This window comes from Peromyscus californicus, unplaced genomic scaffold, assembly GCF_007827085.1.
Source record: "Peromyscus californicus insignis strain IS unplaced genomic scaffold, ASM782708v3 Scaffold_5__1_contigs__length_169319896, whole genome shotgun sequence".
In the NCBI taxonomy this organism is placed as follows: Eukaryota; Metazoa; Chordata; class Mammalia; order Rodentia; family Cricetidae; genus Peromyscus; species Peromyscus californicus.
In genome coordinates, this window is record NW_026294573.1 from 130187591 (window position 1) to 130764306 (window position 576716).

A 576716-nucleotide genomic window follows, 5' to 3' on the forward strand; every position below is an offset into this window, starting at 1 on the left:
CACTCACCAGTGTCTGTCCTGGAGCTGGTCACTCACCAGTGTCTGTCCTGGAGCTGGTCACTCACCAGTGTCTGTCCTGGAGCTGGTCACTCTCCAGTGTCTGTCCTGGAGCTGGTCACTCACCAGTGTCTGTCCTGGAGCTGGTCACTCTCCAGTGTCTGTCCTGGAGCTGGTCACTCACCAGTGTCTGTCCTGGAGCTGGTCACTCACCAGTGTCTGTCCTGGCCCGTTTTTACTCTTCTTCCTACCCTCTTGCTCCAGGAGGCTGGCCTAAAAGAGAAAGAAAATGTTAAGCAAGAAGACAGCGTATGAAAGTCTCCCTGGAGCTACTTGTTTCCCAGCACCATTTCAAATGGCATGGTTGGCAGTCTGTAACACCCTTTAAAAATGTAGATGGAAAGTGCCTTCCATGTTTGGACTAGGCAGGAGCTTCTTTTGTGAAAAGACTCCTCCAGAATTTAAGGGGAAATCCTATTTTACAAGCTGAAGACCAGAATAAAGGTGAAAGGTAAAAAGAAATATGACATACCTCAGAATAAAATAAGGAAGAGGGAAGAATAATTGTCCCTTCAATGAACTATGTATTATCAGATAAAGCCTTCCCACTCAATATGGCTCACAGACTTCTGCAGAACTTGCCCACTTTCTGACTTCTGACTCTAAACCATTAACTTCCCTTCTCCCTGAAGCTGCCTGGATCCCAGACTTGCCTGCCCTGCTGTTTTCTCCCTCTAACTCTAGTAAAAGCATCCTTGAGTTCCTCTCTGTGTCTGTTCTAACATCTTTCCTCTACAAGACAAAGACCCTGGAAAAGGGACCTTGTCTCCGCAGTGACAAGGAACTGCAATGTGTAGGATCATCTACCTCTGGCTTCTAGTTGGGTTTCATGTGCGATTGGGCATAGGGAGGAGGAAGTCAGTCTTCCCCAGCTCCCTCTGCTCCATGAACACCTGCACACAGGGTATATTCTCGTAGTACCAATCTTCTCCTGGAACTTCCAGGATTGTCAGAGGTCACAGCTCTTCTCAGACTCCTGCTCTCTTTCCTCCCTCCCTCCTTCAGGATTTGAAATGATAACGGTTTTTACGCTGTTGCTTTAATGCACATGGTTGGTTCTTTAAAATTTGTAGTTAGTCCTTCATCAAACCCTCTTCAGTGTTCTGGTAAGACTAAATAAACTATGGGGCTCCTGCCGGGAACACATATCTATTGTACACTCTTTCTTCATGTATTATTTATTTAATGTTTATGAAACCCTTGGTAGAGTAACTATCACTATAGGGAGGTGATAAAACAGAATCACACCTGCCAAGGACTTATCATTCTGATTTAAAGGTATGTTTTTATTCATACTTATATGCATGTATGTGTGACTATGTGAGTACCTGCCACACATGTGTATAGGCAAGTGTTCATGGAGGCCAGAAGAGAGTGTCAGATCCCCTGGGGCTAGAGTTTACAGGTAGTTGTGAGACATCTAAACTGATCTTAGATTCTCTGGGGAATACTAAATATTATTAACCCCTAGTCATTCTCCAGCACTGTAGTTGATACTTAAATCTAAAATTGATTTATGACACAATTTAAACTCTTGCTCCTTTCTATGTACATCTTTTCCTTCTAGAACATTTATTTATCATTACTCTTGTTTTACAAATGAGAAACAAACTCAACACTATGCATGTCTCCTCCTCATCCCACAAACACAGTTCATTGTCCACATAATCATGGTTTTATGTGATGATTGCCATCATCATTATGACTTTACTATTCTAGGAAAGCTTTGTCCAAGAAGATAATAGTTAAAAATAATTGTAGTGTTCCTTTCAGGAACTCCCGGAAAAAATCATTTATAATAAACTCATAACTGAATTTTCAACAGATTAGATCAATCATCTCTTTGTTCTTTTATGAAACTCTTCCAGGTCCTTACCTTCTAGGCCTCAATTTGTTGCCTAACAACATATAAAGATGGTGACATTCTATCACCATCTTTACCCACATCACATTGTACTGAAAAGCCTGCTTTTTTTTTTTTTTTTTTTTGGTTTTTCGAGACAGGGTTTCTCTGTGTAGCTTTGCGCCTTTCCTGGGACTCACTTGGTAGCCCAGGCTGGCCTCGAACTCACAGAGATCCACCTGCCTCTGCCTCCCGAGTGCTGGGATTAAAGGCGTGCGCCACCACCGCCCGGCTCTGAAAAGCCTGCTTTAAATCAAGCTCCAAACCCCTTAAACACCACAGCTTTGCCCTTCCCTCTCCAACATGCTACTCATTCATGGTCAAGTTAGTGCACACCATCCCTAGGACAAATAACAAATAGATTAACTCAGTTTGAGTTTCTATTGCTATAAAGAGACACCATGACCATGGAAACTCTTATAAAGGAAAACATTTAATTAGGGCTGCCTTACAATTTCAAAGGTTCAGTCCGTTATCATCATGGTGAGAAGCATGGCTGTGCAGGCAGACATGGTGTTGGAGAAGGAGCTGAAAGTTCTTCCTCTTGGTCTGCAGGCAACAGGAGAGACTCTGTACTGGGTGTAGCTTGAGCATATATGCAACCTGAAAGTCCACCCCCCACAGTGACACACTTCGTCAGACAAGGCCACACCTGTTCCAACAAGATCATACTAATAGTGCCACTTCCTCCAGGCCACACATTCAAACACATGAGTCGATGAGGGCCATATCTATTCACCACACAGATTTAGCTTATAAGTGAAATACTGTGATGGTCTTTTTAAGGGTCCAGTGTCAACAAGAACCCCACTAACTGCTTCCTTCCATGGATTTGGAGTAATGGGACTGAGCCTCTCATAGACGGTACACTACTTTGTCCCCAGTGACTATGACTTGAGAAGAATATGACAAATTACCCAGCGCTAATGTCACTGCTGTGGCCACCAGAGATTTTTAATGAAATCGCTGATGGCTGATGAGAACCAGAGCTATTCAAAAGTAAAGTGACTAAATAATTAGATTTTAATTTTTTTACATCTATGAAACAACATTTTTAGTCTTTTGTCGCCTACATTTACAAGTATGTTAGAGAAGTAATTAACAGAAGTAATAAAACTCCTTTATGACTTTGTCTCATTATATAAGAATGCTAACTACAGTGCATTTTATCATTTTATCATTACAGAGAAGGAACACTGCCACTTCCCTGGTGTGCTGCCATTGACTAAAGGGCACATTGCTGATTGGCTTTTTTTTTTTTCATCTAGAACAGTGGTTCTCAGTCTTCCCAATGCTATGACCCTTTAATACAGTTCCTCATGTTGTGGTGACCCCCCAACCATAAAATTATTTTCATTGCCACTTCATAACTGTACTTTTGCTACTGTTACAAATCATAATGTAACTATCTGAAATGTGAAATATCTGATATGTGACCCCTGTGTGAGGTCAGTTGCCCCCTGAAGGAGTCAAGACCTACAGGTTGAGAACCACTGATCTAGATGGAATACAGCAGTATTTTTCTCTTTAAAAAAGACTATGAGATTAAAAATGAGATGTTGTGATAAAGCAGCATATGATTTAATTCATAGGCAGCCACAGAGCATATCTCAGAGAGACTCAGTGAGAGAACTATTTTCTTCAATTACATATTTATTGGCAATCATGAGAATAGGAAGGGACAAATATAAACAAAGGAATTCTAGAAAATTCCAGAAATGGTTCCTCTTCTTGTTTATTTTGATGTTCATGATCATATGTGTCCTATGGGACTCTTGAATTATTTTAATGTAGACAGATGTTAGTGTTTAATGTCTGTTAACACAGTTATTTTGGGAGTGCTTTCTAAGCAGGGCTCCTTGAACTGACTCTCCTGGTTAATCAGTTAGCTTACATCTCCTTGTGAGCCACACTCTCGATCCACTGCAACTCAAACTTTCTCTGTGGTGCCTCAGCTTCCTGTTCTGTGTGGGCACCATGGTCAATCCTGTCAGCTGAGTTCTATGATGTCCTAGACTCGATCATATTTAATCCCACACCTTGTCACAGTAATAGTGCAAAAACTGCACTTTACCCAGTTATACAGATGACTAAATTAAAAGAAAAATATTGTCACTGTGAAAATGAAATACTTTTGAACAGCAAATTGTTTATAAAATGTAACATCAAAACAACTTACAAAAGAATGAGGAACTATAAAAGGCTAGAAAAAAATTGCTCTTAATTGTCGTCTAATTGTGTCTGAGCTTTTTCTCACTCAGGAAACAGACCCCGGGAGATGTAGAAGATGAATTATGAATGCAGCTTTGTGGGCAAGACCATCTGGAACTTCAATCACCAGATTCACCCTCAAAGAAAAAGCTGTGAGTCCATGAGAACAGATTGGTAAATGAAAATGCATTTATATATTTTTTGGTAAAATAAAAAAATTAGCTAATTAGCCTGGCAGTTTTTAATTAACAAGCTATGATGGTCAGCCTTGTCAGTTTGGCTGGGTTATGAGGACCTAGAAATTTACTCAGATATTATTCCAACGGTTTCAGTGAGGCTATTTTTAGATGAGATGGACTTTTGAATTGGGACACAAGGAGAGCATGTGGTCCTCCTAAGACACAAGTAGAAGAAAAAGGCTTAACCTCCTGTAAGGCCCTGTGCCTTCTGCCTGGCTAGCTGAGCTGAGATGTCAATCTCTGCCTGCCTTTGAACTAGAATTGAAACAGCAGTTCTTGCGTTTTGAAAAAGAAGGGCTTTTAAACTGGAACCACATTATCATTCTTCTGGGCCTGCAGCTTGTCAGTTGGAGATCTTGGAACTCCATAGCTGCCATGATTACAAGAGTTAATTCTTTAGAATAAGTCTTTTTTTGTATGGATAACGTGTGCACCTGTATCTGCGTCTATGGAGAACCGTAAGATGCCAACCCTAAGATGAATCATTCATATTGCATTAGCGAACTTCTATTGAATTTAAGGAGTCCCTGTCTTAGCCTTAATTGTCAACTTGTCACAACCTAGAGTTGTCTGAGTGAGTCTCAATTGAGGAGTTGCCCGGATCAGATGGTTCTGTGGCCACGTCTGTGAGAGTTTGTCTCAATTATTGATGTGGGAGGGACCAGCTCACTGTGGGCAGCACCATCTCTAAGTAGGTAGGCTCACCTTTGTAAGAAAAGTAGCTGAGCATGGTACAGTGACATCCAGAGAGCAAGCCAACAAGCAAGCATTCTTCCACGATTTCTGCTTCAAGTTCCTGCCTGGACTTCTACAATGATAAACTGGGTCCTGGAGTAAAGGTCAAATAAACCCTTGGCTTCTGTAAGCTGTTTTTGGTCAGAGTGTTGGTTCACAGCAAAGGAAAGGAAACTGGAACAGCCCTGTCTTATCACAGTCCAAGATACTTCTAGACACTGGGAAAGACTAACAGTGGACAGAGAAATGTCTCTCCTCACACAAAAGCCAATTCATGAGGAATTAGTATTTGTGATCAGGGTTAAGAAAGCTTATTAAAGGAGAAGAAAGGCTAAGTGACTGGGAAGTGGGGGCAAGTTTAGATTCACTGGTCAGAGAAATAAAAATAAGTGTGAAAGGGAGTCGGCTTATTTAAGGACTAGATAAGACAACATGAGGCTTACAACCAAGAGTTCTAATCCAGGTGGGACTCAGACTTTAGGTCAAATATGGATTTGGAGTTTCATTCTAAGCACTAGAAAGAGTGAGAAGATGGGGTATGATGTAATTTAGAGTTTTTAAAACCATTCTAAAAGTCATATGGTACATGGATTAAGTAATGTAGGGCTTTGTAGAGCAATTGTAGGGATAGCATTGTACCAACCCCAGAAGCTACTGAGCTACTGAGGTGCCGTTTTGTCCTGGTACAGTTTAAAAACAAAAGAAACAGAATGCAGGAGAAGAAAAGCATAAATGGATGGGAATTATGATTAAAGACAAAAAGAATGGTAATTAAGACTTTCTAAAAGTAGTTATGTATATGGGTATATTTGCCAGTATGTATGTATATGTCCTTAATGCCAACTGAGGTGAGAAGGGGGCATTGGATCCCCTGGAACTGGAGTTGTAAATGGTTGTAAGCCACTATGTGAGTGTTGGCAATTGAACCCCTCTGTAAAAGCCAGCAAATGCTCTTAATCTGCTCTTTATCACTGAGCCATAGCTCCAGCTCCAAATGTAAGGCATGCATGTGTGTGTGTGCATGTGTGCGTGTGTGTGTGTGTGTGTGTGTGTGTGTGCGTGCATGTGTGTGATAATAATAGCTTCAAAATCAAATTATTTCTAGCATTGAATAAAAGAACATCTGAAGCCTTAGGATAGTGTTTGATATACAGTAAGCACACACTAGTTGGTAGTTAAGTGGTTATTGTGTCTTTAACTGAGCCAGAGCCCAGTAGGGAGGCCTGAGTCAACTGAAGATCATTAGAGAATAGACAGTCCTGAGATCACAAGAGTGGCATGAGACTTCTGTAGGAGAGAATGTAGGAAACTATGAGATGGGACTCCAAGTACAAGTTCTTGAATTTGAACATTTAGGGAATAACCTAAGAGCAACATCTCACAAAAATGACCAGTAATCAAATGAAATCAGGGGAAACATAAAGGAATGTGTTGTCAGCCAACCTTAGAAAAGAGTTTCAAAGAAAATTGGGTGGTTAAATGGTGCCCTTCTAAACATCCAAGGATGAGGTCAAAGTTATCGCCTATCTATGTAGCAAGAAGGAATTTGAAGTGATTTTGAGGTGGGTAATTTCTCTGAATGGTGACAACAGAAGCTAAACTATAAGGATTAAAGACAATTGTATTTCAAATGAGCACAATATATTGATTAAGTGATTGTTTTGAGCCCATTTCTTAATATCATTTTTAAAGGCCTAGAGGGGCTAGAAAGATGGTTCAGTGGTTAAGAACAATGGCTACTTTTCCAAAAGACCTGGGTTCAATTTCCATCACCCACATAGTGTCCAATAGCCACCTGTAACTCCAGTTCCATGGGATCTTACATAATCTTCAGACCTCCTTGGGCACATCCTCAGGCACCAGGCATATGTGTGGAACAAGTAAATACACGCAAACAAAACATTTATACACAAAAAAAATAAAAAATAAATCTAAGAAAAAAATTTTAATGGGTTGAATCCAGCAGGCCACAGAACTGAGTGGAATCCAAACAGCAAGTGAGAGATTTCAACAAGCTTTGGATGATGGAAAATGGATGGATCAGAGTAACTGTAGCAGTCTGGGAAAAGATAAAAGTAAGTGCAGTGGTGTTAAAAGGCAAGTGGAAAACAGGAAAGATGAGGGACACCTATGAGCCTTGGGAGGCATTGGGACATGGAGATTCAGGACCCTTGAATCATCAGTTGAAAATTTGTCTGGGAAATCCAGAAGAACAGGTAGACTGTCTGTCCTGGAACATCCCCATATTCTCGGTTCCCACAGACACAATCCTTCACCATCCCTCCTGCCCCTGCCTCCACTGTCCTGTCCCTGCCCCCAACTCTGACAGACATACCCTGCTCAAGTGCAGGCCACTCCAGCCAGAACAGGTAGGATAACTCAGGCAGAGACTCACTGCTGGACCAGAGGCCATGCCAGCCATCAGAACTCCAGGTAGGCTGGCATGCCCATGGATCTCCTCCACTCTTTCAGTCCCATTACCCCATCCCCTACCCTGGACACTATCCCCAATCCCATTCCCCTCCTCTTTGCCATGTTCCAGCTCCCAACTAGGATGAAGACCCCCTGCTCAATCAAAGGCTGGGTCAGCCACCAGAAGTATAGGTAGGCCACTTGCCAATGGACCTCCCCTACTCTCTCAGTGCCCCCTCCCCATCCCCAATACCCCTCCCATCCTCATCATCTTGTCTTAGCCCCCAACTTGGGCAGAGACTCCCTGACCAATCAGAGACCACTCTGGCAACCAGAAGTCCACTGCCTGCCCATGGAGCTTCTCCATTTTTTGGATGCCCCCTCTACTCCTGGACACTACCCCAACCCCCCTTACTTCCTCATTGTTGTGTCCCAGGTCCCAACTTGGGCAGGACCCTTTGCTTGACAAGAGTTCATGCAAACCAAAAGACCAGATAGGAGACAGAAACCAAGAAATAAAACAGTCATCCAACAAAGACAAACTCAGAAATTGGCACTGAGACTATAATCACCCCAAACCCAGATGCCTCAATGCCAATGTAAGAATACAATCAACAACAGCCAAGGCAGTATGAAACAGAAGCAGTCATTAAAAGTCTCCCAACCAAAAACAGCCCAGGGCCAGATAGTTTTAGTATAGCATTCTACCAGACCTTCAAAGAAGAGTTTATGCTAATACTTCTCAAATTATTCAACAAAATAGGTACAGAAGGAACATTGTCAGATTCATCTTATAAGGCCACAGTCACCCTGATACCCAAACTACAAAAAGATTCAACAAAAAAGAGAATTACAGACCAATTTTTCTCATGAACATAGATGCAAATATACTGAATAAAATACTCACAAACCAAATCCAAGAACACATCAAAAAGATCCACCACGATCAAGTAGGCTTCATCACAGAAATGCAAGGATGGTTCAACCTACAAAACTCAGCCAATGTATTCTATCATATAAATAAACCAAAAGGAAAAAACCCACATAATTATCTCATTAGATGCTGAAAAAGTCTTTGACAAGATTCAACATGCATTTGTGATAAAAGTCTTGGAGAGATTAGGGATATAAGGGACATACCTAAGTATAATAAAGGCAATTTGCAGCAAGTTAATAGCCAACATCAAATTAAATGGAAAGAAAACCAAAGCAATTTCACTAACATCAGGAACATGACAAGGCTGTCTGCTTTCTCTATATCTATTCAATATCATAATTGAAGTTCTAGCTAGAGCAATAAGACAACTAAAAGAGATCAAGGAGATACAAATTGGAAACGAAGATCTCAAAGTATCATTATTTGCAGATAATATATTAGCATATATAAGAGACTCCTAAAATTCTGCCAGAGAACTCCTGCAGCTGACAAACACCTTCAGCAATGTGACTGGATCCAAGATTACCTCAAAAGGCAATCAGTATCCTTCCTATACACAAATGACAAAGGGGCTTAGAAAAAGATCAGGGAAACAACAGCCTTCACAATAGCCACAAATATAAAATATATTGGGGTAACTCTAACAAAGCAAGTGAAAGACCTGTATGACAAAACACTTCAAGTCTTTGAAGAAGATATCAGAAGATGTTTCCATGGATCTCCTATGGATTGGTAGGATTAACATAGTAAAAATGGCCATCTTACCGAAAGCAATTTACATTCAGATGCAATCCCCATCAAAATTCCAACACAATTATTTACAGACCTTAAAAGAACAATACTCAATTTCACATGGAAAAACAAAAATCTCAGGATAGCTAAAACAATCCTGTAAATAAAAGAACTACCAGAGGTGTCACCATCCCTGATTTCTTTCTTTCTTTTTTCTGTTTAAACATGTTTAAAACAGTTTTGATCACAACAGTCAGAAGAGCTTTAGCTTTCTCACCCACTAGCTGAGGTTCTAGCAAGAGCTTTAGCTTGTGGCACAAGAGGCACCCAAACCCCAAGGCTGAGGGCTGTCTTGTCTCTTCCCCAGCCCCTCCCCCACCAGTGAGGAGGCACGTATGAGGCTCAGCAGATAGCACTCTCCATTTTCTTCTAGATCTGTGGCTTAGGACCAGGCTAAGGGCAGAGGTAGATGGAGAGACATGGGTACAATCACTGATTTCAAACTGTACTACAAAGCAATAGAAATGAAAACCACATAGTATTGTCATAAAAGCAAACACATTGATCTATGGAATGGAATCAAAGACCCAGACACAAATCCACACACCTATGAACATCTGATTTTTTATATAAAAAAAAAGCCAGAAATACACAATGGGAAAAAGGAAACATCTTCAAGAAGTGGTGCTGGTCTAATTGGATGTCCTCGTGTAGAAGAATGCAAATAGATCCATATATATCACCCTGCACAAAACTCAATTCCATGTGGATCAAAGACCTCAACATAAATCCAGACACACTGAACCTAATAGAAGAGAAATTGTGAATAGCCTTGAATGCATTGGCACAGGATACAACTTCTGGAGCAGAACATCAATAGCAAGCATAACCAACAGAATATAAGAGATGGAAGAAAGAACCTCAGGCACTGAAAATTCAATAGAGGAAATAGATTCATCAGTCAAAGAAAATATTAAATCCAATAAATTCCTAACACAAAATATCCAGGAAATCTGGGACACCATGAAAAGACCAAACCTAAGAATAATAGGGATAGAAGGAGAAGAATTCCAGCTCAAAGGCATAGAAAACATATTCAACAAAATCATAGAAGAAAACTTTCCCAACCTAAAGAAGGACATGTCTATAAAGGTTAAAAAAAAAAAAAAAAAAAAAAAAGCTTATAGAACACCAAGTAGGCTGGACCAAAAAAAAAAAAAAGTACCCTCACCACATAATAAGCAAAACACTAAATATACAGAATAAAGAAAGAATATTAAGAGCTGCAAAGAAAAAAGGCCAAGTAACATATGAAGGCAGACCTATTAGAATTATACCCAACTTCTCAATGGAGACTCTAAAAACCAGAAGGTCCTAGGCAGATGTTTTGCAGACACTAAGGGACCATGGATGCTAGTCCAGACTACTATATTCAGCAAAACTTTCAATCACCATAGACTGAGAAATCAAGAAATTTCATGACAAAACCAGATATGAACAAATCCAGCCTTACAGAAAGTAGTGGAAGGCAAACTTCAACCCAAGGAAGTTAGCCACATTCACAAAAACACAGGCAATAGATAATCTAAAACCAGCAAAACCCAAAGAAGAGAAACACACACTACCACCACCACCACCAAAACCAAAAATTAACAGGACTTAGCAATCACTGGTCATTAACATCTCTTAATATTAATGGACTCAATTCACCAATAAAAAGACACAGGCTAGCAGAATGGATATGAAAACAGGATCCATCCTTCTATTGCATATAAGAAACACACCTCAACTTCAAAGACAGATATTACCTCAGAGTAAAGGGCTGGGAAAAGATCTTCCAACCAAATAGACATAAGAAGCAAGTTGGTGTAGCTATCTTAACATCTAACAAAATAGACTTCAAATTAAAATTAACCAAAAGAGATGGAGAAGGATATTTCATATTCATCAAAGGAAAAATACATCAAGATGAGGTCTCAATTCTGAACATCTGTGCCCCAAATGCAAGCGTATCCACATTTGTAAAATAAACTTTACTGTGGTGATATTGTGTCCCCCAATATATTGTGCACCCTAGTAAAATTATCTGGGGTCCGAGAACAGAACAGCCACTAGATAGACATAGAGGCCAGAAAATGGTGGCACACACACACCTTTAATCCTAGCATTCAGGAGGCAGAGATCCATTTGGATCTCTGTGAGTCCAAAGCCACACTGGAAACAGCCAGGCAGGGTGACACATGCCTTTAATCCCAGGAAATGATAGTAGGAAGCAGAAAAGTACGTGAGGCATGAGGACCAGGAACTAGAGTCTTTTTTAAGCTTTTAGGCTTTTAGAAGCAGTTCAGCTGAGATCCATTTGGATCAGGACACAGAGGCTTCTAGCTTGAGGAAACAAGATTAGCTGAGGAATTGGCGAGATGAGGTTAGCTGTGGTTTATTCTGTTTCTCTGATCTTTCAATGTTCACCCCAATATCTGGCTCCCATGTTTTTTATTAATAAGACCATTTAAGATTCATGTTACACTTTACTAAAGCTTAAACCACACATCAACCCCACACGTTAATAATGGGAGACTTCAACACCCCCTCTCACCGATGGACAGGCAGGTCTGCCAGAGAGAAACTTCACAGAGAAACAAGGGGACTAACATGTTATGACTCAAGTGGACTTAATAGAGTTCTACAAAACATTTGACCCAAACACAAAAGAATATACCTTCTCAACACCTCATTGTGAGCCCACAAAACTTCCTAGTGAGATCTGAGCTTGCTTTATACAGCAGGGCTAAATTAGGGGATGGCTTGACCATGAACATGTTCACAAGGTGTCTGGGGTGGTCTGCACTTGACTGTGCTGGTGGGGAGGTCTTTTGCTCCACCCCTTGGTATTCCTTTAAAAGCCCTTTAGTGGAGACAGAAGGGGCCAGTGGATAAGGATCCAGGCCCACCCAAGGTTATCCTGTGTTTCTAACTGTCTCTCTCCTCTATATTTCTATCTAAGTCTCTTATCTCTCACTCCTCAAGAGTCCCTGGGGTAAATAAATGGTGGAGCTGGTCTCCCACACCTCATGAAACCTTCTCTAAAATTGACCACATACACAGGCATAAAGCAAATCTCAACAAATACAAAAAAAAATTGTAATAACCACTTGTATCTTATCAGATCACCATGGGTTAAAGTTAGAGTGCAACAATAACACAAACTACAGAAAGCCTTCAAATTCATGGAAACTGAACAATGCTCAACTAAATCACCACTGGTCAAGAAAGAAATAAAGAAAGAAATTAAAGACTTCCTAGGATTCAATGAAAATGAACTCACAACATACCCAAACTTATGGGACACTATGAAAGTAGTGCTAAGAGGAAAGTTCATAGCATTAAGTGCTTTCTTAGAATTTAGAGAGATCTCACACTAGTGACTTAGCAGCACACCTGAAAGCTGTAGAACAAAAAGAAGCAAACTCACCCAGGAAGAGTAGATGACAGGAAATAATCAAACTGAGGACTGAAATCAATAAAATAGAAACAAAGAGAACAACACAAAAAAATCAATGAAACAAAGGGTTGGTCCTTTGAGAAAATCAACAAGATGGACAAACTCTCATCCATACTAACCAAAAGGCAGAGAGAAAATTTCCAAATTAACAAAATTAAAAACAAAAAGGGGGACATAACAACAGACACTGAGGAAATGCAGAGAATCATTAGTTCATACTTCATAAATCTGTACTCCACAAAAGTGGAAAATCTAAAATAAATGAACAGTTATCTGGATAGGTACCACATACTAAAATTAAATCAAGACCAAATAAACAATTTAAATAGACCTACAACCCCTAAGGAAATAGAAACAGTCATTAAAAGTCTTCCAACTGTGATCTTGGAGGATGGGTGGGTTTGGGGGGTGGGGTGGGACTTGTAGGTTACAGGGTCTGGTGGGGATGGTGGTGGTCTGGCCTGCCTGCAGGGGTCCTGCCTGCTGGCCTGCAATTGGGGCTTCAACGGGTAGGGATACGAGGGTGTGAGTTGTGTCCCTGAACCTAAAGCCTAGAGGCTGGGGTGATTGGCTAGGAGAACAAAGGCTCATCTCCTGATCTAATAAGAGCTGGCGGAGTCTGTGTCTCAGAGAATAGCTGCAGGCTTGGAGGATTGGTGGGTTTGGGGGATTGTAGCTGGAGTTATCTCCAGTCCCACCAGGGCCTGCAGCCATTCAGACCCAAGTAAACACACAGAGACTTATATTACTTATAAAATGTATGGTCGTGGCAGGCTTCTTGCTATCTAGTTCCTATCTTAAATTAACCCATTTCTATTAATCTATATCTTGCCACATGGCTTGTGGCTTACTGGTACTTTACATCTTACTTCTCATGGCAGCGGTGGCTGGCAGCATCTCCTGACTCAGCCTTCCACTTCCCAGAATTCTCCTCTCTTCTTATCCCGCCTACACTATACTTCCTACCTGGCCACTGGCCAATCACTATTTATTTATCAATCAATTAGAGAAACACATTCACAGCATCCCCAGCAGGGGATGGAGTGGGGTTTGGAGGTTACAGGGTCCTTTGAGGTAGGGTGGTGGTCAGGCCTGCCTGCAGAAGTCCTGCCTGCTGGCCTGCAACTGGGTCTACTCTGGTAATCAGATTGGTGAGTGAATACTCTGTCATTACAGAGCCTTCATCCAGTAACTGATGGAAGCAGATGCAGAGATCCACAGTCAAGCACTAGGCTGAGCTCCAGGAGTCCAGTCAAAGAGAGAGAAGAGGGATTCTATGAGCAAGGGGAATCAAGATCACGATGGGGAAACCTACAGAGACAACCAAACCAAACTAGTGGGAGCTCATCAACTATGGACCAATAGCTGTAGCCTCCATGGGACTGGACTAGGCCCTCTGCATAGGCAAGACAGTTGTGTAGCTTGGCCTGCTTGGGGGCCCCCTGGCAGTGGGATCAGGATCCATCCCTGGTGCATGAGCAGGCTTTTTGTAGCCCAGTGCCTATGGTGGGACACCATACAGAGCCTTGGTGCCAGAGGAGGGGCTTGGACTTGCCTCAGCTGAATGTATCTGAGGCTCTGCTGCCTCCCCATGGGAGGTCTTGCCTTGGAGGAGGTGGGAATGAGGGGGTAGGGAATGGGAAAATGGAGGAGAGGGGTATCTGTGGTTGTATGTAAAATAAATAGAAAATTTCTTAATAATAAAAAAAGACAAAGAAAAAAAGTCTCCCAACCAAAGAAAGGCTAGGGCCAGATGGTTTCAGCACAGAATTCTATCAGAATTTCAAAAAAGAGCTAATACCAATATTTCTCAAATTATTCCACACAACAGAAACAGAAGGAACATTGCCAAATTCTTTTTATGAGGCTATAGTTACCATGATACCCAAACCACACAAAGATGAATCAAAGAACATAATTATCAGACCAATCTCCCTCATGAACATTGATGTAAAAATACTCAATAAAATACTGGCAAACTGTATCCAAGAAAACGTCAAAAAAATAATCCACCATGATCAAGTAGACTCCATCCCAGAGATGCTGGGATGGTTCAACATACGAAAATCTGTCAGTGTAATCCACCATATAAACAAACTGAAAGAAAAAAAACCCCACATGATCATTTTATTAGATGCTGAAAAGCCTTTGACAAAATCCAACACCCCTTCATGATAAAGGCCTTGGAGAGATCAGGGATACAAGGAACATATCTAAACATAACAAAAGCAATATACAGCAAGCTAACAGTCAACATCAAATTAAATGAAGAGAAATTCAAAGTGATTCCACTAAAATCTGGAACAAGACAAGGCTGTCTAGTCTCTCCATATCTATTCAATTTAGTACTCAAAGTTCTAGCTAGAGCAATAAAGCAACAAAAGAAGATCAAGGGGATACAAATCGGAAAGGAAGAAGTCAAATGTTTGCCATTTGCAGTTAATATGACTGTAGATGTAATTCCAAACAGTCTTATTAAATAAGAAACACAGAGCCAAATAAAGAGTTAAAAGCCCAGAGATCAAGCAATAGCCAAGAGCTAATACAACCTTATCTTACCATTTGCTACTGTCCTTCCCCTGAGAGAGAGACTTTCTTCCTGTGTCCTGTCTTCTTATTACCTTTTTGTTCTGCCTTCTCATTGGCTTTAAACGCACCCACATGACTTCCTCATTACAAACTGTCTATACAGACCTCCTGGTCTCTATGGCTCGTACTGAGATTAAAGGTTCAGATTTCCAGCTTGGCTGTGTCCTTGAACACACAGAGATTCTGCCTGTCATGTGATTGGATTAAGGGCATGTGCCATCACACCAGACTTCTGTTAAATGGCTTGCTCTTAGCTCTGATCCCCAGGAAACTTTATTAACATACAAATAAAATCACATTTCAGTACAAATAAAATATCACCATATATGACAGTATACATAAGCAAAGCCAAAAATTCCCCAGGGAACTCTTACAGCTGATAAACATCTTCAGTAATGTGGCTGTATACAAGATAAACTCAAAAAAAAAAATCAGTAGTTCTCCTTTATACAAATGATAAATGGGCTGAGAAAGAAATCAGAGAAACAACCCCTTTTACAACAGCCACAAATAATATAAAATATCTTGGGGTAACTCTAACCAAACAAGTGAAAGACCTGTATGACAAGTCTTTGAGGAAAGAAACTGAAGAAGATATCAGAAAATGGAAAGATCTTCCATGCTCATGGATTGGTAGGATTAACATAGTAAAAATGGCAATCTTACCAAAAACAATATAAAGATTCAGTGCAATCCCCATGAAAATTCCAACACAATTCTTCACAGACCTCAAAAGAACAATATTCAAACAATACTCCACACACACATCTCTTTTTTGACAAAGAAACCAAAATTATACAATAAAAAAAGCATCTTCAACAAATAGTGCTGGTATAACTGGATGGCAATATGTAGAAGAACACAAATAGATCCATATCTATCAACCTGTACAAAACTCAAGTCCAAGTGGATCAAAGACTTCAACATAAATTCAGTTATACTGAACATGATAGAGGAGAAAATGGGAAGTTGCTGTAGAATATTATTTTAAGATGTGTTATATTTGTTTATCCTGTGGAACATTTGTTTAATTATGCAAAGATGTGTTGCATTCTTTTTTGCTGCATTTGTTTAACTCTGTGAAGCTGTGTTACTGTGCCTGTCTAAAACATCTGACTGGTCTAATAAAGAGCTGAATGGCCAATAGCAAGGCAGGAGAGAGAAATGGGTGTGGTTGGCAGGCAGAGAGAAGAAACAAACCAAGCTAATGCCAGGCATTCATAAGAAATAATAAGTCCCCACGTGTATTTATTTTGGAGCTGGGTGGTGGGTCCCCAAAGAGTAAAAAACAACCAACAACAGGAAGTAGCCTTGGACACATTGGCACAGGATACTACTTCCTGAATAGAACACCAGTAGCACAGACACTGAGATCGACAGTTAATAAATGGGACCTTCTGAAAATGAAAAGCTTCTGTAAGGCAAAGGAAATGGTCAATAGGAGAAAATGGCAGCCTATAGAATGGGAAAAGATCTTCACCAACCCCACATCTGACAGAGGGCGGATCTCCAAAATATATAAAGAACTCAAGAAACTAGACATCAAAATATGAAATAATCCAATTAAAAAATGGGGTACAGATCTAAACAGAGAATTCTCAACAGAAAAATCACAAATGGCTGAAAGATATTTAAGGAACATCCTTAGTCATCAGGCAAATGCAAATCAAAACAACTCAGATACCATCTTACACCTGTCAGAATGACTAAGATCAAAAACACTGATGACAGCTTATGTTGGAGAGGATGTGGAGTAAGGGGAAAACTCCTCCATTGCTGGTGGGAGTGCAAACTTTTACAGCCACTTTGGGAATCAATATGGTGGTTTCTCAGAAAAATGAGAATCAATCTACCTAGATAGAGATACTACTCTTGGGCACATACCCAAAAAATGCTCAATCATACTACAAGGGCAGTTACTCAGCTATGTTCATATCTGTAATAGCCAGAACCTGGAAACAACCTAGATGCCCCTTGACCGAAGAATGGATAAAGAAAATGTGGTACATTTACACAACGGAATATTACTCAGCAGTAAAAAACAATGACATCGTGAAATTTGCAGGCAAATGGATGGCACTAGAAAAATTATCCTGAGTGAGGTAACCCAGACCCAGAAAGACAAACATGGTAGGTACTCACTCATAAGTGGATATTAGATGTAAAACAAAGGATAACCAGGCTACAATCCATAGCCACAGAAAAGCTAGGTAACAAGGAAGACCCTCAGAGGAACACATGGATTTTTCTGGGAAGGGGAAAAAGATGAGATCTCCTGGGTAAACTGGGGTAGGGAGGGGGTGAAGGGGAGGGAATGAGGGTATAGGAACATGAGGGATTGGGCTGGTAGAGTTGGGGGCAACATGGAGAGGGAGGGCAATGAAAGAGATATCTTGATAGAGGGAGCTATTTTGGGATTAGGGAGAAACCTGGTGCCTGGGAAACTCCCAGGAATCCACAAGGATCACCTCAGCTATTACTCCTAGCAATAGTGGAGAGGGTGCCAGAACTGGCCTCCTCCTGTGATTCAGATTAGTGACTACCCTAATTGTCATCATAGAGTCTTCATCCAGTAACTGATGGAAGCAAATGCATAGATCCACAGCCAAGCACCAGGCCAAGCTCCAGGAGTCCAGTTGAAGGGAGGGAAGAGGGATTGTATGAGCAACGGGGGTCCAAGATCATGAGCTGACCTGAGCTAGTGGGAGCTCACAGACTCTGGACTAACAGCTAGGGAGCCTGCATGAGACCGACCTAGGCCCTCTGCATGTGGATGACAGTTGTATAGCTTGGTCTGTTTGTAGAGCTCCTAGCAGTGAGATCAGGACTTGTCCCTGGAACATGAGCTGGCTTTTTGGAACCTATTCCCCATGCGGGGATGCCTTGCCCAGCCTTAGTGCATGGGGAGGAGCTTGGTTCTTCCTCAACTTGATAAGCCATGCTTTGTTGACTCCCATGGGAGGCCTGCCCCTTTCTGAGGAGGAGTAGATGGGGGGTTAGTCAGGAGGTGGGAGGAGGGAGGGGAAACTGGTTGGAATGTAAAATAAACAAAAAAATTAATAAAGAAAAGAAAAAATAGAATATTTTAACAGATGTAAGAGAGAATATTTCCCTCACAAAACAAGTACAGAAGGATATAAGAAGTAAGCCATGGAACACAAGAACAGGCTTTTAGATGTTAAATAAATAGCAAGAATTTGGGCTGTGAAGTGCCTCAGAAGGTAAAGGGCTTGCTGCCAAGACTGACAGCCTTGGTTTGAACCCTGGAACTCACATAGTGACAATGGAAGGGAAAAATAACTTCTCCAAGCTGTTGTCCGACTAGAGAATACAGAAGGAGTGACAGGAATGTTGAGAAAATCTTTCTAAAAATGGATTTTAAAAAATGAAAAGTTGGAGAAGTTAAAACTAATTTAGAAGATCAAGGTAGGATCATTGTTTGAAAGGAAAATATAAAGGAAGCAACACATAAAAATACCCCTAGGTCTGAAGAATACTGGAGTTATACAATGATCCACTGAAGTCATAGCCATATACATTCAAGAACAGGCCGTTGAGAGTATAAAAAATTCCTAGAAAGGAAAAGTGAATCTCAGAAAGATATTCATAGGAACTGTGAACAGCATTAAGAAATCTCAAGAGCTGGGAAAGAACACATCCACTGTACTGTTGAGCTGAAGAGGCCACCCAGGTGGTGAAGGGAAATCCTCGTATGGCATTTAGGTAGTGAGCCAAGTAGAGACATGTAGTGAGGCAGATACCTGGACTGCTGGGAGCTGAGCCAAATGGGACTGATAAGTATGAAGATTTCACTCCCAATGGGAGGATCAACCCTATTCACAACTTAGCACACAGTATGAATGTACAGTGCCAGGGCTGTTAGTTCTTGAAGATCCCCTAAGCAGGCAGAGGAGCACTTCAAGCTAGTGGAAGCAAATGTTGACTGCCCAGTGGCAGGAGGTTACGTACATGCATAGTGTACAGAATTCTCCCATTAGCTTTTTTTGTTAAAAAGCTTCTCCTGCATGCAACAGCCAATCTGATCGAGACGTTTCTAAAGCAGAAAGGTCTCTTGTATTGCCTACTCTAGGAAGGACTTTAGTTTCAATAATTATAGGTAACATTATACATTGCTACTGCATGATGGGGGCCTTCAGCCCTCTGAAATGCTGGTGCTATTTGCATATTGAATTGATTTTCTCAGCAATAGGTTCCAGAATGCTTTGGGGGAAGAAGCTTTGAGGAAATGCCTTGATTAGTTGGGTAGAGGCCCTGTGAGATGGGACACTCATCAAAGCCACAAAAGGGGATGGTTAGATTGTCCTTTATCAGGATTGTGGAGGAATTTCTTTTGTTTCTGTACAGGGATCCTGAAGATAGGGAAGCCAAAAACAGAGAGAGGAGAGCAGGCAATTGTGCTTAGGAAATGAATTTAGGAAAAGGAAATTATGGTAGGCTTGGTGATAGGCGGTAAAGCAGCATGTGGGGAAACAGGGTAGCTGAAGGATTTTCAAAGAGGATCGTTAAAGACTCAATGGAAACTGCCAGTGCTTCAGACAAGAGGAAGGGCTCATTGACAGGGCCACTGCACACTGCCTCCTCAGGTACACACACTCAGGAACGTACAAGCTGGTGCGAAGAAAGGTGTGAATTTTCTCTTCTTTTCTTTTATCAATGAAACAACAAGCCCAGAAACAGATCATTCTCCAACAATGGAAAGGTTTTGGATTTTCACACTGTGCAAAATGATTGGAGTTCTGGAGAGGAAAAGAATCAACAGAATCCACCTATATGAAAAGAGGCTTTATTAAATTGGCTCACACAGTAACGTCCTGGGTAGTCCCACAACGGCTATCTGCACACTGGATCATTCATGGCTCAGTTCAAGAGGCCAGATGTGTTGCAGCCTTGGTCTGGTGCTGAAAGGTTGGAGGATTCCTGGACAACCTGTGGTCTACAGTCCACATTCAAAGCCTGCAGAAGCTGGGTTTTGATACCAGCAAAGGAATGCAGCAGCAGCCACAGCAACAGTTTAGATAAACTTGCCAATGAGACTTGAAGGCAATGAGGCAGAAAGCTTCTTCCTGAGACCTCCTTTTATCTGAGCTGCCCACATTTAGGGTGGGTCTTCCCACTTCAGATAGTCAGATCAAAAAAATCCCTCACCAGGAAGACGAACAGATTGTCTCTTAATTGATAACAGATCCAGTTGAGATGATAACCAAGATCATCCATCACAGGGCTTGAAGAAAGGTGTGACTTTTTTTTTAAACCCCATTAAGACAAGAGACACAGAATCGGACTTCCAAAAATGGAAATGTGTGGGATTTCACACTGTGCAAAATGAGAGTTCGAACCTGGATCTGTTTCAAGAGGAGGAAAGTGCTGCTGATGTGTAGATTATACCTGGAACAGTGCATCACTGCTAAGACACCTCCAATATGCCCTGCCCTTCCCTTCTCCCTCACTCCCTTCCCCTGCTCTCCCCTCCCCTCCTCTTCCCTTCTCTTCCTTTCCCTTCCCCTCCCCTTCCCTTCTCCCTTCTTTCCCTTCTCCCTCCCTCCCTCCTCTATTTCTCTGCTTTGTTTTTGTGGTTATTTTCCTTTTTTAAATGATAAGCGTGTGCATGTGTCTCTGTGTGGGTGTGTACATGTGAGTACAGGTGCCTGAAGAGGACAGATGAGACATATCTCCCAGAGCTGAGGTTGCAGGCAGTTGTGAGCCACCCCACACAGACGCTGCTAGACTGCCTGGGTCCTCTGTAAGAGCGGTTTGCCCTCTTAACTGTTGAGCCATTTCTCCAGCTCTGTTTTACTCACTATGCATTGCTGTTTCCTTGTTCATTTGAGGCAGCGTTTCTCCATGAAGTGCAGACAAGTTTCAAAGGTGTGATCCTCCTACCTGTGCCTCCCAAGTGCTAAGTCTTCAGGCATACACCATACCCAGCCACCCAGCATTCCCTTCATTCCTTTAACCTAAAGTTTATCCAGTGAGAATCACACCTCCATTTGTATGTATTGTTGAAAAACTCCGTGTGAAATTAATTACTTCTAATGAGTGGTATTTTTGTATGTGTTTCCCAGGCTTCAAAAGAAAATGAGGCCAATGCCTTATTAAATAAGGTTCTTGAAACATCTGGCTCTATTATATACACACAAATAGTCCAGCACGCTATTTAACATTAGCTGGCTAATGATAGTTAAATGGAATTTTTATATTCTCTTTTATAAATGGATGAAATCCTAAAATATATATATATATATATATATATATATATATATATACACACATATATATATATATATATGTTAGGGTTTATATATTATAAGATATATTATAGATAAGCAAGACAACCTGTGATAAAGAATACAGAAGAAAAGCAATGTGTCACTTTCCTAGTTCATTCCTCCACAGACACAGCTGCTCCCAACATTCCTGAAACCACTGGAAGAAACTCCTTTTCTTCTCATGGTGTGAGATTTACCAGCATCTGTTTCTGGCCTGCCCTTGTTGCCAGACTCATTCCTCTACTCATCAACGCCCATGGCCTCCACATGTGCTTGGATCCTGTCCTTTCTCACCTAGAATACACGTATCCAGTACATTATTTCTTCCTCGTATTCAGTTTTCGGTTTTGACGCACTCTATCAGCAATCAGTATTTGAGTAAGTTCTAATCTTTCTAATTTATAAGAAAACTTTTTTTAAAAAAAATCCAGTGTCTCTCTACATAGCCCTGGCTGTCCTAGAACTCACTATGTAGAACAGGCTGGACCTGGATTCACAGAGAGCTGTCTGCCTCTGCCTCCCAAGTACTGAGATTACATGAGCCACAAAACCTATTTTTTAAAACCCAAAATATAAAAGGACAACAAAGCTTTCTTGGCTTACTCTTATAATCCAAGCACTTGGGAGGCTGGGGCAGGAGGATTGCCTAGGATATAGTAAGTTGCAGGAGTCCCCATCTCACACAAATAATCATAAAAACACAAACAGTAACAAGCAAACCCCTTTGATCACACATTTCTTTTCTGTAACCTTCCTGCATTTTATGGTCAAACTTACCACGGTGCTCTGTGTGTTCATTGCTTCCATGTTCCTTTTGTTGGTGTTCTTGTTTGTTTGGTTTTGTTTGTTTGTTTTTTGTTTTTGTTTTGTTTTGTTTTTGTTTGTTTGTTTGTTTGTTTGTTTTTTGAGACAGGGTTTCTATGTGTAGTTTTGGTGCCTGTCCTGGATCTGGCTCTTTAGACCAGGCTGGCCTCGAACTCACAGAGATCTGCCTGGCTCTGCCTTCCCAGTGCTGGGGTTAAAGGCGTGTGCCACCACCGCCTGGCTGTTTGTTTTTTTGAGACATGCTCTCACTATGCAGCCATGAAAGGCATGGAACTCAAAGATAGCCTCCTGCCTCTCCCTCCCAAGGCCTTAGATTAAAAGGGTGTGTCACCACACCTAGCGCAAGATGGGTCTGTTCTATCACATCCTGCTGGCCTCTCCACGTTCTCCCTCTTCCATTCCCAAGTCCTCAAGATCCTAGGACGCCCCTCTCAAACAGCACTTGTGGTCTCAGCTCAGAGGCATGTCCACTCCTGTGATTCCCCTGTCTAACTGCTCATAATTATTCTCTCCCTGCACCTTGCCATCCAAGTTCAAATGCTGACGCACTCCTTATTGACTGGTATCTACAAGTGATTTAACATTCTGAGCTCTCACTTCATCATTCATAAACTGTTTGGCTATGCTTATGTTATAGAATCATTATGATCATGAAATTAAGCTCTATGGAAAATAGCTGGTTGCCATTAATAACAATAGTTTAACCTCAGAACAGGTTCAAAAACTTTCTCTAGATATCCATATATTTCTGTAATGGATGTGTTTCCAATTAGGCATAATAATTAAATTATGGGCAGTAGTCTCTCTCTCTCTCTTTCTGTCTGTCTCTGTCTCTCCGTCTCTCTGTCTCTCTGTCTCTCTCTCTCTCTCTCACACACACACACACACACACACACACACACACACACACACACACACACACACACATTTTATACACAAGTCTGCTTGTCAAATGAACAGGTCTAACCAAGGAAATTACTGTGGTAGATGCCCAGCACTTTTTTTTATTTATTTGTGATACTCAAACTAATGATGTATTAAACCTGTTCACAATACAAACTGAAGGGAAGCTGGAACACACTTACATTGCTAAATCATCTTTAATAAATTTGGAAATAATTTCTTTTGAGATAATAAAGTAACTTTATGGTCTCTTTCATGTTGAACGTTTTCAACTAAGTCAAATTTTCTGGTACTTTAGATGATCTTAGAATTTGGATCATTTCAATATATTTCTTTTCTTTTTAGCCTCAACATACCAACATACACACACACACACACACACACACACACACACACACACACACACATGCACGCATGCACACACACTTGTGTTCAGTTTTTCACTGATCTCCATAGTGGTGCTTTAAACTATATATATTTTTTGTCTTTGGAGACAGAATTTCTCTGTGTAGTCCTGGATATCCTAAAATTAGCTCTGTAGACCAGGCTGGCCTCACTCAGAGATCTGCCTGCCTCTGCCTCCCAAGTGCTGGAATTAAAAGCATGCACCACTACTGCTCAGCACTTTAAACATTTTTCACCATAGAACAATATGAGAGCATAGTTGAAATAAAATTAAAGTTTTTGTATTTTTTTGCCAATTAGGCATTTATTGTTTTGAAACAGAGTATTGCAGTATGAAGAAAATAACACAGTGATAGAAAAAAATAGAAAGCTTAGTTTCGGTTACTATAATCTGAAATTATCTAAAAACAGGAGTTCAGCATAATGGTTCGTACCTTTAATTCAAGCACTCAAGAGGCAGAGGCAAGTGATGCCAGCCTAGTCTACATAGAGTTCCAGGACAGCCAAGGCTACAAAGAAAGACCCCGTCTGCGGGGGGTGGGGTGGGGGGGGTGGGGGTAAAAATTGGAGTGTCAGAGTGTTCTATCAGAAATTGTTTTTAAAGATAAAAGAACAATTCTTATACAAATATGAAATGATCATGTTATCATATTACTTATTTTATTAATCTCATGAATAAAACAGAAAGATGTAGTCTATTCAAAGATATCCAAAAAATAGCCATCCAAGACATTTCTTTTTTCCTCACTTCTCTCCTTCCTTTTGAGAGTGGGGATTAGGGTAGGGAGGGGTCTCTCATTGGGAAGTTTGTGAACAAAGTAGAAAAGATAGTAAATTGGAGGTCAGCCTGAGCAATATAGTAAGACCCTGTTGCAAAGAAAAAGAGACGAAAGAATTTGTGGGAACAGAAGGCTGAGGGGGCTCCTGTATCTCAGGCTCCTATATAACAAGCCCAACTCAACAAGAAGAGTAAAATGAATCTAGCTTAGCCAATAGTAACTCCTCTAATAAGCTACTTTTCCACTTTCACCAGTGGATCACATTTTCTCTGTCTTGCTTTTGCAAACACCTAACAAAACCTTTCTATGGCTCCTCCTCTCCGTGAAGCCCTGATTGTGTGGTCTGATTCTCTGCCTAATTTATGAATAGTTCTCTGCTCGAATAAACCCATTAAGGATTTTTTGCAAGGAAAATATTTTTCTTTGTTTCTCCAATCCAGGTCATATGTGCCCCAGAGTCCCTGAATGCTGACAGTTTTCTCTGAATTAGGCAAGATTCCAACCCTTGCAGGGAAAGTAAACCTGTGCAGAATTTGCTGTCATTTCCACATTGCTCACATACTGGATGTAGAACCTTGTAAAGCTAAGCACAGAACTGAGGTCGTTGAGAACAAGCATGGACAGAGAGACTAGCCCACATAGGAAGGGTTCTCCTGCAATTGGGATCTTGCTGCTTGCTGGAGAAAACCATGGGAATGTGAAAAGGAAGAGGAAAAGGCAAATGGAGATTTGCGGCCTGTTTGGATGCCGCATTATTTGAGGGATGCTGTTGTTTTCAGTTTTGAGGACTTATAAAATTGTGTTTGCTTCTCACTGATCAGGATGTTAGGGGAGTTTGGCTTCTAGCCTCTGCTGTGTTTGTATTTTTCTCTCTATGAGAATGCTGCTCCTGATAACATTAAGGGCAATTCTACACGGGTCTTCTCCAACTGTCTCTTTTGGAAAATAGATATTTTGTTTTGATCTCTTTGAAAACTTCTTCATCTTTAACTATTAAGTGAATTTAAAATGTGCTTTTAGCACCTGCTCTTCTATGTGTGTGTGTGTGTGTGTGTGTGTGTGTGTGTGTGTGTGTGTGTATGTGTGTGTGTGTGTGTGTGTGTGTGTGTGTATATGTGTGACTTTGTACAAGTTCATTGGTGCAAAACGAGAGTTAAAGAAATGAAGAAAAATGTGATGAGAGTTTAGTTTCTTTGGCTGGAAGTGTAGCTCAGTTGGTAGTGTGCTTGCCTGGCATGTGTATAGCCCTGGGTTTGATCCCCAGCACTCCAGAAAGCCAAACTCAAAATGATATGGTGGCACTTGCCTACAATCTCACCATTTGGAAGTGGAGGCAAGATCAGACTTTTAAGGTTGTGAGTTTAAGGACCATTTTGGTACACATGAGATCCAGTCTCAAGAAAATAACAACAAAATTCTTTAATAGAATGCTTAAATTACTCTCCATTATGAAAAAATTTACACAGGGAAGCTGTACCCATGAATTCTCAATAATATGGTTGCCAAAACAAGGCCTGAACCAAGCCGGCGTGGATAGGGAACTCTCACAAGTCTACATTCCTAGGTGAAGGACCACAGGCAATTAACAACTGCTGAGAGGGGGCTACTCAGTCGTCCCCAGGGATGAGCCCCCTAATTGGTTATCCAATACCAAGTGGTCAGCTTTAAACACACACACACACACACACACACACACACACACACACACTTATATATACATAAATTTATAAATATATATACATATATGAGCAATACTAAATGGACAGAGCACGTTATATTTATCTGTTGTATTTATCTATTCATTATATACATTTCTGTATATGTATATAATATATACATAACAATAATTTTTTAAAAAGAGGCTATGAGTTTAAAAGGGAGCAGAGTGGGGAGGGAAAAGGGAGGAAATGGTATAGCTGTAGTACTCACATGTGAAACTCTCAAAAAGTAATAAATAAAAAATTAAAAAGAAATTACATTTCCAAGAAACTCTTTTAATGTGGATATGTATGAGGGTGAGTGTGTATGTGAGTGTGTGTGGGGAGGTTGATGCTTTCCTGATTCTGTTATAGTCTCAGGATTATTTTAGAATAAATTGCAATTGTCCTTATTTGTAAAGCAATTCGGAATAACAAAGCACATTTCCTCTACCTACTAGTAATTCTTTAAATGGAAAAGACCTTTGGCCATTGTTTCTTTTTTAGAGCCTCCAATTATTTTAGCATGATTAATGAGAGTAGCAGTTCCTTGACGTGCCTAATTACTATATCCTGTTAGTCACTTTGCTCCCAAGTTTTGGTTAAATGTTCCAACTGCATATAAGACAGAACACAAACAGCTCTCGCAATGACTAGGTCAGAATTTCAATGGAGTATTCTGATCGCACAGTACCCCTGAGGGGGTAGAGGACTAAAAAGACCTCAGTGCAGGCAGCTTTTCATCTTGCTTTCTCTTGGGTTCTCTATTAACCCTGGGCTGTTTTACTCTATTTGGAACTCAACTAAACAGCAGTAGACAGACACTCATGGTGCCCAAACAGTACCATCTCCTCAAGGAAGCACCTCCTAAGATTTCTTCCCTGGTCTTTCCTCATTTCCACTTGATCGTCTCTACTGAGGAGTAGGGAAAGGTAAAAAATGGCTGCTCAGATCCCCAGGGCCCAGCCATACTCTCTGCCACCTGCGGTTCTCTCAGCCCTTTATTCATGGAATGGCTGAGTTGGAGATGCAGTCACAGCCCTGTCCTAGACTACAGGACTCAGCTTTGCATAGTGCTCTGATTTTGACAGACCTGAACTGGAAACTGGGAATGTAATCTGACAACCTGCATTTTAGCAAGCCTTCATGGATTCAGAGGAAGATTCAAGACAGAGATCATTCATGACTGCCACCCAAACACACACATGCCTAATGCACGTCTGTTTTCATTTCCAGAGGAGACTCCCCTCTTCATTTTACACTCTTAACCTGCTCCCTGTGTCTGCTAGTCTTCTGTAAACTCTAAAACTAGCTCTGGCATCCCATCTCCATGTCTTCATGTCAGCTCCATGCTACCTTGTAACATAAAGGGCCCACATTTCCCAGTCACTGACTCTTTTCCTATGACTGTAAACAGTTTGAGAATAGGCCAATATTCAATAGCTCACTACATCTCTTTTATCTCAGTGAAACAAGGGCCTGGAGCAAACCTGGACAGTAAGTGTGAAATAAATATTTGTGGAATAAATGCTGTCTATTTTTAATATCAGCCTCTAATTGTTAACTAGAATGACTGATGTGGTAGGTAGCTTTCTGATTCCATGATAGAAAAACTGAGAAAAGCATCTTGACTGTGCAGAACCACATGGTCAACCCTGAAAACATACATACAAGCAGCATTATACAAACAGAGCAGGTTATATTTAGGCATATATATGTGTATACATATATGTACATGCATACATAAACAGTAAACATGAATTTGAAGGAGAGTAGGGAGGGGTACATGGAAGGGTTTTTCACAGCACTGAGTATCGAACTATTGAACCCAGGCCCCATGCATGTTAAGCAAGCACTCTACCACTGGGCTATATCCCCAGACCCCATTTTGAGAATGGAAAAAAAAAATCCTTAAAGGTGAGAGCCATTTTTTTTTTCAGTTTGGCCCACTCCAAAATCTTTGGCACATGGAATTTGTTTAAAGGCATTGCTTGATGTGCCAGTGAATGCTCAACCCAGGAACTGTGCTCAGAACTCAGGCGAAAGCATGGGGAAGGTGGGTCTGCAAGCAGGTGCTTTTTAAGTGAACCTGCTTGATGATTTTTTGTTAACATATTGGTGGTTATTATCTTTTGGGTGATTTATTATTTTAAAATCAGGTTACCAGGGGAGAGACGGACGTGCTGGAAGGCTTCACTTTTGCAAAGTTTGAAAAGCACTTGTTCTGTGTAGTGTTCTATACAGTTATTCTCTACAGTTCCTAAGGCAGTTGCCAAAAATGGTACTTGGGGTTGAATCTCTTGGCCCAAAGTCTCCAGCTTGCTACAGGCAGATTGAAATCAATACAGGAAATATCTTATTTCAGATGAGTCCATTTACCTTTTCTTTGGGCAGCCCCATCTGTGCTACATTGAAACCATCCTGAAAGCTCTTCGCATCCTACTCCATCAGTTGGGTCCTAAGCGAGAAGGACTATTTTCTCCTTGTGCTGCCCCTTAGGAGAGTGTATGCTACTGAGTCAATAGGAAATGCAAGTCAGACAGTGCCATTCTATTACCTCAGCGTCCTCCCAATAGCATCCCATCTCATTCAAGTTCTCACTGGTCCACAGGCTCTGCTCTTGCTCCCCACCCCCACCTCATCCTTGGCTCTTCTTCCCCTTATGTCTACCCTGGGACTCTACTCTCCGCCTAGGGCTTCTCCTTTGCCTGGATGTATTCATGCTTCCATCCCTCTCTTCCTTAAGGCTTTCCCTAAGATTGTTGTCCCTTTGCTGGGGACTTTGCCAGCTCCTCTTTTTGTTACAGAGATCTTCCCATTTCTTTTTCTCCATGTATTTCCCTTCAGTAATTACTATTAAGTACTATACTGTATACTTTATTTTTTATCTTGTTGACTGCTTTCTCTACTACCTTGTGAGTTATGAAGATGCAGGTATATCTTTTTAATGTGTTTTGTTTTCTGCTTATAAATATCTTAAACAGAATGTGGCCTGTTTTATATTTTTATTGAATGAATGAAGGAATGAGGAATGATTGACCTTCACAAATTATAGAATTGGAGATCCTTAAGGAAAAAGTAAGTCTCAGCAATTCTCCACTGCCTACTCACACCTTTATAAAGTGCCTGAGATATAGTGGACATGCAATAAGTATGCATTCTATGAATGAATGACCAAATGAGTTATGAGAGGCTCCTTTTTGCCCCCCGTACATCCCAGGATAACACATGAGCTAATTATAATTTTGCTGACAATTTTTCTAGGGACTTACATACATTCACTTCTGAGTTTCCAGCTTTTGCATCTTTACATGGAGCAACATTATTTTTGAGAGATTTCCGTGAGACTTGGAAGTTAAACGATACACACTGGCCAACAGGTAGCAAAGCTTCAGTTAATAGTCTATGCTATTGTTTCCTCTCTTTTAAAAATCACTTCTAGCCCCAAGATGATATGTATGATCCAACTTGCATTAGAATTGTTCTCTTTGAGACAGAATTCGAAATCACAGCCACAATACAACATCCTTAACCATAAGGCAAACGGGAGGTCATTTTCCCCTCCAGATTCCAATTGGAATTCCCAGCTACACCTGTGGAGGAAATACTACTGCACAAAAACAGTCTTAGTCAGCGGCTCCCATCACAAAGGAGAACAGAGAAAAAAGAAAAAAAAAAACCCTCACCCCGTCACAGGAAATTCCAAGCCCAAATTCACACTGTTGTTTCTGTCCTCCTGTTATTTGTGCTTTGACCATTGTTCTAACTGTGGCACAGACACAAGTGTATACTCTGGGTGGTTTCTTTTCCCTCCTTAAAGCACAGCACTGTCCCTATATGCCACGTGTGGTGACCATGATATTTGCGCTACTGTGAGTCGGCCTTCAGCTAGGGAAACTGGGAGCTCAGAAATTCAATTTAGGAAGTTAAATTTGAAGTGATTTTTTTTTTCATGCATGGGCCCAGAAATCAGTCGGTCCTTGTTAGAAGGCATACTTCATTAACTTCAATCAGGCCTGAAGCCCAGAGAGTGTCATCTTAAAAAATTAATAGCATTATGGCTATGATTTTCCCCTTATCGTCAGTATTGTTAGAATATTTGAAAGAGAAATTGTTTTTAAGAAAATCTCGATAAGAGGACTATACTTCAGAAGGACTTCTAAATTTATCCCAATTGTGAACTTGCCCTATTTATCTAAATTCCTAGAATTTATTTTTGTTTTGTGCTGGGCAGCTGTTGACCCATTTATCTCTTTAGACTGTCTTTGCAAAACATTAATAAGTTTTAAAAGAGACCATGGTTAGGGAACAGCATGAACTACAGCATTTGTTTCCTGAGTTGGTAAAAACGGTTGTATTTTGGTCATTTTAACTCATTATTTGACTGCCTTCTGAGTGGTTAAAACTTATAGCTTTTAAAAAGTAAATGAAGTAATTCCATAATCGGATCAAGCATGGCAATATCTTTTGAATATTGCACATACCTTTAGCGTTTCTTTGGAATAATGATGCTTTATTTAGATATTATTTAGTCATGATTTGTGAAGATTGGCTTTTGGTTTTTGTTGTTGTTGGTTTTTTTTTTGTTTTGTTTTGTTTTTTTTTTGGTTTTTCGAGACAGGGTTTCTCTGTGTAGCTTTGCACCTTTCCTGGAACTCACTTGGTAGCCCAAGCTGGCCTCGAACTCACAGAGATCTGCCTGGCTCTGCCTCCCGAGTGCTGGGATTAAAGGCGTGCGCCACCACAGCCCGGCTGGCTTTTGTTTTTATTACATCGTATTCAAGTGGAGGAGATTCCATGTTCTATGCAAACTAATTTGAGTTCCCTGTAACAGTGTCTTCAAACACATGCTTTTATCAAGATAACACATTGATTCTCCCATCTCTGACCTCACTCTACAGAGCCATATGGATCTAATTAGGGAAAATGACAACTGTTTTCATCTGAGTTATTTTCTCCCTATAGTTCTTTGTCTTATATTCTTGTCTGCCTAACATCCTTAGAAGAAGAAAGTTATCCTGTTTCATGAACTATGGTTTTGGTAACATGCTCAACATTTTCATTTGTGTGTCACAAGCATTATCTATTTATTTTTATGGTTTATTTGTCTGCCATCTAGCTAGCTAAATAGCTATTCTGTATGGGCACATGTATGCATGTTGAGGTCCTAGGACAATTTATGGAAGTTGGTTTCTCTTTCCACAATGTGGACTCCAGGGATTGAACTCAGGTTCTGAAGCTTGACAGCAATCACCATTACCTGCTGAGCCATTTTGCCAGTCCATATTTATTGACCAGTGACTCACTTGTCTATTATTGATTATCATTTAGTGTCTCCAAGTAATCATCTTAATTGTTTCTTAGATTTCTGAAGTTTTGCGGGGCTCAGCTGGCTGGTTGCTACTTCGGCATTGCTTAAGGCTGCAGTCTAGTGGTTGATGAGGCTGTGCCATGAAAGATAGCTTCTTCATTGACTTATTATTCATGTTTGGGATCCCCAATACTGCTAAATTTCTTCTACTGTGACTCCAAGCTCTAAAAGGTAGAATAAAGGTGTTACTCTCCTTTAAGTCTGATTGAAAAGATGTCCCAGGATATCACTGTCACTGTACTCTGTTAGTCACAGATATTCTCCTGATAAGGCCGTTTTTAAATGATTTTAATGTTGGGAAAGAAATGTTTGACCTTAGAGAGTTGGATAAAACATTGCTTCCACACTTAGGAGATGATAAAGCACGACAAGATGAAAGCCTCCAGTGGCATTTTGTGAATCCTTAAAGGAACCAACATCTCGAAGCAAAGACATATTTGAAGCCTGGAAAGAAATAAGTACCTGTAGGACAACATTTAATCTGAGAAGTTGCTTCTGGGGACATTCACAACCAAACACCACATGGAGTGATAAGAAGTCTCAGCTGCAACTTTTTAAAAACTAACTGCTAATAGCCAAGTATGGATCAGAGTAAGAGTACACATCAAACTGTAGGCTGCGGTGCAATGGTCTGTAACATTCCCACAAGCATTCTAGCAGGTGCTTGCAGGGAAGGCCATGTCGAAGCCTGAGGGAAAAAAATCTTCCCAAGGCAACATCTAGGGTATGGAACATCACCTACTGCCACAGATCTGCCAAGATATCTCTGCCTATTTCCATTGTGAGAGAAAAAAGGCCTCAAACTTTAGGGAGAACAGCAAGAGATACTAGATTGAGAGTAATGGTAGAAACCTATCATAGCTGGGGAGAGGGGGAAGCTTCCTACATGGGGAGGGCAGAGATGTGTGCTAGCTCTAGCACTGCATGCAGAGAAGGGCAGACACTTGAGATTCGGGTTTATAATAGAGGCACTGAACACCCGAAATGAATTCTCTCCTACCCACCACTCCAAGTGTGGAGGACAAATAATAGTGGGGCATATGAGGCAGACAAGTACAAACAAAGGAGCCAAAGCTAAGCAAGGTGCAGGTGTTAAAAAAATAAAAACTCACTCGCACGTGGATCCACGGAACAACATGGCACAACACATCACCGTGGAAATGGAAGTTCTAGTTCACAGGTGATAAGCATAACCACAGCAAACTCCCAGTACAGCCCGGTTTCTGATTAGACCAACACCAATCTCAACCTAGAAGCCAGGCAGAAAGAAAGACATATGCATTTGCAAATCACCCATTTTTTTTTTTCTTGGGCAGACAGTAGAAAGTGGTAGAAGATAGGCAGAATCAGAATCCCAGAGGAGAAGGAAGAATGAAACAGCAGAAGAAATAGAGGCTGGGATATTTTCAAAATCAGTCACAGGCATCCAGCTGCAGACCTAAGATGCTTAGAGAACACCAAGAATAATTAAACTGGAGAAACAAAACCCTCCAAACCAGAACAGATCTCCTCCAATCTGCTGAAAACAAACAAAAACAAAGAGATAAAAAAATGAAAGCAGCTGGGCGGTGGTGGCGCACGCCTTTAATCCCAGCACTCGGGAGGCAGAGCCAGGCGGATCTCTGTGAGTTCGAGGCCAGCCTGGGCTACCAAGTGAGTTCCAGGAAAAGGCGCAAAGCTACACAGAGAAACCCTGTCTTGAAAAACCAAAAAAAAAAAAAGAAAGAAAGCAATCCAAGAGTCATCCTCAGAGGAACAATGAAGATGTACAGAGAGCATCTTAACAGAAACCACGGAAGGAGGATAACAATGGCATTACATTTTAGAAAATGGCCTGGGGATTAAACCCAAGGCCTTGCTCCTGCCAAGCAAGTGGTCCAGCTGATCTCCATCTGAAGTGACATATTTTAAGCACCAAGGAAAAGATATCCTTTAAAGATGGGAGGGAAATAAAGTTTTCACTAACAGAGAGAGAGGAAACAGGCCATCTATGGATATGACGAGTGGTATGTGCATGAAGAGGGAAAAACACACAGTAGCATTGCATTCTTAGAGAGCAGCTCCTACAGGTGTTATTTCCTTACAAGGAAAAGCTTATGCTGTTTAGAGTAAATCCATATCACATAAGCAAGGCTTAGATATGAAATGCTGGCCTTGGCTTAGATGAATTCCATGATTTTTAAAATTGCACAGTTTTAGTAGCTAGATCTTACTCTTCTTGTGTGATTAACCTGGGAACAAGCATTTTTGTATGTCATATGAAAATGTCTTTTTTAAATTAAATATATAAATATATTTAAGGGATGTTTGAACAGTTACCTGTATAAAGTAACTATGATTGATTATAGTCAACCTACAGAACCCCAACCGTCCACTTATAAGCTAATGTCTATATGTTAAAAAATGTTAATCAAGAGCTAAGTTGATTGAATGGTATAATAAACTTAGTTCCAATTTCAGAATTATGTTTACAAACTTGCTCTTTCAATTTTCTGTTTCGTCTCATAAAAGAAAGATCCTAGATATTCAAATTTAATTTTGACAAATAAACAGTCACTCTCTCTGCTTTTAAAATTTTAAATAAAATATTAGAATCAATTTAGATTTGATACTTTTAAAGTTATCATGATGCTACTTATAAGGATAAGGATGTTATACAAACCATGACCAAGCTGGGCAATCTGGAGTGTTGAGTCAGGCCTAATACCCTCCTGTGCATTAACTCAATTATAACATGATAATATACTTTAGAAGTAGCCTAGACTAATGAGTAAATCTTAAGTTTGAGTAGGCATTAGAATTACTTAGAATCTGGCTTATTCGATGGTTTATTGGGTTCTTCCCCTTAGGTTTCTGATTCAGTAGACTGGGCCAGAGACTTGAGAGTTTACATGTATCACAGGTTCCCAGGTAAGTGTTACACCCCCTGAGCAAGCTAGTTTTGCTACCAATTCACTCTGGGATCTGCTGTACCACCTTTATTTCTATTTATTTATTTGGAAGGGGAGAGAGAGAGAGAGAGAGAGAGAGAGAGAGAGAGAGAGAGAGAGAGATAGAGAATGTGTGTGCATGTTCACAGGTGTGGGCACATGTTCATGTGTGTACAAGTGGGTGCATGTATGAAGAGATGAAGTTGATGCTAAATGTCTTTCTCAGTCACTTGCCATCTTACTTATTAAGGCAGAGACTCTAGTTGAGCATGGAGCTTGCCAATTCTAGCCAGTCTAGCTGGGCAGCTTGCTAGACGAGATAATCACTCATCTCTGTTTCATGAGGGCTACGATTATAGGTGGCTGACCATGCCTGACTGGCTTTGACATGTGTGCTGGGGATCTGAACTCCAGTCCTCTTGCTTGCATAGCAAGTGCTTTACCCACTGCACCATCTCCCGGTCTCCACCTTAATTTTTTGACGTGTAAAATGGAGTGACAGATCCTATGGAGTAATGACTAAGAGTGGGATTGTTGCTGGATTCCCAGCAAGTATTTGTCACAGTATATGGAACGTGTGTGTATCAAACAAATCAAGACTGTTGATGCTATTCAGAGTACATGATGATGAAAGTATGAAGTGTTGTACTGCCTCATTACATTTATATCTGCATACACATTGAACAAATAAATAAATAGGTTGTATTTCCATTCTGATTACATACCTAGGAAAGATGTTCTTTAAATGACAAGTGATTTGTTTCAATTCTGTCTCTTATGGGGAATCACTATTTTGCAAAACAAAAATTGGCCAGCCAGTTGAGTGCCTTTGTGCTCAGACAAAAACATACTGGTACAAAGACATACGCTCATAAATGTGCATGCTGTAAAATAAATAAACTATAGCTACCTCACGTTCCTTTCTTGCTCCTGCCCTCTTTGCCTCCAGCTTCTGCTTGAGACTGCAGTCACTTTCCTCCATTCCTGCTCCCTTCCCACGTTCCAAGGGGCACACCTTGACTCAGTTGAGCATTTGCAACAAAGGGAGCTCACAATGTGTGGGCTCTGTAGTATTTTTGGTGTTGTAATTTCTTATGACTGAAGAAAGAATGACAAGTGTCACCGAGGAGTTCAGGGGCATTTCCTAGCCAGTAATGCCTTTGAAGTTGAATGATATTATAAGACAGAGGTTTTTGAATTACAAAGAATCTTAATCACGTAGGAAAATTGTCTTTGGAATATTTTCTTTCAACAATACATTTGCTGCTTCAGAGAAACTCATTTCCACAAAATGATATTATAATTTTAATACATTTATTCCCCTGATGTTATAGGTACCCATGAAGATACAATTTTATTCTTGGTCCTATTTATTCCATTCTGCAAATTAGACTGCTTGCCTTGAGCTGTTCTATACAAATGTTTTTATTCCTAACACTCATTGTCTTAGAGAAGCAATCATAGACTGATTGGAGAAAACAACATAAAGTTGCTATGAATGAGATGGGGGAGTTTTACCCTCCTGATTTCTCTGCAATAGACCTTCTCTATTTGAAGAGTCTGAGAATTCCCATTAAGCTAAATTCTAGATATAAAATCACTGGTCTGGAGGAAAGAAGATTTTTGTCTAAATTCAGCTTTCCTAAATAATTCCATTCACTTGAGTTTGAAGAAACTAGGCTCATGTTAAAATGGAGACTTGATTATTATGCAAATGTTATGCAAGTAGAGTGACAGATTTGTTATTATTTATGACAAGAAAGATATTGCTCAAAGTTTATGAAAAAAGAAATGCCAGGAGGGTGGGGATGACAACTCAGTTGGTAAATGTGTAACTTGGAAGCATGAAGACCTGAGGGCCTGGATTTTTTAGTTCCACACCCAGAATCCAATTAAAATAATAATAATACTAATAATATGAAGATAAAGAAGAAGAAGGAAGGAGAAGGAAGGAGAAGCAGCAACAGTAGCAGCCAGGCATGGTGGCACATGTCTTCAATCCCAGCACTCAGGAGGCAGTAGCAGGAGCATCTCTGTGAGTTTGAGGCAGCTAGTTTCAGGAGAGCCAGGGCTACACAGCAAAACCTGTTTCAAAAAGCAAAAATAAACCCTGTACCACCATTAGTGGAGAGGCCAAGATAGGTGGACCCTTGCACTACCTGGCCAGCCAGTCTAGCCCATTTGAGTTCCAGACCAGTGAGAGACCCTGTCTTAAAGAATAAGGTGAATAACACCCGTGAGACAACAGCAGAGGTCGTCCCATTCTCTCTCTCTCTCTCTCTCTCTCTCTCTCTCTCTCTCTCTCTCTCTCTCTCTTTCTGTCACCATAAATACATTATGCATATATTAGAAGGTAAAGTTTATTTACTAGTTCTATATACCTAAGTAGCATGTATGTTATAACTTAGAGACATATTTTGTACCTTTGGTCACAGGTTTAAATATAACTCATAAATGTAGATTTACATTCACACACATATGTACACAATCTATGGAATCCCAAATGAAACAAATCATAACTATGCTCACTAGGGAACAGCATGCTTGTGATTTAGCTACAGTTCTGAAATAAGCTCATTGTATCTAAAGCACAGTTCCTGTTTCCAAATGGATATGTTGATGTGATTGACCTATCTGAATGAAGTAGCTCACATTATTAACTATATTAATGTATTTTATAGATACATATTACTAAGCTCTTGGCCCCAGAGTCTTTCAGAATTTGAGTGACAAGTCAGAGTCTATGTTATTTGTTTTGTCCAGGTGTCCTTCATGGTGTCATCATTGCCATGAATATATTTGACTTGGCTTTGGGAGAAGATATTGTTCTATCTTCACTACATGTCTGTAGTTGAAACCTCTAAGCAACTTCAAAGATTTCATTTGTCCCAAAGGATTGAAAGATGAGAAAACCATGTTATGTAAAGTGAGTGGTCTCAATTCTCCTCTCTGTTAGTCCCGCCTATACTTCCTGCCTGGCCACTGGCCAATCAGTGATTTAGTTATTGACCAATCAGCAACACATTTGACATATAGACCATCCCACAGCAGACAGGTGTCTTAAGGATAACTTCTAGCAGCAAAGAATGCTTACAGAGAGTGAATGGGACAGGGAGAGAAAAACCTGGGGACCTGCCTTGAAACTGTGACTACTTGTCATGTTATAAAATCAAAATTTAAAAAAAAAGAAGAGGAAATCAACAACAAGGACCAAAGAAGTAGAGGTTGTTGTTGGTAACACACATTCTGATTATTCTGAAGATGATACAGAAATTTGGGTAGAAATACAATGGCAAATTTGGGCATCAAGATCTTTATTATTTTCTTAATTAAGAGACTTTCACACCAAGCTACTCACTGTTGGGAAGTTAGGAACATCTGGACTCCCCAAGCGAACTTTCATCTCCGTCTTAGTGAGAAGCACAGGAAAAGGCCTAGAGCAGCCTTGGAAGTCATCTGTGCTTTTGGTTAAAAGCGAACAAGCATACAAGAAAGCCTCATGCATGATCCAGCCAACAGTTTTCTTACAGACCAGTGAAAATAGTATTTCCTATGGAAACCTGTACACTAAAAACTTCCAGTCAAGGTTAAGGAAGAGGCTGGGCAAAGTGGAGCATGCTCTAATCGGTGACAGAGGCAGGTGGAGCTCTATGAGTTTGAAGCTAGTCTGGTCTATATAGTGAGTTTCAGGCCAGTTTGTCTAAAATAAATAAATCAACAAATAAATATATCAAGGACTAATTTTCTATGGCACCAGATTTCTCCAAAATTTCTAGGAGAAACAAAGTTTATATAAAGTCTTAGTCATTTCTCAAACACATCTTAACAGAAGCTTCCAGATATATTCTTCAATGCTTTCAAACTCATTTAAAAAGACTTCCATTTTCTTTTATTTGTTTGTGGGGGACATTGTAGGTTTGGAGCATGAGTATGCCAGGCCTGACACCTGTAGGTGTCAGAGGACAACCTTCAGGAACCATCTCTCTCCTTCCACCATGCGGAGTCTAAGGATGGGACTCATATCATTGGGCTTGGAGGCAAGTGCTTTTACTCACTGAACCAGACCCTAGTTCTTTACATTTTAAAACCCACTTGTTTCTTCAGTGTTTCTTTAATTTCAATTTTTTGAGATTATAATATAATCATAACATTTCTTCTTTCCCCTGTCTCCCTCCAAACTTTTCCATATCCCTTTCCTCATTCTTTTTCAAATTCAGGACCTCTTTTTCCACTAATTGTTATTGTATGGATATAGGTATATATGTAAATATAATCTGTTTCATTCATATAATGTTACTTTTATGTTTGTTTTCAGGGCTGACCATTTGGCACTGGACAATCAATTGGTGTGCTCTTCCCTAGGGAAGACCATCTGTAGATGAATTTCTAAACAGTCTTATTAAATAAGAAACACAGAGCCAAATACAGGGGTAATAGCCGAAGAAATCAGAGAAATAGCGAATAGCCACGACTAGCCTTAACTTACCACCACACTGTAGCTTTCCCAGAGAGAGCTTCTTCCTGTCCAACCTGTGCTTTTTATTGTCTTCCTGTTCTGCCTTCTCATTGGCTCTAAGCCCAGCCACGTCACTTTCTTGTCAGTGCCTGTCTATGCAGACCTCCAGGTCTCTATGGTTGGTACTAGGATTTAAAGGCTTGTGTCACCATGCTTGGCTGTGTCCTTGACCACAAAAAGACTCTGCCTGCCATGTGACTGGATTAAGGGCGTGGGCTACCAAAACCTGACTTCTGTTTATGGCTCACTATGTGACCTCTGATCTCCAGGCAAATTTTATTTATTAACATACAAATAAAATCACATTTCAGCACAATTAAAATGTCACCACAGCCATCTCTCCTGCTCACAGCTTTTCTTAGCTGCCTGTAGTTCTTTCTGTAGGGTTGAGGTCTTGTGGGCTTTTCCCTGTCCTATTTGGCATGTCCATTGGTGTCCTCCTTGTTTAGCCCATGTTTGGGCTCATGTTAGTGAAACTCTACATGTGTAGTTTCTGGTGTTATCGGGAGACACAATCCCACAGCAAACAGCAAACTCCTTGGTCCTATGGTTCTTACCATCTTACTGCCCACCCTTCTTCAGTATTCCCTGAGCCTTAGGAGTAGGAGTGTTTTGTAGATGTATCCACTTGAGACTCAGTTCTAAAATACCACAAGGAATCGTACTATTAACTATTTACTCCCCCCCCCAAAAAAAAAACAAACTGTAATACATGCAATTCCACGGATATATAAACATATATATTTTTAATGAACTTTTCTCACCTGGACTGACAGTTCTCCTTTACATTAAAAATATGTGTCACACAAAATTTCAAAGACTAGATCTCATTAATCACATTAAAGTAGTCCTTGCCTTTTTAAAAGATTATTTTGAAATTCAGAAAAGCAACTTAAAGTGAACTACCCTTTTCTGTACTCCCTAAGTTTTGGAATTAGGATCAACATAAGTTGGGGCCTAGAGAGATGGCTCAGAGGTTAAGAGCACTGGCTGCTCTTCCAGAGGTCCTGAGTTCAATTCCCAGCACTCACACGATGGCTCACAACCATCTAAAATGGGATCTGATGCCATCTTCTGGTGTGTCAAAGACAAATCACCCACGGATACATAAATAGATCTTAAAACAAAGAAAGCTTTTTTTTTTTGCGGGGGGGGGGGGGGGGGGGGGGGGGGGGAGCATGGGGGAGGGAGACCTAAACAAGTAAGCCTCTTTCTTTTGCTTAGCGGTTGAGACTAAGTATGGTGTAAAGTACCATCAGAACATTTTACTCAGGACATCAGTGTTTGACCTCTAGAGTCTGTGGTTGAGGATGCATAGTAGTAAACTTGAAGGGTAGTCAGCTGTGATGCGATAGATTGCTTCTCCTTAATTTGACAACCACTGTGTGAAGTATAGACATGCACTTTCCCAAGTACTCAAAATATTAACACCTTTAAACTTTCAAAAAATACAATGCTGCCCAGTGAAAAGCCATCTTGAAAAAGAAAATTTCAAGGCAGAGACAGGTGAATCTCTGTGAGTTCTAGACCAGCCTGGTTTACAGAGTGTGTTCCACTGTATACAGGCGATACAGAGAAACACTGTCTCAAAAAACCAAAGAGAAAAAATAGAGAAAAGAAAAAGAAAATTTCTTATAGATAATATTGTTTCTCTAAATGTTGAGAATATTATTTTAAGCTATGTTACTTTTGTTTATGCTGCATTTGTTTAACTCTGTGAAGCTATGTTACTGTGCCTGTCCAAAACACCTGATGGTCTAATAAAAAGCTGAAAGGCCAATAGAAAGGAAGGAGAAAGGATAGGTGGGGCTGGCAGGCAGAGAATATATAGAAGGAGAAGAAAACAGATGGAGGAGAAGAAAAGGAAGTAGCCAGAGAAGGAGGAGGACTCCAGGGGCCAGCCACCCAGCTACACAAGCCACGGAGAAAGAGTAAGATGTACAGAAGTAAGAGAATGGGAAAAGCCCAGAGGCAAAAGGTAGATGGGATAATTTAAGTTAAGAAAAGCTGGCAAGAAACTAAGTCAAGCTAAGGTCGGGCAATCATAATTAAGAATAAGCCTCCATGAGTGATTTATTTGGGAGCTGGATGGCAGGCCCCCAAAAGAGCCGAAAAACAAACATCTAAAGAATGGCAGTGATGGTCAGGTAGTAGCTTATGAATGACTATTTTCTAATAAAAAATTTCTTTTCTTTTCTTTTTTGGCTTTTGAGATAGGGTCTCTACATAGCCCTGACTGTCCTAGAACTCACTCGGTAGACCAGGATGGCCTTGAACTCAAAGAGATCCACTTGCTTCTACCTCCGAAGTACTGGGATTAAGGATGTGGAATTGGGAGGTTAGCTATCTCTCGAGAATTTTTTTTTTTAACAAGAGATTTCAACTTGGATCATGGAATTTAATAATAATTTGTTATGGAAGAGTTAAAGCAAATTAGTCTTTTCAATTAGGAAATTTGTAAATTAGATCTAAAAAGATTCCTCAGGTCTTCTAATGATTCTTGAGAAAACTAGGCCTCTTGAAAAGTCTGTAGTCTTCCCGTGGCTTCTAGATAGTGTAGGTGAAGCACGGTCCCCTTTGTTTCTACTTGACAAAGGTACAAACAATCTACATTTCTTGGAACTGTCTATATTTAAATTATTCTTGTTTTGTGTCCCTTTTTGTGCCACCAGTTCTGAGTTTAGATAAATAAAACAACTTCCTTATATGCTGATTTGAATCACTTCTGATTCTGCTTGTTTGAGAATTGTATTTACTTGTGTGTATATATATGTATATATATGTGTGTGTATTATATATGTATATTATATACATAATACACACACACACATACACACATATATATCAAGGCAGTGTTTCTCTGTGTAACCCTCGCTGTCCTGGAACTCGCTCTGTAGACCTGGCTGACCTTGAATTCAGTGATCTTCTGCCTCCTGAGTGCTGGGATTAAAGGTGTGTGCCATCATGCTTGGTCTTATCTGAGAATTTTAAATAAAAGCTATCAGAGAGGCCACTATCCTTTGATTCCAGTTTGTGTGTGTGTGTGTGTGTGTGTGTGTGTGTGTGTGTGTGTGTGTGCATGAGCACACACACACACGTTACTGAAGATTGGATCACACATACTATGCTAGGCAAATGCTATTCTACCACTGAATTATAACACATAAAATAAATGTATATATAAATAAATACCTTTCCACAAAAGAGAGATAGGTAAATGAGAAGCCATGAGATGTCCTGATGACCTACTGCTGTGAATGGATCTTGGGTTTTCCGCATGTGAAAACCTGGCCAATTACTGATTGTCTCCTTTTCAGGTAATATCCAGCGCACTTAGAAACACCTCGAATGTTGCTTGATGCCTGAAGACAGACGGACTGATGGAGTAAGGAGATGAGTGGGCAGGGTTTCTTCTCTACTCCAGTTTTCAGAACTGCTCAGAGTACCCCTTGGTTTGTTGGATATTTTTTCTTGTCTCATCAGTTCTGATTTCAGAGCACTAAAACATGGGCTTTTTATTCATCCGCCCAAATGACTTCTGCCTCTTTAAGAACTTGAAACTGGGGCTGGAGAGATGGCTCAGAGGTTAAAAGCACTGACTGCTCTTCCAGAGGTCCTGAGTTCAATTCCCAGCAACCACATGGTGGCTCACAACCATCGATCTGGTGCCCTCTTCTAGACTTCTGTCATACATACTGTATACATAATAAATAAATAAATCTTTAAAAAAAAAAAAAAAGAACTTGAAACTGGACGTAGTGGCCCACGCTTGTACTCCCAGCCCTCTGGAGTTGGGGACTGTGGCACGTTTGAGGGTGTATGGTAAGAGGAGCCATCCCAAGAAAAGAAAGGAAGGAAGGAAGTACTCAGGTATTTAAACGACCCGATGTCTGCATACACCCTCGGACTCAGCGGAGGATTCTTGAAGAAAACACAATCACAGTGGAGCCTCTCCAAAGTCAGAGTTTCCAAGCCCTTCTGGACCCTTTTCAGTCTGTGACTCTATAACCCAACAAGTGAATTCACATCCTATTTCATAGATAAAATAGGCACTAGGAGAAATCCTTTCTCACCCATGCATGTCCAACCCACTTCATGCTTTCTCCTCTTACCACAGGAAATGTGTTCCTGTTTACATTCTGCCAGTCGTCCATCGGGGCTTTGGCATTCTGGCCTCATTCCTGCTCAGCAAACTTTCTATGGGGTTTTCTGTCTCCTTCACTTCAATCTCCTTGACTTCTCTTCTTCTAAGCCTCTCTGTCCACCTTCATTCTTCTTTGTCTTGTCTTTTGAGACAGCATGTCATGCAGTCCAGGCCGGCCTTGAATTTCTGGTTTTCCTGCCTGTATCCCAGGTGCTTGTTATAGTCATGTCCCCTGTACCTGGATACAAACTTTATTTTTAGTCTAAATATACAAAACAACTTCTTTCTTAATTTTTAATCAGAAGTTTGTTGTTGGATGTTAAGGAGGTTTAAAAAAAAGTACTCATTTTCTGCACTCAAACTACTGAAAATAAACTGAGGCACTATAGTTACATATACTGTTTCTAAATTAATTTTTTCTTTATACTGTGCTGAGGGTAGAACACTGGGCTTCACTCATGCCAGACAAACACCCAACCACTGAGCTACGTCTCCAGCTCTGTCTTAGTAGATGACTGGGTATTCATTGCATATGGTAGTGGAATTCACTGTTATATTTTAACATGTGTACCATGATCAAAACAGAATAATTGGCATTTCTTACTTCTTATCATTTCTTTGTTTGAGGAGCCTTAGAGTTCCTCTCTGCTAGGTCTTCATCATCATCCTACAATGCTACACAGCATCAGAGCTTATTTCTTCCACTAAATTGAGTTTTGGTACCTATTTTAGAAACCTCTTTTATCCATACCCTAGTCCCTTTAGCCTTTTTTCCACAACGTTGACCTTAGCCAGGTCATTATTTCCTAACATTCCTTCTCCTTCCTTAAATCTTTTCCTCACTCAGATGTATCTTTCATGAAGCCTCCTTTGATATCCTCAACATCTAGGTGGGATGTCAAGCAGGTAGATGTGGGCATAGTATTGACATGATCATCCCCCTCATCACACTTACTGCAAAAGTAGGGGCACTCAGATCACTCATTGGGCCTAGTCATCAAGACCTAAGTTTTTCTGCATTATTACAACATCTGAATTGTGTGTGTGTGTGTGTGTGTGTGTGTGTTACTTCTATGTGTACTTTTTAGGGCTGATCACTTGGCATTGGATAACCATTTAGGGAACTCACCTCTGGTTCATCCAGTGTCTTGGTCTTGACCTTACTTTTTTCCCTTTCTCAGGAACCGCTGTTGTAAGCTGCCTGTGACCCGGTTCTGAATACTGTGGTTTCCTTTACTGGATCTTTAATTTTTCTCTTCTTTCCATCCTTCTTCCCTTCCTTTCCACCTTTTCCTTCTCTTTCCTTTTCATGTGATATTGGGTGTTGAACCCAGGGCCCCATTCATGCAGTGATAAACGAGTGCTCTGTTATTCTATCTTGTGCCCATTTTTTTAATAACATAATTCTTTATTGATTCTTTGGGAATTTCACATCATGCACCCCAATCCCGCTCACCACCCTATCCTCCCACATCTGCCCCTCACCACTGCAGCATCCCTCCACCAAAATGAAACTCCTCCCTCAAATAATTAAAAACAAAATAAACAACAACAACAACAACAACAACATCAACAACAAAATCACTTGCTTCTGCGTCTTTCCCGTCTCTCCAACACTGCTTCATTTGACCTAGTGGCATTGGGAGCTGTGGTGTGTCACACAGTATACCCTTATGTCTAGTCAGCCCCACCTGCAAATGTTCATTGCAATGAGTCATTCATTGTTCTGGTTCAATGCCTCTGGCACACCATCATCACTGGACCACCACCAAAACTCCTCTCTGTGATATTCTGTTGTTACCCTGAGTCATGGAGATCATGTCTGTGGCTATGGTTCTGTAGGACCAGTCCCTTCATGCATTCCAGCAGGTCATAGATGGGGAGGATGTTGGGGTAGGCCAACCCAAGGCCCAGGATGGTGGGTCTGGGTGGTAGCTGAGCTTGTCAATCTGGGCCACTAGGATTACACCAGGTGTGGAAGCAGATCTCCTAGGCCCATGGTGAGGGGTGAGGCCATCTCTCCAGAGTGTGGGGTTGGGGGGCAGCTCTCCCCTGTGGGGCAGGGACAGCTCTCCTGCTGCTGTATCCATTGAGGGGTAGGGTCAGCTATCCCAGGACCAGTGAAGGGGAAGACACTCAAGATTCTTCTGCCTCTGCCTCCCCAGGGCTGGGCTCACAGGCATGAACCACTGTATCTGGCTTTCCTCTTCTTTTCACGAGGTTTGAGGGATATCAGGTATGTTTCAGAATATAAAGATTTCCCATTTTAGATTTTTCTTACGACATCTAAGAATAGCTTATGTTTATAGTTTAATTAATACTTTACTTAAATAGTATACGCTATAATTTTCAACCACATTAAAAAAGAATACATTTCCTATCTTGAGTTCTTGCTTATTTCTAGCATATGATCAAGCACTTTTTTTGCATCTCTATCTTTTTAAAAAGTAAACAAACCTCCTTAATTATAGAATATGATTATACAGCAAAACAATTTAATTTAATTCTTTCCTTCATGTTCAGTATTTACTGACTTTTCTGTCTTAATTATTTGAGATTGCTGTAACAAAACACCTTGAACTAATTTAAAAGAGCACACATTTATTTTTCATACTTCTGGAGGTTGGGTCATCTAAGATCACAGTACTGGTAGTTTTGGAGCCTGGTGATGTTCCCCGCTCACATGGAACCTTTATAACTACATGCTCACATGTTGGAAGCAGACAAGCCCAACTGGCCTTCTTTTATAAGAGAAGTAACTCTATTTATGAGGGCAGAGTCCTCGTGTCCTAATTGTCTTCTAAACATCCTACCTCTTAATAGCACCACCTGGGGGCCAGTTTCAATATATGAATGATGAACTGGGGACACAGGAGTTACACTGGTTACTCGTCCCATTGCTGTGACAAAGTAACTGGCAAGGAGCAAGCGTAAGAGTTCACTGTTGGCTCACAGTTTGAAGGAACACAGTCCATCACGGTTGGGGAGTCAAGGGCAGCAAGAGTGTGTCACATTGCTCCCGTAGTCAGGAATCCCAAGGAGATGGATGCTTGTGCCAAACTAACTTTCTCCTTTTTTTTTTTAAAGTCTGGGACCCTATTCCTTGGAATTGTGCTGCCCATATCACTGTAGGTCTTCCTCAATTGACCTAGTCAGGATAATCCCTCATGTGTATGCCTGATGGTTTGTCTTCTTGGTGAGTCTTGACCCTGTCAGGCTGACAGTCAAGGTTACCTATACATATCCATAGCAGTTACCATATGGATCAATCTTTGAAATGGAAATGGGGCTTCTACTTTACAAATCCCCAAATCTCACTAGAACAATGTTTGCATATTAAACGTTTCAGTCAAGGCCCTGGGATAAAGGAGATGACACCATAAGCTGGAAGTTTTAAGAAGAAATGCATGGCAGAGGGATTGTTTTCAGTGAGGTAGACAGAGTAAAGGGACTCACAGAGGGTATGGAAGCAGTCTCAAGAGCTTGTGACATCTGGGGTCTGTCACCGCTTGTGAAAGAATGCACAGAACACCACCCATTTACTTCTTACTGATACAGATGTAACAAAAAGTTAGCAAAGTAGCAAAGTAAATTCATCAGGTTGGGGCCAGATTTTAAAAGGAAAATATAACTCCAACAGATGACTTTAAAATATGAGACGAGAGAGGGTGGGAGTGGGGAGAAACCTGTCTGTGGTTTTGTGAACTGCCTGTGTGTACAGTTCTTCTGGTCTAACTAGAGGCCCACTCACACAGATGTAGTCATCTGACAACTCCAAAAGGAATATGGGGTCCCAGCTGCCCTTATTCCCATGCTCTGCATTTGATAGAAACTTGGTTGGAGTGCAATTACAAGCCTGTACATGGCTATTCCTCCTGTGGTGGCTACACAGGACTTCTGCCAGGTATGTTTAAGGAGTTCAGGAGAGGAAGGCAGGAGGTGACACTTTCAGGCCTTTTCTCTGTAATGGAAACACCATTCCTATTATGTTCTATTAGTAAAGGCAGTTAGTTAACAAGGCCAGCTAAGAGCTAAGAAAGTGAAAACAATCTCATTTGCAACTGATTTATCAAGTTGCAAACTATGGAGACACAAGAAGCTGTAATAATCAAGAGTTATTGTCTATAATGGTCCAGGCAATTTATGCAAGTGAAAAATAATAGATGGTGCTTAATCCATGGTCCTGTATTATCTTAAAATGTTATCATATGTTTTTCGGTATTCATAACATTCCTTTGGACCAGGCATTCTCTTCTAGCATGTCTGTGTATCTGTGCACCTGTTTAAGTGTGTATATACACATCAGTAGCCAGGATGGGAAGATGCTGCTGGATCCAGTGCTGTTCTATTGTCACAACTGCTGCCACACACACGTTTGCTGGCAGCTGTATTGTCACACACTAGAAACTTCTAGTTGAAGACACTCGAGGATGGTTGGCTGAAGACTTGTGTTTTCCTTAACCCCAAGATACCTCACAATGAGACACTTCTGTAAGACCAAGAAACAAAACCAACACCACTGTCATGAAGAAAATGAACTATTACTGCAACAAACTTTTGCAAGGCAGAAAGAGGATGGATGGTTTTCAGCAAAGGAGAGAGAACAAGGAAGTGGTTCACTAGAGAGAGGGAAGGAGGCTGCAGCAGGGGAGAGTCGAGAACGCTGAAGGGACAAGACTGAGAAGATCTTCTGCAGAACAGCAGACAGTTTCCTGGCACGTCCCTTTATGCGCTCCCTTTGTCTGTGTTTCCTGATGCTAGATGTAATAATGAAGCCTCAGCCTCTGAAAAATACCTACAAAATTCTCTTTAACAAAATCTAAACAGAATATTTACACAATACACAGGTGCCAGTGCCCAGAGAGAGGTTCCCCCACTGTGGCATGTGGCCCTCATTCACTGTTCCTTCTCCTTCTTTTAAACTAGCCTTGAAAATTTTCATCAATGCTCCATTAGCCTTTCTCTTAGCTGCTAGGCAGACACCCGTACAGGCCTAATCCACACTGCAAGAAAGCTGCGAGTGGGCTGCAGGGATGACATAGTGGTTAAGAACATGTTCTTGCCAAGGACCTAGATTCTATTCTCAGAATTCACATGATGGCTCACATCCATATATACACCCAGTTCTAACATATCCCAATAGGCATGCATGCGCTGCACATACATACATGTAGGCAAAAAATCCACACACATAAAATAAAAGAAATCTTAAAAAGCTTTTAAAATGCTGCTGTCTTTTGAACTGACTATCGTATATCTCAAAATTTGTATTCATTTATTTATTTTGTCCCAACTAAAACTCTCTGGAGAGACTTACAAGGTGCCGCCAAGGTCACTGAATCAGTCTGAGACATTACTTTAGGTGATATTATGGTTTGATTGTGAAATGTCCCCTAGAGGCTCTTGAATTTGAACACTTGCAGCTCACAGTATTGTTTTCCAAAGTTGTGGGACCTTTAAGAGGTAAGACCTTGTTGGAGGAATTGGTGCCTGGTGGGTGGGCCTAATGCATTAGAGCCTCATCCAAGTTTTCTCTCCACTGCCAGATCAGCTACCTAAGATATGGATAAGTTGCTTAATATTCCTGCTGCCAAGTCAAATTTAAACAATATCTATCCACAAGTCCAGCCCTACAGAAGATACTCAAAGGAATACTACAACCCAAGAAGGCTGACTATGCCCACTAAAACACAAGCAATAAATAATCTCACAGCAGCAAAATCCTAAGAAGGGAAACACACACACATACACACACACGACCACCACTACCAACAACAACAAAATAAGAAATAACAATCATTGGTAATCATTATCTCTCAATATCAATGGACTCAATTCTCCAATAAAAAACACAGATTAACAGAATGGATTTGGAAACAGGATCCATCCTTCTGCTGCATATAAGAAACACACCTCAACATTAAAGATAGACATTACCTCAGAGTAAAAGGTTGGAAAAAGATTTTCCAAGCAAATAGACCTAAGAAACAAGCTGATGTAGTCATTCTAATTTCTAAAAAAATAGGCTTCAAATCAAAGTTAATCAAAAGAGACAAAGAAAGACACTTTATACCCATGAAAGGAAAAACCAACCAAGATGATTCTTCAATTCTTAACATGTATGCCCTAAACACAAGGGCACCCACGTTTGTAAAGAAAACACTACTATAGCTTAAATCACATATCGACCCTCATATATTGATAGTGGGAGATTTAAATACCCCACTATCATCAATGGACATATCATCTAGACAAAAACTAAACAGAAAAATATTAGAGCTAACAGACATTATGAGCCAAATGGACTTAGCAGATATCTACAGAACATTTCACCCAAACACAAAAGAATACATTTTCTTCTAAGCAACTCATAGAACATTCTTTAAAACTGATAACATATTTGTTCACAGGTCACAAAGCAAGTCTCAACAGATACAAGAAAATTGAAATAACCCCTTGCATCCTATCAGACCACCAAGGATTAAAGCTGGATTTCAACAAGAGAAACAATAGAAAGCCTACTTACTCATGGAAACTGAACAACTCTCTACTAAATGGCTACTGGGTCAAGATAGAAATAAACAAAGAAACTGAAGACTTTGTAGAATTCAATGAAATTGAATGCACAACATACCAAAACTTACGGGACACAATGAAAGCAGTGATAAGAGTCAAGTTTATAGCACCAAGTGCCTTCATGCAGAAATTGGACAGATCTCATACTAGCAACTTGACAGCACACCTGAAAGCCCTAGAACAAAAAGAAGCAAACATATTCAAGAGGTGTAGATGGTAGGAAATAATCTAATTGAGGGCTGAAATCAATAAAATAGAAACAAAGAGAACAATACAAAGAATCAATGAAACAAAGAGTTACTTATTTGAGAAAATCAACAAGACAAACAAACCCTTATCCAAACTAACTAAAAGACAGAGAGAGAATATCAAAATTAACAGAATCAGAAAGGAAAAGGGGGACATAACAACAGATACTGAGGAAATCTAAAGAATAATTAGATCATACTTCAAAAACCTGTACTCCTCACAATTGGAAAATCTAAAAGAAGTGGACAATTTTCTTGATAGATACCACTTACCAAAGTTAAATCAAGATCAGATAAATAACTTAAATAGACTTATAAACCCTAAGGAAATAGAAACAGTCATTAAAAGTCTCCCAACCAAAAAAAGCCCAGGGCCAGATAGTTTTAGTGGAGAATTCTACCAAACTTGCAAAGAAGAGCTAATATCAACACTTCTTAAATTATTTTAAAAAATAGAAACAGAAGGAACATTGCCAAATTGATTTTATGAGGCCACAGTCACCCTGCTATCCAAACCACACAAAGATTCAACAAAGAAAGAGAACTGAACTACAGATCAATTTCCTTTATGAACATTGATGCAAAAATACACAATAAAATACTCACAGACCAAATCTAAGAACACAACAAAAAGGTCATCCACCATGACCAAGTAGCCTTCATCCCAGAGATGCAGGGATGGTTCAACATACAAAAATATGTTAATGAAATCTACCATATAAACAAACTGAAAGAAAAAAACCCACATGATCATATCATTGGTTGCTGAAAAAGCCTTTGACAAAATCCAACACTCATTCATAATATAAGTCTTGAAGAAACCAGAGATACAAGGAACATACCTAATCATAATGAGGGCAATTTACAACAAGCCTATAGCTAGCATCAGATTAAATTGAGAGAAACTCAAAGCAGTTCTACCAAAATCAGGAACAAGACAAGAATGCCCACTCTCTGCATATCTATTTAATGTAGGACTCAAAGTTCTACCTAGAGCAAAATGACAACAAAAGGAGATCAAGGGGATACAAATTGGAAAAGAAGAAGTTAAAGTATCTTTATTTGCAGATAGTAAGACAGTATACATAAGAAAGCCAAGAATTCCACCAGGGGACTCCTACAGCTGATAAACACTTTCAGCAATGTGGCTGGATACAAGATTAACTCAAAAAAAAAAATCACTAACCTTCCTATATACAAATGACAAATGGCTGATAAAGGAACAGGTAAACACTCTTCACAATAGCTACAAATAATATAAAGTTTCACTGGGGAACTCTAGTGAAGCAAGTGAAAGACCAGTATGACAAGAACTTCATGTCTTCAAAGAAAGAAGTTGAAGAAGATATCATAAGATGGAAAGATCCCCAATGCTTATGGATTGGCAGAATTAAAATAGGAAAAACTGCCATCTTACCAAAAGCAATCTACAGATTCAATGCAATCCCTATCAGCATCTCAACACAATTCTTTATAGACCTAGAAGGAACAATACTCAACTTAATATGGAAAAACAAAACCTCAGGATAGCTAAAACGATCCTGCACAACAAAAGACCTTCTGAAGGTGACACTATCCCTGATTTCAAGCTCTACTACTACTAGATATAGTAATAAAAACCACACGGTATTGGCATAAAAATAGACACATTGATCAATGGAACCGAATCAAAGACCTAGACGTAAATCCACATACCTATGGACACCTGATTTTTTTTTTTATAAAGAAGCCAGAAATATACAATGGAAAAAAGAAAATATCTTCAACAAATGGTGCTGGTCTAATTGGATATTAGCATGTAGAAAGAATGCAAATAGATCCTTATCTATCACCCTGCACAAATTCAGGCCAATGGATCAAAGACCTCAACATAAACCCAGATACACTGAGCCTGATAGAAGAGAAAGTATGGAATAGGTTTGAACACATTGGCACAAGAGGCAACTTCTTGAACAGAATACCAATAGCACAGGCCTTAAGATCAACAATTTATAAATGAGACCTCATGAAACTGAAAAGCTTCTGTAAGGCAAAAGATACCGTCAACAGGACAAAATGGCAGCTTACACAGTGGGAAAAGATTTTTACCAATCCCACATCTGACACAGGGCTAATATCCAAAATATATAAAGACATTAACAAACTAAATAATCCAATTAAAAAAAATGGAGTATAGATCTAAACAGAGGATTCTCAGCAGAGGAATTTCAAATGGCTGAGAAGCACTTAAAGAAATGTTCAGTATCCTTAGCCATCAGGGAAATGCAAATCAAAACAACTCTGAGATTCCATCTTACACGTGTCAGAATGGCTAAGATAAAAAACAAGGGACAGCTCATGCTGGTGAGGATGTGGAGCAAGGGAAACACTCCTCCATTGTTGGTAGGAGTGCAAACTTGTACAGCCACTGTGGAAGTCAATATGGCTGGTTTTCAGAAAACTGGGAATTGATTTATCTCAAGATCCAGCTATACCGATCCTGGGCATATACCCATAGGATGCTCCGTCCTACCACAATAACACTTGCTCAATTATGTTTATAGAGGCTTTATTCATAATAGAAGCAACCCAGATGTCCCTCAACTGAATAACAATTAAAGAAAATGTGGTGCATTTACACAATGGAGGTTTACTCAGCTGTTAAAAACAATAACATGAAATTTGCAGGCAAATGGATGGAACTAAAAAAAAATCATCCTAGGTGGGTGAGGTAACATAGACTCAGAAAAACGAACATGGTATATACTCACTTATAAGTTAATATTAGCTGTAAAGGATAATCATGCTACAATCCATAGACCTAGAGAGTCTAAATAAGAAGGCAGGCTCAAGCTGGAGATGCACGGACCTCCCTGGGAAGGGGAACTAGAATAGGTTTTGCTGGTGGACTGAGGGTAGGTGCAGATGGGGACAGGAATGATTAGGTGAGGGATGGGTGGAGGGAGAGAGTACTGGGAGAAATCACTGGAATTGGGGGGGGGCACTTAGGGGATGAGGTAGAAACCTAATGCAATGGAAATTCCCAGGAATCCATGAGGATGACCCTAGCAGAAGACTGTGAGTAATGGAGGATACAGAACCTGAACTGGCCATCTTATATAACCAAACTGGTGACTAGCATAATTGTCATCAGGGAGGCTTTATCCAGCAAACAGTGGAAGCAGATGCAGAAATCCACAGCAAATCATTAGATGGAGTTCAGGGAGTCCTGCAGAAGAGAGCAAGAAAGGATTATAGGAGCCAGAGCAGTCAAGATACCACAGGGTAACAGCCCACATAATCAACTAACCAGCCCACAGGGGGCTCACAGAGACTGAACTTAGGGAGGAGCCTGTATGGGTCTCATCTAAGTCCTCTGCATATATGTCATGATTGTGTAGCTTGGGGTTCCTGTGGTACTACTAACAGTGGGAGTGGGGTGTCTCTGACTCTTTTGCCTGCTCTTAGGACCCTTTTCCTCCTACTGGGTTGCCTTGTCCAGCCTCAATATGAGTAAATGTTTCATTATAAGTTGATATGCCATGTTTGGTGACTATCCTGGGGAGGCCTGATCTTTTCTGTAGAGAAAGGAGGAGGAGTGGATCTGGGGGAGGGGGTTGTAGGAGGGGGCTATGAGGAGAGAAGGGAGGGGAAATTGTGGTCGAGATGTAATATATGAGAGAAAAAATTTAAAAAAATCTAATACTCCTTTTAATAAACAACATAAGAAAATGTTTAATGTGTTTTTATGTTATAACGATATGATTTCTGAAGCATTCTGGAAGATTCTTTTCCCTGGCTGAGGTATGCCTGGCTTGTTAAATCCCTATTTCCGTGAACTTATCTTTGTGCGTTAGTAGCTGTAATTTCTGTCCTAATTATCATCAGGCATTCCTTGTGCTTTACTGTTGGCTTGAGAATAGAATAGATGGGTTTGAATAAGTCATTAGAATAACACTTTTTTGACAAAACAATGAAATAGGTACATTTTTCCTTTATTCTTTTTCATTAAACAGGTTCACAACGTGTAATGAAGATGCTTTACATATAAAACATCCCCCCCCCCCCCCCCCGAGGAAACTAAATTTTGCTTCTCCTCTTGAAGAATGAATAAAGGAGAAGTAGAAAGCAAAGTCGGACTCATCCTTATTAAGAATTGCGTTGATGAGCCGGGCGGTGGTGGCGCATGCCTTTAATCCTAGCACTCGGGAGGCAGAGGCAGGCAGATCTCTGTGAGTTCGAGGCCAGCCTGGGCTATAGAGTGAGTTCCAGGACAGGCTCCAAAGCTACACAGAGAAACCCTGTCTTGAAAAACCAAAACAAAAAAAGAGAATTGCAGTGATGAAGCCAAGGGAGACCAGAAGGTACCAGCGAATGCTCTTTTCCCATCTATTTTATCATATATCTGGGGGGCAAATGTTTGTGGAATTGTAATTGCAGGCCAGGTTCTAGATAGACTATGGGTCACTTTATAAAGCCTCTACTTCATCTAATCAGCAGATCTACAACTGTAGTAGAGTTGTGCATTCTAAAATAGAGAAGCGCTCTACTTAACTGGGAAGCTTGGTGTTTTACTCCGGAATTCTAGACTGACTGGGATAGACATCAAGTCATGAGTGACTCAAGGTGTAGACTCAAGAGAGAGTGGGTCACATCTGACATTTACCTCCAACTTGGAAATAATGAAGAAACGTCATTCCATTCTATTCTATGAAACAACTCTCTATTTCATGTCATCTGGTGACCACAGAACCAGTTCTATACACACTCAGATCAGTTTGGTACAGAAACAGGTGAAGGTTGACCTTCTTTTTCTTGGCTCTCTGGCTCAAATCTCATCTGGGAAAACTACTCAGCCCTCATATGTGAGAAATATGGAAACACAGGCACCAATTAATTCTTGGTGGAGAAACCCTTGTCAAGGATATAATGAATGAATGGCCAGTGGAGAATAGAAAGAGAAAGGCTTTGGACCAAATTCTAGAGAACACCAACTTTTAGAAATGGACCATGGAGAACTTGGCATGGAAGGGCCAGAGGATCAAACGGAACCTGGGGACAATTGATGGCCACAGAAAGCAGAGTCTCTTAGTCAGTGTTCTACTTCTGGGAAAAGACACCATGACCATGGTAGCTCTTATAAAGGAAAGCATTTAACTGGGGCTTGCTTACAGTTTCAGAGGTTTAGCACACTATCAGAATGGTGAGAATCATAGTGGTATGCAGGCAGACACGATACTGGAGGAGTTGAGAGTTCTATGTCTGGATCCTCAGGCAGCAGGAAGAGAGCCACTGGGCCTGGCTTGGACTTTGGACATCTCAAAGCTCCAGTGACACACTTCCTCCAACAAGGCCACACCTACTCCAACAAGGCCACACCTCTTAATCCCTCCCAAGTAATGCCACTCCCTGGTGACCAAGCATTCAAACATATGAGTCTATGGGGGCCATCATTCTTATTCAAACCACCACACAGAGCAAGGGAGGTTTGCTTGGATGAGAGACAATCAATCGACACTGAAAAGTCAGGGAAAGGTCACACAGTGCAGGGAATGAAGAGCCTTCAATACAAGTAGAAAGAGAAAGACCAAGTGACAATTAAGAATCAGTCCTGGCAGCACCGGGAGAGTCACCACATTAGAGAAGTTGGAGAAAGAATGGGAGGTAAATGAATGAAGAAAATGAATTACTGCCACAAAAACAGTGATCGATTAAACATACATTTGTCTTTATACAGTTTTGAGGGCTAGAGAGACAATATAAATCATACTGGGTTAAAATCAAGGTGTTAACACAGCTTTGGTCCCTTAGGTTCTGTAAGATCCTTGCTTCTCCCAGATCCTAGAGGCTGCCTGTGCTCCTTGGCTTGTAATCCCCATTACCCACCTGCAAAAAACAGCACTGTTGCATTTTGAATCATTCCTCCATAGCTGCCTTTTTACCAGTTCATGTAGTTTGGGCATAGTGTGGTATGCCTATAATCAATCCCACCATTTGGGAGATAGAGGTAAGAGGATCAAGAGTCTGAGGCCATCTGTGGCTACATAGTGAGTTTTAAGCTAGCCTGGGCTACATAGCAAGATAGTTTCAAAACAAACAAACAGAATTTACGTTCTTAGGTTAGATTGCTTCCCACCTGGTTTATAATCCCAGAGAAACCCCTATTGCCATGACCTCATACTGATCACACCTGTGTTCAATGACCTTTTCCCTTGAAGGTAACAATCTCAGGGATGGACATGTGGATGTGGGTATGTTTGTGTTGGGCAGCATTAGCTTCTCTGCTAAAGACAATGTGGAGAACTCTTGGGACATTTTTCCAGGGAGGAGAGAAATACGGAGTAGTGTGAGGCTCTGTAAGGACACAGAGACCTATTTTTAGGAAGTGGTCAAGAGACTCTGCAGGGAGATGGACAGCAAGGATGGTGTTGTTCTGAGATTAGTAATAGACCCACTGGTTGTTTGTTTTCCTGTGATGTTAATAGGTTAAGTTTTCATAGTGAGAACATGATTTCTCATGACATGTTAGATTGGGGCTGGGAGAGTGGCTTGTTCTTAATCAAGTTCATCTGGAGTGAACTCCAGAATCTTGCTGAAGTACACCATTCAAATATTAGTTCTCTGTGCCTTGCAATTAAATTGTGACTAATTAAAGTTAAATAAAGACTGAAATATGATTTATGAGCACTATATTTTGTTCTTTGAGCTATCCACCTTCTAAATCCCTTCTGTGAGAAAGCTAGAACTAATCACATGCTTCAGAGCATACCATGCTTGATCTGACCGAACTGCCAAGAAACTGAAGAGCAAGCAGCTGAGGGATTGAGTGTGGACTGGAACCCAAGTTCACAAATAGTCTTAGAAATCACTTCTTGCTCAAGTCTGCTAGGTGTGTGTTAGTGCATCTCCATTATATCTACCTATGTTTGTCTATTAAGATGGCATGGGAGCCGGGCGGTGGTGGCGCACGCCTTTAATCCCAGCACTCGGGAGGCAGAGCCAGGCGGTTCTCTGTGAGTTCGAGGCCAGCCTGGGCTACCAAGTGAGTTCCAGGAGAGGCGCAAAGCTACACAGAGAAACCCTGTCTCGAAACCCCCCCCACCAAAAAAAAAAAAAAAGATGGCATGGAGTCATCAACCAGAGACCACAGCCTTTAAGGAAATAGCAAAGAACAGTTTCTATTAAACAAGGTAGTCATATAATAAAGCAATCTTTCCTTTCGTTTTTAAGTTGACAATTCTGTTACTGAACCGGTGTCAGATTTGATCTATGACTTTCCCTGAGCAGACAACAGTACTGAAATGTCGAAGAGACAAATATGACCTTTCTCTGAAATTTGTCTGGAGAGCTCTCTTCTTGCAAAGCAGCAGCCTTGGATTTTTCAGCTTTTCAGGCCAGAGTAGTCCTTCTCTGGGCCTGACCAAAAGAAGTCCACTGTGCTCTGCCCTTGGGCTCTTTGAACCTTTTAATAGATTCTAACTGCCCCAAGTTCATGCATATGAAATAAATTTAATGGCTGAACTAGCCCAGAACTCAGCCACTTCTATCTTCTTTTTCCCCCATCTCTTTTTTATTGAAGACTTTAACCTCATTAGTATTTCAAGAAAAAAAAAAAAACTGGATCTTGTCCATCATCTTGCTTGTTGCTTTCCTATTCCTGGCAAGTACAGCCTGAAGTTTCAATAGAGGAAGTGGGAAGGGACACAACACACTGAGAGTCTGTGAAAGACCTTATTTACCATCAAAGTGAAAGTTTCCAGATACTCTCTCCCTGTTTTCTTATGCTTTTAAGTCTTTGATGAGGAATTAAGGACTCCAGCCAGGGCTATGGAGGTCCCTGTGAGAGTCCTCTCAGAAGAGGCTGGCAGAATGCACTACAAGGTGTCCTGGAGTTGTTCAGTAATTACACATGATACTGAGGCATAGATGGAGGAGAAAAGAGGGCAGAAACCACAAACAGCATAATCATTTCTGCACGGGCACTTCTGAGGGAAATATGAATTTCCCACAATTAAAATGAGTATCTTTCTGTTAGCTTCCGTTCACAAAGCAATTACTAAAGCTTTTAATGGCATTTCTTGAGTGCCTGACCCTCTCCCTGACTCAATTATAAGTCTTTAGAAGGTAGATTTCAAGTGTTGGTGAGCCTAAGAATCTGAGGACCTCACTGAAAGAATATTGGGTATAACGTCTGAGACAATTAAAAAAAATGGAGGGTAGACTTGGGAATGTTCGTTTTAACAGAACCTCAAGTGACTGTAGTGCAATGGTCTGTGACTCATACTAGAAATATTTTCCTAGCACTCATGGTCTTCACGGGCCTGAGATCCTAGCATGGCATAGTTTTCATAGGGGTCTTCCAGGCATGTCTGTAGAACAGAGGCAAATGTCTTGGATGGGCAAAACCTTGGAGATGATTCAGATTCAAGGATTTTGCTCTCGGTGAGATGATCACTCTAGTGGGCTGTACATAGACTAAATGTCTTGAGAAAAAGAATTCACAATGTGATTTTTCTAACTGGGAACAACTGGCAAGAGAAAATATTCTATGTCATTCAGAGAACTGAATAGAAATCTGTTTTGTTTACTTTTTCACTTGGGAACAAGAAATGCATTCATTCCTCACTACCTGTAGAACCTAGAGAGAGGTTAGGTCTTGTTTGAACTTCCCACTAGCTACTGGATGTATTTCCTGTGCTTCCGGTTTCTTTTGTTTATTGTTTACCAGGTGCTGTGAGGTCCCTCTTTAATGTGCCTGTCCTTTGTTCTTCTGGCACAGTGTGAAGTCCACATTATTTGCCCTTTACTCCCAGCTGCCTCTAAATAGGCAGATGCAGAAGAAATGGGCAAGCTACCTTTTCCTTCAGCATCACTCACATCATTCAAACATTGAATCTTTAATACAAGAAGAATGCATGACTCCTCTTTGTTTCACAAAAGTCACAATCATACCTTGAAACGACTGAGGGAAACTGGAAATTATTTTTGTGTAAATACTGGGGAAAACATCTTTAGTTTATCTCAGGCTGCCGAGTTTGGCTGCCTCTTCACTGCATCACGTGTTCACTCCATTTATTCAAATGTCATTAGCGGTAAGCTGTGGATATATGTTTTAGGTAGAAAAAAAAGGTCTCTGAAAGAATGTGTGGACGATATCTAGTTAGAAATGCAAATGGTCACTTGGTTTGTTAAATTTATAGGTCTTGGTTCCATTCACAAGAGAGAAATCAATAAACTGAAACATCAAAATCAAATGCTTTGGTCTTTCCATTTTCAAAACCGAAGATTGTAACTTATCTATCTTCTGTATGGCATCTGTCAATCATCTCTCATCTACCCTTAGGTATTACTTGTCAATCATCTACTACTATCATCACCGTCTATCTTCCTACCCTCTGTCTGTTTTCTGATGACCATTCAAAAATCACAATTCCTAGAAAGAATATCTTTGCCCCTCCTAGAGTTTATACTGATACTGAAGTACTATACTGAGACTGAAAAGAAAATTATAGACACACAATGGTATTAAAAAGGACTTAACCAGGGCAATGCTGATCGTATGTGGAGTCACTGTATGGATAAGGGCTGTCACTTTCCTCCGGTTTCCTCATTTATCACTTTAATTGATATTTCAAGCTTTGACAAAAGATTGTCTGCCCTGTGAAATAATATTGGTTTGCTTTTTTTTTTTTTAATCAAACCTGTTTTGTCCTAGACTAAAACCCAAAATCAATGTGTTCCTTGTCAAACGCGGGAGGGTCAATGCTGTGGTTGTTTTTGTTCCCAAACAGTTATGTAACCGCAGGGACTTGTTTCTTTGCTTTCAGACTTGGTGCAAAACACATTAAAGCTAAACAATGGGCGGGATTCCCAGGAGCAGCCCTAGAGCTGTCTCACAAGTGTCCTCCAAGGTTTGGGAACCTCGGATTAGTTCCATTCCTGAGTGTGTGTGTGTGTGTGTGTGTGTGTGTGTGTGTGTGTGTGTGTGTGTGTGTGTGTGTGTGTGTGTGTGTTTAGTTAGCTGGCACGATACACTTCCCCAGGGTTGTGTTTCCTTTTTCCTGAGATTTGGCTAAGGGTAAAGGGTCGGAGTCACATGGATTGAAAGCATTTGATTGATGTCCAAGTCACCGCTGTGGCTGCCGGAGCCGCCTCCCCTCGGGCTGGGGCCGCGTGAGGCCGGAGCGGCGGGCCGGGCCGGGATCCGGCTCTCCCGGGAGTGTCCCGCTCCGAGTCCCGCGGCTCCCGCGCGCGTGCGGCAGCCCGAGCCCCCTCCTCTGCCCACGGCCCGGCCTCGGGCCAGCATGTGAAGCTGCGCGGTCCGGCTGGGGACTCCGCTGCGGAGGCGGCAACTTCGCGGGCGGCAGAGGCGGCAGCAGGCGCGGGGCAGCGCACTTGCCCCCAGCCCCGCGCCCGGCCGGCCACCATGAGCGACGAGAGCGCTAAGGACGCGGACAAGCAGCTTCGTCTGCGCGTGTGCGTGCTCAGTGAGCTGCAGAAGACCGAGCGCGACTACGTGGGCACGCTGGAGTTCCTGGTGTCGGTGAGTGACCGGCCCCGCGCAGGGCACCAGGTCCGGAGCATTGTCTGCGCCAGCACCGGGCACCCGTACGTCCGGGTGGCCCGGGGACCCTGGGGATGGGCTCGTGGCTGAACACTCACAGAGTGGCCAGGGCCTGGAAGAACTCGCGTGGGAGAACTGAACCTGCGGCCATTCTGCCTGTCCCATCTGCGCTCAATTTTCTTGATCCATCTCCCAGGGCTAATTTCATTGTGTCATTTTCTTTATCCCCCTTTCTCTCCGCTCATATTTTGTTTAAAAGCCTTAGTTTCGTGCTTCAATTTGCTACCTTCAGGTACATGCAGTGTTTAAAAAGTCCTTGAATGTGGTGCAGCCGGACTCGGTTATTAGATCAACAGCAGTGAAGTCCCTTTAGGTATAATCATTGAAACGTTGGATTCTGAGGGTGGGGGCGGAGAAGAAGGAGCAGCGGGGTCACCATCCCTGGCAGCTGTTGCATATTAAAGCCACATGTGCGCGCCCGCCCTCCCTCCCTCCCAGCCCTACAATCTCCTTTCTCCTAGTTTAAATCTGCCCTCCACTCGGTTCCCGGTCCCCCGTGCACACCGACCCCCTTGAGAGTGGTGTCATAAAACTCGCTTTGCGGCTGACAACTTCAGGATTTCCTAGACTGGGCAGGAGCTGTTTCCAGGTCCCAGCTTGACTCACTGGAATTCTGTCCCAAAAGCATTTCATTCAGTTTCAGACAGGAGAGGAGAAACTATGGGAAAAAGAACTCCCGAGACGTCACCTAAAGGCGGGATTTTCCTCGCTAACTGAGAAAAAGAAAAAAGGAATTTATAGCCGGTTCTTGTCCATTCTGATAACCGGGAGCATCCATCCTTCCAGGAAGGAGTTAGCGTCCCAAGCCCTACCCAGACCTCTCCCTTTCATCACTGTGTTCCTTACCCCCCAGGTTCGAAGGGAAATGTTTCAAATACCGAACTTCCTCCCGAGATTCCTTCAATCTGTAAAGTCTGTGCTTGCAGTCCCGGTGTAGAAATTCACTTGGCTGTGTCAGAAAGGAAAGAACAATGTCTCAGGAGATGCAAAACACAAAGGTTGGCTTCTCAAATTCAGTTTATCTGAGCCCCAGGGTCCACATTCTTTGAGAATGCCCTGATAATTGGTGATGGGTAGGATTATTGTACGTGATGTAGCAATTACAGACAAGAGCGTGTTTTTAAGGAGAATTAACTTTTAATCGCTTCAAATTTGACTTTCATGAAACTTGGTTGGGAACTAAGTCTTTGGATCTGAAAAGTGAGTCATTTCTTCTAGACAGTCTTTCTGAAAATAGATGTAAAGGGGAGACTGCCAATGCTAAGCTGCAGAAGCAGGCAAGTACTCGGCCCTGTCTCAAAAACTAACTTGTTGATCTTCATTTAAAATGTCAGCTTTCACCGGGCATAGTGGCACAGGCCCTCAGTGTCAGCTCTTGGGAGGCAGAGGCCAGGCTGGTCTACACAGTGAGTTTCAGGTCAGCCAGGGCCACACAGAGAAACCCTGTCTCAGAAAATCAAAAAAGAAAGAAGGAATGTGCTGCTAGTTTTATATTTTTATGGCATATTGGGGTTTTGTAATAGTAAGGACTCCTGTGGTAGAATATGACAAGGTATTCCCCTTTGATGACTACATTGTCAAGACGTCACTAACACATTTGAAGCATTTAAGGGACATAAAAAGAGAAGATGTTTTCCTCTATAATTCTGTATAGATAAGATGGTAGAGAGTGACCTAATTTGCTTGCATTTTCCTTGTTTTTGGGAAATGAAATTTTGTGCTTCTTTAGAAATAACTGGCAAACATTTCTAGATAAATGGTTCCATGTGATTAATAACAGTATTTAATGTCCTACTCTGGACAATAGTTGGTTGTGACTTGCTTCCTCTTTCCAGTCTGTAACAAGTTACCCGCTCATAGAGCGGGTGGACTGTGGTGGCAGATCCAGGGCCCTTGGGCGTGTGTATCCCGTACACACCCGTGGGTCTATGTATATATATCCCTGTGGCTTCATGCTCAGACCGATCCTTACTTGCTTTGATGCCTGGCCTCTGCCATCTTGAAATTCTTACCAATCTTATCTTTCCACTTGGGTTTTGCAGATGATGTCCAGTGGGACAACAGAGCAAGATCCTCAGAGGTACACGAAAGAAAACCAGTCCTGCATTTCCATACCTTTGCTAGCCTTTTCCTCCCTGCCTTTTGAACAAGGGGTCTGTCTCACAGTTTTATTTTTCACTGGTCCTAAACAGTTGTATAGCTGTTTCTCAGTGGGTTTGTGTTAATTGTGGCAGGGTGACCATGTAACTTATTGTATAAACCGGGGACACTGGTAAGGGCCAAAGGGAGTGTCATTTCTGATCTCAGTGAGAAGCAGATGTGAGGTTCCTGGCCCATTGTCGGGCACAGCTCTGCCCCTTACAGGCTCATGAGGCAAAGGCTTCGAGCTTTCTTACAGAAATAAATGACTTGGCTATCTGTTGCCTGTTCAGGCTTTGATACCCTAAACTGTGAGTCCCGTCTGTGTAACTTCAGTCATTCCTAAAGTTCTCAGGCTCCTCTGTCCCCACTAGTATATATTGAACTAAGTGAAATAATGGCATTTCTCTAGGGTGCTGTATTGAGGAGACAGAGTGAGTTGGATTTGGCTGTGGTCTGGCTCAGGTAAGGCATGTAAGTGGTTTATGCTACTTCTGCTGATGTTACAAAGAGCCAGACAGATAAGTCGTCATCAGATTTAAAATTTTCCTTCTCTACACTTTTTTTTCCCTGTTTTTGGGTCTTCTGGCATGGTGTTCTTTTTTTTTTTTTAAATACATTTACCTATTCATTTGTTTTTGTGTGTATGTGTGCTAAGCCCTCTTGTGGGGGGCCAGAGGACAGCTTGAGGGAGTCAGATGTTTCTTTTCCACCGTGTGGGGTTGGGGCATCTAATTCTTCTGTGTCTCAAGGCAGCAGGCTTGGCAGTCAGAGCCTTTACCTGTTGAGCGGTCTCACCGGTGGCCTTATTCATGGTATTCTTTATGCTCAGTTCACTTTAAGGTGCTGAGAAAGCCGTATTTCCTGTAGTAAGCCACCATCATTTATATTGTGCCTTACAGTTCTCAATAAACATTTGCATTTTCTGTACCCGATGTGATCTCTTAGCTTCTTCCAGTGCTGCTCTCTAGAGCTTGGAGGTCCTCAGGAGTAGTGAGGGGGATCTGAGTTTTATGGCCCCAGGCTCCCTACCTTGGCTTCTCCCGGTGTTCATATTTGTTCCTTTGCAAAAGCAGTTAGAGAAACCATTTTTATCTAGATGATCCATTCCCAAAGAACCTGGAGGGTTCGTTTACTTCCTGTGTGAGCTTTTTCAATTGCAGGAGCCCATGGAAACAAACAAGCCAAGCAAGCAAAGTGGAATGGGAAGGCACCTGAGAACTGTCTTTCTGGTCCTGACTGGCTCTTCCAGGCAGACATGTATTGATTGGATGCATTGTTCCTAATCCGTGTGTTATGGACCGAATTATCTTCCTTCCTCTGATAGATTCATATGTTGAAGACTTAACCCTGTGTTACAAAATCTGGTGAATTTACAGATTGTGTAAAAGAGGGAAGTAAGTTAAAATGAGGCTGTTAGGAAAGGCCTGATCAGTGTGACTGGGGTTCTCAAAAGAAGTGATTTGAGCACACACGGAGACACTAAGGATGCATGCATATGTACGGAGGCCAGACTAAGGGAGGACACCAAGAGAAGGTGGCCATTTGCAAACCAAAGAGAGGTTCTGATCCAGAACTTTTTATATTCAGAAATGTGAGGCAATACCCTTCGGTTTAAGCTACCAATCTGGTATTTTGCTTGGACAACTTGGGTTCTGGAACCTTCCTGGAGCACTGAGGGAATGAAGAAAGGACATGCATGCAGTGAAGCTGGGATCAGGTGGGGTTCTCTACCCTCTACTACCCCAGCCACGTAAACCTGGAACCTCTTCCTGTTTATTAGGCATAGCTTGGGGGGAGGGGTTAGCTCATCTCAGTGGGAGACCTCCGGAGGAGAGAAGTCTCAGGCTAAAAACCTTCCGGGAGGAGGAAGCCAGAGTTGCTAGTCGTGCCCACTGATCAATTTTCTGTAAACACTCATACTAGGATTCCTGAAAAGTCTTGCCAGTTCTCTTAAGTCTGGCTATATGTACAATGGGTTTGCCAGTTTCCCATGGGCCAATTGGTGTTCGAGCCCTTGACATGGCCTTTCCACGTCAAAATACACATTCATTCAGCGCTCCCTCCACTCCCTACAACAGCCTGAGAAGACAAACGTTGTTTATGTTAGGTACTGGGGATATAAACAGAAGTTAAACATACTTCATTGGAGGAAAAAGAAAAATGCACAGATAATTACAGATGTGTGTTGGAGCCCTAATATTAGAGCCATATGTCATAAAGGCACTGAGGGACACACTCAGTCTGAGAGTAAGGGTAGTTTTGTACTAGTGTTAGGTAACTGAGCTGGTGCCCGAAGGATGTGGAAGACTGTGCTAGATTAGGGGGAGAACTGTTTGCCCCCCAAGAGCAGCATTGTGTTGTGGCATTGGTGTGGTAGAACTTGGCACCCTGGCAAGGCTGCAACTTTCTTTATGATTAAAGATTAAAAAGTCTTGCATGCTTTTTGGGTACTGGTGGAGTTGAAATCAGTTGGTCCAATTTGAAGAAAGTTCCATTCTTAAGGATTCCTACTTTTAACTCCAGGCATTAGGGATCAGCTGTTGAAGGGACACTGGGTGTGCTACTGATCTGCAGCTCAGAGAACACCAAGGCACAGAGAAGGGGGCGGGGTTTCACTTGTAGATTTGATTCCTTCTCCCTTTTACTGCTTCCCCCAATGTGTTAGTCTCAAAGCATGTCTGATAGAGAAGGCTCCTCCTTAATCCTTTAATCTGACACAGGTTAGAAGTTGAGCTAAATTGGTACTGTCTGCTGAAGGAGAGCACTGGTCAGTAACCATGGAGGTTATACAAAACATAAGCATTGTTTAGATCATCCAAGACAGAGACTTGGGTTCTCTTTGAGGTGGGACTGCTGTCGGGTCTGTACACCAGCCCTGTTTGGCTCCTAAACTTGGAGATAGTTCTCCTTTGATCTCCCTGGCTGAGACTCCTAGCTGACCCCTGGGATCTTTGAGTCCTTGTGATTCTCCTGACGGTGTGTGGGGGAAGCATGGCATCAGTAACCAACGTGATAAATCAGAGACTGTGTTTTATGTAGAGGATGCTCATTTAGACTGCTGGTTTCATCTATATACCTTAGCATAGTGTGATGTCATTGGTATAAGAAAAATATCTATTGGGTTCAGATTTGTTTCTTAGAAAGAGAATCTATCCACAGAGTTGAGAAATAAGTGGCTACACCTTAGCTATTCTTACCATTGTGTTGGTCCTGGTAGGAAATGTACAGTGTCTGATGTACGATTGAAGGAACAGAAATGATTAAAAATAAGCAATAGCAGCAAAACAACAAAAATCTTGCAAATAAATCCACAAAAATCCCAAGCCTTCATGCCTGACAGTGGTTTCCTAGGCCTTTGATCCCAGTGCTCAAGTGGATCTCTGAGAGTTCGAGGCCAGCCTGGGCTGTTACACAGAGAAACCCTGTCTTGAAAAACGAAACAATAACAACAACCCCCAAACAAACAAAAAACCCCTAAGCACTCAACAGCTACAGCACAATGCTGGGGTAAAACCTTTGGTATTGTGTGCCAGAAGGGAAGGTGAAGCAGAATGGACAACACAGGACAGTGCTAGGTTTGTGGGTGTGGTGACTAGATGGGTAGAGCCATTAATTGGAAAATAAAACGCAAGGGACAGAAAGCGCGGGGAGGAGGAAAAAATGAATTTGGGTTTGGACGTTTAGCTGAGAGCCACTGTTCAAATGAAGTGTAGGGTACATCGTTGACTTTGACCATTGAAGATTGAAACAAAGAATCCAGAGGGTGGGAAGGAGGGATAGAAATAGGGGTTGGGGTCAGGGAAAGGGTAGGGACAGGGATTGACATAGAGGAGTGTGTTAATGAGGGGTGTGTTCTCTAACGTCAAGGAAGGATCTTATTGGCAGAAGAGAAGTCTGAAAGAAGGAGTAAGTGGAGACATGGGACATAATGGCACCCGAGGAAATTTTTCAAAGTGTTTGGTGGTAAATAGGAAGAGAGGGATGGTTAATAACTGTGTTAGTTACTTTTTTGTTATGGTGGCAGAAATCATTGTTAGTACCCAAGTGAAGGGATGGAGGGTTTGCTTCTGTTTTCAGTTTGAGGGAATGAGGTCCATGTTGGTGGGGAAGAGCATGGTGGCACCGCACGAGGCTGCTGGTTGCATTTCATCGGCGGTCTGAAAGCAGAGGACAGGAAATGGAATGACAGAGCATCAAGGCATGTCCCCAGGCACCTGTTTCCTTCCCTGGGGCCTCAATGCCTAACGGTTCCACAGCCTTCTGCAGAAGTCCCACCAGCTGGGGACCAAGTGTTCAGATTCATGAGCCTGTCGGGGACATTCTGCATTCAAATCACAGCAGTAGTGTAAGGATATAATTTCATCTGGAGGTGTTTAAGGAAGTTGGATAAAATTAAGGAGAAGGAAGCCAACAAAGAAACAAAAGTGAACAATAATAACAACTACACAAAATATTACTGAAGCTTGGGACATGGCAGAAGGCAATGATACATTCAGGTGAGCCATGGTTGAGGGCCCTTGCAGCATTGGAAGATGGGCAGGCATTGAACAAAATTCTAGAAGCCTTCCTGCCACAGACCGTACCCATTTTAAAGCATTTTAAAGCACTGTTGCTAATGTTCACAATGAGTAGGCTGTCTCTTGAGTGTGCAGTCGCTTCTGCCTCTGTCTGCAGCTGGTACTGGGTAGCCTGAGAAGCACCAGAGGCCGGGTGTCCACACTGCAATGCACAGTGCATGTCCAGAGCAGGGTCTAGGGAGTCTGGTGACCTGGATGTAAATCCTGGTATAGAAACTTACAAACCATGTCCTGAGATGGCCAGGGGCCTTCTGGGAGGCTCTAGGATGGCTTGTTCTAGGAAGGAATTGGATGCTGCATGAGGTCAAGGGAAGGAGGAAGTTAGCAGGGGTGCAGGGGTGGGGGTGGGGTGGCAGGTATTGAAGGTTTCTGCTTGGTAGTCTCTTCCTTGTAACAGTAAACATTGGTTTTGTGTGCAGTGTTCTGTTTGTCTCTGTTTGGGTTGTTTGCTCCCTTGCTGAGAGTGAGATGCCCTGGAGAGAACAGTAAAGATTTTGAACACGCACATTCAGGAGGAGGAAAGCACACTCAACTTGGCCATCTGAGCTTGGGTGTATGACAGTCTTTGTAGAGTTATCCCTTCAAATGTGGCTTTAAAAATGAAACATAGGCATTTAGAAGTCAAAGTAAAGAACTAAGCCTTTCAGAGTTATTGTGTCTATTGTGCCTAGGTTGAACTTTTGGAAGTAATGATAATCTTTTTTTTTGAGCCATAGTACAGATTGTATAGAACTTTTTTTTTTTTTTTTTTGCATCTACTGGATTATTGTAGATACTTTACAACGTAAACCATTTGTGCTGTCAAGATGGCACAAGTTCAAGACCTGAGTTAGACTCCTAAGAGCCAGATAGTGCAAGTGAATGCAACCCCAGAGCTTCTGTGGAGAGAGGGGATGACAAGACAGGAGAATTCCCCTCCCCCCAAACCCAAGGGCCAGCTAGCCTGGTTTATGCAGTGAAAACTAGCACAGAGACCTGCTCTCAAACAAGGTGGACGAGAGGACTGATATCCATGGTCATCCTGTGACTTCCACACATAAGCCCTGGCACATATCTGCTGACCGTCACACACATGAGCGTATGTCCACACACTGTGGTGGTTTGAATGGGAATGGCCCCCACAGACTCATATGTTTAAATGCTTGGTCCCTAGTTGGTGCAGCTGTTTGGGAAGGATTAGAAGGTGTGGCCTTGTTGGAGAAGGTGTGTCACTGGGGGTGGGCTTTGAAGTTTCAAAAGCCCGTGCCATGCCCAGTTAGCTCTGTCTCTCTCTGCTTTATGCACACTTGTGTTTCCGAATGTAAGCTCTCAGCGACTGCCCCAGCATGGGAATGTCTGCCTGCCTGCTGCCATGGTTCCTGCCATGGTGATCATGGACTCTAATACAGTGGAACCATGAGTCCCAATAAAGGTTTTCTTTTATAAATTGCCTTGGCCATGGCATCTTATCATGCCAGTAGAAGTCTAACACATACCACACACACACACACACACATACACACACACACACACACACACGTACACACTCACGCACACTCATTAAAACACATACATACAAATATAAATTTTTTCATATGAGTTATCTGACAACTAATGTGATTATACTTTTTTTCAGTGCTTTTAACAATGTATTGTGCAGGGTTCTTTAACCATATACTTAGTATTAATACCAAATAAAATCATATGTCTGCATTTTCACACATTAGTTCAAACTAAAACTTGTTTTAATGAGCATCAATTCTTATATTTATTATGTATTGAATTTTGATAATAGATGAATTTTTATTCGAAGGAGGTTTACTAATTTATAAAATTTCTATGTTACTAGAATTGTATTTGCTATATGAAAATTAGTATCTTTGATTTATAAAATTGTCATTGTAATTCCAGGAAAAGATCCCTGGGAATGTTTTTGCTTAAAAGTGCTGTCAATTCACGTTTCCCATGGCATTGAGCATTAACACCTGAATCCTGAGATACCTACTATGAATGTCTTTTCTTAATTTCCCCTCACTCCTGTGAACCAGTTCTATGCAGACATTCAGAGAGGGGAATGTTAAGAAAACTGATCATTTAAATGGAATCCTTGATTTCAGACTTTGATTTTCTTGGTTGACTTTGTTGTCATCCTGTCTTACCGTGTAGCTCAGCATAGTGCACAAAAGGGGCCCATTTTGCTGGAGAATGTCTATGCCAAGGACATTGTGTTTCCTCATTAGCGTGAAATACATACTTTCCATGAAAAGGCAAACCCTTAATTTGAAAAGGTTAACTTGTACAATACTTACAAAAGGATTCCAGCAGGGTTAAATTTAGAATACAGATATAAAATATTCTCTGGGTTTATAGCAGAAGTTTAGCAACATAGAGAACACTGATGGCATGCATTCCTGCTCTTTAAAAATGTTATCTCCCTGAGTCCAGTAGGGTCCAGGGTTTGACTTGGCTGCCAGTGACTGTTTGAGTTATCTCTGTAAGTTGTCTTCTCGCCAGAACCAGAGGCTTTGTAGATGGCGACATATTTTCAGAGATTGTGCAAGACATGTTGATGTTTCCTCTAATGCCTTGTGATGCCTCAAGTTGGCCTTGTGTCCAGGCTCCCTCGGAATTTCAGCTCCCTCTTATTTGTGACTGTTGCCCCAAAGAAGGAGTTCTTGGCATTCCTGACGTGGTGCCTCCTTTTTTACGGTTGTCCTTCTGTCCGTCCATACCACAGTCTAGGGGAAGGCATTATGACACTGTATTCATTCACCCATGTGCCAGTTCCTTTCCCATATTCCAAGGTTATTGTATTCCTTCACTGTCAATGTCAATTCTCAGGGTGAGGAGGGCCTTCATTCTGTATATGACTTTAGTGTATGTTTATATCTTTTGTAGCAGTCACCTGTTTTTATATTTTTACACAGTTTATTTTGATTATATAGACATAGGTCCATATCTGTTTTCTTCTACCTCTTACTAACAAAATCTCTGGGAAAGCCTTCTAACTGCCTAAACACTCTTTATTCTTTTCTTCTATAGTGATGAACACTTTTAGCTCTGTGCAAGACTTAGATATCCAGGCCATGTTTCATTTTGCAGATTTCCTTGTAGATAAGATGAGGGATATTTTTAGGGTATGGCAGGGGATTGTGAACAGAAATGACAATAGGTAGTTTCTAAATATATAATGAAGGGTGGGAAATTTTCTTTTTTCCTTTTCTTTCTAATTTCTTCTTGGCTGGTATGAGGATGTGATGGCAGGCATGGAGGCAGTCACTTTGGACCATGAAGTGTAAGCGGCATGTTGGAATGACAGAGCAAGTAAATGGAAGTTGACCATTTCAGGGCAGGCTCACCTGTGTCTGATGAAATGCGTTAGCATTACTTGGTTTTCGAGACAGGGTTTCTCTGTGTAGTTTTGCACCTTTCCTGGAACTCACTTGGTGGCCCAGGCTGGCCTTGAACTCACAGAGATCCGCCTGGTTCTGCCTCCTGAGTGCTGGGATTAAAGGCGTGCACCACCAACACCACCCCGCATTAGCATTTCTTTAACTGCTGTGAAATCATCACATTTTGATTCTGAGTTTTCATTGAGAGATTCAGATCATCAGTGAATTGGCCAACTTAAATGTATTTTCTAATTCTTGTTAAATTGAATGATTTTTATTCTTCTCTTATACAATACATTCTGACTTCAGCCCTCCCTCCCTCCACTTCTCCCAGCCCCCCCACCTACCCTCTCCCCCAGATCCACTACCCCTCCATTTCCCTTTGGAAAAGAGCAGGCCTCCCAAGGATATCAACTGAACATGGCACAACTGAATGTTTTTATCATCATAATATTTTCAGTTTAATTTTAGTTTTAATGATCTTCTTTAGTTCAGCCCCGGTTTCCATGGATTATACCCAAACTGAATGTTTAAATGTTTGTCTCCAGATATACTTTAGGGTTTTTCTTAAGAAAAAGAATAGTGCTTAATTTTTTAAGGTCTGTATGTACATATTCTTTTCTTGCACTACCAGGATGTTGTGTTTATTGTGTATATTTGAAAGGATATTTTTTCAGCTGTTCTTACCCAGACCAAATAACATGAGGCTAAACAGTGCAAGGGCGTTTGCGAATGGGAAAGCCATATGTAGCCACCATTTGCTGAACCCTCCTTTGGGATCTGGTTAATATTTTGGCTCTGTTGCCTAATGGTGGTCCAGAAGCTTAAGATGCTCAGCAGCATCGAGTTACCCAGATGGTTCCCTCCCTCTACTGCTCTGTTAGCCACCGAGGACAAGGGAAATCAGAGTGTGGGAAGTGAACCCAGATCCCTGGCCACGGAATTTCTCCAGGTGGTTCCAATGGACCGTCAAGGTGGGGGAAGCAGGGTATTGTACTGTTTGCATGTTTGAAGTGGTCTTATTTGCCAGGATCCCTTTCAGTCCTGACCCTCAGGGGATGGAAGGTGGGAGACAAAGTGAGGAGGGCATATATTCCCATTCAGCATGTGACCCAGAATTTACACATGTCACTTTGACTGTCCTCTTTGTGGCCAGATCTCTTTGTAACATGACCAGACCAGCTATAAGGGAAACAGAAAAATGTGCTGATTAATCAGACAGCCATGCGCCCTGCTAGAGTCTGGGAGACTCTGCACTAAAGAAAGAGATAGAGATAAAAATATAGAGGGGACCATTTGGTGCCCAGTGACAATTTAGTCTCTTACCCTTAGAAATGATTGATTTTAATCTTGGATTCCTATACTCTAACGATTTACTGTGAAAATATGTGGTGGCTAATCTTGGTTGTCAACTTGATACAGATGGGAAGAGGAAACTCAGGCAGATGAACTGGCCTGTGGGCATGTCTGTGTGGCATTTTCATGATTGCTAATTAATATAGGAAGGCCTAGGTCACCATGGGGGCAGTATATCCCCACACAGGTTGGCCTAGGCTGTAATAAAAAGTGAGCTGAGCCAAACAATCAGTGAACCAGCTAGTGAGAGCCCTCCCTGGTTTCTGCTTCAAGCTCCTATCTCGGGTTCTCTCGGTATGGACTGTAACCCGTAAGCCAAGTAAATCCTTCCTCCCTAAATTGATTTGTAAATTCTGGGTCACATGCTTAATGGGAATATGTGCCCTCCACTTTGTCCCCCACCTTCCATTCCCCGAGGGTCAGGATTGAAAGGGATCCTGGAAAATAAGACCACTTCAATACAGACTAAACTTGAGGCCTCCATGAGAAGACCTTGCAGGGTTTGGAGATTTTATGTTATTTTTAAAATGTTATAGTGTCTTCAAAGAATATGTCCCAGGACAGTCATCAGCAGGTATTATGTGTTTGTTGTGTTATCCCTGCGTAGTCCTATATTGCAACTCACAACATGCACAAATATTAATAAATATTAGATGGAGGTCTGTATGGGTGAGATGGAGAGAGAGATTTAAATTTTCACAGTAAATTTTTAGAGCGTAGGAATCCAAGAATTAAAAATCCAAGGATTTTTAGGGAGCAAAAGAGAATTCCAAATAGATCCTCTCTGTGGCAGTTCCGGAACATTTTGCCCATGATCTGCAGGTTTTTGTGATTTGTGGGAAAGGTATGATTAATCAACATGAGGAAAAACAAGACAGATGTCGGGATGGGGACAGAACTTGTTGACTTGGGAAGTTCAGAGATGATAGAAATGAGGAAGGAACAGAGGTTCATCTCAGGCAAACCCTCAGGAGCAAGCGAGTGGAAGCAGCTGTTGATTGGCCTGAGACTGCCAGGGCCATCCACCCAGTCATGACCCAGAAGTCAGCATGTGCCGCCCTCATGGAAATAAGAAGGCACAGTGGACCTTTTAAAAATAGATGACCTTGATTCTCCTGTTGAATATCTCTTAATATAAATCATTAAGGTTAGTGGTTTCCGTTTAATTCTTCTTTGGATCTCTGTGTACTTAGTGTTTCCTAATGGGGTTTAGTTTTTGGTTTTGGTTTAAATATAGCTCCATGTGTTTAGCCTACATATGATTAAGCCATAAAGTAAAATTAGTATGCATACTCTTGGGAGCTCAAAAGTGTGCCTACTGCTCTGCATTTGGTGGATATTACATTCATTGCTTTAGCAGAAATTAAAAATGTAATTTAAACACAGATAAGTCCACTGTTGAAAGGACCTCTATGCCTTCTTCTAGGTAGGCCTTCATCTGTTGATGGGCTGGATCAGGGGGAAGTAATTGGCACTGTAGCCATAGAAGGAAGCCTGATAGACAGGTCAGCTAAGGACATTTTTTTTAGTTTCTAAGTCAAAAGTAACATAAGCATATAATCATACAGCGTGTCTGAGAGGTGGCATAGAATGGGTGAACATAGCTTCCAATTACAACATGAGAATTTGAGGCTTTTTCTGTATGTAAACAGGATCTGCTGGTCTTGGGGCCAGGCTCAAGCATTCGGGCTTTGGGGCAAGGGCCATCTCATCAGCCCAGTAGGTGAACATCTCTGAAAATAGTAGATTGTCCTAGTTACTTTTTGATTACTGTGAAGAGACACCATGACCAAGGCAACTTATAAAAGAAAGCATTTAATTGGGTGCTTGCTTACAGTTTCAGAGGGTGAGTTCATGATCATCACGGAGAGAAGTATCGTGGCAGGTAGGCAGACATGACTCCGGAGCAGCAGCTGAGAGCTTACATCGTATTCACAAGTAACAGATAGAGAGGGTGATAGAGCCTGGGCCTGCCATGGGCTTTTGAAACCTCAAAGCCCACCCTTAGTGACACACCTCCTCCAACAAGGCCACTCCCTCTAATCCTTCCTAAACAGTCCTCCAACTGGGAACCAAATATTCAAATATATGAGCCTATGGGGCTATTCTCATTCAAATTCCCACATAGGTAACCCTTTGAGATTTAAGAGTCTTTTAAATGGTGCTAGAAGTGGAGCCATGCCAGGCAAGAATTCTGTCCCTTCGCCATGGGATTTAAGGCTTTTAAATTTTAGGTTATTCATAAGGTTGAGGCATGTGTAAGGAACATGGTCATTGGACAGGAAACTTTTCAGAATTTAGTACTTCAGTGTTTAAACTCAGTTTAGAACATACATTTCTGTAGTTGGGTATATGGATGAGATTAAGGTTTCCTGGCATTTTTAGAAATCTAAGCAAATCTTTCCTGAGAGATGTAGAAAGTCAGCTAGTATATATGGGTGCTTTTTTAAAACAAGAAAAAGCCTGCTTATTGAATTTAAAGAAAAACATGCACGTGTACTTCCTATTTTGTACTATATATCTTCCCTACAAATATTTCTTTTCCAGACTGTCAGAATTCAAGGGTCTAAGTCCTTTGTCATAGTCTGGATTTTTCTTTACATGATAACATGTAAGTGAAGTTTACAGCAATTTAAAAAAAAAAATATGGAACTTTAGAATTCTGTTTTTTTTTTTTTTTAAAAAGCCACAAAGTGGAAAAAGAGTGTTTTTTTTTTTTGTTGTTGTCGTTATTGTTTGTGTACACACCAACTTTATTGGTTTATGGGAGGAAAAAAAATCTTCTTTTTAATAATTCATAGTTTATAGTTAATGCAATTGAAACAATGTCTCTAATATATTCACCATAGGATTTATTTTTTTCTAAGAATTGCTTTCAAAACCATAGGTCCTGTTTTCTTTTTCTCTTTCTTCTTTTCCTTCTTCTTGTTTTTACACAGATTCTTCAGCATAGCTCCAGCTAGCCTTAAACTCATTATTAGGGAGCTGGAGAGAAGGCTGCACAGTTGAGTGTGTGACTTCTCTTCCACAGGACTGGGATTCAATTCCCAGCACCAACATGGTGGCTCATATCTATCAGTAACTCCAGTTCTGGGGAATCGATGGCCTTGTCCAGTCTCTGCCAGCAAGGCAAGGATGTGGTGCACAGATAAAACACCAATGCACATAAGATAATGAAATAATAAATCTTAAAACACAAACCCCCCAACAACTCATTATTTTCATGCCTCAGCTCCCCAAGTGCTGGGGGTTACAAGTTGGGCATATACCACCCAGCTGGCCCTGATTCTTAATGTTCTAGAACATATTCATTGAGCATAGCATTAGGTATCAATTATTGTTGTAGACTTGAAGAATGTATTACTGACAAGAATTAAAAGGCCTATTTCGGGAGATGCAAGATAAATAAGTAAAACATATGATATGTTTAGATAGTCTAAGTGCCTGAAAGAGAAAATGAAGCAGAGAAAAGGAATAGAGGGGTGTGTGTGTGTGTGTGTGTGTGTGTGTGTGTGTGTGTGTGTGTGTGTGTGTTGATGTTTTATGTAAGACAAGAAGGCACACATTGACTCTTTTCTATCAATCTCTACAAATATCTGAAAGTAACTTTCTTCTGCCCGTTAACTATAACAGGCAGTATCCTTGAGGACTGTTACTTGAGTCTCTTAGCTCTTCAGTATGGCAGGAGGCAGATGTGAGATTAACTCCAGCTACACGCTTTTAATACAGTTAATAGGACAGGCTAGGAAAAGCCTGGTGCCTCTGAGCTTTAAGGATGAATGGGGTAATTCCTAAACTGGATGTTTTTTTTTTTTTTTCAGTATATTGACTTCAGTGTAAGAGACAGATGTATAGTTTTTTGAGGTGCAAACTATAAATATGCTTCTTTACTCTGCTGTGTGTTTATACCATCAAGGAGCAATTGTTTGTTTTTAAAATACAGGGCCTCACTATGTAGCCTTGGCTAACTCACTGTGGACACCAGGCTGGCCTTGAACTCATAGAGAGACCTGCCTGCCTTGGCCTCTCTGACTCCTGGGTACTGAGGCATATGACCACCACCCCTGGCAAGGACCCTGTTTTGTGGTTGGTCAATTTTCCTACCCTAGCAGCTCTGCCTAGGGACCAGAAACCGATGTTCAAGTCCCCAGGCAGTGGTGACTTGGTAGCACATGCTTGGGGAAGGGCAGTCTCTAGCAAAGTGGTGATCCTAGCCCTGAATGAGTGGGGTGAGGGTGGAGACAGATCTTGAACAAGCAGCAGAACCAGAAGGCACTTTTGTGACCATTACCTGGGATCCTCCCTGACACTGAGTCCAAAGCCAGTATGTGAAATGCTCTCGCTCCTTTCTCCTAGTTGGGGATTTTCCCTGATAAGGAAGAGGAAGGGAGAGTTTTTGCAAGCCCTGTCTCCATAATGTTGTCATCTGCTGATGGACCTATAGAAGCCACTCCCTTGGGATGATAGGCAGCTGTATGGCAGCCTTTTGGGTCCTATAAAGTGTCACTGGGAGCAGCTGTCAGAGGCTGTGCAGAAGGAAAGGCCACTTAAGTAGCCTGGCAAACATTCCCTTTCTCCTCAGCATTCTGGGGCCTGCTTCCTCCTTAATTCTTCAGAGTCTGGAAGCCTGGATGCTGGAGCTGAAGTACTTAGGGAGTTAGTTCTGTAAATGATGTCTTTTGTGGAGCATCGTGCAGTTCACACGAAGGGATGGAAATAGGCTTATTAAGATTTAAGATCATCAATTACCAACTTAAGAATAGGAATTGGTGAATCATTGTACCGAAACTGAGTTTTAAAGAGTGTCACCGAAGGGAAGGGATTTTGCTGTCTGAGTTTTTTTGATAAGGTTTTGTGCTTTCCTCTCCAGTGTTTCCGTGAGGAGACCTTTCTATGGCTCATACATCATACAAGTTAAAAGGAAGTGCAAACACAATTGGCCCAGAAGGTCGCAGTCCGTTCCAGCCCCTTCTCTTTTGTGCTGTTTGTAACTGGTCTGCCTGATTGTTTCAGAGTAAGGAAAAACTTGGTTTTCTTATCTATACTTTATCAGGGAACCCGATTTTGACTGTGATGTGAACCTGACAACGTGAGGGCTAAAAATCAACCTGACTGCCACCAGCCAGTGGATACAGGCAAGCCAGTATATGACAGTGGACTTGAAAGGCAATGTTTGCCTAGTGAAACATGGGGTTTTTGGAAATCAGATATACAGCATCCCTTTAATTCTTCGAGAAAATATCTAAGCCCGCATGTAGCTCTGACATGGAGGCTTTGTGATTTGGGGCTCTGTTCCTCTCTCTCCCTGATTGCTCATCTGGGCCGTTTGGATTGTGTTGTTGTTGGGGTCGCTCTTGCTGGAGTCTGCCAAGGAGGAGGCTCCTGAGTGCTAAAGGCTCCTTAGCCATCCGGGCAGCGTTCACAGTGGGTGTGGCCAGAGTTATCACTGGGAAGATAGGCTTCACTGAGGGCTTGGCTTCAGTCTTAGACTCTAAGATAATATCTGCTCGAGGCTGGGAGTCCTGAAAGGAACAGGAGGTAGTGGTTGACCCGCTGAGGTCTGTGGTCTAGGACTGCCCAGACAAAGCAGCCACTTTGTAGGGTCTCTGCCATCTTCTAGAGTTAGGACATGTACTTCCCATTGCTCTGCTGGTCCTGGCTTATTCTGGCTTGCTTACCACTCCCTCCCTTTCCCCCTTTTTTTCCTTTGTAGAGCCTGGGGCAGACATAGTTTCCCTGGACTGCCTGGGTAGCTTGGAGTTGGACTTCAGGCTTGTGATAAGTCCAAGGGACAGACTGTCTCCTGAAGATAAGGCTCAGCATTAATAACTGCAGCCCACATGGAGATGCGTTTTGACTGCTTCTGTTAAACTTATTTCATGGGAGATGAAAGTAATTATTTGAACTATGTGTTTCTAGTTACTCTTCCTAGGCCATTTTTCACCTAGGAAGGCTTATTAATGTTTTATGATTATTGAGTAATTTAGAAGAATATTTACCACCCACAGGGACCTCCCTTAATAAATCAAATCGGGTCCCATCTGGAGATGAAGCCATTAAGTAAGACTTGGGAGGCGGACAGCTTGCTTGAAGGCTGCTGCTGATTTTGGTCAGCAGGTCTGTTTGACTCCCACTGTGTACATTTGGGAAGGTCCTTCCTCCAGCTCACGTGTGTATCCAGGTGTGCACGAGGGGAATAGACTCCAAATAAAAGCAACGGGGGTTGGGAGGGGGGAAGGGAGGGAGAGAAGGAGAGAATCTCATGCCTTCCTTTGAGATCAGTTCTAGTCTTACTCTATGATTAAAATCTGTCACTTGATTTGTTCAAATCCCAGCACCTTGAATATTTTCTCCTTTGACTGGCTATATTGTTACTAGGATTTATCTAGCAGTTCTGGAAATACGGAAAAAGGAATAAGAGGGAAACCAATTATCCTCATTTTAAAAGACCACCGTTCAAAATCGGCTGCCTTACTAATAAACCTGATGTGTGGATTTGAGTAGCAGTTGTTGGCCGTGAGGTTAATGTTGGCTTCCCAAAGCCTCTAAGTTTCATGGAAAGCAGTCTAACATCCATATGCAGTTGAGTCATCAAATTTCCACCCCACATCCCAAACCAGACATGAATAGAAAACCCCAACCCTCCAAACCTCAAACCAAAGCTTTTCCAATTCATAGAAAGAAAGGCTGTGATGACCATCAGCCTTTCAACTACATGGGATTCATTATCCTAGCAAAAATAACAATACCCCTCATCTAGTTGCATGGCTCTGATGGAACCAATTTGCACATAAAGGCTGATACTTTGCTCTGCAGTTCTAAGTCCCACCAACCTCCTACAGAGATGGGGCTGGGCTACTAGTTTGAGAAAATCTACCAACCATTCCTGGAGCTTGAGTTCTCACAGTAATACCACCAATTCCTATTGTAACAGGGCTGGCAGAAACGCAGATATTCAAAAGAGATGCGGGTCTCTCCATGTGGCTATTCCAACAGTGGATGCCAAAGAAATGGGAATTTCCCCAGGCATCTCGTACTGGGAGAAGGAAAAGGCCCCAGCCAGAGGGAGAACTTGTCTCCAGGAAAGCAATTTCACAGGATTCTAACAGCTCTTCATATCACTTTAAGCCTGGACAGCTATGGGTCGGTAGTGGGCCAAACCACACCTTGACTTGCACTGCTTAGATTTGCATATTTTTTGGCCCTCTATTTAAATTTAATCTCAGTTCAGAACCCCAAAGTCAGACTTTGGGAGTTCGATGGATCTCTTTGTTCCTATTCCCAATGTGGCCACAATGAATGCATCTCCTTTTTCCTGCTTTTCACTTGAATTTTGATCTTTTCATTGACTTATTCAAGAGAGATGGCCAAACCTAACTTAGGGCACAGGTTGTGACCCCCACGTTTGATAACAATGTCTTCTTGGTCCAAAGTTAAATTTTGAGTAAGCAATGTGAAATGAATCGGGAAAATCTTTCTCTTTGATTGCTGTAATCCCAGTGCAGTTATGAACAGCTACCAGGGAGTTCCAGATAGGAAGAAAGCTGGGATGCCACCTGTGGACACAGGAGGGCTGGCACTCTTTGATGCTATCTTGCAGTTACTCTTACCCTCATTAACACTTTGCAAACTTTGCTAACAGAGTAAAGCCTATGATTTTTGAGTAGATTATACTTTTGGTATTAAAAAACAAAAACAAACAAACCACAACAACCCTCCCCCAGTCAAACAAACAACCAAAATTCCCCATTCCTCTCACCATAATCTAAAGCCAAATTTGAGTGACTCTGGCCCAGGAATACAGATTTAGGGTATCTCAAATTCCATGTTCCAACATGGAAGAAGTTTAATAGTTTTACAGAACAAAGAAAGTTAAAGCCAAATTTTACTTACTTGACTTTATTAAATTTTAAAGTGCATTGGCGGGTCCACCAGAGGGGAGTTGACATCCAAATGGGGAAGCTCTCCTACAGGTCTCAGTTGCTGTCCCATGCATTCTTCGCTTTTGGGTTGGAGGAAACTAGTGCTCTGCTAAGATAATAGATTCCAAATTTTTTTTTAATTTTATTTTTGAGATTATAATTTAATTACAGCATTTTCCCCTTCCCTTTCCTCCCTCCATATCTTCCCATATATGCCCTCCTGTTGTCCTTAAAATTCATGGCCTCTTTTTTCACTAATTACTAGTCCATGCATATGTGTATTTTATTTACTAGCTACAGGTTGTTAGTTCTGACACAGAAGTGGGCAAGGAATGGTTGTCCAGGGCCCTAAAGCTAGCCAGAGATGAGGTGAGTAGCCTTTGGACCTGAAGCATTCCAAGCCCTCCACATCACTGCAGTTCTGATCCATCAATCAGTCTTTTAGACACAGCTTCTTTCCAAGTCTCATTGGAAGGTTTTGCTTTTGTAGTACATTGATTACAATGGTCTGGTTGAAGATTGGTATAGGAGAATCATGAGGAGTGATGAAGTCGTGGGTCAGGACAACCTAAGGTACCCTGGGACTAGAGTATGGATGACAAGGAATGCTATTTATAGTAAGGGTTTTGACCAAGGGAGTCACAGAACTAAGTCTTGATGGAATGAGCCTTTGGGTAGTGAGGCTTTCAGTAATGGAATCTAGAATGGCTCTGTTGGGCCCAGTTGTGACTGGAGAAAGGTAGCCCATGAAGCTTAGCACAAGTCAGACAGACTAACCCATTGAGAAACAGGGATGCATGGGCCTGTAGGGATCTTTTCCATGAGAACTGAGGGGACAAGGATAATAGATATTTAAATTATTTTACTTGGCATAATTGTTCATATTTATGGGAGACCTTATGATATTTTGATACATATACATCTGTGGCCAAGTCAAGATAATTGGCCTATCTGTCACCTCACAAATTTACCAGTTTGTTATGGTATAATATTTAGGATCTTTTTCTCTGGCTGTTTTGAAATATGCAACAATTGGTTGTTGCCTGTCTACACCTATTGTATAGTAGGGCACTAGAACATATTCTTCCTGTGAGCCTTACTTTTTATCCATTAAAATCTTGTCCCTATTGCCATATATATATAATTTGTAGGTAGCATTGTGAAATATAGAGGAGGAATAGCACAGTCTTTACATCTATGGCACAGAATTCACATTTGTGTCAATAAAAAATGAGTTAACTCAGGATCCCCATTGCCTCGGAAGTTGGTTAGATGATTCTGCTTGTGTGTCTGCTTCCTTGAAAAGTCACAGAGTTCCTTAATGGCAAAGAGTAAGATGGAGTTGAGAATAGGGATATGTTTATGGAATACTTTAGAAATAACTGCTAGCCAGAAAGAGGGATGTTACTGGCCAACCAGAGTAGCCAGAGATGGAGCAAAGTAGCCTTTCCCCGCAGCTGAGAATACTGGTGGACGTTGTCATTCTCTCCTTCCCTAGTGCAGTCCAGCCCCACAGACACATAAATCTAGGAAAGAGGGGTTCTTTTCCCTTTTAATCTCGTGTGTGTGTGTGTGTGTGTGTGTGTGTGTGTGTGTGTGTGTGTGTTTGTGTGTGCCTTAACATGTGCATGTAGAAGCCAGAGGTCCACTTTGGCTATCTTTATTGCTTTCCACCTTGTGTTTGAAGACAGGGGCTCTCACTGAACCTAGAGCTCCCATTTAACCATTCTGGCTAGACTGGCCATTGATCTCCTGGGATCTCTCTGTCTCTGCCCTGGTGGTGGGATTACAGATAAGTACTGTCAAGCCTAGCTTTTCATATGAGCCTGGATCCCGAACTCAGGTCCTCATGTTTGAGCAGTAAACATGCTACCCAATGAACTGTCTCCCAACCCAGGTTTCCTTCTTTAAAAAAATCTGGGGGCCAGAGACAGTGAATGTGACTTCCAGCTCTCCCAGTACTTCCTAGGAAAGGAGAGAAAGTATGGTCTGCAGCTTCTTGTGGTGGAGAAACTAACTTCCCAATTTTTAAGGAAATAAAATGGGGCCTCAAAGACAGCAAACATCTGCTTTGGCTCGAAGGCCTGTCTCAGTGTAGATGAGAAGTGATGCAGACAGACGTGGAGGGCCTGTGACAAACTCACATAGTCTCATTAGTAGTGCGTGTGGAGAAACTCCAGGTGGCTGGCACACTCAGGAACCAAGGCGAGAGACAAGGGAGAGAGCCCAATAACCTTTGCTCTCCTCACATTCTCTTCTGAGTTCCTATTAGCTTTCAGTCTGTTACTTCCCCTAAAATGCCCTTGTCAAAGTCAGGAGGGACTTTGAGGTCATTAAACTGAGTGGTGTGTTACCTAATCCTGGATGATTTGGCCCTAAAGGATGTCTGACTGTATGTCCTCAGTCACCTCCTCCAGGACAAACCTCCTGCAGCTCTCTTTCTGCAGGTTCTTCACCTTCACTTTCGAGTTGATCTTCTTCCCATGCTATGTAGTGTTTGGGAGCCCTGGGATTCATTCTTCTATCTACACAGACTTGGCAGCCATCCTGAGATTCCTTCTGGTCTGTTAGCCACTCCCCTGGAAGCTTAATGGGTAGTTTAGACTTACCAAGGTCAATACCTACTCAGGACCTTCCTCCTGCATACCACTTTGCTCCTGCCTAGCCACTTCTGAAATCTTACCTCAGCTGGCCAGTGAACAGCTTGATCTTTTCCTCATTTCTGGTGTCTAATGATAACAACAAGTCCATCTAGTGCTACCATTAAAAACTACCCAGATTTTAACCTCTTTTCACCATTTCTATCCACTGGTACTCATCCAGTTGTGTAGGAAAAAATATTTTTGAGAGTTTCAGGCTGGCATATAACTCACTATGTAGCCCAGGCTAGCCTCTAACTCACAGCCACCTGATTTCTTGTCTCCTTTCGTACATTCTTGTTACTACAGCTTTGGATAGTCACTTGAATACTTCTTTAAGGACTTTTCAGACCATTCCAGGTTCCCAATACAGTTGTCCCTTGGTGTCCATAGGGAATTGGCTCCAGGATCTCCCACAGATACTAAATCCAGATGTCCAAGTCTCATAAGAGAGCAGCACATGTGCATGTAGCTTGAGCACATCTCCCAGCATACTCCCAGTTATCTCCTGATTACTTGAATGCCCAATACAGTGACGATGCTGTGTAAATTGCCCTTATACCGCATCATTTAGGGGGTGACAAAAACAGTCTGTGTGTATTCAGTCCAGATGCACATTTCCTTTTGAGTGTTTTAAGTTTGCCATTGGTTGGATCACCACGCAGGACCCTCAGATGGGGAGGGCTGAGTGGCAGCCACAGTGCATCCTCCTCATGAACTGTGAGGCCATGAGCTCTGCGCATTTGCCCCCTACCTTGCTGACTTCACTTCCTTCCCCTTCTCTTGAAGGGAACCTCCTCATTGCAGGTGCTTCAGGGCCTCCACACAGCTGTTCCCCCAGGGTTGGACTGGTCTCCTCTTAGATCCCTTTCTGTCTAGATCCCAGGCTTCCTTTAGGCCTTGCTAAAGATGTCGCCTCATGGTGAGGCCTTCTCAGACCACTCCATTCCAAGTTACAGCCACCCCTTTTCCCAACTGTAATGTCAGCTTAGCATCTGCCGACACACTGCTGACCTTAATCATTTTGCTCGTATCTACTTTCCTACTAGACGATGAACTCACTAGAGAAGGGATTTATGTTTCATTGCTCTTTGCTTAGACTTAACAGGTGTGCAACAAAGCTTGCATGGTGTCGTAGTTGGGGTTTCTATTGCTGTGAAGAGACACCATGACCATGGCAACCCTTATAAAAGGAAAACATTTAATTGAGTGGCTTACAGTTCAAAGGTTCAGTCCATTTTCATCATAGTGGGACATGGTGGTGTGCAGGCAGACATGGTGTTAGAGAGGTAGCTCAGAGTTCTACATCCTGCACAGACAACAGATAGTGAACTGAGATACTGAGCTGTGTTCTGAGCATAGGAGGCCTCAAAGCTCACTCCCACACTCTTCCTCCAACAAGGCCACACTTACTTCAAAATAACCACACCTCCTAATAGTGCCATTCCCTGTGAGCTTGTGGGGGCCAGTTACAGTCGAGCTATCACACATGACTTGCTGTGAGTGTATTCAGTATCTTATAACAGTAAGGAGAATATAAAAAACAAAACAAAAGAAACCCTCTTTGCTTGGAAAAAGTCTAGAATACTCATACTGGAAATGAATTGGAGGTACAATAAAAGATCATAAACTTGTATCAAATTCATGAATGTAAAGTACATGATATTGATAATTGAATGATCAGACATACATTGACAAGAAGTTCTTGTCAAACTTCAATGTCATTAAACATTGGAGAAGAAGCTAAAGAGAAATGAACTTAGTTCGGCGATCACATTCTGAAGGAGCTTTTGAACCCAGTGGTCACCCAGGAATATGCTTTTCAATAGTGATGAACAGTGCTGCCAGTGGGAAAGATATTGTTGAGATCTGCGTCCAGTTTAATCAGTCACAAATGACTTTTCATGCAGCAGAACAGCGGTTAGTGGGAAGCACCCTTGCTCTGGGAAAGGAAGTAAGCTACTTTGGGAAATAAGGATGTTGTAGAAATTAATGTCTGAAATTATCCCGAGGCTTCCCACGAGGAACAGATGTGTTTTCCTAAGTCCTTTGTTCTGATGGATGTGGAGGTTATTTTTTCAAGCGTCAGTTTGTAATCATGCACATGCATAACAAGGGAGATTGCAAATGCAAGGCACTGATTTGTGCCAAACTCCTTGCTAGATGCCATGTCCTTCGTGTTATTTGGAGCTCACCTCTTGTATCCAGAGGCTTAATTTCAGCTCCCCGCTGGGAGAGGGGCACATGCCTTTATTTGGGTGTGAGTGTAATGGGCCTGGACTGGCATTTCCTGTAATTCCTGTTGTATAGAAACTGATGCCCCCATGATGTCTCCAGTGCATATTCTTATATATGGACGAGGACCAAGAATCTAATTGTAATTTCATTCTCATTGTGCCAGCAGGTGCATCCTGTTGAAAGGTGCCAGTGACGCTGCCATGTGTGAGCCTCTGGCTTGCTGCTGTGGCAGCCTTCCTCCCAGCCAGCTGACTCCTTACCCACGTGGCTTTTGGGTGGCTTCCTCCCTTTCCACCTATCTGGCTTCCCGACCTTCCTCTTTTGAAAGAAGGATCCTCAGGCTCCTGTGACCCAAGTTCAGTGTTTCTTAAGTGCGCCACCTTCTTCTCCTTTTTCTCGGGTTCGGATTGTTCCTCGGTATTAAGATAGTGAATGTCTCTCCATTGGAATTTCCTTCAAGCCACCCGTGGGACTCTGCTGCTTCCTCCCAGCTCTGTGATTCCCTTTTCAGATAACCTTAGTTCCTTCCTCTGTGTTTACCAATGCAGGGATTCTGCAGGTATCTGTGCACAACTAAAATGCAGTTATATCATTTCAGCAAAGACCTTGAATCCCATCGATTCTATGCTTCCACATGGAGGATGATGCATTGCAAGCTTACCTTTTTTTTTTTTTTTTTTTTTTTTTTTCTGACTCTAGGAGTGTGGAAAACTAAATTCATTACATTCCCCTCAGACACTCAACCTCTTGCTCCTTTTCCCACTTTTTTCTTTGGTTGAACTAATTTCAGTTTATGTGTATGAGTGCTCTGGTGTTCGGCCTGCACATATATATGTACATCATATGTGTGCATGATACCCACAGAGGCCAGAAAAGGGCATTGGGTTCCCGGAGCTGGAGTTACAGATGCTCATGAGCTGCCATGTGGGTGCTGGGAACTGAACCTGGGTCTTTTTCAAGAGCAGTAAGCACTCTTAACTGCTAAGCTGTCTCTAGCCCTGTCTCCCTTTCTGTAATCCTCTCAGGTCTCCCCAGACTGGGAAACTGGCTGTCATCATTGTCTTCTTATTTTTCTTCCCATACCCAGCAAGACATTTGTCCTATTGATTCCTTTTCTAAATGTTTCTAGATTCATCCTCTCTCCCCACGCCATCCCTGTTTATTCTGTGAATTAGTCTGGCAGAGGAGTGGTACCCATCCCAGACACACACCAGGATGCATCTTTTGTCATTGCTTTTTTCCTCAAGGCTTTGTTTTCCTTGGTTTTCATCCCCTCCCACCAGCTGTGTGGTCTCAGAAAATATTAACTGGGAAACTGTAGAAAATAGACAATAACTTTTACATTGACCACTGTTCTGTATGGGTGATGAAATCTCCACGGTTCAACTCCATGTTCTTTAGTACATTAACCTCTGTATCCAGTGCATCTATGTTATAGATGCTGTCTGTCATTCATCAGATGCCCGTCACAGTACTGCAGTGCATGTGTTTAAGTAAACTTTATTTAATAATGCTCCAAACCATGGGCATAGTTATGGAAGGGAGGCACAAAACAAAGAAGGACAGTTGAACTCTGGAGTACTGTGTTCAGTACATGTAGCAACATGACAAGGCATAGAGGAGGAAATAAGCATGGACTGATCCATCTGTGTTCACTGGGGACTGGTTCCAGGACTGCACAGAAGCTCAAGTCCTTTGTACAAAATGGAGTAGCCTTTGTGGACCCTGGATGTTATACTGTATGCTTTAAGTCATCTTTCCATACTTAAGATACTCAGTGAAATGTAAATACCATGTAAATAAATAGGTGTTATATTGTATTATTGGGGGGAAAAGACAAGAAAACAGTTTGTACATATTCAATGATGATTTAATTTCATTTCTTTAAAATTTTCCATTTGTAATTGGTTGAATTTAGCCCAGTAGAATTTTGTACTGGGTAGAGTTTTATTATGGCCTCCACCTCCTTGATATTCAGACATTCCTGGTTTCAACCTGGCAATGTAGAACTTCATGAGAAGGCTCTCAACTATATCTTTCCACATCTGCGTACTGCATGGACCCCAGGAGAATCCTCTCTAGAGGGTTAGTTTGATTCTCCCACAATCCTGTGAAATATCTTGCTGCTATTTCTGCCTTTGCCTAAGCTGTTCATCTGTTGGGATAACCTTTCTTTCCTCATGGCTGTCCATATTCCACTCACCTTTCATGATCCAACTCCAGTATTGTCTTTCCCAATGATCTCCCTTACTAAATTCCCCTATGCCACGCTCCTCCTCCCCCTGCCGCGCCACTTCCCTGTATGTTTTATTGTTAGCAACATGTATTTTAGAACTTTAACGGACTGATTTCATTTTATTACTTGTGTGGGGGTTTGTAATAATTTTTGGGACACATCACAATTTACAAAGCATTATTGTATCTGTGTCTAATAAAGTCAGCCAGCCATTCTAGTGTTGCAACAGTAGCATTTGTAATTAGAACACATACACATAGAGTTAAGAGTAGAATGTGGTAATAGAAGCTGCAGGTTATCTTATTAAAGCAGTATTATTTCAATTATTTGAACTGTCAAAGTGCCTTCATTTATTATAAAACTTAACATCTTTTCCTGATATTTTCCATAAGACATGATATTTCTCTCACTGATAATAATGTGAAGGATTTTGTTGACAGCATTTAGAGTAGTGGATACTTTAAGTAATGAAGCACATAGTGTTTCAGCACATGTTTCAGTACATTCAGAATGTACTGAAAATGGGTGACAAAAGTGAATTACTACCAAAAATCTGTCTTCTGTGCTAAGGAACCTTTTCCTGCAGATGGTTTGATACATCTGTCTGGTATCTGCAGTGTCCTCCCTCCCTCTCATGCTCTGATGACACTGTGGGGACTTGACTGATAAAACACAGTATTCCCAGTATTGATTGAGGTTGAAAACAAAAGAAAAGGAAGGAAATTAGAAAGGGAGTTAGAAAGGAAGGGAAGTGTGTGTGTGTAGAAGTAAATGCAGAGTCTCCTTTTTCTTCTTTTCTGGCGGTGCTTGGGGTCAGACTCAGGGCCTGGCCTTCATACATATGCCCTTCCACTTAGGCATACGCCCAGCTCTAGGGGCTTTTTTTTCACCTTTATTATTGTATTTTATTTATTTTTGTTGTTGTTGATGGTGGTGTGTGTGTGTGTGTGTGTGTGTGTGTGTGTATGTATGTGTGTGTGGTGTTTTACTTTGAATTGTGTTTTGATCCTAAGGATCAACCAAGGACCTCAAGTGTGTTGGGTTAGTGATCTGTCACTGAGCTGTATACCTTTGTGGAGTTTTGGAAAGCATTTTCCTGGGAACAGTTCTAAATGTGACAGTTTATCAACATTTTTCCTCTGAAAATAAATTTCAGAAGGTATTATACTTACTTAATAACACAGGATTAGCATTTAGCTAAAAGGCTACCCAGAACTAAATTAGCTTGCTAAATTTTAATGTTAATTTACCCATAGAAGGTCTAACAATGGGATGAAAAAAGAGAGCTGACATTTTTATTGTTTTTGTTTTTGTTTTGTTTTGTTTTTTTTTTAAGATTCCAGTAGTGTGGTTTGGCCAAATGTGAGTATGAGAAAATTTCCCACTGTTTATCATGCAAATTCTGAGAATCTTTGGAACTGACTGTACAGAAGGAATACCAAGAAGAAGTTACTTAACTTTTTCTGCTGTGTGTGGTCATGTGGGTGGTTCTTCTGACCCAGACGCGATACAGGATATCATTTTCAAAATTATGTTTTAAATTCATTGACAGATTGCTTTTATTTTTGTAATTTTTCTTACCAGGTAGAAACAATTTTGTATTTAGTTATGAAAAATAAGCAGGAACATGGGCAAATTTATCCCCTTCTAACATGTCTGCCGCTTCCGTCTGCTTGGACAAGGAACCAGCCCCTGAGCTCTCTGCCTTTCAGATCTCTTTCTCAACCTGACCTCTGTGTCTCTCTGAAGAACTCATAGACAGCTCTGGCTTCTTCATGTCCATCATCTCCAGCCTTCCTGATTTGTAAAAATGTGAGTTTTTCTAAGGAACGGGCAACGTTTACTTCATCCCCTCCTTTCTGTAGACATCATCACAGTCCCCATGGCCAGGTTCAGCCTTTTCCCATCATGTGTTCTAGAGACACTCTGGCCAAAAGAGCCAGTGGCTCTGGTTGATGGGACCCCGCGGACAGTCTGTATATCTCTGTGCCTGTGTTTTTTTCTACAAGGACCCGTAGGCAGGAACTGTGAATTTTCACATTTGTTTTGCCTACAATGAATCCCTGCTGCAGTGTCAGTGAAGACTGAAGAATGCTTGAGTAGGCTTGTTTTAAAAGCGAAACAAGTAGCCGTTGTTCTTCTATCTCCTACCTTTCAAAGTGCTGAACAATCTCTTTATAAACTCAGGAAAAAATGGGAGTCATAGAGTCGAGCAGTTATGTGGGGTGTTACTACGAGTCATTACTGTGGAGGGAAACAGTGCTTATCTATTATATTTTAGCATGCAATTATATCTTTATAACTATATTAACTTCATGTTGTATATTTGGTATCTATTAGGAATTCAGCAACAGGTACTTGATTAGGCAGCAAATACCTGAATGCTTTCTCACATATTTGTATCTTTCTTTGTAGCCATGGGGATTTCCTACAAGTCAAGGGCCTTGGAATAGGAGGCCAGCACTCTTCTGTTAAGCAACGTATTAGCCCATCCTTTTTTTTTTAAATTAGTTTTTTGAGACAGGGTTTCTCAGCCGGGTGGTGGTGGCACACTCCTTTAATCCCAGCACTTGGGAGGCAGAGGCAGGCGGATCTCTGTGAGTTCGAGGCCAGCCTGGGCTACAGAGTGAGTTCCAGGACAGGCTCCAAAGCTACACAGAGAAACCCTGTCTCGAAAAACCAAAAAAAAAAAAAAAAAAAAAGAAAAAAGAGAGAGAGAGAGAGAGAGAGAGAGAGAGAGAGAGAGAGAGAGAGAGAGAGAGAGAGAGAGAGAGTGTTTCTCTGTGTCATTTTGGTGCCTGTCCTGGGTCGTGCTCTGTAGAACAGGCTGGCCTTGAAATCACAGAGATCCGTCTGCCTCCCGAGTGCTGGGATTAAAGGTGTGTGCCACTGCCGCCCGGCCTAGCCCATCCTTTTATCTTAAGCTTTTGATTACATTATTTTGATTACATTATCATGCACTGTGGCTGCTGATCTCGAGTTGTCTTCCTAGACTGCCCTTTTGTGAGTACCTTTTCTTTGATTCTGGGCTAGTGTCATAACTTGCAGTAGAGGAAAGATTTCTAAGATTAATCAGAAGAGTCCTTGTGGCTCTCCCTGGGTCTTTGGAAGATTGCTTTTGGAAGCCTCTATTTTGAAGTCAGCCACCCCTAAGCAGTGTGACCTGAGGTCACCTTGCTGTGAGAAACCTGAGTCTGGGGGTAGGGGTGAGAGCTTGAGGTTTGAAACCCATTGGGTATGTGTAGGGAGGGAGCTGTCTGGAAGTGGGAGGAGACCAGGATACATGGGGGGACCAAACATGGAAGGGGTGCAGATGTTAAGCCAGCCTAGGAGTGGATTCTCCACTCACCCGATTGGTATCACACTTAGGAGAGAGAAAATGTGTAATCCAACTCTCAGATTCCCAAGGCACCACATCAGGAACAAAAAAATGGTAAGGATAGTTTGTTAGTACTGTGCACTGTGCATTTGGGCACTCCCACCATTGATGTGGGAGGTCATTAGGTCATGAATAGGATTGGCACCCATAAAAGGGACCCTAGAAAGCTATCATAGACAGACTGTGTGAGTCTACAAGAAGTCAGTAGCCCATATCCTACTGGAGGGCCCTCCCCAGAGCCAGACTGTGCTGGCACCTGACTCTGAACGTCTAGCATCCAGAACCATGAAAAATAAGCTGCCCAGTGTGAGGCAGTCTGTGACAGAAGACAACAGAGACAGCTGTGGGTGACTGATGTATAATATACAGAAATCACCGGTGAACTTCATATATTGCACAGATACAGAGCCCAGGGCAAAGATGAAGAGCGTGGCTAGTATCCCTCAAGCCATGCTCATGTCCTCGGACAGTGATGGCTTTCTCCAAGGGTAACAGTCACATGACTTTAACTGCACAGCAGATTAGTGCCATCTGGCTTTGAGGTTTCTGAAGACTTTTCTGTTCTGTAGCCCTTTCTTTCCCAACCTCAGGGCTTCGCACATGCTAAGTGAACATTCTGCAAGTGAGCTGTGCTTTCAGACTATTAAACACTTGTTCACACTTATCTTTTAACATTTACTCTTAATATGGAGTGCAGCTAGCCAGAACATCGTCACTGCTACACATTGTCACCTTTAGGAGTGCAGCTTCTCTTGACCACCCAGTTGCTGGTAGCTATATGGCTAAGTTGTTGACTGTTTTCTGTTTTGTTACTAACGCTCTTAGTGTTTTGGTAAACACTTGCAAACCTTCATTTGAGTCCTTGGAGCAGTTTTATGGCTGCTCTGTACTTGTTATTTTGCATTTCTGTCCGAAGCCTATAAGGCAGCCCACAGTCTAATCTCTGATTTGTATGTGTTCTCTTTTTCATCAGCTGCCCAATTAGCCAATTTTATAAGGTAAAGTGGCTATTTAAGAAGTAGAGTTTGATTGAGCCTTTAGAGTTCTAAGGCCTGGCTCCTTCCAAAAGTTCTGAATTAATTGTGGGATTTAGGCTTCAGTATTTAAGTCCAGAAAAAAAAAATGGGGTGGGGGGGAGGAATGTCCTTTTAATTAAACATTCTTTCTAAATTAATAACAGCTTGCTGGAAGCATTTCAGCTCCTCAGAGCTATTGTTTTTTTTTTTTTTAACTTTTGTTTTGCAAATAGCGTGAGAAAGAAAATCATTTTGTTTCCTCTAATGATAAAAGAAAGGGCCCTAATAACCCATTGAAGTTTCTATGTAGATGAACATAGTCGAGAACATTAAGCTTCAGTGAATCACTTGTTAGGCTACAACTAATAAAGCACACGGGTGTGTGTAACAGAACAGCCTGGGCACATACTCTCTACTTGGATGAGGCGCATGTTTACAGTTACCTTGTATAATTTACTAAAAGGAAGATTAATGGTGACTAACATTACATCTGCGTCTTCACATCTAATCAGCGTAAGGAATCCCTTTGTTCTTTGCTTCTTTTGTGTAATATTTGTACTGTTTCTTCTAAAAATTGTTCCGATAACATAACAATTCTCAACGAGCCAGGTTTGATTATTTTCAGTCCCTGCACACGTCCTTACATGCCAGTGCCATATGGAAAAGCTTGACTCCGCGTTGCCCACTTTCTCCTTCTTTCGTTTTTGATAATGCGTAGTTCTGGTACCCAAGAAATGAATGACAAGGAGATTTAAATCAATAGCAGATGTCCCCAAAGCTTGTGGCTTATGGTTGTGATCATTAACTGTGAAGAATCAGGATATGTAAAAAGATTAAAGGGTCTTTCCAAAAACCAAGATTAAAATGTATCTGTTTACAAACAAATGCCATGAATGTTCTGTGTGGCCTGATCTCCTTTGGCAGCTAAAATGCTTTTCAAATAGTACTATGAGATGCCCTGCCTTTTCCTATTCACTTATTTACCCAGTACAGTTATTGAGTGCTTTCCATGGGGTGGACACCACTCTGGACAGTGTAGTGTCCTTCATGGAAGGTACCCGCCGTCTACTAAACACAGCAGAGATGTGACCGACACTTACTATGTCTTCTTCTCGATGTATGTAGTTCTTCTGGGGTCAGGGCCACCATGTGCATGAGAGTCCAGTACGTTGTGATTGAGAGTTAAAGGAAGTACAGCAGTGCAAAGAGTAGTGGGTCTCAAAAGCGCACGTGGGAGTGAGTGCAGCTGAGGATGGAGGCTGACTTGTCAGACCATTCACAGTGACAGCAGTTTCACTTGGATCACTGTAGTGTTGCTAGATGTCTGGTGCAGAGGTGCTTTGCTGAGAAAGGCTTTACCTGGCCAGAACAGAGCTCAGTTCCCTTCGGTTTGAGTTCATTGCGTACTGTGGTAAAGAAAAGAGGACAATGTTGGTGACCGTTCTCACTGCCAGAATTGAAAATTCAGACCTTGCTCACCCTTGATGTAGGGGGAGGGGCTTGGTCCTGTCTCAGCTGAATGTTCCAGGCTTTGCTCTTCCTCCTTGGGGGAACTTATTCTTTTGGAGGAGGGGGTGAAGGGTGGGTGGGTGGGTGGATGGGGCGGATTAGGCAGCTGTGGGGGAGTGGTAGGAGGGATGAGAGGGGAGATCTGTGGTTGGTATGTAAAATGAAAAAAAAAATTTTTTACTAAAAAAAGAAAAACAATTACAAAAAAAGAAGCAAAGATGATTAAACATATGCAAACGAATAAATGCAATTAAGCATAAAAAAAAAGAAAATTCAGCCTTCTCCCAGGGTCAGTGATCTCTTTTCACTTGGAATGCTATGATAATATAGAAACTTTAACTCTTTTATGGAGTTGGCAAGAGTTGAAGGAAAGGTAGACTTTGGAGTAGCAATAAAGAATAAAGTCATATATTCTGTGAAGGAGAGAGATAGGAACAAAACAAAACACTGAACAACCAGACCATAAAGCCAACAGTAACAACAAAACCAAAGATCCCAAGCCAAACAAAGAACCCAAACCCAGCATGTTCACAAAACAGTGAGACTAGTGGTAATGGGCACTTGCTGCTCTCTCAGAGGACCTGGGTTCTGTTTTTAGAACCCATGTGGTGATTCACAACCATTGCTAACTCCAGTTCCTGAGGTTCTGATGCCCTCTTTTGACCTCCGTGGGCATCAGACATGTATGTCGTACACATACATATATGTAGGCAAAGCACTCACACAAAATAAGTAAATCTGAAAATGAGTCAGACTGGTGAGCAACCTGAGAGAGCCATGCTCTGTGTGGAATGAGACCAGAAACTGTGAGGACTCTTCTGTAGAGTTCCACAGGCTCCTTGGACCTGACTTTCTTCATCTGTTTGTCTCTATTCATGATCTGGGGGAGATCATAAAGGACAGACAGATATACAAACTGCTCAAATGGTACGTCATGGCATTAACAAACAAACGTAGTTTTGATGAGGGAGTTTGGGGAGCGCACCTACATGCCATGCCTAGCACTCAGGAGGCAGAGCCAGGAAGATTGCCGCTCGTCTGGCCTAGCCTGGTCCATGTAGTGAATTCCAGGTGAATTCCGATTATAACGGGGCACCCCTGTCTCACCACACCCCTTTCTGCCCAGGAGGGAAAAAAAGAAAGAAAGAAATAGAAACTTAAAGGTACGAGTCCTGAATCTCTAGTTCACAGTCCCTGTGAAAAAGACATGGAGTAATACGCATGTCTAACTTAAGGGAACAGGGTTCTAAGTCGGTCATAAATACCTCACCAGGAGTCCTGTACAGAGAGGGAGGTGGCAGGGCTTCCCCACCTTCCATCAATCACTCTGGATGTCAACTCCTAACAGTGAGCAAGCAGTAGGTATCTGGGGCACTAAAAAGTCTGGGAACAATAGTGCAGGCAAAACATAATCGAAGAGAGACTTTTTGTGTCTTAATTGAGTTACAGCAGCCAGACAAGTAGCCGGGACAAGAATTGTCTGGAGGAGAAAACCGCCACTAAATAAACTACAAGTCTACAGAGGGAGGTTTCCTTCTAAGATGAGAGCGGAAGCATTCCTTTCAGATGCTTTCATTGTGAATAAGAAACTGCACAACGCTGGGAGGAACACCTCTACCATGATGAGTTCCTTGTGACTAAGAGTCACAGTGGAGGACGGAGGTCATCTTTATATAGGTGCTGTCAGCTGTCCAGGTCTCACCCAAGATCACTTTCATGTCACTCGTTGCCTGGAAGTGTGAAATGGTCTTGCTCCTTAAGATCTGTAGGAAGCAGATGGTCTCGTCTGCACGTCTGTAGGAGTGCTGAAGCCAGGAAGTCCTGGGCATGAGTAGGGCCATGTGCTAAGAGGTTTTATTAGGGGCTTATGGGCGAGGAGTGACTTTGTTGCTAAACTCTGTGCTTCTGTAATAACCATAGCTGCTAGAGACAGACTGGTTGGTTTGCTAGTGCTTAGTTGTACACTCTGTGCCCATCAGCTGCTTCATGATTTTGGTAAATGTGAGTGATAAGAGGGGGAGGGGATTTTGTTGTAATCCCTTTACTAGTGAACGAGTAGAGGTTAAATAACTTGAGATAAGCTATGGCATTTGCTAGCTGAGTAACTTAGGGAAGGTTAAATAATGTCTCTATCCTTCTTTTTCCCATTTAAAATCTGAATAATAGTAACAGTGCTTACCACACAAGAATGCTATGTTATTTTAATTTTTTTTCTTATTTGTATATATGTGTGTGGGTAGGTGAACAAGAGTGCCCTTGGAGGTCCTAGGCGTTGGAGCTCCCCGGAGTTGGGATGAGGTGGTTGTGAGTGTGAGTCCCCCGGTGTTACTGCCGGAGACCAAACTCTGGTCCTCTGAGAGAGCAAGAAGTGCTCTTAACTACTGCAAATCTCACTAGCAGCCACTGCCACGGTGTTTAGGTGTGCTTGCCATGGAGTGGATGTTTGGTTAAGCTGTTCACACTTTAACTTTTTAAAAATGGCTTCACAAATCATTTTGTTTTCACTACAACAACATGCTTTTTCCCCCCCAGGTAGTGATGAGGAGAAGGTAGTAGGGTCACTTACTAAAACAATATTGATAAATATTAGAATCTTTATTCTCTACAGAGAAATAGTTTAAAAGATGTGTGCTGCCTTTGGGAATTTGGTAGAGACACCTTGGAGCTGACCCACACGTGGGTGGTCTTCCATTTTTATCCCGAATCTTCTCCCTCCTGCACACATCCTCTCAAAGCCAACTTAGCATGCCACCTATTTAATGCACCTTTTTATTCTCACATTCCAAATGGAATAGAATTGTTTTCCGTTAAATCATAAACTGTTCTTACTGATGACACCTTCTTTACTGCCTTCCATTGTCTTCATTTGTATTATTGGGTATTTACAAGTCTTGTCAAATGGACCTGAAACTAAGTTTTGTTCAGGACATTGCCCTCCCTTAGGGTTCTTGGTAGAGTTTTTTGGGATGATTATGTTTAGGTAAGCTGGAACCACAAATTTTGATTAATCAAATCACATTATTAAACTTTCATTTTTATTCTTTCTCCTTAATCCCTTTAGACAGTATTGAAAGATACCTGCAGGATATTTACTTTGCATAGGCCATGGAATGGTGTTTCTTTTGACAGAAATGATGACTGCTGAAATTTTAAGTTTGTGTACTTTCTCAAAACTAAACAAACTCTGTTTTTAATGAAAACAGATTCTAAACCTTTGTTTGATATCCACATTCTGATGATTGGCTTCATTCTAGTCCTTCCACAAAGACCTTTCATTAAAAGGTTAAATTATCAAGTGCTCCCTGCAGCAGGCCCAGCTTCATAGACGAGCAGGTGTGGGATCTTGCCAACATTGCCCAGCTGTGCACTGTCTCTGTAATGGATGATATGCCAGTGCGTTTTAATTTCTAGCATCTTTCCAACCTCTGTGTTACTTACTTTGTGCTCTGAGATTCTTAACTGGTTATAGCCTCTACTTGAGGTTCCCTCCTGTATTGTATTTTTCTCAGTGCTGGAGATTTAACCCAGGGCTCATGGGTAGGTGAGCACTCGGTGTCTAAACCAGAGCCTGAGCCCCTTGGCTGCATGCATTCTTTACTCTATTGATAGTGAACTTTCTATGCAGGTGGATGACCACTTGCCCTCACCTAGAATGGTCAGAGGATAAGTCTTGGACAGTGTAGCCTGCCCTGAGGGTCCTCCACCATATCTCTCTCTCTTTTTTTTTTTCCAATTTTCAACAGCATCTTCCCCCTCCCATATGCCAGATTTATTGCCCTTCTCATCCAGAAACATTAGCTTACGTTTCTCATTCATTGACTCATTCTTAGTGAGCACCTCCTGCTCTGTGACATGAGCTCTGGATCCAGGTGACCAGGATCAAAGTGATGTGGTCCTCAAAGAGGTTGCTACTCTGTATCTCCTTCAGTGTTCACGTCTGTAAGGTAGGGATGCCATGAGTGAAGACTGACTTGACACCAGGAGAGAGCAGAGGCCACGCCTGGCACAGTCTAGGTGTCCGTTCTTCACTCTGTATTGCATGCTGCTCTGGGCATTTGTGCCCTGACTTTCCTCTCCTCATGTTCTCTGTGTATTGAGTGCACAGCTGCCCTGTTAACTTGAATCTCTCTTTTTCAGTGAAAAACTGGCTGCTTCGTAAAGTTTTTTCCACATCTCCTGTGTCCTCAGATCATTCCATTTTCTGTCCTGCTTCTGACCTCAAAAAGAAATGCATGTGCAACACATTTCAACGCCAGTGTTTCTGTATGTGTCAGTGTGTCGATGGGATAATAAATTCATGGGCACAAAGCCTGTCATCTGTTCTTCACTTTCTTTCTTGGAAACTAGATTAATGCCTGGTATATAATCCTAAAAAATAATTGTTCAACAGTGTTTTTTTTGAATTGAACAGTAAAGCTCTTTATGACAAAGTAATGTTCTTGAGTTCTAGGATTCAAACCCAGAGCACTTAACTTTATTTCTAGACATGCATTGCTCATTCTGTGCTCTCTCTCTCTCTCTCTCTCTCTCTCTCTCTCTCTCTCTCTCTCTCTCTCTCTCACACACACACACACACACACACACACACACACACACACACACACACAGAGAGAGAGAGAGAGAGAGAGAGAGAGAGAGAGAGAGAGAGAGAGAGAGAGAGAGAGAGAGAGAGAAGATTTTATCAGAATTTGCCTGATTAAATAAATTCCAACTGGGAATCATTCACTTATTCAAGGACTTCTGGTAGTTTATAGGAAGTGAATTTCTCTGACTTCCTATGTACAAGCACAAGCCAGGAGTTGTGGTGAATTGGTGCCAGAGATCTGTTACTGCTAGCTTGGAAGGCTGTGTCCACTGTGGTTCAGTAAATAGTCAGCGCTCCGACACTGTATGATGGGAAGTCCAGCTGAGGACGCTTTCAAGTGCACAGCCTGAGCATGCTCAATGCTTTTCTGGGTCATGTTCATTTCATAAAAACAGCCAATTTCCAGCCTTCCCCAAAGAGGAAATGCTGAAGGTCCCTAGCTGCCATGTGGGGTGAAGAGGAAACAGGGTTGAGGGGAGAGGTCTTCATTGCCTTGCCCGCAGAGTGACAGGAGACAGAAACTCACTTAGTGACTCTAAGACTCTTGGGCTGTGCAGAAGTACAGAGGCAGGCATTTCCTTCTGTAGTGACCACATTGTTCCAGTGACTGGAGCCACACGGCCTAGAAGCAGACAAAACACACCAAGTTCCTGCCAGTTGCTAGGCAGAGCAGATGCCTTTGGGTGTTTGAAGCATGCTTCCCATGTTGATTTCCTAACCATGACCTGTTTTCCAAGCCAAACACAATAGCATTGTAAACACTCACCAGCATTTGGGAGGCTTTCCTGTCAAGCTAATAACAGATTGCAATTTAGAGGGATGAAAGTAAAATACTTTTGGTCAAGAAATATTCTTGGAAATTTTGATTCCCCCCCCCCCCTATTTAAGGATCATTACTAATTTTGTGATAAAGTGGTATAAATCTTAATCCACTGCATTGGCCAAGGTTTAATCTTAACTCAGGCTATTTTTAGATTAAACTTAATATTGATCCTAATCTACTAGATACCCAAGTTTTCTTTCAGGAAAATCTGATTGATTATTGAACAGGTAAGGTAGTCTTTGGATCTAACAGATTAGTTAATCTGTATGGTGATGGACTTGAGCGCCAATAATGAAGCTTGGTTTATTTACCTTTTTAATTGTCAAAGATAGAAAGCACCCATTGGTGATAATATCAGCATTCACTGTTAGAAGGACATCCTGCAATATATTTTTATTGCTATATATGTTTAAAATGTTTCTTTTGTGTTGATCTGACTGAACATACTCAATTGTTTAAAATACTCTAATTCACTTTCATGAAGCTTATCTCTATTTTAAGAAGAAAATTATAAATTCTAGAAGTGGTTCCTCAATTGATCAGTATTGACTTAATCCCAATAATTAGTCATTTTCTCTGTTTTTTAATATCCAATAAGTACTTATTTGTGAAATTTTTATTTTACATCCCCACCACACTTTCCCCTCCCTCCTCTCTCCCCTCCCCATCCACTCTTCATGGATGGTTCTTGGAGCAGTTGTTTATCTATGTAGGGATGCTTAACCATGCTGTGAAGCTGTGGTACCCACCAAAGCTACCCAGGATGGCATTCCCCTAATACTGTATCAGGACCATGAGGTTTCTAGCAGGCACACAACTCTGATGGAGACCTTTAGGAAGCTTTGTGGCTACGGAGCCATGTGTAGTGGTAGCCAGACCTCAGGCTAGATACCTCTTGGCAGATGAAAGTTCAAGGTTAATTGTATTTGGTTGACAAAAAGTTTTTAGGGAAAAGTTCATTTCATAATGTTTCTTTTGGCTCGAGACAGGGAAATTGGGGTAAAGGTGACCGTGTTGGTTAGTTTGTGTCAACTTGGCGCTAACTTACATATAGCTGGGAAGTGGGAATCTTAGTTGGCGTATCTGGGGGTAGTTGGTTTTTTTTTTTTTTTTTTTTTTTTTTTTGGTTTTTTTTTTTTTTTTTGATCAGTGATTGATGAGGGAGGGCCTAGTCCACAGTTTCTGTCTCCACGTCCTTGCCTTGAGTTCCTTCCCTGGCTTCCCTCAGCAATGGACTGTGCAAGGTGAAATAAGCCCTTTCGTCCCCAAGGTTGGGTTGGGTCAGTGTTTCATTCTGGTGACAGGAGCCTAACCAGGACCATACTTTTCCCTGTCTGGGTCTGGCAGTCAGGTCGGGTCATTCAGATGAAAATGCTGGGGATTGCAAGGCACAGTGTGTGGGACATTGTTTTGAATTAACTTAACACCTGCTGCATCCCAGATGGCAGCACGTTATTCTCTCATATGAATGGGAACTGTGGTTTTGAGCGAGTGGAGTGCTGCCTGGCATTACCCACTTGGGAAACAACACTGCTGGACTGGGGACTAAAGTCTTGTGATGGGGTTGTTCTCTTGTACGTGCTCTGGCTGCCTCTCTGGCTTCCCTGTGCTGGGAGACAGAATGCCACCCAGCAATTCCTAAGAGGCCTGGATCCCATGTCCCCCTAATCCTTCTTTTTCAAAATTAGTTGGAATTTGGGATTTGTAGTTGAGTTTTCCAATATTTTATTTATTTATTTATTTATTTTGGTTTTTCAAGACAGGGTTTCTCTGTGTAGCTTTGCGCCTTTTCCTGGAACTCACTTGGTAGCCCAGGCTGGCCTTGAACTCACAGAGATCCGCCTGACTCTGTCTCCCGAGTGCTGGGATTAAAGGCGTGCGCCACCACCGCCCGGCATGAGTTTTCCAATATTTTAATAGCAAGCCAACTGAGTATGTCCCTGAGTCAGGTTCATCAACCACCGTTTTATTCCCTTTACCTCTTTGATCTGCGTGCCCAGAGACAGATAGTTATACAACGCTCGATTTAGGAGAATAAGATATAGACATGGAAAACAACAAGAAAAGGCTAATTAAGAGCAGACATGGCAAGATAGGTAGAGCGCATCTAAATTTACATTTAAGTGCAATGAGCTCTAATTTAGTGTTCGGAAAGAGTACTAGATTTCCTTAAAATGGTGTTTCTCAAAATATCTTAAGAATTAAAAAAAATTCACACCCAGGGAAAGGAAATACCAGTTTATTTTTAAAAAAATGTTAATGTTTTGTCTTATTAAACTTAAAACCATTTGGGTGATGGATGCTTTTGCTGTAAGTATTCTGAAGAGCCTGTTGCTTGCTAAGAACTTGAGATGGTTAGGCAACTTAGTACAGAGGAGCAGATCAGCACATATATTAGTGCTTTAAAAATAACACAGCTCTGCATTTCACGGCGACGTTGCCATTTTTAAATAAAAAGCTTGCAGGAGGTGATGGAAGCTTGCCTCAGTATTAAGTACAGATAGCTTTTTCTGTTGTTGCCCCGTCCACCCCATCTAGCATGGCCGAAGCCAGTACATTCTTGGATTTAAAATTACTATACCTCAAGTGGTGGACATCACCCCAGTGACTTTTGTGGGGACCCACTTTAAGAAATACCACATTTTATAAACAATCTTCTCTGCATTTCCTAAATACACAGCTGATATGATCAAAATGCAGGCGTGTTTATAAACTGAATGTTTTCTGCTAGCTGGACTATAAATTCTGGGATTTAAAGCTTCCTAAACTGCTTATCGGCAAAAATGTGAAGTTCTGCAGTGAGTCTACAGGAATGCTCATCCTGCTGGGCGTTCCCTGCCTGTGTGTCCAGTGGCTCTCCAGCCTATGCATGAAGATCACTGTCGGCACACAAAACAAGAAGCAACGCATAATAACAACAGCAGAACAGCAGAGAACAAACATCTATGCCCTATAGAGCCTAACCTGGGCACTGTTGAGATTTTAGACCTTTCTCAGGTGGTTTTAATGTTCAGCCAGTGATAAAATTCACTGCTGGTTTTAGAAGAGAATCAGAGCTGACGGGAGGCCCCACAGTTTCAGCACTGTTTCCTCTGCTGAGGCTCCACAGTGGTCTAAGGCTTCCACCTCGATCTAAAGCTGCAGTCTCCCCTCGGTTCCAGCCAGTAAAGGCAATGGCATCTAATTCTACCTTTGTTTTTGTTTTCCTTACTATAGGTGTATTTCTAGAGGAAATTGGCTATTTGGTGGATATTAGAACCCTTTTTTATTTTTCTCAACAACCTTACAAAGCAGCCACAGTTATAAATTTATAAAAAAACAAAACAAAACACAGAGAAGAAAGATCATGTGTCCAGCTCACACAACTAAGGGACTGGTAGCACTTAACCCAAGCATGTCTGATGGCTGGATTTGAGTGCTCCGAGTGACCCATGACCCCAGGTAGAGAGCAGAATTGAGCAAAGCTTCTCTGATTGCTAGAGACTGGCACCGGGGGCCACTGGCACCAAACTTTAGTAGATTGTTCCTAGTCAGGAATGTAATAGCTACAAAGCCAGGACTAAGGTATAAACTAAAAAGTTTGAAAATTGAGACATGAGTCTTTAACTTGTAAAACAAGAAAGCCACTTAGCCTGTATTGCAGATTATATTGTTTTTCTCACTCTCTGCAGAGAGCCCTGCCCAAAGCAGAGACACTGAGAAACACACAAGCACGCACAGAGCTCTCACGAGGGACTGTTCTCGACCATAGACAGAACGTCTTGTCCTGGGTTCATCTTTATTCTATGGTCTCTGGAACTTGTGTGGGCAGCTGCATTTGTTTTGTTTTGTGTGTTGGGGTCAGTTAATGTGGGAGCGCTGAGTGACATGTTGGTCTGCAGGTTAGATACAGATATTTGCCCAGTTCTCTTGCTGTGGTGTGGTCCAGCAGTGATGATGGCCCAATGATGTCACCGACAATTGTTAAGACCTGCAGGAAAAGTTATGGTCTTGGATGTGCTCTGTTTTCATGGGTCAGTTTTTGTGTGTGTGAGTCTCAGCTGGGACGCCTGATTTGGATTTCTGCAGTACTTACTGACTAAACACTAGTCTGAGAAGCATTTTAAAACTGGGAGGAACAGCATTTCATGATTTTATGAGGAATTGCTTAACATCTGACTGGATCAAATATTCATCCGTTTACAAAACCGTTTCTTCCTGAGGAGTTTTCACTTGGGTCTGCCTTTCAGACTTCTAATACTGTCTGAAATGCATTCGGCATTCTTATAAAACAGCCCAGTGTGTGTCACTGAGCTTTGTTGTTAGTGGCAGCAAAGCTATAAGATCTGAATGCTGGCATTTTGACTTGGAGTCGGACAGAAGCTCATTTTCCATAGCTGTGCTGCTCATGGTTCAGATTCCTTTAGTGGGGGCTGTTCATCTGAATATAGTAGGAGCTGTCTTCTTGTTGGAGGAATCAAATTTTATTCTTCTGAGGCTGTAGGGGGCTCAAACCTGGCACTGGACCAAGACTGGGAAAGGGTAATTAAGGAGTTACTCCTAAGGGAAAACTTCAGCTGACTGCAGTACAGCTGGAAATTCTAGTGTTATAAATTACAGTGTTTGCTTGAAAAAAATAAGTTATGAAGATTATGAACTTTATCTCAGAGCTTAAACCATTAGGAACCATCCTCTGGTTATGATTAGACTCAAACTTCCAAATGTTTTCATTGTTTTTAGTGGTAAAGAAACAATTATTTGGAGAGAGTCTAGATTTATAGTATTTCAAGGTGGGTGTTCTGTTTAAGAATTCTATACTCATTTCTTCAACTTAATCTCACATTAAATTATATCAAATAAAACATATCAAAATAATCTCACATTAAACCCTTGCTTTGGCTGTATTTTATGACTATGCTTTTCAAGGTAAAGACTTTTTCTTTATGACTGAAGCTATTTATTTACTGATTAAGTTTTCTCATATTATTATATATTAAATTATTATGGTATCTTACATGAAAATTTACTACTATTTAATAGCATATAAGAGAAGAAAGCTTGTATTAATTCAGCTTAGGAATAATCTTACTTATACGCCACAGATATTTTGTTCTACAGATTTACCGCTGTTCCCATCCCGAGATTTTTTCTGCTGTTCTGTGGCCACACACCTCCTTTCAATTGCTGTGGCTTTAGAATAGTTCTTGGAATCAGAGTATGTTGTCTACTGTTTCTTAAAGACTGCTTTAGACATTATTATCCTTTTTTTTTTTTGTATAAAACTTACAAACTACTTAATAGTTTCTTAACAAAAAACTATTGACATTTTGTCTGGGTTTGTAGCAAATCTGTCAATCAACATTGAGAGAATTGTTATATTAAAAATATCAAACTTCCTTTAATCCCAGCACTCAGGAGCCAGAGGCAGGTGGTTCTCTGCGAGTTTGAGGCCAGCCTGTTCTACAGAGTGAGTTCCAGGACAGCCAAAGCTGTCATATAGAGAAACCCTGTATCAAAAAAAACAAAAACAAAAACAAAACAACAACAACAACAAAATCAAACTTTCTAGTTCATGAGCATGGTTTCCCTCTCCACTTATTTACACCTTGTCTGTGGCTCTGACCTGTGTTTAATCTTCATTTAGAGACGTTTTATTCTTTCCTTTTGTTATTTCTTACAGTTTATATTTTTTGATGCTATTGTAAACGATAATATTAATTTTTATTAATGGTGTCTTTAAAAGCTGTGTCCTCTCTCTGCTTTTTTGTTAGCCGTGGGTGCTGACCGTTTTGAATATGCAGTAGGACTTACTCTGCTGGGTTTGGAATTGGAGTTGTTGCTGCTGGTGGCCTCTTACCTCACAGCATGCAAACCCCGACCTGCTGTCCTGTAGTCGCTGTCCAGTGCCTCAGCCCTGTACCCAGCCCCCTATGCACCAGCACTTTTCTTTGTATCCAGCTCTCCTCACTGGACTTAGGACATTAGTTGTCACTTGTTTGTTCATAATTAATTGATCATTATCCTAGCATACCAAGTGCTAGGTTTCACTTTGGCTTTTTCATACAGACTTTTCTCTTGTAGATTCTTCTCCCTGCATCTTCTCGCCATCCCTCTACCTTCCCTCATCGGCCCCTGTAACCTCCTTTCCACTGCCCTGTGAGACATGTCCTGTTGCCCTCCCCCACCCTTTCTTCAGCTCCTCCTTTTCTCCTTCATAGTTTCTTCCAGTTTCGCAGCCTCATCCCCACTCTCATCCCCATGCTCATCCCCATGCTCATCCCCATGCTCATGCCCACACTCATCCCCATGCTCATCCCCACACTCATGCTCACAGTCATCCCCACACTCATGCCCACACTCATGCCCACAGTCATCCCTACACTCATGCCCACACTCATCCCCATGCTCATGCCCATGCTCATCCCCACACTCATGCCCACACTCATCCCCATGCTCTTGCCCACATTCATCCCCATGCTCTTGCCCACATTCATCCCCATGCTCATCCCCACACTCATGCCCACAGTCATCCCCACACTCATACCCACACTCATGCCCACACTCATCCCCACGTTCATGCCCACGCATATACACAGAACCATTAAGATCTCGGATGTGCATTTGAAAGAGAACATTCAGGCAGTATTCTTAAAAGGGGTTTTATGTCATCTGAATTCATTAATTCATTTTTTGGTGGATGTATCTGGGTTGTGGATCAAAATTGGTTCTTACAAATTTTATTTACTTTTATTTAGGCAAATATTAATTTTTTCCCTTCTTGTAAATTGAACAAAATAATGGTTTTTATTCTGACATTTCCATACATGCCAATGTGCAATTTAATCATATTCATCTCTTAATTACCTGCCCGTGCCGGGCGGTGGTGGCGCACGCCTTTAATCCCAGCACTCGGGAGGCAGAGCCAGGCGGATCTCTGAGAGTTCGAGGCCAGCCTGGGCTACCAAGTGAGTTCCAGGAGAGGCGCAAAGCTACACAGAGAAACCCTGTCTCAAAAACCAAAAAAAAAAAAAAAAAAAAAAAAAAAAAAAAAAAAAAAAAAAAAATTACCTGCCCTTGTCTCCCTTCTGCTTGACCCTCCCTTACCAAGTGACCCTTTCTGCTTTCCTGTCTTTTGCACAAACTGAGGTTGCACACCTGCACACACACCACTGCGGATTTACTTTGTAAACTGATTCTTTCTGGAGCAGCACTTCTGGAAAGCACCTTGCCGGGTACTTGTTCAGCTCTTCACACTGAGGAGATTTAGAGAAGTTCCCAGTCCATTGAGCTCGAGATGTCACTGCACAGCGGGAAACGGTCTGCTGAACCCTTGGCTTTTATAACTATGGTATTTAGTGAGGTGGCTGTTTGAATTATGAACCGTGGGATAGTGATAGCAGAGAGAGTGCTGTGTGAGAAATCCCTATTTTAACTCTACAGGGAAAAAGTAGCCATGTGAGTGGATGGATAGGGATAGATGGGGGATGGGTGGGGGATAGATGGGCCATGGATAGATGAAGGATGGATAGGGGATGGATGGGAGAATGGGTGGGGGATGGATGGAGGATGGATGGGGGAATGGATGGGGGATGGATGCTTTATGAAATAATTATGATTAACTCATTATTTACTTCACTGGTTCATTTCAAGGGAGATTTTGATGGTATTTTTTATTTTTCTAAACCCTTTATTTCCTTTTACAACTTAATTTTAATTATTTTGAACTTCTTAAGAATTTCGTGTATGCATGTAATGTATTTTGATCAAATGCACTCCTCACTCCCGCCTCCAACTCCTCCCATGACTCCGTCCTCACTAGTCCCTTCCAGTATCATGTGGTCTTTTTAAAATCCACCGAGTTCACTTTGTGTACCGATGCGTGCATGGGTGTAAGGCCATTCACTGGCGCATTGGCAGTCAATGGGGGCCGTATTCCTGAGGAAGACTGACTCTCCTTCCCCTAGCAGCCATCAGTTCCAATAGCTCCTTAGCAAGTGGCAGGATTTTTGTGGATTCTTCTTCCTCCTGTGCTGGGATTTGGGCTGTCTTGGTCTTGTGCATGCAGTCGTAGCCATTTGAGTCCATGTGTGCAACGGCCTTGTTGGGTCTAGGAAACAAGGTTTCAAAGCAGTGTTCCACTGTCTCTGGCTCTTCCAGTCTTGGCACCTTCTCTTCTGACGTGATCTCTGAGCTTTGAGGGCAGGGTGTGTGATGCAGATGTCCCATTTCGGGCCAACGACAGCACCATTTCCTCCTCTCTTCATGTCATCAGCTGCGTGTCTCTGTATTCATCACCATCTACTACAAAAAGGAGCTTGCCTGCTGAGGGCTGGGCGCTAATCTCTGGCTATAAATAGAGGTGTTTAGGAGGTAGTTTAATATAATATTAGGAGGCAGTGTCCATTTAGCGGAATAAGAGTAGGTTCTTCTGCAGGGCCTATGATATATTCATCTTCTGGAGCAAGCCTTAAATCCAGTGAGAAAGTGGTTGTGTGTCATTTTTAGTCAAGTCAAATTGTTAAGGGTTTTGAAAGTTTTTGCAGGGTTTGGCTTTCACCTTACTGTATAAGCCCATGCATTCTTCTATATGATGGCTTCTCAGTACGGAAACTTCTGACTAACAAACAATGTGACTCCTTTAAGTGTCAACTTTTCTAAGATGGCAAAAGATGATGGAGGTGGGAGGAAACACCTTTCCTGGGTGGACCTAGGGGGGCATGGTGCTCAGGGAAGCATTAGTCAGGCCTGTAACAGCTCTAACTCATTGACTGCAGTGGGTGCTTGGTGGTACTGGGTTCTGTAATGTGGCCATCTTAGCTTACATGCTGTAATTAGTGTAGAGGGAGGGGCTTCTGGAAGATTTTCTTCTATAAGCAATATTCTGTTACAGAAATATAAAGGTATTCAAGTCCCATGATTTTCATTTAGATAGGGGAAAAGTCAGTATAGCTGGTCATGTTGGCTTGGATTTCTCGGCTATGATCTAGGAAAATAGTGACCTTCTAGATGCTTTTCTAAGGTAAGGGTGGGGATGTCGACATTGTTGAAATCAGATTTAGAAACTAAGCATAATTTGGTTTCTGGTTCAACCTCGTCCTGAGGTCTTCTGACTCTCTAGGAAATGTGAGTCTAATATTCCTCAGTGTCTGCACATGCCCGTCCTTTGTTCATTCTAGTGGCCGATGCCTCTGTCCCCTGGTCCTTGCCAGCTCCTCCTGTGTCTCATTCCCCCTGCTCCTTCAGGTCTCTTGGCAGCACCTTGTCAGAGATCCTTGCTGTTTCGGTAGGACAATAGGTATGCTGGGAAATGTTTGCCCCTTTGTAGTCACTGGACAAGCCTGTTGTATCTTTGTGGTTATTAATGAAATTCATGGATAAAGTACAAACACACATTAGGTTTTTCTTTGTTTGCTGTTGTATGAAACGCAGGCCCAAATCCCAAAATACACGAAATATTTTTGAGTTTCCCCAGGTTGTTTTCCTCACCAGGAGAAGAGCTTTCTTGTTTACCTCTGCCTGACTTGCCTCATGAATATTCAGTTGTTGACAGGGCTGCAAGCCAATATCCATGGGAAAGAGCTCATTAGTAACATTTTGCTTCCTCCTATTTTATTCATGAGATATGTAGAAGTATTTCTGGTATTCCGTGTTGTTTTTTTCTCCTGATTTTTGAACCAGTAGGATTGCTGGTAATAATTATTGTCCCCAATTTTCAGTTTTTATTCAGCCTCTTTCTCATATTTTTATAATGTATAAGTAAATGCCCTGCTCTAGATTCTTCAAATGGTTTTACAAGACAAATTATGGAGAAAGATAATGAGTATCTTGGAAAATTTTGAAATATTTGTGTGCACACTTGTTCTTGTAGCTGGTTATTGATGCTGCAGGTCATAACACACAGTGTGGATGTTGTAGACAGCCTCTCCTCACGTGGCTGCCCAGACTGGCCTGCAACTTGCCATCTTTTTGCCTCCACCTCTCAATGCTGGCACAGTAGGTGGTTGTCATGGTGACCTGATGGTTCTGATTTTCCCTTTACTTCCTCCTCCTCCTCCTCCTCCTCCTCCTCACTCCTCCTCTTTACCTTCCTTAGTTTGTTTTGTTTTTTGAGACATGGTCTCATGTAACTCAGGCTGACCTTCATCTCACTATGTAGCCAGGAATGACCTTGAACTCTTGGTTTTCCACTCTCAAGTGCTAGGATTGTAGGTCTCCATACACTTAGCTGGTGTTCCTTCTCGAAGGTCCCCTTTCAGAGACTGTGATTATTAACAAAAAGAGTGACAGTCATACCTGTTGAGTGTGTTTGGTGATAAAAAATACTATATAAAAAGTGACAGGAAACACATGTAGTGGTCTTGGATATGACTGCTACACTGTTGCCCTCCCTTTGTCCATGCCTCTGCCTCTATTTCTCTCTCCATATGTGTGTGTGTGTGTGTGTGTGTGTGTGTGTGTGTGTGTGTACACACTCCGTATAGCAAACCCAAGGTTACAGAGACTGTTATGATTGTCGTTCCGCAAATACGGACCTCTTCCTCGGGTTGTCAAGTTGCTTATCTGGTAATCGGGAGAGTTTGATTTGAACAGGCAGTGGCGGCCTGTTGTCCGAGCTCCTGGCATTCTCTCCCTACTGACTAGAAATGCTTCCTTTAGACACTAGAGTCTTAAATTGTTGGGCTGTTTTCTGGTCATCTCTGTACTGTGAATGTTTGTCAATAAACTGGCCTAACCTTAGCCATTTTGATTATGATATATCAGTTGCTTTGAGGGAGAGAGGAGCCGAGTTTGGGAGGAAAGGAGATACCACTGTAAACTGGGGAGGAGCTGCTCTGTTGACTGAGGAGGTCCAGGACAATGCTGGGTGATAAGAAAGAGGAAAGGGGCCATGGCAAGTCAGAAGGAGCTGTGGATACTGACCTGCGCTGGAACGTTTCCAGGATGTGTGTGGCCAGCTGTAGTAGTTAGCTATAAGGAAAGGGCCAAGTTGGCCCCTGTATTTCTCAGTTATAAAACCTGCAGGTAAGGTACAGAAGTCTCAAGATTAAAAAAGAAGTCTTTCTATTAATTGAACAAAATGTCTCTCGTAAAGATACCTTTTTTCTCCTGTCCTCCATGAAATTGGGCACTGAGTTAGACCACAGGGCAAGAAGAGAGAGGGCATGAGTGCCGGGGAGGGGCAGGGCTTCGGCTCGGGACCCTGACGCCTTTCTTTGGGTTGTTTTCCTTTCCCCACGGCTAACATTTTCTTTCCATGGGAACTGGAGTCTTGAATAAGGACTTGAACAGGAATAGTGTTCTGCACTTTAAATTCGGGAAATGACCAGTTTCCTGTGCCAGAGAAAAGGCTGTGATTGAAAATACTATCTATACTGTGCTTCCCGCTTGGCCCTTTCTTTCACCGTGTCGTGCTATTTCAGTTATCTGCTATCAATGTAAATTCCTGACCAGCACAATATGAAGTATTATATCAAAGGCACAATAGTCCGCTGACATCTCAGTGTAAATATTTGTATAATATTAAGAATAAAGCAATTTAGACAATACCTTATTAAGGAAAAATTCATAAAGGCATTCCTGTCCGTCTTTGAGCTGCTTTTAGAAATTCATTTCTGGGGCTGGAGAGAGGGCTCAGTGGTTACGAGTGATTGCTGCTTTTGCAGAGTTTCTGGGTTCCTTTTCCAGCGTTTATGTGTGCCAGGTGCCTCACATCAGTGTCTTTAACTACAGCGTCAGGAGATCTGATGCTCTCTTTGGGCTCCCACAGCACCTCTATACAAATGACACCACACACACACACATACACACACACACACACACACAGAGGCAGAGAGAGAGAAAGAGACAGAGAGAGAGAGAGAGAGAGAGAGAGAGAGAGAGAGAGAGAGAGAGAGAGAGAGAGAGAGAAAGAGAAAGAACACACACACACACACACACACTTTCTGTGTATGGATGTTTTGCCTCGTGTGTCTGTGTATCACATGCATGTCTAGTGCCTGCAGATTCTGGAGGAAAATGTCATATTCCCTTGAAACTTAAACACACTTTTATGTTAAAATATCACCCCCAAAAAATGATGGGCCATTTGAAACATCTTTTCCTCTTTTTCTCCCATCTTGGTGAATTCTGACATTAAGGTCTATTACCAAGAAAAAAAAAAGATGTGTCATACCCAAGGGAGTCCATTTTGATTTTATGTTGTAAGCTGGCCTGATAAATTATCATTGCTTGAGGATTCACTAGTGTTGAGAAAGAACTGGTAGCAAAGAGTGTTTATCTTATGATGTCTTTGAAGAGAATGTCTCAGATTGGCCTTCAATTTTATCATCACCTGTGTGAGGCGCTTGTTGATTAGGTCTGAAGTCACAGGCTTTCTCTGGTCCCACTTCATATAGGTTGTACAATGCTTATTATACCTTGTATAACAAAAGTCTTGTAAGCCTTGAGATAATTAGACAGAAAACTCTGTTGGATCTCTCACTTGCTCTGAGTGAATTGGTTCTGTCCTCCAGTCTTTCTCATGAATTGTGGTTATTGTGTGTGTACTGTATGTGTATTTGTGTGTGTGCATGCTTACGTCATGTGGAGGACAGAGATAGGTAGATGTTGTGTGTTACCCTCAATCCCTCTCTGCTTTGTTTTAGAGACAGGGTCCCTCACTGACCCCGTTCTTGATGGTTGAAGAAACTGGCTGGCCAGTGAGCTCCAGGGAGCTGCCCATCTCTGCGCTCCCTGCGCTAGGCTTACAGACTTGAGCCACTGTGTCTGGCTTTTTATGTGGGTGCTGGGGATCTGAACTTGGGCCTCATACTTACACAGCAAACACCTTACTGCCTGACTGATCTCTCCAGCCCCTACCTTCTATTTTAGGTAAGTTTATAAATTCTGGAATGTTCAGAAAGTAAATACATGTGCAGAAAGATGGACAAATATACACAATGTCTGAGTTGCAGGTCAGGGTAGGCTGGGATCTTTAACACAAAGACCCAACATTGTGAGACAATAACATTTAAAAATACCAGTGACTCCAACTTATTAATAATATGGCTTAAATTGTTGATTCCAAGGCCACATTCATTTGTGGAAATCCTACTTTGAATTTTGGTCTTGAGTCATGTCTTCGCCTAGTGATGAGCTGGATGGCACTATCTCTTCATTCTGGGCAATGACAAGGAGACATGCTTCAGCCAGCCATGTGGTCATGAGAGGAAACATCTGATAGTCTACAGCAGACTGTGTTGCTGGCCTACAAAGCTCTTTAGCTTAGGTTGATTCTATCCATTTTTGGCTTATGATATTTTCATAAGTAGGTTTGTTGGCGTGTCATCCTACCCAACATGTAGCGTTTGTAAACAGTAGAATTTATCCTAAAAGGTTCACATTATTCTGTTTGTTTTTATATCAAGGGATTCTCCAGGAGTTGGCAGAATCACTGTTAATAGAGATGCAGAGAGGAAAAGATAGCAGCCTTACTTTTAGGTCTGTTCTCCCAACTGTTGGTTAATATGATAGTTACTTTTCTGGCTGTAAGAACAACCCACCTGCCAGAAGCAAATGAGAGCAAGAAAGATTTATGTTAGCACAGTTTTAGGGTATGGGAGGCCTGGGAGTATTCCTGGCAGTGAGAACTAGCCACATCCTTGGCTGTGAGAGTGTGGAGTGGCTTGCTCACATTTTGGTGGCTGACCATGGAATTGAGCGTTCTGTGTAGACTAGGCCTCTAATAACCCTCCAGCCTAGCTCCTATCTGTCAGCTTGGCTGCATATCTCAAAACAGCATGGCTAGTTGAAGACCAAGTGTTTAGACGCATGTCACAACCAAACCATGACAGCAACAATCCAAAGCAGCAGAGGTAGTAGCAGTAGTGGCCAGTGACAATGGTGGCGGCAGCAGAAACATTAGCTGCTATTTGTTGGACCTTCACTGTGGGCTGTGCAAAGACTGCACAAAAGTTACAGCTCAAATTATTTCTGTGCCATCCAGTCCATCACTCTGTGAGATGAGTAATTTATCATTAACTTGATTTAATAGATGAGGAGACCAATACTTGTGATCTCCAGCTTCTTGTAAGTGCTTATCACAGAGCTGAACTCTACCTCCATTAGTGTCCTGTGGTTGTATGTGAGTTGAGTGGGTATTTCCAGGTCTGCTGGAGGAGGTATGTGGAAAGTAAGTTTTGAAGGGCTTCTAGACAACCTACCATAACACGACATGCTTTCTAATCTTCCTTGATTTTGTTAATTGACTTCTTCCTAGAATTGACATATATCTAACCGTTCTGGAAAGATATTGACTTCAAACAGTACGATGAAAGCAGGATCTTCGAGAAGCAAATGGATAAATATGCTAAGAAGAGTTTATTGATAAAGTTACCCTTTAAAAATGATAGTTGAAAATAAAGAAAATGACTGAAAAATTATTCAGTATTTGTGTTCACAGGTGCCAGAGCTGTTGTTAGCTTCTTATCTAAGAGTTAGTACCTCACTGTTAGACTCTGGAGAAACCTAGAGTTAAGTAACATATGTCACAAAGTGTTCAGTTTTACTCCTGTTTTATAGTCTCATGGAAGTAGTATTTTATTTAAACACTTTAAAGTCAAATGGCATGTTCAAACTCACAGCTCTGGAGTGGTCAGTACTAAATAGCTGTGAGAGTCCAGAGTATCTTGGCAAAACCCCAAGCTTGTGGCTCTAAAACACAATGGCTACAGAGATCAGTTTGCAAAAATGAGCAAAACAGACTTCAGTTTTAAAAACTGCCGCCCGCCCTGACCCAGGCGAGTGGGAGCTCACAGACTGGACTGACAGCTGGCATGGGACCAAACAAGGCCTTCTGAATGTGAGTGACAGCTGGGAGGCTTGATCTGTTTGTGGGGCCCCTGGCAGTGGGACCAGGACTTATCCCAGGTACATGAACTGGCTTTTTAGGATGCCTTGCTCAGCCTCGATGCAGGGGGGAGGGGCTTGGTCCTACCCCAACTTGATATGCCAGCCTGTGTTGACAAAGCAAGGGAGGACTTACCCCCTGTGAGGAATGGATGGGGGATGGGGTGGGGGGAAGGTGTGGGAGAAGTGGGAGAAGGGGAGGGAGGGGGAACTGTGGTTGGTATGTAAAATGAAAAAAATTCATAAAAAAGCTACTCCCCGCCCCCCCCCCCCCCCCCGAAAAAAAAAATCCCTGCTGTTGACTATCAGCTAACATTCAGCTTGAGTGGAAAGCATAACAGAGAAGATGATGCTTGGTGACAAAATGAAGTGTCTCTGTGGGTCCCTTAGGTCCAGACTGGTGGTGCCCTTGAGGAAAATAGCCCCTGATCTGCTTTTCTTGGTGTTTGACATTGGATGCTTCCTCTATTAATTTTTACCATTTAAGAAAATTTTGTTTTGAGACAGGGTGTATCCCCGAACTTGGAGCCCACTGATTCCACAGGACCTGCTGGCTGGTGAGCTCTGGGGGTCCTCTTGCTTCTATCTTTCCAGTGCTAGGATCATAGGTACATGCTACCAAACCAGCGCTGCGTGTGCATGCTTGGGAAGCTGAACTCCGGTCTTCATACATGTGTGGCATGCACCTCCCTGACGGAGCCTCCTTCCTAGCCCTGAGTAAATGTTTTAACTGTATTGTACTGTGTTCCAACCCCGTTAGTGTTCTTCCCCTCTGCATTAGAACCAATATCGCCTTGGGACAATAGAAATTAAATGTCTTATTAACAAACTTTTATTGACTGAGCTATGAAGTGAATTTGTAGGAACTGAAAATTCAGAAACAAAGCTTGACCAGAAAATGAATGAAAGGTACAAAAGAGAACAAAAAATGATTTTCGTTTTGCTTTTAATACTTGAATATAAAACTATAATTTTGCTGGTAATATTCTTGTTAGTGTCCTTTTCTGTTCACCTCAATATCGCCAGACACCTACTCAACGTCTCTAAAGTCCAGTGTCTGGTACACAGTGTTCTAGTCAAAAGTGATGAAGACTTCCAAGAAAACCCTGTCTTTCATGTAGGGTTTTTAACTTATGGGGGGGTCAAATAGAGAACAGTAAATTGTTTTAATTATCTTCATCAACATTTTTTCTTTTTATTTTATTCTGTGTCTGGCTGTTTTGGCCACATGTATGTCTGTGTACCACATGTGTGCCTGGTGTCCATGGAGGCCAGAAGAGGGTGTGGGATTCCCCTGGAATGGGCATTATAGACAGTTGTGAGTCAACATGTGGGTACTGGGAACTAAACCTGGGTCCTCTGCAAGAGCAACCAGTGCTCCTAACTGCCGGGCCATCTCTGCAGCACCTTAACTATGTTCAAATCCTGAGAGTATGATTACAATTATCTGCCTCTGAGACAATCATGGGGTTGGAATTAATAGTTACTCTGAAAAAGGAGTGAAACATCTTGCAATGGGAAGTTGAGCACATGTAGAAAGTCTGTCAATAACAGTGATACAGCAAATGATTTTAGTCCTGGACCATGCAGAAACATAGATGACTTTCACTGGGGAATTGGGCATTCCACTGTTTAGATGTCACTGCAGTTAGGCATTTATCTGAGTAATCCAGGCATTGTATATTCTCTTTGGAAGACTTGTAGATTGATAAATGCCCTTGAGGATGAGCCTTCAATGGTACTGAAGTACTTAACAGATGGTTTAGTATTTCGAAGATTTTGTAGTTTTGTCTGGATAGAATGTTGCCATGGTAGCTGAGGGACAAATGATCATCTCCTTCAAAGATGGAAAGATGCAGTTTATATTCATTAGGCAGGTGTAATTCAGAGGGTAAAGACATGTAACCAGTGTCATTTTATAGTTATGGTTCAGGGCATTAGGAAAGGAAACACACTATTAAACACCCTCGAGTGGACAGCACGTCTCCCCACAACAGAAGGATTATCCAGCTCCAAATGTCAACAGGATTGAGAAACCCTTCTGTCCACGGATGGGCAAGAAAACTGTCATGGCCTGCATTCCACATTGTCAGTGTTTAGGAAGATAAAACACACTAAGGAAATTAATAGGTCACAGTCTGTGTTCTTCTGAAACGACTGTCATCTACTGAAAAACAAATTGTCTCTTTGTTCCACAAGCTTACTGAACACTTTATTTTTTCATTTATTATTTATTATATTTGAGACAGGGTCTCAGTTTGTTGCTCTGGCTATACCTGAACTCACTCTATAGACCAGGCTGGCCTCGAACTCAAAGAGATGCACCTGCCTTTGCTTCTCAAGTGCTGGGATTAAAGATATATGTCACTACACCCACCCCTACTGAATATTTCTTAAGTGCTGAGCATTGCCGTAGATGTTGGGCAAATATCAGTGAGGCAATCAAGACATCTTTATCTTTTGGACCTCCCATCATGATGTGGGTTAATTGAGAGTAGACAGACTCAGTGGAGCTCAGAGGTGTGGTGGACGCCATAGGTAGGGGCATGTCAGTCTGTTGGTTTTCAGACACTACTCTGAAGAAATGGCATTTAAGCCAAATGACAGCAGGGCAGAGCCAGATGAAAATAGTCCAGGCAGGCTGAGGGACGGGGTTTCTGAAATGGTGCTGATGTAGAAGTAAGTCTCACAGAGCTGGAGTGAAGCAGGAAGGCTGAGGGGGATTGAGCGGCATCAATGGGCAAAGCAGGACTGACAGAGCAGGGGAGGGTGATCATCTAGAGCTCTGCTGTGGGTGAGGATGCTGGTGGAGGGGGAAGAATAAGAACAAGTATAAAGATGTATGTCTGGGAATGTTTTAATGAAACTCATAATTTTGCATGTTAATTAAAAACTGAACTGACCATGGATGAGGGAGAAGCCTCAGTGGATAGCATGAAGACCTGAATTCATTGTCTAGCACCGACATTAAAAACGGGGGGATGGGGCCGGGCGGTGGTGGCGCACGCCTTTAATCCCAGCACTCGGGAGGCAGAGCCAGGCGGATCGCTGTGAGTTCGAGGCCAGCCTGGGCTACCAAGTGAGTTCCAGGAAAGGCGCAAAGCTACCCAGAGAAACCCTGTCTCGAAAAACCAAAAAAAAAAAAACCAAAAAAAACAAAACAAAACAAAAAAAAAAAAACGGGGGGATGGGAGTGGTGAGGTGGCTTAGTGGAATAAGAGGCTTCCTCTGAAAGCACAGGATCCGGATTTGAACCCTCAACACCCACATAAAAGTCAGGGCATGTCTGCATATGCCTGTGACCCCAGAATTGGCAGACGGAGATAGGCGACCCCAGGAGTAGACGCCAGCCAGCCACACGGAAAAAAGGAGAACTTCTGGTTGTCCTGCTCTGGTCTCTGTCTGCCCACAGGCATGCACACCCACACAGTCATGTGTGTACAACACAAATATACACTACACACACACACACACACACACACACACACACACACACACACACACACACACTTTGTGGCAGGGCATGTTTGCAAACCAACACTGAGGAGACAGAGGCAAGCGGATCCTGGAGACGGACTAGCTAGTCAGTTTAGCCAAAATGATGAGCACCAGGTTTAGTGAGAGATTCCGTCTCAAAAAACTAAGGTGGAGACCAATAGCAAAATCACTCACATCAACCTCTGGCTTTCATGTGCACACAGTATGGGAGAGCACACCTGCACACGTAACATTATTGCACCCCTCCCCGCCAACACACACAATTTACCCACTGGAGGGTGCTGTGCAAGGCAATTAGGTTGTGAGAGCTCTGCCAGAGATTGGTTTAGTACCCTCCTCAAGAGAGGTTTGAGCAGAGCTGTTTGCCCCTGCCACCACGTGAGGGCATAGGGAAGGTGACATATTTAAGAACCAGCCTTTACAGATACTGAATCTGCTGGTGTCTTGCCCTCGGACTGTCTAGTCCCAGCTTATCTATTCCATTCTAAGGTACTTCAGAGCAGTCTTGTGGAGTGGGCAAGGTGTGTGGGTTGTATTTTGTGTGGAAGCAGACCCTTCAAAGATTTGGAGCTGGAGAGTTTTAGTCTCAATTACATTTTAAAATAGTCATTTTCTCAGGTGCAAGAATGGATTTTAGGGAGACAAGAATAGAGGCCAGGACCTAATAATGGGCCTGCAACCCTTGGTTAGTACTATTTTGCTAAGATAATTATAACAATATTTGGAGTTGATCATTTCCCTTAGTTTTTTGTTGTTCTACTACCTGATTGTATAACAAGTGCTTGACAGTAAAATTAGACTGAGACCTGTGTGTGCCTTTTTCTTTGGGTATTATAAGTAGAGGGGCCTGTTGCACCCCATCCTATTGTGAGTCTTGTGTATAGAGTCGGTGCCAGGCTAGGAAAGATACATACAGGAGGGAAGAAGGCTAGTGAAGTTCATTAGTACTTCACTTTAAATGAAAGAAGTATGTATTCTGCTGGGGATGGAACAAGAGAACAGTCAGCTTTAAGGGAATAATAATAGCATTTGATACCACAGATTGGTTGGAATGAATCTTGGTCATTGGTGAATGGAGAGTCCTTGGCGTTATCGCAAGGTGTCCCATGGTTTTTTGAATATCTTATGATTTTCAAAAGCTATTAAAGTTAAGTTCTCACTTAGTGTTAGTTATTTTCTATTTTTCCTTTTTTCCCTAGTAGTGCTGGACATCAAATATAGGGCCTGTCAGATACTAGGCAAGTGATCTGCTGCTCAGTTCCATCCCCAGCTCCCTTACCTCCTCATCTAGAAGTATTTGGCTTCTCTTCGTTGAAGATTGTCTCCTCCCATGAGTATAGAAGCTGATACTTTTGACAACTTGGTTTATTGATATATTTATTTCATATGCCCAGAAGAGTGCTCATGGTCTGTGGATATATGGGACTTTGTGAAAACCTTTCGGGGTATACGAGGTTCAAACTCTTTTCACAGTAATGCTAAAACTGCTTTGTTTTTACTGTATTGTCATGTGTACTGGTGATGCAAGAGTTGCAGTCTATGAACTCATTAATGCTTTAATCATATTCAGAGCTGTTGCCACACCTGTTAGTTTATGTCACCTCATAGGAGTCAAGGAGAAGATGACAGTTTCATTGAAGATATTCTTTCCTTTAAACTCCTTTTTGAGGGAGAGTATCTATTTTATTTCATATGTATGAGTGTTTTGTCTGCATGTGTTGTCTTTGTACTAAATCTGTGCCCTACCCATGGAGGCCAGAAGAGGGCATTGGAGCTCCCGGAACTGGAACTGTGGATGGTTGTGAGCTACTGGGTGGGCACTGGGAATCAAACCTGAGTCCTCTGCAAGAGCAACAAGTTCTTGAAACTGCTAGGTCATCCCTCTAACCCTTGAAGAATATTCTTGAGGAAATATTGAAAGTTTTCTTTGCATAGGCAAGGATTTTGGCTGCATACCCCACTACTGTGTTCAACTCTAGGAAAAGAACTTCTGGTGTTGTTTGGGTTGCTGGGAAACATCATATTTACTTGAAATAGTGACTTCAGGAAAAACTATGGTTTCTGTTTTTAGAGTGTTTGTGTATTTGGCAGACACTTGCTCAATAAAAGAAAAACAGCTGATAGTATTTGTTGTCAGTGATAGAATTCATGCTTTCAGGTGAACATTGAGTTTTAGTAAATGTGTGTCCATCTCTGTGAGGTTGACTGTTTCCTAAGACTTAAAGAATTTTCTGATGAACTAGATGTTGATATTCACACATGTGCCTTTTTTCAACATGTAGTGATATATGTCAATATTTAGAAAACAGATATACCTATCATAAAATTAACACTGAAAATTTAAACATTCACACTTGAGTATAATATCCCTTTATGGTAGACCAGTGGATTTTAATGTAACAATGAAAAGTTCATTATGTACAGCCTCGTATTCCTACTGACTTTTAAGAAATACAGTCAACTGAGTTTGGTAATTCATGTAAGAAGAATATCCATGATTATCTGAATAAGTTATAAGAAACACACTCCTTCTGTATTCAGTATTCATTTATATTAGATTGTATGTTCTTTGGTTAGTTCCACTGAAACGACATATCACAACAACTTTAGCATACACGAAGATCCAGATATCTTCTATTAAGGTAGTCATTAAAAATTACAAGCATCTAAACCAGTATACACTTAACAAATGATTTTATTTATCTGTGTGCCTGTGTTGGTGTGTGTCTGTTGTCTGTGTGCAGGTAGATACGTGCAAATGCTCATGAAGGTCAGGGGACGGCTTCAGATGCCATAGACCTGGAGTTACAGACATCGGTGAGCCTCCCAGAAGGGGTGCTGGGGTCTGAACAGCCATCCTCTAAAATACTAAACTATCTCTTGAGCTCCAAGTATCACACTTTTCACATAAATTACTTTGAGAAAAACTAATATCTTTTAAAAACCAGAAAGTAGTATTTATATTAATATATAGAGTTTAATGATTAGTAATTTTAAAATACATGAATCTATTAAATTAATAATTGCTATATTGATTGCACTTTAAATTGTAATCTGCTAGATATTGATAGATGCATGCAGAAGACAGACTCTTTGTGATTTACCATAGTTTTCTTTTTTTTTTTCTTTTCTTTCTTTTTTGGTTTTTTGAGATAGGGTTTCTCTGTGTAGCTTTGCACCTTTCCTGGAACTCACTCTGTAGACCAGGCTGGCCTCGAACTCACAAAGATCTGCCTGGCTCTGCCTCCCGAGTGCTGGGATTAAAGGCGTGTGCCACCACCACCCAGCCATAGTTTTCATAAATATGAAGAAGCCTTGGTGCTAAACAGTACCCAGAACAGTGACTGGCACAGAACAGAAACTCTTGTCTCTTTCTGATCAGTTCATTATTAAAATATCTTTTAAACTGCAGATATTAACATATGAAAACATATGTAAAAAGAAGAGCACCCATTCAAGAGCTCTGGGAATTAGAAAGTGTTCAGGGAAGGGAGCCTGGTGAGGACAGGAAGTATTCAGAGAAACTATGTTCATGAAGCCTATTGCAAGGTGAGCATGCCTATTCTCAAAGTCCCAAATCAGTTTTCTAACATTAACATGACATGATAGTGGAAAATCTCATAACTTATTTCATGCACAAAATTATTAAAAACATAAAATTATCTTCAGGCTGTGCATGCAAGGTATGTGTTAAACAAATTAATTTCATATTTGGATCCATCACCAATCTATCTCACTGTGTGTGTGTGTGTGTGTGTGTGTGTGTGTGTGTGTGTGTGTGTGTGTGTATGTATGTGTGTGTGTATACAAATGTTTAAAACTCTGAAAAGACTCGCCTGTGTGAAGTACTTGCGCTTCTAAATACTTCAGATGAGGTGACTGTGTAAAACTTGAAGGATGATTGGCTGTAGTAGTTTTTTTAATTTACCTCCTAAGTTGTCTCCTGTGTTCAGCAAAACTTCTTTAGGACTTTTCTGTTTACTGGCTCCATCCCCACCCTTCCGCTCTGCCCGCCCCACTGGTCCGGCTCACCAGGACCAAATGTGTCTGCTCTGTCTTGTTTGGTTGTTTGGTCCTCCAGAGGCCATTGGTTCCTCGCTGTTTGTCTCCTGCCCTGGTGTTTGTGACACTGTTCTCCACCACGTTACTCTTACTGGAATGCTTGTCTCCTGTTTTGTTTTTTTCTGCCGCACCCTGCGTGTTGGAGAGGCCTGAATTTTTTCCTGCAGCCTTCTGAGTACTTTATTTTATGGACTGAGGCTCGAGGTCTCTTTCTCTATCCTTTTCCAAGTTCTAGCTTCATGCCAGCATCTGATCTCACCTGAGAGAGAACAGGAGAATTCTTCAAACCATGGTTTCTCTTCAGAACCTCAAATGGTATGCCAACTCCTTGTTCAGGATCTCCATCTTGGTGTCCAGTAGACATTTCAAACTCCACATGGAGCTGGGCGGTTGGTGGCGCACGCCTTTATTCCCAGCACTTGGAGGCAGAGACAGGCGGATCTCAGTGAGTTCGAGGCCAGCCGGGGCTACAGAGTGAATTTCAGGAAAGGCACAAAGCTACACAGAGAAACCCTGTCTTGAAAAACAAAAACAAAAACAAGCAAGCAAACAAAAAAATTCCACATGGCCTCAACAAGCTGATTCTCCCACCCTCAAATCCTTTTTTATCTTTGAGTTTTCTCCATTCCCTTAAAATGGCATCACTGTTAGCCAGATGTTGAAGGCAAACTCAAATAGACTTGTCTGATTTAGCAAGATTCTGTTGATGTTCCCAGGAAAACAAAACAAATGTTATTGACACCCTGAAGAACTGTGATGTGATAATGCTTCAAGTTTAAAAGGCAAAAGGAAAACATTTACCCTTAATGTTTATTTACATCTATTTTCATAGAACGAGTACATTTTCTTCCTGTAACAGAACAAAACCCTCTTGAAATTTGCTCTTTTCATTTTTATGGGTAAATTTATTCCTCACTCTTTATAGCTGCATTTTCAAGATGATCTACTGATGCTGACATGTCTCTATATGTGGAATATTTATGGGAGTACTAAGATTTAATACACGATCCTGTGAAATTCAGGTTAACATCAAGTGGCTAGAGTCTAAAGTGTAAAATACTAAAACTGTGTGTGTGTGTGTGTGTGTGTGTGTGTGTGTGTGTGTGTGTGTGTGTGAGAGAGAGAGAGAGAGAGAGAGAGAGAGAGAGAGAGAGAGAGAGAGAGAGAGAGAGAGAGAGAGGTAGTTGATGCAGACAATAGGAACGGCAAAAGTGAGCTGAAGGAGATTCATCAGAGCCTTGCAATTTTCAAGTACAGATGTTTACCAAAAGTGAAGTATTGTGGGCTTGGCTCGTTATTGGGTAATAGCAGCCCAGTTGAGCAGACAAAGAAGAGATTCTTTTCTCTTTCTCTTCTATCTAAAGACTTTCTTCCTTCTCTTGGTAGCAAACCTGTATCTTTAGTGTTATTAAACTTAGTTAGCATTTGACGTTTGACATAAGCCTTTAACTGAATATGTAGTCAGAGGAAAACAACATGGAGAAAGATAAAGAAAACAAGAAGCACTTGCTCACACTGGGGGAAAGATAGCCCATTCTATTAGTATCTCGGAAAATGTGTGTGCAAGCATTGTTAGGGGGATGCTGAAAAGGTGAGCATGTGTGGACATATGTGTGAGCTGTAAGGTCCTTGGGGAAGCACCTGGAAGCCTCACCTCCAAGTGTGGCTTGTCCATCTTGTCTGACCACCTGCCTGCATTTCCACAATGAACCGTTTATGAAACCTAGATTGTGACTCATGAGGGAGGCATCTCCTGGCAGGGCACATGAAACTCCAGGTGGTTGGGTGAGGGTGATATGTAGAAGTGGTCATTATTGGTTGTTGAGTTGAAACAAAAGGTGAAATAAGTGATTCTTTTTTTCCCACTGCAATTCACTTACTGGTTTCTCTAATTCTGATATTGGCAGCCTCTGGAAGGATCAACAAACCAATGTCTATCAAAAAGTGGGCTCTGGACCTGCTTTATCAGAGCCACCAATGAGTCCTACTCAAAGTGCACACTCAACCAACCATCTTCCTCAACCAACCATCTTTCCTGAAGGCTTCAGGAAGAGTTGGTATCCTGCATGTAGACTCTTAAACACAGCAGAGTGCTTGTGAACCACGAGCATTCAAAGCTGTTTTCTACGGTTTATTTTCAAATATATTTGCACTGTGGCTAGATCCAGTGAAATTGTTGACTTAGATAAAGGAATAAATGCACAGAATAGTATGTGAATTCCCTCACATGTCTTTGTGACTGGCTTGCTGATGCTTCCTTAGTTGTTGTGAGAAGGTTTAATGCCCAGTTATTAAACACTGAGGAAATGGTTGATACAGACTGTTAAAAATGTATTTATGTTTATCTTCAGGACAGAAGACTTAACATTTAAAAAAAAAATACCAGAGTTCTCAGGATTGCACATTCCCAGGAAGCCATCTAAAGTCTGCTTTTCCTGTATATAAAACAAGGAATTTGGGGAATGACGGTTTGGTCAGATATGGCAGCGAGGTCCAGGTTCCTTTCCTATGCAGTTCAAACACATGGTCCATGATACCATGGAAGACAAGGAGGTAGACATGTCAGAAGACTAGGTGGTGTACTTGATTAGTTTGTATGTTCCCTACCAACTCTCATTTTGATTCAGTTTTACTACTTCCAGGATTTCATTTAGTGATTGAAGAATGTGCTGGGTCCTGTTTATGAAGAAAACGTTTATAATTGCAAAGGTGAAGTTTAAGATTTGCTTGCACGAGACATTACCTGTTTACTATGTGGTCAATGTGAAATGTAAACTAGGCAAGTCAAACATTCCTGTTGTGATAAAGCTAAATAGAAAAAGTGGAGGATCATGTTGGAATGAGTATTTGGAAAGTATTCAAGAGAAACAAATCTGAAATTAAAAATTAAACAAAATAATTCTAAGTAAAATAAGAACTTAAAAACTACAAGATTCATGTGTTATTTCTCCATGGCCAATTGTGTATAACTATGTATAACGATGTATAATAGTTCAAAATCTATATCATATTTTTAATAAAAATTAAGGTTATACCCAATGCTTTTGCATTTGTTTTATTTAATTTGATGTATGTAAGAGAGCCCAGGTTATTATTTTGCTTTGGCTCTGTAGTTAGGGAATCAGAAGTATGAACGGGATGAATCAGGAATAAAACAGAGTGCTGATGCTAATGGTGGGTAAGATCTGGGGGCTGGCTTGTCTGGTTTTGTTTAAATAAGCTTTGTTTTTATTTGTATTTGTATTTTTTATGTTGAATGGAAAGGAAAAAATAAAACTATTTTTATTTTCAGAAGACATGATTTCACATTGAGAAAGTTCCTAAGGAAGCCACAAAATAAGAATTATTGAATTACTTAGCAAGGGTGTTAAGGCACAAAATTAGCACATGAGATTTTATATACATTAGAAGTAATCTAAAACCGAAAACAAAATAATTACATTTACAATAATATAAAAAATAATGTGAGGCCTGTACACTGAAAACTCCAGAACTAGTGAAAGAAATTCAGGAAAATCTAAGTAAATGGAGATTTTTCCATGCTTATGGCTTAAATGAGGAAACAGTTATCTTGGGAAGAGCTCTCCTCCCACTTAACTGAGGTACACACTCAATGTCCCTGCCAGAACCCCGGGCACATTTTGAAAGAAAGGATGAAGTTATACTGAAAAAAAAAAATTCAAGTAAACAAATGAGCTATGTGCAACCATGTCTCTTAGACTGGAACATTCCCTCCTGGAGGGGAGAAGGAGGCTAATAATAGCCAAGAAAACTTAGAAAGCTGGGCAAGAAAAATACATTCTAAGACTTGCAATCCCCTCCTCACCAAAGCCCTAAAACATGGAAAAGTTGCTGGGGGGAGGGCAGACTCAAGAGTACAGCAGAGGTCCCAGCTGGATCAGGAACAGAGTGGGAGAACGGAGAGGGAGATACCATGATGAATGAAGACCCCAGGGGAATAGGAAGAAGCAGAGTGCTAGAGAGGTCCCCAGAAATCCACAAGATACCTCCACTGTAGACTACTGGCAATGGTTTAGAGAGTGCCTGAGCTGACCTGCTCTGGTGACCGATGGCCTGGCCGAACACCCTGGCTGTCATGATAGAACTCTTATCCAGTGTCTGATGGAAGCGGATGCAGAGATCCACCTCTGAGCCCCAGGTGGAACTCTGGGAGTACAATCGGCGAGAGAGAGGAGGGATTGTGTGAGCGAGAGATATTGAGACCATGATTGGAAAAAGCACAGGGACAAATAGCCAAACTAGTGGAAATGCATGAACTGTGAACCAATGGCAGAGGAACCCCCATGGAACTGGACCAGGCCCTCTGGATAAGTGAGACAGTTGGTTAGCTTGAACTGTTTGGGAGGCCCCCAGGCAGTGGAGCCAGGACCTGTCCTTGGTGCATGGGCTGGCTTTTTGGAGCCTGGGGCCTATGCTGGGATACTTTGGAAGGAGGGGTCTGGACCTGCCTCAGCTGAGTCTACCAGGCTGGGCTGACTCCCCAAGGGAGACCTTGCCTTGGAGGAGGTGGGAATGGGGGTGGATTGGGGGGGAGGGCTTGGGTGTGGGAGGAGAAAGGACAGGGAATCCATGGCTGATATGTGAAATTAAGTTAATTATGAAATAAAAATACTATAAAAAAGAAAAGCTGATTGCCACAAAGTTAACATAAATATATCCTAAAACAGTGAAAAAAAAAAAAAAAAAAAGAGGATGGGTAAGGGAGCTCTAAGAAGCTTTGTTTTTAAAGCAGAAGTGATAATGTGCTCACAGCCAAACATTCAAAAAGGAATTAATGTCCAGAAGTCTTCTTCCAGAATCCTGGGCAGAAGTAGCTACTGTTGGCAGTTTTGGAGTATTCTGATCATTTTTTTCTCACTGATATGATACATGTGTATCGATCTATACACTTGTATGTATATGTTCATGTGTATGTGCGCATATGTGTTTGCGCTTTGTGAATTATTTTCACCAGACAACTTTTCATGAGCATCTATCATGTATACATGTGTGTGTATTTATATACACTTATGCGTCTGTGTGGGCATAGGTTTCAGCACATTCATGTCTGACTGTGCTTTGGCTATCAAAGTCTGCGATATGAATGTGCCACAGTGTATTTTGTGATTTCTTTACCGGTGGGTCTTTAGGTTGTTTCCAGTTTCATTACTCTTATAACCAGTGAGTCTCTTTGTCAGAGTATATTCCTAGAAGTAGAATCACTAAGTTAGAGGAAAGCCTACTTCAGTTGTGACACGGATTATCAAGTTGTCTTCAGGACTGGTGTCCCAGTTATTATTGTCAGCAATGCCTTGGGGGTGCCAGTCTGGGATATTATGAGCAATCTCTTAATCATCATCAACTTTTGTTAATGCCTTAAATGTGTGAATATAACATGTCAAAGGTGTGACTCTTACTGTAATTTTTATTTTTTAAATGTCATAGCCGGAGGCACCCGCCCTGAACTTCAGTGTGCCCTGGGAAGTTGCATACCTTCACTTGGTTAGTGGTGGCAGAGTTCTCAAGGCAGAAAAAAGAGCACTGATCTTTTCTTACTTTTGTGGTGCTGGGCAATTGGAGTAGGGCTTCTGATATATTATCTACAGTTGAGCAATATCCACAGTCCTTGAAATGATCTTATTGGGCCACTGGGGAATTTATGGATAATGTCTTTAGACATAAACTAAGTTTGCTAGGTGGGAAGTTCTCTTTTTTTAAAAACACTTTGTATGTTAATGTTCACTATATATCAAACATTCTTCTATATTTAGCCTTTAGAGAAAGCTTAATTATCATTAAGAAGGTTCAGTCTAAATATTCTAAGTACACCCCCTCACCCCCAACCCAGTCTTTCTTTCCCTGAGGCTGGGCATTAAACCCAGGGACTTGTGCCTGCTAGGCAATTATTCTACCTCTGAGCAACTCCCTTGTCTTGAAAGACTTATGCCTACCATAGGGCAATGAAGAACTCTGACTTAAACCCTGAAATTTATTATTTTGCTTCTGATGAAGTATGAGTATGGTGACATAGAAATGGAAAAGGGATTCTTCCTGAAAGCAGCAGTTACTGGCAAGTGTGTCTGAGTGTGCTGATGCACCTATCTCCCCCTCCCGACCCCCATCTCACAGTACTAAGAGTCACTGTAGAATTTCAGGTCCTTTTCCCGTTTCAGTTGAAATGCCGTATTTACATTATATTTTGATCTTTCTGTACTTTGCAATGCTTAAAATTTAGGAAGCATCCAATTCTAAATGTTTACCCTAGAATTCTGAAGACCAGGTGAACGGATTTCATTCATATAGACTTGATCATTTTTCTCTGTGCTTCAGCATTGTAACAGAAGTAAGGTTCTGGGGTAGGAGCAACAGTGTGCAAGAATCTCACGTATTACAGCTAAACTATTATACTCAGCTACTAAGAATTTTCAACTTCAGTTTTATTTGTTTGAAACAAGGTCTCACCACATAGCCTTGGCTGGCCTAGAAATCCTTATGGAGGTCAGCTAGTATTGACCTTCAGACAATCCTCCTAGTTCTGTCCCCAAGTACTGGGATTACAGGTGTGCGTTGCCATGCCGACTGGTAAGCTTGGTGTTTTGTAGGGCACTTTACCGCGTTCTGATGAGTGCCCAATCATTTTATAGTTCTAGCTTTGTTCTCATAATGTCTTCTCTTGTTCCATACAGGCCTTCTTGCATCGAATGAACCAGTGTGCAGCAGCAAAGGTCGACAAAAATGTGACGGAGGAAACAGTAAAGGTGAGCAGGCAGCTTCAGCGTCTCAGCCAAGCTCAGGTACCCGAAAGGTGATATGTCCACGGAGTGTTCCTTCAGGGCCCTTTAGTTTATCATCAGCTCCACTGTGAGTTCCCGTAGCAGTGACTAGTGTTGGTAATTTGAATGAGGGAGCTAGAGTCTGGGGACAGAAAGGAAGAAGACAGCTTACATGTTGTAAAGAATTCTTGCGTTTGCTAAGATCACGGAACCATTTGAAAAGATGGAAAATAAGCTTAAAAGGAAAGACTAGAACTTCAGTGTCTATGAGAAGAAGGCTGGGCGAGGTGACAGGAGAGTTGTCAGAGTAGTTCAAGAAGGCAAGCTATGGGGAAATGAGAACTCCAGTCTCTGTGGTCTCTAATGAGCAAAATTTCAATGGTCCCCTGGCATACAGAAAAGAATGTAATATCCCAGCCCCAAAGTAAATCCATAAGCATTTCCTTAAATTGTAAAATGCAGGGAAAGGGCCCTGGGATGTGACTTAGTGGTAGTATGTGTTCTGGGATGGTTACAGTGTCACTGCAGGCCTGACAGGAACTAACTGAGAAACACCACCGATAACCTAGGTAGCAGAGGGTGGCTAGAGTATGTAGTGCTTGAGGATCTGGGTTCTAGTCCCAGCCACCCCCCCACTCTCTTTCTCTCAGGAAAAATGAACAGTTATGAAAAAAAGAAATAAAGAATGGTAAATGAAAATTAATTTTTCTGTAGTGGTTGCTAATTATGCTCCTACTGTTTTATTAATTAAAAAAAATCCAAGGGCTTTTTAGATTCTTCTGATTCTGTTTCCTTAGAGGTTATATATGTAACCTGCAGACTTTTCTACCATTGGAAACTTTAGTTAACAAGCTTTGAGTCACAAAGAAAAGCAACCTATGATTCAAATGGACTTGAACACTTTCACTCACAGGGAGTCCAGATGGAAGAAAACATCTGTGCAGATGTTTCAGGGTGGGCAAAGTGTTGCTAGGTCTGCAGCACCCAGTGCCGCCATCTGGGTGCAGCACAGTGACCTTGCAGTTGACCCAGCTGTGGCTTCTGCACAAACATACCTGCCAGGAGGAAGGATACCTTTCACAGTGTCACGGACTTCCCAGAAAGTCTGTCAGCAAATCGCCCACACTCTTACTTGTAGGCACTGGGGAAGAGGTTGGGGTTGGCTGACTGGGATTTGTCCCCCAGGTCTTTTCCTGAGTTTCTGCATGGTGTCCCCATTCCCAGAGTTCTGTGGAAATAGAGAAGTCCAGATGAAACTGGTTCTGCTTGCCAGGCTAGAGGAAGAGATGACGTAGATAGAGTAGCTCTCTGCTCAGGGGGCTGTGCCCTCATGGGCCTTTTAATTTAATTTTTCAAATTTGCTTCACAACTGCACTTAAAGTTTTTATGGATATATTTGTTTTACAGATGTTATTCTCCAATATTGAGGAGATCCTTGCCGTCCATAAGGAGTTCCTGAAGGTTGTAGAAGAATGCTTACACCCCGAACCCAATGCCCAGCAAGAAGTGGGAACCTGCTTTCTTCACTTTGTAGGATAATATTTTTTTCCTGTTTATTTTCAGACTCTTTCTCTCTCGAGTTTAAGGATTGCATCTTGGCAGAGTAGCGTGTGTGAATTCAGCATGAGAAGTAAAGCTGGACACCAGAAGGTTGGGGTCTTTTAAGGCCAGTGAAATCTTGCCCTCAGAGCCAGAAAAGGGGAGGGAGTCTCTCATCATCCATTTCACTCCAAGAATAAACAGCCTTTTCTTTTTCCCGACAAGCTAGTTCTTCACATCCTCTGTAGCTTTGAATTCTAATGAATATTCAGCCTGTTTCATAATGAATGGATTTTTATGTTTCACTCAAACATAGAACATTTTTCTTTTGAGGCAGAAAATTCTCACTCTTATAATGGCGCTACAAGCCCTCTCTTTATTGGTCAGAATGTCCCCTTGTTAATTGGCTGGTGACAGACCTGGAGGTGAACAGACTGTTGCTTCCCATGACTGATTTCCCTCCAGGGTGGCTTCTCAGAAGCTGGTTTGGAGTGCTGTGGAAAGAATGAGGGGCACGGGCTCGGTGGTCTGGAAGACACACCCTCTGCTCTGTTGTCAATTTCATGTATTTGTACAGGATACCTAGAATTAGATAGTGGATTTGCAAACTAAGAAACCACCTGCTTAGTGAAAATTGTCTTTAAGAACTAAAGGACATTCATACTAGAAGAGCAAATTGCAAAATATTGTTATTGACCCCTTTCCACTGATGCTAATTTTCAGAATGCCTCTCTGAATCAAATGGCTACCCCGTGACTGTCTCACTTAAACAGCTAGGTGAGAGTATTCCATCGCAAACGAAGCTTCGCATCTGTTTCCTACTTAGTCATATATCTTGTAGTTTCTCTATCTATATGTGACAAACAGGTTCTTTTTGTAATCTGTATTTCATAATGATAATTCTAGCAAAGGGAGATACTCCTAGGGTCTGGGTGGATTAAACTGTGCATTTCTTGGTTGTGGCTGGAAGCTGTGTTGTTCATATCCGCTTCCTCAAGCCTGTTTCCTTTTCACAGAAGACTCAGACTCCCCTGCCAGCTGGAGGAGCTGTTATCTCAGGCCAGGGATGCTCATGGGAGCTCTGCACCCTGACAACCATTTCCTTAGTAACACATTATGAATCTGTCATCCATGAATGTCGCTCAGCTGCTTCTGAACTTTACTCTTGTTCTGGATCATACCATCTCTTCAAGCAAGTGATTCAGCCCGTGCTCTGCTGGCTATATAAAACAGTGCTTACTGTTTCTAAGTGTGTGTCTTTGAAATTACAAAGGATACCCTTCTGTTCTGATAATTTGATCAATAAACTATTGTGTTTTTCATTGGGCTCCTTCGATAGCTGTTAATTAGAGCTCCTTTGAGAGCAGTCTTAGAGATGGTAGGGAGCCTAGAGATCATGATAGAGCAAAATTCTTAATTTTTGGAAAGAATTCCCACTAACACTGAAAACCGTTTGTGGTGTTTCCTGGCAGCTTAAATCACTAGAAGATCTTGATTGATCACACCTCTGTTCATCACTGGCCCAGCCATTTCCCCTGAATAGTCCTGCTCTGGAGCTCTGTAGACTTGTTCATTTCTCACGGAATAAAGGCTGTTTGAAAGTAGCTATAATACTATTTCTTGGCCTTTGTGGCTTAAACATCTATTGGTGGAAGTATTAAGGCAACTCTACATAGTTAAAAGGGAGGCTTATTTTGTGGGGTAACTTACAAGTAAAGGGATAAGTTACAGGGTCTGGGAAAGGTGTAGTGCAGTCAGTCCAGCAGTGTTCTCTGGAGAACTCTGCTTGGTCTACCTCTAGCATCCAGGATCCAGGAACCAAGAGAGCTGGCACATTTGGATCTCAGGTCTTTTTTTTTTTTTTTTTTTTTTTTCTTTTTTTGGTTTTTCGAGACAGGGTTTCTCTGTGTAGCTTTGCGCCTTTTCCTGGAACTCACTTGGTAGCCCAGGCTGGCCTCGAACTCACAGAGATCCGCCTGACTCTGCCTCCCGAGTGCTGGGATTAAAGGCGTGCGCCACCATCGCCCGGCTGGATCTCAGGTCTTAAGGGCTCCTGTCTCAGCCCTGCCTCATAGGCATGACAGTTATCGGAAGCCTCAGTGGGGGTAGAACTTCCAGTTCAAAGCTGGAACAGCTACCCACTACAAACATCTCTCTATGAAGCAATTGCTGGGATGCTGAATCTTCAGTTTCTGCCATTATCTTAGTTACTTGGTACTGTGTGTTATCTCATTTGTCCAAGTCCCTCTTAAATGCGACTGCCAGTTGGTAACATGAACTTCTGGGTTCTGTCTTCATGATTCCCATGTGATGTATCCCATGCCTCTTCCCTTTGTATGAAATGACTGTGTCCCTCCCGTTGACTAGGAGAAGTAAGTTTATTCCGCTGGACCTAGCTCAGAGTAAGATCTTAAAAAAGTATAAAAAGCTGTGTCTGGATTCTCATGGCAAAGGGAAAAAACACTCATTCTCTGTGCTTTGCCACCATGTGGCTCACTCAGATTATTGCATTCTTGTTGGGATAAATTTATCAACTTCTTTTCTAGGCTATACTTATAAATGGGGGAAATAAACGAAACATACGCATGTAGTATATCTCTTGAGATACTGTCCCTTTGTAGAAGTTTTTAATGCATATCATATGGGTTAAAATTTCAAAGTAATACACAGTGATCCTCATTTATTCTGTCTTTGATTCACAGAAAGACAAGTTTCGTATTTATGATGAATATTGCAGCAACCATGAAAAGGCACAAAAATTGCTTCTGGAACTGAACAAAATAAGAACAATCCGGACATTTCTTTTAGTAAGTGCATATTCATCTGTAACCATAAGCTGACAGTGGTTGAGGGCCTACCTGTAAGAATGCACGGGGTTACCTCTTAGCACATGCAGACTTGGAAGATAGTCCATGGACATGTAAGCATCCAGATCTGGGACAAGCTTGTGTGTGAGAAACACCACTAATGCCCTCTCCTGGTTAAGGGAGAATTGTCTCATCAGTCAGACAAAGAACTTAGGTCAGAGTTCTTTGCCTTGCATCCTCAGTTTCCTAGGGATCTATTTACTCCTCAGAGGATTGGAAGTAGGGCAGGGCAGGCACAGGAAGGAGTCAAATGTAGAGACTGGTTGCTCTCCTACACACATTCCTTACTCCGTTTTTATAGGAGCAGCAGGATTCAATGTTAACTTCCTTTAAGGTAACATACGTACATAGAGGCATGCTTGACAGCTCTGGGCTGTCATTGCAAGCGTCTGATGAAGTGAGAGCAGTTCTTAGGCTGTCCCCCAAAGCCTAGCTTTAGAGTACTTCCATAGTCTTGAACAGATGCCTGTCTCTTGATAGCCCATTTCCCCTTCCACCATTTGCTCCAGGCTACAATGATTTGCTCTCTATGTAGAGTGACTTTTTCTAGAAAAAAAAAGTTTCTTTCTTTAGGATAGAGTCTTATTATTACGTAGTCCAAGCTAGCCTCAAATTTGAAACGTCCCCATCTGCCTCTTAAGTGTTCAGATTACTGATCAGATAAGTGCCTCTAGGTTTTATACAAATAGAAACAAACAATATACTCTGTTAGGCCTGACTTTTGTTATTTTATAGTTTCCTTTCTTTCTTTTTTTTTTTGAGACAGGGTTTCTCTGTGTAGTTTTGGAGCCTGTCCTGGAACTCACTCTGTAGACCAGGCTGGCCTTGAACTCAAAGAGATCTGCGTGTCTCTGCCTCCCAAGTGCTGAGATCAAAGGGGTGTGCCACCACCGCCCAGTGTTTGCAGTTTTCTAATGCCCAGCTTTATGTCATGTATTCATTTTACATTCATTATTACTGAATTGTCCATTATAGGTTTGCCATAGTCTGTTCATCTGTTTTATCAATTAATGAACATTGGGTTTTAGTCTTGTTTATAATGTTTCCATAAATTATGGTGATAGGAGCATTCATGCACAAGTCTGTATGGGGGCATAAATTTTCATTCTCTTAAGTAAAAACAGAGAGCAAAAATGGTGGCTCATATGGTAAGTTTAAGAAACCGTGGGTCTGTTTGGCATGATGGCTGAGCCATCTCCACAAGCCCCGTGCTGAGAACCTGGGTTCTCTGTACCTTGCCAGTACTTGGTGTGACTGGTTATAACTGTGCTGGGAGGTCTGCGATCTGAATTTGAAACTAAGCATGCTTTCCTGTGCTCACTAACCATGTCTTCTTTGGTGATATATTTATTCAGATCTTTTGTGTACTTTTAAATTGCAGTGTTTACCTTATAGACACTTGTAAGTGTTCTTTGTTTTGGGAGCAATTTCTGTATCAAATATATCACTTTCCAATACTGCCCCTCCCAGCCTTGTTTTTCAGTCCTTAAACAATATTGCCTTTTGAAAAATCAAGTTTTAAAATTTGATGAAATATAATTTTTAGTTTTGAATATTTTTCATTATGGCTTTGTTTTTCTTGCCATATTTAAGAAATCTGTACCTATGTGTTATGCTGATTTTGCGCTTTTTAAAAAATGTTTTATTCTGTTAGTACTGCTGTGTCTGGAGTTATCTTAGGATCCTTTGGGGTTATTCAAGCTTCGGGTCTAGTAGTTCTCTGCAGAGTCTCAGGGTATTCTCCTTGCAGCATCTTGTCACCTGAATTAAGGCAGTTTTATTTTTTCCTTATTACATCGTCTAGATTAGGACCTTCTGTAGATTGCTGAATAGACGCTCTAAGAGCAGGCAACCAACCTATTGTTGGTCTTAGAGGGATATCTTTGTAAGGTGTAGATTCTTCACATGAATGGTCTTTCTTAAATTTTTATTACGTCCATAGTTTTGAAAGGTTTCATTATCACATTTCCTCCCCCTCCACTCTCCCTCCTCCCCGTCCCTCCTCCCTCCCTGTTTCTCTCCCTCCTCCCTCCCTTGCTGCCTTAATTTCTTCCTTTTTTCTGTCTGTCTTTCTCAACACTGGCATTGAAGTCAAGGCTTTGTGCATGCTGGGCAAGTATTTTGTCAACTAAAACAACATCCCCAGCTCTCACTGAACTACATACATCCTTAGCGCTTAATTTTTTAAGTGTTGAAAGATGTGATTCATTCATATATATGAACTATAATATATATGTGATTATTGTTTATATAAAACAATGAAGTTGTGAATTGTTCATATTATTCATTCATACACTTAAAAAGGGTGTAAGAATCCAAATAAAATTATCTTTTATAGCCTTCAATTTTGTCCATTTTTGCCTTATATATTTTGTTGTTAGATATGTATATATTCATGATTGTTATATTCATATTTCTATTTATTGTTACAAAATACCGTTTTTGTCTTAGATGGTAATTTTTTTGATAAAGTCTATTTTTCCTTATCATTATGGTAGATCTCTTAGTGTTTGAAATGCTATCTTTAACTCTTAATTTTTTATGACTTCCTATGATCTTTTAAATGTTCTGGTAGACAGCACGTAGCCAGAACTTCCTTTCCTAAGCATATTCATTTTCTGTTAATACTGACTTAATCCCAAAGTAATAGAGTGGACGTTTTGCTTCAGCGTTTCCTGGAAGGAAATGCGGAGTGTGGCCCTTCTCTCTCCCTTAGTGTGCAGTCTCTCCCCCGTGGGCCGCCTTCTGTGTTAAGAAGCCTACGCCACTCACAGTTTTGTCTTCTCTACTTTTCTACAGACTACCACCTCGACTCTCCTTCATTTCCGTAGATTTGACTCTGACTCTGATAGCCTAGCTTGTGAAGAGTAACCTTATTTTTTCCCCTATGTCATTTCTGCTAGTTTGTCTGGGGATGTCTTTGTCTTCGTTTTTGAAGGATCGTTCTATGGATAGAGCTCTTCTTGACTGTGTCCTCCTTTTCATGATTTTGAGTTGGACTCCATTGCTGCACAGCCTCCATGGCTTCCGATGAGAGTGAACCTGTTGTTTGTATTGCTTTTGTTGATTACATACTGCTTCAGCTTCCTTCTGCCACTCTTAATACTTGGTCTTTTCACTTTTCAACTACAGTGTAATTCGATGAGGACACTAACTTTGCTTTCCTAATTTGTACATTAACCTTTTGGTTTTTAATAAATTTTGAGACATTTTAGCTTGGCACAAATAGAATGTGGCTATGGTCCTAGCTACTTGTGAGGATGAGATGGAAGGGTCTTTTGAGCCCAGGATTTGAAGCCTAGTCTGGGCAACATTGTAAGACTCCAAGGCTCCATCATAAAATAAAACAAATAAAAACATAAGTTGTGAATTTGTAGAGGTTATTAAATTATTTATTATATAATTTTTCATTTTCTTTAATTACCCTTATGCATACATTGAATGAAAATAATAATAATTATCATTTTATTGTTTTGTATGTACGGGTGTTTTGCCTGTATGTATGTTTGTGTACCGTGTGTGTGATGGTTTTGGGAGCCAGAAGAGGGTGTTGGATCTCTTGTACTGGAGTTACAGATGGTTGTGAGGTACCATGCAGATGTTAGGGGATCCTTTGGAAGAGCAGCCAGTGCTCTAAACTGCTGCCATCTCTATAGCCACCACATCCATGTTCCCTCTTGGTTCCTTGGAATTGTTTGTTTTTTTCTGTAACCTGTTATTCTCTGTTCTTCACATCTGATGATTTATATTAACTTACCTGTAACTCAGTGAAGTCTTTTTTCATCCTGTGTCTATTTGATTCACTGTTTTTCTCTGTTGAGGGTTCCTCTTTCTTTGCTTGCCATCAGTGTCCTTCAGTTATTTAAGAGGTGCTTAAATTCTCTGAATATACTTGTAATTGTTATGTTGAAGTCTGCTAAATCCAATATCTAGGTACACTTAAGAGTTTCTATTGACTATGACTGAATCAAGTTTTTCTGTTTCTTTGTGTATGTCATAATTTTAAAATATAAAACAACTTGACATTTTAAATCACTAAATAGCAACTCTGGAATCTGTGTTTCCTCTCTGAGATGGGTTACTGGGTTTTTGTTTTTGTTTGTTTTTTTCCTTGTTACTCTGTTCTGTTCTTAGTAACCTACCTAGAATTGATCTGAGTTTCCGTTTCTCTGAAGACACCTCTGCTCAGGTTACCTTCATTATTTCGCTTTGCTTTTTGAGATCCCTTCTGTGAATGTTCAACTTGTCAGAGCTACTCTCTCATGAGCATGGACCCAAGCATGACTATAGTTTGGGCACAGGTGAAGGCCGGAAGATTTGCAAGGTGATTCAGGTTTTTTCCCAGGGTGCCCATGAAGGTTTTTTTTTTTTTTTTTTTTTTTTTTTTTTTTTTTTTTTAATGACATACCCTTTTCATCAGCCAAAGACAAATGCATTCTCTCTATTCAATGTATATCTTTTTAGGTGATCTGTGTTAAATTTTTGCTAGTATGCTGGAAGACCTCAAGTATAGTTGTAGCCTCAGGCTAGCATTGTGGGCATTTCCTGTTTTGCTTATGGAATGTACTAGCATTTTGGACACCACTCCTTGGTATGAGATTTTTGCTCTCTGCAGCTCCCTTGACAGAGTGTAAGAACTCCGCTGTCTTGTTTTGTGCATCCTGTCTTTAGCAGTGTTCACTTGGAATACTCCTTAGTTTAGTTTGCCAAGTGACTTAATGTGAAGTCCCACCGAAAAAGCCACAAGTCAAGAATGTGGGTTGAGGTGACTCACAGCATACTCCAGCAGACAGAATCTGTCTGGATAGTCCCTACCCTGGAACTAAGTGGACATAGATGATCTGGATGGCTTTAGGATGTTCATTATATTTCAGTAGTTGGTTTCCGTATTCATAAAATGAGAGGTTCTAAGTTTCCAGGTTTGGGCTGATGATGATATTAATAGGGTCTTTGCTGTTGCTGTCATCTCAGGAAGTTTTTAATGTCCTTGAATCTCCCGAAACTTACTCAGTAGACTATTTTTTTTTTATGATTATGGCACAGCTCACAGTTGGCTGTACATGCCCATATCAATCGTTAATCCAGAAAATGCTCCGAAGCTGTGCCCACAGGCCAGTCTCTTGGGGGACATTCATCAGTTGAGGTTCCCTGGTCCCAGGTGATTCTAGTTTGTGTCAAGTTGTCAAAAACAACCAGTACACGTGCTTGCTGTACAAGCATGAGGACCGATGTTCCTGTCCCTAGGACATGTAAATGCTGGATGAGAGTCCACCTGTAATCCCAACCTTAGAAGTAGACATAGGATTCCCCAAAGCAGGCTGGCTGGGATGACCAGTTCTCATAGTGAGCTCCGGTGGGACCCTGTCTCATTGAATAAGATGAAAGAGTGATTGACAATGATTTCTGACATCAGCTTTCATCCTCCACATGTGCATGTCACATGTACATGCACCAGTGTGCACGCTCACCTACACATACAGGTGTCCACAGTATGTGGGCATGCATACGCCTATGTCCTCCTCTCTTGTTCTCCTTCTCACACACACATGTTGAAAGAAAAAGTTAAACCTACCTAGGACTTTTCAGGATCCTTCAGCCCAGAGCTGTGAAAGAAGCTAACCACACTTCTAAGGCAGCTAACTCATGCTGGAACTGGACACTCTGAAACATTCATAATACTGGAAGATATAAATAATTGTGTCCAAGAATTTCTCCCAGGGAGAATACCCTAGGTACTGTGAAGGAATATTGGCTGCCCTGTCTTATGTGATGTTTGGGTGAAGTGACCATCCTCTAACGAGGTACACAGACAGAGACTGAGACTTGACTGTCCCATTCAGGGGAGGACCCTGTACCAGTGGTGTGCCTTTTAAATGTTTTGCTTTCAGCTCCTGGCCCCTCCTCGGAATTCATATAGTGACAGGGAATATACTGACTTCTAGTGTAGCCATTTGAAGGTCCTCTCCTTCCTGCCCGACGTATGAAATCCACGTCTGTGGTGGTCACTCTGGCAGGCAGTGCAGAAACAAGATTCCCCACAGGTCTTTCTCTTTGTGGTATTGTTTAGAAGATGGAAGGCCGTCTGCTCAAGTGAGTTTTCTCATCAGCGCCACTTTCTGGCAAGCTCAATCTGCTCCATGTCGACCTAGCCCTGTGATTGCTAATACGGAGATTTCTCCATTCCCCTTGCCCATGTGGAGATCTGCTCTGATCTCCTTTAAGACTGGCAGCTATAGCATCTTTCCTTAAGTGTGATCGCATAACAACAGCAGCAGCAGCAGCAACCAAAATGACTTAGAACCACCAGCTTCAAGCATTCCAGTTTGACAGAGAGGAAACTCTAAAATGAGTTCAAGTTGGTGCGTCACTAGTCAGCAGGGAAGCCTGACTTTCACATTAGAACTCAGTGTCTTGGTTGGTGCCTGCTTTTCTACAACACGATGTGCTTAACAATTAGCCTATTTTTTATTTCTGTGAATGTACTTGCTTGTCTGTCTGTATGTGTTCAGTGTGTGTGCAGGTGCCTGTGGAGGCCAGAAGAGACTATCACATCCTTTGGAATTCAAGTTACTCCGGGTGGTGGTGGCACATGCCTTTAATCTCAGGAGGCAGAGCCAGGTGGATCTCTGTGAGTTCAAGGCCAGCCTACAAAGTGAGGTCCAGGACAGGCACCAGAACTACACAGAAAAACCCTGTCTCGAAAAACAAAAACAGAAACAAAAAAAAAAAAAAAAGAATTCAAGTTATACGCAATTCTGAGCTGCCCGATCTGCTTATTGGCAACTAAACCTGGATCCCTTGCAAGAGTAGCAGTGTTCTTAACTCTCTAAGTGCCAAGCTGTTCTCTCCAAGCCCAACAGTGCACTTCCTATAAACAAAATGGATCTGTTTTGTCTGTTTCTCTATTTCTTCTCTCTCTCTCTCCCTTTCTCTATTTAAACCCTTTTCATTCATGCTCAGAAGAATATATGTGAATTAAATTTGAAGTTATAAGTTCACTTTGGGTTCTGTAACTAACATGAAAGACCGGGTCTTGACCGTCCTTGTGGCATGGTATTTAAGGACACATGTTTTCATAACCTTTCCACATAAAATGTTGATGGAATAGTTTCGCAACCTTGGGTTTGCAAGATGTACTTATTTATTAAATGTTTATTTTCCCCACAGAACTGCATGCTGCTTGGAGGACGGAAGAACACAGATGTTCCCCTGGAAGGGTACTTAGTGACACCAATCCAAAGAATATGCAAGTACCCTCTCCTGCTGAAGGTATTTAATGCTGCAGTGTGTGCTAGCGCCTTAATATTTTATTGATTAAAAAAAATGTCGTTTCAAGATGCCAGTATTCTCAAAAGAGTAGAGCATAATTACTGGAAAAATGGCTATTTTGTCATAAATTCCTGTGTGGATTAGGAAACAAACCTTTAGTAGAAAGGCCATTAAAGGAAGCTTTTAGTGCTTGTTCTTGGAAACACACATCCTTGTTGGAGTTTCATTTAGAGTAAATGCATTAGCTTTAGAAGAGACCCCATTAAATCCATTATGCCTGGTTTACATAGCACTTTAGCTAAGAAAACTTTATTTTACTTTTTTAAATTCCACTGTTGTTCTATTTTTGGTTTCTCCATACTTTGGTGACTTGATGCTTATGACGTTAGGGTTAAATTACACAGTTTCAAAGCTTAGTGTACTGGTTAGTTTTTTTGTCAACTTGACACTAGCAAGGGCCATCTGGGAGAAGGGGATGTCTGTTGAGAAAATACCTCCATCAGTTTGTCTTGTGGGCAAGTCTGGGGATCATTTTCTTGATTAACAATTGATGTGGGAGGGCTCAGCCCACTGTGGGTGGTGCCACCCCTGGGCAGATGGTTCTGAGTTGTATATATATAAAAAAAAGCTAAGCAAGGCATGGGAACATGCCCGTAAGCAGCGTTCCTCATTGCCTCTTCCTGCTTCCAGGTTTCTGCCCTGATTTCCCTCATGATGGACTGTAAGCTGAAACAAACCCTTTCATGGGTCATGGAGTAGATCATTACAATAGAAACTTAAGTAATACACTTGCCTTTTAAATGATTATTGTAAAGGTGGTGTGAGGCTCACGTGGAACAACAAATGGCGAAATGCAAAGTGAAAAGCACTCCTTTACAGACAGTAAACATCACACTAACTATCAGTTGCTGCAGGTATGAAAGTAACCAGGATTTTTATTATGATGATACAATGTTGCACAGGAATGGCAAGTCTTAAACTATAGCTTTTGGAATTACAACATTAGGATAGGGAATTAGAGGTAGGGTTGGACGCATGAACTCTGAGTTCAAATCATAGGTGTTCTCTCTACTAACTCTCTGTCTGAGGTATGTAATCTAACCTCTTAAAGCCTCGCGTTTGCATTTGGAGGACAAAGATGATGATGAGGATGATCATGAAATCATAGCATATGAATTTATGTACAAACACATGGATATTATGAAATACTATAGACATGTAAACTGATGTGTTGGCTTACCTTTTGGAACAGATATGTTATGAATAGTAACTAGAAATAAATCTTGTTATAATTTTATGAATTGCATATGTTGACTGTCTTGCGAAATTTGTGTGTATGAGTAGTATATGTGTTGTCATATGTACTGGTTAGTGTAGGTTTGTGCATGTGTGTGAGTGTGCTTATGTATATATGTGTGCATGCATATGGAAAGCCATTGGTGAAGTCTAGTTATTACTGTCTAAGGTCTTGATCGGCTTGGTTTCTCCATCAATTAAGAAATTAAAAGGCAGGAAGAAACTTGTTGGTAGCATCACATGCCTTCAATCCCAGAACTCCTGAGGCAGAGGCAGGCAGATCTCTGAGTTCGAGGACAGCCAGGACTACATAGAAACCCTGTCTTGAAAAAAACAAAACAAAAACTACAACAACAACAACAACAGAAAACAACAACAAAGCCACCCCTTCCAAAAAAGAGGCAGGAAACAAACTTCATTAAAAGTGTAGAAATATAGACACACACACACACACACACACACACACACACACACACACACACACACACACGTGCAGAGGGTATTTGGAAACTAAAAATAAGAGCCTACTGGGAGGACTTCCTTAGATGTCTTTTAGGAGATTCCTAGCATGCTTTACCTTTCTAGAAGTCTGAGGATGTCAAGCCCAATATAGATGACAGTGAATTTCCAAGGCTTTAGTCAGACCCTGAGAAATGAGCAGGCCCATTGTCACTCTGGAGACTTTTAAGTATTCCAAATCTAGTAATTATTTTGGGGAACAATGCCCTAGCTACCACTGTGGTTTTCTGTTTTACACAGGAAAGCCTCTATCCACCTGTAGAGCTATCTACCAAGACTAGGAGGGATTTGGAATTTGGTCCACTGGGCATGTGAGTTAAATCTAGTTGCCAGTCTTCCCCTGTCTCTGGGTGCCTGAAGGCTGGGGATCCTTTTTCAGGGGGTTATGTCTCTGACATATCTCACATCCTTGTACCACCTGATGGGTTGGGTCTTTTAGGCCTTGTCTCTTGAACATTCTCACTACCAGGATGAGTGTCCTCCCATATCCCAAATGATGATATGTGTGATGAAGGGACTTCAGGACTTTCCATTGTAGGGCAGTAACAATCAGTGGTTAGGTGTTAGCCACCATCCTTGGTGATGTCTGATTTTAAAGGCTAAAGCTGTTTTCCCAAGGGAGTTTTTTTGCTCTTTCAGAAGGCAGTAGAAATTCCTCACAGAGGATGGGGCATTCCTTGTACGCTAGTACAGCCCTCTTGGCCTGAGAGTCAGCCAATTTCTCTTGCCACTGGGTCATCCCCTTCCTGATATCCAGGACAGTGGGTTGTAGCCACTTGATTGATCCAAAGGATTGTGTTTAGGAGCCTAAGAATTTCTTGGGAATGCTTTATAGGGGTCTCAGCTGTAGTTGGAAGGAGGCCACTTTCCTTCCATGTGGTTGCATGGACATGGAGGATGAAGAAGCCATAGTTGGAATCTGTGCCAATAAATATTGGGACAGTCCCAGGGCTGAAATAAGTGCTTTCAGTTTGACTAATTGAGTAGTAGAATTTGGGGATATTGGTCTTGAGTCAAGCACTTCAAATTCAGTGACTATTTCATATCCTGCATATCATATTCTTCCGTTCACAAAGGACATTCCCTCCCTATAGAGGACCAGTTGAGTTGACTGAGAGACCAGGATGGGCTACACAGTTGTCCATGAGGACCTTCTGACAGGAGTGGAGAGGCTCCCCTTCCTTTTCTGAAAGACTGATGGCTAGGTTCAGGCTGGGGCAGGTCTGCAGAGTAATTTCAGGTCCCTCCAGTATGAGGGCCTGATATTTAAGGAAACTATTGTGAGTTAGATTTGCAGTGGTTCTCAACATGTGGGTCAAAATCCCTTTTGGGGGTCCATGACCCTTTCACAGGGGTTGCCTTAGACCATCAGAAAATACAGATATTTATATTATGATTCATGACAATAGCAAAATTACAGTTATAAAATAACAATGACAATAATTTTATGATCAGGGATTACCATACCATCAAGAGCTATATTAAAGAGTTTCTGGTTAGGAAGGTTGAGAACCTCTGAGAGGTGCCTCTTATTATTTAGAATGACCCAGTGTAATGATACATGTGAAGTATGAGGGGGAGCCCTAGGGAATCTTTTGAGTTCCAGGAATCAGGAGTCTGGCAGAAGCAACTGCTCACAGGCATCCAGAGCAGCCCCTTGCTACCTGCTCTAATTCCTTAGCTGTCTGTATGACTAGAGGAAATGGAACATACTTTGTTCCCCGGAGCTGTTCCTTGTCTCTCAGCTATGTACAGGTGAAACTTAGTCTGACTAGGCAAGCCTAAGGCAGGAGTTTGGGTTAATGACTTTGCAAGTTTCTGGAAGGCGTGCTGGGACATGGGAATCCATTCAACTCTGGTGAATTCTTGAGATTGCATCTCCTTGAGGGCCTGCTTTAGAAGCATAGTTAGCACTGAGTAACCAGGGAGCTGCATTCTACAATATCCCATAGCTCCCTGAAAGGCCTTCATCTGTTTGAGAGTTTGGGAGAGCATGCTTGGGAGAGCAGGAAGGCCAAGATGGGTCATATTCGTTCTGGTCCTAAAGCCCTGGGCTCCTTCGGAAGGACAAGGCCCAAGTAGGCAACTTCTGCTTTGTATAGCTGGGCTTTTCCCCAAGACACCCTGTAGCATATCTCAGCTAGGAAATAAGGAGGAATCTCTTCTCTGGGATATGAGGTTTTTGGTTGGCCCATATAAGAGACCATCTACATGGTCTTAAGTTCATCCTATCATATCTCGGAAAAGAGCTTAGTCAAATAAAGTAGACTGTCTCAAAACTCCTGGAAAAGGACAGTCCAAGTAACTTATCCTGTTCTGCATGTGGGATCTTCAAGAGCAAATAAAAACTGATTATGGGGTGGAGTGAGATGTGTAAGAAAGTGTCTTTATGATCCAGCACTCACCAGGTGGTAGTGATAGCAGCAGCACACACCTTTAATCCTAGTACTTGGGAGACAGAGGCAAGCAGATCTCTGAGTTTGAGGCTAGCCTGATCTACAGAATGAGTTCCAGGAAAATCAAGGCTACACAGAGAAACCAACCAACAAACAAAGAAGATCTAACACTGACTAATGAGTCTTATTAGGGGAATCTGGGTGAAGAGAGTGTGAAAATTAGGAACTACCGGATGGAGTGGAGCCATACTTCATTGATCATACAGAGATCTTGGACTGACTTCCGTTTTTTAGAGCCTGTGCTACTACCAAGTATGAGATGTTCTGTGTACTAGAACGTTCAACCAATCATCCTTATTTCATTAGCCCTTGAATTATGGAGCTAAATCTCCCTCTGACTTTAAGCTTCAGGAGACATTGTTTCTAATCAAGAAAATAGTCAGGATCTTTAAGATGACACATGACCACAGAAGTGGCCATTTTATCCTTCTCTATAGCGTTGGACTTCCATCTGTCCACAGTGAAGCCTTGACATTGCTCTCTGAGGAGACAAGCTTTAGTGTTCTGCCCTGGAGGGAGAAGCAGTTTGATCTTGAGTCTAGACAAAAGGTTTTTTTCTCAATAGAGGAGTCAAGGGCAGGGGAACTATTGAAAAGAAATGACAAATGGAGATCTCCCCCTGAACAGGCAAGCAGTTGAGTGAGGTATCACTCTAGGGGTTGGCCTAACAACCCCTGAATTATTGTAAACCTTCGGGACCAGGAACCAGGGGAAGGGGTCAATGCTAAGAATCACGCTCCTCAGTTAGTCATGAATCTAATCTTATGATGCTTACAGTCATAAATTCCCAGGGCTCCTCAAGATCGTTGAACATGATGGGAGCCTGTATGGGAAGCCCTTCCGTGCCAGACCTGTCATTATGGAGAGGTAATGACATGAAGCCCAAAAGGGCTAGAAGGCATTGATGCTACCAGTGATTTCCCTTACAGAAGTCTCTGAGGGCATTCCCAACAGGAAGTGACCTTGCACACAGAGGAAGCAATCCCTAGGTTTAGACTTGTAGGGGGGAGGTGTGGGGGAACATTTATCTGGTTGACTCTTAAAGTGACCACTAACTGCCCATGGTGCTGGTCCTTTTTTCTTTCTTTTCATGGTTCTGTCATAAAAAGACTGAGTTTGTGACCTGGACAAATTAGAAAAGCCGCTAGTGTTTTGTCTGGGATGGATATTAGTGTCTGGAGTTTTTATGAGTGTCTGAACCTGGATGAGTTAAGAGTGTGGCTTTTAGGACTGTGCCCTCCTGTGATTCAGGGTGCATTCATGTATTTTCCCAGTGGGAACCTCCTTGTCTTCTTGTAATGTATAACAGGAACTAATAAAGAGTTTTAACCTGAGCCTTCTTAAGACCCTCTATAACACAGTAAAGCAAATGTCCTTTCCATTCTTTATGTGATCATTTGGATTTCAGAGGGGGTTCTGAAAGGGGCTAGCCTTATCCCCCTCCCCATAGGGAAGTCCTTGTCCAATTTGGTCCTATGGACAGTGAGGAAATCATTCTTGCTCCATGAGCCTGATCTAACACTCTCTTCTTTCCAAAAGGGTTAATGTTTGTTTTACTAACATCATCACATCTTCACACCATACTTGATATGTCTGGTTTAGTTGCTCAGAGGATTGATTGTACTTGTCTGGGTCCTTCATTTAACTTCTCAGTTCTTACTTCATGTCATTCAGTTTGGAGAATCCCTTCAGATTACTACCTCAGGGACTCAGTGCTTATGCACCATAGGTGCCCTTATCCCTGATCCCTTGCTGGAATCCCAGATATTTCCTTTATTGTAAGGGCAAGAAGGGAATGTTAAGAATATATCATAAACTAGTGGTTGTGTTAAATCACTCATGGTTGATTAGAGATGACCTCAAATGTTTGAATTTAATTCTAAAAAAAAAAAATGCATCATAGATACATTCTCATCTCACATGAAAGAGAGTAGTTGAGAGACTTGAAGCAGAGATGACTTCCTTGCCCTCTGAGGAAGATTATTTTCATTCACAAAAAGAAAAAAGATTTATGTATACAAATAGGCTAGTGCTGACCATTTACTTATGTATACAGATAGGCTAATGTTGAAAAATTAGACTGGGATTCTTTTTGAGTGGTTTTATTTATTCAGAGGAAAGTATTAAATACACTAGATTATATTGTGAAGAACTTTCAGAACTTGATTGTCTTTTCTTTTTTGTTTATTTCACATTATCTAATTCATGTCTCAGCTCCTCAGATTAGTGTTGGGTACCATTCCAAGGGCCCACATCCTGTCCTGAAGGTTGATGTCCTCTTTTCACATAATTTAAGAAGGCTTTACTTCTGAGAATTTACTTCTGAGGTTCCATGTCTCTCTAGTGGATTTGGGGTCCAGAATAAAAATTTCAACTTCATGTTGGGAATAATGTGATGTATATTAGATCGTATCAAATACAAGGTCAAAGTTTATTTCAAAGTATTCAACAATAAAACAACTAAGAACTGCCTGCTTCCCCACTTAATGTTGAGAAATTTTAAAAAAATTCTGAAATTATGCCTCAGGGTTTCTGTAATTATGTTAGTGCCATGATGATGACAACTGTCGTAAAGGAACAAATGACTAATTAAAAAGCAATGTGGTCACAGCTGTCTAGACAGTGGGTGAAGATGTTTAATTTTGTGCTTCTAAACAACAGCTAAGAAGACCATTTAATATACTGAAAAGATTACAGATTATTCTGTTTTTGATATTTAGAATGAACAGAAAAACATCAATAAAAGTTCCATCCCCAAAGCAGAAACTAAGAATTAAATAAAGAAGCTTCTGGGTGTATGGAACACTACTGCTTACTGAGAAGAAACAAGAGCAAATTGATGGGGATGATGACATGTACTGCTCCCCCAATGATGGGATGATGTGAAACTGGTTAACTAATTCTTTTTGCTAGAGTGTAAAAGGTATACACAAGTGTTGCTTTATTTATGGCATGTCTTTATAGTTTTCTTAGAAGATATTAGAAGTAGGAACTTAATTCATTTTTGAAACTGTGGTGCATATTTGTTTGAAGAGCTGTTAAAGACTCTAAGAAAAGGAAATTAACATATCCTGATACGCATCTGTTAGAACAAAAGTCAAATTTATAAAAGTTGTGATACGATTCAGGTGAGATATTTGATGATTTGAGAGAGAGAAGAAACCTTGTTCTGTTTCTAAAATACAGGTAAGTTCGAGGGAAAAGGACAGTGATTGCAAAAAGGAGGATTAAAGTAATGCTTACTCACTGAGTTGCCAAAAGGAACATTGAAGTAATGCTTACTCACTGATTTGACCTTTTGCTTTTGATCGCTATCTTTAGTGGAGGGTGTGATGTCACTTAGCAATGTGGCTGTCACAGTCTTTGTCGTTTCCATTTCCTGGTCAGTCGGAACCCGCTGTACCACAGCACTGGAGATCAAAGAGTGGTTCGTTTCTGTGTGTAAACAGGAGTTACTGAAGAGGACCCCACGGAAACACAGTGACTACGCGGCGGTGATGGAAGCCCTCCAAGCCATGAAAGCTGTCTGTTCCAACATCAACGAGGCCAAGAGACAGATGGAGAAACTGGAGGTCTTAGAGGAGTGGCAGTCACACATCGAAGGCTGGGAGGTATGTGCACTTGGCTCAACTTCCCCGCTTGGTGCAGTCGTGGAGTCCCAGGCAGGGATTCTTTTCAAGCCACGGAACCCCAGGTGGTCATCTTCCAGCAGCCCAGGGACCATCGTCAGCTCTGAAAGTGCTTTTCCTGGTACTTTCACCCGTGTGTCAGATGGAAGTCCTCTTGACCTGAGAAATTTGTGATGGAACCAGTACATCCTGTGCGCCTCTAGGAGTTGGCACTTTAGGATTTGGGGTCCCACGGGTCCCTTTTTCCTGTCCTGGTTTTGGTCAGCAAGTCCATCACCTGAATACTTGGGATAATAAAGCATTGCGTGTGCTGTGATACCATTTGTAGACTCTTAAATTGGGGACTTGATGTTGAATTTCAGTTCGAGTCTGCCTAATCACTCTGTGCTTTGACTTTCTTCATTTCTAAACTGAAGGGAATCTCTATGATCTGGTGTTATTTGTCTAGTCAAAATGAAAAGTGTGAGTTTGATGAGTCATGGAAGAATGCTTTCTTGTTTATTTATTTATTTATTATTTAAGATTAAAAAAGCAAATGAAGATTCTGGTTGAGAATCTGTCAGATGTTTCTAGCTATGGTGACTGGTGATGTTGAGTCTCCGTTATTCCACAGGAATGAAATCCCATACTCCTGTTATAAAAATAAGCTAAAATTTCTGGTTTGAAATGAGCATAACTTAAATGAATATGAACTTTGGGCTAGCAACCTTTTTCTTATGATAGAATAAGCAATTAAGATAATAAAAATACAAAAGCATAAACAGGAATGAAAATGCACAGCCAAGTACAACTCACATCAATCCAGAGACTGCTATTCTCCTTGGGGAGTTGTCATTAGCTAACTTTTATCTCAGTCTGTTGCTTTTCATTTAGACCTAAAATTCTATTCAGCCAGATATGCAAAGAAATTGTCAACGCTGAGCTGGGACAGTCTTCCTATTTGGTCACCCCCTGCTTGGAATCGTTGAAAGTGCTAGCTGGGGTCTGACTTAGCTTCCTCTGTGCCTATATTCTTCTATTTTGAGTGTTCAGGGTGACCCTCCTGCAGTATGAATGCTGCCTCTTTCAATCAGGGAGAATGGCTGTGTGTTTTACGTTTGATTCATGATGATGATTCCTTTCCTGCAGAGCAGTGGTCCTGCTGGGATAAGAAAAATGGAGCCAAGTTTGCTTTTACAGCTTTGTTGTCAGTCAAATATTGGAAGAAAAACCAAACTCTCTTAAAATTGCAGGATTTATCTGTATAATCTGCCTGGCCTTTAACTACAACAAGAATGTCAGAGACTCCTTTTTCTGCTGCTGTAATTTGGTTTCCTTCTAGTGTGTCGCCTAAAAAAAATTGAGTCTACTACAAGAAGAGAGTTTGCTTAAACAATATTGTTTTGCACAGCCTTGGGTTGTGTTATTTTATGAGTGGCTCACAGCAGAGGAAATAACAATTAGGCCTGTTGTTATAATTTGCATCTTGAATGTCCCCAAATACCCATGAGTTGAAGCCTGGACCCCCAGCCATTGGTGCTGTTCGGTGGAAGTAGTACTTTCAGGAGGTGAGACCTAGTAGAAATAAGTTAGGTGACTGGGAATGGTGCCATTGAAAGGATTATTGAGATGCTGGGGCCATCCTGTTTCTCCCTTTCACTTCCTTTCCTTCATGAGGTCAGCAACCGTCTCTACACATATGTCCACCATGATGTTCTACTTCATCATAGACCAGAGCAACAGGGCCAGGTGGCCAAGGACTGCAATTGTGGGATACATGAAACTAAAATCAAATGTTTCCTTCTTATCCATTGATTTATTTCAGATATTTGTTATAGTTACAGAAAGCTGGCAAGCCATCCCTGATTTTACAATATTAACGATGGAGCCTTGAAGCTGAAGAAGTTATTGGAGTTTCATCAATTCTGCCAACTATGCAGGGAAGCAGTAAGAACTCAGCTGTGTCAGAGACGGAGCAATTGACATGAATAGCTAGTTCTAAAGAGAGTGCTCACGCCCTCTTCCTGAGGAGATTTTGGTACTGAATAAATAAGATAGGGCCATAGAGTTGAGCCTTAGGGGACTTTGATGCATGAAGCTTTGAGAGGGGTTGTGCCAGTTGCTTGATAACTTCTGATTAGGTCTGGCTATGTACCCCAGCCCACTATAATGATGATAACTATTAATTCTTTGAAAAAGCAGGTTGGGGGTTGTGACTCTTCAAAGAGAACTCTGTAGAAGCCCAGAGTTGGCCAGGGTCAACTCTGCCCTGAGATAGAACAGGAATAGACTAAAGAGGTTTCTTCAGATTGTTAACAGTGGTTGGTGAGATACGTTAAGACTCTTGTGTGGTTAGCAGAGTCCAAGTTCTGATGTAGGTGCAACAATGATATTCACAGAAGGCAGAGTCCCTTGTAGAGACTTGTAGTTAGGAACTTGGTGAATGCTATGAATAAGCTCCTTGTGAAACTCCTTCAGGTCTCTCATCACCACCTCAGGACATAGCATTCCTGCCCTGAATAGCACCTATGTCTTATAAGTGATGGATTTGCACTTTTTGGGTGGAAATTCTTCTCATTCAGTTATCCAGGGTCTCATTGTCCTATCAATCAAAGAAAAGTTTTGTTTTTATTTGTCTTTTTGTTTTTGTTTTTTGAGACAGGGTTTCTGTGTGTAGCTTTGGTTGTCCTGGAAGACTAGGACTTGGTTGTCTGTAGACTAGGTTGGCTCCGACTCAGAGATCTGCCTGCCTCTTCCTGAGTGCTGGGACTAAAGATAGTCACACCACTGCCCTGCACAAGATTTTGGCTTTATAATAACTTTTCACAAGTAATTTGACCACTTAAAACTTTGGGATAATAAATGATTTTTTACACTTGTATGTGGAATTTATGTAAGTACTTGAAATTTCTTGTTCCCAAATCATATGAAACAATAGGGAAAAAGGCATAACTTGTGAGGAGACTTGGTTTTTAGTCTGGACTCCCAGGAGTTTTTTGTTTTTTTTCTGGGGCAAGCATCAGGCTTCATTTATAGATAGTGTGAGTGATTTCAAGGGTCCAGTGAAGTGAGTGAGAGTTCTGCAAATATGATGGAGTATTTTGAAGTTTTGGTTCAGCAGTCAGATTTTATCCTTAAGGATTTCCTATCTTTATAGTATATGAACTCAGCTAGTGACAGATGCTCTATTACTCTATTAGATACTTTTCTTAGTGCCGTGACAAAATCCTTGGTGAAAGCAGCTTGAAGTAAGGGCATCATGGCATGGATGGCCTGGTGGCAGGAGGCTGTGTTCCTCTCCACCCCCCATCCCCCCACATAGTTCAAAACCTCAGCCCGTGAGATGCTGCTCCTGCTGTCAAGATGTGTCTTTCATCCTCAGTTAAACCCCTGGAAGTGCCTTCACAGGCATGCTAGGTGTGATTTCAAATCTAGTCAAGTTGACAATGCAGGTTAAACATTTGTTACCTAAGGTTATATGAATCTAAGCCATTGTGCTAGCTAGTTTTCTGTTAGCTTGACATAAGCTGTAGTCATTGAGAGGAAGGAATCTCCATTGAGAAAATGCCTCCAGAAGATCAGGTTGTAAGCAGGCAAGCCCATAGGGCATTGTTTTAATTAATGATTGGTGAGGGAGGACTCAGCCCCTTGTGGGTGGTACCATCCCTGGACTGGTGGTCCTGGGTTCTATAAGAAAGTAGGGTGAGCAAGCCATTGTGAACAATCAGGTAAGCAGCACTCCTCCATGGCTTCTACATCAGTTCCTGATTCCAGGTTTCTGCCCTGCTTGAGTTCCTGTCTTGACTTCCTTCAATGTTCAACTACAATATGGAAGTATAAGCTGAATAAACTCTTTCTTCCCCAACTTGCTTTGGGTTGTAGTGTTTCATCATAACAATAGTAACTATAACTAGAACAGCCATGGACTTTTCAAATTAAAGTTAAGTTTATAGAAACTGTATAAGTCAGATCACCAATAGGAAAGCTACAGTATCAGACTTGAAAATGATTTTAGCTAAAGTGAATAGTCTCTAAAATTTTTCTTCAAACCTTTTGGCACTCCATTCAAAACTCAATACAAAAATCTAAGACAGTAATAATCTAGTTTCGGTTAGGGGAAGATAAAGATCCTTGACTGATGATCATCCGCTCACCATTGGGGAAATACTGACCTGCTAATGTGAGTGATTGAAGGGACTACCTAAGCTTGGTTACTTAGCTTGTGGTCTGGGAGATCTAAGTGTATCTGAGGTGTCTGCTTAGGTCTGTGAGAGCACATTGGGAGTCCATGAGGAGTTGAGTCACCTGAAGAGGAGAGGTTTAGGGGTAGTCCCAGGCTCCGTTTTAACAATTCATTGTCATGGGAACTGACCCAGTCCCATAAGATCTGCTCTAACATTTTGTGAGGTCATGACTTAATTACCTTTACTACTCACCTGCCCTTAAAGACTCTATCATTGTCATACTAATTCTCTAGGACATGAACCTCTGGGGTCTTAACCATGCTTCAGCTCTGGCTGTGAGTCTGAACATTTTCTGAAGTTATTATTCCCTTTTGGTTGACTTATAAGTTAGGACAATTTAACTTACTCAGTTTCTCAAAACAATAAGCTGATGAAGTTTAAGTAAATTGGCAACTAAGAAAAATAAAGCGGATTCTTAGAAGTAGTTCTGTTTTTTGCCTGCTGTTTAACAGTAAATTCATTAAAGCAATTCGCTTTTTCTCAGCATTTGTATAGTAACTATGGCCAAGAAGATGTCGTGTTTTAATTGTTCATCTATGGAGTTATACCTCTTATCAGTACAGTTTATTATATGAGTTCCCAGGAGAGTGACAATGCCCACTGTATTTTGATAGTGAGTAAATGAGACACAGCCACAAAGCTGAGAGTTTCAGAGCACTCTACCAGACTTACTGAACTCATTTGTCAACAGTTAATATACTTTGTGCAAAAATTTATGAGACGCTTAATCAGAGCTGTTGACTCATTCCATAGAACTGGGCTATTCTCAATTTCAGCCTGCTTTTGGTGGGTCAGTTATGTGGTTTTAGCTATAAGTTCTGGATTCATATTGAAGTATTTTGATAAAAGAATATCAATAACATGACATTGTTTAGTAATTCAGCTTAAAGACCTTGACATGTCTAATTGGAAGCAGTCTCTCAAATGTCAGAAAAATTCCAATAAAATATAAGAGAAGGAATCATTAATATGGAAAGGTTAGGGGCAAATGATGAAGGTTGTTACTTTTTAGAAAAGGAAAGAAACAAAAGGGAAATATGATATTTCTTAATTTCTTTTCACATGGGGAAATATTGTTGTAGTTTTTGTTTTTGACACAGAATTTCATAGCATGTTCCAGACTGGCTTGGAAATTACTAAGTATACCAGGCTTATTAATAACCACTCAGATTTGACTCCTAATATCATAGACATGTTCCCAGCACTATATGGCCATTTTGAAATCAGTCATTGTTGATGCTAGAATCTGGTTGCTGCTTACATTTGATTTAGTTTGCAATTTACTTCAAGCTATGTTCTCTTATTATTTCTTGAGTTTGAATCTTCCAGAAGCTGCCAGTGGTATTGTTCTGTTTCTCGTCTACGTAACTTGGGAAATAAAGAATCCTCCACCTTGAGGTAGAACTGAGTTATAAGTGGCTCCTGTTATTTGAGGATAAGTGTTTCTTTCTAGAAAAGGAACACCAAAAATTAATCCACATAAAATTTCATTAAATGGGGGAAATTTGGGGACTTCTTCCTGGTAAAATGAATATATTATTCATTTGATTTAACCTTACATTAAACTAATAAAGTTACAATTTTAGCTAACAATTTGAAACTCCAGAAGGGTGAATCAGATGCATCTTTTGTGTGTGATATATTTTCTGGCAAATTTAGGTGATAACAGTGTGTTACTTTTCATGTTGTATTTTTCTATATTTTGAAGAGGTTTTTCTCTGTAAGAGTGTCCAGAGGGTTCATGAAAACTCAGGACTACTGAAAGGATTCTTCTTCCAAGACCCATCTTGCCAACCTAGTTAGTTTCTTCACGTTGAGTGAGACTGTCTCCACTGGATCTTGGCCATGGCATTGCATGTGTTTGGGAGGTTTTTAGGGAGTTTTGTCCTCTTTCATGTTCCCAAGATTTTAGTTTCTCTTTAGTCTTTTGTGACTGACATACAGCAAGAAGAGAGGACTTATAACCGAGCTTGATTTTAGTGGGAGTCAATTAACTAGTTAATAGTTTCATATCACAAGAAGATCATCTTTGTGGAAATTTATGCCAGGAGAAAATGTATAGTATATTGCTTGACATGTAGAGATGTTCAAAACCCAATGTTCCTATTCTTGATACAGTATCAATTCACAGTTGTTCAATGACTATACACCTATTTGGGAGGGAATAGGTAGATGTTTAGAATTAAATATTGGCCTTAATTGTCAAAATAAAGATAAAATACTAGCCAGGTCAAGTGACATTCTGCATATTTAAAGATTCCTTAGTGGTGTTAAAAAGCAGTTTGAAAGGCAGGCTACTATAGGTCCAGAAAGAAGACAAGTGCCTGGGGGCTTTGCTACCATAGAACACTTTGAATCAGTTGTTAAGTCAATTTTATATGAAATATTTATAATTCTTTTACAAGCAACACATCAGGTAATGTATTTTTAGGCTTTATGTCATGTAGGAATATTTACTAGTGTCTGAGCATGTAGATTGGATTACTTGCAATATTTTAACATTCCAAGTAGGATAACATGGCAATGACTTTTTGTACTGGGTTGGTGTGTGTTACTCACAGTAAGGAGAGTTAAAGGGAATGTATTATGTACCTTTTGTGTTATTTCTGGTAGGAAAGGCCCTTCCTGTAATATATTTTGAGGGTAGCTTATATAAGTAACTTGGTAAGTATCCTTTTGTTACATGCTAATTTTACTCTGATTATTCCTAAGATAAGGGTACTGCTCCTTAGTAGGTAGTTAGAAATAATGCTACTGGAATTGAAATCTATGTTAATTTTCATGGCAATTTGGGTTCAGTGAACACAAGGGAGTGGATCAAACTGTTAAAGGTTTACATATGTATGTGAACTATCAGAATGAAAAGGAACTTAAAGAAGAGGTTTCCTAAGACTTTACATATGTTTGGAACATAGATAATCAAGTGAACATAAAAACACAGTCTCTTCATTAAGTTCCTGTTTAGAATTTTCTTATTATAGATTTGGGTTTTTCGTTTGACTTTGTTTTCGTCGACTATAAGACCTATACTAGTAATTATTGTGGAAATATGAAACTACATACAGTTAATGTTCCGAATATTAAATATCAAAACCAAACAATGGAAACATTGATTTAAACAAGTGCCAGCAATTTACCTTTACATTAAAAGAAGCCAGATACATTTAAAGCTGAAATATTCTTGCTGCAGAGACCAGATAGAGAGATCTACTGAAAAGTGGTGTTCTTTTTTTTTTCCCCCTCTTGAATCTGACACAATGCCCCCACTGGCTGGCTAGGTAGCAGAGGAGGGACTGAAGTGTTAGCAGGAAGTGAGAGCAGACAAGGCGCCTCCAGGGGTCCTGTGGTGGTGTTCAGGGTGTGTGCTGTGCCCTCTGTGCAGAGCTATTTTCTGTTGATGCCTGGGGACGGCTGCTTCTCTCTTCCTGCTCTCCTCTCAGGGCTAGCGCTGTTAAGAATTAGCCAGCGGCATTGGATCCCAGGCAGCTGGAGTCAAAGGCCTTTGAGCCACCGGGACTGGGTGCCGGGAACTAAGCCCACCAAGCCGTCCTCCGGCCCATTTCTCTGTTTTTTGTTTCTTTTCTCCTCTTCTCTGTAATTAGAGTAGCTCTTTAAATTGATACCCACTAATAATTTAGGCAGTTTTGTTCTTTTATTTTTGAGATTATAATGTAATTATGTCATTTCCCCCTTCCCTTCCCTGGCTTCAAATCCTCTCATATACCCCTCCTTGTTCTCTTTGAAATTCATGGTCTCTTTCTTTTTCATTTCTGTTGTTACATTCGTGTGTGTGTGTGTGTGTGTGTGTGTGTGTGTGTGTGTGTGTGTGTGAGTGTGTGAGTGTGTGTGTGTGTGAGTGTGTGTGTGTGTGTGTGAGTGTGTGTGAGTGTGTGAGTGTGTGTGTGTGTGTGTGTGAGTGTGTGTGTGTGTGTGTGTGTGTGTGTGTGTGTGTGTGTGTGTTTTCTCCCCCTGTTATACCTGAGTTTTCAGGGTTGAGTGTTTGATATTGACCCATTAGTGTGCTCTTAACTAGGGGAGACTCTTTCCCGCTCCCACACCCCAGCTCTCTTTAGTCGCCTGTAGTTCTTTGTGTGGGATTCAGGCCCCCTGGGCTCCCCCCCCCCCCCCCCCCCCCCCCCCCCCCCGCTTGTTTTCGCATGTCTGTTGTGTCTTCAGTTTTCTCAGGAAGACCTAGAGTCTCTCTGTCCACTGACCTGGAGACTGATGGGAGGGAGATGCCCTTCAGTGCGACTCCTTTGACTGTTTATGTGTTGTCCTGTGTACACATGGCTCGTTAATAAAAACAAGTGAAATTTAAAAGACAATAATTGCATGCAGAAATTCAATCAGAGCTTCAGTTACGGCACAGCAACAGTGTGCTCGTCTGGCTTTGTGCTGCACTTCATTTCATGCCCAGCACTACAAAGACAATATAAATCAGGGGATCAGACACTACGTCCTTTCTTTTCCTCACCCAGGGATCCAACATCACTGACACCTGCACGGAGATGCTGATGTGTGGAGTCTTAATGAAAATCTCTTCTGGAAATATTCAAGAACGGGTGTTTTTTCTTTTTGATAATCTGTTGGTGTACTGCAAAAGAAAACACAGGTAAGTTCATGAAAAAGTCACACTTTGGAAATTTTTTTTTTTCTTCTGTCTCGCAGACTCCTCATTCCTGCAGAAATCCTGGAACTCAACTTTCCTATAACCCATTTCACCCCAGCCTGCCTTGCCTGCTCTCTCTACCTGCTTGATGGGTCCTGACCTATGTGCCACTCTCTGGTGCCACTTCCCCCCACAGCTCTCTCAAGGAGAGGCGTCTCTGTGGGAGATGTTGCTGTGTTGCCCTCTTTCTGAGCCATTTCTTCCTGCATCTGCGGGAGCCTCAGCAATGTCCGTCTTCCTTGTTCACCACTCACAGTGCACAGCGTCTCTACTTTAAGCTCCGATCACTTTCCAGTCGGCTCCTGTCACTATCTGGTGTATTTTCAAAGTTCATATGGATGACATTAAGAACTTTGGGCCCAGTTCCCTCCCCTGTTTCACTTGAGCCATCAGCCCTGTGCCTGCACCCAAGCTCATTAGCATCAACAGTTAGGAAATCTGGGTCTCCATTTTAGCCATCCCAACCCAAAAGCTTATATCTGTGATCATCAAATCCAGAGCTTTTGCACAATTAATGTCAGTGTACAAAATGCTGATGTACTGTGTTCTTACAGTCATACAGAAATGAACTGAGACATTTTATTGAAGTAAAATCCTACTATGTGTATTATTAACAGATATCCTTAATGGATGCACAATGTGGACTGCATAGTAGCTAGAAATGGAAATAACCAGATCAGTAGTTCTTAACCTGTGGGTCTCGACCCCTTTGGGGGTCCTATATCAGATATCCTGCTTATCAGATATTTGCATTGCAATTCATAACAGTAGCAAAATTATAATTATGAAGTAGCAACAAAATAATCTTATGGTTGGGGGTCACCACATTATAAGCAATTGTATAAAAGGGTCACAACATTAGGAGGGTTGAGAACTACTCAAATAGATTGATGTCCTCTTTATTCCAAAATTAGGAACCAGGAACATCCAAGTTCATTTACAGGCTTCACCTTAACATAGGCCTTTGAAGATCTAGAGGTACTTTGAGAGCAGAGTAAACTGAACTCCTTCTAAATCTCATAACATCATAATCACAAGAACCAAGGACACAATGCATTCCTTTCGGCTCTCCACTTGAATTCTTTGAAGAGTAATGTGTGAAGTTAGTGATCTCCTTTTGGGATCATTTTAATGCTATCAATGTTAATAAAATTTAGGATAAAAGTGATTTATGGTATAGCATGTAACACCAATGAGTAAGATGTTACTTAGCTTCACTTGACAATTTTCAAAGACAGTATCATAGTATATTTATATTTTTTCCATTTTTCTGTTCATCAGTTTCTTAAATGTGTATTGAGTTCCATATAGCAGTAGTTTATTCCTTTTTAACTGCTGCATAATAGCTTATTGTTTTACTGTATCCCATTCAATTAATCATAATTTATTCTTTTCCTGACACTGGACTTTAGCATTGCTAATGTACATTGGTTATGGTAGCATAAAACACATAGACAGTAGTAATGATAGAATGAACACATAAAAAGGCGCACTTCCATCACATAAGACGAAATTGTCCTGAATCTTCATATAAGGTCATTTTCTTGAGGAATTGAAGACCGATCCTCTGCCACAGCAGCAGATCCTCTTAGCCATGAGTCATCTCTAGCCCCCAGGAAACATAGTTTTGTAGCTGAGTATTGCTTGACTTACAAGCTTCCGGCAGGCTAGTTTCTCTGAAGAAGAATCAGAAGAACTAATTGAGTTTGCTTGCCAGGTCTTGAAAAAACTGGAAATTCTCAGCTACTGAAAATTGAGAATCAGAGATGTGAGAACTCAAGTGTGGCATTAAAACCACCAACTTCCAGGATCTGTCAGTTGGGTTTGACAGTGTTGAAGTCTTCTGTTGAGGAAATGTGCATAATTACACCGATGCTGCCAGACAGTCTTTAGTCCAGTGCTTTCACTCATTTATTTAAATTCATATGTAAGGGGATGGAGATGTAGCTCACTTGGTAGAGTACTTGTATAGCAAGAAGGAAGCTTGTGGTAGATCTCCAGCATTAAATAAACAGGCTAGCGTTGTCCACACCTATAGTCCCAGCAGTTGGGTAGTGGAGGCAGGAGGATCAGAAATTCAAAGTCATTCTCTACTATATAGTTTATTTTAGATTTGCTTAGGATACATGAAATCCTGCTTCAAAAATTCCCCTCCTCCCAGCCTGCATAACAACCCACCAGCACCATTGCGAATGAGAAGATTGAGTGAAATCAACTGCCCCCAACTTTTTATGATACTGACCAACTGGAGATTTTTTTCAAAGAATTTAAAAAACGTACTGTTTTACATTAAGTTTAGTAACAAAAGCTTTGTGGTTTCATTTGCTTAAGACGGCTGAAGAATAGCAAGGCATCCACAGATGGACACAGGTACATTTTTCGAGGTCGGATCAATACCGAGGTGATGGAAGTGGAAAACGTGGATGATGGCACAGGTAAGCACACTTATTAAACTCTTCATGAGGTAGAATTCTGACTCCAGTGTATCAGCACTTAGCAGTGTCTTGTTGGGTGTAACAACAGGTTGTGGATGGACACAGGTGAGATGCAGGAGTGCAGGATCCTTGTTTAGCTTGTAAATGGTGTTGGCTGAAAACCTACCATTTTAAAAGAAAAACTCTTGAAAAAGAATTATGCTGTGCTTTGTCTGAGTATGTCTATTTTGCTTTAATACCACAGGATATTAGCAATTTTATATTTTGGAACATAAAATATATGTGGAGAAATGTCTAATGAGTGAGTTGATTCTCTTTAAGTAATATTTTATCTGAATGGTAATTTTGCTCTACAACATTTTCATCAGAGAATATAAATAATGGTAGGTGTCTTTAGTCACATGGTGGTTACATGTGGCTTAATTGTCAGTTGACTTACAGAGGGAAACTGTGTGGGGATGATTTTTGAGATTCCAAGTGCTAGATAAAGCTCATTATTACTAAAGGGCCGTGTAGCTGGAGAATTTCTCTCCAGTTCCCACCAAGTCCTGCCAGTCCCAGAGCCCATTTATAAAACAAACACAGACTCTTACATTATTTAAACTGCTTGGCCATTAGCTCAGGCCTATCATTGCCTAGCTCTTACTCTTATATTTAGCCCATTTCTATTAATCTATACTTTGCCACGTGGCTTGTGGCTTACTGGTACCTTACATCTTGCTTGTCCTGGCGGCGGCTTCAGCCCATCTTCTGCTCTGCCTTCCTGTTCCCTCAATTCTCCTCTCTGTTAGTCCTGCCTATACTTCCTGTCTGGCTACTGGCCAATCAGTGTTTATTTATACAGAGCGATATCCACAGCAGGGCTGTAAAGATTTTTGGAAATTTGGCCCTTACAAACATGCTCATGAAAATATGATTAGTCACAACCAGTAACTAAAATAAAGTTAAAATATGTTTTACTTTTACCATTTGAAAAAAAAGCTGTATTTCTAAGGTGAAGGGTTTGTAAATTGAATCACATTTTCCCCAATAATTTTCATTATAACTTCAAAGTTATCCTTCTTGTCAGATGTGTCAAGTTGTGTCACAGACGAAGGGTATATATGGATTCATTTCCCTAAAAATCTTACTTTTAAGTAATAGCCAAGATGAGAGAAAATACCAGTGAATTTTTCCCTTGTAAAAATGAAAGAGATTGACAAACCTGCAGTTACCAAATCCCAACAAAGGGAAAAGACCTAAATTAATAAAACTAGAGAGGAGAAAAGGATAGCTACTGTGGATTCTACCGAAATCCAGAGAATCATTAGGGGATGTTTGGAAAACATATTTCAAAAGACACCTAGAAGGTCTAGAAGAAATGAATAATTTTCTCGATACTATGATTTATGATAATTAAATCAGTAGAATATAAACAACTTAAGAAATCCACAGCAGTCAATGAAATGAAAGCAGTACTCAGACATTTCCAAACTAAGACACTGGTCACCGCTAGAGTCCACCAAATCATCAGAGAGCTAGCACCGGTGTGTCTCCAACTTGTCCACAAAATAGAAATGCAAAAAGTGCTACAAGACTCACTGGGTAAAGCCAATGTTTTCCTGATATCAGAATGGTAATGGGGGGAGAGAGAGAGAGAGAGAGAGAGAGAGAGAGAGAGAGAGAGAGAGAGAGAGACAGAGAGAGAGACAGAGAGAGAGACAGAGAGAGAGACAGAGAGAGACAGAGAGAGATGAAGAGAGATGGGGAGGGAGAGAGACAGAGAGACAGGGGAAGGGAGGAGAGGGATGAGAGAGAGAGAAGGTGGAGAGAGAATATGAAAGAGAACTATAGACTAATTTTTCTGATAAACATAGATATACAATTTTCAATAGAATTCTAGAAAACAGAACTCAACAGCCCATACAACATTACCAAACAGGTCTCATCACAAGGGGGCAAGGTCAGTGCAATGTATGCAAATTAATAAATGTAATAAAGCACATAAATAGATTTAAGGACAGAAACAATATGGCTGCCTCTGTTGAGAAAGCTTTCAACAAAGTTCAGCATCTCTTCAGGGAAAAAACCCTGAGGAAACTGGGAATAGAAGCAACAAAACCCTATAAAATAAATGTTACACATGACACGACAGACCTAGAGTTAATACTATCATACATGGGGAAAAGCTGAGAAGATCCCTTCTAAAACATGGGAGACAGGAGTTCGAATTCTTTTCTCCTCATTCAATATGGTGCTCAAGGTCTTTGCTAAGCAAACAGAAAGAATTCAAAAAAGATACAAATAAGAAAGGAAGAAACCAGTTTCTCTCTGTTGCACATGTTGTGAGTAAGAGAACCTAAAGACTCTATGCACAAGAGGCCCTAGACTTTACCAGAAAACCTTTTGAATTGATGATGCAGAGAAGGCCCCAGCAAAGTAGTTGAGTAAGAATCAGCACAGGGAAATTGGTAGCTGTATTATGTAACAAAAGCATGAAACCAGGTTGGAATCTCACTCTCAATAGCTTCACAAAATACTGGAGAACACAGCTACCGAAAGCTTTAAGATGTTGAAGGAAATATCAAAAAAGATGCTGGAAGGATGGGAAGACTTTTTATGCAGAAGTTGTAGTGAAATTAGGAGTATTCTTAAAAGTAATCTACAGGCCCTATCAAAATCCTAATGACATTTTATGCAGAAGTAGAAGAAATAACCTACAATGCATATGGAAGCAGAGAAGGCTCCAGATACACAAAGCAGTCCTTAGCAGAAAGAGCAATGCTGGAGCTATCACAATACCTGATTGCAACTTCTGTTACAGGGCCACAGTAACAAACGAGCATGGGAATGGAACAACACACAACACATAGCCATAGACCAATGCCACAGAACAGGGGGCGTGGAAATAAACTCACACAGCTGTAGTCGCCTGTGTCTTGACAAACGTGTCAAAATAAGCCTTGGAGACAAAAGCCTCCTTAGCAAATGGTGCAGAGGGCGCTAGATTGCCACATGTAGAAGATGGGCATAAGAACCCTGTCTCTCATCTTACTTGAAGAATGGATCAAAGACTTCAGTGTGAAATCTGAAGCATTGAATCCGCTAGGGGAAAGCCCCTCATGATATGGGCATGGGCAAAGACTTTATGAAAATAAGTCGTAACTGAAAACATGATTCCAAGAATTGACAAATGGGACAGCAAGAAATGAAAAAGCTTGTGCAAGCTATCCTCCAGACTGGGAGAAAAGTGTTGGCTAACTATGTTAAACAGGGGTTTATATTCAAGAAAAAGTTAGACACCCCAAACCTTCCAAATCAGCGTATGGACCAATGAGTGGCTACAGACAGTTCTCAAAAGAAGAGATGGGAATGGCTAGCACATATTTAAAAACGTTCTACACTTCACCTTTCACCCTAGTCTGAATGGCTATCATCAAGAAAATAAATGACAGCAAATGCTCACGAGGATGTATGTAGAGAGGAACACATATTCATTTGTAAACTCTGCAGCCGCTATGAAATCAGTATGGTGGTTTCCCAAATGATTGAATGAACTACCACAAGTTCTACCAGCAATGTGGGAGCGACTTGAATTAGAACAAACTATAATGACACATATTCATGAAAATGCCATGATGTAACCTATTATTTTTATGCTAACTTAAAAAAAAACTTTAAAAGGAGGAGGAATGGGCCAGGTGGTGGTGGCGCACACCCTTAGTCCCAGCACTTTTAATCAAGTGACAAATGGGCACCTTCCCTTCACTTCCTGGGAGGAAACACATAGAAAGTTCTGGAGGTACTCATCTTCTTCTTGGCTTAGGAATTCAAAAGTAGAGTTTTGATTGAGGAAACAGTAAACACCATCAATATTTCAGAAGATAAGACGTGAAGCCAGAGTTAAGAACTAAGTCATTAGTTGGAGTAGTTGGTTGTTGGTATGGAGCAGGGGCTAGCCTTCAGCTGATGAGTCTCTGACGTCCTGCCCTGGGAAGCTGACACGGAAGTGGCAGCGTCCACAGGCCTGAGACATCGTGTGCTGGGACTGAGAGCTGACTGCTGCTTATTCTTTCAGCAAGCCATTTGGGCTGTTACTTCAATTTTCGTCTTCTTTTCTATTTCCTTGGTCATTCCCTTCATATTCTTTCAGTGAGCTCAGATTTTAAATGAGGCTCTGAAAGATCTGGGCCAGACTGCATATGTCCCCTGCCAAGTACTCTCCATGTTAGGATGCTGGGTAAGATGAGGAATGGAAAATATTATCAGGCTTATCTGCAGTTATCCACACCAACTCAAGAGCTATACTTTATCTAGATCAAAATGGAAGGAGCTGAGATAAAGTTTTGGGCATGCCTGGAACTTCTGCTGGAAAATTAGATGGGAACATTTTTATTCTACTTGAATAAAAGTAGTTGGGTAAGAATCAGCACAGGGAAATTGGTAGCTGTATTATGTAACAAATTTAGGATTGTTATATACTGTAGGTGTAGACAAAGTGCTTTCTAGAAAAGGCAGAAACTATCAGACACCTAATTGCACTGATTTGGTTCAAAACTTCCAGGAGAAATAATTGTATTTGGTGTGAAACTCACTTAGCTTTCGGCTGACGTGTAAAATATAACTTAACTATTCTCCTAAACCCAGGGCCTTTCACTTGTTAGGCAAAAGTCCTGCTACTGAACTAAGTTCCCAAACCCTTGAGAAGGAATTATGATAAATGTTTATAATACCTAATGACTTGTAGTCTATCATGCTTATACTGTAGCAGAGAAGAATTGATAGTGTGTTCTTCCAAAGTGGAAAAGTTTGAGTAACTGTCTTCTGCATTATTTCCCATGTTGAGTGAGGATGTTAGTAAGTTGGTTTGTAGCCGTACTGCCATTTGCCCATTCTCAGGATTTCATTGTTCATTTCAGTGACTTCAAGTTCCTCTTTGAGGATTATTGCTGGGGATATTAGTTTGTTCATGATCTTATAAAATATCCAGTTAAAAGCAATAGAAGGGATATTACTGAAATTTCGGGGATTAACTTTCACAGTAAGATTGAAATCTCCTTTAAGAACTAGTTTGTTTGTGTGGTTTGGCAGAAAGGATGAATGAAGACTTCTTGAAAGTTTGGTTTTGAACAAACACTTTGGTGATTCCCTCATTTCATGGCTTGTGTGTACAGTACTTGGATATTGTCCAGCTTACTAAAATGCAAATGGTATTAAATGGCTACCACTGTGTTCACTGAGGTTTATTACGGAGCAGTTTGGAAGCATTCCATCTCCTTCAGTGGAAAATGTGCTGAATTCATGGAAGGAATTCTCAGATCACATGGCTTCAAAGTCATTAGTGACTTGTTTGGATTTGACCCTTGAACATTTCTGGTTTTATAAGAAATCAGATACCATGGATTTTTGAACTTGAACTTTCCGCATTTAATGAGTACGAGTTTAAATTCCATACTCTTTTGGACATCTTTTATAAAATTAACATTTTAGGTCCATTGAAACTGATTCAATTCTGTGTCAATCATCTAATTATTTCATTTGATGATATTTTTCCATCTTAAATAGGACAGAGAGCCTTGGGGTCTATCTCAGTGATTGAATGCATACTCAGCATCGGAGAGGCCTTGGGTTGGATCCCTAGCAACTGAAATCAAAACCAAACAAAACTCACTATGGAGAAAGCACCATTTGCCTTGGTCTCAGTAGGAATGGTCTTTATGGATAAGTTTCTTAATGTGAATATTTTGAACGATGTGCTGTGGTTATATAGCTACTTACATAGCACTGTATTTTAAAGTAAATGAGAAGCAACTAAGCAGTTTTGTAAAGTATATGCTAATTATATTATGAAATACATGTACTCAGTTTTGAGGCTCCATATATATGTCTATATGTACATATATGTAAGAACTACATATGAGTTTAAAATTACAAATGATATTTTCAAAGCATGCTAGAAACCAATTCTCATCTGAACTTTAAATGGAGTATCATTATTCTTCCATTTTAAATCCTATGACATGGGGCTGGAGAGATGGTTCAGCAGTTCAGATCACTTGCTGATCTTCCAGAGAACTCAAGTTAGTTCCCAGCACCCATGCTGTAACTGTAACTCCAGCCGTAACTGTGTGAAGTCCAGCTCTAGGGCATCCAGCCAGCCCCTACTTCTGGTCTTAGCAGGCACGCATACATCCATGATGCGTGCTTGCCTGTCTGCACAAGCTGATTTCTTTAAACTCCTATGATACAATATGATTTTTCCAAGTGTTATTGGTGGGTGCAACAGTTGTGTTATTTGGTCAGATTGATTCTTTCACGTTTTAGAAAGAGATCCTATTAGATAATTTTAGTACTAGCTGTGAGAAGAGTATGCTATGCTCATTTTAAAGGAGGCCCAGTGGTTCTCATGTAGACTGCACCTGCCCATTGTAGATGTTTTTCTCCAGAGTGTGATTATAGGGGAGATAACACATGTGGGATCTATTAAACAACAGAGCATGATTCATGTGTAAGGACCTTGTCAGGTGACAAATATCAAGGAGAAGTTGCAAATATATTTAATAGAAAAGTTTGCTTTGGTTTTATTTTCACTAGTTCATTAAAAATTCTCAGTAAAAAAGTATAGAATAATTATGAAGTCATTTTTATATTCTCCCCAAAGCTGGTTAAACCATAATCTTCCATGGATTGTGAGGTTCTGCTATTTTTAATTAAATATGAATATAAGTATGTAAAATTCTGAAAACCCCAAAAGCTCCTTTTAAAAATTTGAGATTCTGAGCCAGGCGGTGGTGGTGCACATCTTTAATCCCCGAGCTTAGAAGGCAGAGAAAGGCGGATCTCTGTGAGTTCAAGGCCAGCCTGGTCTACAGAGTGAGTTTCAGGACAGCCAGGACTGTTACATAGAGAAACCCTGTCTTGAAAAACAAACAAATAAACAAGCAAAAAACGCCCCCAAAATATTGAGATTCTGTATGATCAAAAGTTGCTGTGTGTAGGCGTACTGTACATATCTAAAATACAGACCAGTACCTGATCTAATTTGATGGATGCACATGTGACAGGGATGAGAATACATCTTGGGGATCAGTCGCTTAGCAGAAGATAATGCGGTGGTTGGACATTCATGAAAAAAGAAAGGCTGTCAAGAACATCTGTGTCCTTTCAAAACAATAAAATGGGCAGCTTCAGAGAAGAGATGCCATGCCAGGAGGTGTGCCACTTGGGTGTTCCCTAACCTCTGACATTGTGTGTGTGGCTGGCCCTGTGTACTGGCTGCTGCTGCCTAATGATGTTCAGGGAGGCACATGGTACCACTCTGGTTGATGCTGATGCTGTCAGGCTGCTTCCATTCATCTCTCCATCTTGGCATCTCTGCTTGGTGGGAGTGACTGACTAGGAGGGACAAATTATGTCACTGTTGTCTCCCTGCTCTTAGGATATGGAATGGTGTGGGTTCAAAGAATACACTCCATTCTGGTGCAGTAATAGCAGATTGGCATGCATATGTTTCTGTTTGTTGTGTTTTACTTGTATACACACATTCTGTTGGCTGACCTTATCTCCCTAAAACATTCATTAAGCAATAGAAGCTTGTCTGTTCAGTACTACTGTCTTTATTCTGAAACCTAGGATGTATTTTCAGGAAGCATTAGAAAGATAAGATGAACTTAATATCATGATTGTTTGATTATTAAAAAGATGCCTAAAAGTTTCTTATTTTATTACTTTTGAAAATTTACCAACATAGTTTAAATGAATGTTAATTTGTAGTATTTAATTACATACAATATATCAGCACTATGAGTTAATTTATTAATGAGGACTAGCTATACCAAACATGTAAATATTTCCTTAATTTATATATATATATATATATATGTGTGTGTGTGTGTGTGTGTGTGTGTGTGTGTGTGTGTGTGTGTATCGTGCATATATCCATGCTGTATTTTTAATTTAATGGTTTTGTGCTTTCATGAACTGGATGGTCATGCTGATGTAATACAGATTGCTCTTTAGTCATTGGTCTTCACTTCTTCTTTTCAGCTGATTTTCACAGCAGTGGGCACATTGTTGTGAATGGGTGGAAGATACACAACACAGCAAAAAATAAATGGTTTGTATGCATGGCTAAAAGCCCTGAAGAGAAGCATGAATGGTTTGAAGCTATTTTGAAAGAAAGAGAACGTCGGAAAGGTGGGTGCATAAAGTGGGAGCTATTGTGCTTTGTGAAAATAATTAGTTAAAAGGCAGACATTTTTTTCCTCTGGTTGCCCCCTTCTAACTCTAAATGGCATGATCTGCCCAAGATTTAAAAACTGAAAACAACAAAAAAAATTCCGTACTCTATAAAATTTCTAATGATATTTGTCTTTATTAGGCTCTATTCTTACCTAATTATTCATTTTTACTGATAAATGTTAATAGTTTTTACATTGTAAAAACACAGAATTTTAATATAAAATTTTGTGGTTTGAAGACTAAAATGCAGTTCAAACATTTCTTCTTCTGCAACGTTTCCCCCTGCCCCATACACTGGCTGTGAATGGTCTCAGGATTTAACTTTGCCTCTGGCTTCCTCTAACTGTATTCTTTGCTCAGCTTCTCTGTTCTCATTAGTGGGACTTCTACTTGTATACTTGTGTACTTCCTTTGTGCCTTGCCTTGTCTTCTCTCCTGGGCTTCATTCGTATTCGCCTGCTGTGCTGACCCCCACACTTCCTTGACATTGTTGGTATTTAGTGGACTTCTCTCCACTTGGCAGTTTGCTTCAAAACCATCCTCACTTCCCTTTGTCTTTGGAAACCTGGAAGGCACCCTGATTTCCCCTCTCCTTCATAGCAGTAAATCCCCCCCTGCTGTGTTCCATACCCTGTCCTCTAAGCTACATACAAAGTGACAGAACTTTCTTTCCCATAGTGCCTGCCTTTTTCACTGGCTCATAAAATATGTTGCTACCTCCCCAGTACCTAAGGAAACAAGTGATTTACCTTTACCAGGACGCTGTCAAACCCACCAGAGCACCTGTATTCTCATCTAAACCTCAGGATTCTGTGCCATAGATTGCTCAGCTTTAGTGGCTCTTGTAAAAAATTCTTTCTTAGAAATAAGGATTTGTAATTGTGTATTTAAACATGGTCTTCTTGTGAATGATTTTGTGGCATTCGTCACACAGAGGTGAGATGTGCTGAATAAGCCTCTCCTACTGCAGTGTGGTCTCCCCTGGAGGATGGACCTCAAGTATAGCTATGCTAATCTCATCTGCCCCTCCTCCACTGGCAAAACCATGTGCCCTTGGGGCATGGCCTCCCAGGGGTGCCTCACACACTGGGAATATAGCCTTGCCAGTCTCACTAGGATTCTATGGATTTCTTAAAAACTGCTCCCAGTTCTACAGAGCTCAAACCTACAGCCTCTATCTAGCTCAGTGGTTCTCAACCTGTGGGTTGCAACCCTTTGAGGGTCGAACAACCCTTTCACATGGGTTGCCTAAGGCCACCAGGGAACACTGATATTTATATTATAGTTCATAACTGTAGCAAAATTACATTTATGAAGTAGCAGCAAAAACCATTTTATGGTTGGGAGTCACCACAACATGAGGAACTCTATGAAAGTGTTGAAACATAAGGATGGTTGAGAACCACTGTGAGTCGAGCTGATGGTAGATATGACAATAAGGGCTTGCTTAGTGAGGGTGTGAGTGAACAGATGAAAACTTTTAGTTAACATGATGTCTTCTATTTCATTTTTTATAGGCTTAAAGTTAGGAATGGAGCAAGACACCTGGGTAATGATCTCTGAGCAGGGTGAGAAATTGTATAAAATGATGTGCCAACAGGGAAGTCTGATCAAGGACAGAAAAAGAAAACTGACTACATTCCCTAAGTGCTTCCTTGGAAGGTAAGCTTAGTCTCCTAGGTATATCATCTATTTTATATGATTTGTGTTTTAAAAATGTTATCCTAAGCATTTTTGAATCCTTACTCATAATCAGCCTTTTCTGGACAGTAGGGATATGAGCTAAGAAACAAGGATGCAGGGTCATGGATGGCTCCTTGAGCCATGCATTCACCATCTTTGGCCTCCACAGTGGCTGATAGGCCGTGTAATCAGGGTATTAGAGCTTAGGGTCAGACAAGGAGTGTCAGGTGACAAGGTGTGCCTGTTGGGGTCAGGATGATGGACATGGTTGTGCACAGGGTCTGAGAATCAGAGTTGGGCAGGCATCCACAGAGTGAAGCGATATTGGACAGCTGTGAGAAGACAATCTAAACTTCTGCTTAGTCCAAATTCGTATAGCTGGAGTCAGACTGAACGGGAATAGATTAAGAGTCTAATAGATTGTCATGTGAGGGGCCTAGAACCAGAGACTGTGTCCTTTGGGAACACGAGGTTCTGTGAATGCGAAGGGTAGCTGCTTCAGTTTGGTCTCCTCAGGCCAGACTCCAGTCTTGCTTCTTTCTGTAAGTAATTTTGAACTCAGTAATCCATACTTAGGAGTTTAATGCTCCTGTGGTTATTTAAAGAAGCAGAAACTGTGGATTAGGGAGCTTGACACATTCATATAGTTAGAGAATGCTGAAGTCTATAAAAGTTCCCTGGAGTTATATCAAAGATCAGACTGTAATCAACCATCTTTGTTCGACTCCTGGACACTTCCATTGGTTAGTATAATGGTTTGGGACAGGTTTCTATCTCTGTTTGATCCATGGAGTTGATGGATCTGTGTCCACCAGGATATCCTTTAACTACCTACCAGGAAATAGTATATGGCCACATCTGAACTGTGGGCAAGGAAACTTCAGACTGAAGTGTAGTAAGCTTTTTTGTTGGGCTATCTTTGAATCACCAGCCCCCAAATAATGACACAGAAACTTATTATTAATTATGAAAGCTTGACCTTTAGTTTAAGCTTGTCTCAACTAACTCTTATAACTTAAATCAATCCATCTATATTGTAACAGAAAGCCCCTTATCTACTTCCCTGTCTTAACATGTATTTCTTGTACTACACAACCTACTTGGAGAATTTTGTGCCCCTTGATTATTTGGTATAAGGTGTTTGTTACCTGTGGATCAATGGAAAATAATGTGTTTGCTGTTGGCTTGTTTGCAAATAACAAAAATGATTCTGAAACACATTCATTAGTTTATGTAAATGTTCAAGTGTTGTAAACATAAACATGAGAACAATTTATTTGCAAAATGTCTACATTTACTGCAAACTTATCTTAGTGATACTCACAACTATTTGCCTTGGCGAGGGCATCATCTTTTAATTAAATCTATGTTTGAATGATCTCTTTGGAAATGAGGAGCATCCCCAAGAATAGTTATTTAGTGAGTGCAGTGTTGGAGAGGCTCAGCACATAGGGTTTCTGAGATAGATTCTGATTTCTGTAGCCATGAGCGCTGTGAAAAAAAAACAAAAAACAAACAAAAAAACCAAAATACCACCTGCTGGATGTCTTGAAAATGATGCTTTGGGTATTTAAGATTTCTTTCATGACTGCTTCATGATATGTGGACCAGACAGACTTCCCGGGAAGACACAGACTTTATCATTTCCATTGTCTTTCTCTTGCAGTGAATTTGTATCGTGGCTTCTGGAAATTGGGGAAATTCACAGGCCCGAAGAAGGCGTTCATCTGGGACAAGCATTGTTAGAAAATGGGATCATCCACCATGGTGATTATTTTATCATTTCATTAATTACCTTTCTTTGTGTGTTCACAAATGGCCTGTCTTTGAGTCCCACATCTGTTTGATGTACAATTTTCCATATCATAGCATGGTTATTTCTTTTAGTGCTTTCAGTATGTAAAGAGCAGAATATCATGAGTTTAAGATTATACAGTTGCCAGTCTTTAAAATGAACAGCCACTGTACAGGAAAAACTCAGAATACTGACTTACTTAACAGACTGTGGAAGGAGAGATGCATAGTTCTGACTAGAGTATGTGAGACTGCTTCATGGGGACACTAGTGATGGGCATTACAGAATGAATAAAGCTTAAAATAACTGAAGGGGCATCCCTCTGAGGAAAGGATAGCACTCAGTTAGAGTAGGAAAAACTTTCATGGTGGCCACTTGAGGAACTGCAATAGGCTCCCATGTGGCTACACTGTGAGCTCCATGGATCAGCATCCTGCCAGGGGCTTGTGGTAGGAAGACACCTAACTGAGCAGGCTGACCCACTGGCCCTGTCCAGAAGGTCAGAGCTGATGCATATCTTCACATGAAGGCATGGTCAGGACTTGGTCTCAGAGTATGCCTGCAGCATCTCAGAGTCTGCAGGTTAAAGGTTAAAGGCTGCAGCACACAGGTCTGCCAGCAGGTAAAAGAACAAGGAGCCTTCGGAGCTGGGTCCACAGATATGAAAAGAGTTGGCCCATCTGAGAGGCTGGAGAAACTGAAAAAGCGTATGTAGTAAGTGTTTGGATGTGATGGATGGAGAGATTGGACTCTGGTGAGCTTTCTGCTCTGCATGACCAAGATGGTTAATTCAGGAGAGGCTTGAGCGGTGAAGAGTTAGGAATGGAGTAGCTGTGAATCTAGAGCGGGGCACTTGGGAAGGGTTCAGTTGGGCTCACACACCAAAACCAAGGAGAGAGTGGGGATGAGACTAACGTAAAAGTTGGAAGAATCTCTGATGTGAAAAGTGGGGCAGGGAGAAACAGACAAGGAATCATTTTAAACTGTGGCTATTAGACTATGGAATTTTTACAGTCATGTCTTCCCTAATCCACAATGGTGCACCAACAAAGCAAATCCTTGTGAGTTTTCCCTATCACTCTGGGTGTTACCTCTGTGACCAACCAGTGCCACCTTCTAGCAGGTTGGGCATCACCACTCTAAGTAGACAGTTCTGTCCTTCCCAGGATCCCTGCCTCCACAGTCTCCACCATTTCTTCCCTTGTTTCCACTTTTGCTTGAGGTTCCTTTATAACAGATAGAAGATGGAGGTATGAGGTCCTTTATAACAGACAGAAGAAGAAGGTATGAGGTTCCTTTATAACAGATAGAAGATGAAGGTATGAGGTTCCTTTATAACAGATAGAAGATTAAGGTATGCGTCCATTTTCATTGCTTTTCCTGGCTTCTCATCAGCTTAAGTCCAGATTTCTTCCTATGGTTTAACTCTTTCATGAAGGCCTGCAACACTCTGCACAGTGGGACACTTGGTTTCTACTCTAAGTGGGCACCTAGCCAACCTGACCTTCTACACTGTGCCCACCTTAGCCTTCTACATCTTTCCATGCTCAAAGGTGACACTTAATTTTGGATCTTTACTCTTGCTTCTCTCATTCAACAGTTGCTTGTAAGTTTCTCATAAAAGTGGGGGAACATTTCAAAGTGCTAAAAATACAGTACTGTGGAAAATGAAGTAACAAAATTCCCTGCATTCTTGACTCATCTTTTCTGTGGCCCTGTGACTTTTAGAAGCTCTTCCATTCAGTCTGCCATTTTAATACATTAAATTTCGGGATTTGAAATTTTCCTGAGTTTTGAATTTATAATTAGTATGTGTGCATGCACATGCATGTTGTGTGCTGGCCAGAGGGCAACTTTCTGGAGTTGGTTCAGTCTGTCCATCAGGTTTTTGGCTATTGAACTCAGGTTACCATGCTTGTACAAAAAGTGATTTTTACCAGCTGAACCATTTTCATGTGCTTATCACTGTCTGAAATTACAATGTTATTTTGTTTCTTTGGTTATTAATTATCTCATTGTCTCCCTTACCATATCCTGGCCTCTACTGAAAATATATGCAACATTAGCACATGAGCCATATATATATGTAGTGCTTTGTGATATGTGCTCTTCATGCCTAACATATTTAGGTAATCAGTAATCACATGCTAAATGAATAAGAGAATTATCATGCTTTAAGCAAACGGCAGATACTTTCATGTTGTGTAACATTTTATACTTGATTCAATAATAGAAAAGATCTAAAGCATCATATACATGTAATTAGCATCTAGTGTGATAGAAAAGCACCAGGTAACAGCTGTAATAGGTACTTTTTGCTGTGACCAAAACACCTATCATGAGCAATGTAAAGCAAAGTTTTACTTTGGTACATGGATTCAGATGGTCATATGGTCATTTGGCTCCATGCATTTGAGTAGAACATGATAGTAGTGGGAACTTGTGGCAGAGGAGGGCTGTTTGTCTCATGGCCAGTCAGAAAGCAGGGAGCCAGGCAGGCGGGAAATAGTCAGGGATAATAAACCCTCAAGGATCAGTCTCCATTAACCTGCTTCCTTGGGCTTTACCTTACCCCATCAGTTTCCAGAACCTTCCAAAATAGTGCTACCCTCAGGGGACCAGGAATTCAAATAATGAATCTGTGAGGAACAATCCATATTTAAACCATGCAACAACTTTAAGTAGAATGAGAAGATGTTGATAAAGGTCTTTCATATCCCCTAACCCAAGTCAAGTATACATTTAGGAATAAGAATGTTTATTGCATTGTTATTTTTAATTTATAAAACGTTTTAATCAACCCACAGTAATTTTATGGACTTATGGAGTATAGAGTGATAATTTGAGTCATGTTTGTAGTATGTAATGACCAAATCAGGGTAATTAGAATTCTTATCTCCTATAACATTAATCATTTCTTTGTGTTATCTTCAACTTAAGTAGGTAGCATAAAACTGTGGTCAGTCAGTTAACCTTCAGAAATAGCTTTTCCTTTCCCATTTACACTTTCCTGCAGAGATAGTGTTTTACTAACAAAACAAAAGAGGTTGTGGCTTCTGTAGTGTTCATGCCATTATTGTACCAGTGGGCATATCTTCCCAGGCATGTCATTCTTGAAACTCACATTATTCACAGCAGGGTGATGCTGCTGATGTTTATCCTTCAGGAGCTCAAACCCCAGAGTGGATGGGAGAGTGGCTCCTGATGTCCCACCACTTGCTAAGAATTCACTGTTAATCATTGTCTGCTTGAGGATGGAGAGTAAGCTTTCTTCAGGGTTTTGACCCCTGAAAGAATTACTTATGCTCCAGTAGATGATCCTTTATCTGTGACTGCACAGGTAGCACTAAGTGGACTCTATGGGTTCCAAAAACCAACAGAAACAAAGGAAGCACATATAGTTCGGGGCAGGGGGAATGGTGGGGGAGAAGAAGAGGGGAAAAGAGTCAATGTGATCTAAATATGTGCATATTTGAAATGGTCAGACAATAAAAAATGTTTGACAAATAAGATAAAAGGAAAACAAACAAAAAAATGGGAACGTCCCAGTCCTGATCAGTTCATCCCTGGCTGTAGGTACCACCACTTCAGCCATCAATAGAGCCTCTTTTAAAAGCATTTTCACATTGAGTTATTTTTGTCTACCTGCATGCCTCGACACATATTTGGAAGTTAGGTGACAACTTTTGGGAATTAGTTCTCTCCTTCCACCTTGTGAGTCCCAGGGATTGAACTCAGGGATTTGGCCTTGCCAGCAGGTGTCTTTATCCACTGAGCCATTTTTCTGGCCGAGTAATAGAGTCCTGAAGTGAAAATACTAAGTGCATTTTTATTAAAATTATTTTCAAATCTGGACTGCAAGAATTCTTCAAACATTTAAATTAGGAGAATTAAAACCCATTTTGAACAATTGCGTTTATAGCCTAGTTAGTTCTTTTCACTGAGAAGTACAGCTCAGAGAATTGTGTTTCAGTGTTCTTGCATTTGTTACTGTTTGAATTCCGAGGCTCAGGGTTACTGTACTGCAGTGAGGATTTGATCAACTATAAAATCACCTTTGGAATCCAGCATTTTTATGAAAAGAAACCTTTAAAAATGTCTCTAATTCTCCAAAACTGGGGGCAAGAAACCCTGTTATGCAATTTCATATTGAGAGTAATTCTATTTAAAGAAGAGATAGGGGCTAAATGCTGTAGTTATTGAGTATGTTTCCAGCTGTACTTTTGCCGAAGCAGAGTTCCTAAAGTGAAGTTGAATGAGCCATCTGTTTAAAAGACAGCTAGAAAAAAAGAATGTGTTGTTGACTATTATTCATATTGCACATATTATTAACCTAGTCTGAGAGCGAGAGAGACAGAGAGACAGAGAGACAGAGACAGAGAATGAGTGAGTTGTTGCTCTTATTGCACGTAGTATTGACCTTGCTTTTGTATGGACTCCTAGGATGTCACAACAAATGCTTTCTCTACAACACACTGTTAAGATTAATCATCTCTAACGACTATCACAGTAGAAATGCTCATCTGCTACATCCTGCAGTGTGCTGAAGTTGATTGTATAAGCTTGTGAGAGCTGTTAATTAAATTACAAACACCTGCAAACTGGTTGTTAAACACAGTCGTTTATCAACATTGAAATTACATAACCAGGTACATAATGCATAGGGTGATGGGTTCCTGAAACCTGGCATTTCCTCATTGTTTCACCACATTTTCCTTTACCTCTGCTCCAGGGTTGTGTTCTGTAGGAATGCTCTGTAGTGCGGTCCACTGCATCAGTTCCATCTTCAGAAACTTTTAGTGGGTGGCTTGAAATCGGTCAGGGTAGGAGACTTTATACCCCAAACATTAGCAAACTGTGCATCAGCTGGCCTTCTCCACTTGCCCCGACCTCCACTTTCTAGAAACCATGGTTACTGCGCATGCATCATGGTTACTGCGCATGCCTTCTTCTGTCATAGCTGTCTGAAAGATTTCCCTGAGCATCTTTCCTCACAAGGTGACCAGAGTGTCCTTGGTGGGTGAATCATTTTTTTTTCCTGCTGTAGACTGCGTGCAGACATGTGCTGTTACTGTTTATTCAAGACAACGTCTAAAATTTGCAGATTAGCCCATGGTTATGAAGATTTCACCCTAAAGTCCCTTACAGTTTAGCCCTGCCTTTTTGAGTAGGTTAAACTATTTGTTTTTATTTGTATCAAGAGACACTTGGGTTGTTTCCTTGAAAATCAAAACAATTTATTTCCATGACTATTAAAAGTATAATAATGGATATTGGTAGGTTGGGAAAAAGAAACAAATCACTGATTCTGAAGCAATGCACAGAATTTCAAAATATTTCTTTTAATTTTATTTTTTTCACTCATGCTTTTCTCTTTATGGGTTAGCTTCAGGGGCAAATAGGATGTTAAAAGCTGTGTTGTTATTATTTCCCCCAAAATAACAGTCTTGGCTCAATTTCATAGCCTTAAGTCATGTACAAGGTTTGCATGTGCTGGGTTAAAGACTTAAACTTCTGTATGTGTGTGCACACATGCATGCATTTGAGGTTATTAATAAAACTTTTGATATACTTCTGGATTCACCAAATGTAGTTGGTTTTGACAGTATATTCTCTCTTTTCAACATTACCAGTGAAAAGATCACAGTTTTTTTTTGTCTAATCATGAAAATATAGCTCTTTGTAGCACAGTATCTGCTACATTTTCTATATAGAAAATATTTAAATATAAACGAACTTTATTAGAAAGTGTTTTCCTTCCCAAGACAGTCTCTCCTTCCTTGTTATACTTATGTACAGACTTAAGCACACTTTCCCATAGTTCCTTAAGCCATTGTAATCACCTACTTTGAGAACTATTCACTTAGGTCTTTGCCCACTTTTCAATTGGGTCATTTATAGTTTTGATAATGACTTGATTGGATTCTTTATGTATTTTGGATATTGGTCTTATGGATTACATGGTTTGCAGATGTTTTTCCCATCCCACAGTTAGTACTTGGCATTTGGTTGATTATTTTCTTATGAAGGATGTTTTCCTTTGAGACAATCCCATTGGTCTATTTTTGCTTTTGTTATATGCATTTTGGGGATCTCATCCAAAAACTTCATTGCCAGGACAGTGTCAAGGTTTTCTCCATTTCTTTCTTCTAGTGGTTGTGCAGTTTTAGGTCTTATGTTTAAGTTTTTAATTCATTTTGAGGTGATTATTATGTGCTGTGAGATGGGGTTCCATTTTTATTCTTCTGCACGTGTGTGTCTGTTTTCCCCAGCACCAGTTATTGGAGAGACTATGTTCCTGTAGTGTGTTTCTGGCAACCTTCGTAAGACCAGTGAACTATAAATGCATGGGTTTTTTGGGGGGTTCTCTACAATGCTCCAGTGGTCTGTTAGGTCTCTTTATGTGCTAGGAACACAAGGCTTTGATTCCTACAGCTCTTGTAGTTTGTTTTGAAGTCATATATAGTGTATGCTTCTAGCTTTGTTCTTGTGTGAAAATTTGTCTTGACTAGTTGGGGTGTCTTTGTTACACAGAGAGCTTAGTGTTTGCTTACTTTGATTTGTTTGTTTTGTTTTTTCTGTTCCTGTGAAAATGACATTGGAATTTTGATAGGGATTGCATTTTATCTGTTATATCACTTTGGGTTTACTGGACATTTAAATAATAGTAATCCTTCTGATTCATGAAAACAATACATTTCCATTTATTTGTGTCTCCTTAAAGTTTTTTTCACCAGTGTTTTATAGCTGTTAGTATACAGCACATTTATCTCCTTGATCAGATTCCTTCCCAAGTCTTACATTTTTTAGTGCTATGGTGACTATGATTTTCTTAAGGTCTTTTTGGATAGTTCATTTTCAGCCTTCAGAAATGCTGTTGGCTTTTGTCCGTTAGTTTTATGTTCCTGTATGTTGATCTGTACCTTTACTAAAATAAGTTGTTTGTTTTTTAAAAATGTCTTCGTGCATATAAGATAGAGAGACAAATTTTTTCTTTCTAGATTGACTATCTTTTATTTCTTTTCCTGCCCAGTTGCTCTGGAAGGATTTGCAGTCCTGTGAGGAATAGATGTATAACTAAATGCAGAGAGTTTGTTGCTTGGGCAATTCAGAGCTAAGACATATGGCCACGAGCTGAGCGAAAAACAGAGTTGTAACAAATAAGGAGAGTAATGGGAGATGGTTCCAATGTGAGGTCTTTGCCTGGAAAAGGACAGCAAGTTGTTTTATTGGGGAACCTGATATATGTTCACATAGGGAAACATCTTCATCACAGGTAGAGGCCATTGCATTCCTGAGTGTGTACTTGTAATCAAGGCCATCTTTCTTTATATATCACATATTTCCTTAAGTGACCAATAGGAATACCCCATAGTAAAGAATTTAGCATTGTAATAAGATTATGAGTAGGTCTTTCACTTAGGAGAGGTCTTGTCCCCCTGGATGCCTCCTCTTAAACAAACCAGGACCCTTGACAAGGACTAAAGGTTATCTCAAGATGTGCTACTTTCCCCTCCCCCTGCCACAGCAGCTTGCCCTTGGAAGTGCTTGCCTAGCAGCTGACAGAGGTGTTGTAAAGAAAAATTAAAATATAAAAATTTCAAGTAAGTGAATGGGGCTAGAAAACAGCATATTAAGTACTGCAAACCCAGGTTCGGAAAGACTATATATCATGCATTCTCTCTAGTGTGTCAATTCTGGCCTCTCTCAAATATGCATATCCAGATGGAAGTGGATCTCAGGAAACTAAAAGGGAGGCATTAAGGGAGGGAGGTAGTGAAGACAAATAGAAGAAAATAGAAGGGGGCCCACTGGGGACACATGGATGGAGCAGGGAGATGAGGGGGGAGTGGAGAATCCAACCAGAAAACAGCAGGATAGATATAGAAACCCTAGAAGGAAACCTGTAACAATGAAAGCTAATTTAAAAATTAAATATTAAGGATAGAAGTGGCAAGTGTGAATTTCTTCCCTACGTTTTGGCCTCACAGGAGAAGTTTTCAGATGTTCCCCTTTGAGGATACTGTTAGCTCCTGCTTCACACAGTCCTTGCTCTGGCGAGGTATATCCTTTCTATGCTAAATCTGCTGGGAGATTTTATCATGAAACAATGCTGTGTTCTGTCAAAAGCTTTCCCTATCTCTTGAGCTCATCTTACTTGTAATTGTTAATATGTTCATATTTCCTGATTTGTCAGTGTTGAACAGTCCTCTCCCCCTAGGATAAATCCCACTTGACCATGACAGATGTTTCTTTTTCGTGTCCTGTTGAAATTGTTTTTGTCAATATAAAAGGGGGAAAAAAATCCTCCAACTCTCACCTCAAAGGGGATAAGATTTTATTTTGGAGCCAAATATGAGTAAGCATAGCCTGGAATGGTTACCCCAAATACCACGTTATGGTGAGGTAACAGTTTAATGAAATTTTTATAGTAACATAAAAAAGTCATAAAATAACATACTTTTCCAAAAACTTGGTAGTTACATTGGGTAGGTGAGTTATGGCCAAGCTACAGGTCTTATGCTAGCTGATCACACTTTTAGCCCTTTAATTAATGTGACTAGGACTGTGTTTATACGTTCCAAGAGCAGTTTATCAGTTAGTCAAAGGATGTTTGGACCCACACAGAGGTAGACAAGAGATGGCTATTTAGGGCCTGGAAATAGCTCAAGATAACTTGTAATTAGGCTCTGGACCTGCAACATTCCAAGCTTCCACATCACTGAGTCCATCAGCCTCCGCAGGCACAGCTTCTTCCCAGGAATCCTTGTTCACAATTTTGTAGCATTTTGTTAAGGATTTTTGCAGCTCTGTTTATTAGTGATAGTAAACTGTGATTTTATTTTATTGTGGTATCCTCTTCTGGTTTCATAAACTGAATTTGGAACTATTCCTTTCTCTTCTTTTTTCTTTTATTTCTTCTTCTTTTTCTCTTTTTGAAGAGTTTGAGAAGGATTTGCCTTAATTCTTTAGGCATTTGTTAATGTTTATCAAAGAAACCATGGTTCCTGATGATAAGAGTTTTGAGAAATGAAAATCTTTATCCTGTGGTTGACACAGAAGGCTAGCTATTCTTATCTTCCATTGAGAAAGAAGAAAAAAAAAAAAGGAAAAGAAACAACTGACATGTAAAAAAAGTGCCTATCAGTGTAAGAACTCTTAAAATTTTGCAATCTGTTGCATATTGACAGTATTCAGTAATATCTGGATGTCTGAAGACAAGAAACATGTCTTGGATTGGTGTTTGTGTGGTCTTGGCTCAATCACCATATGATAAAATAGATACAAGCAGATATTCACTTGTAGGGCTAAGGATTAAAAAAAACAATTAACTTGCTTATTATCTAAGTATGTACTCTTTACAGTTTTTAAGTTGAAGTTTATTTTATTTTGTGAGGCAATGTCTTGCTCTGTAATCCATGCTGACATAGATCTTACTTTGTAGCCCAGGCTGGCCTCAAACTCACTAGGTAGGTTAGGCTGGCCTTGGACACAGCAATCCTCCTGCCTCTGCCTCCCTAGTTCTAGGATTATAGGCCTGTACTACCACACTGGCCTGACTATTATTAACCTCAATCGAGTCTTCAAATCATTATATGGAAAGTTTCAATGTAGCAAAAGACAAAACCTTATAGATTTTACTGTTGAAAATATTGAATTGACATTACTTTGTTGGGAAATCAAACGCTTTTTATAAATTGTGAATATGTGTTCAGTAAACTTGTGTTTACTTAACAATGTAGCTTGCCACTGTTCTACAGTTACATTTCCGTGTTTTAGTTACCGACAAGCATCAGTTCAAGCCAGAGCAAACACTGTACCGATTCCGTTATGACGACGGCACATTTTACCCCAGGAGTGAGATGCAGGATGTGATTTCGAAGGTAAGGTTGCCTTCAGCAGCGTCCACAGCAACACTCATATTGCCAAACGAGGTGAGGAAGAAAAGCTACTAAGAGACTTGAAAAAGTCTTCTAATAGAGAAAACTCTTAAGTTGTCACATGAACCGTCTTTGTCTTATCAAAATTTCTGAAATTTCAGTGTTGGGTCATTGGTTTTCTTCCCTGCTTCTAAGTGGAAGCAGAATCCCACTCAGAAGGTAACGGTCTTTGACTTTCACGTGGTGCAAACTCTGGTCAAGACATTTGTATAATTTTTAAAATCCACAAACATAAAGACTAACTTAATACCAGTTTTTATTTATCTTTGGCAATTTTTTATATTGAAATATATTGACCACACATTCTAGATTTATTTCTGTGTTAACTTTCTGTTTAAAGTATATCCTATCATTTATAATAAGAAAAATTTTTGGTAAACCTTCATATATGTCATACATAAATGACAAATTCACAGTACAATTCCATCCTGTTCTTCAGAGACTTAACTCCTATTTTTATCATGCATTTCAATATGTGGCTAGACTTTTAATTTTGTTGAGATTGTGTGATGACTCCAGGAGACGGAAAAAGAATAGATTTGTTATTCTGACAGTTTCCCAGCATGTACGTCTCCTGACTGATTTACCCACTTCTGACCTGTGTTTGTCTCACACAGGGTGTAAGGCTGTACTGTCGGCTTCATAGTTTGTTTACTCCAGTGGTCAGGTGAGTCTGCTTCTTATGGGGGCCATAAATGGAACAGTTAAGTTCCATCTTAGAACTTGGATTATTTCATTTTTAAGAAATTATTTATCTCAAATATTCCTAAATTTTTCTAGCACTATGTGTTCAGTGTCTTTTCCCTTTGATAGGATTTCAGAATTTACTTTACTTTTATTTCATACCATAATCTTCAGCTGAAAATGAAATAATCCATATTCCATTAATATTTAATAAATGGTAGTTACATGGCCTAGAAATGATTCAGAAATGCTATTTATTCTAAATATTCACAGCTAGAAAGATTTTTAGATTTTACACATATGTATATATATGTATATCTGAATGATTGAACATTGGATGTATATTTTATATTTCCTTTTGATAGACTTTCCCCTCCAAGATAATACCTTTATTTGAAAATTAAGAATTATTTTAGACTTACTAGACATAATTTTGGAGTTTATTAACTAACTCATTTTCAAAATAAATGCATGGTCCAGTTTTAAACAAATACATACATTTTTCAGTAATGACTGTAGAATCCAAATGTTTGCATGTATTGCTTTTATTTTACATGCTTAATATCAGTTATAAGGTCATATGGGGATGGATAGATAGATAGGTGATAGATAGATAGATAGATAGATAGATAGATAGATAGATGATAGGTGATAGATAGCTAGAGATTGTTTCCAGAAATTGTCATGTCTACATAATGGAATGCCCTCTTACACAATATAAGCATTGTGAGTAGGTCTTTCAGAAGAACCTGGTGTCTTCTTACCTGAATAAATGTTGTCTACTTTAGTAGCAGACCTCACAATGTAAAGTTGGGAAAGAGTGAGTGTGGACTTAATAGCATACTACTGCTGTAGATCTCTTCCAGATGTTTTGGACAAATTAATATTAAATACCTAGCAATTATATATCTTTTTTCCCTGCTAAACAAATAGAAAAGAGTAATAGCTAATTATTCATGTCATTTGCATATATAAAAATATTATATGCATGAAAATGAGTTCAGAAAAATATATTTTTTTCTATGAGATTTTTATATCAAGAAAGTTAGTCCTTAGGAACAGATAAGAAAGAATTTTTCTTTTTTTTCTGACAGTTTGCAAAGACTTCCATTTTCTCTTCTCTTTTTATCTGGACTACAAAATGAAATGGATTATAGATTTCTGCCCTTGTGAACAAGACCAGTCATGATCAGTTTTCCAAAGAACTTAGTACTTGTCTTCAGGTGACATACTGCGGTCTCCTTTGCCTACATTCCTACAGCTAGTATGAATCTTAGTTGGGATTTGCATCTGGCTCCTGGGCTCTTGAATAATCTTTATGCTAGCTTGTTTTTCAACTTTGAATGATTTCTCAGTCTGGAAAGTCTACTGAGCAGGGAGTCTGATATGAGAACCAGTCAATCCCCATATCCCCTGGGGAGGATGGGGAGCTGGTTTCATTGTTCCATGCTTTGCTGAGACAGATTGTGAAATAGACTGTCCCTGGATCTATTTCAGGCCTTTCAGGCCTGTGAATAACTACAGTGCATATTCCCCTGTCTTCTTGGAGAATGTAGAGGCAAGAGAGGCTATTGCTCTATTCTCCACACTTTGAGGAGAATTTTAGTAGCTATGACTTAGGGGTAGAAATTCTGTTTTCTTATTCCTCCATTAACGAGATGCCATTTTTATAGCTAAATCACTACCAAGTATGATAGCAGTAATAATCTTGTTTGCAAAAAAAAAAAAAATGTGAAAGAAGAAATGCCCTATTTTGGTACGTTGATGGGTCTGTCTTCTCTTCTATGAGCTGATAGATTTTTGTCTCATGTATACTTTGTTAACTTCTCTTACTTATACATACATTGGGTGATTGTAAGCGCATTGGTAGATTTTCCTGCTGTATACTGATACTAAATGGAAGGATTTGCCTGTGCTCACTTAGTCCCTTGCTTAACGTTCTTGCTTTTCTTCTTCCATTGTAGAGATAAAGATTACCATTTAAGGACCTACAAATCTGTGGTCATGGCCAACAAATTGATAGACTGGTTAATTGCACAGGTAAGGAGGCAAATAGGTGTTACTACGTTTCCTTCTTTCCATTTTACTTTGTGTGAATTGGGAGCTTTCAAAGAATTTAGTGCTTGCCTGCAGGTGACATAGTGTGATCTCCCTTGCCTACACTCCTGCAGCTAGTATAAAGCCGAATTAGGATTTGAATCTGGCTCCTGGGCTCTTGAATAAACTTTATGCTAGCTTGCTTTTTAAAAATAAGATGTTCCTATTTTGAAAATATGAGCTTAGTTTCATCAACAAACAAACAAACAAACAAAACCCACCAAGTATAATTTGAGGATCAATGAAGAATAGCTATGTTCAGACACTAACTTGTTTTGCACGCTTTTTCTACTGATTTGTTTTTGAGTATCTGTTCATTAGTCCTCTCAAATGAGTCTAATCTCCCATGTCATTTTCTGTGTGGGATTCCAGCTGGGCTTGGGCAATATAAGCTTTAATGTCTACAAAGTGCAGAGTGTATTGTTACTGTTGCTCAGCTTCACAGGCTCTTGTCTCTAACAATTGGTGTTGAGAAAGTTTCTGTGATTGGCTTATAGGTAGAACAGATTAACATGCCTGTCACAGTAGCTTTTCAAATACATACCTACTTGGTTTTTTTTTTTCATGATAGTTCAACTAACAAATACTTGGATATATTCTGCTGACCAAAGGCAAGACACTAAGAAAAGTTGATATACACTTGAACTGAACTTGCTGCTTGGGGCAGGGGTTTGTTTGGTTGGTTGAAATATAGTCATTACACATAAATATTTGAGTCAGTTTCATTAGCAGCCTTATTCTTTTGTTTGTATAAAAACATCATCAGTTTCCTTTCATAAATAGGTAATAAAACTAGATGTTTAATCTTAAATTGTCGACATGTTTTTAATATGTAAACACTGTTTTATACACACACACACACACACACACACACACACACACATACATACAGTTAGATTTTTATTGTTTTAGTATTGATTTCTAAACTTTTCAAGGCCACCTGTTTTTGTATTTCATTGAACATCAACTTTTACATTGAGAAGTTAATGTCATAGATAATCATATAGTAACTTTGGTAATACCCTGAATCACCTATCCAGTAGCTCTCCAGTGTGCTACTTTCTTTCTAACACTTTCATACCACTGGTTATGTGTGCAGCTGGGGGGGGGGGGTCTCTGTTCAGCAAGAGAATTCACATAGAATTCTGCTGTTCTAGAATTAATAGGAACTCATGCAATACCTGGTATATGGGAGAAGACTGAGGAAAGTGCATCTGAGACAAAACCTGATGCTAAATAAACATTTACAGTCTAACCCAGAAAGTGTTACCAACTTTATGGGGGAAAGTATTTGTGTTTTCTAAGGATAAACATTAAAGAAAAATAGGACACACTTCAGAAAGTCCTAAGCAAACTAAAATAAAGTATTTTTTGTCACTGTGGTGTCTGCTGAAATCTCCGAGGACATTGTCTCAAGCAGTCAGTATCCGAAGCCAGTTCGGCTAAAATTGAGTGAGGCAAGCTTGGACATGTCACTGCGTTTCTAGACTGTAGTGTTTTCAACTGTTTATCTTGTCCTAGAATAGACATGATGTCACCTTGCATCCGTCACTGCAGCTTCATGATTCTGATATTGTGAAACACATATGTTTAAGGCAGATATTCTCAGCTCTCATTGCTGAACTTCAAACTAGAACATCATGGGCTGCCTTGGGAGAGGAAGATGTAGCAATGGGATGACAAGGGAGCAAACTCCAGTGCTTAATGTAGGGGGAAGAAGAGACAAAGTAAGGCTCCCTTTCCACCAAGACTCGAATAGGACTTACTCTGCACATCAGTCAGTACTGACTGGATTGGGACAGCTTTATTGGATTGATTAGAGCAGGCTGCAGTGCAATGGTCCTTATGTTATTTTGAGATATCGTTGGATGTTGGAGATGTCTGCAGTGACTGATGTCATCTTAGAAAATGCAATGACTTTTGTTCTCTTCTGAATACTTGCCGGATTGATGCTCTTATTATAATGGTTTATAGTCAAATACCTCATTCCACTTGAAGTGAACTTCCTTCTGGATAAGCGCATTAATGTATTCCTAAAGCATTATGTGATTTGTTTATGTGTGATGTGCAGGCAGCATTTGTATTTTTTAATTAAACAAGTCCTTGTTACATCCAGCCCAAATAATTTTTTTTACACTTTTCATCAGTGCTTCCCAGATCTGAGTAGACCCAAAGGATTTTTAGAAGGTATAAGATCACTATAGTATTTCAGATTACATTTATACACTTTTCCTTTTAATGATATATTAGTCTTGGAAAATAACATGTAAATAATCAAAATAGCTAAAGCTTTCAGCACAAGCTTATCACTTCAACTAGCTATTGAAACAAAACATCAGGACAAGTGCAGGATGGTTCCTGCCTTCAAGAATCTGTTGATCTGTTGGGCTCCTTTTTAGATCTTCTGTAAAATTCTCAGCATCATCTTTCACAGAAGTCCTTATGAATCCTCCAGCTAGGCTCAGGGTCTTTTGATGTGCAACTAGTTCTCTGAGAGAATCAGGCTAATTAAGAATCTTAACTAAATTGTATAATGATACTTAACTAGGTACCACTTTATAAATGATCAAATCCTGCACAAGATCCAAATTAATGGAATGCAGGAATTTTTTTTTGTTTGAGGGTTTTAATGTGTGGTATCTTGAACTCAGTGCGATATTTAGAAATGAATAAATATGAATTTTCAAATGAAAGTATAAAATTTATCAAACACCTGGATTGTTGAAGATATGATGCCTATTTGCAGGTACATATTCGTTTGCTTTTGTGGACTACTGTTACAGTTTAGGGTTACAGTTGACACACCAGAGGTAAAAGTTTATCTTGGTGTTCTGTAGACAGGTAAAAGACATTGTATGTCCTGGCATTACCCTAGTGAAGGGGAGAGTGCCACTGACTGACTTCAGGCAATTGTAGGAAACTGGACTAAAGAAATAGGATAGGTTGAAAACTTGGAAAGTGAAGCTGTAGATGAATCAAACCAAGACTTGATCTTGAAAGCCCAACAGAATGTTTTTGTTTTGATTATTAAAGTTTTCATTATTAAAAGATCTCTCTTTAAAACTTTAGAACATGAAATTCCTGTGTAGTGCAGCTAAATTCTGCAACAGCTTATGTCAGAATGACTCCAGAAAAAATATGTTCATTTAGATAAGGGATAAAAAAACACCAAATTAGAGTGTTGATGATAGAAAAGAAATAGAAATGAAAGCCGATTTGATAGAGTGCTTAAGTGCTAAGAAAAGGACTATGGAAAATTACGTAATGTGTGGGAAATGTCCCTTAAACTATAAATCAGGTCCTTAAAGCCTCAAGTTGCCTATGAACGAACATGCACAATGATTTATCTTTTGATTAACAGGGTGATTGCCGTACCAGGGAAGAGGCAATGATATTTGCTGTTGGACTCTGTGACAACGGATTTATGCACCATGGTAGGGACTCTCACCTGCAGCCTCTCAGATGGAGTTCATTGTTTTGGGTCTCCTGGGGACATTGGGAGTATCTCAGTGCACCATGAAGGTCAAGGCAACCTGTCTGGGGCTTGTCATGGGTCACTGTTGAGTCACCACATCTGAGATTGATTTTGTTAATAGTGGCGTTTCTGTGGCAAATGACTGTTATCTACCAGTGTTTCCAGTTTTTCCTCTTGTTTTTCTTGATTGTGTTGACTCCAGAAGAGCCACGCTGAAACGTCAAAGTTTTATCTTCTTTTTAAAAGTCTCATGTATATCTCTTTGAATTCATTTTATATTAGACACATGATCTTGCCAGAATGACAGTATATAGTGGAACGCTTAGATAAGAGCATGTATAGTTAGTATTTATTGTTCATTTTAGGAAAACATACCCAAAATCATCTTACAGAACTACATCTCTGGAAATAAACATTTTTTTTTTTAGTTTACTAAAGATCCTCTTTTTTGCTTGATAACTTCAAGCAAATCATTAAACATTAGCGTTTTTTTTAATTTCTCCATCTATCAAATTAATGAGCCTTTCCCCTCCTCTCTATGCCATCTTACACAGTCTGGGCACCCAAACAGTCTTTTTTCAATTACTAATGCAATGTGATTCTCTATATATGTTTGACATAGCATTCACATTCATATATCAACTTTGTCTAGAAGGTTATCAATACCTATAAGAAAAAGGGTGTTGAGCACCAGTTACAGCCATTTTGGGAACATCCTTCCTCATCATGTGCTTCTTGGAGAATTCTGTCCCATGTACTTTAGCTTAGATCACTGTGAATGTTAAGATAGAGAAATACTGGTCCCTGGAGAACAAAATATTAATGGAAGAAATTACAATATTTTAAGAAATTAAAACTATAAAATCAAACTGACACCCCTCAATTCTTTTTCTCTTTAACCCAAAGCAACAACAAGCTATAATTTGATGTAAGCGTTTATTGCAAAATACTAAGTGATAACAAAAGTTAGCGTGACCAAAGTCTCCTGCCCAGATTTCTTGGTACTTCTGTTGGCCGCTATGGACAGGCTATTGGAGGAAATACCATGTGATCTTTGAAAAACAATTAGATCATGGAGGCAAAACTTAACTCAGTCCAAAGTGTTTTTCCTTGCTGTTGTTCACGGCGGCTCATGTTAGTTTTTATGGTGTGGTGGATGGCTTCATTTGTCACCATGTTACCAGATGCTCTTCCATCCAAAGATCACCCGTTCGCCCATCTGCTCCACATTATTTTCTGGAACTCTGTAAAAATAATGAAATAGTTGCCTCTTTGGATTGTTTGACGTATGCCAAGCTGTTTATATGTAGTACTTCATTTTAGGGAAGGCAGTATGAAGATTTCTTTCACCCTCATTTTGCAGATGAGAAAACTAAAATGCAGAGAGTTTAGGTAACTTTCTAATTTTCACACTCAGAATTGGCCCCAGACCTGGACTGATACATCACAAAGCTTAGTGCCCTGGGATCACAGCCTTCCTGTTACTGTGAGTCACCTTGTCCCAACAAGCACACTACAAGGTACTAATGACCAAGAATGAGAAATGCAGATTTCTCTTTTAAAACATTTTGGCAGCTGTCAAGCTCTTATTAAGTATACATTCTTATTCTCTGTAGTATAAACAAGGCAAACAAAACATAGATCAACATTCCTAGGGACTAAGGGAAAATATTAACATTTATGTAAAAGAGAAAAAAATTGACCTTTGCAGAAATAAGATTATTTGAGAATATTGTTTTAAAACAGAGAAGAGCTAGCAAGTCATGGAAACTAAAATCACATTTTACCCAGAGGACATATTTCTAGTTTGAAGTGTTGGATCAACTGTGACTCCTCACTGGGAGTTGCTCACACATAAAAAGATGCGATGCAACCCTTTTGCAGTTTCCCATGAAGATGCACTGCATTCAAAACATGTTTACGATGTTTTCTGAAAGTAGAAAATGCCCTAAGTGTTTATATTTAGAGTTTACGGGGTTTAGGAGTTACTATGTTTTCTCTCTTAAATTTAGATGTTCCATTTGGACAATGAAAGTCTAAGAAATGCAACACTGGAAAGATATTACTTATTTTAAAATACTAAATCTTGTAGATGACAGTAAGTTACAGGGAAGGGAGGCATAATTTATCAAAGGAATCTGAGGGGTATATGTGAGTATACCCCTTGTCCTAGGATGTACACCTGAGCTCATTGTTGGCAGGAATTCCCTGAGTGTGTGCTGGTGTGGAAAGTGAGCTTGAGACCCATATTTACTGAAATTACTTGAATCTCTCCATTTCTGCAGTCCTGGAAAAAAGTGAATTCAAAGATGAGCCTCTACTTTTCCGCTTTTTTGCCGACGAGGAAATGGAAGGATCGAATATGAAACACAGGCTTATGAAACATGACTTGAAAGTTGTGGAGAACGTCATAGCTAAGTCACTGTTGGTAAGCCGCCATGCCTTAAGTTTCCTTCGGGTATAGCGCTTAGCTGGCAAGCACGCTGATGCTTTAAATCGATTTCATTGGGATGCTTTCCTTGTTCTTTATCAATAACGTTAATATTTTACATTTCAGATTAAATCCAATGAAGGCAGCTATGGCTTTGGGCTGGAAGACAAAAATAAAGTTCCGATAATAAAGTTAGTGGAAAAGGGGTCTAATGCTGAGGTAATATAAATTAGCATTTTTGTTAAAAGTCTGTCATCATACAACATAGTGCCAAACTGAGATCGACCTTTATGTGTTTGTTGAAGGTTGTGTCTGTCTCTGAAGTTCTGTAAAGTAGTGTTGGATTTGTAGCAGCTGAGACTGTGTCTCAGTGATGATGGACTGGGGAGGTGGTGGTACTCCAGAGATCTACAGCTCCCAATTACCACGTTCCCAAGTGGCATGTTCTGTGACTTCAGGATCTTCCCAGTCATGAAATTTATCCTGGAGCTCTGTGGGAGCTATATAGGCTGTGACAACTGTGCTGTGTGTCACATGGCCATTGTGTTCAACCAAAGGCAGCATCTTCTGTCTTCCTCCTCCACTGTCTTCTCTGTGAATATGATTTCTATCAGTAAAGCAAACACTTTGGCTTTCTCATTGGATTAATGCCAATTGGCACTCTCTCACATCACTAGGTTTTTTAAACAGTGGAATCTTCTGATCATTGACTTCTTCACTGAGAAATAGTCACTTGATAATGGTTATCTATTAGGTAGCATTTTAGAGTCTGAGAGCATGGAAATGTAGAAAGCAGATGAAATACCATGTTCTGAGCTGGACTGATAATTTAGCCTAACAGTCTTTCTGTACAAGGACTTGAGTTCAAGAACCAAAACCCACACTGAAAAAAAGTGTGATGTGTGCAGTTGTAATCCTATGTTTGGGAAGTAGAGGCAGGTGAGCTCCTGAGGTCACAGGCTAGCTGTCCTAGGCTGCTTGGTGAATACCAGGCCAATGAGAGGCCTGTCTCAAGAAACAAGATGACAAGGTTGATATCACTTCAGGAACAACAACCAGGGTTGCCCTCTGGCTGCCACATGCATGTACATACATGTACACACATATGAACTTTCCTCCTTCTTCCTCCTTCACTCCCCTCCTCCCCCCTTTTCCCTCCTCTCCCCCTTCCCTCTTTTCCTTCCTCTTCCCCTTCCCTCCTTCCTTTTTTCTCTGTCTTCATGCGGCTTCCTTTTCAGTGCTGTGCCACAGTGATGTTGGATGTAAGACTCTTTACCCTGCTGTCTAGCTTACAAGATACCCAGCCCCTAAGCAAGCACCTCAGGATCTAGGTCTTTAATAAAAATGTAAGAACTACAGAAGTAGAACATACATACTTTTAAATCTGTTTACTGAAGTCAGTAACTAAAGGTCTTATCAAACACAAATATGCAAGATAAAGCTTTCTATCCAGCACCCCAAATGCAAATATATTACCGCTGGTTCAGTTGTACTCTGCTAGTGTATCTGATCACAAAATGACCGTGGTTAATGGTTCTCTAGGAGAAGGTCCTTCTCCTGGGCATTTTTAGAGGCTGATCTTAGGGCACAGCTTCATCTGACTCCACCGGAGACAAAATATACTGTCTCATCAAATAGCTGCAGTCCAAAACAGTGGGGGATTTATGTGCAGTCTTGCTGGTTAAGAACATCTGGGCTAACTGTAGGGGTATTGCTGTCCTTGTCCTTTCTCAGCATGGTGCATTGGGGTCAACTCTGCCCTTGGCACTTGCTTGGATTCCAGGCCACTCCTTCCATTCCTCGGTACTAGGCACATCATGCTGATGTAGGCTGTAGATTCATATTGTCTGTGGTCAATACATTCATATGTTCAGGGGGTGACATTTTCTAAGTTAAATAAATATATATGCAATATGTACATGTAAATACATATATTTATATAATATATAAAACATATGTAAAAGTAATTAACCTGGAGTTTGTACATTAAAGGACAAGTTTTTTTTTTTTTAAATTAAAGGGTCTGTTACTACAACACCAAGAAAGAGCCAAAGATGGGTACAGTATGCATGGGGGCGTGGGAAGGTTGATTTCAGTAAAGCTGGTCAATCCCATTCATGATGATGGCACAGATTGCTATGTTACTTCATTCATAGTTCTATTATATTGTGAATGTGTTCTCATGTCCAAATCAGTACATGCTGAGCCTTCCCCATGGTTCAGTTTTTGAAAACCTAAAGTATCTATTAAATTATCATCCTAATTCTTCTTGCCATTTCTTCCTTAGATGGCTGGTATGGAAGTTGGGAAGAAGATTTTTGCTATTAATGGTGACCTGGTTTTTCTGAGACCTTTCCCTGAAGTCGATTCTTTCCTGAAATCCTGCTTAAACAGCAGAAAGCCTCTGAGAGTCCTCGTGAGCACAAAGCCAAGGGAGTAAGTGATTCAGTGATACTTGGATGAGTAAACTAGTGGTGCTAACGGCCAGGTAGTCATTTATCATCAGCTTCCCCTGTCTGAACATGTGTGCCTTCTCAGCACCGTGAGTACAGGTCTTCAGATGACAGAGGACATTGCATTGTTTATTGGGATAGGTTCTCACTCCTGAATTGCATGGTGTTGGTGGCCATGACATTTTTCTTTTACTGTCCAAACTCTGCTGTTTTGGGTTATGTCGAGTTTGAGTAAAAAGTCATCTAGTAGATCACCTAAAACCCAGGAAGAAAGAGCTACATGTTTGGCTGTAGGAAATGTTGGTGATTAGACAGTCTATAACGTACTGCTCATCTGCATATAGTCCAATCTAGAAGGTACACCATACATGTGTATACTTAGGAAGACACCTTTTCCTTTAAAACAAAACTAACCCAAAGCTCTGTTGATCTCTCTATTATACATCTATATAAGTAGAGAACTACCGATGTTTGTGTTCATCTTTCCTCCTTATAACAAAAGAGCTGAGGGGACTTAAAGGGGTAGAGGAGTATTCTGTACATCCCAGTATTGACTCTCGAGCCTTTATTGGTAAAGACTTAAGAAACTTAGCTAAAAACTGTATTTGGCTGCAGAGGCAGAGGTGGTTCTGGCGGGACACAGAAGTCCCGTTAGGCCTTGGCCTGAGCAGAGGGGCTGTGATTGAGGAGCTGCGGTCTGTACAGAAACAGCAGATTCAGGCGCGTAGATCAGGCACGGTCCTTACGGAAACAGCATAGATTCAGGCACGGTCCTTACAGAAACAGCATAGATTCAGGCATGGTCCTTACAGAAACAGTGTAGGTTCCAGCTCGGTCCTTATTGGAAAGAGCGTAGATTCAGGCGTGGTCCTTACGGAAACAGCATAGACACGGTGCTTACGGAAACAGCGTAGGCGAGGTCCTTACGGAAACAGCATAGGCGAGGTCCTTACGGAAACAGCGTAGATTCAGGCGCCGTCCTAACAGAAACAGCATAGCCCGATGAAGGAAGGGCCTGTGTAGTTTCCCTGTTTTGCGATAGATAATAATTTAAATATTCATTTACTAGGATCTGTGTGCTATCACACTTATTCGTAGCCTTCTCGCTGAGGTGCAGGCCGTTATCATGCCTTCCTGATCGGCTCTGAAAACCAGGGGGAAGAGACTGTGCAAAGCAAGCGCCCAACTAAGAGTTTATTTTGTTTGTCTATATGGGAAGGACTCACCCTCTCCTGAAAGCTCTTTTAGGAATAAATGTCATCTTCATTCTCTCAAGATTTTCCATTCTTCATCTTTAATGTCTCCCGGTAGAATTCGATTTTTTTTTAATCTTTAAAAAGACTCTTTTCTGTCTATTTATTTGTTTGGGGATCGAAGGTGCCCCGGCCAGCGGGGTCCTCAACGGGGACCTGAAGGGTGGGTCAGCAAATGAGAGGGACACGAGACACAAAGAATGAGAGCAAGACAGGATGTCTGATCAAGCTCCAACGTTTTATTTTTCTCTTAAGGCATAAGATCATAAGATCTCCAAAGATCATGTTTTTATTAGAGTTTAATCACATTTAATTAGAGGAGTTCTGTTTTTTCCTCTTAAAATGGATTTCATGCTGTTGTGTATAAATTTTTTGTAAAAAGTACAATGATTTTGAAGAGTGAAAATCAACTTCATATAGCACAGAATGGGCAGAACATACCTCAGCAAGGGAGGCTAGTGGGAATTAAGCATCACCTAATATTCTGGATTACTGGGAGGTGATATGTAGAACTTGATTGCTAATTGATGGAGGATGGCCCAGCCCTCTGAGTTGTGCCACCCCTGGGCAGGCAGGTCTGGCTCGCATAAGGAAGCTGGTAGAGCAGAAGCATTAAGTAAGCCTATCAATGGCATTGCTCTGTGGTCTCTGTTTTAGTTCCTGCCTCAGCCTTTGCTGTGGCTTCCCTTGGTAATCGACAGATTGACAGTGACCTGTAAGATGGATTCAGTATCTGCTCTAACTTGCTTTTGGTCTTTTTTTTTTTTTATTCCAACAACAGAAACTATTGGGATAGAACTTGTTAGCTCTTTAATCTCCATCAGCATACTACAAAATACGTTCTGACAGTGATAACCTCCAACAGTTTCTATGGCACTTTTTGCAACAGAGACTTTAAGGAGCTTCTCCAAACCCATGTTTGCCCAGCTACAAAGTACAGAATAAGGACTCAGAGCTAGTTTAGTTGTCCCCATTGCCTCTTGTTTTCCATGGATGTAGCTATGTAAGAATTGGCCTAGTGTGGACGCGGCATGGCCTTCCTGCTATGTGCATCTCATGTTGGGGGAGGGACCAGTGTTGTCTCCAAGGGCTTCTCACCCAGTGGCGTTCTCCGGTAGACCCTCTCTAGTTTCCAGTTTCCTCTGATCTTGACCCCAGCAGCAGTCTCCCTCCTTATGCCCCGGAAATAGGAGAATTCAGTTGCACAATAGTAATAGATGAGGCAATGAATGGTCCAGATAGAACCAGTGGGGAAGCAAGGGATGCTTTCTAGAAAAGATCAGCCTGAGCAACAGAGGGGCTTAGATTTCTCTTCTACCCGTTATCTTCCCGTTTCTTCCCCCAGAGTGGACGTGTCTAGGAGGTAGGGGGGCTTCCACAGAAGTCCCTGTCGTACAAAATTTTATCTGATACAAGTAGATGAATGAGATGCAAGAATATCCATAAGAGATTTAATGCCCAGGAAGTTAAAAAGTCCAGTAGGGAAAAGGTCAGCAGCACGGCTCGTGCTCCCTGGTAAGGAAGTCTCTGCAGTTCTTTGAGCTGATGTAGCTGGAGTTGGCCACTACCACCTATTGTTCTTTACATCCTGTTTTGGGGGCCCTGGGCTGGCCCATCTGGAGTCTACCCCCACCATTATATTTACATCCTGTTGAGGGCCCTGCATTGTCTCAGCTGGAGTGGCCACTACCTCCTAATTTTTCTTATGTTCCATTCTTGGTGTGGGTATTGTTGGTTAGTCTGTCCCAAGGCTAAATTCTTGCCCAAGATCTCAGGTTGTATGTATGTATTGCTAGAGGAACACAGGTATAGATGACTGTTGTCAAAACCTGTTGTGGCTTTTACGGTTGTCTCAACTTATTTTCTGGTTACGTTTAGGACAGTTAAAATCCCAGATTCTGCAGATGGACTGGGTTTCCAGATCAGAGGCTTTGGCCCGTCGGTTGTGCACGCGGTGGGAAGAGGTAAGACATTCCCCTGGTATGGGAAACTGCGCTCTCCCATGTTTTGGCTGTTCCAGCTGAAATGGGTTTAGAATACATCATCATAGTGTTAGGGATCATCTCCTCTCACTCTAGGAACTCAATGAAAGGACATTCTGGACATCATATGTGAAAAAGTAAAACCTCAAAAACTCAAATGGGGTTCGATCACTCACATATACATTACCTGCATCCAGGAAAACCGGGACAGAAGGGTTGCTGGAAAGTTGAGGCAAGCTTGGGCTAGAGCGAGGCCTTGCTCAGAAAGCCCAAAGAGAGGCTACAGAGGGCTCAGGAGGTGAATCACTTCCCCACAAACACGAGGTTGTGAGTTCAGATCTCCAACATCCACATTAAAAACAAAATGCAAAAAAGACCTTTGTGTGTCAGCACGTGCCTGTAATCCCAACCCTGGGGAGGTAGAGACTGGAGAGTCACCTGGGCTTGCGTGCTGTCTAGGACAGCCCGATGGCAAATCCTGGGTTCAGAGAGAGACCTGGCTTAAAAACTAAGGTGAAGAGATCCAGGAAAGATGGCTAATATCAACCTTTGGCTTGCATGCACACACACACACACACACACACACACACACACACACACACAGACACACACACACACAACACACACACACACAAATAAATAATTAAACAATTAAATAGGACCCTGGTATTCTTAAGCATATTTATTGCTGTTACAAATTTGATTGAAGAATGACAACCCAATCATAATTTTTTGTATTCTTTAGTTTAAACTAATGATGACTTTTAAGGTTATTTATTTATATTTTCCTTAGCAGCAAATAAATGTTGGAGTTTTGGTCAATCATTAAAGAATGTGAGTTTCCAGGCTTTGTTGAGAGTCCTGTGGGCTTGATACCCAGTTGCTATATATTTCCTTCAATTTTTTTCCTTTGAGTCCGTAATAAATCTCACCATGAAATTCATTCTAAATCAAATAATTGTAGTGACTAAAACCCTGTGTGCATTTTACTTTACTTCTTTGAAAGGCAAATAAAAAACCAAAAAGCTCTTGTGATGTGTATTTTTATTTTGTCTTGACACCAGTAAAGGGAGTAGAGATTTCCCAGTGTTGCACATAATAAGTAGCCTGGCTGATGGAGCAAGAAGGGCCTTTGTGCACTGAGAAGTCTCACATTTATCTAATAAGGGGGAGGTGGCTGTTTGCAGTTCAAAAAAATGCAAAACATCATAATGTGATCACTCAAACATGAAGCAGGAACTTTTTTTAACTTTTTAAAAATTTTTTTAATAACACTCATGATATTCCATTAGTTACACTCATGATATTAATTACATTTGTGGTATTCATTGATTACATTCACAGTATTCATTCAATAACTATATTTATGATATTAATTAATTACATTAATTGTATTGGTTTATTACATTCATGACATTATGTCCTGATACTACTGTCCACTTGTGGGGCTTTTCCATCACACAAAACAGAGATTCTGTACTTAGGAAATCATTGCTCTATATTCCTTTCTTCTCCATCTTGAGATAATGTCTAATCTTTCTGTCTCTATGAATTTATATATTCTATATATTTCATGTAATACATTTCCATAGTATTTGTTCCTTTTTTGAATGTAAAAGCATTTTATGTACAACTACAGGAGAAATAATACACAGATAGCTTGAACATAAAAACAGGTTATAGCTGGGCGGTGGTGGCGCACACCTTTAATCCCAGCACTCGGGAGGCAGAGCCAGGAGGATCTCTATGAGTTCGAGGCCAGCCTGGACTACCAAGTGAGTTCCAGGAAAGGCGCAAAGCTACACAGAGAAACCCTGTCTCGAAAAATCCAAAAAAAAAAAAAACAAAAAAAAAACAAAAACCAAAAAAACAAACAAACAAAAAAAAAAACAGGTTATAATTCAAAAGTCTAATGTTATTTAAAACTGGAAAATATTTTCTCTGTAGAAAATAGTAAAAATAATAAAATTTCCCAATAAGCCAAATAATAGCTGAATTATACATATAAATATTGATTAGATTCTGGATACAGAAGAAACCTATCTTTATCTGTTCAGAGAGCTATGTTTTACTTAAGTTCTATAAGTGAGATTCTTATTCATCTTCCTCTTCACTGTTTGATTTACGGCAGACATTTTTCTATAGGCTAATCCATAATCTAAAAAGATTTTATACTCCCCTCCTGAAAGTACAGCCAGCATTTTCTTTCATCAGCTTGATATGGTACAAATTCTTATCCTAATAGTGAAATGTTTCACTAAAGCTTGCCTAGTGATTGAGTAAAACCAAAACTTATTATAAGCCACAGTCATCCTAGGGTCCTCCCTGCTAGGTAGTCTCCCTGGATCTGTGGGTTGCAGTCCGATTGTCCTTTGCTTTATATCTAGTATCCACTTATGAGTGAGTACATACCGTGTTTGTCCTTCTGAGTCTGGATTAACTCACTCAGGATGATATTTTCTAGTTCCTTTCATTTGCCTACAAATTTAATGATGTCCTTGTTTTTCTCTGCTGAGTAGTGCTCCATTGTGTATGTATACCACATTTTCTTAATCTGTTCTTCCGTTGACCGGCATCTAGGTTGTTTCCAGGTTCTAGCTATTACCAATAATGCTGCTATGAACATAGCTGAGCATGTATCTTTGTGGTATGATTGAGCATTCCTTGGGTATATGCCCAAGAGTGGTATGGCTGGGTCTTGAGGTAGATCGATTCCCAATTTTCTGAGAAACCGCCATACTGATTTCCACAGTGGTTGTACAAGTTTGCATTCCCACCAACAGTGGAGGAGTGTTCCCTTTGCTCCACATCCTCTCCAACATAGACTGTCATTAGTGTTTTTGATATAGCCATTCTGACAGGTGTAAGGTGGCATCTCAGAGTCGTTTTGGAGGCATCACCATCCCTCACCTCAAGCTCTACTATAGAGCTATAGTAATAAAAACAGCTTGGTACTTGCATAGAAACCGACATTTAGACCAATGGAATTGAATTGAAAACCCTGACATTAATCCACACCCATATGAACACCTGATTTTTGACAAAGAAGCCAAAACTATACAATGGAAAAAAGAAAGTATCTTCAACAAATGGTGCCGGCATAACTGGATGTCAACATGTAAAAAATTGCAAATAGATCCATATCTGTCACCATGCACAAAACGCAAGTCCAACAGGATCAAGGACCTCAACATAAATCCCAGTTACTCCGAACTTGACAGAGGAGAAAGTAGGAAGTACTCAAATGCGTTGGCACAGGAGATCACTTCCTAAATATAACACCAGTAGCATAGACACTGAGAGCAACAATTAATAAATGGGACCTCTTGAAACTGAGAAGCTTTTGTAGGGCAAAAGACACGGTCAATAAGACAAAAAGACAGCCTATAGAATGGGAAAAGATCTTCACCAACCACACATCTGACAGAGGACTGATCTCCAAAGTATATAACGAACTGAAGAAACTAAACATCAAAATAGTGAACAATCCAATTGAAAAATGGGTTACAGAGCTAAACAGAGAATTCTCAACAGAAGAATCTCAAATGGCTGAAAGACATTTAAGGAAATGCTCAACATCTTTAGTCATCAGAGAAATGCAAATCAAAACGACTCTGAGAAGCAGGAACATTTTGAAAGGGCATTGCTATCACAACCAATTAATTTTATATTACAAAATAATGTGTGTATGATTAAAAAATAAATTTTCTTTCAAAGAATTATCTTTTACTTAGATTTTCACAATGGTTGGATGAACATTTAAGGCCTTTCCAATAGCCCTTCAATACTGTAGAACAGAAGTATGCCAAGACATCACATATTACTTCTGTTTTCACTAACCTATCAGAAGTTAGTCTCATGCCTGGGGACAGTCACTGTAAGCCTGAATATGTGTAGCTGTGGCCCTCATCACTGTCTTTTGAGTGGATAGCCACTGTATTCCTGCTTTTTGTTTCTTAAATAGGGAAGGCGGGTGTGGGGGGGGTGGGCTCTTGTGTCTTTCCTCACAGATTTTTCTCCCCAGTGGTGGTTCATTATCAAACAAATTCTGCCACAAGAAAAGGTCACTGCAGTCACTCTGCCAGTATTACTGCTTCCAGGCCACTAGAGTTCAGCCTTGGATCAGTCTAAGGACTGTCTTAGCTCTTTCTGCAGAATAGCTGGGGAAAACAAAACAAAACAAAACAAAAAGATGAAGCAACACAACACAAATCAGCTCACCAGTCTTCCAGAGTTACAGAGTGTGTTTCCTGGCTCACTGTCTGTCCTCCTGGGCCCTTATCCTTATTCAGCTGTCTCTTCACATGGTCCTGCTCTGATGAGTCTTTTCTCCTTCTCACACTTGCCTCCTGATTCCCAAGATACACTTCTTTCTCACCTCACTGACAGACTCAGGCTCTAAGACAGGTGTCCCTCAGCATCCTCTAAGTATAATAAAGTTCAGACTCCAGCATCTTCACTCCAAGCAGCTAGGACTCCTGGGAGAAAAGGTTTGCTCTGTGGCTTTCCCAATCTGACTCATCTCACCCCCTGCACCAAATTCTTAGCTCACTACCCCCCCACCAAAAAAAAACCACCATTAAACTTGCACAAGGACAGAACTGCTCGTGTGTCCAGGTGGTCGGGTGATTTTCTGACTTAGAGCCTTGCTCTCTGCCGAAATGGCCCTCCTCGCCTGAGACTCAATTCAGTGCAGGAAAACCATTTCTTTGAACCTTAGAAGGGACTGAACAGAGACAAAAAGGTGTATTCTTAAGTTTAAAATATGTGTTTATTATTACTTTATGGGTGCATTGCTTGCAATGGAAATCTGTTTTGCTAAATGATAAGTTTTGTGGGTACTGCTATGATATATATATATATATATATATATATATATATATATTATATATATGTGTGTGTGTGTGTGTGTGTATGTATATTTATATATTATGTGAAATTCATTAATAATATTTGTTGGTGTTGATTTGCTCTAAAACCAATGGCTGGAAAGTATTAAGTCACCAGTTAGAACATGCTATTTACATATTTATATAGGTATACATTTGTGTACTTGTCACATAAAGTGACTGGACAATTGATAACTGCTTAATTCCTTTGTTCACATATTCTCTGGTTCCTGAATTCTCATTTATCCTCATCAATCATTTATAATTGCTAATTGACTTGATTGTTTTTTCTTTAAGAATTGCCCTTTTTAGGAGTGGAGATGAGTCAGTTGAAGTGTGCTTGCACTACTTGCTGGACCTGAGTTTGAATCTCTAGCACCCACATAAAAATGCCAATGCAGAGTGCACACCTAGAATCCTAGCATCAGGGAAGCAGAAACAGGATTCCTGGGGCTTGCTGGACAGCCAGCCTAGCTAATAATTTAGCTCCAGGATGGGTGGGAAAGCCTGACTCAAAAAAGTAAAGTGAAAGGTAATCTAAGAAATGCTCATTGTTGACCTCTAGTCTATCTATGCATGCAAACACACACACACACACACACACACACACACACACACACACACACACGCACACGCAAACGCACAGGCACAGGCACATGTACATGCACATAGGATCACATACACTGGTGCATGCATACCCACACACTTGTGTATACTCATGGGAACATGCATTCCAATGTACATATAGAAAAAAATATAGGATTTTTAGAGAATTTATTTTTATATGCACATAAAATTGTCAGTGTTTGAAAAACAAAACTAATATTTCATTATTTATGGATTTTGTAAATATAGTTTATGCCTCTTATCTTTCACTTTTTTTTTTACTATATATTTAGAAAGCTAGATTGACTTCATATTTGAAAGGGAAACATCTGATTAGCAATGTGAAGGTCACTATGCAATATTCCTTCAAAATAGTCCTTGTGGAGGCAGAGGAATATTTTGTTAATTGTACTCAGGATCATGGGTGAAGAACCGGGAAGACTGAGAGGGCATTGCTATCTGAACAAGATTCATCTGGAACATTTTAGGTAGCTTTAAACATACAATGTTTAAATGTTTAAAAGCACTTCCATTGTTCTATATCTGATACAAGTGAATCCTTTTGCTGACATTTGATTTTGACAATTTTCCCCATTTATCTTTAAAGGTACTGTGGCCGCAGCAGCTGGCCTTCACCCAGGGCAGTGTATTATCAAAGTAAATGGAATCAATGTCAGCAAAGAGACACATGCCAGTGTCATCGCACATGTGACAGCCTGCCGGAAATACAGGCGGCCAATGAAGGTACATATAAGATTGGACTGAACTGAAAACTCATATGAAATATTGAGGGGATGACATAGAATAATGCATGAAAAGCTTTAAGGTTTCCAGTTCTCTTCCAATTTAAGCACCACACTGTGAATCTCATGATGACTACTGCATTTGATTAGTTAATCCTTACTAGTATTGGCTATGTCTAAATAGTTGTATTTTATCATTATATTTTATTCTTGTAGCATCGTTGTCTGTTTAAAGACATGTTCTGAGACACTTTCCTTTCTTTCTTTTGTCTCTCTCACCCTTTCAAATCCCATTGTTTCTGGGGGTTGAACCCAGGGCCACATGCATACTGGACAAGTGTTTTCCACCAAGCTCCTCCCTCAGCCCTTATTTTTGATAAGTTTATTAATGTTAAATCTACAGCTATGAAATGTTTTCATGAGATACTTTCAAATATATACTGATCAAGCTTGTATAAATATACTCTTCATAACAAATCTTCTATGGAAAAGTATAGACTGTGGATTTTATATAGCCAGTGGCTAATTTTTAATTATAGTTATTTAGGCAACTGGATTTAGCTTTAAAAGAAACTACCAGAACATACTTGCCAGTGTTTAAAATTTTAAGCATTGTCCTTTGATCCATTAAATGCCATCAAGAGATGAAATTGCAACCTAATATAAGCAAAACCTAATGTCTGAATAAAAAGTGAGCAGTGGCTTGGTAGACTTGAGTCTCAGGTAATCCGCTAGAGGCAGAGGGACCCTTTATTGGGGGAGGGTCATATGTTTTCCTTACTCTGTATGATAACGTTCTCTTGCTTTTGAGAATATGACTGTGCCCACACCAGGTGGATGAATGACTGCTTTTACTGAAGCTAGGGCTGAAGTTCTGCAAGGCATTGATTCCATAGGGAAAGAGCTGATTTATTTTACTTACTACTAAGGTCAGAATTGGAATAGAAACTTAGACATTATGCATAGACTCATAGGTTACTCTGAATGATGGCAGGTCAGGAAGCACTTGTTGAACTGTACACTTCAGAAATAATCAAGCCTTCCTCTTCTGTTAGGATTTTACTAAGTAAATAAACTGATTCACTTGAGTTTTACCCCTTTCCCTTTCCCTACCTATTTCCCTGGAGAAGTCATGATCAGGAAATCATTAAGAGAAACAATGAATTCACTGAGTACTATACACTGTCAGGTATCGATTGCCATGTAACAGAGGACCCCAAAACCAGGTGACTTAGGACAGCACTGTCTTTCTCTGAATTTGACGGGAAGGTGGTTCTTCTGAAACTGCTGATGTGCCTTTGTTCTGCGAGGACCTCATAGGGTACCTGGATCCCCTCTTCATAGCATCCAGATGTATGTGCCAAGCTGCCCATCTGAGTTCTTGTCTAGAAGGTCTTTTGCAGGGTTCTTCTTTATGCATAGTACCAACATATCAGGAGGGAGTGTTCGCTGCCATAAGCCTTCTACCTGGGTGATACTTGCCACTAATCCTTTGGGACAATTGAGTCATAGGGCCAAGGCAGGGTCAGGGTGAGAAGGACCTAAAAGAAAACATGAATCTGTGGGTGTGGTTCATCACAGATAAAAGAATGACCAAGTCAACTAGTGTATGTGTGTGTGTGTGTGTGTGTGTGTGTGTGTGTGTGTGTGTGTGTGTGTGTGTGTGGTGTTAGAGATTAAGCCTAGAGCCTTGTGAATGTTAAGCATGTCCTTACTCCTGAGTTCTACCACATCTACAATCCTTGAATCTTATTTTAGTGACTTATAGCAGCACACTAGCTAAACACAATTGTAGAGCTGATTCAGGGAAAACTGAATGCTACACATTATATTACACTTAAGTAATTCAGCTCAATTTGATTTATCATCTTATTTATAAACCTTAGAGCCATGTAACCCTTGAAGCATTTATTTGGAAATCATTTCATCTGTCTTGTTTCTCTAAAGAAGATTGGAACTGCTGTTTCAGTTAAACTATAGGATGAATTATGTCTTACATGAAAGGATGTTACGTGACTTGGAAATTCAGTATGATAGAGTTGGTTTTCCAGTTTTCACATTGGTTTGATTCATAATACCATTAATGTATTAAAATATAGTTAATGTTAGGACCTTAAAATAGTGTGCATAATTATAGGTAATTGGTGCAGGAAATAATTGCCCATTAGCATTTGTTTATTTTAAGGTATAATTTATAACTCACTTAAAGATATACTTGAGACATTTTAGTAAGACATTTGAGAACTCTATTTCATTTTAAAGAATTCATGCTTAGAATAAATGCATAGAGTATATCTTCTGAAAATAATTTAAGCTAGAAACAGTCAGAGCATTATCATTGGCTGTTTACTCTGAGATTTTATTTCATTTTCAAATAAACAAACTAGATGGTCAAGCTTCTTCCTAAAACAGGATTATGAAGTTAATATGCATCTTGACATCTACACAGTATCTCTGAGAGTTCTCCCTTTCTTCCCTTCCAGCAAGATTCCATACAGTGGGTTTATGATAGTCTTGAAAGTGCTCATGAAGACCTCCAGAAGTGCCCCTCAAAGCCCCCTGGAGATGAGGCAGGGGATGCTTTTGACTGCAAAGTAGAAGGTAGGTTGCTTTTTTCTCATGTGCTTATGCTATTCTCTTCTATAGTGTCTGTATCTGTCCCCAAGTACTGAGGTCTTGTTTTTAGTCTGTGGCTCAGTACCAAATTTATATGTCATTATAGACATGCAAGTAGTAATGGGTAGTGGTTGACATGTGATAATTTTTTTTGAGGTAGGGTTTCACTTACTATATGGCCTAGTCTGGTCCAGAATATGTGATGATCTTTCTGCCATTGCCTCCTAAGTGATGGGATTACAGGTGAGCACCGGATGCTCTGTAGCAGGCCCCTTTGCAGTTTTTTCCCAGGTTTTCTCATTTAGTCATCAAAACAAAGTCTCATCAGTTACTGAACCTCTCCTTAGGGAAGAAATTGAGTCCAGTTAGGTTAAGGGTTTAGTGTGCTAGTTAAGTCATGGCGGGTAGGAGGGTAGATTCAACTCAGGATTTCCCTCTTGGAGGTGATTGTCATTTACACATTTCTGTTCCTATGGGGCTTACCATAGTAAGCTTTCTTGGAAGCTAGGCAGAAATGCAGACTTTCTACCTCCACCCCTAATGGCTCTAGGTCTCCATTTTCTCTGCTTCACGTAATCATGTACATACAAGAAGTCATAGTATTGAGATAGTCTGTAGCACCTTTAAAATATAAACGTGAGTCAAGTAATGTTTATTATAGTCCCACCTTGACAATGAGAGAAGGGGTTAATATCTGTGCTTGTGACACCACACACACACACACACACACACACACACACACACACACACACACACCCCTTTTGAAAAGCCTCTTGTTTCTGTTTCTGTTTCTCAGTGGAGCAGTCTGTAAAATGTCTGTATTCAGTGACTCCTTTACCTACAGCAGCTGGGGCTATTGTATTTATGCCTGCACTTGCCAAATATCTTGAGTAATTTTTTTCAAAACTTTCCCATAGAAGTCCTTGAATCCACTCTTACATTTTTGTTGTGTCCTTCCAACATGTTTATTAGTGGGAATCTCTGGACAGCTTCTGTTATACTGTAAATTTCCTTTGAGATGGGATCTCTAATTGTTCTTGAGGTTACTGATTAGGCTGGGCAGGCTGGCTTGCCAAGGAGACCTAGGGATTCTCCTGTAGACAGAAGGTTTCTCCAGTCCTGCCCAGGCCCTACGGTTGGGATGAATCTCTCTCACCCGCATCCTGCAGCAGCTTGGTCCCAAATAAACACAGAGAAGCTTATATTATTTTCAAACTGTATGACCTAATGGCTCAGGCTTCTCCCTAGCTAGCTCTTACAACTTAACTCAGCCCATTTCTTTTAATCTATATGTCGCCACCTGTTTTGTGGCTTTACCTGTGTGCCATTGCATGCTGCTCCCTGGACGGCGGGATGGCATCTCTCCTGCCTCTCCTTTCTCCTCTCACTATCTCCCTTGGATTTTTCCACCTGGCTCCATCCTGTCCTGCCAAGGCCAAAATGGCTTTATTTATCAATCAATCAGAGCAACACATATTCACAGCATACAGAAGGACATCTCACAGTACTTCCCCTTTTCTGTTTTTGAAAGAGATTGCATTTATAATCAACCCCCTTTAAATAAAAATAAACATTTATAAACAATATTTTGGAAATTTGAGTGTAGCTTCTCATACTACTTCCTGCTGGTTATGGGTGCTGGCAAACTTTGGGGATTCTGAGAAAGAAAGCTATTTTTGGATGTTGGACGATCTGGGTCATGGTGTCATCAGAGACCTTTCAGGGGGTCTTGGCAGATCAAATCATATGAGCCTAGAAGCAATCCATAGGTTTTCATCTTCTGTGGAAACAAAAGCAGAACCTTTTTTCCAAAGCAACATATCCTTAGACATAAATTTTAAAGTCAAGATAACTTTAAAATGTATAATTGGCTTAATTCAGCAGCCTTTACAATCAAATGTCTTTCTACAGTTAAAAATCCCAAATACAATATAATCCAGACCTTGTGTGTGATTTCCATCTTTATGTGGCTTATTTTTTTATATTAGTTTTAACCTTCTGTCTACAGTCTCCTGTTCCTGTTTCCCTGGCACTGGGATTACAAACGTGTGGGCCACTATCCCAGCATGCTTATATGGATTTTGCAGATCAGGCTCAGGTTCCTCATGCTGGCAAGACAAGCACTAAATTAACTGAGCCATCTTCCCAAATCTCAGCTTCAAGGATTTTCTTTATTGGGAAAAAGGGTCAAAGACTGTGTCTATTCCTGTTGTGTGAATCTGTTTACACTGTTCATGAGGGAATTTCTCTCCATTGTTGGAAGAATGCTTGGCCTGATCTGTCCAACCCATGGGTAGTGTAAAAACTGTCTCAGTCTCATAAAACAGTAATGTTGTTATGATAAAATATAATACTATTTATTCACAATAGAATTAGGTCCTGAGGCTTTTACTCCCCAATTTGGAATAAGTCAGCATTGATCCACATCAGAAGGTGAATTGGTTTATGTGATGTTAGAAACTAAAAGGGATATTTATTTACTTTAAGGTTAACTGCTATTCTACATTAGCCTAGTTGATATATATTTATGTATATATGTATATTTATATGTTTATTTATAACACAAAAGTTCTATAAGAGAAAAAAATATATATATATACCTTTCTTTATATATATGGTATCTATATCTACCTTCCCAGTGCTGCAGTTAAAGGCATGCACCACCACATGTGGCCTTAAACTTTTCTTTAATTCCTTTCCACAAGTTGGAAACTTAGTGGGTGGGTGGACTCTTGCCCTGAGTTCACCACTCCAGCTTTATTCCATTTCTTATTTCATTTATCTCTTTGAATAGAGGATTTAAGCTCCGTTCCACTTTCTGGTGCCTGTTTTCTCTTCAAATATTTTTCCTTCCTCAGCTTGCTCTTCTTCATTATGTATCTTCATTAAAGTTAACACTAATAACCACAAAACAAAGTCTATATTAGGCTGCTTTGAGATTTCCTCTGCCAACTGAACTAATCCAAATCTCTTCATTTTAGCCTCAGGCAGACTCTTTGGACAGGGGCAAAAAGCAGGCACTTTCTTCACCAAAGTATCACGAGAATGATCTCTAGGCAACATACTAAAATTCTCCCAGGTTCAAATAACTCTTAGTGCCACTGTCTTCCGTGCTTCTCGTAGTATGGCTTCTTAAGCAGTGCTACAAGCATTCCACTGCTTTCATAACCCAAAGTACAACACTCCAAATTCCTCCAAACAAAAGCATGATCAGGCCTATCCCAGCATTACCCCACTCCTGGTACCAAAATCTGTTTTAGTTAGGGTTTTTTTTTTTTTTATTGCTGTGAAGAAGCACCATGACCATGCAACTCTCACAAAGAAAACATTTAATTGAGGTGGTGGCTTATAATTTCAGAGGTTCAGTCCATTATCATCATCATGGGGAGCATGGCAACGTGTAGGCAGATGTGGTGCTACCTATATCTTGACCAGAAGGCAGCAGGAAGTTTACTGACTGTCACACTGAGGAAAGCCCACCCCCACAGTGACACATGTTCTCCAACAAGGCAATACCTCCTAATAGTACACTCTCTTTTGGGGCCATTTTCTTTCAAACCACCACAGACATTTATATATTTATAAATTTATATATGTTTATATATAAATATATACATTTTTATATAAACATATATCTATATAAAATAGATATATATTCTTTTCTGTTATAGGACTTTGGTGTTATAAATAAAAGTTGCATATATATTTATATGCAAATATGTATCATAAATATAAAAACGTGAGTATATAAATATGTACACATTTTTATATATATATATATATATCATATATATGCATTCATTTCTCCTCTAGGACTTTAGAATTATAAATATTTTATTTTCTCTTACTCACTGTCTACTACTAGGCCACACAACAGTTTCTTCTATGAGATTTTAGGTATTTACCCCTCAGCTTTCTGAATGTAGGCTAAACTATAGTTGAAATTTCTAGATGGAAATTTTAGTCTAGTGAACATTGATAGACTTTCTCAGTGAATTTTCTCTCCAAGATGTGGTTTGAGAAACTTCAAGCATCTGGAAATAAAAATGACTCTTATATCCCCTTCCTGCCTCTGAAATATGACCTGCTTTGTGGTTATTTATTTATTTATTTATTTATTTATTTATTTATTTTTATTTAATCATTTGAGTACATTTTCACACCTATTTGAGGCTATTTTAGAATATCTGACGTTGATTCATACCCACGTTCTAAAAAGACTTGCTCATTTGTTCTTGTGTGTGTATGAGTGTTTGCCTGCATGTGTATGTATTTTCACCAAGTACATGTCTGGTGCTCATGGAGGCCAGAAGAGGGTACCTGATCCACAGATGGTTATGAGCCACCATGTAGATCCTGGGAACTGAACCTAGGGCCTCTGCAGGAGCAGATAGTTCTCTTAGCTTCTGAGCCTTCTCTCCAGCTGCTCACATATGCTTCAGATGAAAAGAAGGTGCAGTTGCTTCTATTCTGTTTACATTGATATAAACCAGCATGTATGTGGTCCACTGATCAAAGTGATATATCGATCAGATTAGATAGATTAAAATATCAAGATTTGAATCTGTCAAATAATGGCTTTTCTTAGAAATATTTTGTTTTTTAAAGCATTAGCAAGAATAAATATTCCACTTAGTATGTCTAACTTAGATAGCCTTTAAAGAACTCTTAAAAAATATTAAAAGATTCTCTGGGCATAGTGGTATATGTCTTTACTCGTAGCACTTGGGAGGCAGGTCCAGGCAGACCTTTTTTGAGTTCAAGGCCAACCTGGGCCTACATGATAAGTTCTGGGTGAGCCAAAGCTGCATAGTAAAATGCTGTATCAACAATAAAATAAAAAAAACCCAGAGATTCAACATTACTTGATGAGGAGGAAAAAAAACATGAATTAGCTACACCAAAATTATATTCCAGAGGTCATCGACAAGTTCAACACCATGGCCATTATCGACGGCAAGAAGGAGCATGTGAGTCTGACCGTGGACAACGTCCACCTCGAGTACGGGGTTGTCTATGAGTATGACAGCACAGCGGGTACCAAGTGCAACGTTGTGGAGAAGATGGTGGAGCCCAAAGGGTTCTTCAGCCTGACTGCCAAGGTAGGAGTGACCCTGTGACAGTGAGAGTCTTCTCAATTAGACACCCAGACTGTTTCCTCTTCATTATACGGCATGACTGTGCATGTTACAGCAGTTACCTCTTTCAACTCTCCCCAGTCTTCATTATGTACCAGCTTCTTTTCATTGACCCTAGGAGCTTAGTGCTGAGTTGTGTGAGACTCCTGCCCAGGCAAGGCTTAGCTGACTTTTAACGTTGCTATAGTCCTAATTCGGGCCAAAGAATAAGTTTCAGATAATTTTCATAATAGCTTTTCAAATGTACATTATTAAGAGTGCTTCATGTCATGAAATACAAGAAATTTAAAAATTCTTCAAGTGCCAAAATGTTGGGAAACTTAGGAACCAGTTTGCAAATCGATCCATAGATGTCTGTTTAATTGTTGTTTGTAAATGATGATGTCAGATGGTCCTTTGGTGAAAGCAAGATGGAGAAGGAGGAAAGGACTTTAAATCCGAATGGAACGGCATATAATGTGAAAGAAGTAGATGACCTAAACCTTTAGTAGATCCATCTGTGCCCTCTGCACATCTGGACTTCAGTGTTCCAGTTTACTTTTCTATCGTCCTATGAGGACTTTGATTTTACAACTTGGACAGATAAGATACAGTTTCTTGACCTTTATGTCCTCACTTTCATTGTTACTTCAAATATGTATAGTTGAGATGCTACCTTTAAAACATTCTTTTTAAAAATTTAAGTAGGCCCATGTGGTTTCTTCTCCTGGCCCCGGGCAGGCGGCCCCAAGCTGGCTTGTAGGTGTCCATCCCGACCAGGTCCTAATGGCACCTGGAAGGAGACATACATAGAGCCTTAACTTGACTGCAGTATACAAAAAATTTGCTCACTGAAAACACTATTTGGCTGGTGGTGGCACACGCTTTTAATCCCAGCACTCAGAAGGCAGAAGCAGAAGGATATCTATGAGTTTGAAGCCAGTTGGTTCTACAGAGTGAAGTCCAGGACAGCCAGGACTACACAGAAAAACGCTGTCTCAAAAATGCAAAACCAACCAACCAAACAAAATTATTTGGATGCTCTTATCTGGAAACTTTATCAGCCAGAGCTCAAACACTGAATAGGCATCACATTATAATCTACTAGGATACTTTTTTCCCCCTTTTTTCAAAGGCTAATCCGACTCCCTTTTATTCTTTTTTACTACTGAAAGTAGATTTCTTTCATACAATATATTTTCATTAAGATTTTCCCTCCCCTTTGCTTCTCCCAGATCCTCCCTGCTTCCCTACCCACCCAAATCCACACCCTTTCTTTCTATCTTATTAACATACAAACAGGCATTAGTAAAAATTATAATAAGTAAATAAATAAATAAATAACCAGAAAAGCAACAAAATAAACAAAACAAAACCAAAAATAGGCAAGGAATAGGTACGAGGAACGCATAGAGACACTGGGACACACACACTTGCACATACAGACAATCCATTGAAAACAGAATCAGAAACCATAGTACATAAGGTCTATTATCAAAACCATTTACAGTGCCTCGACAAAGCTTTGTGAGAAATTTTCCTTTATTCAGCCTCTCAGCAGGCAGTTGTTTTTCGATCCATCCTCTGTGGTCCACTCGGTAAGGGGGATGTCAATGCTGTTCCTTTGTTTGTTGTTAAGTTATTTTTCTTTTGTGTATATTTATCACCACAGATTCTGGAGGCCCTAGTCAAAAGTGATGATCATTTTGTACAAAACTGCACCAGCCTTAACTCTTTGAATGAAGTGATACCCACAGAGCTTCAGAATAAATTCAGCACCATGTGCAGTGAAAGGATTGAACATGTATGCCACAGAATATCGAGTTATAGAAAGGTAAATAGCTTCAATTTTACTTGGTGCTGTTATTGAAGTTATCGTTGGAGTCACATTTAATTCACTTTCTGATGTCTTCTTTAAATAGGTGTTATATACTCATTTATTGAAATAACATTCGTATAATTTTCTTGGTCAGTTTTCTGTTGCTGTAACAAGATGCTTGAGACCAAGTAAGTTTTTCTGTCTTGAAGATCTTTTGCACTTATGTTGTTTCCATTGTGTCTTTCTGGGATTTCTGTGTGTATGAACTGTGTTTGGATGTGTTTCCTGGGCTTTTTCTTAGCTCTTTTTCTCCTGGTAGTTTGTTTGTTTCATCCTACTCTGGTTTGCTTGTTTTTATTTTATCTAATTTTTTAATTTTTTTTTTTTTTTAATGTTTGTAGTCTAATGTAAGAAAGAAAGGGTATGGATTTAGGTGGATGGAGATTGGGGATCTAGGAGGAGTTCGGAGGGGAAACTGTAATGAGAATATATTGTATAAAAGTCTATTTCCGATAAAAACGAAAACACACACACACACACACACACACACACACACACACACACACAGAAAAGAGTCCTATGAAAATAGATCCCAAGATCTTATGTAGTTGCTGAAATTGAATGCCATGTCTGGCCTTCTGCTTTGTGGTAGCTTAAATAAAAAGGGAAATGATTTATTTTATACTTACCAAAATCTCCGTGAGATATGTATATGTAAGTGTGCATGGATGTCCTACTTAAGGTTACTCTTGCTGTGATAGAACATCATAACCAAAAGCAACTTGGGAGGAAAGGGTTTATTTAGCCGCTCATCATAAAAGGAAGTCAGGACAGGAACTCAAACAGAGCAGGAACCTGGAGGCAGGGGCTGATGCAGAGACCATGGAGGGGTGCTGCTTACTGACTTGCTTCACGTGGCTTGCTCAGCCTGCTTTTTTTTTTTTTTTTACTTTGTTCTTTTTATATATTTTATTGGTAGTGTCAAAATGATAAAGAAAAGCATTGTGCCAAATTAAACTTCTGTCCTCATTTCACAGTCATTCATTTTACATGTACATCCCAGCAATGTGGTCTGCTTATACACAGGTATGTGCACATACATTTCAAAGAAAAAATGCACATACATTAAAATATCAACTAAATTATTAAGGCAGAACATTACTCAGTTTGATTTTTACCTGTTTTTATTACCTCTGGATATGAACAAAATTAAAAACAGAATTGGAGTGAAAACTGAGAATAGTAAGAGTGAAAAAACAGAAACAATTGGTAAAACATGGTATAAAATTAATTTATTTGCAATAATCATGCAGTCTACAGGCATTCAGGGATATAACTAGAAGGAAGGCTCTTATCATGGCAGTGACACATTAGATACTCCATAAACTCAAAGACATATTTTTATCTTTTTTTTTTTATTTTTTTATTAATTTATTTTGCAATACAATTCAGTTCTACATATCAGCCACGGATTCCCTTGTTCTCCCCCCTCCCGTCCCCCTCACCTTCCCCCCAACCCCCCCCCCCCATTCCCATCTCCTCCAGGGCAAAGCCTTCCCCACAGACTGAGATCAACCTGGTAGACTCAGTCCAGGTAGGCCCAGTCCCCTCCTCCCAGGCCGAGCCAAACAATCCTGCATAGGCCCCAGGTTTCAAACAGCCAACTCATGCAATGAGCACAAGATCTGGTCCCACTGCCTGGGTGCCTCCCAAACAGATCAAGCCAATCAACTGTCTCATCCGTTCAGAGGGCCTGATCCAGTAGGGACCCCTCAGCCATTGGTTCATAGTTCATGTGTTTCCATTCATTTGGCTATTTGTCCCTGTGCTTTATCCAACCTTGGTCTCAACAATTCTCGCTCATATAAACCCTCCTCATTCTCGCTAATTGGACTCCCAGAGATCCACCCGGGGCCTAGTCATGGATCTCTGCATCCAGATTCCTCAGTAGTTGGATGAGGTTTCTAGCACAACAAATAGGGTGTTTGGCCATCCCATCACCAGAGTAGGTCAGTTCGGGCTGTCTCTCGACCACTGCCAGCAGTCTGTTGTGTGGGTATCTTTGTGGATTTCTGTGGGCCTCTCTAGCACTTTGCTTCTTCCTATTCTCATGTGGTCTTTATTTACCATGGTCTCCTATTCCTTATTCTCCCTCTCTGTTGTTGATCCAGCTGGGATCTCCCGCTCCCCCAAGCTCTCTTTCCCTCAACCCTCGCCTTTCATTACCCCCACTCATGTCCAGGCTGTTCATGTAGATCTTATTCCATTTCTCTGTCATTGGGTGATCCCTGTGTCTTTCTTGGGGTCCTGTTTTCCAGGTAGCCTCCCTGGTGATGTGAGTAGCAGACAAGTCATCCTTGTTTCATGTCTAGTATCCTGCTATGAGTGAGTACATACCATGTTTGTCTTTCTGAGTCTGGGTTACCTCACTCAGGATGATTTTTTCTAGATCCATCCATTTGTCTGCAAACCTCATGATGCCATTGTTTTTCTCTGCTGAGTAGTATTCCATTGTGTATATGTACCACATTTTGTTTATCCATTCTTCAGTTGAAGGGCATCTGGGTTGTTTCCATGTTCTGGCTATTACAAACAATGCTGATATGAACATAACTGAACAAGTGCTCTTATGGTGTGGTTGAGCATTTCTTGGGTATATGCCCAAGAGTGGTATAGCTGGATCTTGGGGGAGATGGATTCCCAATTTTCTAAGAAAGCGCCATATTGATTTCCAAAGTGGTTGTACAAGCTTGCATTCCCACCAGCAGTGGAGGAGAGTTCCCCTAGCTCCACATCCTCTCCAGCATAAGGTGTCTTCAGTGTTTTTGATCTTAGCCATTCTGACAGGCGTAAGGTGGTATCTCAGAGTTGTTTTGATTTGCATTTCCCTGATGATTAGGGATGTTGAGCAGTTCCTTAAATGTCTTTCGGCCATTTGAGTTTCCTCTGTTGAGAATTCTCTGTTTAGTTCTATAGCCCATTTCTTAATTGGACTGTTGGGCATTTTGATGTCTAATTTCTTGAATTCCTTATATATTCTGGATATCAGTCCTCTGTCAGATGTGGTGTTGGTGAAGATCTTTTCCCATTCTGTAGGCTGTCGCTTTGCCTTGGTGACCGTATCCTTTGCTCTACAAAAGCTTCTCAGTTTCAAGAGGTCCCATTGATTGATTGTTTGTCTCAGAGTCTGTGCTACTGGTGTTCTATTTAGGAAGTAGTCTCCTATACCAATGCGTTCAAGACTACTTCCTACTTTCTCTTCTAGCAGGTTCAGAGTAGCTGGATTTATGTTGAGGTCCTTGATCCACTTGGACTTAAGTTTTGTGCACGGTGATAGATATGGATCTATTTGCAGCCTTCTACATGTTGATATCCAGTTTTGCCAGCACCATTTGTTGAAGATGCTTTCTTTTTTCCATTGTGCACTTTTGGCTTCTTTGTCAAAAATTATATGTTCATAGGTGTGCGGATTAATGTCAGGGTCTTCAATTCGATTCCATTGGTCCACATGTCGGTTTTTATGCCAGTACCAAGCTGTTTTTATTACTGTAGCTCTATAGTAGAGCTTGAAGTCAGGGATCGTGATGCCTCCAGAAGTTGTGTTATTGTACAGGATTCCTTTGTCAGCCTGCTTTCTTATAGAACCCAGGACCACTAACCCAAGGTTGGCATCACCCACAATGGGCTAGGTCCTCCTCCATCAGTCACTAAATAAATGCCCTACAGTTTGCCCTACAGCTGCATATTATAGAAGCAATTTCTCAATAGAGGCTCTCTCCTCTCAGATGTCTTTAGCTTGCGTCAAGTTGACATAAAACTAGCCAGCACAGTAGCCTTTCTTGGGTTCATTTTTCTAAAGAAAATCTTTCATAGCATTTTTTAAAATTTTTTTCAGAATTCATACTTGAGTATTATATTTACATCATTTCCACCCCTCATTCTTCCCCCACATGCTTCCCCTGCTCCATCGCAAATTTATAACCTCTCCTTCTATAAGTGTGTGTGTGTGTGTGTGTGTGTGTGTGTGTGTGTGTGTGTGTGTGTGTGTGCGTGCGTGCATGTGCACCTAATGAGTCCATTTAGTATTGCTTGTATGTATGTGTTTAGGCCTGGTGTTTTGGGATTGGATAATCTATCCGGGAACTTACTCTTGAAGAAAATTCTTTCTCCCTCTGTCTGCAACCATTGATTGCCTGTAGCACTTCATCAAGGGTTATGGCCTTGTGAATGTTCTCCTATCCACATTGGCTAAGCAAATATATTGTTGAGCTTTCATGAGGGTAAGTATCCCTGTCATGTCTAGACCACACTGTGTAGCAGCAGACTTCCTGCTCCTCTAGCTTGTAGAATCTTTCCTATCTCTCTTCTGCTGTGTTCCCTGAGTCATAGATACAGAAGTTACATTGTCAATGTAGCAGTTGAGGCTGGGTACCCAAGACTACTTACTCTCTTCATTTTGACTAGTTGTCACATCAGGTTTTGTAGTGGCAACACCAAGAAGTATCATAGGTAGTGATCATAAATAGACCACTGCAAAGAATGAGTCAAACTGAATGGAGTATATTGTGCTTCAGATATTTTCAGTATATAGGCCATTGGCTCTATGTTCCATAATAAAATGAAATCTAAGTTGTAAGATGGGCTGGGAAGAAAAGAGAAATGTAGCATGGTCTTACATGTTGGTAGGCATGAGGAAAACTTACTTGAGGATTCCTGTCCTCTCACACTTAGCATCTAATTGAAGAGAAAGATCAAAATATATGCAGTGAGAGTAGGCATGCCATTTTTACCGGCTAGAAGTCCTACCAAGATAGTTGAACACCTTGGCATCACATATTTGTTTGTATGAGGTGCTGTCTAGAGCTCTGTAGCACCCTACAGTTTATGACTGTCTATTACAGGAATCAGGCAATGTATGCAGTAGTTTACAGAATTATTTTTATTTGTGTGTGTGTGTGTGTGTGTGTGTGTATGTGTGTGTGCACATGTGCATGTGTGTATGCTCACATGTGCACATGTGTGCATATGCCACAGTGTGTGGATGCCTGCAGAAACCAGAGAAGTCATTGGGTTCCCCAGAGTTCAAGTTATAGAGGGTTGTGAGCCACTGATGTGGGTGCTAGGAACTGAACTTTGGTCCTCTGGGAAAGCAACAAGATCTCTTAACATCTGAGCTATCTCTCCAGCTCCATATATATTCTTACACTATCTTACCAAACAATGAGATACACATTCCATGTCTCACTGATAGAGTAGCTAAAGTTTTCAGCTGTCAGGGAATTTGCCCAGTGGCACATAGCTGATCACAGTGCTGGCAGTTGAAGTTTGATGATTTTTATTCCAGCAGTGGTTCTTGTTTGCTTACTTACATTTGGTGTTGTGTTTTCTTAAACAGCTAATGTACTAACGGTGTGGTTCTGACTATAAGAACAATAGGATTCCTGTAAAGGACAAATCACTGGTTTTTGAATATTCAACAATGGTAACTCCTACAGTAAAAGGACATGTCAGGCAGGGTGTGCTACTGCACCTCTTTAATCTCAGCACTCGGGAGGTGAAGGCAGGTCAATCTCTGTGAGTTTGAGGCCAGTCTAATCTATATAATGAGTTCCAGGCTAGCCAAGGCTTCATAGTGAGCCCTGTTTGAACCACCACCACCACCACCACCACCACCACCACCACCACCACCACCACCACCACCACCGCAAAGCATGTCAAAGTGACAGGAGAAATGCCATTCAAATAATAAAGAACTGAGAAGATGGATTATTGCCTGAATTAGGAGGGAAGATTTGAGTTAGTTGCAGTCAGAGTAGAAAAGGAATGAAATCAGGTTTTTCCAGTGATTGCTTTGTTTGTAATAAGGCAGTAATATAATGTGTTCTTGGATGAGAGTCAGAGTGGAAATGTTGCTGGTCTTTACAACCTGCCTAGATACAAGTTGGTGGTGACCTGGGATGGTTAACAGCCCATGGTATGAAAGGTGTCTGGGGAGCAACATGCTTGCATATGATGGCTTGTTTATGGAAGGTCAAGGTTCTGTCACTTCTTTTCTAAAATTAATAAATGTGTAATAAGGAAAGGGGTATCAGTGGGCTCAGAAGCATACACTGCCAAAGTGGCAAAGATTCCCAGACACATCATATTGGTGAATTTAAGGTATTCTGCATTTATGTAGAAGTAACTGGGTTCCTGTGACATTTTAATGTAGACATGGCCAGCTTCGTGGGCAATGATCACAGATGATAAAAATCCTATCACTGAATACAGACTGTGCTGAGATATGTGTCACGGGTTTAGTCTCAAAGCTCTTATGCATGCTGAGTCCTGTCCTGCCTCTGCCTCTAGGAAATAAATCTTGCCACAGGTCTTGTAGCTGATGAGGCACTTGAATGCTCTCTCCCTTTTGTTATTAATCAAGAAACATCTAGTCTTGTAAAGCCTGATCGTTGTATAAGCTGGGCTCATTGTCATCTCACTTGGCCATAAATAAACTTGAAATAATTAGCTATAGTTTTCATTAGAGGGAGATTCAAGGTTAGCATGAAAATATGTGAAGGACCCTTCCATTTTGAATGGGATGTTGATAATTCTAGTGGTTTGTAGAAGATTAGCTCAGTGTATCTATCAAGTTCATGTCAACAGAAACCACAGCCTTTGTGAATGCAGAGTTTTAATTCCCACATATTTATTTTGAAGTTATTATTATCATTTTTTCTTCCAAATGAAGGCTTTGACATATTTCTTTTTGTGAAATAAAATATATTCATAGAACTCACAGATCAGTGAAGTGCTCGACCATCATCAGAGAAGCTTCCTCCTGAAGCAGATGGGAACAAGTACAGAGATCAACAGTTAGACATTATACACGCGCGCGTGCACGCACGCGCGCACACACACACACACACACACACACACACACACACACACACACACACACACGGACAGATACAGGCAGACAGACATAGAAACACTCAGCCCTAAATGAGATGTCTCTTTCAAATCCCTCCCCTCAGAGCTCAGGGAAGTCCTCAGAAGAGGAGGCAGAAAGAATGTAATACCAGCAGAGATGGAGGACACTAGGAAAACAAGACCCTCTAAATCAACATGATCAAAGCTCTTATGAACTCACAGAGACTGAGTCAGCATCCTTGGGGTGTGCATGGGTCTGCATCAGGTCTCTGTGTATATATTATGGCTTCTAGTTTAGTGTTTTTATGGGATTCTTGAGTGTGCGAATGAGTGATTTTCTGACTCCTGTGCCTTCTCTTGGATTCTTTTCCTTCTGTAGGTTTGTCTTGTCCAAATTTGATGTAATAGTTTTGGTTTTATCTTAATATATTTTATTTTATTATATTTTTTAAAAAATGAATGGATGAAAACCTAGCCACCAGGGTAAAGATTAAACAACTGAACTGTCATTTATACTTGCTGGGGAGGGAAAATAGGTTTTTCTCCTATGGAGTGACATTGGATATATCAACCACTCCAGGGCAGTCCTCATGTTCAGGAGTAGTCGACCAATATATAATGGACTCCACAGTTTTTTGTGTGTGCTTTTGTTTGGTTATAATTTGGTAGGTTTGTTTGCTTGTTTGTTTGTTTTTTTCTGTTTGAGTGTTGTTTTATCTTGTTCTCTTGGTTTGAGGGGCTTTTGCTGTTGTATTGTGGTTTTGAGCAAAAATTTAAAGTTGTGTAGGTAGGGAAGGGGAAGGATATGAAATGACTTGGGGTAAGGGAAAATATGATCAAAATATATTTAAATAAAAATTGTCTTATATAAAAAAGTGTCCATGGGAGCTAAAATCTTAGGCTGACTTTATTTTATTCTGACTCCAAACATTTTAGATTTTAGAACTAAGAACTAATCAATTCCTGTAGCTTCTGGAGTCAGATTCCTGAGGTCATAATAGGTTTCCTACAGGCCACCAGATGTGTTTCTGTCCATGTATGATGTAAGCCTGGAGCATCCTGGACAACTGAATGTATCTCAAGAAGGAATTCATTCTGTGTAGCAAAACTGTGATTGGTTCAGGTGTAAAGCTGTGCCTTGCTTTGGGAACATGCTTCTTACACTGTACTGAAAGCCCTTCCTAATACTGTAGTCACTGTCCTGGTTGAAATAATTGGACTTATCATGAGGCTTGGGAATTCTTTGTAAGCATCCTAGAGGCAGTTCTTATTTACACAAAAATATCACTGAAAGAATTGGAAAACTTCCTTTGAATTTTCCTTCTACTTTCCTACATATAGTCCTCAAACTGACACACAGATTTGGAAAATAGTGCATAAATTTCTTTGCCCTCCTTTTCTAAGAAGATAATCTAATACAAAAATCTTTTTCCTAACTCCATTGCAAAGCATTTTACATTTAATTGAAATGGGAGACATCTGCGGAGTAATAATTTACTTTTATATTATCTCTGGGTTTTAGTTAAGTGACTATATTGAATTTAAACATGAATTAGCTTCCAGTACATAAATTACCTGAAGTTTCATGTCCAAGAACTGAGCATTCCTGTCAGTTTACAAATACTCGTTCATTATCACCTGTATTAAAAACGTATCCTTCTTTGCCCTCTGCCTCCTCTCCACCCCGTTTCGTTCTCTCTTCTCCTTCCTGGAAGGAGCCTTCCCTACCCTTCAGTGTACCGTGTACTCTCTTTGATTCCTCAGCACTCTACAACTGGCTCAGACCCCGGCCACGTCCCAGAAATGACTGTATTTTGTCAAAGCCCCTTCACTGTCCCCCTTTATCATGTTTCAACAGAACCTGCTGCAGCTGACCTTGTTCTCTGGAACACTGCCCATTCCTAGGCTGTGTCTTTTCCTGTTGGTGTGTTCCTAGGACCTGAGCTTGTTTCTTCTTTTCTTTCTTACCTTTCATTGACAATCTCCCGGGCTTAGTACTTGATGTTCTTTCATTCTGCATCCTTTGGTGATCTCAGTCGCCTGGTCTACTGGGCTTCTCCACATGAGGTTATGAATATCTCAGGCCTTACATGCTTCCAACCAAGTCCCCATTTCGCCCCTCTGCAGTGTCCCCTGTCTGCTACCTTCTCTGTCTCAGGCTTACATCCTCCTTCCATTAGGTCCACTCTGTCTTTCCACATCTGTGGTTCCACATCCCGAGAGTCAACCCACTGCAGATCAAAAGCAGTCTGAAAAAATAACATAACATACAATTTTAAAATGCATTACAGTAAATGTTTATATAGCATTTACATTGTTCTGGGTATTATGGAAGCAATGTAAGGATGACTTTAAAGTTGTCTAAGGGCTGGTGAGATTGCTCAGGAAAAAAGATGCCTGCTAAGCCTGTTAGCCTTTTTTGGTCCTTGGAACCCATGCAGTAGAAGGAGAGTAGAACCCATGCAAGATGTTCTCTAACCTCCAAAAGTGTGCACCCCCACCACTCACAAGTAAATAAATGTAAAAATCAAAAGACAAAGTCATCTGTAAGTGCTGCATCGCTTTATATTGGAGACTGAAACATCTTTGCCTTTCAGTATCCCTACCGTGTTCTGGAATCAACTCCCTGCAGATTCAGATTCTAATTCATCACTAAATGGATAAAGGTGGCAGTGGTTCAGGCTGTGTGAACACAGTAGGTCTAACATTCGGTCCTCTCCAGCTCTCCCCAGACCCAGTTGATGTCTTTACTGAAAGTTACCAGTTTTCATTTGGGAAAAGTTACTCCCCTTTCCTAGTAAACTTGGCCTTTCATTTAATGTTGTTCCAATGCTAGGCAGACTGAGGTTTGCTGACACACAGCACAGAGTATGTTCTTGCATAAGCACCACAGTTAGTTCACTGGTATGGTGGTATTTTATTTGTACTGAAATGTGATTTTAATTGTATGTTAATAAATAAAATTGCCCGGGGGTCAGAGCTGTTAGAGCCATAGCAAAAGCTGGGTGTTGGTGGTGCACGCCTTTAATCCCAGAACTTGGTAGGCAGAGCTAGGTAGATCTCTGTGTGGTCAAGGATACAGCCGGCATTGGAGACACACGCCTTTAATCTCAATAACATAGAAGACCTGGAGGGCTGTACAACAGACAGTGACGAGGCAGTCATGTGGTTGGTTTTACAACCAATGAGAAGGCAGAACAGAAAGTCTATATAAAGACAAACAGACAGGAAGTAGCTCTCTTTTTTGGAGAGGTCTCTTGGCTGAAGAGGCTAGCTTCAGCAGACGGGTAAGGCTCTTAGCTCTGATCTCTTGGCTTTCTTCTTTGCATTGTTCTGTGTTTCTTATTTAATAAGATGGTCGGTTACATCTACACACTGGCTGTTCCTTCCTTGTTTTAGGATTTCGTTCTGAAAGTTTTACCATGGAAACCAGGGAGCTAGTGCCTGGATACTCACTTTTACACCCTGCACCGTGGCACCTGTGATGGAGAGACAACTCCTGTTGCTTTCTCCTCCTCTAAGGTTGTCTGCCTCCGTCCAGGTTGTGATGCTGTAACTGTGTACCATAGACTGGGTGACTAGTGAGGAATAGATGCTTATTCAACTCACTATGCTAGCATCTGCTGGGGCATCACATGAGACAGTGAGCGTGTCAAGGGAAGTTTGCTTTTATAGCAGGGCCAGAGACAGAGACACAAAGACATAGAGACACAGAGACAGAAGGATCCATATCTTGTCCAAGAACAATATGCCCTTCAGGTCAACCTGAAGATCTCTCACTAGACATCACCTCTCAAAGGTCCCAGCACTGCCATTCTGGCCACAAAGCTGCGAACCTTTGAAGACATAGGTCTTCACACCTAAACCATAGCATGAGTTAAGTTTCTTACACATGCATTTGGTATGCCCAACGAATTCAGACTAGACATCCTAGGATGGTGGACAGTGCTGCTTTCTTGAGGCGTTTGCTTCTCAGGATAGACTTTCTCCAGGATTCTTATTTTGAACCAGTTCAGGTACATTCTGACACAGGGCTATAATTTCTCTCCAGGTGTGGTGGCAGGAATTTGTGTTGTGATATGGATCTGAGAGTCTATCTCTCTGCCCCCGACCCCTCCATCTCTTATCACTCTAGTACCTACTTCTACCCTTAAGCACTTCATTGCACCACCCTGTTTATCACCTAAACATTTCTGATCACTTCTCTTGTATGTCTATTATGTGTTTGTTATACATATATCATTCCATATAGCTACAATTGCAGTACATATGATGTAACTTTCTGGTTGTTCTGTATAACAATAACATGCATAAAGTTCTACTCCTAGAGTGTGTAATTCATGGAAAAGGGGTTGTATCCCCAGTGTTTATCTCGGTGACCCCAACACATACTTTCCTCTCGTTTCTGACGAGATGGAGAATTGGTTAAAGATGAAGCAAGGGAATCTTAACCTCTTATTGTGGTTGCTATCATGACATAACAAAATTTACTGCTGTGCCTCTGTGTGTCAGGGAGGCTTAGCTAAGACTTTAGTCTTGAAAGTAGAAAAGAATTTGGGGTTGATTTTTTGCATCTAGTCTGCCTTAAATGCTGGATGTGTCTCAGCTGGAAGTTTATTAGTAAGGTAAAGAGCTAGATCTGGAATCCCTGAATTCTTTTCAGTGTACATGGTCATCAAGTTTGGTGGTAATCTTGTTAATAATTTTCTGGATTTCATTCTGATCCTCACTGTATTGCTTGACTGAGCTATACAGCTAAATATAAAATATAAATATTTTAACATACATATTATACATGCCTATGTATACATACAGTTATATGTCTATATATGCATATGAGAGGGGCTTTTTGCCAATAGTGAGCTTACACTTATGGAATATGATCTTTTATATTTACCATTGTATTTAACATAAAATGTTCAGCGATAGTCTTAATTTTTTTCTTTCCAATGCCAAAATTGTTCTGCTGGTAACATAAGAAGGTAAGATCATGATTGTAATTTTAGAGAGAAGGAATCAGTACGTTTATTTAATCCAAATCTCCTATTTACTGAGTGATAAGATACTGACTTTCCCAAGGTCATATTGAGTCCTGTGATAATCTTGGCACCAAGTTCAAAAGCCATCAAAGGCCTTCGAAACCACAATCCAGTTGGGCTCTATGAGGTGTCTACTTCTTGTATATAAGACTGTTACCCCATGGAGTTTTCCTTTTGCCAGCTGAGCTAGAGTAAAGAGATTATTCCCAATTATGAGAAGGGCTACAGGTGCTCTCTCATTTGTAGCCAGGGAAATGGAAACTGGCTTAGAACTAATGCAAGACTCCTGAGGATTTTTTGCTGAAGAGAAAGTGTTTGGCAATGAGTAAGAAACATCTAGACACACTGAATCTTGTACAGAGGTCCAATGTGAATGGGTAGTGAATGAATCAAGGAACTATATACAAACTAGAAGGAGTTTAGGGAACAAGGGGAGAGGAAGACCTTTAAAGTAAGGGGAAGCAGGCTTGGTGAGAACCAGAATGTTGTTGGCTACCTAGATCCTGGAAGGAGCCTGCGGAGTCCATGGGAAAGCCTCTGCAAGTTTAGGGTAGCAGGTAGCCACACTTGGAAGTCACGGATCATTTGGGTGGCACTTTCTTGTCAAAGGCATGGAAGAAGAGTACACAATGGACTTGGGGCTGATCCCAGCTATAAAGATGGGGAAACCCATCTGCTACTCTGGGCCAGCACCTCCTTGGCTTGCTGCTGGGTCTGCACAGACTCATCCTTTGGGTGGCTTTCTGGCAGTGCTTAGGATGATCCTGTCTTCTTCCAACCTTGACCACCTCTAGCTGTACTGTTTTGCTGACTTGCCTAGTTTTAAAACTCTACTTCCTGCTCTGATGCCCCTTCTAGCAAGTTTCTCTATTAGGCTATCTCAGCTACTGGAACCCAAGGGACCAAGTGCTAGGAAGTTGTGTTCTCACTGAGGTTCATTCTTTCTAACCCCCAACTCACAGTCACAGCCTCAGCTGAACCTTCAGTTGCTGCCTGTATGAATTGCTTTATTGGGATGTTTGGGTTTTGAAACAGCCATTTAAATTCTAACATTACATTCATTTTACCTCATTCAGGTGATACGCTTTAATTTCCTTTTGAGTTTGTTGTGTCTGATGCCTGTGAGATAGCTGAGTCATTACTGTGTGTTCAGCTCATTCCCATCTCTTCTTTAATTTGCAGTTCTCTCGGGTGCTGAAGAACAGAGCCTGGCCTACCTTTAAGCAGGCCAAATCTAAGATCTCCCCACTGCACAGCAGTGACTTCTGCCCAACCAACTGCCATGTCAACGTGATGGAAGTTTCTTATCCTAAAACATCCACTTCCCTGGGGAGTGCCTTCGGTGTTCAGCTGGATAGTAGGAAACATAGTTCTCATGACAGAGAAAATAAATCTTCAGAGCCAGGTATGTTAGCTTTTGAAATTTTATCAACTTATGAATAGGAATTTAGACAATGTATAGCTAGCTATACCTGTAGCTTAAAATTTGGGAGATTCCTAGTGTTCAGGGAAGCCTCTGTTTTAATAAAGAAAGGATTCCTTGCTCTACTTGCTTAGATTATTTCATATACGAATGTATAGAATAAAGACAGTCGATGCTTTCAGGATTTCCCTTTAAGAAGAAGGATTTCTCTTGCTTTCGTTATATGTATGGTTCATTTGGCTGTGAAAGGTTCTTAATGTGAAGTTGACACTGTAGCTATGAGAACAATAAGGAGGTCCAGGAGAAGGACACACAATGCTGTTGTCAATCATTGCAGTAGGACAAGTGAATCTATTCTATGTATAGATTTTAATAACAATGCCCTACAAACTTTAATTTCCGAACTAAATTTAGCATTGGATTGACATTTTATTATATATAAACTTGCACTTTTAAAATGTGCTGGACTGCATAAGTAGAAGTTAAATGATGGAATGATTTGAATTCCCCAGGGAAACTGAGCCCCATGGTCTATATTCAGCACACAATCACAACCATGGCAGCCCCTTCGGGCCTGTCGCTGGGACACAAAGATGGCCATGGACTCCGATATTTATTGAAAGAGGAAGACTTGGAAACTCAAGACATCTATCAGAAACTCCTCATCAAGCTCCAGACTGCACTGAAGGAGGTGGAGATGTGTGTGTGTCAAATAGATGAGTAAGTATGTTATGCCATGCACAGAAGTTTGCATGAATAAAAGAGTTAGGCAAGATGTCGTTTTTGAAAAGTATGTTCACTAGTTGTGGGAATTGTGTGCTGACCATAAAAATCTTTTCCATTCCACCTTATAAATGATATGAAAATGCAATTCATACAGATAAGGATTTTAAGGAGTCATTCAATTATGAAAGAAAGAATGACACCAGAAGAGCATTAAATCATTTTACATTATTGCATTGAAACATGTTTAAAGCTGGGCCCACTGGCACAAGTCTGTAGTCCCAGCTACTTGTGGAGGCCAAAGCAAGGGGATCACAAGTTAATGGCCAAACTAGGTTACATAGAGAGTTCGCGACCAGGCCTGGCAACTTAGCAAGACCCTGTCTCAAAGTAAGAAGTGAAAAAAGGCTTGGGGAGGGGTAATAGACCAGGGGTAGAACATTTGCCTGTGTGCATGAGACTTCATGTCCAGTTCTGAGTACCACAGTGGGGGGTGCATTTAAAACTGTTCTAACTGTAAATGGAGATTTACTTCTTATGTTGTATTTTGAAGTTCAGAAAACAATCTTTAAATATGTTTACCTGAGATATTAATAAGTGGTACATAGTACAGCCCAACACATACTTAACATGTATTAAATGAGTTTAAGTAAAGCAATGTATTTTTAAGATCAGTTCTTTTTCTGTTCTGATTGAATTAATGGACTAATAATTTGGATGTTTTAGCCACGATAAGAATGAGGCAGTTCACGATCTCCTTGGTAACAAGACTCATTGATATTTTTCCGTAAGAATTTGATGCTTGGGATGCCTATGCTCCACAAGGGGGCATGTCGTATTTCGGTGTGTGATTATGTCTCCATCTGGCAGTTTAGCATCATAAAGAAAAAGTGGCTTTTGGAAAAGATCAATTTGTCATTCATAGAAATAAATGTATGATAGCAATAAATTTCAAATATATGTTGAAAATGTAGAAATTAATGAGGAAAGCATCAACATAGTACCAAAATGCTTGCTCATGTTTTTAAGGAGTGAACATAGCTCGCTCTGAAGGCCTGTTTCCTAGGCTACGTACGAGGGACTCATTCCATATCCTTCCGCCTAGGAGTGAGCATTATTCAATGTGTTTAGACCTGATAAGATTCTAAAAATTATATAGAGGCCTTTATTCTATATGTTTTATGAAGTTGTGAAATTGCTAGCAGATGCAAAGTAAATACTTTATAAACATACATCTCCCTACACTTCCACGGACAACTCTTGTTTAGAAGTAAAATATTTAAAATGTATTCCACACTTTCTATAGTCTGACATACTGAAGGAATCATAATTAACATTTTTTAAAAAAGTTACATATCTTTAAAATTTAGAATTAAAAGTAAAAGTTTGGAGATGCACTACATTAAAAATAATTCAAGTTATTGGGGCTGGAGACACAGCTCAGTGTGTAAGAGCACTTGTGGCTATTCCAGAGAAACTGAGTCATTCCCAAGTACCCACATCACGTGACTCAGAACCATGTGTAATTCCAGCTTTTGGGGGGCCCAGTACTTCTGCCCTCTGTGGGTACCTGTGCTCATATGCATATACTCACATGCAGATATGCATACATACACATAATTAAAACTAAGAAAAATAAACCTTTAAAAAGGAAATTTAGAATTTTCATATTTCAAAAATCCTCTTCAAGTGTTGTTTACTCTGCCCTTTTCTGGAGTTTCAGGAATAATTTTGAGTGAGAATTTTATTTTCTTATTATCTAATGAACTAGGTTTTTAAAATTATGTATGGAATTTGAAATATTAAACTGTAGCTTCTGTGTTCATGCAAATAAACTAAATGGGCTGAGGTCACTAAGACAACAGAGGACTTTTTAAGCCATAGCATCATGTTTTTGAACTGTCTTGGAACCCTGTGACAAAGATGTTATTTTAAGGCATTGTATGTCCTTTAATTTAATAAGTTACATGCAATGTTCTATTTCAGAAGCCCATTTCCTCCTTCTCCTTGCAGTAAGTAGATGGATCTGTGTTATGGGTGCTGAGTTCTAGAGCTCAGCTCTCTGTAGGAGTTGTAGACAATACCTGCACCCATCCTGCAGTTCCACCCAGGCCAAGAATTATTACTCCACTCTGCCTTTGTCAAAAGCAGCGCTACTGATGTGTCAATGTACTGATAGCCAGCTCTTCCTGATGCTCCTCCAAACTCGGCTAATTTGTTGACTTTTTCAAGTTTCAAGTCATATATTTCTAAGTAGATATATTTTTCTCTTCCTTTCTATTTTTTTTAAATGGAGGCAACATTTTTGTTTTGATGATGTGGTTCCCTGTGGATGCAGCTCCTCATGCACAGTCGGATGCACAGAAGGCTCTTTTGAAAGCTCATATTTTTTTTTTTTGAGGAACTTCATCTATGTAATAATGAACAGTAAAATCAGGAATTTCATTGGGGTGACATTTAGATCTCTTTGTTTTATTACAGTCCAATACCAAGAGATCCCTACCTTAAAAAAAAAGACAACTTGGATGAAAGTTCTAAATATGGTCCATGGAGAAAGCATGATACAGTACAATTAGTTGTGTTAGATGCTATTCTGTTTCTAAATAGTCTGTTTCTAAATATTTGTATTTTTTTCTTTGAAAGTGGATTCTTTTCTCACATAATATATTCTGGTTACACTTTCCTCTCCCTGACTTTTTCCAGTTCCTCCTCACCTCCTCTTCCATCTGTAGCCACTCCCTTTCTATGGAAAAAATAGGCTTCTAAGAGATAATAATAAAGTATCACAAGATAAAATATAATAAGATAAAACAAAACCTATCACATTGAAATTGGACAGGACACACCTGCAGAAGGACAGACCTCAAGAGAAGGCACAAGAATCAGAGACCCACAAGTGTACACACTTAGGAATCCCATAAGAACATGAATGGAAGTTTTATGGAAGACATATTATATAATATATGCATAGAGGACCTGGTGCAGACCCATGCATGCCCTGTGTGCATTGTCTCAGTCTGTCTGAGTGCATATGAGCTTTGCTGATGTTGATTTAAAGGGCCTTGTTTTCTTGAAGTCTTCCATCTCCTCTGGTCCTTACCCTCTTTTTTTCTTTTTCTTTTAATAAATTTATTTCTTTATTGTACATCCCTGCTGCAGTTTACCCTCCCTCCTTCCCTCCCAGTTCCTCCCCCCACAGCCTCCTCTGCCACCCCCCCCCCCCAGGGCAGGTCTTCCATGAGTACCAATAAAATATGGCATACGAAATTGTAGTAAGACTAATCACCTTCCCGTGTATTAAGGCTGGTGAAGGCGACCAGTATGAGGAGTAGGGTCACAAAAGCCAGTAAAAGAGTCGGGAGATAGTCCCTGTTGCCACTGTTAGGAGTTCCACAAGAGGACCAAGCTACACAACTGTAACATATATGTAATGTCAGCTCAGTCCCACCCAGGCTCCCTGGTTGTCAGTTCAGGCTCTGTGAGCCCCTATGAGCCCAGGTTAGTTGATCTGTGAGATTTCTTTTGATGTCCTTGATCCCTCTGGCTCTGACAATCCTTTCTCCCCATCTTCTACAGGATTCCCTGAGCTCCGCCAAATGTGGATTTCTGCATCTGTTTCCATAAGTTGCTGTGTGAAGCCTCTCTGATGACATTTTGGCTAGGCTTCAATCTGGTCATTGGAGATGGCCAGTTCAGGCTGTATATCCACTAATGCTGGGATCATCCTTGTAAATTCCTGGGAGACTCCCTTGCACAAGGTTTTTACTTGATGCCAAAATGCCCCTCCTCCAGTAGTCTCTTTTAGTACTCTACCCCTCTGCCACTCCCCCAACCTGATCGTTCATGTTCCCATCCCTACCCTTCCTCAGTCCATTCACAAAATCTCTTCTATTTCCCCCAAACCCTCCTTGTTACCTGGTCTCTGTGGGTTTATGGATTGTAGCATAGTTATCCTTTATTTTACAGCTAATATTCACTTATGAGTGAGTATATACTATGTTTGTCTTTCTCCATCTGACTTGCCTCATTCAGGATGTCTTTTTCTAGTTCTATCTATTTGCCCTCAAACTTCCTGGTGTCCTTGTTTTTAACAGCTGAGTAATACTCCATTGTGTAAATGTACCACATTGTCTATCTATTTCTAGATTGAGGGACATCCAGGTTTTTTCTAGGTTCTGTCTATTACAAATAAAGCTGCTGTGAACATAGTTGAGCAAGTGTCCTTGTGGTATGATTGAGGATCATTTGGGTATATGCCCAAGAGTGGTATAGCTGGGTCTTGTGGTATGTTGATTCCCGGTTTTCTGGGAAACTGCCACACTGACTTCCAAAGTGATTGTACAGGTTTGCACTCCCACCAGCAATGGAGGAGTGTTCCCCTTGTTCTACATTCTCCCCAGCATGAGCTGTCCCTTGTGTTTCTGCTCTTAGCCATTCTGACAGGTGTAAGATGGAATCTCAGAGTTGTTTTGATTTGCATTTCCCTGATGGCTAAGGATGTTGAACATCTCCTTCAGTATTTCTCAGCCATTTGAGGTTCTTCTGGTGAGAATTCTGTTTAGATCTGTATTCCATTTTTTAATCAGATTATTTGGTTTGTTGATATCTAGTTTCTTGAGTTCTTTATATATTTTGGAGATCAGCCCTCTGTAAGATGTGGGGTTGTTGAAGATCTTTTCCCATTCTGCAGGCTGTCATTTTGTCCTATTGACAGTATCCTTTGCCTTACAGAAAAATTTCAATTTAATAAGGTTCTATTTATTAATTGTCGATTTTAGTGCCTGTGCTATTGGTGTTCTCTGTTCGGGAAGTTGTGTCCTGTGCCAATGCTTTCAAGGTTATTTCTTACTTTATCTTCTATCAGGTTCAGTGTATCTGGGTTTATATTGAGGTCTTTGAAACACTTGGCCTTGAGTTTTGTGCAGGGTGATAGATATGGATCCATTTGCATTCTTCTACATGCTGACATCCAGTTATGGTAGCACCATTTGTTGAAGATGCTTTCTTTTTTCCATTGTATAATCTTGGCTTCTTTGTCAAAAATCAGGTGTCTGTAGGTGTGTGGCTTTATGTCTGGGCCTTTGATTAAATTTCATTGATCCACCTGTCTGTTTTTAATGCAATATCATGTAGTTTTTATTACTTTAGCTCTGTAGTAGAGCTTGAAATCAGGGATAGTGATACCTTTGGAAGTTTTTTGTTTTGTTTCGTTTTTTATTATACAGGATTGTTTTAACTATCCTGGGTATTTTGTTTTTCATATAAAGTTAAGTATTGTTCTCTCAAGTCTTTGAAGAATTTTGTTGGGATTTTAATGGGGATTGCATTGAATCTGTAGATTGCTTTTGGTAAGATGGCCATTTTTACTATGTTAATCCTACCAAATCATAAGCATGGGAGATCTTTCCAACTTTGGACATCTTTTTGAATTTCTTTCTTCAAGACTTCAAGTCCTTGTCATACAGGTCTTTCACTTGCTTGGTTAGAGTTACCCCAAGATATTTTATATTATTTGAGGCTATTGCAAAGGGTGTTGATTCTCTGATTTCCTTCTCAGCCCTTTTATTGTTTGTATGTAGGAGGGTTACTGATTTTTTTCCAGTTAATTTTCTATCCAGCCACTTGACTAAACATGTTTATCAACTGTATGAATTCCGTGGTAGAGTTTTTGGAATTGCTTATGTATGCTATCATATCATCTGCAAATCCTTTCCAGTATGTATCCCCTTGATCTCCTTTAGTTGTCTTACTACTCTAGCTAGAACTTCCAAGTACTATATTGAATAGGTATGGAGAGAGTGGACAACCTTATCCCACAAAGACATATCCAACAGACAATTTCACACCAGCAAAACACAAAGAAGGGAAACACACAAACACATACACACAGAGATGACATTTTTTAAAAATAGCTGAGTTAAATTGTATAAGTATACAACATTTCCTTTATGTATTCTTCTGTTGAGGTACAATTTCTCACTATTATGAATAGAGCTGCAATGAACATAGTTGAGCCAGTGTCTTTGTAGTAAGATGATGTGTCCTTTGGGTTTATGCCCAAGAGTGCTGTAGCTGGATCATGAGGTAGATCCATTACCATCTTCTTGAGGTACAGCCACACTGATTTCTGTAGTGGCTCTAAAAGTTTGCACCCACCAGTGTGGATTTATGTCTTGAGTTTTCATTTCAATTCCCTTGATCAACCCATCTATTTGTGTACCAATACCATGCTGTTGTTTTTAACAATAGCTTTGTAGTACAACTTGATATGAGGATGGTGATACATCCAGTGGTTCTTTTATTATGTAGGATTATTTTAACTATCTTGGCTATGTGTGTGTTTGGGGAGGGTTCTATATGAAGCTGAAAACTGTTCTTTTCAAGATCTGTAAAGAATTGTGTTGGAATTCTGATGGGTGTTGTACTGAATCAATACAGTGCTTTTGGGAGAATGGCCATTTTAATGTTAATCCTACCAATCCATGAGCATGAGAGATCTTTCTGTCTTTTGGTCTCTTCTTCACTTTCCTTCTTCAGTGAAGGTTTTATCATACAAGTCTTTCACTTGTTTGATTAGAGTTACCCCAAAGATATTTTGTGTTATTTGAGACTATTGTGAAAGATGCTGTTTCCCTGATTTCTTTATCAGTTTTTTTGTCATTTATATATAGGAGGGCTACTGATTTTTTGTGAGTTAATTTTGTATCCAGCTACATTGCTAAAAGTGTTTATTAGCTATAAAATTTTTCTGGTAGAATTTTTCTGGTCATATATGTATAGTATCATATCATCTGTAAATAAGATACTTTGGCTTCTTTTCCAATTTCTATCCCCTTGATCTCCTTCAGTTGTCTTATTGCTCTAGCTAAGACTTCAAGTACTCTGTTGAATAGGTAAGGAGAGAGTGAACAGCCTTGTCTTGTTCCTTTTATTAGTGGAATTGCTTTGGAGTTTCTCTCCATTTAAGTTGATATTGGTTATGGGGTTCATGTAAACTGCCTTTCTTATGTTGAAGTATGTCTCTTGTGTCCCAAATCTCTTTAGGACTTTGATCATGAAGAGATGCTTGATTTCTTCAAAGACCATTTCTGCATCAAATGAGATGGTCATGTGTGTGGGTTTTTTTTTTATCTTTAGTTTGTTTATGTGGTGGATTATATTTATCCCTTCATGTATGTTGAACCATTCCTTCATTCTGGATGGAGCCCACTTGATCATCGTGAATGATCTTTATAAATGAACAAAATCTTCATTCTGTTTCAACTTTGTGGGATAATTTGAGGAGTATTGGAATTAACTCTTCTTTGACATTTTGGTAGAATCTATGCTAAAACCAAGCTCTGAGCTTTTATTGGTTGGGAGACATTTAGTATCTGCTTCTATTTCTGTAGGGTTTGTACGTTTGTTTAAATTCCCATCTAATCTTGATTTAACTTTGGAAGTAATATCTATTAAGATGATTATTCATTCTTTTAGATATTCCAATTTGGGAAATACAAGTTTTTCAAGCATGTCCTTATGATTCTCTTGATTTCCGTAGTGTCTCTTGTTATGTCCCCTTTTCATTTCTAATTCTGCTAATTTGGAAATTCACTCTTCTTTTAGTTAAATTAGATAAAGATTTGCCAGTCTTATTGATTTGTTTCTCAAAGAAATAACTCTGTGTTTTACTGACTCTTCGTATTGCTTATTTATTTGTTCCTATTATATTGTTTCTATTGATTTCTGACCAGAGTTTGATTATTTCTTGCAATTTACTCCTTTGGGGTGTGATTTCTTCTTTTTGTTCTAGACCTTTGCTGTTAAGTTGCTAGTATGAGATATTTCCAATGGGTTTGTATGTAGCTTGAGTTTTCCTGCCTGGCCCACAGTCAGGACAAATCTCTGACACCCGCCAGTCCCACAGCCGTCAGACCCAACCAAGTAAACACAGAGACTTATATTGGTTACAAACTGTACGGCCATGGCAGGCTTCTTGCTAACTGTTCTTACAGCTTAAATTAATCCATTTCTATTAATCTATACCTTGCCACGTGGCTTGTTGCTTACCGGTACTTTACATCTTCCTTGTCTTGATGGTGGCTGGCAGTGTCTCCCTCCCCTAGCTTCCTGTTCTCTCAATTCTCCTCTCTGTTAGTCCCGCCTATACTTCCTGCCTGGCCACTGGCCAATCAGTGATTTATTTATTGACCAATCAGCAACACATTTGACATACAGACCATCCCACAGCACTTCCCCTTTTCTTTTCTTAAAAAGGAAGGTTTTAACCTTTACATATCTCCAAAGTCAGCTTGATATATTTGGGAATTTGGGCATAGCTTTTCTTACTACTTCCTGCTGGAGGGGGGCGCTGTATCTCATGGGGAAACAAAGAAAATTTCAGGATTATGGAATAGTCCACGAGACTGTATCGTCTGAGCCAGTTGCCTTGAAACCATTGTGGATGTTGGATCATCTGGGCCATGGTGTCATCGGAGACCTTTCAGGTGGTCTTGGCTGATCAAACCTGATGTATCTTAATCTGGAACAAATCCATAGCCTCTGGCTTTCTGTGGAAACAAAAGCAGAGCCTCCTTTCCAAAGCAACATATCCTTACATCCAAATTTTGAAGTCAAGGTACCTTTAAAATATACATTTTGGCATAACTTAACAGCTTTTGTAATCAAATGTTTTTCTTCAGTTACGAATATCAAAGAGAACATAATCCAGATTCTCTGTGTGGTATTCATCTTTACGTGGCTTATTTTTTTTTATATTAGCTTGAGCCTATTGCTTTAAACTGCAGCCTTCTAAGCCTGAAAGGGCGCTGGTGCTGCTGGCTCCGCCCACTTCAGCTTCCCAACATGGCGGTGATACGTTTTCCGCCAGCTCTGGGAGCCATCAACTCTCAGAAATAGTGGGTCTATGCTTCTATCAAAGCAGCGTGTAGCCCAGAAACCTCTTTTTTTTTTTGTTTTGTACTAGCAAAGGCTAAATCCACCACACAGTTTAATGTGCTACTTGTAGAGGCCTCGTTCCCACCATACTGCAGGTCGAGCATGCACACACGCTAGGAACCCGCCAGTAGCTCAAACCAGCTGGCTGCCGCTAACTTGAAAGAGACAACTAGGAACTGTTTTTAGCTCCGTTTTAGAATCTTTTTTCTCAGTTTTTAGGTGGAAACTCTTACCCCACATTGGGCGCCATTTGTAGCTTGAGTTTTCCTGCCTGGCCCACAGTCAGGACAAATCTCTGACACCTGCCAGTCCCACAGCCGTCAGACCCAACCAAGTAAACACAGAGACTTGTATTGGTTACAAACTGTATGGCCATGGCAGGCTTCTTGCTAACTGTTCTTACAGCTTAAATTAATCCATTTCTATTAATCTATACCTTGCCACGTGGCTTGTTGCTTACCGGTACTTTACATCTTCCTTGTCTTGATGGTGGCTGGCAGTGTCTCCCTCCCCCAGCTTCCTGTTCTCTCAATTCTCCTCTCTGTTAGTCCCGCCTATACTTCCTGCCTGGCCACTGGCCAATCAGTGATTTATTTATTGACCAATCAGCAACACATTTGACATACACGCCATCCCACAGCATTTGTATTTATTTATTTTTTTATGTAGACACTTACTGCTATGGACTTATGTCTAAGAACTGCCTTTGTTGTGTCCCATAAGTTTGGGTATGTTGTATATTCATTTTCATTCAGTCCTAGAAAATATTTAATTATTTTATAAATTTATGACTGGACCCATTTTTCATTCAGCAGAGAGTTATTCAGTTTTCATCCATTTGTAAGCTTTCTCCTGTTTCTGTTGTTGTTGATATCCAGCCTAAATCTTGGGTAGTCAGACAGAATGCAGAGTGTTATTTCAATTTTCATGTATCTGTTGAGACTTGCTTTGTGTCAAGTATGTGGTGAACATTCTTTGAGGTACAGAGAGAAGGTGTCTTGCATTTTGGTGCAATGTTCTATAAATATCTTTTACCAACTTATCTGCTCTTGGGTTTGGAGTACAGGTTTTAAGAATTACAATGTCCTCTTGGTGGATTTTTCCTTTGATGAGTATGCAGTGTTATTCCCTCTCTCTTCTGGTTAGTTTATGTTTGAAGTCTATTTTGTCAGATATTAGAATGGTTACACTGGCTTGGTTTTTAGGTCCATTTTTTAGGAAAATTTTTTGCCAACCCTTACCTTGAGGTGATGTCTGTTCTTGATGTTGTCATATTTCTTGATGAAGCGGAAGGATGGATCCTGTTTTTGAATCCATTCTGTTAGTCTGTGTCTTTTTATTTGGGAATTGAGACCATTGATGCTGAGAGCTATCAATAAGCAGTGTTAGTTGTTGTTATTGGTGGTGGTGGTTGAGTTGTGTGTGTGTGTGTGTGTGTGTGTGTGTGTGTGTGTGTACACATGCATGCTTCCCTCTTTGATGTTGCTCTTCTGGGATTTTTTATTTTCTGTCCTTTCTTGTATGTAGCCAACCTCTTTAGGTTGGAGTTTTCCTTCTAGAAAACTGCTGTATAGGGCTGGGCTTGTAGATATGTTGTTTAAATTTGACTTGATCATGGAATATCTTGTTTTCTCCAACTACGGTGATTAAAGTTTTGCTGAATATAGTAGTAGTCTGCTCTGGCATCTGTGGTTTTTTAGAGTCTGCAGCACATCTGTCTAGGAACTTCTGGCTTTTTGAGTCTCCATTGAGAAGTCAAGTGTGATTCTAATAGGTCTGCTTTTATATGTTACTTGGTCTTTTTCCCTGTTAGCTTTTAATCTTCTTTCTTTGTTCTGTATGTTTAGTGTTTAGATTATAATGTGCCAAGGATACTTTCTTTCTGGTCCAGTCTGTTTGGTGTTTTGTATGTTTCTTTTACATGGATGGACATCTCCTTCTTTAGGTTAGGGAAATTTTCTTCTATGCATTTTTTTTTTTAAGTATTTTGTTTCTTTGACCTGGATTTTGTTTCCATTCTCTTTTCCTTTTATTTTTAGATTTGGCCTTTTCATCATGTCTGAGATTTTCTGGATGTTTTGTGCCATGAGTTTTTTAGATTTAACATTTTCTGTGACCAGTGTATCTATTTTTTCTATCATCTTCAATACCTGAGACTCTTTCTCCAGTCTCTTATATTCTGTTGTTGAAGCTTGACTCTGTGTTCCTGTTTGAGTTCCTGAAATTTTCATTTCCAGATTTACCTCAGAAGGATACAATATTACCTAAGTAAACAGGAAGAGCATTGTAAGCAACTACCAAAATCTAGAATGACAGAGATAGCTGGCTGCCTGGACAGTCACCCAAAGTTCTTCTGTAACATTGGGGCATCTGTCTTCAACCCATAGGCCTAGTCTCTCAGTCATTTTTTCTTTTCGGGTCTCTAAGGGAGTTGAAGATTACATAGTTATAGTTACAGTTTTCCTTCTTAAGAAATACAGAAAAGAGCCGGGCGGTGGTGGCGCACGCCTTTAATCCCAGCACTAGGGAGGCAGAGCCAGGCGGATCTCTGTGAGTTCGAGGCCAGCCTGGACTACCAAGTGAGTTCCAGGAAAGGCGCAAAGCTACACAGAGAAACCCTGTCTCGAAAAACCAAAAAAAAAAAAAAAAAAAAAAAAAAAAAAAAAAAAAAGAAATACAGAAAAGAAACTCACTAAGAGGTGTTAAATGTATAAGTTTGAAAGACATCATAAGATAGTTTTCTGTTGGTAATATAAGTTAGGATAGAAAGTGAATTAGGTACATTTTGGATTCACCAAAATAGGATAGATAATGAAATAGTTTCTCTGAATTTGTCAAATGCATATGGACTAGACATTGTTGATGTATTTATTGCTTGTATATATTGTATATAGTTATTGTACTTATTGTATATAGTTTTTCTTATTAGCCATAACTTTTTATTTTTATTTTTATTAGATGAAAAAGTGGAAATGTGGTGATATTTTATTTGTGCTGAAATGTGGTGATATTTTATTTGTGCTTTAATAAAGTTTGCCTGGATATCAGAGGAAATAACAAGCTATTTTAAGTAAATAAGACGTCAGACAGTACAAGCCCTTAATCCCTTAGCAGGCAGGATCTCTGTGTTCAAGGCCACACTAGTGGACAGAGCCAAGTGTGGTAACACAAGCCTTTAATCACAATACCAACCATAGAGGCCTGGAGGTCTGTACAGACAGACAGAAAGTTGTGTAGGAAGAAGAAGTGAGGTAGCTGGGCTAAGGTAGCCAATGAGAGGGCAGAACAGCAAGGCAATGAAGGCATGGGTAGACAGGAAGTAACTTGCATTTGGAAGCTGCAGAATTGGTAAGGTAAGGTTGGCTGGTGGCTTTCCTTATTTCCCTAATCTAAGGCTTTCACCCCTATATTTGGCTCTGTGTTTTTCATTTAATAAGACCATTTAGAAATTTGTCTACAGAGATTCATTAATTTTTTTCTTTAAGGACCTCTATTATATTTATAAAGGCTATTTTAAGGTCTTTTACTTGTACTTCAGCTTGGAACATTCAGAGCATGCTGGGGTAGTGTTTCTGAGCTCTAGTGGAGACATATTGTCCTGGCTGTTACTGTGTTTTTAATCTGGTGTCTAGGCATGTGAGAAGGGGCAGATTGTAATTCTAGATGCTGATATCTGGTCTTCTCTTTGTTGGATCAGTGTTTAGTTCCTTGGTTTCTGTTTCCTCTCTGGTTCTTAGGAAAGTGTGGTGGTTGTGTATTGCCCGGTAGGAAATTCTTCTGGGATCCAGATAAATGTGACCATTTGGGGGAAGGGGGTTCCAAGGTAAAATGTGTTCTGGGTATTGGGAGCTGACACTTAGAAATCGACTGGGCCGGGGAGCTGACTGGAGGGATAGCAGGATTGAGAAAAGCAGGCTGCTACACCAGGATCTGTTTAGTGAGTACCCTGGGAATGAGGGTCGACAGAGAGGAGCCATCACGTCAGGTCTGCTGCAGAGCTGGGGATGAGACTCAGGGATTGGATTGGGAGGAGAGGCAGGAGGGGTGAAGGTCTGCAGTTAGCCTACTTGCTTCCCTGGCCGGAGTGCAAATAGATATATTTAAAAAAAATTGTAAATTACGGCATTACTTCACTTGGTTTTTGATCCTTATATTTAAAGAGCTAGTTTTAGCAATGGGTAGGTTTCAACGAACTGCAACTAATTGAAATGACACATTTTCAGCTGTGAGTTCCCCATTCTGCTGTTGTGAAAGCCCTTGCCAGTTCTGTGTGCTTATTCGAAAAGTAACAAGACATGAACAATGGCTGGAGAAGTGAATTTGGTCTTCTTTGTGAACAGCATGTAATTTAATTCTAAATATAAACATCTTCCACATGATTTGATTTGCTGCATAATCTCTTTAAAACAATACGGTTGTCCAAATGCCCGGGTTCCCCATTGCCCTTAGAATTCAGAGACAGTGCAGTGCAGTTGAGCTTACCAGGTTATTTTAAAGGCTTGTTACCAGAGCATTTTCTGACCACATGATAATTGTTCTTGGTTAGGATGAAGAAGCAGATGCTGTGATAGCATTAAAGAAATTCCCTCATAAGGCCCCATAGCCAGCCCTCCTAGAAGTTACTCATTCCTACAAGGACCTGGTATTGAAGTTGTCTTACTTTGATGTCTGGGTACCCTATCACCCAATCACTTCTAGAAATCATTTTTTTTCTATTACATAGACATTTTACTTAATCCTCCTACTTAGTTTCAGATCCATAGATGGAAATGAGATGAATTTTGGTTGCAGTAACCCAACAGAAGCGGGTGTTACCAATTTGAGGAAGACTTGGTGGTTTCTGATTCACTCTGGGAAGCTGAATGATTTTTGCCTTTGAGTTGTTTGTGGTTAATTACGTTTGGACATAAGTGAGAGGGAAAACAGTCCATAGGTGGTCGAGAATTCTTGATGGGAGTTTAAAATAGAGAATCTGTGTATTTTCCCTAGCATAGTGCAAATGAAGGGAGAGTAGGCAGTGCATGGTAAAAATGGGAACCTTGGGAACAGACCTTGTTTTGCAAGTATCAGATAGCCTAAGATTGAATGATGAGTTGCTGTACACCAGGGAAGTTGGCACCTGGGATTGCAGTATTGGTGGAATTATATTTGAAGCATTTTGCTTAGTAAATGTACAGACAGAACCATGCCTTCCCCAAAATCCTTCCAAGTGCTGCTGTGAAGGGTACATCGTGCTTTTTTGCTCACTGATGTACTTCATTATTGTAGTTATTTGTGATTGCTGGGTGGGGCAGGGTCTCCAAATTACCTCTAATTTAAATGCTTCTAAGACTGAATTATAATATTCTTATACTTTTTTACACCCCTTTTACCTACCAAGGGCTTACCCCAACAGCAAAGTGTTGTCCAACTTTTCAGTTCAGCGAGTCAGAATTCAAATACTACCTTTGTTTTTGTCCATCTTATTTTTCTCCACTTACAGTACCTCATTAGGTTTGTTAGTTATACCTCAGAATATGTCCTTGCCTGTCACTGTAGACTGAGTTACCATCATCCCTCACTGGTGTCTCTGGAGAGTTGCCCAGCTGAGTCTCTCTTGGATGCTTTCTACATTCAGCAGATGCTGGAGAGATCCAGTGTGGTGAATTGGTCTGGTCCCCTCCTAAAATCATAAGCAGCATTACCTTGTAGTTAAATTACATTTATCACTTGGTATCCAATGGAGATCACACCTAAACCTCTCAGCAGATATCCAAATCTCAAGATGCTTTCATTTCTTACATTAAATGGCATAGTATTAGTATATAACACATTTATACTTTTGTATATTAAATCACCTCTATATTCCTTATAATATTTACTAAAATATAAATTCTAACTAAATAGTTGTCATACTGTACTGTTTAGGGAATGATAACAGGGAAATGTTGCACATATGCAATGCAGGTAGAATACTTTTCAGGAATATTTTTAATCTGTGGTTGGTTGATTGAGTCCATGGATATGGAACACACTGACCCAGATAGCCAATTGTAGGATCAAATCTACTTTTCTAGCCCGCAAACTTCTGCATCATCTGCCCCAAGCTCATGTCACTGAGTTCCAGCTTCACTACTCTCATTCTGTCCCTGAAAAGTGACAACTGTAGTCCTATCTGAGGGTGCTCTGCTTGGTGGACCCTGCTCCTGAGAAGGTCTGCAGGTCAGCCAACCACTTGGACTTTCAAGAGTCAGGCTAAGAACGATCCATAGAGAGAAGGTAAAAGCTCCTCCTCTCTAGACACTAGCCTTTCTCTGACATCTGCTTTCCACACACCTTTGTGTTGTATCCCCCTCTGTTGTTCAAGGGAATGCTAAAGATCTCACAGATTTCAAGAAACAAGGGTGTCTTTATTCATTCTTCATGTCCACATTGGGCAATTGTCCTTACTCAGAGGAGCAGACAGGTTCCTCTTTAACTAGAATGCTACTGATTTTCATGCAAAAGAAAGGAGGAAGGTGGTTCTACCCAGGCATATAGGATTCTACTATAAGTAACACACACCACATCATTCATCTTATATCACCTAAAGCAATTTGTGTAGATACGTCCATTCTCGGAGGACTAGGAAGGTATCTCCTACTTTGATATGTACACTAGTGACCATCCACCCTGTCCAGTTTGTAAGACTTATGCAGAGAAATCAAATTCTCTTAATTCGCAGTGTATGTATGTGACAGTATATGTCTTTCATCTCCTCCCCGCTAGCTAAAATAGAGTCAACGCTTCCTTTATAAGGTGGAATTTAGATTTAAATGAATTAATAGCTGGTCCATATTTACCACATCTACTATAAGAACCAAGAAATGCTATGATGATGGTATTTTGGAACACAGGTAGGTGAGTTATAGTGTGCACAGAAGTTGTTATCCATCAGTGTTTCATCCAAAGGAAACTGTTCTGGAGTAGAATTCTCCTCATAATTTAATTAAGTGGACCTTTGGTAGATAGATGCATGTTCTCAATGAGCAAAAAGAAAGGAAAGAATTTTTTGCCTGCACACAAAATATGTATACTTTATTGTTGCTTCTCGGAATCTAGAAATGTTATGCATATGATTTTTTTCCCTGTCATTTGTTTTGTTTGTAAGCTTAAACTCTCATTCCCAGAGGGTCAGTACAAGTACATTGCAACTGTTTAAAATGTGAATACAATTCTTATTACTGTGAGAAAACTGTTTATGCTCAGCCCCATGACTTCTAATTTAAAATACCCACAAGCACAGAGGGCTCCCTGCGAGATGAGAACTGCATGCCTTTCCTTCTTGGTATGCAGGGTTCATCTGTCTCTGTAGTAGGAGCTTGGGTAATTGGAGTTAGTCTAATGTTTTCATCTTGTGGAGAGAAGGAGTGAATAAATGTACAATCTGTCTTACAAGGCCTAGAAATATCTTTCAAAATAGAGAAACTGTCTTTAAGATAATTCATCATCACTTTGTGCTACGGAAAATGTTCACAGAGTCTTGAGCAATGGAATTCTTCAGTTTTCACTGGTGTCTAACAACTATAAAATGCCACACATTATTGAAGCATTACCTAACAGTGAGAACTTCCCTGACCAAACTATGTGAAATTGTAGCTCTGAACTGAATCTAGTGGGTCATGGAACAGTCTACATGAGCAAGTGCTCTACTGTGGAGCCACACCCATGCCCAGCGCAATCCTTCTTTCTATTTATTTCCTAGAACTTTGCATTTGTCACCATCCGATGAACTATAAAGATTGCTGTTTGTTACTTCCTCCCAGTGAAATTGATACTCCAACAAGGCAGAGACTTTCCTGTGGTTTTTGAATACCACACTTACAGTACTAAGAACCAAACATATTTTTAATCAGTGAAATCCCTTACTGTGGATTTACTCAAATCTCTTACTATGGAAGCACAGCATTGGGTTTGATGTCACATGTACAATATGTATAAGAGGTATGGGAACTGTTGTCTTGAAATACCCAAAAAACGAGTATTTGCATTGCTATGAACAAATACATACACAGATAATGTGCAATTGGTTGGAACTGAGTGTCACAGGTATTTTATAAATGTGACTGTGATTGTTACCTAGAGAAGTCACCAATAGGCCATTAGTTCAGGTATAGTTTAATTCATCTTGCAAGTTTGTAGCATGCTGTTTGATCATAAAAACCAAGTTTATATCCATATAACTTTGACTTTGATGCTTCTAACAGAAGCATCACTTATTTAAACTTCTAGCCTTAGAATTGTAACTACTCAGTCTTCATTGGGTTTTACACCAACTCAAGGCATTATACCCTTGAGCTCAATTGAATGAAACTCTTTAATTGGGCAGCTTTGTGCATTTTTTATCCCAACTGAATTGCCAATGCAAGTGGCCCTGCCTCCTTTTAGCCTGACATGTATGGTCACCTTGCTTAGTATCTCTAAATTAGTACATCCAGGGCTCCTGCCTGTTAGAACAGAGAGTAGAGATTAATGGTGTGGATTCTCCCTGTCAAATAGTAATGCTATGCTGGAGGCAGAAGTCAGAGGGTAGCTTGGTCTTTAAGGTGTGAGAATGAGTCAGGGATATTAAAGTATGGTTAATGTTTGCAGTTAGTAGTTCCTTGCATGATGTTTCCTGATGAGGCAGGGGTCAGCCTCTGAACTCCCAATATGGCACCAATGCCAGACCAAAGAACTGATTCCACTCAAATCTAGCTTGGTTAAAGAATGAATTTACTGGGGCTACAAGTGTGTGTGTGTGTGTGTGTGTGTGTGTGTTTGTGAAAGTTGCTTATAGGAGCATGGATGACCCAAGCTGCATCGTTGAAAGGCCCATCCTAGCGTGGGGTGATGCTGTGTCCTGGAACTCCCCAGACAGCTTGAAAACAGCTCCATTGCAGTGTCTCCTCCCTCCAACCATCCTTTGCTGGATTTATAGTCCTCCCAAAGGCCTTGTGAGTTATTAGCTTGAGAGACCTTCTTGAACCTATTCAGTTTCCTTAACCTGCTGAGTCTTAGGAGCCTTCCTGTCCCTCCAGAAGGGATGATTTCAATTTAGAGGCAACTGTACTGCTAGTGGTACCAATGACAAGGGGGAATACAAGTGTTATGCACAGAAAGTTACTCATATTTAATTCCCAGTTCAGCCGTGGGGCCTAGGTACTTCTTATTCTATTCCACCATACTTGGTTCTGGTAACAAACCGCAGGTTGCTGAAGCAGGGTTTGAATACAGCCTTCTGTATTTGATTGTGTGCTGCTCTGTTGCTTCTGAGCAGTAAAACCAAACATTCTATGACACATTTTTTACACAGATACTGTTTATTTGGCATGAAACACAGAAGCACTCTGGAAATATTTGTAAGCCTATCACATTTAACAAATAAAAGAGTTATCTGTTTGAGCTAGTTTCAAAACATGCACTTATGTTCTTTAAAAATGTCACATTGCAGCCTCCTGTCTTCAATAACATATTCTCCTAAGCTGGAGCGTAAGACAACAGAATGTGTGATACCAACAGACAGTGACAACGAGAAGGGAGAGAGAAATAGCAAGCGGGTCTGTTTTAACGTAGCCGGAGATGAGCAAGAGGACTCGGGTCACGACACTGTCAGCAACAGAGACTCTTACAGGTGAGCCCTTCCTCCATCTCATTTCATCAACAAACTCAAATGAGCTTTCTATTTTCCTCAAAGATCTTGTAAAAAAAAATGTTGATGGTTGATTTTATTTATTGCTGTTTCAGAATAACCATCAGTTCAAGTAGGACAGCATTGCCTTTAAAGTTGTTCTCATTAATGATCCGGATTATTTGGAACAAGCATTTTTTCCCTCCAGCAGTGTGGCCCTATTGTCGGAGAACTGTTCTTACAGGCTGATTGTGTAACCCTGTAATAGCAGTTGTTCAAAATGTCCTTCTGATCATGGTTTATTAGCCAGCAAAGAGAAGTTCTTTTTTTCCCTGTCCCCCCCCCCCCTTTTAAAAAATATATGATGTATTGCACTTCCATGTCCAGCTTTGTGGTTGTTTCCTCTAGGGCCTGTTTTTGTAGTAGTTAGCCAGGACTCATGGCATGAAGTACCCCTGACTGGCTGACTTGAACAACAGAATTTGTCACATAGTTCTGTAACTCAGAAGCCTGACCAAGACGTTGATGGTGTTGGTTCCTTCTGAGGGCTCAAGGAAGGATATACTCCAGACATCAGTCCTTCACATGTAAATTGTTGTCTTCCCATGGCGTCTTCTCATGTGACCTCCCATTATAGATCCCCTTCTTATAGCTGTATTGGATTAAAAACCCATCCTAATGACCTTACAAAGACTGTCTCCTTAAATTTGGTCACGTTTTGAGGTGCTGAGTGTTAGATTGTAACTTCAGAATTTGGGGTAAACACACTTCATCCAACACCCCTCCCTGCTTAAGGGCTCTTCTGAGGAGTCCATCACTGAAAGTACTTTTCTCCCCCAAACCTTGTCTCCAGAGTTCTCACTTGAGCACTTTTTCAGCTAGCCACATATATTGGGTGTACAGCTTCAGCATCTCTGGTTTCACTTATATCAGTTGAAGGAAAAAATATTCGCTGCTGTTCATAGTATTTCCAATGAGAAAAATGTGTCATCAGTATTAATTGTTTCAAAATTATTTTCATCAGGTAGGATTATCTCAAGCTAGTAATGAACAGTTTTTTAAAAGTGTGGTTTTAGCAGAGGAATTTAAAATACCCCCCCCACACACACACACACAACCACCTAGAGTGGCAGATTCTGATAGCAACTCCATTTGATACACAAAGGTCCATGGAGGTAGGGTAGAAATTCACCTTGGCAACCAGGGGTCTCGCTTCATGGCTTCTTGCTTAATCAGTCTGCCATCCTAATTTTATTTTCCAAGGAGGATTTTAACAACTACATCAAGTAATTATTCCTGGAGATTTAATGATGAATTGAACACCTTCACTATTTCATTCACTTTTAGCTTCTGAAAGTACCAGCATGCTCCATAATAGGAGTCTGTGGTTTCTCTCCAGTGGGAAATTACATTTCTAAAAATACCTTCTCCCTCACATCCTAGTTATCAGATAATTAAAATTACCCCCACAGTCTCTCTCTGGACTATGATAGAAAGTCTAAATGTAGATTTAAAATCAAGTCCTTTTGCCTTACTCTAAGGGGTTAAAAAAATCGCTGGTACTATTTCTAAAATCTGAATTATCCTCATAATCACACAGCATCTAAAACACTTTTTTCATAGATAGTCTTCATTTTTAGTGTTATCCGTGGAGACAGATGAGATCACTGGTGTGGGAACCTCGAGGATGGGATGTCCCCAGTAAGTTGTAATATAAACTATCAGAAAGAAAAAAAAGTAATAAAACAGACTTTGTCAGAAACTTATCTAACCACTGTTATTAAATAGATAATGAAGACTTATGTGGGATGACTCCCAGTTTTAAAACCAGACATTTTCAAAAATTCACTTAGGAATCAATTATATGACAAGAAAAATTGTAATGTTTGAATTTAAAAGAGTGCTTTTAAAAATTGAGAAAAAATTGAGTTGGGCAGGTTTCTTTTTCTCATAATGTTGTATAGAACACACTTTTAAATGTATTTACAGCACAAATGTATGTGATAAGAATTAGCACGGATGCAAGCACTCTCTACTGTAACTTTAATTAGCACACAGAGCAATGGCTTCCCTTATGGTGTTCTCTCCTCTATCCCTCTGCCTTGCTCACATTGGGTCTGCACTGTTCTTTCTTGCCATCACACTGGAGTACAAACCTGGACAAACAGATTCTCTTTTTCCGCAGTGACTGCAATAGCAACAGGAATTCCATTGCCTCCTTCACGAGTATCTGCAGCAGCCAGTGCAGTTCCTACTTCCACAGTGATGAGATGGACTCAGGTGCGTGTGGGAGACAGCCTGTGCGCTTTGATGTTAGTGGCGTCACAGATGCCTGCAAAAGGGGGGTTCATTTCTTTGATTCACATGCATTTTCAATTTTATTAGTCATTCTCAGTGGCCTCCTGCATTACATTGTGACTGATAAAGCTAGTTTCCAAATGCCAGTTATAAGAAGAACACATTTAAATGTGTTATTTAATGTATGGCTTCTGATCTTCCTCTTCATTGTGAAGGGTTATAGGTACACTGGAAATAAGTTTTTACCAAAAGCATTGGTCATGAATACTTGGGTGGTGGTGTAAGAAGTCATTTCAGCCTGAGGATGTTTTTAGAAAGCACGTACACCAGAGGGAACTTTACATTTAGTGAACTGGGAGAGGGACGTCAGAAAAACACAGGTTGATGCTCTGTGCTGTATGCTTCCTGTGAGGGGCGTTGCTTTGGACTGTTTCAGCAGTGTGATCCAACTGACTTTTCTGCTCTGTGAGACCTGATACAATTCCTTTTCTGATGTGGGAGAAGGTCTCATTTTTAATTGCTTGTATTTTATCAAACAAGAATATTTCAACATTTTAAAAATAAGATGAAGGTTTTGGACTTTATTTTTTTATATATATACAGGTGATGAACTTCCTGTCAGTGTCCGTATATCTCATGATAAACAGGACAAGATACACACTTGCCTGGAGCAGCTTTTCAACCAGGTGATGGGGCAGTTGTGGGTCTTTTGTCCAGATTGTAGGTCAGAAATTTTTGAAATATAACGCAAGGAGCTAGGAAGGAGAATGCAATCTGTCTCCTGACCTCCTTTGCTTTAAAAGAGGCATTCCTACAGCTAACCCGAAGGATATTTGTGAACACCAAGTGTTTTATAGAAAACTGTATATGGCAAACTGAAAAGAACCCCATAAACAGGAGAAACCCTCTTGACTGTTGGTGGGTTGACTGAATGTTTCCTGGTACCCTGCTTAGTGTTATTTCTAGTTTCAAACCCTTTACAATTGTCTGGACATTCATGTCAGGACTTCACTTTTGCAAAATGTTTTACAATCATAATAAAAAATGATCATATTGAAAGTTTGAGCACTTTGAAAATAAGTCTGTTTTTTTAAAAGTTCTGAACTTTCACTTTTTTGTGAAGTAAACTTTTGTTTTGTACCTTTTTGTCAATTTATTGTAAATTACTAGGAAGAACTGGAAATGTTTAAGTGGAAATATGAGTTGATTATAACATTTTGCTTAAAGATAAGCTTCACTAGCATTGTGGGTTTTTAAAAACATTTATTTGTGAAAAGTATTTTATAAGATAATTTCATGCACGTGTGTGTATATATATATATTATATGCACACTCATGTATACCTATATATTATGTATTATGGTTGTCTCTAACACTCAGAAATCTACCCTTGGTAGATGGATTCCATAACCAACCTCTTGAAAGGGCAAGCTGTTATAAGGGCCTTTGAGCAAACCAAGTGTCTCACACCAGGTCGAGGATTACAAGGTATGTTTGAAATAAATATTAGATGATAGCACGCAATAGACAATATAGTCATAAAGCAAAAATGTTGCAGAAAAATTTTGTTGCTTTTGTTTCATAATTCTCCAAACTCCACTTCTGTTTGGATCATATGTGTGAATATTAAAAATCACTGCAATGTCTTTTATAAACTTTTCATGTTTCTTTGAAAGTTTAAAACACTTGATACCTCTAGTGGCAAAACCAAAAATTCATGAATTAGAGACACAAATGACTTAAGTTCCTTTTGCAATAGAGTAAAGTCTATCTGGTCATATCCCATGGAGGGGAAGGGCCTCAGGAGTGTGGAATTGGCAGGTAGGCTTCAGACCACAGAGTATAGCACTGTACCCTTCTCCCACCTCTTTTTCTGTATTTACAATGGGGTTTCTGCCTATATTTCTGCCTATATTCCTGGGTGGAATACCTATTAGGAAATAACATTGAGCTCTGATTTTTAGATTTAACAAACACACTTTCTGTTGTAACTCCTCTAAAGAAATTTATTAACACTGTTTTAACATGGTAAAATGGACAAAAGCAAGCAAATTCTGAAGCCAGTGAAATTAACTGAGAATGGGTTGACACTTATGAGAGATATTCCATATTTGTTTAGAATTTCAACAGGAAATGGAGGCAAAGCTGAGCTGCCCGAAAAGGTTGAGGCTTCACCTCAAGCAGGATCCTTGGAATCTTCCCAGCAGCGTCCGGGCTCTTGCACAGAACATCAGAAAATTTGTTGAAGGTCAGTATGAAAAGCAAAGAACATTGTCTGATATCAGCAGTAGTCACTTAAAAAGCCAGTAAAACCAGAAGTCTGGTAATGCCTCGTTACTTTTTGCAGTGATTTCCATTCTGAATAAAATGAGAGGGATAAAGTGTGTGAGGAGCGAGGAGCTAGAGAAGGAATAAGCCTGCAGAATGTATCGTGGAGAGGATTCTGCATGAATAAAATAAGGCCTTGTGCATAGACAAAGTGAAACAATTTGAGCTTAAAACTTTGGAATCTGAAATCACGTGAGAAAATTATAAAGAATGAACAGAAAGTACATGAAGCTTAATTTTTATAGGAAGCCTAAAAAGTCTATTGTATGTCTGTGTGGGAATCTGATGAACTTCGTAGGCTGCATCACTAGTTTTTAAAGTTTTGGTCTTGGCTGATGGCCTCTGGCTGCCATGACAATATTTGCATGGCATCCTGAAATTGTTACAACTTCTGATTTAGAGATTAGGGTTATGGCTGAATGTCTGGATACGTTTTTGATTGTCAGAGCTGTAAGTGTACCACTGGCACTCAGTGGGTGCAGATCAGGATGCTGCTGAGCCTACTGTAGCATGTAGGACAGTCTGTCATAGCAAAGGATCGTTTACCCCCAAATATTGACAGCACTAACTTTGAGAAGTGTGCACAGCAAACTTAATTTCCATGATTCTAGCATACTTCCAGTGACTCTAGTTTTAGGGTAAATTAGAAATACACTCAAATACAGCAGCTTTGAACACTGAGTTAAGTAGAGAGGACATTTGGATGGATGTAGAGCAGGCCTCCAGATAAATAAGATTCTATTCAATGCTGAAATGTTTTGTTATTTGTAACTGGATTTCTAGACTATATTTTAATTTTATTGCTTAATGCTGTGGTTTCCTGGGACACTTACAACATCCCATTAAAATTCTTAATCAAAACTGTCCCAAATAATGAATATTTTAAGAATGAATTGGTTTTAAAGACACTTTCGGGAACTGGAGCACATGTCTTATGGAGTGGAAGCCATGTTTTCTCAGAAGAGTTAACTCTCAATAGAATAATGCTCCCAGAAGTTGCAAATTCAAACAGATGAGCTCACCATCTTTGGAGGTTTTTGATAATGATAAAAATAGATAGATTTAAGTGTATTTTTTCAATTAAGTACAGTATTGGTTAGAAATGGGCATATGCCTTAAACTTTGTTTTACTACATTTTTAGTAAAAGCATTTCATCTTTAACATACACATTTCTAATATAGATAAAATACTCAATAAAAAGCATTTTAAAATCTTACATTAATTATCTTAACATGTTTTTATGCTCTTTGTTCTTCAAGGCGCATTTTGAAGCCATAGAGTTAGTGGATACTTGCATAGATTGATTTATTATTACTTTGTTCATTTGATTGATTGATGTTGTGAACATTGGTACCACCCTTGGACATGAGACTCCAGTAGCTGGTTTAGTCTGACTATATGTCCTAAGAATCTTACAGTGAATGGTGTGGTAAGGACTTTTTGCAGAGTTAAGTTCTAGTTATTTTTCTAAGTTCATTTGAGATGCAGTTACTTTGCGTGAAAACTCAGATGATCTGTGTTAAATGAGTCTTTAAAAAATAGTTTATTTTCCATCTACTGCTTCAGCCAGAGCTGGCCCAGGGAGAGGGTATACCACCATTATTTTTAAATCAGATGTTGTGATGTGGAATATCCTCAGGTAACTGTAGCTGGAGAATTTCTCTCCAGCTCCCACCAAGTCCTGCCAGTCCCAGAGCCCACTTATAAAATAAACACACGGACTCTTACATTATTTAAACTGCTTGGCCATTAGCTCAGGCCTATCATTGTCTAGCTCTTACTCTTATATTTAGCCCATTTCTATTAATCTATACTTTGTCACGTGGCTTGTGGCTTATTGGTACCTTACATCTTGCTTGTCCTGGCGCCGGCTCCAGACTGTCTCCTGCTCCGCCTTCCTGTTCCCTCAATTCTCCTCTCTGTTAGTCCCGCCTATACTTCCTGTCTGGCTACTGGCCAATCAGTGTTTATTTACACAGAACGATATCCACAGCAGGTAACCTCCCCAGTTCTTTACCACTTTGTTCCATTTGGTTTAATGTAATTTTCACCCTACTTTTCAAACTGTAGGGAGTGATGTAATAGATGTAGCCCCATGGATACTAATAGATAAAAAATATTGATACTTGGCTAGAAATTTGTGTTTTACATATGTCAATGGAGTACTCCCATTTTTTTATGTTTCCTGATGTCTGATTTAAAATTTATATCAAATATGGTATCAAAACATCATGACCCTATGACCTTTGTATAAGAAGGATTGCTACAGTGCCACTCCAGTGTTAGATCACTATTTCTCCATCCATACATAGCCTACTGGAGAAGGTAAAAGAAGGTAGTCACCTTAATGGGGTATTGATTGACTAAGATGTCAAAAAATTGCTAATTGTCTCCTTCTTAATCTTTCAGCTAAGCATAGTCTCATGTTACCAGCTAAATTCAGATACATTTACTTGATTCTACCATCCCCTTAAATTTATGCTCAATTTGTGCTACCCGATTTTTCCTGGGAAGAAACAAAGAAATGCCCCCTCACTCCAGATAATGCTATGACAGACCAAAGAGAGATTCCATCCAAGTTCAGAGTTTATCAGGGCTACTTACAGGAGCAGGGATGAGGGGTGACTCACGGGAGCATGGGTGAAGGGGTGAGTCATGGGAGCAGGGGTGAGGAGTGAGTCACAGGAGCGGGGTGAGGAGTGAGTCACAGGAGCAGGGGTGAAGGGGTGACTCATAGGAGCAGGGGTGAGGGGTTAGTCACAGGAGCAGGGGTGAGGAGTGAGTCACAGGAGCAGGAGTGAAGGGGTGACTCACAGGAGCAGGGGTGAGGGGTGAGTCAAAGGAGCAGGGGTGAAAGGGTGACTCACAGGAGCATGGATGAGGGGTGACTTACAGGAGCAGGAGTGAGGAGTGAGTCACAGGAGCAGGGGTGAGGGGTGACTGACCGGAGCAGGCATGAGGGATGACTGACAGGAGCAGGGGTGAAAGGGTGAGTCATGGGAGCAGGGGTGAAAGGGTGAGTCATGGGAGCAGGGGTGAAAGGGTGACTCACAGGAACATGGGTGAGGGATGACTGACAGGAGCAGGGGTGAAAGGGTGAGTCATGGGAGCAGGGGTGAAAGGGTGACTCACAGGAACATGGGTGAGGGATGACTGACAGGAGCAGGGGTGAAAGGGTGACTGACAGGAGCAGGGGTGAAGGGGTGACTGACAGGAGCAGGGGTGAAGGGGTGACTGACAGGAGCAGGGATGAGGGGTGACTGACAGGAGCAGGGGTGAAGGGTGATTCACAGGAGCATGAGTGAGGGGTGACTGACTCACAGAAGCAGGGGTGAGGGTGATTCATAGGAGTAGGAGTGAAGGGTGACTCACAGAAGCAGGGGTAAGGGGTGACTCACAGGAGCAGGGGTGAGGGGGAACTGACAGGAGCAGGGGTGAAGGGTGACCACTCACAGCCTGTGGGTAATCACTAGAAAGCCCATCCCAGCATGTGTGATGGCTTAAGATGGCTGCGTCAGTGTGTGTGTCCCCTGCACAGTTCTCAGGCAGCCACATGACTGAGAAGTCCCCTTGCCCCTGCGGTTGTTTCCTGCTCACACAACCAATGGGAGGGCCTTTGTGCGTCTTCTCATTCTCCTGAGCTTCCTGAACCTGCTAGGTTTCCTGTGAGTTTAATGAGCACTCTCCAGGAGGAGGTGTTTCACATGATTTGTAAGTGGTGACATTGTCTCCTCTTTTTTTCCTTTAAAATGACATTCTTTTAAAGATCTACTATTTTTCCCCAGAAACCTATGTTTTCTTTTTTGTCTGTATTTGTCCCAGTATCATAAGGCACGTTTTGTTTTTCAGTTTTTACATACCTTGCCTTCATAATGCTGATAATTTTCTATCCTTCTCTCCATGTTTTCTGATCCATACATACTGTTGCCAGATTTTCTTTTAAATGAATTGTTCATGGTACATTCTTCTATCCCAGAGCCTGGTAGTGATGTCTCCCAGATGAGTCTAAACTCATCAATCTAATGTTATAAGCTATTTTTCATATCAACTTCATAATTGTGGCCCAATCCTAGTGTCTTAATGAGATAATTAGATATGGTGTTCATCTTCTGATGTATTTCTTTGCTGGCACTATTCCCACATAAGTTCCTTCTCCCTGGTTGTCTAAACTTAAGTTTCTGTGAAGCATTTTGTCATCGTGGAGTCTCTATCAGCTTCAGCCAGCTCTAGGTTAGAGTAGTAGTACTCTTCATGTATATACAGCACTTTAAAAAACTTGCAAAGACCTTAAGTATATTTCATGTTCACTTTCCTAACACAGGCCATTATATAGATAAAGTATTATTTATAAATGAGCTGAGACTAAAAGTAATTCTTAAGTTTTCTAATGCCGTAAAGCTAGAGTAAACAAATTGGTTCTCAGTTGAGTGTGCTTTCTGCCTCTGAAATCTGTTTGTTTTTGCAGTCATGTTTGTAAAATTCACTGCCCTTTGAAATGTTGACCGCATTTCTGATCAGAGTCCACCCCCTCTTCACAGCTATCATACATAGAACAGGATGATTTGTAACTCTTTTTTACATCCCATAATCTTGATTAAATAGAAGGAACTCTTTACTATTAGAAGTCAAGGGACACAGTGATAACTACGAAAGTAATATATACTTGTCAAATATTTGTGTTTGGCCCTGTGTGGGATGGAATAATAGAGTATATTAATGTATATTCGTGCATTTGTATCTAAAATTTTTAGTTATAGTAGCAACTATTATTTTCACAGCTTAGCAACACAGCTTATAATACATATGTTAGGGAACAGCATATAGGCTAAAGTAGCCAAGGATTACCTAGAATTGGGCAGTATTTGAATGGTGTTCTATAGTGTAATTCAGAATTGAAAGATGTTCTAGCATCTTGAGCAGTTGATAGCATTTATCTAAGCAGATGGGCAATAGTAGAATGTCAAGTGAATGGCATTTTGATTACCTAATATAATTTACTACCAGGATACAATGTCATATGTGTTGCAGAACCAGAGTGGACAGTTAATAAGTGTGCTCTCTTTCTCTGCAGAGGTGAAGTGTCGGATACTACTGGCTCTCCTTGAAAACTCAGGTAATATTTTACCCTATTTTTACTATCTGAAGCAATGTGGCCAGGATCATAAAGGTCTTAAAATAGGAGATCGATGCCTTCTGCCACTTGGAGAAATAAATGGGGCTGTGACTCCTGCCTTCTCTAAAGTACTGGAAAGATTTTCTTCAATGCATTTAAGTGTTTTAATGAGAACACAAAAGCTTAAGCTCATTTTGGATTATAAGTACATATAAAAATACATATAAACACGTATTAAAACTGTCTCATTACTAAGAGAAAGAGGAAGTGGGCATGGGAGCATAGGCATGCAATTCCAGCATTCAGGAGGCCAATGAAGAGGGAGCATCACAGGTTCAGACTTCTCTTGACTTGCACATCAGTATCTCCCCTCAACAGGGAGAAAGAGTGTAGGCTGTGGTAAAGGGAATAGTTGGTGTGTGGATATGGTATTTATCATGAGACCATCTAATTGTTGCTTATGACCAAGGATTTATATAAAATATCTTATATATAAGATAATTATAGATCTTACATTAAAGCCCTTCTACCGTACATTATTAGGAGTGTTGGCATAACTAGCAGTGACACCAAAGGACAACTACAGATAGCAAGCAGGTCATTAGCCTCCTCAAAGCCAGCACTACTTATTTTCACCATCAACAACTACCTAGAGTGGTAGCTGTCACAAATGTTCATCAAATAGGTGTTGTAAGAAAGAGTGATGGATGGTCTGAGAATGTAGCTCCCTTGGTAGAATGCCCATCTAACAGTCAGGAAGCCCTTGATTGCATGGCCAGCATGGTGTGATGGCACACACTCCCAAAGCCAGCATTCAGGAAGTAGATACTGTGGAAGTGTGGAAGAACTCAGCATTGTCTGCGCACCATGGCTGCCTAGTAGCTGGTTCCAATGCAACAGTGGAGTTAGGACCTTTACTGGCTTGTGATATATTTATTTACTCTATTAAGATTCAAGAGCCAGCTTCTCACTCAGTTGTCCAAGTTAGCCTTGAACTCCTTAGTTGAAGTGATCCTCCAGCCTCAAACATTTGAATATTTGGAAAATGCTGTCACACCTGTCTTGGGATTTTTCTTTTGAAGGCAGGACTCTCAAAATTATATTGCAACTATGTAGATAAAGGTAGGGTGTGATTTGTGGCAATTTTAGAGCCTACTAATCTTGGAGAGTTTTGGTGATGAATGAATGAGTAGAGTTTAACAAAGGGGCTTTTAGTTAATTGATTGGTTAGCTTGTGCCTTGTTCTTTAATTACAGTAACAATAGCAAAAATATCTTACATTTTTGAACTATTCTAAAGACACATTTCATAGATTCATTTTTATAAATTTCATCAGGACAACTATTATTGTTTCCACAGTTTTAAAGGAGAATACATATGTTTTGGAAGGATAATAATAACTAGTAGATGGTGTTCATTCAACTCAGATATTTGATATCATGATGGTTCACCAAAATAGTCTCGAGTGAGTAAATTCAAGAAATAGCAAAAGGCACTTTGGAATTTCAAACTTGGTTTCGCTAGTTCCAAATTGGTCCTGGATTGCATAGCTTTCTTCAGCAACCATGGCTGCTTCAGCATATGGTTGTGGTGTTTGTGTGTGCTTATGTGTATGTTTTGAGATAGGGTCTCATGTAGCCCAAGATAGCCTCAAACTTCAGGATATAGCCCAGCCTGAAGTTTGGGATCCTCCTGGCTCAGCCTCCTGTGGGCTGGGATTGCAGGCAGGTGACACCACATCCAGCTGGGATTGTAGGCAAAGGACACCACATCTAGCTGGCAACAGCGTCTTTTTCTTATTTTTATTTTTTTCTACTTATGGTTCTTTTTGTTATTTTTTCACTCACCCTTCCCTTTTATACATGAGATGGCATTTAAACAAAAGTCAAATTATGCCATCATTTTGCCTGTGAAATTATGTTTTTCATTAGACCATATCTGCTAAATGTTCTACTTAACCCTTCTTGTTAATCTTTTGGAACTATTCCATATTTATTAGAAGTCAAAGATAGATAGATATTAGAAGTCAAAGTTCTGTTTCTCTGGTTTGGGACCTTTAGGGATTTTTTTAATAGTTTTTTTTTTGTGTGTGTTTTGTTTTTTTAAGAACTTTATACATAAGCACTACATCACTCCCTCTGCTCCCTCCTCCAACTCCTGTGTACCCCTCCCAAATCTGTGATCTTTTCTTGCATTATTATTGTTGCATACATATACATATATAGACATACACACCTCTATATAATCTACTGAGTCCATTTAGATTTGCTTGTATGTATATGTATCCAAGGCTGACCACTTGGGATTGGACACTCTGTGTGGGAGCTCATCTGTGGAGGAGACTGCTTCTCCCTTGGTAGACAGCCATTGACCAGCTGTGGCATTACTACCATTCCTAGTCTGTGAAGTCTTGGTTTTCATGTCTTTGCTTGTTTTTCTTTGTCCCCTACCATCTCTGTGTCAGTATAATGCCCATCAATATTTCTATGTATCTCTCTGTCCCCTTCTGTGTTCTCTTTTGAGCAGTAAATTAAGGCACTTAGACTTGTAAATAGCTGAGATTACATGAAGTATTGAGTTTGTTAGGTGTTTATAGAAGATGAGTATAGTAGGAACTGAAGTATTGAAAGGAAATTGAATCTTTTTATAGCAACGAAACCATTTTTTTCAAATATATTCCTACTACAAGAAAAGTCTTACTCTACCAAAATAATTAGCAAGCTGTCACACAAACCTTCTTTTGCTAGAAGCTGGGTATAGTTGTTAAGATGCTTGCTGAAGTTCTTTTTTATTTTTATTTTTTATAAGACTGGGAAGTGAGAAGAGCTTTGGTACAGAAGGACATTGGAGAATTTTGAATTTAAAGGAAAAGAGTGTATGTTTTTGTTGGCAGGAAACAGATTCCGGTTCATTTCTCTATCATACTGCTCAGTAACACAACCAGGTTCCCATTCAGTGCCAAGCACTGCTACGTGCTAAGAAAAGAGCAGCTGCAACAACAAGCCTATTAGATGCATTTTGTTAAGAACTGCTTTGCTTTTTAAAATTCTGTTTGTCTTTATTAGAGACCTGCAAAGTAGGAAGTAAAAATGAATCTTGTCTTAGTTCTTTTTTTCTTCCAGTACTAGGGGTTGAATCCAAAGCCTTTTTCTTGTTTATGCCAGGGAAGCACTCTATTGCTGAGTTATATGACCAGGTCCAAATCCTGTGCATTAAGACACTAGCTGAATGCTCATTGAGAGCCTCTAAAGTCTATGGTATAATTCATGTGATATACCACTTCTGGTCTCGATGCACTAATAATCCAATGGGGGGTGGGGAAAACTCTCACAGTGCTAGCAATTTTCCACCTTAGAGAGAGATGTCCTGGGTCTGTGATGGCAGAAATAAGTTCATCATGTTTCCTGAGACAGAGAAAATTTCACAGTTTTCAGTATTTCAATAATTCAAAAATGCCCGATCTTTCAATGCATTGATTGTTAAACACTGCGTTAAAGTTTGTGGATTTTCTATCCTTCTGACTAATGAGACATAGAAATAAAATATGGGCTGTAAGGCCATTTAACAAGGCATTTAATGTTTGAGGGGTGCTGAGCTTACCTGCAAGGCTCAGTACAGGTCTGTGCACCCACACTTCTTCGTTTTGTTACAGTTTTAAAATCTTGCTGCATTGTGGGATGAAAGGAGGGGAATGTGACATTGAGGAACTGTGAATAACAAGTGGGAATACCTATGAAGTCTGCTCAAAAGAGCCAAGTGGTGACTGTCACCCCATAAAGCAATGAGTATTTATTTGGTATCTTTAATTTAAAAAATTATTAGCTTAAAATTCAAATGCCACTGTTGCATTTCTACCTCTGTTATTCTATTATGGCTAGAAATGTGGCCACGGCTCTGACTGGGGCTCCTCCTGCTCCAATAATTGATACTAAGCTTCATTCTCTTGGGATATTCAATGTTAAAAGGAATCAATAAGCAAGAACAATGTATATTTGGAGTTATCAGCACTTTTGTGTTAGAAAGATTAATGAATATTAATTGTGATCTCTTCAGATTTGATAATGATTGAATGAAAGTTGGCTTACATGTATAAAGAATATAGTAAGAGAGAGGAGATGAAGTGTCTAAGTATTGGGGAGATATAAAAAATAAAATTTAAGAATTTCTTTTCAGAAGCACTTTGGACATCATTGTTTTTACTAGCAGTACAGTTATTAACTCTTGTGATTTCTTTTCATGCTGATAAAGAAGCCGGACCCTTTCCTCCCCAGATGATGGCTTCCCACTTTTGATATTAGCAATTTCTTCCAAATTTTATTTTATTAAGTTATTCTCAGGCTTAGGTAAGACTATTCCTGTAACAGTTCCTGAGTATTTTTTTAAAGTTTATCCAGGTTTTCTTCTTTGCTCTAGGACATCTAGGAAGCAAAGTAAGACTGTCAAAGAAGAGGGATGGCCCACTCCTTACTTCAGTTTTGAGCTCACAGGCTTTGTGAGTTTGGCTCTTCAGTTAAAGTAAATCCACCGATTCCAGGAAGTCAGAGCATGAGCTCCTGCATTTCCATTCATTAGTCAGCACCCATGCTTCATTGTTTCTGTTCACTCATTCAGTAGACAGTTGTTGAATGCCTACTCTGTTAGATTTGTACAACTCAAAACAGGTGTTTTGCCTCTCTCGAGAGTTTAGTAAAGTTTATTCCCAATTTTCATGTTGGATAGACACCTGCCAAACGTCTTTCCTGTTTAGCAGCACAGGGCACACGGTATAGAATTATTGGAGGGAGTCATCTAATGTACACATGTTGGTTAAATTAATATGTTAACCTTATGGAATTAGCATATTCAACCCTTTTGGCCTACCAAAGGAGACCATTCATGTAGTTAAAACTAATAAATGAATTTTTTAAATATAATATTGGATATCTTACTATTTAATCTATTTTCTAAAAAAAAAAGTCAAGAGTGAATGCTCCTAACATTAAAATTAACACAAAGCAACTGTATTGTGTGGAAACATGATTTCAATGGTAATTAAAGACAAATGTTCAATGTTCTTGGTAAATGACTTAAAAGTGATGTCTCTGTCAATAAAATGGGAGTTCAGTGTTGAAGACATCATTTATCTTTGTATTTTACACCACTGCTGGTATTAGGTATTCCCTTCACAAGGTTCTTTAAGCTCTCAAAATACTCAGCCCACTTTGATGGGGAGATTATTTTGCACATGGATTTCACCTCATGCCGAAAGTAGGACCTGATGGTTATGTAGGCTGGAGTCTGTACTGATGCCAAATGAGCCCCAGATGTCTATCATCTTCATTAATAAACAAGCCCTGCAGAGGTAGGTCACAGGGAAAGAATACCTTCGGAGTTAGCAAAACCTACTCAATTGTTGGATAGTACTTCCCCTAAACATATTAAATCAATTTATGCTAAAATTAAATTTATTAGGTATCAGGGAAAATATAGACATCCCCAGTCTTATAAATGTAGACATATTTACTACCCAAGATATTGTATGAGTAATTCATGAGGTGCATATTTGTTTACTAGTACAAGCAGTTGGCCAGCAAATGTGCTCTCTCGATATGCATTAATATTTGGGTAGGTTTTGAAGGTGATTATTTTAAAAATATTAACAATATTCAGTTTGTCAGCACAAACTGTATAGTTAGACTTTGAGTCTTTTTAGCAAATAAAAATTGTGTCATATAAGGTAAAAATATGAATAAGAAAGTTTTGTATTTTTTCCTCAAGTTCATATAAAATAAATTAATGATTACAAAATAGAGTCACAGTGTTTATGAAGGACTTCCTTATTTTAATTTTTGTTCTTTGGAATTTGCATACATATATTTAATGTACTTGATCATCTATATCCCTTATTCCCCTGCTCCATATCCCCCAGGACCTCTGATCACATCTCCTTCCCAATTTCATATCTTCCTTATTTATTTTATTTTCTTATTCTTATTATTTTTAGCCCACCGACTTGAATTATTGCTGTCCATGTGCATATGGGCACAGGGTTGTCCATTAGGGCACAGAGAACCTCTCAGTGGCCACACTCCTAAAAATGGGCCTCTCTCTCCCTGAACAGCCATCAACTCTCAGTAGCTTGTCAGCTAGCGGTAGGGTCTGTTGAGCCCTTTCCTCTTACATGCTTGGATTTTGAACTGGCTTCATTCTGTGCAGGTCTTATGTATGTGCTCATAGCTTCTGTGAGTCTGTTGTGTACAACAACCATGTCAAGTCCAGGGGACAGCATTTCACAGCATCCCCTTCCCCATCCAAGGAGACTTCTTTAAACATTTCTGATCTAGGCTAATGTTTAAAGCTCATTAAAAGAATACTAGAAAATTTTGCTATTAAAGAAACTCAACCCTTTCCCCTTAAGTGAGAAAATTAAACACTAGCCTTGGTATATGCTTAATAATTCATTTTCTAGCTGGGTGCAGTGGTGCACACCTTGAATCCTAGCAATTAGAAAGCAGAGTCAGGTGGATCTTTGTGAGTTCAAGGCCATCCTAGTCTTTCACAGTGAGTTCCAGGATAGCCAGAGCTCTACAGAGAGACCTTGCCTCAAAAAAAAAAAAAAAAAAAAAAAAAGTCTTTCACTCTGCAACATTTTTTTTTGCAATTATAATTACGTCATTTCCCCCCTTCTCTTTCCTTCCTCCAAACCCTCTCTATACTCCTTGTTCTCTTTCAAAGTCGTGGACTTTTTTTATTAGTTGTTGTCACACACATATATGTATAGATATCTGCAGATACATATTCTTGAATACATAAATGCAACTTGCTCAGTATGCTGTTACTTACATGCATATTTTGGGGGCTGACCATTTGGTATTGGATAGCCAATTGGTGTGCTCTTCCACGGGGAAGACTATTTCTCCCATTGTCATTATTTTTTAGTTGTCTGGAGCTCTTTGTGTAGAGTTGAGGCCTCATTGGTTTCCCCCATCCACTTGGGCATGCCTATTGCTGTCTTTGTTCAGCTCATGCTTAGACAGTCATGTAGTGAGCCTTTATGGGTGTGGTTTCTGCCATTACTAGAAGATACAATCTCACAGCAAACTCCTTGATCCCCTGGCTCTTAACAGTCTTTTTATCCCCTCTCCCACAGTGTTCCCCGAACCTTCCAAGCAGGAGTTGTTTTGTAGAGTAAGCTACATTGGGACTAAGCTCCACAACTCTGTTTTTTGATTGGTTGTGGTTTTCTGTAATGGTCTCTGTTCGCTGCAAAGAGAAGTTTCCTTCATGCGGAGTGAATACTACACTTCTCTGTGGGCATAAGAATATTTAGAATGCAGTTAGAGATTAGGTTGCTTTAATAAGGTGGCAGTTTATGTTCTTCTTCAAGACCCATGACGTCACTAGTTCTGGGTGGTTAGCTAGGTTTCTAGTAACAGCATGCTTTCCTTCATGCTGAGTGGGTTTTAAGTCCAATCAGAGTGCTGTTGCCTAGTGCCAAAGTATGTGTACTACTACTGCTCCCTTACAGCCATTGTGCCATGCTGGTGGTGGGCTCTGCAACATTTTTTTTTTGTTCTATATTGTATTTTTGAGACAGGGTGTCTCTATGTATTCCTGGCTGTCCTGGAACTCACCAGACTGGCCTTGAACTCACAGAGATCTGTGCTGGGATTAAAAATCTGTGCCATCACACCTGGCTTCTGCACATTTGAAAGCTTCCTTTGTGTTCTTTTCAATCACAGATAGTGAAACTCAGCTCCGGAGAGACATGGTTTTCTGCCAGAGTCTTGTGGCCACTGTCTGTGCCTTCTCTGAGCAGCTCATGGCCGCCTTAAACCAGATGTTTGACAACAGCAAGGAAAATGAAATGGAGACTTGGGAAGCCAGCAGAAGGTGGCTGGACCAGATTGCAAATGCAGGTGTTCTTTTTCACTTCCAGTCACTTCTGTCACCAAATTTGGTAAGGATTATGACTCCTGTTGTCTGTACCAGCTGTAACCTATCTGCTCACATTACCAAATATGGAGGAGTTGGCCATTTCTCCCTCATTGTCACCTTCATAACCATTCGACTATTTCAAAGGGAATTTTTTTTCCCTATGATCATTCAGGTTTTAGTAAGAATGTGGGGTGTGTTCCATCTTTTCTGATTTTATCCCTTGTCTCTGGCTGCTAAAAGCTGGGAGAGACTCCAGTGTTAGTAATTCTTAGATGCTTGAGCATTGACTGGAAAAAGTCACGAGAGGAAAGTGGGTTTTTGATAAATCCACTCAGGCCAGAAGTAACAGCTTCCCAGATACCTGAGCTCCCGCTGAGGCTGATAATCTGCTTCACAGAGCAGCTACTGTCTGGAAGTCTGTTTCAGATTCGCACATGCTAAACCATTTCAGCTCTGCCTTTGGATGAGTGCTTCCCATTGACAGGACACTGCAGCAGCTGCAGGAGAAAATGCTTCAGCATGCATGAGGATGAAAAAAAGGATCGTGAACCATTTGAAAAATAGAGACCTTTTTTTTTTTTTTTTTTTTTTTGGTTTTTCGAGACAGGGTTTCCCTGTGTAGCTTTGTGCCTTTCCTGGAACTCATTCGGTAGACCAGGCTGGCCTTAAACTCACAGAGATCTGCCTGGCTCTGCCTCCCAAGTGCTGGGATTAAAGGCATGCGCCACCACTGCCCAGCTATTAAATGGAATTCTGATTTGGAACACGAGAGCCTGTTTCATCTGCCAACTAAAATTCAAGTGGAAAATGTAGCTACCAAGTAACATAGGTTGAAAACAAATAGAGACGTGTTCATATAGCAAAATAGCGTTTTTTCACACTGTTGGGTAGGGAGGTGATGGGTACTGTACATTCATAGAAGATTCTGGAATGATAAGGTAATGGCATCTATCTCAGTGTAGCTAAGAGATACAGAAGTAGATTATTTAGAAAAGATTATATGCACTTCTTTTTTTTTTTCTATGCGCTTCTTGACTTCTTGGGGCAATAAATTACTTATTTGGTTAATTTAAAGTAAGATAGTTTAGGCAAAGTGTTTAAAAATAAAATCCAGCCAGGCAGCAGTGGTGCGTACTTTTAATCCCAGCACTCGGGAGGCAGAGCCAGGCGAATCTCTGTGAGTTTCAAGGCCAGCCTGGTCTAGAGTGAGTTCCAGAACAGGCACCAAAACTACACAGAGAAACCCTGTCATGATAAACCAAAAACAAAGCCATAGCATATCCAATGTAAATTATGTATGATAGCCAGGCTACTTCCTGACATAGTAGCAGTATTTGTTGATTGAGGAATGAATGAATGAATGAATGAATGAATGCATGAGTGAGATTCCATTTCTATTCTATTTTTTCTTTATTTAAAGTTTGTGATATCTAGTCAGTTGCTGCAGCTTTGACTTTAAGCTTAATTTTGTTTGAACTCTCCAAGATTAGGAGAAAATGTTTGCAAATCATAGAGGCAATGAATTGTGTAGATTAGAATGTATAAAGAACCCTTGAAACTCAATAGTTATTTTTAAAAAATGGTCAAATTTAAGACCTGGTGATGGTGGTGCATGCCTTTAATCCCAGCACTCAGGAGGCAGAGCCAGGTGGATCTCTATGAGTTCAAGGCCAGTCTGGTCTACAGATTGAGATCCAGGACAGGCACCAAAGCTACACAGAGAAACCCTGTCTCAAAAAACCAAAAAAAAAAAAAAAAAAAAAAAAGAAAAAAAATCTAATTTAAAAGTAGGGGAAAGGATTTGAGTAGATACTGACCTCGAATTTGTAAAAGAACATGGCAGATAATCGGGATCAGCTGCCATTAGAGAAATGTAACTCAAAGCACAAAGAAAGAGTCCTCTTCAGTAACTAGTGTTTGTGAGGATCTGTAGAAACTCTAGTCCTCAGAAATGAGTCACAGGAATGTAAAATAATGCAACATCTTTGGAAAATAGCTTGCCAGTTCTTCAAAACATAATCCTTAGGTAATATCCAGTGGAAACCCAAACTTCTAGTCACTTAAGAACATGTGTCAAATAGTCCTATCAATGTTACCCAAAATACATAAAGACTGTTAGCAACTCAGGTGTTTATCAGTGGATGACTGCGTAAGTTAAATGCTGTGTTTCATATAATAAAATCTTATTCAGGCATAGACAATTGGTAGTACTGATGAATGCTAGATTGTACATGAATCTTGGAAGCACAATCCTAAAGAAACTATCCTGGCAACAGAGAACACAGTTTGCTTCCATTGAGATGAAACATGCTGAATGGATACATTTCAGAGATCAAAGTAGACATCTGATTGCCTGGAGCTAAGAGCTCAGGTAGATGTCCCGGGGAGAATGCCTAATGATGTTCAGTTTCCTTTGGAGATGGTGAAAATATTATACAATTAGATGATGACTGAAGTGTCTCAGCTCTACATGCATCAAAGATGTTGAGCTGTGTATTTTGACTGGGTAAATTCCGTATGCTGTGAGTTATATATTTCAATGAAACTGCGCTCCTCTTAAAAACTGGCCTTGTGAAACCTTTAAATTTATTCCAGTAACTGAATTTTCAATCATTGTTTACTGGAAAAAAATTCAAGGGAACCTCTGTATTAAGAATGGAAAGGCTTCCTTGCCCCGGACCCCATCCCTGGGCACCAGCCACTCCAGGGAAGACCTGCCCAACTTGACCCCAGGTTCTGGCCACCGGGCAGGTTCCCTGCTAGCCCCACCGGGAAGGATCCCCTTCTCCAAGACCCCTGGCAGGCCCTGCAGTCTCCACGCCCTGCCCCCACGCCCATCCCCCTGAGCCCCAAGCCTCTTCCTGAGACTTAGAGGCTGGCCCCCAGCTCCCATCTTGCTCCGGACTTCCCTTTTGGAAAACTGGTGAGTGCCCTTCCTTGCCCCAGACCCCATCCCTGGGCACCAGCCACTCCAGGGAAGACCTGCCCAACTTGGCCCCAGGTTCTGGCCACCGGGCAGGTTCCCTGCTAGCCCCACCGGGAAGGATCCCCTTCTCCAAGACCCCTGGCAGGCCCTGCAGTCTCCACGCCCTGCCCCCACGCCCATCCACCTGAGCCCCAAGCCTCTTCCTGAGACTTAGAGGCCGGCCCCCAGCTCCCATCTTGCTCCGGACTTCCCTTTTGGAACACTGGTCTGGCTGAACCAAGTGTGCGGATAAGGCCAGTAACGAAGCACAAGGAGATGGGCAGACGTCAAGGCAGAAACATATACAACAAAATGAATAGCAATACAGCATCACCAGGCCCTAGCCCTCCTCCAACACCTAGACCTGAACATCAGAAATTGGAAGAAGCAGAAGAAAACAGCCTTATGAATGACATCATGAAGAAGCTAGAGGCTTGTGTAGAGGAAAAGACAAAAAAATGTGAAGAACGCTGTAAACAACTAGAGGAAAGGGCAAACAAATTAGAAGAAATCAATAAAGTCCTGGAAGAAAACAATAAAATACTGAGAGAAAATCAAGAAAAATCAATGAAACAAATGAAGGAAACAGTCCAAGACCTGAAAAGGGAAATAGAAAAAATGAAGAAGACACAAACAGAGGGAATGCTGGAAATAGAAAATCTGAGAAAACGATTGGGAACTTCAGATGCAAGTATAATCAACAGAATGCAAGAGATGGAAGAGAGGATCTCTAGCATTGAAGATACAGTAGAAGAAATAGATTCATCAGTCAAAGAAAACACTAAAGCCAACAAAGTCATGAACCAAAATGTCCAAGAAATTTGGGACACCATGAAAAGACCAAACCTAAGAATAATAGGGGTCGAAGAAGGAGAAGAATACCAACTCAAGGGCACAGAAAATATATTCAACAAGATCATAGAAGAAAACTTTCCCAACTTAAAGAAGGAAATGCCTATGAAGATACAAGAAGCTTATAGAACACCAAACAGACTAGACCCCCCAAAAAAGTCCCCTCGCCACATAATAGTTAAACAACTAAACGTACAGAATAAAGAAAGAATATTAAGAGCAGCAAAGGAAAAAGGCCAAGTGACATATAAAGGCAAACCCATCAGAATAACACCCGATTTCTCAATGGAGACTTTGAAAGCCAGAAGAACCTGGACAGATGTAATGCAGACACTAAGAGACCATGGATGTCAGCCTAGACTAATATACCCAGCAAAACTTTCAATCACCATAGATGGAGTGAACAAGACATTCCATGACAAAGCCAGATTTAAACAATACTTATCCACAAACCCAGCCCTACAGAAAGCACTAGAAGGAAAATTCCAACCTAAGGAAGTCAGATACACCCTCGAAAACACAGGCAACAGATAAAGCCACAGCAGTAAACCCCAACGTATAGAAGTACCCACACATCACCACCAAAAAATAACAGGAATGAACAATCACTGGTCATTAATTTCCCTCAATATCAATGGACTTAATTCACCTATAAAAAGACATAGGCTTACAGAATGGATACGAAAGCAGGACCCATCTTTCTGCTGCATACAAGAAACACATCTCAAATTCGAAGATAGACACTACCTAAAAATAAAAGGCTGGGAAAAGACTTTCCAATCAAACGGTCTTAAGAAACAAGCGGGTGTAGCCATCCTGATATCCAGCAAAATAGACTTCAAACTAAAATCAATCAAAAGAGATCAAGAAGGGCATTACATACTCATCACAGGAAAGATCCACCAAGATGAAGTCTCAATTCTGAATATTTATGCCCCAAACACAAGGGCACCCACATATGTAAAAGAAACATTACTAAAGCTTAAATCACATATAAAACCCCACACATTAATAGTGGGAGACCTCAACACCCCACTTTCACCACTGGACAGATCTCCCAAATTGAAACTTAACAGAGAAATAAAGGACTTAACTGATGTCATGACTCAAATGGACTTAATCGATATCTACAGAACATTCCATCCTAACAAAAAAGAATATACCTTCTTCTCAGCACCCCATGGAACCTTCTCTAAAATTGACCACATACTTGGCCACAAAACAAATCTAAACAGATACAAAAGAATTGGAATAACCTCCTGTGTTCTATCAGACCACCATGGTCTAAAGTTGGATTTCAACAACAACAAAAACTACAGAAAACCTGCAATCTCATGGAAACTGAATAATACCCAACTGAATCACCAATGGGTTAAGGAAGAAATAAAGAAAGAAATTAAAGACTTCCTAGAGATCAATGAAAATGAAGACACCACATATCCAAATTTATGGGACACTATGAAAGCAGTACTAAGAGGGAAATTCATAGCACTAAATGCCCACATAAATAAGTTGGAGAAATCTCACACTAGAGACTTAACAGCATACCTGAAAGCTCTAGAACAAGAAGAAGCACAGTCTCCCAGGAAAAATAGACGCCAGGAAATTATCAAAGTGAGAGCTGAAATCAATAAAATAGAAACAAAGAGAACAATACAAAAAATTAATGAAACAAAGAGTTGGTTCTTTGAGAAAATCAACAAGATAGACAAGCCCTTATCCAAACTAACCAAAAGACAGAGAGAGAGCATCCAAATCAACAAAATCAGAAACGAAAAGGGGGACATAACAACAGACATTGAGGAAATCCAGAGAATCATCAGGTCATACTTCAAAAACCTCTATTCGACAAAACTGGAAAACCTAAAAGAAATGGATAACTTTCTGGATAGGTACCACATACCTAAGTTAAATCAAGACCAGATAAACTATTTAAATAGTCCAATAACCCCTAACGAAATAGAAACAGTCATTAAAAGTCTCCCAACCAAAAAAAGCCCAGGACCAGATGGTTTCAGCGCAGAATTCTACCAGATCTTCAAAGAAGAGTTAATACCAATACTCTCTAAATTGTTCCACACAATAGAAACAGAAGGAACATTACCAAACTCCTTCTACGAGGCTACAATTACCCTAATTCCTAAACCAAACAAGGATACAACAAAGAAAGAGAACTACAGACCGATCTCCCTCATGAACATTGATGCAAAAATACTCAATAAAATACTGGCAAACAGACTCCAAGAACACATCAAAACAATTATCCACCATGATCAAGTAGGATTCATTCCAGGGATGCAAGGGTGGTTCAACATACGAAAGTCCGTCAATATAATACACCATATAAACAAACTCAAAGAAAAAAACCATATGATCATCTCACTGGATGCAGAAAAGGCATTTGACAAAATCCAACACCCCTTCATGATAAAGGTATTAGAGCGATCAGGAATACAGGGAACATACCTAAACATAATAAAGGCAATTTACAGCAAGCCAACAGCCAACATCAAATTAAATGGAGAGAAACTCAAAGCAATTCCACTAAAATCAGGAACGAGGCAAGGCTGTCCACTCTCCCCATACTTATTCAATATAGTACTTGAAGTTCTAGCCAGAGCAATAAGACAACATAAGGAGATTAAGGGGATACAAATTGGAAAGGAAGAAGTCAAGCTTTCCCTATTTGCAGATGACATGATAGTATACTTGAGCGACCCCAAAGATTCCACCAAGGAACTGATACAGCTTATAAACACCTTCAGCAACATAGCAGGATACAAGATCAACTCAAAAAAATCAGTAGCCCTCCTATATACAATGGACAAAGAAGTGGAGAAGGAAATCAGAGATACATCACCCTTTACTATAGCCACAAATGACATAAAATACCTTGGGGTAACACTAACCAAGCAAGTGAAGGACCTATATGACAAGAACTTTAAGTCCCTGAAAAAAGAAATTGAAGAAGATGTCAGAAAATGGAAAGATCTTCCATGCTCATGGATAGGCAGGACTAACATAGTAAAAATGGCAATCTTACCAAAAGCAATCTACAGATTCAATGCAATCCCCATCAAAATACCAACACAATTCTTCACAGACCTGGAAAGAATAATACTCAAATTCATATGGAAAAACAAAAAACCCAGGATAGCCAAAGGAATCCTGTACAATAACACAACTTCTGGAGGCATCACGATCCCTGACTTCAAGCTCTACTATAGAGCTACAGTAATAAAAACAGCTTGGTACTGGCATAGAAACCGACATGTGGACCAATGGAATCGAATTGAAGACCCTGACATTAATCCGCACACCTATGAACATATAATTTTTGACAAAGAAGCCAAAAGTGCACAATGGAAAAAAGAAAGCATCTTCAACAAATGGTGCTGGCAAAACTGGATATCAACATGTAGAAGGCTGCAAATAGATCCATATCTATCACCGTGCACAAAACTTAAGTCCAAGTGGATCAAGGACCTCAACATAAATCCAGCTACTCTGAACCTGCTAGAAGAGAAAGTAGGAAGTAGTCTTGAACGCATTGGTATAGGAGACTACTTCCTAAATAGAACACCAGTAGCACAGACTCTGAGAGAAACAATCAATCAATGGGACCTTTTGAAACTGAGAAGCTTTTGTAGAGCAAAGGATACGGTCAACAAGGCAAAGCGACAGCCTACAGAATGGGAAAAGATCTTCACCAACCCCACATCTGACAGAGGACTGATATCCAGAATATATAAGGAACTCAAGAAATTAGACATCAAAATGCCCAACAGTCCAATTAAGAAATGGGCTATAGAACTAAACAGAGAATTCTCAACAGAGGAAACTCAAATGGCCGAAAGACATTTAAGGAATTGCTCATCATCCCTAATCATCAGGGAAATGCAAATCAAAACAACTCTGAGATACCACCTTACGCCTGTCAGAATGGCTAAGATCAAAAACACTGAAGACACCTTATGCTGGAGAGGATGTGGAGCTAGGGGAACTCTCCTCCACTGCTGGTGGGAATGCAAGCTTGTACAACCACTTTGGAAATCAATATGGCGCTTTCTTAGAAAATTGGGAATCAATCTCCCCCAAGATCCAGCTATACCACTCTTGGGCATATACCCAAGAAATGCTCAACCACACCATAAGAGCACTTGTTCAGCTATGTTCATATCAGCATTGTTTGTAATAGCCAGAACATGGAAACAACCCAGATGCCCTTCAACTGAAGAATGGATAAACAAAATGTGGTACATATACACAATGGAATACTACTCAGCAGAGAAAAACAATGGCATCATGAGGTTTGCAGACAAATGGATGGATCTAGAAAAAATCATCCTGAGTGAGGTAACCCAGACTCAGAAAGACAAACATGGTATGTACTCACTCATAGCAGGATACTAGACATGAAACAAGGATGAATTGTCTGCTACTCACATCACCAGGGAGGCTACCCGGAAAACAGGACCCCAAGAAAGACACAGGGATCGCCCAATGACAGAGAAATGGAATGAGATCTACATGAACAGCCTGGACATGAGTGGGGGTAATGAAAGGCGAGGGTCGAGGGAAAGAGAGCTTGGGGGAGCGGGAGATCCCAGCTGGATCAACAACAGAGAGGGAGAACAAGGAATAGGAGACCATGGTAAATGAAGACCACATGAGAACAGGAAGAAGCAAAGTGCTAGAGAGGCCCACAGAAATCCACAAAGATACCCACACAACAGACTGCCGGCAATGGTCGAGAGACAGCCCGAACTGACCTACTCTGGTGATGGGATGGCCAAACACCCTAATTGTTGTGCTAGAAACCTCATCCAACTACTGAGGGATCTGGATGCAGAGATCCATGACTAGGCCCTGGGTGGATCTCTGGGAGTCCAATTAACGAGAATGAGGAGGGTTTATATGAGCGAGAATTGTTGAGACCAAGGTTGGATAAAGCACAGGGACAAATAGCCAAATGAATGGAAACACATGAACTATGAACCAATGGCTGAGGGGTCCACACTGGATCAGGCCCTCCGAATGGGTGAGACAGTTGATTGGCTTGATCTGTTTGGGAGGCATCCAGGCAGTGGGACCAGATCTTGTGCTCATTGCATGAGTTGGCTGTTTGAAACCTGGGGCCTATGCAGGATTATTTGGCTTGGCCTGGGAGGAGGGGACTAGACCTACCTGGACTGAGTCTACCAGGTTGACCTCAGTCTGTGGGGAAGGCTTTGCCCTGGAGGAGATGGGAATGGGGGGGGGGCGTCGGGGGGAAGGTGAGGGGGACGGGAGGGGGGAGAACAAGGGAATCGTGACCGATATGTAGAACTGAATTGTATTGCAAAATAAATTAAAAAAAAAAAAAAAATGGAAAGAACCCAGGCCTTTAATCCCAGCACTCGGGAGGCAGAGCAAAGCGGATCTCTGTGAGTTCGAGGCCAGACTGGTCTATAGAATGAGATCCCAGACAGGCACCAAAACTACACAGAGAAACCCTATCTTGGGGGAAAAAAAATGCAAAGCCCTGAAAATGTACATACAAATAGCATCAAATGGACCGAGCATTTTATCTTCAGGAATATATATGTATGTACATTTGCATGCAATAGTATTGACTGCAAAAAAGAGGCCATGAATTTGAAGGAGAGTGGGGAATGATACTTGTGAGGATCAGAGGGAGGAAGAGGAAGGAAGACATGTTGAAATTAAATTATAACCAATAAATAAATAACACAAAGCACAAGCTCACCTGTGACTATGGGTCTCTGAAAGCCACAGCCAGCATGGACTGTGCTGTCCAGAGCTCTAGACACAGCCAGCTGTCCCTAGTTCCACCACAGTCACTGAAACAGCATGGCTCACACTGCTGCAGTCAGAGGCTGAGATGTTTGGAACATTTCTCCTAACTCTATTCGTTGACATCAGGAAAAGGGTGATTTTTTTCAGTCCTGCCATAAACTTCCAGGTAGTAGGTTCCTTTCTTTCTGCTGCTTCAAAAGGGGTTTAGGAGGCTGGGGAGACGGCTCAGTGGGTAAGAGCTCTTGCTGTGTGTGCCTGAGTTTGAATCCTCAGCACCCACATTTCACATCAAAACCAAAACCAAAACCAACCAAACACCAACAACGAAACTGTTTTGCCTTCTTACATGCCTGTAACTCTAATTTTGTAGAGGGGAGAGATAGGAAGGAAGGTCCTTAGAACTTGGTGTTTAGGCTAGCTGCAGATTCTATTATAGACCTTGTCTTGAAGGTGAAAAGAGAGAGAACAGAACACCTGGCATCCACCTCTAGCCTCCATGGGTGTATACGCACCCACACACTTGTGTGCATATCTCAGTGATGTCACATTTCTGGTGCTCACTTCTGGCCTTCTTATTAACAGTTACTACATTTTCTACAGAGTACTTAGGCTCATAATGATGACACAATTAACCTTACACACAGGAGTTATTTCTTAATATAGCATTTGTTTTCATTTTTAAAAAATGGTTTATTTTTATTTTATGTACATTGATGTTTTGCCTGCATGTATGTCTGTGTGAGTGTGTTGGGTCCTCAGGCACTGGAGTTACTGACAGTAGTGAGGTACCATGTGGATGCTGGGAACTGAACCTGGGTCATCTGGAGGAGCAGCTAGTGCTCTCAACTGCTAAGCCATCTCTCCAGCCCCAGCACTTGTTTTCTAAATAACATGAATTATCCTTTCAAGCAATTCAACATGCTTCATATACTTCAACAAGTTGCTCAAAGCTTACTGTGCTTTGAAGCAGGATGAGTGTAATGAAAGTGCTTTTAAAGGATTGTTATTTTATGCATGGGAAATCTCATTACAGAAATGAGACAAATGGTTGAAATGAATTGGATTGCTTATTCATATTCTAGACTAAGGACTCCACAAAGCTGGTAAGGTGAGCATGATATTTATATGCAAGCCCTTTGGAAGACAAATATATCTATACATGGAAATTGCTTTTATCTTGATTCTAATAAGCAGTAATTGAATAATGAATAAATTATTATAAAACAGAGTGGTTGTGATTTAATGTAGCTTTCAACTTAAAAATAAAGATTTTTTTTTGCTTCTTAGCTGTTACTTTGTGAGCTTTTAGAAGTCAAAGGCCAAAAGCATAGATTATTTGTAAATGAGATCATTATAATTAGATTCTATCTACAAGCTAACCTGAAAATTGTGTACATAATCATTTAAATATTAAAAAAATACAAAACCAGAAAACTACACAACCATACAAGGAAGATGTCACCATGTAGGACTTCTTGATTTCCTTTTGGGCCAGGAGTTGTCAGGCAGGTGCTGGCACTAGTGCTTTCTATGGAATAAAACAGAAGTGATGATTCTGCTTTGGATTTCCATTGCACCATGGGAACTGACAGCACATCGTCCGGTCATCTTACAGATTCTTTCCCTTAATTGTAGAAAGATGAACAGGCCATGCTGGAGGATACACTGGTTGCTCTATTTGATTTGGAAAAAGTCTCCTTTTTCTTCAGACCATCAGAAGAGGAGCCACTGGTTGCAAGTGAGTAACTATATTTATAGAGTGTTTCTGGAGCAGATGATACTGTCTGTCCATTTGCATAGAGTTCTATGAGTTGAATGATTGAAAAGGGTCTCTTTGACTCATCCATTTTCCAACATGAGTGTTGACAGCGGCTCTATTTTAGATGTCATACTTGAGTATTAGTACTTGTTATGTAGTGAACCCATGGATTACTGTCCATGTCTTTAAATTTTTCCAAATTACCATCATTCTTTTATGACTTCAGTCTTGTCATAAGTGTTTAAAAAAAGTGTCTTACCTGTCCATGAAATCTTCAGTTTATTTATTTTTGTTATTTTTCAATGTAAATTTTTTTTAATTTTTATTTTTATTTTGCAATACAATTCAGTTCTACATATCAGCCACAGATTCCCTTGTTCTCCCCCCTATGGCCCCCCTCAACTTCCCCCCCAACCCACCCCCCATTCCCACCTCCTCCAGGGCAAAGCCTCCCCCGCCAACTGAGATCAACCTGGTAGACTCAGTCCAGGCAGGTCCAGTCCCCTCCTCCCAGGCCGAGCCAAGCGATCCTGCATAGGCCCCAGGTTTCAAACAGCCAACTCATGCAATGAGCACAGGAACCGGTCCCACTGCCTGGATGCCTCCCAAACAGATCAAGTCAATCAACTGTCTCACCCATTCAGAGGGCCTGATCCAGTTGGTGACCCCTCAGCCATTGGTTCATAGTTCGTGTTTCCATTCGTTTGGCTATTTGTCCCTGTGCTTTATCTAATCTTGGTCTCAACAATTCTCGCTCATATAAACCCTCCAGTTTATTTTTAAAAACGTTTGTGTTCCTCCTGTTTTTCAGAAGTGTGTGGAGCCTATGTTTTTGATAGAAGAGATAAGTGTCTTCAGAGATAAGAGATGTTCTTATTCCCCTTCTCAATGGTTAATATGTTAGATAGAGACTCAGTATGTGCCCACTTCAAATCAGTGGTTTGATGAAATAATGACCATCATTCCTTTGTTTGTCTCATCCAAAACTTCATTTGAATGCTTACTTCTTGCCAGCACTATTCTGGGAATCAGGTCCAAAGGAGTACTGAGCAGATGGTGTCTTCTGTGGGTTATAAATTGAAGTGAGGAAAGAAAATGACAGGTCAGAAAAACAAATTAATTTGATGTGAAGTTAAAAGTAACAATAAAATAGATTAGAATATAAAGATAAAGGAGTCGAGTAAAAGGTGCTCTTAATGGAATGGGGAGGGTCTCTGGTTTAGGTGAGCAGGGCTCTGAAGGGGCCTGAGAGAGAGCCATACAGATATTGAGAGAAGAGTGTGTTAGACTTCTTCCACTCCCAGGTAGGAGGATGTAGGACATGTTCTCAGAGCAACAAGCCAGTCTTTTTTGGCTATGGCAGAGCAAGTGAAGAGAACAGAGTATGAGACAGGACTATGTAGGGCTTCCTGTGATTGAGTTATCTCCATGGTCCTGGTTGCTGGGTGAACAACAGGGTCTGGTTTACATATCCAAAAAGATGTCTCTGGCTGTTGTGTTACATATACCATTCTGAGGACAGGGCAGAAGCTCATAGACCACTTAGGAAGCTCTTGAGTGACTCAGCTGAGAAATCATAGTGAACTAGATGTGAGGGGATCTGTGGAGATTGTAAAATTAAAAATATCAGTACTATTTCTATCAATTTATGAAGGTTGAGAAAATAGAATTGTCATTTCCACTTATGAACAAGAAAAAGCAAGAGTATGAAGGTGTAAGTTAGTGATACACAAGAAGGAACTGTTATCTGACAAGAGGTGGTAAATTTTGACTAAAAACAAAAGTTTAAATAAATTATGAGGCTTCTACTTGTGTGTGTAGAAAGACATTTAGTTTTACTTGAAGGCAGTAGGGACAGATTTGCTGAAGGCTGAGATGATTCTGTGATGTGATGTTACTTAATGTTGTTCATTCTTTAAAATGCTGCTTGAGGAGCTATAAGCCCTCATGAGCATTCATTGTCCTCTGTGGTTTCAAATGACATTTTTGACAACTGAGTAAGCACGGGAACCACAATGATGAGCTCTGTGAGTGATTTTTTTTTTTTATCCACACTAAGAGACATTGATGTGTTGGGCACATTCCAAACATTAAAGGTAATTGTAATCCTCTAAAAACAGGGTTTAAATATGGCTGTGCTCATATGTGCCTTATGCATCTCTGTGGAGCATAGCCTGGACTTCTGAAGGTAATTCTCTAATAAAACACCAGTATCAATGCCACATGACTCCACTATTAAACATAAAAATAAAGAAAGAGCAGCCATTGTGGGTTTGGGAAGGGAGTTGACGTATAGTCATTCAGAAATGAAGTGTTTTAGGAGAAAAAGCCTGGAGACCATGATTCAGCCTTGAGTTGGAGAACATTGATTAGAAGGGTACAATATCATTAAAACAACATAACCTGGGCCTTAAAGGGAAAGAGAAACTTCTTCTTAAAGTTGTCTAGTCAGGTACACACTTTCAGCACCAGTGCACTAGAGGGAGAGTCTAAGGAGGTGGATTTCTGTTGAGTTCTTTCAAGCCTCATTCACGTAGTGAGCATGAAGCCCCCAGTCATAGTGAGAAGAAGAAGGAAGATAAAGCTACCATGAGAGGGATGGTTTGGAGACGACAGAGGAGCCTTCAGAGTAACCCTCAAAACAAAGGGTAGTATCTTGCTTTTATAAGTTTTGGGGGCTGGCAGGAAGTTTTACACCATGCAGTTTAGTCTGGGATAGCATATTTGACAAAGAGCGTAGTGGAACCAGATACCAGTTAGAACCATAAACCAGGGACAATAAAACCATAGCCAGAAGCACTTCTTAGCTTTGTACCAGGGAGAGAGCTGCAGTGTATATTCATCCTTATTTCTTCAGACAGTGGGATCTAGTTTCTTTTTGAAGGGGTAGGCCGTGATCTAACATCGACTTTTCAAGCAAATTCAAAATGATGATAGGAGAGAGTTCTCATTGTGAAAGCCAAGTCATTACCTGAGGTCCATCAAGTCTTACTGAAGTGGTATAAGAAAGTTAGAGCTTGTGAAAATTTATGGCAGGTAGTTTTGTCTTTCCACCTGTGTAGAAGCTGATGAGCCAGGATGGCCAATAAAGCCTGCATGACTAGTATAGAGAGAGGTTGGCTGCATGCCTGTGGGGACAGAACAGAGGACAGAGAGAAGGAAGTATCAACTGGAAAGAAACCATTCATTTTGATCTAGAACCTGAGTTCAAATCCTGGATCTATTCTCATCCATCCATGTGCCAATGAAAACGCTAGCTTTCCTCAGCTCACAGCTGGGTGGTTTAACTGAGATAATATGTTTGAAATCTGCAAGCATTACATGAAGCTCATGGTTGTAATCAGTATTCGAAACCACTCCCTTCCACTTATTTTTGGGCAAGTGATGGCAAAATGTCTCCTTTTTAATGATGATACTGTTAATCTTACGGTAGTTATTGGAAGAATGAGTACATATGGACCAACCATTGTATCTGAAGCTGTGGATACCATAATGGATGAAATATCATGGGCCCATTATATTGACGCCAAGATGAGACACAATGATAAATTAATTACAGAAGTAGGATGTGATAAATGCTCTGAAGAAATAAAGATTCATAAACAAAGAGGGTGATGTGGCCTTTTCAGGGCTGATTGGAGAAAGCTTCCCATAGAGCAGCTTTTAAACAGATCTGAAGGAAGACAAAGATGTGGAAGGGGTTAGACAGAGGCAATCCAAACAGTGGAACTATCAACTTTTAAATGAAAACTTACTTATGAATACACTTACCCCATTCATTGATCTGGTGTCATATCTGCAGGGATGATGCCATCATGGCTGTTTTCTAGGGTGAGTCTGCATAGGGTGTTCTCAGACTTTCCCTCACACAGCTTGATGGTACCAAGCTGTTGATTACTTACTCTCCTCTTAAAATAAATGTGTTTTTCATAGAAGATGACTTTCTGCAGGTAAAAAGTTGTTGGGTTTCAGTTCCATGTTACTGTGGATATTTAAAAATCAGTTTATAGTTTCCTTATTTTGTGTTTTCAGAGCTCTTTGGATATTTTGAGAGAGCCCTTTCTTTATCAGATGTGTCCTTCACAGATATTTCTCTCCTAGTTGGATGCTTATCTTCACATTATGCTGGCATCATCTTTCATAGAGCTCAAATTCTGAGTTTTAATAAAATCTAGATGATAAGATTTTTTATTGGCTGTGCCCTTAGTGATATTTCTAAGATGGCATCATCCATGGTCACCTGGCTTTCTCCTCTGCTATCTTCTAGGATTTGTATAAACATTTCTATTTAGGCTTTTTACCTACTTTGAATTAATCTTATGAACGGATGTGAGCACTGTGTCAAGATTCCTTTTTATATGTACGTGTGCAGTTGTTCCAAAATCAGGGGCTGAAAAGCCTATCATGTTGCCTTTGCTCCTTTGTCAAGGATACATTGGCAGCTCACATGGGAAGAGTGTACATGTTTCTAGACTGGGCTTCCATTCAGCTGCTCTCCATTCTCTGCCCACCTGCACATTGTCTTAATTTCTGTAACTGGAGTGATACCTGGAGTTGGACAGTCTGTCTTCTGCTTTTCTTCCTCAGCACTGTGTTAGTTGTTCTCAGTTTTTTTTTCCTCATCATGTCAACTTTGGAATCATTTTGTTGATATCCATGAATACCCTGGAATTTGAGATATCATGAAAGCTGTCTATCAGATCAGGAATAAATAACATCTTGACAGTAATTGACTCCTCCTAACCATGAACATAGGCTAGTTTCCCATTTATTTGTTTCTTAATTTGTTTTTTATTTTTTTGTTGGACATTTTATTTTTCTCACATAAATGTACATATATATATATATATTTCATTTTAGACGCTGCTAGTACAAATGGTAGTGCACTTTCAATTTTGTATTTCATTTATTTATGGCTGATATATGGGGAAATAGTTGTTTTTTGAATATTAACTCTCTTGCTTCCTTGATATATACATATATTAGTCTCAAGAGAATGTTGTTAACCTCAGATTTCCTCCTGTTGCTAAGCATCTTATCTGTACACAAAAGGTTACTCCTTCTTTGATGTGTCTGTTTTCATGTTCTTTTCTTGTCTTAGTGGGATCTCCTAGTACAGAGTTGAAAATGAGAGGCAGTAAATGGAGTCATCTTTCTTGTTCCTGATTTTAATGGACAATCATAGTTTCTTACAATCAAATATGGTATTATCTATAGCTTTAGATATATTTTGTCACACAGAGGAAGTCCATTTTTGCACCTGTTGACTGAAAACATTTTTTTAATGAGTTCATGTTACATTTTGTTTAATTCTTTTCCTGTATGCTGCTAGGATTAGGTAGGTGTTTTTGGTCTATTCATACAATGGATCACATTAATTTATTTTGCGTTCCTTGTGTAAATCCCACTTGATAGTGGTGTATAATTGTTTCATGGTTTTGATTTGTATATTTTTGGGTAATTTCTGTGTTCATGAGAATTATGCACATGGAAACTGTTTTCAACTCCTTCAAGTAGTATTGAGTTTTTACTTCACTGTAGACAAGATGTTGCTAATTCTCAGCAAGTTTTACCTCTTTAATTCCTTTCTTCCTTTACTTTATGCAAGTCTAAAATATCTGTGGCATTATTGTCATCCTTTCAATAACATTATCCACTTAGCAAAACTTTGCTACATTGATGACAAAGATTAAATTCATAGAGTTTAACAAACATTGGCATATAAGAAAGTATTTGATAAAAGTAAAATGTATACATATTTAGCAGGTATAAATCTATATTTTCTTTTTTCTGTCTCTGTCTACATCTCAGTCTATCTTTTTCTGTCTATCTTAATCTCTGCCTCTCTCTCTTTTTATCTATATCTATCTCTCCCTCTCTTCCTTCGTCTCTTTCTCTGTAGCCCAGGTCAGGCTGGAACTCACAATCTTTCAGCACAGGTATAAACAAACCATTATGCTTGGTTTTTGTTTGTTTGTTTGTGTTGTTCTGTTTCTGTTTTTGTTTGTGGTTTTTTGGTTTTGGTTTTTAATTTTGACAACCAGAAATAAAAGTTTTTTCTACTCATGAGAAAGACATTCTTCTAAATCTTCAATGAGAAACTTGTTTTTCTGTTTCCTAAGTCAAACCATCAATATCTCTCTATGAAACAGTTACAGAAATAAAATAAGCATTATGTCATGGCGTAAAGGAGCCTGGTGAATATCACTGCCGTAGCTCCTTTGCCTAGATACACAATTAAGTAGATAACTAAGGAGCTTTTGTTCTGTGTGATAAATGGCTTTTGTACTTGAACTCTTTATTAGTTTCAGAGCAAGTTTAAAGTGCTAATGTTAAGTCAGGAAGATACATTAAGTGCCTGCTATGTTTTGCTCTTAATTTTTTAACTAGTTAGTATGAGTGTTCTACTTTGAGTATTTTCAGAATAATTTTATATTCTTTTTTAATGGGGTAGAAATAGTGTGGATTCATGTAGAAGGAAAAAGATTTACAGTTGCACTGTGAAGTACTCTGGCAGCATTTTAGCCGGTCAGGTTGACTGATTTTTTTTTTTAAAGCCATTAATTTTAGGGTATTTGAAAGTAGCTATAAGAATTTGGAATGACAATTTCTAATGAGTATAAGGCATCCTCAACAGAACATGATTCATTTTAATCTAATGCTCAGGGAGCAGAGCTTACAGAACCCATGTTCATTTTGTTAATGGTTGCTCTGCAGTCCGTTTTCTCACATACTACTTAAGGAGTGTACTCTGTGGGCTCATTTTGACTAAATATGAATGAGGTGGCTGCCCTGAGAATCCTCATTGAGTTAAGTGAGACATCTGGTGTGTCAAAGTGTAACCGAGTTTCCTATTACAGAATTGGGTATTCAGCTCAGTAATAAACCTGAACCTCTGATTCAGTACTGTTTTATGGAACTGCACTTTGTGTATCACATGGGCCTAAAGTACAGTGTAAGTGTTCCAGCTCTGAGGAGAAAGGCTTCCCTAATGCAAGTGTTCCAACTCCGAGAGGAACGTTATCCTGGCAGTCAGGAGCCAAAGAATACCATAAAGTCACAACACACAACAAACCTCACACAAGAGACTTATTGGGAAAGACACAAGAGGGCAGCTGCTTCTGCTTGGGCAAAAACAGCAAAGCACTAAGCAGGAGGCAGGCTGTCTACAGGGTTTCTTGTGGGGCGGAGCTTCCCAGGGTGGCCTGGGATTGGTGGGATTGGTGGCCTGATCTTGGACTTTTTGATGTAGGGCAGAGCTTGGCTGCCTGCATCTCCAAGGGCTGGAAATGGACCTTATGGCCATTAAGTGTAGCCTGGCAGGGGGCTGGGGGTGGCTGGCTATTTCTTAAGGGGCTTACGTACAGGAGTACTCTTAATGCCTTACTTTGTAATAAATTTCAGGATTTTTTTTCTTCTTTTTGGTAAAAGTTTAACATATTATTAGTATAATCCAAATGTACTGTCTAGCATATCCTTGACTTTGGGAAGTAACATGGCATTTAATGTCACTTCAGATGTCCCTCTCACATACCAAGTGGAAGGAAGCCGGCAGGCCCTGAAAGTTTACTTCTACATCGACAGCTACCATTTTGAGCAGCTGCCTCAGCGGTTGAAGAACGGAGGAGGGTTTAAAATTCACCCTGTTCTCTTTTCACAAGGTGAGACGTTTTTCTCTTCAGGCTTTCTGTATGTAAACTGTTTTATCTTTATTAATGTTTTAAGTACATTTCATGTTAACAGTGAATTTTTTTTCACTAATTTGAAAAAATCCTTCATAGTTTTGAGGTAATATAATTGTTTCTGGGAATGTTTTGTTAAGAGTGTTTGCTTTAAATATATTCATCAAATGGAATTGGAGCATTTTATAAGGTAGAGAAGTGGAGTAATTCAAAGAAATAAAGCTAAAGTGAACTAAATGAATTAGTTAAATAAAGTATGGCAGAAAAATCAAATGGCTTGCCTACTCTATGGCATAAAAAATGTTCAGCGGTATTATATTTGTACTGGGTGTGATGGTGCATGCCTAGAGTCCCAGCATTCACGAGGCTGAAGCAGAAAGGATGCTAATTTGAGACCAGTTTGGGCAATATAATGAGACTCTGTCTGAAAACAAATTAAACATACATATGTTTTTACCCTGACTTCTTTTGTGTATAATATTCTCAAATGTGCATGCATACTAAATGTTTTCTGTGTCACTGGCTGGAGAAATAGATGTCTTTTATCGTTGCGTATGTCAGCTTTTGTGAGGAAATATGTATTCTTGATCATTTTTCCCTGTAATTAATCAGTGAGTGACATCTGCAGTAGAATAAATTCAAAATAATTTAAGAATGAAGATTCTTGCTATGAATTCAAAGAGAAACCCCAGATGCTCAGAAAAGACCAGACATTCACATTGTTGTGTGGTTTTTGTTAGTTTTGGAGTAACCCTCTGCCTCCTAAAATGAGCATGCTAGTGTCCCAGGATTATGTCAATTTCTGAATGGTACCCTATAGAATTCAAGTATTTCGCCCTTTGAGTTTTCAAGGCCTACTTGTGGATTTTAATAGTCTGATAAAAATGAGCAGAGTAGAGAAAGAATCAACCAACGTCACTAAGGAATGATCAGGGACATGGGAGCCAGATTTGTCACAAGTGGAAATTTGGTGTTATGCCACATATATATTAAACTGAAAGTCTAGTTTTTAAAATACAGTTGGTTCTCCTTCAGGTTTCCAGACTGATTCCCTTCAAAAGGGGATTTCTGCGATTATTTTTAAGGAGCTATTAGGCAATATTTTTATTTTTCTTCAGAGGTATGTGATAGTTAAGGTCAACATTTGCAATAGTCTGTAAGAAAGAAAATAAAAAAGAAAAAGAATCAATGACCAAAGGTAGATCTTTGAAAATATATGATATTAACTTGAAATATGTTAGAAATCTCTGTAGTCAGACTTTCTTGTCAGTCTTTGGGACTGCCAGCTCCCCAGTAATGACACAGAGACTTATTATTAATTACGAAAGCTTGGCCTTTAGTTTAGGCTTGTTTTCAACTACCTCTTATAACTTAACCTGTTTCTGTTAATCTGTGTTCTGCCATGTGACTTTTTACGTCTCCTCCATTCTGTACGTGTGACTTCCTCAGTGTCTCCTGGCATCTCCCAGGCACCTAGATTCATCCTGAGTTCCTCTCTCTGCCCGGATGGCCCACCTAACCTCTCCTGCCTAGCTATTAGCCATCTAGATCTTATTAAACAAACCAGAAGGTGCCTTTAACACAGTGTGATCAAATATACCACAACATTTCCCACTTTTTATCTAAATAAAAAGAAAAGGTTTTAACTCTAACACAGTAAAACTATATACAGTAAGAACAATTATCAAGTAAGGATTGCATTCACAATGTCCAGTCAATTTGTGTTTGTCAAATTCAGAGAAACTACACTATTATCTCTTCTATCTTGGTGAATCCAAAGTTTTATACCTAAACTACTTTCTATCATAACTTGTATTACCAACCTAAAAATTTCTTTTTAGACCTTAAAATATTTTCTTAAATAACTTAAGCATTTATGTCTGTCAGCTGTATTACATTTCTTTTGTGAGTTTCTTTTCTGAATTTGGTAACAAGGACAACTATAACTACAACTATCTAGTCTTCAACCTTATCAGAGACATGAGAAGGATATAATATTACCTGAGTAAACAGGAAGTGCAGAGCAAACAACTTCCAAAACTATAGAAACAACAGAGACATCTGACTGTCCAGGCAGTCACCTAAGGTTCCTCTGCAATGTTGGAGCATCCATCTCCAGTCTATAGGCCTACAATATCTGACAGACTTTTTCCATGAAGCAGGAATTTTGAAGGGCTCCCCTACCTTGTCTTGGCAAAGTTTGACGGTCACCTTCCTTTATATCCTGCTTGTCCAATTTGAATACGATACTGTCAGCAGTTAACCACAAGGACAGTTTCTTGCCCAGTGGCTAACTTTGCCACAAAGAAAGCAAACTCTCTATGGAGGATCTTCAGTACCCACCATCCTTTTTTGAAGTAAATTGGTGCTGCCAGGAGCAGACATGTCTCACTGTCATGAAAAGCCTTATGTTGTTAAAACATTTTCAATGCCACATTCTGTAGATCTCTGAAGTGTTTGATGACCACCTGTCTTATCTAAAATATATTTGTTTGACCTTGAAAACATACCTAACATAACTACAAGTTTGATTGCTATAAATGACTAACTATTAACCTGTATTTCTTAATTACCTTAAGTAGTTTGTAATAATAGCCTTCAGGGACTAGAATTTTACATTTTGAAATGAGCCACATAGGTACAATACCTTAAACAAGAGTAGAAACATATATACAGTTGTTATAACAGAAATAACCTTAAATTTGTATCAGTATACAAAAATACCCTAAACAAGCGTAGAAACATGTATGTACCAGGCTTTTTTTTAGGCCACCAACCAAATACCAAATCATGACACAGAGACCTACTATTAGTCTTTAATGCTTGGCCTAGCTTAGGCATGTTTTTAGCTAGCTCTTTTAACTTAAGTTAACCTGTTTCTCTTTATCTACCTTTTGCCTTAGGGCTCATTGACTTTCTTGCTTCTCTGTGTCTGACCAGCTGGCATCTGCCCGGCTTCTGGCCCCAGGCGTCTCCCTGGTTCTCTCCTTCTCTCATCTTTCTTCTCTTCTCTCTCAAGCCTCCATTTCTCCTTTTTATTCTCTGTGCCTGCCAGCCCTGCCTGTCCTTTCTCTACCTAGCTATTGGACATTCAGTTTGTTTTAGACCAGTCAGGTGCCTTAGGCAGACAACATGGAACAAATGCAACCCATCTTTGCATAATTATTCGTACATCCTTACATCGTTAAACAAGTGCAACATAAACAAAAGTAACACACCTTTATTTGAGATGTATTACTTGAGTTGCTTTTTCGTTTAAAAGTAGATTCAATAAATTACAAAGGCATTGTTGGTTTTCAAATAACTACTATTCATTATATAAAGTTATACATACAAACTTGGCTTACATTTTAGATGAACTCTGCTCTTTCTAATGTTGCAAGTTGAGATTTTTAAATCCTAAAAAAAGTAGATTCAATAATCTTACTGTTTTATCCTATCATTCCTATATACCTCCTTTTTAAAATCCTTTCAGAAAGAGATCCCTGAACCTAACCTCCTTTGCTTAGTTTCATCCCTGACCATGACCAATAATAACTTACAACTACCCCCCCCAAATTATGATGAGCATAGCACCAAATGGCCAAAAACTACCCATCCCACATCTTGGGAATGTGGGCGTCATGTTCTGTAGATTGCTTCCTGCTCTGGGGATGACAGCATCTTTAGGGGACCCTGAGACTATTGAGATAATGGTCAAGTCCTGGGAGAGTTTGTTCTCATTCAGTCTCTGTATAATGGGAAAGTGCAGGGCTTAGCTGAAGTCCTGGCTAGAATAGTCTGTGAGGCTGGATCATCTTGGCTAGCTGCTTTGAAGTTGTTCTGGATGAAGATTTTTGAGGAAACTGCAACAGAGGCATTCTGAGAGGCTGGATCATCTGGGCTACTTATGTCTTCATTTGTGTCTGGTCCTTTTTTTTTTTTCCTGAAAACATACAAGCTTTTAAAGGTAGCATACATATCTGCATGAACACAAGTATGGAATATTCAGTGTGCACAAATGAGCTAAAGGTGCTTCTCCTTTGTTTGAGCAGTTAAAGGACATCTGTCAACTTTATATATCCATTTGGACTGTATAACCAAGCTGTAATAGGGTCTGTGTAGCCAATAAGATTTATCATCTCTCCTCCAGGCTCAGAGCTGTTCCCATGTAGAGGGATCAGCTTATACGTCACCTGTCTTGTAGTTTTTATTGATTTCTTCCTTCATGCCTCCAGCCAAGATTTTCAGGAAGTCTCCCCAGTTAAATGTGATCTTCATTAATTTTGAAGGAATCCATAGCTTTTTGTTTCCAATGGAAGCAATGGCACAACCTCTCCCCAAGTACAACACATTCCCTGACTTCCACTCTGAAGTTATGACATCCTTAAAAAATATACGTTGGTTTAATTTAGCAGTTTTTTCTATAATCTAGTGTCTGTCCATAACATTTGCCTTTTGCTCAATGGCATTAAAAAAATTCGAAGTCAACAAAGCACCATACAGGATCCAGACATCCTGTGTATTTCCCCTCTTACATGGCTTGTTTTTTTTATATTACTTTACTTTTTAAAGATTTTATTATTTTTAAACTATTTTTTTATGACTGTACCCATTTTTTTCTTCTTCAGCATTTAAGCACATTTTAAGCGTACTGTACTGTACCTGACCTGTTTACAGTGTTTTTCGACCTGGACCTCTTTTTGGTTTTTGTTTTTGTTTTTTGTATATCTGCAGCATTTCTCTGACTGCATAAGCCAAACCTTAAACTGCTAGACTACCACTACGTGGCTCTGCTTAGCAGATGGTGTTCATGGCTGGCTCCACTCCCTCCTTGAGAGTGGATCCTCAGGCCTGTTTGCCTGGGCTTGGAGACCAGTCTATCAGCCCCACATCTGGGAAGTTTCTGGGCCTCTGCTGTCTCCTGCAGGTAGTAGCATGCTAGTCAAGTGCTCAGCTGCAGCATAGCAGCTGCAAGCACTGGGACTGTGGTTACTGGGGAGCTGTGTCCCACTCTGTGTTCAGAACTTTTTTCAGCTTTCTCAGGTCCTGTGTGGATTTATGTGCCACACTTTGGGTATCAAATGTAGTTGGACGTTCTTGTCAAACTTTCTTCGGGACCACCAGCTCCCCAGTAATGACACAGAGACTTACTATTAATTGTGAAAGCTTAGGTTTATTTCTAACCAGCTCTTATAGCTTAAATTAACTGTTTCTATTACTCTACATTCTGCCATGTGGCTTTTTACTTCTTCTTCATTCTGTATGTCTGACTTCCTAAGTTTCTCCTTGGCATCTCCCACATGCCAGGTTCACCTTGAGTTCCTCTCTCTGCCCGGAAGTCCCATCTAATCTCTCTCTTCTCAGAAGTCCCATCTAACCTCTCCTGCCTAGCTATTGGCCATTCAGCTCTTTATTAAATGAATCAGAGGGCACCTTTCACAAAGTGTGATCAAATATCCCACAACAAGTCTCCACAGAGTTGGATGAGACAGAGAATGCTGGACCAGACAGTTCATTTTTACAGCTTTAATTGGGCTTGTAGCTCTTAAGGACTCTGTATCTTTTCTTTCTTTGTTTATTTTTTTAATTGTGTGTGTTTGTGAGAGAGAGACAGACATACACACAAAGAGACAGAGACAGAGTGGCACACATGTACACAGGGAAAAGACAGAGCCAGGTCACACAAGTATCAGACGTAAGTTGTCAGACTGGCACCATTGAGTCGCAAGTGCCTTTACCCAGAGAGTCATCTTGCCAACCTTATTTCTGTCTTTTTAAAATTTTTGTCTTTGAAACCATTACTGATATGACAGATGGCAGTAAATATTCCTTTTAAAAAATGTTTCACTCGTGACACATCCACCTTCAATAACTGAATAATCACAGCCATTGCAGATGTGTGTAAGGAAAAGATTATTTTGTAAGTAACCTTTCTTTTACAAATTTTGCAAAAGCCAATTGAAAAATAAATCTATTGCTTTAAAAAGTAATTCAAGAAGCCTTCAGTAAACATTTGGCTTTCATTCCTCATAGCAGTAACATAAAAGAAGCAGACCTTGCTGGGTGGTGGTGCACACCAGGCCAGCCTGCTCTACAGAGCCAGTTCCAGGGCAGCTAGGGCTACAAAGAGAAACCCTGTCTCAAAAAACCAAAGTGGGCAGAGTCTGTGTTCAAGACCACAGAAGGGAAGAGAAGACAAGAAACAATTGATTTCATTAAAAAGCTGACCATGATAAAATTATTCCTTTAAGGGGTGGCAAAATGCCTCTGTAGTCACGACGCTCCCATGTGCTATCATTGTGTCTCTCAGTGTTCGGACAGAAGCCTGGGAGATCCAGACTCGCTGGATCAGAGAGTTACCCAGTTTCGTGATAGAAAGCGATGCTAAATGAAAGAAATGATCTTTTCCTGGGATAAACATTATTTGAAGGTTCTATAGCTCTTCACTAGCTACTTAAAAAAAAAAATAGAAAAAAAAAATGTGAATGTGAAAATCTCCCAGGGGAGGCCTCAGTGTCAGCCCCCAGCATGGCTTCTGGTAGCAGAAGCAAGGATATTGCTCACTTCCTCTCAAGGGCCAGAAGTGAGCAAGGTCAAAGGTGAATGTTTATTGCAGGAACCACCAAAAATGGTACTGATTTCCCAGACAAGACAGGCAGAGATAGCCTGGCAGGAAAGTTGTCATAAAAAACATCCACAATGCTTGAAGGCAAAGATCACTTTAAGATAATCTGCCTCCTTCTCATGCATGCTTGATTATAGGTTACACAGTTTAATGTGGACGGGTTCCCGGACCCATAATGTGAGTAAAGCTTGTGGGTTGAGTAGTACACAGAGAATCAATACTCAGGTCCCCCTGCCACCGACTTAATTTCATGTCTCTGTCAACAGTAGTCAATTTGGGCTGCACAAGGTCACCTTGGAAAGATTTTTAGGAAGTGCCTACACCCAGCCCCAAACCACAGCCATTAATACAGCATCACTGAGAGTGGTGCACAAATGCCAAGATAGTTTTGCAGTTTTCTATGCATTTCTGAGCCTACCGGGATAGGAAACCACTGATCTTCCTGGGCTCTGAAACACTGCAGTTATCCAGTTAATTTCTAGTTATACGAATTCATTTCACATATGCGCAGATGTCTGGAGTCTATGTAGCTGGAGCAAACAAAGCAGATTGGGGACACTGTAAAAAGTGTTACTTGCGTTGGAGAGATGGCTCAGAGGTTAAGAGCACTGACTGCTCTTCCAGAGGTCCTGAGTTCAATTCCCGGCAACCACATGGTGGCTCACAGCCATCTATAATGAGATTTGGTGCCCTCTTCTGGCCTGCAGGCAAACATGCAGGCAGAACATTGTATACATAATAAATAAATAAGTAAATAAATAAATAAATAAAACCTTAAATTATAAAAAAAAAAAAAAAAAAAAAAAAGGGCTGGAGAGATGGCTCAGAGGTTAAGAGCACTGACTGCTCTTCCAGAGGTCCTGAGTTCAATTCCCAGCAACCACATGGTGGCTCACAACCATCTGTAATGAGATCTGGTGCCCTCTTCTGGCCTGCAGGCACACATGCTGTATACATAATAAATAAATCTTTAAAAAAAAAAAAAAAAAAAAGTGTTACTTGCTAACGACGTGTTAAGATGCAGCCGGCCCTTACAAGGAGGCCTTACTTTGACTCAGACTTTTCTTCACCAAAAACTGATGGTGTTCTGAAGGGTGAAGGGTTCAGGGATGTCTTCGTCAGGACTCTGCAGCTAGGAAATGAACTGGCTGTTTCTAACGGGTGTCTGTGTGACTGCTCCTGGAACATCTTCTGTAGCCTGTACCTTGTGTCCCTCAGATCATGTCTTTTTATATGAGCTACAAGAGGCTCCTATGGGACCCTGGTAGGCTTCCTTCCTTCTAGGAGATAGCATTTAAGAGAACCTGGTTATTGGGACAAGTTGCAACCCTTACTCCTATAGCTCATCTTAAAGCTTCAACAGATTCTTCCTTCTCCTTATATGGACACCAGTCAGCAGTCTGGGACCTGCTCTGGGTTTAGACAAGTTTCTCTCGGAGCTTGGACCTCTGCTGCTCTCTGTCAGTGATCTGTGACAAAACCAGACTTTCATGCCTCGGGGACTTGGACTCCTAACTTGTGCTCCTTTCAAACCAGGATTGCTGCCCACATCTACTTACCATAACATTCAGGTGAGGAAGCCCCAACGGGACCTCAGCATATCACCTGGTTTCTTCTTCCCATAAAGCCATACTAGCTAAATCTTTTTTTCTGAAGGCTGATGCCGGGAACTATAGCTTACATTTCAACGGGACCTCTGATTTGTCTCCAAGGGAAATCATCTCCTTTGGGAATCTTTAAACCAACAGAACACAGATAAGAAGCACAAGGGAGTCCCAGACTGAGTCAGTCAGTAGAGTGGATGGGCCAGTTTCTTGAGACTGCCATGGCAAACTGTATCATCTGAGATCATCGTCAGCATTCCACAAGGCTGCAGTCTGAAATTAGGTGTCCACAGGACAGCTTCCGCCGAAGGTTCTAGGGAGTGATTTTTCCCACTTTCCATCAGCTCATGCCTACCAGCTGTCCTTGTGGCTCTGCCTCTCTTTGATGACCCCTTCCTTTTCTAGTCTGTCTCTGTGTCTTTAAATACAGTTTTCTTCTCTGACAATGATACAAGTCACTGGATTTGGGCTTCCTCTAATCCAGTATGAATGTATTTTTTAAATTGTGACATTGGTAATGTTTCACAATAAAGTTGTATTTTCACTTTGTGGGTACTATAGTTTGGGACTTTGTCAGGTATTTTGAAAGTTACAATTCACCTCTCACCAGATGGTATGTCCTTTCTGCTGACATCCAGGGCTCCCAAACCTGTGTTCTAGCATGAGCTGATGTGACATCACATAAAGCTCTGTGAATTGAAATCTGAGTCATCCCTTCCTGGAAGGCATGTTGAGCATCTGTTGGCTGCTCTTTGGATGCTGGTCCTCTTTAAATAGAACCACGCAGTGCTGGTCTCTTCCTAAGTGCTCTCTTGGGGACTTTCAGCCGCTTGTCTCCTAGAGTGAGTGCGCTTCCACAAAAACTGCTAACCATAACTTCTGACCTGTCTTTAAAAAATGTCTTCCTGTGTGCATGGAATAATTTAATTTGCCTAGAGTCTTGAGTGCTGTTATCTCTTTTTAAAGGAGAATTTTGCTGCAAACATTGACATTTTCTGTTACTTCTCTTTAACTGTCTTTCCTCCCAAACTTTTCTTAAGGTATCATTGGAAGATGAAAATTAGTTTTCCCATTGGGCTTTATACAATATTTATAATTGAAACAATAAATAATAATAAATAAATAGCTTATTTTAAAAAATGAACCAACAGTTGACAGGAATGATATCCAATTGTTTAATTTGTATGTGAGTTTAGAATTCCCTTCACAAATATCCTAACAGGAGCTTGGCAATACAAAGCTTGGCAACACGTTCTGATTGGCCATCACCGTTCCTGTGTGTTTGCAGTATCTTATTTAACCAATAGTGACATCAGTAGAGTGTTTGTTGCCCAGTGGTTTTAAAAGTCACTCTGGAGAAACTCTGCTTTACTCTTTCCATCATATGTGTTCATGGTGCATGGAGCTGGGTTTCATCAAGACAGTTGCATGTGTCTCATGTTTTGATCATAGCTACCCTCTGAATCCTCCTCTTTCTTCCCCTGCCTTCCCCTTCCTACAGTCCACTTCCTCTCCCCACTTTCTCTTCTGCTTTTTTTATGTATCTATAAATAAACCAACAAGCAAGCCAAACCCCAGGATCTATAAATGAGGGAAAATATGTGATGCTTGTTTTCCTGAGTCTGGCTTATTTTGTTTCCTATGATCATCCCAGTTACATCCATTTTCCAGCAAAAGAGGTGATATTATTCCTTCTTATTGGTAAATAAAACTCCACATTTTTCCTATCCATTCATCTGTTTATGGACTCTGGGCTGTTTCCGTAACTTTGTTGTCGTGAATATTGCTACAGTAAATAAGGATGTGCAGATATTTTGAATATACTCTGTCAAGAATATACCCAAAAGTCATATTGACAGATCTTATGTTTCTTCTCCATTGATCAGTTTCTTGGAAAGCCATGAGTTTTTTTAAATAAGTGGAAATGTGACTGGGAGTCTTAATTTAACATTTAATTTTCCTTAAAATTAACTAGATGTCTCCACCCCCTTCTTTTTCGAGCTGTTTAAGTTTAATGGGATGTTTTATTTTCTCTAATTCAAAAGTGCTAGCAATAAAACAAGCAAACTCAAGCCATGTTTTAAATATTGCTTTTAATTAAATGCTTTTAAATATGTTCTCATGTTTTCAATCAAGTATGTCAATATAACCTTTGAAATTTATATTATAGATAAGAAGTAAGGAAATTGGATAAGGAAATGCTAGAGAGAACAAAGTTTGAAGTTTGAAGTCACATGATTATTATATATTTATTCTGTTTTCCCTGAGAATAGAAATTTAGTTCTTAGAACACCATTTTGTTTTGTGTTAATTTAAATAACAATAAATAAAACACACCATTTAGCTAAAATAGGAAATACTGTTCTCCTTCCTCCTCTTGGTCATACAAATTTAATTTGTAAATACAGAACTCATCCTTTTTGATTTTCATTCTCTACAACCTTATTATGTGCCATAAAAGTCTTGCTAAATATTCTGACAACTTATACATTACTCCTGTTTCTGGAAAAAATTAAGTTATTATGAATTTTAATAGTCATGTAAATTTTTTATTGTTGTCAAAAGACATAATGAAAATGACAATTAATAAGAACAGAAGAGTGCTCATTAAAATTATTGTCAGTCATGTTTACATAATTGTTCTTATTGGAGTGGACTCCAAGGACAGCACGAGGTCCTTCGGAAGGTACATCTCATACACACAAATTCCACTAAAGCCCCTCCCCTTTGCCCTCTTCTTTCTCGTCTGAAGCCACAATCTAAAGTGTCCTTGTATGAACCCTTGCTCAGTGCCCAGACAGTCTGCTTAGGTAAGCACACTCAAGCACAATCCACAGCTCAGGGACATTGAATTATTAACTCCTGTGGAATATCTGGCATATTGCCCAGAACATAAAACTCTTTCAATAAATAAGTTCTTATATATATATATATATATATATATATATATATATATATATATATATATATATTATATTATACATGTCACAGGCTCTCTTAATACTGTCATTTAATGAGATTATCTCCCCACAACCATCATTCGTAGCTGTTTGTTTTCCGTGAGCAGAATGAGGAACCTGAATGTCTCAGGTATTAATTAATCTGCCCATTGATGGTGGCACAGCTTCCTGAGAGCAGAAACTGGGATTTCCCTATTAGCTTCTCAAGTAGGAAGAGTAGTTGGCATTGAAGTATGTCTGTTGGTAGACAGATGCCTCCTGAAATGTCACCGTGGTGACAGAAAAACAATTCCCACCTGTTAGCAGGAGTGAACCCTGTCTGTACTTGAGGCTGTCTCATCAGAAGGCTTCCATTTACTCCTGTCTATATCCAGGGCCTGGAGATTACTGAGTCTTTTACGACTTTTCTAATTAATGTTGAAACTGTGAAGTGAAAACATGTGAAACTTGAAAAGAAGCCACAAAGCTAGCTTCCTGTGCTGGGGTTCATGTTGCATGCATCCTCTGAAATCTTCTACATCATTGCATGACAGTTGTGACTTTTATTGAAATAATTCAAATTTAGTAATAGACTTTAGAAGTGTCATTATGATAAGTACTAGATCCAAGACATTTAAAATTTACCATTTTAATTAGTATTTAATTACCATTTTAAAATTACCATTTAACTAAAACTACCAGTTCTAATTAGTAGTCACCTTGCTAGTTTTGAAAAAAATCTGAAAATTATAACTTTCTGTTAATTCATGGAACTTCATTATTTAGTTTATAAATACTGTATTTAGCAGCTTTGGAAGAAAATGAGGTTTCTTTAAAAATCAAATTTGAAACATTCCTTTGAAAATCAGAGTTTGTGACTGGTGATCCACTTCAAGGGAAAAGGATTTACATTGCCAAATTGCATCCTTAACTGGTCTGGCTGCTGCCTGCATATGAAACGTGGATTTCTGGGTTCTGTTGTGTGATCCGTGTCCTCTAAAAAACAAACAAACAAACAAACAAACAAAAAACCTTAATAAAATGTTATTAAAAAGAAAACTATGTTAAGCAAAATATCTTTAATGTGAGTGAGATGTTAGGTGTGTCTTTTATCTTGACCTAAAATAAATCACCATTTGAGTAAAAGCACTGTCCTAAGATTTCAGCACTGTGAGGCTTGGGCCAGAGTTATAGCTCCACACTGCTGTCACCAGCAGCCTGAGGACTTTTCTTCAGAGGCATCGACTTAAGTAAAATTGAGGTTCTTTTCTGAGCCACAGAAAAGAAATGGAGAATGAGTCAGAATGAAGCAGAATTAGAATTTATTAAGAAGCGATCTTTTTGTAGATGTAAGCATTTAAGGAAAAGATAGTACACAGTTGGCTGTGGTCTTCTCAGGAACGAATTGTGCTTATTGTTTTAGCAGTAGCTCTTTGTAGGATCTGTTGGGCTTCGGCAGTGCTTCTCTGAGTCACTAAGGAAAACCTCTCTGTTTTCAGTGACTGAGAGCATAGGGTGTTTCTGCAGAGCTTTGGGTATGGTTACAATCTGATAAGGTAAAACCATGGATCCTAATGGTCACAGAAGGGAGATTCTCAGAATACTGCTGGTTTGAGGTTGGAAAGGGAGAAAAATATATGACCATACATAGTGATATATTCTTAGGCCTTAAGTATAGTTCATTGCTGTTTTAACGTCCTTTTTAAAAAAAAAGATATATTTATTTATTTATGTACATAGTGTTCCATCTGCATGTATGCCTTCAGGCCAGAAGAGGGCATCAGATCTCATTATAGATGGTTGTGAGCCACCATGTGGTTGCTGAGACTTGAACTCAGGACCTCTGGAAGAACAGCCAGTGCTCTTAACCTCTGAGCCATCTCCCCAGCCCAAATATACTCTATCATTTTTTAATATTTATTTATTTTTATTTTATGTGCATTGATGTTTTGCCATGGGTGTTGGGTCCCTTGGAACTGGAATTACAGACAGTTGTGAACTGCCATGTGGGTGCTGGGCATTGAATCCAGGTCCTTTGGAAGAGCGGTCCCTGCTCTTAACTGCATAGCCATCTCTCTAGCCCCTGTTTTAACGTTCTTATTTCAGTTGTCTCAATATGAAATAAGTATTATCTCTATAAAGGTAACCTTCACAAGAAATTTGCTGAGGTTCTTAACTGTTACCTTTAAGAGACTTCAGCCAGACTCTTGGGTAAAGAGGCTTTTTTACTTTTCATGTTCCCCTAATTTTCCCTATCTTTCTATCGTGCCTCAATTTTCTCCTGTGAGAATTTGATCCCCACAATTTGATGATGGCCAAAGATCCATTTTTTAGAAATTATGGTTTCATCAGGGCATAGACACTCTGTATCCAGGTACCAAAAGTGTCAACCTGCTTGGCCTAAGGGGGATACAAGAATGTCCAACGAGCTGTGAGACCAGAGTATAATCTCATCATTTGATGGAAATCTGTAAGAAACCATGTCATTATTCCTGCCATCAATGACACAGATGACACTTCATGCAGCAGATTGTTATGTCTAATTAATAAGATTCACACTGAAAATAGCAAGACCTTTTTATCAAGAGATACATGCTAATGATGTTAGCAAATCATTAAAGCATAAGTAGAGAGTGACATAGATTCTGAGGTTGTAAATCTTGAGAGCTGAGGACATGTGTTGTCCCGGTTCTCAGGTATATATTACCAACATTCTAATAATAGTGCTAGTTTTCCTTGAAAATCTCTCAGAATAGCAAGGGAAGGGCTTTCAAGTTTCTGCATTCTCTTAATTTTCAAGTTTAGAAGTAAGATCCTTTAGGCTATTAAAAAAATGACTGTTACTTATTAAGACTGTGACAAAATGCAGAAGAATGATTCCAGGAAAAGGAATCCAGAGTGAAGCAAACTCGATGGAAGAATGTAAGGTTATGGTCATTCAGTGTATCTCATACCAATGGGATCTGAAAGGAAAGCGATGAAGCAAAGGAAAATATAAAGTAATTTACACCTTTGGATAGGTTCATAACAGCATTTAAGAAGTTAAGACATTTTTTTTTTCTTGTAGGAAGCTTTTAAGTCTTCTGAGGTTCACAGGTATAAAAGACCTTGTCTTCAAGATGCTCTTGAGGCTGTAAAGGCCCAGAAGGTAGAGCTTTTATTATAGGGAATAAGGCTTTACATGACTTATTTTATTTCTTTTTGATCCAAGTATGGTAAGTGTCCATCCATCCTGCATATGTGTCAGGAAACACTAGAAGGTTTACAGAGAGACATCTCAGTGAAATCTAGTTGGCAGTCTTTTTCTAGGGATTGCCCTCTCCTTTGTATGGTGTTTAGTAAAGTGGTGACCTGGCTTCACCTTCTGCATTAATATAGAGCTAAAGAGAACAAGGCCCGATGATGAGTTCTAGTTATAGATTTTCATCTTTTCCCTCAAAGGCATGAGTGACTAGAGAAGTTAATGCTTCTCTTCTCTGGTGACATGAGTGATGACGGTTCTTATTTTTCTTTGGACGGCAGAATCTTAAGTCCACTTTGAGTCCACCACTGGCCATTTTCTACCTACATCTTTGATTAGCAGCCTATTTCTTCTCGGATCCCTACTTCTGTGTAAGATGTGCTTACCCTGGGGAGAGTGGTAGAAGAGGCGTCTCTGTTGTCCCCGGAGTGCTGCACGTTTGGCACTTGTGTCCGTGGTTTATTTCCTTGATGTCATAAGGAATTGTCCTTCTGATAACCCTTACTATGTATCACTTCTGCCTATGTGGGTTGCCAGATGCCTTAGAGAGGAAACAAAATTCAGGAGCATATTTATGGAGAAAAAAAAAAATTCTGTTAAAAGTCCTCTTTCTTCTCATACAGCTGTGTGAACATGAAGAACTAGGAAACCATGTTTAGCGTCAGTGTAAACGTTGACACATTGATTTCTTTCCCAGTTAGAAAGCTCTGGTTAAGTTGATGAGCTCAGCTTTGCGAGGCAGACGTATAGCCTTTGTTGTCTTCTGGAAGCCACTATTGCGTTCCTGCCTGTCAGTTCCCAAGTCTGTACAGCTGCTTCCATCTGTAAACAATTGCACATGGGCTTATTAAGGGTTCATCTTTTAAGTCAGGTCCACTTGCATACACTTGTGATCCATGGGCTCCACACAGGAGTAGGCTAATTTGTGTGTTTCTGGAACGTGAGCAAAGTTAGTAGGCTTACCATGTGGCAAACTGTAAAGATCAGTTTTGGTGATTCCTAATAAAGTGCTTCATTTCAGATAGTTAACCATTGGTATCTTTCATTTCCAAAGATGCTATGGACTTGGTGAGGGTTTAGGACCTCTCTCTAGTGTCCTGGAGTGAGTTCGATTACCTCATCTCTTACCGTTGCTGTAGCTGTTAGAGCTTGTAAACGCCCTGGCCTCTCACATGCTCTAGAGTGTAGCTGAATTTCTAAATGGTCTTATTAAATTAAAAAAACAAAAAACATGGAGCCAGATATAGGGGTGAAAACCTGAGAGATCAGGGAAATAAGGAAAGCCACAGCTAACCTTACCTCACCAATTCCACAACTTCCAAATGCAACTTACTTCCTATCTACCCACGCCTATACGCCTTGCTGTTCTGCCGTCTGATTTGCTCTCTGTCCAGCTACATCATTTCCTCTTCCTGCCCAGCTCTGTCACTTCCTGTCTGTACAGAACTCCATGGTTAACTAGTGTTGGAATTTAAGGCATGTGCCACAACACCTGGCTCTGTTTCCAATGTGGCCTTGAACTTCCAGACATCCAAACAAATCCCTGCTTGCCAGATGATAGGATTAAAGGCATGTGCTACTGTTGCCTGACTTCTTTGTTTACTGATCTTGCTTTTTCCTCTGATCTCCAGGCAAGCTTTATTTATTAAAGCACAAATAAAATATCACCACATTTCAGTACAAATAAAATATCACCACAATAGAGTCCAGCTGCTCTGAAGAATGAGCTCCAAGTCTGAGAATGTTCCTCAGCTTCTGGGCTCCCATTTATGCTTTCTTTTTCTGCTATGTGAAAGGCAAAGGCTTTCTTCTATATTCTGGATTCTCAAGGCTTGGGCTCGTAACAGTAACTTCTTCGACTTTTGGAAACACTGTGGTTTACTCATCTATTAGAGGGTTCCAGAGATGGGCTTGAGTAGCCTCCTGAAGTGGCTGAGCTCTGAGGCCAATGTGTAGGCAGTGAGTTCCATAGGACCCAGCCATGCTGCAAAGGCTCCGAGCTGGCTCTGTGCTGCCTTAAACCATCAGAGGATCTTTCTTTTGGAGGTCAGAGCTCATTGTCCCAGAGTTCAGATTAACCCTAAATTTCCACCTTTGTGGGGCAAGTTGAACCTTTTCTTGAGGCACCCAATATTCTACAACTCTTAGAAGCTATTTTTATTATATACTTGTTATCTTTAAGTTTCGTCTTTTCTCAGTCTTTTGGTGACTTAGCTATTCCTATGATAGGCTCAAGTTTTCTTTTCTCTTTGCTTGGAATAGTCTTTTCCTTCAGAGACAAAACTTTTTTTTTTTTTTAATCTAGAAGCAGTGTATTTGCTCTTTAACTTTTGTTACCAAAAATCTTTCATACTCATCCCTTCATTGCACCCTTATACTATCTATACCTTTCTGCATCTTTTTTTCTTATTTGAAGTAACATATTTTTTCAAACCAGGGAATTTAATTCTTTAGCTGCTGTATTTTCTAACAGATCACACCAATCTCTGAATCTCCATGGCACCAATGTACAAGGGTACTGAACAGTTGCCATACTATCCGTTCAAAATAGATACTCTTTTCTAAGACGTAATATGTCCAAGGGAACTGTCCTTTAATTCAAAGACATAGCTAAGTCGTTTCATTTGGAATTTTTGGGTTAAAAAGTATAGATATTTGAGTTTGCTGAATGGAGAAGTACCGTTCTTTAACTAATGGCCTTTAGATCTTGGGCTAATCAGTGCTTCCCATTGGCATTTAAACCTGGGAAAGTAGAGCATTATATACAGACCAACAAGGTACCAAAAGACCCTGCAGAGGGTATCCCATCTCCTCATAACAAAAAGACAAGAACTTCAGGAAGAAATGAAAGGCTTGAGAAAAAATTACATCTCCCATCAATGGTGGTTATGATGAGCACTTTTAGAAAAGGTTGTAGTTTTCAAGGAAAGTAGAGAAGGGAACCCCTGCTTTCAAAAAGAAAGAAGTATTTCCATCATACCTGCCCTGTCAAGAGTTAATCCAGGCTTCTTGATGGATATCTGTAGTCGCTTGAGGGGGTTTTCTCTGAGGATCCTTAAGAGGCTTCAGTTCTCCAGGACAACCAGTAATTAGGGGTAAAAACCATCTCCTCCTCCCCTCCCCCGCCCTGGGATGGGACACTCATTTCCAATGTCAGCCCTTTTTACCCTAGTCTTTAAGACCCAGTTTTAGACAGTCTTCCAGTTTCCTGGGAATTGTTCAGTCCCCTTTAGCCTGGGATTTTCAGAAGGGCAGGATCTTTTCTGATTGGAAAACTCACCATTCCCCAGAGTTAAGGCTATCGCTGTGGCGTTCCTGGGCCTTTTAGGCTGTCATTATTGTGTTCAGTTCTTCAAATCTCCAAAAGTCAAATTTAAAACTGCTGTAGGGGTATCTGACTGGGGAGACTGGTTACTGACTATATTTTATCATGTATTATAATAATAATAATTATTATTATTATTATTTTCTTTTTAAAGCTTCCTTTAATTGTTTGGAGCAGATTGATGAAATAATCACCTTTAAAAAAATATCTGACTCTAGGAAAATTCTAAATACCTTTAGTTATAGTAAATGCAATCATATAGATGTTATCTTCAAGATTCACTTTTATCAATCTTATGACTTAGCCCTTCCTATGAGATAGGCTTAAGCCTTCTGCTTTCATCTTTAATTCTTCCTCTCTTTCCTTTGAATGGGTCCTTTTGTAGCAGGAATCTTAAAAGTTCTTATTAATAAAATCAAACCCGGGCCAGGTATTGGGGTGAAATGCTGGAAGGTCAGAGAGACAGAACAAGCCACAGCTAACCTCACCTGGCCAACTTCTCAGGTGGTCTTGTTTCCTCAGACTGGAAGCCTCTGTGTCCTCATCCCAATGGCTCTCAGCTGAACTGTGCTGCTCAAAACCTAAAAGCTTATCCAGCCAAATGCTTCTAGTTTCTGGTCCTCACGCCTTATATACCTTTCTGCTTTCTACCACCACTCCCTGGGATTAAAGGCTCGCTTTCTGGGATTAAAGGCGTGTGTCACCACGCCTGACCGTTTCCAATGTGGCCTTGAACTCATAGACATCCAGAGGAATTTCTACCTCTGGAGTGCTAGGATTAAACGTGTCAGTGCCACCATTTTCTAGCCTTTGTATCTAGTGGCTGTTCTGTCTCTGACCCCAGATAAGTTTATTAGGGTGCACAGTATTTTGGGGAACACAATACCACCACACCCTTTCCTTTAGGGACAAACTTTTTTTTTAATCTCAAAGCCTTTTCTGATTAATCTTCTTTACCAAAATCTATTTCATATTCTTTTCATTGCATTCTCATAATGTCTAGAACTTTCTATATCCATTGTATCTTACTTGATGCACCTTTCCGCCTTATTTTCCTTTAAAAACTTAAAAGTCTTGAAACTGCATATAGAACACAGGCCAAACATGTTAACAACCCGGGAGACATTTTTACTTCCTTTTACAAACTCATTTAAATGAACTGATCTACTAGCAATTTAATTCCTATAATAGCAGCTACTCAGAAGGTGCCTTGTAAAGAAAGCAGTGGCCTCTTTTTTGGGTCCACAAGGCAACAAAGGCATGATAGAAACCCAGCATCCCTGCCTTTATCCCCTGCCCATTTTCCTCCCCGCCCCACCCCTCTCCCCAATTGCCTGCTTGCCTCTGTGTGTAAGCATGTTAGTCATGTAAGAATGTCTGCATAGTCATTTCCCCCTCCTGTCAAACTGACAGCACAGAGTTAAGTCATGGTCCCAAACCTTGGAACAACAGAGTGTAGCAGGACCACCAGATGATGACAGTCATGCATCCTGGTGAGGCTGTACCCTGGAACATAAGTAGCCATCTCCTGAAGACCAACTTGCCTATTCAAGCAAGGAGGACTTCTTTGGACCATATTTCAGAAGCAGAACTGAGACAACATTAGTCAAACCTTAGACTGCCTGACCCAAGACTGCCCAACTAAATTTTTTTATCTCGTTTTAGTCCTCCCCTTTAAGTCTAAAGCTCATGCCAGTAACCAAAGATGTGTTTGAGGTAAATGGATCTCTTTATTTGTCCCCTCCACTTTAGGCACACTGATCAAATCTACCCCTCATCCCTCCCCATCACTTGTATCTTTAATAGATGTACTAGGATTGGTGGCTAAGCTTGTTTGGAAACCAGAGCCAGCAATGTTACCTTAAAACTCCAGTTATACTGTAATAACGCACACTAATTTAACATTTTTCATTTATGTGAACATGCACTTATAAATCAATTTGCTGCCAAGAAAACAATATATAAATGTATAAAGACATGTGAGTATTAAGTCCCAAAGAAACCCAGGACAACTGGCTGACTGAGGTACCTGTTAACATATCCAAGTGGACTCTAGTTGCCAGTCTCTCCTAGCACTGGAAACATTGGAAAGTGCTAGTTACAATAATGGCTCCTCTAGTCACATCTCCCTACCCTACCCTACCCTAAACTTCTCCAGCCCACCCTGAGCTTCACTTCTTTTCCCCCAGATTTTCTTTCACATATAACTCAGCCATTTTGGCTATGTGCTCTATTAGTGCTCTTGGCCCTCGGCTCCTAGGGTCCTCTCTTCATCCATTTATCGTCTCCTATTCTGTCTCTCTTTTCTTTGTCTCTCCACACTCCCCAATCACCCCATGGCCTGGTCTGTTCTGATGGCCATGTTCAGTCTAGACTGTTCTAGATGCCTCTGGCTGTTCTCTCCCTCATATCTACAATAAATACCTTCTCAATCATGCCTGGGATGGTCATGTCCTCATTTTCACTCAATGAGAGCAATGCATACAAATGTATAGCCATATATAACAATAAATGTAAAAATGAAATGATTTATAACTTTTGTTTAGATTTATCATGTACCAGGACTAGACTGGTATTCTAATTTTTTTCTCCATAACACAAAACAATCCTTAACCTGAAATCGGTACTTCTCCAATAGCTCATAATAAAAGCAAGATAGAAATTTTGCATCTCAAAGGCAAAGAACCTCACCTAATTAACGATGAGCCTCAAGTGAACACGCAGTAAGAACAAAAAGGTCCAAGAGTGAAGTTTGTTCAGCAGCCTGCAGTAATTCTTCCCATTTCAGAAACAGCACAGGCTGATGCCCTTGGAGATGGGGAATTTTCCTGCAATGCCCTTTTAGACCAAATTCCTTCCCTTAAAAAAAAACATATAATGAGACTAAACTATATTCTGCCTGTTCTCTAGTGTGTCTGAAAGGAAATGGATGGGAAGAAAAAGAAAATAACCTGAAATGATCACACTGAGTTCCCTACCTGGACCACATCACCAGCCTTTCCAGTACTGCCATTAATGGGCCTTGGACAGCCCCATAGCTTGGGTGGCTAATTTCCCTCTGTGTGTCCCTGGAAACCATCTCTATATAATTGCCTTATTATGCTTCTTTAGAACATCTCAGAGGCATGATTAGTACATGCAGACCTGTATAGTTTAAATTTGTCTTTGCCTTAGAGCAGTGGTTCTCAACTTTCCCAGTGCTCCAACCCTTTAATACAGCTCCCTCATGCTGTATTTCACTGCTACTTCATAACTGTAATTTTGCAACTGTTATGAATCTTAATGTAACTGATATGCAGGATAGCTGATATGCCACCCATGTGGGGGTTGCAACCCACAGGTTAAGAAACAACCACTGCCTTAGAAAGTTTGGAAAGCACTTTTGATGAAATATATATGTGTGTGTGTGTGTGTGTGTGTGTGTGTGTGTGTGTGTGTGTGTGTGTGTGTGTGTGTGTGTTGGGAGAATTTAGAACTGAAAGTGGGGAATTATGCTGTCACAAGGAGAAAAGTTGAGGTTATAAAGCAAGCTAGCAATAGAGGAGGTCTGCAGAGTTCTTGTACCTGAGGCTGCTGGAGTTATAGAAAGTATGGTATGGTAGTAGGCCAGTTTCAGGAGAGGTCTGGAGAATGGCATGCATAGAAACAGCCATTCTCAATATTTTTAGGCTTTGTAACTTTCTGCTTTTCAAGGCTTACTTTTCTTGGTGTTACCGCAAAGTCACTTCTCCTTGATAGGGTCTCTGGCTGATGGCATAAAGACAAGAGAATAACTTTGGATGTTGGTAAATAGACTTTCCAGTGATACCTTTGCAAATAGCCATGATTGTCCCATGTGGCTCAGGAATGGATGTTGATAATGCTAGGGGAACACCTATCTTAAGACCTTCAGTTATAGTCATTATACATCAGGTGGGGCTTTCGACTTTCTCCAAGAAACAGAAAACCCAAGTGACATACAAGCTAGGGGAGTAGAGGTGTTCAACAGCAGTCAGGGAAACTCCCAGTACTTCCCCACATGTTGTCCCTTCATGGTCACTAGAAGAGATGTCAGTGGGAAGAGGACCTGGGCCTGAGGTTCATCTCAGTGCTGCTACTTGCAGCTGACTAAGGAGTAACATGTGGGGAACTTTGCCCATGTGATGCCAGGATTCCCAGCTGGGGTTTATTAAGAGGGTTAGCCTAGATTTAAACATGGGCAGCAATAGAAGGAGAAGGATTAGAGAAGGGTTTGTACATACGCAAACTTGGATGAAGCCTTTTTAAGAGAGCCATGTGTAAGCGCCTTCAGAAGAGTCACATAGAAGATTCCGGTGGTTTCTGAAATTACTGCTCCAAATATTTCTAGGCAATTCCTCTCTACCCTTTGGTGACTGCGATCTTGAAGTGCCTTGGATGAGATTCTATGATGGACTAGTTCCAATTCTGTTACTATGATAGATGTGCTGACAAAAAGAACTTTAAGGAAGAAAACGTTTATTCTGTTTACAGTCCCATCATTGGGGAGCTCAAGACATAAACTTGAAGCTTCCAGTTTCAGCCCCTTATTGAGGGGAGTCAGAGTGGGCACTGGCAGACTCTAGCCACAGCCAATGTTGAGAGCAGAGAGAAATGAATGAGGCGATTCCTACTGCATAGCTCACTTTCTTCACTGTTACACAACTTCTGATACAAACCCAGGGAACGGCACTGCCTATTTTCGGGCTGCATCTCCTCCATTAGGTAATAAACAAAACAGTTCCTACAGACATCTCCCCAGCCCACCGTGAGTTGGGCAGTTTTCATTGAAACCGTCTTCCAGGAGATTCTAGGTTGTGTGAAGTTGACTATTACAACTCTCCATCACACATTGGAATTTAGAAAGACTGGCCATGGAATTTAAGATACAGGTTTTATTGTAAATGATGTTTATTGTCTTCCATATGTGAGATTCCCAGATAACTGCAGGTTTACAATTGGAAAAGAAGAAAGTCCATATTTGGTCATGGGCAATTAGGCCTTCATCATTGTTGTTTTCACATTTTTAAATTGAAATATGTGTATATAAAAGAAATATCAACTTTGTCAGTAACATTCACAACAAATTTTGCTAATTTTGCATGAGTTCTTTACATTCAGCTTCAAGAGACTTCAACAAGACCCCACAGTAAGGGGCTTCTTTCCTTTCCTATGTTCCCTTAATTTCCCCCATCTTTCTATCCTGCCTTAATACCACTTAGATTGGCTCCTTATTTGCTCTGATGCATCTTAATGCACAGTTCTACTTACATACATGCTGTGACTATACATATGTGTGTACATATAGTATAACTAAAGTGTAGTATATATTATTAGAATGTGTATAACATGAAGTTTGAGCTTAGCTTTATAAAGAATGTCATAAAGGGAGAAACGGGTTTCTCTCTGCCCTTTATAATAATTGTTAGTTGGAAAAGATCCCAGTAGCAAAGACAAATCATTAAGGCCAAGACGAATGAAAGAAGACGTTCTGGATAGCTCAGATGGATGTGGAAGATGCCAAAAGAAACAAAAGAGATGGCTTAGTTACTTGAATTTCAGGTAGAAGCGGCACCCTGAGAGGACCGTGGACTCTCCCCATGTCCTGTCCTACTGCACCAAACAAAGAGACAAGCAGTGGCGAAGGCAGAGACAGGAGCATGTCTCAGTGTAGTCATGTAAGGAAGTACCTGTAAAGCAGGACAGTGACCCAGAGTCTGTCTTAATGGGCTGAGAGGAAGTTAGAAATTTTGTAGCTAAGAAACAAATGAGATGGTTAATGTACACATTGGTGACAGCAGATTTCTGGAAAAATCATCATCATTATCACTCAGGATGACTGTTTTGCTTTCCATGTGGGGCTAACAAAGCATGAGTTAAGTGACTTTATTTGGGAAATGTTGTGGTTTGAATACAGAGTGTCCCCAAAGACTCATGTGTTTGAACACATGGTTCCCAGTTAGTGGCATTGTTTGGAAAAGTTATGAACCCTTTAAGACAGTGATTTTTAACCAGTGGGTTACAGCCCCTTTGGCAAACTTCTGTCTCCAAAAATATTTACATTACAATTCATAACAGTATAAAAACGACAGTTAAGAAGTAGCAGTAAAAATAATTTTATGGTTGAGGATCACCACAACATGAGGAACTATGTTAAAAGGCCACAGCATTAGGAAGATTGAGAACCACAATTGTAAATTTAGGTTCTAAACCTAAATCTTCCTGCTTTAGGAATTGGAATTTACTAGAGGAGGTATGTCCCTGGGAGTGGGCTTTCTTTGAGGTTTTATACCCCAGCAACACTTCCTGTTCTCACTCTTTGCATCTTGTGTGTGGTTGAGGTGTGATCACTCCGCTTTCTGACTGCTAGGTCTGCCTCATGTCTCCCCTGCCATCGGGGCCTATGTCCCCTTTGGAACCGTAAGCTAAAATAGTTCTTTTTTTCTTTAAGTTGCTTTTTGTCAGGGTCTTAGGTTACAACCACAGAAAAGTAACTAACACTGGGGGAGTGATTTCATCATGGGGGCTCCTGTTCCTCCAGGCTTGCCCTTCCTTGAGGACAGTTTGATCCTTTGTCATAAAAATGGCTGTTCATCAGTCCTGTCATTCCTAGAATCTGATGTAACTAGAGAAGAGAGTGATGTTAGAGAAGTTAGTGTATGAGGCAAAGCAGAGCCAACGTGACATAGTGAGTCAGGCCAGGAACAGGAGTCCTTCTTCAGCTTTCACCCTAAGCTTAACTAGTCTCTCCCTTCTCTGTGGTTTCACTTTCTCTGTGTTTTTATGTGCCAACTGGCAACCATGGTCTGAAAACATTAAATGGAAAATTCTCGAAATCAATGATGCATGGTTTCAATTGCACACCATTCTGAATAGTGTAATGTTTGTCTAGCCCAAGCATGAATGATCAGTCTGTGAGCAGTATGTCCATGCTTGTATAAGCCACCTACTCACTAGTCTCTCAGTTGACCTCAGTTATCAGGTCACTGACTGTACAGGGTCTCAGTGTTCTAACGAAGACTTTTTAGGGCCTGTGTTAATGAATTGCCAAATGGTCTTATTAATTAAACATGAAGCCAGAAATTGAGGATAAAGTTGAGAGATCAGAGGAATAGAACAAGCCACAAGTTAACCTCACCTTACCGACCTTCAGTCTCCAAAGAGACCTACTTCCTGTATACCCATGCCTGTATTCCTTTCTGTTCTGCTAATTCATTTCCTCTCTCTGCCTAGCTACGCCATTTTTTCTTCCTGCCCAGCTCTGTCACTTCCTGTCTGTCTGTACAGACCTCCAGACCTCCATGGTTAACTAGTGTTGGAATTTAAGGCATGTGCCACCACACCTGGTTCCATTCCCAGTGTGGCCTTGAACTCACAGAGATCCAGACAGATCCCTGCCTGCTAAGTGACAGGATTAAAGGTGTGTGCTACCATTGCCTGACTTCTATATGGTGGCTGGCTTTTTCCTCTGATCTCCAGGCAAATTTTATTGGGAGACACAGATAAAATGTCACCACAGGCCTGCCTTAAGAGCCTTCTTTTTAAAGTTCTAAAGAGATGCTACCATAAGCGAGGAAAAAATTAAGTATCTGAGGATGAAGGAATGAATCCACTCACACTGTGATTTTTCAGTCCATGTCTCTTTATTCTCTCTTTATTCTCCTATTTTTTTGGCCTAATTATCTATAATTTCTTAGCTCTAATTCTCTGTTCTCATCTTCCTGCTTCTTCTCATCTTGCCTAATTCTTTCTTCTTTCACAGGAGGCTTGAAGCAATAGCAAAAGTTACAGGAGTTACCTCTCATTGGTCAAAAGCACATTCCTAGGGTAAGCGATAAGGAGCGGAGCCATTTGCCATGGCAGCACATTTTCAAGGTTTCAGGACTAAGAGGGAGGGCCATAGTGCCCAAAGGAGACAGACTTTGAGACATAGGTCTATTGTCCGTGGACTTGGCAAGGGAAGAATCAGCATGCTTTTCTTAGGGTGCTTTGTGTTAGTAATCTTGATAGACACCTGTGACTCTGATTTTGTGTATAACTGTAAACTTTTAAACTTACGGTCTATTTACAAAGGCCTTTAGTCTAGTTCAACTTGATTGAAGGTAAATGTGAGGTAAATGTGTGCATTTGGAGTTAGACTGAGGTGAGATTGTTATTTTTGTTAATCTGAGTAAGAGGAACAAGGCAGGCTTTAAGTGTCTATAGTCTCATGGAACAATAGATCTGGCTATGAATCATATCCTCGTATATTTTCTATATATCAAATTACAGCTAAATGAAAAGTCATCTTTCTGACCACCTACAGATATATGTATCCATAAGACTGAATGTAATCAAGAGATTACATATACACATTTTTTGAAAATATGTGGTAATGGGGAGTTACCATAGCTGTTATTGCACAGGAAGTTATAGATGGAAGAAACAGTATTCAGAATCAATGGCCTGAAAGCCTTGCTCAACAGGTCATCCCATCAGAGAGCATTCCTCTGGTGGGTTGACATCTGAACGATCAATTGCTATAAACTGTAATTGCGCCATGGCCCACAGTAGCTCATGACAATGACTCCTAACAGTGTTCAGTCTCAACTAGCCCTGATTTTAATGAGTAATGACCCCAACGTGCAAATATAGTGATGCTGACAATTGGGTCGTGCTAAAGAGAGGCATAAAATGCTACCTTCTTGGGAAAAGGTTAACACTCTTGACTAAGTAAGATAAAGACTAGTTCTTCTACCCACAACATTGTGAGGTTGAAGAATTCTTGTGCTTCTGCTATCATACTGCAGAAGTTAAAGCCCCACAGTTCGTAAGTGCTTAGTGAAAATGCAAAGGGCATCACAAAAGTGTGTGTGTGTGTGTGTGTGTGTGTGTGTGTGTGTGTGTGTGTATGTGTGTGTAAATCTGAATAGGCTTAAGCATAATTCCTAGTTTCAGCGTCTACTGCAGGTCTGACTTAGAATACATCCCATGGAGAAAAAAGAGACTATTGTATGCATATCTATGGAAACAGACAGTGTCTGATTGTAAGGGGTGACTAGGAAATAAGGATGAGTGTTGTTGTATAGATTAATCTCAGTGGCTTGTGCAGGGATCAGAAGCTCTTAGGATTTTGCACCTTTCTCTTCATGGTGCAGAACAGGGAATGTGCATGTAAATACAGACTTCTACCCCAACCCACACTCCAACCCTCTCACCTGACCCCTAGTACAGGTACACACACACACAATGCAGACTTCGGTTTTGGGTACAAATTCCTCTTACAAAAGACTAAGTTTTACTTTGTTTTCAGAATACTTCTTGTGTCTGCAGTTTCTCAAAATAATCAGCTGAAAATAATCCTTGTATTTTGGGATAGTATATTCTAGTCTTCTACAATGCATTCAAAAATAGAGGCTAGTTTAAACCAGAAATTTCCTTTGCCTACTTCACAACAACAACAGCAAAAAACAAATTTCACCAACTGTTTGATATATATTTTGAGAGCACATGGCACATTTTCATTCATTTTTAGAGTCATTTGTTGCATATGTATCCATATGCGACACTCTGGTGAATCTATTGAAAATTAGTAGGATTAGAGGAGGCACAGAGATGAAGTTATAAGATTGCTTGTAAACTGTTAACTTGTTTCTGCAGCCTTGGAAAGCATGGAAGGATATTACTGTAGAGACAATGTTTCCGTGGAAGAGTTTCAAGCCCAGATAAACACGGCCTCCCTGGAAAAGGTCAGACAATACAATCAGAAGCTCAGGTATGTGATCTCCACTTGTGTTGACTTGATTTTGCTTTTCACATTAGGCCGTACATTTTGGCCACATGAGCAGAATTTGTAACATTTTCATTGGCTTAGATTATTGATGTTTCCTTTTGGTATTTATAATGTTTAATGTCTCAAATACCCTAATGGCTATGCCCCATGAAAATGAATAAGAAAAAGAATCTTGGAATGTTTTATGCTGAGGTTTTAATTTTTGGAGAAAATAAAGGGATGCAATTAAAGTTCAGCAGGTTATTTCCAGGGGAGGTGTCATTGTTGCATGTTACAGTGGCATCTACAGAAAGGGTCATTGAATTGCTGGGAAAATACATTCCTTCACTCGCCATTAAACAGCTGGCCCCTCATGTGGGGAGAAGAAAAAGGCTCCATGTGAAGATATGAGAGCTATGTGCTTGTTACTTAAAACTATATCTATATCCAAGTAAGTAACACTTGAATTTTAATATTATATTTCTTTCTACATTGTTACTGTGCAGTATTATAGATCTTAGCAGAGCTGGAAACCTTTGAGGATGGACTCTTCCCTCATGGTTGGCTCTGAACCTAACCTATTTCCATGGTAACACTACAAAAAGAAAAGTCAGCTTCCTTTCCTTAGGATTTAAAATATTTAATGGAAGAAGAGAGATATGAGGGTTTGGTTGAGACTCGTTAAGGGAAAGTTCCTCCTTCCTGACCCAAAGAATGGAATTTGAGTTTTGCCCATGCCCTGCTTGGGACTTGGCCTTCTGATCTTCCCTAAGATTAGAGCATTGAGTACTACTGAACCCTGCACCTGGGCCTGTCAATCACCTTGCTAGAACACTAGAACTGAAGATATGCTAGGGAGATGGGAGGAATAGTTATCTTCTCATTGGGATGATGTACTTGTACTTCATAGACGCCCCTTGTGCCCCGTGCCACACAGCTAAGCCTGCCTGGTTTTGTTGGTTGGTTTTCCCTCCTTTTGGATCCTAGTCAAAAAGCTCAGCATGCTCAGGGCTTCTTTTTTTTTTTTTAAAAAAAAGGTGCCCCATCCCCTCTGCTCCCACCATGCAGCTGCTTTGTTAAGCATGAAGGCGTTCATGGACTCAAACTCAACATGGTGTGGCTTTTTCTTCCTCTCCATCTCCCTCCTCCATGCAGCTTCTGAGATTTACACCCCACCTGTCCTGTTGTTTTTTTCTTCTAGACTCTAATAAAATGATCCTCAAGATTCCTTCTCTGGCCATTTAAAAATTCTCTTATTAGAAAGACTAAGACCCCAAAAGGGGAATCATGGATTTCCTTGATAATACAGTAGTAAGAAACCGTAGCCAGTGGAAGGGAACTGGATTGTAACTTAGAAGCTTTTATTTTCCACAGTTATTAGAAGATATTTCTCTCTTGTGAGTGAACTGGTTGACAGATCACTTTTAAAATTACTTGACACATTAAACTTAAAAAAAAATGTTTAGAGTTAGCATACCAAGTGGTATATTTCATTATAGCATTTTCATATATACATATGGCACTATCCTTTATTCCTATTCATCCCTCTCCCTCGGAGTCCTCTTTCAATACCCTCCTCCTTCTCTCTGCCCTCCTCTGATTGATCCCCTCCCTTCCAACTAAATTCTTCCCTCCTCTACTTTCGTGTCTCTTGTATTCCATTACTCTGTTTTCCTTATTCCCTCCCTCTCTTGAAATCTCTTCCTCCACTCTTACGATCCTCTTTATAATTTCATGATTTTGCATGCGTGTGTGTGTGTGTGTGTGTGTGTGTGTGTGTGTGTATGTATGTGTGTGTGCGTGTGTGTGCGCACGCGAGCATGCATACACACGAGTACGTGTGCTGGGAGGGAGAGCATAGAGACACCAGAGAGATAAAAATTTATAGTGTCATCCAGTAAGACAGTGTGGTCCCTATCTTTAAGAGTCGGTTTATTTTGCTTAACATTTATTTTTAAAGGAGAAAAGCTGTTCTAGCTTGAGTCTTTGTAACTCAAAAATTATATTGTGCCTCCCTGCCACACACATATGTGGCTACTCTGGAGATTAAACTAATTCCTAAAATGAACAGCAGGGATGTGTGTTGGTCCCGGTGATTTTCTAGTAAAACTTACCTGACTGGTTTTACAACCTTCTCCTATGGCTTCATCCATCATGTATCATTTTTAGGAAGCTTTAATCCCCCCTCCTTTTTTCAGTTACTTATTTCCTCTTCCTTAGCAAATGCAGTCTGAGATCCCAGTGATTCAGATTTGGATTGGCTTAGACTGTTTCAATTTTACTTCCTTGTCTACATCACTGTTTCTGAGAGCTATAAAATGTACTTACTCCTTTCATAGCAAAGAAAAATGTTAACTTTAAATCCATAATCAATTTGTTCCTAATTCCCTGACTAAGAAGCATTGGCTTAGGAAGCTTAAGTTCAGTCTTGAGAAAAAAATCTTTCCATTGATGACTGTTAAAGGAGAATTTTGCCTTCCCAACTGGTGAAATATATTCCTAGGTTGTATTTGAACTAGAAACAAAATTGAAGCATTTCTATAGAACACACAGCCTTGAGCATGCATCCATAGACTCATTTTAAGAAAATGGACCACTGCTGAAACATCCTACTTAACCCTGTTTCTCAACACCAGTCTTGTTTTCATCCACTCAGGATTGTGCTTCCAGACCATGCCACCCTCCTATTCGAAGGTCTTTAATGATTTCTTATGACCTCCAAGAGAAATATCAAGCTCCTTAGTTGGCAATGAAGCTTTTTCCTGACCCAACCCTCTACTTCCTTTCTCTGCAGATACATCCGTCATGTTCTCCTTCCTAATTATGCCTCATACTTGCCCTCTCTTGACTCTTCATTCTTCATCAGCATCTACCTTTCTGTCTCCCAGTTCCTGAGAAAGCTGTGCTTATGATTCATCTTCTCATATTGCTACAGTCTTCTTTGTATTCATTTATTGTAGACTTGGAATGAATCCTGGGCACTAGACATTTCAAAAGATGCCTAGGAGTTTAATATACAGCCAGAACTGAAGACCAGTTCCTAAATCAGAAGTTCTTAAAGGACAGTCATCAGGCCAGCAATGTCAGTGTCATCTGCAAACTTCTGAAAAACTCTTGAGTGTCCCACTGTCTGGGTTATCACTAGCCTTCCACTTGATTCATTCTTTCTCACACTCAAATTTCAGAACTACTGTCCAGACCCGAATGACTGAGCAATCCCTCTCCCAACTTTTTATTTTCCTTTTATGCTAATTATAAATGTCAGTTTTTATTCTAGATGATAAGTTATCGTTATAGATCTCTCGCCCTCTTTATAGTAATATAAATTCTGTGAGTTGAGGGGTTAGCCGACTTTAGTGTCCCCTCTTGTATTCATCAAAATGTTTTGCATAAAAAGAAAAAAAAATTTGCATGAAAGGCTCTCCACAGATGTGTGTTGAATTGCATTACTGATATTGGGTTTTTTTGTATTGCTATGACAAATCCCGAACTCAAATAACTTGAGAGAAAAGTTGATCTTGAGTCATGGTTACAGGGGACATAGTGCATCACGGATGTGTAGTAGGAGTGTGAGGTGGTAGCTCCTTACTTCTTAGTGGTCAGGTGACAGAGAGTATAGGCCCAATCCAGAAGTAAATATAACATTCAAGGCCCAAACTTAGTGACCTACTTCTGTCTGCTAGTATCCACATTACAAACCTCTGTCTTCCAAACAGTGCCACCAACTGGGACCAAATTATCCAAATGCATACTCTGTGGGGGAGGTGCCACATGCCACATTCAAACTCTAACAATGATGTTTCTGTTGAACTAGCAGAGAGCAATGGGGAGTAAGACTCAACTTTCTCAGCCCTGGGAGTCTGCTTTAAACAGAAGTTTATATGTGGGTGTATACATACATACATGCATACATATATAGATATATATGCATATATATGTATGTATATATATATATATATATAAACTGACAGGATATTTATTGATGATTATGAAGAAAATAGCAGAAGTGTTGTACACTATTCCGCTCTCATAAGAAAATATTTTAATGTATCTCTCTTTGAGAAAGGTTTTTAGAAGTGGATACTCTTTGGTTTTGTATATATATTATATATTATATATTATATATTATATATTATATATACCTTTGTCTGTTTGCCCTACTTGTTACAATTCGATTTCCTGTACACAGGAAGGCAATTATCTTCCTACTTCCAGAAGTGCCTTCTCTGCTTGCTTGTTTCTTAAATATGTAGTCAATTTCCTCCTTAATTTTTTTTCCTGTGGCTTTGCACAGATACTTCTTAGTTGCTTCGGGAATCTGCTTTTGTTTTTTAGAGCCAGGAGGTAATATTGACCATTTCAAGAGCATTGACTGATCCTCTTACAAAGGAAATTTTTTTTCTTTTTCTTTTTTTCATTCCTCATAACCCTAGTGCCCTTTTTACTCTTCCAGTGGAACTCATTTAATTCTGAACATTATTTTATTTACTTTTTGGATTTCAGAAAACATCTTTTTGATCTTCACCTGTGTGATTAGAAAGCATTCCTTAGATGACAAGCTTCAGAAAGTAAACACAAGCTAGCATAAGCAAAACAGTGTATTGACCATGTGATGTAGACTTCGGTCTTGGGTATGAGTTTTCTTCCATTCTGTTTGGTTCCCCTTTCCTCTGTGTGGATCCATTTAATTCTCTCATTTGGGCAAGTATGTTCACTATAGATCAATGTTATACATAGAAGAAGAGACAGTGCCCCCTGCTTGCCCAGCTCTACTAAAGGACCCAGGAGGGGCTTGCAGCTAGAGCCTAGCTGTCTGCTCCTTTCTGAGTGGCTTCAGTGTGACACACTAGTGGACTATTAAGTGAGAGTGAGAAGGGTACTGTGCAGGTAGAAACAGTGGGTTCTATTGCTCTAGAGCAGCCAAGAGTAAATGGGTATAATTGTCTAGCAGAAAATGACAGGCATCAAACCTACCAAATGAGGTCACTGTCCATGATGGGGTGGAACTTTGCAGTGATGCTACTGTATTCCTATAACTAACCCTCCAAGTGTGATCTGTAAGCAAGCCCAGTAAACTCACTGGTCTCCCCAAATTAGACTGTGATAAAGTCTGGCACCATGGCCTGGTCCTTTTCTGAAAATGCCTGCTTGGCTCTTTATGAACAAGGCGGAGCTAGCATAAATAGTTCCAAGATGTTTCTAAAATATAAACTCCTTCCTGGACCCAGCCAGAAATCATTATTGATTGATTTAGTTCTGTTTATAAAATAAGAACTACAACTGAAATGTTTAACTGTGAAATTCTGACAAATTCATAAGTTAGGGAGTATTGCTAACCCTGACTTCAGCTCCCTTATCTGCTCTAGGCCCTCTTACTCTCTCAGTCTCTTTTCTTTTTATTCCCCCTGGCCATGATCCATCCTCTGCATCAGCCTCATTTTGCCCTGCCCTACTTAAAGGCAATTTATCATTACTAAATCCTTTCATTTTAATTCATCCTCTATTGCAAAAAGCACCACAATGTGTCGAGTAAGGATGTAAATTGTAAATGTGAACAATGTTCCCTATAGCCAAGGAGTCCTTGAAGTTTCAGGTACTTAGGAAATTGTTTTTTTTAATATTACTTTAGTGTAAAATGAATAGCAAAATCAAACAAAATAAAAGAAGAAACAAGTCTGCATTAGCTGATGTCATTTATTATTTATATGAAGTGACAGCTTCGGACTGAATATTTTAGGGCTGATGATCTGGGATATCTAAATGTAAATCCATCATCTTTACAGAATATGAGAAAATTATTCAAAGCAATGGTTCTCTTAAGATGTGCCTTTATGAGTAAAGAATGGCACATGCCCTTTAAAAAGGTTTTTTTTTTTGGCGGGGGACTGGAAAGATAGCTCAGAGATTAAGAGCATGTACTGCTCTCACAAGGACCTTGGTTTGTTTTCCCGCACCCATTACACTGCCTATAACTCCAGTCTCAGGGAATTCAACACCCTTTTGTGGCTCTATGGGTATCTGAACTCACATGATTCACATATGGACAAATAGGCACATACACTACACATAAATAGAAAAAAAGGCATTTTGAAAATCAAAATATACTTTTGATGATAAGGAGAAGAAACATAGTGATTTTACGTCACAAAGGAATACTCTACATACCCATCTCAGAGCCACTGAAAAATGACAGCCAGAAGGATGCATTTTGATTATCCTCAGAATAGCATTTCCATGAAACATGTCACCTCTCCACATCCACAGAGAGAAATATGCCAGTGAATGTGCACTTCTGACATGGGGCAGTTATGATGCATGACGTGGATGAAGTATCATTTCACATTTTTAGGTGCAGCTATCACACAATGGGAGAAAGTGGAGGGATAGTGCCCTTTCAGCTGTGGTATGCTTCTGCGTCCCTGGCTTCATAGCTCATGTCCTTCTTTTTCCTACTTTGGTGGCCTCACATGAGACACTGCTGCCCATTCCTTTGTTGTATGGCAAACAGTACAGTTGAGTTTGAAGTGGAAAATATCGTTTCCTATTGAAGAGTGTATGTGTAAGCCATAGTCAATTGAAAGTACCAGCTACAATGAGCAATCAGGTGAGTGAGCAACAGAGAACATTAATTAGCGTTTCTGTCATAATTGTTTCTGTCTTTAAATTATTTCTCTGTATAGAGTCGAGGCTTTCAGAGTTAAATGGTGTATGTTTTAAAACTATACAGAAACCTATATATTCATCACCTTGGTGGTATTTCTATAGTTTTTATTCTGCCTTTCAGCACAATTGGAGTTTTGTTGTTGTTGTTGTTTGTTTGTTTATTTAAAGTGTCCATAATGTGGCATCCCTACAAGTAGTTGTAAACCAACTGTATGCATTCAGTTCCTTTCTGTTTGCAGACTGAGAATACAGAATTTTCAGGGTTTTGCATGTGGAGTGAAGCTCCTATGATCGGGTGATAAACCAAGTCTGTAAGGAATGTGAGTCAGTTTAGGATGCCTATGCTTTTGTTTTTTCTTACATGAGAGATGTATGAAGGATCCACAATTTAGGAACTCTAAGTTTTACTAAAGTAACAAATCTTCCCACGGAGGAAAAGTATACACATTCTGGGGGCTTAACTATTTATTCAGCAAATGCCACGTGCCTGCCATGTACCACGGACAGCACGACATGCTGGTGCATTGCAGCAGCTAAGAGTATGCCTTCCAGGAACGTTTTGCCTTTGGGTTAAGATAAATGCTGACCAAAATTCTCTGTAACGATTAGTGCATATATCTGAAACAAACAATATGTAGGCATATATGCAAGAAGAGAATACATCCCAACTGTAGGGAGGGCGGTGAATGACGGTTTCAGGAACTGATTGCTTGAGGAAGATCCTTTAAGCTGAGATCGGAAAGCAGAATGGAGTGGCAAGTGTTTAAGGGAGAGAGTCTGCAAGGTAAATTTGGCAGGGATGGCCATTATTTTCCAAGAGAGGGAATAACATTTGCAAAAGTCTAAAAGGTAAAGGGATAATTTCTAAGGTAAGACTGAAGCTCCAGCTCATGCGAGAAGAATGTGAACCTGACATATAAACAGAAACTATATGTTCCTTTTCCCCATTTTACCCTTCAGCTCCTCTCCAACTTCTGCCAGTCCACCCTTACTTAACCCAGGACACACTTCAGCTCCATCTCCTTTTGTTGGAAGTGTAATTATTTTGTAATTATTTAGGACCCATCTCAAATTCATCTTCCTGCAGGATGCCTTCTGTTACATCTAAAGCTGCAATTAATCAACTTCTTTCAAAACTGAGCAACTTTTTGAATTGCATTAGTCTTGTTGGGCTTAGGGAACTATTTATCTGACTTCTGCAATAGGATGAGGAAAAACGGGTCTTAGTATATATGCCTCAGATAGCTGTATTGAATTAGAAATCATATTAGTTGTAATGTATGGCCATACTCTTGTCACATTATTATTATATTGAATTTATTCCACTATCCAGTCTACTTTGTTTTATATACAAAAATTTTCAGACCATTTGAAGGGGACAGATGCTGGCTCTGTTGGAGATCTCTCCAGAAAATTTATCAGTATAGTCAAGGTTCATAAATTTCACATGAGATGAGAACAGATAAAGTTGAAGTTGTAGTGGCATTTTGAGAGCAACATATCTCTTTTTTATTTGAAAAGTACTGTAATTCTATGAAAGCTAGCACCATTGTTTTACTGAGAAGGCAATATAGTTACACGTATATTAATGTGTTCATCTTGTTTAACTCACTTGGGCTGTACTTTTTTGATTCAGACACCTTCATTTGCCCTTGAGAACTTATACCTGTAACTAAAATTTATTTTACTGTTACCTTGAAGAAATTCTTAATATAATATTTTAGTAATGGGAGTACATGGGATTAGAATTCTTAGTCTATGAGTTTTCACATTTTTGTGATAAATCTCTGTATGTGGTAATATTTATCAGGAAGAATAGTTACATAGTCTGACAAGTAGAAGCAGATAAAATCATCTTTATTTTCTGAGCATCTTTGGGAGAGAAATCGTCTCTACCTAGATGGTAAGACACTATTGTTTTCCATCTGGAAACTGAGGAAAAGCTACTGTTTTCCATTTCCAAGCTAAGAAAAGACACTTTGTTTTTGCCAAAATAAAAGGAAGATCAAAGTACTTTGTGCTCATAACTTCTTTTGGAATAAATAAATGCAAGTTGAATATTTCAAAGAGAAAATAAGCCCACCCCAAAGAATTAGTTAAGGAAATATACTGTCTGAGGGAAAATGTCCAGTGCTTATGGAAGCAAAATTGATTTTTCACTCTGCTGACTTTTGTATCTGTTCACAAGGACAATCTTAAAATGGCATAGTCAAGGCATTTTAGTCCAGCTTTTTTTATAAATGTTTTTCCTATTGCTTTTGCTTGGTCCCTTTTTGCTGGCATTTCAGATTTTGTTTTGTGGATGTACCATGGAAGGTGAATAGGTAACTATAAATTACTTTTAGCTTGATCCCGGAGACTTTGATACCAGAGGCCTGCCTCTTAACTTAGAAGAAAAGGGTATGGCTTTATTGAAACCCTTGGTTGTGATGGGCAGCACAGCATGAGGTTTGTAAAATTAGCTGCCTGGTTAGATAGCTCAGCTTTAACAGAAGGCAGGTTCTGTGTTTAGTAGATGCAAGTTTGCGAAATCTGTCAGTCATGTTGACTTTGTTAGATTTTAGTACATTCAGTCCAAATAACTCCAATTTCCATTGCTAGCCAGTTCCTACATCTGTCTCTTGGTGTACCTTAGATCTCAGTCCTTACAGCATGATATCTTCCCATCTCCTCTCATTTAGTCTTTTTCACTTTGCCTTCCCTGATGTCTCTATGATGACTTCTGTTAACTTGTATTCTTGTATTATTTAATTGTCTCTCTTTTTTTCCTTTTTGCCCATTTGTTTTTTTCCTTTTTGGTTTACACATTAACAACAAAATGTCTACTAATAGATGATTAACAAGGGTATATATATGTCATATATATATGAGATATTATATATATATATATATATATATATATATATATATATATACACATACATACATACACAAAGTTGTGTCAGCCATACCAGGATGCAAGACGCAAACAGTGACAGGTTCTTGACTGGCATCACAGTGACTTCATGACTCTCAGGAGAATAGCGTGGAGTCAGTGTCAAGGTTGAATGGGACTCCCCAGCTGCTCCCATCCTGCTTGAGAAATTGTTCCATCTCATTCAGCAATAGTTATTGTGTGCTTTTATGCCAGTGCAAATGTATGTACAGCACTGGGGATGCTGTAATGATTCTGAGTCTCCTAGGAGATCCCTGGATAGGGGCAGTAAACAGGTTATATGAGGATTTTCCAGTGCACACCGTGGCTTTGATAACATGAAACTCAGAAGAGAGGCATATACTGTGAACAACTAGGGAGTTCAGGGTCTGGAAGTAGTGTTAACAAATGATACTGGTGGATGAGTTGTAGGAGCGAGGTCTATTTCAGTGGATGAACAAAGGCACTGTGGACCTGTGAGGCATGAGCAGAGGCAGGGTTGAGTCAGGGGAGTATGCAGGAGGAGGCCATGATAAACTTCTGATGCAGCCTGAGGAACTTGGGCTTAAGCCCTCCTCCTGAGTGCTAAGCAGTGTGGTAGGGAAGGGTAGTTCAATCTAAATGGGTCCCAACATTGAAGATCAACCAGGAATAAAGGCAAAACCAAAGAGAGACTGAGGTAGGGAGAGGGAGGTAGGAGAGGAAGAGGGAAGGAGGGAGGATATTTAGGACATTATTAAAATAGTTAAGGTAAGGGTAAGTTAATTGTTAAAGATAATAAGACCCCTAACAGTGAGAAATGGAGAAGGAATGAAGTAAGATGTCCAGAGAGACTGACATGGTTCGAAAATGTTGTTAGTTGGAAATAAAAAGTATCTGTGGAGTCCATCTCTGAGTCAAGCTCAAGCTCAGTCTTATATGTTGTCTTCATAGTGACTCTACCTTGTGAAATATTACTGCCAGAGAAGGGTCATCTGCATTAAATTTAATGCCATTAAAATATATCACCATCTCGCTGGGCGGTGGTGGCGCACGCCTTTAATCCCAGCACTCGGGAGGCAGAGCCAGGCGGATCTCTGTGAGTTCGAGGCCAGCCTGGTCTACCAAGTGAGTTCCAGGAAAGGCGCAAAGCTACACAGAGAAACCCTGTCTCGAAAAACCAAAAAAAAAAAAATATATATATATATATATATATATATATATATATATATATATATCACCATCTCTATTCAAAATCCAAAGTAAAGGATCAAAATGTATATTATATATATATATATATATATTTTAGTACTCTGTAATAATTGTAAAAAGACAATAACTTTGTACTATCACTAAATAAAAATACATAGACAAAACCCTGTCTCAAAAAACCAAAAAAAAAAAAAAATACATAGACAAATTTGAACTTAAATAGAATATTTTCATTTTAGTCTACTCAAATATTAAGACCTTTAATCATGCAAAACTGAAAGCCTACAGTGGTGCCCACCCATAGCCGTAGACGAATTTCTAAATGGTCTTAATAAATAAAAAACACAGAGCCAGAAATTTGGGTTAAAGCCTGAGAGACAGATCAGAGGAATAGGATAAACCACGAGCTAACCTCACCTCACCACGAGCTAACCTCACCTCCCCAACTCCGCAGCTTCCAAAGAGAGCTTCTTTCTGTTTACTCATGTTTATGTGCCTTTTCTGTTCTGTTCTCTCATTGGCTCTCTGAGCCCAGCTACATCACTTCCTCTTCCTACACAGCTCTGTCTCTTTCTGTCTGTCTGTACAGACCTCTATGGTTGGTACTGGGATTAAAGACGTGTATCACCATACTTGGCTCTGCTCCCAAGTATGGTCTTGAACACACAGAGATCCTGCCTGCTAAGAGATAGGATTAAGGATGTATGCTACCACTGTCTGACTTCTTTGATTACTTATAATGGCTGGCCTTTTTCCTCTGATCTCCAGGCAAGCTTTCTTTATTAAAGCACAAACAAAATATCACCACATATAGCTTATTTGTGTAACATTTCTGAACCTCTTGGGCGTGCTTTCATTTGTATAGATTTTGAACTTCATCTACTTTTGACATCCATTGCACAGAAATAAACGTTGATACATCTAGGAACTGGAGAGATGGCTTAGCATTTAAGAGCATAGTCTGGCCGGGCGGTGGTGGCGCACGCCTTTAATCCCAGCACTCGGGAGGCAGAGCCAGGCAGATCTCTGTGAGTTCGAGGCCAGCCTGGGCTACCAAGTGAGTTCCAGGACAGGTGCAAAGCTACACAGAGAAACCCTGTCTCGAAAAACCAAAAAAAAAAAAAAAAAAAAAAAAAGAGCACAGTCTGCTCTTGCAGAGGATGTGGGTTCAATTCCCAGGACCCACATAGTGACCCACACCACCTTATAACTCTAGTCCCAGAGGATCTGACACCCTCTTTCTGCCCCTGAGGACACTGCATGCACATGGTACACAGACACACTGGTGGGCAAAACACTCAAACACATAAATAACATTAATTTTAAAAAATTAATATATGCATTCTGAATATTCAGTGGGAAAGATATGAGCAAAGTCTTTACTGTTCTTATAGAAGAGTGTTTTCAGGAGATATAATAGGACATTCGATGTATTTCTTATGAGCCATGTGAGAAAAACAAAATGGAAGGCTGCTTAATTGATTGAATATCAGTCCGGTCCCAGTGAGAGGGGCATAGAGTAAAGATAAACTCTGCTATATATATATGAGGAAAGGAATGATGCTGCACATCTGCTAGGGCATGTCTCCATTGGAGTCTACTACACCTGGAGCTAGAACTCCCTGAGTAGCCACATCACTTGGGGCAAGTTTTTAATGCCTTCAAATCTGTTTCCCATTCTGTCTGTTGGAGCTAATTATGATTCATAGACTATCCTATTAGCTGAGAAGAAGTATGATCAGTCTTCAGAACTTGCCTAGCATGCAGAAGAGCTGATCCTAGAGATTTTTGTCTGAAGATAGGTTTCATGCAGAGCAAGGTAATTGGAGAAAAAAAATTAATGCCTAGAGATTCTCTGAGTTGCTTGGCTCTGAGGTAACTGACCTCACTGCTCACTAAGAAAGAATGAACCTGTGTGAAAGAACATGCAAAGTAGGCTAGAAGGAGCCTTGCCTGTCCACAGCCATAATCCTGAGATATATACACAGATACTGCACCTGTTAGTACCCCAGCAAGCTACACAAGGGTAGAGGTGATCCTGAAACATGGTCTGGAAGGATTTTTGCAGACCTTGGTTTCCTGGTCCTGGATTTAGCCCAAAGACAGGAAGGCCAGTTATCCAAATTGACCATGAGCAACATTGCTGGAGACTTGTAAGCACATTTTATGTTGTGTAGAGCCACAGGGTGGGAATGCTATCAGATTCTGTAGCTCTTTCAATGCTACCAGATTCTCTAGCTCTTTCAATGCTACCAGATTCTGTAGCAGTTAAATAATTGTCATTAAAATCACTTTAGTCAAAACAAAATAAAATTTAGGAAAGAAATAATAAATCCCCACTCTCAACTTCTTTATACATGCTTTGGTGGGAATCTCATATATAATAACAGTGGAAGTTGTTCATGAGAGAATGGCCTTGCTTCCTACTGGTAACACATCTCATCAAGTTGGAATGACAGCATGGTTTACAGGCTGGCTCTGAAAAACAATTTCAGAAATACATTCACAGGAAGGGAAGAAGAGATTTCAAAAGACACATTTGCCTAGCAAATATCTAGTAGAGTTACTGCCCTGAGTTACAGAGAGGATAACAATTTTATTTTTTAATTTAGTTAAGAATGTGGGTGCAGCAACATTAAAATTCTGACTATGGCTGGGGACATGGCTCAGTGGTTAAGAGTGCCTGCTGTGAAGCAGAAGCAAGAAGACCCGAGTTCAAGTCTCCAGCACTCACCTGAAAGCCAGGCGGGGCGACTCTCTGGAAAGGCAGAGAGAGTGACTTCTAGGAGCTTTCTGACCCCTTGGACTCACTAGAAAGACAGACTTTAGGTCCAGTGAGGGAGGCTGTCTCAAAAAATAAGACAGAACAACAGACAACAGCAGACATTCTCTTCTGGTCTCTGCATGCATGTAATGGGCACATACGCACATCTTCATGTGTGTACATACAACACACACACACACACACACACACACACACACACACACACACACACACACACTGTAAAGAAGGCAATTTTTAAATGAAAGTAAATTTGTTTGTAGTTAAATCATACACACTTTTGCCATATAGTTCTCCAACTAGTCTGCTCTGTTTCTTTCCCTGTGTGTGGTACCGGGTTACACATGGATATTGTCAAGCAAGTACATAATTTATGCTGAATATACCCACCGTTGTCTCTTCTCCCCTGTCCTGTTAGTCCTCCTTGTCTGCTCCCCTGGACAGTTTACTTCTAGTTTCATGTAATATGTTTCTATGGAAAATCTAGGACCCACAAATGAGGGAAAAAAATGCTTTTTGGCTGAGACTGATTTAATTTGCTTTAATAAGATTAATGATTTCCAGCTGTGTCCATTTTTCTGCAAGTAATATAACTTCATTCTTCCCTGTGGTTAAATAATTTCTATTGTGTGTGCATGGCATGATTCTCTACCCATTTCTTCTGTTGACAAACATGTAGGTTAGGTTCTTAATTTAGCTATTGTGAATAAACATCTAAGAAACTTGCAGATACAGAAACTTGCAGAACCAAAGCAGCCTAGTCTTACTATGTCCCTTATTGTGATGTGGCCCTAATGTAGACAACTTACACCTCAGCTTGGAGTGACCCTCTGCACTAAGACATCCCAATTCACTAAGAGAAGTAAAGGCTTTGGAAGTTTTGGATGCTGAGACAAAGTAAAGCAGTGTAAATAGTTGCATTATTTTTCAAATTCTTACTTTTGTTTTTATTTGTTTGTTTCGGAGACAGCGTCTCATGTATTTCAGGCTGGTTTTGAACTCGCTGTGTAGCCAAGGATGACACTGAATTTCTGATCTGTTTACTTGTGCTTCCTGAGTAGGATTGTAATTACCTATTTATTTTCTTCCCTGAAGTGCAGTTAGTTTTCTGCAGGCTGAGACTGTTTTTTTACTTTGTAGTTCTCAGCACCGACACTCTTCCTGCCTTATGAATTACCTATTATGAACAGATAATGGAATACATAGTATGATGTTTAGAGATGTCTCCGTAATGTGAGGAATTGAAGGTGACCTAGGAGAATGTTGAGTAGAATAGTGACACTAGGCACAGGAAGCCCCCTAACACAGGTGCTTTGGTGTTAGGGATGAAGAGAATGCCCAGGAGGAGGGAGCAAGGAAAATATGCGGCCAACAAGGTACCAGTTTAATGTGATGAAAGGAAGACTTTGAAGATGGAGGGGTGTCATTTACAAGAGAACTAGGAAGTAATTTCTGGAAACTGTCCACTTGAGTTGGCAAATGCAAAGTCATCGGTGTCAGTGGGGAGAATGGTTTTAACAGAGAGAGGCCAGGAGTGCTGTCCACAGTTGACAGGAGCAAGGGTGAAGGATTGGGACCAGGACTGGCAAGTTGGTTTCCTTGGGAGAAGTTTTGATTGGAAGAAATGGGGGCAGGGGTGAGTGGACAGCATCTGCAAGGGGTGTGGTCAGTTTGTTTTCAGTCAGCATAAACCTGGCCAATCTTGCAATTATTTACGGAAAGGGCTTGTTATCGTGTGAGGTGGTTCCTTTTGAGCCATTACTGATCTTTATTTTCTCCTGGATTTATTTTTACTCCCCTTCATTTAACTTCCTGAGCAGCTAGCTTTCTAGGAGGTGAACATATCATAGACTGTGACAGTCTCTCTGTCCTTCCACACAGCAGTTCTAATGGCCACTTCCAGACTGACCTTTGATCCTTGCTCCTTTAAGGAATTGAGTTGTGAAAGGGGGTCACATGGGACATTGGCTACTTGCATATTTCTCTTGATGTATTCTCTCTCTAAATTCTTTTTGGAGGCATCTTCCCCATGTCTGATGCCTATAATTCCAATGGTATTAATTACCCTGCTTTTCTCTGGGAAGAGGAGGTCTGCAGTTTTTTATGAAGTTCACTTCTGACTGTTACACACTTAGGAGATAGTGGCAAGTTCCTGCTGCTGTTGCTGCTGCTGCTGCTGCTGCTGCTGCTGATGATGATGATGATGATGATGGTGATGATGGTGATTTTAAGTAAAGTTATTGGAAGTTTAAGGTGGGGCAGACCTGGGTTGTTTTGCCAGCAAGGCCATTGTCTTTTGTTGTTGTTGTTTGTTTGTTTTTACTTGTATGAGCACAGATCATAAGACAAATTGTATATGTGCACGCACATCTTGTGACTAAAAACAGGTATTATGCTTGGTGTGGTTTTTTGTTTGTTTATTTTGTTTTGTTTTTTTCTTGACCAATAGTCACCATTCAAGACGGACAATTTTTCAGTACTTGTTGAGAAAGAATCTTAATTGAAAGATTCTTTGAAATGGTGTCATTTATCAGAAAAGTTGGAAAATTATTCATTTATTTGCTCCAATAAGATACGTTGACCACTCGCCTTCCCATGAAGAGGAGTGATGTAACAATGATGTGGACAGTGCCTAAGAGGAACACTAGTGGGATTTAAGTTGATAGATTCTTGGGTTTCTGGGGCAGTAAAGCGTTACCCACTCTAAGGAAAGCCAGAAGACATGATGCTGAAGGGAGAATAATGACAACCATCATCTGGTAACATTTTGACCCTCGGATACTGTATTGTACAGCCTGAATTTTACCAGATAATGGGAAACTGGTTTTTGAAGTTTTAATTACACTTAGGTAATTACTGTATGTGTGTGTGCTTTAGCACATGCATGCCAGTGTATACATAGAAGTCAGAGGACAGTTTGTGGGTACCAGGGATCTAACGTAGGTCCTCAAGCTAGGTGCCAAGCTCCTTTACCCTCTGATCAATCTTGCTGGTCAGACACTTTACCTGTTGATGAGGCCTAGTGTGGAGTTATACAAGCCAAGAATGAGATGCCTAGAATCTCAGTGTAATAGCAGACTTGTGGTTTTTGGTCTCTTCCTTAGAAGTAAGCAAGAGTTTTGCTGTATCATTTCTTTCTTGTGAGAGAAATAAAAAGTAAAGTTGTACCTCTGCCAGGGTGTCAGGCACCCTGAGAATTTTTATTGTTTATTTCAGTTGCCATTCACTGATGGCGAGGTTGTCAGATTTCCTCATTCTCATTTTAAGTTCTGGTAACTTGTAATTGCTTTTCTTAATGCATTATTTTCAGTGCTGATTCAACTGTAGCTTAATGCTTATTATAAGCTTAAGAATTCTTCCTGTATGCCAAAAAAATCTTTTGAAAATATGCATAAATATAATATTTTCCTCTGCTAGGTCATGTGTGTATTTAGTTGTTATGGTATGATAACTCCACAATTATTTCTAGCTCTCGAGATATAAAAATCAGTTCAGTATGAAATGCATAGCGTTGTCAAGAACTGCCTTAGATGATGGGATTCCAGAGTAAAATGGAGGTTAGTGGGATGCCTTACACCTAAATCTACACTGAGAAGGTGGAATCAGGAGGATTGGCATGATTTTGAGGCTACTTTGGGCTCCATAGTAAGGTCCAGGACAGCCTGAGTATAAGACCCTGTCTCAAAATGAAGTCTAGTAAGCATGTCAAAGGGTGTTTGCACACTCAGACTGCGTTGTTTATCATAGGCAAAGGAGTGTGTGAAAGTCAGTATCATGGAGTCAGGTCAAGTGTGTCACTTGAGCTGGGCTTCCAGGGACTAGTAGGATTTTGTCAGAGGAAAGGAAGGAGAGGAAAGTCCTACCGGAGAGAGCGGTGCTCAAGAAAGAAGGGACCTGTGCACAGACGACACATGGGATCTGAGCAAGGTAGTGTGCTGAGCAGACGGGATGGTGGGGTAGCGCTTGGCTGCACGACAAACTTTGGGTCCTGAAGATGGTTAAATGATTTTGAAGGCAGTAAAATGGAATCTGTGCACTCCAGAGGTCATCTTGAAGACAGATTCGACCCCATCTAACTAGGGTACCCAGAAAGAATTGGCACCAATTTAATATTTGGAAAAACAAAAACAAACAAACAAAAAAAAAACCTTTCACAGTCTTAAACCTTACGGAGTTATTCTTTGAAAATAAGGTGTTATGCTATCTTACATAGTTTAATTATTCAACATAATTGTTAAATAAGGTAGAATGATACTTAAAGTTGAAATACTACTCAGTTGAATGCTTTCTTGGATAAAATGAGCCATTCTGTGTGACATGATACCATTAAACTTCCTTATTGAGAACGACTTCCTTACAGTAGACATTCGCTTCACATTTTCCTCTTCCACAGATTCTTTTCCGTCATGTTGGAGCATGGCACTGCCTTGGCAACCACCTCCAGGAGGATTTCAGCAGCAGATGCTGTTCATAGCATTATGTAAATATATAGACCCAAGGAGAATTGGTCACCCTTGCAGATTGATGAATGGAGAGCAAGAGTCAGTAAAGGAGTGTTTGGGAAGTGAGAATAGGAGGCTGATCGCATCAGCTCCCTGCAGGATTTTGAGAAGGAAAAAAGTAGGGAGCAGTAAGGTCCTTGTCCATGACCAATGTGGCAAGTCATAAAAGTGCTATCTACCCACATGCTATGGCACACGTCTCTGTGGTCATGCACATGGTCTGTCTTGTTAACCTTCTAGCAGCTGATTTTACAGTGTTCAAGTCTAATTGAAGCTTCAAATTAGTCATTGACAGTTCTGTAGCAATTCTAACTGTAGAACTCACTCACTATGATAGGCAAAGTGGACCTAGGCAAACCCAAGATTGTCTCATAATTAGAATTTCTCTTCATCTGATTGTAAGTACTGCTTTCAGTGATGCCCAGGCTGTGTTTAAGGTCATGGGAGAAGGCTGGTGGAATTCAAGAACAAATTATTACTCCCTGGCTTTGCCACTCAGTGTGTGTCCTTTAAACATCTGTGGCTAGAGGTTGAACATGAGTAATTTTTATTTGTATAGTATCCAGCGCCTTTTAATGAGATATATTAGAAAATTACTTTCCATAATTTAAGTGCAATGGTAGTCCATAAAGTGCAATTTAACAATAATACCAGATATCCAGTCATACCCGTACTCAACTGTAATAGTAACACATCTAATCATATGCATAGATGATCCCGTAATTGACCAAATGGCTTTCCAGTTCTTTTTGAAATAAAGAATAATTGCTGTAAGTCGAAATACTTGTAAAATGCACAAAAGCAACTTGCCACAATTTAGAATATTCTCAAATAGGATATAATAGCAGAGGTTTATAATGTCAGACCAAATGAAGAATCTTGCACATGATTATAAATACATAAATAGAGTGGTGATTTCATGAATACTGATCTGGAGAAAAAGCCAGAATACAGTAGAGGCCTTGGCTGAAGAGTGCCCTTCCACTTTGTTATAAAACACTAGAGATGTTTGTGCCTTCATCGTCTTTCTTAGAAACTGGCTATTCTCCAACATGCTCGGGGGGGGGGGGGGGGGGAGAATTGGCTGGTCAGATGAGAAGATGTCACTTTTGTCATTGATCTAACTTCTGTGTGTCTCTCAAGTCTAAATCAACTTCTTTAACTCTTTTCAACCAGGGAGTTACGTTGTCTCCCTTTGTGGGAAAAGAAATGTTCATCTCTCGCACAGCTTGATCTTGCTGAGCTAGGATCTGGACTTCTTACCCAGTTGAGAGTGCAATATTGTAATGCTTAAATTAGTGCTTAGCTTGGGTGACTGCATGAACTAATCAATATGTCCACACTTGTTTTCTTTCTCCTATGGTAAGCATTAGTTCCCTACCTCATCCCTAAGGTCTTCTTAATAGTGCTGAGTGATCCTTATCATTTCTAGGATCCCTTGCAGCTCTAAATTTCCACGTTAGAAATTACATGTTTCTTCCCATTCTTACCAGAGCTGATAGCTGAACCTCTCTTTTGAGACCTCTGAATTCCTTAATAGATTATTGACAATGTCTTTAGTTTGACATTTCATTTCCTTAGAACATGGATCTGGCCAGTTTTCCAAACGTTCTCTGCTCTACCATTAATTGAGCCCACTCTTTAGGCATATTGGCTCTGTCTCCCCCTGTGCCTATTATGTTATTCTTGGTGAAGCTTCTTCTTAAAATGCTACTTAAAATTGTGACCTGTCATAATCCTATCCATATCCAACTCTTAAATCCTATTCCTGGGACCATCCTCCTATTTACCCCTAAGTCTTTGAACTTATCTCTTACAGTCTGCCTTTATTTTTATTGCAAATACACCTATACTTGTCTTCTTGACAATGGTAGGTAGACTATGCCAAGTTTACTTTTATTGTAGTTATTACACACACACACACACACACACACACACACACACACACACACACACACACACACACACACCAAACTAAGTCAACTTAAGTTCAAATATTTGTTGAAATTTATTGCCACTTCACCTCTTTTACTGGTATTTCATTCTCAGAGGCTTAAACACAAGGATCATACCAAAATCTGCTCATTTTAGAAAATTGTGATAGTGAAAACTGACATGGACCAGCAGGAAAGGGAGCTCAATGGTCAGCCTTTCCAAATTAGCATCAACACTTTCAGGATGGTCTTAATAAGATTTTTTATATTCAGACCCAGGACCATGACTTCATTCTTACTCACCTTAGAAGCATCATAAATGACATCAGCTTTGGCATTAATCCAATTTTACCATTAACTTTCTCCATAAAATTTGATTAAGAGGCATGCATAACTTTTATAATTAAGAATAGTGCATTAGGAAATTGTTTTCCATCCATGGTTTATCATATTCTGAATGATACTGAAATTCACTGACTACCTGTTAAATTGGGCTGAACAACTGTTTATAAAGAATTCCTAACATTAGTTTCTACCTCAAGTTTAAACTTTCATCCTCACAAGTAACTGAGTTTTCAAATTTATTGACTGTGCCTATAGGAATATTGAAGTAGCTAAGTAGTTCCTGGTGATTTTCTTTGGACCTCTTCAGGGAATCAGTGTATTTTACAATGAATACATTGTTAGTACTAGTTAATAATAGTTATTGATTAGCTTCCATAGAAGACATGCATTCTTCATAATTATTCATTTTCCTTCCATTGTGGGTTAGAAAGTGTTAAGTGCAGGCACACATCTTCATGAGTCAAATATTTAACTCTGACTCTGTAGTGACTTTTATCTTATAAGAATGTTTTGAGTAGTGAAGTTTTAATGCTAGCTGATTTTCTTTGCCAATTCTGCAGTATAGCAGTTAGTAAGGTTTCTAAATGGTATTATTTGTTGTGGGCTGCATTTTCAATCTATTAGTTACTTCTCCAGAACTTTCATCAGCTATGAATTGTTGCTTTAAATATTTTGCTGCATTGATATTTGGAGATTTTTGTAAAGTCACTCCTAAGTGAACTTAGCAGATTTAGACCATCATGACCTAACCTGATCTCAAGAGGCTGAGTCAATGATAACTTTTTCCTTTTTTCTTATGGTACTGGGGATTGAAGCCAAACTTGCATCATGCATGCCAGGGTAGGCAAATATTCTGCCACTGGATTACAACCCAACCGGCTTGGTTTTTGTTTGTTTGTTAAAAGAGGGTAGATGGAAAGATGGAAGAGGGTAGCCATGGCACTGGCATCTTCCCCCAAGGTTGTTCTCCTTAGATGCCACTGATCGTCTGTGGACTGCTCTGATAGCGCACATTCTTCTAGCTGACTCGAGATGTAGGAGACCGGAACTTTCTACAGTCAATGCACTTGGCAAACCATTTAAAGGACAGACTTCTCTTCTTTTACCTAAAAACAGTTCTTTTCTTTTTAGCCCTAAACCTTTATTTGTGTAGTGATCAGGGAATTATCTGTATTTCAAATCCATAACTTAATTTTTATTTTTACCGTAATAGTTTAAATAATAAATAAAATAACTGCAAACTATTTTTAGGTGACCCCCAGAAAAGCGGAATATCTTTGGTCTTAATTTTATCTTTTTAAAAAAGATTTCATTTTATTTTCAATTATGAGTGTATATGTGTGAGTATGTGCACATGAGTGCAGGTACCTAAGGAGGCCAGAAGAGGTTGTGAGATCCCCTGGAGCTGGAGATACAGGAAGGTACAAGCTGCTAGACATGGGTGCTAGGAACCAAACTTGAGTTCTCTGCAAAAGCAATGCATGCTCCTAACTGCTGAGCTCTCTCTTGAGCCCCTAATTTTATCCTCTAAAGCAAATGTGTTGTAACATTTTTTAATTGTGTGTGGGGGGGGGAAAGGGACAGAGAGAGATCTGTTTGTGTATGTGAATGCACATGTAATAGCACACATGTGGAGTTCAGAGGATAACTTTGTGGAGTCTATTCTCTCTGTCCATCTTCACATGGGTTCTGGGAATTGAACTCAAATAGCCAGGCCTGCCTGGCAAGGACCTTTACCTGCTGAGTGATCTTGCTTGTCCAAGTCTATCCTTTCATATGACTAAAACACTCCAAAAAAGTTCTGACCACTGTGTGCACTTGTAGCCACTATTGTCTATTAGACAAGTCCTATTTGCATGTCATAAAACTGTGCACCTCACATACCAACGTTGTGCAATCCACATAATGATGGCACTGGGGCCCTGAGAGGCTGAGCAGTCTCCCCTTCAGCTTTGGTACTTTTCTTTGCTACATTGCACTTTCTGCCCAGGCCCACTGGAGGAGAAGCACTCTTGGTCAGGGAGGGGTCTGACTCTGCAGCAGCATATCTGCGCTGAGTATGTAGCTCTTTACTAGGTCAACTGTGAGGACAGAAAATGTGTAAGTCACAGCTGATCTCAAAATATTATCTGTTTCTGTGACCACAATTGAACCTGAAATGTAAATAATGAGTTAAAGGCTCTACCTCTGACCTGATGGGCTCTGGAGCTTGCAGAGAGGGCTAGGGCAGCTTTTGCAGGACAATGGAAAGTCACTGGTAAGCTCTACTGTGTGGAAGTCCAGAACCAGTTTCCTTGATTGAACCAGAACTAGAAAACATGTCTGCTTCTCAGTGAAGGACAAAGTCTGCTGCCCACCCTGTCTGAGACTATCACTCGGGTGGTGCTTGATCTGAAGGTGACAGAGGAAGCAAGCAGAGCCACTAAACTAGAAACTGAACCAGTCACTCGCTGGGACCGATGGGACTGCTAATCTCACCGTCTATAAAATGTAATACCCAAACCTCTGAGTGAAGAAGACAGAAATGTGATTCTCGGCACAAAATGACTTTGGAATTATTTTTAAAAGAGGCATAATAGGGTTAATAATTTAGTTATATAAAATACAAAAAACTGAATTTAAAATTTTCTCACTTCAAGTAAAAGTACATTTTATTCCATAGGTTATGAAAAATCCTGACTCTAAGAAATACAGCCAGAAAATTGGCCACTGAAAATAATATGTCCTAGAATGTTGGTTCTCAACCTTCCTAATGCTGTGACTTTTTAATACAGTTCCTCATGCTGTGGTGACCTTCAACCATAAAATCATTTTTATTGCTACTTCATAACTGTAATTTAGCTACTATTATGAATAATAATGTAAATATCTAATACGTGGGATATCTCATATGTGACTGCAAAAGGGTCACAACCCACAGGTTGAGAACCACCATCCTAGGAGCATTTGATGCATTAAAGCAGCCTAGGAAACCATATCTGGGATTCTGAAAGTATGACAAAAGGAGCGTCAGCCACAAAGGCATAAAATCCTTGAACAGAAATGTTAATTACCCAATTATTATATATTTGAAATTATTTTTTGAGATGACCTTGTCACATGTGCTAAATATTACAGTAATAAGCAAAGACATCTCTGTAGCCACATAGGGAAGAGATATTGGGGGTCGGGGGCTAAACTTCTCCTGACAGAAGTAAAATAAGAATAAGTAGGCATCTTGAAAATAGAAAGGAAATCATGAGAGTAAAATTTGTAACAAAGGACCAGTTATAGATGTGACAGAGAGACAAAATTATACACTTGGAAGTTATTGCTGAGGAAACCACCTAAACTTCAATTCAGATAGATGCTAAAAGAAAAGGGTGTATAGGGGATTTGTGGGGATTGTGGAAGGAGAAGGCTAGAACACTTGAGAAGTTGTGACTGTGTCTAATCCCGGTGCCAAGAAAATTAGAAATATTGGTGGAAAGATAACTGGGATGAGTGATAACTTCAATCATTTAAGGTATGAAAATGAAATTTCTCCCAAGGAAAAGTCCAATCTAAGATCCTATCTGCATCTATACAAATAAATAAATGTGTACCTATAAAAATAAATGTGTACCTAAACACTAGTGGTTAAAGTACAGAACAGAGATCCAGTGAAAAGGACACCTTAGCTCTCAGCAAAAATCTCTCTCTCCAGATCTTAAACTGAAAGCCATATTTGTAGGGAAATACCGTTGAAACAGATTCTAAAATTTTATGGCATAGTATGCACTGAAAGGCAGTGAATGAAAATATGAATCGAATAAGCAGTTTTTAAGATTAAATACTCTCAAGGAGGTAGGATAGGAAAGGTGTGGGGTTAAAATGAAACTTTAAGCCATCAAATTTAACTCTGTGTAAAAAGTAATAGTTATTGGCCAGGCAGTGGTGACATACACCATTAATTCCAGCACTCAGGAGGCAGAGGCAGGCGGTTCATTGTGAGTTTAAGGCCAGCATGATCTACAGAGCTAGTTCCAGGACAGCCAGAGCTACACAGAGAAAACCATGTCTTGAAAAACTAATCAAAAAAAGTAATAGCTAATGGCCTTATATAAAGAAGTGTCCTACTACACAAAAGTAAGAAATGGGAGCAGACAAATAAGAGAAGAAATACAAGTGGTCATCAAATATATACAAATTCACACTAAAAGCCAGAGGTTGAAAGTCTGTAAACATGGATGTGGAAAATGAGAACACCTGGTCTTCGGCACCTCTGGCGGCAGCTGGTAGCAGGATGAGCTTAGCATGGCAGCCATACTTGCCAGCTTAGCCCAGAAGGTGCTTGTTCTAGGGAAGGGACCGTCATCGGCACAAGCAGGAGAACAGAGGAGGGTATACTACAGGAGTATGGCTTTGACCGTCTTTGGGATATTTTATTTATATAAAAGATGAAACAACAGGCAAAATGCCACAATTTGTTAGAGCATGGTAGTGTGTATGTGGATTTTCATATTATACTAAATATGGCCTCATGTGTTTGAAATGAAAGACATATTAAACTTCCAACACCTGAAGTGTGGGGCATAAGGAGAAGCTGATGAAACAGCCAGGTCAGTTTCTGGCAGTGAGTCAAGTGCATGGTCAACTCCATTCAGTGGCTCCCAACTTCTTACCAGGACCCACCTTTCCAGGCTTTCCCTTCTTGCCTCTTCACTAGTTCTTTGCCCCCTAGCTCAGCTCCACTACATGTTTTTGTTTTGTTTTGTTTTGTTTTGTTTTGTTGTTGTTGTTTCCCCTCACAGGATCCAAGATTTATTTTCTTTTTCTTGGGTAGCTTTTTGGATTATGGCTCTCAACTTCTCGGGAAGTCTAGAGGAAAGTTTAAATGGTGCCTTTGATTTTGCTCTTGATCTAGTGGTGGCCGTGCAAACCGATTCATTGGCTCAATGGGAACCATCTTCCTGGCATCTGAGGGGTATCTGTGGATCATGTCACTGTAATCTGTTCATTGGGATCAAACACTGCCTGGTGTCATTTCTGTATTCATGGAAGTGTATTTGCTCATGGCACTCACTATAGGTGGCACCTGGAAATTAATCTCAGGAGGACAGACTGAATTCTAGCGAACAGTAACCAACTTTTTGGTACTGAATTAATTATATGCAACCTCTTTAAAAGAGAAGTTTAATCGGTATTCTAGGAAGGAGGAAACTAATTCTCAATAAGAATGAATGTAATTGTCATTTTGGAAGTTGTTCTTAGAGTTATCTTTCCTAATCTAGTTTGTAAATCCTCATTGATCCCTGGTGCTTTGTTTTGAAAAGCAGACAACAGACAAGGCTACTGCTAATTATGAAAATAGCACTGTGGGGGCAGGGTGCCTGTGGGCCGCAGCCTGGATGTGGAAGTCAGAGGACAATTTCTGGAAGTTAATTGTCTCCTGTGAGCCTTCCTGACAGCTTTGTTGGTTTATTTGTTTTTTAAACGAGTAAACATTGCCTTTGCATAGCCTGACCAACCCCATCGGTTGTCCAGGCCTTGCTCATTTACTGATCTTTAAACAGAAGTTCTTGGAAATCAAACATCTTAATGCATTTTATGTTCTTTGTTTTCTAACAATACATGATTTTCTTTGGACTGTTGCAGGGCATTCTACTTGGACAAGTCAAATTCACCACCAAATGCCACATCCAAAGCTGCCTACATAGATAAGGTAACAAACAGGGTGATTCACTTATTGCTGCAGTCTCGTTCACCTGCTGCCTCTTGGTCTTTTCTCAGTCCCCATGTGCTGCCTCCATCCTAAGATGGAATTTTAGATAGAGGATCTAAAAGCGGGGACAGCTGAATTGCATGCCACCTAAAAGGACGTCTAAAAGCGGTGCTTCCTGTTTGTCACTTCCTTTTAGCTCATGAGGCCTCTCAATGCTCTAGACGAGCTTTACCGGCTGATCACCTCGTTCATCAGATCTAAGCGCATCGCCGCCTGTGTGAACACACCCTGTGGTGCCTCTGGAGTTGGGCTGTTGTCTGTTTCCTCGGAGCTGTGTGACAGGCTCGGTGCCTGTCACATCATCATGTGCAGCAGTGGTGTGCACAGGTGTGTGAATGTCTCTGCCCTGCTGGGTTTTTTCTTGTCCCATGTTTAATGTGGCTGAATTAAAACTAGAAAGGTTCAAAGGACTCAGATGTGTTTGGGGTACAATTTGAGATGTTTTCTGGGTTGGATTATTGTGGTTTTAGTAACTGTAGACAAACCAGTTAGTGTAATCCCTTATTTATACCAGGATAGTTCAGATGTATATTCCTCTCATGTTTATATCACCATATTAGTATTTTAGGTACAAAATGTGTATCTTTTTTATTCACTGTAGGAGTTTCCTTAGTTGGAATTGAACCCAAATAGCTCAACACCACTTTTCTCAGGGTGCTTAACAGATATTCTGTTCTTTAGTTACTCACATTCATAGAGCCAGAGTGTCATGAGACCTATGTTCCTTGAGTTGCCACTGCCTTCCTCCCATGGTCGGCAAAGTGATGGTCCAGGAGCTCACATGATATGATACACTCTTCGTGATAAATCTTGCCCACTCTGTTGTCTGGAGCAGCCAAGGCAGGTGCTTCAGACTCAACCTGCAATGGGAGTGAGCATCCCAACTCAAGTCCCACTTCATGATCACTTGCTCCTCTCTTCCCATTTTACTGTGGAAGTGAAACCTTAGAGATGGAAATAATAAGGTAGAACTTTAGTTGTCCCTTTAATCTGAATAGGGAGCTCAACTGTGTCATAGGATATACTTTCTTAGTATTAGGTCATTTAGACTTTGAAGGTCATGGTTACTTATTTATTCACATTTGTTTGGTATTTAGTCCATGCAAAGTATTGTAGCTGTGTAACAACATACAGTGATGGTTTTCATATTGAAGACAAGCGTGAATAGTAAATAGGGGCAATATAACAGTTAATAAAATTAATAATAATAATAATAACAAGGATGTAAACACAACAAAAACTACTGTGTAAGAAAAATATAACTTAGGAAATCCAAAACTAATGAATAGGATTCAGAGGGCAATCGATCTTTCAGAATGTTAAGTCTGGACCATTCCTTGGAGGTGATGTTTGAATTAGGATCATAAAGTACAGGAAGGGAGAAATGCCATTCAAGGCAGCAGCCTCTGTAGTCTGTATCATTTCATTTTGATGGGATATGGCCAAGGTGTAGTTTTGAAACCCAGTATATCACGATCTTATGTTTGAAATGTGGTGAGACAATTTCTTAAGGCATATTACATAATCTTTTTACTAGCAGAGAAATAATCTTTCTGATAACTTCCTGTTCACTCAGGCTGTTCCCATCTACTCATTGATTATTCAACCTATCTGTGTTCACTGAGCATTGATTAGGTGTCTATACTGCTGGACTTACTGTCCTGAAGAAACAAAAGTCCCACTTGCATATAATGTACATTGCATTGTGGGAAATGGATGAAAAAGAAAACAAATACATTGTGTTGCAGGTGGATTAACACCAAAGAATGGAAGTCAGCGTAGTGGAAGGAGTCAGCATAAGAGAAGGGCATGCCTGCTGAGGGCTAGGCAGATCTCATGCAGCCTACAAGAAAGGAAGAGCGATTCATTCACTCACTTGTCTCAGAGACAGAGCCTTCCAGCCACCAGGAGAGACAGAACAAGAATCCTCTGTCAGGAGTATGCCTGCTAGGTTTAAAGAACGGCAAAAAGTCTACCGTGGACCCAACAAGATGGAATCACCTTGACTTTCTGTGCTCTTGCCTTCCCTAGTTCATGATCATAGTTACCAGAGGACTAGAACAAGCAGACCAACACTTGGAACTTTGCATCTAGAAATGTGTACTCTTAACCTCTGTGTGAGTTTACTGAATTCAATCTGTCATTTAATGCTAGCAATCCAGATCACTTCCACAGACATTTCCATGAACAGTTTTAGAGTTTGATAGGTGTTGTATGAGCCCAAGGCCAACATGACACAGCTGTTTCACAATTTCAGTCTTCGTTGATTCTTAATATTAGAATCATAAGTAGCGTTGAAAAAAATTTAATGACTTTTTTCCATTTTTACACTTAAAAATCAATAATGGTTTGGGTAATTCACTTCAGAAGATATTTACTAAACTGTTGACAGATGCTGAATTTAAATCTAAAACTATTTGAAAATTATGTTTTATTTTTATATTATGCAGAATAACATGAGACTTCTATATAAATGTTACTTTTTTTTTTCCATGAGAGACTTACTTAGATTTTTTTTCAGGAGGATAAAATATGTGCCAATTTACATTGGAATTCAAATTTCCACAGAAGGCTGTTCCTAAAATAATCCTTTAGTAATTCTAATTCAGGCAGCTAGAGAGGAAGCCAAGCAGATCCACACCTGCAGGAAACATTAAACAAGGAAGTTTGCAGTCAGGTTCCCACTGAGAGGACAGATTCAACGTTAATCAAATGTTATAGAGGATATTTTTAACATTTATTTTTAAGATAAAAGGGAGAAATAACCAAACTATATAGTATCCACTTGAATTACTTGCTGCATTTTTATTTATTGGGTAAAGGGAGTGTCTTAATATTATTAGGAGCAAGAATATGGGTCTTAGAAGCAGAGGCAGGTTTAATGAACATTAACATACCATCTATATAGTTAATAATTCATATGCACAATTAGGAGAATGGAATTTAGATGAATTATGAAAATCTCGTAGCACTTAGCCTGGCCTTGTCTTTACTGAATTTTTTCACAGGGTGTTATTCCTTTGATGCTCTGCTCTGCCTCTCACTGATATGTGAGCTTTCCATTGCCATTGAGTAGAGCCAGGGAACCGGGGTGGGCTCTTTTTAAGGTGAGGGCTTGCCTTTTAGAAAGTATAAATACAATTACAGGTGATTTAGTAATGGACATTGTTTAGAATTTTCTCTTTACTTGTCCACTCTTTCCATGTTGAATTTTCTCATAATTTCTGTCGAGTACTACACATTTGCACATTGCTTTATTAGTGCATAAACTGTTTTAGTAAGAGCTGGTTGTGTCCCATGGGAAGTGGGTGAGTTCACTGGAATGGGTTGTTACGATAAGTCTGACCCCTTTGGTTCTCTGCTTTCTTGCCCATCTGCCTTCAGTAGGAGACCATGCAGCCAGAAGGCGTGCACCAGATGGAGGCTCCTCAGCCCTGGACTTCATCTTCAGCCTCAATTTTAAGAACTAAATTTGTTTTAAAATGTATTCTGTTATAACAGCATAAAAGACATGTTTTTCTGTCACCTGTCTATGTACCATTTAATGTCGCAACTCATGAGTCTCCCATCACTTATTCATTTCTTGTTTAATGATGAGTCTCTTTTTCTGCCATGGCACATAATACTGGCACAGAGGTATCTTTCTACATGTGGCTGTCTTAAGTTAAAATAGAAACATCCTCTAGTTAGAATTACTGTGTCATAGAACTTAAAGCTTTTTGGTTAATACATTATAGTTTAATCTCCAGATAGAATTACCCTTCAGTATAACACAACAAGTAGTGTGGCTTACCTTGTCTCTCCTTACCTTGTCTGGGGAGGACATTCATCTGCTCATTGTTCTTAATAGAGGTACAATTATATTTCTGTAGTGCTCTAATTTATACTTCTTTGCTAACACATTAAAGTATTGGCTGTCTTATGTATTTCCTTTCCTACAGAGACATATGTTACTTATACTGTGTTGTTACCTGCCTTGTAGATGAAGTTATTTTTGTTTTCCCAAATGGAACCTTTTAATGGTATTGAATCAGCTTTGTGGCTTTTCAAGTTCTGTTTTGTACCCATGCCAGTTATTTGTTACAGGCAATCAACGAGCTTGCGATTGCAACTGAGATCTAAATGTTCCTTTTATTTCCTATTGCAGCATCCTTCCATTTAGTGTGGTTTTTTAATTTGTTTGGGCTCCTTATTCCCACCCCTGCTTAACAGCCATTTCCCCTTTAACAAATATAAATCAGTACCTTGCAAGCATTACAAAGCCCCAAATATGTCTCTTACTCCAAAGGTGCTTTTTCTCTTCCACTATATTAGTATCTGCTTCATCAGACTCTGGGAACCCATGAGTAGAAAGCATCCTGAAGGGCACAAGATATGTTTGAAAAATGTCTGGTGAAGGCAAGGCATCTGGGATCATAGTGTACCTTTTTAGGGACTTGTCTGTGTACTCATCTTGATCTGATTTGTAGTGGTGAGTGATTCATGATGTCAGATCGTGGTGTGGCTGTGCCAGCAAATGATACGTAATTTCAGTGTAGGGCTAAGGACTTGACTAGCCTCCGATGTGTCTGATGAAATTCTTCTGTATAAAGGAACTACTTTTGTCTTCATGATTTCTGGAGAGATTGAATTTCTTGAAGAGTCAGACCCTTCATTCTTAGCTAATATACCTGGCCTTTCATCAGTGGAAGTTGTCAGCTAAGCCTTCCTGTGTTGAGGCTTCCCAGCTCCCACCTCCAGCTGCACTATGATTCTCCTTGTAAAGAACTGCCCATGAGCATGCTAGGACCAGCTGGTTGTCATTGTTAAAACACACAATACGTGTAGCACAAATCCTTTTTGGTCTTAATAATAAAAATGTGGAGCCAGATACTGATGTAATAGATGAAAGATCGGAGAAGCAGAGCAGCCAGCCACTATAAAGACTTCTTACCTCTACTGAATCCTCAGCCTGAAAGGCCAAGCTCCTATCTCCACCCCACCTTATCACTTCCTCTCTCAGCCCAGTCATATCACTTCCTGTTTCTTCCTTGAAAGTGCTGGGATTAAAGGTATGTGCCACCACTGCCTGGCCTCTAGTGACTAGCTCTGGACTCTGATCTTTAGGCAAGGTTTATTTGTTAAAGCACAAACAAAATATCACCATAAAAACTGATGAACCTCTTTCTGCACATATAACTAGCATCTGGTTATTTTCATTATTAGTTGTAGAATACACACACACACACACACACACACACACACACACACACACACACAGAGTTTTAGGAATCAAGTTTTAAAGGATTCATTTCCAAAATACATTTATTAGTAGCTTATTAGAAAGTTGAAATGTATTTCCCTATTTAACATTCTAAGAGTAGGTCATCCCCTGCCTACACTTACCAACAGAAGTCCAGTGATGTAATCACGGCACAGGGCCCAAAGTATGACTACAGCATTTGTTAAGGAAATAAAATCCAGAAGGTGAAATATAAAAACAACTCCAAAGAAACCAGTATTAGCAATGCCACCCATGGAATAGTTTTCATTTCAAATAAAGATAAACAGTATTGTGATAAACTTACAACAGTCTTTCCCAGGTAACTTCAACTTACATTTGCAGCAACAGCTTTGAGCTTGTGAAGGACTCTTTCTTAGTATATTTTATTCTGTCATTAACATGACATCAAAGGACAAATTGACAAATGGGCTCAGATTAGGTCATGTAGATGCTTTGAAAGTAGAACATTCAAGGTAACCTGACTTAGGTAATCATAGAGTCCCAAGAGGCAGACAGCAAAGCGTTATCTGTTCTAACTCATAAAGATATAAAATATGTCAGAGGACACAGTTCACTCTGGGGTTTCCATATGGAGGTGAAAGTCCATGTGTGGGACAAAAAAATAATGAATACCTCCATAAGCAAATAAAAGTTTCAAATGTATCCATTTATATTTTGTGCAGAAAATACTTTAAGAGAGTAATAGCAAGATTCAGGAAGATATTTGAATTTTAAATCACTAAAAGATGGTTAAATGAAGCATTCATTCTTAGGGAGAAGAAGAAGCTTTGCAAGTCTCTAATCTGTATTGTTCAATAAAGAGGTTCTAAAAGACAGTGTACCAGTAAAAGATTGGTAATGCTGCCTTTTCATAACTCAGGTGTCAGTTTGTCTCATGAGTGATGGGTGATGTAGCTCTGTATGCTGTGCATGTGTGTTGCTCTGATTGGTTGATAAATAAAATGCTTATTGGCCAGTAGTCAGGCAGGAATTACAGGCAGGATAAGCAGACAAGGAGTATTCTGGGAAGAGGAAGGCTGAGTTAGGAGTCTCCAGCCAGACACAGAGGAAGCAAGACGACAAGGCAGAACTGAGAAAAGGTACCAAGCCACATGGCTGAACATAGATAAGAATTATGGGTTAATTTAAGTGAAAGAGCTAGTCAGCAATAAGTCTGAGCTAATGACCATACAGTTTGTAAATAATATAAGCCTCTGTGTGTTTACTTGGGTCCAAGTGGCTGCGGGACTGGCAGGTGAGAGAGATTTGTCCTAACCACAGGCCAGGCAGGACACAGGAAAACTTCAGCAACACATGAGTTTTCATCTTAAGAAGTAATTTAAATATTACAGAATTTTCTAGTAAGCAGAGAAACACAGAGATTTCTGCTGATCTGGTAACTAGATAAATAATACAGTTGTATGTATCCTCTTAAAGTAATAGAGGAAATTAGATATTTCAAACATGATTGCAGATTCAGTCTTTCATAAAAGATAAGGGATCAAGGCAGCAGTTGTTTTCCTTATAGTTGTGTTGACATCTGCAGGTGATGCGATTGTCTTAATGCCTAGACTGCCTTTACTTGATGCAAATCTTGATAAATTAATGCATGACAATATTTGATTTTGAAATGCCCATTATTTTCTTAAATTTATATGTAAACAAAAGTTAATAACTCCGGGCTTCTGAGAGTGACATCTTATTGCAAGGGTCTAGTTGTGACAGCAGGATGTGTGTGATTGTTGGTCAAACAGGCCTTAACTTCAGTATATGTAAAATGAGTATTTTTACATAACTACTTTTCATCATTAAAACAGGAAAGTCTAAGTAACTATGAAATGTCCAACATGCCAATGTGAGTTCTGGAGTCTAAAGATGGGTGGGCCTGCAATTCTGACATACAAAGGTAGTAGAGAGGCATCTCAGCTCTCAGGAGAAAGGGGATTTTGCCTTTTTGATCTTCTGGAACTGGAGCCAGTTAGTTAAATCTTTCCCACTACCGCCACAGATGCTAGTGTCCCCCAGAATCCTCACAGCAACAGCCGGAGCAACCCAACCATGTCAGTCAAAGACCAGAGCACCTAGGCATTTCAGCAAAGAGAGGTAGGCCCTGTGCACTGTGAAGAATGAATGCAATGACTCAAAATAAGTGGCAGCTTTTCTAGATTCCTGGCACCCATAATTCAGTCCAGCTGACATCCACTCATAATTCAGTCTGGCTGACATCCCAAATCGCCCACCACAGGGACGATAATGACTGTGACCACCTTGGAAGGATGCAGAGTCAGGATGTCCACAGGGAGAGAGACATACTTTCTAGGGAGTTGGGCAGAGGATCCTGAATTAACTTGTTACATGCTGATTTTCCATGTCCTGTGATAGAGTCACAATTAACAAGGACTGAAAGTATCCGGTGAGTTACAGGCTATTATAAAACAGAGATGGAACTGATTAGAAAAGAGAGAGAGAAGGCTCAATATATATTTTGAGCTAGGTTAAAACATTTTCTGTTAGGAACAAGACAGAGCTAGTCCAGGAGAAGGCCTGGCAAGAAAAGATTAATCACCTGTCCCTGGGAGGAGCTATGGCAAGAAGACAGGTCACCTGTAGATACATAAGCTTGCTGACGCTCCTGGTACTCCACCTGCCTCACCTACATGCACCCATTGGTTAAGACACCTGAGACACAAACACAGCAAAAGCCACCAACAATGTGGATCCACAGCAACCAAGGTCTATTTAATAACTTGGATGGACTTAGGGTGAAGTCAACTGCAGTTCCATGCTAAAGAACCATAGCTAGATGCTTCCTTACATATTGATGGCATCAGGAAACCTATGGAAAATAAGGACAGGCGTGAGATGGCAAATCAAAGAACATAGGACCAGAAAGTGGTACTGAAGAACTGTAGCTACCTAGGATAGATAGCCAGTGTATTTAGTCAAACCCCCAAAGCAAAATAGAGATGAAATGCATGGGTGTGAGAGAGAATCCAGGCCTGGAAGTATACAATATAGCAGCCCATGGTTGGTGGTGGCACACGCCTTTAATCCCAGCACCCAGGAGGCAGAGGCAGGCAAATCTCTGAGTTTAATCCCAGCCTGGTCTACAGAGTGAGTTTCAGGACACCCAGGGCTGCACAGAGAAACCTCGTCTTCAAAACAAAACAAAACAAAACAAAAGAAGCTAGCACAGAGAATTTCAGAAGTCTGTGTAGGAAGTTCTAATAGAAGGTATCACATATTTACTGAGGATTTCATGGTTAATTCTCTGTGCAATGCTGTAAACAAGCCCCCTTGGACTCCATTGCTTTTGGGCTTTAAGACAGAGTAGAAGGAGTGCAGTATTCAATTTAGCTCTGCTGTCAGGATCTGTCCCCAGCTCCTGCTCATCACTCCTGCACTCTGTTCCTTGTTTGTCACAGGCTGTGCTCTGCCTGCCCTGTCTTTGCTGATCCATTAACTTTTCAGCTCTCTGATGATCAAATCTAGACATCACCAGAAGATTTCACCAGGACTGTCTGTTTGACAAGGGTCAAGTGATAATGTTGAAAATCTCTGTAGATACCCAGAGGTCGTGTCTGAAAATAGTATTGCCCCAGTTTAAATTAGTTTGGAATTTTTTTTTCACACAAAAATGTGTTTGTGTGCTTCATTAAGAAAGGGGGTTCTGTTACATAGGTACTGGCTTTCTGAAATCCCCATTGGCTTTCTGTAATTTTATGAAGCTTTTCATTTGCCACAGAAGCATTTCTGAGGGTGAGTGGGGTGAGAAAGCTCAGTAGGTCAGCGTCTGGTCTTTCCATTTTAACTTTGCAGCAGCTCAGACTGCTGAGAACCACTGCAGTCACTTAGGGATTGATCTGTGTTTAACATACTGCTTCTGCCCCTAGGTGTACGGTTTTCCTCAGTGTAAGGTAATGAAAGCAAGGAGAAAGGGGAAAAAAAAGAGCTGCAACAAGAACAAATTGGTTTCTTCAATCAGGTGCTTCTCTCTGCTTCTCAGGAGGTTTTGCACAGCGATGCTCTGTGTGCCATGGTTAAATAAAATTAGAGGCTAGTGTAAGCGTGAGCAGTGCAGGAATGACATGCTTTGTGCAGAGCAGTGCATTTTATACAGCAGAATACAGTTCCCTGGTAGAAAGGGACACGTTATCCTGTCAGGTTTTTCTCACTCTTTGATTACTTTACAATCAATACACCTGAGTATGCTTCGGAGCTCTTTCCCTTCTAATCCTGAGCACATTTTAGTACGACAAGGTCTACATCCATCGAGATGCAATCTGAACTTCCTGGATTCATCTCTCCCAAAACAATGCCTATAAAATACAAATCCCGAGCCCAAGATTGAGGTTGTTGAATAATGGATGGTGGGAGCTCCAATTCTCTAAAGGCATTAGCGACGTGATATGAATTTCATGTAGTGAAAAGAGTCTTGGGTTTTGGATCAGAAAATGGTTGGATCCTGTTCCTTACTTGCTATTAAAGTAAGTAAATGGTTGCATAACCTGATCTCTTCGAGCCTCGTGGATGAGGCGGCAGTCATGAGTTCTTTGTTACAGTGGGAGTGTGAACACTAAGTGAGCAGCATACATGAACAGCACCGCACTGACAGAGGACCTAGCAACTGCACCTACTCTAGCTATTCCAGAGAGACCTGTGGTTTTGATAGTAAATCCATCCATCTCCTTATTGCAGAGTTATATGAAACACATCTGACTGGTTTGTTTGGTTGGTTGATTGGTTTAGTTTGGTTGTTGTTATTGTGTTATTTTTCATTTTTAGGGTACTGGAAATAGAGCCAGATCCTCATTCATGCTAGGCAAGCACTCTACACTGAGCTATACCCCTAGCCCACATAACACAGCTGCTGAAAATTACTATGTCAACCTACCAAAATAGAGAAAACCTGCAGGAACTATCAGAAATATCACAGTAAGGGTTCATCATAGGCAAAAAGGGGGAGGTATCCTAAGAAACAGAGAACACAAAATGCTAGACCTTGTTAGTGCTTATTCATAGAAACTCCCCCCCCCACCCCCCGCTGCCTCATGTCACTCAAAACAACAAAAGGGTCCCCCTTGAACTCAAGCTGAGGGAGTTCTCATTCCTAGAGAGAAAACCCATTAGAATAAAGACAAAAGATTGGGACATGAAAAGGGGCAGGTGTTAACCTGTGTTCAGTCATTGATAACACAAAAGGCTATTTGTCTACCTTTACTGTGGAGGCTCTGAGGGAGACTGAGAGTCCCCACCTTCTCTACACTTAGTCCTAACAAGGGAGCCACCCTGGGAAGCCAAATGGCAGCAGTTTATATGGGGAAGGGGAAAGAATAGCCACATGGTTAGGTTTTTAAGTGAAGTGATTCAACACAGAATAAAAAGAGGTGGCAGCTTTGTGTGACAGATGTATTGTAGACAACTGAGATTTATTCAAGGCAAACTGTCCTCAGGAGTACTAATATAAAACAATTAATCAATAGACTGTAATATTTATGTTCCAAGTAGAAATGAAATTCACCCAGAAATGTTAACCAGCAGATGTAGGGCGAACAGTGTTTGGATCTGGAGTTACAGAAATGAAACCAAATCTTTCATGTATATGCTATAAGGGAACCAGTTATTGATTTTTCCAGTATCTATTATCCTTTTAATGCATTTGTCATATTTCTGAAAAGATTTAATGAGTGGACCCTTCTTAAAAATAGATGCCAGATCCAGACTATAGAGAAATGAATCTTGTCTTTTAGGAGTACATGCATACATTAAAAAGATATGTACTGAATGCTTACTGAGTACCAAGAAGCAGACGATGATCTAGAAAGCCTACAGTGGACACAGATACCACTACAACCTATTGGTGATGGTGCAGTGGTCACATTAATGAAATTTGATAGTTGTTGAGACTATACTATATACTATATGCTCTATGAAAAGTAATAAGATGAGTTACTTTATGTCATCCTGAAAAAAACCCTCATATCTACTATCATTTAACTAGATTTATAGTGGGAAACAGAGAATTTAAAGAGATTAAAAAACTTGTTCAAGGTCACAGACCTATCAGCTAAGTCAGAATCCTACTGAGAACCATCTCTCCAGTGTCTGTGTTCTTAAATGTACACTCTGCAGATGAGTAAGATACAGTATATGACTTAAACCAGGTCTCACAGAGAGCATGTGAGGAGCAGTTTGTGCAAAGTAGAGGGCTAGTGACTACAGAGAATGTCAGTGGTACAGTTAAAGCATGTAGTAGCCAGCAGAAACCAAGACTGTATTGTGAAGATCTTATACCTCATCTGACGATAGGAGAAACCTAAGCTATGCAGATAGTTGCATTTTCATTTGCACTGTAAGAAGGCCATCTTCTCAGTGGAAGATACCAACAAGAAGAGGCCAAACAGAAGGGTCGGGGTGGGATTGTACCAGTGTAGACAAAAGGTAGCATTGGCAGTACAGCTAGAGAGGGGTTTTGAGAGTTAGTTAAAAACAGGTGATGAGTAGGATGCAATGTTCCTTAGATGCTGTAATCCGTTGCACACACACACACATTGATCTCCTGTGAATGGACAAGTTATACTTAATAACATGGGGTTCATGGTAATACACCACTTTTAATGGAACCTTAAGAGGTCATCATAATCACTAGTCAATTACTTTTGGGAAGTTGTAACATTTACTCCAGGGTGGGCTTATGAAAATGGCAAGATTTGGATCACATTTTAAAAGTCTTTATAGCCTATGTCTTTAATAAATTAATTCCCATGCCTCCTTTTTCTTCTTTCTCATCAAGTTGGTGAATCCCTAACATATCTGTTTCATAGATTTCTTTTTATTGTAGTCAGAAAGAAATGGGGCCATAAAAATGTCCAAGAGAAGGAGATTTTGAAACTGAATGTAGGCATTTACATCTTTCTAACAGGTAGAACTCTGTCATTAGTTCAAATATTGCTAAAACTAATGGGTCACAAGTACATGTGATGCTCTGGAGTGTGTGAAATCGGGTAATCAGCAATGTCTCACATCTGTTAAAAGAAGCACCCATGTGTCTACCAGAGCAGTTCATATTCTAGTGCCCTACACCCCATCATTATCTTAGGGTTGGGCATTCTTTCCTACAATTTGAATGCTGTGCCGGTAAGTAACTGCTGCTTAAGAAAGCTGCAACAGGAACCCAGGCAATTAGCTTCTTAATAATGTGCTCCCAATAGTCACTTGCACAAAGTGACCCAGCTTTTAATTAAAGGAGAAATAACCAAGACTGCCACTGAATGGGGGAAATGATTTCATTTTCTATGTTCTAAATCTGTAAGATTCTAAATATGAATTAAAAGCTACTTAAGACATAATTCATGTGAGGAATTCTTATCAAAATAATAGTTTCCTCAGGGTGTCCTTATCAGATTGTGCCGGGTGCTGCACTCCTGGAGAATTTTCTTTCCCTTGTCTCCATGAGTGAAGGCAGCACCAGAGCTGTGAAGAACGGGAAAAGAAACTCAGACTGTGATCATGACATATACTTCTACCTCCAGACAAAGCTCACGGATTTCGAATTAACGGGATGATTTTCTGTTGTATTCAGCTAGTTCAAATTAGGCAAGTGAATGCATGTGAGCATCAGGGTTAGCCAGTTTACACAGAGTGTTTGCTAGGAGCAGCATCTCCAAGCAAGCATGTTCCCAGTGGAGGCTGTTGCTCAACACCTACTCTCTTAAACTCAGAGACTCTGACAAAATCTTGGAAAGTCCAGATGTCTGTTTACCAAATACTCCATTTTTGTAAGTTAATAATCATTTAAATAGCATTCTAATAAGATCATATTTATCCAAGTGATGTCATTTTATAATTAATGCTCAAAATTGTTAAAAAATACCACAGTGCTCAAGTTACTTTTGAATCATCAATATTCATCTGTAAACTCATTGATAATGGATGTTTTGGATTCTGAGTATGTACTGTGACACAGAGAAAAGTTTTGAACTAGTGTTCAATCTCACTCATGATTTTTCACATGTGGGAGGGAGAGTAAATACTAAGAAACTCTTCTTAAGAGTTGCATTTTTCTATGTTCATCTTAAAGTATTTTTAGATGAACATATACACAATACTATTGTATGACAAACTGTAGCTACAAATCTGGAGATGTTTATCATCAGTCTGGTCTTCATGTTTTAAATTTGTCATATTGAATTATAGCCAGGACCTGGATCAATCAATTTCAATCTCCCCCCCTACCCCTACCCCCCCCCTCTCTCTCTCTCTCACACACACACACACACACACACACACACACACACACACACACACACACACACCCCTAGTAACAAAAGCTTCTAACACTGGCCTTGAGGGCAAAGACACCAGGTACCACAACCAGCACTCACACTGGTTCCCCCATCAGTCTTATTCTGTATCCAGCACCATCCCTGTGGTCCAGAGGAGGTGCAGCATCTCCCCAGGTGCTTAGTTTAAAGCATCTGCCCGCCCCCCCAGAGATTGGTGCACTACAATTTAAATCAACATTAAATGAGTCAATAGACTTTGGAAGGTTTGAAGATGTAATTAGAATTAAGCTGCTTTTTCGTCCATGGTTATTGTAAATGACCAAATGTGCAGAAGGCCCTGAGGCTTTGAGAGGCTTTTTTTTTTCATTTTTTTTATTAAGAAATTTTCTGGCCGGGCGGTGGTGGCGCACGCCTTTAATCCCAGCACTCGGGAGGCAGAGCCAGGCGGATCTCTGTGAGTTCGAGGCCAGCCTGGACTACCAAGTGAGTTCCAGGAAAGGCGCAAAGCTACACAGAGAAACCCTGTCTCAAAAAACCAAAAAAAAAAAAAAAAAAAGAAAAAAAAAAGAAATTTTCTACTCACTTCACATACCACCCACAGATCCCCCTCCTCCCTCCTCCCACCTCCCAGTCCTCTCTCCCAAGCCAGCCCGCATCCCCACATCCCCCAAATCAAGGTCTCCCATGGGGAGTCAGCAGAGCCTAGCACACTAAGCCTACTAATTTATTATAAGAATATCATGAAGCATCTTAAATAGGAGGCATATTGCAAAAGCTGCCTCGTGGAAAACTGAGTGTCCAAAGACCTGAACTTTGTGTGTAGTAGATGGGAGTTAATACAGGGATGAAATACAGCATTTTACATTTAAGCAATTTTGAGAATCTTAGCTTTTCCTCATCAGTGAGACTCAGTTGAAGAAAGGCCCAGAGTGTCGTCTTAGCACTTGGTAACAGTGAGAGGTAGAAGACTGTTCTTGCTGGAATAGTGGAGATGATAGGTTTGAAGTTAAGTGCCTTCTTTAAGAAAAATGAGAAGACAAAAAAGAGATAAAAGTTAATATTTACCAAATATCAGAACAAGAACAAGTCACAAGGGGTAAATGCTAATAAATATAAGCCTTACAAAATTTAGAATATGATATTATTGTGTGACCCCGTTCTGTCCTTTTGTCCCACAATTTTTATGGCACTGCCTTCAACTGCCTAGCAAATTATGATAATTTTGTGATATAATTTTCCTGTGAAGAGAATAGAAAATTTGTTCTAGCTTCTAGCATGACTGATTTAATTTGAGTTACTGAGAGTTCAGAAAAACATTTCAGTAGCAAAAATGTATTACTGCTAATGGCTTGTTCACTTTTCGGTTGTTAATCTAAAACTTTATGAAATTCTGTAGCACATGGACTGAGCCATGCCGTTTTGAAAGTTATTACCCAGATAGCTTCCAGCTTTGTACACTTCAAGCTTGCTTTCTCTGATCACACACTTCCAGTCAAGAGGAGCAGGATGTGGGGGCATTGCATCATAGCCTCTGGTCCTGCATCTGCTTTTCAGTATGGGATGGCTTTGTGCAGTGTGTAAGCAGGAAGGAAGGCTCTGGAAGCCATTGCTGTACCAGAGTACTGAAATACCCTAACTCCATGTGGAAGCAACTATGAATCATCTAAATAATCTCAGTCAAGCTATCCTGAATGCATCCTAACCCAGCTTCTGCTAGCTCACTTCCAGAAATAACCGGCAGCCATTAAAAGTCTACACAAAACTATACATTATGAATGAAGAAGCTGGCAGTGAAGAAAATAGCAGTTGGAACCTTTTGCAGTTAACACATTTTACTTTGTGAATTCGAAAAAGAATTTGAATTTGAAACTGAATGTAAGCACTTACATCTTTCTAACAGGTAGAACTGTGTCATTAGTTCAAATATTGCTAAAACTAATGGGTCACAAGTACATGTGATGCTCTGGAGTGTGTGAAATCAGGTAATCAGCAATGTCTCACATCTGTTAAAAGAAGCACCCATGTGTCTACCAGAGCAGTTCATATTCTAGTGCACTACACCCCATCATTATCTTGGGGTTGGACATTCTTTCTCACAATTTGAATGCTGTACAGGTAACTGCTGCTTAAGAAAGCTGCAACAGGAACCCAGGCAATTAGCTTCTTAATAATGTGATGATGTCCATGTGGTTCTGCTGGCAAGTAATGGTACTTGGTGCAAAGTGGACACACAAAAGTAGCCCAGAATGAATGAATGAAAGGCACTCTTCTGCGTTAGGTGCTGAGAAGATGCTCAGTTGGTAAAGTTCTTGCTGAATGAGCATGAGGACTCAAGTCAAGCCCCAGATCACACGTAACACTTTGGCTGTTGTGGTGTGCACCTGTAATCCCAGTGCTGGGAAGTGGAGACAGGTGGGTCCCTTTGGGTTACTGGCCAGTTACCATACCCTAAGTGAGCTCCAGGTACCAGGGAGAGAACCTATTTGGAAAAAGAACAAGGTGGAAGGCTCTTGAGGATAAGCAATTAAGATTTACTGTCGGCATCTACATGAATGCATGTGAACACACACCCACGCACACATCTTACACAAAAGATTTCTAAAACAAACTATCCTTCAATGTAAATCGGACCCATTAGCTTTAGTTTATCATTTTACGTGTATGTGAAATAGTAATGAGTTGGTTCTAGTTTCAATGCAGGATGTCTAGAAATGTGTTAGTCATAAGCACAGATACACTGTCCTGTTTTTGTTTCTGTAGAGAACTAGCAATTCTTCTGTGATTTACCACCCCACCAAGTACATGTCCTCACAAGTATAAGACAGGATATGAATCTGGAATATCTTATTAGTCAGGTAATCTAGGAATTTTATTCACTGTACTTATCTGCCTCTTATGAAGTATTCACATACTACTCTGTGACATTGATAATTTGCTTTAAAGTTGCACATTTATATCATGCAATATAAATGTTAAATTACTTTCATGTAAACCAAAGGGGGGGAAAAAGTCTAGTTAAGTTTTTTTTGTTTTTCTTCTTTCTTTCCATTTTAGTAGCAACTAGAAGGAGATACAAATTTGAAAGACCATATTTTTCTAAGATAGTACAAAAATATAGATATTTAAAATTTGTCCATTATTGAGAGCAGAAATTATTCTAGAAAGGAGATAGTGTAGTCAAGCAAGGAACTTCCTACTGAGTAGGATTTCTCTCAACTCCTGGCCTCTCGAATGTCCTTCCTTTTGCTTGTGTGAGGTTTGAAGCTCAGCCCTTCTCTAATCAAATCACTTGTAAAATCCAATGGTGTCTTGTAAAACCTGACAGTGGGTGTGCTTTGTGCTTGCTTTTATTCACAAGGGGAAATCCACATGCCACTTTCAGGAATTGGAGTCTTTTAGATACAAGGAATAAAATGTTGCATTTTACCACCTGGCATTCAGATCGAAAGAGTTGAGAGAAGATAAAGAGTGATGAGGCAAATAATGACCTGTCACCCACAGAGCTGGGAGCTCTGTACTCGGCTTTCCTGCGCGTACTGCACTTAGGGTGGTAGAATTCTGGATGTTGTGCATGGAAGTATGAACCCGGAGAAGCCTGGCATCCTGAATTGCAAGCAGGCAGCATTCTCAATGTTTTGTTTCTTTGAAAAAATGTCCTTTAAAATATTTTTAGTCAATCCCGGGACTTCATTAAAATAAACACAGCATTCTTTTTGATTGGCTGGGGAAAGAAAACATACATACCTATTTGAAGGTTAATTTTTCTTTAAGTGAGATATCATTGAGTTTTTAAACAGGTGCCACTCAGCCAGATGTGGTATCCTATGTCTCTGATCCCAGCACTTGGGAGGCTAAGCAAGAGGGTTACTGTGAGTTCTAGGCCAGCCTGGGCTACATAGTGAGTAGCAGCCAGTGTTAAATAATGATACTCTTTCTTGAAAGACCAGGGGGTTGTGGGGGGGCAGACAAAAGAGATAACTAACACTTGGATGCCCCCTCTTTGACTGTATATTATTGGACATCTATGGCCCAGTTGAACTCAAATATTTTCAAGTCTCTGGCAGGCAGTTTCCTGCTGTGTCACTATTTACAACTTGTAAAATGAGGAATAAGTCAGTGTAAAATGATTAAGAAGGTTGATGACAGAAAACCCTCACTGTATCTGTGTCCCCAGTAGAAGAGGCAAGCCATGCTTTATCAGAAAAGTGCGGAAGTGTCTCGGGATTAGAAAATGAAATTAAGATTTTTTTTTTTATTTCTTGAGCTTCGTTCAGCTAGTGTAAGGAGCATTATTGATTAAACTGTTAGGGTCAACAGATTTAAAATAGGAGCAGAGGATACCTTATGGAGGACAAAAAGGTTGTAGTCTGTTGAGGAGGCAGGCAGTTAAGTGAAACTGATTTTCTTTTTACATGAACCATCAGATACACTGGTTGGCCTTTGGTGGCCTGCAGGTGCACGTACAACAGTGCGTGAAACAATTCAAATTGACTCAGACATTAAATACCTGTGAACACTGTGTTCAACTAGAAGCTAATTATGTAACTTCAGACCATTAGCATGTGAGCAATCCAGAGGAATTCTTGGCAGTGGTTATGAGGAGGCAACTTCTCTAGTTATTTTTTGGGCAGAGGAACTCATCATGTTCCTTAGAGTGATGTGTAATTGTAGAGCCCGACCTTGACAGGGTCTTTTCATTTGTAATAACAAATGGTGCTTTTAAATCCCCTCTTCTTCCTTTAGATAATCAGTAAAATCTACCAAATGTATTGGAATTCTGTGCCATAGTCTCATAACTAAGGATGAGTCAGACTTCCTTATATATGAGCACCTGCATTGTAACTTAGTGTTTCGTACGTTCACTAGTGGAAGAAAGTCCTGGACAGATCTAGAAAAATTCCTAGATCTCCAGTAATTCCGTTCCTGAAGAGGCTGAGACAGGGCAATCATGAGTTTGAAGTTACTTTGTGATAAGTTATGAGACTGTGTCTCTAAAAACCAAGCCCAAAATCTATTAACTGCCAATATGTAGAAGTGAATAAATACAAAACTATTTCTTCTAAATTATATGCATTATTAATAAAAGTAAAATTTGTATTATAAATATGGTTGTTCAGTTTCCCATGGTGAAGTTCTCTTTTGTACATAGTTCACAATAAGTTCATTTTAAATTTAAATGTTTTAACATATATCCTCAGTAATGTGTGTGTCTCAGTGGCCCCTTTGTAAATAGGAATTCCATGTAGAGGAGTCAATATTAGATTCTGAGCAACTTTGAGCTTGACTGGTTTCTGATGACACTGGTAGCTCTGATTTCTCTAGGAATGGATCAGGGTCTAACTGCGCTTCCCATTACCTTGGCCCGCAGGTGCACCCTGAGTGTGACACTGGAGCAGGCCATCATTCTAGCCAGAAGCCATGGGCTGCCTCCTAGATATATTATGCAGGCCACCGATGTGATGAGAAAGCAGGTAAGTCCCTCTCTCCTGCCTGTCTTAGGGGAGTTGCTTTCTAGGACCTGGTTTGCCGCTGTTCATTTATTGGGTGGCTTATGGGTGCCTGTGTGTGATGGACGTTTCTAGGCATGGGACTCTGGGTAAGCCATGACTGAGAAGCATGTCCAATGAGAAAATAGTACAGATACCTAGTCCAAGTGTGGACACTTGGGAAAAGGATTTCTGTGCTGTGTGACCTGGAAGCAAGAAGGGAAATGGTCACACAAAACAAGAGTGGACTGGGCTTTTAGCAGTAACAAAATAAAGGATGGATGGCACTTCTGGAAATTGTAGGCAATTTACTAAACCTGGGAAGTAGATTAGGAGGAGACAGGGGCAAAGAAGAAGAGGAACTGAGAGCCCCGCTAGTTTCTGTGATCTGCCAAAGTCTTCCAGTCCATGATAAGATGTGTGCATGATGTATGCATCATCCTGAGGATAAAGTGCTCACCTCAGAATTTCCATTTGAGTCTGAGTATGATCCTTTCAACTGTCTTTCCATCACCAGAGACTGGACTCTTTCTGTGTTCCCTTTTAAATAAAATGAATTCCCTAAACTGTAACCCAATAGCATTTGAAGAACCAAGGTAACTTGGTCTTAAAGAGTTTAAATTCTTTTTTTAAATGCACTGGCTTCCATTGTTCTGATTAGAAAATAGAATTGAGCTAGTCCAAAAGACGTTTAAGCAGTAATAAGAAAAATGAAAGTCATCAATTTTACGTTTTCTGTCTCCATCCTTGGCCTGCTGCAGTAAAAGCTGACTTGCCTTGAGTTGTTCAGCGACAGTGACTTCATTAGGTATGCTCTTGTTATTATAACCACTTTATTCATTAAAACTTGACTCAGGCAAACATAAGCATTGTCACACACACACACACACCAGGATTGTTCCCAAGATTTCACTATGGAATTTTAAGCTGGCCGTGAAGAAATGGACTGAAGAAGCCAACAGCGGGCTAGCAAATGCAATGTGGATCGCAGGTCCAGTGAGTGTGCGTGCCTGGGCACTTCTGCGTTAGGTATCCTGGGTTAGCAGTTGACTGAATGGAACTGAGAAGGTCACACAGGGATTCCTTAAGTTTAGACCTACCATGAGAGTGTGACATACTGTTGTCCAGGTGGCAGGTGACAAACACAGATGCAAACTGTGGTGAGGTTTAGGGAGGACTTGGGGAAGTACATGCGCAAGTTCTGCTTTAAAAGAAAAAAGGTGAATTCTTACATCAGAGGTGGGATTTAGGTCAGAAACAAGAACAAAAGGGTGAATGAAGTCTGCTTTGCTTTTCTTGTGTTACTCCTAGAGAACGTACATGGGAAACTCTGGAAAAGCTCTCCCAAAATACACCTTATGAGGAGAAGGAGCTAGAGTGAGCCTTTCATGAACATTCCACTGAAGAGTTTATTTTGAGTTGGTTCCATATGCATTTCTACCTGTGGGTCTGAGTGACCACGATCCTCTGTAATATCTTCAATCATGAAAACAAAATGGACATAGAAAAAATAGAGATAAAGAGAAGTTGATATACATGTGTCTGACATCACTGCTACAAAGTTCATTACAAGCATGATATACATATTTGTGTATACATGATATACATATCAATACATGATAAATAAATACATATATATGTATAAAATAGAATCAGAAAGACCAAAAAGCCAGGTAGAATCTGAACTGCAAATATTTTGTTTATCATTCTTTCATCTGAGAATTATATAGATGAATAGAAAATATGCCAGTAGTTGTTTCCAATTATACCAGTTATATGAAAAGCTTTCTATCAATTACTTAATGAAATATTATGAAATGACACAGAGAATTATACATGAATATTGTACCTAGTTACAAAACATCTTTTATGCAGGTATGACCTAGACATTCTAAAACTAATTCTTGTAAACATTAGGATTGAACTCACTAGCAATGCTAATCTAAGCAAGAAAAGATGGGTTGTCACTGATAGAGAAATAAGTTATAAATAAGTAAGAAAGAAAAGGCTGGAATCACTAATGAGCCCTGTGGTACTTTAGTATCAATATGACCTAATAGATATAGCCAACACACATGCACTTACACACACACACACACACACACACACACACACACACACACACACGTGTGTATACACACAATATGTGCACACACAGATTAAGTATAGATGTAGAAATAGTGTGTGAGCATGTTTGTTAGTAAACTAACCCTGTCTGCTAAAAAGATCTAGAAGCAGCTTTTTGCCAGTAGTAACAAGGATATAGAGTATCCAGATCTTGGCTTCTAAACACGATTTGGAAGGAAGGAAGGAAGGGAAGGAGGGAGGAAGTGTTGTGTCCAAAGAAAAATGGTGACTTACTTGCTGAGATGAAAAGATGGGCCTTTGGGTACTGGGCAAAAGCAGGCACTGACACATTATGAAGGTGGATCAAGGTGTACAAGAAGCAACCAGAAAGAACTCCCAGTACTCAAAACCAGAGCAATTTGAGAGAAAAATTTTAAGAGATTCATATTGTACCTCAGAATGAAATTAATCATTATCTGTGAGTTCCTGCTGAGTTAAATATATACTTGAGTAAAGGATTTGGGAAATTGAAACTCATCTTGATAGAAAATTCCATTCCATCACAATATTGATGTATCATCTGTGGGGGCTGAAATGGTGAGCAGAAGTTTGAAGGGGAGACTCACTATTCACAGTCTCATAGTCATGATTTCTTTGCAAAACCTACAAAGAAGTGGTGACTTTACTGTCGATGTCCCATTAGAAAAGAGATCAAGTAATTTCACAAGTGCTAAGGTACAGGGACAGCATGTATCTCCTAATATCATCCACAGAGAATGCCCCAAAGTCACTTCCTTGATTTTCTTCTTTTAAAAAATGCATCTCCTCTAATTATAAGAACACACCAGACAAATCCAAACTGAGACTGTGGTGGTTTAAAAGAAAATGGCCCCTGAAGGGAGTGGCACTATTAGGAGGTATGGCCTTGTTGGAGGAAGTGTTTAACTGTGGACGCAGGCTTTGAGATCTCATATATGCTCAAGAAACTGCCCAGTGTTTTAGACTACTTCCTTTTGCCTGCAAGATGTAGAATTCTCAGCTACCTCTCCAGCACCATGTCCACCTACATGCTACCATGTCCAACCATGATGATAATGGACTGAACATCTGAAACTGCAAGCCACCACCTCAATTAAAGGGTTGCTGTGGTTGTGGTCTCTTCATAGCAATAGAAATCCTAAATAAGACAGAGACATTCTACATAATATTGGCTGGTACCCATCCAAAGTACGAAGGTCATCAAGAACAGGTTCTGAGAAGCTGTCATAGAAGCATGGACCTTGTTCACAAAATGCAGCATGAAATTCTACACTGGAGGATCCTGGACCAGAAAAGGAGCCTTCTTGGAGCAAGTGGTGGGATTTGAACACAATGTACCATAATTAATAGCATCATATGGTACTGACTCCTGGTTTTGATAAACTACGGCTAATGGAAATTTTAATAAGAAGGGAAGCTTGGTGAAGTGTGTAGAAATCTATTTTGTTCTTGCAGATATTCTCCTAAGTATTCAATGTCTTCAAAAGAAATAAGACTGGTTACTATTCTTTAATCCCTTCTTGTATGTCCTTTTTGCCTGTTCATCTTTCCAGATCTGTTTTCATTTCTTAGTTTTATTTTGAGAGAATCTATCCTTTAGGGTTTCTCTTCATTTACTCTCAACTTTATTTAGGGTAGTATTGGATGTGCAGTGGGTACTTGGAGCATTTCAGAGTTTCGTTTTAGCCACTCTCCTTTCTCTGTTCCCAGCAGCAAACACTCATAGTTGGGTCAAAATGTAATTAGCTTCCATTAGGAACTAAACAGCGGTTATAATTTCATTTATAATTTCATTCATGAAACTGACAGGTCACAGGGTCCTTTTTATTGCTGAAGAAGATTGTCTTTATATCACCAACTTTGAGACAAAACTCTTAGATTGCATAAATCCACATTTATATGACTTGCATAGAGATTCTTTAGAACTATTTAGAAGATGTTTTCTTATAAAAACACTATTACACTTAAAATAACTGTCCATCTGAAGAGATGCAGGTGTGACTCCTGTTCTGTGAAAGTGTTGGGGACTAGCTTGTGTTTATAGCATTGATCATGTCCTGTTCTCACTGTTTTAAGTTATTAATTGCTTCTGAGGATAAAGATTAAGGTGTGGGAATAAATGGGAATCTGTTAAACTGACTTTTGAATGAGTCTAAGGCTATGGGATAAATAGTATTTAGAACCATATAATTTAACTCATAAGAGCACTCATAAAATGTTCATATAGTGGTTTCTGTTGTATTCCTTATTAGTGTCCCTTGATGTTAAACAGTGTTAGAATAATGCCTCAACTCATGTTTATATGAATTAACTCAGAACATCATTGAGCTGAAATGATTTCCCTGACTTTCAGGGTGCAAGAGTTCAGAACACAGCTAAGAACTTGGGGGTTAGAGACCGGACTCCTCAATCAGCTCCAAGGTAAGTGTACCCCATCTACCACTTACCTGGGGGCTTGCTGGCCTCTGGCTGTGTCAGTATCTGCTCTAGTCCATGCTCAGTGTCATTCTGACACTAATTGTAAGAAGTTCAATTGGTGAATTCAGTGGTGCAGTTTGGTGAGGGGCTAATGAATGCTTTCCAAAATAAACAGATATTTTTATTTTGAAAGTGAATTCAAAAAGAAGGGTCTATGCAAATGCAACTCAAAATGTAACTACCAGTCTACCCTTTCCATTGCCTCTCTGTGACTGTCTACCCTTTCCATTGCCTCTCTGTGACTGTCTACCCTTTCCATTGCCCCTCCATGATTGTCCTCCATTTGCATTGCCCCTCTGTGACTGTCTGCCCTTTCCATTGCCTCTCTGTGACTGTCTGCCATTTCCATTGCCCCTCTGTGACTGTCTGCCCTTTCCATTGCCCCTCTGTGACTGTCTGCCCTTTCCATTGCCCCTCTGTGACTGTCTGCCCTTTCCATTGCCCCTCTGTGACTGTCTGCCCTTTCCATTGCCCCTCTGTGACTATCTTCCATTGCCCCTCTGTGATTGTCTACCGTTTCCATTGCCCCTCTGTGACTGTCTACCCTTTCCATTGCCCCTCTGTGACTGTCTGCCCTTTCCATTGCCCCTCTGTGACTGTCTGCCCTTTCCATTGCCCCTCTGTGACTGTCTGCCCTTTCCATTGCCCCTCTGTGACTGTCTGCCCTTTCCATTGTCCCTCTGCAATTGCCATGCTCTTCCCTCTGCCATGACTGGAAAACTCCTATTTAACTCACAAATCCCATTTTGGATGTTATTCCTGCTTTGAGCTTTGCTTGAGTTGCTGTTTTGTCAGGCTTCCTGGTATCCTGGGTATCACATTATGCCTCTTTTTATGTCATGTTGCCATAATAATTAGAGGTTTCTCTGCCCAACCCCAATATGAGTTCTCAGAAGACAGAGAATATACTTTTATTTTATCAGTGACTATATAAGACATCAAATATTTACATTTATTTCAAGACCAAGGAATGAATAAATGAATTCAATGAATCAGTGAGCTTTTTGTTGGTTATATCAAATGTTCACAGTTCACCAATTATCATATGAAAGGACTCTAAGTGAATGAACATAGAGAAGTATTTTCCATTTGATTTCCCATGATTAGGGTAAGCAGGCATCTATTCTTGAGGTGGAGCAATGTTAAATAATTACTCTTACATTTGATCATTATTATATGTTTGTATTTTAACAAAACGTAGGCATCTCCAGAGCCTGACTTAGGTAAGATGTTCTTTGTTTCTGTTCACAACACCATTCCCAGAGAGGGGATGGTGACTACAGATGTTTACAAAGTTAGACTTCATTTGAGAAACGGCGTGGGGGGTGAGAGTGCTCTTAAGAGGAAAACGTATTTCCCCCTGAAAATGGATGGGGCTCTCCTGTTCTAGCTGCATGCATTTTCAGTGCTGACTCCCAAATCTCTGTAGTCCTCCAGTCTTGCTAATGTTATCCTTCATGGCTGATTAGATTAGAGTCTTAAGGCTTTCTATTGCTAAAGAATCATTACACATGAGCGTTCTCTCTAGCACCATGAGCAGATGTGGTATATTTGTATAATAGACCCACTGAAGTGTTAAAATTCCAATAAGAAAACAAGATAATAGCTTTACAAGGTATTTTCAGCTAGAGCCTTTGAACACTAATAAACAGTGGGGTTGGAATAAGGCTTTAGCACCCCGATCAATAAACCAATACTCCAGCTGAATACAAGAAAACAAACTGATGAACTCAAGTCTTTTCTCTATTGGATTATCTTTAAAACACTTTGAGATGAAACATAATAAAAATGAACCAGCTATAAAATTGACACGTCATACAAGGGAATAACAGCCTTAAGACAGAAATAAAAATCACTTCAAATTTTTATTTACTATTTCACTCATTCTGCAGTTATTTAATGAGGAAATACAGTGTGTGTTACTGTTGCCCCAGGGAGGATGGAAGCCCAAGACAGAAGTGACTGTGGTCCTGAAGGAGCTTCCACTTCAAGAAATGAAGTGTGTGCCTGGGAACGTAACTCGGTGGTAGGGCACTAGCGAGTCTGCCTGGACTGCACAAGGGCCAGGATTTGATTCCCAGCAAGGAAGAGACAGGAAAGAGGGGAGGGAAGAAGGGAAGGGAAGGGAAGGGGGAAGGGGAAAGAGGGAACGGGTGGAGGAAGGGGTGGAGGAGAGGAGGGGAGGGGAGAAGAGAGGAGTGGAGAAAGAGAGGAGAAGAGGGGAAGAGCCACAGTCTTTGGAGATACCGAGAATACAAAGGCTCTCATTGGCCTAGGCTCCCTCCTGACGGGAACCAGCACTTTCCTCAAAGACAGTTAGCTGGAGGACACACTTAGTTCTCAGGGCCAAACTACCCATTGGCAAAGCTGGCAAAAGATTTCTAGAAAGTTCATTCTTGGAGGTCCAGTGAGCTATCTCTACTTGAGGTTTTATTTGGTTCAAATCTCCCAACCAACCTCCATCATGGTATTCCTAACATCCACTTTCTTTATTATTGTTATCTTTCGCTTGGCAAACATATACTGACATACATGGACTTTCTGTTATGTGTCTGGGAGGGGCAGGCCTTTCGGTGAAAGCAGGTGAAAAGAGGTAGCACACATCATTGCTTAAAAGAGAGAGAAGAGAAAAACAAGTTCGGAGTCCCATCTCGTGTGTGTGTGTGTGTGTGTGTGTGTGTGTGTGTGTGTGTGTGTGTGTGTTTCTCTCTGAGATTCCAACTTCTCATCTGTTAGATGGGCAATTGCTGAGACACCGTATATTTTAACTATAGAAGAGGCATTTGCTCTGTAGCCCTGTTAGCACACGTAGGAGGGTAAAGGTCGTGGTGTAGACAATGAAGTTTTGGGACTCTGCTCGATGTAGAAATATAAGCCCAACAAGGCAGAAGAGGAAGTGGGGCCAGGACAGCCCTCGCTCATGCAGGACCTATGGTACCCATGTATAGGATAATAGCTTCATATGTTGGGCCAGCAGAAGTCCCCTACACACACACACACACACACACACACACACACCAATAATTTAGATGCCCAAAGTAAAAGCTGCAGCATTAGAGTCCAGCTCCTTACCTATTACATTTCACTCCCAAAATTCACCTGCCTGTGCTACACTCCCAGAGCTGTACAATATCTATTACAAGTGTGTCTAAACTCAGATAACCCCGAGTCACTTCCAAGAAGCCTCACAGAAGCCGAAGCTTTCCAGCTCTGCAGTAGACAGAGCTATTATTGCATTTGGTGACTACAGGGAGCAGCCTTTGCTCCAATTTGTAAGCCAGACTTTTCCAAGACTCATCTCTCTGCTAGCATTGATCATATTGGGCACAAGCATGCAGAGCAAGGTAATAGAGTGTGATCGGTAGGACGTTCTCCACCAGCACTCCCATCTCCATTACCTGCTTCAGGCCTCTGTACTTCGTTACGCACTAGGCAGAACTCCCTTGGAAATAGGATAGAATTTGAGAAAGAAAAGAACCTTCTGATTGTTCTGTTTTCCCAGCCCCAGGAGGCAATTTGAAGCAGCATCTTGTCCTTCAGCTGCAGAAGAATCTTCCAACTACTTCAGCTCAATTTAATGTGTTCTTTTCTCTGGGAAGGACAAAACAAGCATTTCAAAATTCTCCTTCTCTGTGGAGATAACCTATGGGGCAGAAGCCACCTTTCAGGCATGAAGTACTTTTTGCAAACCTCCAAAGACAGTAACTTCTGGCTTCCAGACTGATAAAGTTTATTTAATTAACCAGACTTACAATTTGGTATTAAATCATCCCCATTTCTCTTCACTGGTTTAGAATTAGCATGGTTTTGTATGTCACTGGGAGAGAAATTTATAGTTTTCTAAAGTGACTAACAATGCTTTTAAGTTATTTCAATTTACTGTGCAAAAAGGAGTAAATTTCCTTGGCAACCCTGGTCTGAATCACTTTCAAAAAGCTGTAAGATTGGGTTGTTGAGACTGGGAGTGTAGCTTAGTGGTGGAGCATGTACTTAACAAGTATGAAAGCCCTGGGTTCAATCCTTAGCACCCATACACACCCCTGACAACACACACACACACACACACACACACACACACACACACACACACACACACAAAATGTTTCAAAATTGAGTTCCGCATTTGAGATACTAGACTCATGTACAAAGTAGGACATGTGTACCTTTAATTCTTAAGGAGAACAGGTACAATCCAATACCCAAGCACTTTAGCTCAGCCGCTAGGTCAGTTGTTTTCAACCTGTGGGTCACGAGCCCTTTGGGGGGGGCGGGTCACACATCAGATGTACTGCATATCAAATATTTACATTACAATTCATAACAATAGCAAAATTACAGTTATAATTTAGCAATGAAATAATTGTATGGTTGGGGAGGTCACCACAACATGAGGGACTGTATTAAAGGGTCACAGCATTAGGAAGGTTGAGAACCAATGCTCTAGATGTACTTGTAAGTAATGCATGTGGCCTTGAGGTCATTAGCATTGTCTGGCAGCATTTGTTCCCTTTTGCCTTGGTTCTAGAGTTAGCTTTTAGCCACCCTGTCCAACTTGTATAAAACTAATGAGTTCTCTTGAGCTATGTGTTGCTGAAGTATGGTCTCAACCAACTAGGCCTGGCTGTGAAGGAGCATGCCCCAGCTTCTCCACAAGTAACATGAATTCCTTGAACCTGGAGATAGATCCTACTGACAGGTGATTGATGGCTGGCTGAGCCAGTCGTAGATTCTTAGAAAAGGCCAAGCAGCTAACTGTGTCTTGAGATTCAGGTTTCAGGAAGCTGTCACATCAGCCCATCCACAGCCAGCCTCTGCTCCACAGCGATAGTGCAAAATGAGGGAAATTTGTAGTAGGTGTAAGAAAATTTGTAGGTCCCCATGAGATAGAGACCACATCACTGCAAGATATCTATGGTGGACAGGGTGCTAACTATCATAATAACACTGCCTCCTGGCATTCAGGGGATAGATTTTACTATCAGCAAAGGAAACAGACAGCCTCGAGCAGAGCAGCAGCTTCTAAACAGTGGTTCTCAACCAGTGGCTCACAACGCCTTTGGGGAGGTCACATCAGATAGCCTGTGTATCAGATATTTACATTACAGTTCATAACAGTAGCAAAGAAATAGTTTTATGGTTGGGGGTAAAAGGGAAGTGTTGTTTAATGAGCAGCCTTCTAAATGTGCTCAAAGAAATGGAAGTATTTTCTAAATCACAGGTCCAAAATTTTAGATCAAGCTGATTCATATGCTATTCCACAGAACAGTCAATGTGGTGAATGACTGATGGAGCCAAGAAATTATTTAATGTATTTGTTCTGCCAATAAAAAAACACTCTGGTTAGGGTGGTATACTAAGTGATTGTCATACTGTCCTGTGTCTTTTCTAGGCTGTACAAGCTGTGTGAGCCACCACCTCCCGTTGGAGAAGAATAAGCATTCCCAAGAGCCAGGCAAGCAGAAGCTTCCAAATGCTCACCAAGTCCACCATTCTCCTCTGAAGATAACGAGATGCATATTTAATATGTAACCCTTTCCCCTGGTGTAAATAACTGATGTTTGGTTTCCCTTTGGATATTTATGTTGGAACTAGCAACTCATTCAGACAATTCAGCATCACACTCTATGTATTGACATTAAAGATTCGTATTAGGGCAAAATTCACTGCTGGAATTTATAGGAAAAATATACAGAGATAAAGGATTAACTATTTTGCTTCCTTTCTCATTCATTAATTATATTGTATTTGTTTTTAACTTCCCCAGTGGACACGTGTAATACTTGGTAGTTTTTCTTGAAGAAGTCTGTCACTAAAAATGATGGCCACACTCTGGAAGCCATGATACAGAAATGTCAGGGACAGTGTAGATTGGGAGGCACAGATGTTCATCTCCCCCATGAACCACACCGAAGTACATGTGTGGGAGGTAGAAAAATCCACGCCTCTATTTCTTCTAAGGCTTCTTGTTAGTGAAGAAAGTTGTGAGGTTCTGGAAAGACTTCTTCACTGTTGTCAAGTATGTTCTCTGTCTGTGTAAACATTCCAGCAGGAAGGTGCTTCTGTTGATCTCTGCAATGAGCCATGAATACTGGGTGATGGACCATTGATGGCTGTGGATAGGGAGGTGCCAGGATCGGGGAAGTGAGAGGAGGAAGTGAGGAAGAAAAAAGCCTATTTGAAAACTCAACCTTGAACTGAGAAAGACAAACGTAATTTTATGAAGTCTTCTTGTGAGATGTCAGACCCTTAAAATAATATACCATCATGAGTATTTTTCTATAAAGTTGTATGTATAAGATGTGAAAATAGATTTATTTGTTGTACTTTAAAGGGCCATTAGGGCAGAACCTTGATAATTTATGTAACCAAGGTATAGACTTATTCATTCTAAAGTATATGCAGTGTTTATATCACTTCTGTGTTGATACACTAACATTTTTAACACCATGAATAGATTAATATTGGTTTTAAATATATAATTTTAAAAATAATTAAAACATCATCACTGTGATTCTGGTAGAGTTGTACTTTGCTTAATAATAGTAATAAATTGTGCCTTTAGGTGATATTATCATTGTACAAATGTCACAGGATACACTTACACAAGCTGAAATGACTATGGCCTTATTAGATAATATGGCCTATGGAACCATCTCCTAGAGGCTGTCCATCACTGACCCAAAGGCCACTGTGCAGCACAGGACTGTGCATGGATGTAGGCTAAGCACATGAAATCTTTACCTTAACTACAGTTTGGGTAAACCGTTTTACTTTATAAATTTCATAATGACTTTCAGACCATCATTAAAAGCTGTCTTTACTGACAGTGATATATTTAATTTAAAAATGTGTTCCAAAGGTATGGGGTACATGTATCCTACTAGTTAGGTAAAAATTATTGGGCACTCACAGAGCACCTGATATTTATTACAATAAATCTGTATGTGATTAATCATGGGAAACCAACATCAGTTGCTAAATAAAAGCCTTAGTATTTTGAATCTAATTAAGATAGGGCCTACACTTGCGTATTTATTTATATGACATACATCCATAACATTTGGGAAATGAGCATTCTTGCTATCATCAGCGTACAGCTCTAATGCTCTGGTAATTCAGACTGTCATTTGCTGAAAGTTGTAAGAGTGAGATCTGATGGACTTACAGGCCCTTCATATTGCTTCACTGTTCCTCACTCATCCTGGAAGTTAGCCTCCAGAGAGCACAAAAGGCCTATGAAGTATGGTTATAGCTCATCGAGTGTATTATCGGCTTTGGCAGTATTTATGAATTACTCTATTCTAAGGATTCACTCTATATAACAGAATGTGATCAATGTGATTTTTTGAGTTAAACATATTATCTTTGTACACAGCACTTACTAACTTGAAAATTTTCCTAGTGGTTTATAGTAACATCAATCAATCACTGTAATTTTTTAGTGTAATAAAATTATAGCTTCCATGGTTTAGTGTGTACTAAATGGCACCTCTGGTTGCCTAGCCCAAATTTTGCTATTCCTTTTTCATATAACCTTGTAGCAGTGATGAAATATGAGCTTGTTTTATTGCCCACACTCCATAGCTAAGCTAAAGCAAAGACTAACCCAGTGACTTGGACAAGTTCACATGGTGAACATGGTGGAGTCAGAGTTTAACCTGGGAAACCTACTTTCTTTATGCATTGTGCTGCTTTTCTTTATTAATGTGAGAGCCACTATAATATTAATAATTATTTTCTTACTAAAGTTGGAGCTTTGTGATGTGTATTGTCATTTAATTATACAAATTATGTTGTAAAATCAAGTGGGAATCTGCAAAATGTCTTTAATGTATGAGAACGATAGGGTCTTTTGGGTATTTCCCATTCATAATTGAAGAGGTTACACATGTATTGCAAGCCAGGAGTAGGACATCATATAAAACTTGGCAGATGAGAAAACTGATAAAAAAAAATCTCTGATAGATGAGTAATCATTTTTCACTACCATAATATATACCTCCTTTTGACACTGGGTCTTTAGCAGGTTTTGAAATTTTAGGACACACTTGCTTTACTGTTGCATTCTCCTCTTTAACCAGTGTTTATTGATAAGCTACTGAAAAAGCTTGCTTACTATTCTTCCAACTTCTGTATGCAGACATAGGCTACTGTCTACCCATCGAGAGATTTCAGATCTTATAATGGGACCTGAATCCTATCTTACAGATTTTTCTCATTGGTGTCTAGCATTACAAAGTTTAATTTTGTCAAAATATGAAGATTTGAGGGCTAACAATACATCTACTTCTTATTTAGAGAGACAGACAGACAGAGGGTGAGGATTTCTGTTGCAGATTTGCTTGACAGGATGTGTAGTGCTGAGTTTCTAGTAGCTGCTCACTCCCCTCTAAACCAGCATCCCATCTGGAGGTTCCTTCTGCTTTCTTTCCCTTTAACACACTTTTGTCTAGTGTCTTCAATCCCTTGTGGATTTGGTGGCCACTCTTCTTGCAGCAAGATGTTCAGTTAAAAAGGAAGATAACACTGTGGCTATGAATGTGGCGCAGAGGTTGAGCTCTTGCCTAGCACGTGGGAAGCCATATGTTGAACTGTGTTGGTTCTCTTTTAAGCTAAAACCAAAACACCAGTATGCAGAAGAGAATGATGCAGTAGAATTGCCAGAAGTTCTAGGCCAGCCTGAGCTAGGGAGTGAGTGTGAGACCAGTGTTAACTACAGTGTGAGACACTGCCTGAGATAGACTAAGATGCTACAGTGCGTGTTACATGGGAATGGCACTATTGCTGACTATATTGATTTTAACTTTGAGTAGTTCAATTCAGAATGACATGAAGTTGATCTTATGCTAACTTTAACAGTGAAGAAAATCAATGAGAAACAAATCCCAGAGTAGGTATTAGCTAACTTTAAGCAAACAAAATCTCAGAGGAGGTATTAGCTAGTATAGGCAAAGTATGTATTTAATTTTTCTGGAAGCTTTAGGTTGAGAGTAAACTATTGTAATTAAAGCAAATACATTTCTATTTCAAGCAGTCAAGTGCTCTTACATGAGTTCAAGCTGCTGTAGTGTGCAACATGATTCAACATAGCTGAGCAGGTGTTTTCTTACTCATTTGTGTTTTTATAAAATCATATTATTAAAATTTCAAATGAATAACCTTGCTTTAACTCATTTGTCCTTTAGAAAAATTTTGAAGTAATTCCAGACTTTTCACACTAGTGGCATTAAAACTAAACTACCAAAATTTAGCATTTGACAGAATTGCTTCTGAATTTTGGGAAACTAGTTTTTAAAGTTTTGTTTTTATGTGAATTTTCCTGCTAGCCTGTAGTTTAATGACTCTTCCTTAGCCAGTTATGATTTCATTAACATGCATATGCATCAGTATGTATTTGTATATATACATATATTAACTAGTTTTCAGAAATAATCCACTTGTGAGGGCAAAAGAGTCTGAAATGGCTTAAGGTGACCTAAGTTTCAAATAAATTAAAACACACTATACTTTTGTGTCGTTGGAGTTTAAGAAAGAATCCTAGGGAAATCTTTGCTCTGAAGAAGAAGAAGGAGAAGAAGAAGGGGAAATATAAGAGGCATATTTACTAAGAACGGCCCCGACATAGTACTTTTACAAATGGCCACCATTTTCCTAGGTGTTGAAATTGTATGCTGGTCATAGTGGTTAATCTTTGGTTTCAGAATCCTTTGCTACTCTAATGATTTGCCATTGTTGGTGTTGTTAGCATTCATGTTGCCAAGTACCACCTGGCATGCCTGGAGATCTGCTAAAATACAGTCTGTGCATCGCTTGGTTGTGACCTAGTGGGAAGCCTGCTTTCCTCAGGGCAGTTTCTTCTCTCACAGGGATAGATTCCTAAAGTATACTAAGTCTGCTAAACGATATACAGATACGTGTATACATATGTCCTTAATATCATTTATCAACTATTTTGTGAAAATTAATTATAAAAATTAGACTTGGGTGTCTTATTTGTATGAAAACATGAGACATAGAGTTTGTGACAGTATGATGTCTGCTGTAGACACCAGTGCTGACTAGGCGTCAGGTGTGCCTGGTGGGATATCTTTTGTTCACTGTGCTTGCTATTTGTGTGAGCCAGCTTCTCTTCTTTTTCTTTCATTTGTTTTTTTCTTTTGTGGTGATCACTGTGACAAATTATCTGAGATAATTAGCTTACAAAGAGGAATGGTTTAATTTGGCTCCGAGTGTTGGAGATTGTAGTCTACAGTCAACTGAAACCTGAGTAGTTGGGCCTGTAGTAAGTAGCACCTCGTGGCAGGAGAGGATAGCAGAACAAAGCTATCTTGTTCATTGACCAAATCACAAAGATGAGAAAGAGATTTGATCCCCACAGACTTTGAAAGGAAGGCTTCCATAGACATAGGGCCTCCCCATTGGCCTCCACCTCCCAAGAGCACCATGAAGCAAGCCCTTAACCCAGGGACCTCTGGGAGACATGCCAGGGTCCAAACTGAATTACTATCCTGTCAATCTTAAATCTACTTACCTAGTTTACCATTAAGAAATAGCTTAATGGACATAATTGTTAAATTGTTAAATGATAGTTACTATAAATATTGGTAGTACCAGAAATAACAAAAGTTTGGGTAGTTAATTTTAGGCACAAACAACAATTACTATCATCCACTCATGTAGTCATCCAACAAATGTTTTGAAAATTTACTTAATAAAAGGTGCAACCAGAGTTGAGTGTATTGGATGTATTTAATTTAAAAAATCTTCACAGGATCCCTGTATCCCTATGTATACAAGGGTTACTTGGATCTTTACTTAAAATTATGTTATTCATTGATAAATCTATTCTAATACCATGTGTGTATTATATACTATACAGTCAAGAACACTAAGTTGTCGAAATATTTAGAAAGCATACATTTGAATTTAAGTATCTAATGCCTCAAGCAAGTTTATTAGTTTCAGAGGAATATATATTTTTGTAACTGCAAGTATATTAGTAGACCATAGCTTTTGCTTAAAAATATTTTTGTAAGCACTCATGTACACAGTATTCATTTTAATAATAAAATATCAAACTGGTTCTCTAAAAGTAACTGACTATGTCTGTATTTAATATTATATAACATCCAAAATTCAATGATAAATTTTATCTAAATGTATTATTAGCCTGTTTTTTTCCTTTGTAAAATACCCATGTAACATAGTTTTGATCATTCCATATTTTGTGTATGGTTAAATTTGTTAAAGTTCATTATGTATTTTATGTCATTTATTTTGCCCACATAAAAGATTGGAATAGTAATATTGTATGATAAATGTCAATAATAAAGTGAATTATAGTATGAGCTTAAATTTGACCAATCCCTATTATATTCTTACATGTTTGGAAGGCAGAAAAATGAAACTCAAATGTTCACCCTTTAAAAGTTGACAAACTGGGGAGAAGAAACTTGACCCTGGTATGACACAAATGGGAACTGCTGGGAAGGGGGCAGACGGAGAGGTTTAATATGGCTCGCAATGTAGGAAAGCTCTATTAGAAAGAAAGGCTTGCAGGGTCTCTGAATTAGCCAGCCAATCTCTCCAGGTTTCCACTTAGTATGCATGAGCTGTGGTCGTCCCTGTTGCTAAAAGTGTTACACATGCAGTGATCTCCAAAGTCATGGGAGGTGATTTATTCAGTACACAAGCCAGGGAGCTATCTATTAACAAAAGAAGTACACAACAATGCAAAGCAAACAGTGTGAGAAGCTCGTACTGTGTAAGTTCAAGGAGTTTAGATTCAATCAACTTCAATTTATGGGCTGCCTACAGATCACTTACCCACTAAGTAGACTGGACCTTAGTCGTTTGACTCACATAGATGACTATTGGCTTTACAGCGTTTTTGGTCTCAGGAGAGGAAACATTGTTGTAAAAAATTTGAAGAGAGAAGGTGAGGTAAGGAAAGGTGGTGAGCTTGCAGGTTGAGTAAGAGGAGCAACAGAAGCAGCCACCTAACAGAAGCAGGTTCCCTGCTCGGTGATGGAGACACACCAGGCAGGTTTCTGGGATGGTGAATGTCAGAGACCAGATAGGATAAAGGTTTGTGGATGTGATTAGAAAGAGGTATAGATGAGATTTAAGTTGGCTCTGGGCACATGGGTCTGATTGCCATGTTAAAACTCCTAGACAGTGCCAGGGCATTGTGAGTTGAATAGCTAGATACATAGTTGATGACTGATGCGAAATTATGAAAGCCAAGTGGCAGGTTTGAAGAGCACATATGCTACTGATCCTGTTGGCTGGCTCAGAAATGTCAAAATCAAAATAATGAGAGGAAAGATATCAATAACTGGACTTTTAGTGTTTGGTTACTGTTGGTGTACACATTTAATATAGTTTTAAGAGTTAAGAAAATAGAAGCAGCAAACAGAGGCTATTTGTTTTGGAACAAGATGAAAAAAATATCTGTGTTCCAAAAGCGAGCTATTAGCATGCTTTCCTTCCTTCTTTCCCTTCTCCTTTCACCCTTTTTCATATGTATACACACACACACACACACACACACACACACACACACACACACACACACACACACACACACACACACCTTGTGACGGTAATAGGTTTAAGAAACAGATTTGCTGTGGGCCTTGGGCCATGCCTCTTATCTCAGTGCTTGGGAGGTTGAGACAGGAATCTAATGTGGTCAAGGTCACCCTGGGCTTCACAGTGAGTTCAATGCCAACTGGGGACACACAGTAAGACAGACATTCACTCGAAAACAAAAGAACTACAGAGTCAAGCATGTTTTTAAAGAGAGATAAGAGAACAAAGGAAGGGGAAAGAAAGAGCAAGTGAATCAGGTTTCCTTACAACACTCCCGAACATTTTCACCAACAGTCTAGAGGACCAACAGCAACTGTGACTGAAAAGAAATGCTCTATGCAGTGTTTCCCGTAAGAGAAGACAGGACATATTCATGGAAGAGTTGTTCATTGTTCCTTGGAATACAAATATTCATCAAAACAATGTGGGGGAAATAGTCCAGAAACTTTATACACTGAAGTGAACACATGGTCAGGAAATGCTGGCATCTTAACTGAAGGATCTAGAATATAGAAATATAAAATTGTAAAACTAAAAAAAAATAAAATAAAAGCCGACAGTCATCAACTCCAAAGGTTAACTTCTAACAATGGCTCTCTGCTTACAGCCAGCTCCTTAATTAAAAAATTAACTTTTAATCCCCCTTATCCCTTATAGCCAACAACTGCCTGGATCAAAGTTAACTTTTTTTTTTTTTTTTTTTTTTTTTTTTTTTTTGGTTTTTCGAGACAGGGTTTCTCTGTGTAGCTTTGCGCCTTTCCTGGTACTCGCTTTGGAGACCAGGCTGGCCTCGAACTCACAGAGATCCGCCTGGCTCTGCCTCCCGAGTGCTGGGATTAAAGGCGTGCGCCACCACCGCCCGGCAAAGTTAACTTTTAATAGATGTTTCTCTGTGACTTCTAGCATGCATCCCATGCCTGATGCTTTCCCCCTTACTATAAAAAGGGGGCCAGAACCTGCCTCCAACTCTGGCTGTGGTCTTAGCTAGCTGATGAGCTTTTGTGCCCTGGGGTGATATATTTTTTTTCTAGAATAAAATTTGCTTCTGGTTTAATAGACTTTGGTGGTCTGTCCCCCATTATTATGTGACCCTGGACCCAACATTAACCTTCTGGGATGTTGTTCATACCCAAAAAAGGAAATGACAAGTGCCCTCAGAAGTGACAATGACAGTGCCGTTGCTAAAAGTGGGCTGTGACCTTCTCATCCTCTCAGTCTTCATCTTTGTCTAGGCAGGTATGGCCAGAAAGAGCTAGTCAATGGAGCAAGGAAAATGTCTTTGCCCATTTGGGTTCACATCAGCTTCATAGTATGAGAACATGCTGGATTTGAGACACTTTAATGTGTAAAACTTGGGTCCAGTCTGCCAAGATTTCCATACTCATTATGCCTTATTTGATGCCTATGACCAGGGTACCATGAGTTAAAAGCTTTGAAGGAAAAAGACCAATTTTTCTCTTATAAATAGTATTCAGAAGACGTTTGCTCAGTGTGGGGTTCTCTGACCCGCCATTGTGGGTCATTTAAGCATGAGTTGAATATGGTGGTATAAAATGACCCCCTTCACCATTAATTGAATAAAGTACATGGAAGAAAGTCTAAGTTCCAGACGGTGCAAACTCACAAAGTCCTGAACTTCACAGTCTTGGCCCTTGACTTGCCACATTGCTCCCTTTTAGTAGAAGTCTGTAAATTCTTTGTCAGAAAAGTGATAAAATATATCATCTGGGAGCTGTGGGCTCCAAGGAAAGGCAGCGGTCACCACATGATATAATAGAGTGTTCTGTTGAGGACACTTTAATTCTGAGCAATGCAGACAGAGTATAAATAATGGCCACTGAATGACTAAAGGCTGTGGGATGGATTGCTGGGAAACACCAGGCCTGCCAAGAACTGCTGCTGCCCAGATCTTGCCTCACTGTTGAAAATGTTTGCCCAGAGGTTAGACACATGAGGGTGTATTACCTGGCTTTAGCAATAAGGGATCTGGAAGCTGGAGGCAAACAGAAGGAAGACGGAGTTTGATACATTCTTTGAAATATGTATCTGAATTATATAAAACATTCATTGGAAGCTTAGCTGGGTTATGGTTTTCCTCATTCTTTTATTGAGATGAAATTCCAAACACACACATTTTAAAAACATCAAATTCGGTGGATTTAATACATTCACAGCATTGTGTCATCATCATTTGTATCTAGTTCCCCCAAATTCACCTCACCCTGAAAAGGGCTGGGTTTTGTGACGATTATTGTTAAATTTACTTGGAGACAATTGTGTATTCACACTTTTAATAAAAGCACAAAGCTACTTCTATTAAAGAGGGATAGTCTTTTCCTATAGTGGAGATGATGGGGCAATTAAATATCTATAGGTACAGAAGTGCATTTCTAGACATTGCATCTGACACAAAAAAAATCGTCTTGGAATAGACAGTGAATTTAGATTATAAACTAACATAAAACTTTCAGGAAAATAAATCATAAAAGAAATTTTGCAGTATCTTTGGCCAGACAGTTTTCAGACTTGACACAAAATTCATACTCCATTTAAAAAAAAAAGAAAAGTTAATCAACAGGATCTTATTACATTTTAGATATTTTCCTATTTTAAAGCCTATATGAAGATATGGAAAAAAGAAATAGCTGCAAACTACTGATCTCACAAGTTACTAATGCCTTCCTTAGGCCATGTAAAGAATCTAAAAATGAGGCAGGAGGTTGGTACTGGAAGATTCCATTTGCATGGCAATCTTCAACTGTCAACATTCAGAGAGAAAGAACATGGGTCAGATGAGGGAATCTTTTGTGGCCATGTGAGGATGATGAAGTGTTCCTCCTAGTGATGCTGACAGCCCTGGACATCACTGTCCATACTCTGTGAAACTGCACCTTTTAGAGAAAATAGCAGTGTGCGGGAGCTCGCTGCTCATCTCTCACAGCTGCACAGTGAGCTACAATTGGCTCAAAACAATTTCAGATAAAAATACACAATGTAGGGTTGGCAGTCTAGCTCAGTAATAGGACATGGTTAGTACACTCACACAAACACACACACACGCACATGTGAAACACAAAGAATAATGAGTTTGAAAAGCCTCTCAAAATATTCACTTTAAAGACAGATTTATTAATAAGGGAGTAATGCCCTAAAGATAAATGTAACATGTTGAGGATAAATAGAATCAAGCAAACACTGTAGTTGATTTTAAAATTTTCTTTCTGCTTACCAACATTGATGCATTCTGAGAGTCATTTGCTCACATTGAGTGCCCACTATATGAAAGACTTCTTGGGATTTATTAGCCTGTTGGGTCCCAGGGGACTCATATTTCAGACAGGACCATGCACAATCATATTATGGCCTAATTAAGAATCCCAATCCAGAGTGAATAGCACTGCAGAGTGGGAAAGTTCATTTTTTTCAGCTTCAGATTTCCTGAGCTGTAAAATTATACTAATAATCCACTTCCTTTGTTGAGCTATAACATGCATTATGTAAGATAATAGAGACAAAAATTTAGGACTAAGCCTGGCAGCTAGAGGGGCCATATACTGTTCACAAGATAATAAAAAAAACCCCTAAGTGTTATTGAGATGTTGAAGTAAATTAGGAGAATGATATCCTATTCTCCAGAGGTATTTTCTTTAGTCCGAAAGCTTATTTAAGACACTGAGAGACTTGAGTTTGGAAGCATGAGATGCTGTAAGAAGCTGTAGGTTATCCTGGAGGCAGGATACGCCTTTGCAAACGAGGCCAGCAAACAAATGAAATTATCAGATTAGGTATATTCACTGCAGTTAAGAAAGGAAGGCAAGAAACGGAAGAGCATTGCTTAAAATGGGATTCTCAGACCAACTTCATCAAAATCCATTGAAGAATTACCCTCAAGTATTTTGTTTTATATTTTCCAGATGCATTATGTGATCTTCTAGAAAAATCATATCATTCTAGTGCTTGTGAATTGCTTATCTAAAACATAAAACTCTTATTAGAATTTTTAAAGTATCTGAGAGAATAAAGGATGTGAAAATGTTTTGACAAAGATTTACGAGATACATTAACAAGATCTAATCTACAGGATGTGAAAAAGTGAATTATAGGGAAAAACTCAGGATGTTGCAAAGTGGCTTGGATTGTTGGTCCCATAATGAGGGAAGCAGGATTAATTGTAAAGACAACACATCTGTGGCTTGGCTGCATGTGAATTTGAATATATCCAGATAAAACTAGTCATAAGTCCTAAGGAAAAATACTCTGGATTTTAAGTAAAAACGAGAACTTAAGCACTTAGAAGTGTTTGAGAGCAGTTGAAGCATTGATGAGAGGCACTTGGAATTAGAATGCTATAGAGCTGAAGACATTACCCAGAGGCAATAACATTTAGACAAAAGAAAAGACCGTGAATAAAATGCAGAACAAGTATTTGAAGTGATGGGGAGGAGAGATGATTAATTGTATCAATTTGAAAGTTGAGAAAGTAGAGTTCAAAGGGGGGATCAAATTATTAACTAGATTATTAAGTAGATAGGGAAGGGAAAATGATGTTCAGCCCTTGAACTATTCACTCACTTTACTCATTTATGTACTTTGAGGATTTTTTTCATTTTAGTTGCAAATTTTTACCTGAGTGTTTTAGGATAAAGTACTTTTATTTTTAGTTTTCACTGTGCATATTCATTGTACTGGCATTGTGTTATATAAAACATTTTCACACAAGAATAAATGAAATAAAGAGTTGGTTCTTGGAAGAGATAAACAAGATCAACAAACCCTTAGCTGAACACACAAAAAGAAAATAAGGAAGGATCTACATTGGTGAAGTAGAGCTGAAAAGGAAGCCATTTCCACAGACACAATGAAATTTGGTAATGCCTTAGGACGTGTCTTAAAGAAAGTTGCACTAAATAGAAAAATCTAGATGAAATGGACAAATTTAAGACCTGCCAAAATTAACCCAAATGAGATAAACAATTTGAACAGATCTATAGCAAGCAAGAAGACTGTAGTAATAAAAACTCTCCCAACTAAAAAAAGATTAGGCCCAGATGGATTCTCTGCTCAATTCAACCAGAATTTTAAGAGGAACTAACAAACTACTTCATAAAATAGTAAAGGTTGCCATAAAGTACTGTTCACAAAACTCATATCATCCTAAGACCTAAGAAAGATAATATAATAGAATACCATAGATGAATCTCCATGATGAACTTTCATGCAAAAATTCTCTATAAAATGACTGCAAATCAAATTCAAGAACACACCAAAATGATCATTTATCTTGATCTGTTTGGCCTCCTTCCAGAGAAGCAGGGGTGTTTCAACATATACAAATCTATAAATGCAATACATCCTATAAATGAACTCAAGGACAGAAATCACACATTCGTCTCAATGGAAGATGGAATGGCCTTTGACAAAATCTACATCTCCTTATAATAAAAGTCTTGAAGAAAATACAAAGGACACAGCACAACATGATCAGGGCTATGGCAACCTATAGCCAATGTCACAGTAAATGGGGGAAAGCATATTTTCACTAAAATTAGGAAGATAGGGAATCTACTTTCTCCGCTGTTATTTAATGTGGTGTCTGAAATTTTTGCTAGAGAATTAAAGCAATAGAAGTAAAGGTGATACAAATAGGAAAGGAAGAGGTGAAAACATCCTTATTTCCAGATGAAATGATTCTATATAAAGAGATACTAAAGATTACACCAGAAAACTCTTATCGCTGATAAATACTTTAGAAATGTGGCAAAACACAAAAGTGACACAAAAATGAGTCACATATTTATATACAAATAATAAATGCAGCAAGAAAGAAATAATGGAAACTGTCCAATTCACAGTTGCCTCAAAATTAGGTAAATAAAATACCTTGTAATAAATCTAGCCAAAGAAGTGAGAGACCTCTTCAATGACAAATTTAAGAAATTGAAGAAGATACTAGAAGGCAGAGAGCCTTCTTATGCTCACAGTTGAAGACTACTTGGAAAGAAGTTTTGTTACCAAATGTAATCTATAGGTCCAATGCACTTACCACTAAGTTTCCAATAATGTTCTTCAGCAAAATAGAAAACAGCTTTAGAATTCTTAGAAAGCACAAAATACCCCAGATAGTCAAGGCAATCCTAAGCAAAAAGAACACTGAAGGTGTCGCCATACTTGATTTCAAATATCTTCCAGAGCCATAATACCACAAACAGCATGCTACTGACACAAAAAGACATGTACATTGATTGAATAAAATAAAGGACCTAGCTGTGAGCAGCTATAGCCATTAGGTTTTTGATATAGATATAAGAAATATACATCAGAGAAAAGACAGCCTTTTCAACAAATTCTGCCAGCAAAACTGGATAGCTACATGTAACAGAATGAAACTTGATCCCTATCTCTTATCCTTTGCAAAAGAACCATTTTCCTTCTAAAACTTTACAACATATTGTCCTACTAGAGTGTGTCTGATAGGTAAACAGTGCTGGTGGTGGCACTAGTTACCGGCAGAAAAGTCATGAGCCATGGGGCCACGACTACCAGAGTTGTAAAGAGCTTTATTAGAAGGAAGGATGGGATAGGGAGGAGGAGAGCCAGGCCTGGAGAGAAAGAAAGATGGCAGGAGCAGAGCAGAGCAGAATACAGAGAGAGAGCAGAGAGGGAACAGAGAGAGAGGGTGGGGGTCTACATGTGGCTTTTTAAGGTGGGTACATAGTCGCCAGCGCCCGTTGATGATGTAAGACGCAAGACCCCAAGATGCACATGTACGAGAGTGAAGGCAGGATCCTAATAGTGTCTATAGACAATATCCCTAGTAGCAATAAGTACTGTCTGATTACCATGTCTACAACACATGTGATAGAAAGAAATCAAAGCATGATTGGCATAAACAACCTAACTAGAATTTTTGTTTGTTTGTTGTAGATTTTATTTATTTTTATTTTATTTGTATGGGTGTTTTGCCTTGCATGTATGTCTATATTCCACTTGCATTCATTGCTTGTAGAGGCCAGAAGAGTGTACCGGGCCCCCTTGGACTGTAGTTAGCCACAATTGTGAGCTACCATATGGAAGTTGGGTTTTGAACCTAAGTTTTTTTTGAATAGCAGCTGTTGACCATTGATACATCTCCCCCATTATCAAAGATGTAGTGACTGTAGTTCCTGGACAATGGAGGCCTCATGGGTAAAATGAGGCCATCGGGAATTTCTCACCTCTTCATTATGCTTCCCTCCACCTACTTTGTCTCTCTTAGACCAGCTCCTGGTTTGTTTGTTTTTTTTTTATTCATTTTACATACCAACCACAGACCCCCTCTCATCCCTCCTCCTGCTCCTTCCCCCATCTTGCCCCTCAACCGACCCCCCATCCCATCCTCTAAAAGGGTAAGGCCTCCCATGGGAAGTCAGAAAAGCCTGGTACATTCAGTTGAGGCAGGACTAAGCCCCTCTTCCCTACATCAAGTCTGAGGAAGGCATCCAACCATAGGTAATGGGCTCCGGAAAGCCAGCTCATGCACCAGGGATAGAACCTGATCACACTGCCAGGGACCCCTCAAACATACCAAGCTACACAACTGTCATCCATATGCAGAGGGTCTAGTCCGATCCCATGCAGGTTCCACAACTGTCAGTCTAAAGTCGTGAGTTTACAAGCTTGGTTTAGTTGTCTCTGTAGATTTCCCCATCATGATCTTGACCCCTCTTGCTCATATAATCCCTCTTTCCTCTCTTTCACTGGACTCCTGGAGCTTGGCATGGTGCTTGACTGTGGATCTCTGTATCTGCTTCTGTTACTTACTAGATGAAGGCTCTATGTTGACAGTTAGGGTATTCACCAATCTGATTACTAGGGTAGGCCAGTTCAGGCATCCTCTCCACTATTGCTAGTAGTCTAATCTGGAGTTATTCTTGTGGATTCCTGGAAATTTCCCTAGCACCAGGTTTCTCCCTAAAGCATAATGTCTCCCTCTATCAAGATATCTTTCATTGCTCTCTCCCACTCGATCCCTCCCCTAGCTTGACCATTCTGTGCCCTTATGTTCTCATCCCCTATCCCCTCCCATCTATTACCCCCTTCATCCCCCAGTTTACTCATGAAGATCTCATCTGTTTCACCTTCCCAAGGCAATCCATGTGTCCCTTTTAGGGTACTCCTTGTTTCCTAGCTTCTCTGTAGCTGTGGGTTGTAGTCTGGTTATCCTTTGCTTTACATTTAGTATCCACTTATGAGTGAGTAAATACCATGTTTGTTTTTCTGAGTCTGGGTTACCTCACTCAGGATAATATTTTGTAGTTCCATCCATTTTCCTGTGAATTTCATGATGTCATTGTTTTTTACAGCTGAGTAATACTCCATTGTGTATATGTACCACAATTTCTTTATCCATTCTTCCTTTGAGGGGCATCTAGGTTGTTTCCAGGTTCTGGATATTACTAATAATGCTGTTATGAATATAATTGAGCAAGTGTCATTATGGTATGATGGAGCATCCCATCTCTATATGCCCAAGAGTGTTATCATTGGGTCTTGAGGTAGATTGATTCCCAGTTTTCTGAGACATCGCCATGCTGATTTCCAAAGTGGCTGTACAAGTTTGCACTCCCACAAACAGTGGAGGAGAGTTCCCCTTGTTCCACATCCTCTCCAACGTAAGCTGTCATCAGTGTTTTTGATCTTAGCCGTTCTGACAAGTGTAAGATGGTATCTCAGAGTCATTTTGATTTGCATTTCCCTGATAACTAGTATTGTTGAGTAATTCCTTAAATGTCTTTCATCCATTTGAGATTCTTCTGTTGATAATTCTCTGTTTTGCTCTGTAGCCCATTTCTTAGTTGGATTGTTTGTATTTTGCTGTCTTGTTTCTTGAGTTTTTACATATTTTTGAGATCAGCCCTCTGTCAGATGTGGGGTTATTGAAGATTTTTTTCCCATTCTGTAGGCTATCATTTTGTCTTACTTACATGTCCTTTGCCTTACAGAAGCTTCTCAGTTTCAGGAGGTCCTTTTTATTAATTGTTGCTCTCAGAGTCTGTGGTGCTGGTGTTATATTTAGGAAGCACTCAAGTGTGCCAGTGTGTTCTAGGCTATTTTCCACTTTCTCTTCTATCAGGTTCAGTGTAGCTGGATTTATGTTGAAGTTGTTGATCCATTTGGACTTGAGTTTTGTGTATGGTGATAGATGCGGATCTATTTGAAATCTTCCACATGTTGACATCCAGCTATGCCAGCACCATTTCTTTCTTCCGTTGTACAGTTTTGGCTTCTTTGTCAAAAATCAGGTGTTCATATGTGCATGGATTAATGTCAGGGTCTTCAATTTGATTCCATTGGTCCATATGTTGGTTTTCATGCCAGTACCAAACTGTTTTTTTTTTTTTTATTACTATAGCTCTATAATAGAGCTTGAAATCAGGGATCATGATGCCTCCAGAAGTTGCTTTATTGTACAGGATTCTTTTAGCTATCCTAGATTTTTTTTTTGTTTTTCTATATGAAGTTGAATATTGTTATTTCAAGGTCTGTGAAGAATTGTGTTGGCGTTTTGATGGGGATTTCATTGAATCTGGAGATTACTTTTGGTAAGATGGCCATTTTTATTATGTTGGTTCTACCTATTAATGAGCATGGGTGATCTTTCCATTTTCTAATATCTTCTTCAATTTCTTTCTTCAAGGGCTGAAAGTTCTTGTCATACAGGTCTTTCACTTGTTTTGTTAGCATTACCTCAAGGTATTTTATATTATTTGTGGCTATTATAATGGGTGATGATTCTCTGATTTCTTTCTTGGTCCATTTATTATTTGTATATAGGAGGGCTACTAAGAATTTTCTTTTAGTTAATCTTGTATCCTGCCACATTACTGAAAGTGTTTATCAGCTGTAGGAGTTCCCTGGTAGAATTTTTGGGGTCACTTATGTATGCTATTATATCATCTGCAAATAGTGAAAGTTTGACTTCTTCCTTTCCATTTTGTAACCCCTTGATCTCCTTTTGCTGTCTTTTTGCTCTAGCTAGAACTTCAAGTACTATATGAGAGAGTGGACAGCCTTGTCTTATTCCTGATTTCAGTGGATCATTTTGAGATTCTCTCCATTTACTTTGATGTTGGTTGTTGGCTTGCTGCAAATTGTCTTTATTATGTTTAGGTATGTTCCTTGTATTCCTGATTTTTCCAAGGCCTTTATCATGAAGGGGTGTTGGCTTTCGTCAAAGGCTTTTTCAGCATCTAATGAGATGATCATGTGTTTTTTTTTTCTTTCAGTTTGTGTATATGATGGATTACATTGACAGGTTTTTGTATGTTGAACCATCCCTGTATCTCTGGGATGAAGCCTACTTGATCATGGTGGTTGACTGATTTTTTTAATGTGTTCTTGGATTCAGTTTGCCAGTGTTTTATTGAGTATTTTTGCATCAATGTTCATGAGGGAAATTAGTCTGTACTTCTCTTTCTTTGTTGCATCTTTGTGTGGCTTGGTTATCCGGGTAACTGTAGCCTCATATAAAGAGTTTGGCAATGTTCCTTCTGTTTCTATTGTGTGGAACAATTTGAGGAGTATTGGCAGTAGCTCTTTTTTGAAATTCTGGTAGAATTCTGCACTAAAACCATCTGGCCATGGGATTTTTTTGGTTGGGAAACTTTTAATGACTGCTTCTATTTCCATAGGGGTTATAGGTCTATTTAAATTGCTTATTTGGTCTTGATTTAATTTGGGTATGTGGCACCTATCCAGAAAATTGTCCATTGCCTTTAGATTTTCCAATTTTGTTGGAGTACAGGTTTTTAAGTATGACCTGATGATTCTCTCGATTTCCTTGCTGTCTGTTGTTTAGTCTCCCTTTCCTTTTCTGATTTTGTCAATTTGGATGTTCTCTCTCCACTTTTTGGTTAGTTTGGATAAGGATTTTTCTATATTGTAAGAAAAAACTCTTTGTTTTATTAATTCTTTGTATTGTTCTCTTTATTTCTATTTTATTGATTTCAGCTCTCAATTTGATTGTTTCCTGGTGTTACTTCTCCTGGGTGAGTTTGCTTCTTATTGTTCTAGAGCTTTCAGGTGTGCTATTAAGTCACTAGTGTGAGATTTCTTCAACTTCTTTACATAGGCATTTAGAGCTATGAACTTTCCTCTTAGTACTGCTTTCATACTGTCCCATAAGTTTGGGTATGTTGTACATTCATTTTCATTGGATTCTAGGAAGTCTTTAATTTCTTTATTTCTTCCTTGACCCAGTAGTGATTCAGTTGAGCATTATTCAGTTTCCATGAGTTTGTAGATTTTCTGTAATATGTTTTATTGTTGAATTCTAACTTTAAGCCATGGTGCTTTAATAAAATACAAAGGTTATTCCAATTTTTTTTTTTTTGTGTGTGTGTGTGTGTGTCTGTTGAGATTGCTTTGTGACTGAGTACGTGGTCAAATTTAGAGAAGGTTCCATGGGGTTCTGAGAAGAAGGTATATTTTTTTGTGTTTGGGTGGAATGTTCTGTAGATGTCTATTAAGTCCTTTTGAGTCATAACATCTATTAGTTCCCTCATTTCTCTGTTAAGTTTCTGTCTGGCAGACCTGTCCATTGGTGACAGTGGGGTGTTGAAGTCTCCCACTATTAGTGTGTGGGGTTTTATATGTGGTTTAAGCTTTAGTAATGTTTCTTTTACATATGTGAGTGCCCTTGTATTTGGGGCATAAATATTCAGAATTGAGACTTCATCTTGATGGATTTTTCCTGTGATGAATATGTAATGTCCTTCTCAATCTCTTTTGATTAATTTTAGTTTGAAGTCTATTTTGTTAGGTTTTAGGGTATCTACACCAGTTTGCTTCTTAAGTCCATTTGATTGGAAAGTCATTTCCCAATCCTTGGCTGTGAGGTAGTGTCTGTCTTTGAAGCTGAGGTGTGTTTCTTGTATGTAGCAGAAGGATAGATCCTGTTTTCATACCCATTCTGTTAGACTGTCTTTTTATAGGTGATTTGAGTTCATTGATATTAAGGGATATTATTGACCAGTGATTGTTAATTCCTGATATTTTTGATGGTAGTATGTGTGTTTCCCTTCTTTGGGATTTGTTGCGGTGGGGTTGTCTGTTGCCTGTGTTTTCATGGGTGCATCTAGCTTCCTTAGGTTGGAATTTTCCTTCTAGTGTTTTCTGTAGGGATGGATTTGTGGATAGGTATTGTTCAAATCTGGTTTCTTCGTGGGATACCTTGTTTACTCCATCTATGGTGATTGAAAGTTTTGCTTGGTATAGTAGTCTTGGCTGGCATCCGTGGTCTCTTAGTGTCTGCATAATATCTGTCCAGGACCTTCTGACTTTCCAAGTGTCCATTGAGAAGTTGGGTGTTTTTATGATGGGTCTCCCTTTATATGTTACTTGGCTTTTTTCCTTTGCAGCTCTTAATATTCTTTCTTTATTCTGTATGTTTAGTGGTTTGATTATGATGTGTCAAGGGACTTTTTTTGGGAGGTCCAGTCTATTTGGTGAGGGACTGTCCTTCTTGTATCTTCATAGGCATTTCCTTCTTTAGGTTGGGAAAGTTTTCTTCTATGATTTTGTTGAATATATTTCCTGTGCCTTTGAGCTGATATTCTTCTTCTTCTTCTATCCCTATTTTTCTTAGGTTTGGTCTTTTCATGCTGTTCCATATTTCCTGGACATTTGTGTTATGACTTTGTTGGCTTTAATGTTTTCTTTGACCGACAAATCTATTTCCTCTATTGTATCTTCAATGCCAGAGATTCTCTCTTCCATGTCTTGCAGTCTGTTGTTTATGCTTGCATCTGTGATTCCTGTTCATTTACTCAGATTTTCCATTTCTAGCATTCCCTCTGTTTGTGTCTTCTTTATTGCCTCTATTTCAATTTTCAAGTCTTGAACTGTTTCCTTCCTCTGTTTGATTGCTTTTTCTTGACTTTCTTTAAGGGATTTATTGATTTCTTCCATTTTTTGTCTGTCTTTTCTTTGATTTCATTAAGGGAATTTTTTATTTCCTCTTCAAAGACCTCTATCATCTTCATAAAGTCATTTTAAGGTCATTTTCTTCTGCTTTTTCTACATTGGGATGTTCAGGTCTTGCTGTTGTAGAACTGATAGGTTCTGGTGGTGCCATATTGTTCTTTATGTTGTTGAATGTATTCTTGCACTGGCATCTACCCATTTCTTCCTCCACTCAGTGCAAATGGTGTCTGTGTCTCAGGCAGCCACTCTTGGTCCAATGGGCAGTGGTGGTGTTTGTGTCTTGGGGTTGTTGGGATCTTGGGGGGATGGGTGGGTTTGGGTGACAGAGTGAGACTTGTAGATTGTAGGGTCCAATGGGGGTAGTGGTGGGAAGGCCTACCCACAGGAATCTTGCCTGCTGACCTGAAACTGGGGCTGCAATGTTTGGAAGTGTGGGGGCATGGGTTGTACCTCTGGCGCTAAGGCCTAGAGGCTGGGGTGACTGGCTAGGAGGACAGTCCCTCACCTCTTGATCCAGTTGGAGCTGGCAGAGTCTGTGTCTCAGGGAGCAGCAGTGGTCTTGGGGAATGGGTGGGTTTTGGGGACAGAGAGGGGCTTATAGATTGCAAGGTCTGATGGAGGGTGGTGGTGGTCAGGCCTACCTTCAGGAGTCCTGCCTGTTATCCTGTAGCTGGGGCTGCAATGCTCCTGTTGTTTTTATCTATGTTGTTATATTTACCAATTAAAGACTCAAGAGTCAGATGTTGGGGTGAAAACCTGCTAGATCAGAGAAGCCTAGAAGCAACCTGCTAACCTTCCTTTTCAGCCAGACACCCACCCAGCAAGAGTTCATCTCTGCACACCTGCCAAACCAAAAGGCCCTCAAATCTCTAAGTCCCTCCCTACTCCTTCCTGTGCATCTCTCTATCTGCCTTCCCAGGTCCTCTGTACTCTCTATGGCTAATTTTTGTTAACTAGTCGCTGGCTCCACTCCCTGATCCAAGCTTAATTTTATTAATACAGTCTAGATTTTTCACAGTGGGATCAAATATCCCACAACAAGCACTCCCTCAGTGACAACAAATTGGCTAACTGCATCACTAACTCACAGCTCACACACCAACCCCAATAGTGGATAATATTTTCAACAAAATAAAAGCCTGAAGTGCTTGCAGTTGGTCTAGACTGAATCACATGCTTTTGTCTAAAGCAGTTACTAGACCAAGCAGAATAGCATTGGCTGGACCTGGGCTGCACTGGACACCCCTTGATTAAGAGCAGAACTGTCAGAGATTGGGCATATAGAGAATCAAGGCTGTCTTACCGGAAGCAGGAATGGGTTGTGGGCAAGCTTGAACATGATGACTGGGAGAGCAGCACTGGGATGACCCTGGGCCAGGCTTAACTGAGAGCATGACCTTGCACTGGAGTGCCCGTCAGTCATGTGAAATTATCTAAAGTCTATGAGTTTCCTCACTTCTTAACAAACCACAGTTGTCTTTAGACAGATCCTTGGTGGAAAAGCCAGGTTACCAGGACTCTAATGTGAACAAGAGGAGACAGGCCGAGTACATTTTACTGTAAAGTTGCTGGGAAAAAAAGAGTGCTGCAGCCATAATTTGAGTGGCAAGAAGGGGAAAGGCTCTTTTCTTTTTCCTTTTAGCTTAAGATTTATTTTTTTTTTTTACTAAGAATGAAAATATTGATTTCCATGTAGCTACTAGGCAAAATGGTTTTCATGATAAGGACACATAAACATTCCTGTCTTGAGTTTCTTTTCCTGCCCACTGCTTTTGACCCTTAGAGGTCCACTCTTCAACTGCCACTTTCCAGTGTGATGTTAACCTCGGTAGAGATCATGCTTAGTGGCAAACAGGTTTAAGAATCCTCGTGCATATTTAGTATATTGATGAACCAAACATGAACTTCATAGTTTATATAATCATTTGCCATGAATTGAAAGGCCTGAATGATGACAGTTTCTTGTGTCACATGCTAAGGTATATATGAGAGCTTTGTGCTTTAAAACTAAGCAAAGCTTGAGGGATTCTTATACTAGGAATCTGGATCTAAATGCTAGGTAGAATGTGGGACGCCAGCTCCCCCCTTTTAAAAGGGTTCCTCTGTGGGAGATGAGAATATAGGGAAATGAGAGGGTAGACCTGGAACAGGAACAGAGTGGGAGGGCAGGGAGGGAGATACCATGATAGATGAGGACATCGTGGGAATAGGAAGAGGCAGGATGCTGGGGAGGCTCTCAGGAATCCACAAGGATGACCCCACCTTGGACTGCTGGCAGTGGTCCAGAGGGTGCCTGGACTGGTCTACTCTGGTGACCAGTCTAGTGAATACCCTAACTGTCATCATAGAGCTTTTGTCCAGTGACTGATGGAGGCAGATGCAGAAATCCATGGCCAGGCACCAGGCTGAGCTCCAGGAATCCAACTGATGAGAGAGAGGAGGGATTCTGCAGGCAGGGGACACCGAGATTGTGATGGGAAGACAAGCAGAGATGACCAGCCACACTAGTAGAAGCCCATGAACTGTAGACTAGTGGCTGTGGAGCTTCCATGGGACTGGACTAGGCCCTCTGGATACAGAAGATGGTTGTTTGGCTCAAACTGTTTGGAGGGCACCCAGGCAGGGGGATCGGGATCCATCCCTAGTACATGGGCAGGATTTTGGAGTCTGATGCCTGTGGTGCAGTGGGAAGGGGCTTGGACTTGCCTAGGCTCAGTGTGCCAGGCCCTGCTGACTCCCCATGGGAGACCTTGATTTGGGGGATGTAGGGATGTGGGGTGGCTTGGGAGGGAGGGCTGGGGTGTGGGAGGAGAGAGGAGGTGGGATCTGTGGGTGGGTTATGTAGAGTGAGTAGAAAATTTCTTAATAAAGAAAAATGGAAAAAATAAAAGGATTCCTATGAGGAGGAGAGAGAGATAAGAAACTTTTAGATAGAAATATAGCAGAGAGGAGAAAGACAGAAATACAGGATAGCTTTGGGAGGACCTGGATCAAAATGCAACAGCCCCTTCTGCTTCTTCAAAAGGGATTTTTATAACAATGCCAAGGATCAAAGCACACCACACAGCCAAGTACAGACCCTTCCAAACACCTGGTAACCCTGCCCATGGTCAAATCATCCCCTTATTCAGCCCTGCTGGGTAAAGCAAGCTCAGATTCTCTGACCTTGAGTAAGTTCTCACTAGGAAACCTCTGTGAGTCTGTACAGTAGAATGTCTACTTCTGAACTCCTGATCACATGTTCTGGCATACAATGAAAAAGCTGAGGTAGAAGAACTAGATGATTATTACCTAAGTGGTAATTATTGTGTATATATATATACATATAACTTTGAATGTCAACTTTAAAGTGGTGATTCAAAATGAAGGATGCATCATGCCATTCTGAGCAAAAGGCATTTACGGGAATGTATTATGCACACTTTTCATGCTCTTATAAGTCCTGAAAAGCATTGCTGTAGGCCTTGTCTGTGGCTTTTCTTGGGCTTCTAGGATACAGTTCAGGCATATTTTGGAGTGCATTTGATCACTGTCACTGCGTTCCTCAGCAGAGCATCCAAGTGAAGGGCTGTGATTTCTTCATTTCCTCCAGGACTACCACATCTAAGTTAGTGACACCAACTGAGTGGTTTAGGTTTGGCCTGATAAGCAGGCTGTTCTGGGTTACAAGAGACACCAACTTTGCAGCCTGGAAAGTTAGTTGATACATCTGTTTAAAAATTAAGATAGATTCAGAGAGGGCACTTTGAAGATAGCACTCTGATTACAACCCCTTGTGAAAACCACAGCATCTGAAATGTCACAGTTGAATGACATCTCTGTTTTCAGAGTCAGAGTTATCGTTATGTTAAATGTAGAGAGAGCAGAGCACTGTGGGCCAGAGAAGAGGCAATGATAGTAAGAAGATGTGTTTTCATCACATGGGCAGGACCGATCTGAGGATGGATAGGAGAGATACTTCAGATTTTGGTAGACTGTGGTGGATCTGTAAGGGCTGTCTTAACTATTTTATTTGCTGCTAGCCCTCTATAGTTTTAACTATCTTAACATTCACAGTGGTAGGACATCCCATACAGTGTGCATCTCATATGCAAACCAACCAACCGTGGTGGTCTTAAACCCAGAGCCAACCTCTCTATGAGGCTCCTCACTCTTTCTACTGCTACCTGCCCTAATCACCACAGTGTCAGGGACCAGACAGCAAAGGACAGTCAAATGACCTGGAGCCCACTGAGATGATTACACTTCACCCCATCTTAATTCTGCTTGGACCTGGCCCCATACTTTTCTCAGAATCTTCAACAAAGTTTGGGTCCCCCTGTCAGTTCTGCTATCTGTCACTCTGTGCCTCTGCACATGGTCCCTCCTGGTGTGTGGTGCTCTTTACTCTTGAGATCCAGGAATATAAGTAACTAGGTATTCAGTGGCAGCTGCTGCTTAAATAGTAGGCTTCTCACTATCTGAATAACAAAACCTGTGTTTAATGTAGAATAGAATATGGAGGAATTGGCTATGGAATTCTTGAGTATCTGAGAATTGAACAGAAAACTCCATGGGTGCTTCGATTGTCTCTGAAGCCATATGGTGCAGCCCCAGGCAGAGAGTCCTATTTAAGTGGGTAGGGAGTAGCTTTTAGTTGCTTGCTCTATTAGTTTGATGGCAATCTGATCACAGCTTTGAGGCTGACTTTTTTCACAGAGGGAAGGATCTGTTTTCTCTTTAAATCCTAGAGTGGGATAGACTGACCAGGGGATCAGAATCAACTGTGGCTTATTCAGAATTACCCCAGGAATCAAAAGGGAAACAGTGCGTTTTCTCCAGTTGTACTAAGTGGTTGCAGTTGGAGAATTCCATGAGTTATACCTTATTAGACTAGTCCCTCTTCAACTTTGATGTACCAAGGGGTCCCTAAGATGTTTGTCAAACCTCAGGGCACCTGGGGGGAGACTGTGATTCTGAATCTAACAAGATCCCAGAGGCAATAACCACATGGTGCATAGTTTGTCTTGCATACACATCACCTGGGAGCCTTGTTTAAAAATAAATAGTCTGGAAAGTTGCCTGGAGATTCTGTTCAGCAGGCTAGGCTGTACCTGGGAATCATTCCAGGTAATTTTATTATCAGGCAAGCTTGAAATCTCCCAGACTACAGAAAATATCTGCATATCATACAACGATGATGATAACAATAGGTCTAAACTGCTCACAAACATATTAGCTTCTATTCTGTGCCAGCATTGTTCCAGACTATGGAGCCACCATGATAAATGACAGCAGAATTTCTTGATTTCACCTTGGAGAAAGCAAAAATATCAAGGCTTATGGACTTTTAATAACAAAAATTATTTACAACTATGGTAAACTACACATATTACATCTTGACTTTTTTTTTTTTTTTAGAAACAAGATTTCTCTGTGTCATAGTCTTGGCTGTTCTGGAACCCACTTTGTAGACCAGGCTTGCCTTGAACTCACAAAGATCTGCCTGCCTCTGCCTGCTGAGTGCTGGGATTAAAGGTGTGCGTCACCACTGCCTGGCCATCTTGACCATTTTTGAGTGTACATACAGTTTACTGATGCTAAGTACACTCATCTCAATGTATAACAAGCTCTCTTCATTTTGCAAAAACTAACTTTGTGTGTATCAAACAACAGCTCTTTATTACTTCCTGTTCCCAAGCCAACACCACTGATTCTCCAATTATATGTACAATCTAAAACAATCAAACATATGGAAGAGAGCATAGACTGGCCGTTACAGAAGCTGGGTTGGGGAGCTTCATGGAGAGATGATGGTCAGTGAGTACAAATATCTTAGGAGGAATAAATTTCCTTGGGTATAAGATTCTATCGCACAGTATTGAATATAATCAATGATAGCATATTGTAAACTTCAACACTATTAGCACTGAATTTCAAATGTTTTCACCAGCAAAAAATGTTAATCAGGGCTGGGAATGTGGCTCCTTGGCAAAGCATTTGACTATCATGTGCAAGGACCTGGGTTCAATTCCCAACGTTGGAAAAATAAACTCTCATTTTTCTAGGTATGGAGGAACACATCTGTAATCCCATGCTCAGAAGGCTGAGGCAAGGGGATTTCGAGTTCAAGGCCAGAGTGGGCTACACAGGGAGGGAGACTGTTTCAAAACATCATAAGCTCTTGCCCAGTATGTGTAGAGGTTTCGACTCAAACTCTGATAACCAAAAAAATTCAACAAGAGCAACAACAAAAAAGTGAAACGAAGCAGAAGACAAAATGTAGGCTATCTTTGAAGGGATGTGTAGAAGGCTTTCTTTTGGCTACCAACCAGCTCCCAAATCATGACATGGAGACTTTATTAGTTATGAATGCTCGGCCTTAGCTTAGCTCTTATTTTAATCTCTTTCTCTTTATCTACATTTTGCCTTGGGGCTTTTTACCTTTCTTTCTTTATATTTTACTTTTCTGCTGCCTTCATGTCTGGCTAGTAGCTGCCTGGCTTCTGGCCCTGGGTGTGTCCCCCAGGTTCTCCCTCATTTCTCCTTCTCTCTTCTCTTCTATTCTTCTGTTTCTTATTTCTGTCCACCAACCCTGCCTATTTCCCTTCTGCCTCGCTATTGGTCATTTAGCGTTTTATTAGACCAATCAGGTGCCTTAGGCAGACAAGGTGAAACAGTAACACATCTTTACATAATTAAACAAATGCAGCATAAACAAATGTAACACATCTTTGCCTAATTAAAATAATATTCCACAATAAGGATGGAAGTTAATTAGTTCAATTTAAATATTTCACATTGTATTCATGAATAATAGCATCAATTAGACTCCATAAATATATCCAACTACAAATAGTTAAGTTACTGCATTTTCAATTGTAAATAAAACAAAATACTTTCACTTATGGTAAAACAACAACAACAACAACAACAACAAATCCTTGGATTTTTTTTCAGTTGAACAAGAAGTTTCATTTTGGCAGAGTTTCCAATCCCCATAATATTTGATTATTTGCCACTCATCACGAGCACTTTACAATCCTCTGTCATTTACAGATTGAAACATGCAAAAGCATACAGACCACAGAACCCAGAAGCTCCAAGGGTAGAACTCGCTGTATTGAATTATGTTGACTCTTGATGATTTTCTAAGCAAGGTTCTCTAGAGGAACAGAATGTTAGAATGAACATATGTTATAAGGGGGGTTTATCAGATTGGCTTCCACAATAGAGTCTGGGTAGTACAACCAAGGCCATGTGCACACTGGAGCATCTCAAAACCTACGAGCTGCTTGCTCAGTGTACCACTCCAGGTGCCTCAGCAGTTCCATTCTGCTGCTGAGGCCTGCATGCTCCCTGGAGAGTCATCTGAAACTGCATCAGCAGAGATAGGTATATCTCTATATGTGTAGGAATAGACACCAGAAGGAAGACCAGATGGCAGTCACCACCACTGTCTCCTGAAGTTTCTCTGGGCTGCCGTTTGGAAGGTACTATCCACTTGAGAGCAGATCTCTTTGAGTTCATCTTCTCTGGGAATGGCCTCCTTAGATTCATCTTCCAGGCCATTCGAATCCAGCAAGTTGACAATCATGACCAACCACAACAGGATAGTATGACACTCCACTGGCACCCAGCTTTGCTCCATACCTCCTCACCCAGTGTTACAGTCCATATGAACCCAGTGGTTCCAGGTGAGAAGCTGGGAACACAATTACTAAGATGAATCCTTGCCATGGCTAATTTGTGTCCCAGCTCTGAGGAGAACACCAAACTCCAGCCTTTTCTCAGATTCAGTTCTTGTTCCCTACATCAATAATTAATTAATTTCTAAGTTTCTATAATAAAGCGCTGCAAGATTGATGCTTAATGTAACAAGTGCCCACTCCAGACTCTCTCTGGTGGACCAAAGTAGGAAATGAATACATTGGCATAGATGTGCTCCCTCCAAAAAAGATGTTTTAGGTTGATTATTGGGGCTTGTGATAGTTGCTGAATGACTCCATTTCTGCTGCATTGTAGTTCTTCCCCAGATTTAGTTAGGAATAATTTTCAAATAAAAATTTTATGTACTTAATGTATATATTATGCTGTTTTGATTTATATTAGGATGTGATTATCACAATCAAGCAAATTAACATACCTGTTGCCTCTAAACTTTTTACTTATTTAGAAATTCCAAGCATAAAATGCATTATAATTAATATAGTTTTCATTTGAGGACTCCAAAACTTACTCATTTATGACTGAAGTTGATAGTGTTTATTCACCAGTTCATCTTTTGTGTTTTCATTAGCTGAACAGTAGTGCTGTAACTATAAAGCAATGTCAAAGGCAATGTTATTACCACTCTAAACTAATGATGATCAATTCTTGTCATACTTCCTTTTCTAGCTAAATGACAGGCTTACGTGTTTCCTCTTGGTGAGGGACAAACATGGCGGACTTACACTGTCAATTTGTTGCTTCCCCTGCTATTGTCTGCTTGAATTTTTACTCAGACAGTGTGGAGTAGAGAAAATGACATTTACACTTACCTACAAGAAGTACTGTTGGCCAGTATCTGTACCAGCAGAAGACAGCCAGGCACTTTGACCAAGTCACCCACTTTCACAGTACATGTTAAGTAAATGGTAGGAAGTGAAAAAATAAGCCCTCCTGGTACATAGCAGCATTTCTATGCTGTTTTCTCTGACCCACATTCCCTTTCCCTTTACCACATAGCTGTATTTTTCCTCTCAACTTCTGAAAAATAACCTTTATCCTTGCCTGTTTGTATCTTAAGAGTAGAGTTTTAGTTTGTTTTGGTTGCTGTTTCTGTTTTTGAAATCAGTTTTTAAGTTGTTGTAGCCCAAGCTTGTTTAATGTTAGTTAGTTGCTAACTTCATGATTTTTAGAAATTTCCAGATTATCAACTATTCCTACCCCAGAATACTGATTTCACAGCACTGACACACTTTCTTTTATTTTTTTCCACTTAGTGTTTTGGGGAGAAGCAAAACTAGATTCCACTCACTTCAGAATGCATCTGCATACTCACACTGTTCCTGCTCTGAAGGTCCATCCATCTCTCAGGATCCAGCAGTTGGAGAAATCATTCCTGACAGTTCTGAGTAAGACTCCTGAGCTGGCTGTGACCTTGACTAGACTTTGAAAGATGAACGTGAGTATGCAAGTTGGAGTTAATAATCAAGATCAGGCAGGGCTGGTGTTAAGATGACCAGAAAATACAAAACTAAGCCTTGCGAGGACTGTGATGTGGGGACTATTTATTGTTGCTCTGCTCTCCTGGGTAATGTAACGAGCTCTAAGTCCATCTTTGCTATTAACAGTGCCTTGATAGGGAAACACATGAACAGGTTAAGACAAAAGCTGAGCAGACAGCAGGATAGGAATGGAAATGAACAAAGCAGTGTAGTGCCCAAGAAATACATTGCCCCAGGAATGCCTTTCAACCTTTGCTAAAGCCTTCCTCCACAAAGACTGAAAGCTCTGCTTCCGTTTTCAAAATGATTTCAGTTCTAAGTTCAAATTAGAGCTCAGAAAAGCCTCTCCTTAGAGATTCCTATCATCATGATGTATTTACCTTAAAAGTGCCTTATGAAAAAGAAACTAGAGTCTGGGTGAATATGTCTGGTTCACATTCACGAAGATGAGAATGTCTCCATATGTCATGCTCATTAATGAAAACAAATCTCACTGTGTACATTTCTGGTTTATGAATGGCGTCCTAACTGACAAACTAACACATTACATGTAAATAGTGAATTCTTTCTAGAGAGTTGGACAGCACTGTTTAGATGATAACGGTCCTCTGCTGTTGCTGGATGTGGTAGCATAATGAGACATCAGCTGAGTTAGAGCACTCTGTGACAGAGCTCACCTTCCACCTTCAGAAGGGGTGCTGTGCCTTGCACAGAGCACAGGAGATCTGACTCTAGCCTTGGGCCTCCACCCAGTAGAGTCAGATGATTTGAAGCTTGGCCTTCTGTTTGCTGAATCTGAGAGTTGGACCAATCAAGTCATTCCTAAGACACTTTCACATTCCTCATACTTTAGAGGCCACATACCCAGCATGTAGGGTTTCGGCTCTAGGGGATCAGTACACTTTGGGGCTAGAAGAAGTAAAGTTGAGATATGTGAGACCCTACAGGAAAGAGCAAGTGGCTTAGTTTGGCTAGACAGGAAGACTATGTGGACACTGTTGGGATGTGATGATTGGAAGCAACCTTATTTGGCTAATGTGCATTGCGTTCTCTGGGTGGGAGATACAATCCAAGTACAAATGGTACAGAGGATACCATAGGTGATGTTTCCTTAGGAAGCATTTTTTTTTAAAAGCAGAGTTGCTGTTGTAGTTAGTCATTAGCATGGAGAATATGAAATGGGAAGAGCTAATCAAGTTTGGCAGTGGGTTGTCCTTGAAGAGGTTCTGCTTCAGTGGAAATCAGAAGGTTGAATGTATGTCAGCCAGGCACCACTGAAAGGCTCTTCCAAGTCCCTGTTTCCCTAATCTTCTGTGTCCTCCGTGGTGGCCCAGCTGTGTTCTGTGCCCTTCATGGAAGAGTCCCCCACACTCAAAGCAACTGAAAAAGATGTATTCCTGCTCCAGGAGTTTATATGCCAGACATATCATGACATTTCTTCAGTTTTAAACATAGATAAATACTGTCTAAGAAGCATCTGCAAAATTCAATAAACAAGGCAACAGCTTGTTCAATCAAACTCAACCAATATTTGTAGAATTAATTCATTTTAAAAATGATAAAGTGGCTTCCAATTGTGTGTTCAGTGCTTGCTGACAGATTATGGTGAGGAGGGTATTCACTTTAAGTTATAGCATTCTGTAGCAAAGTTTACCTGTTATGGTAAAATGGTTATAGCTGCAGGCTATCCTATTAAGTGAATTAAGTCAGAGACAGAAAAACAAATATTGAAGGTTTTTTTGCTCATTTGTTGATCCCAGATCCTATATAGATACATAAAATCATATCTGTGCATATTACATGAAAGAAAGGAAACACTCTAGAAGAACAAGGAGCACTAACAGAAGAAGGAGAGAAAGATGATTTGGGGTATGCAAGAAAACACTGTCAAAGGATATTATATACTTGTATTAAGATGTCCATATGAAACTCAGTGCTAAGTATAATTAATATACACTAATAAAAAGGATTTACCAGTTTGAATACATAATGAGAAAAATCTAATGTTTTACAAGAAGAATAGAAATGATGAGAATCATTGGAAGAGGTCTGGGCTATATGGGAAAAGATACATGGTAAGAGCAGGAGAATTCCTGAGAGCCCTAGGAACTGATGTGATGAGTATGTTGAAGACATGTTGGAGAGAGAAGAGGATGGCAGGCAAACCTCAGCATAAAGGTGTCTAGAGTGTGGGAAAGTGATATTAAAGCATCTTAAAGAGGAGAGCTCTGGAGGTTGACAAGTTTTTAGGTATGGTCATGGGAATGGGAAACTAGAAGAAACTGTGGGGTGGTAAGGCTGATTAAATTCTGACATGTGTGCCTAAGTCATCAAGTATGATGATAGGGATAGATGTGGTGTGAAACCTTTAAGCTATACATGAATATTTTCAAAAATATGTAGGACCAAATAGCAAGCAAAACTCAGTAATAGGGACCATGGAAGGATCATATGTAGGCTACCATTAAGGCAAGGTCATGTGAAGATGGGATGAAGGGCGTGAAAGTGTAAGGTAAAATGAAATAGAATGGAATGGAAAGAAATGACTAGGGGCTGAGAAGAACAAAGACAGATTTGGAAATCCAGGGACTAGAATGAGAACATGGAGGTAACAAAGGATCACATGCAGGTAATGTCTAAGGAAGAGGATGATTAATAACCAGAGGAAAGGGTCTTGGTCTTAGTTTATTTTAAAATCCTCTGTAACTTGGATATAAAGTCATTTCCCTCTTAACACAGACAGCACTCAGTTATGTCTGAAGCCTGATAATAATCTCTGTGGATGACTTGCTATCTTAAAGGATATGCTCTCTTATGGGGAAAGATGGCAGAGACAGGCAGGAGTCATGGAGACACACTCAGAAGTCTTCTATGGACATCCAAACAGGCTGTGGGCAGAGGAGTGACATCCTACTTAAGGAATGCCAGCAGAGTCACCGTTGAGAGTAACTAGATTTGTTGAAATTAACAGATGTGTAGTCAAGTTTCCATCACTGTGACGAAATGATGAGATAATAAACTTAACAAAAGGAAAGGTCTAATTTGGCTCACAGTTCCAGAGGTGTCAGTCTGTAGTTGCTTTTCAGGTCTAACATGTACTATACTACAGTGACAGCATGTAACATAGGAAGTCTGCTCATGTCATGGTGGCCAGAAAGCAACGAGAGAGACAGAGTTCTAATGACCTTTCTGTGGCATGTCTACAGTGGAAAAACCCCTTCCAATAGGTACCACCTCTAAAAGGTTTTATTAACTCTTCACTCAACATAGGCTGGCAGCTAATCTTTGAACACATGGACATTTGATGTACACTCATCCAGACTATGGCAGATTTACCTGGCTAGGATTCAGAAGTGACAGCATTTGTAGCTTGGAGCTGGAATGACGTCCAAATGGGTCAGTCACTGCTTAATGGCTAGTTTGGGAAGTGTGTTAGAAGTGAAAGATAAATGGCCACACACTTAGTTGTGTACATACGATACTTGAATCGCTCAGCAATGGGAAGTCATCATGTTGATATCAGATTCCTGGCTCTTGTGTCGAGAATATCTAAAACCCTTTTTAGTGTGGCCTCTTCTGATTTAATGATAAGGTAACAAAGAGGAGCATGAACAGATATATCTGCAGCTATGAACACATTGAGAAACAAGTGTTCATTAGGTGCCAGCCTGTTAGAGTTTACCTACTAAATATTATGTGTATCTTAGGGAAAAACTATCTTGCCTCTGGTAGAACATGAAACCTGAAGTGGACGCACTACCTCTTTCTCCAGACTAATTTTGACAGTACTCTGAACAGTTTGGTGTAAATAGGGAGGATGGCAGCCATGTCCTAAAGCAGATAAATACACATTCATGTTAAAGGCTTTCTTCATAGAAATGAGCAGACCACAAAAGAGTTGTATTTATAAGGCATCATTTGTGTTCAGTAAATTATTATTTGTGCTCAGTGTATCTTTCAAAGAATGGAAATTTCAGAGTAAAACAAGCTAAGAAAACATATTCAGTGGGCTGAAGATAAGAGAAGGGGAATAAGGAAAAACCTGAGATCACAATTGACCTTTTAAACCCAATAAAAGTCATTGTGCTAAGTAAAGGCTGAATAATAATGATGCCCTTCCAGAGGCCAATGACATCATACCATCAACAACACATACGACACACTAGGGGCACAGGTCAGACCTGCTCTGTGGCCAGTAATTTTCTGTTGGCAATCCTCATGCAAGATAATGTCATAATTTTATTTCTCAGTTGTAGATTTTCTGCGTGAATCATTTAATACAATGATCTACTCAGTTCCCTCTGTAAGCTAACCAGTCCTTTACATAATACAAGGGTAATATGTGGTAACAGAACATTAATATATGATATATATCAAAATAAAACTAATTTTTCCTAATTAGGGATAAATTTACAACCTTTCAGCTTCCTTTCACATTATAGTTGTGTGAGGTTTATCTGTTCAAACAATAATAACTATATACAGTACATTATCTTTTATTTATTAAGAGGCACATAGAGTGGGAGGGGCAAGGAAAACCCCTTAAGGAGATATCAGTCCTTTTTTCTTATCAGGGACCTTCCCTCCCAGGTTTTAAGTCAAACTCTTCCAAGGTCAAGCTAGAATAGCTTGAAGTAAAATGAAGATCTGTGTCAGAAGGGGCCCTTGGCCTTCCAGCAATAAGGTGAATATGTGGCATCCAATGTTTCAATTTTGTCCAAAAAAACTCCCCCAACACGGTAAGAATAGTAATTTTTTTCCATTGCTATAACAAAATACCTGAGACTAGGGTACTTGTATAGTGAAGGGGTTTATTTAGCGAGCAGTGTTAGAGACAGAAAGTCCTAGATTGGCAAGTACGACCCATGTGACCTCTAATGAGGTCCTCATTAGGTAGATCATAATGATATCATCATACCATGCAGAGAATTACACAGCAAAACAGGAAGCCAGCTAGTGTTTAGGGGATATTTGTACAGCATTCACATTTGTGGGATGTAACTAATAACTACCCACAATAGCTATCATAATAATTACCTTAATATCGACACAGTGTTCTAACCACTACTCACTAGGTCCCACCTTTTAAGTATTTTACCTCCTTAATATAGTCACTGGAGACCAAGCCTTTAATATATGTGATCTTTGGGGGGTCAATCCTATTCTAAACTGTGGCACAACCTCAACTCTTTATCTGTATTAAAACAATTCTATGGAAATATTTATTTATAGATAAAAATTTTCCCATGTATTTAATTTGTATAATTCCTTTCCCTCTTTCTTAATTAATTACTTAACACATCCTTATAGATGTAAATAAAGCTCATTTCCTCAACCTTGGAATTTAGCAAAAGAGAGTGGCTGAAGATATTTCCATCCTAGGCTTTCTGTCTCTCAGTTTTTATCAGCTTCTTGATAATTTGGGTAAAAACTCAAGTGGAAAACCTAGCAAACATAGAAGATTATAGTGAAAACACCTTAGGTTTTTCTTTGATGCATTACTAATCTTTGATTTTGAAGCTGTGTTAGCCTAATGACTTTATAATGAAAATCTCTTCCAATTCTGTCAGATCTTAACAATGCTGGTAGTTTTTATGGTTCACAGAAGACAGTGCTGTTTCCTACACAAGCTGGAGTGTAATTGATTCGCACCAATCGTTTTGATACTAAAGACAAAACTCATTGACTTAATCTCCTTCCCACACCACCTTGGCACCTGTCTTTTAAGTTGCTATTTATTTTAAAGTCTTTGGTAAATCCAAGAAACCTGTTTTTCAGGCTAATATGTACATTAGGTTGGTGTGTTTTAGGAAGATAAATAATTCTTCACTAAACTCTGGTTTTTATCCAGGAGTTATTTCTCCATGAAACAATGACCATTTAATACTTTTTTATTAAAAAAATCTTCCTGTAATATATCAGGACCTTTAATATGGTTTATTACTGCAGAAAAGGGTCATTTAAGCCCAGTTTAAAAAAATCTTCATTTAACCTCCTTCTGAACATTAAATTATACAATATCTTTCTTCCTTTGAACTTAAAAATGACTGCAGAGATGAGTAAAGGCATGCATTTGGTTAAGAGCATGAGTTTTTCATTCACAAGGTGCAATCTGTCTACATTCTCTACATGGTTTCATCTTGGGAAATGGGTAATTACTGGCCACCCAACAGGCTTGTGAGGGAAGAATTCATAAAGCAGATTTCTAGAGACCATAAGGTCCCTGGGGGCCAAGATGTATTAAATACTCAGCTCATCAGTGCACAGGGTCTTCCACAGACTTTAACTCTGTATTGGTTGAGACCTTCTACTTTGTAGCTGAAATATTTGCTCCCCGCCCCCCCCCCCCCCCCCCATTTAGCTTCATGTATAAAATTAGCATGAGGGCTTGGGAAGATGGCTCAGAGGGAAAACATGCTTGTAGGCAGGCCTGATGACATGAAAGACATCCTCAGATCCCACAAGGCGGCACGTGAGAATCAGCTCCTAAGAATTGTCCTCTTATCTCCACAAAGGCACTGTGTTGAGAGCGTGCGCACGCGTGCGTGCACACACACACACAAATTAATAAATAAAATTTTAAAGTAGCATCATGTGATAACAATTTTGGAAATGAAAATAGGGTAGGAAAAGTGACTCTAATATGAAACATTTAAATAATAGAATATTGCAAATTTTATAATATATTAACTCTGATAGTATGCACTCTGTTAATATAACAAAGTGTCTATGATTAGCTTATAAAAAGAAAAGGTTCATTCTGACTCACAATTTTATATACTCCAATCTATCATTGAGTGGACACATTGCTTTCTAGGCCTCTAATGGGGGTGACAGATAGCAATGTCAAATAAAGTAATGGTAGAGCAAACTACTCACTTTATGGTTAGGAAGCAAATTAGAGAATGTTTCTGGAGTCCCATGGTCTCCTTTGAGACATTTTTCCTCAGTGACCCAAAAACCTCACAAAAGGCACTATCTCCTAAACATTTTACTTCCGATAGGACCATTCTAGGTATCAAGCCTTCAACACATGGATCACTGGAGGACATTGGATATCTAAATTGTAGCAATGACATAATCATGTTAAACATTAGTATAGTTATACATAACACAATAGCATTATGGTCAATAATGAAATATGTAGATAGTTCAATAAGATTTTATTGTATAGTGATATCTTAGCCATCTTGCATAAAGAAACTATAATGTTCACATAATAATGAAATTATTCAGTGATGCACTTCTCAACATTTGTTCCTGTCATCAAATATCACATGACTAATTATGTTAATAAAAGTATGCATTTTATTATAAATGTATAATGGGATATTTTACATCAATGTATTTTTGTTGAATTTACTACCCAATGCTTTCTCATAAGTTAACTGGTATTAATTAGGTGGAATTTCCAGTTCATAATCTATATGTTGCAACATTTAACGTTTCCTAGTAACAAAATTTGGAATACCATCAGAAGTTTCCCTTTGTTTCTCTTCCACTCTGCTTGGAGGCTCTGGTGGCAACAGCAAAACTGTGGCTCCAAGGTGGCCAGAGTGCTGTCGAAGTGTCCCAAGAAACATTTTACTGAAAAGCATGTTCGCTAAGCATTCTAGAGGAATGCCGTCCCAACAACACTCTCCATGCAGACCCTGTCACTTCATTTCAGGAGGCCAAGGAGAACAAATGCTCCGTCTTTAATGTCTAGCTTTCCTAATAAGGCTGCCCAACCTCTAGGCTGCTAAGTCAGACTCTGCAGTCACTTGTTGAGGCAAGTGACAATTTGTTCATAACCAAAAGAAATCAAAGCCCAAGCCACATCAGTTTGATGAAGTCTTTGTTTACTTTGTTCTCATTTTCTCATTCAGGAAGGAAGCAAAAGAGTCCACAGATCAAAACGTTTGCTGGGTGTGGTGGTACATGTCTGTAATTTCAGCATTGTAAACGTATAGGCTGGAAGATCATTGCCACATGGTTGCTGCAAACCTGCTCTGTGTAGCGAGCTCCAGGCTAGCCAGTACTACAACAGTGAGACCATGTCAAAAACAGAAATCTAAAAGTGATAAGCAGCCCTGAAACTGAGTGGTGGCTTTCATGAATGAATGAATATACAGAATGGGCTCATTTCAAATCCTCAAGTTATATTTCCTAAGAATGCAAACCTAAACTGTCCAAAATTACCCTCTGCAGCTGGTTTTCAGGGAGCCTGTAGCAATGTTCTGAGAAACAGAAAATACTTTCATTTGACTTTAGAAATGAGGGCAATTGAGCTAAAACTTGCCCATGCTTTGGTACCCAAGACACTTAGGCCACCACAATGAACCCATCTATCAAGGGTCCATCTACAAATGACAAGACGGGACCTTCCAACACAAGGTTCAAGACAACTTTTGGTGGCTGCTTTGAGTCTTCTGTTGCTGGAAGACAGCCAGTTCCCCAGAGTATTACCCCGAGGGACCTGGAATTAAGAGTCTGTTTCTCTACAAAGCAGGGAGTGTTTGTCATTGACTTAAAGCAGCACTCCAAATTCAAAGCCAAATGTTTGCTGAACTATTGTAAATAAGAGCGGAATGGCAGCATCCCTGTGTGCTACCAGATTAACACAAAGGAGCGCCAAGAGTGTGAGGATGCTCCCAGGGCAGCAAACTCTGGGCAGCTTGAATAAAGGCAAAACCTTGAAAACAACAACAACAACAACAACAAAAAAAAACCTGGAAATGTCTCTGTTGTTGGGGAGAGGAGCAGCAGGGGAGAAAGTCAACCACTGTTGAAACCAGTTAAAGTTTGTGCAGCTGTGAAGAGCAGAATCCCTGGAATACAGAACGCTGAAAAGTTGAATAGGCTGGAGGCTAATCAGAAATCCCTTATATCCAATAAGTTGTCAATTCATGCTGATTCTGCACCCAAGGCTGATTTCATCACTGTCCTGACTCTGTGCCTTACCTGAGTCAAGCTTTAATTCCTCGCTTGAATTACTGCTTCTAACTGAGCGAGGCTGGCTTAGAGGCTGGCTTAAAATTGAGTCTACACCTGACTGCTTGATGGATACTTCTGAAATATCTCATTTACTTTCCTGATAAAACTCAATTTGAATGTGCTCTCCAACTGTGATGAAATGAACCCAAATTCTTTAGTGCCTAATTTTAAAACAGAGAAGCATATCTGTTTCTCACACAGTGCAATGAAAGTTCCCAGAGAAACCAAGGGAGCGAAAGGATAGACAGAGTGAAGAAAAGCTGCCTCCCAGTCTACTTGCAGTGCATGAACTTACTGGCTTCAAACCAACATTGACGTGGAATTGTGGGAAATTTTTGAAGGAGGCACATAATGGCATTCTTCCTCTGCAGCTTCTACAGTGTCCCTTCTGGTCTGAGATAACATATTTGTAGGAAACTTCTGTCATCATAGGACAGCAAATTTTGTAATAGATGCAAATACTTCTAACTGCTTTACAAAACTCCACAAATTGGACATCCATCCCTTTTCAATCTGTTTAGACTTTGTCATCAATGACTCTTTATTTTCTTAACTTTTAAGAAATTTAATTTGAATTAAAATATAATTCCACCATTTTCTGCCTCCCTTTTCCTCCTTAATAACCATTCTTATTCCCTCTTTACTTCTGCTAAGATTCATGGCATTTTCTTTGTTTATTACACACACACACACACACACACACACACACACATGCACCATGCTGAGCCTGTTTAATGTTGGTTGTGTATGCATGATTTCAGGGTGACCCCTTGCTATTACATAACCAATTAGAGGACTCATCTATTGGAAAGACTAAGTCCTTCTCCCTCAAAAGTCATCAGTTGCCCGTAGACTAGGGTTGGAGTTTCCTGAGATTTTCCCCTTCCATGTTGGCCTGTCTATTAGTATTTTCAAAACAAGTTTGGGTCTTGTTTTGGCACCCTTATTGTTACAGCATCTGGGGAAATCTTCCCTGTCATTTCTAGGAGAAAAATCTCAAGGCAGACTTCCCAGTTCTTTGGATCTTACAATCTTTCTAGCCTGAGCCTTAGGTGCAGAAGTTGCTCTGTAGATGGGCACCCTGGGAGTCAGTTGTTCTCTGTATTTTGATCATTTGTACGTTCTCCAGTGGTCTCTGTCTGCTACAAAGAGAAACTTCTCACTGTATTTGAAATAGAGTTGGAATTTTGCAAAAAGTTCCACCATTTTGTATACACACGTTTCTATTATTTAAGAGCTCTGGAGCTAGTAGAGAACCTGAATTCCAATCCCGACTCTTCTCATTTTCAGCTTGGGAACATCAGTGAATATTTAAGTCTTAATTTTCTCCTTTTAAGAAAACCAGAAACACAAATTGGCACATATATTGAGAATCAAAGAGGATTTTTTATGAAAGCACTAGAATGCATAACGTTTGTTTCTGAGTCAGACGATTAATCAAGTGTGGGATTGTAGCAGATGCTCTGCAGAAACGAACCCTACCATATCTTCCATGATCTACAAACAAATGTGGACTTTTCAATATCCTAAATCTCAGAGAGTTATTTGTCTTTACCAAGAACAAGGACAAATTCAGAAATACTTGATAAGGGAATTTCAGCTTTATTAAAAATGTTTGCTAATACTATAAGTCAAAGGTCTGTGTGTTCTTGCTACAGTTTCTGTTACCAGTAGAAGTCATGCTTGTTTCTGAACTGTCAGAAAGGTCATTTTCTCTATTAAAAATGTTTCAAATACAACCTGGCTAAGTGGTGTAGACTCTAATCCCAGCTACTTACATACCAAGCTGGAGCAGGAGGATGGCAAATTCAAGGTCTTTCCAGGCAATTTAGTAAGACCTGACTCCAAAAAAAGAAAGGGGTGGGCTGGGGAGGGGAGGGTTTCAACTATTGTTTAATTGGCTTATAAGTAGTTTTCATTAATAAAAACTATACTGCTTCTAGTAGATGTACAATTCAAACATTTAGTTAATTTGAAGATCTTTGAAACTTTATTTAACAATTTAAAGTGAAGAGGTGTTAGGCATCTTTGGCTGGAAATGCATTTGATGATTATAGTTAGTACAAGTTAATTTGATTTAAAAATATTGCTAACTTGCCTAGGGTCTTTTTACTTAAGTTATAATCAAGGCAAATGATACTCAGTTTTTATAATAAGAATGTAGCCCAAGTGGAACTTTTTCCATTATTATTTTAAAATTATGTTTAATTTGCTCACAGCACTGGTGTGGAAGATGTTCCCTGGATGCTTCAGCCTGGTGAAGTGTTTTCTTTTGGCGTTGTCTTTTCTGTTTTTTTTTTTTTTTCATTTGTCTGTCTGTCTGTCCTCATCAACTGAGGAACCACACCGATTGCTGTTATTTAGGTTCTAAAACACTCAGTGTTGCTCTCAGCTGGGCATCAAAAGGCAGGAAATATCATGGCCCTCAGCCTGGATACAGAGCAAGGTGTCACCACAAGAACAGAATTGACGCCCAGCCCAAGGTCCCAACAGAGACCCTGCCTCCCCTTTTCTGTGTGTCACTCTGTCCCTGTTGCTCTATCAGCCTGTCACAGTATTTGTTTTCCTGATCTCTCTGGGGTTTGAAGTGGTGGGGTAGCCTTCTCTTTGAGATGACTTTAAAGTTGACAAGGGTGTCAACTGTTTCAACTTTTGCCTAAGAAGAAATCTTGAGCTGTGTCCCCAGAAGTGATTCCTCACCAGTCTTCGTCTACTTGCTTCCTTTCCTTGTCAAGCCCAGCTCTCACAGCACAAGAATAGGTTCAAGAGTTCCCTTATGACTGCAATTTGGTTTCCTGTGGTTTTAGTTATGTATATTCAGCCATGGTCTGAAAATATTACATGGAAAATATAGAAAAAGATAATTCATAAATTTCAAAGTGTGCAATTATAAGCAGTACAATAAAGTCTCATATAGCCCCACCTTGTTCCATCCAGTAGGCAGATTATCTCTTTGCACAGGTATTCTCCCTGTATGAGTGCCACAGAGCTGTTTAGTGATCAGATAGTCTGTCGCAGTATCGAAGTGTGCACTATTATGCCTGTAGCATCCTAACTCCACATCACAGTGTCTACATTATTTTCACTTCAATTTACCATGTAGGGTTTGTCTCATCTTCCATTCCCACAAGAAAGAGGGTGAGGCATTCCAACTAGATTTTTTTTAAATTTTTTTTATTTTTATTTTGCAATACAATTCAGTTCTACATATCAACCACGGATTCCCTTGTTCTCCCCCCTCCCGTCCCCCTCCCGTCCCCCTCACCTTCCCCCCAACCCCCCCCCCCCCCCCATTCCCATCTCCTCCAGGGCAAAGCCTTCCCCACAGACTGAGGTCAACCTGGTAGACTCAGTCCAGGTAGGTCCAGTCCCCTCCTCCCAGGCCGAGCCAAGCGATCCTGCATAGGCCCCAGGTTTCAAACAGCCAACTCATGCAATGAGCACAGGACCCGGTCTCACTGCCTGGATGCCTCCCAAACAGATCAAGCCAATCAACTGTCTCACCCATTCAGAGGGCCTGATCCAGTTGGGGACCCCTCAGCCATTGGTTCATAGTTCATGTGTTTCCATTCGTTTGGTTATTTGTCCCTGTGCTTTATCCAACCTTGGTCTCAACAATTCTCACTCATATAAACCCTCCTCATTCTCGCTAATTGGACTCCCAGAGATCCACCTGGGGCCTAGCCATGGATCTCTGCATCCAGATCCCTCAGTAGTTGGATGGGGTTTCTAGCACGACAATTAGGGTGTTTGGCCATCCCATCACCAGAGTAGGTCAGTTTGGGCTGTATCTCGACCATTGCCAGCAGTCTATTGTGGGGTATCTTTGTGGATTTCTGTGGGCCTCTCTAGCACTTTGCTTCTTCCTATTCTCATGTGGTCTTCATTTACCATGGTCTCCTATTCCTTGTTCTCCCTCTCTGTTGTTGATCCAGCTGGGATCTCCCGCTCCCCCAAGCTCTCTTTCCCTCGACCCTCGCCCTTCACTACCCCCACTCATGTCCAGGCTGTTCATGTAGATCTCTTCCATTTCTCCATCATTGGGCGATCCCCGTGTCTTTCTTGGGGTCCTGTTTTCCAGGTAGCCTCCCTGGTGATGTGAGTAGCAGTCCAGTCATCCTTGTTCCACATCTAGTATCCTGCTATGAGTGAGTACATACCATGTTTGTCTTTCTGAGTCTGGGTTACCTCACTCAGGATGATTTTTTCTAGATCCATCCATTTGCCTGCAAACCTCATGATGTCATTGTTTTTCTCTGCTGAGTAGTGTTCCATTGTGTATATGTACCACATTTTGTTTATCCATTCTTCAGTTGAAGGGCATCTAGGTTGTTTCCATGTTCTGGCTATTACAAATAATGCTAATATGAACATAGCTGAACAAGTGCTCTTGTGGTGTGGTTGAGCATTCCTTGGGTATATGCCCAAGAGTGGTATAGCTGGATCTTGGGGGAGAAGGATTCCCAATTTTCTAAGAAAGTGTCATATTGATTTCCAAAGTGGTTGTACAAGCTTACATTCCCACCAGCAGTGGAGGAGAGTCCAACTAGATATTTTGAGAAAAACAATATATTCACATGACTTTTACACTATACTGTTATAATCATTCTATTTTGTCATTAAGTAATCTTTTACTGCACCTAATTTATAAAATAAACTTCGCCATAGATATTATGTACAGGCACAAACTTAGTATACATAGGGTTTAATACTTTCCTTGGCTTCAGGCATTCCCTGGGAATCTTAGAAATGTGTCTCTGGATGACAGAAATTCACTGTGCATAACTACACACTTTTTACAGAACCAGATACTTCTCTATGTTTCTGTCTCTATAGAGAATTCACTCAATACTGAGGCTTGATATCTTGTAGTAACATCGTATGTAGATGTAGACAGATTCTAACTACCTATGTTTTTCTTATGTCCTCTCTTGGTGCTTTATATAATGACTTCATGATTTTCTATTTGAGTATTTAAAATATCCACTCTGAAGTCATTCTCTTCAAATTTATTCTAAATCCTATTATTGAAACTCTCTCTTTAAAACATATTCACTTGCAAGTCTCCCAATAATAATGTCTTTTCATTGCCTTTTGAATTAGAGTGTTTTCATTCATAGGCAAGACCTTTATTTTACTCAAGTATGCTAAGCAAGCATTCTGCCACTGACCTACATCTGCAGCCCAAAGCCTTCAGTCTCTAACCTTCCACTGGTTTTACTAACACCCTAAACCCAAGTCAGAGTCAACAGTGTCCTTTGATGGACAGGCTCTGTTTCCCCATTCTTATTCATTTAAGCACTGGTGTTTCTCACCTCTACCTGATAAAACACTTGTCCAACGACAGAGTCTCCATGAAGCCCTTTTACTGGGTTTTTCCCTCTTCCAAATCCCTGTAGCTTTGGGTTTGAGGCTCATGGCATCAAGTCTGTACCTCTCTTAGCTGTATTGGTTCATAAACCCTGTTAACATTACAGCATCCCAGTAATCCCAGGAGCATCACTGTGACTTCTCCAGACACTTCTATCAGCTCCTGATACCCTAGCATGCACCAGACCAGTGGTTCTCAACTGTGAGTCATGACCCCTTTAAAGGTAAAAACATCCCTTTCACAAGGGTCCCCGAAGACTCTTGAAAAACACTGATATTTACATTATAATTCATAACAGTAGCAAAACTGAAGTCATGAAGTAGCATGGAAAGTAATTTTATGGTTGGGAGTCACCTCAATATGTGGGACTGTATTATAGGGTCACAGCAGCAGGAAGATTGAGAACCAATGGACTAGACGTTTGTTCATGAAAGCAGCTTCTACCGCATCCTTTACTGCAACAGAGTGTTAATTTTTGAGGCTTCATTTTATTTATGTTAAATAGTGCCTTGTTTGTTAGTCAAAGGTAAACAATTCTAGCCATTCACTTGGGGGAGGGAATGGACTCCAGAAGCAAACCAAGGCGAAGATGGAGATCTTGGTATCTGAGACACAAAGCACAGTTCTGTAGGACTCATGAATACCTCAAGATCCAACCCAGAGACAAGTCTCACAGTTTAATGCCATGATCCTTGGTCTTAGGAATGTGTCATTAAATGAGACCAGAGTTCGTTGTAAGGTTTATCCTGGATATGAACTTCTTGCACTCAGAAAATGATGCCTCAGGTATGGAAGTTTGTCACGCTGAAAACTTGGATGGGAAACCAAAAGGGCCAGTAAAAAGCCTTGGCACCAAGGTCCCTGCCCTCCAGCTCTTCTGCTCTCATGACTAATTTTCCCCCAAAGCAAGTCACAGAGACCACAATTCCTCATCCCTACAACAAATCACAGAAATTAGAACCCTTTTCGTAAAGTAAGCTACCGAGACTATAATATTCCTTTAGCCTTTCCTTGACCTTCTGAGTTGCAGCCAGCCACAAAGAACCTCCTCAACCCACTATGTCTGATCATAAGACTCTCCTTCCAGAAGATGCACTGCTCCAGCCTGAGAGGAAGGGGTAATAGAAAGAAAGGTCTAGAAGATTTTGCAACAACTGGCCTTGTTAAATGTGTGCCATACTAGATCAAATCTATGTCCAATTATAAAGCTTAAGCATAAAAACTAGACAGTTTGGGGAGTACAGAGGATGGCTCACCAGTTAAGAGCACTTGTTGCTCCTTCAGAGGACCTGAGTTTGGTTCCTAGCATCCACATGATGCTCACAATCATCTGAAACATCAGTTCTAGGGTATCTGATACCCTTTTTTGAACCCTGTGGGCACCAGGTATGTATGTGGTGTAGATACATACATGCAGGCAAAACACTCATACATATAAAATAAAATAAATAGATGTTTTAAAAGGAGTAGACAGTTTCCTCTGGTTCTTCATTCTGTTTCTCATAAAACAGGGCTCACATAAATTCACTGTACATATTTTGTTGCTTTTGACTTGTCTTCTGTTCCCTGTGACTATTGTGAAGGTCAAAGAAAGGCATTGCAGCTTGCCATTCCAAACTTTTACCTGGACAGTGAAAAAACTGGAGTCTCCTCAGAGGCCATAGGGAGAGTTAACTCCCTGATGAACATGCTTTCACTTGTACAGAGGGAAAGAGCTGGAATGGATAGGCTGATTTTGAAGAGCCCAGTGCGATGCAGACCTTCCCAACATAATCTTTCACAAATAAATTGTATGCTTTTAATTGATTCCCTTCTGTGAGCCAACTCCAATCTGCCGTAGGCATTTTAGACACAGTAATGTATTTAAGCTTTGCAAATTTCTTTACAGTCTGCATGCCCTTCCCATGCTCTAAGTGATGAGACTGAACCTCAGGGAGATAAAGTAACTAATGAAGTGTAATGATGAAGGTCTAGAAATGACTTCAGAGAGAACTCTGAAGTACAGTGGAGTCAAGTGTGGGTGTACTTTGTTCAGCTGTGAAATGGGCAACGTACAAATAATGACAGCTCTGTAGATAGCCACAGATGAACAAGAGACCTTGAGTGCAACTCAGCTCAAATCCAGTGAGGTCTCTCTATATAAACAATACTTAGAGTTGTTCTTTTGACTTTGCTGTCAAAAACCATTTTCAAACATACATAAAAAAGCAGCATTCTTAACTGTTTGGGAATGGAGAAGTGCCTCAAATATTTGAAAACTCAAGGTAAAGTTAACTTTTGGTAAGTCTTAGTTTAGCTGATGGTCAGTCGACAGGTGACATATGACTGTCTGATATGAGGACACTTTTAACTTATTTCACTTTATGACTACTTCATGTGAAAAATATCTCAGTCTGTAGAAAAATTACATAATTCTCTGATTTATTAATTCAGTTGAACAATATAAACCTTTTTGAAAAAACAACACTATTCCATCCAACCAACACAAAAGATTCATATATCTGTGATCATTTAATTATTATAGGACATGTGGATAAATTCTACATACAAGGCATGAAAATTTTAGTGTTGTTAAACCAAGAGGGTTTAAAATGTAGTTGGTACTAAAATATTCTCTGAAATATAATTATCTTTTGTTATTTATAAAACAAATCATGGGAAACTAAATGTCAACAAGATTTTGTCGCTATGAAAGTATAAATTCCTTATTAAGAAAGTGCAAAATCCTTTTATGTGTTTAATGATTTAGCTGTAATGAAACTGAACTGAATAAATCACCCATGGTTTTATGTTTTCTTGTGAAAATGGTTTCATTAAGAACAGTTACGCTGTACTGTGTGGAGATGTGATCAGAAATGTTTACACATTTAAACAAAATAAAACACTTCTATATTTGATTTCTCATTTTCAATTTTAATTTTTTTTAAAAAAAACATTGCACTCTATCTTAACCTTGCATCTTACAACTATCTTTTATTTTGTTTTACAATGTCAGTTTTTCTTAGGCATATTAGAGATTTGAAGTCTGAAATTTTCTGAGCATCAATTTCAAAGTGGCATTCAAATTATGAAGCAAGCTTCTGCCTGTCTCTTCCTGTTGTTGTTGGCTTTCATTCTATTATCTTGCTACTTGCATGCATATAGTCTAATCTATTCTTCACTTAATATCATTTCTTCCTTTCTGGCCTCTTTAGGGTTGGTGAATAGCTCCTAGTATTGGAATTTTTTCCCTTTTGCAGTTTTATGATTTTAAATAAATTTTTACTATATATGTGAGTATTTTGTTTGCATGTATGTCTGTGCACCACATGTATGTCTGGTGTCCTTAGAAGCCAGAAGAGGGCTTTAAATGCCCTAGAACTGGACTTAGAGACAGTTAAGCCTTATGGGTGCTAGGAACCAAACCCAGGTCCTCAGTAAGAGCAGCCAGTGATCTTAACCACAGAACTGTCTCTCCAGTCCCTTTTGTGTTCTTATTTGATTTTTTTGTTTTTTTTTCTCAGTAGTTTGCAGCACTCATTTTAGCATGCATCTGAAATTTTTTGAACAGTACCTAAAAATACTTGTACTAATTCCTGAGTGGAAACAGGAACCTTACAAAAGCCTCTCTCCATTTATATTCTTCCCAAATTCAAACACATGACAAGGTACACTGCTGATAAATACACTGAGGGAATTGGCATAAAATTGGCTACATTCTAACTGCACAACTTTTGGCAAGTGAATTAAATTTCATGCCTAGTCTTACCTCTGAACCAGGAAAAATATGAACAAATGATATTAAACTTACGAGAGTGATGAAAATTTAAAATGCCCCAGAGAACAAAACCCTCCTGGCATGTTAATCATCTAATAAAGGGTAGTGATTAATTTCCCCTGGAGTGTTTTTCATAAGCAGACGATTGCCTTAGCCAATGTTGATTTTTTGCATTGTCAAGAGCCTCCTGGCACTCACTGGTTGAAAGGTGTTATTTCATTAGTTTGTTTGAGGGCCTTTAGTCTGTACTCTCAACCAACCCTTGTACAGCATGCAGAGGGTGCCATTGCCCTGCTCCAAGTCTTCACAGATGGCCTGTCACTCAGGAAGAAAGTCTCTAGTAAATAGCCTGGCTTCACATTGGTCAGACAAGCATGAAATATTTTCCTGATCCCAGGCAATGATTGAAGTTCAAGGACTGTCATTTCTAAGAAGGGTGGGCTCTTCATTCCCTAATCAAATGACAATTCAGGTGAAACATGGGTAGTTCCTGAGCTCATCAGTTTATTGCAGTACACTCAAAATCAGATGAAGACAAAAATAAATTAGGAAAATGAAAGTGTAGGCAAAATAAGCAAAATAAAATTACTGGAGAGCAGAGTGGGAACAAACCAGATGGTCCATGGTCACCGAAGAACTCATCCAGATTAACCAGGTCTTCCTCCAAGGAGACCCACAGATATCTACAATGCTTTCAAGTTGTCTTCTGTGAAACAAAGGACTGTTCATTCAAGCAGAAACCCTGGGAGCCAGTGCCACTGAGGAGAATGCTCAGCTTGCATGGTTGGAGACCCTGTAGGCTGTAACTGCAATGACAGTGTGAAGGTACCTATATTTATATACCAGAGGGCTATTATCCTGTCATAAGGTAATTTTGGAGGAACATGAGCTATCTTATTTTCATATTGGTGCACACTTGCCAAAGTTCCTCTTGGTCAGCCACTTGGCTAAGTTACAGCATGTGTTTCAAGAGAAAGTTCAAAATGGAGTCAGTGCTGGTAGGAAAAAAATCACTGCATTCATAACTAAAAGACCAGTTTACTTTAATTAGTAAACGTCATCACACAGCAAAACACATACCAAAGTAGCTAGAAAGAATCATTCTGCTGGTCCACCAGCACAGCCTACAGAACTCATGATTTAAATTCTAGTCAGTGTTTAGGTGCCTTGAGAGCTCCTACTCACCCCTCAGACACATCCCATCAGTACTACTTAGGTTTCTCTTGTCTTTAAAAATTAGCTAAGTGTTCCTTTTTCTATGCTCTCATATCACTTGTTACGTATAGGCTGGACTGAAAGCAAGGTAATTAGGTATTTTGAGAGTTAAGCAAACAGATGAAATCAACATGCCAAACACACCCTAAGATATATATTACCAACCAGAAGTAAGAAGGATTATGACACCCACAGGGTTGTGGTTGACCTCCTAAGCAAGGCATTTAAGAAATATATGGTGTTTTCTTATAACCTGATGGAAGGTTCAGTCATTTCCACTATAATGCTGATTTTTCAACCTGTGAATTTGTTTTACAACAATGAGTAGATTACAGATCACTTTCAGCATAAATAAATTTTGAACTTGTTTGTTACAAAATTCTATCCACCGGCAACATTGATGCATAAAACAGCAGTCTGATGAATCTGCGTATGAAGAATTCATAAAATGCCATAACACAGCTTCTTTATATTTCAGATATTGGGACCACTGTATTAATTAGCCTGTAGGCTTATATTTTATGACTCTTTTACATTTTTAAATTTTATATTTAAACCACAAAATAGCTCCTAAACATCTCTAATCAATTTAAAGAAACCTTATCCAAAGCATCAAGTGGTGTTTTTAAAGAGAAAAGTCCTTTCTAGTTACACAGACCTTATGGAAATAATCAAATATTCCTTTTGGCATCAATAATGTCACTCTTAGTGATTTTATTAAAGATAAACACAATTTTCAAAGCCTACAGATGCTGAGCAATGTTCCCAGTGAAGATTAGAGAGGTGGAAGGGAACCCTCAGTCATGACACTGAGGTTGATTGGAGAAAAACAAACAGATAAATACTATCCATTAGATCAAACTCTCAACTTGGATGAAAGAGGTTTTTCCATCATCTTTATCTTAAATATCTCCCAAAGGACTGTGTGTACAAAGTTTGTTCCCAACAATGGCTCCAATGGGAAGAGGTGGAGCCTTCCAGGAGTAGGGCCTCCAGAGAAGTCATTAAGTCTTTGAGCACATCCCTTCCTCACATTCATTCCCTCCTTGGCCATTCTGTGAGTGACTTGTGCTACTGTGTGTTTCTGCTGTGGTGCTTCACCACAGGTCCATAGCAACAACAGCAACTCACCATGGACTAAAGCCTCCAAACTGAGCAAACATTGTTTTCTTTGTATGTCGATCACCTCCAGTACTTGTTATAGTGACAGAGAATTGACTAACATAGTTTTGCTGTTTGTTTTTAGAACATGTGCTCCATTGAACCTGTCTTGGATGGAAAACGTGCATGCTTGAGGGTTTCATTATTGTGCCTTTCATCTCATTTTCCTAGGTCAAGCCCCAAATTTTCTCTTTGTCTTTTGAGAAGCCCTCACATCCCAGACAAGCACTCCACCTCTGAAATACACCCTAAACCAACACTGTGGTTTTTAATTGCACAAATTTGCACCGTGGGAATGTTTTTTCAGGAGTGTGTATTGTAGATGTAACCAACGGTCTTATCAAATAAGAAACACAGAGCCAATTCAGAGAAGAAAACCAAAGGTGCTGTTGTTTCCTCCGAGGCTGTTGGGTATTCCCGTCCACTCCCTCAGCCTCCGCTCTTGGGTCAAAGCAGCTGATGGCTCAGAGGTTAAGAGCACTGCTTGCTCTTCCAAAGGTCCTGAGTTCAATTCCCAGCAACCACATGGTGGCTTACAACCATCTGTAATGAGATCTGGTGCCCTCTTCTGCCTGCAGTGTATGTCACATTAAAGTTGACCTTACTACTGATATCTAAGGAGCAGGTACCAGGATTGCTATACACTTCCCTGAGAAGGGAAAAACTGAGGATTGTCTTGTATTAGAAATGACACCAATTTTCCTGTTGGCATTAAACCTCTTTATTATTACCAAGCATACATCCCTACTCACTTTTCTATATAAACTCAAGATGTTTTTGAACACTTTAAATTTAAATACATGCTGAATTTTTAAAGAAATGTCATTACTATGTAAATTGAGTGAGTATGCATATATCTATATCTATATATCCTACCCCAAATTGTAGAGAAGGCGGTTTCTTGATTGCAATGCTAATAAGGATATTCAAATCCCCAAAACAGTTTAGGGTTATGGGGAGGGGACAAAAACCAACCAAAACAATATCTTTCCCCTACCAGCCAGAGCCTGTGTCTTATCTCATGCTATATGTGTAGTTTAATTTTATCTAATCAGACAAAGATCTACTTTACAGCATCCTGTGGAGTGGCATGGGAACACCTACACAGAGAAATCAAGTTCTCTTAATAAATTTAGGTTTGATGTTGTACTAAACATGTCTTTCACTTGTTGCAGTTGAATACTGTGGTAATTTTTTGACCCTGGAGGGGCTTCTCTTCCCAGAATTATCAGTTTTTAGAAAGTACACACTTCACCTGTGAGTGCGTTTTTCAATTTAAAATAACCAACCAATAGCCCACACACCATTGGATAGGCTTTCTGCCTGTGCTTGCCAGAATTACTCAAGCTAGCCAGTTTCAAGTCTGCTTACCCGGCTTCGACAGTGCCTTCCAATGGGAGCCTCCATAAGGGTGTTTGCCGCAGGTCCAGCCGTCCTTCTTCCTCTGCTGTCTGAGCCATCCTGTACCACACTTTATAGACCCACATCTGTGCTATGTTGTGCTGGCTTTTGGGGGGGTGGGGAACTTGGAGTAATGGGCTGTATCTTCCCGTGGCAATAGTCTCTTTACCTTTTGGTCTTATACTTGGACCTTTCCATAACTTAAACCATAACTTTTAAGCTATGGCTTAAAAGACTTGTTTACTTTAAAATATAAATATGGTTTGACTTAATTTTCTTTGCATGTCCTGATTGTTAAGGGCTGTTACAAAATGTCTGTTGTGAAAAGTTATTGTTGGATTTCCTAAGATTGAAGATGACTGACCTTGAACTTGACCACATTATGGAGATTGTTAGAAGTTCTAGAGGCTTTCTGCTTTGAGTTCAGACAAATGACACACATTTTGTTTTCCTTAAACTGACTCTCCCTGACTCCATGATCAAACTTACAGTAGTCTACTAATTTGATCTCAAATGCAGTGTTTCAACAAGGAGAGACTGTGATTAACAAGGAATCTGAAGTTCTTATTGTCTTAGGAATTAAAATTTTCAAATAAAGTTACAACTCCTAGTCTTGAAGATTTAGTTAGTGTGTCTTGACTCCAAACCAGATAATCAATGTCTAAAATAAACTCTGCCAGTTGAGAGTCAGCACTGAGTCTCTTTAAATGAGGTACCTGGTTGAATATTCTGCATTAGCATTTCAGCCTAACATTTTTTTTTTCCATTCTTCCACAATACTTCATTGCTTTTAAGCCATTCAGTTCTGTTGTTAGGCATTTCCCTCATTTTTAACATCTTGTCATCCCTCTGTACCTAGAATATATCTCTGGAACCCATCAGACAACCAGTAATTTTTAAAACAGTATTCAACATCCCCATCAGTGACTGGTTTCCTTACAAACTTCCCAGGAGTGAGTCCATTAGATCTGAGTCACCTGAGGAAAAGAAATCCCAATAGTGCTTCTTTTTTCTCTAATGTAATGGTCAAACATCACGTTCTTGAGTTGTATACCCTCAGTCCTCTGAGACATGATGCCATGTGACCTTCAGAGTTGTGGACATGATTGGTGAAGACCTGTTTGACCTGCTACCTTCCAATGCTCTTCATCGAATGCCAGAAGGTCCATCATCAGTCACAAAACCCAAAGGAAATCAACAGAGATTGGGACTGTGCATCAAGTTCACATTCTCCTTACTGTTATCACATGTTGTTGGTATGGTTCTAATGTTCATTTTCTTTGAATAATTATAGTTTGGTCTGCTCATTCAGAGAGTCTAGAATTAAATTCCGCTTTGTTAGACTTAGAGAAGGTACTTCCCAAATGACTGACACCAAGGGGATACCAACTGAATAATGTAAATATGGCTATGACGTTATCACCGTTAAAGTCTCATTAGTGCGGATGTTTAAAACATCTCAAATGTGAGTGTGCATTGTAATATTTGTCCTTACTTTAAAAAATCCAATTTTGATATGTGTAAATTAGTCCTTGAGCATAGTTACTGCATATACATATCCTAAAGAAGTGTGGAGAAGGTTCATTGAATGGCAATCTTGGGTCATTTTGACTTTATTTTTTTTAAACATTTATTTATTTATTTATTTATTTATTTATTTATTTATTTATTTATTTATTTATTTATTTATTATGTATACAATGTTCTGCCTGCGTGTATACCTGCAAGCCAGAAGAGGGCACCAGATCTCATTATTGATGGTTGTGAGCCACCATGTGGTTGCTGGGAATTGAACTCAGGACCTCTGGAAGAACAGCCAGTGCTCCTAACCTCTGAGCCATCTCTCCAGCCCCTATTTCGACTTTAAATACTATGACATAATGTGTGTCCTCAAATAAAGCTAGAAAGAAAAGTGCCTAGAAGTATAGGGGAAATTAGCATATTCATTGCGATAACATTCAATAGAATAATTTACTTCTAACATATGGTGAGAAGAATGTGGTCATGTGAATTTTCAAAAGGTGTTGCTAAATCATATGCTGGGTGATGGGCAGGGCTTGGAGGATTCTCACCACTGAGGTGTTTGTAAGCACAACTGCCCAGAGCCACAGTCTCATCTTCTCACTCTCCCTTCCAGTCATGACTTCTGTTTGGTTTATTTGGAGCAACTGTGTCATATTACCTCTTCTTAGAATTATAGATAATAACCTCAGTAGAATTGTTAGTGATTTACAATAACTTTATTGACATATGTAATTACACTTTAAACAGACCTTAAAAACATCCTCATGCAGAAAGGGCAGAAAAGTTGTAGGAGGATTAGGGAGTTTGCTGCAAGCTACATCCATAAAATCTCAACAGCAGGGCTGCTTAAACATGAGATGAGTAAGGACAATAGAGATACGGAAGTGGGGTATGTGTGAATGGGGAAACACCATGAAGCCTCAACCCTACCCAAAGAACTCCTGGCAACTGAGGAAAACTGAGAGTGTGAGAAACAGTCTTCTCCAGGGAAGAGCACACCAACTGATTATCCAATACCAATGGTCATCCCTGAAAACATATTTAAGTATCAGTATACAGACTGAGAAGCTTATATTTAGAAATTTATGTGTATATACATATACATATATGTATCTAATAACAATTAATGTAAAAGAGACAGCAAATTTGAAAAAGAGCAAGGAGAGGTATATGGAAGGAAGGGTTTGGAGAAAGGAAAAAATGCAAGAAATGATGTTTTTAATTAGAAAATAAAAACATCAATAAAGATGTAAGAACACACAAAAATATTTCTATTTGAAATTATATGTTATTTTATTTTACATATGTGATTTTTTGCTATAAAATACTTGTATATAAAATGCACATGTTGTTTTATACTATACTGTTTATTGCATGTTGATATATATTGAGTATATAATGGTAAATATTTAATACAGGTTTTAGAATATATAGTTTGGAAAATTCAGCATGCAATATAATATTTATTTTTTCTAAAATTCCAGAATAGCAAAATATATTTGGTAAAGCAAACATTTTTATCAACTCAATTTCAAAAGCTTGCTGAGTATTCACCCCTAGACTAAATGCTGCAAGGGAATATAAAATAATTTCATTTTAGGCTGAGAAATTGCAAAGTTTCAAGCATGAACAGTTGCAACCTTGTCTATAGAAATGCACAAAACCATATGTTCATGCCTAATTATAAATTCTGAAAAATCAGACTTGGGATATTAATAAAGCATATCAAATTTTCCTGTTAAAAGACTAAGAATGAGTAGGCTGCGCATGCAGACAAGTGAAATGAGGTGAGGAAGCCTAGTGCAATGAGAAATCATCAGGCACCCACTTTTCCACCTGGATAGGACAGGCACTTTTAATCTTTAGCAACAAAAAAACCACAATAGTTCAACGAACTATGCTGATATAAAGGTAAGTGTTGAAAATCAACAGTACCTGAAAATATTTGCTGATATCCTTAGGCAACGGAACTGAACCTGTATACCTGAGGAGAACGCAGTCCTCCAGTCTCCATGCTTCAGATTCCCAAAGGAGAGTGCTGACTTGCTCATGCTGGCCAGTGTGGTTCTGGTCTCTAACAAGGTCTGAATTTCTAAGGATCAGCATGAAGCAGGCAGTTCCTAAAGAGGGAATCTAGCAGTAGCTAGCAGAGCTCACATTCCTGGAAAAGATTAAATGTAAAAAGGGGTAGAGAAATGATACCTCACTCTCAGGAAACCAGAGGACCTGTCAACTCTACAGCAGACCCCTGGGTGCAAAAGAAGCAGAAATTATGAGGGAAGATGGAGATTATAGATTCGGGTTTTAGTTCAGGCAGGGATCTTTCAGTGTGATGTTTGAGAAAGTGACTCTACCCCTCTAAGGATACCTTTTGGTACAGTGTAGGAAACCAGAACATATACTTTGTAAAGTTTTTGATAATAAAATCTTTAGATAATTTATTACAGTTCTTGGCATATAATAAACTTCATCAAACAGATGGCATTTTTAAAATTGTACTTGGCATAACTTTGAGCTATTAGACCCAAAGAGAAGGTAGGTTTGTGCACAGGCCAGTGAGACGAGGGAGGCAGGTTATTGTTAACAGTGCAAAAGACAAAAGATGCTGAACCAACCATAAAGATTCATTGACTGACTGTGGGCCCGAGAATGACTTGATGAAGGAGACACGAGGTTCTGGGGATCTCTACAAATCATTAATTATTACAATCAATTCATTACTCTTGAATGGGTGATTGTATCTGATACCTATCACTGTCACCCCAAAGGGAAACACAAGTAAGTCAGCACTGGTTTCCCAGAAGCATATAGACACAAAGCGGAAATGTTTGATAGTGCAGGTGATTCATTTCCCCCTCTTCGGCCCTTTTGAAATTTCATTATGCAGAGCTGTTCCCTGGTCCACAGGCTGCTGTACCCCAGCAGAGCCATGCTTCTTGACACCATAAATGGGGGTGTGGGTCTCCACTGCTGAGGTGCAGGCTGCTGAGCATGGCCTTGGCTTCTCTCTGAAATAAACAGTCATCAGATGAAGGAGTGATGGGGATGAGAAGACTTACGCTAGCAACTGCAGAGCAAAGATGGTCTGAGAAGTCACACCTGTGATTTCACACTGCAGCAATGACACTATTGAAAGTGTGTCATTTAAATTTTCATACACATTTAAATTATTTTGATTCATGAGCAAATAACACTCTTGGCTCCTAAGGCTTCTTTAAGGGGCTAGATAAGAGCATATGCTACTCTTGCAGTGGACCCAGGTTCAGTTTCCAGCATGTACATGGTGGCTTACAACTGCCAGGGGATCCAATGCCTTCTTCTGTTCTTAGTAGGCAAAAGGTACACACGTGGTGCATAGACTTCCTTTTAAAGGGCTACTTTCATTTGTCAGACTCACGCATGGGTCTTATGTTATTTCAAGGGGTTGTCAGATAGAGGCCCCAATAATTATTGAGTGCCTTGTGGGAAATATGGATATCAAAATTTAAAAAGCACAGATATAGTGACTTCATTTGATAGTGAAAGAAGCGTGGTTCTTGTACTTCGTATCACAAGCTATAATTCGTGACTAGTTTTGTTTTTGTTTTTTGTGTGTTTGAGACTGTCCATGTTAGAAAGTTTTGAGTCTTACTTCAATGTTTTATTTTAGCAGCAACCATCCTACTCAGGGCTGTGGTTCTGGTGGTAGTTTAGTGTTCCCAGATTCTGTAGTCTTGTTTTTATGTGCTTATTTGGTACCCCCAGATCTCCTAATTGGTCTTTGTGGCATTATCAGTCAGGTAGAGTGGATCACCTAGGACCTGCATGCCCAGACTCTGTGCAGAAGTGGGTGTCAGGTCATTGACAGTGAACTTCATTGCTGGGTTAATATTCTTTCTGTGGCATCTCTCTTCTAGGGGCCTTTACTGACTGAGATAAGAAGGGGAGTCTTAGCTCTGTGGGAACGAATGGGCTTTCAGGGCCATTTCACTGCTCGTGGTGGGGTTTTCTTACAAGTGACACCTTACTGGGCCGTATTTTTCAATGAGAAAGAGAAATCTCATGCCTGTCAAGAAAGGAGAGACTTGCCCAATTTATATTAGCAACATTGCAGGTAGAATCCCCTTGCCCCTAGAAATGGCTGTGCCTTTTTTTGTTGGGGAGATTCTTTCTTAGTTCAGGAGGGAACAACACTATCCAAACTATCTATTGCCACATTGTCTATCAGAAAACATCCACTCTAAGTTACTTCCTTTTGTTGAGGGTAAGAGAATAAAATGCAACTGTGTCTTTCCTTTAGTTCTTAGATCACAAGTCAGCATTCCACTCTGGCTACCCATTACATTATTACTGTACTTATCTGAGGAAAACAAAAACAGAGAAAAAAGGTCTGTATCATCTTGTGTTGGTCAGAAGTCACAAGCCAACAGAAAGCATGCTTTTATACCTAAGGATGTGTCTCCTTCGCAATCAGATGACTCTTTGCTATGCCTGCTTCTATTTATGAATCCATTCTGCTTCCTGACTCTGTTTTGATTAACTATACTTGCCCGTGATCTTCATCCCTGTAAGCCAGACCTCTGCTCTACAAAATAACAAGTTATAGTTTAAATATATTTCCCCTGCTACTGTGGCTGCTACTTGTCTATATTCATTCGGCTGATATGTGCCTGAGCAAATTAAATTGTCTACTGGCTCATTTTTCCATCTGTAAAAATAGGAAGACTCGCTGAGAAATCTGTCTCTCAAATCTGTTACTAAGTAAACCACTGATGACACGAAGAATAAAACCCAGCAAATGAGGGAGATGGTTTGGCCAAGATTTTCCTGAGATTCAAATCAGAGATTTCTTCAAGTTAATCAAGTCAATGAGTCCTCATAATATCTTACCATGTGATTTTTAAATCTAACCCTTCAGTATTCTGTTAACCTCTATGCATTATACTAGGTGAAAACAAATGCTTGAAATACAGTGACAGACACAAAATACACCGTGTGTGTGTGTGTGTGTGTGTGTATGTGTGTGTGTGTGTGTGTGTGTGTGTGTGTGTGTGTGTATGTGTGTGTGTGTGTGTGTGTGTGTGTGTGTGTGTGTGTGTGTGTGTGAGAGAGAGAGAGAGAGAGAGAGAGAGAGAGATCTTCTAAGGCAAATCATTAGATCATTAAAATAAAATTATGGCCAAAGACATAAGCATACAAACCCCAGAAGTGCTAATGCTACATTGATTTTTACATACTATGTTATGTCCTGTGTCTAAAGTGGAAGCTCAATGTATATGCTGAATTCATAACAAGTGACATCAGTGAAAATTTAAAAGTTGTATTTTCTATGACATGAATCCTAATTAATGGGAAAGTATAGCTAGCCAATGAGAAAAGAAGCTGGCTGGTGTGCTGACACTCTCTGTACAGCATACATAATATATACACATAGACACATACACATACTCACACACACACATATATCTATATATACATTGTGTATATAATATATAATACTATATATATAATATATGGTACTATATGTAATGCTGTATATGTAATATATAATATGCATACACACTTATACTGGCTGGTTTTGTGTGTCAACTTGACACAAGCTAGAGTCATCATAGAGGAAGGAGCCTCAATTGAGGAAATCCTCCATGAGATCCAGCTGTGGGGCATTTTTTCAATTAGGGATTAATGAGGATGGACACAACCCATGGTGGGTGATGCCATCCCTGGGATGGTGGTCTTGGGTTCTATAAAAAAAGCAGGCTGAGCAAGCCAGTAAGCAACATCTCTCCATGGCTTCTGAATCAGGTCCTGCCTCTGGGATCCTGCCCTATTTGAGTTCCTGTCCTGACTTCCTTCAGTGATGAACAGCAATGGTGAAGCCAAATAAACCCTTTGCACCCCAGCTTTCTGTTTGGTCAAGGTGTTTCGTCTTTTCAATACAAACCCCAACCAAGACAGCAGTATACACAGTATCTGTAAATGGAAGGAGAGGTTGCTGGGTGACTGAGGAGGTACCATTTGAACCATGGTTGACTTGTGAATTTCAGATGGAAGTGAGGGAGGATTTTATTAGGGGAATTATTTGATAAAAGCACACAGGAGAATTTTTAGGAATACTAACCACAACTGCCTGGTTTAGTTGGTAAACTGGAATAAATGCTGCTCTGCCCTACAACAGTGAAGAGAAGGGAAAAACAGAGACATTATCTTGTGACAGATAAAGACAAAACTAATGAATACTAAATTGAGGACTTGGTTTTTCTTCTCCCTTGATTTCCTAGGACTATCCATGTTGCCTTCTATGAGAAACTAGAAAAACATATGTGATGATTCATGCCTGTAATCTAAGCACCGCAGAGGTAAAGGCAGAGAGATTGCATGTTTGAAGCAAATCTGGGCTATAGAATAAGTGCCTATCTCCAACAATACAAGACAAACCAGCTCACTAGGTAACAACAGCCACACCAACAATAGAAACAAGAACAGGAAAAGTCAGAGAAGATATCTAACCACTGACTTAAACAACTACCGAGAAAAAACATCATTCTTCCTGTTCTAGGAGTTGATAAAACATGTAATCTATTCAGTTTGATATGTGTTTGAAGAGTGCCTATAATTAATGAGCTATCCAGTACCATTCTGATGTGCACAGAATGGTCTTTAGGATTGGCTCTGTTTATGCTTTGAATAGTACAAATGATTCTATTTACTAAGGAAGGAAACAAATGGATACCTTCATAGAATGAAGCACAAGTGTGATATTGAGTCTTTTATTTCATTAATCTAAATTCCATTCTTCTCTTAGCTTGGCAGACTGGCCCACCCACACAACAGAAAAACACTTGCTTTAAGAACTGGGTTCACCCTTAGTTCACCCTTAGGTTGTCTCCTAAGGAACCCAACTTCTCTGGAAGGAAGCAGTCATTGAAGGAGCAGGAAGCAACTTTTGCTTAGTTTTAAAAGACACTAATCTCACAGATCTCCATAGACCAGTTTGCTAAGAAGAGACATGAGTTTAATTCTTGGTGCTTGACACCTCAGAGCCCATATTCATCAGCTTAGCACCAACTCCAAGAGGAACTGGATTGATAAGAGCCACCACACTTTGCTCCTTCGAGCCTCTTGGTCTCTGGCATCCTGCACCTTTCTCTCATGTCATGCCTCTTTCAGTCCGCACGTGCTGTCTGGTACTTAGGATGCTTGGCATGCCTTTTCTAAATTCAAGTATTTCATATGACCAAAGAAATCAATAGTATTATCATTTCAAAGAGTAATCCATGTAAAAACGATGAAGGCATTTTACATCTGGATGAGTGTTCCAAATCCAATATGTAATTTTTATATTTACAGCACATCTCAATCTTAAAATTATATTTTGTTAGACATGCTTGATCTATGCTTAGACTTTATCAGATTTGTAGTTGAAAAAGAATATTGAAATATCCAAGTTCTTTCCAACATGCCTTAAAGATTTCCAAAGAATGGAGGCAAATATTATTGAAAGTTAAATTTATAGTAATTAAAAATAATTCCAATAAAACAGTCCCATTGTGTTTGCTTCTGGTTAGTGCCCTACTGTAGGGATGGGCCACTTTGTTTATTCTGTCATCCACTGAAAGGCATTTAAGCTGTTTATAGTTTGGGTGATTTTTTTTAAAGCTGCTACATATATTTACGTCTAGGTTTTTGTGTGTGTACAGTGTTAAATTTACTTAGGATACATGTGTAAGGATAGATTTCTATGTATGTAAAATAACCATTCTTCTAGCATAGTTTTCTCAGTTTGCGTTTCCCCCTGCACTATATGCTAGTTGCTCTCATTCCCCCATCCTTTGACTTTTTAATTTCTGTTTTTGTCATTAGTGTGTGGTGGTATGTTGGTTGCCTCACAAGTAGTGGTGTTTAGCATTGGTTCATGTGTTTCATTGTTTTTTCTATAACGTATCTGTTCATGTGACAGCATGAACATCTGAGTACAGCCCTTTTATAATATTTGTTTGCCTTTGACCTAACAGACTCCATTCATTCCCCAAAATTACATGGGTCAGCATCCCTCCCTTACCTCTTTAAGAAGGTAGTGTGGAGGCCCAAATTACTCAGGGTCAAAGAATCCGAGCTTGCTTTACCCAGCAGGGCTGCATAAGAGGATTATTTGACCAAGAGCATAGTTACCAGGTGTTTGGAAGGGTCTACACTTGACTGTGCAATGTGCTTTGATCTAGCAAGGGGGAGGTCTTTTGCCCCGTCCCCTGGCATTGTTATAAAAAGCCTTTTTGAATAAATGGAAAAGACCATTGGGTATTGATCCAGGTCCTCCTGAAGCTATCCTGTGTTTCTATCTTTCTCCTCTTCACTATCTTTTGATCTGATATTTTCTTATACCTCATAGGAACCCTGGGAAAAGTGGGAGCTGGCTTCCCACAATGGTGTGTTCCCTGTGTCGTGCAGTTTGATTATTTTGTTATACATTCTGCATTCCAGTCTGAGATCCATAGACACACAGAATTACTAGTGCTTTTAAAAATCATGTACATTAAGGTTTATTCTTTGAGTTTAGGCAGATTGTGGATTTTGGCAAATGCATAATACTATGTGACCATCATTCTGTATTATATAAAAAATGTTACTGTATAAATACATCTCCTGCTTTCTCTCCTCAACCATTCTCTATCCAACTCAACCATTGATTTGTTTGCTGCCTCTGTGAAGTTCCTATTCCAAAGTAAGCGGACTGGTTTTTTTTCTGTTAGTGATATACTCTTAGTCAACATTTGTCTAAGTCTTTATTTTAAATTTATAACTAATTTATAGTAACTATACAAAATGTTGACTACTTGTTTGCTTTATAGTACCGGGTAATAAACCCATGGCTTTGTGCACACTAGACAAGCACTTTATCACGGACTCCCAGATTTCTGAGTTTTTATTTTTGGAACATGGCCTCATTAAGTTACTGAGACTGGACTTGAAATCACTCTGTAACTAAGATGGACCTTGAGCTTGTAATCTGCCTGCCTCCCTCTCCCAAGCAGCTCAAATCACAGCCTTGTGCCACCAGACCCAGGTAATTCAAGTTTTTTAGCACAATATAGTGTTTTAATACACACATATATTGTACAGTTATTAATATGTGATACTTAGCTTATTAATTATTTCAAGCATTTATTACTTCTTTCTTGTGGGAACATTAAAATCCCCTCCTGGCACTTTTGAAATGTGCAGTATAATGCTAACTATGATCACACATTTGTATAATACCACATTGAAATGCATTCCTCCTCTCTAGCTGTAACTTTGCTTCTGTTAGCCAATACCCCACTCATTCTCCATTTATCCTGCCTTCTTAGCCAACCCCTATTCTTTCTCTATTTTCCCTGCCTTCTTAGCTAACCCCTATTCTTTCTCCATTTCCCTGCCTACTTGGCCAACCCCTATTCTTTCTCCATTTTCCCTGCCTACTTGGCCAACCCCTATTCTTTCTCCATTTTCCCTGCCTACTTGGCCAACCCCTATTCTTTCTCCATTTTCCCTGCCTTCTTAGCCAACCCCTATTCTTTCTCCATTTTCCCTGCCTTCTTAGTCAGTCCTCCATTCTCCATTATCCCTAGCTTCATCAGCCTCTGATAAGCACTATTCTATTCTATTCTTCTACAGAAACCACCTTTGAAAAGATTTAATATGTGAATGATTACATGTGGCATCTGCCTTTCTATGTCTTGCTTACTCTTCTTAAGATACATCCTTTGGGCTTATTGACACTCAGCCATGTCTTTTTGGTAACTTGGTAGCACATTTCTTTAATTTTCAAGCAAGTTTGGATGGACTGTTATTTGTTCAATAACTCATTTATTGAGGAATATCTTAGTTGCTTCTAGTTTGAGGAAATTATGAACTAAGTTGCCATGAGCATTGTGTGTAGGTTTTTGGTTGACATGAATTTTCATATCATCTGGGCAAATATCTGAGAGTATACTTGCTGGACCTTGTGGTAATAAATATTTAACCTTGCAAGCAATGGCCAAATGGTTTTCAAAGTGGCTATGCCATTTTCTACTTGCAGCAACCATGAACAACAGTTGCTGTCGCTCTGATGTTCTCCACCAATTGGTATTATCAGGTGCTAGATTTTATGGTCTCAGCCAATGTGACCGATAATCTTAGAAGAACAAGAGAGCCATGGAGTAGATGTACACTAAGAAAAGACCATATAAAAGGCAGTCATCTGCAAGCAATGTAGAAAGGCCTCAAGGGAAGTCAACCCCTAATTCAAGCCCTTTTCTGGCTTTCCCAGGTACTAGACATCCATGCGGTGAATATATATATATATATATATATATATATATATATATATATATATATATATAAAGCAGGCAAAACACCAATACACATAAAATAATAAAATGGAGTTTTGTATATTTATATTTAGTCACATGATTTATTTTGAGAAAATTTTTTTTGTAAGTATAAAGTCTGTGACAGGGTCTGTTAATTTTGTTTATTTGTATATGAATACGGAATTGTATAAACACCCACTATTGGAAAAACTATATTTCCCCCTTAGATTGCTTTTGAAATTTTATGAAAAATCAGTTGACTATATTTGTGTCAGATGATTTTTTTTAACTAGGTAGATAAGTGAGCAGTAGTAGTTGAAATTTGCAAATATAGCAATGCTACACTTAATATTTTCTATAAAACTGTATACATTTTTTTGAGACAGGGTTTTTCTGTGTAGCTTTGGAGTCTTTCCTGGAACCCACACTGTAGTCCAGGTTGGCCTCAAACTCACAGAGATCCGCCTGTCTCTGCCTCCCAAGTACTGGGATTAAAGACGTTTGCCACCACCACCTGGCTTACTATATACATTTCTATGATCCATTATATAATTTATGTCCATCTTAAATGTCTCCATAGATGAGGTCAAACATATTTATCTCTTAAAAATGTTCAGTTTAAGAGGAATACTAGTTATTTGTATCAGTCTTTAGGCCAGGTTCTAGGTTAAATTGTAGATGCAAATTTTAAGTGTACTACTCCTTCAGATTCAAGGAAATAGCAAGTTTAGGGCTGTCATGTTGGCACAGCTGCTGTACCGCCAGCAGGTGTGGTGCACAGTCAGTGCACCTTGGGTCCTGGAGGGAGCTGCTGGCAGTGACTCAGCGTTTTCACACCAGTCCTGCTCGTCCTTCCAGCCATAGCCTTATCCTGTCAGCATTCCCCGCCTAGCTGTCTCCATTCTGAAATCTAGATGGGAAGGGCAAGTGGTTGAGTTACACTATCTAGGGGACTAGAGAGATGACTCAGCAGTTAAGAGTACTTGTTTCTCTTACAGACGACCTGGGTTTGGTCCCAGCACCACAACCATTTGTAACTGCAGTTCCAGGGTGTCTGACATCCTCTTTTGACCTCCACAGGCAGCAAACATGCAAGTGGTACACATACATACATGAAAGTAGGTAAAACATTCATGCACATTAAATAAACAGATCTTAAAAATATCTACTTTCTTGACATCTTTGTGACCTACTTAGAGACAAACCTTATCTATCTCCATTCTGATTTTCCGTTTGTTTCCATGTTTCTACCTCACAAAACTGATCACCATTACTGGGCAGGGAGTTAGGTCACCATTTCCCACAATCTAAGCTAATATATGTGACTCTCCTCTTCTGCTGTTCCATGGGAAGAAAAAAAAAAAACAAAACACAAACAGAACGTGAGAGTAGCCACCACCTGACTTCTCTCTTTGGCCTTTTCCATACACTGTCACAGTCAAGGGAATTCTCACAAAATGGCAGCCTTAACTATACCATCCTTCAATTGGGAAACCTATGTACAGGCAATTGTTGCCCCTAACGAAGTAGTTCCATTCCTCAGGGAAGCTCAGACTGTAGAGATCTTAACCCTAAAATTCTGCAAATGGTCAACCCTGAGATAGCCACATGCCTCTTGGGGCGAATCCTTTACCATTGCCCTCCTGATGGCTCATCAGCTCAAAAACAAATAATGTCACCAGATAGTATCTGAGGTCTATAACAATGATCTCTCTGCTTTGGGGCAACACACCTGTCTGATGATTCCATCAATGATTTAAAATGTTTCTGACTTAGAAGAGAGTTCATGGACTCTTGTCTTGTGGGGGTAAAGAGTTTGAGGTAACTTAAATATGTGTCCCTGGGCCATGGTCATGCATATTTGGCTCCAGAATAAACTATTTCTTTTTTCTTTTAAGATAATAAGTATAGTTTTGGATCAACAGTTCTTGACACTAAAATGTAGGACCCCAAGGACAGTCCACTTTCACTAGAAGAATAAGATGGGTCAGTGCCAGGTACCATCACAGGCCCTTTGTATCTAGCATGAAGCTTTGTCTCCTCAGGCAGATATCAATGTGTTATTTCTGTATCTTGGTCCTCTTCTTTTGGTCAGTATCCATGGTTTTAAGATATTCGGTTTATCTTTGTTTCAGTCGGCTACTTTTGCCAGTGTTCAGGCTTATTCTCTGCTTCTGTTCTAGTTTCTAACTGAAGGAAGACATAGTATTTAAATAATGCTGCCATCTGCCATTTCTGATCTTAAGGTTAATATAATTATTGGCTATTACTGACTTCTTTGTAACTAGGATCTTCAAAGTTTTTGATTTTGAACAAGCTTAGGTAACATAAATCTAAAGATCTGGAACTAAGAGAAAATAGCCATTTAAAAATCCACTTGACCTACTTAAAGATATACAAAGGCATCATGATGTTTACAACTGTCCCAATGTGTTTAATTATACTCTAATTATAATTTATCTTTTATAATGTATTTGGGACAACAATTCATCTTTGAAGTTTATTTATATAGAAAATGAAAAGACAGAAAGATACTATCAAACAAAAGGAGATGTAAAAGTTTTATATACATATACAATATTTTCTTGTTAAAGAATGTTAAAGTACATTGTAAAAAAGTTATGAGAATTAAAGCTTAAAGAAAGAATATGACACAGATATAACTGAGTTCATAACAATGAAAGGTTGCTAAATTTCCTGGGGTAAAAACCCACTATTGTGAGGAAACTTCAATGTCCAATTCTCTGTTTCCAACAATTGCTTAATTAAAACAATTTTTAATAGCATTACACAAAACTAACTCAAAAAATAAGGACTGAATGCATCATTCTTTCTCTAGACTATCGATGGCTAAATTTTATTCACCTGCTGTTTATATATGTTTTCTCACTGGGGTGAAACCTTCCCTTGCCAGCGCCTACTACTGTGACACTAGGAAGAATTCCATTGTAAATAATTTCTCCTGTTCATGGCATTCCTACAAAATTAAATCTTGTTATAAGATTTGAGAAACTATGGAAAGTGTGTCTATGATCTTCATCCACTAAACAAAGGGTTTAACAGATCGATGATACAAATGATAAGAACTGACCAAGGCTTTCAGCTTTCTTAGCCTAAAGCACCCCCATTAGTTCTAAACTTAAATTCTGACACTTTTGAAAAACATCTATTAGGTTCTAAAATAAAATGAAAACTATATGAGCCACATCTATGAAAGAAACACATACATTATTATAAGAGACTTTAAAAATGAGTAGAACTTCAGAAGTGGTTATAAAATTTTTCCACAATGAAGGGGAGAGCATATAAATAAAAGCTAAAACCTGCTGATTTTATCAACTGAGAAATGATATCATATCAAAGGTCCCCTTTAACCTGGGGGAAGGGACTCCATAGGAAATTTCTAAACCCTTCCTCTGCTATAACACTTCAGAAGAGGCACTCTTAGATTCATATTTCTCACCTCAGAAATATGTATCAATTTCTGAGAATGCATCCCTGTTAACTTCACAAATTCTGGGTCATACTCATCTTCAACTATAATAATTGGGCACCCCGCATAACTAAATTCATTGCACCCCCAACAATATTTCTCATTTTGATTTGTTGTATTTCTTAAATCCTTTATAACTGGTTGCTTCAAATCTGCCTAAGATATTTGAAATTTTGTTTGGAATATTCCTAAATTAAAAAGAAAATTCCAGTCTTAGTTTTAGTACAGCTACAGACAAAAATAACATTTTATGTCCTCAATTAATCATTCTTATTACGTCTGTTTGTCTACCCAAACCTTCAACCTTACTTGAACTGAGCCTTCAAATGCAAAGACACTCTGTAGACACAAGAAAAAGTCATATATCCAGACTGGCTAAGAAATAAGCTGACACATGCAGAGGATAGTTTCTTGGTTAGGATGATTGCTTGGTTATTTTTACTTCAGAGATGGTATTCCTTCTCTTTTCTTCTCTTCTCTTCTCTTCTCTTCTCTTCTCTTCTCTTCTCTTCTCTTCTCTTCTCTTCTCTTCTCTTCTCTCTTCTCCCCTCCCCTGCCCTCCTCTTCCCTTCAATAAGTTTGTAGAGTCAATTTCTCCCAGAATCCAATAAGCCCACATACAGGTAGTCATTGTGAGGGTGGATCAACAAAAAGGACTTTTGTTTTATCCAGAATGAGCAGGCTTAGAAGTTTCATGGATGCTCTCCAAGAGGTGTAACAGCTTTAGAGACAGAATAGGAGAGACTTCCAGCTCTAGGCTCCTGCTCAGCATGAAGCAGCTCTAGGACGACCTTCTTTCAGCTCCTGACTCAGTTTGGTTTACCCATACCCTAGCCTCTTCCAAGCATGCACTTGGAAGCCTCACTCCTTTCCCTGCACACACTCTTCACTGACACCACACTCCACAGAGAGGCTGGCAACCTGCTGGCAACAAGGGAGCTCCATGTGCCTCAACCTGCACTCATAGCCTCTCTGAAAAAGTGAAGTAAGTTTCTCCTGCTCTCACAGTCATCAAAGGTGAATAGTCTATTCAAACATATTCCCAAAGTATCTTGGTACTAGAGACTTTTGAGTAAGAAGACAAGAACATGAAAACACTGGGCCCTGACTCTTAACACTACTGAGGTAAGTGAATAAAGGGTTACACTGTTACTTTTGGTTTGGCTCCTTTATTAAAAAATAAATTTATTTTTATTTATGATTTTATGTATGTATGTGTGTATGTATGTATGTATGTATGTATGTATGTATGTATGTATGTATGTATTTTACATTGTGGCCACAGTTTCCCCTTCCTCCTCTCTACCCAGTCCCTCTCTCCCACCACCCCCACTCTAATTCTCACCCCCAATCCACACCCCTCCATTTCTGTCTAGGAAAGGGCAGGTCTCCAGTGAAAATCAACAAAACATGGGATATCAAATTACAGTAAGACTAAGCACCTCCCATGTGTTGAGTCTGGGCAAAGTGATCCAGTATGAGAAGTAGGGTCCCAGTAAAAGAGTCGGAGTCAGCCCCTGTTCCCACTGTTTGGAGTCCCACAAGAAGACCAAGCTACACAACTGTTTCATATATGCCGAGTGCCTAGGTCAGTCCCATACAGGCTTCCTGGTTGTAGGTTCAGTCTCTGTGAGCCCCTATATGGCCTGGTTAGTGGATACTGTGAGTTTTCTTTTGGTATCTTTGACCTCTCTGACTCTTACAATCCTTCTTCCCCTTCTTCTGCAGCATTCTCTCACCTCTGTCTAATGTTTGGCTGTGGGTCTGTATCTGTTTCCATCAGTTTCTGGATGACGCCTCTCTGGTGACAATTGGGTGAGGTACCAATCTGATATGGGAGATGGCCAGTTCAGGCTATGTATCTGCTATTGCTAGGAGTCTTAGGTGAGGTGATCCTTGTAAATTCCTGGGAGATCCCCTTGTGCCAGGTTTATACCTGACCCCCCAATGTCACAACTTTCCAGTAGTCTCTTTCAGTATTCTCCCCTCCTTCCTCACCCCAACCTATTCACTCACGTTCCTATCAACAACCACCCTCAGAACACTCATGAAATCTCTTCTATTTCCCATTCCAAGGGAGACTGGGCATGCCCCCATGAACCCTCCATGTTACCTAGTCTCTCTGGGTCTGTGGATTGTAGCATAGTTACCTTTGTTTTATAGCTAATATCCACTTATGAGTGAGAACTTCCTCAGTCTGGGTTACCTCACTCAGAATTTTTTCCCTAGTTCCATCCATTTGCCTTCAAATTTCCTGGTGTCCTTGTTTTTAACAGGTGAGTAATATGCCTCTGTGCAAATGTACCTCATTTTCTTTATTCATTCCTCAGTATAGGGACATCTAGATTGTTTCCAGGTTTTGAGTACTACAGATAAAGCTGCTATGAACATTGTTGAGCAAGTGTCCTTGTGGTATGATTGAACATCCTATAGGTATATGTCCAAGAGTGGTATAGCTAGATCTTGTGACAGATTGATTCCTAGTTTTTTGAGAAACTGCCACACTGACTTACAAAGTGGCTGTTTGCATTCCCACCAGCACTGGAGGAGTGTTCCCCTTGCTCCATATCCTCTCTAGCATGAGCTGTTGCTTATGTTTTTGACCTTAGTCATTTTGACAGATATAAGATGGAATCATGAAACCCCTAGCTCCCAGGCAACATTTTCTGTAGTCCTTCCCTGGCAATTAAACAGAGTCCTGTGATGGTATAATTTTCATGACCAACTTTACTGGGTAGACAGAGTTCCAGGAGATTGGTGAAGCCACCTCTAGGTGCATCTGTGGTGACCTTTTCCAGACATGATTACACCATGAGGACCCTAAACTAATGAATATATTAGTGCCTTTATAGATTAATAATAAGATGTTACTGTTGCAAATTGGGGAAAGGAAGAGGGTAATTTTAATTGGAGGAAGTAAGTGACTGAGCCATGACATGGAAAGACTGTATCTTTCTTGTCTTGGCCTCTTCTTACACATCCTCCCCACACTCTTTCTCTGCTTCCTGGCTGTGAACACACGATATGTTCTCTTCTTTCACATCACCTCTACAATGGTCTGGGTACTCTGAAAACAAGAATCCTAAGGTTAATTATAAAGTTGGGTTCTGTTTTCAATAATTTTTAATTATGTTTGTGTTGTTTTGATTAAATCGTTAGTGTTTGATATGAAAGTTCAACCTCTGGTTCATGTGTTTGAACATTTGCTGCTGAGCTGGGGACACTACTTGGGGAGGTGGTGGAGGCTAGGTGGAGGAATTAGATCACTGGGAGTGGGCTGCTGAAAACTGTGCCTGCTTCTGGTTTCAGCCTGTGCTTTGTCTCTTGATGCTAGCCATGTGAACAAGTAGTTTGCAGGGAGACTGGAGTTGCTCCTACCACCATGCTGTGCCTTCCCTCTGAAGCCCCCTGAAACTGGCAGCCAAAGTGGGTCTTGGCTCCCTGAAGTTGTTTCTGTTAGCTATTGTGTTACATCAACAATAAAAGTAACCAGTACAATTACATTGATTTCTTTGATTCTGTACAATCCCTATGATTTAAGCAAACACATTCACAGTCAAACTTTCATTTACTTTACTTTTAGGGTGAAGAAATTCATATGAATCTGCAGAAAACAGGCAGCAGGCTCATTTTCAGAGATGTATTTCTTCTGTGCATTATGAAACTTCCACTAGATTCATTAAAATAAAAACAGTCCTTTATAATTTCACTTTCATACACTTACTGCCTCCATGAAGTTATTGTAAACTGCAGTCATGATATTTGAAATACTGAATCTTTGTGATGTCAAATTTCCCCTGGCAGATTTGCTGTCCCTGTATGCAATCCCTGAAGTCAACACTGACTAAATTTATTTGGAGAATTTTTCTAATGCTTCAGCAGATTCTCACAGCAGCTGCTTGACTCTCTTTCAAATAGTTTAGTAACACGAAGATCTAGAAAAAGATTTGGGCTCATTCTGTGCAACAGGCTGAAAGTATGTCACTTATAATTAAAACATGAACATCTAAATAAATAGTAATTCTGTCTTCATAATTAAGCAAAATCTCTAATATTTAGCACACTGTTGATACATTTACTCAGGTGATACCTGCGCCTATGAATATACTGTTCAAATGTTCAAAATGCCAGCACATATTTGCAAATACATTATAGAATCAACTATCTCATACAAAATGTCACAACAGAAACTATTTTAGTACAAATGACAGGTGATTCTGGCTCTGTGCTACCTATAAAGAATGTGTTTGGGTTTACAGAATGAGATTCTATACTTCATTCAAGATTTTGAATGCTTGAAGATAAAATGCTATAGTCAGCACTTTCTCAAGAAGGTTGAGGGCATACACACACATACACACACACACACACACACACACACACACACACACACACACACACACACACAAATACTATTCCATAATAAGAATGCAAGGTTTTAGTTGAGCACTTTGACTCTTATGTAAATATAGTGTTGGATATTATTGGTACAGATCTCTTTGGGTGGTAAGTAGGGATGCTATATGCAGTAAGATGATTTCATGAAATATATGAGCCCCCCATTTATCAGATTCAAGAACTAGTAAGAGAATACTGAAATCCTGTTATTAGAAGGGAAAGCATAAGTATTTTAGAGGAAAATTCATTATGTTATTAGGTTAGTCCAGAAGGATGAGATCAATGAAGTCCCTCTAGAAAGTCAGAGGCAGTCACAAAAGAGGTCACTCTGCTAGATTCTGAGGAACAGTAGAAGTCTGTAGCTAAACAGAGAAAGAAAAGGAGGATTGGGAGAAGAAGGGATATTTGTCAGAAAGCCAAGGAAGTGTGATGACTAAGATCTTTTTGACAAAACAGATGTAGCTTGATGTAAGTATCATGTAGAATACATGTGTGAAAAAAGCTGCTTGCTGAAGATAAAAGTACATTCCAGCAAAAATAGAAGTGATTAGAATATCATTATCAAGTAACACTTAGAAAAAATTCAAAGGGTTTCAGAGATTTCTGCTTGATTATTTTCTGGTTTCCTATTTAAACAAAATTATCTAATTTCTTCAATAGGCAAATATTTACTGATGAACAAAAGACAGGAGAATATGAATAACTTCTATGTAAGACATATGATGAAATAACAACTTTCTTGAAGATCTATATTTATATATTTGCAACCATGTTAGATGGTGCATTTCAAGTATGAATGATGTATAAGAAGATATCCGACCACATAATCACCAGACCCATAAGAAAGAACCAGATTTGTGCACATCTGAGAACATCCTATCAAGATGGCCAGAAACATCTCAGCATGGCTGCACCCAAGAGATTTTCACTGTTGAATGAGCTATAACAATCAGTGTAGATCTTGCAATATTCCTGTTAAGGCATTCATTTACAAAGGAAAGGCTGATTAAGAGCCTCAGAGACATTTAGTAACAACTTCTTGTAGAAAAGATAATTCCAACCCTCCCCCCAAAAATACAAGAAAATTTTAATGGAAATAGAGGTGGCTGAGAATAGTAGAAAACTTCAGAAACAAGTTCCTTGATGTATTATTTTCAGTATGGGGCTCATGTGATTTCCTACCAAAGAAGCTAGCCCTTCAGTACTACCTATAAAATTTAAGTCAATCAGAAAAGACAGTTTTCCAAAGGCAGTATAAAATGAATAAATATAAGCAAATTCTGGGGAAACATGAAATTTGGAAGAAAAGACCCCTCCCCAGATTTAAAATTTTTAACCTAAGAATAATGCAAAGTTAGTACCACACAGAGTGGTTTAACCATCAAGAAAAAAAAATACAGTTTTTAGTACTTGTGTTTTCCATGAAAAGATACATAGGCAGTAGCCTCAATGCTGTTGTTCCTACATTCATTTACGAGGCAATAGAACCTTAAGTAAAAATCCCTACACATTACATGCTTAAAAATTTATGGTAAATGCAAGTACCCAAAACAGCAACCCAAATTACAAACAAACAAACAAACAAACAAACAAACAAAAAAGAACAAAGTTGGAGAGCTAACGCTATGTGAGTTTAACAATTGTGCAAAAACAACAATATGGATTGTGGTCCTGGCATAGAGACAATGAAATCAGAGGAACAGACAAGAAAGTCCAGAAATATATCCAGCATATGGATGACTTATTTTCTACAAAGATATAAAAGGCATTAAATTAAGAAAAGATAATTTTTAACATGGTAATTAAAAATGGACCAACAGGAATAAAAAGAATAAAGGTTTCTTCCAGTGTTCCAGGGCACAGCAAGATGCTACAGTCTACAACAGTGGATACATTTCCAAGTTGTTAGAAAAGAAGGATACAAAGTTCTGAGCACATAGAAATGAGAAATGTATGAAATGGAAGCGCTGATTATCCTAATTTGATAATTACTGCATTCAATATATGTATAAAATTATAATGAAGCCCATAAAAATACATAAATATTATGTGTCAATTAGGAACATGTTTTTGTGATGTACTTCAAAATGAGCTTCTAAACATATCCATCCATCACTTAGAAGATTTTGCTCAAGAGGATCATACACATGAATGCAAAACCTAAAATTATAACACTGTAGAAAAGTCCATGATAAATATCCTGTGATTATCAGTTGAGCAAATTGCCTAGATGACCTCATGGGAATCATCTAGAAAAATCTATCAGCAACTAGCATGGCAGCTTGTAGAGTCCAGGGTAGGGGGACAGTGGGAGGTACTTAATTGACACAGAAATTTAATCTTGCAAGATGAAAGTGTTCTGGAGAATGCTTACACAGCATATGCACTTAATGCTGTATTTCACACTGAATTTGGTAAATTTTACAGTTTGTAAATTTTAGCACAAGTGCAAAGAAATGAAATGCTAGACATAACCCAAATATATAACAATGGATACAACAGTATAAAGTATGTCACTGTTATATGATTTAATATGCTATAGTTTCTAAAGATGAGGCATTAAGGAAGGACATTTCATTATTTCAAGGGCTCATGATTTACTATAAGAGAAAAGGATTATAAAAGTGTGCATAGCATATTCATTTTTCAAATCGTGCATGCTTACATAATGAAAAAGAATAGCATTAGGACCATAAAACTGATATTGTGTGTTTTGCATAGCTCTATATTTCTGAAATTGTCTATAATACACATTACTAAATCATAGGTTTAACTTTTTTATAAGTGAAAGTACACTGGTGATAAAATTACATAGAACTATTGTTTCACATACTTTTATGTCCACCATCAAATGTTCATGAGAATTCAGACTTACTGGAATTTTTAAATGCTTCTAGAGGTAATATTAAACAGTCAAATTTGCTCAGAAAGCAATTTGGTAATTCCTTTAAAAATTAAACATATACCTGCTCTATGACCCAGCCATTACATTACAAGATATTTATGTAAGAGAACTAAAAAGTGTGTTCATGAATCTTCATAAAAATTCTGTCTACCATGAACCAGAGGAGACGATACAAATATTCATCAAATGGATGAACATATCTATAAAGCAGGATGTTAATCAGCAATTGAAATGTGTGAGGTGATGATACATGCAGTGATGTATGGCTCACAAATATTATGCTGATCATGAATGAGATCAGTGAAAGTCTCTGTGGATTGTGTGGAAGAAGGAAGTTTCTGGAGTCACAGATTTGTTAGATATTTTAACCTTGTGCTTTGCAGCTGGAATGTCTAACTCGGGCTCGTGTGTTGAACGCTTCTTGTCCAGCTAGCTGGGAAACCTGGAACCTTTAGGAGATGGGGTCTAGTTGGCTGAAATGGGTCACTAGAATCCAGCATTTGGAGGTTAGAGTCCACCCCTGGCTCCTCCTGGGCTCTTCTTGTCTCCTACAGCTGTTCTCTACCACATTATCCTATGGCATGAGGTACAGTCACAGTACAGGGCTACAGGGCCAGAGTTAAGACATAAGGCCTGATACCCTCTGAAACCATAACCATAAAGCCTTTCCTACTTTCTGGTGTTTCTGCCAGCTGTTTAGACACACACACACACACACACACACACACTGTTAGTAACAAACCCACATTTTGACTCAACATTAAAAATAGTGGTAACAAAAGAAAAAATAAAAAAATTACAAGCAAAAAAGAACACATTATAAATTGATGAATAATCAGTTTATAGCACAATAATACATTTAGAGTTCTGAAATAGCAGAAAAAAATCTGCCAATTCAAGAACTAAAAAATCTATATCCAGCAAAAATGAAAAAAAGCAGCATGCAGGCAACTGTAGATAAGGAAAAGCAAACGTGTTACCAGAAGGCAGGCCTCTGAGAAATGCTAACGGGAAGTCTCCAGGTTGTGGGGAAACCATACCACATCAAAATTCAGATCATCAGAAAGGAACCAGAGAGGTGGGGAGAAAGATAAGCATTCCACACGAAAAAGGTCAGTTCATTAGGAACAATGTATTCATAAATGCTTTTTCTGTCATAATAGCTTCAAAATTCATGAGACAATAACATTAGAATCAGAAATAATTTTTATAACCATAGTTGAAACATTTAACACCATTTTTTCAGCAATTGATAGAACTAGATAAGAAAAACAATCAAACATAGATCATTGTGAGAACAAAACCTATTTGTTACCTTGACCTAAATTCTATTTGAAAACTGCATTCAAAAACTGCAGGATACATGCTCCTTTTAAGTGATCATGGTATGTTCACCAGGACAAGTCACACATTGGTCTTACTGTCAAGTCCAGTGAAATTTAAATGACCAGAAGCACGCAGAATATGCTCTTTGAGTTAAACTGGAAATCAAAAATAAAATAAAACACAGGAAAATATGTGAAATTTTAGAAAATTCCTATAGTTTCTATCATGCAGAAATCATTAAAAATTGTGAAATGATTTGAGACAGGTAGCAACTGTAAGTCATTTAAAGGGAAGCAATATCTTTGAGGTTGATGGAAAAACACAGTTTTAAGACAATAATCATAACAAAAAATTGGTACAATAGGTTTCTTCAAAATCAATAGCTGTTTAATGAAGGGACCATGAATGGAGCAGGGATTCTCAGGTTTGATGATAAAGCATCTAATAGGACAAGGAAAATATGGAAAGTATCTAAAGAAATTCCACATCCCAGTTACAACATCAAACCTCCAAATGGCCCAAGGAATCGAATCAGAATCTTTATAAGTACATGAAACAATATGAAAATGTCTTTATATTTATTTGTCATGAAAGAATGAAAGCTGGAATCCCCAGAATGACTAAAATTGGAAAGGCTGTCAATACACCTCATTAGAAGGCTATACCTAGGACGGTTTCCTGAGTGAGGGGTTAGGGATTGTGAATGCGAAAAGAGCCAGTTGTCAACAAAAGATGGGATCAGAATGGTGTTTGCTTCTCAGTCACAAGATAATGGGACCACACCTGCCAAGCCCTTAGTCATTTCCCAGTCAGCAGCAAATAGTAAAATTAGAATGAAATGTATTTTAGAATTATGAAAAATTTTGTTTTAAACTTTATTATAAAAAATACTGCAAACAAAACACATCACACAGTGAAATTAACCAGACCCACAGACTGTACAACTCAATGAACTTCTATACATTTAGAGCAGCCATTCAGAACAGAAGCTGTGGAGCTTCATACTGGACTTTATGCTGTCAACATCAAATATATGTTTATGCAATTATCCATCACCAGTTCTAGTTCTAAAACGTTTTGAAAGCTATAAAACCCTCAAAACAAGATCTTTCTTGTTCCCTTAGTCAAGAACTCCCTGAATACAAAATAAACCAGTAAACCCAAAAGGAAAAGACAGAGCTGGAAACCAGTGACAGCAACTTGTCAAGGCTAAGTTAAGTTCTGGGTAATGGTGATGGGAAACCCTGGGGCTGGAGCGTTAAGGGGTAGACTTTCCCTTACAGGTATCCAGGGACTCCAGGGAACTGTCCTAAGAAACAAACAACCACCTTAACTTGTGTTTACGAATGTGTGAGGAGGAATTTTGTTTATACTAGGAGAAGGAAATTTGTGTGAATTATTTCAAAGAACAAAGGAAGAAGTTAAACAAAGAATGGGTATAGGGAAAATCCAAGGGGGAACAAGATATACTGGCATATTATTTTTTTGTTGAGTGCATGATTTAGTTATGGTTTACTTTATGATAGTACTAAAGTAGTCGGAAGTTTTTCTGAGTCCTACCTGGCCCGCAGTCAGGACAAATCTCTCACCCACAGTCCTGTAGCCTTTTATAAAATAATCACACAGAGACTTAATATTAATTATAACTGCTTGGCCATTTGCTCAAGCTTATTACTGACTAGCTCTTACACTTAAATTAATCCATAATTCTTATCTATGTTTAGCCATGTGGCTTGGTACCTTTTGTACCAAGTACCTTGGTTCTGCCTTCACATCTTGCTTCCTCTGTGTCTGGCTGGTGACTCCTGACTCTGTTCTTCGTCTTCCCAGCATTCCTTTAGTCTGCTCACCCTGCCTATACTTCCTGCCTGGCTACTGGCCAATTAGTGTTCTATTAAACCACTGTACAACATCATTATCCCACAGCATACTCATGTCAAAATGAGCATTAAGAAAATATAATAGAAAACGACATTATACAAACATTTAAGTCAAGAAAAATGTGCATTTTTAGTGCATATTTTTCAATACCAGTGATTTTTTTCCACTTAGGAAAACTGACATTTATTTAAGAGAACTCTTTTCAAGGAATTCATGCTAGAATAGTAGAAGTGTTTTTTTTTTTTCCTTTGAGACAGGGTCTCTATGTAGTTCTGGCATTCCTGGAAATCGCTATGTAGACCAAGCTGGCCTCATAGATCATCTGCCCTTACTTGTAGATTGTTGAGATTAAAGGTGTGTTCCATCATGCATGCCACAGTAGAAATATTAAAAGTAAATCCAAAAACATGGGAGAAAATTTATAGGATAGTGAATTCATTTAGAATAAACACATGTAAGTTGTCTGTGTTGCCTAGGTATGCTGGGACAATTTGTTAAGCAGATACATGTCCACAAAATACAGGCTTCAGCAGATCACCCCAAGCCCCCAAACCTCATTTCTGTCCCCTGAGTACAAAATGAAGCTTGAACTTCTCACTCTGAACTTGTCACTGTCGGCACTCAGCCATTGTCACACAAGAAATCAGCTCTTCTCTTTCCTCCGCGCTTCGGTAGAGTCAGCCTGTGCTCCCTAGTCACGTGCTCGTCACCACTCCTTGCCATTCTCTACGGTGTTTCTGTTGCTACTGATTTCTGCTAGGAACTCCTTCCCTTCACTAAAATGCCTTTATCTTAGAATGGATGTTATTTTCGGGGCTGTAGAGATAGTTTAATGGTCACAGTGCACTCTGCTCTTGTAGAAAACCAGTAATGCTCAGTTCTCAGCACCCACATCAGGCAACTTACAAGTGCAACTCCAGGGAATCTGACGCTCTCTGAGGGCACTACACTCACATGCACAAACACACACTCAGACACACGTGTGTGTATATGTAACTGAAAATTTAAAAAGAAAACATTTTAAAGGAGGTTATTTTAATATTGCTTATATATTAATTTAATAGACCCATACTTATATATAAATTATCTTTTTTTGTTTTCTTTTTTTTTTATTTTGCAATACAATTCAGTTCTACATATCAGCCATGGATTCCCTTGTTCTCCCCCCTCCCATCCCCCTCATCTTCCCCCAGGCCCCCCTCCATTCCCATCTCCTCCAGGGCAAAGCCTTCCCCACAGACTGAGATCAACCTGGTAGACTCCATCCAGGTAGGTCCAGTCCCCTCCTCCCAGGCCGAGCCAAGCAATCCTGCATAGGCCCCAGGTTTCAAACAGCCAACTCATGCAATGAGCACAGGACCCGGTCCCACTGCCTGGATGCCTCCCAAACAGAACAAGGCAAATTATCTTAAGGAACTATTTTATTTCAAAAATGAAAAAGAATTTAAAATTAGTTCCAAACCTTATGTCTCTTTCCCAGGTGTTTCTGAAACATCATCTATCATTCACAGATGTCTCCTTGGAAGGGCTGAAAGATGTTTATTAGGTTGACTAGACATATTTGGTTACTTCGTAGTCACTTTCAGTGGGATGTTAGCATTGTAGAAGTAGGAGACAAACAAAAGTCTAGAAGAAGAAAAAGGAAATACTTCTAGCATGCAATCAGCATCCAGGATAGGACAAGATATGCTGCAACAACAAATAATCACAAATCACTTTTCCCATGTAATATGAATGCACATGGGAAAGATGGGTGTTCCCTCTGCTCTAATCTTTAAGGAATAAAGATGATGAAAACTTGGTTTGATTTGGTCATCCACTTACAAAGTTAGAAAAAGAACAGAATACAGTGTTCTTATAATATGAAGTAATGGTCTAATTTAGAATGGACACATAGCATACACTCCTGCAACAAATGAGTGTACAGTAATGGATAAGTAAAATTTCCAGGAATATAGTATAGAAGAGAAGCCAGGTATGTCTGAACTGAGAACACCACGTGGTAAGGAAACTATAGAAAAGGTGTTGACAAATCTATTGTATCAATCAGAGCTATTTGGGAAAGACTTCTTTGTTTCCTCATGTTTAAAACAGAATGACTCCCCATTCCCCTACAAACTACAAGTGAGGTCCAAAAGCTCAGTGAAGGAAAACAGGACTGAAAACTGGTTGTATCTACAAGTTTCCAGCCCACCACTTAGTTGTGGTGAGGAAAAAATAATTTGATTAGATGTGTGAGAAATTGATTGCATATTATTAGCAGAATGTACATCTATGAAGAAATAATAGTCATAGGGGATCACTTCTCTTCCTCCATTTTCTAGAAGAGAACTAAAGTGGGCTATCTTTAAGAATGGGGATTGTGCTGGGTAGTTTTGTCAACTATGCATCGAAGTAGGGTCACCTGGGAAGAGGGAGCCTCCATTGAGGAACTGCCTCTATTGGATTGACCTGTGGGCACATCAGTGAAACATTTCCCTGATTGATGATTGATGTCGATGGCCTGTCCCACTGTGGGTAGTGACATCCCTGGGCAGGTGGTCCTGTGGTGTATAGAAAGCAAGATGAGCAAGTCATTGGGAGCAAGCCAGTAAGCAGTGTTCCTCCACAACCTCTGTTGAACTCCTGCTCCAACTTCCCACAGTGATGGACTGTACCTACAAGCTGAATAAACCCTTTCCTCCCCAAAGTTGCTTTCAGGTAGTGTTTTGTCACAGTATTAGAAAAGCAAGTTAGAAAGGAATTGGGAAGACAAGGCATTTAGTTGTATATTGTGCTATATCTAAATTATATTACCATGAGGGATTGTCAGGTTTTCTCTATTAACTGTGTAGTGTAAATTAATTTACTTCTAGCTAAATATAATGTACTAAATGCCTACTAAGTATGCATCAAAATTGTATTAAATAAAATGTATAGGATGTCGTTGTTTTAGATGGTGCAACCGCTCTAGATCGCAGCAAGCAGGGTAAATCCAAATGTTGTCACTCCTGCTAGGTCTTCAATTTACAGAAACAAATCCACAGCAAGCAATCTGAACAGGGTCCAGACTGTTTAGGCTGGCATGATAAGTGAGGCCACTCTGCTTTACTACTATAAAGAAAGTAACATTGACAGAACCCATCCATTTGCTTCTCTTTCTACTTTTTACTTTCTGCCCATAAAGCTAGCCCTTGGCTGAGCATCCTGGAGTTCCTTTCCATTTCATTGGCAAGACGATGCCCAGTTCATGAACTGCTAATAAAAGTAAATTGGATTGTTAAAAGTAAATTTGTTAAACATTTGCTCTTTAACAGGAATTGAGGATACTGATAATGCCTGGCACAATAGAATAAATAACGTATTTTAGTGTTCCATCCTTGCATAGGGTCAGACTCCTAGACACAGTTTACTCACTGCCCAAGAATTCTCAGACATGGGAATTGGCCTGGGCAGACTTAGAACAAAAATGTATTTTCTTATTTGTGGAACAAAAAAAAACTTGACAAAAGCCACTCAAGGAAGGAAGGATTTATTTTCATCTTGCAGTTGGAGGGAACAGCCCAGGATTTGAGGAAAGGCATGGCTGCAGGAGCATGAGGCAGCTGGTCACGTGGTGTGCACCATCACAATGCAGAGAGCAATGAATGCTTTCTCCTTTTTATTCACTCTAGGTCAGTGGTTCTCAACCTTCCTAATGATACAGCCCTTTAATACAGTTCCTCATGGTATGGTGACCCCCAACCACAAAATTATTTTGTTATTGCTCCATAACTGTAATTTTGCTGCTGTTATGAATTATAATGTAAATATTTCTGAAGATAGAGGTTTGCCAAGGGGGTCGCAATCCACAGGTTGAGAACCACTCATCTGGGACATTAGATTATAGAATTATGAGACACATTTAGGGCAGGTCTTCCCACTTCAGTTATCTTAATCTAGAAAATCTCTCCAAGACATGCCCACAAGTTTGTCTCCAAGATGATTCTGGATCCTGTAAAACTGACACTATTGATGGCCACAAAATCTTTTTGCTGTGTTGTGCACACACACAGCCTCTTCCAAACATAAGAATGTTGAGAGACCTGTGTGGAGAACAGTGATCAGTGCATGAGGAAGGAAAGAGGTCAGAAAAAAAAAGGCTGCTGACAGAACACTCTGGCTAACTCCCAAACCGGAGAAAGAATGGGACAGGATATTTCTTATACCCTGTCTGTGTTACCTCTTCATAATGCACTTGCTCTTCAGCATGTGTGATTGATTCATTGAACAGGCAATTGTTTCTTTGTGTCGAGGGCATGATGAGCAGCAATGAGTTTGCTTGGATTCATAATCACAGAAATACCTACCACAAATCCACTGGTCATTAGAATTATAAAGCAGTGCTTTGATATTGACAACCTCATCTTCCCTATGCTGGAGATGGAGTACTTAGGGATAGACCATTAGTAAAATATTCATGGGTAACCTGGGAATGTATGCTTAGCATTCAGAATTCCATTTTACTTATCAAGTGATTGCACAACACATACAAATGGCCAGATATAGACTTAAGCATTTTATGAATTGTAACTCATTGGATCTAAACATCAGCTCTCCAGGATAGGCACTGCTGTGACCATCCTTACCCCAAATAGGAAGAAATCAAGGCCCCAAGAGATAATAAAGTTCCTTGCCCTAACATTATGCACTTGGAATGCAAACCCAAGTGACTGGCCATAGACTTGCTACCATTAATTGCTATGCTATGGTGTCTTAATGCTGAGTAATGACAACATGAGAAAAGAGTTTAATAGTTCATTATCGCTGCTAATTTGATTTCATTTATTTTCTTTATGGTATCCAACATCTGGAGGTGTTTAAAGATTGGTGAGGTGCTGAAAACTCTGTCAGGGATTTAAGTGGCTGGCAATGCAGATAACTTTAGAACCTCCAGCTATGAGCACCAAGAATTGCTCAATAAATTATAACTAACATCCTTATAGACACATGGTTGAACTGCTAAGAAAGTCAGGGAAATTGCCTTGGGCCAGAAATAAAGAAGGGACTGAAAACCAGGACAGCAAACTGCAGAGCTGACAATGTGTCTGCCCTGGGGCTTTTATCACTGTATATAATAAAGGCCTAGAATTCTGTACCACTGTGGGCTTGGTAGAATTGAGACTGAGACCCATATATTTTATGGTACTGCCCCTTCATTATGATGAAGACTCTGGCAAAGAAATCTCTCCAAAGTTATGGAGAGATTATAAATTGATGCCACCACCTTTGAGAGCGGTGTTACAGCACCTTAGAATGCATGTGTGTATGTCCTTGTGACTGAGGAGCAATTCCTTGACTGGGTTCATGGGCTGAAGGACCTCAGGCCATGGGAGCATCAGACATGTATAGGAATTTTATTGCAACAGTGGTTGCCTTAGTAAAAATGTGCAGCAAGAGCATCGATAAGTGGATTGTGCTTTAATCATACTGTGGAGCAATAAAAATCAATGTACTACAGATTACTACAGACTATGTATCAATGGGGGTAATTCTAGAAAGTGTTGATTTTGTTTAAAAAAAAAGGCAAATTGCTGAATATTTATAGCATTAAGCCCACAAACTGACTGAAAAAATAGAGACCCAATAATCACTCTGAAAAAGAATGATCACTGTCCTTGCAAATGGTGGCTTCTTTTTAGTCCATACCCACCCTGCAGTCTGTCTTCTAAACAGGGCCCACAGTACAGTAAGGAAGACAGAATGAAGGCTCTTACCAATATTTCCTGAGAAGAGGAGAAAGTAAAAGAGACAAACGTATATGACATTGTATTTATGTGTCTTACCTCACTCAAATTAGAATCACCCCATACACCTACAATTCTCTCTACGCTGCTATGTCTTTGCCTCTTCCTGGCTTCACTTCCTGAAGGCCCCAGAGTATTCACAGATGTGAGCTGATGCAAGGCCATTGGACTCCTCTTTTGCTTTTACTGCTCACCAAATACAAGTTCTTTTAGGGATCCATTTATGATTCCATGGGTGTGTGCTATAAAAATACATTTTTTTCCTATAACAAAAATCCTTATTCCAAGAGAAGCTTGGAAACAACAAAATTTTAACAATTATGGTAAATTCTTAAAATAGCTCCCTTAGTGAGATGTTTCACACATCAAACCATTCACATATTTTAAATGCAGAATTGAAAAGTTTTAGCATATTCACAAAGATATACGTAAATATTCACACAATAAGTTTTAGGGCATTTTTATTACCCAGAAAGAAACTCGACATTCCTTTCCCTGGATTCTCCTTAATCCTTCCTTAAGTAGCCATTAACCCACTTTCTCTATAAACTTACTTACTATGGATATTTCCTATTAAAGGAACATACAGGATGTTGCATTTCTTCTACTGAGCAAAATGTTTTCAATATTCATCCTTGATTCATATTGGTACACAGCAATATTGTGTTCAACTTTATCACTAAATAATATTACATTATATGGATATATATTTTATTCATTCTTTCATCAGTGATGGATATTTGGGCATTGGGATTATTTCTACTTAAGGAATTTAACTTTTAAAAAATGTTTGTTTATTTGTTGGTGTGAGCACATACACATGCATGTATGTGCCTGTTCATGTGTGCAGAGGCAGGGAGGAAGTATCAGGTGTCCTCCTCTGTTACCCTCTGCTTAGTCCTCTGAAACCAGAGCTTATTTCTCCACTAGGCTGGAAGCCAGCAAGTCTCAGTTGTCCTCCTGTCTCTGTCTCCCTCAGAGCTGAAGTTTCAGATATTTGTGAAGAAGACCTCAATTGTTACATTGGGTGCTGGGATCCAAACTAAGTTCTCATGATTGTAGAGCAATAAACACGGATGAGCAAATTTCTCTGTAGTATGCATTAGAGACACCGGGGTACCTGCCAGGAGTGCTACATGCTGGTACATGCTGGGTTATATGGCAGGTCTATTTTTAGTTTTTTGAGGGACCATCATACAGTGTCTGGAGTAATTTATATTCCTACCAGCAGTGTGCAAGTGTACCTTCATCCTCAACAGTATCTGTTATTTGCTTTCATACTGACAGCCGTTCTGACTGGAGTGAGATGGAATCTCAATGTGGTTTCAGTTTGCATTTCTCTCGTGACTGTGGACATCGGTCTTCTCTCTTGTGTCTATTGGACATTTTGTTTTCCATCCTTTGAAAGCTTTCATTTCATTATCCCAATGTTATTTCCTTTTCCTTTTTTTGACTAATTACATTAATCAATATTTCCAATACAAGGTTTATAGAAGTAGTAAAATGTTAATTTTAGTCTGAATTATCCTAGATTTTCTCTTTCTTATGATTATTAGTAGAGTGGTGAATAAATAAGCTTGTTTCTTTTTCACAGGATGCTGTGGATATCGCTCTGTATAAATAAAATGCTGATTGGCCAGTAGCCAGGCAGGAAGTATAGGTGGGACAAAGATGAAGGAGAATGCTGGGAAGTGGAAGGCTGAGGCAGAGAGACACTGCCAGCTGCCATGAGGAGAAGCATGATGTAAGATATGAGGAAGCCATGAGCCACATGGCAAGGTATAGATTTATAGAAATGGATTAATTTAAGATATAAGAACAGCTAGCTAGAAGCCTGCCACGGCCATACAGTTTATAAGTAATATAAGTCTCTGTGTGTTTACTTGGTTGTGTCTGAGTGGCTGCGGGACTGGCGGTTGAGAGAGATTTGTCCTGACTGTGGGCCAGGCAGGACAAGATGTGTGGAGTAGAGGAGTGATGTGTGGGGAACCTTGCCTCCCTATAGGTCCTCTCTGAGAAGAACTCAAAGGGCAGGGATAAATGGTGATCTTAGCAACAGAATGGAAGGCACACCAGGGCTCCTCATCCTCTTCTGGGAGCCGGAAAATATACAAACACTGACTCTACCTTGAAACACAGTCTTGGGAATTAACTTTCTGGGAACTCATGGTAGCTTTTGTTACAAGTACAACAAGGGCTCTTTTTAGAGTTGACAGTGCCCTTTGCAGAATCATCATCCTTAAGACACTTTTTGACGTCTAATGCTTTGGCTGGAGAAAGATCATCATTTAAAAAAAAAAAATCAAGTGTTGTTTTTTAGTGTTCTCAGTATAATTTATGAACACCCAAAATAAAACTTATCAGTAGCAGGTGTTAGCTGAGCTTCTTAAGTATAAAAGAGAATATATTGTTCTACATAAGCCCAGGGAACTTACACATGTTGACCTCCAAATAAAAAGCTAAATGTATTGGATTGATGCAATGACTTCTAAGTTAGTTTGGTTGCTCTGTATCTCTTCCTTATCTTCTAACACTGACGTGTATATATAGTCTACTCAATTATAAATCTCCAGATGGTCCTCAATGGAAACCATTTTAGACTAAGGAGAAGGGCAGGTCACCCTTTTTTTTCTGACTAGATTTCAATTACCTTTAAAAATGAGACAGGAAGGAAGAACCACAGATGACTTATGAAATAACTTCCTGCAGTCAGCACGTCAGCATAGACATAGCTAATGTTCACCAAATATTTACTCTTTGGCAGCCATGGATTTAAGAACTTGACTGTTGAAAAGATCTTGTATCTAAAAATAGTAAGAAACTACCCCAAAAGTTGCCTCAGGTAAACCTCGTCACAACACTACTGATGTATTCAATGTTACATTAGAAGAAGGTGAGGCTTAGAGACCTTGCCCAGATCTGTAAGTTGATATGTTTTGGAGCTAGGATTTAAAAGTTCAGAGGCTCACTCTGTTTTCTTCTGAGTGACTGTCAACATGTTGTACTCACAACGGAGACTCAGGAAAGACTCACATTCAGGAGAAGTTTATTATGACAGTGAGATCTCAATCCATAACGGTTCTATGTGCCAGTGTTTGACTTTTACAATGGTGGGTATGTGTGCAGTAGAAACCATAATTAACAAGGTGAATTTGGATCTTTTAATTGGCAGACATTATGTGGTATGGTCGTCTCTCCTGAATCAAGCAACAGCAGCTCCCAGTAGGCCACATGATCACAGGTGGAAACCACTGATGTTCCACAGTACATTGTGTTACTGGACTAGGGTGTTAGGTATGTGGGATGAATTAGATATGCATTGATTTATATAATCTTCAATTTACACTGAGTTTCTGAGGGGAATAAACTCAACCTAAGTCAGAGGCATCTGGACGATATAGTGGACATGCTGGGGAAGCCACACGGTGTCAAGAGGTAGAAAGCAGGAGGGAGGTGACACTCTAGATCATGACCTCTTTAGAATTTCTGGAGAAAGACCAGGATAAGGTTATTAGGTTAGGATTGGCTATTTTGAATAATTTCAGCTATCTCTCATCTTCTATCAGTTGTCTACCACTTAGCCTGGGAAGATTAAAGCAGGGAAATATCATCTCTTAGGGTGTGGGGGCCAGGAGGAGGAGGAGGTATGGCTCTGATGGCCATTCTGCATGTGATCCCCCCAATTTTTTGCTATCTTTAAAAGTATACCAGCCATGGGAGGGGCATTCTGTCCGCAGTGAGGAAAGCTTTTAAAATGCTAAAACATCATATTCCACACTCTATACATTTATATATTTTCTAATATTGCATCGTTTCTCTAAAAAATAGTGAGAAATCATCAAAAATATGCTATAATGTGTAAACACATACCTCTTCATATTTTTGAAGTAGATTGATATGTTTCAATAAGTGTCATTATTGGATATTATTCTAGATAAAAATGACTTTGGAAGTGAAAAGATTACAAGCGTAATTGAAATTTAATAGAGGACACAGTGAATATATGTAGCTATCTCCTTATCTATCTGTCTTCAGCCAGGTTCCTCAGGTCCTTCCCCAACCAGGCCTCATCTTTTGAATTGCTGTGTTTCAATAAGAACAAACGTTATTGATTCAATCGCAATCTCCCGGAATCTTTAGTGCTTTCTCATTTTTATTCACTGACTTTTTTTTTAACCCTACTCTTTCACCTACTTTCACAGTGGTGTTTGAAACTGAACCCAATTTGTGACCTCTACTGCAAAACCCCATTGCACACATCCCCATATCTCTCATAATGATCTTTAATAACTCTATCAGGCATTTCATCACTTGCCATGAATATTTCTTTAGCAGTACTGAAAACAGTAACAATTAAAATTGGTCCTGTGTAATAAAATAAAAGAACACAGACTTTTAGCATCAAACAGATCATATTTGAATTTTGGTTTTTCCACCAAAATTAGTATGGTGTGTTATTATTGCCTGGCCTTTGCCTCTTACACTTCTCTAAATGGAGAGTGATAATGGTGGGTGGTAGGGAGTCACACAGTTGCCAGATCTGTGCTTCAACCTCAGGTTTGACACCAGAGCTAGTTTAGCTGCTTTTGTAAAAAATTACATTCTGAAAAACTTAAAGTCCTCAGAAGGCACTAAACTATGAAGGTATCAGCAGACATTGTAAAATATAGAGGTAGCCATTTATTCTGGGGAGCAGAGAAAGCACACTTTAAAAAGATGCAGTCTTGAGACTGGCATGCGTCTGGTGGTAGAATCCAGGCAAGGCTTTAGACTCTGCCCCCAGCACAGCAGTCATCCCAAATGACTCAGGCTGGTGCCTTTAACTTCATGAGGGATGTGATTCCATCGCCGCTTGACTTGATTTTGCCTAATTGATACTTTTGAAAATAATACAGTGAAATGTGGAAGGTTCACTACCTTGTTCCTTGTTAAAATTCTAAAACAGCCTTACAGTCTTTGCTTTATTAAAAATAAATTTTATGGGCTGGTCAAATGGCTCAGCAGGTAAAGGTGCTTGCCACCAAGCCTATGACTTTGAGTTTAATCTCCAGGCCCCACATGGTAGGTGGAGAAAACAAACTGATTCTCACAAGCTTTCCTCTGACCTCTACACATGCCCTGTGAGACACACACACACACACACACACACACACACACACACACACACACACACACACACATTCATCCTCTCTCTCTCTCTCTCCCTCACACACATAAATATACTAAAGCAAGTTTTTGTTTGTTTGTTTGTTTTTTGAGACAGAGTTTCTCCATGCAGTTTTGGTGCCTGCCCTGGATCTCGCTCTGTAGACCAGGCTGGCCTTGAACTCACAGAGATCTGCCTAGTTCTGCCTCCCAAGTGCTGGGATTAAAGGTATGCGTCACTGCTGCCTGACTCTAAAGCAAGTTTTAAAATACACTGCATTTGATTAAAGACTATGAAATAAAAATGAGAATAATATTTTTGCCTTGATAATATTTTAGTAAAATGTATCTAATAATTCAGTATATGTTGAAAGTAACAAATTTATATCACAAAATGGAGGAAATCTTGGATTCACTGGAAAAGATTTGATTAGAAAATATGTCCAGGAACATGCACTGTCAAGATTTACCATTTACAGAAAAAATACCTTAGAACATATTTTAGAAACTGGATGTAAAAGAGAACATTTTTTATTGGTTTCAGTCAACTGGCATTCCCTGTACTGGGCACAGATGTTTCAGGACTAGGCTGCAAATTAATCAGAGAACAGAGAGACTGGGGAGATGGTTTGCTGTATAAAATGTTTGTTTCACAAGTCTGAGAACTTGGACTCAGATCACCAAAATCTACGTAAATCTATATGTAGTAGCACATCCATAATCTCAGCATTCCTATGTAAGATTTGGGTTCAGAGAAAGAAGACCCCTTAGCAGCTTGCAGGTAGTTAGCCTGACTTATTCATTGGCCAGCAAGAGAGCCGGTCTTAAACAAGATGTAAGGTGAGCACTGACATCCAAGTTTGCTGTGTAGCCTCAATGTGTGTATCCCCATTCCACTCATCTTATACACGTATAAAGCACATGTACACACATTTTTAAAGACAGAGAGGGAGGAAGGGAGAACACTGAAGTGGAGAGTTACAGAATTGGGGGAGAACAAGGGAATCCGTGGCTGATATGTAGAACTGAATTGTATTGTAAAATAAAATAAAATAAAATAAAAAGAATAAGAGGAAAAAACCAAAACAAAACAAAAAAACACAATCAATGCCATTTGTTAGTCAGAATTTACTGTCTGTAAATTTTCTGCTGCTGTAACAGTATCCAAGGAGAAACTTATAAGAAAATAGGCTACTTAAGGCTCGTGGTTCTACAGGGTAAGTGTGTGTGTGAAGCACAAAAGATGTGAAAGGAAACCTGGATAACTGTCACTACTTCATAGTACCTGCAAGACCAAGAACTCCTCTACAAGAGAAAGGATTTACTGCATTCATGAAGACCCCACCACCATAACCAAACTCATCCCATGAGGCCACACTCCCATCCATTCAATAATGGCAACTAAATTCCAAACAGAGTAAACCATATTCAAACCATACCACTTATTATAAGTATCTAGAAGAATGCTTTATTAAAGTACATCAACTGGACTTTATTGCACATGATTTCATCATGCTTTTAACACAAATGACTCAGAACCTGATTACTCAGACCTTGCCTTATGAATTACCAACATTTTTCATTAAAAATATTTTTAAATATATTCCTTTTCTTTTATGTATGAGTGTTTTGTCTGAATGTATGTGTGTCATCACATGCATGGTTGGTGCCCTTGGAGGTTAGAAGAGGGCACCAGATGCCCTGGAACAGGAGTTAAGGGTGGTTGTGAACCACTATGTGGGTACTGGGAATTGAACTGTGTCCTCTGCGAGAGCCAACAAGTGCTCTTAATCGCTGAGCTACCGTTCCAGACACCACCATCATTTTCCCACTCATTATTTCTCTAATTCATTTATTTTTCATCTTCCCACCCACTCATGCATCAGAATTTTTGATTTTCAGGTTTTGCAAGCAGCAATAGTTGCTGCTCCTCATAGCTCCTTCATTCAGTTACATCGGTGTGATTATTTCATGTTTGTGGAAACTCAGCTTATATCCTTAGGGTCCTCAAAATCTCCTGTCTCCTAGGACCAAAACTATATGAGAGTGAGTATTGAGATACATACGGGCAGTATCTGTTTCAGAAGGAGAAAGTTTGCTGATTATTTTGGCTACTATAGAATTCATATTTTTTTTATTTTGCAGAGTGCAAAGTCATTGTACCATTTTATATTTAAAGTTAAAGTTCATGCTGGCCAATGGAAGTTCATTAATTCACCTAAAATGTACCTTTAACCTTTTGTGCTACTGTTGTTGTGATTCGCTTTATTACAGCTGAAAATGAGCTGGCATTTATGGAGATGCGTACTTGAGAAATAGGTCTCATGTTGCTTATTCCTTGATAGTTAGACTGGAGCAAAGTACATGCTGTCCTAGGCAGAGAGCCTGATTCCCCAGGGTGTGCACTAAGTGGAATTGCATCACCCTAGGCCTTAGCACATCTTTTGTTTGCTCAGACAGTCTTGCTTTTTTCCTTCCTTTCAAAATACTCAGTATCAGGTAACATTTCCTATCACTTTCCTTTCCCCAACAAAGACTCACACTAGAATGGAAACTCAAGACAATGTCATAGCAAAAATATAAGCAAAAGCCAATAAGGATTAAAAGAGTTTCCTGACAAAATAAGAAATGTATATATTGTCTGATGTCTGCAGACACTCTTCAAATAGATCATGACTTAGTAAATATTCCTTTCGTAAATATATCTGCCATAAATTAAGGAATTTGAGATGGAGATGCTTATAAATGCACACATATTAAAAATTAAATATTAAAATCCAATATTTAAGGGTGAAAATGAAAGAAATGGAATTCCATTGGATAAGAGTGGAAAGCAGGGGTTGTCACACTGGAGAATCATTGCTGTTTTGAATTTCATGGGGTCTGTGTTGCTAGCCACTAAGAGCAGTTAGTTTGAATGGAATTGATTAGCTATTTTTGAAAATCATAAAAGACAATGTGTTTATTTAGAATGATCTAACAATTATCCTTGTCTCTGTCATCCAGGCTATATCCTTTCCCATATCTGCACACTGTGGTATTGAGATTCATTACCAAAATCACTCTTGATGTGAACAAATTCAAAGCAAAGGGAAATGAAGTACTTGGGATATTGGTAGCTTGGACCTTGAGTGTTTCAAATACCATAGAGGTTCAAGCCCACATGCTGTTTTACTTGCTGGTTTTTACCTGGAATAAGCTATTTATTTGCTGAGTGTTTCTGTTTCTTCATCTGGAAATGATGAGGAAAATGAAAACACCTACTTCTTGACATTATCTCCAGGACTAAATGCGTTGGTTCAGTAGAAAAGTGTTGTGACTGAGTTCAGTACTTGGTAGACGTGACATTTGTATCTGGTCAGGCAGAAATGAAGAAAACTCTCTATGTTCACTCCCCTTGAATGGGCAGATTGCTTATAGGTGCTGTGTTCTTTGGGAAAGTGCTTGTCCCCATGCGTTGCAAAGTGAGAAGGTAAGAATCATTAAGGAAAGGGCAGACTACACTTCAGGGCTCAAAAGTCTCAGTTCAAGAGACCTGCAGAGAATGTCTCTGTTGTCTGGCCTCTGTATTGAAGCAATTTCAAGAGGTCACATTGCTCATTCCTCTGAGCTGGGTCAATTGGACTTCACCGCTGTTCCCTGTCTTTCATTGAAAATCATTTGTTTAAGGAACTGTGCAAGGTGTCTTACAAATGGAGTTAGACAAGGGTTTTAGCACATTCTACAAATTGGATTCTGTATACTTGTAAATTATGCTGACAGGCACTCTGAGAACACAATGAGGTCAACCAGCCTTACTAAAAATGGCCTTTTGTGCTGAACACAATCCCAAAATGGAGAAGAGATCCCAAAGACACCAAATTAATGTGGACAGAAAACGCTTGCTCAATTCAATCCAAGACTAGGATTAAATTTCAATCAATCTTTTAAAAATATTTATTCTTATTATTTTTAATTATGTTTATGTTTGTCTGTCTGAAGGATCAGCTCACTCTGGGGCTAGAGTTACAGGTGTTTGTGAACAGTCTGGCCTTGATGCCAGGAAGCGAGCTCTTCTTGGTGAAAGATCAGCACGGCTTCCTAACAGCTGAGCCACTTCTCCAGCCCCCTAACGAACCACGGCAGGAATTAGTGATCAAAACTGTTAAGATGCAGAGTCCCAGGATTCTACAGATAAGGTTATGAAGAACTTACCATATGAAAATATATTGCATTTTGTAAGTGTAAGAAAATTATTAAAACGTAATTTATAATTTTAGTAGTTTGCAGTTTTAGAGGACAAGATATACAACGAAGTGAGACAAAACAGACTGAAGTACTATGAGTTTAGCCTAAAAGTTCACTGATGGACTGACTGAACCAATCTATTAAAATTTAACTCATTCATTATCATCATGGAGTGCCACATCCTTAGATGGAGCCCTCTCCATAGGATATGCCAATACTGATAAGCCCAGTTACTTACTAATTTCTACACTATAGGGTATAGGATGAAAATGGGCTCCACTTGAGAACCAGAGGGTCTGAATTAAAACACAGACCAACTAATTTTACAGTAGGTGGCTTGATTAAGTAACTCCCATCTCCCAACTTTATTCCAGAAATCAGTGCCATTATTTATTTCCTTCTGCTATCTCATTTCACATGCAGTTAATCAACAGATTAGTTCTTATGCATGTCTTGATAAAAATCTCATCTCCTCATCCCAAACCCTAGTCCTAACCCCAGCTGTCATAATTTATTATGGAATAGGGACCCCAAATAATCACTTCCTATCACCTACAAGATATGTCACTACCAAGCAAGACATTTAAGACTGTAGTGAACCAAAAGCTGATTTTTTTTTTACTTCATGCAATCCTTATCTGTGTTCATCCCCATGCTTCTCCAACACTAGCCTGTTGCATGACTATGCACTTTTACATGGTAGTTTTTAATGTTGAAGTTTGAAATTTCATCCCCAATCTCACTCCTCCAGTCTCAGCTAGGAAACCAAATGTTTACTCTTCCAACACTTTGTATGGATACCATCTTCTTTATGAAACATGCATTGAGGACACTGGACACAACAATCCTCACAGCATCACTCAAGGAAATTGTAGCCACAGTACATCTCTTTATCCCTCTATTAGCATACCACCATCTGTATAGGTGTCAATTATCTCAAGAGGACTAAAAACCAGAGGACAAATGAGGGACATACATTTTGTCTTTGAAGTTTCCAGTCTTCATACAATGTCTACTGTGGAGAAGCTGTGCAAAAAATACTTCCAGTAACAATGACATCAGATTTTGTGAGAAATGGAAAGAACCATGCTTTGGGGTAGAGGGTAGCATATGTTATAGGACCAGAGAGACTTTGAAAATGTTTCAGTTTTGTAAGCTTGGGATGCTTGGAGATGAACATATGTAGTTAGCATATCAGTATGGGTGTTCTTTAATGTATAAACCTTTGCCAGCTCAAGCTTTGTCTTTTCCAGTCAAGACTCTTGATGTAATACTCCCAAGCTTGGTGAATAATTATTTATTGTATTATTTGGTTTAACGAAAGATATTCATCATCTCTCTTAGAGGAAGAAGGTGTACTTTGGAGAAGACCCTGTCCTTATCCTGAAGTATGATGTTCAACTTAAAATACTTGGGCCTTTAAGTGACTCACAGGGCTTCCTTCCAACTCTACAACATATTTCACAGAAATATTGGTATGCACGTTGTATATTCAATATCTCCTGAGCATACTACAAAGTACGTAAGTATAGTTTTGACCCGTAACAGAAAACGTGTGACAGCCCTTGACACTTCACAGCTTTTTACTCCTTCCTGCCCACAGCAGGTCATCCCAGGCTGGCTGCAAAAGTAACAGCTTGGACATCTTTCCACCCCAAATTGTGTCTGCTTCAGTTTACCAGTGGCAATTAACATCCTAGCCCCTCTGCTAGATTTCTTATATGTGATTTATTAAAGGTAATTACTATAATACTTCTTGAAATGACTGTTCTCATCTTAATTATTGCACGTTGCCAGGATATGTTAAAATAGAGAGAGGCATGGACAGTAGTAAAGACACGAGTCACGGAAATCTGGACCACAGTGGGGAAAAGAAAGAAGAAATCTAGACTGTAGCCGTCGACTTTAAGGAAACCATTGTCTATTATTGTAGAGACAACAAGCAGCTTTAGTATAAATGTTTGATTTGGCAATACATAATGGTTTGGAACTAGGGAAATTGTCTTTGAGGCTTCAGTGCTTTATATCGTATTTTTTTAAAAATTACAAAGAACTCAACGGAGAACCCTGTGATATCTGTAGATCTTCAATCTGAAAATCCCTGCATAAGCAGAAGGTATTAGGGGGAAAGTGAGGTGCTCTGGAAGGATCTAGAGGAAGCACTTCCAGCTGGAAGCTCGCTCAGAGCCTCTGAGCCCTAGCTAGAGGCATAACAGACAGAATTGAAGGCGTGGGCAGAAGAGCAAACTTGGAAGCAGAGAGCTGGCTCGCTTTTGTTTCATCTCTGTACCAAATGCCCAAGGGTTGCTTCCAGCCCTTGGGTGTATGCGCTTTGGGAATTTTCAGTCAGTTCTCAGCGTGTAACGCCAACTGACTTGCTCAAGGCCAAGCCAGATATCTTTTACTCCTCCTCCTCCTCCTCCTCCTTCTTCTTCTTATTTTAAAGATAAGCAACTTTGTTTTCTAGGCAAAACCCACCCACTTGTTTTCATTTCTGGCTTTCTCTCATCCCCGGCTAGTGAAGGCAGAGCATGTGCCCAGGAGAAGACCACCCTGGGTAGTGAGGACCATCCTCTTTAGAACTGCGGTTGTAGCTGCCAAGGAGTAGCCAACAAGCACCAGATTTATGTGCACTTTGAAAGAAGCACCTTTACCATTGGCTTTTTGAGCAGCGCTGTCGCTAGGGAGCGAGCACCGCCTCGGGGAGCAGCCTGGGCACTGGCTCCTGGCAGCCCCGGAGCAGGGCGCACACCGTGGCGCGCTTTGGGCGGCTCCGCGCGCTGTCGCCCCTGCGACCGGCACTGTCCCCCAGCTCGGCTTCCAGAGTCGCTGCATAGACTCTCGCCTCTGGCCACCGGCTCCTACTGCTGCCGCCCAGAGGACAGACGAGCCTCTGCCCGTGATTTCCCCGCGGCGCGGCGCTGCGGAAAGCGGAGCGGGTGGGCGCGAGCTGCAGGACGCGATGGAGTTCTCCCCTCGCCTCGGAGTTGCCTGAGTTAGTAGAACCTCGCGGGGTTCCCTGCTCCCTGCTCCCTGTTTCCTTCGGGCTCCCGGCTCATCATTCACTCGGTTGCTGCCCACCGCTGTGCCAGGGAGCCCAGGCTCCAGACCTCTTGTCCCGGGTACATTTGGGGGCAAAGGAGGGCTAAACCCAGCCAAGGCGCACTGTCTTCTCTCCGCGGACCCATCTTTTTCTCCATGGCGTCTCGTCAACAAACCCGAATCCAGGCTTACCTGGAGAAAAACAAGATCGGTCCTCTGTTTGAGGTAAGGATCCCTGGTGGGGAACGACCTCGCTGCCTTTTGGGGTTGGGGTGCAGAAATACAATCAGAATCCCCCTAAGTGAAGGTAGGGTGCAGAGCAAATGCGCGCGAGAGGGAGCCCTGCCCGGCTAGCTGTTCTGGAAGGCGGCCGGCGGCACTTGGCCAGTTACCTGGACACTGACAGGTGCGCTCTGGAGGGTCCAACCTTAGTCTAGCAGGACAGTTGGAGCCATCTGACTGTCCTGCATCTAGTAGCCATATGGTAGGGCTCACACAGGGTGAGACATGTTCAGTTCAGATGTACATCTTCTGACTGTCTTACACACACACACACACACACACACACACACACACACACACACCTGGAATTCACACTCTCTTGAATTTTAATTTTTTTCTTTTAAATATGGGCAGTAATAGAACCTGAAAAGATGGAGGAAGTGCCCATGGAGAAAGAATATGTTAAACTGGAGGGAAGCTGGTCCATTGGGAACCTGACAGTGATCTGTGGCTGTAACTGGAGTCCTTTGCATAGCAGAACCTACCTGTGTTCAGAGAGGAAAGGGGCAGAGAAGGGTTTTAGGAAAGCATGCCTGTTTTCTGAGGAGGCTGTCTTGAGTTGTTTTCTTTTGCCTTCAAATAATTGACTACAAAAAACACAGGGGAGGTAAAAAGAACGGGAGCAAGAGCAAAATTGCGACCTAGGTGCAGAAAACTGGGTACTCTCTCGCTGAGTCCTCAGGTTGCCAGGGTGCTGGCTGGGTGCTGGAGATTGGGGAGTGAGGTCAGGTATTCGGGTGGCAAGGCTCACCAGGGAGGGATGCCCCAGGTTCCTTACTCTCGTGGTGGTCCACTATTCTAGATGAGCACCAGCTAGAGGTGAGCCAGAGGAGGGACCTCCCTCCCTCTCCCAACACACACACCTGGAAAGCAGCTGCAGATCTCTTAGGCTGAAGAGCTGGGGAGAAAGGGGAAGAGGCAGTACTGGCAGCTTCTTGGACACCAGGGTGGCAGAGATCTGCAGAGAGAGAACAGTAATGCGAATTAATGTCTCTGCTTGAAACGGCTCACAGGGCAAGGGGGTCAAGTAGGTCTTTTTTCCGGGGGAGGACAGGTTTCAAGTAATGGCTTTTCAAAATCCTGAAGTTTTCCTGCCCAACCTTAAGTTAATGCGGTAATATCTTGAAAAGTCTGAGCATTGTTCCTACAAAAACTCTGTTAAAGAGACCACAAAGTCTTGCGGGTCTCTTATTTTTTTTTTCTGTTGTTGTTTGTTTCAAAATGCTGGCAAAGGAACTCTTGCTTCTGCTAAATTGGTACCCTCCAGTCCTGTGAGCCTTCCTTTACCCTTAGTGTAATGATTACAAATTACAAGCAGCCTCACATCAGCAAAACATGGAAAGGTAGAAGCTGAATATCAAATAGTATATAAACTGCATCCAAATAACAACACAAACACATTTAGACTGTATTCATTGGCTGGCATCCTGGAATATAAAGCACAATTAGCCTTGGAAAAATAAGGGGATTTCTTTTAATAGACACCCTGATTCTCACATTTTAAAACTCCCATTGTTCTTTCCAAGTGATAATAATGGAATTAACTTTCCACATATTTAGGAAATAAGCTCAGCTTGATATTTATGAGTTGTCTTCTCCTCTTTAATGATCAGTGGCTAATTCCTCACTGAAGTGACAGAGGAAATTGTTTCATGAAAACTTCATCTCTCCTCATCTAAACCCAACACAATTCTTTGCTTTGTATTTTACTGAATGCACATTACAGAATCCCTGTTGGCCTGGGTTGAAGTGATGGGTAGTTAAGTTTTAAGGGCTGATGTGCACTTTCCATAACTGAAGTGATCAAACCATAGGAAGTCCTCTGCTCAGAGCAGGCTGGGCTCAGATGCTCAGGCAACAATTGTGTGATACAGCTTGGCTCTGAGTTAGCCAATGATACACATCTGGGGACTCTCACCGATTTGTCATCGATTTCTCCTCAAGTTAGAGAGTCAGTGTAGAAGTCAGATGTGGTGGCTACACTTGTCATACTGGTACTTGTGAGGCTGCAGAACAGTGATCACCATGGTCACCAGGTCAGTCTGAGCTATACAAATAATTCAAAGGTAGTCTGGGCTCCAGAGCAATGCCTGTCACAAATACAGCAAGCCCCCAAACTAACTAAAGCAAAGCAAAGCAAAGCAAACCAAACCAACCAAACAAAAAACCAGAGTGCAGAATTACAATCTATGAGATAGATGTTGGTGATCTAAAATTCCCGTGACTCAGTGATTCTCAGAACTGACTCGGAAGCTCAGTGGAGGCTCCCTGGGATGTGGACCAAGAGTACTACAACAGATTGCTACAGTTCTTGGGCCACATTTTCAGAAATAATAATGCAAGCTTCAATTTCCTTTAATAACCCACCAGTTAAAATAGGCATCTCACATGCTTATCACCCACACTGTTGTCTGGAGGGTCAAGAGTTAGTAGCACAGAGTTCTTCGGTTATCAAAACATGCAGTATCTGAAAGTGTGTCCCACTGTGGGCTTTGTGTGTGAGGAATGTTAGGAGAAACACTTTTTTCTTTCAATAGTGAAATACTTTAAAGAGAGCTTATTACATTTATTTAAAGAATATCAAATAGGAAAGATAACCTCCTCCTTGGTTGGATGTTATCTGGATTTTCTGAATTTTTTTTAAGACTACACAGCCATGGCTATCCTGGCTAGAGCTTCATAGGTAGACCAGGTTGGCTTCCCAGGGATCCACTTGCTTCTGCCTCCCAAATGCTGAAATTAAAGGCTTGCTTCACTATGCCAGGCTTGAATTTTTTAAAATTTGCTTACTCAGTTTCTGCACGTAGTTTATCTCTTAGTATTGGCTTTATCACTAATACTTTGTCATGTGTGATGCTTTAAAAAATGCTGTATTCACCTCCAAAATAAATTGAAACTAACTTTGATTTGAAGTGATCTAGAAACATACATTCAAACTGCCTTTAAATATGACTAAAATCAGTTTGAAGCATTACAAACCGTGCCTTAACAATCGTTGCATAAGAGTCCTGAGTGATGATATTTTAAAAGATTATGAGCATACGTAAGATGAAAATGACTTGCATTCCACAAACTCTGAAATTTATGTAGCATGTAATAATTTCCATTTCCCTTTGGCTTATTAAAGACAGGCAAGCAGTCTGGGCATTTAGTTTATCAGGAGTGTTTCACAGAGCTGTCATACCATAGAACTGTAACTTTGCTCACTTTAAAATTTACATATAAGTTCTTATTTAACTGGTAAGGTATAAAACAGTTCATGTCCCATGAAAGTGGAGTAGTTTTATAACGTATGTACAGTGTGTGGTGTGAAAACAGAGTTGTATCAAACCCCAAGGCCAGTATGTTGATATCTTTAAAAAAAATACAGTGCTTAGAAATTCTGCACCTGAATTGCCTGACATTTACCTGCATAGGGAACTAGCATGGCCCCTTTTGTCTCTAGTAGAAACTATTTAACTTAGTTCCTGAGAAATTATGTGATGTGGAGCATCAAAATCTCTCATTTTTCATACAAGAGCTATGCACTTTCTGTTTTCACCCATTTTCATTAAATATACAGTAATTATTTACTGGTTACTAGTTGGAAAGATACTCAAGGTAGCCATGCATGCATGCTGGTTCTAGCTTCACCTGAGAGTATGACATCCTGAACTAGTTCAAAGTAGAATAGTAAGGACACTCACATATTTTCACAGAAATTTCAAGTCTATGTGTGCTGACTGTGTGGCCAGCTAAACTCACTATATTTCTTTGAGTGTGGTCTAACTCTTTCCAAGTAGAATGGAGTCACTTTCTCATCACATTCATAGTTCAGTGTCCTACTACTCATATGGCCTAAATTTGTATGAACTGATTTGCTGCATACAGGGTGAGTTGGACTCATGACCAGATCTGGGGCATCCTGGGACCCGTCTTTGTACATTATGCTATTGTACTGCTTGCTCATCTCTGGTACCTACACATATGGAAGCCCAAACTCCAGTCTGCTTCCATCCTTCCCAAACTCATGACTTTTCTTGGTTAATATAAGTTATAGTCTGAAAAGTATGCCCTGTTCTTGTTATGGAGCCGTCCTCGATGTGGAGATGTACACATGGTGATGGCTGTGGTTGGCATATGGCTATATAGGGTACAGGAGGCTACAAGTCACTCCTTGCTAAACTCAAGAGGTGAGCTCCATGCCCACATAATTCTGAAAGACTTATGTAATTTTAGTAAAATGCTTCCAGGGGAGAAGTCATAAAAATAACAGCTTGATACTTAGAAAGTCTTCAAGTTAATGATAAGCCAATACATTTTTGGAGCAACTTGTCAGAGATTACCCTCCAGATCTTGAATTTATAAAGACTTTTCTTGTTTCTAAATTTATATTAATCTTTATAATCCTGGAACAGTTAGAGAACCATATATAAGATAAGATATTCATTTAAATAAAGTTTTTCTAAGTCAAAGTTAATACATTTCTATTAATTTACCTTAAAATAATCTTAAAAATGTATATGACATGTTTTAGGATATTAGTCCATTTATTTTTCAATTATACCTCATTCTGTCTTCTTTTCAGTTAGTTTATAAGGAAATAAAATGACTCCAAAATGAAATAGTGCTGGGGATGTAGCCCAGTGGGAAGCACTTGCCTTTTATACACAAGGTCTGTTTCAGTCCTGAGCACTCCTGTCACCAACAAAAGAAGATAAAAGCCAACCAAAAAATCCCATAAAACAAACTTTAAATAGCTTATCACATAATTTTAAAAATAATGAAAGATGCACACAAAAATGGTATCAACATATTTGAAGACGTTAGTAATGTCTCAGTGTTTGAAAGTCTATTCTAAGAAACTGTGACCCATGGAAATATGGGGCTTTGAAAATAATCTGGGCCTCCTTATTTCCTTAATATTTAGAATAACAGCCGTCAGGCAGAATCATACAATGAGCACAGCTAGGTGGGGCAGGTGGCTATGTGGACAAGATTCAGGGGCTGAGTGGAGCAATTGCTTGGCAGGACCAACACATTTTTTATATATGACATAATATAGGCATTGAGAAAGGAATTGCATTTATTGAAAATTATGCAAGCCAGTTTTCTCCCTGTTGAAGATATGAATCAGATTCAAAATGCAGAAAAGCTTGAATGTTAGAATAGAATTACAGGTACTGTGTAATCTCAGGACTTTCAATAACAGATTTGGAGATTTTAATTGCACTAAGATGTCTGCACCCCATTCATATCCTTGCTCTGTTTACTGTGAGAAGTGGGAATAGCAACATCGAGTAGCAAGGAACACACTTGGTACCCAGATTGTGGTGTCTAAATATCCTTCCCTGCTAGAAGAACCAGGTGGGCTGGAGAGATGGCTCAGTGGTTAAGAGCACTGGATGCTCTTCCAGAGGACTCAGGTTCAATTCCCAGCACCCACATGGCAGCTCACAACTGTCTGTAGCTGCAGTTCTAGAGGATTTAACTCCTTCACACAGACATAAATGCAGGCAAAACACAAATGCACGTGAAATAAAATAAATAAAAATCAAATTAAATAAAAGAAGAAAAGCCGGGCGGTGGTGGCGCACGCCTTTAATCCCAGCACTCGGGAGGCAGAGCCAGGCGGATCTCTGTGAGTTCGAGGCCAGCCTGGACTACCAAGTGAGTTCTAGGAAAGGCGCAAAGCTACACAGAGAGACCCTGTCTTGAAAAACCAAAAAAAAAAAAAAAAAAAAAAAAAAGAAGAAGAAGAAGAAGAAGGTATCCCTGGAGGAATGGTTGACCTCAGGTTTGCATAAGATGAATGAACTCGGGCCATCTTCCACCAGAAAGTAGTGTGTAGGGTGATGAGGTTGTCACAAGGACAGAGATACTAGTCTGAGGAAGCTCCAAAGCCACAGTCAAATGAGATCACAATACTGAATTAAACTAACAGTTTATCATACCGGATAAAATAGAATATTTTATTTCACTAAGAGTTAATGGACTACAGAATGTGTTTGATTCATGGAAGAAGAGAAAAGTTAATCAGTAGAAGTCCAGTAAGAAACATTTGATTGAGAAAATCACTACTTCCTCCTAACTCAGGCAAGAAAATGTGCTTGGTGCTGAAACTGATAAGTGAAAGTTGGATGAATGATAAGATGTTATGTATTTCCCAGGAATTTTGCTACAAAATATTTACTAATTATAAATGAGAAGGTAACCTTCCAGTAAAGAAGCCTGGCGCAGACCGTTTTCTTCAAAAGATAATGTTTCCAACCAGCTGGTAGGGTCTTGTACACTTCGTGGACTGACATCATGGGTAAGAAAGGAAAATCTCTTCAAGGACTGGCCTTAGGAAGTGACCAGCACTACAGCCTTGAGGCCTGTGGTGTCTGAGCCCACTGGTCTTAAAGATTTTACAGTTGTCTGGAACGCTTCTAGTGACCAGGAGGACCTGCGTTTCTTGGTTCATCACACCATTCTCTCTTCAGCCTTAGTTTCCTATCCTTTCTATTTCTACTTGTTTCCTTGTTCTTCCACTGGCCACTGCCTCAGAACGTCACGTTCTTTCTCTTCAGGAGTCAAGCAGTGAGCCAGATTCCTGCTTTTTCAGTTCAATTTCAACTCCTGTGCCTAGTGGGGCTCAGTCCAGGGGATTATGGGGCTCAGTCCATGAAAAAAGACTTAGGGTCTGCAATGTGAGTTTTCAGTAGGGGAGGCTGGGAACCCAAAGAGCACGTGAGAAGTTAAGGATCCAGTGTTTCTCCAGTGCTGAGTTTGCATTAGAGACAATTGCATGGAAAGATCTATACAACCCAGGTTATTGCTCTCTCTCAAAAAACAAGGAAAAAAATGAAAATCAAAACAAAATGTAGGAAAGTAGGGGAGACCTGGGATGACTGTGGGAGGAGGGGAGAAGGAATATGATCAAAATATATTGTATGGGAAAATGATTTAATAAAAGAAATGAAGCCCACTCCCATGTTATGAGATGGTCCACTGTACTTTCCTATGTCTCTATCTAAATACATAATATTGTCACTAACTTTACATAATTATAAAAGGTTCCATACAATAATTCAACCATATTTACAAGAAAATAGAATGATTTGATTAACAGATCTCCAGAGAGACCAAAGACAATGGAGTAGAGAGAGAAAACCATATAGGAAAAGAACAAGCTTTACTTCTTTAGGTATAGCGCATTCCCGGGTCCTTGGGGTGGAAAAGTCTGTGCAGATCACTTCTCTCTGTCCTCAGTGTGCCAAAGGCCAGTGCTCTCTTAGAAGCAGATAGTGTTTCGTTTGCAGACAAGCTGCTAGCAGCGTTACTCTTTGCCTCTTCTTTGACTGTGAATGGAGACACTGGCAGCCTTGATGCTTTTGTAACAGGGTCTGCTAATCATTCCACAGTCAGTGCCTCTGCCACATTGGTGCCTCTGTTCTCTCTGTTGCTGTGCCTTTGAGTTACCAGCTCACCCAATGCTACTAAGTGTAAGTAAAGGAAAAGCATTTGCAAGAAAACTTTTATTGCAGGAGGTATCTCCCAACCTACTCACTAAGCCTGAGCAACCTGCTCATATAGTTAGAGAAGGGTGTTAGAACCAACTGCAGCACATCTTGCATGGATATCAAGGTTAGTGTTTGCACTGTTCATAAACATACCTCACATACAAATGAAGGTTTGTGCTTGCACAATCATAGCCTTGCCTCCACAACATTGGCCACAGCAGTCCCTCCGTCTTAGGTAGACAAGGTTGAAGAGTTTTCTCGAATTCTGGTAGCTCATAACTCACCCCCCCCCCCCGCATATATACACATAACTTAAAAGTAAATACAAGAAAGAAAAAAGTAGATAAAATAATTGAGTAAACACTTTCTGTAAGGCAATGTATACAGGTAACACAACATCTTTAGGGAAATGCCAGATGAGTGTTCTGCTCACAGAATGAGGATGTCAAAGACAGTGTGGATGATGGTGTGCTCACAGAATGAGGATGTCAAAGACAGTGTGGATGACGGTGTGCTCACAGAATGAGGATGGTAAAGACAGTGTGGATGACGGTGTGCTCACAGAATGAGGATGTTAAAGACAGTGTGGATGACGGTGTGCTCACAGAATGAGGATGTTAAAGACAGTGTGGATGACGGTGTGCTCACAGAATGAGGATGTTAAAGACAGTGTGGATGACGGTGTGCTCACAGAATGAGGATGTTAAAGACAGTGTGGATGACGGTGTGCTCACAGAATGAGGATGGTAAAGACAGTGTGGATGACGGTGTGCTCACAGAATGAGGATGTTAAAGACAGTGTGGATGACGGTGTGCTCACAGAATGAGGATGGTAAAGACAGTGTGGATGATGGTGTGCTCACAGAATAAGGATGTTAAAGACAGAGTGTGGATGATGGTGTGCTCACAGAATGAGGATGGTAAAGACAGTGTGGACGATGGTGTGCTCACAGAATGAGGATGTTAAAGACAGTGTGGATGATGGTGTGCTCACAGAATGAGGATGTTAAAGACAGTGTGGATGATGGTGTGCTCACAGAATGAGGATGTTAAAGACAGTGTGGATGATGGTGTGCTCACAGAATGAGGATGTTAAAGACAGTGTGGATGATGGTGTGCTCACAGAATGAGGATGGTAAAGACAGTGTGGATGACGGTGTGCTCACAGAATGAGGATGTTAAAGACAGAGTGTGGATGACGCTGTGCTCACAGAATGAGGATGTTAAAGACAGTGTGGATGATGGTGTGCTCACAGAATGAGGATGGTAAAGACAGTGTGGATGACGGTGTGCTCACAGAATGAGGATGTTAAAGACAGAGTGTGGATGACAGTGTGCTCACAGAATGAGGATGTTAAAGACAGTGTGGATGACGGTGTGCTCACAGAATGAGGATGTTAAAGACAGTGTGGATGATGGTGTGCTCACAGAATGAGGATGTTAAAGACAGTGTGGATGATGGTGTGCTCACAGAATGAGGATGTTAAAGACAGTGTGGATGATGGTGTGCTCACAGAATGAGGATGTTAAAGACAGTGTGGATGATGGTGTGCTCACAGAATAAGGATGTCAAAGACAGTGTGGATGACGGTGTGCTCACAGAATAAGGATGTTAAAGACAGTGTGGATGATGGTGTGCTCACAGAATAAGGATGTTAAAGACAGTGTGGATGACAGTGTGCTCACAGAATAAGGATGTTAAAGACAGTGTGGATGATGGTGTGCTCACAGAATGAGCATGGTAAAGACAGTGTGGATGACGGTGTGCTCACAGAATGAGGATGTTAAAGACAGAGTATGGATGACGGTGTGCTCACAGAATGAGGATGTTAAAGACAGTGTGGATGATGGTGTGCTCACAGAATGAGGATGGTAAAGACAGTGTGGATGACGCTGTGCTCACAGAATAAGGATGGTAAAGATAGAGTGTGGATGACAGTGTGCTCACAGAATGAGGATGGTAAAGACAGTGTGGATGATGGTGTGCTCACAGAATGAGGATGTTAAAGACAGTGTGGATGACGGTGTGCTCACAGAATAAGGATGTTAAAGACAGTGTGGATGATGGTGTGCTCACAGAATAAGGATGTTAAAGACAGTGTGGATGATGGTGTGCTCACAGAATGAGGATGGTAAAGACAGTGTGGATGACGGTGTGCTCACAGAATAAGGATGGTAAAGATAGAGTGTGGATGACAGTGTGCTCACAGAATGAGGATGTTAAAGACAGTGTGGATGATGGTGTGCTCACAGAATGAGGATGGTAAAGACAGTGTGGATGACGGTGTGCTCACAGAATGAGGATGGTAAAGACAGAGTGTGGATGATGGTGTGCTCACAGAATGAGGATGTTAAAGACAGAGTATGGATGACGGTGTGCTCACAGAATAAGGATGTTAAAGACAGTGTGGATGACGGTGTGCTCACAGAATGAGGATGGTAAAGACAGTGTGGATGATGGTGTGCTCACAGAATGAGGATGTTAAAGACAGTGTGGATGACAGTGTGCTCACAGAATGAGGATGTTAAAGACAGTGTGGATGACGGTGTGCTCACAGAATGAGGATGTTAAAGACAGTGTGGATGATGGTGTGCTCACAGAATGAGGATGTTAAAGACAGTGTGGATGATGGTGTGCTCACAGAATAAGGATGTTAAAGACAGTGTGGATGACGCTGTGCTCACAGAATGAGGATGGTAAAGACAGTGTGGATGACGGTGTGCAGCAACTAGAACTTTCAGCCTGATGATCAGAATGCAAAATTGCACAACTATTTTGGAGAACAATTTGGCAGCTTTATTTCTTCAAACATATTTGTTAGGATCTGGAGAGATGCCTTTGAAGTGAACAGCACTGGTTACTCTTGCAGAGGACCTGTATTCTGTTCCAGAACCCTTGTGGCAACTCATTACCATCTGTATTTTCAATTCCAGGGCATCAAACATTCTCTTTTGGCCTCTACAGACAGTAGGGATACATGTGATACATGTGTGTAAACATACGTGAAACACACATAAAAAACCCTTTAATGCATGTTTATTAGTATATGCTCCTTGTACAAAGTGATGAGTGTCATGATGACATTTTCATTTAACTGTGATGTATTCTTTGACCATATTTGCTCAGTTACCCTCTCACACCGCTTCCTGCTGGTTCACCTTCGTTAGTATTACGTTTTCTGTCTGCCCTGGACCTTCTCTTTTGCTTTCCCTTCCCACCAAATCTAGATCCAAATATGAGAAAAATGTTTCTGAATCTGGCTCATTTATCTTCACATGATGATTTCTTTAATAGTTGTTTAAAATCTCATTATGTCTATATACCACATTTTCTTATCTGTTTGTTGACTTATGGATACTTGTGTTGATTCCATAAGTTGGCTGTTGTAAGTAGTACCAAAATTAATATTAAGATGCAGATATCTCTGTTGCTTAGCTTCTGATGGCCAAAGTTATGAAATATATGTGAATGGATAGTGTACATATATAATATAGTATTATTCAATAAAATATGGATCATTGATGTACACAATACATGCAAATTCCCCCAATAATTATATGAATGAAAAAACTAAAAGCTTATGTATTATGTGAGTTTGTTTATGTAATAGTGGCAAAGTCATAAAAACAGGAAACAGACTTTCGATTTTCAGGCATTGAGAGTTACATAGGGGAATGAGTAAAGTGAGTAGGACTCTGCTTTATCAACACAGGGATTCTCATGGAAATGGCAATGATCCTTGCATTTGAATTCTGTAAGTGTCAATATAGTGGTCGTGGTATTATTCTTTATTTTAAGTGATATTCCCACCAGGGAACAGGAGAATCAGAAATAGGAGATTTCTTTGTATTACTTATCACAATTGCATATGCATCTACAATTACTTCAAAATAAAATTTTAATTAAAATGTTCCTAGTCTGTGCATGGTTAATTTTTAAGCACAGTGATAAAAATACTGAGAAAATAATCTTAAAGGAGGAAGGTGGATTTTGAGTCATGATGTCAGGCCATGGCCACTTGGACTATTTTCTCTCAGGCCTGCGGTGAAAGGTACATCACCGTGAAAGGAATGGGAGGAAGCCCACCGAACTCACGAAGGCTGTGAAACAAAGGAAGAAAGCGGCAGAAGAACGGACAGTGTTTTAGTATTGATGTACCCCCAGGGGCAGGTCTCCAAAGATGAGCTTCCTTCGTCTTGACTCATAAACCTAAAATGTCTGCCTCTTCTGCACAGCACCGTCACCTGGGGAGCAAGCCTTCCATATGTGTGTTTGGGGGGCACATTTAGGTTCTAAACCACAGCATTGTCTCATATATCGTGTCTTAATTCAAAAGGCCTTAGGTTCCATAATGGAACAAATAAAGAAATTCAGAGAATTGGATTACTGGAAGGTAGCATGATCAAAATGTAGATCGACTGGATAAACACAAAGTCTTTAGGCCTTTTCTATATCCAACAAAAATAGCAATAAATCCTTAAATTTAGAAATTGGAAAGTTGTACACTTCCAAGCAAAACAAAACTTACTGATCCTCCAGCTACCCATAAAAACATCACACAATACTGCAGTATATTTACACTACATGATGCAAATTAAAAAGGAATCCAGGAATCCAACATTTTGAAATTGTGTTCCAGTAAATATGAGTGTATTATTCATTTTGATGTGTAAATATAGTTACTCTATTAACATTGCTGGAATTTTTATATTGGAAATTTGTTTAAATTATCATAAATTAAAAGTACTCTTGAGATTAGGTTACCACACTTAAAATGAAAGTTTCAGATCCATCCATTTTCCGGGAAACTTCAAAGTTTCATTTTCTTGTGGCTGAATAAAAGTATATTATGTATATATACCACCTTTTCATGGTCCATTCATCTGTTGGTTCACAATCTAGGGTGATTCCATTTCCTTGCTTTTATGAATAGAGCACATACATGCAAGTAACTCTGTCATGGTTTTCAAATCTTATGGGCATATGCTATGTATTCTCTTTCACATATGGGTACTAGCTTCCAAGGTATATACATGTGTGTGTGTGTGTGTGTGTGTGTGTGTGTGTGTGTGTGTGTGTGTAGCACATGAAACTAGAGGATTATTAATAGAGAAAAAAGTGTCGAGGAAATGAGGAAGGACAATAGGAAAGAACTGTTAGGGTGGAAGGTTAAGGCATGAGGAGGATCAAGGAGATGAAGAACCTGAGGTAGGAGATCACAGCAAGACAGTTATGCTTAAAATACTATAATGAAGCTTTTTTAATGCTAATTTAAACAACACAACTATGAATCAACAAAAAACTCAAGAATTATATGAGTAATTATACATATTAATGTAATTCAGTGTGATAGTGCAAAACATATATACAGCATGTAATAATCAAATTCAATTTTTTCTTTTATACACCCTTCCTTTTCATCCTTTTTAATCTTTGTAGTCACTGTACTACATTCAAATCACTTTTCTTTAGCTTCCACAGATAAGAGAGAAGATACAGTGTGTGTAAGTCAGCTTTCTTTTGCTGTAGCAAGCCCAAGAAATCTCTTTTGAAGAATAGTCAAGATCCTAAGTATAATATGATACTTGAAAAGAACTCTTTGAAACAGTAGTTTCATTTGTAGAAATGTGTTGTACAGAAATCTTTGCACACATGTAAAAAATTTATAAGAATATGAATTGCACAATATTTGAAATGGTCAGAACTTGTGAATAAACTAGTGCCTGTAGATAATAAAATAGTTGGATCAGTTTGAAATCATATTTTGAAATAAATACATCTATTAAAGATAATCAAATTGTTACTCACATGCAGAATTCACATACTGACATTTAAAAGTATAGTTATAGATGAATGAGTCTTAGAATACTAGTGTGCCCTGATACATGCTGAAGTGAAATATAAAAAAGATTTCACATTAAAACATTTAGAATTTACCTCCTTTTGTATGTATAGACACATTTAAAGCGAAGTACGGAGAACCATCGGTTGTGATAGAAATTGGAGAGGGAATCCTTGTCTGCCCTTTGGGAGCATGTTTTAGCTCCCGAATTGTGAGTGTGGGTTTTCAGTGTCTGTGTAAGGGCAGACAGATGTGGCCACAGACCCTGTGCTGGTTTATATTGATTGTCAACCTGATAGAATCAAGTATCACCTCAGAGACAAACCTTTGGGCATGCTTGTGAACAAGTTTCTGGATTAACTTAATTGTATGAAGGATGGATTGAAGAATGTTTCTTTGTACCCTAAATTGAATGTTCTAAAACATTCATATATTGCACTTATATTAAACAATGTAACTAAGTATTTGTGTGTGTATGTGTGTGAAGTGTATATGTGTGTCTGTGCATTCACGTGTGTGGGCACATGTGGGTGCATATGTAGACCAGAAATTAATATCTAGTGTCTTCCTTGGTCACTGCCCACTTTATTTATTAAGGCAGGGTCCTTGGATAAATCTAGAGCTCAGTCACATCTAGTTAAGCTGGATAGCTTGTCCTGAGTGCCGTGAACCTCTGGACTACAGGCAAGCCATCTCCCTTGCCTGGATTTTCTGAACATGCTTGGGATTAACTCTGGTCCTCACGGTTAGGCCACAAGCATTTGTCTTCCTTGCCTTCTCCCAAGCCCCTATATACTCAATTTTATTTGAAAGGATGTTAGACCTGGTAATCATGGTATCTTTCTTTCCCCTCCTTTATTGAAAATAGATTCTTTTCTCACATAATAAACCTTGATTATAGCTTCCCCTCCCTCTACTCCTCCCAGTTCCTCCACCACCACATTCTGTCTCTCATTAGAAAAGAACAGACTTCTAAAGGATAAAAGTAAAATATAAACAAAATAAAATATAATAGTATAAAACAAAAACTAGCACATCAGAGTTGGACTAAGATAAATAAACAGAAGGAAAAGAACCCAAGAGAAGGCACAAGAATCAGAGATCCAATTGTTTGCACTCTAGAATCCCATAGAAACACTAAACTGGAAGCCATAATATATATGTAGGGGACCTGGTACAGACCTTGCAGGCCCTGTGCATGCTGCCCCAGTCTGTGAGTTCATATGAGCTTTGTTCATATTCATGTAAATGTTTCCTTAGTGTCTTCCAACCTTTCTGAATCTAACACCCTTCCCATCTCCTCTTCTGTGGGGCTCCCTGATCCCCGAGGAACAGAATTTAATAGAGAAATCCCGTTTAAGGCTGTGTGTTCCAAAGGCTATCTCTTGGCATAATGACTAGCTATAGGTCTCTGTATTTGTTCCCATCTGCTATGGGAAGAAGTTTCTCTGATGATGGCTGAGCAAGGCACTAAACTATGAGTATAGCAGAATGTCATTAGGAGTCATTTTATAGCTACATTTGGTGGGTTTTTTGTCTTGTTTTATTTTTGTTTGTTTCTTTATTTGTTTGTTTGGAGTGATTTTTTTTTTACCCCAGGACCCTAGGCTATCTAATCTCTGGTTATTGGTCAGGAAATCAGTGTTGGGTACAGATTCAATCTTGTAGAGAGGATCTTAAGCCAAATTAGGTATTGGTTGGTTACTCCCATGAGCTTTGTGCCACCATTGCCCTAGCATATCTTGTAGGCAGGATACCATTGTAGATCACAGCCTTTGTGGCTGGCTTGGTATTTATGTTTCTCTTTTGGTAACATGCAGAGGACCTTCCTGTACCAATGACACTAGGACTACGGGGTGAAGGCTCTATGTAGGCACCAGTTCAACTTCTTCATATTCAGTGAGTTGTGTAGGTATTGTCTTCAGCAATGGAGGCTTGATGTCAGTTTGTGGGGAGTGACCTATATTCTTGCCAACAGCCTGAGTTGTTTAGGGATTCCTATGGGACGCCTTTGGCCAACAACTCAATTAGATGTTACACAATCCTGTTCTATAAACTTAATTTGGTGACAAGAGATGGCCAGTTAAGACTGTATCCTCCATTATTTGTTAATTTCATTTAGAGTGCATATATATATATATATATATATATATATATATATATATATATATATAAGGAGGTTTATACTTTATTAGGTTTTCATATTACCCCTCAAGTGCCCTATTTAGCTATCTCTTGCCATATTCACTCCCTCATCTTCCCTTTTCCTTCTCCTCTTCACTTTAACCTTCCATTCCAACCTCTCCCCCATCCATCCATAACTCTATTCTATTTCTTTTTCCTAAGAAGATGAGAACTATTTTACCTTCAAGTCCCCTACTCTATTCCTACCATCTGTGGTTCTATGGATGTAGCTTGGTTATCACTGACCTAACAGCTAATATCTACTTATAAGTGAATATATACCATAATTGTCTTTCTGGGTTTGGGATACCCCACTCAAGATGATTGTTTCTAGTTCTATCCATTCATCTGTAAATTTCATGACTTATTTTTTTTGATAGCTAAGTAATACTCCATTGTGTAAGTGTACCACATTTTCTTTACCCATTCTTCTGTTGAGGGACATCTAGGTTGTTTTCAATTTCTGGTTATAATGAATATAGCAGCAATGAAAATGGTTGAGCAGGTGTCTCTATGGTAGGATGAAGCATCCTTCAGGAATATGCCCTAGAGTGGCATAGCTGCACCTCGAGGTAGATTGATTTTCATCTTCCTGAGGACCACTGACTTCCATAGAGGTTGTAAAAGTTTGCACTTCTATGAACAATGAAGGAGTGTTCCCCTTACTCTGCTTCCTCACCAGCGTGTCACTTGTTTTATTCATCTTAGTCATTCTGACTAGTGTAAAATGAAATCTCAAAGTAGTTTTGATTTGCATTTTTGATAGCTAAGGATGCTGAACATGTCTTTAAGTGTTTCTCAGCCATTTAAGTTTTCTCTATTGAGAATTCTCTAGTACTGTACCCAGTTTCTAAGTTGGGTTATTTTTTCTTGATATTTAGTTTCCTGAGTTCTTTATATATTTTGGATAATAGTCCTATATACGTTTGTCCAAATGATGGTGTCCTTTGCCTTACAGAAGCTTCTCAGTTTCATGAGGTCCCATTGATTAATTGTTGTCCTTAGTGCCTGCATTAACAATGTTCTATTTAGAAAATATTTTGCTGTGCCAATGTGTTCAAGGCTATTCCCCACTTTCCCTTCTATTAGGTTCAGTGTAATTGGTTTTATGTTGAGGTCTCTGATCCACTTGAACTTGAATTTTGTGCAAGGTGGTAAGTATGGATTTATTTGCATTCTTCTACATGCAGACATCCAGTTTGACCAGCACCATTTGTTGTTCTGGGACATTTGTTTGCACTGTGAAACCTAGAGACCGTGTCAATAAAATCAACCTTGGATCAGGGGGTAGAGCCAGCAACTAGTTGACAGGAATTAACCATAGAGAGTACGGAGGAGCCAGGGAGATGGATAGACTCACAGGAAGGAGTAGGGAGGGGCTTGGAATTTCACTGATTTTTGGTTTGGGACTGTTGGAGAGACACTCTCTTGCTGGGTCTCTGGCCAGAAAGGAAGGTCGGCTGGTTGCCTCTCAGCCTCTCTGCTCCAGCAGGTTTTCACCCCAACATTTGACTCCAGGGACTTTATTGATAAATAGAACAACTTAGATAAAAGCAGCAATTTGTTGAAGATGCTGTCTTTGCCCAGTGTATATTTCTGGCTTCTTTATCAAACATCAGGTGTCCATAGGTGTCTAGATGTATGTCTGTGTCTTTAATTTAATCCCATTGATCAACATATCTGTTTTTGTTTTAATACCATGCTATTTTTATTACTATAGCTCTGTAGTATGAATTGAAATTGGGGATAGTGATACCTCCAGCAGATCTTTTATTATGCAGGATTGTTTTAGCTATCTCCATTTTTTTTTAGTGTGTTTTCATAAGAAATTGAAAAATTTCCTGTCAAGATCTGTGAGGTATTATGTTGAAATTTTGATGGGGAGTGTGTTGAATCTGTAGATTGCTTTTGGTAGGATGGCCATATTTTACTATATTAATCCTACTTATCCATGAGCATGGGAGATCTTTTCAGCTTCTGATATCTTCAATGACTTGTTATTTTTTATTATACATTATTATTATATTGCTTGGTTTCCAAGATAGTTTGTATTATTTAAGGCTACTATGAAAGGCGTTTTTTCCCTGATTTCTTTCTTAGTCCATTTGTTATTTGTATATAGGAAGGCTGCTGATTTTTGTGAGTTAATCTTTTATCAAGCTAATAGTTGAAAGTGTTTCTCATGTGTAGAAGTTTCCTAATGGAACTTTTAGGACACTTATGCATATTATCATATTATCTGCAAATAAAGAGTTTAATTTCTTCCTTTCAAATTCTATTTTTCTTGTGTGTGTGTTTTTGTTTTTGAAAATACAGGGTTTCTCTGTGTTGCTCTGGCTGTCCTGGAACTCTCATTGTAGACCAGACTGGCTTTGAATTCACAGAGATCCTCCTATGTCTGCCTCCTCCTCCTCTTGAGTCCTGGGATTAAAGGCATGTACCACCACCACCCAGCGCCTTTCAAGTTCTTATCCCTTTAATCTCCTCCAGGTTTTTTTTTATTGTTCTCCAAAAGACTTCAAGTACTATATGGAATATATATTGAGAGAGTGAACAGCCTTTTCTTGTTCCTGATTTTAGTGGAATTGCTTTGATTTTTCTCTCCATTTAAGTTAATGTTGGCTATGGACTTTAAATATAATAAATATTTATTTGTATTAATATAAATAAATAAGACTATAATAAACTGTCTTTATTATATTTAGGTATGTTCCTTGTATCCCTAATCTCTCCAGGACTTTGATCATGAAAGGGTATTGTATTTTTGTCAAAGGCCTTTTCTGCATCTAATGAGATGATCATGTGCTTTTGTCTTTCAGTTTGTATGTATTATGGTGGTTTTACGTATGTTGAACCATCCTTGTATTGCTTGGATGAAGCCTACTTGATCATGGTGGATGATTTCTTTGATGTGTTCTCAGATTCAGTTTGCAAGAATTTTTTTGAAAAAAATTTGAACCTATGTTCTTAAGGACATTTGTCTGTAATTCTCTTTCTTTGTTGGATCTTTATGTGTTTTGGGTAACACAGGTAACTGTGGCCTCACAAAGTCAATTGGAAATGTTCCTTCTGTTTCTGTTTTGTGGAATAATTTGAGGAGTATTGGAGTATTGTCATTAACTCTTCTTTGACAGTCTAGTAGATTTCTGTGCTAACAACGTATGGCAGGCTTTTTTTTGGGGGGGTGTTGGGTGACTTAATGACTCCCTTGGGTTGGTTGTAGGTCTGTTAAATCTTGCTTTAACATTTTAAGTGGTATGTATTAAGAAAACTATTTTGTATAGATTCTCCAATTTAGTGGAGTATAGGTTTTTAAAACATGTCCTTAAGATTCTCTGAATTTCCTGTGTCTGTTATTATGCCCCTCCTTTTTTTTTCTAATTTTGTAATTCTCTCTATGCTTTTTAGCCAGTTTTGATAAGGGTTGGTCAATCTTAATGATTTTTTCAAAGAATCATCTCTTTGTTTCATTGATTCTTTGAATCAGTTTTTTTGTTGTTGCTGTTATTGTTTCTATTTTATTGATTTCAGCCCGGAGTTTATTTCCTTCCATTTACTCTTTTACTGCCTTTTGGATGTGGTTTCTTCTCTGTGTTCTAGAGCTTTCAGGTGTGCTGTTAAACAGCTATTATGAGATCTATTCAATTTATGTGTGTAGGCACTTAGTGCTATGGTTTTGCCTCTTAGAACTGCCATCCTTGTGTCCCTTAAGTCTGAGTATGTTACGTATTCATTTTCATTTGATTCTAGAAAATCTTTACTTTATTTTAGAATTCCTGTCTTGACCCATTTTTCATTTCATAGTGAGTTGTTCAGTTTCCATGAGTTTATAGGCTTTCTGTTGTTTCTGTTATTGTTAATATCCAGTTTTAATCAGAGGTGGTGTTCAGATGGATGCAGGGTGTTATTTAATTTTCTTGTATCTGTTGAGACTTGCTTTGTGACTGAGTTTGTGTTCAATTTTTGGAGACATTTCCATGAGTTCCTGAGGAAAAAAATATATTCTTTTATACTTGGGTAAACTGTTCTGTAAATGTATGTTAGGTCCATTTGGTTTATAATGTCTGATAGCTCCAGAATTTCTCTGTTTAGTTATTGCCTGCATGACCTGTCTATTGGCCAAAGTATAGTATTGAAGTCTCCCACTATCAATGTGTGAGGGTCAATATGTGATTTAGGCTTTAGTAATGTTTCTTTTACAAATGTGGGTGCTCTTGTGTTTGAGTCATAGATGTTAAAATTTGCAGTGTCCTCTTGGTAGATCTTTTCCTTAGATGGGTATGTAGTGTCCTTCTATATCTCCTCTGATTAGTTTTGGTTTAAAGTTTATTTTGTCAGATAATAAAATGACTAAAATTGCATTCTTATTAGGTCCATTTGCTTAAAATAACTTTTTCCATCTTTTTGCCGTGAGGTGATGTTTATCCTTGATGTTAAGGTGTGTTTCTTGGATGTAGCAGAAGGATGACTCCTTTTATTCACATCCATTCTTTTAGTTTGTGTCTTTTTTATTGGAGAATTGAGACCACTGATGTTGACAGATATCCATGTTCCATGATTGTTATTTTGTTTTTGTTGTTGCTGCTGGTGGTTATGTATGCCTGTGTATGTGTGTTTGAATGTATTTGTATATATCCCCTCTTTTGATTTTATTCCTCTTGGATTATTCATTCCCTGTGTTTCCTTGGGTATAGTTAGTTTCCTCCAGCAAACTTATATAGGGCTGTATTTGCAAATAAATGTTGTTTAAATTTGGTTTTATCTTGGACTGTCTGAGTTTCACCATCTATGGTGTTGGAAAGTTTTTCTGGGTATAGTAGTCCGTGCTGATATCTGTGGTCTCTTAATGTCTGCAGCACACCTGTCTAGGCTCTTCTGTCTTTCAGAGTCTCTGTTGAGGATTCAGGTGTTGAGAGTTAGGTATGCCTTTGTATGTTACTTGGTCCTTTTCACTCGCAGCTTTTAATAGTCTTTCTTTGTTCTGTACATTTAATGTTTTGACTATTATGTGGCAAGAGAACTTTGTTTTCTGATCCAGTCTATTTGATGTTCTGTATGCTTCTCACACCTTGATAGGCATCTACTTCTTTAGGCTAGAGAATTTTTCTTCTATGATATTTTTGATAATATTCTTTCTTTGACCTGAGTTTCTTCTCCAGTCTTTATTTCCATCATTCTTATATTTGGCATTTCATAGTGTCCCAGATTTTCTGGGTGTTTTGTGCCATTTTTTTAAGATTTAACATTTTCTCTGACTTATGTATCCATTTCTTCTATCATGTCTTCAATGCTTGAGATTCTTTCTTCCATCTCTTGTATCCTCTTGTTGAAGTTTGCCTCTGTGGTTTGTGTTTGAGTTTCTAAATTTTTCATTTCCATATTTTTCTCAATTTGAGTTTTCTATTGATTCAGTTTATTAATTCTAGGCCCCCTTTCCGATCTTGAAAGGTTTTATTCATTTTGTTCCATTTTTTATGTTTTCATAGATTTCTTTAAGGGATTTAATCATTTCTCCTTTAAGGACCTCTATCATCACAGTCCAAAAAAGGCTGTTTTAAGGTCTTTTTCTTGTACATCAGCTATGTTGGAATATTCAGGGCCTGTTGTGATAGGATTGCCAGGCACTAATGGAGACATATTGTCTTAGATATTATTGATTGCGTTTTTTTACACTGTCATCTAGGCATCTGTGGTTGGGAAAGTTGCAATTCTAGGTGCTGATATCTGGTCTTGTCTTTGTTGATTGGATGTTTTGTTCCTTGGTTTCTATTTCTTCTCTGGTTCTTGGGAGAGTGTAGTGGCTGTGTGTTGCCAGGTAGGAAATTCTTCTAGAGTCCTGATGAGTATGGCCACTGGTGTTACAGAACAATGGGTTTCTGTGTATTGGGAGCTGACACTTAGGAATGGGGATGGGCTGGGGAACATAAAGGGGTTCATAGGAGGGAAGAAATCAGATGCTCCACCAGGATCTGCTTAGTTAATCCCCTAGGAATGGGAGCAGAGAGTGAGGAGAGGCCACAGTAGAAGGTTGTTACAAAGCTGGCGATGAGACTTGGGGAATTAGACTTGGAGGAATGGAGGGAAAGGTAAAGAGCTGCCATTAACTTACTTGTTTTCTTGTGCAGAGTGGCCTGTGGGTTCCCATGGAGTGCTTGCTTGAGCTGGGCCTTGGATTAAGCAATGAATGAGTGGAAGATGGGAAGTTAGGAGGGGAAGATCTGTGGAATACACTGGAGATGGGGGCAGGGAGGAGGAAGGGTGGCTGCAACAGGTGTTCTGTTGCAGAACTGAGGATGCTGCCTCAAGACTGGATTTAGAGAAGCAAAGGAAGGCTTGAAGATCTGCAGTTAGCCTACCTGCTCTTCTGGCCACAGTGAATCATGGATCTTTCAAGGAAATTCATTAGTTTAGAATATTTTATCATGTATTAAATAATTAGAACATCCTTTGCATGTAAAAGTGATTAAAGTATCATTATCTTCTATCAAAGGTGAGTGAATTGATACAAGGAATGCAAATAATGCTCCTTTGCCATTCTTTTTGCATGCAACCAGAGAGGGCAATATATCCATAGTGAGGCCCTGTTTAACTCACCATTATAAATGATTGGCAGGTATATTGTATTTTATCTCTAAGTAGACCTTAGATGTCAGGGTAAAAAATTGTGAATGCTTTCTGGTGCTGTCTATGATGGTGTCTGTTAAAACAGGAAAAGCATAAACTTTTTTATTTTATCCTTCTACAGAAAAAATATTAGTGCAGTAAAACCAACTAGTAAATAGCACCTTGATGATTATTATTTTAACAACTAGAGAAAAATAGTTCACATGCAATTTATTTACCTTTATGTACAGCAAATAACTTTTAATTATGTTCTTAGCTACTTAATTAGCTTATGCTTTCTATGTTAGCACTTGCTTTTAAGAAAGTGAGCAGTATATCAATTCACACAGAAGTGCAAGGTATAAAGTATAACTCTTCCAGTACACTTGCATTTAATAGGAGGAAGTTGCATGATCTATGTCTATGAATATATATATGTATGCATTTTTGTTTGGGTACGTATATATGTGTGTATGTACCTACCTATCATCTATTTATCTGTAAGTATATCTATCTGTCTGTCTGTTTGAGGGGTATGGGGTGATCTCTGGGAATAACTCAGGTAAAGTAATCACATACCCTTTTCTTGGTCCTGAGCACATTATTTAATCCCTGAATGCACTGGGATATCCAGCTGATAAATGCTCGTGGTGGGATATTATGAGGAACACAAGACATGAAAAGTCTGAAGAACCCAGTTCAGTGCCTGGCACTTAGTGGACACCCAATACCATTGACTGCCGTCACATTAGAGGCTATGGTTTCTCTTTTATTGAAATGTTGTGGTCCAGTTCAGGGTAGGTGGAGATGCTCCTTTGAATTGTGGTTCTTGTATCCTGAGATTGTAGTTGGATGTTTCTCTGGTCCCACCAGCCCTGTGGTCCTGTGGCCTGCTTATAAAATAATCACTCAGAGGCTTAATATTAATTACAACTGCTTGGCCATTAGTTCACGCTTATTACTGACTATCTCTTACACTTAAAGTAACCCAGAATTCTTATTTATGTTTAGCCATGTGGCTTGGTACCTTTTCTCAGTTCTGCCTTGTCATCTTCTCCTCTCTGTGTCTGGCTGGCGACTCCTGACTCTGCTCTTCCTCTTCCCAGCATTCCTTTAGTCTGCCCGCCCCGCCTATACTTCCTGCCTGGCTACTGGCCAATCAGTGTTTTATTAAACCAGTGTACAAGAGCATTATCCCACAGCATGAGATCAAAACTAAGAGTCCACACCTGCTCCTGCTCCTTTGTGTTACGGCTCTGGTATTGGAGCTGCCAAGAAAGTATTGTGGTGATGGTGTCAAGAAGTACAGCACTTTGGAGAGGAGCATGTACACCTGTGTGTGTGTGTGTGTGTGTGTGTGTGTGTGTGTGTGTGTGTGTATGTGCATATGTGTATGTATGTCTGGGGGCATGCATGTGTGCATGCATACAAGCATGTGCATGTGTCTGTGAGCATGTATGTATATGTGCATACATGCATGTGTATATGTGTGCCTATGTGCACTGACTGGACCAGGGTCTAGCTTTTCCTGCTGTTGTATCACCAAATTGACCACATGCTTTGGTAGAATTTGGAAGCCTGCCATAGAATTAGAAGATGATCTCTATTTTCTTACTGTTTCTTTGAGAACCTTGATGCAATACCTCTTAACTGACATAGCAATCTAATTGTCCCGGATGATTGTCTTTGTCTTTGCTTCTCTTTGTATCCCTTACCACCTTCTGAGAGTGTCCCATTGGACAAATTCCCTTGACTTTACCTAATATTCTACTTAATCTTAGTAGAATAGAAACTTCTTAAAATAGAATACTTTGTCAATGATGTTAGCTTTTATTTACATACCTACAAAATACTTGATACATAACATAGTAGGTGTTGTGTTATATAGTTTTCAAATAGAGTTTTGATTGAAAATAATCAAGACCTTGTTGTGGAAAAGAACATATATTTAACTAAGGAAAGTGTTACCTTTGTTTGTGTTGCAGAATAATTGTTTAACTATGTAAAGATGTGTTGCTTTTTTTTACGTTGCATTTGTTTAATTATGTAAAGATGTGTTACTGTTTCACCTTGTCTACCTAAGGCACCTGACTGGTCTAATAAAAAGCTGAATAACCAATAGCTAGGCAGTAGAGGGTTAGGCAGGGCTGGCAGTCAGAGGGAATAATTAGGAAGAGAAATCTAGGCTCAGGAGGGAGAATGAGGGGAAAAGAGAAAGAGATGCCTCGGGCCAGTCAGCTAGGCAGCTGCCAAACAGACAGACATGGAAAAGGATATACAGAATGAAAGAAAGACTAAAAAAGACCCAAGACAAAATGTAAATGAAGGGAAACAGGTTAAAATAAGTTATAAGAACTAGTGGGACAAGCATAAGATAAGGCCAAGCATTTATAACTAATAATAAGAATTCATGTCATGATTTGGGAGCTGGTTAATGGCCCCAAAGAAAGCCTGTTACAAGACCTAATATATGATTTTTTATCAAAATAATTGTCTCTAGAAGTTTGAAAATATTTTTAATAAATTTATTTATTTACTTTACATCCTAGCCACAGCCTCTCTGCTTCCCCTCCCAGATCCCTCCATGATCCCCTCTGTTCCCACTCCTCAATCAACTCTCCTCTGTCTCTACCCAGGAAAGGGTAGGTCTCCCATGTAAACCAAGTTGCAGTAAGACCAAGCACCTTATTCATTAAGGCTGGGCAAGACAACCCAGGATGAGGAGTAAAGGGCACATCAGAGGGTCTCAATCCTGTAGTTATGCCCCTGTTTGTACCTACTGATCTAAATTCATCATAGCAAACTGTATTACATTGAAGATGCATTTGATTGGTATGTACACTGAGGTGAACTCAATTGTATATGATGTATTATGGCAGATTTTTGAGACATTGTCTTGAACTGAGTGCTCTGTACCTCTAGAGAATCCAGTATTGTTTTTATTTCTGTTTGTTTGTTTCTTACTTTTCTCCTTTTCCACTAAGATGTAACAGTCCTTTTGGCACTACATAACGTGATCATTAAAAACAGATGTGTTTACTAAGCAGAGAATATTCTATTGTGCCTGTCTGGCTCTTGGAGCCATTCGTTAGTACCTTGAGTCTCAGCACTGTAGGGAAGATATGAGTGACAATGCTCTTACCTTTGTAGATTTTTAAACAGCCTGCTTTGTGGACCTCCCATGGTTTCATGAAGGAGTTCCCATGTTTGTACGACTATGTGCAGACTGGTCCTCACAGCACATTCAGCTCTGACCTTGAGGTCTGCTGGAGCTGGTAGTCTTCCACACCTACAGATTGTAAGGGATAGAAGATGGATTAGCATCATTAGTTCCCTCAATAGTTGAGTTTTAAGAAATACTATCCAGAAAAGAATTCATGGGGTTCATGCACATTAACTTCCAAGTTGTTAAAAGATATTTATTTGGGCTGGAGAGATGGCTCAGAGGTTAAGATAACTGACTGCTCTTCCAGAGGTCCTGAATTCAATTCCCAGCACTCACATAGTGCCTCACAACCATCTATCATGAGATCTGGTGCCCTATTCTGGTGTGCAGGCATACTGCAGATAAAACATTGTATACATAATAAATAAATTCTTTTTAAAAGACTGAACAATAAAAATACATATTTGGATGAAGCTAGTTGACCAAGGGCCTGGATATTTATTCTCTGTAAGGCTGTCCTGTGAGGAATTGCTTTCATCAGATTACACACTGGAATGAATAACAAAGACTTGTCTGGGAGTCACTGCAAGGATCAAATCAGTAAAATCAGTTTTAATCATTGAAGGGCCACTTACATTATATTATCAGCTATTATTTAATAAGAACTGTTATGTGATGTCAAAAGTAGGTGTTAAGTGTTTTGGAATGTTAAGCAGCACCACTCCCCCATGTTGGTCTTGGAAAACCCAGACTTCAGCCATAGCCAGACCATCATGAACATTCTTTTCTCAGATTGCCTTTATGTTACTTCAGTCTCTCTTTTTCTTTCTAATTTTGATTTATACTGATTGATAATTTATCCTCATTTGGACACCATCTTAAATTATTTTAAATTCTATCTATCTATCTATCTATCTAGCTAGCTAGCTAGCTAGCTAGCTATCTATCTATCTAGCTAGCTAGCTAGCTATTATATACAACATACACTTTATATATGTATCTTATATATTATATACAATATATTAGAGTGATACTAATATTAGAGTAATGAATTTCTAGTCCAAATAAATTGAGACATTATGAGGTGTAACACATTTCTCAGAACCTTCATTGTCTCCATCTCCATTGTTCAGCGGGGATGTGCCTGTAGATAGTGTCTGCAAGGGTGTAGTCTTCTGAGCTATGGAGACAAAACTGCCTGGAACTCAAGATTTGGGAGTTTAGAACTTCTGCATGAACTTGGAAGTTATCCTCCAATATGGATCTGGCTATGTTTGGCCATTCAGACTAAAATCAGGTTACATATCTCATCATACTGGATGTCAATGACTACTCAATCTCAAAAGTTTTCTAGGCACTATCCATTATGGTGCATGGTTTTATTCTCACCATAGTGTTCACCAATAAGATTCTCCTCTGACAAATTTTCATGATGCACACTGGTCAGATTCCCATAAATATCTATTCTTTGGGTGGGGTACTATTTACTTTCAAAATTAACAAAAATTGCATACTCATTCCTTTCATTAAAAAAGATTAAATACACTTTTCCTTAGATGGGATAGAATAAAGCTATCATAATTGGAGAAAAATTCAAGATTTCATTGAAGTTTATCATCACTTTGTAAGATACCAAAGAGGAGCTGAACGTCATAGCACATGCCTTTAGTCCCAGCATTTGCAAGGCAGAGGAAGGCAGAATTCTGAGTTTGAGGCCAACCTGGACTAGAGCCAAGCCTACACAGTAAAATCCTGCTTTAAAAACAAAACAAAGCAAACAACCAACCAAACAAAGAACCTAAAAAGATGGAGACTGAGGGTGGTTTCTAGCATGTATGTGACATCCTAGGCTAGTGCTTTGCTTTTTGTTCCCCCTGTAGACCTCATCCAATTTTCTAAGCACACCGTCTTACTGCACACAGCTTTTGTTGTTATTATGACACTGTTTTAGATCATTTGTTCTCCTAGAGGTCACTAGAGACTGCCACATAGGTACTCTGTTTGCATGAGATCCCTGAATTTATTTTCAATTAAAACATTAATGAGTTTTGGCAAAGAGCAGGGGAAAGCTATAACCCAGCAGGACAAACCACAAGAGTGACAGTCTGGGAGCAGGTGGGAAGGAATTGAACATCAGTTAGGAGAGAAAAGTGGTGCCAACGAGGGAGGAGGAAGGAATGAGTTAGAATTTTCAGATACTGTGTTCCTCTCATTAAATTGAACAGTGATGGTACCACAAAGCTTTGTGGCTCCCTACTTTGTATCTCTACCCTTTGTAGGAATACTTCACAGAGCCTATGGGGAGCAGGAAGGGAGAAAAGCCTGAAACAGCTTCACAAAAGGTGTCTGGAACCCTTTATGTAGCATCTTTCCTGCACATGAGTCTCATTTAGACATGTCCAAGAAGGTCAGGCTGAAATCTACACAAGTGTCAACATGTCAGCAACTGTTCAGGCAGTATGCCAACATCACAAGTATTTTTGAGATAATAGTGTTTGAAGGAATTTTTCATGAAGATTATCTTGAATGTGCCTTGAACTCAAAAATGACAAAGAAAGGGACCACAAATAAAAGATGTTCTACTTTTCATACATCTGTGCTTCATCTGTGGCTTAAAAATTCTTCCCAGGGTCCAGTTGTCTTTGTCTTTCCTCTCTCCTTATCCTGGCACATTATAAAACCCTCTCAATCAGCTCTTTGAAGTCCTTTTGTATCAACTCCTCTTTTTCTCATGATTATCAGGATAGCCCTGGAAGCTAGGCAATATCATCATGCCACCCTGTTCCAGTTGATTTCACTTGTACTTGATGCATTGGCCACTATAATTGGAGATATTTATCATGCCACTTCTCTACCAAAACACATACTGCTTTTTCCCTCCTCAAGGCTGTGCTTTCTGAACAGCTCAACAGTAGGGATATGTTGTTTAAACATGTGCTAATAACTATGGATAAAATGTAAAGTTCGTGTAGATTTTAAGTAGCATCCAACTTTAGAGAATTTACATGCTTGCATTTTTATTAATTTTAGCTCAGTCTTCTCATCCAGGAGGATGAATTTACAGCTCTGGGCCACTCAGGATTTGAAAGCTTAAAATGCTGAACAATGAGCTGAATTCTAAACTAGGTCTTGCAGTCTCCTGAGCCACACTTTTCACTGTCTGCATCTTGCTTTCTTCCTGTGTTAACTAGGCCAGCTGGTCCACCAGCCTTCTCCTGCCTAATACACACAAGGTCAACTTTTCAATAGACCTTAGGTCAGAGTTGTTGGAAGGTGCAATTTTGAAGATTTACATGCAGTTCATTATAGACAGGTTCTGCAAGAGCATCCAGCAGAGAGTGAAGAAGTTTCAGGGGAAGGAAGAAGGTGAGCTGTGAAGCAATCATACTGGGGTTTACTTAAGATGCCCTGGGACTGAAGGCTACTAGGAGCTGTTATTATATAAGAATGGAGATGGAACTTTGAATTCTAACCAACTCATCTTAGGAGGAGGCTTCCTTCAGAGAATGTGGCCTTGGGTGGTAGCTGCCTTCCTATGAAAGGATGATTTTGTAGGGGGCTCTGTAGACTGAAGTTTCTTGGTCCCACCCAGTCCCACCCTGGCAGCAGTCACTTTTTATAAATTAATCACTCAGAGTCTTAATATTAATTACAAACTGTTTGGTCTATGATTCAGGCTTATTGTTAACTAGCTCTTTTGTCCTAAATCAACCCATTTCTATTAATCTATGTATCCCTACTTGTTTCATGCCTTTACATGTTCCATTGTATTTTGCTCCCCCAGTGGCCCACAGCATCTCCATCCCCACCCACTTAGCCTTTTTTCTCCCTGTATCTTTGCTTGGATTTCCTGCCTAGCTATAACCTGTCTTGCCATAGGCCAAGGCATCTTCTTTATTAACCAATGGCAGCAATACATATTTCCAACATACAGAAAGACCATCCCACAGTACTTTCCCTTTTTTTTGTCTAATCAACGTTTTCATTTTAATATAGTAAAATTACATATAACAAAACAGTTATCAAGCAAGAATTACAGTTACAGTATCTAGTCTATTTGCATTTGGCAAAATTAAAGAAAATATTCTATCATCTATCTTATATTTGTGAGTCTAAAATTTCATTTCTATTTACCTCTTATCATAACCAAGGAAAATTATAATTATAACTATCTAGTCTTCAACTTCATCAAAGACCCCAGAAGGATATGATATTACATGAGTAAATAGGAAGTACATTTCAAGCAACTTCCAAAATTCTAGAAATGACAGAGACATCTGGCTGCCTGGACAGTCATCCAAAGTTTCTCTGTAATGTTGAGGCATCTATCTTCAGTCTATATGCCTAGAGTCTATGGCATACTTTTCAGTGAAGCAGGAAATTTGAAGGACTGTTTCATCTATTGGCAAAGTTCATCAGTCACTTTTTTCTGTGTCCTGCTGAATGTCTGGCAGTTTCTTATGTGATGCAGGAACCTGAAGGACCATCTTGCCTTGTTTTGGAAAAGTTCAATGGTCATCTTTCTAAGGGTCTTGAATGTCCAGTTTATACATAATTTTGTCAAGCAGTCTAGGCAAGAGCAGTTTCTTGCCCAAATGGCTAGCCTTTTCCACATTGTAAGCAAACTCCATAATGAGTTTCTTCGATGCCTATCATTCTCTTTGAAGTAATTTGAGCTGCCAGGAGCAGACATGTTGTACTGTCCAGAAAAGTCTAAGGTCTTAAAACATTTTAAGTGCCATATTCTATAGGTCTTTGAAGTGTTTGAAGATTACCTACCTAATTAAAATATGTCTTTGTATGCCCACAAAACTTAACTAACATGACTATAAGTTTCATTACCATAGATGACTAATTATAAATTGGTATTTCTTAATTATACATTACAATTTTAAATAAGTTGCATAAACATAATACCTTAAACAAGAGTAGAAATATACATACAGTATAACAAAATTGACCTTAAATTTGTATCAATAAACCAAAATCCATATCAATGTAAAGTATTTTGAGATTAACAGTTGTTTGGGGGATCAAAGTAGATTTAATAATTTATCTTTTTTTAAAAATTATTTCTATATCATATTCCCCATTTTTCTTTAGAAAGTGATCGCATTTATAATCAACCCCCTTTAAATAAAAACAAACATTTTTAAATGTTATTTTGGGAATTTGGGCATAGCTTTTCGTACTACTTCCTGCTGATTGGGGGCACTGGTAGTCTTATGGGGATCCTGAGAAAATTTAGAATTATGATTAAGTCTTGACTATAGTAGTCTGTGATGTTGCATCATTTCAGCCAGCTGCCTTGAAGCTGTTCTGGATGTTGGATCATCTGGGCCATCATTCCCATTAGAGACCTCCCGGGAGATCTTCCTTGATGAAACTATATTAACTTGGAAGAAATCCGTAGGTTCTCATCTTCTATGGAAACAAAAGCAGAATCTCTTTTCTAAGGCAACATATCCTTAGATCCAAATTTCAAAGTCAAGATACCTTTAAAATATATATGTTGGTTTAACTTAGTAGCCCCCACAATCAAATGTCTCTCTGCACTTAAAAAATCCCAAAGACCATACGATAATATACAGTAACCAGACTCTTGGTGTATTTTTCATCTTTATGTGGCTTTTTTAAAAATTACTCTATTTTTAAGGACTTTCTCTACCCTTTTTCTTTTCTCTTTCAAGCCTATGTATATTTTTAATCATCTTCTAACCCATTTAGATGTTTTTTTTTCCATCTGAATCTGTCTTTATTGTGTATCTGTAATCTTTTTCTGACCAGGAGAGTTTTTAAACTGTTAAACTGTGTGGCTAGGATTTGAAAGTGCAGCTTTGGTAGCTGACTCCTCATTCAGCTTTCCAATATGGCGCAAGTACCAATGAATCATGCTTACCTCCCCAATTCTGGGAAGCAGCATTAAGTAGTGTGCAGCTGTGCTCTCAAGTCCACAGGCAGCAGCAGGGACTGGGAAAATCTTTTCTGTACTACAGCCTGTGGGAGAGACTGTGGGAGACCACCATGCTGCTTAGCTCATGGGAGCTGATGGCCAGCTCTATTTCACAGGCAGCTGCCGGGAGATGCATATCTGTGATGCTGCTGGCATGAAACTGTAAGACTGGGAAATCCAATGTGGCTCCGTTTCTGTGCATTAAGAATCCTTTTTAAGCTTTATCAGGTCTATGTGGATCAATGCCCAACAGAGAGCACCAACTGTAGACAGATAAATAGATAAATTGTTCCCACCCAATGGTACCTGAATAACCAATCAGAGGCTTAAGATTAATTACAAACTGTTTGGTCTATTGGTCAGGCTACTTGCTAGCTAAGTTTTTCATCTCAAATTAACCCATTTCTATTAATCTATGTATTGCCATCGCATTATTAGTCTGTTGGAATGTTGCTCCTTGGGTGGCAGGCTAGTGTCTGCCTTGACTCCTTCTTTCTTTTCTCTGTATCTTTCCTTAGATTCCCCAGACAAGCTGTAACTTGTATTGCCGTAGGCCAAATCAGCTTCTTTATTAACCAATGGTAGCAACACATATTCACAGCATACAGAAAGACTATTCCACAGCAGGGCTCTGCTGAGAGCCTTCAGAAGGCAGCATTCTTGGAAGCTAGCAGAATGTTTTCCTGTATCTGAAGAATGGATGGGCACACCACAGTATTTTCTACATTCTTCTGTCCAGCCACTCATAGGGAGAAATGCATGTTTCGAGTCTTCAATTAAATACATATGGCTGCTGTAGCTTTTCTCTGGATTTCTGTTGCACCCAGGAACTATTTTACACATTTCTTTATTGCATCTTACTGTACTGTTGAATTATTTCCCTAACTGTTTTGATAAGTATCCAACTTAGATATGTGTGTGGGAAAGAAAGTGAATGCTGGTTGAACAAAGCCAAGGTAACCTCATAAACTTGAACTAATCTTTCTTTTCATTTAAAGCAACCTCCAACTTTCCACCGTTTCTAAGCCTCACAAATGAAAAATGAGAAGATTTCACAGGTTAAAATATGATCCACAGAAATGAAATGAATAAAAATATCTATAGTTGGTTCTATGAGTGGGTGGAGCCTCTGCCCTGTGTAAGTGGGAAAGACTTGGGGTATCCTTTCTTTGTAACAGGGCAGTCTTAAGTGATCCATGCAGATACAAATATTGTGATTTGTGTGACTAAGCACTCAGCATGATTTATGTAACTCCATTCAGTCTTTGCAAGAATAAGGAAAATAAAGTAACATTGTAACAATGGATGGTATTTTTGCCCATTTGCCTTCTCTTTTAGGTTTATATTTCTTAAGTGGAGATTGGCTCTTTGTTTGTTTTTTTTTTTTTTAACTCAGGTTCATATTTAATAAACAAGATCATTCATTTAAAACACAGAATTTGTATCAAGTAGTTTAAATTCGATGTTGCTTTCATTTCATGGACTTTATTTCATTGTTGTATATCCATGAAAAGCAAATGTACAATTGAGGTAATGAAGAAAAAAATTATGATTTCCACTCTGCCATGCCCCAGTGAGACTGCTGTACAAGCTGCATCCACTTAGTTTAATTTCTTCTATATTTTAATGTGTTTGAAAATACAATGTTGGGGGAATCACGAAGTTTAAAGAAGACAGAACTATAAATTAGAATTCCAGATGACAGCTTACTTCTTGTAAGAAAGTAGTGGGGGGAAGTTTCCCACATGTACACCCTCAGAGATTGAGCAGAAAGTGGGTACAGTTATGATGAAGGAAGCTTTTCCCTCTGGAACTAAATGTACATCTGGAATCATGCTATTTCTCTCATTCTTTAGATTGAAAATACTTTGAATTTTCAACTCTTACCATCCTCTTTGTGAAGTTGACAGTGTTCTTTTGTTTCTTCACAAATGTTCCTTTTTGTGAAGTTGACAGTGCTCCTTTGTTTCTTCAAATGTTCCTTTATTGGAGGGTGTCTATTATTAGTAAAAGAATGACAGTTTTGTTTTGATTCAATCTATAATTTTTTTTTATTTCTAGTTTTACTTTGCTGGGTAAACCCTTAAATATAATGTTGAACAGAAGTAGTAGGGAATGTTTTCATGTGTGTGCATATTGATATTACAAGGAAATACCATGGCAATACCAGCAGCTTTTCTCATAAGTAAGTACCTTTTATAATAAAGTTTCTTATCTTAGTAGTTTTCTAACATTTTAAAATTAAAAGTTGAATCCAACATTATTTCCAGTTCTTTATGTATTGAGATTACAATGATTACCTCCTTTATTCTACTAGTGAGAAAAAATTGCATTACTGGAGTTCTGAAAGAAATGGATTTTACTCAGGGTGTTTAATATCTCTTTCCCTGCCTCTGTAGCTAGATTTTGATTTTTGATTGCTAATAATTTTAAAAGACATTCTTATCTTTCTATTCTTTGATGTTTTAAAGTTAATGCCTTTCTTTTGTAGTTAATCCAGAATATGTTTAAAATTTAGAATCTGAGGATAAACTTTGTTTTCACGTTCTTCCTATTTTTAAAATTAATCCACATTTTAAGTGGATTTTGCACACAGCTCTCCCTAGACAGCCTTCTAGCTTAGATTTCAATTATTAGGTTTCTAAATCTCTGAGCCATACAGTTGTTCACTGGCCTGTAGAGCTGATCCTGTTGGCAGGGACATGGGTGAAATGGCCCTGAGGGCATGAGAGCAGGAGAGCTATCATTGCCTCTCCTCCTTATCTGCCAGGGAAAGATCCCCCCTCACTCACCACTTGCCACCTATGGCAGGCAGGAGAGCTGGCCTTGGGGGCACGCGAGCAGGCTGCAGCACTTGGAGAATGGTCCCTGCACCTTGCCTGGGCAACACAGTAGAGCTGGCCTTGGTGGTAAGGATGTGAGTGAGCTGGCCAGAGGGTCTGAGAGCAGGTGAACTGGCTCTAACCTTTGCTGTCTGCTGCATTGGGTGAGCTAGCCAGAGCACTGCTGGTGAGCTCACCCTGGTGGTAAAGGTGTGGGAGAGCTGGTGGGTTGACCAACCCAGCTATCACCCAGACCCAAAACCAGGGCTATGAGTTGCCCCATCCTAACGTCCACCCCATCTATGAACTGCTGGAGCACATGAAGGGGCCAGTCCTGAAGATACAAAGCTACAGGATCTCCATGACACAGGGCAACAATAGGCTATCCAAGAAGAGTTACAGTGAGGGCTCAGTATTGATAGTGTAGCAGAAACCAGAGGCCTCAAACCACACCAATGACCCATTGCGATGAACACTTGCAAGTCAAGATGTATAGGCTAAAGGGTATACTGTATGACTGATGTGTCACACTACGGCTTCCATGATGTGATTAATTTTTCTTTTAAATTTTATTTTCTGGGGGGTGGGGAGGTTGCAAGGGCAGAGGACAGGAAGAGGAATGGGATTGGGGTGAATGATGTGAAATCCACAAAGAATAAATAAAAAAAATTAAAAAAAAACAGAAAACAAACAAACAAACAACAAAAACAAAACCCCATAATTTTTCCCTGGCCACAAAAGAGTGGATCCTTCCTCTAGTAATAGATTGCTCAAATCAACTAAGAGATCACTTTGCCAACCAAGCATGCTTAAAGCTTTGCTTCTTTGAACCTATTTTGTTTTTCTAGCAGACTTCTAAGTGGACCTGAAATGCTATATAGTCCACTTTCATTCTATTACTTTATGTCAGAACCTCATTCTGAACTTGGACTAAACCAGACAGGTCCAATCTGCAGCATATGGGCTGTTTAAGTCCTAGGGAAGCTGTGCATGTGGCTTGGCACATTTGTAGACAGCAATGTCATGGTGCAACGTCAACGTTGGGAACCTCTGGACTCTGAACTGTTCTCAGGCCTCTCTTCCTCCTCTTTATTATCCTCTTTCTCCCCTCCCTTTCTTTTTTACTGATTATGTGAACTTCCCATAAGGATGTAAGCATGGATGGATTAAATGAAACAAAGCAATATAGCAAAAGTGTGTATTAAAAGAGTTAATGACTCTTTATAATAACTTTATAATAACTCATATAATCTATACACTCTGGACATCTGCTTTACGTAAAATTTCATGATTCATTGAGTCCAAGAAGATAGAGTTTATGATGGGCAGCTTGAATCTCATGGCAATTGATTTCCCATAATTGGGTGTTCTTTCAGGGCCCAGGACCTTAGAAAGAAACTAGTCATCTGAAACAGCAAAGGGAACTTTGCTAAAGGTCCCTGACCTGCCCCTCACTGGTGCTGCACTGCTCTGGTGATTGGTTGCAGTCATTCAGTGCAGCACCTCACTGGCACAGACACCTCAACTTCCATTGTTTCTCCAGGAAGCTCCAGGAATTGGCACCAGGATTCAGTGCTAAAGCAGCATCCACTGGAGCTGGGTCAGTTGCTGAGGCTTCTCATGATCTTGGCTTCACCTGAAAGGGCAGATTTATGTGTTGATTAGTGTACTGGCATATAATACTTCCAAAATCCAAGCTTGGCATGCCCTGTCGTAATGTTAAGTTTTTGAGTTATGTGACTTTGGGAAGGTTTCTAAAGTTAATGAAACCTCAGAAACGTCACCAGCTTTATTTTAAGTGAAGTGGATTTTCCATTTCGATAGCTCAAATCAGGTTAAAGCATACCATAATTTTCCATTTTTAAAAATAAAATCATATAGACAAACTTACATTGCTGTAGGCTTCTTGTCTATTCCATTTCTAGGACACCCCGATTTACTTCAGGCAATATAAAATACTATTTCTGGTAAAATATATTTTACTCCATATTATGGTAAACGTGTTCTTGCTTATGGAAAGTAGACACTTACATTTGCGCTTTTGTACTCAGCATCCCAGGTGAATGAGGAGCCTGTGGAGATAGCACCTCTCACCGTCATCCCTGACATCCAAGATTCCGATAGTATAGAGTTTGTCAAGGAGATTGTCATGGATGTATTTCTTAATACTTTCATAAAGCAAATGTGCTCTGCGTCTTCCTAGAGTTGGAATGGATTAAGTATGCAGTTCGCACATGATAAATTTACTCTTATTCTAATTTTTCTACTCCTCTGGATTCTTTCCCTTGTGCCATGGTGTATCAGGGTATCTTGACCTCACTGCTTGCAGCACTGTCTTGTGGCTAGATGTCAGATATTTCATCCAGCAGATTGTGACCTGAGAGCTCGCATTTTGTGGGAACTTCTCTGTGTTCTGTCATGTTAGTAATCCAGTCCAATCTGATGTTACCTCTCATTTGCTTGGGTCTGTCATGATCAGAATCAAACTCTACATCCATTTTCCTTATTTCTGTGAAAATACATTAATGATATCTCACATCTCATAGAGAATATTCTGTCTCCTTCCTTAAGGATCAAATCCTGTCTGGCAGGAGCAAACCAATATTTGACTATGCGAAAGGAATGATAATTGGGGTAGGTATTAAGGAAAACAGTTATCCCATTGTAAAACAACTGCTCTCATGAGTGTTTCCCCTTCCCCTCTTAAAACAGACATTCATTAAGAAAGGGCTGCTATATTCAGACCAAGAGGGTAGACTGAATCTTTTGGTAAGAGAAGCCCAAAGAAGTTTGGATGGCCATGACTGTAAACTCTTTGTATCTGTTCAAATATCTCAATCTAAACCATAGTTCCCCATTACTTCTCAATCAGCACCATAACTGTTATATTTAGGGCATATATGACCTTACCATATAATGTAGATTCACAAATACATCTTAAACTGTGAGCTAGCAGTGTAAATTGAATTAGCAACTTTCAACATTGGAATTAGATTATGTATGAAGTCATATCCATAGTTACAAGAGACAAAAGATAATTTTATGGGTGCAATTGAAATCATAGTGACTTGAGGTAAGAATTTAAAGCCAGTTAAGCTTCACCTTAGTGTCCTCATGATCATCATGCCTGCAGTAATGGTTGAGTGTCACAGGCACTTGGTTCCCTAAGGTTTTGAATCCCTTAAGTACTTTGTCACTGTGCTGGTTAGTTTTTGTCGACTTGAAAAAAAAAACCAATAACAACAACAAAAAACCTACTTTATTGAGGAGAGTTTAGGGACTAGGATTTGCAGGACCAAAGAGTAAAAGAGCACACTTGATAAAACACAGCAAACAGCTTAAAGAAACAGCTGACTTTAGAGCCTGGGAGAAACTAAAGATACCAGGGTTATCAGAACTCAGAATCTGTGGCTGGGGATTGAGTTGATAAAGAGCTTACTATGAGTGATGGCTAATATGGATCAACTCAACAGGATCTAGAATCATCAAAGAGACAAACATGCTGGGCATGTCTGTGAGGGATTACAGGGAAAATAAAAATTGGATTGATTGAGGTGGGAAGACTCACCCTAATATGGGCAGCACCATTGCATTGACTGGGGTCATAGATTGCATAGAGGAAAGGTGCTGAGCACTGGTCAGTCCGGATTTAATATAAGTAGTCTTACACCCCTGCTGCCATGCCTTCTCCTGGGATAAGCTGTATCCTTAAACTGTGAACCAAAATAAACCTATTCCCTCTTAAATTGCTTTTGTCTGGTGTTTGTGACAGCAAGAATAAAATTAACTGCTACTAATAACAAACACGAGGACCAACACCCTGGTAGAAAGTTGATATACTTGCATAAACCTATAATCCCATCAGGAGGAGGTAGAGAGGAGAATCCCAGGATCTTGCTCACCACTAGTCCATGCAGCTGAATCAGGGAGATCCAGGTATTTTTTTGAGGAACCCCATCTCAAAAAATAATGTGGACAGGACTATTCATGTGCACACATGTATTCATGCATATATACACACCCATACAAATTGGGGTGTGTGTGCTTAGAATCTCAAAGAAAGATCTCCCATGCTGAGAAGGGAACTGCCTCAGATGGTGCTGTATCTCAGAGGACTTACCTTGAGACAAATTCTCCAAGGGCCTAGAGAAGCTACAGATGAGAACCCAGTCAGTCAAGGGATTATATTAACAGGGATAAATTAAGCACGAGGATACAGCGAGCCTCTCCTCTTGTCTTTACCTTCTTCAGTTTTGCTTGCCCGCCCTTATTTGTGCAATGTTGATTTCCAGCTGGCAAAGGGAATGAAGTATTTGTAATCCCAGCCTCTTTTGTAGAAAAGCAGAGAGTGTGGAAGGGCGAATTCACTAAGAAGCAATCATTTCATAACCGGCATAGGGACAATCGTCTTTGACTTGAAGTTTAGAGGACGAAAGGGTAGAGTTGAAGAAATCCGGTTCTGTATTTACAGAAAGTCTCTCAGAAGCATTGGCTATTGTGATAATGCTGACAGAACCAGTTTGCGTTCTCTAGCAAATCCTGTGCAGATGGGCATGAAGCCTTATAGTCAGTGGGATTTGCTTCTCATTCTTTGCAGCTTTAATACTGTAGTGTAGAGTTCTAAGACATCCAGAGCTGTCTCCTCCCACACCCTATTATACTGATTAATTTAGTAGTATGCTTTATTCCATATTCCTAAGTAACAACAACACATTTAGCAACATATGGGCAAATATTTAAGTCATTTTTCTCTATATTCATTTCAAAATAAGTATTTTTTAGTTTATTAATCAATCAGCAGTATTAGTATATCATATATTTAAAATAAAGATAACCATGGAACATTATATCATTACTCAAATGGTAAATTGTAATTTTTTTCTTAGTTAAACAATAGGTGTAATGTAGAACTATTGATGTATAGGTTATATGTTTGTATTACTTCTAGTGTGTTTTAGATACACCTGTAGTCAACATAGGATAGAAACTCTTGTCTTTGACACTTCGCATATCTTCTTGTGGGATACATTTTAAAATGAAGATTTCCCCCATTACTGATAGTGACACAAAATTTGCAAGTCAGTTCTATTATTCATATAAGAGGGCCTTTTGTTTTGTTTGTTTGCTTGTTTTTTTTTTTTTTTGTAAATATCAACCAGACATGGATATCACTTGAGGCTTTGGCTATCCATCAAATGCAGATGAAGATACCAAACTTTTCTGTAAATAGTCAATGAGTTTTGAGAATGGAAGATTGACTTTTGGAGGACATAACCCCTAAATCAATTAGCATTTTCTCCAAAGACTGCAGAAAGTCCCTAAGTGAAACCTCATAACCAACTGAAATTATTCAGCATCCTCATTTCCTTTTCAGAAATAAAGGCTCTATGCTCAAAGTGTTTCAATAACTAACTTGAGATCACTTCCAGCTGCTAAAACTAGGATTCTGCCTTGGGGAAAAAGGTCTTAGCCTTTGTAATTGAAAATCATCCAAATGCCAGTTTCTCTTCTCATTAGAAATATAACATTAAGAAGTGCCTTAAGGGCTAGGGTGATGGTTTAGTCAGTGAAGTATTTGCCTTAAAAAAATGAAGACTTGAGCTCTAATCCCCAAAACTCAAGACAAAAGCTGGACTCAGTGATGTGTACTCATGAGCCTGCAAATAGTTGGGAGATGGAGATCGGCAGACTCTAGAAAGCTCACAGGACAAATAGTCTGGCCCACACGATAAAAGTCCTGTGTCAAACAAAAGGTGAATATGTGCCCACTTTCCCTCCCAGACTGGATTGTCTTCTCTGCTTTTCTTGTGTTTCTGAGAAGATATTGTAGGGTTGACACAGTGAATAGTGCAAAGCCAGCCATCATCAACACTGTCATCTCTTCATCTAGGAAATGGTGCTGCAAACGCAGCTTCAGTGAGAGGCCGTGGGATGTTCTCACATTACAGCAGAACTGCAGCTGCAATGCTTTCTCTGTCTCCTAAGTGGATTCAAGTTTATATAAAATACATTTTTATATCTCAATTTTCCACACTATATGATTGAATGGTAATAATGTGATGGTAATAACTTCCTGGCATTGTTAGTAGGATTCAATTTAAGTTTCTCCTAGAATGGAGGAGGGAGCCTCTTTTAAGGTGAAATCTACTCTATGGTTAGCTACTCAGAAACAATGGTGTTGGTGATGTTATTGACTTTACCTTCAGCTGACTTGCAGGCTGTACATGCTGGGGACGTTCTAGCTAAAGAAGTTGATACATCTTTTCATACTGAAGCTAGTCAGACTAGGTTTTCTGTGTTTTCCAGCCAAAACATCTTAAATAATATCCATGCAAAATAAGTAAATTGGGAGATAAGTGACTGAAAGCCTGAGATTCCTGTGTTGTAAGGAAGTTTAAAGTCTGGGTCATTATATAAAGGTCACTGTTAAGGACATCCAGCTAAGATCACAATCCTAATATTATATCTTTCAAAAAATGAAGGTTTGAGATGAAAAGGGGAAATGGAGAATCAAACGTTTATATATATATATATATATAATATTATAATATATATTATATATAATATATATAATTTTTTTATATAGTCTCAAGTGCTTTTTCAGGTAAATTCCTTTGGATTTTAAGTGAAAGAAGGCTTGTTACATGTACAAAATGAGTACAAGCTAGAGTCATCAGAGGAAGGAGCCTCAGCTGAGGAAATGCCTCCTTGAGATACAGCTGTAAGGCATTTTCCCATTTAGTGTAATGAGGCAGGGTCTAGCCCACGGTGGGTAGTGCCATCCCAGGGCATGTGGTCCTGGGTTCTATAAGAAAGAGGGCTGAGCAGGTAACAGGAAGTAAGCCGATAAGCAGCTCCCTCCCATGGCCTCTGTATCAGCTCCTGCTTCTGGGATCCTGCCATGTTTTGAGTTCCTGTCCTGACTTCCTTGAGTGATGAACAGCAATGCTGACGTGTAAGCCAAATAAACCCTTTCCTCCCCAACTTTTCTTTGATCATGGTGTTTCATTGCAGTAATAAAAACCCTAAGACACCAGAGTTACTTCATGTGTCTCTCCCAAACCTACCCGCTTCCTGTTAGTAAGAATCATACCCTCTTCTGAATAGGATGTCAGAAAGGACCTGCCTCCCTGCAGATTATATAATAGAGTTTCACATTGATGAAGCTGAATTAACCTGAGCATAAAGTTGATCCTGCATCTGCATCTGCCTCTGCCTGCCCCTCCATAACTACATTGAGACAAAATTCATGGAAATGTAGCTTTGACTCTCATTGCTGGTTACCACTCTTGTTTATCCTTCTGACTTTGGTCCCATTCTTGCTCTTTCTGCAAATTCATCTGACCTATTAGTCTGTTTCCTCTTACTTTCATAAAACACTTGGTACCGAGTAACTAGAAAGGATGGAAGCTTTATTTGGACAGTTCTGGAGGCTAGGAACCCCTGGAGTATGAAGTTAGTGTGGCCAGCACCTTCCTGCTGCATCAGAACATGGCAGAGGGCCATCATATCACAAGTGTGCCAGCTCAGTTCTCCCTGCCTCTTCTTAAGCCAATGATAATATCATGAGAGTCCCTGTGACTTCATCTGCTGTGGATATCGTTCTGTATAAATAAAACACTGATTGGCCAGTGGCCAGGCAGGAAGTATAGGTGGGACAAGGAGAGGGGATAATTCTGGGAAGTGGAAGGCTGAGTCAGAGAGACACTGCTAGCCGCCGCCATGACAAGAAGCATGTGAAGATGCCAGTAAGCCATGAGCCATGTGGCAAGGTATAGATTTATAGAAATGGAATAATTTAAGATATAAGAACAGTTAGTAAGAAGCCTGCCACGGCCATACAGTTTGTCAGCAATATAAGTCTCTGTGTTTACTTGGTTGGGTCTGAGTGGCTGTGGGACTGGCGGGTGAGAGAGATTTGTCCTGATTGTGGGCCAGGCAGGAAAATTCTAGCTACATTCATCTAATCCAAAGTACCATCCAAAGGTTGGACCTCCAAATATATGATTTGAGAATTAAGTTTTCAGCACGTGAAATATTTTGGGGCTGCATTAAAACCAGCAGGCTTCTTCCACTGCTCTCGTACCTTGGTTTTTTTCTCCACATCTCTGAAACATTATCAGATTCTTCCTTCAACTTACTGATTTATGTTCACACAAACATATATTAAAAAGTACAAATAAAGCAAAATATGACCAGCATTGGCCTCTCTGTAAACAGAGTGAAGATCCCACCATTGTCTTGAGCACAGATGTTTGAGGACACCTTCTGCTCCTTATGGTCACATGTGCGCACACCACTGCACTTCCCTGCTGCTTGTTAACCCCATGCTCTGTTGAGAGAAAATGTCTTTAGAATCATTTGGGTTCATCATATGGTGGAATATGCTTTTGAATTCTCTTATTATTTTTTTTCAGCTGGTAGCTTCATTTTCCCCTGACAAGAACAAGATGTACTTGAGAGAGAAATTAAGCTCAGCCCAGAAAAATAAGATCCTGAGAATGAAAGAAGCTGTACAAGAAGTCTAGCATTTAATTATGCTTAATTGTCAGTGTGGAGATTGCTGTTTACAGCATTGTCATTTTAAAGAAGATATTTTCAGAAGTGACATTTTGATAAAGATAATTTGCTGCTTACAATGTAGCACTTAAAAAAATCATTATTTGGCTGTGTGGTTGTCGTGCCAGCAAAATTATTGACGAGATTTTTAGATTGGGTGAGTGTAGGCCCAGGATGCCTTGGTTTTAGCTGGAGTTTAATGAATGCATCAATATTTTATTGACATGAAAAGCCACTTTATGTCATACTAACTGAATTCAGTTGTTTACCTTGCTGAACAGATACAAATATGAAATAATGAACCCATCAAACATTTTCAGTGCAGACAATTCACAAAGAAACTCAAGATGGAAGCCTGGGCTTGGAAGAGCTTATATGCCAGTGTATTATAGTCAGTTCAAGACAACCAAAATTTAGAGCACATGCATTTGTTTTGGAAGATTCTTGTTGCAAAGCCTTAACTCCCTTTTATACTATACTTTCAGCTGTGTTCTTTGGCTATATGCTAGCTGATGATACATATTTATATAATAAGATTTAAGGGAAAAGGAAGAAAGGGGGAAGAAAAGGAAGGAAGGAAGGAAGGAAGGAAGGAAGGAAGGAAGGAAAGAAAAAAAGAAAGGAAATGAAATAAGTTGTCTTAGCATAAAGAAGGTTTTGAGGCAACAGTATTGCAGTTGAGAATTGGGGAAATCAGCATGAAGTCAAACAACATAGAATTTAGTCACCACATCCAGGAAAAGAGTACTCAATAGTTGTCCTTATAGTTCAAGGAAAGGAACAAGAAGCTAGTTTTACATTAGCTAGTTTGTCACAGTGTCTGAAGAAGGAAGACGACCTCCCTATTCTCAGTAAAGAGAGGAGACACCAAACCTCATGAATTTGTAGACACAACTTCTATATCAAGTTTACATATTTCTAAGACTCTTTCTAGGCTAATTGTAGCAAGTTCTAATCCAACCAACATATGCCTGCATCTCATACACTCTGTTTTTATGTTTAAGTTTATAAACATTACTTTGTAAATGTTCTGTCCTCCTTGGAAGGATCCCACCATTTATGTCCTATGTTTAAAATGTCAGAGCACTTAAATAATCACTTAAGTGGATTATAAATTCACATGATATATGTCTTCTATTTTTCCTTTAAAATTGTTTTAGCATTAATTAAAAATAATTAAAAAGCATTAATCAAAAGCAGTTCTTTTGCTTTTCCATTAAATTGTTTTGCTAAAATGTTAATGCCTATTTTTGTCTTTTATACATTTGTATTTGTTATCTATGGAGACTGAATCACACAATGCACACCATTTGGCACTTGAAATTTTCTATTAGACAAATCTGCCACATAAAATTCCATTGAATCAGGAATCTGTTTTTGGCTCCGTTTAGAACTGCTTATTAAATATTCTCAGGTTTCAGATAGAAACTCGAGCTGTTGGGCACCATTTGTAGCTGAAGTTTTTCTGTGTTCGTCTGGCACCAAGGTCCCACAGCCACTTCTAAAATTCCTGTGTCCTGCCTGGTCCTATAACCACAAGTAAACACATACAGGCTCTTCCTGTTTACTTAGATAATATCATATCCTTCTGAGGTCTTTGATGGAGTTGAAGACTAGATAGTTATAATTATGGTTTTCTTTGGTAATGATAAGAGATAAGGTAGATATAAAAACTTATACTCACAAATATAAGATAAATAGAATATTTTCTTTGAATTTGTCAAATATAAATAGACTAAATATTGTAACTGTAATTCTTGCTTGATAACTGTTTTGTTGTATATAATTTTACTATGTTAAAGTTAAAACTTTCCTTTTTAATTAAACAGAAAAGGGGGAAAATTCCATTAATAACCTAAGTGTCAATGTCATAATTTACTTTTTCTCCATATTTATGCTTCATTTTCTCATGAAAAGACATGAATAATTGTAATATTATCCTTTTCTTATTTCTAGATTGCATTGAGAGTTACTGTACAAAATTGTTTCATATACCCTACTAGAAACTTGGAAGTTCTGAGGTCTTTGCTGGTGAAACATTTTTCTGGTAGCTTGCAGTTCTGTATGCTCACTGGTTGTGCTTTCTTTTGGCTCTGTTGCCTTGGCTCTCTTTTCCTGAACCGTTTGTTATGTGCTAGACACTGAGCTGATCATTTTACATCTAGTACTAATATGGTAAAGATGTTATTGTGGTCCATTCAGCCAATTTATGCAATTAATTTTTTTTGTACACTTAAAGTTTTACCTACTTTGTTAGATGGGAATACATCTTCCTTCTGCCCAAACCATAAAATGTCCACTCTGTTCTTTAGAAGGTCCTGGAAGACCTATGGGTTTATATAATCTAAAGAAGAGGGAGGAGTCGAGCATTGCTTTATATCCTGTCTCTTCAAAGGGTTTGCTTCATACACTGTGAACCTTTTCTTTGAGACGTTCTCTTTGTCTCTCTTTGATTCACCCTTCAATAAAGGACTCCACATGTGCTTCAAGGGGTGATTGCATCTGTGCTTCTGAGATTTCATTTTCTCATCTTCTTCGTTTTCCTGTTCCTTCTTCTTGGACATGCTGGAGCCCCATGGTGTGCAAGGGCCATGTTCTACCCGGGCTACATCCCTCGGCCATAGGGGATTATCTTCCACATCCTCATATGATCTAGTTTTTCATAACTTCTGAAACAGCATAGAGCATTTCTTATCAAAAAATATAGGCCCAGTCTCTCATAGGAAATCTCTGCTTTTGAGGCAACTGCTATAGAGACAGGACAACCATCCAAAAATATACGAACTTAGGAAAAAACACTGAGATCTCAGATCTGGCTTGTAAACCCACAGATTAGCTCCTCACATCCTGCATGGGTACCATCTTCTGAAACCACAACTCACTCTATCAGAGTGCATACCAAGCCGAGAGCAGCCAGATGACAAGTTTACCTTATAAAGGAAGTTTACACGTGGACCAGCAACACCGAATATTGGTGGGCATGAATAGAAGGCTCCTCCTGGAATTAAGCTTAGCAAGAAGAAAAAAATTATTAAGCACTCATTTATTATTGATTGTTTATTTATGTAATATGTTTTCTCTGCTGGTACTGAATATAAGCAGAATATTCCCTCAGTATGAATAGAACTACATGGGCTTTGAAGGTTCCTTGGGAACCTTTATTGGAATGGGAAGGATTGCAGTGATAATGTGTTAGGATGGTGAGACCTGTAGCCTTACACAGAAAAGTGTATCTTTGATGACTAGAGATACTCTTAAAACTGGGTAGTAAGGGCTTCCTTCCGTTGGTGGGGCTTGAATGAATATTGCCAGTCTCTATCTCTTGAGTCTATCTCTTATGCTTCAATCTCCCTTCTAGTTGAGAAAGAAGAAATATTGCTGTAAGTTTAAATATAGCCACAATACCCACAAACTCTTTTTAGATGGCCTCTTATATTTATGCTTTTACCTATTGTGTGTAGCTATTCTGGACTTTCTTAGTGGTCTATTTTTCTCCTTCATAAGCTGTGAAGCGGTGTAGCTTCTGTAAGTTACATTAGTTAATAATGTAAACATTACTGTTATTTTATCAGGTCTGCCTTGCATGTGACAAGAATTAACATAGCTTCACCAAAGCATAAGGACTACATAGAGAGGATGATGTGTGAACCTGAGGTGTCTGAGTCTGGAGCCCAGACTATGCTTTTTAATCTCTGTCTCCTTAAACTTTACACTATCAAAAATAGCAGTTACTAGCCACAAGTGGAACATTCATTCAATAGTCTTAAACTAAAATTTTAGCCCATAGTCTCAACCTAAGGGAGGACAGATTTATTTTTCTCGTGGTCTCTGATGTATTACCAGTGATTATAGTGGGAGCATGCAGTGATGTGTGTTCACATCTTGGCAGATCAGAAAGGAGAAGGCTCAAATGAGACCCAGAAGTGAATATCACCCTCAAGTCCTGTTTCCAGAAACCCAGTTCTTCCAGCTAGAACATGGTCCCAGATGGTTTATAGCCTCCCCAAACAGTGCCACTACCTGGGAACCAAAAGTTCAAACATAAACATATTTGGTGGACGTTTTACATTTGAACCATGTTGCTTGTTATGGTGAGTGTGTAGCATTTCTTTAAATCACAGGCAAAGTATATTAATCTATATTCACAATATGATAATGCTAAATATGTTTCTAAGGTGTCACCTCCTGATTCAAGTTGTGGAGCATAGAACAATATTCTCTTCTGGAAAAAAATATGTAGGAAACACTCTCTTCATCTATGTCTACCCTTCTTGACCATTTTAATATATGCTGAAAATTGTTCATATGTTTTACATGGTCTCTGGTATCTCGATACCTCAGGAAAGGATCTGAATTAAGGTGAAAACCATTGAGGGAGAGAATCCATGTTTTTGTCAGTAAGCAGTCTGAAAGAAATTTCAGCCTTGTGGGACTCTTGAGAGGAGTATTTGTATTTCAATAAAACAGGAATCGAGACTGTGGGGTAGAGATGGGTGTATGTCAAGGAGCTTGCCATTTAGATGTGTGTTTTATTTAGAAAGAAATGCTTAACCACTTTATCTATTCTCGGCAGTACAACAGGAAGAAAAGTCATGCCACTAAATGTTTTAGAGATAAAAGTTTGACTTGATCCGATTCTATTTTCTGAAACTATTATTTTAAACTTTCATTACCTTTTGGAATCAGTGTAATTTAGAGTTCTCAACCATTTCTTGAGTTAATATTACTTAGAGTTCTCAACTGTCTCCTTCGACGTTTCAAAAGATTTTTTAATTATATAAAGATAAAAGACATGCATAGCAAAAATAGTCAATCAAAAATGTATTCAATGTTTTTTGTGCCAGTTTAGCATTCAAAATATAAATATGTTACTGTTTGCACCAGTTCTAGGAGATGTGTAGTCTGGCCCAGCAACATGCTTTTGATGAAGGGCAGTATCTGTAACATATGGAGTTGGCCTCTGCTTCTGCTTCTGTATATTTCTTGCCAATAAATTCCTTTACTTAGTAAACAAAGGAAGAGACTAATTGGTTAAGAGCAGAACTCCAGGTTATGTGATTATATATTACATCAAAGCAAGTACTGTCTGTTGTTTAGTAAGAGCGAGGGTTCCAGGCAAGTTGTCTTCTGTTGTTACTCATCACTGCGAATTAATAAGCAAAAGTCAGTCTCTTCAATTCCTTTAAATACATCGACATGGAAGTGATTATTCAGAAGTTATGTACAGATATAACTTTTGTTTCTATTTGGTCAAAGATTTTGTGCATTGTTCTCTCATACTCTCTCCTTTCTCTTCATATATTTCAAAAGATTAAACACATAGAATCTAGCAATACAAAGGATGGAACTGAGCCCATGGAGAGAGCAGATGGTGAAATTTTAATAGAACATGGGAGATTGGAAAAATTCAATGTCTATTTTGTTGACATATTTTCCATCAAAGAAGATTATTTTCAAATGCCACAAAACAAGAAATTTTTGACCAAGAAGCAGCTGAAGACCAAGAAAGGGGAAAAATAGTGCAATATGCTTCTATAAGGTTTGGTCAGAGCAGTGAGTAGCCTTGTGATTCAGCATCTTGAACTGAGGTAATGGTGTGTAGTGTACCCTCTTTAATGAACAATCTAGCTCCTGAACACAGCTGTGTACCAGACGCTTCCCAAGTGCTAGGGAAAGGATTAATCCTCACACCCCATGTAATTATATTAGCCCCAGTCTAGGGATAAGAACCCTGGGCCAGAGACCTTCAGTGAATGACTGTGGGACTGACTTTTCTCATTCTGCGACGAAGTAGCTGACAAAGGCAACTTAAAGGGGCATTTATTTCAGGTCACAGTTCAAGGGTGCAGTTCATCATGGCGGGAAGACAGGAAGGTGTGTAGTCAGGAGCATGAGGTCACATTGTGTTCCTGGCCAGGAAGCAGACAGTGATGAATACTGGTACTTTCTCCTTTTTATTCTGTCAGGTAAGCTAGTGCACGGAATGATGCCACTGGCATTTAGTTTGGGGTCTCCCAACTCAACTCAATTCAGACACTCCCCCACAAACATGCCTAGAGATGTGTTTCCTAAGTGATTCCAGATCAGTGGTTCTCAACTTTTCTAATGCTGAGACCCTTTAATACAGTTCCTCATGCTGTGGTGACCCCCCCAACCATAAATTATTTCACTGCTACTTCGTAACTGTAATTTTACTACTGTTATGAATAATAATGTAAATATCTATGTTTTCCAGTGGTCTTAGCCACCCTTGTGAGTGGGTCATTTGACCTCCAAAGGAGTTGAGACCCACAGGTTGAGAACCTCTGTTCTAGGTCTTGTCAAGTTGGTTATCAGTATTAGCCATCCCACTTGCTGCGCTCACACATCACACAAACAGAGAAGGAATGGGCTGAAAGCCAAGAAGGAGCTTAGATGCCACCATCCACATCTCTACCCTTTGTTGTTCTTGCTGATGCACAGAAGTTCCAGGACAGTAGAGCAGGAAGACAATGTTTAATGTTTGAGATTAAGTTTGGTTTATTCTGAAATCAACAGAATATGAGATGAATTGGTCTATAGTAAAACTATACAGTTTTATTAAATGTTGATGGATAAAAAGCAGTGAGTAAGCTATTTGCTCTATTGGAACCATGGTGAATTTACTGAAAAGAGGTCATTACACACTAGCTTAATGGTTCTTTCTGATAAGACAGATGGGTTCATAGATAAGATGGGAGATACTGCTTCTCTGGTCTCCTGAACACCAAAATCAGAGAGGCCTTTCGTGTGTGCAATGGGAAAATAAAGAGTGAGTGGGTGCTAGAAAATGTCTTGTTGATTATTTTTACCTGAAACTTACATGATGAAGTAAGCTACATATTTTAAATATATTGAAACAAATAAATAGAACCCCAAACAGAGCTTGTAATTTATAATGAACAATGTGAAGCTTCTTAGGATGTAATATGAGGTCAGTATTCAATTTATCCGCTTACTTATTTTTGCAGACAGGACCACAGGACTTACACATACTAGGCAAGTACTTTAATGCAGACTTATATCCCGGCCCTTGTCACTTCATTTTAATATTGTAAGTGCAACTATCATAGCCACAGTGTCTAAAGCAATAAGAAAGGATTGAAATACATGGCTATGGTAAGTATAAGAAGGATAATCTAAAGGGAAAATTGCATGTGTCTTCAAATGCATGAAAAAAATAAAGAAAATGCATTTATTCTGGATATACTCAGGAGAAATGGTTAGAAATATCAGATAAAAATAGCATCAAGTCTTCATTATAGTCATGGTTTGGTGCAAAATGTACTCCACAGACTTATTTTTTTTAAGTGTTTTGTCCCACTTGGTGGCAATATTGTGGTAAATTGTAGAGACTGAGAGGAAGATGCCAGATGGATTAAGTCACTAGAGGCAGGACTTTGAGAGATATATTATCCCTGACTCCTTCCTGTCCAGCTCTCTCTCTCTCTCTCTCTCTCTCTCTCTCTCTCTCTCTCTCTCTCTCTCTCTCTCTCTCTCTCGTCCACATGAACAGGAACCTATTTCACATACTTGCTGCCACGATGCTTTGCCCCAAGCACATGGGGCAACTGAGGTCCAACATCTCTGACTCCTCAGGGAAAATCAATCATCTTTCCTTTAAATGGTTTCCTCTGGTGTTTTGTTCACAGAAATGGGAAAATTGAATGATTTGTTTTTCTTCTCTGAGTTTCTAAACATCTGTGCAAAAAGGTTGGCCTTAGGTAACTGCAAATTCAGCCTGGGTCTGTGTAATGAGATGAGAAATTCTAGATTCCTTTTGCCTCCTTTCCAAGTGCCTTTATCACTTCATCACTGACAGACCTTCAAATGCCCTAGCTTTTAGGGATGGGGCAGGGTTGCATAACTTCAGCATTATAGACTTTTAGACCAGGTAACCTTTTGCAAAGGGCTATCCTCTGTATTGTAGGACACTTAGAAATGTTATTGGTTTCTATCCTGCAAATGTCAGGAATTGTCTTTCCCAGTAGTATTAATAAAAATAAAAGTCTCTCAAAATTGACAAATGTACCTCAAGTAATAAGGTCACAGGTCAGTGTTTTCTGCTTTAGGGAAAGATATTGAGACTCTTGTTAAAATGCAAATATTGATAGGTATATAAAACAGTCACTGGTCACCAATTTGTCACTAAGTTTTACTTATTACTTTTAGCTCTACCTGAAAATAAAAGAATACAGGATGGGCAAATTTCAGGGGGACAGCACAGCATGAATCACTGAATGCTAGTGTCTCCGCTCACTTGGATAGTATATTAGAAGTACCCTAAGCTGAGTGGTTTTTCAATATAGACATTTATTTCTTATAGTTTTGGAGGCTGGGAAGCCCAAGACAAAGACACTGGCAGATTTTGCCTGAGGATCTACTTCCTCTGAAGTGGCCATCTTCTTACTGAGTGCTCACAAGGCAGACAGCCAGGTACTCTTGGATTCTCCTTTGTGTGGTCACTATCCCTTCATGAAGGTGCAACCATAAACTAATCAGCTCTCAACACCTACACCAATGAAAACTATTACATTGGGTACTAGGAATCTGGGATGAGCACAAACATTTTATCTGTGATAGCTAGGCACACGGGGAATTGTGGAGGAATTCAAATCCAGGAGGGCATGTCCAGGCAGTGTTTTCAATTCAAAGAGCAAAGTGCTTCATTTTCTCATTTAGTGTATGTATCACACATGCAGCTACATGTAAAGAATATAAAATGAGGGGAATGTCACCTTTGCTCTTGATCCCCACAGCATGAGCTCCCTTCAATCCCCAAATCTCTCCTCACTTCATACTTTTTGTAGATCTTTGGAGTGTTTTCTTTGTAAAGTTTTAGTCCCAGTTACCTTACTAGTTAATGGAAGAGGCTGTCCAGTGAGCCATACTACCCTGACCCCCTGTTCTACCTTAGGATCTCTCAACCATATCTTGCCACAGATATTCCTGAAATGCATGCATGAAAACGAAACCATGAATTATAAGATTTGGGAAAAATCATCAGAGGCTTGAGAGGTTTGGAAGCATTCCAAGTTCAAAAATGGCATGATATAAAGACAGCCATGAAAGAGTCAAGTGGAAAGCTTTTGTAGTGTACTTAACTCCTGGTACAGATGTGGTAGGTGGAAGGGGAAGATGCTGATGGTTAGCTGCTGTGCAGATGTGGTTGGAGGAATGGGAGATGCTGATGGTTAATTGCAGGTACAGATGTGGTTGGAGGAAGGGGAGATGCTGATGGTTAACTGCTGTACAGATGTGGTAGGAGGAAGGGGAGATACTAATGCTAACTCCTGGTACAAATTTAGTAGGAGGAAGGGGAGATGCTGATGGTTAACTCCTTGTACTGATTTAGTAGGAGGAAGGGAGATGCTAATGGTTAACTCCTGGTACAGATTTGGTAGGAGGAAGGAGAAGATGCTGATAGTTAACTCCTGGTACAGATGTGGTAGAAGGAAGGGGAAGATGCTGATGCTTAACTGCCTGTACAGATGTGATAGGAGGAAGGGGAGAAAGCTGATAGGAGAGTGTGCTGGTTCTACACACATAGGCATTTCCATGTCCGGTAGGAAGAGGCTGAGAGTAATGGTATTTATGTAAGACGGTGCTGGTGACATTGCTTATTTGGGCAGATACATCTTTTATGTGTGGATATTATTGGGGTGTGGATGGTGTTTAAGTTCATTGCAAGAGGACGCATGATAGTGATCCAACCTAAGGCTATGGTTAAATGCATCAGGAAAAAGGTACAGTAGATGGGACTGTTAAACAGGAGTTTAATTTAACAGTTGTATGTGAGTTAGACAAGTACTATTGTGATGTAAATAGAATATCGGTAGTCCCATTGATTAATGGGAAGGTTCATTGCCATAGCAATGAAGGGGGGTGGGGCACGGAAATTCAGAACAGACACTGAGTTCCCAAGCAAGAAGAAGGAAATACCTGGATATTTGCCATGGACAAATAGCTTCATTTGGACTATTACAGTGAGAAGGAAGAAGGCCACTTTTAATAGCTGTGCAGACTCAGAAATAATCAGTGTTGTTCATTCTTTGTGATACATCTCACTGTTTAGTGGATTTAAAATAAAAGATAGTGGAGAAGGAATGCTACATCCTTGGTTTGTGTTTCCTTTCCTCCATTTAGCTCTAGGGTATAAATATATGTCACCTTTTAAATAGAAAACTTTGTTATTTCTTTTCATTCGATGTTTGGATAGCGACCCTAGGATAGTGAACCACACTGGATTTCTCACCGATGGCTTTCCTCTGCTGTGGAAGGAACACTTTCTAGCCAGTAATATCCTAGCTTTTCCTGGTAGTTCTAACACAGGAGTAATTCATTACCTTCTATTGATGGTTATCTTCCACTGATCATTTAAAATCATGAATTCTGTGGGGATTGCTTCAAGTTTTTCTTCCTAAGAAATAGGTTTTCAGATAAGGTAAACACTCGGTTTTCTGTTTTTTCACTGTTTATCCATTATTCAACAATGAAGAAGAGCCACAAGTCAGTGAGGGTTTTGGTTATGTGTGTTAGTCCCATCATAGTTCATTCGATTGCCCTAGTGGCATCTCACCCAGATTTCCTCCTCTCTAGAGATAAAGATAAAGGAATGCTTTGCCTAACTGCTTTGGCTAGGCGAGAGAGACCCACCTTTTCTCAGAGGCATACAGTGTTTGTAACCACTCTCCACTTTTGTCTTTATGTGGTGCATTTTCCTACAAAAATTTCAGTCATAATACCAAAATCCAAGTGTCATGGCAGTGGGAACCTGATCCAACAGACAGATTAGGAGCCTGAAGCAATACGACATTATAGTACTAGTATTTCTCAAAGCTGGAACATATGTCATCATGGTTTATTAAAGTCCAGATTATGATTTTCTATTCACAGAGGGTTTTTTAAAAAAATTAACTTCTTTATTGACTCTTTGGGAGTTTCACATCATGCACCCCAATTCTGTTCACCTCCCGGTCCCCCATATCCTCCCCTCATCCCTGCCATGCCCCCCATAAGGAAACAAATTGAAGTAAGCAAGCAAGCGAACAAAAGCAAAGACAAAAAAAACCCAAAAAAAACCGTAAAAAGCAAACAAAAACACAAACCACAACAACAGAAAAATCTCTTTGCTTCTTCTTTCCTGCTTCTCCAACACCTCTTCATTCATCGTGGTGGCACTGGAGGCCTTAGTGTGCCGTACAGTATACCTCTTTGTCCCATCCTTTTTACTGGCAAATGTTCATTGCAATGAGTCACTGGTCTGGTTCAAAGCTTCTGGTTTCTGGTACACCATCATCACTGGATCCTCACCCGAACTCCTCTGGGATATCCTGTGGCTGTCATGAGTCTTGGAGGTCTTGCGGGTATCATTCCACAGGACCTGTCCCTTCACCCTCTCCAGCAGGTCCTAGATTGGGTAGAGGCTAGGGTGGGTCAACCAAAGACCTGGTTGTGGGCCTGGTTGGTAGCCATGCTGGTCATTCTGGGCCCCTGGGGCCACTGACCTCAGGTGAGGGATGGAGGCAGCTCCCCTCATACATGCCCTCAGGGTCAATTCACCTTGGTCTATAATGGGGGGGTGGAGGCCATCTCTCCAGCAAGCAGGAGCCCACTCTCTTGCTGTAGTGTCCAGTGAGAAGAAAGGCCAGCTTTCCCAGGGCCAGTGAACGGTGTGGCTGGCAGATCATGGCCCTTTGATTTCATCTCACATGGTTCCTAAGTTCTCCTGAGGTGACACAGACCACAGATATCCACATAGACTCCAGCTGTGGCTGGACCACAGACCCAGACATGGCTGTTGGCAGCAGCTTGGGGCCGGTTGACATCCTGGCTCTGGGTAGAGGCCTGGCTGCTCAGGTGGCAATGGTTGTGGCCATAACCTTGGACATCTATGTGACCTTTGGTGGCAATGCAGGACACAGACTTTTGTACAAACCCTAGCCATGGTAGAATCATAGACCTCGACATGGTCCTCAACAGTGGCTGGGTCTGGCTGTTACCACTGTCCCAGTGGTAGTATGGCCCTGAGACACCAACATGGCCCTTGATCTCAGGTGTCTGCACATCTTTTGATATCAATAGGTGCATCAGACATCAGCACAGACCCTGGGTACAGTAGAGCCACAGACCCTGACATGGCCCTTGGCTGCAGCTCTGGTCTGGAGGTCATTATGACATTGAGCAACAGCGCAGGCCACTCAGATCTGAATACATCCTGGCCCTCAGACACCAACCTGGATTCAAGTGGCTGATCTGATGTGGGCATCCTCATGGCACTCAGTGGCAACAGGAGCCACACTCTAGAGTTTTTAACTTGACCTAGACTTTGTCCTTCTAGCCTCCAAACACTTTGATGAGATTTTGAGAAGTACTGCTCAAAACTGTACTTTGGTGAGTTTCTTTCTAAGTACATGCACTGCAAGTCTTTTGGATTCTCAGCTGATAAGGAAGGCATGAGAATATCAGTTACCAGGTGACTTCTCAGTAGATAGTCTGCAAGTAGCACCTTCATCATTACTAAGACCTGAGATCCATATTTTTATGTGCATTCATTGTACCAAAATTTATTAAATCCTCCATCTGTGACACAAAATGAAGATAGACTATTAAGCAAAATATAATAGTGCTCAAGAGTAAGTGCCAATTATCAAGTCCAAAGACATGGTTTTCACCTTGGTTGTGGTACCAATGGTCTGGCTATGGCTTCTTCCCTCATGTGGAGTCATGAGGAGAGGTACAGACTATGTTGCTTCTCTTGTGCCTCTGAATGCAGAAGGATTTTAGGTTGGGCTGACAGACCCATATGCTCCCAGCTTCAATCCCTGAGAACTAGACTTTCTTTTCTTTTTCTTTTTTCTTTCTTTTCTTTTTTTTTTTTTTTTTTTTTTTTTTTTTTTTTTTTTTTTTTTTTTTTTTTTTTTTTTTTTTAGCTGAGGACGAGAACTAGACTTTCAACCAGGTCTTAGAAGCCGGAAACCTAGCTGGAGCTGCTCAGGTTAGCGTGCAGTCCTCTGGGTTCCAATTGCCAGTGGTGCAGCGTGGAGCAGCTGGTGCAGTCTTTGTGTCTATGCAGTGACAGCAAGTCAGCAGCAGCAGCCAGCACCTGCTCCTCTCCCCACTCTTGCCAGCATCACAGCTCTCTGGCTGCTCTGTTACAGCACTCGGCCTCCAGGGCCAAGACCATTAGCCTGGAAGGTTTGGCAACTTCCTGGAGCTCTTCTGGAGACCAGGCTGTGTAGTTCCTGTCATTGGCTCTGACAGCCTTCTTTCCTTAGTCTTCCTTTTTCACCCTGCACACCCTCTGTGCTGCTGGTATCACTTGTCATCTATGTCACCTCTGCTGTGCATCTTATCTGGCCCTGGCCACTCCCTGGAACTCTTCAGTCACTATTTTGCTGGCAGTGTTGCTGTTGATCCGAAACCGCTGCTGGCTCACATCTGTCCCATGTGACATTACACTATGTTACCAACCCAGCCCACTCCACTTAGGATAAAACTCCAAAGCCAGCAAAGAGATTATCCCGTGAGAGTCCAGTCCATGGTCCTAATGTTACAGCACCAGGGGCAATGCAGGAACGTGGATCTGGGCTCACAAGAACAGTGGAACAGCTTACTTATATATATATCCAAAAAGGGGTATGTAGTGATGGTGCTTGTACTCATAGGATAGTCTCTACTGAGAGACTCTCCACCAACCATAGCACAGTCTTTTTCACAGGCCTTCTGAAAGGTCACACTGGTCACAGTCCTTTTGCTGGACTTCTCCAGGAGAAGCTCCCCCTGTCTAGGCAGGATGAAAGTGGCTGCTGGACTTTATTAGGTATTGTAATAGTGTAAAGAGCATGTTTATGCTGGGCGAAACCATCATGGCTTGGATAATGCCTTCTGGATCGAGGGCTATGCTTTGGCAGTAAGCATCGTTAGCAGTATTTATGTGTGGTTTGTTTTTAGCCAAATACCTGTGTGGAGAGTTGGTTCATTTTATCCATCTCACTTGAGGCCTCTGATTTATAGTCTTGGGCACCTGTCTTTTTTTTCACATCTGTAGGGTAGTGATGAGGACAATAGTTACATGATGGCTAGAAATTAAGTGAGGCTTCATAGTTTAAGGGTCATGCTCTACACTACCAAGGGCTTTGTGTGCTACAAACTGTACAAACAAGAAGATTCCTGCAGGATGAAACCACAATAAGCAGGCATTTTGATGACGATACACAATGCATTTTAAGTCACATGACACTTGCTATCCCTTGTACATGAAACTGAAGCCTCCTTTGTAAAGACCTATTGGTTTTTTAAATTATTGTATTGTGAAGGACATGGGTAACTATCTTTCTCAACTGGTGCTTAGGAGCTCTGTATTTATCAGGCACTTACAGACTTATTCAGCTAAAGAGTTTCATGTTAAAATATAAAGGTATGACTGAATACACACACACACACACACACACACACACACACACACACACATATATATATATATATATATATATATATATATATATATATATATATATATATATTCCATTTTACTCTCCAAAACCTTGGTGAACTTATGTGGAGATAAATATATTCATTTTTTTCACACTGGAAGCAAAATCTGACTCAAGGGCAGAATATTTAGATGGAAAATGTTTTTAGACTTACCTAATCCCAGTGATTACGGCCTTTATTGAATATCTTTGGGAAGTTGATGGTATACTCAATCATGTAAGTGTTTTGGTGGGCCACAGTTACTCTTCAAAGAACCATCATTTCCACCATTAGTAACAGAAAGATGACTTTATTAGGTTCACGTAACTGTTTCAAATTTGAATGTTTGTGTTTATTAGTTTCTGACAACTTGACACAAACTAGAGTCACCTGAGAAGAGGGAATCTCAACTGAGAAATTGCCTCCATCAGATTGGCCTGTGGAGTGACAGTGAGGCGTTTTCTTGATTAATGATTGACATGAGAGGGCCTACCCCACTGTGGGTGATTCCATCTCTAGGCAGATAGTCCTGGGCTATATAGGAAAGATAGCTGAACAGGATGGGAAATCAAGGCAGTGAGCAGTATTTATCTATGGCCTCTGTTTCAGTTTCTGCCTCTGGTCCCTGCCTTGAGTTTCTACCATGGCTTCCTTTGATGATGGACTATAATCTTTCCTCCTCAAGTCACCTTTGGTCATGGTGTTTATTACAGATATAGAAAGCAAACTAGGACAATGTTTTTATTTTTCTGCATTCTTTTTATATTTTCCTTTTTGGTGAAGCATATCTGTCATAGCATGGATGAAAGAATCAGGATGCAATAAGCATGCATTTGATCCAGGTAAAAGATGTTGGTACTGTTCCTAGTCTGGCCATTCATCCCCTGCACCAGTCCCCTCCTATGGTGAAATATTGAAAGTACAGAATCATGGACTGAGCCTTTTCTTGGAAAAGTCTAGGGGGTTACCCAGCTTAATTGCTCACTTAGGACTTCATTCAAACTAAAAAAAAAAAAAAAAAAAAAAAAAAAAAGGAGTAGATGGCTACTTGATCTCCAAGTGAATTATAAATGGGTCAAGAAGAGGGAGCCGACTGTAAGATAATATATATAGCAAGTATTCTAGTTGTTGATTCAAATAAGGAAGGTTATAAATGAAGATGGTGCCAGGGAGAAAGCATTAAAACTCAACAAACTCATAGTCTTTTTTGAACCCTGTTATTTCTCTCTTCCTTTCTTTGGCTATAGGAGCTTTACCAAATTCTTTCTTTCTTTTTTCTTTTTTGAGGGTGGTGATGTGTTGGAATATAGGGCCTTGAATATGCCAGGGAAATGCCCTAGCCTTGAGCTACATCCCCAATCATAAATTAAGATTTTATTGTACAGGTGTGTGTCTTCTCCAGCTCACCAGCATTAGAACTAGGGCACGCACTTTGAATTCATGTGTTACAGCTTTTCAACTCAGCTTGATATCAATAAAGTAGAGATGACAATTACCGTTGAGGATACTTGCAATCCATATCACAGTTCTCTCAAGTAAACAAAGCCAACAAAGATTTAATTTAAGAAATTGCCTCCTGTGATGTTGGATTCTGGCAAGTTGGAAGCCAGTAGGCTGGAGACTCAGGTGGGTGCTGGAGCTATGCCCTAGAGAGACTTTCCTTAGCAAATGTTAGGTGTTGTTCTTTGGGCCTTTGATTATTTGGATGAGGCCTATTTGCATTACCAATGGGAATGTACTTTAACCAATGTCAACTGATTTTAGATGTCAGCCATATGCACACTATAGCACTGTATGCTATATTGTGCCCAAGTTGACACAGAAAATGGTCACATAGCCAGCAAACTAAAAACCTGTACGTATGGATCAAGTTAGCTGAGTGTTCATACAGACTGAACTTATTGCTAATGAAAACCACAGGAAGAGAACTTACTATAATCTTAGAAAAGATGAGAGAGAAAACATTCCACGGTGACTTGAAACTGGGAATCAGGCTGTGTCTGGGACAATCATAGTTCTGTCCATAAAGTCATCAAATTTAGATCAGAAGCAGGAAAGTTTTTCATTACTGTTTCAAAGACCTGCGTGCTGTGTGCTGTCATGCTGGTAGTCATGTTCTCAGTGTTGTTTCCAATCATGAAGACCATACTCAAAGAAGTTGAATCATACTGAGTGTAGGGAAAAGGTGCTGGCTAAAAAAACCCACCCTGACCCTGGAGCCCAGAGCTGTGGAAAGATGGCTCAGATCAGGGCAGAAAGAGAGTTTGGCTCAGTCAGATCAGAGCCATCTCTGCCCCTGGCCAACAGACTTGTGAAACCAACAGAGTAGCACCCTGGCCCTGGGCTCAGTGAGATCAGAGCCATCTCTACTCTTGGTGACTTGTGAAACCAACCAATCACAGAGCAGGAAGGTAGCACCCTGGCCCTGTGCCCAGAATCAGGGAAAGAAACACAGCCTGGATTTGGGACCTGAGCCAGAGAAATGAACACTTTATCATCAAACCCAGAACCAAGGAAACATGCCCTGACTCTGAAACTAGTACCAAAGGAACACTTTTGGTCCCTAGAATCAGAGTCAGTGAAAGAAATGTGCCCTGGCCTTAGAAGTAGTGTCAGAAAGCCAAGAAAGGCCAGTGAAAGAAACAATTTGGCTCTGAAATTAGGGCCATCTCAGCTCCTAGCCCACAAAATTTACCAATCTCTGGGCAGAAAAACAACAACAACAACAAAAAACCCAACAAAACAAAACAACAACAACAACAACAACAACAACAACAACAAAACCCTAACCAATCACTGGGTGACTCCACCCCCAAGACATCCTACATAAACCACCCTGCCTGGTCAGTTGTGGGCTGTTCTCTCCACCCTGGTAGAGGCAGCTACTCTCTTGGACCCCTCCTTCCCAGATAAATCTCTTTCTCAAGAGAGTTTTGGGTGTGAAGATCTTCATTCATTGGCGAACAGAAAAACCTTGCTGGGACATCCCTCAGTGGACATTGTAAGGGAGAGCTTCAAAAGTAACACTTTGCTCTGGAGCCGAGTAGATTGCTACATTTCTGCAGGGTTACTCCTTTTGCAGAGTGAAACAAAGGAAGCAACATGTTAGGCCAGAGAAACAGAGCTCTGCTAGGAAGCCCCCTTAAGGGGGGGCTGAGAAAAGCTCAGCTGTAGAGGTTCTTCAGGAGAGGAGCAGGATTGCTGCATCCTGTGGGGAGACCATCCCCTACCACACCAGGTGTAGCCTGACTCTCCCAAACAGTCAGGATGCTCTTCCCCGCTGAAGCAGTTCCAGGACTGACTGCTGAGCAGTCAGAATAACTTCCCCTCCATGGCAGAGCTGCCCTAAGTGGCTCGAGGTATCCGGGATATCCCTACAGTTGTCAGCTGTTCTAAGTTGCTACCTCGCCCTGTAGGGCTGCAGTCTCATCGCAGCTCCAGCCATCACCTGACTCCCAAGTGGTTAGGATACCTCTTCCCAGAGTTGCAAAACTCACGTTTTGGTGCCGAAATCTGGGATCAAACCCAGAGTTGCAACCAATTTACTTACACTCAGTGCAGAACATTGAAGTCCCAAAGTCTTTCTTCCTCTATAATTTGGCCTCATTAGCACAGCACTCATTTATAGTGATAGTGAGATGTGACCACCAGTCGTAAAGTCTCACTAGCATGTTTGTTGCACTCCATGCACATCTGGGTCAGTGGTCCATTGCATTCTATCATCTCTACTTGGAGCCCTACATGTTCTGAAACACGGTGGGCCCATGGCAGAAGGAGAAGAGCATAGCGAACTGGGGATGGGGTCTTAAAGATCTGCCCAGAGTGACATACCATTCTTAAACACATTTCATTAACCAAAGAGAACCACATGGACCCTGGAAGGTTAAGGAACTAGGGAAGTGTGGTTCTACTGGATGTTTAAAATAAGCAAAACTAGGAAAATTAATGAACATCATTAATTAAAACAAAATGCATATCTTTAGTCATAACATTCGGGTGTTTTGTAGGTAAAGAGCAACTACTTTAAGAAAATATGGATTTCTATTTTGTCATGATTTTTTGTTTCTTCTTTGTATTTTTTCCAAGATCATAGCTTTTTTTTAGTATATTAAAAAAACCTTTAGGGCTTAAATATATCTGTAGTTTATGGGGTTTGAATGAGGGATCTAACTTTAGTTTATTTATGTAGAGAAAACAAATTGTTCTGAGAACAGTTATAAAACAGACCATTTTTCTTTGACATACAAGACTATTTCTGGTATATATCAAGTTTTCTTGTTTGTTTGAAAGCACAGAAGATACTTATTTTCTTTCTAAAGCTCTACTTTATTTACAGTTAAAAAATAGAAATAAAAATGATGACTGGTAATAATGTAGAATCATGCACAAAATACTTGCTAGATTATTCTTTGAAACTTTTCAGGTACTTTCTTCAAATATAAAGAAGTGCTATTTTGAAAAATTGTCAGTTTTTCTTTAAAAGTTTTTGAAGACACTACAGAGAAGTCTCTTTTACAAAGTATGTTTGCTTACTAAATATTTTCTATCCCCCAACAATGCTTTACTTTAAAAGTGTTTAACATGAAAGTATCCAATTAATACATAAAAATGAAAGGAGGCTGAGTCCTGAGTCTATTCTTGGCTGCAGAAATAGGCCTGTGTTCAGGACCGTAGCTCTATTTTCTTTTTTTCATAGGTTATTATGATTTTGAACAGTGATAACATCATGCTCTTGGATTTTGGTAATAAACTTTGAGGAAAATCCAATAATTGAGACTTGACCTTGGAAATGTGCTTAAATACAGACACACAGACACACAGACACACACACACACACACACACACACACACACACACACACACACGCACCTTGCTTATTTTGTTCAATACATTATGCAGAATTTCATTTCATTTGTAAAACACCACTGCAATTTCATTCATGCTTTAAGCCAATTACTTGGCTGGTAAAGGAGGGAAGTGCTAAAGATTGAAATGCATGCATACCTTTGTGTTCAGTAAATTTCACACAGATCAATAGCCTTTTATGTACAACCTGGGTTGAATCTAAGTATTAGAAGTGGCAGTCATGTCTACATGGTCTAAAACAGGCGAGAGCTGAAATTCCATATATTTCAAATAATGTGGATAAGCTAAGATGACTTGATCAAACATAAAATCTGGGAGAACTGGATCATTCTGTTTACCAGACACATTCAGGGTGGCTGGAGAAGAAGGATATTGAGAAGCAAAGTAAAACATATGAATCTCCATAACTTTGGTGAGATAAAGCATGGGGTTGTGACCATATCAGCACACAATGAGAAATTTAAATTGATCTCTCCTTACCTCCAAATGCAAGAGCCCTTGGTTGCAGTGACAATGGCCAGCCTGTATCACATGGTCAGACTTCCTAAGGATGAACTTAGGGAAGAAGATGTTTACCACGGCAAAAGCAGAAAAAGGGTCACCTTTGGAAGAAGAGTTACCAAAGACAACATATTATTTCAGTGTACAGTTTCAGGACACCAAAGTGGCAAGAGATGAAATTAAATAATTTAACAAGAATCAACCCATCTAATGTTCTCTAGTTATTTGGCTGTTAGTCTTCAGGTGAGAGCAAGCCATGGAAAGCTTTAGACAGGGGGATGGTGTAGTAAGATAAGACAGTCAACAGTATACTCTTGACTGCTGAAAGACAGATTGACAAAGAGTAAGGTCAAGAGTAATGACACCTATCAGGAGGTCTTATAACTATTACGGGAGAAATGATATGGTAAGGACTAAACATCATGCTGCAGATCACCAATCATTGGGAAAATGAAAATGAAAATTGTAGCACTATGCACCCCACTCTAGTTAGAATGGTTGGAAAGAATTAATTCTAGAAATCTGTAGCACTGCAGGGCAAGCATAAGCAGTAAGTCCATAGGGACTTATTGTACATGGAGAAAAAAAAAAACAAGTAAAAAGAAGAATCCAAAGTACACCAATGCAGAGACATGGTAACTGAGGGGACTGAAACACTGACTACCCTGAAATGTACACCCTGTATACCGGTATCAAGCTACTGTTTTATAGCCTATAACTTTGTAAAATAATGTCTCAGTTGAAAAAGAAATCGATTAATGCCATCTGCACAGAAGTTGAGTAGTAGACCTATTCTGAGAGGAAACATGTCCTTGGCAATCACTGCTTGATTTTTAAGAGCCACGTGTCCAAAATCATTTTGTTTCTAGTTTTACAATATTTTTGCAGTTCCTCAATGAATTGTATCTTCTTTTGAACTCCTTTGCTTCACGGTAAGCTTTATTTCTCATTTTAAGGAAAGGCAACTGCCTCAATTTCATACTAAAAAAATCATGGCATTTTTCCTATTGCCATCTAGTGGCCTGTGTTCATTACATTTTGTGCTCGAGATTATATCTCTTTAACAGGATTGTTTGGTAGGAGTAGGCTAGTCTGTAATAAATGATAACTGGAAACATTGGTGCTTCTTCCTCTTCTTCTTCTTCTTCTTCTTTTTTTTTTTTTGAAAGAGTTCAGAGCTACATTTCTCTGAACACATCACATTTTACAAGATTTTAATGATGGAAGATGCTATCCAGTAAAATAGCTTAAACAACATCTACCTACAAATTCAGCCCTACAAAAGGTACTAGAAGGAAAACTCCAACCTAAAGAAGTTAATTACACCCATGAAAACACAGGAAATAATAATGTTACACCTGCAAAATCAAAAGAAGGAAAATACACACACACTCATTCATACCACCTCCAACAACAACAAAATAAAAAGAATCAACAGTTGTTGGTAATTGATATCTCTCAATATCAGTGTTTTCAATTCCCCAATAAAAAGATGCAGACTAATAAAATGGATTAAAAAACAGGACCTATTCTGCTGTATCCAAGAAACACACCTCAACATCAATGATAGACATCACCTCAGAGTAAAGGATTGGAGAAAGATATTCCAAGCAAATGTACCTAAAAACTAAGCTGGTATAGCCATTTTAATATCTAACAAAACCAGACCTTAAACAAAAATTAATCAAAAGGTATAGGGAAGGAAACTACATACTCATCAAAGTAAAAATGCTCAAAAAGATCACCCACCTGATCAAGTAGATTTTATCTTAGAGATGCAGTGATGGTTCCATACATAAAAATTAGTAAATGTAATCCAACATACAAACTAAAAGACAAAAATCATATAATCTTCTTGTTAGATGGAGAAAAGTCTTTGACAAAGTCCCAAACCTCTTTGGGATAAAAGTTCTGGAGAGATTAGGAATACAAGGGACTTACCCATAAATAATAAAGACAATTTACAGTTAGCCTATAGCTGACATCAAATTAAATGGATGGAAACTCAAAGCATTTCCACTAAAATCAGAACAAGACAAGGTTGTCCACTCTCCATATTTATTCAACATAGTACTTGAAGTCTTAGCTAGAGCAATAAGATGACTAATGGAGGTCAAAGGGATAAAAATTAGAAAGGAAGAAATCAAAGTATCTTTATTTGCAGATTATAAGATAGCAAAAAGAGGTGACCCTCAATATTCCACGTGGAAGCTCCTATAGCTGGTAAACACTTTCAGCAAAGTAGCTGGATACAATATTAATTAAAAAATCAGTAACCTCCTATATACAAATGAAAAATGGGCTGAAAAAGAAATCAGAGAAACAACACCTTTCCCAATGTTCTCAAATAATGTAAAGTATCCTGAGGTAACTTCAACCAAGCAAGTGAAAAACTGGTATGATAAAAACTTCAAATGTTTGAAGAAAAAAATTGAAGAAGATATCAGAAGATGGAATGATCTCCCATGCTTATGGATTGATAAGATTAACATATTAAAAGTGGCCATCCTACCAAATGCAATCCCCATCAAAATTCAACACAATTCTTTACAGACTCTGACAGGAGGATTCTCAACTTCATATGGAAAAACAAACAAACAAACAAAAAACAAGGATAATTCAAACAATCCTGTACAATAAAAGAACTACTGGAGGTATCACCAAGCCTAATTTCAAGTTTTACTACAGAGTTATATTACTAAAAACTTTATGATATTGGCATAAAAACAGACACATTGATCAACAGAATAGAATTGAAGAAAGACCCAGACATCAACTCACACACCTACAGACACAAGATGTTTGTTAAAGAGTCCATAAATACATACTGGGAAAAAAAGCATCTTTAACAAATGGCACTGGTCAAGCTAGATGTCTGCATGTAGAAGAATGCTAATAGATCCATATCTATCACCCCACAAAAAACTCAAGTCTAAGTGGATCAAAGACCTCAACATGGAACCAGACACAATGATTCTGATAGAAGAGAAAGTGGGAACAACCTTTGACACATTGGCACAGGCGATGACTTTCTGAACAGAGCACCCATACCTCAGGCACTAAGGTCAGCAATCAATAAAGGGGATCTCACAAAACTGGAAAGCTTCTGTAAGGCAAAGGACACCACCAGAAGGACAAAATGGCAGCCCATAGAATGGGAAAAGACTTTGTTATGGAAGGTTATTTTAACTCTGTAAAGATGTGTTACATTTGTTTATGCTGTGGAATATTACTTTAATTATGTAAGGCTGTGCTACTTTTGTTTATCCTGCATTTGTTTAATTATGTAAAGATGTGTTGTATTTGTTTCACCTTGCTGCCTAAGGCACCTGATTGGTCTAATAAGGAGCTGAATGGCCAATAGCTGGGTAGGAAAAAGGATAGGAGGGGTAGAAAGCAGAAAGTATAAATAGGAGGAGAAATCTAGGCTCAGAGAGAAGAGGAGGAACAAGAGAAGAAGGATGAGGAGAGAACAAGGGAGATGCCTGGGGCCAGTCAGTCAGCTGCCAACCAGTAGACACAAGCAGTGAAAGTAAGATATACAGAAAGAATAGTAAAATGCCCTGAGGCAAAAGATAGATAAAGAGAAACAGGTTAACTTAAGTTAAAAGAGCTAACCAGAAAAGAGCTAAACTAAGGCCAAGTATTCATAACTAATGTTAAGTCTCTGTGTCATGATTTCGGAGCTGGTTGGTGGCCCCCAAGAAAAAGCCTGGTACAAGATTTTTACCAACTCTACATCTGATAGAAGGCTAATATCCAAAATATATAAAGAACTGTCTGTTTTTATGCCAATACCATTTTATTTTCATTACTGTAGGCTCTGTAATTGTGCTTGAAATCAGGGATGGCGATACCAATGGAAATTCTTTTATTGTACAGGATTATTTTAGCTATCCTGGGTATTTTGTTGTTTTTATATGAAGTCGAGTGTTGCTCTTTCAAGGTCTGTAAAGAATTGTGTTGGAATTTTGATGGGGATTGCACTGAATCTGTAGATTTTTTTTGTAAAATGGCCATTTTTACTATGTTAATCCTACCAATCTATGAGCCTGGGAGATCTTTCCATCTTCTGATACCTTCTCCGATTTCTTTCTTCAAAGACTTGAAGTTCTTGTCATACAGATTTTTCACTTGCTTGGTTAGAGTTACTTCAAGATATTTTTGTTATTTGTGGCTATTTTGAAGGGAGTTATTTCCCTGACTTTTTTTCTGAGCCAGTTTATCATTTGTATATAAGATGGCTACTGATTATTTTGTGCTAATCTTGTATCCAGCCACATCACTGAAGGTGTTTATCAGCTGTAGAAGTTCCCTGGTGGAATTTTGGGGGTCTAATGTATATTATCATATCACCTTCAAATAAAGATACTTTGATGTCTTCCTTTCCAATGTGTATTCCCATGATCACCTTTTGTTGTCATATGTCTCTAGCTAGAACTTCCAGTGTTATATTGACAGATATGGAGAGAGTGGACAGCCTCATCTTGTTCCTGATTTTAGTGGAATTATTTTGAGTTTCTCTACATTTAACTTGATGTGGCTGTCAGCCTGCTGTATATTGCTTTTATTATGTTTAGGTATGTTCTTTGTGTCCCTGATGTCTCCAAGACTTTTATCATTTTGTTGTATTTTGTCAAAGTCTTTTTTAGTATCTACTGAGATGATCATGTGTGTTTTTTTCTTTCAGTTTTTTTACATGGTGGATCACATTGACAGACTTTTGAATGTTGAATCATCTCTACATCTCGGGGATGAAGACTACTTGATCATGATGAATGATATTTTTGATGTATTTTTTGGATATGGTTTGAGAGTATTTTATTGAGTATTTTTGCATCAATATTCATGAGGGAAATTCATCTGTAATTCTATTTTTTGTTGAGTTTATATGTGATTTGGGTATCAGGGTGACTGCGGCCTCATAAAAAGAATTTGTCAGTGTTCCTTCTATTTCTATTTTGTGAAATAATTTGACAAGTATTGGTATTAGCTCTTCTTTGAAAGTCTGATAGAATTTTGTGCTGAAACCATCTGGCCTTGGGCTTTTTTTGGTTGAGATATGTTTAATGACTGCTTCTATTTCCTTAGGTGTTACAATTCTATTTAAATTGTTTATCTGGTCTTGATTTAATTTTTGTATGTGGCATCTGTCAAGAAATTACCCATTTCTTTTAGAATTGGATATTCTCTTTCTACCTTTTAGTTAATTTGGAAAAAGTTTTGTTTATCTTGCTGATTTTCTCAAAGAATGAACTTTTTTGTTTCAGTGATTCTTTGTATTGTTCTTTTTATTTCTCTTATTGATTTCAGGCCTCAGTTTGACTATTTCCTGCTGTCTACTCTTCTTGGGCATGTTTGCACCCTTTTTTAATAGAGCTTCCAGCTGAGCTGTTAAGTAGCTAGAATGAGTTCTATTCAAATTGTTTATGCAGGCACTTAGTGCTAAGAACTTTCCTCTTAGCACTGCTTTCATTGTGTCCCATAACTTTGGATATGTTGTACATTTGTTTTCACTGAATTCTAAGAAGTATTTAATTTAAATATTTCTTCTTTGATCCATTGGTAATTCAGTTGAGAGTTGATCAGTTTTTATGAATTTGTAGGCTTTCTGTAGTTTGTGTGTTGCTGAACTTCAACTTTAATCCATGGTAATATGATAAAATACAGGAAAGTTATTCTAGGGTTTTTTTTTGTATCTATTGGTACTTGCTTTGTGACTATTTGCTAAGTTTTGGAGAAGGTTCCACGGGGTGCTGAGAAGGTATATTCCCTTGTGTTTTGGTGAAATATTCTGTAGATATCTGTTAGGTTCATTTGAGTCATAACATTTATTAGTTCTATTATCTCTCTATTTAGTTTCTGTCTGGATTATTTGTCCATTGGTGAGAGTAGGATGTTGAAGTCTCCCACTATTGATGTGTGGGGTTCTATGTGTGATTTAAGCTTTAGTAATGTTTCTTTTACAAATGTGGGTGCTTTTATATTTGGGACAGAGATGTTCATAACTGAGATATCATCTTGATGTTTTTTTCCTTTGATGAATATGAAATGTCCTTCTCCATCTCTTTTGACTAATTTTGTTTGAAGTCTATTCAGTTAGACATTAGGATAGCTACACCAGCTTGCTTTCCATTTGATTAGAAAACCTTTTTCTGACCCTTTACTATGAGGTAATGTCTGTTTTTGGTACTGAGGTGTGTTTTTTTTATGCAGCAGAAGGATGGATCCTGTTTTCATATCCATTCTGTTAGCCTGTATCTTTTTGTTGGTGAGTTGAATTCATTGATATTGGGAAATAATAATGACAAGTTATTGTTAATTGCTGTTATTTTTTGTTGGTGGTGGCTGTGGTGGTTTTGTGTGTGTATGTGTGTGTGTGTGTGTGTGTGTGTGTGTGTGTGTGTGTGTGTGTGTATGTGTGTATGTGTTTCCTTCCATTGGGTTTTGCTGGTGTGAGGTTATCTATTACCTGTGTTTTCATAGATGTAGCTCACTTTCTTTGGTTGGAGTTTTCCTTCTAGTACATTCTGTAGGGTTGGATTTGTGGATAAAAAATGTTTAAATTTGACGTCATGAAATATCTTATTTTCTCCGTTTATGGTGATTGAAATTTTTGCTGGGTATAGTAGTCTAGGCTGTTATCTGTGGTCTCTTAGAGTCTGTAAGATGTCTGGCCAGATCCTTCTGGCTTTTAGAGTCTCCATTGAAAAGTCAGGCATAATTCTAATAGATCTTCCTTTTGTATTTCACTTGGCCTTTTTCCTTTGGCAGATTTTAATGTTCTTTCTTTATTCTGTATGTTTAGTGTTTTGATTACTATGTGGTAAGGGGACTTTTTTTTATCCAGTCTGTTTGATGTTCTATAAGCTTCTTGTACCTTTATAGACATGTACTTCTTTAGATTGGGAAAATTTTCTTCTATGATATTGTTGAATACATTTTCTGGGCCTTTGAGCTGGGATTCTTCTACTTTTCCTATTCCTATTATTCTTAGGTTTGGTCTTTTTATGGTGTCCCAGATTTCCTGGTTGTTTTGTGTTCAGAATTTTTTTTGATTTAACTCTGTCATTGACTGATGAATTTATTTCATCAGTCTATTGTGTCTTCAATGCCTGAGAGTCTCTCTTCCATCTCTTGTATTCTGTTGGTGATGTTTGCATCTGTAGTTCATGCTCACTATCTAGATTTTCTGTTTCCAGAATCCCCTCTGTTTATGGTTTTTTTTATTGCTTCTATTTCCATTTTCAGGTCTTGAACAATTTCTTTCACCTCTTTGTTTTTTTCTTGGCATTGTTTAAGGGATTTATTTATTTCTTCCAATTTTTCTTTGTCTTTCCCTCAATTTCTTTAAGGGATTTTCTCATCTCTTCTTTAAGGACCTCTATGATCTTCATAAAGTCATTTTTAAGGTCACTTCTTGTGCTTCAGCTGTTTGGAATGTTCAGGTCTTGCTGTTGAAGGATAACTGGGTTCTGGTGGTGACATATTGCCCTTTCTGTTATTGATTGTGTTCTTACCCTGGTGTTTAGGCATCTGGGTTTGGAATGATTATATGTCTAAGTGTTGATTCCTGTTTGTCTTTGTTGGATGGGTGTTTTGTTTCTTTTTTTCTTCTGTTTCCTCTCTGATCTTCCAGCCTAAGTGGCCAAAGGTTCTGGTGACTGAGGAGACTTCAAGTCCAGTAGGATGTTTCTGCTTGGGTTTTGGGGCTTTGGGTTCCTAAATACAGCCTGGGCTACAGTAAAGCTGAAGTCTAGTTCTGAAGTTTTAGACCAGAATAGGGAGCCTAGGGGAGGGAGTGCTGTTCTTCGGACTGGTGTGGGCTGTACCTGAGCCTGCTGAAGTTGTAGGGTAGGGTTAGCTGCTGGGAGGACAATGAGGCAGGAGGGATTGGGTGTCACAGTGGGTCTTAGGGGAACAAAATCCAGGGGGTGATGACAGTCTAGCTGGGAAGCTAGTCACTACCTAGTAACTCGTATATTGTTTTATTACTCTATCCAGGCTTCTGAGTATTTTACAATTAGTAAGCAAAATAAAGCCCTTTATTTGAAGTCCTTTGTGCTATCCTTGTTTTTCTCAACCCCCACCACCACCACCACCATCCCTGATCCCAAATAGGAGACATTCATTAGCCAGGCATAGCTGAGAATTTGGCATATGATCTTAAAGAAAAAGAGTTTGATATCTGTGTACTAAATTTACCAGTGTTTCAATTATATTACTAGCATTTTAATGATGGATTTGCTGATGATCAGTAATTAGTCATTGTAATGAATTGATGATAGATTCTGTTTTGTACCACACTGCACAGTCCTCAGCTTTGTAAGCCTGAGCAAGTTCATGAACCCTGGGGGTCTTCAGGCCCCACATCTGTAAAGCAAGGAGGGTAGGGATCCTACAGTTTGAGTGCATAGCCTGCTCTCTTTCTTCCATGAGCTCTGCCCTTTCATTGCTGTTGTACAGAAGCAGACCCTCTTCCAGGCCCCCAAATGTTCCTTTATTCTTGCTTCAATCCACACTTGTGTAAATACAGCCATAACTTGGTTTAAACCTCCAGTTTATTTAATAATCATTTTAAAAATCATAAATCATGGGACTGGAGAGATGACTCAGTGGTTTAGAGCACTTGCTGCTCTTGCAGAGGATTCTGGCTCAGTCCCTAGCACTTACAAGGTGGTTCTCAATCACCTGTAATTCCAGTTCCAAGGGATCTGACACCCTCTTCTGCCTTCCTTGGCCACTGTGCATGTAATACACTTACATGTAGGGAAAGCTCTCAGACAAAGTAGAAGTAAACTTTAAAAAGAATAACCCGAACCTCAAGTTTTTAGTTTTCTTTCATTTTCCATTTAGCAACTTAACTTTTAGAAATACCCTTGTGATAATTACAAGGTCCTTTTATAATAATTGTAAAACATTCCCAAGTATGACATATAATGATTTCTTTAGCCAAAAGTTTCATAAATCCTTTGGTTGTTTCCTATTTTTTGATATGTGCATCCAGCAAAGATTCTTGCACATTTACATTTTAGAGTCACTAGGTTAGAATGCCCTTTTACATTTAAATACATTGTCAAATTGTCTTGTTTTTTCAAGGCATTTTGTCCTGTGAACTGCTTTTGCATAGTTTTCTATTACTTTCTTTTAATCTATTTTTGCTTTTATTTGTGATATATCTTCTAAAGAAACGCAAAATATGTGTATTACAAGTAAATCAATTTAACAACTTTGAGGGAACAATTAGAGAAATACAGTGATAATAACACACATTTTATAATTTTCCTGTGTCATTTAAACTTATAGTATTTAACTCAAAATAAAAGTCTAACATATATATTAAATAAAGCTAGTTGGAATTGTCATGGTCAAACTGATGATTAATATCTGTTAGAAATTTTCACTGTTGTATGTATTCATAGGATAATTAGCATAAACCTGAAAGTGATATCTCACATAATTATTTGGAAACATAGTACTTTATACTGAAATATTTTAAAATGTCAAGGTGTTACTATAGAGTTTATTTTATACTTTGGTGTCAAGAGCAACACACACAAAATAGGTAACTGGTTGAGACACTGGATATGTTAGTCTGTTTGGATTATGGCTACCATTTTGTCACATATAAGCATGCCATACCACCATGGTCAATATCTTGAATTATATAAAAAAGTTAATATGCTGTCCTAGAGGAATTCATTAACAGAACCCAGATTACTACCCAAGAAATGATTTCATACTTCTTTAACAATTGAGACAGTCAGCCTGTGTTTGAATTGTTTTGCTAAACATGCTATTTTAACACAGAAATTTTTTTGAAAAAGTAGTTCACAGCTCTGTGGAATCTCACGGAGCAGCTCTTAGCATTCTAGTTAGTGCATTTACTCAGCCCCCTGGCTCAGTTCCCACTCTTTATGGAATGTTCAGAATTCCTAATTAGTTTTTAACAAAGACTATTTATTACAAAGTATCCATCCCCACATCAATGCTCATTGACCTTAATAACAGTAAAATTTTTTCTGATTAAGTCTGTATGAATCATCCATTTTATTAAAAACCAGTAGCCAGTGAATATTGAGAAGGGAAACCTTCTTGAGCACAGTGCTATGGAATAGGTCCCATGTGTCCTGATAACTGTTACTCCTCAGTCACTAATAGTTATCGTGACAGTTGATGACATGACTGTCCTGGAGTAAAACGGAGGATGGTATGTTCCTGTGTCTCTTGCTGGAATAACTCAGCTGGGAGAGGTCACGGGCATGGTTGAGCATTCTTGAGAGTCAAAGGAGTGAAGACAGAGCAGAGGAAGTTCTCATCATCCTGGCAGGAATGAAGATATTGTAAAGAGACACTGTCACCCTCCATTTGACTACCAGACTATTGAAAGGATGGACCCTAAGAAATTAGAATTTCTGGAGGAATCTCAGTCTTGGAGAAGGAAAAGGCTGAAAGTCTGGTGTGAACCAGAGAGGGAATCTGACTCTTGAAAAGCGATTTCACATGGCTCTGACAACTTTCCAGGCAATCTTGCTGTAGAGACTGGGAATGAGATATTGGTAGGTCAACGATGGGCAGGACCACACTTTGACTTTAGTTATACACACTCTTGCCACTATTTTAACCTGAACCTTATATGAGAACCTTGAAGATGGACTTGGTGAGTATTGTTGGATCTTTTTGTTCTTCTTCCCAAGGTGACCACATGGAATAAATCTTTTTCTGTTTTGTTCAATTGGCTTATTGAGGACAAGTGGCCAAACATAGTCTATTTAAGTGTTTATGTGTGTGTGTGTGGGTGGGTTATGTACATGAGTGTGGGTGCCCTAGAACTACAGAGTCATTGGATCCACTGGAGCTGGAGTTACAGGAAATGGTGAGCTTACAGGCATGGTTTCTAACTATGGACCTGTACAAGAGTCATATTTACTTACTGATTCATCCCTCCAGCCCCATGTTCTTACTGTAATATGTTCCAGTGGTGTCACTCTTCCAAAGGGCTGGTTTCTTGGGTGAATTGGCATGCAAAATTGTAGCTGAAAGTTTTCCTGTGTCCTGCCTAATCTACAGCCACTCAGTCCCAAGTAAACACACAGAGGCTTATATTAATTAAAACTGCTTGTCCATTAGCTCAGGCTTCCTACTGACTAGCTCTTACACTTAAACTCAGCCCATTTTTGTTAATCTATATCACCATGTTTTCCATGGCTTTACCTGTGTGCTGTTACATACTGCTCCCTGGATGGTGGGCTGGTGTCTCCTGACTCAGCCTTCCTCTTCCCAGAATTCTCATTGTCTGCTTATCCTGCCTATACTTCCTGCCTGGCTACTGGCCAATCAGCATTTTATTAAACCAGTGTACAAAAGCATTATCCCACAGCACACAACGATGCTGGGAGACTCTTTTCTGGGTTGGAGCATGATAAACTTGGCTCAAGGAGTTCAAGGTCATCCTGGAACTAAAGACTATGAGCTGTTGCAAGTAGGACACTGTGCAGGGGTGTCCATGGAGACACTTCTGCTACAGCTTGTAGATGTGCACATAGCAACTGCACATGAACTGTCCCAAGTAGGAAGCTGTGCAGGGGTGCCTAGGGAGACACTTCTGCTATGACTTCTAGATGTGCACATAGCAACTGCACATGAACTGTCCCAAGTAAAAAAACTGTGCAGAGGTGTCCAGGGAGATACTTCTGTTACAGCTTGTAGATGTGCACATAGCAACTGCACATGGACTGTCCCAAGTAGGAAACTGTGCAGGGGTGTCCAGGGAGACACTTCTGCTATGACTTATAGATATGCACATAGCAACTGCACATGAACTGTCCCAAGTAGGAAACTGTGCAGAGGTGTCTAGGGAGACACTTCTGCTATGGCTTATAGATGTGCACATAGCAATTGCACATGTGGAATCAAATATTCACACTGAGAACTTCCTAAGGTCAATTCTGTATCTTAAAGAAGTTTTCTTCCAGCATTTCAATGCATCTCCATTGATCCTTGTATTCTTATTGTACTTCACCTTAAGTTTTTCCTTATATTTATAGAGTATATATCCATAAAAAATGCCAAGTAGAGCGTGAAGGAAATAAACTCTTTGATTCCCTGTCCCTTCTTTTGATGTCCAAAAGAATTTCAAAATCATTACTTAAGGATCTCCAAGTGACAGCTCACCCTCCCCTGCCTCCTTCTTCCCTTTTTTTTTTATACCCAGGCTTAATGATGAAGACGTGAAATCAGTAAGATTCTCTTTACTTTGGTTTTTCTCTTTTGAAATACTTAATTATTTTACTTCCATATTTCAGGTTAAAACATTCATCATCACATGTTTGGTGGTAATCTTTTGTGTTTGTTATGAGCTCTTTCTGTCCAATGCTTTGAGCATCTTTTCAGCATAGGGAATCTTACATTTTTCTCATCTTCACTCACTATATTCTCTCAAAGTTTTTTTTTTTAAAGCTGGTGTTTTTTTCTATATGTTACATCTAGTTCCCTCAAATTTTATTAGCACAATATATTTGGTGTTTTTGATTTCTTATTAGGTTTATTCAATTTTATTTTTCTTTATTTTAAAATTTTATTTATTTATATATTTATTTATTTATTTATTTGTGTGTGTGTGTGTATGTGTGTGTGTGTGTGTGTGTGTGTGTGTGTGTGTGTATGTGTGTGTGTGTGTGTGTGTGTGTGTGTGTGTGTGTGTGTGTGTGTGTTTGTGCACCAAGTAGCACATGCAGGAATTCAGAGAGGACAGTTTGCTGAAGTCAGCTTTCCCCTCCTACAAAATGAGTCACAGCGATTGAACTCAGATCATGTGGCTTCCGGCCAATCCTCTTACCTGCTAAGTCATCTTGATGGCCCATCAGATTTATACATCTTAGGTCATTAACATGCCTTGAATTTATTATTCAGTCTTTTCATTTATATTTTAAGTTTAGCATAATATTTTTAAAAACCTATTGGTTTTCTATTTTCTTCAGATTTCTCACTGTTCATGCCAGCATATTTTTATTTTGTAAATGCTGCATTCTTTCCAGTCCCACTTGGTCCCAGTTTTTGTTTTTTGAAATAGCTCTATTTCTTCTTGGCTTAAGTCTTCTCTCCATTTATCCAAGTGTATGATTTTTATGGTGATGGCTTGTTGCCTGTTCATATCTATGAATGAAAGAAAAGGTTGCTCATAGGAAGCTTACCTAAGTTTCTCCCAAGCTAAATGGATTCCCTGAGCTGACCACCCATTTCCTGAGTGGGCTGAGTACGATGGCTGAAGGGAGCATCAGCCACTTTTCCTCACTCAGTGTACAAGTAGAAGCCAAAGCACAAAACCAAGAAGATCGTATCTTGGTGTAGAGTGCTGTCCTCACCCACCCTCCCAGCCTGTGAGACCCACAGCCCAGCATTACCTAAGCTGATTTTTTTCTAGTGAGCTGCTTTGGAGGTGAGTTATTTGGCCTCCCAGCATGAATAAAAGCTCTCACTGATGGCAGTACCTATTAGAGAGGGGCTTAGCTACATAGATGTACACAGTACCATTCTCTAAGGTTCTCTAAGGGACAGATGGCATGCCCTTGGCTTCTGCCTTGTGGGTTAGTGAGAATGTTCTCTGCTTTGCTTGCTCTAGCAGCTTAGGAACCTTTGGTTGCAGAACCTGACAGCTGTCAGCTGTAGCCAACCACACTTTATTCCTTATGCTTCCAGAATTTCCCTCAAACTCCCAGATCATGGACGATACCTTTCATCCTTTCCTATCCTATACTTTCTGTTGTTTGAATAGGACTTTGGGTTCTGAGGGTTGGGCCTGTCACGATGCAAGCTCATTCCATTATATTAAAAGCAAATAAACAAATGAACACAAAGTTCTTGAACTTGTCATGCAGATATTACAGAACCACATTGCCCAGTGAGGAACTGTAGTTTAAGCACAAGATGTTGGATTTTTATCAAATCATTTATCAAAATGTTATGAAAGCACATGTACAGAGTTCAGCACATGCCTCTTATGAGTAGGGGTATTCAGTATCTCTGAGTTAGAACTATATTACCTACAGTTACCAATGCTATCACTATGCTTTTCTTTTTTTTTTTTTCAGTGCTGGGGATAGAGTCTGGGGCCTTGTTCATTCTACTGGGCAGGTGCTCTCTTCCTGGCTTACTCCTAGCCCATCAATGTGCTTTTTCACCTTTTATAACCCATAGGGAATATGTGATGTCAGCACATTGTTAACTTATGTATAAACTGTTTATACCCACGATGGAGCTTTTCTTTTCATGCAGATATAGGATTATATACCTAATCTGTCAGTTTATTTTGGTACATGGTGCTCTGCATAGACAATGTAACTGCTTCTTCAAAGTAAATGTACAAATATAAACATTAATGGAATATTTATTTATTTTCTAGGTCCAGTGGAGCTACTTTTAAGGGATGTGTGTGTGTGTGTGTGTGTGTGTGTGTGTGTGTGTGTGTGTGTTCAAGCTCTAATCTGTGTTTATCCACTCCCTCTTCTGGTTAGGTCTACTTTTGAAATTTGTGTCAAATAAACCACTCTTCCTTTTTCTTCACACAACTTTTTCAGACTCTACACATTAATTTGTGTATCAAGTCAGTTATTTATTTAATGTCTACCTGCTTTGTGGACCATGAGCTCTTTATGCCTTGGACCTCTTGACCAAGTAGGTATGGTTTGTCCTGATATGAGAGGTGACTAGAAACATGTGGTATGGAAGGTGACAAGTGTATAAAGGAGCCCTTTTGTCTGCCTACAGCACTGTGTCATGGAGCTAAAGCTGTAGATAAGGAATAGTTGGGCAATGGTTTGGAATGCAAGGATTGGAGGAACACACACACACACACACACACACACACACACACACACACACACACACACACAGTGTACAGCCAAAGAAAGTTTTAGGAAGGATGTAGAGATAATTTATCTATTGATTCTTTCATTTAGTAGATGTGCCAGGGACCATCCGTTAATCTTGGTAAAGCTGACACAGGCCTGGCTTCATACAGTGGAAGAATGTCGTATGGAACTGTAACTGTCCTATTCTGAAATACCAACATGCCTAACTGCCTGCTCAGGCATATTGGCCTTGTAGAGCTACTTTTTCTTTGGTCTGGCTCCTGAGGCCATGCTTGCTTCTTTGAAGCAATATGTAGCTTGTGTGGCATCTTTTAACCCCATTTCCTCTTCTTTTTTTTTTTTTTTTGGTTTTTCGAGACAGGGTTTCTCTGTGTAGCTTTGCGCCTTTCCTGGGACTCACTTGGTAGCCCAGGCTGGCCTCGAACTCACAGAGATCCGCCGGCCTCTGCCTCCCGAGTGCTGGGATTAAAGGCGTGCGCCACCACCGCCCGGCCCCATTTCCTCTTCTAAGGAACTGCCCTTCCTAACATTCACATGGCTACTAAAGAAGCCATGCTGTATGTTCCCATGGTTCTAATGCTCTAGCACAGGCGTGACTCTAATTGAGCAACTGGTCACTGTATTTCCTCCTTAGGAATCTTCTATGTTGAAACTCACAGAGTTAAGGTCTATTTCTGCCTGTTGACTTGAATGTGTGAGGTCTGTAGGACCTCTATGGCTAGGCAACACCATACCTCTGAAGAATGCTGAGTTTCGAAGATGCCAAGCATTTTGTCAGCATGTAGTGGGAAGAAGAAAGGGAGAGATATGCCCAGGACTTGCTGGAAGTTGTTCTAGGATTCCAGCATTATACTTCCATGTTGCATGGGCTGGTTTTCAAACCACTCTGGAACTCACAACCCAATAAATAAATCCTCATCTTTCCCAAAGCTAAACATTCACCTAGCCAGATAACTCTAAAATAATTTGTCATTCATCTAGTTGGTGATTTGCTGAGAGTGCTTATCACTTAAGTGGAATTCTCTAGCTTCCTCCCAGTAATGTATAGGAGAAATGTTATTGAACATGTGCTGCAGCAAATGTTACCTAGAGCCCTGTGTTGATGGCTGTATGTGTGAGTCCTGGGTCAAGTTCAAGAACACCCTTCCTCCTTTCTACCTCTCTCCCTTCATTATTCCTTCCCTCCTTCCCTCCTCCCTTCCCTTCTTCCCTCTCAATTCTTCCATCTCTTCCTCTGTCTTCAACCTCCCCTACCTCCTTTCTTCCCTCCTTCCCTCTGTCTCCATCTACCAATTCCTCCCTCCCTTCTTCCTTTACCCCACTATCCTTTCTTCCTCCTTCCCTCTTTCCTTTTCTTGTTTCTTCCTCCCTTTCTATAATGGAATATAATATTTTGATTTTAAGAAAGTTACTTAAAACTTCTCTATCCAAATTCCTAAGTAACCAAAAGTATACCTACCTCATAGGGTGTTGTGAACATGAAAAGAAATTATAGCTAAACCACCTGGTGTGATGCCTTGTGGATTTATTTCTTGGTTTCCCTGTGATCTTTACTAAGATGTGTAGTAGAAAGATGGCATTTCACAGACTTTGGGTTTTACTAAGAAATGCAATGTAAAATTTAGCTACCTGCCCAGCAAACTAAAGACTAATTAATTTATGACATTTTCCTTGAAAAATTATTTCCCATTCCTGGCAGCACCCATCTCCCTTCCTGCTTCATTCCTCTCTACTGCAGCCATCTTCATCAGTATCTTCTCCATTCAAATATTTACTTTGTCCCCTCTCCACCAGTAGAGTATAACGTCCATAAGAAGAGGGTGTTTCTTTCCATATCCTGGAAAGAAGGAACCTCAGAGGAAGAACTGCCTCTTACAATATGGCATGACCCGTAGTATGTCTGTGGGAAATATTCTTGATTATTCATTGATATAGGAGAATCCAGACCACTGTGTTGTACTATCCCTAGACAAGTGGGCCCGGGCTGTATAAGAAACGTAGCTGAACATGAAATCTAAAGCAAGTCAGTAAACATCATTCCTCCATGATCTCCTGCCTTCAGTTCTTACTTTGGCTTTCTTCCTTGATGGACTTTGTGAGTCAAATAAACCCTTTAATTCCCAAGTTGCTTTGGGTTGTCTTGTTGAAAGAAAACTATGACAGGTCAGCAATCCCTGAAGTCCATTTGTCTTTATGCTCCCAAACCCCCAGTGATTGGGGTCACAGGCTTGTGCCACCATGCCTGTCTCTCACATGGGTTCTGAATATCCAAGCAGCAAGCCTCTTATTCACTGAGTCATCTCCCTAGGTTTGAGAAGAAAACTCTGGAAACATATAACACTATTACTCATTTTACTTCTCTCTCTCTCTCTCTCTCTCTCTCTCTCTCTCTCTCTCTCTCTCTCTCTCTCTCTCAACAATGTCTAAGGTCTTTAGTTGGTTTTAGAATGGAGGAGCAGGAAATAGAACTCTCTCTACCCCAGAGAGCATATTCTTTTTTTTTTTTTTTTTTTTTTTTTTGGTTTTTCGAGACAGGGTTTCTCTGTGTAGCTTTGCGCCTTTCCTGGAACTCACTTGGTAGTCCAGGCTGGCCTCGAACTCACAGAGATCCGCCTGGCTCTGCCTCCCGAGTGCTGGGATTAAAGGCGTGCGCCACCACCGCCCGGCTGTGAGAGCATATTCTTAAATCCTGAAAAATGTCAACATCCTCTGTAGTTCACTTAGTCTCTAGGCAACCCTTCAAGCCATTATATAATTTCTCAAACAACCATTGATCTTTGATTGAGCACTGAGCTTGTAGAGCTTGTATCTTGGCAAGTAAAACAGCCAGTTATATGATAAAACCAAATCTACTGCTGCATATAGTACTGGCCTTTTCAAACTCATGACTATAGCATAGAGTCAACCTGTTCTTACTGAAGGAAGTGTGTTTCTATAAAAGCTACAGAGAGGAGATTGTCAGGAAGGCACTTGTTCTCCTTTGAGCTGTTACTACCAATGTCTGAAATAGGAATTTATTCCTCACAGTCTTGTAGGTCTTTATCTGTTGGGGACTTTCTGTTCATTCCTTATGCAGCAGAGAATTCCTTTTCCCCTACATCACCTTAACATGTTATTATTTTTTTTTGTCCTAATGCTAGTCATTCTAACAGGATAAATGCAGCCTTGGTGTAATTTTAATTTGGAATTCTATTATAACTAAGGATATGTAATTTTTAACATATTTGTGGCTCTTCACTAATTCATTTGTTTGTATATTGATTGGTTGTTATTCCTTTGACATTTTATTTTTTAGTTCTATATATATTCTGGATATAGATCTACTGTCAGACGGTGTTGTGAAAATTCCTGTGCAGGAGAGAAATAATGCAACATCCTATCATGGTACCCACAACAGACTGAGAAACTATTCCACCAAAGTTCACTTGGGGGAACCAGTAAGATTTGGGGCTTCAGCACAAAGCATAGGTGAGAGGTTACTTATTGAGGTGGGACACTACTCCCCCAATGGACCCACCTGGAAAGCCTTACCCAGCAGGATGAGGGCTTCTCCATAACTTCAGAGATGGAATGTGCCCCCACCCCAAGTCTTCTCTGACTCTGTATACTCTTGCCCCTCTGCTCCCAGGCCTCTTGTAGAGTTGCCAGGTTGTAGGGAGCAACTGGATAATTAGGCAAGACTTTTGTGCCTTACTGAGGCCCTCTATGTAAGTGTATAAACTCTCACGAAGCCCAGATGGAATGACATTTTGCAAGTGAGTATAGCTGAACACCCCATGATGGTGCTGGGCTTGGAGGACAAATGTAGAATTAGCAAAGATTTTTCTCCTATTCTATATGTTGTGTCTTCATCTGCTGTTTGCAGCATTGTGCAGCTTTTTAAAGTTTGATTCAATACTATTTGTCAACTGCTTCTATTTCCCCGGCAGCTGGAGTCCTGTTCAGAAAGTCTTTGCCAAGGCCAATGTCTCAAAATGTTTTTCCCTAGAAATTTCAGTGTCTTGGGTCAAACATTGAGATCTTTGAACACTATTGAGTTGAGTTTTGCACAGGGCAAGAAGTAGAGTTTAAGCTGCAGTTGGGAGATTCTTGTTGTTGCTTCAATTACATTGTTCATCATAGATCAATTTATGCTGCTTCCATACTTTAGGATCAATTGTGGTAGTTCACATGTGTCTAGAAATGTATATATTTCCTCAAGAGCTTCTAATTTACTGGAATATAAATTTTCAAAATGTCTAATATGCTCTGCCTTTCAGTGGTATCTTTCACAATGGTTTTTGGAAAAAAAAATTGTCTTCACCTTTCCATTTCTTTTTTTTTTTTTTTTTTTTTTTTTTTTGGTTTTTCGAGACAGGGTTTCTCTGTGTAGCTTTGCGCCTTTCCTGGAACTCACTTGGTAGCCCAGGCTGGCCTCGAACTCACAGAGATCAGCCTGGCTCTGCCTCCCGAGTGCTGGGATTAAAGGCATGCACCACCACCGCCCGACACCTTTTCATTTCTAAATGTATTAGTCTCTGTGTCTTTTGGTTTGTTTGACTAACGGTTTGGCAATTTGATTGACCTTTGGAAAAATTCAGCTTTTTGTTTCACTGATCGTTTGCATTGCTTTTAGTTTCTATTTCATTAGTTTCAACTATGATCTTTATTTTTTTCTTTCGTCCTACTTATTTTATTTTTTTTCTTTCTACTTATTTTCATTTGGCTTGTTCCCTGCCTTCTAGAACTTGAAGTCCACTTGCATAATTTATTTGATAGCTCTTTGATTATCAATTAGTCATTTATAGCTCTAGACACTCTTCCTTTTAAGGACCGTTTTCACAGTTATCCCACTGGTTCTATATTTTTGTTTTCATTTAATCTTGAGGGAGTTTTAACTTCCTCTCCCAGTGATTTTTTTTTGGTGAAGCCTTTTAAAAAGGCTTCATCTTGTCAAGGAGGGGCATCAAGCTTCCATGGCTTGATCATTTCTTAAACCAAATTCTGAGAGGTCAAATTCATATGGAAATTACTTTGGATTTTCTCCAGAGCATATGAAGTACTCAAGGATAAAACTTAAAAAAATTATACCAGATACCTATGATGGAAAGCTGGAGAAATGAACTGAAGAGTTAACTAAATCGAAGTGTGTAATGGTATTCATGAATTGGAAGGCTTAACATAAGTGTGTCAGCTCCCTAAGTTAATATGTATAACTAAAATAGTCCTATCAAATTCTCTGAAGTTTTTTGTAAATGTAGTCAGAATTGTTTCATAATTTGTATAGAAATGTACTAGAATAGCAAAAACAAGTTTTTGTTTGTTTTTGTTTTGTGAAATAAGCAATATCATCATGCCCATCTTGAAAGTGTAAGATTTTTAGCTAGATGTTGAGGTGATATATTGTGTACCCTAATAAAGCTTTCCTGGGAATCAGAGGACAGAGCCAGCCACTAAATTAGACATAGAGGTCAGACAGTGGTGACACACACCCTTAACCCTATCACTTGGGAGGCAGAGATCCATCTGGATCTCTGTGAGTTCAAGGCCACACTGGGAACAGAGCCAGGTGTGGTGGCACACACCTTTCATCCCAGCACTTGAGATCTCATGTCTTTGCTTTGGAAGCACACATTCCTTTAATCCCAAGAAGTAATATGGCAGGACACAGAAAGGTATATAAGGCGTGAGGAAACAGGAACTCTCTCTTTAGACTGAGGATTTCGTAGAGGTAAGCTAGTGGATGGAGCAGTTCAGCTGAGACCCTCAGGGGTGAGGACTGAGAGGCTTTCAGTCTGAGGATTCATGGAAAGAGAATAGGCTGAGGAGTTGGCGAGGTGAGGTTGGCTGTGGCTTGTTCGGTTTCTCTGATCTTTCAACTTTCATCTCAATATATGGCTCAGAGTTTTTTTATTAATAAGACCGTTTAGTAATTCATGTTACAAGATGTAGTGTTGCATGCCTGTTGTCCCAGCACTCAAGAGGCCGAGGAAGTAAGGGTAAAATGAGTTCCTGGTGAACCTGTATTATACAGAGATCTTAAGACTAGCCTGGGATACATAGGGAGATATTATACAACAGTGTAAGATATGAACAAGGAATCAAATCACTAGTGAAAAAATTGACATACTAGCCATTTGTAGAAAGTAGGGAATGCAAAATTGACGCATAACCAATAATTCAGATAATTTTTGATCAAAGAATAGAAGTGATTTGGTGAAAGAAACATGATCAAATATTTGGCATAGCAATGGTTTCAAAAAATGGAATTCAAATAGGAAAAAAATGAACCTTGACTTTTATACTTGACTCTTAACACTTTATGCAAAATTAACTTCTACTAAGTTATTAAGTTCCATATAAAATATAAGACTGTGAAACTTTGAAAGAGAACAGGGAGGCAAGTATTAAGGACCCAGGTCTTGGTGAAGGTCTATTATAGAGGGATGTAAGGGATGGCCATGAAAGGAACATTGAAGAAACAGGACCTCACAAAAATTGAAAACATCTAACCTACAAGACATCCTTTATGAATGTAAAACCTGAAACTGTGAAAGGGATTAAAATATCCCAAAATCTCCCTGAAGTGTCAATAAATCACAACAGACTTTCTAAACAGATACAAATTTGAACAAATCAATTAGAAAAGCAGACAAAAGATACACATAGAAATTTCCCTGAGGAAGTTGTAAAGATGGCAGATGAACATATTAGAGATCTTCACTGCAATTTAGTCATCAGTGAAATGCAATTAAAACTAGAAAAAGCTATTATTAGAAACAGAGGAATGGCTAGGAATGCCCACATACAGCAAAAGTGAAAATGAAATTGTATTGGCACTTAGAAAATAGTTTGTCAGTTGTTTTTAAATTAAAAGTGATTTTAATATACAACCCAGTGATTTAACCCAGAGAAATATAAATTTTACGCAAATGCTTATAAATAGGTGATTATTATATTATTATAAAAATTACATTTTTCAGTCCTTCAGCAATCATCAATGAATAAGTGAATACACTATGTCACATCTACATCATGAGTAACATTCCTTAATAAAAATAAATAAATGAATTACATGCAATCTCCTTGTATGGACATCAAGAAGGCTATGCTAAATAGAAATGTGTACATCCTTGCCTTATAGATCATCAGTCCAAGGAGGGGGTGCTGGGTATGCACTAGGACATTTTGCCATTATCATTATCATCATTATTATTATTAATTATTATTGTTATTGTTATTATCATCATCATCATCATCATTATGCTAGGAAAAGCACTCTGTTTTGCTGCTATTAAAATAAATAATAAAAGTCTAAAATAATTTTTATCCAATGGAGAAATTTTCTTTTTATGAGAACCTCTATGTAAATCTGCTGCTTCCATTACGGATTCATCTAACTAGTTAATATAAGTTTGGAAACAACTCACTATTTTTATGAGGAATCCATGCTATTCTGGTGCAGAGGTATTTTCAGGATATGGAAAATCCTGCCTAGAACTAAATTGTAAGCTGTGATTCTTACAGGAGGATGATCTCATAGTAAATAGGAAATCTTCAAAGTTTTATACTGAGAGGACATATTTGTGATGCTTTTATGGCCCAGGCTTGTGTGGTTATAGGTGCACCCTGGTTGTTACTGAGTGAAGATTAGGTGATCTGAAAAAAAAAAAAGTATGGAATTAACAAAACCTTGGAAACTTGTGTAGTTATTGGCTGTCTGTGCAATTTTTTTTGTTCAATTCTTTAACACACAGTGAATAAATAAATTCATGTAAAATACTTGCCACCTGTACTTCTCAGGCTTAAGAAGTGACTGATAATTAAATTTTTAAAAATAATTTTGTAATCATATTAGTGCACAGAAAACTTAGCAGTGTACATTTAACCCAGTTTAGTGGTGAGTTCTTTGGCCTTTTCCAGCTTGGCAACGTGAGCTACACATTTAGGAGCTAGATCATTGCCTCCCTAGTGGCGGCCATTTCATTGCATCTGTCATTGTAACTGGTCCTAACAGCTTCCATCAGCTTAGCCAGAGCACCTTTGTCTTCCGAGTTAACCTGTATGAAGGCAACAGTGGTGCATGTCTTCCTGTGGACCAGCTGCCCCAGCCTGGCCTTTCCCTTGATGATGCAGTAGGGGACCTCCTCCCCATCATTCGACACAGGACAGGCAGGAAGACCGCCAGCTCAGTGGGATCTACATTGTGGGCAATCACCACCAGCTGGGCCTTCTTGTTTTCCACCGAGGTGGTGACTGTATTGACCCTCGGTTGAAGGATAGGTGGTCTCTTAGTTGGGACGACTCCTTTGTCAGCCACTTTCTTCTCGGCATGGGCCAGTAGCCTTTGCTTCTTCTCCTGCCTTGTCTCTGGCCTGTACTTGTGGGCAAATGTAAGCAGCTGGTTAGCCATTTGCTGGTCCAGGGCCTGGGAGAACTCATTAACGGCGGGAGCTGCTTTCAGCCACTTATAGAGGATGGCCTTTTACCATGGCTGCCTAATGTACCAGGGCTGTTTAATGAAGCATGTGAGATCTCTTTTGGACTGGATGTCCTGCTCAATGCCAAAGTTCTTAGGCCTTTTCTTAAATAGAAGATTCACTATCTTTTTGGCCTCCTGTTTCTTCACAATGGAGGGGGCCAAGACCACCTTGGCCTTTTATCCTTTTGATTTCTTGCTCAACTGGAGGAGAACTACTGCTATTTATACTACTTTCATTACTGTTGATCTCAGCCTTCTAATTAAATCTGAGTTTTTCACTGGTGAAGAAGTAGGCTTAGGGTTCTGAAACATTCTGAAATGGAAAAAATCTGAGTTCCCAGGTGTCCTGGAAAAAGGTCTGGTAGAAAAACATTAGAGAGATGTCTCTTCCTCTCTCAGCTTGCATGGAGACTAGCATACTGCATTTGACCCCACTTCTGCCAAACTCGAATCTTATAGATCTGCTAGAATGTACAATGAGGCAAGGGAAAACTTCCCAGTATGCACGTTTTCCAGTTTAACAAAAAAGAATTAAGGCAAGCACGGACTATGGTGTAGGTGAGAAAGGCAACTATGGACTATGGAGTGGTGGAACAGGCAAGCATGGACTGCAGGTCAGGCAGATAACACACCATATTCTATTAATATAAAATAATTACATTGAGAAAGCATGCCTGATTGATACTATCTCCATTATTAATCCCTAAGGACAAGCTTTCACAGTACTGGAAGGGGCTATGCAAACTTCCAAGGGAGAGAAGCAGTCAACAATCCTACCCAGCTGTGACACTTATAATCCACAACAATAACCAGCAGGGCAAGATATTCCAGAGAGTGCAATAGTATCACTCATATCCTGTCTGTAACTAGCAGCTGTCTAATTTGCCATAAGTCCTATTTGACAGGAAGAAAATCATGCCTAGTACTGGAAACCTAGCCAAATGCCTGGACTAGTGGTCATGGATATTAGAGGAGACCCTCATCCCACTACTTATTAAACCAGTGTAATTTCTAAGTGCATTCTAAATACTTGTTCTTAAGCCCACAGATAAGTGTACATCTCATGCATCATCAAAGAAACTTCTCCTTGCAACAGAGGGAGACCATTACAGAAAACCGCAACCAATCAAATGCAGGTGGCAAATGTCTTTTGAGAGAGGAAGAGAGAGTCTTCTCCAGAAAATAAAAAAGCATTTAAATTGGTTATCCAATGCCAAGTAGTCAACCCTGAAATCATATACACACATGTAGCACTAAGTGGACTTTAACCAATAACAATTAAATAAAAAGAGGTCATGAATTATGAATTTGAGAGGGATCTAAGGAGAGAACATAGGAAGGGTTGGATGGAGGAAAAAGAAAGAGGAAAATAATATAATTACATTTTAATTAAGAGAAAGAGAACATTATTATCAAAATAAAATCAATGGAAATATATCATTTATAATATAGCAAATACATATTAATAAAAGGATAGTGATTATGATAATAAAATAAGATATATTGTACATATATAGCCTATAAATTTTTTAAAATTGCAATAAACATTAAAATGTTGCATTTTTAAGGGGCATCACTAAGAATTAAATCAGAAAATCAGATGCTATTCTATGTATTTTGGTTATAATCAAGTTAGTAATAATGAATTTTCATGATGGGAGATAAAACGTTGAGCTCCAAGATCAGAGAATGCTGTTGCAGGTCAAGAGAAGCCACCATGGGGATCAAGGTTATTGACCCTGGAGATTTCAGGCTGCAGCACAAGAAGCAGGGGGCTATTAATTGTGTGCCAGCAGCTGCTGCAGTTCTCAGGCATTTTTGCAGGCTTTTCCATCCAAACCTGCAGTGGAGTTTTCCAGATTCTCTGGGAAGCTGCTGTGAGCCTCCCATGTGCCCTCATTTCTGCCTACAATCATTTCTATAGAACAGTTTCTTCTGCTTCTCTCTGCTCTCCAAGTCCTCTACAAATTCCTCATTAGGAAACCCTAACGGAGATCAATGAAGGAGCGAGATCTGAGAAGCAGTTCCCACCCCAGCGGTCTATACATAGCTTAAAGCACTTTGCAAATGCTTTTTGCTCATCATCTTTTTAGTCTCCATGGCAACTGTATGATGTAGACATTATTATCATTAACATTTAGTGGATGGAGAATTGCATGGCAAGGTGATGAAGCACCTTACCCAGACTTATACAGCCAGTAAATACAAGAGTGATTCAGAAGAGCGGTTTCAAAGCCTGGGTGCTGAATCGTGACTGTTTTCTGTGTCTTCTGTTGAATGCTGTTTATACAGCAAATTCTCGCTATTAGTAATTATGAATTCAATTATGGACAAGTGTGCAAGTATGTGTCCTAGCCTGTGAGTGAAAACATGGTTCCAAGTAAATTAGTATCTGCATGTTGTCAATCCCCAGGTCCTTAGCATAAAATATCCACAAATATTTGGTTTTGGGGCAGGATGGTATTGCCTCCTCAGTTTTGCTTTTTATTTATAAATACACAAACCAGAATCTCACAGGGACTTTCATGCCAGGAATCTTAGATTAATGATAAAGATTGTAGATCATTTCCTGAAGGTATTCGGCCCTAGAGTTGAGATTAGATTGGCATAATGTTCTCAAATACTTTCCCTTTGTGCTGAATGAGCCCTGGGAACCATCCAGCAATCAGTTCCCACTTGTAACTTGACTTTCTACCACACAGCTGTATCTCAACTCCCAAATCTATTAGCTCCTCAGTTATATTTATGTGTCTCTACAACCCGATGGTTGAAAGAGGCTGATGTCCTATTACCAGGAGCTCCTTTGAAAATCTAAGGATTTAAATGCTCCTATCTAGAAAATGAATTTCTGCAAATTCCAGTTCTCAAGCTCATTCTAGTACAAAATGTCTGGATACATTGAGAGGCCAGACAACACTTTTCTTGTGATCAGAATCATCTGAGTTTAGACTTGTGACCCAGCAACATACTGTACCAAACCTGTAGTTGGCATTTCCTTGGGGCTGTCAACCAGCTCCCAAATAAAGACATAGAGACTTGTTAATTATGAATGTTTGGCCTTAGCTTAGGCTTGTCCCACTAGCTCTTTTAATTTAATTTAACCTTTTTTAAAATTCATCCATGCTTTGTCTCCAGATTTTTTTAACCTTTATTTCATTCTGTATGTCCTGCTTTCCTGCTTCCTCTGTATCTGGCTGGCTGGCTGGCCCCTGGCATGTCCCTGGTGTCTCTTTTTCTTTCTCCTCTGAGCCTAAATTCCTCCTCCTTATTTTCCCTTCCTGGAAGTTTTGTCTATATCTCCTCCCTCACTATTGGCCATTCAGCTTTTTATTAGACCAATCAGGTATCTTAGGGAGGCAAGGTAAAACAGCAACATGTTTTTACATAATTAAACAAATATAACACATCTCTGCATCATTAAACAAATGTTCTGCAACTGAAAGCATTAGCTGTTTTAATTGCTTATGTCTGAAATTCTTTTGTGCCTTTAACCTTATATACTTATTAGTGGATTAAAATATATCCCCAGAATGACTAGATTCATCCTATTTTTAAAATAGAGGCTATTTGAGTTCATCTGTATAATCCATTTTTCTATAGAGAATAAGAAATACTTCAGTTTCTTTTCAAAGAACAAAAATATAAAAATTTTCCATCTGATTTGAAAGATAAAATTGTAAAAACAAAATCACATGGTATCTCTCAGGGTCACAACAGAGTTACTGTGGCCCTGGGCCATTTTATCTGATCTAATTTTGCTTTATGTTAGTGCCCAGGATTTCTGTGACAAGATCAACTTTGCTGGTCCTTTCATTCCCTCTTCTCTCCATTGTCTAGTGATCTTTGAAATGAAAAGGAGTTCAAAGAGAATACTGCAATCTTGTCTGGATAAGAAATTGAAATGTTTTGAGCTGTGTTATATTACATTGATGTGTAATTGACCACTGCACTGCTTTGTGAATACTAGGAGAGGGATGACCTATTCAGTTATACTAATAAAGCCTTTTCAGTGGTAGCGATGCCCACTCCTTTCTCCCCAACTTTCTGCATATAGAAAGTATTTCCTAGGCAAATACTTTGCATCACAGTGTATTCATGACACAAACTGTCTTGATCTTTTGTTTTCTGGCTTTAGTTTAGAGATGCTCTGAATTATTTGAATTGTGTCTCGAGCAGCAACAAGGGATCTTGCCATCTACAAAATCTATATTGTCTGTGCTTAGATACTACACACATGCCTTGCCCCATCCCAATTCCTTCTCCATTTAGCCTCAAACCTTGGGTCAGTAGCCCTAAGGATGGGATGAAATTCTTACTCTCTGTCTTCCCAGAGTGACTTTGGTTAAAACCCATCCCTTCATTTCACCATGACTGTTGTCTGCCTTGGGCGGGAAGCCCTGACAGGGTTCTGAATACAAAATAATACAGACTTATAAAGGCTTAGGGGAAGCCTCTCAGACTATGTCACTAAAGGCAAACTGATGACCAGTAAGTCTGCTAACCATCTGAGGAAGAGCATTAAAGAAGAAGAAACAGGCCAGCATCCTCAGCCACAAAAACAAACAAACAAACAAACAAACAAAACAAAACATCAAAAAACCAAAACCAAAACCAGAACTGGAATGGGAAGCTGCTGGTCCCTTCTTTCCTAAGTAACCCTCACATCTAACTTTCCTGACCTACTCAGTAGAACAATTGCCACTTACAGAAAAGAAGTTCAAATGACAACTGGCATACTAAGATAGAACAGGCACGATGAGATGTGACTGGCAGGAATGTAAGGAGGCATGCCAGTTCACAAACCCAATTACAGGGCACAAAACACCATCCTCGTCCTCATGTGTGGCAGTTGTTGATGTCTGGATGCCATAAGTGACCACAAATTGGAGATTGCCCTTTTCTCTTCCTGACTGAATAGATAGAACACAAAGACATGATCCTTGTGCAGATTTTAGCCCAATTTAAGGTTAGTGTGACTAAAAATTAAAGAGTCTGTTCTGTGGGTAGAGATCATCATTGGAAGAGAGGGGAAGGTGACGGGGGAGGGGGGGAGAGTGAGACAGGGGAGAGAATTTTTGTAAAAATCAATTCTATATTGTTTGGAGATTATGTAAGGCTTATGTGACTTTGTGCCTGCTCATCCAGTTCTTTAATTCCCAATGTTCTTTGAGGATTTCAAAGGGAAATTATATTAACACATCAAGAAAGGTACATTGTCTATTTTAGCTAAAGCTTGGTTCCTAATGAGATCCCTTGAAACACTAATCCCAGATTTAAAATTTAGAAACCATACTTGAACAAAAAGAATTTAGATAAAATTTCTAGTATGGTTTAGGCTGTGTTTTGGTTGTGTAACACAGTTGGCTTGTTTATCTGTACTTTATTGTCCTCAGGGTGAGGACAGTTACTAACTTGTACATTCTTGGAAAAATTCTGAGAGAGTTTTAATTAGTTGCTATGTGTGAAGAGTTGGTGTAGTGCCAAACAATGATAAATGCTCAGGTAGTCTTTCTTCTTATTAGATGTAAATGTGTGTCTTGTTCTATCTTTAGGAATTAATGACCAAGCTAATAACTGAGACACCTGACCAGCCAATCCCATTTCTCATTGACCATCTTCAGTCTAAACAAGGGAGCCGAGGGCAACTGCAAAGAACTTTGTCTGGGTCAGCAGCTCTCTGGGCAGAAAGTGAAACATCAGGTAATTGGGGAAAAAGAAGAAACTATGACTATATATGTTAATTTGAGAGACATCTGATACAGTGGTTCTCAACCTGTGGGTTGAGACCCTTTTGGAGGTTGGATGACCCTTTTACAGGGGTTGCCTAAGACCATCAGAAAACACAGATATTTACATTACATCTCATAACAGTAGCAAAATTAATTATGAATTAGCAACAAAAATAATTTTGTGGTTGGAGTCACCACAATATAAGGAAATGTATTAAAGGGTCACAACATCAGGAAGGTTGAGAACCACTAATCTATGAGAAAAGTTTCATAAGTATTTTTAATTATAATATGATAAACCTAAAAATTTCAGGTATTCTGTGATTAGTTTCATGTTTTCATATAAAATAGTATTGAATTTGAATACATTATAATGTACTATGCTTCTACAAGTGAAAATCAGAGTATTTCATTTAATAGAAAGATTCTGATTTGCATGAAAATGTTTCATTCTGTGTGGATTCAAAGTAATTATTCTGAACTTGTGTTTCTTTTTATTAACAACTTGATTGGAAGAATACAGCTTATCTGCTCAGGAAAGTAATAAGACAGTCTCTACAAGGTTACTTTTGCTTTTCTCAAAACTGATTACTCTTTATTTCTTCCATGACTAATATTATCCTGTGTAGTAAATTTAACTTAAGAACTAGTTGAGCACTGGGGAGCTCTGATCATTGGGAAACCAGCCTTCCAAGTCTCCAGTAGCCTCCTTTCACCACTAAATCGGGGAAAACACTAATTTGGGGATAGATGTGACTTCAATTTTCCTACACTCTGGTCTTTGGGTTTGCAATTTGCTTTCAGATCCCAATCTTTCCATGCCTTGGGTTAGTCTGTTTACATCAACTTGACACAACACAGAGGCATTTTAGAAAAGGGAACCATTTGAGAAAATGCCCCCATAAGATTTGCCTATGGGCAGGCCTGTGGTGCTTTTTCCTGATTGATTGGTCCAGCTCACTGTGTGCAGTGCTACCCCAGGGCTGACGGTTTGTGGTTCTATAAGAAAACAGGTTGAGCAACATGAAGATCAAGCCAATAAGCAGCATTCCTCCATGGTTTCTGCTATAGTTCCTACCTCTGGGTTCTTGTCCTGCCCTCAGTAATTGAGTGCTACTGGAAGTGTAAGATGAAAGGGAGCCTTTCCTTCTGAATTCCCTGCTGGTCATGCTGTTCTAGTGTTACAATAGAAACCCAAACTAAGACCTGTCTGTTTCATGAGTCACCAACTCTTTGCCTAATTCCCATGGGATTGGACTGACTCTAGATGATTTCCTGGGATGGTACCATGATGCCTTTTTTCTCCTCATACTCTGTGGAATCTCAAGAAAGGATTTTGCCTTTCTCTTGCTGTGTTATCATATCAATACCTTCCTGATGTTCTCACAAGTCTACAGTAAAGAGGGCAGAAAATGAATAATCTCTGAAGAAAGTGGATATTGCTAGTGATGATATCTCCACCAAAGTTATCTTCATGAGACAGGAAACTAGAACATGAATCTTGCTGTACAAAACAGAGAATTCTTGTATCTACCTTATTTATTTATTTTTGGACTCACTTCCTTAGGTTTATAAGTTAGATGAGTTGATTGGCAAAGGTTTTCTTTTTTTTAGGTGCTAAAATGGTACCCACCTTGTGGTAAAAGCTCATATGGCCATCTTTGAAGCTCTAGAAGTTCATGAGAGCCTAAATTTTATAAATAATTTCATTTAAGGGGGCAGTTGTATATTAAACTCTGAATTATTTATCAATAAAAATTTACCATTCAATGTCCATGTCCAGAAGCCTGTGTTTGGATTAGTCAGCTCTGTATAGATTCATAAGACAATCAAACTGTTGGCTGGGTTGCATCCTCATCTGGACACTGAGCTTGAGAAGAACATGTTTCCAAAACCGTTTGGCTTGTTGGCAAATAACCTCTCCACAGCATATGCTGAGTTCCTGATTTCCCTTCTGGCTTTCAGCCCATGTTTCTTCTTAGTTGCTAGATACAAGTAGCATTCACTGCCACATGACTCTTACCATGTGACAGGTTATTTTCTCCAATTCAAGAAGTCTGCCCAAATGGGATTTCCATGATGTAGTGATTACAATGTAATTGTGACATTATCATCTCAACACTTTTGCTATATTGTATTTGACAGAAGCAAATCAATGGTCTCATCTTCATTCAAGAAGAGGAAATAATGTAGGTCATGATTAATCATTACTTTGTTATCATCCCAGGTTTCTTAGAATTCTAATTCTCACAAGAGTTTGTTGACTTTTCTTAGAAAGGAAAGGGAGTATATTATTATAGCTACTGGTTTACTAACTTAAGTAATAGTATAAATGCTCATTTAATAGGTCAAGATGAAGCATGAGACTAAATTTCCAATGAGAAATAGAGGCTGAATTCCTGTTGGTGAATTTGAGTTTTTGTGGAACATCTTAGTAAGCAATACTAGCAATTATTTGAATGTGAGTCTGAATCTCTGGGCTGGGTCAAAACAGGAGACTCCAAAATGGGACTCATCCAGTATCAAAGCAAAAACCATACAATCCACAGGAATGAAAGAATGGAGAATATGTGCTAAATTGTAAGTCAAGTAAGGAATGTTCTGGAAGATGATTAGTGTAAGACTATTCTGTGTGCTTTAAATTTTGCTGTTTCTTAAGAAGTAAAATTCCTTGTTAAAAAAAAAGAGTTGGAGATTAGATAAGAAAAGTAAGCGACCGTAATCTTGATAATTTACCAGGAGAGAATAGAGACAGATTATGAAAAAGAAAATTAAAGTTTGTTTAAACAACTCTGGGGCAAAACTGAGTTGAAGACATGAACTAGTCATTATTAAAACTTTTGGAAACCACGAGCAATGTGTTCTCCAGCAGAACCTCAAAATTTGAAGAGCCAGAGGAGAAGGTGGCACACAAATTTATGGAAAGTTGGGGGTATTGATGAACAAGTTGTACAAGCAACTAAACACAAAGCCTGGTATGGAAGATAACGATGGTGTTTGAGAACAGACTTGTCCAGAGAAACCCAGTCAGAGATAAAAACACCTATAACAGATCGATGTAGTGCAAGAATCACAGGGTTCTAGCTATGCCAAGAGATGGTGATATTTGACATCAAGTCTTCTAAGGTAGAGTTGTTCTGGAGAATGAGAAGACCCATCACAGAGCCTGAGTTTGGGGTGTCTAAAGCATCAGAGAAGTGAAGGTATGAAGAACTGAAGCAAGAATGTCTGAAGCCTGCAGTTTATAGAAGTTTAAAGAGGTCACCAGTGTTTCACTCATGTTGTCAGAAGGACAAGATAGACTGTAGCCATGTCTGCAATACTGCTGTGGGGAAAGCAGAGGCTAATAGTGAGGTGTGATGAGTGGTGTTTCCCACAAGGGAGAAGGGCACTTCATTTGTGGAGGCCTCCCGTTACACAAGCACCTGGAAACTAGGAGCCTCGAGCCTTCACAGCGTGTGTGTGTGTGTGTGTGTGTGTGTGTGTGTGTGTGTGTGTGTGACATTGGGATGGGGTGAAACCCTCTATTACAGGAAGCTGCAAAGAAACATTTTTATGTGAAAAGATGATATATACATTAAGATATGAAGTGAGGATTTGAAAATGGAGCAGTGCTTGTTTATGTGAAGTGTAAGGTCCACAGAAGAGGGGAAAATATTTCAGGGGGAAGATGTGGAAAGAGAAGGAGAACAATCAGTTATTGGATGTTAATAGAAACAAAGAATGGTTATTTGGATGGTGGTTAATGATTTTCTCTTAAGCCATGCTTGTGATTTTGTGTTATTTTGGTCTTCTAATCAATTACAGAATGTCTCAAGGACAGAGACAAAATATTTTCCAGAATATCTGAAGTTGTCCTATTGTTCGGTTTCAATACATCCAGCAACTCAGTGTTCTCACTTATGCATTGCTTAATAGTGTGAAGGAAGATCTTATTTTTGTTTCATTTTTGCAATGAAAATCAATTCCTTTTGTACAATAATTACACGCACACACACACACACACACTTGATGTTCAAAACTGTAGCTGAGATATTTTCTATGATTCTTCAAGAAGATCATTTTTGTGCAAACTGAGTTTCCTCTAAGAGACACCATTTCCCCCTTTCATTTGACATTGCTCTTCTCATTTTGTGGCCTCTGCTCTGGAGCTTTATTGAGTGAAGTGGGCTCTGTATGCCCCCGATTCAATTTTCAGCACTATCAGTGTTCCTTTTCCAGCACAGAATACAAATTTAATGTGGTATTGCATTTTAGTTTTCTGTCAGCACTTAAAAAAATCACAAAACCTCCTTTTAAATAGAGTTCTATGTACAATTGTGTTTTAATCACAGCTTGCTCAGCAACTCTTCCCTATGATTTTGTTTTGTTTCATAAAATTATTTTACTTATATTGGAAAGTCAGGTTCTGACATTTAACAGCTGTAAGATTATAATATTCCTTGGTGTCTTAAAAATTCTATTCTTTAATTAAATATGTGTCATCAGTGCTTTCCAGAATGATAGTTTTCTAGTGATTCAAACTTAAATGTGGAGTGTTTTTTCTAGTTTCAGGTATGTCAGCGGATAATAGAGGCAGAGTTTTCCTTGCCCTTTCATCAGATAGCTTGAAATGAAACTCTGGGATTCTAAAATAAAACAAAACAGAAAACATCAAAAGGACAAATCTTTACTGCTGAAATTCTCGTATCAATCAAATCGTGTGTCTGCTACACTACTGAGTGAATTTCTGCCCCTCATATTTACTCAACCAACTAGATAGGAAAGATATCCTGGCTATTTTCCTAATACGACTTTTGTACAGAAGCATAAAATGAAGTAATCCATAAAATCCGATATTTTACTGAACTTAACTCTGCTCAGTAGACGTTTAAATATATATATAATATATGATGCTCCATTTCATGACCAAGATTTTGTTCATCCTTATTACTTTTATTTATTTGTTTTAACAGAACCAAAAGGAACAAGAAGGGATTTCAGAAGCTATGATAAACCTTGGCAGTTGAATGCAAAGAAGCCTAAAAAATCAAAAAGCGACCTTGCTGTATCTAATATTTCTCCTCCATCACCAGACTCAAAATCATGTAAGTTTGCTACTTAAATGTTACTAAATTTGCAAGTCTTTGTACTTTGGAAGTAAAGAAAAGTTATCAATTGAACTGAAACTTTTTATCTGTTTTTGGCTCTGTTAATCCTAATGAATCCATGTTCATTCCAGCATTTACATTGAGCTTCATGCATGCAAATCTACTTACTCATTTGTACCTTTCATATGTGCAACTGACTGAGATCTTTTCTGATATTTTGTTGTAAGACTGGGAGCTACATGGAATAGATCTTCTGGCCTGTTGCAACAATAAACCTCCTATGAAGCAGCTCAAACTTTTAAAAAAGCAAATCAAATCTTTAGAGCAGAAGGGAAAAGGATTTGCATTCCTGAATATTGAACCCAAACTTAAAATAATGTTCATCTGACTTCCCTTAGGCCTTCCTCTTTGTTATTCTGGCTTACTCTCCATGGCCCTTCTTTGTCCTACCATCATAGACATGCCTCAGTATCTGCTGCCTGGGTCGCTACTGGATTTTTCCAATGCTCCATCATGCCACATGCATTGGAGCATGCTAAGCACCTCAGGCTTATACCAAACCCCAATAAATCTTGGATGACAAGAGAGCTTGAATGTTGTTCTTACACACTAGTTCCCCGTACTTATCAAAGTGTGGGTGCTTGGTTTTAATCACAAGAGAAAGGAGTAAGTTTAAAATATTTTTTTAATGTTTAGGAAGGCACTGCATGCTAACTGGAAATTGAATGTGGGTAATTTGTGAAGGAGACTGAAATGAACTCTACATTTCACCTACATAACATTACTCACTAAAACCTGCACAGAGCTTTAGTGAAGAATGTATGGAATACTAACTTTAAACATCCAGCAGATCCTAATTTTAATGAAATTGTCCAGCTTCAACAGTTCTGTATATAAATTAAATCACAACCATTCTTAATGTACACATTTAATATTTGCACAGCTTAACCATATGACCATAACACTAAGATAGTCACTTATTCAATCATAAAGTACAAAGTAGAAAAACATGATGAAAGAAAAAAGATTGAGACAACAAATGAATTGTGTCAAGCCTCCCACTCCATCACCAATGAGCTCTGTCTCCTTCTCTGTTATCTGAAGTTACGACTATAGACTTGAGAATCACTTATCTCTGAGGGGACATGCCTGAAGCCATACACCTGCAGGCTCTGTGCTCTCAACCAGACACTGTCCAGCCACAGGATGGCTGCTGGCACAGTGAGCTTCTCATTAGGTTTTCTTCTGCCTGGGTAATTTATTTACAGTGTCTAGTCATAGCAGAATATTGGCAAGAAGCTTTTAATGACAATGAAATAACAAACCATCTCCCCTGGAATGTGTAGAGATATTGCATATGACAATAAAAATACAGTGAATTTAAGACCTACATGGACACACATTACCAAAATTACTACATTTTGAAGCAGTTGTTGAAGATGTGTATTTCAGTCTCTGAAGAATGATTAAAAATAGTACAAAATAGACAAAAGTTAGTAAATTTATCAAAATCAGAAATAAAATTATCTTCCCAAAACTATAGAAAAGTGATAATAGTTACAAATACAAGCAAAGAAAATGGGACTGGTGAATAAGTAGGTAAGGGTGCTTGCCACCAGAGCCTGATGACCTGAGTTTGAACCCCAGAACTTACATATAACAAAGGGAAAAACAGTTCCTGCAATGTGTCCTCCATTCTCCACACTTACGCTATGGCATGAATGTACAACCTTGTACAGTAAATGAATGGATATAAAAACTACAAAGAATAGATTACAAAAAGGGAAAACAAAACGTCACGGTAGGGGCTCCGGCCCAAATGTCAATAATTACACTAAACAAGTGGACTTGGCATTGCAATTGAAAAGCAAATACTATCAGGCTGGATATAAAAGGGTATATGTTAAAAGCAAACAAACCAAAAGAAGCATGCAGACACAAGTTTTAAATACAAAACATAAAGAAGCCTCTATTGCTAAAGTAATAATTGACAAAGTAGAATTTGAGGTGAAGACCAGGACCAAAAAAAGAGATTATCCCATAGCAATATCTCATATCAAAATGATCGAACCAAGACAACATAATTCACTGGTATAAATATAACTCATGTAGAGTTCTTGCTTGGTATGCACACAAGTCCTTACGTTTAATCCCCAGTACCAGAAAGAGAGAGGAAAGGAGAGAGGGAGAGGAGGAGAGAGGGAGAGGGAGAGGGAGAGGGAGAGGGGGAGGGGGAGGGGGAGGGGGAGGGGGAGGGGGAGAGGGAGAGGGAGAGGAGAGAGAGAGAGAGAGAGAGAGAGAGAGAGAGAGAGAGAGAGAGAGAGAGAGAGAGAGAGAGAGAATTAAAATATATATCCAGGAACTACAACATACAGCCAAGAGCAAAGTTCCCAGGCATATGATGGGAAATTTCCAATGCTAAACATATGCTCAGTATAGAGAACAGAAAATAAATAGGGATACAGGAATTTGAACACCACAACCAAGTACTTTGAGTTAATTAACACTTATAGAATATTGTGCCAAATAAAGGTAGAGTATATAATTTTGCCTTCCAGAAGGAATGTTCAGAAAGATAAACGACTTGTCATGCCATATAACAATTTAAAATTGAAGTTGCACATGTATAAATAACTCATAAGGACAAAATCTTGAAGAAATTAGACACATTTTGATCTATAAATAGTATAAATTTATAGGCAAAAACTAAAGTAATAATGCTTAGGAAGAAATTTCTAGCTTTATTGTAAAAATCTTTAATAAAAAAGCATAAAATTAGTGATCTCAGCATTCATCTTTGAAAAGTAAATAGTGATTGAAACCAAGAATATGTTGAGAGAAAATGATTAAAAGAAATTGAATAGAAGGAAGAAGCAAAGTGCTAGAGAGGCCCACAGAAATCCACAAAGATGCCCCCACAATAGACTGCTGACAATGGTCGAGAGACAGCCCGAACTGACCTACTCTGGTGATGGGATGGCCAAACACCCTAATTGTCGTGGCTAGAAACCCCATCCAATGACTGAGGGAACTGGATGCAGAGATCCACGACTAGGCCCCGGATGGAGCTCCGGGAGTCCAATTGGCGAGAGAGAGGAGGGTTTATATGAGCGAGAATTGTTGAGACCAAGGTTGGATAAAGCACAGGGACAAATAGCCAAACGAATGGAAACACATGAACTATGAACCAATGGCTGAGGGGTCACCAACTGGATCAGGCCCTCTGAATGGGTGAGACAGTTGATTGGCTTGATCTGTTTGGGAGGCATCCAGGCAGTGGGACCGGGTCCTGTGCTCATTGCATGAGTTGGTTGTTTGAAACCTGGGGCTTATGCAGGGACGCTTGGCTAGGCCTGGGAGGAGGGGACTGGACCTGCCTGGACTGAGTCTGCCAGGTTGATCTCAATCCTTGGGGGAGTCTTGGCCCTGGAGGAGATGGGAATGGGGGCTGGGCTGGGGGGAAGGAGAGGGGGACAGGAGGGGGGAGAACAAGGGAATCCGTGGCTGATATGTAGAATTAAATTATATTGTAAAATAAAATATAGACCCAGAAAAAAAAGAAATTGAATAGAAAAAGGAAAATAGGAAAAAAATACATATAACAGTTGATTATTTGAAAAGATATTTTAAAAAATATCTGTGAAGACCTATCAAATATAAACTACTGAAAGACTAAGCACTAACACATATGATAAAAATATTAAAAGACTTTTTAGAAAATAATTTGTGTGACGTATGCCAATAGAACTGACAATGCATATGGAAGACAGAAATTCCTAGAAAGACATATTCTAAAATTGATTGAGGAAAAACAGAAATATTTAAATTTCTTCTATCAATGGAAGAAATTGAATTAATCTAGCAATTTACCACACAAAGAGCCTGAAGCCAAAATGGCTTCACTAGAGAACAAAACATTTGCCAGGTCAAGGAAATTGCGCTGCACAAAACTATTATAGAAAACAGAGGAACGTGATGGTTCCTGTTTCAGCTCATTTCAGAGATCTTGACACTATTGCTAAAGCAGGATAAGGACACCTGTATTAGTGACTTGTCCTGTGGCTGTGACAAAATACCTCATAAAAGCAACTAAAGGAGAAAGATTTAATTTTGGCTCACAGTTCATCATGTGATGGAAGTAATGGCTGCGGGAACATGATGTAGCTGGTCATCAAGCATCCAGAGAAGGGTGCAGGGAGCGATGGATGCTTGTGCTCTGCTAGCTCTTCTTTTGAAGTCAAGAACTCCAGCCTAACAAATGGTACCACTCACACTTGGGGTGTTCCTACCTTAATTAACCTAATCTAGGTGCCCTGCAGACATTCCCAGAGGCCTGTCTTCTCAGTGAGTATAGATCGCATCAAATTGACATTAACTGCACCAACACTCCATCTAGAAAAGTAGAATATTCTTCAAGACCACAAACACTGTGTTGACTGCTTTTATCATTGCTATTTCAAAAGACTTGATATAATAACCTAAATGAGGAAGGGTTAATTGTAACTCCTGAATACAGAGGAGCTACTCCATCACTGTGTGAAGGGCATGATGGAGCAGGGTAGTTCACATCGTGTCAGACAAGAGTCAGAGACAAACAATATGGAAAGCCACAGAACAAGATGTCACCTTCAAGTCTTGCCTCAGTGACCTTGCTTCTCCTGATGCATCCAACCTTGTACTTTTAACCTACCTCTCAATAATACTGCCATGTTTTGATTCCTTTAGGAATTAGTCTATTCAGTCTCTGTAAATGCAATCTATCACACACAATCCAGGGTAATGTCTTATAATCTCCTTTGTAATTGTATTTATCAATTATAAATTGATGAAATTGACCATTACAGGCACTAATACTTTTACCCAATATTGCAACATTGGTATAGAAGTGAAACAAAAGAGTAATAAGTTGCTATATTTGTTTCATCCAAGAAATTCAATGTTTATGTAATATGCCAAAATTAATTTGTGTCATTCACTTTAAACTAAAAATGAGCAGATTAAGAAAAAAATTATAAGTCTCTTCAACAGAGGAAGGAAAACATTTGGAAAAATGCAGCTGTTATGATCAAAACTACCATTAAAATAATAATAAAGGAGCATGTTCTTGGCCTAAGAAAGGGAAAAATAAAAATCTTTCACCCAATATTATATTCTTCATCATAATAATGAGTATCTTTCCTTTGTAACTGAAATAGGTGTTTCAACTTCTGTTCAACAAGTGTTTATAACATTCATTACAGTGGATGTCACAAGCAATGAAATCAGACAATAAAAAGTTCACAACTGCAGATAAGCTTGTGAAATATAATTCACGGACTTCATCATTGTAAAGGTGAAGAATGTATACAAATTTACAATAAAAACACAAAGATTAGCTTGAAAATTTAGCAAAGCCATCAGATAAAAAGTTAAACTAAAAACATCAGTTGTACTTACATAACAACAATGTAGCTAGGATAATATCTTAAAATAACATTTACAAAAGTAGTAAAAAACACTGAATATTTAGGGATAAATTTGATGGGAGATGTGCACATTGTTTATAGAGAAAATTATGGGATATTTCTGAGAGAAAAAGTAAATCAATTGGGTAAATATACCCTGTTCATGTTGTATATTGAGAAAATGCCAGTATTCTAATTTGTGCCAGAATTTAAACATAATTCCTATCCAAATATCCAATAAGCATTACTCTAGAAATTGAAGTAATTATTTTAAAAGTTATGCTTATCAAGATAATTTGATGTTGTGGAAATGGTGGACAAATAAAAGAAGTCAGTACAACAAAGAGTTCCAGAATGGACATCTATAGGGTTACAGAACAAAACAGGAAAATTTTCTTCAACATTGGACATCATCAAGGAAAATCAAATGAAGCAGAACTGAACCTTATCTTGGTTATCATCAAGGAGGAGGAAATCCTTTCCAGAGCTTCAAGTTTCTATAGATGATACTGCATACCAAACCACTACAAGTGACTTTTATTTCTGTGTGAAAATTTAAGGAAAGTGTAATAATACTTGAACACACAACTCAACAGCATTTTAATACAATCACAGTATTTATCCCACATCATCTCTCTAATGAAGTGTTTTCAGCACTCCCAAAGTTAATACTGTACCCACTAAGTGGCCATTCGACAGTCCTGGCTCCCACCAGTCCCTGGCTACCTGCTGTTTGTCTCTGTGGATTTATCTGCTGTAATAATAGGAGAAGAATCCTCCAAGTGTGACCTTTTGTGGGAGCTTGTTTCATTTAGCAAGCTCTTGATTCTCATGCACATTTCAACATGTGCATAATTTTATTCTAATAGCATTCCTTATGTGTACATACCACAGTTTCTCATCCATTCCTTCCTTCATGGATATTCTGAATGTTTCTTCCTTTGACAGTTGTGGATTGTGCTGCTATGGTCATTCATACACACATTTAACTGAAATAGCGTCTCTGATACCTAGGTAATGGAATTGTGGGGCCATATGTAATTCTGTGTATAGCCTTTTGAGGAGCATCTGCACTTTCTATGGAAACTATTCCATTTACATTACCATCAATGATGTGTAAACACTGTAATTTCTCCCATACCCACCAGTGCTTGGTATTTTTATTAAAACCATAGCCACTCAAGTGAACGTGAAATGATGCTTCATTCTTGTTGTCATTGGCATTTCCCTGAGAGCCAGGTTTGTTGAGCATCTTCTCAGTGACTTCTCAACAATTCGGGTGTCTTTCTAGAGGTGACTGTTGATATCTCTGCCAAGTTTTAGGTGTTTTGTTACTTGTTTTATCCTGAGTTCTTTTATAATCTAGGCACAAGTCTCTTATCAAATACATGATCAGTGAATATTTCCCCCGTATTGCATGTTATCTTTTTACTTTCTTGACAGTGTGCACTAATGCACAAAACTTCTAATTATTCTAATCGATTTATGTGTTTCTTCCTTATTTTTGCTTGTGCTTTAAGTATGCTTTCTAAAAGTCTCTTGCCAGTTCTAAGATCATCTGATATCTCTCTCTCTCTCTCTCTCTCTCTCTCTCTCTCTCTCTCTCTCTCTCTCTCTCTCTCTTTCTCTCTCTCCCCCCCCCCACTACTACTTAGAGTGTTATCTCTTATGTGCACTCATTGCTACATCCTGAGTTCCTTTCTGTAAGTGGTAGGGGGTAAAGCCCTGATTTCATTTTTCAAATGTGTGTACTCAATTGTCTCAGCATAATTTTTGAAAATATTCTTTCCCCATTGCATAATCTTTGTGCTTTGTTGAACACTAACTAACCATAAATATGACAGTGATTTTATTTTGCGTTCACCATTCTGTTTAATTAAATTGAATAGATGTGGTTTGTGAGTATTGTGCTGTTTCACTTATTAGGTCATTTCACTTATTAGGACGTATGAGTCTTTGAATTGTGTTTTTCTATCTTTTTCATTCTCTTTTGGGATTATTTTGGATGCTCTCTATATTTCAAATTCTGAATAGCTTTTAAAAATCAGTTTTTCCTTTCTAAACAAGGCAAATGGCATTTTGATTGCATCACTACATTAATAGATTACTTTGGGGGAGGGAGTACTGGTTTAAAAGAAGAAAGCTTCTTAGCCATCAACAGGAAATGATACTCCAGTTCTTTAAATCCTCCTTAATTATTTCCATTATGTTTTGTTGTTGTTGTTGTTCATTTTAGAATAAATGTTAAATTTAGTCCTAAATATTTTATTCATCCAGATGCTTATCACTCATGGAAACTGTCTTTGTTTTCCCTTCTGATTATTATTGCTAGTACTTAGAGACAAGATTAACTTTTTTGGTGTTCATTTTATTTCCTAAAACTTGGCTGAAAACATTTATTCATGTTACCCTTCTGTGTATGTTTGGATGCTTATGACTTTTTAAATATAAGATCACTCCCATCTTCAGACAGTGACTATTTTACTTCTCTTCCAGTTGGGATGCTTTTCAATTTTTTCTTTACTTTCTTAATTTCTATAGCTAGAAATTGCCATGCAGTCTAGAAGCATCAAAAACTGGCTAGGAATTCTTGCCCTGTTATTGCCTAGAAGAAAATTTTCCAGCCTCATGCCACCCACTACAGTCATTTACTGTGAGATTTCCCTATTTGCCTTTTATAATGTTGAGGATGTTCTCTTTAGCCCCTAATTTGTCAAATATTTTAAATCGTAAGAATGTATTCAAAGTTCTGTCACGTTTGAGACATCTTTGCAATTATTTCTCTATTTTCTATCAGTATGTTATATTATTTTGATTACTTTCTTGTGTTAACTGCCCTTGCATTCCCTTGGTATGTAATTTGTCCAATATGCTACTGTTGTCGGTTTGGTACTAAGTTACTGAGGATTTCTGCATAGATTTCCATTAAAGATACTGGTGAGTCGTTGTTTCTTTGCCTTTGTTTAGGGGCAAAACTGGTCTTATAAGATGAGGTAGAAAGTGTTCATTCTTTTTCAGTTTTCTAGAACAAAAAGAAAACTTGATGTTTGTTATAGGATCTTATATTAAACTGATTGTTTTGGACCAATCCTAGAGAGTTTTTTATTTGTTTTGTTTCGTCTTTTATAATTGCGTCATCTGTACTACTCAGATCTAAAATGGCATTCTGAATGAGTTTTGGTGTTTTTATGGGTTTCTAGGATTTTATTTTTTAACTTGCTTCTTCAGGGGTGAATTATAAGGTCTCATTAAGATTTTCGACTTTAATAATGTGAGTCTTCAGTTCTTTCTTCATCACCCTTGCTAGAGATTTGTTAAATTTTTAATCCTAATGAGGTGAATTTTAGCCCTTTTAGCTTTATAATTTTCAGTCTTTGTCTCACTTTTATCAGTTCTAATAATTATGTCTTCCACCTTCTGCTAGATAGGGCTTGGTTTGCTCTTCTTTGTCTACTTAACTTTATTATTCATTAGGGGACAAAGTTAGCAAAAACATTTAAAATTCCTCTTGGAATGAGAGCATACAGCTATGGATCCCCATCTGAACCCCGTTCTCACCACACCCCCAGGGGTTAGAATGTACACTTTTCCCACGTATGCTATTCTTCACTTTCTCTCAGAAAGTGGTTGTATTTATGTTTTATTTAACTCTTTTATGCCTGTATATTTATCAGTTTTGTTCTTGATTTCTTCTTGTCCTATCATTGTCAGAGAACTTACTTTGTATGATTTCAATTCTTTTCAAATTTCTTGATATTTACAATGTTAAGTTACATATAATCTCTCCTAAGGAATGTTTCCTCCACCCTAGAGGAGGGTGGTCATTCTGCTGTTGCTAAGTGCAGTTTTCTGTGTACATCTGCCGGCCCATCTTAGTCTGTACAGTGGTGAAGTCAGCCTTTTTCTCACTGATTTCTCTCCAGGATTCTAAATATTTTTATAGAGATACTATATTCTCCAGCTCTTATTTTAGAGCTGCATTTTTCAATTATGTAAGTTTTGATTCCTATGTTTTAAGACTGTAAGGATAGGGATATAACATAAATACATAAACTTAATCATTGTGACATATTATTATGGTAGATTGACCCTGCTAAGCAGCATATTTTGCCCTTCTTTATCTTTAGGAAAAGTTTTTGTAATAAAGCCTTCTTTTGTCTGCTGTTGTACAATCAACACAGATTACTTTTCAGTAGTATTTCTTTCATTTATCCAATTCATGTTACTTCATTAATATTTCTTTCTATTCTTTTCTCCTTTGAGGATTACACTTATATGTTGGCATTCCATACAAATCAATAAATTAGAAAATGATAGCAGTTGTACTTGAGTTGTGAGAAATATATATATATATATATATACATATATATACTTAAAATATTAAACAAAAACTCATTTAGAAATGGAAAGATCCATTCTTTAGCAAATATTTGAAGAATGAAATTAAAAAGAGACTCTAAGTTGTTGCCCATACTTTTTTTCTCTGTTTAAACTGTGCTTTTATTGCCTTCGGTTTTTTTTAATATTTTTTTTTTATTATTTTACAATACAATTCAGTTCTACATATCAGCCACGGATTCCCTTGTTCTCCCCCCTCCCGGCCCCCTCCCCTTCCTCCCAGCCCGCCCCCCATTCCCATCTCCTCTAGGGCAAAGCCTCCCCCGAGGACTGAGATCAATCTGTTAGACTCAGTCCAGGCAGGTCCAGTGCCCTCCTCCCAGGCCGAGCCAAGTGGCTCATACTTTTAAAAGAAAGGGCACAAATAAATATTTTAAAAATTATTGACTTTCAAATAAGAGAAAATGCTGTCAACTGTGTGTGTTTGTGTATGTGTGGTGTATGCATGTGTATGTGTATCTATGTGTGTGTATGTTTATGTGTGTGCCTGTGCCTGTGTGAGCGTGTGTGTGTGTGTGTGTGTGTGTGTGTGTAGGGGGATAGTCTGTGTGTATAACTTTCTGAACGTATGTTTCTCTGTGTGTATCAGTATGTGTTCGCATCTGTAGTTTTGTGCCTGTGTATGTGTCTTGTCTGTGGTGTGTGTGTGTGTGTGTGTGTGTGTGTGTGTGTGTGTGTGTGTATGCACATTGTGTTCAAGGCAAAATGTAGGGTCTCTTGTATTTCCTCTAGCACATGCTATATTTCTATTTCGCAATGAAGTTCTCTCTGTCTCCTTGTTTACCAACCCTCCTTCCCCCTCTCAGTTCTACTCCCTCTCTCCTTTTCTTATTTCTAACTTGGTTTTACTAGATTGTCCAGTATGCCCTCAAACTTAAAAACCTCTCTCTCTCTCTCTCTCTCTCTCTCTCTCTCTCTCCCTCCCTCCCTCTCTCCCACCCCTCCTTTCTTTTAAGCTGTTTATTTAGTCCACATGCCTATAATTCAACATTTGGAACGTAGGAGGATTGTAAGTTTGAGATTAGCAAGGGCTGCAAAGTGCGTGAGTCGCTGTCTCAAAATATAAAAAAGAAAAAAAATACGAACAAGAAAATCTTTACTTCTCAGCCTACCATAAAAAGATAGTATTTATTTATTAGACTAATTTCACAACAAACAAAATAACTTTATTCTGCCCAGTGGCTTGTTAGTTTTCAATAGTTATATAGTGATTGATAAAGTGGTGTTAGGTACTTAACATGTGTTAAGTATTTTCCAGTTGCTTAGTATGTGGGATGATGGCTTATAGTGAACAAAATGTTGGCAGAACTATGAAAATGACATTGTCCACCAATTTTCTGTGCATGGAAGTAAATGCTTGTACTTTTTGCCCATTTCATATTCATAATCAAGAAAACTGAGATAAATATGTTGGTTTAGGTTAAAATAAAAAACTGAAATCATCTCTCAGTAATCCTATTAGTGCTTTTCTTTGCATTTGGGGGAATATTCCTCCGTTTCTTTCTATTTATTAATTTTTATTATTATTTTATTTTATGTGTATTATGTCTTGCCTGCATATATGTTCATATGAAACACACTTGCTTGGTGCCTATAGAGGCCAAAAGAGAGAATCAGATCCCTTGGAAATGGACTTACAAATGATTGTGGATTACCATGTACAAGTTGATAATCAAATATGGACCCTCTGGAAGAACAACCAGTGCTCTTAGCTGCTAAGCCCTCTCTCTAATGCTCTTCTTGTTTATAATGTTTTATTACAAAATGCACAAACCAAAGTACCTAGATATGTAGAGACCATCAGGAAAACTTTAGGATAAGAAGGAAAGGATGAGGCATAAGGATGTAATTACAGATTACATAAATACAAGAGAATGAGGACATCAAAACAGTGTCCAAACATTTAGAAGATAGGACAGAAAACAGAGGCACCTCGCCTCAATCAGCTCGCAGTAAATTATCACTTCAGTACTGAGGACACTTCCTGGCATACTGAAAAGGAAAGCGTGGTTCAGCTGTTGTTTTAGCAATCAGGATCGAAAGGTATAAATAATCTCAAAGGTCAGTTCTGTCGGTGATGATTAAGTTCTAGTGAGGACCAAGAAGCTATGCTGTGCCACTGCATTGTACAATGACCACCAGTGACAGTGCAGTGTGCATTCCAGAAAGACTGAAGGCATTCTGAGTGTTCTCGCCATCAAGAAATAGTAAATGTAGGGCACAGACTTATTCACCCTCTTTTAAATATGCATATGGTACTCCCTAAATTATATGTATAATTTTGTGTTTTTCTAAATCATTGAAAAAGAGGCAAAAAGCAGAGTGGGTGGGGATGACAGTAGTACTTCTGGCAGACAATACTGGGCCCTCCTCTGCAGAAATTGTATACGTTTTACACATTCATCAGTGACAGAGTTCTCATTTCTACTTTAAAGAATTTGGCCAACTGGGTCTTAGAAATTCATTAGGGTTATGCTGATTTAGTAAAGGGTGGTTGTAGGTCCTCCTCTGACATCCATGGTCTCACCACTAGCCCAGATGGATTGCTGGGTTTCCAGTACCAGGCATGATTTCCCTCTTATTGAGCAGGTCTTTTTTTTTTTTTTTTTTTTTTTTTTTTTTTTTTTTTTTTTTTTTTTTTTTTTTTTTTTTTTTTTTTTTTAACAAGAAAGCCTGCTTTTGTTTTTACTGGAGGCTCAGGTGGCACATGACAGTTCATAAAATGGCTTCAGGTGTTGGGAGGAGGTAGCAGGGAAACAAAAAATAAATGGGCGGGGAAAACCAATCAGGAGGGGGTGAAGAGCGGGCTGGTTCCTTCTCAGCCTGACTTAGGGGAGGGAGCGGATGCCTCTGAACAGTGAGGACGGATCCCTTCCTTCAACCCTTGGGAGGGAGAGGGAAAAAAGAGAAAAAGCCAAAGGCTGTTGCTTTGGCCCTCCTGAGTCTCAAGGGAAAAGCCGATGTTTTGATGTCATGAATTATGGGAAAGGGGGGAGGGGGATGCTGGGTAGTCAGTTGGAAACTGGCAGATACCAGATGGTAGCTCTGGGTGTCCTCTGAGTTGGAATCACTCCAGTATGGTGGTGGGGGGGTCCCCACTGTTGATAGGTGCTGAGGTCTCTGCGGCTATAGGCTGCCGGGGGCCAGGGGGCTGCTGCAGGTCTTAAATCCAATTAGAGAATTATTGGCTACTGACAAGAAATGTTGAAAGTGAGAGAAATAGTCTTTCTTAGAGAGGAGCCCCCTAATTTATCTAATACCAAATTCTCAGCTGTTGGTACATTATATACATACAAGTAACATTATATGGACTGGACAGCTTATATTTATATATTAAAGAAAAAATATATTAAATTTATATATAAACTATATGTTAAAGGAAAAAGGCTATAACTTTGTAAGGGGTTCATAGGGGATGGAGGGAGAAAAGTGAAAGTGAAATGATGTAATTATAGTATAATTTCAAAAAATAAAATATTATTAAAAATAAATTTATGAGGAGGAAACAATAAATAAGTTTTAAACTCATGGACAGAAACAACTAATGGAAGGTGAATTAGAATTTGATTAATATATGGAAATGTTAAAAAAAAATCACCCCTAGTTGGGTGGTGGTGGCACATGCCTTTAATCCCAGCACTCGGGAGGCAGAGGCAGGTGGATCTCTGTGAGTTCCAGGACAGCCTGGGCTATAGAGTGAGTTTAGGGAAAGGCACAAAGCAACACGGAGAAACCCTGTCTTGAAAAAAAATCACCCCTGCTCAGCATGCAGTGTGGTTTTTAAGTAGCCTACTGTCCTTGTTATGGGGAAATAAGAGAGTCCACCTGTGCAGTACTGTGGTCACCCTGTTGTACTGGGGTGGGCTTGCTTTTAGTGTCCTCAAATTCTGTCACTGTTTCCTCTGGCTCATATTATGTTGGGCCACTCTCCTGCTGTTTTCCATTTCTCCTGAGGAAATTTTCTAAGATGTAATGTAACTGCAGCACTGCGTTCTAAAATTAAAGACATCAGTAAGGTTTCTGTCTGGCAGAAAACTACGAAGATGTTCTCATCCAAGGCTGCATGTTGGACGGATGACTTCACAGGCCTCTGTCTGTTACTTATCAGGATGGCTGTTGAAACTGGAAGCATAGCTAATCTGTCCATGATCATAAGATGAACACGGTCATTTTGAATTGGGTTCCCATGCTGTCATTTACATACAGGAGTCATCACAGGCTACAGATAAAAAAAATGGTCTCAGTTTCTCTGTAAAGTTGCCAAGGAAACTTCTGGTGTCATGTGAGGCTCAAACTCGTTGCCTTAAAGTGTATAGTTTCTCAGGATTTGGCGTTGATAGGTCAGGTCATCTGCTGGTCTTACCTGGGCTTGTCAACCTAGAACATTCAGGGACAGATCTCGTGGCTGCCTGGATATGGACTTGGAGTATTTGTGGTTTTATTCTACTATTCTATAAATTGAAAGGTAAGGAAAGACCTTGTTGAACATGGTTTTACAGGAAATTACATGATGCAATGGTACAAACTGCAGAATAAAGAAATTATTCAAAGCAGGTTAACAAGTGTGGCCACCACGATTTTGAAGACTATGATACAAATATTGTTTTAGCTACTCTTATTCCTCAAAGTAACTATTCTTCCTTCCCAACTGTAAATGGGATCAATTTTGACACCTTGAATGTTTATTTTAGTTTCCGAGTCTGCATATCTGAACATATAAGGTTCTAAACTGCTCTTAGCCTTTTAAATGTGATGTGTCATTTATGAATCACCTTCACACTTTGCTGTGCACTCATCTCATCCTGACAGCAGAGCAATTGTGATTACTTCAAATTTGTGTTAAGACATACTCTGCTTCAATATCACTTCAACTATATTAATTGATATTTTTCAGCAAGACAAACTGAAATGTTACTTATATTTTCTAGAATTAATAGTGTGCTCTTCACTGTTCACCTTGTTTTCTGTATATTCATTATGAATGCTTCCCCAAGCCCTGCCCAAAGAGTTCCTTAATGTGATCTAACTCATCTTCTCTTTTATGCTACTTTATTTTGTATTTTTTTCTCCTTGTATGTCATTGAAGGCATCTTGGAGACCTCTCTCCTGCAGCCCTTTGCTGCCTTCCTCCATTCTTGTCACCTGTAGACAGTTTCCAACTGTGTGTTAATACCATCCTCCACTGTCATCAAGAGAATGCCCCTTTTCTCTTTCTTTTAGAGTTCACCCATTCCTGCTTCCAAGTAGTTTAAGATTTTTGTTTATTTATTCATTGAACCGGAGCACGCCCGTTTGCAACTTTCTTAGAAAGAATGTTTATGAAAGAAACTCTCAAGAGCTTTAAGTATCTCAGCTGCACCTATAATTGGTATAAAATTTTGGGTTAGAAGTAACTTTCTGTTGGAATTTTTAAGGATTGTTCTCCTATCTTCTAGAACAGACATATTACTAAGTCTGTTGTTAATCCAGTGTCTTATTTTTGTCCCCAACAGCTTTTGTAATCATGTCTTTACTGATGTTGTTTAAAAACTTGAAATAACAAAAGTTGAATTTTGCTGGTCCCTATAATTGGACTCTTTAAATCTGGGAAACCATTAAATTCTTATGTCTTCATTGCTTTGACCTTGTGCTCCTGAGTTGGTGAATTCACATTTAAATGAAGTGCTGACTCTCTTTGCATCCCACTCTTCAGGCTATAAGCTTCTTTTTTCTCTTCATTGCTAAATCTCACCACTGATAATTACCCTATTTTATGTCTTCCAGAGAAAAGCCTTACTCAATCACTTCCCCATGTTCAATTTATTTTTTGAAAGGAAAAATATTCCTTAACTGTTACATAATTTTAATAGGAACTTGGGAGAAATTTTATACATAAATATATAATGTATGTATAATATATATATGTATATACATATACACACACACATATATATATATACACACACACAGTCTTGTGTTTTTTAGAATATATGACAAATGGCATCATAAAAATATTTGCTAGTTACTGATGATGGGGTTAGTAATTATTATTTTAGACTGATTTTTAGAAATTTATTTTAGCATTATATGAGATAAACTTTTCCCTTGTGTTTCCCCTTAAGTTATAGAAGTAATTAGATTTAAATCAGTATTGCAATTTCCCATTTTCCATAATCACTGCCATATTTTCTTCTATTTATTGAGTTAAAACATTTTCTTCAAGTCCAATTTTAAATCTCCTTGCTGTTTCCTCACAAGAACCATCTCCAGCTTAATCATTTTTATTCTGCACACTGATCTTGACGCAGTCTTTCACAAACGATAAATGGTGAGTTTGTATCGCTGTACAACATGCTCATGAAATAACCGTTTCTTTTAAACATAGTGCCAAGGTCAGTAGAACATCCTAAGTGGGACTGGCGGACTAAACCACAAAGCCGTGATTTTGATGAATTGAACCACATCCTTCAAGAGAGCAAGAAGCTGGGGAAAGCCCTTGAGAATCTCTCTCGAAGTAAGTTCATTTTCTTGACAATAATTGAAATTCAGAGCCCATGTTAAAGTAGTGACACCATCACTATTGGCAATAATCCTTTTCTGACATCCTCATTATCATTTTGTAAGGCTGAGGAATGCCAAGGGAGTGAAAGTTGAAAGGAGGTTTGACTGTGTCCATGGCTCAGATCTGTCCACAGGCTGCAAGTGGGCAGGAGCTGTAGGGCCTCTTGGAGCAGCTGGACTCTGATCCCCCTGCATGGTTTCTGTCACATAGTTCAAATGCACGTTTAGTGGTATCTTCTTCATTCTTCTATTTCAAAAAGTGCTGTTTTGTGTCATTCTCACTAATAAGCATTCCTTTTTCCTCTGTGGGTTTTGGATGTCTATAAACTGCTTGCAGGTCAGTAACTGGGTCGAATTCTTCTTTGAGTCCTTTCAGAGCCTAGCATGGTGCCATGTAATTTTCTTTTTTCCCACAAAGTAACATCTCTACTCTGAGGGCATGACCCAGAGATTTCACTGTGTCATCTACAAGGTGAACACCACAGATAAGTCACAAATTCCGTGAGATGTTTCTCTCATCTCCCAAGCACCAAGATGTGACCATGACTCCCTGGGAAAGGGTGAAGTTGTAAGATAAGAGATTCTTCAGGCAGCTTTTCAGTCAGAATCCCTGCTATGGGATCAGGTAATTCAATAAGCATCTTGATGATACAATTTAGTGAATATGTACTGAATTTGTAGATGCACAGGTATACATTATGATTTTAGAAGCAAGTTCATGATATTCCTATCTTCATCTATATAGGTATTTATCTATTTCAAAAATTCAGATATCTTCATAAGCAAGCTAAAATCATGGATTCATCAAAATTTTCTTTTGATGCAATCTAAGAATAATAATTCTGAAAATAGCTCTATCTTTTTTCCCAATAGTACAGTTTTACTAATTTCATGTATCAAAGTTTGTCATTGTCCCTTGGTATAATTTTGGCAAAGTTTCAAAATATCCATACCTATATATCTTGCATAGATAGGCAGTTCATTGATATATACATTTATATATTCCCATAGCAGGGATTCTGACTGAAAAGCTGATATATATATAAAAATATCATTTTCATTTAAAACTAGAGCCTTTTAAGACTCTTATATAATGAAGAGATTTGAGAAACTAAGATGCCTTGCAATAAGATCTTAAGGCCCCTAGAAAGGATTTAGGAAAGCCCTGCTTTGGGTTAGATTTACTTTTGAAGCAAAAAGCAATAAAGTAGATTTTCAGCTTATTATCAAATTATGTTCTTGAAAGGAACCTGATCCCATTAATATGGTAAAAGGCACATGCTAATATTTCTAAGTCTGATTACTTGGGGAAGTGATTGGAACTACAACAGCTTCTTGGTTATTTACAAACATGAGCTAAAAAGATGATTGAAGAACATGCCTGATCCTTATACATATCCATCAAACTGTGACCTTTAAAACATTGCAGTGGCTTAGCAAATACTTGCCTTGTTGTTCATCCTAAGATAGTACCTGGTGTGTCCCCAAACTGTTTGCTAAGGGACTATGCCCATATTTAATGATGTACATACCAAGTTTGCAGAAGTGTCAGTTTAGGCTCTGCTCCTTCCCAGACTTCCTACCATGTTAGTCCATTCAGGTTTCTATAACTGAATACCTCAGACTGGTGGATTCTATATTCATAGACCATACTTCTCCAGTTATGAATGTTGGGAAGTCCAAGATGAAGGACTTCGTTGATCCTTGTTGAGTGACATCCTTTTATTGTTGTTTGCTTGCTTGATTCTTTGTTTATAGATAGTGCCTTCTTTCCACATCCTTGGGTGGGGAAAGAGCCAAACAGCTTTGTGGGACTCTTTTATGTTGGCACTAATACTAGAGGAGACTTTGTTCCATAATTATTTCCCAGACCTCACCTCTTACCATTGTAACAGTGGAGTTCAGACTTTAACATGAGTTTGAGAAGGGCACAGACATTTACACTCGCACACAGGTAGAACCACAGGACTGAACTGTATTGTCTGAAGCCAATGGTGGGCTTCTTTAACGACTCAGGATGATCTGGAAAAGCAGTAACCACTAGGGTTATCAGCAGGAGAGTAGAGGGGAGACATTTCTTTGGCAGTTTGTTACTTCTTACAAAACATGGTGGAGCATCTCTCCGAAACTTCACCTTCTTCCAACGGGTGTGCCTGGGAACGTCAGGTTTACACAGGTGAATCTCTCATCTTATTTGCTTAAAATCTGTGCAATAGTGCTCTGGCCAAGAGGCAAATATCTCTTCACACTCAGTCATCCTACTTGGAGTCAGGGGAGAAGGACTGTATAGGTGTGGGTCTTGGGAACTATTTTAGAATTCTGCCTATCACAGATACTTACCAGCCTACAACATCCTCAGATATGTACAGCACAATAGAAATGTAATGTAAGTCACACATGTGAGTTTCTATTTTCAGTTGGGTACATTAAAGAATATTAAAACAATTGCATGAAATTAAATTTAGTGAAATAGTTACGCTAATGTATAGATTGTCAATTTTATGTGTTTCATATAAAATAATCATTGAGATCTATTATAGTCACATCTTAGTTCCTTGTCTTCACACTTTAGTGTGAGTTTTAATTCCCAGCACATCTCAGTGTGAACCAGTACGTTTCCAGTGTTTGATCACCACATGAGGAGATGAGTGGCTGCTGTACCAGGCTGCACTATCTAATGTTGGAAACACACGCAGAAAGCTCCCCTCTGGAGTTTGAATTGACTCCAGACAGCCTGAGGTTTCCTTCTTCTGCTCACATACAAAGTGTCAGAAAGAACAGCAGGTGCCCAGCGTCCCCACTGTGGCAGCTCCCGTTGACTCTTCAAGACACCAGTGACTCTGTGGGAATGTTTTTCACTGTCATCGCCCATTGATTTCAGCTGCCAAAGAGTATGAATTGGTTTGTGGTCCTCATCCAATGGAACTGCTTCAGTGGTTTTCAGCCGTTCAATGCTTTCTGTAGACTCATTGACCTCTGTCTTTCGGAGAGCTGGTGGCCGCTTGGTCTGCTCTGAATGCCTTCACATCACTACTCGTAGGTCTTCCTTGGGAATTCTTTCTATCTTATGATTCATCCTTTGACTCTGTTCTTTACTCTTTTTGTCCAACTCAGCCAACCTCCTAATTTATTCATCATTTCCAAACAGCTAACACAAATGTGTTTCTTACCCAAATTTTTCTCAGGCTTTCTCATGCAGGTAAATGGTTGGCATATATCCCCACTTAAAGCATACCACATTAATGTCAGTATACGTAAAGGGAACATCCCTTCTCCTCAAGGTGGCATTTTAGCATGCTGTCTTGGGTGGTGCTACTATGACTTATCAAACACTTCTACTATTCTCTCTCTCTCTCTCTCTCTCTCTCTCTCTCTCTCTCTCTCTCTCTCTCTCTCTCTCTCTCTCTCTCTCCTCCCCCTCCACAACTAAGTTACCAAATCTTGGTCATTTTTCATTTTAAATATATTTTGAATTTGATTCATTTCTTTACTCCTATAAGACTCTAGTAGTTTACACTCTTAATATCATCAATTCAATGATTGGTTCAGCCGATCAACATGTTCCATTTGATTCCATTTTTTGTTGTGCAAAGAAAAATAGAAACCACCTCTGCCTTATTGATCACATGGATGGCTGGGCTGCCTTACTCTTATGTTAGAGGGATCTTGTGGACAGAGCTTCTGTAGGGTGACCCAAAATAAATATATTCTCATTTGGAGAATGGCATAATGTGGTGTTCTAGAGATGCAACTCTGTCCATTCTGTTATTTCCCCATCTTTAACAAAAGCATCTTTAACAATGTTGTTGCAGAAGGAGAAGCATCCTGGGGAACCCAGTTTCTATTGCTTAGGTGTGGAAGCAACGTGGCACTCATCGTGTTTATATGCATCCTACCAAAGCTGTGAGTGAGTCTGGACACCAGCTAGCATGGGAAACCCCGAGAAGCATGGAGAGAACTTAGGAATGAGAACTCTCCTCCTCACACTAACAGTTTGTTTCTCCGGTGAGGCCACACTGCAGTGAAGTGGTTCTCAGGAACAGACCTGACACTTGCTTCAGATGGCTCCGCTTAAAGCTCAGAGAAAGTGCTTCTAGATCCGGCCTTACCACGTCTTCAGTGTTGTTCTTATGGACTTTAGGTGTGCCGCATTCCATTAATGCGCCTCCATGTCATTTATCTGCTTATGGTGTTCTTGAAATGTCATCTTCTGGGACAGCTTCCCTTTCTAATAACCTGCTTTTCCTTGTCTCAGGTCAACCATATCCTCCAAGATGAATTCTCTGCTCTAGACTGAATTTAGATTTAGCATTTTGAGGCTCAATGCATTTCTCTGACTGCACTTACCTGCCATTATCTGTTTTTCCTTTATCTTCTCTTTGGACTCAGAGGATTTAAGGACAGGGCATTCGTTCTAAGGACAGAACTCTCAGACTCCCTAGGACTTAACAGTGATTAGCACTGCACACACCCATGGTTTGCTGGATGAGTGCTCCTGTTGGCTCCATGACTCACCCATATATCTTCTTTGGGATGTCTCTATCTTCATTTCTGATCTGTCTTCAGTTTCTTTAATTGAGAGCCACTGATGTAAGATGACATGAATTTGATTGAGCTCAGGTTGGTTTGCTGGGACTTTTTACTGTGACTATGAGATAAATTGGAGGGCTATGCTTAAAAACAAGGGGGTAAAAATGTGAGCAAGCAAGCTCGGGTGAAAAGGCAGCACTTGCCTGTTTTGTGCATTTGGTCAAGAAAACCATTTGCTCAGGGAACTGCTGCTCCCAGGATAGCCAGGCTCCAAACAGTTTCTGATCCCATTCCTCCTCTGCCTCTGGCAGCTTTCTTGGAAGAGGCAGTGGCGGGAGGAGTGTCTTCTGGCCATCCAGACATTGCGCTGTTTACCACAGCTCATGTAAAAAGAGTGGCTGGAGCTTTTCCAGAGAAAGGCACCCAGCTGTTGGGACACAGAGGACAGACATCCATGTACTGTAACTGATATAAATAATCTGGACTTAAAGTCAAGACAAAAAAAAGTAGCAGAAAAATTCAGTGGTCAGTCAATCATGAGCATATGAAAATAAATCTTCTCTGATAGAACAGCCTGAGGAGGTAGAGTGACAGCCCATGTGGCAGCAGAACCGGGCAGGACGAGACTGGGGGACACGGAGCCTCCAAAGGCGAAGTCCTGGTGACCCATTGTCTCTAGACTCCACCTCCTAAAGATTTCACCACTTCCCCATATAGTTCCCATCAGTTCAGGATTAAGCACTCAGCCCATGAGCCTTTGGGGGATATTTTGTATTCACGCCATTCATTCTGCCCCCGCCCTCTGCCCAGTGAGAAACATGTTTGAATTTTATGATATGAATTATAAAATGTAACCCATGAGAAAAAAAAGTAGAGTCAGATTATGTAACAACTGATGGCTCACTCATTACCACATGAATTTAGTAGTGCCAATGAGAAATAGCAAAGACGATGGATAAGCAGACCTGTATTTCAAGTTTACACTGTAGTTTGGAAGTCGGTGTGAAAACACACAATTTTTACACTGTACAGAATATGGTGTAAGAGCTGTGAGCACGTACGAGAAGCTCTAACTTCATCATACAGAGTGCACTGTAGCCATGTCTAGAAAGCTCAAAGATAGAGATGAGGTAACAACAGAACATCACAAGGATGGATGTTCTCAGATGCGAAGACGGATGCTCCTAGGGGGAGCTTAAGAAAGGTTTGTATTGTTGATGCTAAAGGATCAGACAAGATATGGAAGCTGGAAGTCTAGATGGAGACAATTATGAGAGTGGAGAGACAGGCATACTTCAAAGCCTTTTGTGAGTCACACTCCAACACTCTGTTTTGTATGGTCATCATACTGGGGCAATGTGGTGGAGAGAATTGATCTGGTCCATGCCTCAAGGCAAAAACAGAGGAGAAGGAAGCCAAAATA

The 576716-nt window shown here is 39.7% G+C and overlaps 2 protein-coding genes across 14 annotated transcripts in view; both read left to right on the plus strand.

The window, feature by feature from the left end:
• The first annotated feature begins 60005 nt into the window (after nt 1-60005).
• Prex2 (phosphatidylinositol-3,4,5-trisphosphate dependent Rac exchange factor 2) lies at nt 60006-368190 on the plus strand. 2 transcript variants are annotated; one of them, XM_052715840.1, is made up of 40 exons: nt 60006-60520; nt 127506-127577; nt 129000-129122; nt 131834-131938; nt 139166-139267; nt 146988-147149; nt 155869-156002; nt 158391-158494; nt 166520-166669; nt 168232-168376; nt 170064-170164; nt 179973-180076; nt 180751-180800; nt 182782-182857; nt 186276-186348; nt 188675-188817; nt 188947-189039; nt 191108-191256; nt 194405-194490; nt 200611-200747; nt 203230-203347; nt 208280-208464; nt 210152-210313; nt 223432-223654; nt 224185-224392; nt 242784-242963; nt 245146-245240; nt 245862-245944; nt 246656-246746; nt 247378-247506; nt 252659-252700; nt 260422-260639; nt 271869-271971; nt 279510-279653; nt 307027-307141; nt 333086-333152; nt 333349-333539; nt 352129-352231; nt 356706-356773; nt 362220-368190. In XM_052715840.1, the coding sequence occupies exons 1-40, from the start codon at nt 60404-60406 to the stop codon at nt 362263-362265; spliced, it is 4797 nt and encodes a 1598-aa protein (XP_052571800.1). In that variant the 5' UTR covers nt 60006-60403; the 3' UTR covers nt 362266-368190. The 2 variants fall into 2 exon arrangements, with proteins under 2 accessions (XP_052571800.1, XP_052571801.1); XM_052715841.1 differs by lacking the exons at nt 60006-60520; nt 127506-127577; nt 129000-129122 and adding an exon at nt 129201-129242.
• Nucleotides 368191-457160: 88970 nt separating this feature from the next.
• The window catches only part of CUNH8orf34 (chromosome unknown C8orf34 homolog), a 470016-nt gene continuing 350460 nt past the window's right edge, over nt 457161-576716 (plus strand). For 3 of the 12 annotated variants that reach the window (XM_052716413.1, XM_052716416.1, XM_052716419.1), the window contains exons 1-4: nt 457173-457700; nt 549115-549262; nt 554247-554378; nt 570588-570716. In XM_052716413.1, coding sequence (XP_052572373.1) covers nt 457632-457700; nt 549115-549262; nt 554247-554378; nt 570588-570716 — 478 coding nt within the window. In that variant the 5' untranslated portion in view covers nt 457173-457631. Of the gene's footprint in view, nt 457701-508715; nt 508826-549114; nt 549263-554246; nt 554379-570587; nt 570717-576716 lie in introns of all 12 variants that reach the window. The other 9 variants (XM_052716411.1, XM_052716412.1, XM_052716417.1 and 6 more) reach the window with 8 other exon arrangements.

What these genes read in the sequence shown, in the direction of transcription:
- Prex2 (XM_052715840.1), top strand. Translation starts at nt 60,404, where the DNA reads ATGAGCGACGAGAGCGCTAAGGACGCGGACAAGCAGCTTCGTCTGCGC. An exon ending in AGTACCCTCTCCTGCTGAAG is followed by an intron (nt 139,268 to 146,987) that starts GTATTTAATGCT and finishes GTGTGTAAACAG; the next exon opens with GAGTTACTGAAGAGGACCCC. An exon ending in AAACGTGGATGATGGCACAG is followed by an intron (nt 158,495 to 166,519) that starts GTAAGCACACTT and finishes TCTTCTTTTCAG; the next exon opens with CTGATTTTCACAGCAGTGGG.